Source organism: Mastigoproctus giganteus, chromosome 1 (genome assembly GCF_048544385.1).
Source record: "Mastigoproctus giganteus isolate SK-2022 chromosome 1, ASM4854438v1, whole genome shotgun sequence".
NCBI classification, from domain to species: domain Eukaryota; kingdom Metazoa; phylum Arthropoda; class Arachnida; order Uropygi; family Thelyphonidae; genus Mastigoproctus; species Mastigoproctus giganteus.
This window is the reverse complement of record NC_143575.1, coordinates 74,476,301-74,936,674: the sequence shown is the minus strand read 5'-3', so window position 1 is coordinate 74,936,674 and position 460,374 is coordinate 74,476,301. Positions and strand designations below refer to the sequence as shown.

General features: G+C 36.5%; 4 protein-coding genes and 1 pseudogene across 5 annotated transcripts; all 5 read left to right on the top strand.

Moving 5' to 3' along the window:
• The first annotated feature begins 37,037 nt into the window (after positions 1 to 37,037).
• LOC150090895 (nucleoside diphosphate kinase-like) lies at positions 37,038 to 70,141 on the top strand. The gene is made up of 4 exons (XM_090380531.1): positions 37,038 to 37,286; positions 43,359 to 43,460; positions 56,438 to 56,550; positions 69,877 to 70,141. Exons 1-4 carry the CDS (start codon positions 37,110 to 37,112, stop codon positions 69,998 to 70,000), a joined length of 516 nt encoding a protein of 171 aa, XP_090236657.1. The 5' UTR covers positions 37,038 to 37,109; the 3' UTR covers positions 70,001 to 70,141.
• Positions 70,142 to 94,387: 24,246 nt separating this feature from the next.
• Positions 94,388 to 101,538, top strand: LOC150090894 (chitin deacetylase 8 pseudogene; annotated as a pseudogene). Its single transcript, XR_016547113.1, has 2 exons — positions 94,388 to 94,725; positions 100,734 to 101,538. The product of XR_016547113.1 is annotated as a chitin deacetylase 8 pseudogene (transcript).
• Positions 101,539 to 127,719: 26,181 nt separating this feature from the next.
• LOC150090892 (inverted formin-2-like) lies at positions 127,720 to 331,262 on the top strand. The gene is made up of 14 exons (XM_090376423.1): positions 127,720 to 128,799; positions 201,144 to 201,259; positions 211,151 to 211,310; positions 227,910 to 228,082; positions 240,014 to 240,093; positions 253,304 to 254,730; positions 264,982 to 265,124; positions 272,748 to 272,912; positions 277,890 to 278,147; positions 287,215 to 287,393; positions 298,161 to 298,278; positions 318,122 to 318,286; positions 325,514 to 325,604; positions 331,147 to 331,262. The coding sequence occupies exons 1-14, from the start codon at positions 128,265 to 128,267 to the stop codon at positions 331,260 to 331,262; spliced, it is 3,726 nt and encodes a 1,241-aa protein (XP_090232549.1). The 5' UTR covers positions 127,720 to 128,264.
• Positions 192,292 to 193,247, top strand: Pex2 (peroxisomal biogenesis factor 2). Its single transcript, XM_090373418.1, has one exon. The coding sequence runs from the start codon at positions 192,338 to 192,340 to the stop codon at positions 193,196 to 193,198; it is 861 nt and encodes a 286-aa protein (XP_090229544.1). The 5' UTR covers positions 192,292 to 192,337; the 3' UTR covers positions 193,199 to 193,247.
• Positions 331,263 to 341,430: 10,168 nt separating the features above from the next.
• LOC150090891 (lysosome membrane protein 2-like) lies at positions 341,431 to 442,619 on the top strand. Its single transcript, XM_090376335.1, has 13 exons — positions 341,431 to 341,477; positions 386,520 to 386,580; positions 403,201 to 403,358; positions 407,883 to 408,027; positions 414,566 to 414,784; positions 418,834 to 418,925; positions 426,354 to 426,403; positions 430,588 to 430,657; positions 432,003 to 432,184; positions 432,837 to 432,955; positions 435,197 to 435,270; positions 440,417 to 440,468; positions 442,449 to 442,619. Exons 1-13 carry the CDS (start codon positions 341,431 to 341,433, stop codon positions 442,617 to 442,619), a joined length of 1,440 nt encoding a protein of 479 aa, XP_090232461.1.
• Positions 442,620 to 460,374: the final 17,755 nt, after the last annotated feature.

Below are 460,374 nucleotides of genomic sequence, written 5' to 3'. Positions count from 1 at the left end.
AAAAAAATGTGTGGACAGTACAAAATAAAAGCTACAATATGCAGTGAGATGACATTATATACCCTTTTTGACTAACTACCATTCATTTGATACTGTTGCACATGGAAGACTGCTGTACAGATAGTGGTATGGCATTAAGGGCAAGTTACTGCAATGGATAAAGGGATGGTTGAGTGGGAGACAGCAGCGAGTGGTAATAAAGGGACACTGCTCTACGTGGACGGACGTTATTGGTGGAGTCCCCCAGGGTTCGGTGCTGGGCCCATTGTTTTTTTGTGTATTTATCAATGATATCGATGAAGGTATATCAGGCTTAATGTCCAAGTTTGCAGATGATACAGAGGTTGGCAGGGTTGTTAATGACAGTAAAGACAGTATGCTACTGCAACAGGATCTATAAAAGTTGGACAGATGGGCTGAAAAGTGAGAACTGAAGTTTAACATTGACAAATGCAAAGTACTCCATAAAGGTAGCAGTAACCCAAGAGAAATGTACCAACTGTGTGGTACTACACTCAGGGAGGTGGAGAATGAAAAAGATCTGGGAGTAATTGTGCAGTCAGATATGAAGTTCTCTGAGCAGTGCAGATGGGCTGCCAGAGCAGGTCATGGAGTTTTGTCAATGATATATAGGAATTTTGCTAGCAGGGACAAGGAGGTGATTATCCCTTTGTATAAGGCAATGGTCAGGCCACACCTTGACTACTGTATACAGTTCTGGAGGTCTCATTTTAGGAAGGATATAGAGTTGCTAGAATGAGTACAGAGAAGGGCAACAAGATTGGTGAGAGGAACAAAGGGGTGCACTTACAAAGAAAGGCTTAAGTTCTGCAAGTTGCAGCATCTAGAGGCTAGGCACCTGCGAGGTGACCTGATTGAGGTGTATAAGGCCTTGAATGGTTTGAGCAGGCTCAATGCTGATGAGGTACTTCCACTTGCTCAGATTAAGAACCTGAGGGGGCATAGATTCAAATTGAGGAAAAGACAGTTGTAGAATAGATGTGCAGAAGTTTGCCTTTAGCCAGCTGGTAGTTGATTGCTGGAACAGACTTCCATCTGTTGTTGTGGAAGTTGATAGCTTAAATAAATTTAAGGCTGAACTAGACAAACAGTTGGAGTGACCGGATGGGTGAAATGGGAAGGGATTTTTTTATTTTTTTGGCTGATGCTATGAAATTTTTAGGCATATGATGCAAGAAAGCAAGCTTATGCAGCATGCTTTCTTGCATCATATGCCTCAACTAATGCTAATGCTACTTGCAATCCAGAATATTGTAGATATTCACAATTTATAGATCCATACAGATCTACTAAACATTTCCTTTGAGTTGCCTTCTGTGTAACCATACTCTACCTAGAAATGCCCTTTCTGTCCTATTTTTGTGAAATAGGACAGAATTTGGCCTCTTCCTCCAACTCATATGCAAATATATGTAGTCACAATGTAATAGTGGAATTGACTATTATGCAGTAATTAGTGAACTGTACTTAAAACTTAGGTTTTTTTTTATACTTTGTATTTTTAAATTTAAATAGTCCAAAAAAATTATTTTTGCAGCTGGATCTTCATTACATTAATATCAGCTAGTAATACTGACCCACAAAATTATAAAATATTAATATGGAATAGCATCTCAACAAAAACAGAAATACATTAAGATGCTATTCTACATTAATATTTTATAGTTTGTTGGTGTTTCTTTTCTGATATTAATATAAGGAAGTTCTTACTTTAGAAAATTACTTTGTTGGAATATTTAAATGTAATAACAAAGTGGAGCCCAGAAAATGTTACTATTTCCCTCATTTACAACTATTTGTAAATAAGGCACCAATCACTTTAAACACACTGACATAAGTTTGATGAAAAGAGAATAGACTAAGAAATTTATTTTTTAAGTGATCTTAAATAGTCTATCTTCTTTCATAAATTTACCTTGAAATCTAAGGTGGATATTGTTATTTCTCTTTCTAGATGTGTCATTGAGAAATGTGGATACCCACCTTAAAACCTCAGCTTATAGAAAAACCTGTGTGCAATACAAAGTTTACTAATTACAGTTTGGTGCTTGTATCGACCCACAAACATAGTGTCAGCAAGAGCAATGTTTAGCAGGGCTAAACATTGCAAGTTTCCAAGGATAGAAGACATGAGATTTCCAGAGTCAGTACAGATCCCCACAGAATAATATTAATGAATGCAAAGTGGTCACGAGAGATAATAAGTCAAGTGGATGATGTTTTCCTCTGTGTGATGCAGTATCATATTGTCCACACATTTCTGTTAGAAAATTACAAACTATTTTGGATGCTAACACCCATAGCATAGACAAAAAAATAATAATAATAATAATAATAAAAATAGATAAAATAGATTAAAAAAGCTAAACAAAAAAAAAAGTTAGGTGATATTTTCGTTGTCAAACTGTGGCATTCCTTAAGTAGGTGAAAGGAAGAATAGCTAAAGGACAAGATGGATCATTTTCTTCACAATCTGCATAGCCAGTTATAGATACTGTACTGTCAAGAAAAGATCCACCATTCTAATCCCCTCCAATGATGACAAAATAGGGTAAATCAGATGTATCCATTTTTGTGGGTGGTATTCTGTACCATGCTAATGGATGGTGCAGGTGCAGTGCAAATTTGGCCTCTTCCTCCAACTCATATGCAAAGATATGTAGTCACAATGTAATAGTGGAATTGACTATTATGCAGTATTGCCATATGACTAACATGCTATTTATCTGATCAACATTGGATGTTTAGTGCTCATTGCCGAAGAAGAAGAATGCGGGTATTCTTTGAAAGGCTTAATGTATTTTTATATTTACCAGCAGTACCCCTTGTGAAAATTTTGCATTGGTAGCAGAGTTTTTCTCTAGGCTGTGTTTAGTCGTGAGCAGGTAAGCCAGTAAGCATCAAATCCTTTCTCATTCCTTATTTCCATAAAATAAAACTATTCTTTCTTTTAAGGGAGGCAGTGCTAGTAGAGAAAATTGGCTTGTTCTGTAAAATAAAATTATACAGATTTTTTTTACTATTCGGAATTTTTATATTTTCCCATGTTTCTTCACCATTCTAATCCCCTAGGAAGAAATATCTTCAATTTGAGACCAAATTGGTTAGGCATATTGTACTCAATGGCTACAGCTAGTTGTACCTGTTGTGAAAATTTCGAATTGGTAGCAGAGTTTTATTATTATTTTTTTTTTTATTTAATTTACTTTTTTATTTATATATTTTTTTTGGAACAAAGGACGTGATTGTGCAAATGTGCAAATTGTTAATCAGAAAAAAATGCCTTATCAACATAGACAACTGTTTGTTTAACAGTTAATATCTTCCTGTGGCTCCATCTATGAAGTGAATGTTGAACTATTCTCGTTTGTTAGTACAAAACTGGCCCGTTCTGTAAAATAAAACTATTCAGAATTTTTAATTTTAACAACGTTCTGCACATCTAGAAAGAAATATTTTCAATTTGAGATCACTTCCAGCCCAATCAGTTAATCACTGACTGTCGAAAGAAAATGGCTTCCATATTAAATATATAGATTATATTAGTATTTTATTGTTTTTATCCCATTTTATGTTATCAGTTTTTATATAATTGTCTATAGCAGCTGTTCTCAACCTTTTTTAATTCTTGTACTACCAAAATTGAAAAATTTCGGTACCACTCATTAAAATATGTATTTGTATTAATAGGAAAAGTCAAGAATATTCGCATAATAAGGCTATGTTATAATTTATATACATATTTTTATTTCATTTTTAATACAAAAATTGAACAAACTAAATAACAAATATAAACAAAACAATACAAAATAAACTGTAAAATACTTTAACATGGTGATTTAATTATTAATCAATAACAAATAAATGTAATAAATCGGGAGAACTTGAACAAATATTTAACAAAAATAATTGACTTAATGTGACACTTGAGCTTGTTTGACAGTAATTAGTTTCTTTATATCTAGTTCTATTTTACTTAACTTCAAATGTAAATTTGGCTCCAAAGTGAGTCTTGTTCTACATTTGTTTTTTGAATACAGCATAAAAGAATCCTGTTTCACTTAAATATGTTGAACAAAATGGCATTAAAAATTTTATTGCTTTTCCTGAAATTTCTTTAAAATCTCTTATGCTTAATCCAAAAGTTGATTAAAGTGTTGTTTTTGAAATCATCCATTAAATTTCTATCACAAGAAATTTCTAAAAGTTGCTCTTTTTCTTCAGAAGAAAGATATTCTGGTACATAATCTGAAGAAAATGGATTCCTGATCCAGTTTCTTTTTTCATAATCTTCTGGGAAATACAATTTGAAATTATGTATTAACAGAAAACAATGACTTTTTATATTTTATACTAATTCCTGTCTCAATGTTAAATTATTTTTCTCCAAGAAAATTTTCTAAAATTGGTAGGAAACTTAAAACCTTTTTATCCAAGTCTTTGATGATTAATTCAATTTTTTTTTTATTGTTGCATTTACTTTGTCACTAACAGTGAAAAGAGCCACATTTGGTTCTTGTAAAGTTAAATTCAGATCATTAAGTCTTTCAAAAATATCAGCCAAATATGCTGATCGAGCCAACCATCATTTATCAAAGAAATAGCCTTTAATTCACATTTTGAATCACAAAGGAAAACTTGCACTTCCAATCGAAGTTCAAGAAGACAATTTAAAACTTTACCTCTGGACAACCATCTGACTTCGCTGTGTAGTAGTTGTTTTTCATGGTCACTCCCCATCTTTTGGCATAAAATTTTGAATATTCACCAATTTAGTTCACGGGATTTAATTTAATAAAATTAACAATCTTAACTGACTGATCTAAAACAATTTTCAGTTCATCGGGTATTGCTTTTGCAACCAAGGCTTCACAGTGAATACTGCAGTGAATGAACTTAGCTTCAGGAGCAACTTTCTTTATTGTAGCTACAACACCGCCATGTTTTCCTGTTAAAGCCTGAGCTCCATCAGTACAGATGCCAATGCAATTCTTCCAAAGAATATTGCGGTTCCATCATAAACCTGTCCAATTTTTTTAAATATTTCATTTGCAGTTGTATTACCCAGAAGAGGTTCACAGAATCAGATCATTAATTGTAACTTCTGATTCAAATTGAATATAAACCAATAATTGAGGAAAGCTTGTTATGTCTATACTTTCATCTAATTGTAGTGAAAAATACTGACTTTGTTTTACCTTTTGAATAAGTGACTCTTTTGCAGAATCTGCCATTTTCATGAATGCGTCTGCGTACACTGTCATTTGACAACAGAATAGAATCAAGTTTTGCAGCTGCTTTCTCATCAAATAGTGATAAAACAGTATCCTTAGCTACTGGTAATATAAGATTTTATATACAAATAGTGTGTGGTTTACCAGTTTTAACAATTCTTAAGCTAACAAGATAAGAAGCTTCTAAAACTTTTTCATTTGTGGTAACAAAAGTTTTCAAGAATCATTTATTTTTCAGCTCAGTTAATTTCTTTATAAAAATAATCAATGGATTTGTTTCTTAAATGCTCGTGCTTTGATTCAAGATGCCTTTTAAGAAGAAAAGGCTTCGTGCAGTGGTTAGATAAAAATTCAGAACAAATTGGGCATTGAGGTTTAGGCTCACTTTCATCTCCGTACCAAGTAAAGTCAAATTGCAAATAGCTATCATATTTATATTTTATAGTAACAATTTTTGTATTTTTCTTAGATAAATTTTTTCCCTTTGTGATTTGTTTTCCTGCGCACTGTCATCAGTTTTGTGCTTAAGCTTTCCTAGCCATCTTTCCATTTTGAAAAAGATTTATTTCCTGTAAAAATAAAACAAATGAATTTCAGAATTCAATAAAAACAATTTTAATATTTTAGTTTACAAGTATTTTAATATCACACGAAAGAACTAACTTTTCTTCTTATCTTGTCTTTTTAAACCATACTTAGGCCGAATTTAATACTCGTAGGACATTATGGTGAGAACAGGTAGGTTGCTACACACAGAGCAGCGGCAAAGACTTACAACACACAACATGCACAATTGACACCTCACAGCTAAAAGTTCCCAGGCAATATCTTATGAGATCTTAACAAACCATATCATATTTTCTGAATCTACCGCATCTGTGAAATATGATTGCTGTGCAGAAACAAAGAGGACGCATGCTTCCAGAGAAACATACAATAAACATAAGTAGAGATAACAATTTTATTGTCTCCAGTTCTGGGAATGTTTGTTGCAACGAATCTTCTGACTAAATTTTTCACCAGAAAATGTAATCGTAACCTTGTAGTGACAGAAATTAGAAAAAGCTAAATGAAAGGAAATGTTGATGTGACATTAAATTACGTAAGCAGGCGCACAAGACAGATTACACCAATTGACGCAGACTTTTACAAAATCCCCAACGCTGCACAGTAACTTACTAAAGCAACAATGTATACTGACAGCAACACTGCTGTGTAAGAGAGTTTTCCAGAAGGAATAGAAAACAATGCAAGATAAGACTCGGTAGCGATTTTAAGCTTTTCAAGAAATATATAGCTATCCGCTCGGAGGTTGAACAAACAAAATATTTGAAAATGAACACACAATTTGTGAACTCCTGTTAGATTGAAAAAGGTAAAACATGTAAATATTTACCTTTAGAGGGAGAAATTTTGAATGTTTTATTTTCCATAATTTCATAAATTTAAAAAATTCAACTGTGTGTTTTCATGTAACACCAAATCTTTTTCCACATACCATCAGTGGTACACGTACCACTGGTTGAGAAACGCTGGTCTATAGCATATGTGGTTTAATTTGTGCAACATCAATATTTTAGTTATTCCAGGTGTTTAAACAGCATTATTCTAAATATTATGAGTGGTTTTCATTAAAAATTAAATATAAAATACTTATTTTAGATTGCTCTTTTTTTCTTTTTTTTTTTTTACTTTTCTGAATAAATAAAGAAAATCTGTAAAATACAGAAAATTTGTAATACAAATTGTTTACAGAATAAGGTAATGAATTGATGCATATGTATATATTAGAATTTTTATCGAGGCAGTATTGTGTAGTATGCTTGTTGTGTATTTATACACATTGGGTTAATGTATATAATTTATTTAATAATCTGTATAATATATATTTCATATCTTGAATTTCAGCATAATTTTACTGAATGACGTGGGAACAATTGCTGATACAAGAACAAAATTGCAGTGAAGTTTTTTAATTTTATATAAGTTAAAATTTCAAATTGTATGCAGGATGCCTTAAAAGTTTTAAATTAAAAATAAAAATTTATTTTTAATTTAAGGTACATAGTGTTAAACAACTTTCTTAGCAAAAGGGCCAATTCAGGAGAGAAAAAAAGGTTTGCAGGCCACATAAATGATATTTGTATTTTTTATTTTATTATTAATACATTAAAAATTGACCAATTCCATCAAACTAGGCGAGTGCCTGCATTGAGGCACTCACTATTATTTTAAATAAAATAAGATTTATGCAAGTGTTGAAGGTGCTTTACATTTACATGCTGTTTTATTGTGGTCTGAGACCTAAACCAAAGCAACAAAACCAATTACCATGGTAGTTATTTTTATGAGACAAAAATTTTGTTTGATGTATATTTTCATATTAAAAGTTGTATTATCAGTAAAACAACATAAAATTATTTTATAATATTTTTATAGGAATATAATAATTATTTGTTGATTTTAATATTTTTTTGTTTCTTGTTCCTAAAATTAGATTTGTTAGATTGTAGGCAGCATTGTAAAGCCAGGCTCACCACATGCCCACTAAGCCCGTGGGCCATGTTTTGCTTATCACTGAAATACATAAGATGACACTTTATTCTTATACTGTTATGAAAAATTTATTTATTAAAGCAAACACATGGTAGCTTTTGGTTACTGTATGGAGCTGCTGAAAGCTACTATGTATTTGTGTTTTAATTATTTATTTATAAATCCTGAGTATTTAAAGCTCCGATGTTAAACTTATTAAATTGGCTGTTTTTGAATTCTACTATGAAATTCCTCCATCAGGAAAAAATGGTGTCTAGAATAGGAAAATAAGAAAGAAGATAACAAACTGTAGGAGCTAATAAGTTAGCTTAGAAATTAAGCATGTGAAAACAATTAAATTGCAAAAAATAGGATTAACAAAATTGATTGATTAATGGATTGACTGACCGACCTACCTGTGTGTAATGCACAGTTCACCAATTACAGTTGGTGCTTGTATCAACTCATGAAAATAGTGTCAGCAAAACCAATATTAAGTGGGGCTTGGTTACTGCCTTTAGTTATAATAATCCATACTTCCAACAAATTTAAGTATGACAATAAATACTAAACTTTACTACTAGCAGTAAATTAGAATTAATTGACTGATGAATTAAATTTAATATATAACTAAAAGTGACTATAGGCAATACTGATCACAACAGGGCCATTGTTCATATAGCATAAGATGTACATGAAGCTGACCTGAAGTTCTTTACAATGGTTTTTTACACTGAATATATTTGAACTAGGAATATGCTAGGAATGTGATTTAAATACTATGATATATTCTTAACTCAGAAAATAACAAGCTACTTTTCGATTTATGACTGAATAAATTTGATGTGATTTCCAGGATGACTCATCATGGCTGCTACCCATGATCAGGTTATATAAATCAGTAATAGAATAATCCATTCCCATTCGGGCACAACACCTACCAGTTTTAGTCAATTGTGCCCTAAGAATTGATTTATAGCCATATCCAATGCTCTCTAGAAGTTCAGTCCCATTGATCCTGGCCGTCAGTTAAAAAATAGTCAGGGTAATTGAGTAGTATAACACATTAACATACTGCAAAAGTCTCAAAGTCAACAAAGCAGCTCGTTAGGAAAAATAGATTTCTCCAACAATCAAAAATGATCCATATACAGCCACTCTCCAACTTATGTAATACTCTACTTATGGAAATTCAACTTTACATAAGTTTTTGCCAGCTGGTGCAAACTTAAAAATATCGTAGAAACATATTTTGCATCCTGAAAGAATAAATGGAGGTATCGTGAAAATATCGTAATGTGAACCCAATAATACATTGTTTTTTTTTTGGTAATTCGTTCCAAGATCTCAACCTCGGAAGTTGAAATTTTCACTATGTAACTAAGCTATTTGTCTCTCTAAAAGGTCATTTTTATAATGGAAATTGTGCCACACTTTCATCATTATCATATGTTCCATTATAAGAATCAATTTTGAATGCCTTTGCGATATTTTTCTAAACCACATTTCTGGAAGTCACTACCATAAAACAATAAAAACAATTTACACTTTCTGGTTTATTGGCTTTATGTTAGTGCATCTAATTATACACAGGCAGTCAACTCGATCTTATTGCATTGCAATAATCCCGATAACTGGAATTGTGTGGGTTTTTATGTTATTATGGTGAAATGTGTTCCCCTTCAATGAAATCTTCAATCATATAAAAAACATAAATAAATTTTCAGAATCTTCTCTTCATTACTATTTACTTATTACAATGGTGAAGGGAAAGGGACCAACAGAAAGTGTAAGTGCTGGCAGTGCAAAACGAAACAAAATTGATTTAGAAATGAAGATGATTAATTAAGAAGTACAAAGCAGGACAAAGTTTGTCATCTATTGCACAGAATTAGATCTCGCTGCTTTGACAGTGAATACTATTTTAAGGAACGGTGCACATATAAAAGAACACGTTAAAGGATCGACATATTTCACACCAGGGCCGGTCCGCCCCATCAGTGATCACAAAACAGCATTTAGGTGCTATATCGAAGATGGAAAAGCTATTAATAATATGGATGGAAAATCAGATTCAGAAGCAATTGGCCATTCAAGCAAGAAGTATTTATGAAGATAACAATAAGTATGACAAATCCCCAAGCCAAGTTCGTGGCAAGCAACAGGTGGTTTAATAGGTTCGAGCATCACGCTGGTTTCCAAAACATTAAAGTATGCGGTGAAGTCGCCAGTTCCGATTTTGCAGCTGCAGAAAAATTTTGTGATGTGTTGAAAAAAAAAACCTTCTAAATCTGCACAGCCCTCAACTTCTATAGTGGCGTGCTTATCAGCTGGAGAATTAATTCTGGTAATGATGCTCGAAAGGTAAAACTTTCTGACATTATGCCTGTCTCCTCTCTCTTTTTGTAATTTTATAATTTTGAAATTTTCGTACTTTTGTACACTTTTTCCTGTGCATGAGATAAAAAAATTGAATAATTCTATTTACATGTTCGTAGAACATTTCTATTTTGCTTCTATCAAATTCAGCATGCATAGTTTCTTGCAAGTGTGGAATTTCCCTAAATGCTTATTTAGGGAAATTCAACTTCCATAGCATTCCTCAGAACACAACCCTTACATTAATCGGGGAGTGGCTGTATTGAGTGATCAGATGCCCTGTTTTTATGGGATTGTCCTGATCATTACATAATATTCCCAATATCCAGTAGAAATGGTTTAGAGGTGCCATTTTATTCATTTTTTCACACAAAACTTTTTTTCTGAACTAAATATTGTAGAGTGGCAATTAAGATTATCATAGTAAAAAGCAACATTTATACATTTTATATCTGAAATTGTCAAAGTGCAAGGACATAAAACATTAATATGAAACTGCATAGTCCCCTTAACTTATATACTACTTACTGATATCATGTTGTGTTGTGTTTACATATAAAATAATTATGACAAGCAGAATCATTTTGTAATTAATGATGAAACAGAGCATTGAATATTCTGTTTTCTCCCTATTCAGTAAAATGCTTATACTTAAATGCATTTATAAAGAAGAATTTCAAAGAAACGAACATTTAATAAAAAGTTGCTTTGATAATGAAGATCAGTGCACAGTGTGTGTGACACTTTTTAGTATTGTACGTGGTGGTCATTTTTAAATGGAGGAGATTTTGCATACTTCTGAAAGAATGAAGGATTTAATTTGTAGGAAACAGCCTAGGATATTATGTGAATATGGCAACACGGCCACATACAATGAATGTAACTCAAGAAAAACCATTAAGGAGTTTGGGAGAAAACTCAGTCATCCTTTGTACAGTCCTGACTTGCTCTTAGCAATTTCCATTTTTTTGGCCTACTTAAACAGCAGCTTAGTGGCAAACTTTTTTTCCAGTGATACATAGGTTGATAAAGATGTAGGTCACTGTTTATGAAAGCAATTGACATCTTTTAAGCAGTGAGTTTCCATAATTTGATAAATCGTGAGACAAGTGTATACAAGGCCACTGCAAGCAGGTGTGCAAGGTATTGCAGGCAGCAGACTACAAGGACAACATAGCTGTCACCCCTCTCTGCATTTATGATGGAGAATCCATCTTTTATACTTGATTTGACTTTCATCTCATTGTTGTATTTTAGTTAGGTGGCAAAGGGTTTGTTTCTCCATCTTTTTCTTTTCATAAAAAGTAAATAAATCTACATTAAAATTGAATTTTTTATTTTATTTTCAAAATTCTTCAAATTTCTGGTTTTTTTTTTTTTTTTTTTTTCATTAACAAATTGGCTGTCAGATGTGCTGTAGTGGTCTACGTTGCTAAATAGAAACATGCATGCCATAATAGCATTGTTCACTGTAATGTGTGATATTTCACTGGACTTTTTGATACAAATCTAATTAACAGTGTCTTTCAACAAGATAAATACTGTGTTCAAGTATGGAGACCTCATCTTAAAAAAGACAGTGAGATTCTTGAAAGAGTCCAAAGATGGGCAGTTCGCATGGTGAAATCTGCAAAAGGGTGACCATATAAGGAAAGACTCTGATTATGTGGGCTACTGAGCTCGGCAGACAGGCACCTCAAAGGTGACCTGATTGAAGTTTATAAGGCTCTGAGAGGGGTTAGTGAAATAAACAAAGGCACAATTTTCAATCAGGTCACCTGATTGAAAATTCTGCCTTTGTTTATTTCACACAAAGAATTTTCTACAATCTAGAAAATTCTAGATTGTAGGAAGTTTTCTTTTTAGCCAGTGAGTCATTGATTGCTGGAGTCAGATGCCTTCGCAGGTAGTTGAGGCTGGTAGTTTGAATAAATTCAAAGGTCAACTGGTTAGTCGTTAATTATATGAGGAAAGCAAATAATGCATATTTTCTTATCTACTCTCTTCTCTCCCTCTCTTCCCCCCCAGCCAGTGCAGCAAAAGCCTGTGCCACTATATGGCTATTGCTAAATACAGTGTAAAATTTCAAGAAGACATAAGCAAGGTTTTCCATGTATTTTAAAATCTGATAAAGGTAAAAAAACCTGATGTAGCTCTCGCTCCTGACCAATCGGGTCAGGAGCGAGAGTGCAGTAGCATGCTCTTCGAGTAGACCATGGTTCATGCCCATGACTGCTAAATACGATTAACAGTTGTATTCATGATTTGTTGTAAACTCCTTTGCCCTTTTGGTCATGCAGGAGTATAAACAAGAAAATTTGCCTTCTATAAATGCAGATGTGATATTTCACTTTTGAGTGGCAGGAAATGTGATGAAATCGGACATTTACAAACAAATAAGTTTAATGACAGTGTGAAGTGCTTAGAAAGAAATGCAAAAATAGAAGTTGCATTTCGTGGTGACAATGATATATGCCTGAATGTTTATTTGCAACTTTTGTCACAGAACATAATCTTTCCCTGAGTTATATTGATCATGCAGGTGTGTTATTCAGAAATATGATCCCCAATAGTGAAACAGCAATAAAAATATGGTTGCAGAAGGACAAAAACAAGTATTGTTAGTGAAATTACACAGACAGGGAAAGAAGAGGTAGTGATGGATCACTTTTGATTGCTACATGCATGTGGCAATAATCAAAATAATTCCTAGCTATTTTCCATGTAGTGAACTATGGTAAAAAATTTGTCAAATTGAAAGCAGCTTGGGGTGCCAGCACTGGAAGATAGCTCTACAGGATACAACGTTAGACATCTTTTTCTGAACAATGTGAAAGCAATTGGGATTTCATTAAAAAAATTTTCTTGGCACTTATGTTGATAATGTACCTGTTACGGTAGGTCGAAAAACTGGAGTAGCGAGGGGGATATTAAACAAGCAGATTGAGCACTTGGCAGTAATAGGCTCTCCTTGTCATTAATTTGTTCCTTGAAAAGGGAACTTTGTGCCTCCCTGTGGAAGGGGATGAACACTTGGTAGACATTTACTACCTTATTTATCTAGAAGAAGTACTAAAAGGAAGGATAGATTTAAATAATTTCAACTAGTGTATGCCACTGAAGTAAAAAAGATTTTTAAGCACGTGTGTTCTTGTAGGCTATTTTTGGTCAAATGTCTGACTAGATTGGCAAGACAATGGCAATCTTTGAATTGCTTAAAGAAGAGTTTAGAAGTGGTGAGAAAAGCAATACAAGTACTTTTCAGGGTTACTAAATTGAAAAGTATAACAAGTGATCACCAGTGCGTGGCACTTGATCCATGTTCAAATCTAGTTCATGATCCAAAAGTTTTGAAAGAAGACATATTGATGACTCAAGTAAAGGAATTCTGAATGTCAAACTTCTGATAAAAGAAAATCTGGTAATTTCTTCAAATTTTCAAAATTAAAATTTTGCCTCCTATCAGAAAATGTTTTGGAAGTGAGAAAGAAAAAATATTTCTTTCTACTTCAACTGAGGTAACAGAAACATACTCAAAACATGCTACATTTATGGAATTCATATTAATTTCAATAGAATGGCATTTGATAATCTTGGCAATATTCTTTATTAAGTCTTAATTAGTAGGAAATGCTGTCATATTTTTCACATTAAGCATAACCCTTATCAGTAACTGCTTACAATGATTTCAACTAAGTCTCATCCCATTTCTTGTTCTGATAGCATCTAGAAAACAATTAAGTTTCAAAAATGAGAAACAGTGAATGAGAAAAAATCATGAATTGACAGTTGGTTCATGATTCGTATTGAAGGTGCATCCTCTTCATCCAAATTTTTATTTTGCTAGTCAGAATGTATTGAGGGGAGAAGAGAAGTCCAGGCGTAATTTTCTTGAACACCTCAAGATATGATGGAGTTTCACAAAAACCTTCTTACCATTGAACACCAATAACGTGACAGAAAATAAACTGTACTTTCTCTGTAATTCTGTAGAGTGCATGCACTGAGCAAGTCATTTGAAACAGTGAAGGGAAAAAATTTTAAGAACACTTGCTCTCCTTTCTTCATACAAAGAGCTACATAGGAGGAGACAGCAGGATTGAAAAGGGTATTATCGTGATTAATGCTATCTGGTTAAAGAGCATTTGTAAGAGGTGAGTGACAGTTCAGCCATTTGCCTTTTCAGATACAAGTGAAATAGGCTGGCAGACTTATTGTCCTCCATTATAATGATTGCATTGGTAATAAATCTTTCCAAAGCATCAGTGGAAATACAAATATTTTTGCAGATAACTAGGAAACTTATTCCATAGTTAACTGCAAGACACGATCCAGAAATTTTTTTCTTAATGTGCACTTACTTATTCTTTCTTTGTGTATTTTCTAAATTACCCTTCAAAGGGGTGCTTCCCAGTTCCCATAAGAAGGAAACCACTATAAAAAAGCTTGACATAAATCAAACAAAAACTTGTCACAAATCATTGCTTGCCAGAAACTGCCAAATATAGAGCAAATTTCATATTAGTATTAGTGGAAATGCTGCAAGAAAGCAAATTTAAACAGCATGAGCCAGAAAGAAAGAAAAAAAATTACCACATCACCTGTCCATCTCCTCCATTGGTTTGTGTAGAGTTCAAATTACTCATTTCTGCAACATCAGATCAAAGTTTCTTTCAACACTCAGCCATTCCCTGACTGTTTCAAATTATCCTGCAACCATCCTTCCTCAGTTTGAATTTATGCCCTTTCATGTGTGTAGTTTGAGAAACAGGAAGGATGCCATCAGCATTGAGCTTACTCAACCCATTCAAAGCCGTAAACACCTCAATCAGATCTCAAACCTGCCAAATCCCCAGATGCTAAAATTTGCACAACTGAAGCCTTTCTTGGTAAGAGCACCCTTTTGTTTCCCATCACTAATCTTGTTGCTCTCTCTGTACTGGTTCCAACAGATTCATATCCTTCCTAAAATTAGGCTTCCAGCCCTGCATGCAGTACTCAAGATGTAACTTAACTATCTACTTAAACAACAGGATAATTGCCTCCTTATACTTGTTGGCAAAATTTTTGTATGTCATTGGCAAAGACCCCGTGAGTCTGATCACCTGAACTGCTCAGAGATTGTACTGTATACTAGTTTTCTGAGTTGCCTTGTGTATATAGAAGTTTGTAAGTTTGTAAATATTGGGAAACAAAGTACTACTTACTAGAATCATATTTTTGCACACTTCACAAAACACTTCTCTGTCAATAGATAATGCATCACTGCCATTTAACTAAATTGATCAGGCTCTGGATTAAAGAAGCACTTGCAGTTTTGGCACTTATTTTGACATAAAAACAGAAAACAAATGACCATTGAATAAAAGGCATTGGACCAAAGTAACAAATGGCTAAAGTAGTTCATACACAGTATATCTTGTATTTCTCAAGCTTTTCAGTACTAGTGATAGCAAACGTAGGGAATGTAACAGCAGCTTTTCTATATTGTTTATTTACAATATTAAAAAATTTGTTTTCCAAAAATTCAGAAAAGGAACCAATATACATTCTGACAGTTTATCAATTTAAGAAAATATATCAAATCTTAAAACAGTACTTAAAATTCATCAAAATTTGCTATATTCCTAGTATTGGTGTACAAGCAAGTACAGGGTGATTTTTTTTTTTTATTCATTATGCCATTCTTGTATGTCATACAAGATTTAAAAACATACAGTATTCTTTAGAAACAGAAATTAGCACTTTGACTATATTTAGCAGTGTTGGGAAATTCATGCTGCCATCTTGGATAGAACAGCAGATGTAATCACCATCCTCCCCACCTGTGGTGGAAAAGGCCTGAGTTTGGATTCCATCAATGATGCAAGGAATTTTTATGGGCTTTTTTTCACAACATTGCCGAATTGGTCTCAGGCAAGGGGGTTGCTTGGTTTCTCCCCAAAACTTGGTTCTTACAGACAATTTTTCTGGGTTAAGTTTGGCACTTAACAAACCCAGAAAAAATCAGTGCTATGTGTGTTTTAAATGTGTTCATGTCTATTAGTGTGTTACAGTCAGAGTGTGAAATTGCAAAGAACATACACTGTTTCCCCTGAGACAAAAAAAATTTTAATTCCTCAATCCCTTTCTTCAGTGTGTGTGCAGGAATGATTATGGATTCTTCTAAAACACTCGTCCTTTGAGATAAAAATCACATCAGTTTAAATCAGATGACATTAGAAGCCACACAAGTCCATTGCCATACACCTCAGGATAGCAGTTAGAAACCATTTGTCAAAAATGATATCCAGGACAACCGAAAGTATTCAGTGTTGCTGACCAAAACGCTAAACCTTTCTCAACAAACTAATGATGTTGGTACAAAAATTTTGAAGTTTGTGAAACTTCAAAAAAAAATAATATTGAATAAAAAAAAGTCACCCTGTATTAATGCACCCCTGTTTCTGCATTTAGTAATAACCTAGCACAGCCACTGCATTTGCTTATTCCTGTGAGTACTTGCCAAAAGACCTTGCAATTGCCAATAACCTGTTCTCCAGGCTAATGTACTTCCCATTAGATAAAAGGAGTAAAGAATCACTTTCACCATTGCTTTTGGCTGCACTTATATCACTCTGTGTATCCCCGTCCCAATGAGGCAGTTTTCCAACCATCCTAACACTGCTTTGATACCATCAATAAATACTTTTGTGTTCCTTTTATTTAATGTGTCTCATCTCTAAAAACAGTTTCCTGTTAACAAGCACAGACCATGCTGTAAAAGAATCTTCCCCATGAGCCTTGCATAGTGTCTCCATGGATGAATTGATTGACAAGGCTCTCAGCTTGTACTCCCCTATCCTGTCTGGGCAGAATTGCAAACTCAAATTTAATCTGAATTCCCAACATTGCCCTGCACTTATTAAGTGAGTCATTAGATCTCATACCCTTAATATCAGTGCCAACATGTACAACAGTATTACCTTTTGTGCTCTTAAAAGATATCTTTCCTACAACATCATCTACTTTTGCTCCTGGCAGACACATCCCGGTCCTATTCCACCTGTTTTTTTTTTTTTTGCACAATATATTTCCTGTTTCCCTGAATGTCCACTTTAGCCCTAAAAACAGTAGAATTGTCATGATGTGTACTTAATGAGGAGTCAAAGGGTGCCACATGGATGCTAGTCCATGTTGACTCAATTTCTTCCCACAATTTTTGCAAATTGGATGGCTGAGAATCTCACAGATAGCACAGATAGATGTAACCACCATCCTCCTTATACCAAGTTGGGAAAAGCCTGGCTTTGAATCTTCTCAGTGATGAAAGGAATTTTTATGGGCTTTTTTTTACAGCATAGCTAAGTTAGACTTTTTCAGATGAGGTATCCAAGAAAAAAAAAAAAAACAAGCACAGACCTCGTGGATTGCTCAATCACACAGTATCAACGCTTGTGGATTTACTGGATTTTTTACTACACCAGCAGGTTAGAGAGAAAAGAGAAAGCAATACTCTTGATCTCATTATCAGCAATGAACCTTCATGCATTAAAAATCTGCACATAAATGACCAACTGAGGTGGCAGTGATCACAGCATACTCATATATAATTTACTTGAAGATGTAACTACTGTCAGAAACAAGAGAAAACCTTTGCTTTTGTAAAGGTAACTACAGCAGTCTCAGACAGTTTTTAAGCATAGTTCATGAAGTTATGAAAAGCAAATTCTAAACGGGAAGCATTTGGTGTCATTATCAAGAATGCTACTATGCCTTTTATACCAACTAAGATACAGTTCATGGCATAGGTCTAAATGGATGTGAGATGAATTGATGAGACTTGTGGCAACAAAGAAAAATGCATGGAACATATATAAATTATCAGGTGATACAGATCCTTGCAACAGATATACTAGACTGCAATCAAGTCACAGGGAAGAGTAAGGCAAATTAAAAGAAATCTCTGGCAAAGAATGCAACCAAAAAGCAGCAAAGAATTTTTTACTCATGTAACAGTAAAGGCAGGGGGTTGAATTACATTGGTCCACTAGATATGAATAGTGTAACTGTTGATGATTCTGTTCAAAGTTAATGACAGATTGAATAAATATTTTCTATCTACACTCACAAGGAACTTTTTAGGGATAGGGATGACAGAAGTGTATCAAATTTTAACAGGAAGCTAAATAATTTTGTAATAACTGAGGAAAGTGGAAGAGAAATTATTAAAATTAAATGTAAAAAAAGCCAACTGGGGTGAATGGGATTTGTCCAATTATATTGAGTGGCAGCAAAAGAGGTAAGCAAACCTTTAGCCATCATTATAAGATCATCCCTGGTTTCAGAAAAGGTCCCCATTAACTGGAGATGTGCAAGTGTATCACCAATTCACAGAGGAGATCAATGGGTGATGTAAGTAATGAACAGACATGTTAGTTTTATTTCTGCTCCAGGGAAATTAATAGAGCCATTGGTGAAAGAAGTAAAGAAGGACCATCTAGACAGGAATGCAGTTATACAGAAGTAACAGTATGGATTTCTAAAGGGGTGATTAAGCCTTGCCAATCTGATTGGATACTATGACAGTAACAAAAGGAACTGGATGCAAAGAATAATTTTTACAATATACTGTATATATATATATATTAAGCTTTCAGAAAAGTTTATAATACTGTGCATATAAAAGATTGCTATATAAATTAGAGCAGTATGGCATTAAAGGCAAGTTGCTGTTATAGATGAGATATTTATCAATGGACACTGCTCTACTTGGATTAATGTTATTAGCAGAGTCCCCCAGGGTTCACTGCAGAGTTAGTTGTAGTTTTCTGTATTCATTAATGATATTAATGAAAGAATATCAGGATTTAATATCTAAGTCTGCATATTATAAGAATTTGGACAAGGTAGTTAATCACAGTAATCAGTGTATGCTACTTCAACAATACCTAGACAAATTAGGCAAAAAGCCTCAGAATTCATAATTGTAATTGTATAATTCAATACTGAAAGGTGCTTCATATGGGGGGGGGGAGTCAGTAATCCCAGATTAACATACTAGCTGTGTGGTACCACACTCAGGGGAAATGGACAAAGAAAAGAAACCTCTGGTAATTGTGCAGCAGACATGAAGTTCTCTGAGCAGTGCAGACAGGTGCCATAACAGCTTAGGAGTTTTGTCAATAATTTACAGTAATTTTTTCCAGCAGGGATAAGGAGGTGTTTATTCCATTGTAATAAGGCAATGGAACAATCACCTCCATGGCAATGGTTATGCTACATCTTCAGTACTGCAAATAGGTCTGGAAGCCTCATTTTAGGAAAGACTTCAATTTGTTGGGATGCATTGCAGAGGAATAAAAGGGCATCTTACCATGAAAGTATTCGGTTATGCAAATTTAAGCATCTGGAGATTGGGCACCTGATCTGTGAAGTATTAAGGTGTTTAAGGGTTTCAATGGATTGAGTAAGCTCAATGCTCATGTAATTCTTCCAGTTTCTCAGACTACACTGAGGTAGCATAAATTCAAATTGAGGATGGATGGTTGCAGGTCAGATGTGCGTAATTTTGCCTTCAGCCAGAAAGTGGTTGAGTGTTGGAACAAACTCTCATCTTGTGTTGTAGAGGTCCTGTTCTGTTAGTAGTATTTTAGGAGCATCCGCGACTAGGGCCATATTGCTCGTGTATGCTGTCTGTAAATTGCGGGTGTTTTTCTGTTTTAGATTAGATGCAATGGGAAGTGTTAGCTTTTTTTTGGATGACACTATATAAGCTTCCTTTCTGCCATCCCTTGTCTTACCAATCTGATTGGATAAACACAGATTACTTACAGTAACCTGTGGGCCAATGATTTGCAAAGTATTAAACCATCATTTGCTACTACTGATAATAATAATTCAAGGAGTAACTGAACTAGAAGATATTTGTATATAAAATAACATAAGAACAATAAGCCATTCGGAGCGATTGACGAACACTGGTCTATCAGAGTATGTTGAGTGCTCCCTTAAAAAAATGCAAATAATCGAAGTCGTTTAAAAGTAGACTCCTTGGTTTTCTTATGGAATTCGAAAAACACCTTCACAACCCTGACCAATGTGAAGCCATATTGAAGAACAGGCCATGTACGATTCTGACAGATGAAAGTTAAGTCTGTTAGTCATTAAGCATTCTAGAACTTTTCCTAAATGAGATAGGACTTTTGATTGTTGGATTTTTAAAATTACCTTAAAAACTGCTGACTCCCATATATATATATATATGTATATATATATACACACACACACACTGGCCAAAAATGAATCTTTCTATTAAGTCATGGAAGAAATGCAAATAGATGCAAAGAAAACTGATGTGGGGTGATGATCTGTTGCATTGTTCAGTATAAAGACTGTGCATGCTATTCAACTCCAGTAATCTGAAGCCAGAATGGAGGATACATGTATCTGTCAGACTTTGAAAAAATCTTATTGTGGGTGTACATTTAGTAGGAGCCACAACTCAAGAAAGGAAAAACAACTGGTTTTTCAAATGCATCCATATCATAGCCAGTGTTCTTCCACATATCAGGCATAAATGTGGCAGAAAACCAATACCTCAAGAGTGAAGCTGTCATGCTCTAAGGAAGGACTATGGCAAAATAGGCCATTCGGTATGCAGAAAACATCTTTCAATCAACTCAGAACTGCTGTATTTCAACCTATACTGTGTGCGGGGTATTGAAGAAATTGTGTACTGGCATTTGGCTGCCTATTCTGAAGCCACTTGTTTCAGAGAAGAACAAAATTCTGCTTGCATTGGTGCTCAGAACATCACAATTAGACTTCACTTAGAATTAGAATCAGAACATCACAATTCATAATGTGGAACAATGGAAAAAGTTTTCAAGCGAGCTACGATACACTGTTTTGAACTGATGGTAAGCAGAGAGTGGTGAGCACCACACAAAGCGATGGACTCTGCTTGCCTTGTTAAGACAACCCAAGCAGCTGAAGGTGGTATCATAGCATTAGCATTAGTAGAGGCATTTGATGCAAGAAAGCAAGCTTATGCAGCATCAGCCAAAAAAAAAAATAAAGTAAAATAAATAAATAAAAAATAACCACTTCCACTTCACCCCTCTGTTCATTCGAAATACCTGTCCAGCTGAGCCTTAAACTTATTTAGGCTATCAACTTCCACGATAAGGGATGGAAGTCTGTTCCACCTACCAACCACCCGCTGGCTAAAGGCAAATTTCCGCACATCTATCCTATATCTGTCTTTCTTTAATTTGAATTTATGCCCTCTCAGGTGATTGATTATTCTGAGCAAGAGGAAGAATCCCATCAGCATTGAGCATGCTCAAACCATTCAAGGCTTTGTACACCTCTATCAGATCACCTCGCTGGTGCCTAGTCTCCAGACACTGTAATTCGCAAAACTTAAGCCTTTCTTCGTAAGAGCACCCCTTTGTTCCATTCATAATCTTGTTGCCCTTCTCTGTACTCGTTCCAGCAGCTCTATATCCTTCTTGAAATGAGGCCTCCAGGCCTGTATACAGTACTCTAGGTGTGGCCTGACCATGACCATTGCCTTATACAAGGGAATAATCACCTCCTTATCCCTGCTAGAAAAATTCCTATATGTCATTGACAATACACCATGAGCTAGTCTTGCAGCCCATCTGCACTGCTCAGAGAACTTCATATCTGCCTGCACAACCACCCCCATGTCCCTTTCATTCTCTACCACTGTCAGTGTAGTACCACAGAGTTGATACGTTGCTCTGGGGTTGCTGTTTCCCATATGTAGTACTTTACATTTGTCAATGTTAAACTTCATTTGCCACCTCTCACCCCATCTGCTCAACCTTTCCAGATCCTGTTGCAGCAGCGTAGTGTCCTTGACAACCCTGCCACCCTTCGTATCATCTGCAAATTTGGACATTAAGCTTGATATGCCATCATCAATATCATTTATAAATACAGAAAACAATAAAGGACCCAATACTGAACCCTAAGGGACTCCGTGGACTAATGTTATTAGTGGAGACTAATAACATTAGTCCATGATGAGCAGTGTCCATTAATTACCACTCTCTGTCTTCTCCCTCTCAACCACCCCTTTATCCATAGCAGCAATTTGCCTCCAATGCCACACTGCTCCAATTTATGCAGCAGTCTTCCATGTGCAACAGTATCAAAAGCCTTTCTAAGATCCAAGTATATAATATCAAAGTTATTCCCTGCATCCAGTTCTTTTGTGACTGCATCATAGTATCCAATCAAATTGGTCAGGCAAGACTTCCCCTTAACAAAACCATGCTGTGTCCGAGCTATAACTGAAGTCTTGTCTAGATGATCCTGCAGTGCTTCTTTAACCAGTGCCTCCATTAATTTTCCAGGAACAGAAGTTAAACTCACAGGTCTGTAATTACTTGTGTCAGCCTTTGATCCTCCCTTGTGAATTGGGGTCACATTTGCACATCTCCAGTCCATGGGTACCTCCCCTGAGTCCATGGAAGCTCTCATAATTATGGCTAAGGGTTTGCTTACTTCCTTTGCTGCCTCCTTTAATATAACTGGATAGATCCCATCCACCCCAGGTGCCTTTCTTGTGTTTATCTTCAACAATTTTTCCTCCACTTTACTCTCAGTTATTACAAGATTCTTTACCTGACTGCTAGAGTTGAATACACCTCTGGCATTCCCCTCGCTGAATAACTCCTCATGTGTGAATGTCGATGCAAAATATTCATTTAGTTTGTTAGCTACCTGAGCACGGTCATCAACAGTTGACCCATCGATATCAAGTGGACCAATCTGATTCATCCCCTTCCTCCTAGAGTTTACATAAGTAAAGAACTCTTTGCTGTTTTTCTTCGCATCCCTTGCCAAGAATCTCTCGTAATCTGCCTTCGCCTGCCTAACCTCCTTTGTAACTTGGTTACAGATCAACTTGTATCTATCATAGGCTTCTGTGTCACGTGTTAATTTGTATGTATCCCATGCATTTTTCTTCTCTGCCATATGCCTCATTAGTTCATCTGACATCCATTTAGGCCTAAATCTTGAACAATATTTCTTAGTTGGTATGTAAAGCCTAGTAGCTTCCAAGATAAGTTCTTTGAATGCTTCCCATTTTGAATTTGCTCAGTTGATCCCACTGTATAGAATTTAAATACTGTCTCAGTCCATCGTAGTCGCCTTTACGAAAGCAATACCCCTTCCCTTTACCCCTAATGGTAGTTACCTCTTTGAGTAACTCCCACTTCAGAACACTGTGATCACTGCCACCTAGTGGTTCATTTATCTGCAGATTCTTAATGCATGAAGAATCACTACTGATAATCAAATCAAGAGTATTACTCCCTCTAGTTGTATCCCGAACATGCTGATGTAGAAAACAATCATCCAATAAATCCACAAAAGCCTTGCTAGTGTGTGAGTGACCAGCCCCCAAATTCCAGTCAATATCTGGGAAATTAAAATCCCCCATTATAAGCGACTCTGATTTACTGGCCCAGTCTATTTCTCTGTACAGTTTCTTATTATACTCATCAGAGTCATTAGGCCTATAGCACACTCCTACTCTCAATTTTGATCTCCCAATGCTTATGTCACACCAAACTGACTCGACACTGCTCTGTCCAGCGATGTCGACTGGCTTTACTTCCTTGGATTTTATGTGTTTCTTAACTAATAGCATAACCCCTCCTCCCTTCCTATCCTTTCTGTAGACATTGTACTCCCTAAATTCCAGTTCTGCATTCCTTATATCTGTGTGACACCACGTCTCTGAAATCCCAACAATATCTGCCTTTGATGTTTTGAGCAATACCTCAAATTCATCAAATTTATTTACTAAACTCCTAGCATTGGTGTATATGCAAGTATACATGAACCTGCTCTTCCTCTTAGCCACCCTAACACAACCCACGTGTTCACTTGTACCCCCATGATTCCCAGGAGTCTGAAATATCCTGCATCTTATTTTCCAGGCTGCTGCTCATTCCAATAGAAGCAGTGCAAGAATCATTTTCTTCTCTGCCAGTGGCTACTGTTAATCTATTAGTCCTTGTATCCCCCCAATCTAGCAGTTTTCCGACCCACCTAACACTGCCTCGATAGCATCAGCAAACATTCTTGCACCCTTTCTATTTAAGTGTATCCCATCCCTGTAGAAGCAGTCTCTCCTGTTAACAAGTACAGACCAGGCTGAAAAAAATTCTACCTCTTGAGCCCTGCACAATCTTTCCAGGGCCGAATAGATCGACAGGGCTCTTATCATATACTCCCTCCTGTCGTGTCTGGGCAGGATTGCAGACACTTTCAAATTCAACCCTAATTCACGGCTTTTTTTCATCAGTGACCTGTACTTCTTAAGTAATTCCGCCGGTCTCCTACTCTTAATATCATTAGTGCCAACGTGTACAACTATATCACCTTTTGTGCCCTTAAAAGATGATATCCGCTCTACAACGTCATCAACCTTTGCCCCTGGCAGACATACCCTGGTCCTGTTCCACCTATCCTTTTTACAAAGCATGTTTCCCGTTTCCCTGACAATAGAGTCACCAACAACTACTAGTTCCTTTGGGACCAGCGCATTCTGCCTTGGGGGTTGCCGCTGTGTTGCGCGATGACCAAGTGCGAGCTTTGGCATTGGTGTGGGCAGCTGAGAGCTTGATGGGCCCCTCACTTGTAATTCTTCGAGGGCATCCACCCTGTCCTTCAAGCTCTCATATAGGCCCATAACACGCTGAGTTGTCGCCTGATTTCCTTACACTCCTTGCATCGCGCACATACAAAGACATCCCCCATGGCAGTATCATGTCCCATACCTGACTGCTCCGCAAACATCAAGCAAATAGTGCATCATAGTATGGGGAATGTTTTGTTAGCACGGACTGAGTCTGTTGATATCAGTTGTAGGGTTTTAAGGGCATCAATGACTAAGACTATATTGCACAGTGTATATTGTCTGTAAATTGTGTGTGTTCTGTGATAGATTTTCTGTTTGCTGTACAAAAAACATCATACCCTCGCCTATAACTGACTAAGTCAGCCATGTTGTGAAAAAGGCCCATAAAAATTCCTCATGGGCTCGAACTCGGTTCTTTTGTGATCAACTAGTAAACACTGATCGCTGCCACCCAGGTGGTAGTGATCACTGTTTACTAATGTATAATTTAATTCAAGACAACTACTACAAGCGTAAAGAGAAAGGCTTTTGCTTTCGTAAGGATGACTACAGAGATCTTGGATAATTTTTAAATTGTGCACACTAGGATGCTACCTGATGCTACCAAAAGCAAATTCTAAATGAGAAGTATTCGGAGTGGTAATCAAAGAAGCTACTAGGCTTTTCATACCAAAAAGAAATACTGTTCAGAGGCTTAGACCTAAATGGAAGTCAGATGACCTATTGAGACACTTGGTAGAGAAGAAATGTTCTTGGGATGCAATAAATTGTCGAGTGATAAAGAAGCCTATGGTAGATATAAATTAGTCTAATCAAGTCACAAAGGAGGTTAAGCAAGCTAAGACATTATGAGAAGTCTCTGGTAAAGAATGCAATGAAAAACAGCAAAGACTTCTACGGTTATATTAACAGTAGAAAGGATTGAATCACATTCGTCCACTTGATGCCAATGGGTTAACTGTTGATGACCCTGTTCAGGTTGCAGACAAATTAAATAGGTGTTTTGCATCTACATTCACAAATGAGGAATTCTTTAGGGAAGTGGATGCCACAAGTTTATCACACTCTAAATAGCAGCTAAATGACTGATAACTGTAAGGAAATTGGAGGAATATCATAAAAAAGGTGCCTGGTGCAGATGGAACCTATCCATTATTATGAGAGCATCCTTGGATTCAGTGGAGGTCCCTACGGACTGAAGAAGTGTGAATATACCCATTTCATAAAAGGGTAGAACAAAAGGCGACATGAATAACTACAGACCCATTAGCGTAACATCAGGACCATTACAACAGGCATGCAATTATACTGCATTCAGAGCATGGATTTGTCAAGGGGCAGTCTTGCTTAACCAATTTGATAGGTTACTATGATGCAATGATCGAGGAACTGGATGCAACAAATAAATTTGATATCATATACTTGGATTTCAGGAAGACTTTTGATAATGTTGCACATAAAAGACTGCTGTACAAACTGGAGCAATGTGGCATTAAAGATAAGCTACTACTATGGATAAAGAGATGGTTAAGTGGAAGACCGAGTGGGTGGTTATCAGTGAGCACTGCTCTTTGTGGATTAATGTTATCAGTGGAGTTCCCCAGGGTTCAGTACTGGGTTCATTGTTGTTTTCAATATTTATCAATGATATTGACAAAGTTATATCAGGCTTAATGTCTAAGTTTGCAGATGATAGAAAGGTTAGCATGGTGAGAAACTGCAACAAGATCTAGGAAATTTGAGTCGGGTTGAGAAATGGCTGTTGAAGTTTAACATTGACAAATGCAAGGTACTGTACATGGGTGGCAGTAACCACAGAGTAACTCATCAACAGTGTGGTACTCAGGGTAGTGCAGTCACACATGTAATTCTCTGAGGTGTGCAGATATGCTGCCAGGACAGCTCATGGGGTTTTGTCAATGATATACAGAAACTTTGCTAGCAGCAATGGTCTGCGCAGGTAGCAGTGGTATCATCCCCATTCTCCCCACACCGGGTAGAAAAGGCCCAGGTTTGAATCCTGTTGATGACGCAAGGAACTTTAGTGGGTTTTTTCACTCCACATGTCAGGAGGAGGAGGTATAAGGGATAATCACCTCCTTATCCCTGTGTATAAAGCCATGGTTAGGCCGCATCTTCAATACAGATCTGGAGGCCTCACTGTAGGAAGGATGTAGATCTGCTTGAACGGTTGCAGAGAAGGGTAATCAAATTGGTGAAAGGAACAAATGGGTGCTCTTACCTAGAAAGGTTTGGTTCTACAAATTGCAGTGTCTGGAGACTAGGCACTTGCAAGTAGATCTGATTGAGGTGTTTAAAGTCTTGAATGGATTGAGTAAGCTGAATGTTAATGATATTCTTCCACTTGCTGAGACTACCACGAGCGGGCATAAATCCCAATTGAGGAAGGATGGTTGCAGGATGTGCAGAAGTTTGCCTTCATCCAGCGTTTGGTTGATTTTTAGAATGGGCTTCCATCTGCTGTGGAAGTGGATTAGATGTAGAATATGCAAGGGAGAACTAGACAAATTCTTGGAGGGTATGGATGGGTGAACTGTGTTTTTTTTTTTTTTTTTTTTTGGCTGGTGCTATATAAACTTGCTTATTTGCATCATTTTCCATTATTGCTACTACTACTACTACTACTTTTCCACCTGGTGTGGGAAGGACAGTGATTCTACCAGCTGAGCTCCCCACAAGGGTGATGCAACCAGTGTAAAGTCATGTTATCCAGGGAGTACATGGATTTTGTATTAGATATACTGCACCCTGCAATGTTATGCTTTTATTCCCAGGGTGATGGCCACTTTATGGAAGACAAGTGCATTGTGCAAGAATGGTTCAAAACTCACTGATTTCCGCCATCTTCCCTGTCCCTCACATTCACCTCATCTGAATCCTGTTGAGAATGTGTGGGACATTCTAAAGAGCTATTTGGCAATGAAGTCCTCTTCCTTCAACTTTGTTGCAATTATGCGATATTTTGTTGAAAGAATGGTTATGATTAAACCAAAACGCACTAAAACACCTTATAGAATTAATGCCACAACGCACACTTGCTGTTATTCGAAACAAAGGCGATCCGATTTGAAACTAAACAAAGGTTTGTATTTTGCGGCTAGTGCATGTATTTAGAGAGTTACTAGTCTCTTAACATCTATTCAACAGCAGAATTAAATAATCAGGAAGAACAGAATAAAAATGTACTCCAGTTAAAATTTACTACTTAAAGTGCACCTAATGGAGTGACCATTCAGTGGGGAGATTGATATTGTTGATTTACTTGACTCATACAGTGGAGATCTCTATCAAAAAACTCGTTATAATTAAAATGCACTGTACAAGTTAGTGCAATTGCATCATTTCAGTACAAAGCCAACTACTAAAGTAGTTATAAATTGGCATCATTAAGTATATCTCATATTGTGGATACCTTCACGAGTCGTCATGATATTGCACTACCTCGAATAAGTAACGCTTCACCATAGGAGAAGACTGTTGTTGCTTATTCTCAGTGGATACCATCACCCATACGGCATCCAATAACCCATACTGTTTCAGACAGGTGGACAGGTACCCTGATGTTGCAACAACGACAACCCAGTTGTGAAATATGGTATCCGCTGAGAAAAAGTAGCAATAGTCTTCTCCTATGGTGAAATGTTACTTATTCGAGCAATATAATGGCAAACATCCCCAGGGGCTCACATCTGGTGAGTATGAGCTTGGCACACCCAGGGTCCTGAGCTGGATATCATCATTCTTCTCTTTCTTGGTGATTCCCTTCTTTTGACACACACAAATCTACTTAATTTTTTTTTTTTCAAGGAAAACATCTATCATTATAACATGGGAATACACGGAACATCATCATTCCCTTGGCTTTTTTTTTCAGGAACTTAGTCCTGTCATTAAGTGAGGTATACCTCTAACACAACAAAGTATACTTTCACATTTATTGGTTTAATGCGATAGTGTTAATGACCTGCACCAAACACTGACCTTAACAATACTTTTCGGCAATACTGTTCAGATAAACCTTTGGACTGTCCATTTCTAATAGCAGACACACTTCCATTCTCAAATATTCGGGAGTGGCTTGGACGAGCAAGCAGCAACTGACGCACCCTTACACACCGAGCGGAAAACGCCCGAGTTCGAATTATGAAATTTTTATGGGCTTTTCACATCACACCTAAGTTGGTCGGTCTCAGGAAAGGGTTGCAGGGTTCCCACCCCAAAAAAACTCGAGTTTTATCCAGAAAACAGCAAATCGACCAAAAACTGCACGCAGTTACAGACAATATACATTACAGACGCAATCACAGACACAATATACATTACAGACACAATACACATTACAAACGCAATTACAGACACTACTGCAGGAATGCATTTTTCCAATGATGAAATTTAGTGGAGAGGAGAAAATGGCGTAGAGATGTTTTTCTTGATATGACTTTGGACCTTAAGCGATTGTGCAGGGAACCCTGAATGCCAGCCACTCCAACTTATAAAAGTTTGAATGCCCTACACAGATCGCGATTTCAACTGCACGGAACACCTGGGAGACGAACTAGAACGTCTGGTGAAAGCCAGAATAAAACGTCCCACACACACATAATACACACGTCCGAGCAAAACTCGTCAGTTCTGCAGAAGAAAGAAAGGTTAGTACAGCATTAGCGCACCCAAGATTTTCCTTTATAAGACTCCTGAGAAAGCGAGCAGTTAGTTTGACCCAGAGAAAATTCCTTGTTCTTCTGCTCTTACCTTTTGATCAAGTCTGAGAGAAACTGAAGTCCAGCAGCTTTTGCATTCTGATCCACCCCTGCTATGTAGTCTATCACTCGTTGGTGGGGGTCTATCCAGAATAATGGAGGGCGTCATCACTATCAAAATGGGGCACACTGTTGAGATTATTAGTGACGTCAAAATGAAACCCAATAGCGTCTGGATACTTTTCGAAGGAAAGCATAACATTCAGGGGTATCTGGATAATGGTTTCCAGTATTATTCAGACAACCCTGGAATTTTGTAAAATTAACTATACCCGCCATCCACGTGTCAGGAATAAATATAAAAGCAACTGTGTGCACGCAGGAAGCAAACAGATCCAACGAAATACAGTAGATTAGCGTAGGCGTTGAGCTTAGCGATATCCAAAAGGCGAGTCATTATAGGACTCCATTTTAGTTAATCAGTGTGTTTTGTGATAAAGCAACAAAACTGCAACACTAGAGTAAAGGTAGCTGACAATCACAAAATGGTGTTCCTTTCACCAGGAAACGTTTGGGTAGACTGTGCAAACTGATGGAAAGGACGCTTGTAAGAGAGGTACATAGACTAAAAGCAGGTATAGGAACTAATATTAGCACAAGGGTAAAATGTAGGGAACTGCATACCATTAGATATTATGGAGCTACACCAACTAAATCAAATCTCAAAGTGCAGAATGACAACATCGACTTACTTTTTCTTGGCGCACAACACATTGTAATTTGTCTCTGGAACAGAGTAGTTTTATGGAGTGACGAATCATGTTACACAGTTTTCCAATCTGAGAGCTGTGTTTGAGTCTGGCGAATTTCTGAAGAACATTATTTAGCAGAGAACGTCATAGCAACTGGGGTATGGGAGAGATACAGTGATCGTCTAGGGTCGTTTTCAATTTATACTAATGATCGTCGTTCCTGGAGCAATGAGTCATCTGGATATTGACATTTGGACACGTTCCACTTTTCCTGAACTTTGGCAAACCAGTGGGAAACCGTCTTCTGTTTAACAATGGCAGTGCCACCATGCAATTATGCACATGGTATTTTTCTTTGGGGGAGATGGAGGATCAGAATCGTTATTCTGACCTAAATTAAATTAAATCAGCATTGTTATGGGCCTATATCAGAGCTTGAAGGACAGGGTACATGCCCTCGAAGGATCTAAATTGAGGGCCCATCAAGCTCTCAGCTGCCCACATCAACGCCACAGCTTGCACTTGAACATCACGCAACACAGCGGCAACCCCCAAGGCAGCATGCGCTGGTACAACAATAGTTGTCGGTGACTCTATTGTCAGGGAAACAAGAAACATATTGTGCAAAAAGGATAGAGGAACAGGACCAGGGTATGTCTGCCAGAGAGCAAAGGTTGATGATGTTGTAGAGCAGATATCATCTTTTAAGGGCGCAAAAGGTGATATTGTTGGAACTAATGACATTAAGAGTAAGAGATCTTCAGATTTACTCAAGTACAGGTCACTGTTGAAAAAAGCCGTGAATTAGGGTTGAATTTGAAAGTGTCTGCAATTCTACCCAGACATGATAGGAGGGAGTATATGATGAGCGCCTTGTCGATCAATTCGGCCCTGCAGAGACTGTGCAAGGCTTAAGGGGTAGAATTTGAGAGAAGGCTTCTACAGGGATGGAATACACTTATATAGAAAGGATGCAAGAATATTTGCTGATGCTACCGAGGCAGTGTTTATTAGGTGAGTCGGAAAACTGCTAGCTTGGGAGGATACACAAACTAATAGATTAACAGTAGCCGCCGGCAGAGGTGAAAGTGATTCTTGCACTGCTTCTATTGGAATGAGCAGCAGCCTGGAAACCAAGATGCAGAGGATTTCAGAGACTGCTGGGAGTCCTTGCAGTACAAGTAAACACATGGGCTCTGTTAGGGTAACTAAGAATAGGAACAGCTGCAGAGGTGTATCGCTAAAAAAAAATAGTACCGGAACGCTCGTCGATTAACTACAAATAGTTACCTACGCTTTTTTCATTTCCAAAAATAAATAAGTCAAAGATTAGAATTTTTGTTCAGTATTTATTAATAACTATTAAATAAAAATTTCAAAAATAAAAACAAAGGCAAAAAATTTAAAAAATCAGAAAAGAAAAAAACGAAAACAAAAACTCCAAAATAATATAAAAAATACTGTTCAGAAGAATCCCATGCAGGATCAATTACGTATTCTTGTGTGACTGCCCTTTTTGTTTGTTGGTCAACAGCAGAACGATGAAACCACAACCAAGTTCGAACATAAAAATTTCGATTCCATAATTCTAATGGTGGACCGTGTAGTTTAATAAACAAGAAACTTGCCGTTGTTGGATTTCTTCATCTAACACATTGTACTTTAGTAAGAAACGTTCAAGTGTCATTGCGAAATTTATATTTTTGTTTTTAAATAAATTTTTAAAGAAATCTATTAATTTTAAAGATTACAATTTAATCTATATTTTTAGTAGCAATGGGTGAAATGGATATACTTTCTCCATCCCCTTTGATTATGCCATTGTTTCATAATAATAGTTGTATAAATTTAATGATTTTCGATTATGACATTAGAAAAATGTACCGGAACGTCCTTTCGGTGCGTTCCGGCCCGAACAGAAGCAGTGCAAGAATCACAGGTAACATATACAATCACCTGGTGAATGTATATGTTACCTGTCAAAGCAACAGATGCATGTATACTTAAGTGTACACCAATGCTAGGAGTTTGGAAAATAAATTTCATAAATTTGAGGTGTTGGTCTCAATCCTACAACAAAGGCAGATACAAATGTTGGGAGATCAAAGACATGGTGTCACACAGATATAAGCAATGCAGAAATGGAATTTGAGGAGTATAATGTGTACATGAAGGATAGGAAGGGAGGAGGGGTTATGCTATTAGTTAAGAAACACATAAAATCCAAGGAAGTACAGCAAGTCGACATGTCTGGACACTGCAGTGTCGAGTCAGTTTGGTGTGACATAAGCACTGGGGAATCAAAATTAAGAGTAGAATTGTGTTATAGGCCTAATGACTCTGATGAGTATAATAAACAACCGTACAGGGAAATAGTGTGGGCTAGTAAATCAGAGTGTCTTATAATTTCCCAGATATTGATAGGAATTTGTGGGATGATCAGTAACACATGAGCAAAGCTTTTGTGGATTTATTCGATGATTGTTTTCTACAGCAGCATGTTCAGAAGGCAATTAGAAGGAATAATAATAATAATTATTATTATTATTATTATTATTATTATTATTATTACTAGCCATATAGTGCAAGGGAGTCTGAAGCTCATGCTTCACCAGCTAAAAAAAAATTTCCGAGTTACCCTGAATACTCTTTCCTCATGCATTAAGAATCTGCAGATAAAGGAACCACTAGGTAGCAGTGACCACAGTGTACTGAAGTGGGATTTACTCAAAGAGGTAATTACCATCAGGGGTAAAGGGGTTTTCAGGGGTTTTTGCTTTCGTAAATGTGACTACGGAGGTCTTAGACAGCATTTAAATTCTAAACGGTGGACCAACTAATGATGTTACCAATAGCAAATTCAAAATGGGAAGCATTCAAAGAATTAATCTTGGAAACTACTATGCTTTTCATACCAACTAAGAAATATTGTTCAAGGTTTAGGCCTAAATGGATGTCAGGTGAAGTAATGAGACACGTGGCAGAGAACAAAAATGCACGGGATACATATAAATTAATGGGTTACACGGAAGCCTATGATAGATATAAACTGTTGTGTAACGAGTAACAAAGGAGGTTAGACAGGCAAAGGCAAATTACGAGAAATCTTTGGCAAAGGATGCAAAGAAAAACAGCAACGAGTTCTGTACTTATGTAAACTCTAGAAGGAAGGGGATGAATCAGATTGGTCCACTGGATATCTACGATTCAACTGATGATGATCCTGCTTAGGCAGTAGCGGATTAAGGTCGGTTGAGGCCCCGGGCGCAGAAGAAAATATTGGGCCCCTTAAAAAAAAGAGAGAGATAGGGAAAATAAAAAAACATGTTAACCATTTTTTTAAATAAATAAAAAATATTATGTACTATTAATGTTTTATTTCCAATAAAATTTGAATATAATATATGTATAATATAATTTATAATAGCATAATAATAATCACAAAGTTTTGAACTAATAGTTGAACATATTAGTTCTACTAATTTGTTGGGATTTTGCGTATAAAGTTGGGGTTTTGCGTGGGCCCGTCAGAAGTCGGTGCCCAGGGCGCGCGCCCGGTGCGCCCGCCGTTAATTCCGCGTCTGTGCTTAGGTAGCTAACAAACTAAATGAGTATTTTGCATCTACATTCACACATGAGGAGTTATTCAGATAATGCCCAAGGTGAATTAAACTCTATCAGTGAGCTACACGATTTTGTGATAACTGAGAGCAAAGTGGAGAAGAAATTGTTGAAGATAAACATAAGAAAGGCCCCTAGGGGGATGTAATCTATCCAGTTATATTAAAAGAGGAAGCAAATGAAGTAAGCAAATTTTTAGCCATAATTATGAGAGATTCCTTGGACTCAGAGGAGGTACCCATAGACTGGAGAAGTGCAAATCTGACCCCAACTCACAAAGGAGGATCAAAAGGCGACACAAGTAATTACAGACCTGTTAGTTTAACTTCTGTTCCAGGATAATTAATGTAGGCACTGGCTAAAGAAGCACTGCAGGATCATCTAGACAAGATTTAAGTTATAGCTCGGACACATCATAGTTTTGTTAAGGGGGAAATCTTGTCTGACCAATTTGATTGGATATTTGTGGATGTGGTCACAAAGGAACTGGATGCAGGGAATAACTTTGATATCATATATTTGGATCTTAGAGGCTTTTGATACTGTTACACATGGAAGATTGTCGCAATTTGTGCAGCAGTGATGTTGGAGGCAAAGTGCTGCTATGGATAAAGGGATGGTTGAGTGGGAGAAGATAAAGAGTGGTAATCAATGGACACTGCTCTTCGTGAACTAATGTTATTAGTTGAGTCCCCCAGCGTTCGGTGTTGGGTCCATTGTTGTTTTCTGTATTTAATAATGATATTGATGATGGTATATCAGGCTTAATGTCCAAGTTTGCAGACGATACGAAGTTTAACAGGATTGTTAAGGACACTAATGACAGTACCCTGCTGCAACAGGATCTAGAAAAGTTGAGATGGGCTGAAAGGTGGCAACTTTACATTTGTCAATGTACTTTACATTGACAAATGTAAAGTACTGCATATGGGAAGCAGTAACCCCCAGAGTAATATATCAACTGTGTGGTACTACACTGACAGTGGTAGAGAATGAAAAGGACATGGGGTAAACTGTGCAGGCAGGTATGAAGTTTTCTGAGCAGTGCAGGCTGTTTCCAAGCAAGAGTAGCTGATGGTGTCTTGTCAATGATATACAGGAATTTTTCTAGCAGGGATAAGGTGATTATTCCCTTGTAATAAGGCAATGGATGTCTGAGCGTGTAGCACAGTAGTATCGTCACCGTCCTCTCCACACAGAGTGGAAAAGGCCCGGATTCGAATGCCATCGATGACGCGAGGCACTGTAATGGGCTTTTTTCACTCCGTGCTAGAGTTAGTCGGTCTCAGATAGAACACCCGCAATTAATAGACATTAGACACAGCACGGCATATGAATTTAATTATTCGAGTGGCCTAAATATATAAGGCAATGGTCAGGCCACATCTTGAGTACTGTACACAGGTCTGGAGGCCTCATTTTAGGAAGGATGTAGAGCTGATGTAGAGAGAGAGAAGGGCAACAAGATTTGCGAATAGAATAAAGGGTTGCTCTTCGAAGAAAGGCTTGTTTTACAAATTTCTGTGTCTGGCAACTAGGCACCTGCATGGTGATCTGATTGAGGTGCATAAAGCCTGGAGTGGTTTGAGCATGCTTAATGCTAATGGGATTCTTCCTCTTGTTCAGAATAACCACCTGAGGGCATAAATTCAAATTGAGGAAAGATAGTTGTAGGATAGATGTGCGGAAGTTTGCCTTTAGCCAGCGGGTAGTTGTTTGGTGGAACAGATGTCATCTTTTGTTGTGGAAGTTGAATCCTAATAAATTTAAGGCTGAGCTGGACGGGTATTTGGAACGAACGGAGGGGTGAAATCGGAGCTTTTTTTTTTTTTTTTTTTTTTTATGGCTGATGCTGCATAAGCTTGCTTTCTTGCATACGTATGCCTCTACTAATGCTAATGTTATTTCGGTGATACTTTTTAGTGCGTTAGGAAGTTAACTCGTGTAACTCTCACTCGGTTCTGAGCAAGGACGAGCAATGGAATCCGGAATTCCGATGCATGTTTGATTTTTTGGATTGCTTTAATTTATTAAACTATGGTACAACCATTTTATAAACACTTAAAGCTGTGGTTCCCAACTGGTGTGCCACGAGATTATGAAAAATTCCATCGCGTTAGATGGCAATCACTATTTCGGCGTGCCGTTAATATTAGTCTTTTAACTTAAGGTGTGACTTGAGTGACAAAAGATTCGGAACCAGAGGTTTAGAGCCTCCGTCTGTGTTCCATCCAGTTCCCCCCCCCCCCCTTTCGTACGGCTTGGTTATGAGCAATAATACTATTGCATTTACTTAACAGTGGAAAACCAGCGCTGGACGAACTATTTCTCTGGCTGAGGGCAGGAGTTCAGCAGTGTTCCTTCTGCGCATGAAGAAGTTATTTAGAATTGTGCACCCACTCTCTTAAACGATACACCATTAAATGTTTAGCTCTTGTTCTAACCTTGATTCCGAGAAAGATGTTTCCGTTGCACCATCCTGTTGCAGTTACACAATGTTAAAAACTCTGGCAGCAACCAACCATTAAGCTAACAAGAACATAGTAGCACCTGCATAAGATTTGGGGGGTGGGGTTGTGTGTTCTACATTGGTGGCTTTTATGAACACGCGAGAGCACAATTATATAATAAAAGAAATGTTTTTTGGATTATTTTTCCCCTCATGGCTGTGTCCATGTAAGAACTCCCTCGCAGCGGCAGTCCCATGGTTTTCTAAAAGGACTTTCGTCCCTTTTGCGGCTACCTAGGAGCGACACCGCTTCCCTTGTATTTTCCATAACTTTGTATAGGCTAGACGGCATTAACCAAAATATAATTTTAACATTTATTATTTACTATCTGCTGATAATGTTCATTGTCCCAATGTCACATGAGGATTTGCAAAAAAAAAAAAAAAAAATCATTGATATTATAGTGTTAACAAGCAAAGATGTTATTGTATGTGTGATCACAATATTTGTTGATTTTTGTCTAATATTATGGATGTCCATAATTTATACTTGCAATCATAGCATAATATAAATATAAAATAAATATTTTAGATGCAATGCGCGTTATATTAGTACCGGAGAGCGTGGTAATACACTTTTACTCTGTTTGGGTTCGCTGTACGGTGTTTGAACCAATTAGCCGATTTGCTCAACGTGACCTTGTATTTCAGGTCTCATTCCCGTTTCTTATGGTAGTTGGAACAATTTTGAGCTTATTCTCTTTGTTTTCTCCAAGTATGGCTGCACATAGGGAAAGAACATTTATTATGATAAAGCCTGATGGTGTAGAACGTGGACTGATTGGACAAATCATCCAGAAGTTCGAGCAGAAAGGATTCAAACTTGTAGCTATGAAATTTATGGAGGTATGAAAAAATACACAAGTGAAGAATATAATACATTCTATAAGTAAATGCTTTGCAGTGAAGACTACTAATTTTATTAAATTTACTCTACTTGCATAATTCTCATCATAGGCGTAAACTATTGGGGAGTTCCCCCCAGTTGGTAAACCGTGTAAATATATATGATTTACTACTCGCGGGGGGGGGGGGGAGATTTTGGTCTTCTCATTTTAGTTATATTTTCCCGACCGCATTTCGCACTGCGCTCTATCCAAAAATCTTAGGCGGATTCTCATAGGAATAAAAGATTAAGGGGTTTTAACTGATCAGGGGGAAATAAACAGAATTAATTTCATTTCTGATTTGCCTGATTAATATACTGTTGAGGGGGATGCCCATTTGAAGAATGGCCTATATTTAGGGGGGGGAAACAATATAAAAATGCATACAGTGTGTATATATTATATATAAAATGACATTGGGAATGTCATACTTTATATTACAAGAGAAATTGAGAATAGAAAATGCTCACACCAACTATATGTTAGTAACTTAATTCTGTGGCATGTGACTACAAATATTTGGTTACTGCCAGTTGGCCAAAAAAAGAAAAAAAAATTTAAGTAGATTATTTAACTGAAAAAAAAAAAAAAAGTTATAAAATGCAAAAACGTTTTTAATGTATATTTCTGAATGGCAGCATAGGATGTTGTGCTTTTGTTCTTAATGACTTTTAATCTTTCTTAATTTTGTATTTTCACTTCTTTCACTATTAGGAAATAAAGCTTCAAATTTCCATGTAATGCATTTATCAAGCTTCAGCCTTAGCCAGGCCTTTAGTGGTCATCATATTATGCGTGGGGTGGGGTGGGGAGTTATTTCTTTTCTGTTTCCTTTTTGATGCATTCAGAGGCTTTCTTGCTGTTCAGCAGCATTTCCATGAGTTTTATATTGCTTAAGTCATCTTTCTGGTTCTTGACAGGCTCTTTTATATCTTCAGATTCTATATCATCGATTCCAGTATCCTTGCTGAGCTCTACTATGTTGTTTATGGCCTGCTTAACAACACTAACAATATTATTAGTGGCATGTTGAATACTGTATGCTTTCCGCAATTTCATAAGGCTTGGTGGATTTTCTCCCTTTCCATAGTCTTAATAGTCCGAGAGAAAATCATAACGTAATAGGCCACAAAGGCCACTATTACACCCTGATGAAGTTGGAGAGAGAGGTGATAATGAGGAGCCATAAAATGACTTTTACATGAGTACTAAACTCATCAAGAGACATGAGGTGTCAAGTGCATTATCCGTTATCAAAAAGAGTTTCGTTGGAAATATTATTGGCTGCGTAATATTGTTCAACTGCTGGACAAAAGTAATCTGAAAATCATGTTTGGAAAAGACTTAAGTGATTTAAGCCACCTTCTTGGAATTCCATATGACTGGCAACTTAAATCCTTTAAAGAGCCTTGAGGTTTACTGAGTGGTAGACTAACAAGAACTTCAAGTTGAAGTCTCCAGTAGTATTATTCCCATCCAGCATCGCTGTTAACCCATCTTTGACACTTAAAATCCAGGCATTGAAAGCACCAGGTCACAAATGCAGTTTACAATAACCTGTTAAACCAGCCTTAACTGACACTGAGAAGGTTCAGAATTGGCATATTTTTCTTAATTTTCATGAAAGCTAATTGCCTTGAACTATCATAAATAAGGGAATTCTATGCTACATATTGTCCTCTATAAATGAATTTAAAAGTTAAATTAATTTATGGAGGACAATATGAATTTAATATTTCTATCTCAATTGCGATTGAAATGTACATTAAGAAACTGATTTAATTTCATTGCACTTAAAGGACTTGTAGTGTTGCCACATTTCAAGGTTTTTTTTTTTCCCCCTTATTGTTTATTATGATTCTGATGACAGACCTAGCTAAATCCAGTCTTTTTAAAATGTCCTATTTAGTTTCTAATGATAAGCTTTTCCAATGGCTTTTCACCTTTGCATTATTAACACTTTATTACTCACATTACTGTTTGTGGCCATTAAAAAAAAAAAGAGAGAAGTTCAAATAACCCACAAAGTAAACTAAAATTAATCATGTCAAAATGCTCATAAGCAATACCAGAAGTGACTGGTAAACAAAACTGAACTGGAAACAGTACTGCTGAGCAGTGCTGAGTAACATGGATAAAAGCAGCTCCCACTCACACATCCAACAGTTCCTAAAGAAGTAGATTTTCCACTACTTTTTTTCTTTCTTTCTTTTTTTTCATGTGTTAGTCAGTCTCCTGAAATTTAGCAACTGTGTGCAAAAAACAGACCACCACTCCTTTTAAAGTTGATTACTTGGGTACTGTGGGATCATTAGCATTAGTAGAGGCATTTGATGCAAGAAAGCAAGCTTATGCAGCATCAGCCAAAAAAAAAAAACCACTTCCACTTCACCCCTCTGTTTGTTCGAAATACCTGTGCAGCTGAGCCTTAAACTTATTTAGGCTATCAACTTCCACGACAAGGGATGGAAGTCTGTTCCACCAACCAACCACCTGCTGGCTAAAGGCAAATTTCCGCACATCTATCCTACATCTGTCTTTCCTCAATTTGAATTTATGCCCTCTCAGGTGATTATTCTGAGCAAGAGGAAGAATCCCATCAGCACTGAGCATACTCAAACCATTCAAGGCTTTATACACCTCTATCAGATCACCTCGCTGGTGCCTAGTCTCCAGACACTGTAATTTGCAAAACTTAAGCCTTTAAGTTTTGCATAATACTTAATACCTAATCATAATACTTATGAAATTAAAAAAAATCAGGTAAATTATAAAACAAAGCTTTATTTACTTTATGACTTAGCTTTCTTAATCGTATTTCTGCTTCTTTCTCTATTAGGAAACAAAGGGAAAGAAGTGTCTTTTATCCTTGTTTTCTTGCTTTTTGCTTCACTGTATGTAAATTTAAGTTAGTTCTGAACATTTTTAATGGAATTTATAGTTATTCAGAATTAAATGGTTTTTGCCCAGTACAGTATAAAAAACAAGGAAGAACTGTATACTGTACTTGTGAATTCAACTTTATATATACCTACCTTCCCACTGAGAGCTTGTCAGTCAGCACTGAAATGGCCATCTGGGGGAGGTGGAGGGATGAAAGTTTTCCATAAGTTAGATAATAGTCATCTTTCAATAGCGTGGTTGATTTGGTATTCCCATAATTATTAGCAGGCCTCCTACTTGAAGCTTATGCCAAAGATAAACTTATGCAGTATTATTCATTGTGTACGTGTTCAGAATGATCAGACACTGAGCCAGGTTGTAATTATAAAGAGGTCCTGATTAAACTTAGGGAAAATGTTAATAAAAAGTGTCACCAGCTATTTGAAAATGTGGATCGTTTCTCCACTACAATATTCTGGCATACACTGCACTCTCCATTCAAGGATTTTTGGCTAAAAAAAACATTCCTGCAAGTACCCCACCCTCCATATTCACTTGATCTTACTCAACTTGATTGTTTTCTCTTCCTTAAAGTCAGCAAGATGCTGAAAGATAAATTTTGTGGTATTCCAACCATTCATTGGAATTGGACAGCAGAACTCAACATCAAGAAACTACTTTGAAGGTTTATAAAAAATATTATATACATCCTAATTTGTTTTTTAGAAAAATAAATTTGGAGCCTTTTGATCCAACCTTGTACACTCAAAAGTCACAAACTGAGATACAGTACATAGTTTGTCATATTTATTATGCATTTAGACAGCATCTGAACAATACAACTTCGTAAACATTTTGCAGATCAACACTTTGCAATTAGGACCTAATTTCATTTTTGAGCTCTTAGTACAATACTAAAAAATCATTAACCCAGTAGTAGGCAAAAAAACCACTTTAAAATTAACATATTTCAATGAAAAAAAAATTTCTATAAATTCTATCTGTATGTGTAACAAATATTATAAACACAAAATAGTAACATAAGATCATATGTTTTTTTTTTTGTGACCCCCCCCCCCCCAAGGTTCTTGTGACATTCACTATATGAAAATTCACCGAGGTTAGACGACTTACGGTTCCTGGCCACAAACTACAGTACTCGAATTTCTCTTACACTCAAAGTTCACTTGCCTGTGTGGCACGTGAACTTTGAGAAACTTTTTAAATAGTGAAAGACTTGCTATTGTAATGAAAAGCAGTATTTCACTACACAATGAACTGTAAATGGCTGGATTATTGTGTAATAACGAAAATGATACCATGTAACCTCACAGCCCACTCAGCTTACAGAAAGTGAACAATAAAAATGGACAAAAAAAAAGCAGCACAATGCAACACTAAAAACATTATTAAGAATGTACAAAAAGTAACACCCACTAATCCCCAGCTAGTGAGTCACCAGAATTAAATATTTTCCCAATGGAAAATATTTATTTCTGGTGACTCAAATATTTTGGAAACCTTTCAGAATTAATGATGGGTAACCTTGCATCTTTTTTGCTATATAACTTATTTGTGATGTACATAATGAGCAGTCACTTCATGGATCTCCACAGACTTACCTATGCACCACAGTTTTCTTGCTACTGGTTTAAATAGGTGCCTCCGTAGCCAGGTTGAAAGGAGCAACATTGCATAGCACACACTTCTTGATTAGACCGGGGTTCGAGCCCGTCACCACCAAATATGGAGGATGTGGAAAGATCAGGGAATGACCACCGCATATTCCCGGAGCAATATGGCCTTAGTTGCTAATGCTCCTAAATAACAAACAACTTCAGCCATTCTATCACTGGTTTCTAAGCTCTGTGTATATCTTATCTAAATTCAAAATTAATGCATTATAATAACTGTGTTCCTTATGTTCACTTCTGCGTATGTTTAAAAGAGTGAATTCATTGTGCTGTAATTTTTGGAAATGTTAAACCATATTCCAAAATTCCAATCAAATTTCAAAAACCAAATATTGCTGCTAATAGCCTACAGTTGAATCGGTTCTGAGAGAATTAAGCAGATAATTCCATGTGTTTTTATTTTTACAGTACTCATTTAATCCATTCATTTAATGACCACCCATAAGCATAACAGTACAGCACAGCTTGGGTGCTTTGTGCATCAGATACAACAAACATGTTAAAGCAGGCATCTCTTTCAAAATGTTCATTTTTACAAATACAGTGCAGTTTAGTATTCAACACCCCCCACCAGTTAATCCTGTTAATATAACATTACCTTGAATACCTGCTGTTTGTTAGAAAGTGCCAAAGTAGCTAAGCCCACAAGATGTTAATACAGTGAACCCTTTCTTTAATAGACTTTAATTATAGCAGATAACATCCACTTAACCAACTTTTTCATCTGTATGAGAGCCAGTGATGTAACTTCCTTAGTCATATTTACCATCAATTAAAATAAAATATTTTCGTTACCAGGGAACGGGATTTTTCTTATATAGATAATGATGTCTACAATCACCTTCCACCAGCAAGCTGGTGGAAGGTGATTGTAGACGTCATTTCATTTGAACCCAGAGAGGGATATTCACACAAACTTCAGTTAAAATTGAAACTGTGTGACACAGCAGACTTTAAAGCTCTTCTACTGCACGCATTTCATTAGAACAGTAAAATACATTATTGTAACATGTTTTTTTTTTTTTTTTTTTATTTCATGTTACCGCACTTTTTCATAATGTTCTGTTAAACATCAACTATATATATATTTCATTTGAGTTTAATGGACAATCACTTTAGTAAACATACCTTGCTCCCATATATTCTGTTAAAGCAAGTTTTATACCTAAGTTGCATGTTTTCCATACAATTTTCCTGTTTTTAGGACAGAAAACCTAAGTTTTTCTGCCATTGTTATAGTGTAGATTTGATTAAATTAAATTTCAGCTTAATAAAGAGAATTTCAGTGTTTCCCCAAAAATGATAGTAGGAACAAAAGGTAACTGGTTCAGCCTATATTTACTGTATATTGAGAAATTAGCACAATATTGAGAAATTAGCATAATTAGGAAATACCATTGCTCTGCTTAAAATTTACTTGTATCATTTTTAATATATATAATTATTTTTTGCAGGCTGATGAAGAACTACTTAAAAAACATTACTCTGATCTTGCTGGACGTCCATTTTTTAAAGGACTAGTGAAATATATGCAACTGGGCCCAGTGGTTCCTATGGTTAGTTTGTTCTTTTAAACAGTTCAATATATGTAAATAGTTTTTGCTATTTAACTTATGGATTATTTTTATAACTTTGTTTCCAATAGCACATATAATAGCTTAAGAAAATATGAGTCCCCCATACAGAATAATACAAAATAATTATTGTTGGGTTCAGATACTTGTCCTAGGCAAAAATCCTTAAGAACTTTAGTGTTGTTCTGCATTTTTGATTGATCCCTTAAAAGAAAGGAACAAGAAACAAAGTTAAATAGTCTTTCGCATACAGTAAGAGATGCAAGAATGGGAGGGTCAACTACAAATTAGAAGGGGAAGTAATGGCAAATGAAAATTGCAGGGGAGTGCATGAAGAGTGACTTCAGTAGTGGAGTGATAGAATGGGGGAATTAGGTATGAGTGGGGATAAGAGAAGAAATAGGGGAGATGCATAAGTTGCTAGTAAGAGCACATAGATCCAAAAAAAAAAGTACAGGAGTTGTTGTTCAGAGTGTATTAGGTTCCACTGGTGTTGGTAGCTACACCGCTACTTGTTCTTTGTGCTTGGCAAATATAAACCTGTGTAGTATAAATAGTTTAAGACCTATTTCTGTATGCACCTTGATTACTAAAAATCAAGGCAATAAATGAAGATACGGATCCCATGTTGAAGGACTGGAAGTTGGGAGGATAGCTATATTATCCTAAATGTATCAGTTACCATTCAATATTTACCCAGATAATTTCCAAAGTAATAGAAAAATCCATCAAATGCCAGCACTTAAAACTGTCTTCAAAACCATCTATGTAATTAGAGGTTCTCAATCGACTGGTGATATCTTAGTTATGTTACTTATCAATGAGCAACTTCCATAAAAAAAAAAAAAAAAGTCTGGAGAAACTGTGAAGCAGTTGCTTTCTACATTCTAAGACTTTCAATTGGGTTTTACATAAAGGTATTCGAGTAATTTCCATCTTATAGTTAACCGTTCAATTTTTTTTGATTGAATAGCCAATTTCCTCTTTGACCCTAAAATAACAAATTATATGATTGCCCCTTCTTGTCATTGAAGCTTGAGATAAAAAAAAACTATTCTCAGTTCACAATTCTGTATGCTATGTGAGTCTGAACTTCACTATCAAAAAAGAACAGACAAATTTAAAACAAATATCAAGTTTAGTTTTTAACAAAAAAATTGTTAAACAAAACCATCTTAAACATTCTTCAAGATGAGTAGATAGGCAGGTTATAATTTTTTGTAAGTGGATATCCAGTTTTCTCTTTGACCACTTATTGCAGGTGATGGTAGGCGGCTCTCTGTCTTCTAACTTCTCCACTAATGCTGGTGTTCCCCAAGGTACAATTCTTTCTCCCACTCTTTTCCTCTTGTATATTAATGACCTTCCATTGACCGGAAATTCTATCCATAGTTTTGCTGATGATAGCACATTGCATTGCAACTTCCAATTTGAGAAACCTTGCCCTGCACAAACAGCTTCAACTTCTCGAATATCCACTACCAATTCCTGAAATGCTGATCTCCAGTGGGGCAAAGATAACTTAGTTGATTTCAATCCTTCTAAAACTCCTTGTCTTATATCTTGCAAAAAAGGATTCTCTGCTCCTATGTTTATCGTCGATGACACTCCAATTTCTAGGCAAGATAATGTATCTCTATTGGGGATTACCCTGACTTCAAATTTCTCACTTGGCATAAGCACATTACAAATATTGCTTCCTCTGCATCAAAAAAACTGGGTTTTCTCTTTCGCTCTTGGCATTACTTTTCTTCAAAACAGGTGTTCACTCTTTACAAATCACAAATCTGCCCTACAGTGGAATGTTGTTCCCACATCTCTGGCGGTGGCCCCAATACCTCTCTCAGGCTTCGAGATACAAATTCAAAAGAGAGCAGTTACGTTAAATAATGACAGTCTCTCCACTCTGTTTCATAGTTGTTCTGTTTCTGCTGCATGCCTTTTCTATATATTCTTCCATGGGTACTGTTCTTCTAAATTGGCTTCTATAATTCCCACTCTCTCTTCCAAAGCAGTCTGAACACATGCTGCAACCAGTCAACATCCTTTCACTGTCTGACTTCAAACTCACAGAACTAACTTTTATTCTTCCTCATTTATTCAATCAACTTCTGTTTTCTGGAACAACCTTCCTTCGTACATATAAATTACAGTCTACGGAAGTTCAAGTCTAATGTCAACAAATATCTTCTTTCATCTTCTCAACCTTCAACCCATGTACGGTACTAAGTACTATAGATTCTAATACCTCTCATTTGGCATTTTCATTAAAAAAAAAAACTGTTTAATGACAAATATCCTCCAACAACATCCCTGATATTTACTTAGTGGCGCGATATATCCTTCCCTTCAGGCATAGCAAATCCTCTGGCATTCACATTTTCCAATGAACTAGCCATAATATGAACTCTTTCAACCAATCAAAATAAAAGCCGAAGGATACAAAAGTGACTTTAATACCAACTCAGATCTATTTTATAACAGATCCTTTATATTAATGCAGCTACAGTTGGCTCTACAGAAAAATTTAGTGGTGCTGCCAGTCAGAATGGAATATATTACATCTGCTTAAACCATTAAAATTTTAATGCTTGGATTTCTGTACTGATACTTTAAATCAAATTTATATAGAAAACTATGTTCCTTACTCTTGAAGGCAATTATCCTGGCCATCTCTAAACCAGTGAAAGATTGCTTTTATCATGTAATTATCAGTAATTTCACTTTCACTTAAAAGCTGTTTACATAATATATTGAAAAAAACGATGCCAGGCCAACTGACGTGGTTCCTTGAAGCTTCGAACATCAGGAACGAGAATCAGTATGTCTTTCAGACAAATTAATTTTCACCTGTCTTTACAGTTACAATTGAGTCAAAATATCTGAAATGTACCTGTCAAAAATGAGCACCAGTTAGTCAGTTTAAACAATGAAACATGTCTAGCACACTTGCCAATGTGTTGCTCTCTGAGCACTTCATTCCTTTATACTGTTGAGTCACATGCCTGAATTTATTCAAAATTTTCTCCAGCATAAAAGCGTTCAGGTCTGCTATAGAAATATCATTTCTCATTCATTTGTGCAAGGAGTTCCTGCAATGTTCAGTATGCAGTGTTATGTTTGTACACAGTGTTACATTTCAGGTGCATTAGGAAATACAATAAATTCTTTAAAATCTGGCATCCTCAATGATTGGGAGGTGCCAGATTTTAAAATTTTCTGGATTTTAGAGAGGTATACCTGGTGGTTGAGCTTTTTTTTTTTTTTTTTTTTTTTTTTTTTAGGACCAAATTTCAATGAATATTAAGCACAAACAGCTGAACTTGTGCATCTTTTGCATCTGTATTTATAGCGAACTTGTCCTTTCATCTGTTTTTGTGATCAGCAGAATTTAAATTGCATGGATAATGCAATTGTCTTAATTTATGGTAAGTTGCTACGATGGATAAAAGGGTGGTTGAGTGGGAGAAGACAGATGGTGGTAATCAATGGGTGCTGTTCTTCATGGACTAATGTTATTAGTGGAGTTCCACGGTGTTCGGTGTTGGGCCCACTGTTGTTTTGTATATTTATCAATGATATTGATGAAGATATATCTGGCTTAGTGTCGTAGTTTGCAGATGATACAAAGGTTGGCAGGTTTGTTAATGACAGTAATGGCGGTCGCTACTACAACAGGATCTAGAAAATTTGGGCAGATGGGCTGAGAAGTGGCAACTGAAGTTTAACATTGACAAATGCAAAGTACTGCATATGGGTAGAAGTAACTCCAGACGAACGTACCAACTGTGTGGTACTACACTTAGGATGGTAGAAAATGAAAAAGACCTGGGAGTAATTGTGCAGTCAGATATGAAGTTTTCTGAGCAATGCAGACAAGGGCAGGGTCTGCATGGGATTTTGTCAATGACATACAGGAATGTTGCTAGCAGGGAAACGGAGGTGATTATCCCTTTGTATAAGGCAATGGTCAGGCTATGCCTTGAGTACTGCGTACAGGTCTGGAGGCCTCATTTTAGGAAGGATGTAGATTTGCTTCAGCATGTACAGAGAAGGGCAACAAGATTGGTAAGGGGAATGAAGGGATCCTCTTACCAAGAGAGGCATAAGTTCTGCAAGTTGCAGTGGCTGGGGACCTGCGAGGTAATCTGATTGAGGTGTATAAGGCCTTGAATGAGTTGAGCACGCAATTCTGATGAGATTCTTCCACTTGTTCAGATTACGAACCTAAGGGGGCATAAATTCAAATTGAGGAAAGACAGTTGTAGAATAATGTGCACAAATTTGTCTTTAGCCAGTGGGTGGTTAATTGCTGGAGCAAACTTCCATCTGTCGTTGTGGAAGTTGATAGCTTAAATAAATTCGAGTAGGAACTGGACAAACATTTAGAGGGAATGGTTCTGTGAATTTTTTTTTTTTTTTTGGCTGATGCTACATAAGCTCATACGCTTGTTTTCTTGCATCACATGCCTCTATTACTATTTGTTGACATTAGCCTTTAACTTCTGTGGATTGTAATTTTCAGGAAATATGTATGAAAGAAAGTTGTTCCAGAAAACGGAATGAATAAATGAGGAAGAAGAAAAGTTGGTCCTGTGAGTTTGAAGTTGGACAGTAAAAGGGTGTTGACAGATTGCAGCAGTGTTCAGACTGCTTTGAAAGAGTGCAGGAATTATAGAAGCCAATTCAGAAGAACAGTGCCCATGGAAGTATCTATGGCAAAGGCATGCAGCAGAAACCGAATGTCTGAGACAGAGAGTGGAGAGACTCTGTTAGAGATGAGTCATTAATTAATCTAATTGCCCTCTTTTGAATGGAATCTAAAAGCCTGAAAGAGGTTTTGGGGGCACAGTATTCCATGGTAGGGCAAATTTGCAATCTGTACATAGTCCATTTGGGAATCATGTTAGCAAAAACATATCTGGCACTTCCAGTATCATCAGCTGACTTAGAACACTCATTTTCAAAATGGATCTTGCAGCTTGTCTGAAAAGAATCTTCAAGCATACTGTGCAGTGTTTTTAACAATAAAATCATTCAAGTAGAAGTTTTATTAATTATTTGTAAATAAATAAAATGAGAGTTTTTGCCTCATTATTCGTTACCTAATTCATAAATCTTGATTATTCACTAGTGTTTTAAAAGTTCTTTTATTGTTTATAAATTATAACTGAAAAGGCCATCATTTCCTACACAGCTGCAGAATTTTGTGGGCTCTAGTGAAGACATTAGATACTTTATGCATGTATACCAATATGTCTAATAAATAATATCACAAAACATTCCAAATAGTATATGATTGTCAATAACCATACCATTTCATACTGTTCACTCCACTGAGAGAGATGTATGTTGTATGTCATCTGCCTGAACAGTAATCTACCACTATTCATATCTGCAGAAAATGAGCACTACATCCCAAACCTGAACCCTGGATTAATAACATCAGATTTCACCTAACAGTAACCTTAGATTTTTAGGACCTAGACTTAGAAAGCTTAATTTTGCATCAAAAAACAGTTTGAACTCTGTGCCTAGAAAAGCTAATTCTCAAAGTTATTTCTTGCCACGATGTGGGATTCTAACAGACACTCCCTCTTAATATTTATACCTTCCATTAATCAGGTCTGCTTCAATTATGGTGCTCCAGTTTGACTCTGCCAAGAAGAGTATTCTTATAAACCTAAATGCTGTCTAACATAGTGTTCTTGGGATAACCTTGACAACTTTCAGAACATGAATCACCAGTTCATAGTCTGTATCTACACTACCTGGCTTCTTTATTAAGACCATGGAGGTTTGGATTTTGCAATAATCTGTGCAAAAAGATGTAAATCAGAAGGTAGTGTGCAACATAGACAGGGAAGCACTATAAAACTATGTGACCAAACTAGTGCCCAAATTAGTTTGCTGATAATAGGCAATGGACAGGATCTCACAGACTACCAGAGAGTTATGATTGTCAGTATTCATTGAGCAGGTTGTACAGCAGAGAGGAGGACAGCTGTGCTTGTCAAGTATTCGAAGACTAGTGTTGTTAGTCTTTAATGAATGAAAAATGGTCAGTAAACATCCACAAACAGATGTGACTGTGGACAAAAGTGTAAAGCAACAAAGCAAGTTGCTCAACACGTGGAGCAGATTGTCATGTGTATTGTTGCCAGATAATGGAACAATTAACCTTGACATTTAATGTGGCATCAGGCCTGCACTATGGTAGTAGGAAACCTTCACAGAAGCCACTGATCTAGGGAACAAACAAGAAAATATGTTGCACTGGTGCCAAGAATGCAATGGATGGGTGCAGGACTTGGAAGATAGTCATGTGGCCCATTGAGTCCTGCTTTTTGCTTTTCAGTACTAATGAAAGAGTATACATGTTGCATAAACCACATAAGAACTGGAACCATCCTACTGTATACAGACAGTACAGGCTGCTAGACAAAGTATAATGGTGTGAGGCATGTTTTTGTGGTATACTTTGGTCCCCTGATTCCACTGTAGGGCACCATGAATACGTACCAGATTATATTAGAACATTGTTGCAAATCAGGTACACACTGACAATGTTGCATGTTTACTCCAATGGACAGGAGTATTTTCAAGATGACAGTGCAACCACATACCATACAAAATGTGTGAAAGAGGTTAGAGATGGATAAGGAAGACTTGACAGATCTGACCTGGCCAGCACCATCCTCTGTCCACGTCACTCCAGAAATTGAGGACAGTTTTGTTATGTGAATACTCCATATTCCTCTTATCATTTTTCAACAGCTTGTTGACCCCATGCCAGGCAGTATAGAAGCAAATGAGCCTGCTTCATCTTACTGAAAAGGCATTATTATTCAACCATGCAGCTAAAATTTTCAACCTACCTTTTCATTCAAATCAGACACCTCTTTGATCCTTAGTTAATCCAAACTTATGAGTAAACCTAATGAAAATATGCCTACCAGAATTAGACTACAAGAGTTGATATACAGGGATGTTTACCTAAATAACATTTCAGAAAATAGATCCCACTGATTCCCCCCCCCATGGTTAAAGTTATATACTCTCCTATGACAACTGTTTTTGGTAGTGGGGAAAACAATCCCTGACTAATTACATTATTAAATAATTTCATGCAGCATATGTCACGAATTTGCAATACTTCGAATACTGTATACACTGATGAATCGAAACAGACACTGCAGTGAGTGCAGAACAGCAGCAGCTATAGTCTTTTGCGCCCAGGGTGCATCCTTCTCTAAATAATGTTATCAACTTGAAAAAAAAAAAAAAAGTCTTAAAACTTAATTGATTTTAAGAAATCACCGAAAATTAAGGAACATTCTGCAAGGAACGTTGAAAATTACCTAATTCATAAATCTTGATTATTCACTAGTGTTTTAAAAGTTCTTTCATTGTTTATAAATTATAACTGAAAAGGCCATGATTTCCTACAGCTGCAGAATTTTGTGGGCTCTAGTGAGACATTAGGTACTTTATGCATGTAGAAACCTACAGTATACGATTGTCAATAACCATACCATTTCATACTGTTCACTCCACTGAGAGAGAGAGAGAGAGAGAGAGAGAGAGAGAGAGAGAGAGAGAGATGTATCAAAAAGTATAGTGTATTTACATGGTATTTAATATAATAACAAAAAGAGAAAAAGAGATACAAAATGTGAAAATCAATAACAGAAGAGATTTGTAATTTCCATTTTCGTGTCTTCATTTTGGCAAATTTATCGATAGCCTCATCAAAATTAATTTTATTGCCATATTCATTTTCAATAGATAATATAGCTAGATCTAGTCGAACCCATTGATCAGCAGAAGTAATTTGAAATTAATTTTAATTTAGAAAAGCTTCTTTCGCAGAAGCTATAGATACACATACTGTTAAAAAGAACCGTAAAGATAATAAATTTGGTAGAAATTCTGAAAAATCCCACTTTATAATAAACTCTACAAACTGCAAAGCTGTCCACTGTTTTGCCTTCTCAACAGTTATTTTTTGCAGCTTGTAAGTGATGTCTTAGTCAGACAATTTCTAATACAATTTCTTCATCAAGAAATTCATCGAAAATTTCAGTCAGCTTGGAAATATGCATTTCATATTCTTCTTTCTTTGCAACAACCAAATTATATGGTTGAATAATGGTAGACATTGAAATAATTTTGTCCATTGCTTTTAGAACGAACCTCCAATCTCATTGAAACTTATCCAGGCATTCATACGTTGCTCTTTTTAATTCTTCTTGGAGTGACAGTCCAGTATCCTTCGTCATTTATCCTGGAATTTGTTTTTTCATCCTTATTCTTCCTTCCTCTTCTTGCTATTGAAATGCCCATTCCCTCACAAGTTGTATTTCTAATTGATGAATAGCCCTTTCTACAATTTTATTTCTTTCTTCATTAATAAATAATTTTAAGGTCTGTAACTTTACAACACATTTTTCCAGGTTTATTCTGACTGTTTGTAAATATTTTTGTGTAAGGTTAACTTCTTGTAGAATTTCATGCCAGAAAGAAAGATAACTTAGAAAAGAAAAATCGCATATGGATGATAATATTCAGCAGTCCCTCAGGTATCTATATTCTCTTAAGGTACAATGTTTGTAGAGTGGAAGTTATTTTTTTTTTTAAATTTATTTTAACCACATTTACAGATTCATAATGTGCACTCCACCTTGTCTGGGCAAGTCTTTTGACTGTCATTCATGTATTTTTTTTTCCATTATTTCCCAACAGTGTGAAGAGACTGAAAAGAAAGAATAAAGGTTTTCCAAAGTTCCAAAGAAGGTTACGCATGATGAAACGCTTGCAAATGAATGTACTCTGCATAAATTTAACGATTGGTTTGCACAGGGCATAAACAATGCTTTGGGATTAATTTCCTTGATTTTAGATTTCTTCTCAGTTTGATAGTGTCTTATAAAATGAGGAAGTTGTTAGCTGTTGACATTTCCCTAAAAATATGTTTATTTTCCTCTTCCTTATCAGATTCTGCTCTCTGCTCATGTGTATTTTCCCTAGGTTCTTCTCCACTAATGGATAATAACTTTCTCTATTAGATCCTCTTGAGAAGATGACTCTTGTACTTGCTCTTTTGATTTATCATGCTGAATATCTACTGCACTAGATGTTGAAGTTGTAACATACTTCAACATTGCTTGAATAGCCGACCGGGCGAGCCGGGTGGGTAAAGTGCCTGCCTGGCAACCCAAAGGTCACGGATTTGAATCCCGCCTCGGGCTTGACTTGAATCAGAGTAGAAAATGCAAAAACCTTGGGAGGTGCAATATGGCCACAGAAGCCGGATGCACCAACAACTAACAAAAAAAAAAAAAAAATTGCTTGAATAACTTCTCTTGCATTCTTTGCTTTTCTCTGTTGAAATCCGCTGGGTTGATTTCGCTTCATTTTGTACTTATACGAAAGGAACCTATATAAAGAAGTTCATCAAAAAACATAAAATATCTGTAGAAGAAGTAGAAATCAAAATGAAAAACAAGTTTTCAGGAAATACAAAGACTTGCCTGTATACTTCATATAAATCTGCTCACCAAAAAATATGGTGCTAACTTAATGACTTGTAAGACGAACCTTGTAAAAAAATGTGGTTAAACTAAAGCATTTGTAAAGGGTGAATATTGTTTTGATCCCCAGTTTTATGTGCCTTAATAACATACCAAAAATTTAAATGCAAAAACTGACAACTGTAAATTTAAGTGGAGAAAGATAAATTAAAAAAAAAAAGTTGAAATTATTTTGTTAAAGTTAATACTTCCCTTCTTGTATTTTCAAGTGATGGCACTCCTTTCTGGCTGGCACCCACTGCCCCCTCCCTTGCTACACTATTGGTGTGGAAGTAGTTTCTTCCTTTTCTTAACAGTTGCCTTATCACTGTGTGTAAAATGCAGTATAATACTGGTGTTTCAATTAAAAGGCATCTAAGTCTGAACAGTAAGCATTTAAAAATAGCCACAACATTTTTTGTGAAAACTTGTAGTATACTTGGACATCAGTATAGGCACTGACACTACAACCACATTATTGACAAAAATTCACTCAGATAACAACTATTAGTTTTTCTTGTGAAATAACTCTACTCTTTGCATCAGTGTTATTAGGACTTGCCACATCAATAGTACTGTTTAACAAATTCAGCAATAATTGTGCATTATTGAGTATAAGAGTATTGAGCAAAGTTTATACTTCCGGTTTTGCAATATCATTTTGACAAGTTATTTTACATTACTAAAATTAATTCTACTTGCTTCTGTGACATTACATGCTGTTCGTTACATATCACTCAAAAGAAGAAATCGATGTCCTGTTCTAATTACTGGTAGAAAGAATATTTGCAGACCTACTAAAATGAATTTTAATATCTCAGTTTTTCTCCTAGTATAGGTGCACCCTGCTTTAAAATGATCGGTATTTACGACACTTTAATTATACCCTATGCTCCATTCCTGAGACACCTGATCCACACTAATGATATGACACCAATAAGAACTCAACTGATGTACGCTCCATGTGGTGAGCTCAGTTTGTATTCGGCATCATTGTATGCTGTTTATCTGTGTTTCAGTGTTGATTACAAACTTTTGCGCATTTTAATACCGTACATATATATATTTATGTAATATAATAATTATACTGTACATTAATAATGGAAGATAATAGTAAAAGTGAAAAGAAGAAGATCCGTCAGTCTCTCACATTAGATACCAAGAGTAAAATTATTGAATTAAATTATGATAGTGTATCAGACAGTGAGGTAGGTTGTAGGGTAAGCTTACCTTGCACTACAGTTATTACTGTTCTTAAAAACAAAGAAAAATTCTAAGTGAACTGAGAAAAGCTACATCAGTAAGTATAGCACTAATTCGTAAATGTGACAGTATTATTGCCGATATGGAAAAACTTTTAATGGTGTTGATAGATGATCAAACTAGCCAGGGTGTTCCCTTAAGCCAAGCAATCATCCAGAATAAGGTCCTAAGTCTCTTTGCTGATATGAAAGCCAGGAGAGGGGAGGCAGCTAAGGATGCTGAATTTGCTGTTAGTTGAGGCTGGTTTAATTGATTTAAGCATAGGAACAACCTCCATAGCATTAAAGTTCAAGGTGGAGAAGCCAGTGCAGATACAGAAGCTGCAGTTAATTTCCTGATGAGCTAGCCAAGGTCATTGATGAGGGAGATTATTCTGAAATGCAGATTTTTGATGTTGATGAAATCTACCTCTGCTGGAAAAAATGCCTTCAAGAACATTTATAGCAAGGGAAGAGAAGTCAGTGCAGAGATTTAGTTAAAAGTAGCGAAAGATAGGCTAACCCTTTTGTTAGGTTCCAATACTGCAGGTGATTTTAAATTGAAGCCTATGTTAATTTATCATTCAGAAAACACAAGAGTTTTCTGAATGATAAATTTAAAGAATTATGCCAAATCCAGTCTGTTTATTGGAAATCAAATTCAAAAGCATGGGCTACTAAGAAGATTTCCTTCAAAATTTTACTTCTTTTGGATAACACACCTGCCCACCTTAAATCATTAGATGACCTTAATCCAAATGTTCAAGTAATTTTCCTCCCTGCAAATACTACTTTATTGCTTCAACCAATGGACCAAGATATTTGCTAATGCTGTAGCTGCAATAGACAGTGAATCTGAAAATATGCCTAGAGTAATGTAGTAGAAGAATTCTGGAAAGGCCTTCATGATCTTGGATGGCATCAAGACTATTAAGGATGCATGGGATGAAGTGAAACAGTCAACACTTAAAGATATCTGGAAGAAGTTGTGTCCCCAGTTTACTACTGATAATTTTGAAGGATTTGAAAATCATGTGAAGAGACTACTACAAATATTGTAGATATGGCAAGGCAGTTAGAACTAGAAGTATAGCCTGAAGATGTTACTGTACTGATTGGGTCACATTCACAGACCTACGTAATGAAGATCTTCTAGAACTTGAAGAGCTTAGCAGGATTGAAGAGGATTCTTGTCCTGGGAATGTATTGAATCCCATTCCTAAAAAACTAACTTGCAAGACACTTTCAAAAGCATTCAGGCTTTTAGAAGTAGCTATGTCCATTTTTGAAAAGGTGGATCCCAATTTTGAAAGAAGTTCCAAAGTAAATGCTAGTATTTAAGATCAATATGCCTGTTATAGAGAAATCTACAGAGAAAAGAAGAGCCACAATTCAAACTTCATGGGATGCCTACTTTCATAAAAGACCAGCAACTCTCGAATCTTAGATCAGCTTTCAACATCAACTGAAAGTACTCTCAAGCAATAACTAGGCCTACAAAAGGTCCGTCCAAATTGTCTGCAAGGAAGCATTTAGCTGTAGATGAAGAAGATCTAGATGCTGTAGAATTTGTGCCATCCCCTTTAGATTTGCTTCAATAAATTGATACTGTACACCTAGTAGAGTGTACAGACAAAGTTATTGTATTGAGGTCATGCAGAAGCAGGTTTTATCATTTTGTCAAAAGAGGTTTTAAAATGATCAATCCCCTCTAATCATATCTGCAGCCTCCTACTTTTTTAAATTTCCTATCTTTAACTCTTACTAATTTTTTCATCCCTTTAATGCTGCCAGACAGGTTTACATTTTAAGTTTGAAGATCGCAAGCCTTTATGTAAATGTAGAGTTGAGGGACTTTCTTTCACAATTTTGTAAGTTGTTGCATTAATATTTGCAGGGTGACTGCAGGATACACCTACAGGTGTATCCTGCAGTTAGATTTTCATCCAACAAATTGACTGTAGAATACATACACAGTAATAGAACTGCAGGCAATTACACATGAATATTCAATAACCAAGAAAATGTCTAGCGGTCACTGCAGTAAATTCAATGGCAATAATTAAAATATTATGGGTTTTTTTTGGAAAAGTGTTTCACGATGAATTCATTTTTTATTTTTATTGTTATTATTTTTTAATGCTAGGTATGGGAAGGTCTAAATGTAGTGAAAACAGCACGAAATATTATTGGTGCCACTAATCCAATGGAATCCAGTCCAGGGACCATTCGGGGTGACCTCTGCGTTCAAGTTGGAAGGTATGATGATTAGACAGAAAGTTGTGTTACTCTATTCATATTTTTAACTTATTAATTTTTGATGAAATGCTAAAATTATTTTTAAAAAATAAAAATTCAAAAATATTCTGCAATAAATCTTGAACAGTATAGTTCAAGGGTGGCGAACCTTTTAAAGGGAGCGTGCCAAAATTGGCTAAATCTTTTTAAAAAATTATCCTCGTGTGCTGGTTGAAACTTTGCAAATTCAAATGGAACGTTGATCATCCAAACCATCAATTATCTGAACCACTGCTGCCTCCCCAAAAAAATTACAGTATCTATTTTTAGTGCACTGGTTGTTATGCTGAAATATTACTCCTGCCACTTAATGCATTTCAAGGCTTGCTCACGTGGAGGCCTTCACTATTCTAGAAACTGCAATGGCATGGTATGAGAAACAGTCTGAATGCAGTTCTACAGAAACACTGCTATTAGAGAGAATGAGAGACCTCGCCACGAAAAAAAAAACAATCTTGTATGGGTCAAAGAAAAATTCAAGATTACATATTTTAAAAAAATAAACCTTCCCAAGAATCATACTCTTACTTGTGTGCAATTACTTGTCTTTTTGTGTAAAAAAAAGTGTGGTTTAGGGTTAAACATGTAAAACAATTAGGTAAGTTCAAAATAAATATAATATGCATTTTCTTCAAAATGTTTTGGTTATTTACAAACCATTTCCTAAATCAATTATTTTTTATAATACTGAAACACTTTAAAGGCTTAAGCCTCAGGCTGCGAGAGAATTGGACAACGTACAAGTTAGTGCAAACGCATCATATTAGTACGCAGCAGACTCTCATATTCACCATGTGAGATTTAACTAAAAGGATGCCATTTTTGCTAATTCAGAATTTGCTGCGTACTAATATGATGCATTTGCGCTAACTTGTACATTTTTATAATACTTAATATTTCAAAATACCTTAAGTACAGTAATTTAATTGTAGGCCTAATTATGCTTTATTTCATATAAACTGGGTATTCTCACCTATGTTTGATTATCTGAACTACAGTGTCAGACCATTTATCCAGCTACCTAGTATCTGGAAGTTCCGGGAACCAATAAAGTGAAATATTTAAAACACTTATATTATTGGTATTTTTGCTCACAATCTTAGTGTTTTTAATAACTTTTATATTAGCTGCCATGTATACATATACTGTATATACAGAGCCGTAGTGAGGGCAGGACACAGCCTTGTAAGGGGGTGCCAAATGGAAATTTTATTATACACTATTTTATAGATAACTGAAAGAAAATTTGTTCTCTGTGAAGTTGCAAGTCTGAGAATTTACAATTGCTTCACATTTAATACGAACTAAAAATATCCATCTGCTACTAGGAAACAACAGACTCACGACGTATGCACCAGCAATATCGAACAAGACTAAAAGAAAAAGAAACTGCTTTAAAAGTCCTAAGAATATTAATATAAAAGTTATTTTTAAAAATTCTTACTACTGTAGTTTTTAACTCTGTTCACTTATACCCATAATCATTATGTCAAGAAGGCCTGCAGAGAAACCTCTGGGTGGTAAGACTACCAAAAGGAAGCACATGTCTCTAAACAATAAGGGTAAGGTGGAGTTACTAAAACGTCTGGACAAAGGTGCATCAGTCAAGATTTTGTGTGATGAGTATGGTATTGGTTCATCTACAGTATATGATTTGATGAAACAGAAAGAAAAACTGTTAAAATTTTATAGTGATAGCGAATTACCCGAGTTAGTGGAACTCAGGAAGATATTACACCAGACAAAGAATGTAGAAATAGACAAAGTTTTAATGGAATAGATCCGACAGTGCTGAAGTGAAAAATACCCTCTCAGTCATTCTATTATCATGACCCGTGCAAAACTTTTCCATGACAAAATTTAAAAAACGTAATGGTTTTTGTATCTTGGCAGTGTGTGTGTGGTGAGAAAGCATCAGCTGATTATGATGCTGCAGAGGCATATTTGGGTGAGTTTGCAAAATTGATGATAACGTTTACTGCAGAGCAGGTGTATAATGCTGACGAGACTTCTTTATATTAGAGGTATATTCCTAGAAAAACTGCAGTTGCACCCGAGGAATCGGCACCCAGTGGGTTTAAAGACTCGAAAGGATAACAGTTTTAAGTTGTGCAAATGCTGCAGAATCACATAAAATGAAACTGCTTGTTATTGGTAAAAGCAAAAATCCAAGTACTTTCAAAGGAGTAAGTGTCTTTCCAGTTATTTACAAGGCAAACAAACAAGCATGGATTACCAAACCAATCTTCCTTGATTGGTTTGAAAACCGTTTTGTACCAGAGGCTAAAGCACATTACGTCTGCAGGGCTTCCCAGTGACAGCAAGATAATGTTAATTCTTGATAATTGTGCAGCACATCCTGACGCACAGTTTCTTATCAATTATGTGTTTGCCATATATCTGCCACCTAACTGTACATCCTTGATCCAGCCAATGGATCAAGGGATACTGAGGTCATTCAAGGCAATCTGTAAGAATGAATTCATGCATAGAATGCTCACAGAATGGAAGAAGGGCATTGGAATAAAGACATTTCAAAAAGATTTTAATATCAAGGATACAATCGGGATGGCTGCGAAAGCCTGGGACAAGGTTGAAGAAGACACTTTAAAACATGGTTGGCATAATTTATAGAAAGGATCGGTCTTTGATCATGAACAAGAACATGATTTCGCTGGCCTTATGGTGTCAAGAGAGAAGAAAATTGTCGATGACGTGATTAATTTTTCTAAAGGTTTATCGTTCCTGAGGCCCAGCTGTTGGATTATGATGCAGTGGAAGAGTGCCTCCATATCGATGATGGTGATGCTCCAGTTACCCTCAGACTAACAGACATTGAAATCTGTGACATGGTAATGGAGGCACCTCCGTAGCCAGGTGGGAAGGAGCAGCAGTGCGTAGCACACGCTTCTTGATTAGACCAGGGTTTGAGCCCGTCACCACCAAATACGGAGGATGCGGAAAGGTTAGGGAATGACCACCGCATATCCCGGAGCAATATGGCCTTAGTTGCTAATGCTCCTAAAAAAATAACCAAATAACAACAATAACATGGTAATGAATGAAAATGAAGATAACAAGAGTGATGGGCACAATATGGCCCAAGAGGCCCTTGTGCCAAAAAACCCAAATACAACAACAAGAGTGATGACGAGGATGATGATACTGTTGAAGAAAAAATTGGTATTAAAAGAATGTAAGCCTTACGGAAGAACTGATTCGTGGAATGGAACAGAAGAGTTTTGCTACAGAGCATCACATAATGTCTCTTTATAAAATCAAGAATTGCTTATAAAAGAAAGACCAAAATATCTAAAACAACTTAGTTTAAAGAATATATTTCAGAACTGGCTTTCAAGGTAAACTCTACAGGTACATGTACAGCAACTACGTGTGAATTCCAGCCTTCAACTTCTGGTGTGTCTGTCCCACATCTACATCTTCCCAAAACTGTCAAGATATTTCTTCTGATGATGCCATGTGATTGATATGAATCAACTCAGCTCAATAAATATTCATATTTTATTTTCTTGCAATTCTTCTTGTTTTTTGTGCATTTTAGGCTGGCTACCTGAATTCCTGAAAAATCCCCTATCTGGCAACCCTCGGTTACTGGGTAGCCAGATAAATGGTCCCACACCTGTATTTGATTAACCCAACCAACCTTGGTCCCAATTAGTTCGGAAAATCAATGTTCTATTGTATTGTTATTTTTCTCATACACATTTTACTTGATAAAAGCATAGCCAAGAAAAGAATGAAATAAAAGACATTATTTCAAAGATGCTTTAATAAAGGTATTAAAATAAACCCTTCATAACAAAAATGTAACTTTCAGCTTACAGAACAAATTTAATATAAAAATGATAAACCTCTTATATTATAAATATAAAACAAACATCAGTGAGACTTCTGTTGCTGCGCCACTGACGACATATACTTTACATCAGGCTTATACTTTGTAACTTTTAAAACTATGCATGCAGCACTAGTTTCATCCGTAAGACCACTCCTATGACTAGGCTTAACAGAGTTCATCACTGAGAATAGCAATAAGTTGATGAGAAAACTGTTAGTAATGCTATTGCCAGATTTTTTTAAACAGACAAAAGTTTCAGGAATGGAATTCCAAACTTTTAATACCTCATTTTCTGCAGTTCTCCTTGCTAATCCCGTCACTAATCATTCCCTTTCAATATTTTCTAAATCAGCTCTGGGGTCGATAAATTTATCATTGGCTTATGGAGAAATTTTTTGCCTCCAAATTGAGCTGCTCTGAAAATCAATTGCATCTCAAAATCATCAAGGCCAATTGACTGAAACATTTTCAGGTTCAGTTCGGCTAGTTTTACACTGTCTGAAAACTTAATGAATTTTGCAGTTTCTTCCAATTCTCTGAACGTGATAAATCTTGGAAGAAAACTGTTCAATAGTTGACTCAATGACATTAGACATAGCATTTGAAGGCTCTGGTGGTCTGTTTTCTCATCAGTTTCAAAATCAGTGATGTATCTTTTTAGGTTTGGGAAATATTTAAAATTGCTACTGTCTACTTCACGTTTAAAAGTTGACACTGTCGACATCACCTTTTATCAAGTCTTTCAGAGCACAAAACTGAGTTTTAATACCCATATTTCATTAATTTACATAATATTCAATTAAATTATGTACTATAATTACAATAACAAATAATTTTACTGGTGCAAACCATATTTGCACAAGTAAAATTATTTGTTATTGTAGTTACAGAAATGCATAATGGCATGCTGCTGATCTGTGGCTAAAATTATGGTCAGACATCTGAAATATATAAATAGATGTTTGACTATCACTTGACAAGAAAATTCAGGCTGACAAAAAATTTTCAGCATAACATTTTGTTAATCCTGGGAAGGTTTTAAGATCAGTCTGATTCATTCAATATCTCCCATTTCCTAAACCTACGGATCTCTAGTTTTGGAGAGTTTGAACATTACTCTGAGGAAAAGTTGGCTCAACACCAGATTTTCATCATGTGTTTTGTTGGTCTTCAGAAATCTTTTAAGATCAGTTAAAATTCTATACCCCCCCCTCTTCCGTCCTTCCAAAAGAAATAAAGAAATATATATAAATGAAAGTGTTTTGGCATTAGGCTTTACTTCATAGGCAAAGTCAGGATTTCTGCTTGATTTCTTATAGATAATAAATTTTCCTTGTGTTTTGTTGCTCTCTATTTTAGGTGCAGTTCTAATTTCATAGCTCCCTGGCTACCTCTTAACATTGCAATAAATCTGAACAGCAACTCTGATTCTTTTCAAAATTTCAACACCTATTTAAAATATTCTTCTAAAACTTTGTACCAAATATTATGCAAGTAGGTTAATCTATGTCTAATGTGTGCATCTTTCCCTACCCTTAAAAACAAGAATTATTACACAAATCTCATCTCACAGCTACTCATCACACAAACCTCATGCAGTAAGATTTTGGTAAATATTTCCTGAGTACAATATGAAAGGTTTTTTTTTTTTTTTTTATACCCCTGAGATATGTTATTTGATAATAAAACGTGCCCGAAATGTAAGACAGTATATTACCTAACTTGATGTTTTTTGTAGGCACACATCTGAATATCATAAATCATGAAAGTTCTTTATGCAATGTGATGATGCTTTATGCATGTGTGTCAAGTGCCTTCACCATTTCTGTCCATCCATCCATCCACATGTACCAACTCAGCTCCTGTCAACCCAGTACAGATTGATAAAATTATGTATTTGGGTCTTCTGGAAAGATTTGTCGGGTCATCCCAAATTTCGTTGAAATTGGACTAATAGAAAATCAGATACAGTGGATTCCGGTTAATCGGGGCAGCCATTTATTTGAGGCAAATCTTAAAAAACAGAAACCAATCGAGAAAATAGCCAGGGTTTACTTCGCTTAATTGGGACAAAATGCCGTTTAATTGGGGCAGGAGACCGCAGCAGTGGAGATGATTGTCTCCGACGGTACCATGTGGTTCAGTCGAAATTCTGGAGGTCACAACCATAAAACAATAAAAACAATTAGCAGTCACCTGTTTATTGGGCTTTTCTGTTAGAGAAATCTATTATAAATGGACAGTAAACTCGATCTTATTGAATTTGCGATAATACTGACAGCTGGAATTCTGTGGGTTATTATGGGGAAATGTGTTTACACTTCCATGACATCTTCAATCATATAAAAAATTAATTTTCAGATCTTCTCTTCATTCCTATTTTTAAAGCTTTGTAACTCATTACTCCGTTCTCACTTGCGCATATCATGTTACTTGCAATTTGTGTGTGCTGTGCTCTTTGTTATTGATTGCTTATCTTTTTACTGTTTTAAATTTTAACCTCCCCCCGCCCACAAATGTCAGTGAACAGAAATGTCAACTAGTTCGTATGTACATATTGCAGTACGTATTAATTATTCCGATTATCATGTATATTCTTCCAATTTTCACGTATCATTTAATTTTTTTAATTGGTAAGGTAATAAAGTGTAAATTTGTGCTTAATATATCTTTGCTTTTATAGCCTGTGGATAATATTCTTCCTATTTTCACTAATTAGAATTGCTGTTTAATAGAATTAAAATTCAATTCACAAATGTGATCACAATGACCGGCGCTTACTACACATCGTATAGTGAATGGTACTTTACTATGGTGAGTTTGTCGTAGCGTGATTTGATTGTACAGTGAACCAATTGTAAAGGGGGGGGTACATTGTATTTTTAACTATTTACATGAAACTTCGGATAATTGGGGCAGCCGCTTAATTGGGCCAAAATGCACTAGTCCCCATGTGTCCCAAATAACCGGAATGGACTGTACTTTTTTTTTCATAAAATTCAGAACTATGTCTGATATAAATTGCAGTATGCTTCAGGTATTTGGGCACTGCTTTATTGAGAAGTCAAACTGGCACCAAGTTTTCAATTCAGGAGATATTATAGAACTCATTCTTCTGGACCTTTGCACCAAATATCATGATAATAGGCTGATCCATATTGCTTGCACTTGTACCCCTGTTCTAAAAAAAAAAGAACTGCTACCCAAATCTGACCTCATGACCGCTGATCACGTGAACATCACATGATGTTCATGTGATGGGTAGCCATGGTAAAATACTTCTTGAGTACAATATAGAAGTTTTTAACTCCTGTTATTTGAAAATCAAAACTGCCTGAAATAAGCAATGTGTACGTTACCTGTTTCTTGCTGATTTGAAATATGGAAGGAAATTTTGTAGTGCCTAGAGAAATTTTTCTGAAATTTCATAAAAATTCAGAATTATAAAATTAAATTTTTCACTATCATTTGATTGAACTTATTGTAGATTTTTAAGAAATGAATATTTTAATTATTGAAATCTCATTGATTTCAATAATTTATAAGAATGGAGTATGGATTATTTCTGCCCAGCTGTTGTTAGCAAAGACTAGTGGTTTAGGCAAGCAATAATTGAGATTCAGTCAAAAAAAGTAAGTAGGTACAGTCAGTCCTCGTATAGCACGATAGTTGTGTTCCTAGAAACCCTCGTGCAATATAAACAACAGGCCCTGTGGGAAAAATAGGGTTAGGTGCTGACCACCCAAGATTTGAACACACATTTGTAACCAAAACATTACCAAACAATAAATAATTGTAATAAAATACTTAAGTATTTTATTTCGACTATTTCGTAATAAAACATTGCTAATGCTTTTGCTTCTATCATAAGCAAACTTGTTCTTTGTTTGATCTTCTATCAAACAAAGTTGACAGCCATTCCATCTCTTCCAATTCTTAGATCAAGACACAAAGAATTGGAAGAGATGGAATGGCTGTCAACTCTTCCAATTCTTTGTGTCTTGATCTAATGGATTTTGTTACATTTTGAGTTGTTCCTGCTATGAAAGTTTTTATTTTTTCTGCATTCTTTCTAATTCTCGGCATCGCCTCATTTAGATGCGTAGCACGTGCAGTATCACATGGTCTTTCATTTCGCTCAAAGTGTTTCACAATTTCATATTTTTTTTCTATCAGCAGAGACAGACTGGCCATAAGTCTTACTGGGAAACCTCGGTGGGCCAGAGGTCAGAAGATGATGGTGGCCGGTGTGATTTTGGCCATAAACGCTAGTATGAAGCCACTACAAATTTTCCCGGGTAAGAATTTTTGACCCAGTCTGCCTGTCTATCGATATTGCTTTTCTTTTTCTCTCTGAATCTGTAGTGTCTTCACCAGGATGCTTCCTTTTCACACCTTTTAAGTATTTTACTCATTTTAGGGAATAAAGCACAATTATAAAATGTGGAGGCACACTTGATACACATAACCAAAGCTGCACATGTGTAGCAACTGAATAAACATCATCGTAAAGGCAGAGACACACTATTAACACCTCACTAGCTCACATTTCTGGGGGTTACTACCATAAAACAATAAAAACAATTTCCAGTTGCATTTCTGCTAGTGGAATCGGTTATAAACTGGTAGTAAACTCAATCTAATTGCATTTGCGATAATACTGATAGCTGGAATTGTGTGGGTTTTTACATTATTATGGTGAAATGTTTCTCCTTTACTGAATCTTCAAAATTTTCAGAATCTTCTCTTCATTCCTATCGTGTTGCATTCAGTTGGAGTGATTCCACGTTCAACTGCCATTTCTTGTAAACACAAAGGCGAATCGTACATGAGCGAATTCAGTTCGTGTTATATACGATATCGTTCCCCTATTTATAAATTGTATATGATCGAATTCGTGTAGTGTAAACACGTGTTATACGAAGACTGACTGTATTGACAAATTATAGGTGGAAATGGACATTAGTAAAATTAGAACTGAACCATTTACATTTGGAGTGAATTACGATGTTTTGGGAGAAGTTAAGTTTTCGGGTTTGTTTGTTGTATTAGTTTAACTATCCATGTTATATTCATGTTTGTTATATTGATGAGGATGAGATAAAAATTATGGGGAGGAATTGGCAACATTGGCATTAGTGGTCGCATATGGTGCAAGAAAGCAAGTTTATACATCAGCAAAAGAAAACCCCTTCCCATTTCACTTATCCATTCCCTCCAAAAGTTTTTTTTTTTTTTTAGTTCTTCCTTTAAGCTGTTACCTTTGCAATGACAGATGGAAGTTTGTTCCAACAATCAACCACATGCTGGCTAAAAGCAAATTTCTGCACACATATTTTGCAACCATCTTTCCTCAATTTTAATTTGCCCCCTAAAGTGTGTAATCTGAGCAAGAGGAAGAATCCATCAGTATTGAGATTGCTCAAACCATTTGCCTTAAACCCCTCAATCAGATCACCTCACAGGTACCTAGTCTCCAGACACTGAAATTTGCAGAACTGAAACCTTTCTTGGTAAGAGCACCCCTTTGTTCCCCTCACTAATCTCATTGCCTCTCTCTCTCTATACCCACTCCAGCAGCCTCTACATCCTTCCTAAAATGAGGCCTCCAGACACCTGTATGCATTCCTCAAGATGTGGCATGATCATTGCCTTATACAAAGAGATAATCATCTCCTTATCCCTGCTAGAAAAATTTCTGTATATCATTGACAAAACCCCCATGAACCGTCCTGGCACCCTGTTTGCACTGCTCAGAGAACTTCAAATCTGACTGCAAAATTTCCCCAGGTCTTTTTCGTTCTCCACTATCCCAAGTGTAGTACTACCCATATGCAGTACTTTACATTTTTCAATGTTAAACTTCAGTTGCCACTTCTTGGCCCATCTGCCAAACTTTTCTAGATCTTGTTGCAGCAGCATACTGTCATTAACAACCCTGCCAACCTTTGTATCATCTGCAAACTTGATGTTAAGTCTGATATTCCTTCATCAATATCATTGATAAATACAGGTAAATTGATAAATTTTACAGAAAACAAGAATGGGCCCAACACCAAACCCTGGGGGACTCCACTAATAACATTTGTCCACAAAGGGCAGTATCCATATAGAGGACAGTAAGTTGTCTCCATATTCAAGGTATAGCAAAAGGTTTGGAGATAACTTACCCCTTCATTTGGTGGGGGGGTGGGGGAATCACAGTATTGATGTGGATTATGTAATACATATGTTGCAAAAACAAAACCTTCAATTACCACTAAAATATTGACACTAGGAAAAAACATAAGACACCATTCAATTCAGAAAAATGTTTTGTTATTTGATTTTTGGGAGCATTAGCAACTAAGGCCATATTGCTCCGAAATATGCGGTGGTCATTTCCAGACCTTTCTGCATCCTCCGTATTTGGTGGTCACGGGCTCGAATCCTGGTCTAATCAAGAAGTGTGTGCTGCACACTGCTGTTCCTGCCCACCTAGCTACGGAGGCGCCTATTCAGAAAAATACGTACAAGAAACAGTTAAATGTAAACTGGTTTTTGTAACACTGTGCAATCTTATATTTAACAAAACACACGTACCAAGTATCATTCTTCCAGTTGCCCCTGTTCATTAAATAAATAGTCTAAATAATAACCAAAACTGAATAAATTTTGATTTTATAATGACTAATATGAACTCATTTCATTTGTGGCATGATATGGTAATAGCCATATAGTGCATAGGTCACATCTGCATTGACACAAAAGGCAAATAGTCTTGTTTTTTTACAATAAATCACAAATTCAATTGTTAATCGTATTGGGCATGAATGATGGTCCACTCAAAGAGCGTGCTACTGCACTCTCACTCCTGACTACTCAGTTACATCAGGTTTTGTTACCTTTATCAGATTTAATATGTGGGAACTTTGCTTGTGCCTTCTTGAAATTTTACACTGTATTTAGTAATAGTAATAGACATAGTGCCACAGCCTGTTGTTGCAATGGCTGAGGGGAAAAAAAGAGAAAACAGTAGGTAAGAAAATATAAATTATTTGCAACTCTCCTCAACATAGGTAACTATCCAGTTGACCTTTGAATAAATTTAAAAGTCAACTGGATAGTTACCTATGCTGGCTAAAAGAAAACTTCCTACACTCTAGTCTAAACCTCTTACCCTGTAATTTGAATTTACACACCTGAGTTCTGGAATTCTCTATAACACTGAAAATTCCACCTTTGTTTATTTTACTAACCCCTCTCAAAGCTTTATAAACTTCAATCAGGTCACCTCTGAGGTGCCTAGTTGCCAAACCCTATAGCTCACATGTTCAGTCTTTCCTCATATGGTTGCCCTTTTGCAATCTCACCATGCAAGTTGCTTGTCTTTGGACCAGCAACAAATGTGGTCTTACAATTGCCTTATACAGTGGAAATATGACCTCCATTTCTCTATGGGATAATGTCCAATAAATCATTGATAGGACACCATGGGCTTTCATGGCTGCCTGTTTACACTACTCAAAAAACTTCATGTCTGTGTGTATTATAACTCCCAGATCTCTTTCTTCCTCTACTGTTTTTAATTCAACCCCACAAGGTGCATAATTTATTTTGGGGTTGTTATTCCCCAAGTGCTAAGACGTTGCATTTTTCTGCATTGAAACATGCCACTCTTCTGACCATTCTTGCACCCTGTTAAAGTCATCTTGAATAAGTGCTGCTTCATACTGATTAACTACTCTACCATTCTTTACGTTATTTGAAAATTTTGACATCAAGCCTTCTATCCCTTCATCAATGTAAGGCGCCTCCATAGCCAGGTGGCAAGAGCAGCAGTGCGTAGCACACGCTTCTTGATTAGACTGGGGTTCGCGAGCCCGTGACCACCAAATACGGAGGATGCGGAAAGGTTAGAGGATGACCACCGCATATCCCCGGAGCAATATGGCCTTAGTTGCTAATGCTCCTAAAAAAAAAAAAACAACCCAAACTAAACCAAACCTTCATCAATGTCATTTATGAAAATCAGAAACAAAAGTGATCCAAGACCCGATCCTTGGGGAACTCCACTTCTGACTTTACACCAATCTGAAGAATATCCACTGATCATAACCTTCTGCCTTGCAGCCACCCAGCAATTCATCTTAGAATTTTTCTGGTAATCCCACCATGTTCCAGCTTATACAATAACCTCATGAAGGACTAAGTCCAATGCTTTGCTAAAGGTCAAATAAACCAAGCTGAAATTGTTCCTTACATTCAGCTCATGAGTAACTGTGTCAAAATGGCTTACTAAGTTAATTAAACATGATTTTGCCTTTACAAAACCATGTTGTGTGTTATTCAGAATGCCATATCTATATAAATGTCCCTGGATTGCACTCTTAATCATTGCTTCTAAAATTTTCCCTACAACTGAAGTCAGACTAACAGGTCTGTAGTTACCAACTTCACCCTTAGAACTGCCTTTATGTATTGGTGATACATTGGCACTTCTCCAATCCAAAGATACCCTCTTAATTAACTTCAGTAGTTCAGTACTCTGCCTGGTGGCTCCCTCAAAATTACTGTGTATATGCCATCAACTCCAGGAGCCTTACTTCCCTTTGTCTTTCTAATAAACAGTCATTTGTAATTTTGAAATCACTAATTACATATGACTTAGCCTTACTTGCACAGCCTCTTCTCAGCATGAAGGGTGTTTCTTCAGTAAAGGCAGATGCAAAGTACCTGTTCAATTCCTCCGCAACATCAGCTGGGTTGTCTGAGACTTTTCCGCACCCAGTGCACAAGGGTCCAATCTGATTCGCTCTTTTCTTCCTTGTATTCTCATACATAAAAATTCCTTGTCCCCATTCTTTGCTCTTTTAGCCATTGTTTTCTCATACACAGCATTTACCTCTCTAACCTTATCAGTCATATTATTATAAATCAAATTGTAGCTGTTGTAGGCTTCTGTACTTTTCATCGCTCTGTAACTGTTCCATGCCATCTTTTTCCGCTCTGTTTTGACTGGCCTGCTCTGCATTCAGCCATTTTGGTATCCCCCTCCTGCAATATTTTCTTAATGGTATGTAAGCATTCATGGCTTCTATGATTTTTGCTTTAAAGGTAGTATTCCATAATTCAAGTGTATATGTCCTCACTCTGCAATCTGTCCAATTAATAGCTGCCATATAATGCCTTAAATTGTCAAAAGTACCATCTTCTGAAATTAAAACCCATGCCGTTACCTTTAACAACTGCATGACCACTATCTACCAGTGGTTCTTGTATTTTAAGCCCTGTTGATGTCATGTAATTCCCAAGTAATGATGAGGTCAAGAATATTTTCACTCCTATCATGATCTCTGACATGCTGGTATAAATAATAATCATCTAGTTTATTTAGAAAAATCTACAATAGGATTGATTAAAATAGTTTGTTTCCTTTTCTTTTTCAGAAATATCATTCATGGTAGTGATTCATCGGGGAGTGCAGATAAGGAAATTAATTTATGGTTCAGTTCACAGGAGCTTGTTAGTTGGCAGCCAGCTTTAGATTCCTGGATTTATGAAGATAATTGAAAAAAGAAAAAAAAAATTTAATGAAATTAAATGTGTCATTCCAGTATTTAACCTTTCCTACCATATGTTTTACAAAGAAACGATTTTATTACAAAAAAATATTTAATTTTGCTATGCTCTCTATACTGTTTAGTTTGTTTAATGGCCTGTAGATTCTTTTGTCATAGTGATAAACAAAGAACAATCATGTTTAGCCATCTACCTAATTCAGGAAATAAAATATATCAAGTATTTATAATTGAGACTATTTTAATTGCATTTATTTCAATAAATAAATAATAAATTTAGGATTTGGGCAAGTTAGCATTAGTAGAGGCATTTGATGAAAAAAGCAAGCTTATGCAGCATCAGCCAAAAAAAAAAAAAAAAAAAAAACAAATAAATAAATAAAAAATAACCACTTCACCCCTCTGTTCGTTCGAAATAGCTGTCCAGCTGAGCCTTAAACTTATTTAGGCTATCAACTTCCACGACAACGGTTGGAAGTCTATTCCAGCAACCAACCACCTGCTGGCTAAAGGCAAATTTCCTCACGTCTATCCTACATCTGTCTTTCCTCAATTTGAATTTATGCCCTCTCAGGTGATTATTCTGAGCAAGAGGAAGAATCCCATCAGCATTGAGCATGCTCAAACCATTCAAGGCTTTATACACCTCTATCAGATCACCTCGCCGGTGCCTAGTCTCCAGACACTGTAATTTGCAAAACATAAGCCTTTCTTCGTAAGAGCACCCCTTTGTTCCATTCACTAATCTTGTTGCCCTTCTCTGTACTCGTTCCAGCATCTCTACATCCTTCTTGAAATGAGGCCTCCAGACCTGTATACAACTAGGTGCGGTCTGACCATTGCCTTATACAAGGAAATAATCGCCACCTTATCCCTGCTAGAAAAATTCCTATATATCATCGACAATTCACCATGAGCTACTCTTGCAGCCCATCTGCACTGCTCAGAAAACTTCATATCTGCCTGCACAACCACCCCCAGGTCCCTTTCATTCTCTACCACTGTCAGTGTAGTACCACAGAGTTGATACGTTGCTCTGGGGTTGCTGTTTCCCATATGTAGTACTTTACATTTGTCAATGTTAAACTTCATTTGCCACCTCTCAGCCCATCTGCTCAACCTTTCCAGATCCTGTTGCAGCAGCATAGTGTCAGTAGTGTCCTTGACAACCCTGCCAACCTTTGTATCGTCTGCAAACTTGGACATTAAGCCCGATATACCATCATCAATATCATTTATAAATACAGAAAACAATAATGGACCCAGTACAGAACCCTGAGGGACTCCACTAATAACATTAGTCCACTATGAGCAGTGTCCATTGATTACCACTCTCTGTCTTCTCCCCCTCAACCACCCCTTTATCCATAGCAGCAATTTGCCTCCAATGCCACACTGCTCCAATTTGTGCAGCAATCTTCCATGTTTATTCTTCCAGTTTATTAATACCCATCCACCCCAGGTGCCTTTCTTGTATTTATCTTCAACAATTTCTCCTCCACTTTACTCTCAGTTATTACAAGATTCTCTAGCTTACTGCCAGAGTTGAATACACCTCTGGCATTCCCCTCGCTGAATAACTCCTTATGTGTGAATGTTGATGCAAAATATTCATTCAGTTTGTTAGCTACCTGAGCAGGATCATCAACAGTTGACCCATCGATATCAAGTGGACCAATCTGATTCATCCCCTTCCTTCTAGAGTTTACATAAGTAAAGAACTCTTTGCTGTTTTTCTTTGCATCCCTTGCCAAAGATTTCTCGTAATCTGCCTTCGCCTGCCTAACCTCCTCTGTAACTTGGTTACAGATCAATTTGTATCTATCATAGGCTTCTGTGTCACGTGTTAATTTGTATGTATCCCATGCATTTTTCTTCTCTGCCATGTCTCATTAGTTCATCGGACATCCACTTAGGCCTAAACCATGAACAATATTTCTCAGTTGGTATGTAAAGCCTAGTAGCTTCCAAGATAAGTTCTTTGAATGCTTCCCATTTTGAATTTGCTGTTGGTAACATCATCAGTTGGTCCCACTGTATAGAATTTAAATACTGTCTCAGTTCCATTGTAGTCGCCTTTACGAAAGCAATAACCCTTCCCTTTACCCCTAATGGTAGTTACCTCATGAGTAAATCCCATTTCAGCACACTGATCACTGCCACCTAGTGGTTCTTTTGCCTGCAGATTCTTAATGCATGAAGAATCACTACTGATAATCAAATCAAGAGTATTACTCCCTCTAGTTGCCTCCTGAACATGCTGATGTAGAAAACAATCATCCAATAAATCCACAAAAGCCTTGCTAGTGTGTGAGTGACCAGCCCCCAAATTCCAGTCAATATCTGGGAAATTAAAATCCCCATTATAAGACTCTCTGATTTACTGGCCCACTCTATTTTCCTGTACAGTTTCTTATTATACTCATCAGTCATTAGGCCTATAGCACACTCCTACTCTCAATTTTGATCTCCCAATGCTTATGTCACACCAAACTGACTTGACACTGCACTGTCCAGCAATGTCGACTGGCTTCACTTCCTTGGATTTTATGTATTTCTTATTCTTAACTAATAGCATAACCCCTCCTCCCTTCCTATCCTGTATATCCTTTCTGTAGACATTGTACTCCCCAAATTCCAGTTCTGCATTCTTTATATCTGTGTGACACCACGTCTCTGAAATCCCCACAATATCTGCCTTTGATGTTTTGAGCAATACCTCAAATTTATTTACTAAACTCCTAGCATTGGTGTACACGCAAGTATACATGCACCTGTTCTTTTTCTTAGCTACCCTAACACAACCTGTGTTTATTTGTACCCCAATGATTCCCAGCAGTCTCTGAAATATCCTGCATCTTATTTTCCAGGCTGCGGCTCATTCCAATAGAAGCAGTGCAAGAATCACTTTCACTTCTGCCAGTGGCTACTGTTAATCTATTAGTCCTTGTATCCCCCCAATCTAGCAGTTTTCCGACCCACCTAACACTGCCTCGACAGCATCAGCAAAAATTCTTGCACCCTTTCTATTTAAGTGTATCCCATCCCTGTAGAAGCAATCTCTCCTGTTAACAAGTACAGTCCAGGCTGAAAAAAATTCTACCCCTTGAGCCTTGCACAATCCCTCCAGGGCCGAATTGATCGACAAGGCTCTCATCATATACTCCCTCCTATCGTGTCTGGGCAGAATTGCAGACACTTTCAAATTGAACCCTAATTTACGGCTTTTTTTCAACAGTGACCTGTACTTGTTAAGTAATTCCGCCGGTCTCCTACTCTTAATATCATTACTGCCATCGTGTACAACTATATGACCTTTTGTGCCCTTAAAAGATGATATCCGCTGTACGTCATCAACCTTTGCCCCTGGCAGACATACCCTGGTCCTGTTCCATGATTATTGTTTGTTATTTGTAAGTTGATTATTTTTATGCCTGACTAATCTTGTTGAGTGGTATTACTGCTTAGCATTTGTAATATTGTCAATGTGAATATGTTGTGAAGTGAACAAGGTTGCTGCAATAAGAAATGTTAAATGAAATCAGGATATCGATTGAGTGGTTAATCAAATTTTTGACAAAAAGAAAAAATATGCTTAAGACAAAGAAAAAATCCAATGCAATTGTTCTGGTAACTGATTCAACATATTGGATAGGAAAATTTTGGTTAATGAAATGGGAAAGAGAATTAGCTTTGCATGAACAAGGCCAATTTACACAAGTAACCCTAAATATCAGCTCAAAAAATACATATTTGTCTAAAATAAATATACATAGTGCCTATGAAGAAATTACCCAAGCAAGCATATTGGTGCACACCTTAATTTTTAAAGGTTTTTTAACATGAAATTTCACTGGACCTTCTTATCAGTCTCTATATGGAGCATTAAGCAAAGAATTAAAAATTGTCACAAGAATTAAATTTGTGACTTTTTAATACATTTACATTGCATTGCAAGACTTTAAATTAAACTGGAAAAAAAAGTAGTAGTAGTAATGGAGGAATGTGATGCAAGAAAGCAAGTATATGAGCTTATATAGCATCAGCCAAAAAAAAAAAAAAAAAAACAATTTCACACATCCATTCCTTCTAAAAAATTGTCCAGTTCCTCCTTAATTTATTTAAGCTATCAACTTCCATAGCGACAGATGGTAGTTTGTTCCAGAAATTAACCACCACTGGCTAAAGGCAAATTTCTGCACATCTGTTCTTTAACTCTTTCCTCAATTTGAAGTTATGCCCCCTCAGGTTCCTAATCCGAGCAAGCAGAAGAATCCCATCAGAATTCAGCATGCTCAACCCATTCAATGCCTTATACAACTCAATCAGATCACCTCACAGGTGCTTAGTCTCTGGCCACTGCAATTTGCAAAACTTCAGCCTTTCTTGGTAAGAGGACCCCTTTGTTCCCCTCACCAATCTTGTTGCCCTTCTCTGTACACATTCAAGCAACTCTACATCCTTCCTAAAATGAGGCCTCCAGACCTGTACACAGTACTCAAGGGGTGGCATGACCATTGCCTTATATAAGGGGATAATCACCTTTTCCCTATTAGCAAAATTCCTGCATATCATTAACAATACCCCATGACCTGCTCTGGCAGCCTGTCTGCATTGGTCAGAAAACTTCATATCTGACTGCACAATAACTCCCAGATCTTTTTTATTTTCTGCCACCTTAAGTGTAGTACCACAGAGTTTTTTTCTCTGGTGTTATTTCTATCCATATGCATTTGTCAACGTTAAACTTCAGTTGTCACTTCTCAGCCCATCTGCCCAAATTTTCTAGATCCTGTTGCAGTAGCACACTGCCATTACTGTCATTAACAACCCTGCCAACCTTTGTATCATCTGCAATCTTCACCATTAAGCTTGATATACCTTCATCAATATCATTGATAAATATAAAAAACAACAGTGGGTGCAACGTCGAACCCTGGGGGACTCCACTAATAACATTAGTCCACGAAGAAAGAGCAGCATCCATTGATTACCACTGTCTTCTCCCACTCAACTACCCTTTTATCCATTGTAGCAACTTACCCTTAATACTATACTGCTCCAATTTGTACAGTAGTCTTCCTTGCGCAACAGTGTCAAAAGCTTTTCTGAAATCCAAGTACAGGCTGGCCTCAATTAACATGATTAATTCATTCCACGAGCACATCGTGCAAAACGTAAATTTAATTTCCGTTTTGCATGATTCAGTAGCAAAAATTATAATTGGTCCATGTCATTCAGGAATGTCAATAAAGAATCTTAAAAATACCTTTTACATAACTTTTTAACTGTATACCATTTTAACTGTAACTGTAAAAAATTATGAAAATAATTATAGAATTAAACATTTATTGCATATAATACACAATTAAGAAACTTACGGAAATATTTGAACAGAGTCGTTTGAACAACAGTGGCTTTCTTTTTGTCATCAATCAATTTCCAATTGCATTTAAAAATTCTAATTTTTAAATGCAAGTCTGCATGTGACTTTATTGGCAGGAGACAAGCAACTAACATGTCTCCTTTCGATGGCTGATGGAACACACTGAGGAGGGCAAATGCTTCTCTTAGTGCTCAATTAAAATCTAAAAGTAAGCTTAGTGCTCAATTCAAATCTTTTTCAACTACCACATAAAAAATTATCATGTTAACTGGAACGTTGCATCGTGAAATGTGGTATAATTTTTTCATATAGCAGTAACTGAAAACTGTATTATGTGAGGCTTGGCTGTATATAATGTCAAGATTATTTTTTGCATCCAGTTCCTTTTTTAACCACATCATAGTATCCAATCAGTTTTGTCAGACAAGACTTTCCATTAACAAACTCATGCTGTGTGTGATTTACTTCACTGTTGTCTAGATGATCCTGCAATGACATTACAGTGCTTTCACTAGAAACATTTCAGTATGATTATAATAACATTCCAATTTTTTTTCTTATCAGTCTTTAAAAAGTGAAGAGTTGAATTAAAAATTGTGTGACTTTTTCATGGTACAGTTAATTTATAAGTAACTAAATATTTAATCAAGGTGGGGTTACACTGGTTCTGTTGCTTGAGGACACTGTTGGAAATTTGCTAAACGTGATAGGTATATACTGTTGCTTTTTTTCCCTTTTTTTTTTTTTTTCTTTCTCTTCTTTTTCTCCCCTTTTTTTCATTTTTTTGAAATACAAATTTCTTTAAGTTTTGGACAATGTAAGTTATGTATGCTGGCAATACTACAATAGGGCTAAATACGATGCACCCAGGTGCCACCGTAGCCAGGTAGGCAGAAGCAGCAGTGCATAGCACACGCTTCTTGATTAGACCGGGGTTTGAGTCCGTGACCACCAAATACGGAGGATGCAGAAAGGTCGGGGAATGACCACTGCATATCCCCAGAGAAATATGGCTTAGTTGCTAATTCTCCTAAAAACTAAATAACAACAACAGTGCACCCAAGCCATACACTGAAAGATCCAAAATCCCAACAAAAGAATGGTTATTCCCTGAATCCAGGCAAGGAGAAATCCTCATGACTGTCCTTTTCCCTAACATTAATTCCTGCACCCAACTCCTCTGAATTAAGACTTATCCATGCAGTTTAAATCCTGATATTTTCAAAACCAAATGAAAGGAAAGAGTTGTAGATGTTTATAGGTGGATATAAATTCAATGATTTACGTTAACATTTAATGAAATGTGCTCCTCTAAAACAATTCAACCATTTGGTATACCTTGCTAAAATCCAGGGCCTCTGAATCCCTGAGTTGCTGGATTTTAAAGCATTTACTGTATAATGTATTATATAGTGCTCTTTTTTTGTGACAGTACGGCGTACCGGCACCTTTATTAACAGTGACGTGTGACATTTGGATGCAAGTGCACTTTGAAATTTGTAATATTCTGTAAATTTTTTTCACATGTTTATCTACTATTCAAATAAGTTTAAAATTATTTAACTAAATTTACATTTTTCACTGTCTATTGTTAAGATATTTTCTATATAAAACTGTATAACCATTTTTATAATTCCAAATTACTCAGTCAGCCCTCTGTTTAATTATTTTGAATTCCCCTTGGAAGTAACATTTAAAATAGTTTCCGTTGAGCGAGAAAATTTTCATATAGCGAACGGATTAGGAGAGAATTAACTCAGTACATCCTGTTTGCATTTCTGGCCTTCAGGCAATTAGTGCTGTTGCGCGAATTAAGAGAGCTGAAGGAATTACCATTCTACAACTTAGTGGTACCAGGTAAAAACTATCCGACCACCCATCCCACATACGGCAAAGTCGTATGTGGGATGGGTGCTCACTGGTCTGCAGTGAGCAGATCAAGGTGTATTCCCAATGGGCTCTGGTCCACCTTCTACTGCGGTGGTGTGCAAACATTTCCCGTACAAGGGCCATATTCAAAAAAATTCAAAGTTAGATTTCTTTAGTGTTACATTTTCCATATCTTGTTGCATGTAAAAGTAAAATTGAAAATATTCGAAAATTTTATTAAGTACATTACACAATTACATTTACTGAACAAAACATGTAATGAGATTTTTTTTGATAATTAACAAAATTTAAAATGCTGTTTTAGTTCGCTTTCCGGGCGGGCCGTAGGTTGGACACCGCTGTGAATCAATTGTAAGCGCCCTGATCAAGAATTAGAAAAGTGATTTTCTTTTACCACAACAAATAATCATCTGTTTAGCAGAAGTGCATTATCGACATTTTTCCCTTTCTCTGTTTACACAGTCACAGCACCTGAATATCCGAATGACACTGACATTTTGGACAGTTTCAAAAATAAAAAAATCAAATTTAAGAACTAGTGACAATACCGATGACAAGAGAAGGAAAACGAGGACAACGAAGGTATTAAACCTTCTAACCATGAATTGTCGGCATTTGGTGAAAATGAAGTTATAAAATTGTCAATTAGGTTACAGTTAAATGCAATTTGTGGATTTCGGGGGTACCTAATTGAAAAGATGGTTTTGGAAGAATTGAAGAATTTGATGGATGCTCTGAGTACGATACCAATTTCATCGAGTGAATGAACGAGGATTTTCACAAATGAATCTGATTGTCAGCCCAACCAGAGCTTCGTTGATGACAAAAAGTTTCTTCACTACTGTTTCTTAAAATTGTATGACCACCGCTGACCTGCTTCGATCCAGCAAAATATGTTGATTCATGACTGCTTCGGAAACATTCAGCAACCGACACAAAGAGGAAGAAAAGAAGTCGACATAGAGTGTCAGATGAAAACTTAATAAAAATTTGGATTCTACAAAAACTTTATTATAAAATTATTTTTACCTATTATTTTTAGGGGCCATAGTCTAACAAAGGATCCTTAAAATGTCACTCGGTTGTCTGCCTGTCCATCCGTCTGAGACAGCATTATATCTCTGGAACCACTCAACCTACTGACTAGAAATTTTGCATTGCTTTTCACATCAAGTGGCCAACATAACACCATATTGATCATTGTTGACAAAAATTTGTCTGAGAAATGGAGGGGGGGGGTTAAAATGTGGGGGGATAAAATGTTGACAACCTATAGCTACACTGTTGGAAAGAGCTCAACGAGTGTTTAAAATATTTTTAAAATTAAAAATGGCGGCGCCAGACAGGAAAATGTGGGTAATTTTCGTGTACCCCTCTATTTCTGTTGCTAACGGAGCTAAAAATTTAAAAATCACAATAGCTATGCGTTATTCAATGCTTATCAAGGGAAAACTATTCCAATTGAAATCTATCATTTATTTTTGTGTTAAAATTAAAAAACCAATTTTTTTTGCACTTCGATAGCACGCCTCTTTGTACTAAGTAACTCTCCTTTTGGTGACAAAAAGGTTGCTAAATTCTGTTAATAATTCTGTAAAGGTTATTTATAAATTTTGCGACCAGAAGTATTTTTAACATTTTTCAAAGCTGGAGTTGTCCCGGCAAGGAGATGCTCAGAAAGCCAGTGTTGAGGCGGTGGTGGTGGAGAGGCGCCTGCACAGTCTTGCACGGCCCTCACCTGACAGTTGCTTCTCCAGGAAGAAGTCGGGGTCACTTCTCCCACCCTTGGCATTCACAACAACTGGAAAGATTCAAATATACAACATTTTCATTATTTCCTAAGTTTTAGGCCAAGCTGGGGTACTAGAAACTTTTCAGTTACCATAAAGCTCTCTATTTGAGATACTACACTAACAACCATTCGTGTCATCCTGAGTGCCCGGCACTCAGTAGGTAACCTTATTTTACTTATTTTATTCACATTTTACTTATTTTTCTATATATATACTTGAATAATTAATTTATACTTAATAAACTGTATTAATATCCTAAATCTGTTCTTATTCCAAAAACATTACTACAAATGTAACAATATCAGGAAAAAAAAATTTTTTTAGAGTACTTTTCATATCCTTTTAATTTTCAATTTTTCCTGATAGCAAAGAATGAGTACTGGCACCTATTTTTTTGCAAAAAAAGCCCTGAATATATACATCTGCTTTTCCTGTTAATTTTTTAAAAATCATTACAAATTTTTTTTAAAACATACATTTCTTTTTATACCTCTGGAAAAGTAAGTAAATAATTCAATATGAAATTTGATTTGGGTATTATTTTCACTGATATAACTACAGACATTTTAACGCATTCCTTTTCATAAATATTTTAAGAAAAGTAGTTTTGGAAGGGAAAGAGAAAATTACAACTTCCTGTAATTCCAATGTTATTTGATTTCTTGATGTATCAGCAATGGCTATAGTGCAGCTATTACAGTCTTAGAAGGTACAAGTAAATAATATTTAACAATATTTTTTTGATTCCAAAGAGGATGGGGAGATGATGGATGAGCTGGTAGTGATGTATTTTTTTTTCTTGCTGAAGCTGCATAAGCTTGCTTCCTTGCATCATTTGCTAATACTAATAAAAAATATGCATATTTTTTAGAAAAAAAATTTAGAATTGCCTTCACGACCTGCCCTTCCTTTCCCCACCACCAAATTTCCCTCATAGGCAGCACAGTTGGAATAATCACCATCCTCCACATGGATGGAAAGGAGCTGAGTTTGAATTCTGTCAATGATGAGAGGAATTTTTATGGGTTTTTCACAACGTGGCTGAGTTAATCGGTCTCAGGTGAGGGTAGCATGGTTTTTTCTTCTGGAAACTCAGGTTTTTCATCAAGCAAATGGCAAATCGACCAAAGAATACACGCAATTTACAAACATAATATATACAGTGCAATATGGCATAAGCTTCTGATGCACCTAAAACCCTAAAAAACCAACTCCCCCCCTTCCCAAATCATCATCTGATCAGGAAAGCAACTGTAATGTCTCATTAGTTGCTTTGGCACAGAAACATTTTTCACTGTGGTGGGAAACCCCATAATGACAACTAAATCCCTAAGAAAAAGTTTCCACTCTTCCTGCTATCCAATCTTTCATACTCACATAAATTAATGAGAATATATACACTGAGTTGATTTTACATTAGTAATACCTCCTTGTGCAGGATTAGACTGGTCTGCAAAACTGATATATGATTGTAGTTTGCACGTGTACCGATCAGATTTTAAGTGTCTGCAAGGAAGGATGGGCCGACGAAATCCAACTTCAAACGGGGAATGACTGTGGGAGCAAAGCATACAGGTGCCAGTATCTTGACAACAGCCATGGTGGTTTAATGCTCCCATTCTGTGGTGTCTCGTGTCTACCATGACCAGCTCAACAGTAGTTGAACAACCAGTCACACGTGGGACACAAGTGTAGTCAATGCCCGGGGTGAACATCATGTGTCTTGCCTCTTAACAGCAGTGACATGGCACAGTGGCCTATGCTCACCACCTAAGTAGGAACAGCAAAACCAATATCCACATGGACATGAGCTGGACATTAGCTTGTATAGGTTATGGCTGTTGCAGGTACCCATGCTTTCACTACAAGAAACTGCTCTTTCCACGGCCACATTAGTATCAACACTGGACCACTGATGTGGACATCTGCTGCCTACTCTAATGAATCCTGTTTCCAACCATGTAATACTGGTGGGCGTATCTGCATTTAGAAAAAGCAACATGAGACTGACACTTGGATGCACTTGGAATTCAGCAAGCTAGAAGCAGTAGTGTTGCAGTTTGGGGGATGATTTCGTGGCATGCCATGGATCCTCTTATCACCATTAACAGCTGAATGGAATGTCTATCTTCTATCGACTTCTTCAACTAAGTTGACAATGTATCCACATAACTCCAGCAACCTGCCAGGCTCTGTGGCCATGCACAAACAATATGATAATTTCGCATTTTCCGATAAAATCAGAAAAAGCAGAAGCGAATTTGCATCCAAACAAACAATCAGATATGCAAAATGAGATAAATTACACATTCTCAGTAATCAGCCAGTCACAGAACTTGACCAGACAGCCACTCCGTTCTTTGGCAACACGACTCGGGTGTAAACATGTTCTGGAGTTCAGCTAGATTTGCATTTTTTGAGAATGACGATTTTTTTTTAAATATAAGACTCACCATTAAAGGAAACCTCACTGGCATTAGTAGAGGCATGTGATGCAAGAAAGCAAGCTTATACAGCATCAGCCAAAAAAAAAAAAAAACCTTCCCATTTCACCAACCCATTTGCTCCGAATGATTGTCTAGTTCTGCCTTGAATTTATTTAAGCTGTCAATTTCTACAATGGCAGACGGAAGTTTGTTCCGGCAATCAACCACACGCTAGTTAAAGACAAATTTCCGAACATCTATTCTACAACTGTCTTTCCTCAATTTGAATTTATATCCCCTCAGGCAATTAATCTAGGCAAGAGGAAGAGAAGAATCCCATGAGCATTGAGCTTCCTCAAACCATTGAAGGCCTTATACACCTCAATCGGATCACCTCGCAGGTGCCTAGTCACCAGACACTGTAATTTGCAAATCTTAAACCTTTCTTCGTAAGAGCAACCCTTTTGTTCCTTTTGTAAGCACCAAACTGCGTTACAACTGAAGTTGTAACGCAGTTTGGTGCTTACTTTTTTTCATAGGTCAAAGTAATATTAAATCAGTCCTCATACTAAAGTATAAAGATTGGTATTATCTAAATTAGAACTGTTTATAATACAGTAATTTGTTTTTATATTCTAATCAGCTTTCAAGATATTTAATAAAATAATTTCCGTATCATTATACTACTACGTATCATTAAAAAAATATAAATATCTTTCTCGTGTCGACTAGTGAATACTCGACAGTAACCAAAACAGAAACTAATAAACCTTATCGGTATCATTCTTTCATTGTTTATAATGACAACTAGAATTATCTGGGTGTTTATATAAAATGCGAAATGACCGGCTTAGCAGATGGTAAGTTTCTTGTGTGAATAACTACCATATCAGAATATACTATTATGAGAAAATTTCCATATATTCACATGAATTATTATTCGAAGTTTTTGGTGGGTGTTTTTTTTTTTTTTTTTTTTTTCAAGAGCTCAACACACAAATTGCAAATTAGGGAGTCTAAATGACCAGATCTGGAGTGGGGCACCTTGATCTATGAATTTCTTTTTTTTTCATACAAATTATACAATTTGTATGGAAAAAAGAAATTCAGAAATTCAAGAATTGGAAAAAAGTTATTAACTGGTTAAAAAACTAACTGATTTTTTTTCAGTAATTAATAGATGCGAAAAGTAAATACAGTTATCTTCTTGACAATTAACTACTAAGATTATAACTTTATAGAATACGTAATAAAACTGTAGAGTTTTATTACTTTTTTTCAGTTTTATAAAGTTTTAAGCCCTCTAAACTTTGCTGTTTAATTACAACTATTAATGTCCTCGTAGATAGTACAGTTTGTAGCACCGGATGGAAAAGACTTGAGTTTGAATCCCGTCGACGATGAGAAGAATTTTTATGGACCTTTTTCACAACATGCTTGCTGAGTTAGTCGGTCTCAGCCGAAGGTAGCAGTGTTTTTTCTCCCGGAAACTCGGGTTTTTCTTCAAGCAAACCGAAAATTGACCTCAGAACACACGCAATTTACAAACGTTATACACCGAGCAACATGGTCTTAGTTGCCTATGTTCCTAAAAAAAACCAACAACAACAACTATTAATATTGTCTCTTCTCCCCCTCTTTCTATAAATAAAATAAAAATTTTCTCTTTATACTCCAGAAAGACCACACGGTCAGAGGTGTTCACAAAGAGAAAATACCAGAGACCGTACCGTATATACAAGAAACAATAATCACACAGGCTTGATCAACCGTCACTCAAAGCAGGTGTACTTTGTATCCTCACGCCTGACCATTCCGCTACGGCCGCCGTTCTCTTCACAAAGGATACCACGTTCACGAGTCTTAGAGTGTTGACACGTAGAACGCAGGTAGCCAACTTTCCGGGAACCAGCACCATCACGCGGATTAAATGATTCATATAAGTTAATTATTATTATTATTATTATTATTATTAATGGCCATATGGTACAAGAAAGCCTGAGGCTTATGCTGCACCAGCCAAAAAAAAAAAAAAATTCCCAAGTTACCCCCTGAGAGTGAGAGAGAGAGAGAGAGAGAGAGAGAGAGAGAGAGAGAGAGAGAGAGAGAGAGAGAGAGAAGTAGAAAGGAATCACCAAGAAAGAGAAGAATGATGATATGCAGCTCAGGACCCTGGGTTTGCCAAGCCCATACTCACCAGATGTGAGCCCCCGGGGTCTATGGGTTGGTTGATTGGAGATTTATTTGGCGCATCAGTATCTATGGCCATAGTGCACCATAAGTTAATGGGGGAAATACAGTAACTTGTAGGGACTAGTCATTGCTAGCTGTTTTAATCCACCTGCTTACTGGAATAAATTTTAGTTTAAGCTTGCTGGTTGTCAGCGGCTGAAACAGGGCACTCTTGCTGTGCACTGATTGGAGGAATTAACAGACAATAAAAAAATAAAAATAAAAAAAAACATTTTATATGATATTTTTTTTTTTATGTAAACCCCAAAATCGAGAGGTATTAGAACCTTTAGTACTTAGTACCGTGCTTGGGTTGGAGGTTGAGAATACGAAAGAAGATATTTCTTGACATTGGACTTCAGCTTCTGTAGACTGTAATTTTCAGGAAATACGTATGAAGGAAGGTTGTTCCAGAAAACAGCAGTTGAATGAATAAACGAGAAAGATGAAAAGTTGGTTCTGCGAGTTTGAAGTTGGACAGTAAATGGATATTGGCTGGTGGCGGCACGTGTTCGGACTGTTTTGAAAGAGAGAGCGGGAATTATAGAAGCCAATTCAGAAGAACAGTGCCTATGGAAGTATCTGTAGAAGAGGCATGCAGCAGAAACAGTACATCTATGAGAAAGCGAGCGGAGAGACTCTTAGAGATAAAAAGATAAAAAGTTAGAGATAAATCATTAATTAACCTAACTGACCTCTTCTGAATGGAATCAAGAAGCCGGAGAGAGATTTTGGGGGCACCACCCCAGATGTGGGAACAATATTCCATGGGAGGGCGAATTTGCGATTTATACAGAGTGAGCAGCTGTTTGGAAGAAAAGCAACGCCGAGAGCGAAAGAGAAAACCAAGCTTTTTAGATGCAGAGGAGACAATATTTGTAATGTGCTTGTGCCAAGAGAGATTAGAAGTCAGGGTAATCCCCAAAAGAGAAATCGGAGTGTCACTAAAGATAAGCATAGGAGCAGAAGAATCCTTTTTGCGAGATATAAGACAAGACTGAGTTTTAGTAGGGTTGAAATCAACTAAGTTGTCTTTGCCCCCACTGTAGAATTACCTGAAGATCGGCATTTAAGGAATTGGTAGCAGATTTTCGAGAAGTTGAAGCTGATTGAGCAGGGCAAGGTTTCTCAAAATGGAAAGTAGAATGCAATGCGCTATCATCGGCAAAACTACGGATAGGATTTCCAACCAATGGAAGAAGGTCATTAATATACAAGAGGAAAAGAGTGGGGGAAAGAACTGAATCTTGGGGGACACCGGCATTAGTGGAGAAGTTAGAAGACAGAGAGCAATCTACCATTACCCTCAGTGAGCGATCAGAGAGAAAACTGGATAACCAATTACTAAAAACAGTTGGCAAACCATAAGGTGGAAGCTTGTTTAGAAGACCTTTATGCCAAACACGATGGAAAGCCTTTGGGATGTCAAGAGCGACTACTTGTGTTTCACCGCACCTTTCCATTGAATTAGTCCATAAATGGGTAACATAAGCCAGAATATCACCAGTGGATCAACACTGACGGAATCCATACTGGCGAACGTTGATCAGGCGGAAGGTTTCTAGGTAGTTTAAGAGTTGGCGGTTAATTGATTTCTCCATTGCTTTAGAAAGAGTAGAAGTAATTGCAATGGGACGATAATTGGATGGGAGGGATTTGTCACCCTTTTTAGGAACTGGCTGGATATGAGCAAATTTCCAAGCAGAAGGAAAAACACCTTTGGTATAAGAAAGTGAAAAAAGGCGGCAAAGAATAGGAGTAAGTTCAGCACAGGTTTTAGGAACAAGTGGAGAAATACCATCGGGACCTGGAGCTTTCTTAGCATCAAGATTCGTCAAAATCCTTCTGACATCCTTTTGACGGAAGACCACAGGAGGCATTGAATGGAGCGTGTTGAGAATGGTGGGAGGTGTTTTACCAAGATCATTAATACATGAGTTGGAAGAAAAATGTGATGCTAGCAGATCAGCTTTATCCTTGGCTGAAGTGATAACAAAACCATCTGGTTTGGACAGAGGTGGGAGCAGAGATGGGCAAAAGTTGCGGCCAATAGCTTTGGCAAGAGACCAGAATGCTCGGCTACCATTAGGGCAAGAAGCAAGTTTTCTACTCTTAGCCTGTTCAAACTCTAGTTTGAGCTGATTAATAACTGCTTTACAATTGTTGTGCGCTTTGGTGTAGGCAGAAAATGAAACTGAAGAATTAGAAACAAGCCAATTACGATATGCGACATTCTTCTCTTGAACAGCCTTAGCACATTTATTGGAAAACCAAGGTTTAGATAAAGGACGAGATTTTAAAGTGGAGTGCGGAATAAAGGATTCCATTCCTGCAATAATAATTTCACTGACACGATCTGAGCAAAAGTTGACATCAGAAGTTTTGAAACAGTGATCCGACCAAGGAAAAGAAGAAAATAAATCTCGTAGGTCATCCCATTTTGCATTCTTGTAATGCCAAACAACACGAGATTGGGAATAGCCATGAGATAAAGGCTCCATTGGAGAAGAGACAATCACCAAGTTATGATCTGAAGTGCCTAAAGGATCTCTTACTTCTACCGTGTACTTAGAAGGGTTGTTTGTGAGAAAAAGATCAAGCGTGTTGGCTGTATGATTAGGATTGTCCGGTATTCTTGTAGGTAAATGAACAACCTGTGCAAGGTCATTAATAATTGCAAAAGCCCCAGCATCTCGACCAGCTGGGTTGGTGTGACCAGAAAACGGAAGCCAGCTGGAGTTGTGAACATTAAAATCACCAAGGAAAATTACCTCACTGTTAGGAAAGTTGGACTGGAGAAAGTCAAGTTGCAAAGAGAGGAAGTCAAACAGCTCCAGGTGATTAGTGGAGTTGGGAGAACGGTAGAGACAACAGATGAATTTGACACAATGAGGTAGAGAGATTTTAAGCCAGAGAAGATCAAAGAGAGGGGATTCCAAATTGCCAAGTCTCTGACAGGGAACGGACATATTTTATTTATTTATTTCGTATGATGTGAGCAATACACGAAGGAATCAGTTTTTTCCTGCTTCCTTCGTGTATCGTGGCCGTGAAATCCAACCGTAACCGGAGGTGCGGCACCATCGTGATATCCAAGCCCGAGGCGGGATTCGAACCCGCGACCTTTGGGTTGCCAAACAGGCACTTAACCCACCTGGCTAGCCCGGTCGGCAGAACGTACATATGCACAAGTACCACCTTTGAGGCGAAAGGGGTCATACAGCGAATAATTTGGGCATCTGAGATGAGCAGTAGTTGAATCAACCGATAACTGAGATTTTGTCAAAAAAAGTACATGGGGTTTGGCAGACTGCAAATGGAAATGGACATTTCCACTTGCAGTTAATTCCCCTTCAAAAGAACTGGAACTTCAAAGATATGTATGTATATATTCTCGCCAATTCACACATATAGACTGGCTTATTTTCTGCATAATTAGCTTCCTAGTAGAGATTACCATTAAACTTTATTTTCATATTAAGATACGGCCCTCGAAAGCAATGCTGGATTTATTTGCGAAGGGATCAGATTGTAGGTGGTCTGGGCCCTTCGCAAATAAATACAAGAAATCAGTGGTGCACCCAGAAATTTTTTTTGGGGGGAAGGTTCTCCTACATTCCAGACTGGTAGTTTTAACGAGTGTCAACATGTCACGATTATATAAAACAAAATGTACCTTGGGGCTCAATCTGCCTACGCTTCCCCGTCCCCGTGGTTGCGCTATGCACACGAAATACACTGTTCCAAAACAAAGGTGAAATATTTAGGAATTTCGGACGCAATAAACGAAAAGGACATTAATTATAATAAATGACTTTTCAGTAACTGCGCCGGTCCGAGAGTCCCCCCGCAATTTTAGGGCCCAATGTGCCGCTGTCCCCCCCCCCCCCCCCCGGTAAATCCAGCCTTTCCAGTACCAAACGTTATTTGCCTCAACCAGTACCAAAAAAAGTAAGGACATTAATAGAAAAGAAGCAAAGACGTGAAAAACAGCACCGTTCTCCTGGAACAACTTAATCATATACCATTTATAAATAGTGGAAAACTGTTTCTTCATATTTAATATATCAGTTCAATAAATATTGCTGTATTTTACTTTTTTTAATCAAATGAACTGTACTTTTTTTATTTATTTTTTTTTTTTTATATACAGGGTGTCTCAAAAATATTGGTACAAACGTTTAGGGGAGGTAGGTAACATCTAAAGGAATGTGAATCGCATAGGAACCCATAACCGGAAACGTCACCGTAAGTCGGTACACGGCGCTGTTCATCACTTCGCGAGAGGGAAAATTTCTGGTTTACTCATTCAAGCAGTAGTCGCCGCACGAAGAGCATGCATCGATATACGAACTGTGAGCTGGCAGACATGCACCTAGTGTATGGATTAGCAGAGGGGTCACACGGTGTGCGCTCCCATGCGGCACAACATCGCTTCGCAATAAATGTGTGGGCAGGTATGGTCGGTGACTGCTTAGTCGGCCCATACCTGTTACCATTCCGCATGAACTCCGCTAAATATCGGATCTTTCTTGAACAAGTTCTACCAGGGTTACTTGACGATGTTCCAGCAAATGTGAGACGCAACATTTGGTTTCAACATGACGGGGCGCCTGCCCATTATGGAAGGTGTGTTCGTGACCATTTGAACAGGCGTTTTGGGCGTCGATGGATTGGCCGTGGTGGACCCATTGCCTGGCCCCCACGCTCACCTGATTTATTGAACCTTGATTTCTTTCTGTGGGGGGGCTCTCAAATCTATCGTGTATGAGTCGCCTGTGGAGACGGAAATGGATCTCGTGGCGAGACTTGTCTGTGCTGCTGCTACTGCCAAAGAAACTCCAGGTGTGTTCGACCGAGTCCGCCAATCCATGCTGCATCGGTGTGACGCATGCATCGCGTCTCATGGTGGAACCTTCGAGCATCTGTTGTAACATCATGAAATGCATCCATCTCGTACTCCATTGTTAATATTATGTCAAATAAATGTTTGCCACTAATTACTGTCTTGTGTCATTTCTGCTTCTTGTGCCTCTGCTACTACTACTACTTTCCCGTGACGTTTCCCGTTATGGGTTCCTATGCGATTCACATTCCTTTAGATGTTACCTACCTCCCCTAAACGTTTGTACCAATATTTTTGAGACACCCTGTATATATGATAATGCCAAATATGGAAAGTTCTGGAGCATATTTTATTTTCTTCATTATTATGTGTTGGTTGGTATTAGTATTACTAAATGGTGCAGGGAAGCAAGCTTATCCATCTCCCCCCAAATCATTTGTCTAATCCACAACACCATATGGAAGTTTGTTTCAATAATCAATTACTCTCCGGCTGGAAGCAAATTTTCGCGCATCTATCCTTACTCAATTTAAATTTATGTCCCCTTATGTGTGTTGTTCGAGAAAGACTAAGGATGCCGTCAGCATTTAGTTTACTCGATCCATTTAAAGCCTTAAACACTTCAATCTGGTCTCCTTACAATTGCCTGGTTTCCAGGCGCTGAAAATTACAGAAACTTTCTTGGTAAGGTTTCCTTTTTTCTAGGTAAGGTTTCTTTTGTACAACAGATCCACACCCTTCTTAAAATGATGCTTCCAGACCAATATGAAGTACTCAAGATGTGGCTTAACCACTGCCTTATGCAACCAGATACACACCTTGTCTGTGCTGGCAAAGTTCTAGGGGTAGTTGTACAGTCCGACCTCGCGTCTGACTGTACAACTACCCCAGGTCTTTTTCGTTCTCCCACTACCTTGAGTGTGGTACCAACCAACTAGTATGTTATTATGTTATTTGAAGGTTAAGAAGACAGAAGATACTGTGACACTGCACTTGAATTTCTATAGATGGTAATTTTTAGGAAACACATGGAAAGGAATATTGTTCCAAAGAACATAAGTAGAAGAGATAAATGAAAGCGAAAAGCTACTTCAGTGAGCTTGGATTTGAACTCTAAATTCTTTGAAACGGCATTCATTTGCCGTTTCTTTGAAAAAAAAAAAAAAAACGGCATCCATTTAGAGTTCGAGTTCGAACTTGACATTAATGTCAAGCATGCAAAAGAAATTGAATGTCTATTGATAGGTGGTGTGGTTTCTAAGAGAAGGATCATTAATTAACCTGACTGCTCCTTTTTAATGTAATCCAGCGGTTTAAAACGGCATTCATAAAAAGGACACCAATTGATGAAGAACCGGTATTCCAAGTCACGGAAGTTTTGCGATTTATACAGAGTAAGCAGCTGTTTATAAGAAAAGTTGTGCTGAAAGCAAATTACATAGAGCCTATTTTTTCAATGCAGAAGATAAGCAATATTTATGATTAATAGGGCCATCCCAGGATTTTCTAAAAGAGGGGAAGGAGAAAATTAAAGCAGTTAAAGCGAGAGCTGGAGCTGTTTTCTGGGGAATAATGAAGCTTTAATCATCATCATCATTTAATCGTAATAATCATCAAAAAAAAAAATCAACATTATTTTGATCATGTGAAGATACAGCTCCTACCTGGGACTGACACTATGATATGCTTATGTTCTTGTCTAGAAGTAGTGCTGTCAAAAACAAATGGCAAGTTATTTTTCGCGAGAAAAAGGGCGGTCCTGAAAATTGCCTGGAAATCAGTATTTAAGGAACTTAAAGCAAATATTTGAATAGTTGTAGCTGTTTGTGTACAGAAAGTCATTCACGTAATTAATGACTAGCCCCGTACAGACCTTCATTCCCCACAATAACGACCTTAATTAACGTACTTGTAATTAATTTTTAAAGGGTCATTAATGTAGGAAAGGAGTAAGTGAAAAGACAGAAATGATACCAGGCGTTTAACTCCTTAACTTATACCAGAGTTGCTCATGGAACTCTGGTATCAGTTAAGAAGTTAAACGTCAGTGACTTCTTCTGTTACATAACAGCGAACGGTTAGAAATAAAATTCACTACTCGATTGCAAAAATAGGAAGGTGGGCCATAAACTGGAACAAACTATCATTAGTGGGAGGGTACTACGTGAAGTAGTTGTTGTTTTTGTTATTATTCGATTTTAGAAGTATTAGCGACTAAGGCCATATTGCTCCGTATATGCTGTCTGTAAATTGCTTGTGTTCTGTGGTGGATTTTCTGTTTGCTGGACGAAAAAGCTGAATTTCCAAGAGGAAAAACCATGCCAGCCTGAGACCGACTAGCTCAGTCACGTTGTGAAAAAGGTCCATAAAAATTCTTCTCGACGGGACGCAATCAAACCCAGGTCTTTTCCACCCAGTGTGGGGAGTACAGCGATTCTACAACTGTGCTACCAACGAAAGCATAAGGGAAGTAAAACGTTCAACGAATAATAGGCGATATGGTGGCTATAAATGTCTACTACACTGTGTGTACAGATCTCGAGTGAAATTCATAGTATTCGCTGCTGGTTCTCATGTTTTTTTATATTTGTGATATTGATGAAAGAATAACAGAATTACACAAAGATCGTTCCCCCCGTTTTAGCAATTGGCCGTTCCTCCACGCCTCTGGTGGCATACGTGTCGCGATGAGAACCACTAAATGTGATGCTGCAGGCTCGTGGCATGGGGTCCATACAAATATTTGATCGACATGAGCAAGGGACGTGATCTGACGAACTTAGAAAAAGGATACCGATTAAAGGGTTGCAAATTGTTCTTTGTTGTGGGAATAATAGGTGAAGTGTAAAGTATGTTGATGTCAAACGGCAGCAGGGGCTCCCCCATCTCCGCGGGGAGTAATAGGTGCATAAGCTGTTTGTATTTAATGCGCCTAGGAAATTGCGAATCTTGTGAACTGTAGTTAAGGTATTCCAAGACAGAGCAGCAGTCGCCAAGCCAATGGCGGGCGTCCACGCCTCATCGATGGTCGTGGTGAACGTAGGGTGTCCTACCTTGTGCGAGCCGATAGACGGCAAACGGTGGAAAGGTTGACCTTGGCATTTTACGACAACGCAAGCCTCCAAGTCCAGAATCAGTTCGGCTTCCGAGTCCGACCTGGCCGTTGTGCCGAGAACACCCTTCGCCAGCTTCTAGAATCAACTACAAATTCTAAATCCAAATACTTCTCACATCCGTGGATTTCGTCAGGGCCTTGCTCTGGTGGCCCAGTATCCTGCGCAGATTTAAACATGCTTACACCCCAGTAAATCTTTACTGCTGCATACAAGACTACCTAAATAATAGAAGAATCACTGTCACAAATGCCCTTAGCCATGCTATCAGACCAGTCTCTTAGGGACAGCCTGGTCAGCTGTCCCCAAGGCTCCATCCTTGGCCTCTTTTTTTTTTTTTTTTTGGAATTTAGTCAATGGACTTTTCCTTAACATGGATTTGGGCAGGCACTGTCACCACTCTGGCCTTTGCAAACGACCTGATTCTGACTGTTCCTGGGAGCTCCAAGACATTTCTGGAAATTGTTGCAAAACAAGCCTTACTAAAACTACGAATGGACCACTAAGAAACTGACAGTCATTTCCTTGCACCAACGTAGTAAAATCTGATCCTCTAAAGCATCCCTGAATTCTTTATATAGAGCAGTGTTTCTCAACCTGTGTGCCGCGAGTATGCCTCAGGCGTGCCGCGGAAAATGCAAATAAAAAAAATGAATAAATCCAAGTTTTATAATAAAAATTAATTCAAATAAAAAATTTGTTTATTTAATCTGCACCGATCCCAGCCCTTTCCAGCAGTCAGTGTGACGTCACATTTTGATTCGTAGCACTAGATCTGTTCACCTTTAATTCTTATTCACCTTTTGATTCCTAGAAGTAGATCTGTTCACCTTTATTAGGCCATTCTTATCACTTGAGGGTCTCTCCCAGGCACCCTGAGATATTGTGTAGAAGAACGCCAGCGATAACGTCCAGAGTAGAAGACCGTTCTCCTCACGCTGGGTGGAAAAGGCCCAGGTTCGAATCTCGTCAATGATGTGAATAACTTTTATGGTCTCCTGTCACTCTGTGGCTGAGTTAGTCAGTCTCAGGGAAGGTTTTCCCGTGGGGAAAACTTTTTTGCCCTTAGTTTTTCTGCCAGAAAAACAACCAAACCGACCAGAGAAAACACGTATGAACATAATACACGAGTGGATGCAGTTATTCTGGGATGACCCTAAATAAATTTTCTTTATGAGATCACACGCGGGCTCCGTGCGTGACCACTCGGGCAAACACAGCATTGTAGTAGTATGCGTATAAGTAGGGTTTTATAATTTAGTCCCCTCATTTTTCGAAATCCTGAAAACTGCACCTAAAATGTTTAATTTCTAAATTAAAACAGTAATACCCAATTATTTAATCTCCTGATACCACTGGAATCTGCAAATTGTCAATCCTAATTTTTGGTGGCTACGGTGATATAATTTCCCTCTGAAAATAATCATTTTGTTTTTTGTAGAAATACTGAGCTCATTAGAGAGAGATCATTCCTGTAGATCAGTAAGGACAAGATCAGCACGCCATTCCTAATCAGATTGCGCTTTTCGCGAAACAATTACGGTTGGATCATCCGCATAGGCAATAAGTGTCTTGTCCAGGATACATATTAACCTTAACTTTCCCAAGTACTGTTTTCAATTCTTCTATAGTAAAGAGATCAGTACTACTGTCGGGCTATGGTTCCGATTAGCTAGTCGGATAGCAAAATGATATTGTGTATCAACGATGGTATTTATTGAATCTGGCCAACGAATAGTAGTAGTAGTAGTGGTATGTGATGCAAGAAAGTAAATGTATTATGCAGCATCAGCCAAAAAAAAAAAAAAAAAAATTACAAACAAAACAATCCCTTCTAAATGTTTGTCCAGTTCCTCCTTAAATTTATTTAACCTATCAACTCCCACAACGACAGATGGAAGTTTGCCCCAGCAACCAACCACCCGCTGGGCAAAGGCAAATTTCCGCACATCTTAGGTTCGTAATCTGAACAAGTGGAAGAATCCCATCAGCATTCAGCGTGCTCAATCCATTCAAGGCCTTATACACTTCAATCAGATCAACCCGCAGGTGCCCAGTCTCCAGCTCTGCAACTTACAGAACCTAAGCCTCTCCTGGCAAGGGATCCCTTCATTTTATTATTATATTATTCAGTCTATTATTAATTACTAAACCCAAAACTGCTGATGTTGGTATCTTATCCCTAGTAAAATGCAGTATAATTATTTCAAGCAGGTTAAATAATCTAGGTAATAACAGGTTAAGTAATTACTCCCCCCCGCATTACACGCTCCCTAATCTGACCTTTCGCCAATACATAAACCTCCAACAAGACTGGGCAGTGAATAAATATTCAAAAGTAATGTATTAAAATTAACAATTACTCCTCAATTGCAGATAACGGAAAGCTAACTGTAAATAGAAATTCTGTATCAAATACTATTCCGCGAATTTAAACCTCAAGTTTAAAATATTTGCACTTAATTATGCCATTTGAACGCTTTTTACTTCTTAAACCAATAAACAGATAGCAATCATGACAAGCTGCGTTTTTAACCTTATCAAATACAGCTGTGCGTTCACACTATTAATTGCATACAGAAAATTTGCACAGGTGTGAAGTTATCAATATATCAATTATGACGTCAGTGGTATAATATATAAAAGAATTTCAAGATTGATTTACAGACTTAGAACTTACTTTTCATCTCACGATGACCACCATTTTCGTTCTTTTTTTGGCCTTAACCGCTGCTGTGTGTTTTGGCGATTATTGTTCAGATAATTGTAGGCGACCTTCGTGTAGCTGTTTTACCGAATCTACCCCGAATGACATCTCGTATGATGAGCTACCCCAGTTCATAATGCTAACTTTTGATGATGCAGTTACAGTTACAAATATCCAAACATATAATGAACTGTTGACAAATAGAAGAAATCCAAATGGATGTAATATTGGGGCTACATTCTACGTCACTCACGAATACAACAATTATGAATACATTCATGACCTCTATCGTATGGGAAGCGAAATTGCTGTCCATTCTATCAGGTTAGTGTAATCGTATTAGTAATAAGATCTGTTTATTGTAAAGGTGCTTATTTTTAATTATTTATTTATTTTTATTTCTATTATCGCTATGTAAATTCATATTCGTAAATAAATTAACGGATTAAAGGAATTTAAGTGATTAGAATATCTCACTATAAAAATATAAATTTAAATGAATATAAATAAAAATATAAAAGGTGCACATGAAAGACAAAGTAAAATGGGATTAATCAAAAAAAAAAAAAAAAACTATCACTGACAGTACCGGAACAACCTGATAGTAGATGGTTCTGTCAGGCTTTCTTTTCACGATTGTCCTATTCCTCTTTTATAAATTGCAGAGATGATGTTTACATATATATCTTGATGATATTAAGCTCCTCCTGCTGCTGCTGCTGCTGCTGTCCACAATCCGCAGCCGAGTGGTCAGGAGCGGGAGTGCAGTAGCACAAGCTCTTTGAGTAGAGCGGGATTCAAGCCTCTGAATACAAAATACGATCGATCTGCCAACCCGCTGGAGCAGCGTGGCAGATTATGGTCCATTTCCCTCAACACGAAACTTTGAGAAGACGTCTATCCTGCAGTGGATTGATAATGGCTGCAGTTTACCTTAAATCCTGGAATTGAAGAGACCAAAATCAACGAGATGCTTGATGATTTGGATGAATATTTAATGACCTTAACCTGGTTTTTTTTTTTTTTTTTTTTTAAATCCAGGTTAAGGAAGAGGTTAAAACACAATAAAACTATAATGATAATGTTCCCTGTCAAGCTGCACCGACCACGCTGACACTTTCTGTTGGAGATGAAATACGTAATTCCTACCATTACAAATCATAAAGACTTGGGTGTAATATCTGATATCACACTGAGCTTTTAGTTCCCAGATTCAAGCGCTTCTAAAGAAACTCAAGTAGTATATGCCGGATCTACAAACAGCATTTCCCAATATGTTTAAAAAAAAAAAAAAACTATATATTAGGGTCCCACAAAATGTTAATTCAACTACCCATACGTATTTGGTCTGTAAATTGCGTATGTTCTCTGGTCGATTTGCCTGTTTTCCTGGTCGAAAAACCCCGGGTTCCGGCGAAAAATCTTGCTAACTACGCCTGAAACTGACTAATTCAGCCACGGAGTGAAAAAGAGCCCATAAAAAGTTCCTCGCGTCATCGATGGGCCCAATATGTTAAAAAAAAAAACAAAAAAACCCAAACTATTATATTAGGCCACTAGAATATTTAAATTCATATGCCGTGCTGTGGGTCTTATGTCTGTTAATTGCGTGTGTTCTATGGTCGATTTGTCTGTTCTACTGGACAAAAAACCCCAGTTTCTGGGGGAAAAACTTTGTTATCTACGCCTGAGACCGACTAACTCATCCACGGAGTGAAAAAAGCCCGTTAAAGTTCCTCGCGTCATCGACGGGATTCGAACCCTGGCCTTTTCCACCCGGTGTGGAGAGGACAGCGACTATACCACTGTGCTACACGCGCAGACCCCAATATGTTAAAGAACATGTGTGGACATGTGTTTTTGTAAGGGGCGGCTCCTAGAACGTTAGTTCAACTCCGCCTCGTATCTCTGTGAAGATCAGTATCTCTACAAATGGGCCAGATATGTGTGTGACGTCGGTTTGTGTGTATTATGTGTGTGTTCTGTTGTTCTGTTCTGGCCACTTGGCTACCCAGAAGCATCAGTCACCTGGACAGATGATTCTGGGTACTCGTCCACACCACGGGAAGGTGGGCCAGTCTCAGCTAAACACGTACTGTCTCAATACGAGACTCTGATCCACCTGATGTTGCCAAAAGGTGGGCCAGATTCCTCTAGGGGCCCACTCCAGAGGAGAGAGAGAAAAATAAAATAAAATTAATAAATAAATAAAAATAATATATATATATATATATATATATATATATATTTAGATTTTCCCGTGGTGCAAAAGAAAGAAAAAAATAATAATAAAAAATAATAATAATAAATAAATAAATAAAATAAATAAATAAATAAAAAAAAAAACAGTCACTGTAAAACGCGAAACAACAAAAAAAAAAAAAAAAGCGACAGCAACCCTGAAGAACGCAAAAAAAAACAACAACCATGTGACTGATTGTAGAACGCGAAGAAAAAAATAATAATAATAAAATAATAATAAAATAAATAAAAATAAAAATAAAATAATAAATAAATAATAAAAATATATATATATAAATAAATAATAAAAGGAACCCACAGCAAAAAAAAAAAAGATATTAAAACTGTTGAAGTATGAATATTTGCTACCCTAACAAAAGCAAACCAATCTTTGCCGCCGAATATTGCTTAATGAAATGAGCCAACAGCAAGCATCACCCCCCAACCCTCAAATATAAATTGTAGCAGTTGTGGTAGGGTTTTAGGAGCATCAGCGACTAAGGTCATATTGTTCCGTGTATATTGTCTGTGAATTCCCAAATATAAATAGTTCTACAGTAGATGCATACCAGCTGAAAATACAGAAAGTATCCAACCAAACTGGTGGTGTCTTGTTGCTGCTGGAAATATGATGATTGGAATTATATTCTTACCATATTGCTGAGATTTGTACATGTAATATATACTCCTCAGTGTTGAAAATGATCTTCAATACATGGCAACTGATACACACTGTAGAATAACAATTTCTGAATGGTTTGCAAGTACATGTATCTGAGAAACATAACATTACGATAGTGTATCAGCTGTTACTAGTATAGCAATTCACGACATATTGATGACACTGGCCAACGAGATTTTAACCTCCCTAATATATCAGCTGTTTTCAGACAATTTTTATGTGCAGATTTCGAAAATAATTCTTAAAATTTCACATCGTCAGTTTCTACGTGTATCCATAATGCGTATATAATAATTTAATAATTTATAATGCGTATATAATAATTTAAAAATTTAAGGAAGTAGATATCTGTTGTTTTATCTGAAAATAATAATGTTTACATGTACTCATAGATGGCAGTAATGTGGAGTTAAGTTGTTTGTCTCCCTCCAACCTCTCCCTTTCAGTAACGGAAACAGTTGTGAACGATTTACAACAAAAAAAACTCAGAGGAAGAAAATCTATAGTATTATTAAACACGCACATTCTTTGTACTTTAGTTGGGTTGCAAGACTGGCGATCAGAGAGAAACTTGGGCTCCCACATATATGCTGTAGCCAGCGGCTCACATCTTGTGAGTATGGGCTTGGCACACCCAGGGTCCTGAGCTCTTTCTTGGTGATTCCCTTCTATTTTGACTCTCTCTCTCTCTCTCAGGGTAACTCGGGATTTTTTTTTTTTTTTTTTGGCTGGTGCAGCATAACCCTCAGGCTTCCTTGCACCATATAGCTAATAATAATAATGATGCCCGGGAAGAAGGAGGAAGAGGCTTGATAGAGCACAAGAAAACAGCGATAATTAACCTCAAGAATTACTTCCAGAAACACACAGCAGTACTCCACCAGGCCATAAGGAAGATAAAGCAGTATACCCCACTGAACCTAAGTGAGGAATTCTCACCCCCCAACCAGGAGATAAAAACGAAGGTAGAAAGATGGGCAGAGAAGACACTCCATGGCAGACACTACAATGATCTCCATCAAGATCACATAGATAAAATTGCTTCCACTGCATGGCTCACGAGAGGGACGCTCTTCCCCGAGACTAAAGGAGTCATGCTCGCCATCCAAGACCAGGTAATCAACACCAGGAACTATAGAAAATGCATCGCCAAGGAGCCCGGAGTGTCCGGTGACACATGTCGATGATGCCACCTGGCCTCAGAAACAATTCAACACATCACCGCGGGATGCAAAGTGATCACCCAGACTGGGTACACTCATAGACACGACCAGGTAGCCACGATAATACATCAGAAGCTAGCAAGGAAATACCAGTTGATCGAAGAAAGTGTACCGTACTACAATTACGAACCCCAGGCAGTACTAGAGACCCCAACCCACAAGCTGTACTGAGACCGCACCATAATAACAGATAGGACAATCCCTCACAACAGACCGGTCATAACCCTTGTGGACAAGAAGGAAGAGGCTACCTATCTGATTAATATAGCGGTACCCAACACTGGCAACCTGCAGAAAACCCATGGGGAAAAAATCAGGAAGTACATGAACCAAAGACAGGAGATCAAAGAGATGTGTTCGAGGAAGGTCGAAGTGCGAGGAGTGTGGCTGGAGAGTTCGGTATCGCCCATAGAATCGTCTCACGTGCGTGGTCGGCCTTCAGAACGACAGGAACAGCTGTTCGAAGGACCAGTTGTGGTCGTCCACGAAAAACAACGCCCAATGATGACCGCTATATACTCCTACAGGCCAAGAGGGACCGACACCAGACAGCGGGATCCATTCAAACCAGCTGCACAGGATGCAGAATATCGCAGTTTACTTGGCCAGGCGACTCCACAAAGGTGGACTGTTTGCCCGACGGCCAGTACGCTGTGTCCTTTTAACACCTGCCCATCGGAGACACCGTTTACAGTGGTGCATCGAACACAAGGACTGACCAGCAGCGCAATGAGGTAAGATACTCTTTACTGATGAGAGTAGATTCAGTCTCACAGCGATTCTGGACGTCAGCTGATCCGGCGAGAGATTGGCACATGGCATCACCCCGCAAACATCACTGAAAGGGATCGATATGGCGGTTGAGGAAGGCGTTATCTTGCATGGATGTACACAACTCCAGATACTGGAAGGTGGTACTGTAACCGGTGCACGCTACTGTACTGAGGTAATCCTTCCCCATTTTCCCATGTACGTCTATTCCGAGGTGCTATTGGCCCCGAGTTCGTGTTTATGGATGATAACACCACACCCCATCGCACTACAGCTGTTGATATGCTTTTGGAAAGTGAGGACATTGTACGTACGTATTGGCCTGCCCGTTCTATCGGTCTAAATCCCATCGAACACATATGGGACGCTCTGGGAAGACGCCTAGCGGCACGTTCACACCAACCAGAAAATGTTCACCAGCTGAAGATGGCGCTGTCAGAGGAATGGACGATGTTACCGCAAGAACTTATCAACAACATTGTTCTAAGTATGGACAGGCGGTGCATCGACATTAGTAGTGGCTATATCTCCTACTGAAGACCACTTCTTCCCTTTGTTCCATCTTTGGCAGTGATGCATCTGTATCATGGCAGCCAGTGCTACGTTGCCATTTTTGAATAAAGTCCCTCTGTACCGTTTTGTTTCCGTTGTTGTGTCGGTGTTGTTTCCTTCATCATTTCTGTACCTCACGAGGTTCCTTTGGTATGCTTTTCCCATATCCAGGCCACTCCTATGAGAAGCTACAGGTGAAAACCTGACTGGTCCTTAAGTTTTGCACACTAGTGTATATATTTATCATATAGTATCTGAAATTGCTTGTTCATTTTCAGAACAACATTTTTAGTAACATTTTCATGTTACTAAAATTTCAATATATCTTTCAAAGTAGGCGTGATAAAGACATAATTTCGATATTTTTCCTTTCAGAAGATTAAAATACTTTAAAATCTGGAACTTTTTATTCGGTGGTATGATGAGTTTTTTTTTCTCCAGTGTTATTAGCTTATAAAGTGCTACATTATAAGCACGATTTTTGACGGTACATTAATAATCGTGCTGAAAGATTTTAGTCTTTCTCTAATGTAACTTAATATTACATAACTGTACCTTATAATTCACTCCGTGGGTTATTCGGTCTTAAGCGGGCTTAGCAAGTCTTTCCCCCCCCCAGAAATGCGGTTTTCGTCCAGCAAAAGATGCAGATCGACCACACAACACGCGCAATTTATGTGCATATACACATGGGCAGATAAGATAGATTTTGGAAAGCCCTAATATCACAGTACCTTAAAACTGTATCTCAGAATCTGAAACCGGCCCATAGTGTTAGCTGCAATGGACACTCCCTAACATTAATGGCAATAAATGATTTATGTATTTATTCACCTTTTTCATTCATTTTTTTTTTTTTTCAGCCACTTATCCGATACAACCAGATGGAAGAATGCTAGCGAAGATATATGGCGTCGAGAGACTGCAGGAATGAGAAATATTTTAAGTTCATTAGCTAATATTCCCAAAGAAAACATTACAGGACACCGTGCACCATTTCTTCAGACTGCTGGAGATGTTACTTTTCGTGTTCTCCGCGATGAAAAATTTACTTATGACTCTTCAATGCCAACGTTGTCTTACACAAATCCGCCTGTTTGGCCATACACTCTAGATGAAGGATACCTTCAAGACTGTCAAATCGAACCTTGCCCAGTTGATCTTTATCCTGGATTATGGCTAGTACCCATGATAAACTGGGAAAAGAGTACCGTTATTAATGACCATGAATTCACCTTTCACTGCTCAATGATGGATGCCTGCACTCCCTATCCCACTACCGAACAGGAGACGTTTGACTACATGAAATCGAACTTCTTACGTCATTACTACACAAACAGAGCACCCTTCCCTGTATTTCTACATGAAGCCTGGTTGAAAAATACTGAGAGAAAGAATGGTTACATGATGTTCGTTAACTGGGCACTGAAGCAAGAAAAAGTGTACATGGTTACAGTTCAAGAGGTCATCGAATTCATGCGAAATCCTACAAAAGAATCGATGTATTCGCAAAAAAATTGTGTGAAGAAACCAGCACCTAAGAAATGCCAAAGCGTTGTTTGCCAATTCAATAATGTTCCGTTAGAGGGTAGTCGTTATGTAACTCTTTGTGGCCCGCGATGTCCTAAAGAATACCCATGGTTAGAAAATTCTCTAAATTTCATGTAGATCCATATAGAATAAATCATTAATTTTTCTAAATTGAATTTTATTTTTCACTTTTAATGTGGTAAACTGAAAAAATGTTTATGTATTTATTTTACTTTTTTAATGTTTTAATATTAAAAAAATAAGTCACACAGACACATAATAAAACTCAAGTAGTCCAAAGCCGTCGTGGGTAGCACAGTTGGTATATTCGCCGTTCTTCCCACATCAAGTGGAAAAGACCTGGGTTCGAGTTCTGTCGATGAGGTGAGGAATTTTTATGGGCTTTTTTAACATCGCTGAGTTAGTCGGTCTCAGGCGAGGATAGCATGGTTTTCTCTCCTGTAAACTTGGGTTTTTCATCCAGCAAACAGAAAATCGACTAGAGAACACAATTTACAGACTTTTACATACTTTTTGTTAAAGAATAAGAGAACTTTACCTCAATGTGATACGTAGAATACTTCCATATGATACTCTCCAGAAATTAAAACTAAAACAATTAAAAAATCAAAAATCTTACATTACAGTAAGAAATAATTAACAATAATTAAAAATCAAATGAACACAATTAGAAATCAATTTAACGCAATTAAAAATTAAGTAAAAAATTAATTTAACGAAAATTAATTTAACGAAAAGAATTGCAAAATGATTTTCCTTCCTCTCGTATGAACGTTCTGTATTGAAGACCTCCACGATAATGTGGAGGTCTTCAATACAGACCAATCGTTAGGATGCAGATAATTTTTTAATTTGTCGCGAAGTTTCCTAACTTGGGAAAGGTATTTTTGTTTATTCGAATACCGAGATCTTAAAAGGCAAGCTTAACTATATTACGCGATGTGGCAAGTGCTAGTTGCTTAACACCCGAAATTTTATGATTTAAATTGACCCTGGCAAACTTCGGAACGATGTTGTTTTGAAAGCAATACTTTAGAAAGCATTATAGCTCTGGTTCATACTATCAAATTCATTTTTAATCTCTTATTGACTATTTCATTTCACTTCCTTTCTCTCTCTCTCCAGGTATATCGATACACACAATTATGGGGGATTTTTTGAATACCTTGGTGTAAAATTACATTAGATTAACACTAAGATACTCGGCCCAAAGTTACCATATTTCTTTTCTAAAGTATTGCCTTCAAAACAACATTGTTCCGAAGTTTGCCAGGGTCAATTTAAATCATAAAATTTCGGGCTTTAAGCAACTAGCACTTGCCACATCGCCTAATATAGTTAAGCTTGACTTAAGATCTTGGTATTCTAATAAACAAAAATATGCATCCTAACGATTGGTCTGTATTGAAGACCTCCGTGGATTTGCGACATGAAGCACAGACCTCAGAAATAAAAAACAGACACGTTAACAAATTGAATGCATTATCGGGAGGATCAAGACACGTTCATAAGAGAGGAAGGAAAATCGTTTTGCAATTTTTTTCCTTAAATTAATTTTTTACGTAATTTTTAATTGCGTTAAATTGATTTCTAATTGTTCATTTGATTTTTAATTATTGTTAATTATTTCTTACTGTAATGTAAGATTTTAGATTTTTTAATTGTTTTCGTTTAATGGATAGTATCATACGGAAGTGTTCTACGTATCATATTGAGGTAAACTTCTCTTATTCTTTTACAAATATTGATATCAACGTAGTATTGAGCATTATAGCTCTGGTTCTTATTGCTGGTTTATACAGAGCAATATGACCTTAGTCGCTGATGCTCCTAAACACTATCACAACAACCACAACTAGTACAAGATAAGTAGCTGCCGTTTACTACGTGAACTGAATTGGTAGGGAACAAGTAACACGCAAGTAACATCAAAGCAAAGGTATTGCTTTGATTGCTTTGTATTGCTTAAAAGCAAAGGTATTGCGTCAGATAACGCTTCTATTGCATCAGACAGTAATTGCAAGGTACTTCATCAGCTGTTTCTATAAATACGGCGTTGTTAGGGTATACATGCTCATTAGTATCCTGTTTTGCGGAGGTGTAAGCATGACTCCATATCGTTGGGGAGGATGAATTGTTTATATTATTTTATTTTCTTTTATGTTATTATTTGCAATTTTGCAATTCTCTTCTCTTATTAACTTAACTAACTTAAAATTTTGCAATTCGCTGAACACCCTATTGACGTCTTTATCACCCGCACATACGCAAATCTGACTACAATTTTCAGAAAATTCCAATTTCTAGGGTGTGTAAAGCGGTTGTTAGCAGAACATTAAAGCCACACATTTTGTTTACAAAATTTAACAAACTTTTAATGAGCATACAACAACATTTACATAAATACAGCATTTACATAAAAGAAACAAATAATTACATACAAGCATCCCAATTTCATATACATATGTAAACCATGCTACAATACACTACACACTCTCTCTCTCTCTCTCTCTCTCTCTCTCTCTCTCTCTCTCTCTCTCTCTCTCTCTCTCTCTCTCTCTCTCTCTCTCCTCAATTATTCTCAATATGCGAATTATTAACATCAGTTGTATTTTACATAAAATTGACTCCACAATGATTACTCAATCATTCTCTTACCTTACCAATTTTTTCTTCTGTCTTTCTTTTACATCAATAATGTTTACTTCAGCTCTTATTACTCCTTTAGAATCTTTGTTTTAACCTCTTACACATAAAACGTATTACATCTGGTACCCTCTTATCTCAATAACATTCCTTATAGGTCACCCATTCTACCTTAATTAATATCTTAGACACCCTAGTTATCACCTTAGTCATCCCTCTTTACTCATGAGGTTTATCTATTAATAAAATTTATTTCTCTTTGCACCTCATTTGATATGTTACCTTGTTTGGCACTTGGCCTAATTTAATGACATAGGTTAAGCTATCCTTACAATACTACCCTTATAAATATAATTTCTTTGCTAATTCCTTTACATTATTACTTTGATTTTACTACTCCTGAACCACTCTTACATTTATTCATAATCATTAACAACAGGAATGTTCCTTTCTTTTACAAGGACTATCACTCAATGGCTTACAGAGCTAGGTTATGAGTCCTTGAGTTCAGGATTCAATAACTAAAACAAGGAACAGACTTACTTTCCTACGTGGCTGACAGGCTTACTCCAGTTCTGGGCTCTCCGGTTTTCCTTCGAGGCTGACAGGCTTACTCCAGTTCTGGGCTCTCCGGTTTTCCTTCGAGGCTGACAGACATGCGTTCACTGCTGGGGGCACTCCGGTTTTCTTTCGAGGCTGACAGGCTTACTTCAAATCCTTAGGCACTCGGGTTTTTCTTCGAGGCTGACAGGCATGCTTTCCCTTCTGGGGCACTCTTGACATGACGCACCTTCTTGTGTAGACGATATATTCACAGGTGTACATACCTGACTCATTCTCTTTACATTACCAAACTCGCCTACCTCCACTTCCACCCGCACTCGCGACCTTCTCCCCTTTGACCACATCACACAGAAGTCAGACACAGAATGCTCTTCTCTCCCAAATTTTCTCTCCCCGAATTCACTCTTCCCCTCAAGTTTGGCACGCCCCCCAAGGACTCCAACCAATCTTCTTTTTCTGTTTAAATTTACGTTTCTTTCCATTTGCTAACACAATTCTCCCAAGCTGTCTCCCTAGCATGCAGACCAACCCTTTTCTCGAACTTTCTTATTTTTTTTCTCACAGGCAGTATGACCCTTTCATGTCCACCGGCAACCTCCAAAAACACTCATTTTCGTTTCATACCTTTCTCTCTAAAAGTATACGAACACCCAAAATTCAGTCAGCCTGACGCCGGTTTATTTTACCCGAACACTGGACGTCCACTCATTTCCTGTTTTGGTTCTAACGGTGTCATAGATCAAAGGAGGAGCTTCGTATAATCCCATTTCACGTCCTATTGCTCTTCCCTAAGCAACCCCTTCACGCTCGTTCTCAAATGGCACCCCTTTACCTAGTCCTGTTGTCTCTGTTTGCTCTCTCATATTATTTGAATTACTTGTTTACCCCTTTGCTACTATTCTTAATTCTCACGCTTAAACTATCCATTACAAAATCCAGCGTTCTTCAAACTTTAACCTTACTTCTAGCAAAAACAAATATTCTTATTTAAATTTGTAAGATCTTACATCTTACAATATGTTCAGTTGACACCAAGAAAAAAAAGTTTAGCTGTTGCTCTGTCCCAGGAAGGGCTTTCTACGCGTGCTATCGCTGATAAAATAGGCTGCCACCAGTAAACAGCACCAATCCCGGGTGTTGAAATTAAAGCGTGAAACTGATGATGTGAAGAGAAGACCTGGATCAGGCCGTAAGAGAGTGACTACGCCTTCCCAAGATCGATATTTGAAACGGCTATGCCTTCGTAATTGCCATGCTAGTGCTCCTGATCTAAAACTGGACTTTGAGATAACCTCTGGTGTTGAAACAAGTGCGCGAACTGTCCAAAGAAGGCTTTCGGAATGTGGTCTGCATGTCTATCGGCCTAAGAAGAAGTCTTTGTTAACCCAATAAATGAGGAAGAAGCGACTTGCTTGGGCTAAAACTCACGTTTCGTGGATAAAAGAGCAATGGGACACCGTCATCTTTTCTGACGAATCGAAATTCAACCTGCATATCTCGGATGGGAAGCGAAATGTCAGAAGACGAAAATCGGAGGCATACCATCTTGACTGCATAACACCAATTGTAAAGTTTCCCTCCGGTCAGATAGTCTAGGGATGCATAACAAGCAAATGGGTGGAGCGAATTAAGTTTATTAACGGAACGGTGAATGCAGAAACATACTCTGCTATCTTGGAGGAGTGCCTGAAACCTGTTATTAGGGATCACCACACATTCGTCCAAAACTGCATTTTTCAACAGGACTCAGAACCTTGCCACACAGAAAAATTGGTAAGTTTTATGCTATTTAGATTTAATGATGAGTTTGTCTTCTTGTCTCACAAGGCATAAAACACAATTACAACAATGTTTTGCCTCGTTTTTCTCCCTTAAAATGCAGTCATTCCTCAGCAATGCTGGCATTACAGCCTTGGACTGGTCCGGCAACAAATCAGATTTGAACCCTATTGAAAATTATTGGTACATAATGTCGTCTAAAATTGCTCAGAAGAAGCCAACAAGTTAGATTCAGCTGCAGGAGGGCATTGTATGGGTGTGGTACCACGAAATTGGGCAACCGTATATACAAAAGTTGATTAACTCTATGCTAGATCGTTGCAAGGCTGTAATTGCAGCTCGAGGAGGAACAACAAAATATTGAGGACTTATTTTGCTGATTTGCAGTACATAATACTATTATTATACTTGTCATTTCAGTTTGTACACGTAAATACAATAAAATGCATGTTTGGTTGTCATAATTGCCATTTGCATGATTTCTCATATTTCCATTAATTACGCATTTTACTCTTTGGGAAGATATTTATGGAAATTGGATATATCGGGTGGAGTCTTTTTATTGGATTTCATTCACAGAGATATATATCTCATCTAACAAATGCATTTCGAACGTTTCTGCAACCCACAATGCAGCGCAAAACACATTTGCAATATTCACAAGGGATGCAGTTAATTATGAGTCTGTCATGATTCATGCTGGTTCGATTGCCCAACATTTGGTATAAATTAAAACCGTCGTAAGGCATCATGAATCAAAATAACTGGGATTAACGAAAAATATATTACGTTAATTTAAACCAGTTATTATTTTTAAAAAATAATAATATTAGTTGATAAGCCCCAATGATGCAAGGAAGCGGACTTTTCCTGTATCAGCAAAAATAAATAAAATAAATGAATAAAGAAATAAAATAAAATAATAAATAATAAAGAAAAAAATAAAATAATAAAGAAAGAAAAAAAAGAAAAGAATAAATAATTTAATTAATTAAATTAAACATAATATTCATACTATTCCTATTCCATTCCCAATAACCATCCAATTCTGCTTCAAATTTAGCAGACTCACCTTCATGGATAGTAAATCCCCACACCGGGTGAAAATACTTCAGTTCGAATCCCGTCAAACACGCGAGGGATTTTTATGGCCCTTTTTCACAGAGTGGCTGAGTTAGTCGGTCTCAGGCGAGAGTAATATCGTTTTTCGCCCAGCAAACAGCAAAAATTGATCAGACCACATGCAATTTACAGTCAGATTATATATGGCGCAATATGGCTTAAGTTGCTGATTCGCTTCAAACCCTACAACCAACTTAGCCAGACTCTCTACCTCTGCCATATTGGGAAGCAATTAATTCCAGGGTTAGACAACTCGCTGCCCATAAGTGAAATTCATGAGATACAGTCACTTATTATCTTCTGAAAGTTTATATTTGTGCTCCCTGGTTCTAGTCTCACCTATGAGGGAGAATTAAAAGTACAAAAGATTGAAACTCTTTCTCTCTCTCTCACAACTCAAGTCGTGCTGGCTGGGTGCCGCAAAGTGAAAATCCTTCCACTGATAAAGATTCATGCACTCTATGATCCTACCTATATTCACCAGTTGTCACAGGATACTGATCATTAAACATTTTTAAAATATCTGGCTTACGTTCTCACTTTCATTTCTCCCTGGTATAAAAATTTATATTTTGAAATAATACTAATATACATAACGCCAATAATTTATTTTTCTGACCTTGGCTCTCAAAAATCTTTTACAATTTCATGGCTAATGAATCGGTGGAAATCAATATGAAAAAGTTACATTGTTAAAGATTTTTATTCTACTTTTCTGTTCAACTTCCCTTTTCTCTTCAATGTTCTTTTCATAAATATGAAATTTGGCGCTCCACATAATGGTGCATCGGTAGTCCTGTCATCCCTAAACTCGACCTGTCCCTACCCCAACAATATTAGAGAAATAGGTGGTGAACCGAATAATGGAAACAACTACCAAAGGTCAATCACTATGGTGTTAGCCACCATAAGTGGCCACAAATGCAGTAATTATACATCGTGGCATGGATTCAACAAGACTTAACTGTTCTACGAAGATTCATTCACAAGAAAACTCTCCAATTCACACAAGTCGATTTGATGGAAGAAGCCAGAAACTCTCACAAATAAATTTAAATAATTTAAATTGATCTATAGAATTAATGTCAGGTGATTGAAAGGACCAAAATCAACGGTAACTTCATCTTCCTGATCTCCGAAACACTGCTTTACAATAGGGGCCCCTGTGAAGTGTAGCTTTGTCATCCTGGAAAATACCCCTCCCACACGAGCAGAAATGTTTAAAATGGGGTGCTGATAATCGCGAGCTAGAGACAATAAGATGACTGCCTGTCGGAATGATGGGAGCCAGACAATGTCAGGTAAGCGTCCACCACACCATAAGTGAACTGCCGGAACCCTTGACTGTTGGATGCAGACACTGTGCCTCCCCGAACACACAATCATAAAATAATTAATGATAGTTGTTTGTTTGTTTGTTATTTGGTTTTTAGGAGCATTAGCAACTAAGGCCATATTGCTCCGGAGATATGCGGTGGTCATTCCCTGACCTTTCCGCATCCTCCGTATTTGGTGGTCACGGGCTCGAATCCCGGTATGATCAAGAAGCGTGTGCTACGCACTGCTGCTCCTACCCACCTGGCTACGGAGGCGCCAATTAATGATAGCTTAGGTTCAAAATGGCTTGGGCGATGTTCTGGTCTGCAGGAGTTTGTGAGTAACCTGAAAGAATTCTTTGAAGTTTGGAGCCAAATTCAGTTTGAATTCATTTACAGGGGAAGTTTTTCGGATTAGAGGCTATACTGATGTATGTCATGTCATGTTGAAACCTGGGTACAGAAAAAGTAAATTGTTGCCTTATGCCAGCTGCTAGATTGCAGAGAGAGAGAGAGAGATGTGGAAAGAGGTTTGGTGCCAAAATCTGTCAGTAAAGATCTGGTGTAGCAGTTTCAGATCTTGTAAAGTTCTGTTCGTTGGTTAACAAACAATGGACCACAGTAAATGCTCCCGAGTTCACTGTAGCAGATTTCCCACAATCTTTCATTTATCGTTTTATGAATAAGACTGGTTATCCTACTTCTTGTTAAATGTCCCCCTCAATCATCTGAGGAAATGGCTGAGTGACAGCTACGTTTCAGATCCGGAAGGTAACAGTGTGACGTTCAAACTAGGAAATCTAATAGATTTTTTCTTATGTCTAGAATTTCATATTATTTGCATTGCTCCTTGATGATAACTCAGAAGACAGCACTCTCTTCTGAGAACAAGCAAGAATGATTCTCATAAAAGAAGTAGCCAATTATCACGACTGCAAGCGACGTCACACGTATCAACTCAAAATATCCTGTAATCTACCTATTAGCAGTAGATCGAAAGTTGTAATTGTACCGTTTTAGATGCATCAGAGACTTTGATCAAATTGCGCCGTATATTTTATGTCTGTAAATTAAACGTGTTCTGTTGTCGATTTACCTGTTTTTCTGGATGACAAACCTGAGGTTTCAGGACGAAAACCATGCAACCTTCGCCTGAGACCAACTAATTCAGCAACTTTTTGAAAAAAGCCCATAAAAATTCCATGATTAGGAAAATAAAAAAAAGGCATTGGCAAGCTGCATATTTTTATGAAAAACAGAGTGCGTAGTTAAAAAAAATGAAAGGGAAAAATAGCTAGTTGTCAAATTTACAGAGGGGGCAAATGCCCCTCCTTAACCAAAAAGTTAAATTAAAGAAAATGAACGCAGCAGGCGTTCTAAAAAAAAAAACTTAAAAGGCTGATCGCCGTGTCCCCCCCCCCCCTAGTAAATTTCCATCGTCATTATTTTTGGAGATTTATATACTAAAAAAATCTCCTTTCACCAATTCGTTGGACAACCTGACTTCTGCTTCCTCCTTTAAAATGGTATCGCCAGAACTACAATATGGACTCCAGAACCTCCCCATTCTTTCTCACATCTTTACCCCTTTTTGTTTACAGTTATGCTCTTTACATATCACGCAAACAATTTTGATTCTTTACGAATGTCATTAATTCTTTTTATTTTTCTATCCTACAGGATATACCTGTTGTTTTGCATCGGACTTCATTTTTCTACTTTTTATTTTTCTTTCACCATTCCTACAAATATATTTGATTCACAAATTATCACCCATTCACAGAGATATAGATCAAATTATGTCGTTGAAATTTCTAAAAACCTCTTCAGTCGGGACTGTAGTTACCTGATTTCAGGTTTAGGAGAGAGAGAGAGAGAGAGAGAGAGAGAGAGAGAGAGAGAGAGATACAACATGGCTAAGTGAGTCAGTCTCAAGCGAGGGTTTATATTTTCCCTCCTGAAAACTTGGGTTTTTCGTCCAACAAACCTATTCCTTTCGATACCTCAACATTGCATCGCACCTACACAATGACTTAATGTTTTTGACCATCTCCACTCTTTTTTTATGCATGGGTATTCTTTTGTCCACAGTTCTGAATGTTGATCGTTTCGGCCTTTTTTTTTTTTAAATATAAGCATATAATAAACAATAAAACATTGCAAGCGTTAAAGAAGAAGCTTAAAAAGAAGACTGCACTTTGCATTCGCAACCGTCAATTGGTGACGGTATGTACTCTAATGTACTCTAAAAGAAAGTGGATGTCGAACTTTGGAATAAACTGACTTGGAATGAATCCCTGTCTCACAGAATTGCCCCAAACACTTCTTCACTTGAATTTGTTTATTTTATATTAACTTGGAAAACCGGAAAACTAACGTCCTATGGAGAATGGCTGTTCGGAAAGTCAAATATGTGGCAATCCTAGTTATAGAAGGAAAAGTTAAAATTATTGTAACACCATTTATCCCCTTCAGTAACGCTCTCGACAGGAAACAGCTTATCTCTTTGTTCTCCAAATGGTCAATTAATTTGTAATTCTTTCCATTACTGCTGCAGGCATTTCTAGGTCACGCTAGAAATAGTTGACAATAATAACGAGTCCCGCTATGACCAACAGCTGCACCTCAGTGACTCATACAGTTTCCTTTCAACTTTCTAGCGTGTTAATAAGTCTTTATTAAGGCATGCAATTCTTGATCCATCTAGTACATATCCTGAGGAGGAGGAGGAGGGAGAGATGAAAATCAAATTTGTATGTGTGAAAAGGTCAACTATAGTTATTTTGTCTTAAATATTATAAATGCTGTATCTAGAGAGGTTCCAGTCCTATTCTAAGGCAAAAAAAGCATATATTTCTAACATATTAAAAATAACTATATTTTTGGAACAATCCAAAATTACTACACAGTTCGAAACATCTTATTCACCCCAAAAAACGTAATAAATGAAAACCATACTTTCGAATTTAAAGAAGGGGAAGTATGGTTTTATTAGACCTGAAAAGGGGACGGGAATCAACTGTGCAAATAAATAAAACTAATTCTGGAAACTGCATATTACACGCCCCTCCATAAGAGTTCCTCCTCCCTTCCCCAACCTGTTATTGCTTTCATCTGATTGGACGGTTGGTTGTCAATCAAGTTCTATGATGTACCGGATGGTTATAAAATAAGTTTCCCTATTCAGGAGACCCTAGTGTCAAAACGGTTAAAGTTAGCGCTGTGAAAATCGGTGGGTATGTCATTTAGGGCAGTGGTTCTCAACCTTTTTTTGCTTGTGACCCACTTCTGAGTTTCATTCTCCTGTGTGCCTCCCTCATATTGTTTAATTATAATAAATGTAATATTAATTATAATAAATGTAATATTCATAATAAATATGTACTTTATCAACTGCACTTTTTATTTATAACATGTATTATTTGTTTATAATATAAGGAATATTAATAATAAAAAAGGGGTTTGTTAACTACAATATTTATTTATAATAGAATTTTTATTCATATAATATTTTGTTTATTCACAATATAAATTTTACGCTGTTTCCCGTACAAGATTCAGTAGTGCAAGAACTAGTCTTATGATCGGCAACAACAAATAGACTTTGCTCTACAATTTCTGGCTCGTATGAAACTTGACGATTTATGGGCTCGAATGATCTTGTGGTCTGATGAGGTACATTTCATGGGCCTGTAAATGCTTAAAACTGTTGAATATGGGAAACTTCACGTCCATCTGCTGTGCATGAAAGACCACTACAAAGTCAATACGTTACAGTATGATGTGGATTCTCAGCAGAGTTTATAATCGGACCATTTTTCTTTGAAGAGTCTACACCTCATGGCCCGTAAGATGCCATGAGGTGTATTGCACTCTTCTAAGAGATCACATTATTCTCGCTCTGCAGGAAAGGCAATGCTTGGAGACCGTAATGTTTATGCAAGATGGTGCCTTTCCCAACGTTGGTCGACAAGTGAAGGAACTACTCCGTTCAACATTCAGAAATGAACGCATCATTTCTAGAGACTTTCCGTAGTTCTGGCCAGCCCGATCAGCAGATCAAAGCCCTGCGATTTCTGGTTATGGGGATAACTGAAAGACAGAGTTTACCGTGGCGACATACAAACGCCTGTCGATTTGAAAGCAAGCATTAAACAGCATGTAGGGAACATCCCCAATGAGATGCTACGCGAAACTGTATCGCACGCAATCCTCCGTTTTCAGAATGTCATCTCAAGTGAAGGAAAGCACATAGAACAATATCTGTAGATTTCTAAGTCCTGATATTAAAATCCATCTCATGTTTAGTGTGTCAATTTCTCCCCTGGTGGCGGAAATTTGAACTAAGTTTTTTTCTTCTACAGATCGCTTCCCCATACTCTAAATGACATACCACACAGCGCTATCTTTAACCGTTTCGACACAAGGGTCTCCTGAATAGAGAAACTTATTTTATAACCACCCCGGCATATCTCTCAATTTCTACTATTTTCTGCTAATCTTAACTGACAGATGCTGTCAATCAACTTTCATATTTGGTATTATTACTTGTAGTATTTGAATATCGTTAGTCAAGAATCTGACGAACCCATACTGAAAATAAAAGCATAAATCTTATTTCGTACTTCATGTTTGTTCAGTCCAGCTCCTTTCGCACATCGATACAGCCTATAAAATTTAAGGTTGTCTAACCTAACTTACTTTTATAAAAGATGATGTTACCATGCTTATTTTACTTGTGACGAATTTCGTTTATATTAAACGTAAGATATACCAATGCTTGCTAACATCACTGACAGTAAAGATTATGTGACATGTAAGTACACTTGCCAGAACATGATTGTTTTATTTAACTTTTATTTACCTATCACCGATAGTTGCTGGTTATTGGCTAAGTGCCTATTAGATCAGGGGTTCTCAACGGGGGCGAAAATTGGTTTTTGGGGAGACGAAAAAATCATGGATGTTACAATGGTGTGTGGCCCTCCAAAGTTCAATCCTACCCGATGACATCTTATTCTTTAAAATTTAATTTCTCTTATGGGGTTTTCTTTTCCCCCTGAGACAACGGATTTTTAACACATATAGGTATATTATATTAAGAGTGAGTGAGAAATTTTAATAAAAGGAAGATAGTGGGTGTGATTTAATTCAACCACCTTTGCTTTTCATAGGCATTAAATGCCTCAGTACTTTCAGAGGTAATATCTCCGCAATCCTTGGCGTTTGCGCCTTTCCGATAGCTGTGACCTTGGCGGCGGCATGGTGGGCGTGGTTTATTTATTTATTCTTTTGTTTCTTTGGTCAATAGATGAGGCATGGATAGGATGAGGAAATATTTCGGTCTATTGTTTCTACTTTGTAAGCGACAATTAGTATTGATTTCTTATGAAAGTTGTTTATTTTTGATCCACAGTGCTTTTGTGAGTGACATGGTCTATGAGAGTTAAATAAAAATACCTTATATTTTATATAATTCTTTGTAGTTATTCAACCCATTATCAATCGTGTCAACTGCCAAAAAGAAAAAGTGTCGACAGTATCTGGATATTTTATGGAACTTATCTAGCTTATGGTTTTATGAAAGCCCATTCGACTCAAGACAGCCCATGTGTCTTATGTAATAGTTCTTTTTCAAATGAGGCTAATGTCTCCTCTTGAATAAGTTCAAGAGGAGACATTAGAATTAAACTTACTAATATCATACCGAACATTGAACTTTTAGCTAAGAAGCATAAGGCTCAGAGATCCCATTGAATAAGAAAAGAGTAACTATAAAGTATTTTCTTGTTTAAAATTTCATGGGGGCGATTAGGAAAAAAAAATGTCTAAAAAAGCCCTTTAGGGGACGATAATTAAAAAAAATGTTGAGAAACACTGTATTATATGCGAAGCCAATATGCGAAGCCACTTTTCTTGAAGCGGAGGCTCCATCTCTACTTGGTTTGGTATCGTGGTTTACCAAAATGGTTTGGTATCGAATGAAAATTACAAGATTTCCTTTAAAGAATTTTAGAAAATTTAAGATGAAAGCGAGTCCAAAAGTTAAAAAAAAAAAAATTGACTGAAAATATGCCTAAATGTATTAATGAAGTGAATTAGTGAATGATCACGAAGTTCAGTAACTTTTCTGTTGTTTTTTTAGTAGCTGTTTAACTACCTATGTATAATTAGCCTTGAAATTGAATTATTTGAATATGATTAAGAAACATTTTAAAATTAACAAATATTCTGACTGTTTTGATTCGCAGTGCTAAATAAATTGTCGAATTTGCTAAATTGGTCTTGTTAAATTGATTCGCCTCGCTGAATTTGATTCGCCTCTTCACATGAAGAGGCGAATCAAATTCACTCTTTCTTCAGAATATTGATGCGGCGGGCATTTTGAATCTACTGTACACATGTTGTCCTTATTTGTTCAATGAGATGAATCATCAAACCTTCTGGCTGAATTACTAGTTATCACAATGGCAGTTTGTCGTGGTTATGTGCTGGCTTTATGATGATTATGAGGATAACAGGTGAAGCCCTTTAAGCCACACCCTTGCTAAGATCTCTAATAGCCACACATAATAAGTACCATACACTGAAGAATGCCGTACGTTCTCGATTATCGTCTTTAAGGTCAAGGATAACATTTAATAACAGGAATAAAAAATAAATTGCTGTCTCTCTCTCTCTCAACGATTTTTACTTATGCATGGACCTGTTCTTTTGGCACAAATTCAATGAATGGTTTATATTGGGTATAGACATAAATTCTAATTCGTATTTTCCGGACCATAATATGCACCTTTTTTTCCTGTAGAACATACCCAAAATTCTCCTTGCACCTTATAATCCGTAAGTCTATCTTGCTTATCTGAGTTAAAACTTCAGTTTCACTAGAACTCGTTCTTCATTCCCAAGATAAAAACCTCTGATTACTCTAGAAACCCCAAATCTTTCATGAAATACGGAATCGGCAATGGCCTTGATAACATCGAAGTGGCGGTGATTGTCAGAGCATTGCTAGAGATCGACTCTAAGTTACTGACACTCCAACCTTCTACGCATCGAAGATCAGCACTGTTTGAAGAAGAAATTTCAGATCATAACACCGGTAATAACGAGTGTGATGCACGAATTTTTGGGATTCTATACCATTTTGCTCTTGAAGTACTTGTGAATTCGTTTTTCATATACATATATGCAATAAAATATTTTGTCCGCTAAATTTTCCTCCAGTAACCTGTATGCATTTTATGGTCTTATAGTCCGAAAAATACGGTATATCATTGGATTCCTAGGATCGATCAATTTTCTATTGACTCTATTTGGCATCCACTAATGGCATTCGTGTTTCAATAATTCAGTGTAATCATATATCGAAATTGAAACACCCCTTCAAGGGTAAAAACATCAAATTACGAACGAGATTGTCTTATTTTAATCAATATTGAATTATACTTGGATGTGTGCAAGGGTGACTGAAAAACATAGTCGGTATTTTTGGATGAGACAGAGGCGTAATTGTTGTCTGTTTCTTGGAAGAGAGGCACACAGTAAATGCTGTTCACTATTGTGTGAACAGCATTTACTATTATTACTGATTTATTGTATTTTTTCAATATAACACCACGGGAACTTTTTTCTGGGAGAAATCTGGCCCATATTTTTCCAACATCAGATGGGTCAGAGTCTCGAAGTGAGACAATGCGAGCTCCATTGGGACTGGCCCACCTTCCCGTTGTGTGGACGAGTACCCAGAATCATCTGTCCAGGTGACTGATGCTTCTGGGTAGCCAAGAGGCCAGAACCTAACAACAGAACACACATATAATACACACAAACACACACTACTCATTTCTGGCCTTTCTACAGTGGTACTGTTCTTCACAGAGATACGAGGCAGGGATGAACTGACGTTCCTGGTGCCGCCCATTACAAAAACGCATGTCCACACATGTGTTTTTGCAATTTTGTTCACTATTGTGTGTGTGTTGGGGGGGGATATTTAAGAATAGTTTCAAAGCCGGTTTCGCTTTGAAATCATCCTCGTGCAGTGGCGGTGATTGTCAGAGCATTGCTAGAGATCGACTCTAAGTTACTGACACTCCAACCTTCTACGCACACACACACACACACACACACACACCATATAGTTCATATTTGTCACTCTGTTACTACGGCCTTTTTGGTCTATTGAAGATCATATTTCGTACCAATGATAAATTGAAGGAAGAGGTACCTGCGATGCCACCAATAAAACTCCCCGAGACCAGCATCAAGAACTTCCACACAACTGGCATCTTTGTACCCCAAAAGAAGGGTCGCTATTGAACGTTGTCCACAATATCGTATGGCTCTGCACTTTCGTAATGTGACTGGTGCTGAACATCAAGTTGGAATAACAATGCACCAACCACTGTATAAGTTAAAATGAAATACTTAAATTACCTACTTGTCAGGAATGCTTAATTAATTCGAGTTATGGTGATATTTGTCTATAGAATAGAATATTCTATTTGTCTATAGAATAGAATATTCTATAGACAAATAGAATAAATAGAATATAACAAATAGAATATTTGTCTATTTTGATTACCTTATTTATATTCATTTCGAATAGTCGTGGCCTTACGATTACTTTCCAGAACGAAATTTAGCATTATCAGCAAAGTTGGCGCTATGCCACAAAAAAGCATTATTAGCTGATGGGTATGTTACAAGGGTGACTACTCAACTCCACTGTTTGGACAAAGCAAAGAGTAGCTTCGTGTTCGATAAACAACTTCCTATTTTGATAGACACCTTGCTACACTGACTGTCTTCTATCAGTGGTTTACAATTAAAGGAGGGCAATGACCTGATTCTATGATTTGGCCCATTGTTTAGCATATTCCATTCAAAAAGAAACAAGCAATCACCTCTCAAAGCATTTTAACTCTTCATTTCCACTGCAAAGTAATCACGGTTAGCAGAAAAATGTGTGTCGAGGTTTCAGTGACATGTAAGTTCATATATAGAGGTGGGATGTTCAAAAAGTAATAGCACTCTGCTCCGTAGACGAGTGAGCGGGAGTTGCGTGCCTCAGACCACATATGAAAGAAGTTAAGGCGTTTGTACAACAACTTTCTTAAGGCTACGGCCGCCTTAAGAAAGTTGTTTAGGTGGACGAAGAAGAGTGTAAGTGTGTGCTGCAGGTTCCTCTGAACTATACTTAAGAAGCAAGATTTAGTACCGTTGAATAAAAATGAAGGAATGTTTTCGTGGTTTGCAGAACGCACAGCCTGCAAAATGCATTAACCTGTCGTAGGATGGACAGAGCACCTTCCCCTGTCTATTCTTCCAACACGAGGCTCTACAACTATATTTCCACAAAATGAAGAAAGTACGCAAAGGTCAACGCTTTCCGACAACACAAGACATACTGCGATCATTTGATCCTTCTTTGCCACCCTTCTAGAAATCCAGGCTGATGTACCCAGGTGTAACACATTTGAATACTTGAGGGTTTTTTTGCTACTAGCTTGCAAAACTAGGCTGCAGGTGGTATCAGACGTCTCCCGCACGTTTGGTACTGAATTGCACAGAAAGCTGGAAATTAATTACTTGGAAGAAATGTAATCATCATTTGAACTATCTTATTTTAAATAAAGCTCGTATTTTTGTAACAACTGTGTTGCCATTACTTTTTTGAAGAAGCCACTATAAGAATTGTTATCATTCATAATAGACATGCGCATTTTATTGAGCTTAATCAAATATGGCTAGCTACCCACATAAGTTAACCTTTAGTGTGCAGCAGCAGGACTGTCACCGGAAATTGCTGATAATTATGAGTAATGCAGCGGCAATAATAATGTTACCCCAATAATGATGCTGTAATTATCTGGGTCGGAAGATCAGTCTTACTTAATTCGTCTACCACTCTTTTTTTTGGAGAATCTTTCTTTCTTTTTTTCTTTTTTTTTTTTTTTTTCCCGCTTGTGGGAAAATGTCAACCATTATAACAAAACATTCCTGCGAAACAGGATATCATTTTTATATAGCCTCTTCAAAACCAGCAGGTTCAGAAGAAAAGACAATTTCGAAATCTTGCTTCTCGTGCTTGGGTAGAAGCGCCTTGTAAAAAAGATTGTAATCAGTAAACTATTAAATTCAATGTACGTGAGACGTTTTTTTTTTGTCAGGTTGCCAACTAGCAAATCTGGAATAAAAAGAAACGTATTATTTCACGATTCAGATTTCTTGAATAGTCTTCTGATTGTTTGTTATGACAATTTCAAAGTGTTGAAAAATCAGAGGGAGTAATTTGAGAAGATTCTGAAAAAGTCTCAGGGGTTCTAGGCTTTTTCTGATGTCCTTAATAAGACTCTCAATCACAAAATACAGCGAATATGAGAAACAGCACCTTATTTAGCATTCACGGGCTTGAAACATAATTATCAGACATTTCGGGGATAAAAAATTTCCGGGTAGATGAGTAATTAATTCTGAGGAGTATCCCCGGAAACTGAGAATGTTTTGTAACTCCACTTATAAAGCCACGATAACTCCACAAGTTAAGACCATGAGGCGTCGGTATACAATGGATGCATTCTGTCCGTTTGCCTGTTTTACCATTTTTCCGGGAGGAAAAACTATCAGGTCCTCGTCCGAGACCGTCTAACTTGGTCATGACTGAGACGTTAAAACTTCGACGTTAAGACGTCGACCTTGACTGAGACGTTAAAATTGTTATATGAAAAAGGGGGGGGGGGAGAACAAGAGAAACAAATGGCAATTCCACCTATGAAGTTTGGTCTGTTAGCATTTAGGAATTAGTTTATATCAATGAATAAATTATAAATTTATAAAGAAGTTAATATAAGTTAATATACACTCTGTGATCACTGAATCATGACCGTCCCTTACGTAATGGACTAAGCCGCATAGCTCGCAGCATAAAAAGCAGAACAGCTTCCTACTCTAGAATAGTGGTAATCTGCATCTGGTCGTGCAAGTCAAAGTGATAAAGTAGTAGTTATGGGACTTAGTAAAAATATCAGGGAGTTTCAAAAGGACATGATTGTTGGGGCTTGTGCGTGGGGGGGATATACTTCCATATCGGCAAAGTCATCTCTTGTAGGTTGCTTACGCTGTGGTTAAGGTGTATAAAGAATGATGTCGAACGGGTCAAACCATTTCCCGCCGACAGAACTGTAAAGGATTACTCAAGGTGAATGTTCGTAGTGAGCGAAGGGTGCAACGCGTTGTACGGGCTCAACGGCGGGTCACTGTACCACAGCTGACATTGCAATACAATACAGGGAATAAATAAATAAATAAATTTTCTGTTTATACTCCGGGACGACCAAACGATCAGAGGAGTTTTACAAGATACACAGAATACAAGAAACAGCACCGTATTCAGCAGTCACGGGCTTGAACCCCGGTCACTCAAGGCACGTGTAGTTATGCACTCGCGCGCCTGACCACTAGGCTACGGCGGCCTATGGAAGAACAATATCCCAAATGAGGATACACCGTAAACTCAGCCGTATGGGGTTCCACAGCAGACGACCCAAGAGACACCCTCGCCTCACCTCTGATCATCGCCGACGGCGAATGCTGTGGTGTTAACAACAACTTATTGGATACCAGAGGACAGGAGAGTGTACTAATCTGATGAGCCCAAATAAATGGTGTAACAGACCGACGACCGCCTTCGTGTGTCGCGCAAGCAATACGAGTCCATGGACTCATCGTGCATGGTACCACTATCTAGAGTGGTGACGGTGGTTGCTTAATATGGGGCATGTATTGCTGGCAAGAATTACGACAGCTGGTACGTATGGACCAACGTTTCACTGGTGAGGACCACCGACAGCTCTTAGGAGACCATGTACACCCTACCATGTTGCATTTTTTCTCGGACAGAAACAGGATCTTCCAAGACGATAATGCGCTGTCATCGGGCCCGCATTGTGCACGGGCAGTTCTAGGAACAAACTGAAGATAACACCCATCTTGATTAGCTTCCAAATTCGCCTGACCTTAATCCAACTGAACACCTGTGGGATGTTTTTGAATGGGAAGAGAGGCGTATGAACACGCAACCGTCATCTATTCCGACACTGTGGAAAGCTTTGCAAGCAGCATGGCTACAGATTCCTACAGACGTCTTCAGACATCTAGCTGAGTTAATGCCTAGGTGACTAACAGCGACTAACGGTGGCCCATCACGGTATTAGGTAGGTGGTCATAATTCAGTGATCAATCAGTAACCTCCTTTAACCTCAGAAGCTCTCCTAACAAACGCTTCTTTAATATTATTATATCACTTATTTTACCACAGTCTGACACCTTAACAATCCCCAGTTTTTCGAGCTTGCTTTCGACTAAATATCGACGATAAGTATCTGTGCAACTTATCCGCCATTTCTGGTGTACTTTCTGAGGACTTTGCATTCCAACAAATTAAAGGACCTATTTGATTTACTTTCTTCTGTTTTTTTGCACTCACATATGAGAAAAAGTTCACTATCCTCGTTCTTGGCTCTCTTTGCTAGTGCTTTCTTGTAATCTGCTTTCTCCCGTCTTATTTCATGAGTGCTTTTGTTACATATTCTCTTATGATGTTTGTACAAATTGGAATCATGTGTTTGTCTCTAACTGACCAAGAGAAACAATGGAAGAATATTAGATTAACCTTTCGGAGATGTAATGTAATTTATAAAAGGTTATTCTGCCAATTACTCTACCCAGTAGTTTTAAAAAATTGTTTTAAAGTAATGTAACTTCGGGACAACTCGTCATTCTTGTCATTTTGATTATTTGTAGTTCTTATGTGCTACCTTCCGGCAACACATTCTAAAAAGCTAGGCATTTCGAGGATAAAAATTTTCCTGGGAAATGAGTAATTAATTCTGAGGACTGTTCCCGGAAACTGAGAATGTTTGATAACTCCATTTATAAAGACACTTGATAACTCCACAAGTTAAGGCAACGACGCGTCGGAATACAATAGATGCATTCTATCGTCGGTTTGCCTGTTTTACGAAGAAAACATTTTTCCGGGAGGGAAAACTATCAGTTCCTCGTCCGAGACCATCTAACTCGGTCATGTGCAAAAACCCCTCAAAAATTCTGTGTGCCTGATGAGATTCAAACTTAGATCTTTTCCGAACTGTGTAGTAAAGGACTGGACTAGATTCACACTTTGAATAGAGCTGGGGGGGGGATGTAAATGCTTTTTATTTTACCCTCTTTGTTATTTTTGTATTATATTTATTTTCCCCCTAATTCTCCCCCTTCCACATTAACACCTGACTTGCTAATCTCTCAGAAGATTCTAGATTTCGGGGGGGGGGGTTTCCAGTGGTTATATTCCTCACCCGGACTCTAGGCTCTGTGTTCAAAATGACTGACACAACTCATATGCATTATATACAATTTGTTTATTAAGAGTACTTACATGAAATAAATTGGTGAATAATTAAGTACATATAACAGTTGATAATATTATCATCACCGTATAAATATAAAATGTTTGGCTAGGTTAAGCTATACTCTTTTACATTGTCCTTCACTACATCACATGGATAATAATACTTCCATAATTTACTTAATACAAATATTCTCTAAGTAAATCACCCTTATATTCTAATAGGTCAGACTTATCTTCCACTCTTCCTTTATACAAGGCTATTCCTCTGTTAGTAATATTTATGATAAATCTCTCTTATTTAGATTTTTATCTTAATACATTCGCATTCATCCTTTAAATCAATATTCATCTCATTGCCTAAGTTATGCTAACAACTTTACTTCTGACGTCATTCTACCACATTTTAGACATCATATATATTTATATAACATTCTCTATATAATCTCCCTTAATTACTCCCCTCCAAAACTGTTATCTTACTTTCTGTTAATCAGGGTATTTTACTACCTCTATGAAACCCCTTCCCTTATCATAATTACTCATTTTTATGTACGTCTCTTATATATAAATCTGTTACAATTTGCTCTTTCTGTATTGGTTATCCTCTCTCTAGAGTTTTTTTTAAAATACATGGGAATACTAATCAGACACTTACTGCTAATAATGGACATGATCTCTCCGCTGGGGCTTTCCGTTCTTTATTGGGGCTGCTGTTCTCGTCTGAATAGGGCATCATCTACATCTTCTAGGAATTTATCATATGGTCCTTGATACTGCTACTCGGTTTCGGTCTGCAACTTTACCTTCACGGCTCTCTTTATCTGCACACTGGCCAATGTCACTGCCTTCTGATGACGGACTAGGCTTTATTTCTCCTTAGACTTCACTTATTTGCCCAAGGTTCTATTTCTCCTTTTGGCGCACTTGTCCGCATACTGCTCTACTTTCGCTTCCATCACTAGCCTTATAAAACAACTACTTAACCGTTCACTCCTATTCTTAAAACTTATCTAACCTTTCACAACTGACTACTCCATCTTAAAACTTTGCCAAACTTTCTTAACTCTAACAGACAGACCTAAACTTTATCAGAACCTACTCTTCAGGAACCACCTCTTTAGGGACCATCCTCATAACAAACACTGGAACAACCTCTCGGGAACCTTCTCTCTCAGGAAACTTTCGGGAACACACCCTATCAGGAAAACTTTCGGGAACACACCCTATTCCTCGCCTCACATCCCCTTTTGTATCTCCACTACCTCTCATTTCTAACCAATCATTCGCTACTTCGCCCCTCTCATCTCCTATCTCATTCGCTCATTTCATTCCTATTGTCCTTTGTTGCCTGAACTTCCGACATCCAGAATTTTCGCGATCCTTCTAGAAGGATGGCCGGAAGTTCCGGGTCTTCTTGTGACCTCACATGCCCTTAATCCCCCATGAAATTATTAAGTACTTACTCCCATTTTTGAATATCCTCCACTATCGTGTGCTGTCTCTTTCCCCAAATGGGTTTCGTAGCGGTCTATTGTTTGATTAAGGGTGGGGTTCTGCCTTCGCTCAGAATACTTTCACTATGAATTTTTTCCAGATCAGTGAATGCATTGTTCCGCGGGTTCGAAACCGTTTCCCACCTGTTACTATTTCAATCAAAGACTTACTTAAAGATTTTTGGCCGAACAAGAGATATAATTAAGGCTGGGAGTGTCTGAACTACAATTTTCAGTCTATTGTTTTCTAAAAACCCGGTATTTTTTGCTGAAGGCTGACCGTTTAAAAATACAAATAATTTCCAATACTTAACAAAGCCACTATTAATAATATTTGTAAGGATGGGTCCTTACAGAGCAACATGCAGGCACTCTTACGCAGTGTTAGCTACGAGGGCTAATCATTGGAACAATCTTCGTCGTAAAGAGAGAAATTTCTACTTTATAATTTGTTTTATCCCTATTATCGGAGAGTAAACAGTTTCAGATTTTGGGTCCCTCTTTCAGATTTTCGAATGGGAAATTCAACAGAGTAATACCGTTGGGTGCCCTTGATTCAGAAAGGAGGAGGGAAAGAAAGGTCAATCAGAAAGGAGGCTATAAGATCTACCTTTTGGCCTGGGTCCCAAGCTTAAAAGGGGATTCAAATAGTTTTCAAACAGATCTCAATAATCAATGCATTTGCATAGAAAATGGCTAGGAAAGCATCTTGTTAGATAAAAATTCATCAAATTAAGTCTATTTTTTAATTCCTGTTTGTGTGTGTGTGTGTGTGTGTAGCTTTATTTTTATTATGTGAAGGGCCTCAAAAGCCCCATTTTAAAGTGGCCGATAGTCTCCTGATTCCTGAGAGGGCCTAGCTCCAAAAGTGGTGGAAGACCTGGTGAAACAGAACTTCGTCACTGCTTACTACGATCAAATCAAACCGAATTCATTCCGCTTATCGAAACTTTAATACTAAATATCGGATGACCCAATCACAACTAAAAGTTCTATAAATCTGTGCCATCATTCAGAAAAGAGAAAAATTCTCCTTTCTTTTTTTTTTTTTTTTTTTGAATAATGCAATAAGTCAGAGAATTTCGGATTTGATATGTCAAATTAAAAAAAAAAAAAAAATGCTTTAAGCAAAGCAAAAGTTTGTAATGAAACCTGATGAAAGCGTAGATATGGGAAAGAAACTGATTTGTAAATAAATATTTGGAACTGTATACTGCAAAATTAATAGAGACAGCTAACACGGTTATCAGATTTTACAGTTTTAAAAATAGTAATGTGCTGGCTTTTATGATAAGTGAGAATTACCCAAAAATATTTTCCCAAGAATCTTTTTCTCAGATAAAAAAAAAAAAAAACTACCTAAGCTGTAAATGTTTTTACTTGTCCAGTTTCATAAACCCAATTTTTCTATAGCCTTACGTTGCGTAGACAGAAGTACCTTGTACTTGTGTTCCTTGTCGGTAGAAACTCTTCTCAGTTTCTCTGAGCCACTTTTTCGCTCCAGAAACAACTTCGTCATCATCCCTAAATTTTCATTCACTACGGAAGTTGCTTCCGTTGTTTGCGAACTCGTATGTGATTCTTGTCATATAGGAGGAGAGTATCTTCAATAACTCTCCTGGTCGTACTCTCTGTAAATCGCTTTTGAGTTTGTTCAGACGATGTACTCGTAGAATTCAAATTTGTCTTTTATTCATTAAAACCACACCTTTCCTCTTCCAGACCACAGTCCCATCCCTTACCGCTCTTAATAGGGAACACATTTTTCCGATTTCAAAACAGTGGCAAGGTGGGGATAAACACCCTAAGACCAGTGCCGGACCAAGGTATTTTAGCGCAGAAAGATATTTCGGCGCCCCCTTGATTTGTAAAATTTAGCGCCCCAGGCAAGGGCTCTGATAGCTCGTGCCTTAATTCGGTACTGCCTAAGACTAACCATAGCGGCCTAGGCAGGTCATCACTGCTACTCGCAACCATCAATCGGAAGAGGTACCAGATTGTAAAGCCTAACCGAATGCTGGTCCATGATTGATGCCTTCTGTTCCCGAACAAAGTGGTGTATCCATTGCTCAGCTGACTCGTATTACCTCATATCCTTCCAGCAACTTGGAAGAAATTTCCTTTCCTCTAAAGTTTATCTAATATCAGCTAACCACATCTTCGAAAAACCCAGGCAATTAATTACTGCATTCACACTTCGTTCAATCCTTCACTAATTCCGCGTTATAGTGGCAACTCCCTCTATATGACACAGCAGTCCCGTCGAATGATGTCATCCACATAATTCTAGGCGTTTTGAGGAGGTTGGGCGGTCACTGCGTGGTTGATCATGGAAGTCAGGATTTCCTTGTTCTGATGCACTCGTGCACTTGACCCAGCCTCCAGCTGCACTTCTATGAACAGCAAAGCTAGAATGAGGAACGCCTGAGGCAGCTATTCAGAAGTGCGCTCCCTCCCCAATCAACTATATGAATTACACCATTAAGTCCATTAACTGCACTGCCGTTTTTCTACTTTATCCCCAGGACACCTCTTTTGCTACACCTCTCATCCCATCGTTTGTCGGTGTCATCTCCGTATTACGTTTGTGACCATTTCCCACTGTTTCGTTCTCTGTATCACGCCCAATACCGATGTGAACATAAGCTAAGCAAGCCATGGCTTGAAGTTCCACTGTTTCTTTTTGTCATGATAAAATTCTGTAATTACATAATCTGAGGCCTCTTCATGTGCTTTGGCTTAATCCTCCATGACATTATAATAGTTTCGCCACTTGTTTGGAGAGGTGTGTGTCTTCGATTACCGTCTGTGGTTGGAAGAATTTCAGAAGTCGTCTTCAATCGGAGCTGTAGTTGCCGATCCCCGATGGAGGGAGTAGGGGTTTCCCTGCGAGTTGTTCCATGTTTTCCAGTCCGCGCAACGTGCAAATCGGTTTGTGAACACACACTTGTAGAGACATAATACACAATGATGCAATGGTCTGTCGGTGGTACACTTGAAACAACAACAACAACAGCTTTGGATTAGATCAGGTCCTAAATGTCTAAATCCGGCCCTGATCATGTCCCTTTGTAGCAAACCTCACTATCAAACTACTACATTTTGAAAAGAGAACATGAAATTTTTTGAAATTCTGTAGTTTGAAGATGATTAAATTGAGTTCTGTTATAAAACAGTTGTGAGCTTTTTTTTGAAAAAACAGAAAATGTTTTCACAGATTTTTGTATTAATTAATTATCAATTTGTTTGATTACTGCATTCTGTACCTTTGTGTGCTTTTAATGGAGGAATTTTTGTTTTTATTTTGCATGCGAGTTTAAATTCCGTATGATAGATTTTTTTTTTTTTTTAAATATTTCCAATGATTAATCATTCATTTTTAGAGGGGCGCAGGACACTGCATGTGCCAAAATTGGCGTATGGATGAATTAGGCCTAAGGAGTGCCATTTGCAAGAAAGTCAAAAACAAACCGATGTTGTTATGGTTATTCATATCGCCTGAGACAGGGAAGTTCTAAGGGAAGAAAAAGGAAGCAGAAGTAAGATAAGTCAAACAACTTATTGCATCATTATGGGACTTTCCCATACAATTCCTCGTTTTTGTAAGCGTTAATGCCTTGCATAATTTAAAAATTTATGTAATTCTTATGTATTGGATAACATAAATAGGCAGTGGGTGATTATTTGTCTATATTTAGCACTGTATAAAAGAATAACTTATCCCATCAGAATTGCATTTCTATTTATTTTATTTTTAAAAATATGTGGTACTGTTTTTCCACAGTTTCATTTATGCATTCATTTATAAGCCGGCCGGCCTTTGAATAATAATAATAAAAAAAACCTCTTAATTATATTACGTCAGTTTGTACTTCATGACCATTCAACTTCCGGTTTGTCATGCTTATGCTATATCTATCAGAGACATACGGGAGTGGCGTGCAAAGCGCTGATCTGAGCTAGCCGCATAAACTTTTAAGTTGTCACATTAGTTATAACGTGTTTGACTTCTTACCTTCAACAGACCAGTTCAGCGTATACGGTTGAGGCTCCGCCCAATCAGAACTTTGTGCCGGGAGAGTGGTTGTCAGGGTGAGAGCGAATGATGCCGCTTTAATAGTAACTGATTCTGGAAACTTTTAGGACGGAAATTTAAACCTTTCATCAGCTGAATAATCTTTACTCAGCGACATTCGTCTGGTGCCTTATCAAGCGCGTTACTGTCTAGCGAAGTGATTTCACCCCCCCAAATAGGTGCACGTGTAGCCATGGGATTATTATGCGAGGACTGACCTTGACCAGAACTACGATCGCTTCATCAAGTGCTTCCGACCAAAACATTTCGGTGTCCCATAGCTCGATATGACAGCGATGAGCGTTTGAAATGTGCAGTTGGCGAAATTTAACTGTCGAGTAGCGGCGCCGATTCGACACTTGTAACGGCATCGCTTGGTGTTTTTCTGTCTACGGTAATCTTTCGAATTTATGTTTCTTTTGGATTATTAGAATATGGAACGTAAAGACAGCTGCTCGAAGTGGTCCTATTTAGCAGACAGAACTCTATCTTCAAGGTCATCTGCTTCAGATTTAGAAGGAGACAGTTTGAAGCTTGCGAGAAATAGCAATGGGAATAATCATTTGTGGGGAAGTGAAGGTGTTTCCACAACAAATGGGAATTTGTTGAAACACGTGGTGAAGAGAGGAAATACGTTGTTAGATGACCTGGGTCAGGGTAAATTAGACAATTGGGACCCAGAGACTTGTGTTCAGTTGCTTCGTATGCCGAGTGTCCATAACTATGCCGGTCTGAAGAAATTATTCTCTCAGTGTAGTCGAGAATGGATGGTGGAATTTCTACAACTGGATGGTCTTGGAGTACTCTTCGAGGCTTTGGAGAGACTGAGCGAACGAGGGACACAAAGTCGTTTCGAGGATGCCCTTTTACAACTCGAATGCGTAGAATGCGTGCGAGCTGTTATGAATTCCCAAACGGGATTGGATTATATTGTAGATCATTCAGAGTTTACTCGTAAGCTGGCAAAAGGTAAAGAATATTGTTTTGATTGCTAACATACCTTCGTAAATGGTATTTTATTATAAATTATTTTAAGCCTTTCATATTTCGCCTAAATATTATCACCTTTTCCATATTAGCTCTATTTATAGGTAGGTATTCAGTAAAAAATAAGAGTGTATTGATTTTTCCAGTTGTTATTGTTAAACGCAAACAGAAAAAAAAAAAAAAAAAAAAGGCAGAGGCAAAAAGATAATTAGCATTTATATTTAATATTTTTAAGAGGAATATTCCTTAACAAAATTATTTGCCATGAATTACGTGTAATTATTACATATCTAAGCTGTCAATGTTTATCGTAAATACTCTTGAAACCAAGACCCGAATGTTAAATGCGCATTTAACTGCGTTTGCTATTCGTACCCTGCAAAACCAAACAAAAATTCAAATAACGAATACAACCATATTCGTTATTTGAATTTTTGTTCTCCCCCCTTTCTAAACATTGTATACACTGGACTCATCAAAATCCAGCAATCCACTTTCTGACTGTGTTTAGGAAAATAAGAGAATCGTGCAGACTTTAAGAATGGGAAATTTTAGTGTCCAGATTGGTCACTCCCCAAAGTAATGCGTTAGAACTGACTGTGCAGGGTGGACATTTCGCCTTAAAGTCTTTAATTTTTAAGGCTACTTTGGCTGTACCCCCCCCCCCCCCCAAAGCCAAAGAAGTGAATGTTTTTACTTGTTAAACATTATTTTCTTGGAATTACACTGAGCTCTTGTCGAAGTCTAGCTTCTAAATTCACTTTCCTGGATGTGCCGGTAAGTTAGTCTATGTTACCACATGTACCATTATTTTTCTACCTTTTATGTATATTTTAGAACTAATTACGGATAAACAGCCAATGTACAAACTAATAAGAATTCCTGATGCTAAAACCGTAAACGATCCATTTATAAATTTGTAAAAATTACCTCCAAAATATAAAGGAGATGTAACAGGAATGTATCTTATGCTTTATTTGTTAAAACAGTAACCTAACTGGGGCATTCACCGATAAACAAAAAACAGGCAACTCAGATATGTAGGCTAGCAATGTACAAATAAGGTACAGTATAAAGTTTAATTTTACTCCCGGAAATAAATTTAAGTGGTGTTTAGGTTTCTTGGATTGAATTTTTACCGGTGGAAATAGGATTTAAGGAGGACCCCAAACAAACAAAAATCAGAAGCAAAATATGTATATATATATTTGCATTTAAATATAATTTTATGTATTATTTTAAATTTATTAATGAAGATAAATTACCACAATGTTTAGCATAAGCTCATTGTAGGATATGGTTTAATTATTTATCTAGCAACAAGGAATTTGGAAGCAGAAAGTTTTCGAATCTTTCTAAAGACACAGTGACAGTTGAGACCTTCCTCATCTAGTTGAGATGAGGAAGTTGAGACCTTCCTCATCTAGCATTCTGTAATCTTTCATACTTTAATAAAGTTTTCAATGAGACTGCTCCGTAAAATTAAACCGTGATACTATCCCTAATAGGCCTAGAAGATGGTATAGGACGGTGCATAAAGGAGGGGGTTGCGCTGGATGCGAGGCACCTGGATACGGACACGAAAGGGAGCTCCAAAGCGTTTCTTGAATAGTATAACATAGCTATAACAAAATGGGGGGGGGGTTGAGGAATCCCCCAACCAACCATGCACCCGTACCCCTAAAGCCATTGCACGGTTCTGGGATGATATCACATTAAATAAATAAACTAACAAGTTTACCTCTTTGTGTGGTTTAGAAATACCGGTAAGTTGTCTTCTCTCTTACTATTACGTCTTCTGTGACAGTGTAGTGGTTTCGTCACGCGTTCGGGGAGATCTGGGTTCGACTCCTGCTATAGACTAAAGGATTTTCTAAAGACCTTTTTCAATTGGGGATGTAGTCAGCCGTTCCCAGGCAGAGGGAGTAGGATCCCCCTGTTAGTCATTCTGAATTTTTCAGCCCGCACAACATACAAATCGGCCATAAACACGCACTTGTACAGACGTAATACGTTGAGGTGAAGAGGCACTGAGGGAAAGTGAAACTATGAAATATAATTTGAGGTAGGATGGTGGATGTGGGGGAGATGAAGAGGACGGAGGATGGGAAATATATAGAAAACTAGTTGTTGAGCATATGCATGGACCTGCCTTTGGCAGAACACCGATAATGAAATTCTTTTATAGTGAAATTTGTATACTTCCTAGTATTTAAAATCTGTTCGTTCGGTTAACTAAAATTTGAAAGCCTGAAGTGTAATGTACGAGTAACTCTAGTGGTGGAAAACCATCAAAAGTTACCCTCCCCATCTTTCTTAAAAACCAAACCTTGATTATTTCATATAATTAAAACTGGTTCGATAATTCGCATTTCATGTTCGTTTGAGTTTTGAATTTGTTTTATTCAGGATCGATTTTAGGAATAGATGCAAAGGGCGCAATCCTGTGGAGATTAGAAATTTCGGATTGGAAGAACTTTTGAAGGAGTGAAAAAAGAGAGGGAAAAAAGCTGAACTGCAAGACAGAAAAATTATTCAAAAATTGATATTTCCCCTTTGAGAGGGAACTTTATTAATGACGCATTTTAGGTCCGTTTGCATATACATGTATATAGAGTATGTATGTGCACCTGTTGTCTTCGCCATGTCTGTCTGTTTGTCTGCCTGTAACAGCTCGACAGATTTCATTAAAACTGGACAAATAGAAATCCATCAATTATTATTTCCATAAAATTTGTATGTCAAACGGCACCTGGAGTTTTTGCCATCTCCGCGTATGCACATTGTATCAGAAACAGAACACTGTCAAGCCAGAGATTTACAAGTGTGTGGGTCGTGGGTTGTGTAAGATGTTGTGCCCGGTATGGGCAACGTCGGTTCCCAATAGGGGCCTGGCGGCCAATAAGCCAGAGGAACAATGGGCACAACATCTTACACAGCATGGACATGTGTCTTACACAAGGCGGCCCCTAAACGTTAGTTTATCTCTGCCATGGTTCTCTGTGATGATGTACGAGTCTCTATACAATGGCCAGAAATGAGTGTAGTGTTATGTTTGCGTAGTGTGTGTGTGTGTGTTGTTTAGCTGTTTCTGGCCACTTTGCTAACAGGAAGCAGCGATCACCAGGAAGGCTGCTTCCTAGTACCCATCCACGCCACTAGGAGGCGGACCCAACTATACACGTACTAAACTAAATGTAATATTTCAAGCACCCATAGGAATAAGCGCAAGTCATGGGTGCAGCAGTCTGCTATAATCACGTACGGTGGTGAATACCACAAAAAATCCCGCATCCACTGCAGAAAGCTTAATAGCAGTGGATGCCAGAAGCTTCCCGTACCCAGGAAGCCCAAATCTGGGTACAAACAGTTTAAAACTCCGTCTCTAATGAACTGGAGACCAGCGAATGTTACCTCCTAAGAGGCTAGCACAAAAAAAAAAAAAAAAAATAGACAAATTATTATTACATTTCAAAAAATAAAAACAAATAAAATAAAGAAAAAAAAAATAAAAATAATAATAAATTAATTAGAAAAAATGTTAAAATAATTATTATTGAAAAAAAAAAGTAGTTTTGTTGAGTATAGAAGTCAGCTCAGCAATCCACGTCGTCTGTTGAAAACCTGTGGCAAATTCCTGTAGAGCTGAGAAGGCATTTTGATTTTCAATAAGATATCTTACCGGGCCAGAGCATATCCGAAACGGCACGGCCGGTGGAATGCTCATGGTCCGCCGTGGTTAGTACAAAAAGTGGTCCGAGGAGGGGGAGACCCATGAACCGCCGCGAGGTGTTGGACGATCATGGCTCATCGATGCTCGAGGTGAGCGAAAGCTCTCCCGGATGGTATGTGGGAACAGAAGAGCGACTGCGCCTCAACTCGCCGGTAATTGGAATGCTGGTGACTGGAGTAATGTGTCACAACACACAGTACATCGAACCTTGCCGAAAATGGGGCTGTGGGGCTGCAGGCCGCTCTGAGTGCTCATGCTAACCACGGTTAGCTGGCGACAGCGCCTACAACGGGCACGCGAGCATCGAAACTGGACTTTGAGTGATTGGAAGAAGGTCGTCTGTACTGATGAATCACATTTCATGTTACACCATGTGGACGGCCGGGTACATGTGCGTCGTTTACCTGTGGAAGTGATGACACCTGGATGCATCGTGGGACGAAAACAAGCCGGTTACGGCGGTGTCATGCTTTGGGCGATGTTCTGAGGTTGTAGACGTCAGAGTGCTGGACACTCTGACGTCTACAACCTGCCTAAACATCATTGCTGACCAGATACACCCTTTCATGGCAACGGTCTTCCCCTCTGGCGGTGCCGTCTTTCAGGAGGATAATGCGCCATGCCACACCGCCCGAATTGTTCGAGACTGGTTCGCGGATCATGAGAAAGACTTCCAGGTATTGCCCTGGCCTCCAAATTCCGCAGACATCAATTCCATCGAGCATCATCGCGTTGGAAAAACAACTCCGATCTGTGGCGTCTCAACCACGGACCTTACAGGGGTTAAAGGATCTGTTGGTTACATGTTGGTAACAGATACCACAAGACATTTAGAAATCTTGTAGCGTCCATGCCTCTCCGGGTACGAGCCGTTTTGGCTGAACGTGGAAGACCATCATATTAGGTAGGTGGTCATAATGTTTTTGCTCATCGGTGTGTGTGTATATATATGGTAGTAGTAGTATTAATCGGTTCTGATATAATTTATTACCTATATCTAACATTAAATACACTATTGCATTTTCGTATCAGTATGAGAGAGAGATAAAAAAAAGTATACGGGAGGAGAGTAATAAATATTATACGATTGTAATTAAACCGAATGGCTAAGGCTAAGTTAAGAGAACGTAAAACTGTAGACTTTTCAATTAAGTTATAATCTTAGTAATTAACTGAATAAGGAGATATTTCTCTTCTATATTTCACTTTTATTAATCCCAGAAAATGAAAAAAAAATCGTTTAATTTAAGGAAAAAATCGAACGCTCCCGAAGTATAACGCACTACGCCCATTAACTAACTTGTTTATATTTAAGTACAGTTACATAATTTTTTTTTAAAAGGTGGTTTATTTTCTGTATTGTAATATTTTAGGGGAACCCTGCTACCCTCTCCGCAGTGCAGAATCCGTTGTGGGTCCTTCCGCGATGGAACTACTGTATCTCCCTTTTATTTATAGTGCAATTACTGCGAGAAGTTAACATGTGATCGCCTTCCAAAACAAGAGGGGTTGTACTATAAATAATAATATTTTTGTTGGCCGAAACAGACAGAGAGTACGCAAATACTTAGTTGTTTCAGCTGTTATTGCCATTGGAAACCTACAGTTTAAAAAAATACTAACATCAGAAAGTACATTGACAGAACTAATGTAACATAACTTTCATTATTTAATACAAAAATATTTCATACATGCCAATGGTCAAATCACAGTGAGAGAAAGCAAAAACTGTATTTCATGTCCATACGATCCGACTATCCAAGCTGTCCCAGTTTTTCTCCATCCTTCCAAACGTTTTTGAATATAAAAATGCCTCCGTTTCTTTAGGATGATATCCTTATGTAAAGTAGTTTGTTCGAATTATCGACAAGAAAGTTAAGCGCATTCAGTAAGCTTTGAAGACGCCCTGTGCGAAGCTGGATGACTTTTCGGAGATAAAATACTATAATTTTTTTTTTTTTTAAATTTATATCTCTATCTCATTTTCCTAACAAAGACCACAGCTTGAACAAATCACGAACTAAATATTTTAATAGATTCAATAGACTCAAATTCAAGCCTACCGCTGACGCTTGCTACAGTAAAATATTGGCATGTATCTGGCAACCTTCATTCTGCCAAACAAATTGAAGATATACAAGTCCACCCGGCCATCCAGCCTAATTAAAATATTAATTTTTACTTTTTATACTTTTTTTTTTTTGTAATTTGCTCATGATCAGAATGGCGCCCCTACAGTCGCACTGCCCTTACTATGGCCGTGAGCGCAGTGACAAAAACAAGAGATAATGCACAATTACTTGCAAAACTTAGAATCGAAGTACAGCGTTGTACAGCTCAAGTACGGTATATGCAAACACAGCACCGTACAACTTTTGCTCATGAAATTTGACTTACTGATATTCATAATGACTCCAAAAACTAAGATTGGTTTGCTCGTTTCATCTGCTAAAATAGTGGTGTGTCTGCTGAATACGGTGCTGTTTCTTGTATTCTGTCTATCTTGTGAACTCCTCTGATCATTTTGTCGTCCCGGAGACGACCAAATGATTTATTTATTTATGGAGTTTCATATTCGACTATAAATTTCGGAACTTCAGGCTTTCTCATCTTGTTGCTGCTGCAAGTCATCTGGGAAGATGCGGTTATCCTTTTCCCCTAGTATAATGCACTACCTCTGTACACCAATTCCAAGAGTACTATACTGGAGGATATTTCACACTGTATAGTACAGTTTGTCCGGGGTCCCCCGTAGCCAGGTGGGAAGGAGCAGCAGTGCGTATAGCACACGCTTCTTGATTAGACCGGGGTTTGAGCCCGTGATCACCAAATACGGAGGATGCGGAAAGGTCAGGGAATGACCATCGCATTTCCCGGAGCAATATGGCCTTAGTTGCTAATGCTCCTAAAAACAAAATAACAAACAAACAGTTTGTCAGCTAGAACTTTATTCGGTTTTCCATAGTTACATTTAAAATAAATGAATTGAAAAAGATGTGTTCATTTGAATAAACGAAACAAAGGAATATCAAATGCAGTGAAACGATCGATATAATGCATAAATAACAATTAATTTGTAAAGTTTAATACGGTTATTTTTAATATTTTTCATGCCAGATCGTTCTTATAATATCAGATGTCCATTTTATCAAACTCTGTTGTGAGTAGAGAAATAATTTCCGCTTCCATAGTCAACATCAAATCTCCTCATATCGGGTGAGTCCTATTACTAGTGATACCAGATTTGTAGATAGCCAAAAGAGTACATCAAAAACGATTTATCAAAATTTGCAATGCGGCTGGCGGATGCAGAGCCCATGCGTAGGTAGGGCTGTCATCTCGGTTCACATCGTACGTTTTGACCACCCACGCAAGATCGACTCTAGCAAGCCTTGCATATCTAGAACCGATACTACAGTGGGTTTTGCTCCTATAGCTTATTATCAGGGAATGCACCTCCCCTCCCCTGAACGTTGTACTAAAAAAAAAAAAAAAAAATCGGCAAGGCAAACATAACCTATATATATATTTTTTAAAGATTGTTTATTTTTTGTGGTATCATATTTAGGGGGGGGGGAATCCTGCTACCCTCTCTGCAGTGCAGAATCCTTGCGGGTTCTTTCACTACAGAACTATGTAAATAGCATCTGTGCTCATAAAGTATCTATATCCCTAACACGAGATACCAGGCATGCTGTTTTATGAGAATCGTGGCCGTTCTAGTGCGCAAAAAACTGATGATATTTTGTGTGTGATTGAGTTCATGGTGTGAGGAATGGGTATAAGACGATCGTTTATTATACCTCTTTATTGTATATTCATTACCTTTCCTTTCATTGACTCTTTTTTTTTTTTTTTTTTTTTTTTATATCTCAGTATTGTTCTATGACAATTGCTGTTAATCGTTGTGACAACAACTCCCCTTAAAAAGCACTAATGCCCACAGTGCAATCTGACTGCTGTGTTAATACTCATGATCAGTAGACCCAAGCGTTGAGGATGATTTTTGGGGAAGAAGGGAGCCGAATTCTGTATATCTCATGAGCAATCGGGTTAACAAACAAATGGAAACCATTACCACAAAGAGGGAAACTGTTACTAATAAACGATCACTTCGTTTCCTCCATCTTCATTTATAAAAGGATATAAAACGTCAGCTAGCTGATTGTAATGTTGCGAATCTGTGGTTTAGTCCTTGTACATGTGGCCAATACATTTGCAACTTGTTACTACTGCGCGAGCGAAACTAGCAGTAGGTTATTAAAAAAATTGTTTGACAGAAATGCGCTTATCAACTAGGTCATCTTAGACGCAAATGCTATTCGCCTTGGATAGCTGTTCAGAATTTTCAGTTAATAAGAGAGAACTGTACAGGTGTTTAAATTCTTTTTGATCTTGAGTTACCACTTGAAGATTTCAGACGTTATGAATGATACGCTGTAGAAATTCCTTGATTATAGATTTGTCATAGATGAACTTTGTACATTGAACTTTGTAATTAGCAGTATTTTAGACGGCTATGATATGGAATAATAGACCAACGAGAGCCATTTTTTTATTATTCTTTTACTTTTATCTGTTGTTTGTGAGCTGTTTGTTAGTGCGGACCAATATTTAAAAATAAATCATCCAGTAGCTTTTTTTTTTTTTTTTAGTATGGAAAGTTATAATTTTGGTTTAAAATTCTGAAGGCGCCCCTTTGTCTTTTACCCACGTATCGTATTACTCCCTTTTGGGCAGCTTTTCATGAAAAAGGAAAAAAAAAGAAAAAAAGAAAGTGTTGAGAGAGACGTCTGAACTGAAGACATCTGGTAAACTTTTTTTTTTTTTTTTAATCTGATCATTTTAGTCACAGTGCACTAATTCACGTGGTTTTTATGAGTTACGTGTGTGCTCGCTGGCTGCGTTGCATGTTGTGCTGGTGTAAAATACTCGGAATAACTCGTGGGAGTAGGGAAAACCCTAGACCCTCCGTCTGAGATCGACTAACTGTCATACATCCGGGAAGTGGATAAGGAACAAAGTCTAAAACAGAAATTATGAACCGGATTTTGATTTGAGATTTTTTTTTATTAAGCAGGGAGAAACTGAAAGTAAGTGAGGCTACAGTGGATGTATAGTATCTAAATCTAACTACATCCCATATAAGAGAGAGCGAAGGGGGTCTATGACTGAAATCGAATCTCCAACTCTTCAAACAGGTTGTTGTTATTTGGTTTTTAGGAGCATTAGCAACTAAAGCCATATTGCTCGGGGATATGCGGTGGTAATTCCCTGACCTTTCCGCATCCTCCGTATTTGGTGGTCACGGGCTCGAATCCCACTGCCCACCTGGCTATGGAGGCGCCTTCAAACAGGTATCTGAACCATTATATCGTCACTGAAGGCAAATCAAAATACGTTTCAGGATGTATTGGTAAAACCAAAAGTTTTAAACTAAACAGTTTATCAAAAGAAAACGCAGTGATAGCAAAATTGAAACCGACCATTACAAACATCTTAGATCAGAGGTCTGCAATATTTTTCCTTGTGAGTGCCATTTTTATTCATTCCACCAAATAAATCCTCACACGTGCCACTTGGGCTAGTGTACGAAAGTAGAAATAAGCGATTCGAATAAGTAGTGTACATGGGCTTGCCGCAAAAAAATCTTCCCACATGCTTTAGGGTGCCTTTGCCTGCTTGAGCCTCTTGACAGGAGTGGAATAATACGGGAATCGCAGAATCCCTTTGTTACGGAGAAAGTTGTGATAAGCTACTCTCAGTTTGTCACAAAATTACTAAATGGAACGAATAATTTTGACATCACTTATTTAGACTTTAGCAGAACAAGAACGCCTTCATTTCCATGTGATGATATATAAAGTGATGTTAGAGATAAGTTACTGTTGTGGATAAAATGATTATTTCGTCGTACGAGGCAGACCTAAGCAGCTCGCGTCGTCCTCTTACCTTTATACCAGATAATCAAGTTGACCTACCTGGACCCACTTGGAGCAGAAGCAATGCTGGGAAATAAGATAGGTCTCTGACCTTTCGCCGAGAACAGTTAGGAGAATCAGACCTTAACTATTCGCGACTGCTTTCATTGTATAATTACCAGGAAATTTGCATGCTCTCAGCTTAATTGTGGATTCAGTTATTTGTTTTGATAAAAACAGTGAACCTCATTCACTTATAAACGAGGGAATTGCAAGGATATTCGATTTAATTAAATCCGGAGTATAAAGATACTGGTACTTCTTCACAAGATCGATAGTTAAGCAAAGATAGTTTCGATTTGTGGAACTGAAAAAACAAATCAATTTATTTATACATCTTCGTTTTGCAGGTGTGTAATTATGAATTCTGAAATGGTTCTGTTATTCTCAGAACTGTTGTTGTTATTTGGTTTTTAGGAGCATTAGCAACTAAGGCCATATTGCTCCGGGGATATACGGTGGTCATTCCCTGACCTTTCCGCATCCTCCGTATTTGGTGGTCACGCACTGCTGCTCCTGCCCACCTGACTACGGAGGCGCCCTCAGAACTGTCTGATCCTTTTGTATCTGGGCCATTTTTGAATATTAAAGATTCAGTAGGCCATTTAAAGTTTTTACGTCAATTTTTTTTTTTTTTTTGTCTGATGCAAATTGAACATTCGCAACTGCAGAAAGTGATTTTCAGTGCAATGCTGAATTTAAATTAATCCTTAAAGGATAAAATCGAATTTTATAAGAAATATGTTAGTTTGATTTTTTTAAAACTTGAGAAATTTTTCTGAAAACTTTTTTTTTTGAAAAACATTTTCTGTTACGAGCTGTTTTTATTTATTTTTTTATCAAAACGAAACTCATCGAAGCTTATTGACAGAGGTTAATTTGATTAATTTAATTTATTCCAACATCAAATGAGTCCATCAAATCATTCAACATCCTCTCCTTTTACTCTGTCTCTTCCCCTTAATAAATACAGTATTTTAGTAAACTCACTTCCCTGAATGCATGTCCAATCCACTTTTTCTTTTCCTTATACATAGCTTTTATCAATAGTTCGGTTTTCGCCTGCCCCTCTCCCAAACATCTCATTTTTTAATCACATCTGTCCATTCAAATTTGGTTCCTGAGGCTTGTCACAGACATTCCTGGAGGTATGATAAGCAAGTTACCTGAGAGTCTAAAACGCCGATGAAACTGATAAAAGGTGACAATTGAGTTAAGTGGACTGAATTTCCACTTTTTTTTCCCCCCAGTCTGGTTGTTTTGCGACAACCAACTCCTTAATTTGTGCCTTTACGACGGAGGGAAAATCCGTTGAAAAGAGTCTTCACACCCGCATCTCAAAAGCTTAATTTTTTTTAAATATCTTCCTCTATTGTGCGTGACCTAGCCCTCTAAAGTGAGACACTCCATACAGATCGCTTAACTTCTTCCTTGACCCAATATCCATTTATATTTGCCTCCTCATTTTTACGTGAAACTTCTTTAGGTGCGTTCCAGGCAGTTTTCAGGTGGGAGTAACTTGCGTTCGTGTATTTACAAAAAACAACGAAAATGCGACCGTTGCCATAAGTAAACGCATCACAGGCTTTCTGAACAGCCAACTATCACACCAGGCTAAATGTATCGGTTTTCGTACGATCACTGAAGTTAAGTACAGTTTGGCCTGATTAGTAATTGGGTGGGTGACCAGGATTAGTAATTGAGTGGGTGACCAGGAGGTCACCCACTCAATTACTAATCAGGCCAAATCACCTCCTGGTCACCCACCCAATTACTTGACCAGAAAAAGAAGGGCCTTCTATTCTTTTTTTTTTTCTTTTGCTAACCTGTGGAAAATATTCTTCTGATTTTCGCGTATCATTTAATTTTGTTAATTGGTAAGGTTATAAAGTGTAAAACTGTGCTTTATATATTTTACTTTTATAGCCTGTGGATCTGCATACCTTGCGAAATTGGAAACTTATGCAAATTTAAAGTGGACTTCGATAAATATCTAGGTGAAATAGATCGAAAACTTTAAACTAGATTCTGTGTGATTTTAATCTAATTTTTGCTATTATTTTGTTAAAGAATGAGGCAGATAATGTGAAAAAAGGAAAAAAAAAAATCTGTTATGAGCATCTGGCACGTCGTTGATGGATTTTCAGAATTCTGGTTGTGAAGGCGACTTTCACCAAAAAACGTTACTAACTGAAACATGTAATGTCAATTTTGGTGAAACGTAGTAATTGGCACTTTGAAGAATGTTGTTGTTTATGGCCAACTTATATTTGAATATAAGTTGGCCATCTGCAGTCTGCGTGTTTTTCTCCCAAGATAACGAATTCTACAAAAAGTGTCGTTATCAATTTAGATGGAACAACAGTCCCAGCTAAATCATATCCGAAACTTGGAGTATTTTTACTTCAACGCATAGCTTAAAACTGTATCTCTGTGTATTTGATTTGTATGTTTTTTTTTTTTTTTTTTTTTTTTGGTTTTTTTTTGCAAACATTATCGTAACAAATTGGTTGGCCCTTTATGGTTCAACTCATCGATTATTTCGAACTTAGTGCACCAGTTCATATAGTTGTTCGGATGGTCTTATTGCATATTATGCTTGTACAAGTGAGTGTTCACGTGTCTGCTGCGACAGCTGATCACGATGCAGTAGTCTTATTACTTACCTGTTTCACTTTACCCATACAAAAGTCCTTGCAGTTAACAACGGACAATTTCCACAAAAAATAAAATAAATAAATAAAATGATAATTTTTAATTTATATGAAATGAACCCATTCTGATTTGGTGAGGCGAGGAAAAGCAAAGGTTAACTAGAATAAAGAAAAGGAAACAAAAATAAAGCTTGTGACATTCCCTGTACCACACGTTGTTTTAGCCTGGAATTTCGATGCCCTCTAACATCGCAAGATTCGTTTGATAAATTACGCTTTGAATTTCTGGTTTATTCCTACTGTTGGACGAACAGTGCATGCTTGAGTTAGGATTTATAATGCTAACTTGTATAAAGTCCTGTTCAGGTTCTGTACCATTCAGCTCAAGTCCTTGAGGATAAAATATTTTATATATACTAAAGTCGCTTTATCTAATGAAATAAATGAAGACCCTTAAAGTTATTTTTTTGCCTTCTCCCGCTTCTACTGTTTGTTCCTTAACTGGTAGGAGTCGAATTCATGGGGAAGGTATAAATTCCCGGAAGCGTAAATTATATATCCTTTCATAATATGACTTTCTTAATTCCAATCCATAAAAAAAAAAAAAAAAAAAAAAAAAAACACAACTAGCGTAACTATAATAGATTGAAAACACTAATTTTATCACGGAATTGAACGCATCCGATGCATTGAACATTATTTTATACTTGGAAAGGTGCAATTTTGTTATCCGATATCCAAGATAACTGACAATGGAAAAAAAACTCAAATCATAAAAATAAAATAAAAAGATGATATCCTCCTTCTTTCGGCAGCGCAAATGTACGAATACACCTCCCCTTCCCCCAGGGAGACCTCATATCCTCCAAAGAACAGTTACCACTTCTGCAGTAATTAAAATAAAAGACAGGGAAACCACAATCATCAAGGGCAGGACCGTTTTTATCCCATTGGGGTCCTAGACCGTAATTTGTAAAGAGCTTTCTAATGTGTGGATACTCATATTTTATGAATATAATTTCTTATTATGATCGTTAAAAACAATAAAATGAAATGCATATTTTTTTTTGGTTAAGTGCCTCAAAACACCTCTTATTTGAACGTCATTATACTAAATAATTTGCGTATTCTCTTGTTATATATACTCAATCTGCTAGTCGCATAATACCGATATCGACTTAAGGCCTCTGAGCATGAATCTGGTAGACTCCTGCGGAAAAATGGCTCTGCATCAGAAAAAATCAGTGATTGTGACTTCTGAAAAAATCTTATTTCAGTCGTTTACTGCTATCCATCAAGACGTCAGTAGATGTATCTATACAGTCCGAAAACTGACCAAACGAACCAACTCAGAAAATAGTTGCGAATCCCTGGGCGAGAAGGATTAGTGATTCCATCCCCTCGCAAGTGAGAGAATTACATTTAAGAAATTTTAAACAATTTAAAAGTTTTTTAATCATCCTAAAAATATCTTTCACTGCTTTTCCCGGAAATAAATTCAGTGCAGATTGTTTCGTCGCTTGAGATCGTTTTAACGATGGCCGTGTGCGCCTCAGTAAGATATTCAGAAATTTGGACTGAAAATAATCGAAATGCGAAACAATAAACAGTTCTCAGATTTTGATTATACCAACAAACGCTAGTTCTCTTTCTCACTATTGTTTTAAAAAAAATTGTAATGGAAGTTACTGAAATGCCTATTCACCAGGCAATTTTCATCACAGATGAGAAAGGATAGGTAGGTCCTTGCATATTACGAAGCTTTTGTATATTGCATCGCTATGAATCCTCAGTAGTATAATCAACTCGCCGGGATCAAAATTGAAAGAACATTTTTCGAGTTTTCATTGTTCACCTCCATGAGATCTCGATATTTATACGAGCGTCTTCTTTTAGTTTTTCTCCATCATCGTTATACTGACACAACCATCTTTTATTCAAGAAAGTCCTTTTAATTCATTCTGTAGTTTATCTGAACAACGTGTTTAATTACACGGTCGGAAGGTTTATGGTTAATTTCTGTCAGTATTTCAGAAGTGTCCCCTTAATTCTTGATTCTTCTCTCCAATTCGCCTATCCTATTTCTTTTGGGCGCCCCTGATTCGAATTTCCTTCTTAAACAGATTTAAGTCCGCACGGTTTTCCAAAGACCTTCAGAAAAGACGTAAGTCGACTAAATATGTTTTCCACGTGAGTGGCACAGTTTTTATGATCGCTGTTCTTCCACATCTTGTAGAAAAAGGTCTGGGCTCGACCTTGTAGAGACGGAAGGGTTTTATATATACTGTATATATACACATCGTGGTCGAATCAGTCTGTCTCGGAATATAGCTGCGTGGTTTGTCTCTTGGAACCTGGCCTTTTGATCCAGCAAATAGGATAACTAATCGAACAACATTCGCAAATACATACGCAATATAGTATCGCTTCATGGCCTTAGCTGCCTTGATGCTGCTTGCATGTTAACATATTTAGTGCTGTTGCACTAAATCCTTTACGAAACTCATAGAAGTCAAAACTGCAACCTGCGTGACATCGCTCTTATTACAATTGAAGCTTTAATTATGTGGATGATGTTTTTAAGTGCTATCACCAATTCTTGAGCCATAATACTGTATTTAGATGCTGTCAACTCAGTTTAGTTGACAGCATCTTTCAATAAATGTTAAAGAATCAAAATGGAAGGCTATAAACATTTAACAGGTTCAACGGTAATGTATCCTTTTCAAATGATATATATATATATATATTTTTTTTTTTTTTCAGATTCTTTATTGTCTGATTATAAATTAAGCCGCTCGCTTATTCCTTACCTAGTTGACCTGTTTCCGTAGATGTAGTCAACGTTGCGATATTTTTGGCACTTACTACAAAAAGTCTCAAACTAGCGATTTCCACTATGTAAAATTCAGCAGGATGACTCGCACAACATATTTTCCCTAATGTCTATAGTTCAAGGTTGGAAAAATAATCAGCTTTAAAAGGTATGTGGTGCCAAATGATCTGTCATGGTTGGGAATGGCGGGGGTGCTACAAAATTGGCAACCACCCAAATTGTCTTCTCATGTATTTTAGAAATCGTTTTAGCATTCATTGTTTGTCTGGTATTTATATTCAATAACACAATACAGTATATGTATGTTTGGAAAAAAAGCAGCGCCACTTTTTACAATATGTGGAATTACTTATTTGCTTGCAGGGTGTTTTCCTTCTTTCGCGAATCAGGTTAATTCAACTGAATTACATAAATTTTGACTTATATACGCTTGCCAGTTACTTAGAAAATTCCCTTTGTAAAATAACATTAAAAGAGTTCCTCATGAAGCAATGAAATTTCATAAAAGAAAACATTAAAACAAATACAATTTTTATTTTACATATAAAGAGGCAAATGATTTTTACTTTATTAATATCTTATTCTTATTTTTTATCATATTATTTTTAATATCTTATAAACAATAAAGACAGGAAAAGAAAACACCATGTGGTTACAAAGGAACTGGATGCAAAAAATAGTTTTGATATCATATACTTGGATTTCAGGAAAAATTTTGACACTGTTGCGCATGGAAGACTACTGTACAAATTGGAGCAGAATGGTATTAAGGGCAAGTTGCTACAATGGATAAAAGGGTGGTTGAATGGAGAAGACAGAGGGTGGTAATCAATGGGCGCTGCTCTTCGTGGACTAATGTTATTAGTGGAGTTCCACAGGGTTCGGTGTTGGGCCCACTGTTGTTTTGTATATTTATCAGTGATATTGATAAAGGTATATCGGGCTTAGTGTCGAAGTTTGCAGATGATACAAAGGTTGGCAGGGTTTTTAATGACAGTGTGCTACTGCAACAGGATCTAGAAAATTTGGGTACGTGGGCTGAGAAGTGGCAATTGAAATTTAACATTGACAAATGCAAAGTACTGCATATGGATAGCAGTAACCCCAGAGAACCAACACGATGGAGTCCCCCACTTCATGGTAAAGTGTCTCAGCCCTTACCTAATTGAACCACTCCAAGCAATTTATAGCTCTATCCTTGCTTGCCAAGTTTTCCCTGAGAACTGGAATAAGTACGCTGTAATTCCAATGCCGAAAATTACAAAGCCTAATCTTGTGGAGCACTCTAGGCCAATATCTACTGCATCTACTCTGTTAAAAGTACTGGAGAAAGCTCTGTTGCCAAAGTTGTCGAATCAGATACTGGCTGGGCAGCCTCAACAAATTCATTATTCAATAACTGCAAGATCAACAATTACTAACCTCCTCACAGTTCAAGCCGCGATACTAAATGCTTTCCAAGCCAGAAAAGAAATTGCAATAATTTATGCCGATATAAAAGCAGCCTTCGATAGCCTGGATGTACATGCCTTACTTCATCTGCTCCAACACGCTTTCCAAATAAAAGGAAATTTGCTGAAGTTCCTACAGGCCTTACTTACTTGTCGTTCCATTTATTACCGCACAGATAGTCAGATCCTCCAACGTCAACTCCATGCAGGAGTTCCACAGGGTGGAGTTTTATCTGGACTCCTCTTTACCGCCATGATGATCCCGTTCTGCAAGGGTAGGGATGATGTATGCACTTATGCAGACGATATTAAGGTCCTAACACCCATCCAACCGTCCATGACCAATAGTGCATTGTGTGAACAGATTAATTATAAGCTTCTGAACTTATTCGTGTACTTAGACAAATTTGGCTTGGCCCTAAATCCGCAGAAGACTGTAATCATGGTGTATTCGCTCAAAAAATCGCCTACGCTCGTACAACCGGAACTTAATGGAAAACCTGTCCCAGTTGTTGAGACGCATAGAGATCTGGGAGTAACATTTGATACGAAACTTACGTTCAAGTCTCATATTGACCTGATTGTAAAGAAAATGAACTACTTACGTTGGGCAACAAAACAGCACCTGTTGCACGTGAAACAGACTACAACAACCGCACGATATTTAAGAACCACAGTGTATTCGGCCATTTTGTATGGCGCCGAATTGTGGGCGTCAGCGACCTCTACCCACATTAGTAGAATATATGCGAGTGAATTCTGGCTGCTGAAGTGGGCAAACCATAAGCACCAGCTCCCTCAACAGTTAAGAACCACGCAGCTCTCTAAACAGCTTAAAGTGCAGCGTTTACCAGACATCATTGCCTGGAAACGATTAATAACCACAATCAAAATGATGACTGGCAAGATATCATCACCATGCTTCTGGCAGCTTTGTGAGTGGCACATCCCGCCATCTGCAGTAAGAGGCACAAAATCTTTGATAATGAAGACCAACAGACTGAAGATGGCTGACAGGTTTATACCCGCCAGTGCGTTAGAATCAGTTCCGTGCCTAACACGTATAGGAATTGACCTACTAAGGCTCACAGAAGATCTGAAATATAGGAAACAAACCGCAGTCTGGTTCGCTGAGGCTACTGTTGCCTAGTAGTTGTGTGAATTTGAACTGTGTGTACGCAATTGAATAATATATATCTCGCACAAGTTGATCAGCGGATGCGATGTTAAGATGAACTTTTTGTATTACAATTGCCAGGACTCTAGACAGAAATGTAGTGAAGAGTAATGCAATTTATATGTCATCTTTTCGTGTATATTTAACTTTTCTTGTATATTTTAGACATTCTTTTATTCACATTTTATGGTAATCCCCTGACATTTTCTGCCGTGAAGGGAATTTGTCACTTACCAATGTACACCTATATTTTAAATTTGGTAGGACAAATAAAGATTTATTTATTGGTGAGGGGAATGAAGGGATCCTCTTACCAAGAGGCTTAAGTTCTGTAAATTGCAGTGGTTGGAGACTAGGCACCTGCAAGGTGATCTGATTGAGATGTATAAGACCTTGAATGGGTTGAGCACGCTGAATTCTGATGGGATTCTTCCACTTGCTCAGATTACGAACCTAAGGGGGCATAAATTCAAATTGAGGAAAGACAGTTGTAGAATAGATGTGCAGAAATTTGCTGTAGCCATCGGGTGGTTAATTGCTGGAACAAACTTCCATCTGTCGTGGAAGTTGATAGCTTAAATAAATTCAAAGAACAACTGGACAAACATTGAGGGAGTGGTTGTGTGAAAATTTTTTTTTTTTTTTTTTTTTTTATGGCTGTTGCTACATAAGCTCATACGCTTGCTTTCTTGCATCACATGCCTGTATTACTATCTACAAGATTCGCCCTACGGATCAAATGCATTTTATTAGATTTAAAAAAAAAAAAAATTTAACAAGTATTTCTTGCCAAAATGCATTTTAATATGAATTAGTACAATGACACAGAGCTTAAGAACAATGCAATTCAAATTTCAGGTGAATAACATCGAAGACTGGCAATTTCCGGAGCCAGATTGCCATGGCACCTAAAATATATTCAATGGCATTTAGCATTTTCTGCAATATTGTTCTAAAATTTTTTTTGTATTCACATATGAAACGTTTTGAAATTTACCCCTTGTCTTTTCTTTAAAATGCTTGACGATAAACTGCTGACCGTTATGGCTACAAAAAAAAAAAAAAAAAAAAAAAAAATGGCCTGCACGTTTTGTTATGACGCAAACCTCATTGAAAGCTGTGGTGAAGGATCCAGCCCAGCAACTAATAAGATTCAGATTTCGTTATGATAGTGTGAAATCGAAAAAAGTTAGAAGAAATATTATTATGCTTTCCTTACACAACGCATTTGATAAATATTTGATTTTGTTGTGATTTTTTTCCCTTCTATACAAAAAAAAAAAAAAAAAAACTTTCAGTTGATCAAAATTACGAAAAGAATACCTGTTTATAAACTTTATTAGAAGAGTCCATAACTCCTATGAGTTTTTTGAAGTTAATAAAGCTTGTCACAAGAACTTAACAAGCTCTTCTGACCTAAACGATCTTTTGTGACGGTAATACCGCAAAGCCAGCTGCCACTGAAGAAGTAAGAAAATACCACGAAACGTTTGACTCCATTATGTACATATTTCCAAATCGTAGATAAACATAATTAAACCAACGTAGATTTGAGTGCTTTATTATCTTCAAATAACCAGTTTATCTTCACACTAGCCTCTCGAGGAATATCTACGATCATCCTATGTATTTATTCTTACTAATGATTGCTAAACATAATTAAACTAACATAGGTTTGAGTACATACTTTATTATCTACAAATAACAATTTTAGCTTCGCACCAGCCGCTCGAGGAATATCTACAATCATCCTGTGTATTTATTCCTACTAATGATCGTTGAATTTTATGCTCTACGCGCTCACCAACATAAAATTAAGATTATTACATTATGTACCATATGACATGGAAACCTTGCAGAAGCAGCATGTAAACTGAACACCCTTTCTTCTACGCTAGAATATTTTTTGATGGGACATTAAATCCACATTGAGTATCACTGTTCATAAGTATCAAATCCCAATCGAAACAAAAAATTTTCCGAATACGAAGTTTTGAGAAGTTCCCGTGCAAAGTGATGCATGCCACTCGATTGACATCGGAAATATGCTTTTCGGAACACTACAGGAAGTTTCCAGTGGTCGTATACGTAATTATTTGCAGTTGCTCAAACGGCCCAATTATTATAGGGCTGATTTTTTATTTTATTTATTATTATTTTATTGAAGCACTTTTACTGTTAATCTGACTCGCTTATTTTCAAAGTAATGCGCCGATCACTTATGTGTGCATTACTTTAGGAACAAACCATTGAATGTTTTATTTCGAGCCAATTACTTTTATCATTTGCATTGATTATATCGAGAAACTTATATGATTTGTTCCTTTGGCTGTAACTTCAACATTTCCTTAAAAATTCCCTCCGTGATATTGTAGTGCAGTTGTTTCCAAACTTGTACCACTAGAATCATACTTGGAGTTAAACAATGCTATATATTCGCCCAAAATCTAAAGCGTGGTTACCACTGAACTCAAGGAGTTTTTTCGTGACCTCGGTTCGCACGGTTTTGGAACGACTAGTCACTAGTGTATCTGGTTTGCTCTTTATTATCACGTTTGGAGAGGCCTATATTCAAAAGACCGATGGAGTTCTTAAAAGGCCTATTCAGCCGGCGTTGTAGTTAGCCAATCTCAAGCGGAGGGAGCACAGTCTATCTCCACCCCTCTCCCTCCAAGAGTTTTTCATTCTACACAGGATACAGTTTGGCCAGTGAATACGCATTCATACAGACAATGAAAGTAAAAAATAAATAAATAAAAAAAAAAAAAAACTGGAACGGCCATACCATGTGAATTGGGCCATTGTGACTAAAAGTGGTCGATTCATCAAACAAAACTTCTGAAACAAGATTGACTTGTCACTACAGTGTCATAATCGATGTTAACAATTTTTTTTGTCACTCCAGTGATTATAATTATTCTATTAGTAATATTTGATTGCTAACGAAAGGATAATCGGGATGAAAACTTAACTACCTACCCACTTATCGTTACTGATATAAGAAATTGGCGAGTTGCTGTTGTATAAAATATATCCAAAATATTAAAAATTGATAATAATAACAATTTGATTAGTTTTAATAGTTTGAAGACATACGAACAGAAATTATCGAAGGTACGGGAAAGTTTTTTAATTAACTTTTACTGACAACTGTAATATAAATTTATTTCATCAAATGCTTTTATTGGTGCTCAATATAACTTCGAATGTGCATTTATAACCGAATTTATTGTGTTTTACTTTAGCCACATCAGATGGGGGTAATAGTCAAATAAATTAGAGGAGGATTGGGTAGCGGGGATTGAAATTCTTCCTCCCCTCGTGGATATGAGCATACCTATGGAATATATACTAGCACAATTTTAAACTTTTATTACGTTATTCTTAAACTTGATAAAATGATATAACTTAATTATAGTTCATATACAGTAATTAGGAAATGACGTTATGTAGTGATTTTCCACAATTTTTTTCTTCCTACATAATCATTATTATACCACGTGAATTTGTTTTAAAAAATTGTTTAGCCTTATGGACTAATGTATTTATACAGTTAGGTAACGTGTCAGGAACCTTGGGGGTGGTGGGTTCGTTAAGGTTTTCCCGAAACCTTACCTAGTTGTATCTCACTTGGTATAATAGTGATTATTTAGGGCGAAAAATTAATTATAGTTGTTTTGTTTTGTTTGTGGGTTTTTCAGCATCCAACTATTTTGGTGAAACTCGTCTGTGTGTGTTCACAGGCCAAGTTACATATTTCGGGGGATGAAAAACCGAAGCTGTTACTGTACTCTGTTTTTGGCGAATCAGCGACGCCCTCGCGGTAGTACAGTTTGTAAAATTTTTATGGAGGAATTTTTATGGGCTTTTTTCACAACATGGCTGAGTTCGTCGGTCTCAGGCGAGGGTAGCATGGTTTTTCCTCCCCGAAACTCTGATTTTTCGTCCAGCAAACAGAAAATCGACCTCAGAGCACACGCAATTTACAGACAAAATACACGGAGCAATATGGCCTTAGTCACTGATGCTTTTAAAAAAAAACCATCTACTACAACAACAGAAACAGCGACTTAGATCGTATCGCGCCGATGTGTGTTATATTTGTATAAGTGTGTGTTCACAGGACCATTTTCTTGTTGTGCTGGCTGAAAAACCGGAATAACTCACTGGGAAAACCCTTTGCCCGAGATCGGCTAACTACAGCCTCGATTGAAAAGGACTTCCTCCAATTATCGACGGGAACCGAATCCAGAACTCTCCAACCGAGTGACAAGTGGTGAACCCACTACTGTATACTGTCACGGAGGACATTAATACCTTATAAAGAAATCTGTAAAAATAATATGTAAAAAGAAAGATAAACAACTTTTAGCCACACATTTCTTTAAGCCGATTTCAACTGCCACTGCCTTAACTTCCTCTGCGTCCAGGTCTTCCATCAATAAATGACCCTGTCATTCCCAGAGTGTCAATCCTCGTGACTGGAACGACCTCCTTTTTTGTTGTTACTTAAGTATTAAGTATTTGCCTGGGGTTTGCCGATGCCTAACATAGCGATTGTTGAGGGTCATCTGTAATTTTAAAGAACGTTGAGGGGGCCCCCTGAAAACATTTCTCGAGCCCTCTTGTCACTACCATTCGGTCTGTGTCGTTAAGTATCTGTCTACTTTCTAAATAGAGACGTAAATTATGAGAATTTATAACCACACACTACATATTTTAAGCAGGCAGACTCCCACCATATCCCAAATATTACGCGCTCTGACAAGTGTGTAGCACATATTAGAAATTCTGGAAACTTTACAGTCCGAGTAGGTTGATTGTATTGCATCGGAATGTAAGCGGATACAAGAGCTTGCCATGCTGATCGGAATGTATACTCTTTTTTAAGTTATTCAATTGCAGACTTCTCAGCTCGATTTCTCGGAAACAGAATCTTGTCTTGATGTTTTCATATCTGAACTGTAACTTACGAAATTCGAAGTAGTTGCATATTTTATATTTTGTTTCTTAGAAGAAAATAAAGCGAGGAGGGGAATGGGTGTTCTGGCTTTTTTCTGCTAATGAGAGGAAAACTCTCAAAGTAATTAGAGTAAGCTAAGATGATTTAGTTAAACAGCATACACTGCCATAGTGCTTGGGCAAATTGTACTGTATCACTGTACTCTAGTTCTGTGTGGGAAGTAGGAGTTTCCAAATTGGGAGTTATATAGTCTGTTCTAGGTCATATGCTGTCTAGACTTTTCAGGCGTCGTGGGTGTAGGCATGGTTGTGTAAGTGAGCGTGATTTTCATAATCTAAACAAACGCTATTTTGTCGAAAAACTCTTCCGAGTGTACGATAACTTTTAGAGACAGAGATCAATTTAAAAATAAAACGAAGAATTAAGAATTGATATTCATTTTTCATGGGAGTTTTACGTTTTTTTATACGTAACTTCCTTATGAAACTGAATTTCATATAGCTACGTTGGAGAGTTACCTGTTATTCAACACCGGCACGTGTGAAATATAAACAGACGTGCCAGTGTTGAATAACATAATTTCCCTGCAAAGCAATAGTCTATCAGTAATTTTTAGATCAGTAATTTTATCATTACTCTTACATAATATCTCACAAAGAGTTTATATAAAGAATCCCTATGAAATTTCATCACTAAAAGAAACTATTCTCAGTGTGCAATAGATGAGCTATTCTGCACTAAATCAGTGCAAGTTTCAGGGTATTTTTTCACACTATTTTGCTAAACAAAGCTCCAGTTGAATACTCAAATTTTGCACCTTTTTTTTTAATTACCTCAAATTAAATTACATTGTTCAAATTTCAGTAAGTGAGGGGAGGGGTCCAATCCAAATAACTGAGTTCTATGTGGGAAGATCGACTTCTCAGTTAATTATGAGAATTTTAGCCTTCTGAAGTAGTAAGAAATTTTATTTTAATTTTATTTATTAAGTAATCGCTAGGGTGATTATTCTTATTATTCATACTCATACCAGGGTACTGTGAAAAATCGCGTACACGAATTTTGTTTAAATGTTGGATGACAAGTTGAGTAACAGAATATTCGTTAACTGGTTGAGTTCAAAATACGCTTACGAAATATATGCTACCATGTTACTTGAACTATCATATATTCCGAACTATAAGGCACACTTCTTTTCTTTTTTTTTTCCAGGAAAGTGTTGCGCAAAATTCCCCTGCGTCTTATGGTCCGAAGGTATACTAGGTGATTCAGCCCCCCCCCCCATCAGACTGTATATCATCGTTACTCATGCCACTTTCATCACTCAGGCATGAACGATGCCTAACTCATGCCACTCTAGACCCACCTTTTATTCTCAATTGAAGATCAATAAAATCATACTTCTAGAAACATAGTATTTCTTCAAAAAATGTAGCATCAGCCTGAGGTTTGCCGATGCCTAACATCGCGATTGTTGAGGGACATCGGTAATTATAAAAAATGTTCGGGGGGAGATCCTGAAAACATTTCTTGAGCCCTCTCGACAATTAGTTTGAAGAAGGTGAAAGTTCAGATCATAATAATGGCGATGTCGTGAATTTTTATTTCAGACCCTCCCCCCCAAATTTGCCTTCTGAAACTGTCCTAAGACCTCTCTGTGAATTTCACATTTGCAGTAATGAGACTTACGTCCACTTCTATTGCACAGACGAAAAAAGAATGCAAATTCAATGGAAGCGTCGATACTGTTCTGATGGGGTATCTAGCCTTCCGCTGATGAGGAGACAATAAGTACAGAAATGAAATGGTCGTTGAGGAAGAGAGAGGAAGGATGACACCATATTAACAATAAGCAAAATGATATGATATTTCTCTTTTTAGAGGAATGTTATTTTAAAGTGCAGGATACTGCATTTGGGTTGCAGTAATCCCAGAATAATATATGCGTAGTACCAAAATCAAGGTAGTTGATAATTAAAAAAACACTTGGACAAATTGTATGGTCAGATGTGAAAATCTGGCTAGTGAAGATGGGCTTCTAGGACAGTTCATGGATTTCCGTCAGTGATGAAGAGGTTATTGTCCCATTGTGTAAAACAGTGGTTAGGCCATTTCTTGAGCACTGATTTGGAAACGGTTAGAGAAGAACATAAAGATTGATTTCTGAAGGTTACTCTTATCGAGAAAGAGTTGATTGTAAATTGCAACGTTTCAAAACTAAACATCTGCATCGTGACCTAAATGAAGTGTTTGGCTTTAAAAGGGTTGAGTGAACTAAGTGCTGATGAAATTTTCACTCTTTGTCAGACGACACACATATAAGGGGAAATATTAATTTTGCAGAATAAAGATGAGGAAATTTGTCTAGAGCCAGAGAGCAATTGAATATTAGAATGAATTATATCTAGCGTTGTGGAAATCTGGATAAAAATAAGTGTTGGGACAAATAAAAGGATCAGAACGAACTTATCTCGTCTAAACTTGTTTCCATGTATCATTTTGCTAATACTAAATAAATAATGCAACTTTTGTTTTTAAGTAGTAATGAGAGAACAAATATGGGGATTGAGATGTGGGAAACTGTTTCAATAAGTTAAAAATCGCGTTACATAATTTGTGATTGGTTCTGTACGAGATTGCTTTCATGTCTGAGAAGGAACCGAAATCGGGATGCAGAGTAGATAATTTACTGTACTTTCCTCATTTCAAAAACCCTTTTATTCATGTAGCTGCCTTTACAATTATGGCGAAAAAATGGCCTGTGCGGCATTGTTCGTTGACGATGCACTTCATGGTAGGTTGACCATTACGGATATGTACTTGTACTTGCACACATATAAAGCTATTTAACAGAGTTATTTGTGAATATTAGGAATGACGGAAATGGGCGAGACTACTAACTGGCGATGCTTGTTGATCTTGAATGCCTGTGTTGTGTAATCTGCTGGATTTAATATCAATAGCTGCCAGAGGACGAAAAAGTAGGTTAAATTTTAATTCATCTATTTCAGGCCATTTGAAGTTAAAAGGTGTTGAAGTATAACAGCGTTTGACTACAGTGAACGGATTCTTTTGAAGGTTAGAAATAAGAGGTTTCTACAACTTACAGTGCTTTGGTAATTAACATTTTATGCATTATTTTTAAATTAATACAGGGTGTGTAAGCGTATTTATATTTGGATAATTATTTTATAATTAAAATTATTTATTTCATCAGAGCAGATCTGTTATTGTAATAATATACACGTTTTTCGTATTTGATATCTGTTTAGTTTTTAATTGGGAAAATTAAGTGTCTGTTTTAGAAAATCGTGCAAGCCCAAGAAAATTTTATTTATTAAGCCGAAAGCAATCTAACGCTTCTTCCCTGGGAAGAGAAACGGAGGTCATCAACACTAAAACCGGAAGCAGAAATTGTGACTTGAATGAACTGCTTAATTTTGTTATTAAAAAAACTTGATTCCAAAAAGGAATCTGGCATTTTGCTTGTTAATGAAAAAAGAGTAATCGGTGTTGACTTTTAACTGGCTTCATGTCGATATGTTGCATTAACTGCGGTTTGAATTGATTGAAGAAAATTTACAGCAAAATAATTTTGATTTAAAGCGTTGGCAAAAGTTCAGTTTGAACGGAGCGAATTGCAGAAATTAAATTTTTTACGAAATTTATCAATGTCGAATTACAAAAGTAAGTCTGTAAAACTGTTTGTAGCAAATTAGTTTTGCTCTTCGTAACGTACACCATCGAGCCCTTGCCAACTCATTTATTTGCCTTAATGTTTTGAATTTACTAATTTTTCAAGACCTATCTGAGGAAGTAGATTGTTCCAGGTTTTGACATTTCGATATTTTAAGCTTGTTTGTCCTGTGAATTTTCTTACAATAGGATGAAATCTTTGGAGGGTATATTTTAGAAACCTGTTATAACTTTATATATATATATATATATTTATATTTATTTATATTTTATTGCATCACCTTTTCTGTGGTAACCAATGTGTATATATATATATATATATATATATATATATATATCTTCTGCATCTAAAAAATACTGGGTTTTCTCTTTCGCTCTCGACATTACTTTACTTTTCTTCCGAACAGCTGTTCACTCTGTACAAATCGCAAATCCACCCTACCTCGGAATATTGTTTCCACATCTGGGGCGGTGCTCCCAAAACCTCTCTCAGGCCTTTTAGATTCCATTAAAAAAATGGGCAGTCAGGTTAAATAATGATTCATTTCTAACAAAGTCTCTCCACTCTGTCTCATAGACGTTCTGTTTCTGCTGCAGGCCTTCTCTATAGATTTTCCATGGGTACTGTTCTTCTGAATTGTGTTCTATAACTCCTGCTCTCTTCCAAACCAGTCCGAACACGTGCCGCCACCAGCCAACATCCATTTACTGTCCAACTTCAAACTCACGGAACCAACTTTTCTTCTTCCTCATTTATTCATTCAACTTCCTTTTTGACTTACTAACGAACTGGATGACGTAGAAACACATCTGCATGACTTGAAACAGTATGTTAGTGAAGTCGGAATACCAACAAGTCAACGTTCATTTATGGAACCAATATTACACCACCCTTTTCCCAATACTTCTTCCGAAGAGCCCACTCTGGGGAGTAAGCTCGCTTCCACTGTGACCCCCACCTCATATGTGTGAGGAAGCGAAAACAAATGAATGTGTGAAACTTCGGAAAAAAGCAACTCCCTATCTAAAGCAAGTCCTTCAGGAGAAATGCTACTCTACTAAGCTGCCATTTCCGTGAATACGTGATTCACATGTTTCCCCTGCAGTTGCCGAGGCACCTTGTATAACCAGAACCACCCTGACCTCTGTAGGCCCAAAAAATTGTCCAACTACTTCGACTTTTACTGTGGGTGCCACATTTATGGAGTCAATTGCAACTCCTCTGGATGAAAACCAGAACATCCAACCGACACATGATGCTTCTAACCCTAGTGTCGCTATGGGAACTACAAAAGTGTCTGTTGACAAGAACCCCTCACCAATTTCTCAGGCAAGAAGACTTGAAGAATACCAAATTTCAGCTGTTTGCACCAAAGAAAGGATCTTCGTATCCAGACTTGGCCCTGAGACAAAAGCCGAGAGTATCAAAACCCTTTTCTTGATGGAATATGGGTTAGAAGTGGATGTGAAGAAATTAAGAACCAAACACCCATCCTATGCCTCCTTCCTAGTGATATGCCCAACTAACGCGACCAACACTGTATTGAACCAGAACAACTGGCCGCCTGGAACACCGGTTAAGCATTTTAACGAAAGGCGTCCCATGGGGTCACAAAGACACAGACACAACTTGCAACCCAATCCAAAATAGCAACTAATGGCTGGTATGGAGACCGAATCAAATACCGTGCAACTACGATATTTTCTTCAAAATGTCAGGAGTTTATCTAATAAGCTCCATCCGCTCCTAACACTTATCTCTCAGAGAAACTGACCTCATCTGTTTAACGGAATCCTGGCTATCAAGTGATAGACAAATCGATATACTTCTTCAAGGTACCCCTTACAAAAGTATCGGAAACTGCAGGGGGTTGAGAAGCGGAGGGGGTGTTCAATTATTCTTCCCAATACAATGGCAGGCGACAAGAGTTATACTAAGTCAATCTAATAACTTTGAAGTTTTATATGTGTAACACTGGTGAACCGGCAAGTGAGGATGCAACTCTGTTTGGTCTACCTCCCTCCTGGCCACACTGAAGAAACACGGATTGAACTTCAGACCTGGCTAGTTGCTAGCCTAGCCCCTGCTCAACTAACAGTTGTGGGAGGAGACTTCAATATGCCTGTCCCAAGACATGTTATAGCTCTTCAAGACTTCAATATGCCTGTCCCAAGACATGTTAAAGCTCTGCAAGACTTAAAATTAACCTTGAACTCTTTAGACCTCAGAAGACATATCACACCGCCAACGAGAGCAGGCCAAGCTTTAGACCTTGTTTTCCACAACTTTCCTAACTCTAACAACCTGCCAAACTCTTTCGCATTTTCTTCCGATCACTCACCTATTACCTGTGCCTTCTCTTTATCAGCGGTATCAGGAACTCAAGTTAGAAATTATAATTCAGATACCCACTCTCAACTAATATTTTCTACAAAATTCTGGAAACCTGAAATAGTCATCAACCATCTTTCCACCATTAATTGGAATAATTTATTTTCACTATCCACTGAAGAGGCAATCCAATCCTTAGCTGAGCAGTTGAGACATATGGCCCATGATTGGTGCATCTAAACAAGTCAGAATTAGCGAGAGAACCCAGCGATGGTTTCATCCGGACATGAAAACCGCCTTTAGACGTAAGCAGAGGGCATATAGAAAATGGATAAGATCCAGAAACAGTACGACCACGAAACCTTTAAAAGGGAGAGAGCTCACTTCCTGCGCCTCAAGAGAGGAGCACATCAACAGTATATCTTGTCCCAAATTAAGAAGTCCCAGAGTATTTCCTCGAAATACAACAATCACTTTAACATGGAAGGAAAGCTATTTGAGGAGTGGACGCGCATATCTTTTGTCCATCCAGATGCGACCAAAGAAACCGCAATCCTGCCTAGTCTAACTGGGAAAACCCCAAATTCTATGGATGATATAATAGTTACTAAGCAACAGCTCATTGACGTGATAAATAGCCAGCCCAAAAAGGCTACAACTTGACCTGATGGCTTTCCACTGTTTATGGTCAAGGTATGCTCTGTGTACATTGTGGATCTCCTCCTTAACATCTTCCGGAAGATTCTAAATACAGGCGCAATACCTGAACTCTGGAAATCTTATGTCAAACCAGTCCCTAAAATTGGAAACCCCAAGACTGCTAAAGACTTCCGTCCAATTGCCATAGGATGTACTTTTAATAAAGTTTTTTTGAAAAACTAATACATCCAGTAATTATCCAGCACTGTTTTTCTCACCGACCACCTTACCTCCACACAGTCCTACACCACAGGTCCACGACCTCAAATCTCCTCGATACTCTCTTCAGAGCACAAAAGGCCCTGAATGACAAAGCTCAACTGGACACTATTTTTTTTTTTTTATATTAAATCTGCTTATGACACTGTGTCAATCCCTACCCTTTTATACATCCTAAAAGAATATTTCAAGGCATCAAACCAAATAGTCAGCATTCTGGAGTCTTTACTACACCAGAGAGAGCTAATTATAGAAAATGGATCTCACAAAAAAACTATTTATGCAACGAGGGGGGTGCCTCAGGGTGGGGTGATGTCGACCACCCTCTTTGCAATTCTTCTTGAACCATTCCTTGCTGCACATCCAAATCTCTGCTCCTTCGCCGATAGTTTAAAATTTTTTTATTATTTCAAAAGATCCCAAACAGATTCAAGAAATTAATAATCAGACCTCCAATCAAATTCAACAATTAATAGATTATTTACAGCTAGCTGGACTCCAACTAAACAATGCGAAGTCAGCCCACATGACAATTACGAAGAGGAAGTTCAGGAATGACATCCGAGTTGTAGTTAATGGCGAGACGATTCCAAACGTATCATCGCATACTGACCTAGGGTTAACGTGGGATGAAGATTTAAATTTCAAAGATCACTTCCTGAAGACAAAGAAGAAGAAGCATTCTGGGCTATCCACCAGGAGCTCGTAGGCTGCCACAACACCAATCTGCTTTGTCAATACATTGATCGGTGTCTCACTTCTATACCTTTTATATGCATCTGAAATCTGGTCCTCAGCATCTGCCTCTCTGCGTAACAGATTCTTGGCGGTGGAATACTGGATTCTGCGGTGGCTGAACCGTTTAGGACTGAATCCGTTCATTATCTCCAAATCTATTCTTCTAGTCAATCTAGGCATAACCCCTGGAAACTTACTGTTCTCAAAAAAAATCTGTCCACACTCTCTAAGCTGCTAACCCGTCAGATCGATGCCCCATCGATAGAGGATATTATCTCACTTCCCAAAGCAAGTAATAGAAACCACCAGAGCGGGCAACGTCCCCTTAGGATGAAGCTCACTATCCTGGACTCCCTGAAAGGAATGTTCCCGTGTGCCTTCTCTTTACCATAGATCCAAATAAGTTCTTCACCTTCTCCATAGATCCAAATAAGTTCGGAGAAAAAATAGAAGATACAGAAGCGAAATTATCGATGAAATCTTGACCAAATCACCAGAATTATTATAAAATGCGAGCTTTATTATATGAGAAATGTAAATAATTTAATACAAAAATATAAAGCAAAGCAAATTGTAATGACAGAAAAAATATGTAGGACAACCTGTATTTGTAATTGCAATATTAATTTAATATCAGTTTTATTTTTAAAGTTACTGCTATTAAGTGAATAATTTTCTAAACAATTTCATTATTTTAAATATCAAAAATTTGTATAAAATTGTACGCTGTATTTAAAAAATATATATTTGTACACCCTCCTAGACCACTGGCTGTTCAGGGGGTGAACCTAAGGTTAATAAACAGATGATAATAATAATAACTGCATTAGAAAATTTATTAATTTCTTTAATCATAGTAAGAAGTCTATTAAAATATCTAAAGATATTTTTAGCTTTTTAAAATTATTCTTGAAAATATTTAAATAGTTGAAGGTAACATTAAGTTTCCAATGAATACAGAAAGCAATTGATATAACAGCAATATGACTATGTGAGCTATCACAGACCGTGGTGTGCATGTGATAGACAAGTATCGGCGTATTAACGGTCGACTAACAAAGAGGCCCTCCTGATTTACTTATTAATTATTATTATTTTTTTAAATTTTAAACTTTCTTCATTTATATGTCGTATAATCGACTGCATTGTACGTCTCATTTGTCCAGTTTTCGCGGAGCGAGTTCAAAATACTTAAAGGTGTTTGTTTGTTATTTGGTTTTTAGGAGCATTAGCAACTAAGGCCATATTGCTCCGGGATATGCGGTGGCCATTCCCTGACCTTTCCGCATCCTCCGTATTTGGTGGTGACGGGCTCGAACTCCGGTCTAATCAAGAAGCGTGTGCTACGCACTGCTGCTCCTTCCCACCTGGCTACGGAGGCGCCTACTTAAAGGTGTGAAATAAAAGCTATTATTATTTTTTTTTCTGGCTGTGATCGGTTCAGAGTTATTCAAGATCAGTGTGAGGGCCTCTTTTACTTCGTAGCCACATTTTCTGAAGAATTTTTTATTTTCTTAATGGCTACGTTATTAGGTAGAAAAATTAAAAAGAAATATGATTATTTCGATCAAATCAAAAGTAATTTTTCTACGTCATTCCGGTTGTTTAGGAAATTTTGCGCCTATCATTTTAATAACAATTTTTATTAAGACTCTTCAGTTGTTTTAATTATCTTCTGGTTTTTCACTTTAACTTTTGGTTTTAGACTGCTCGCTGTCGTCTGCTTTACCTTCCTTCTTATGTAGTTGCTTTCACCAGTTCTTGAAATTCATCTTGCAGTGAGCTTTTCCTTATAGTGTAGTAGGCCTGCTAAATTTTGGAATGCATCCAATTTTTATTCTAACAATTCCAAATTTCAATTTTCCAGTAGAACGTACTAATGCGTAGAAAACTAAAGGAAAACTGTAAAGTTTGTTATTTGAATGAGAGTAAATGTTTATAAAAACTAATTATTTATTAAAGGTGGGAAAATGTACCGTATAGTAGCCACTTCTCACTCGTTGTGGAGAGCGATTTGGGTTCAAGTTCCGTCGGAGACTGGAGGAATTCTTAAGTAACCCGTTAACCGGTGATGGAGGGGTCAGCTTAACCTTACCGTGAGTTATTATAGGTGACAGTACAAACATTACGATTTGATAAGTGTACAATTATTCCACTTCACAACTATGCCATACTTAACACCATTTGTTTGCACGTAGAAGGTATTCACAAGTTTTTCCGATCTCGATATCCATGAAGAGAGAAATTACAATACTTTTTAAGAAAATTTTAAAGAATTATCCAATTTCTGAAGACATTTATGTACTTCTTATTATTCTAATAAACATTTTTAATGGTTTGACTGTTTTAACTACTTCACTTCTGGTCGTGAAGGGTTTGTTCAACAAGGCTAATTTTCTCTTTGCAATTAGAATTCTAATTGCAAAGAGAAAATTAAATCGACGAATTTTTTTTTCTGTCAAAGACATTCTCTATATGACAGAAAATAGTATGACAACATTGACTTGACTTGGCACATTATCGCCTCAGACGCTGATGCTCCATAAAAAGCTTTAACACTCACTCACTCCCCCCCCACAGCATATGGCGATTAAATTTTTTTAAATATCACGTGATCGTACACTGTTATTCGAACACTTTGTTGTTATGATGTTTTATAGGCTTTCTGGGCTCGCCAATTTTGGATATTTTCATTCAAATTACATGAAACTGCGCAACGTATGGAATTCATAAAACACGTGACCAGCAATTGGCAACAAATATTTTATGCTACATAATGAAACGAATGTGAAATTTACGACGACGGATGAGGAAAATGAAATTTTATCTAATTTCCTTGTAAGAAGTGTTATTAATGCTTGTACTCAGAAGCGTATACGATAATGCAGTTTAAATTTACCTCTTAAGTCCATATCATGTGTAGTGAATATGGTCTGCCTGTCAATTTTGATTTAAACCTATCAAGAACGTCACATTTAAGTGATGTATTTAAGATTCTTCTGTAAGAAAAACTAGGATTTGATTTTTAGTGGTTTGTCCTGTTCGTTTCATATGATTAAAGAGTACTGTGGGGGAGGAGGGAGACATTCCAGAATATCGCGGTGGGGGAGAGTAGAATTTTGTAATTTAAATTTAGAACTACAATTTGTTGTTCGACTCTTTCTCCATCACCATTAAGACAGTGAGCGACTCTCGAGAAGATTGGCGTTATATTTGAATGGTGTTTCGGCTGTGGATATTGTATGTAAGGTGCTTGAACACATTGAATATAAAAATAATGATAATAATAATAGAAAATAAAAATGAAATAGATAATGATAGAGAGAAGTTGTCAAAACCCCTGACCTTGTGGCCATGAAGGACTGTATTGCAATGTACGTAAGATATCTGTTATTATTGCAATAAAAATTATATCAGATAACTTTTTAATGTTTAATATTTCTAATGATCATGAAGCCTACACCAAAAATAACTTAACGAGAATCATTGTAAATTTTTACAAGTTTTTTCAATAGATGTTAAATAATAAAAATAAATAGCACCATTAAAATCTAAGTTCTTTATTTACCCTTTGCCAAGTTTCATCAAAATCCTTCAAATAGTTACCACTGGAGGGAGCGTTTTTTTTTTTTTTTATTATTTTTTTTTAATTGAGTAAGACCAGTAGAGATTAATCGTCAAAGTTTACTCTATGATTTTAAATCGAGTCTAATTGCCAAAGAATCCCATATGAAAGGTTAGTAAATGCTTTATGCAGAGGTTCCCAAGCTTTCTCGGTTCACGGTGCTCTTAGTGTCCCATTAATTTTTTTCATGGCATCCCTAGGCCAAAAGAAATACCTAACACAGTGGTTTTCGACCTTTTTAATATATATACCTATATAATATTTTTTTTCTTTATATAGAGGTACTAAATAAAGATCAATTATAGATCACCACAAAATTAAAAAGATACGATACAATGGATACCGTACACCTTTTTATAATGAAATAAATATACAAATTAAAAAAATATAATTAATAATCATAACTTTAAGTAACTTAGACCCAAATTACACCGCATCCCTAGAACGTTGTTGCGGCATGCTAGTGTGCCGCGGCACCCAGGTTGAAAACCACTGGCTTTATGGGATCAAGCGTGGTTCAATGAATTTAAATTTGGAAAAACAAATTTTGAAGATGAACCTCGCTTAGGAAGGCCATCAACAGCTGTCACGCTTGAAAAAAAATTAAGCTAGTAAGATTTTTACTGAGAGAGGATAGAAGAATTGCGTATGGATAGTTAGAGAAAGATGTGAGCACTGGATCAGCAGCAATTGATATCATCATTAATGGTCATTTAAAATACAGGAAGCGTGTTATCAAATAGGTACAGCACAGTTTGAATGATGATCAAAAAGTTGCTCGTGTCGAATGGTGGCATTTCATGCTTCAAAAGTTTGAAGAAGGCAAATCCAAGGCTATTTATGATATTGTTACAGGTGATGAAATTTGGATATACAATTTTGTTTCAGAAACAAAGCAACAATCAACCATTTGGTGTTCTCAAACAATCCCCCCACCCATGAAAGTTTGCCGAGCCAGAAGTATTGGAAATACTTCTGGCTCGGCAAAAGTAAAGGTCGCTTGTTTCTTCAGAAAAAATGGATTTTTATAAATTGTAAAGCTGGACGATCGAAAGACTGTCAACAGTGAGTGGTATACTATTAAATGTTTTCCTAAAGTGTTTGAAAAAATCATTCAAAACAAACTTAAAAAAACTACTTAAAGGGAACTTGTTTCACCATGATAGCGCGAGGGCACACACTTCAGCTCCGACATTACACTTTTTTTAGCCACTTCCAGTGTTCAATCAGTCACCCTTCCACCTTATTCTTCAGATTTAGCACTTTGTAATTTCTTTTATTACTAAAAATCATTCTACTCAAAGGGAAAAAAGTTGAGAGGGTGAAGCAGCTTTTCAAGCATTTATTGATGGAATAAATATCGCCTCCAAAGAAGACTGGTCAAACTGCTTTGACAGTTGGTTTAGAAGGTTGAAAACTTGAATGGATGCTAAGTGGGAATACTTTGAGAAACTGTAAAAGTTTGAAGTATGTAACTTTAATAAAATCATATGATTGCAAAAACTTTTGGGATCGCCCTTGTAATTGTCTTCAGCTTTTGTTTTAAAGAGAGTTTGAAACACTTCTAGTCAACCATACAGTCATTACAAAACTCAGAATTTTTGTGTTTTTGACTATAAATGCATTATGTTTGGTTCGATTTGCTTGAAAATGAAAAAATGAATTCGAGTACCATTTTGGACTTCAAGTTTTCTAGAATATATTTTTATCTCATTTCTAAGCATCGAATCTCGAATTCTGAAGATTCGAAACTGTTTATGTTCCCAATCAATGCAATGTAGAAGACTATTAGTCTGATTTAAAATAAATAAAAAATCTCTACTCAGGAAGTGGTTAATTAAATGCGTTTCTAAAAAGTAGACCTCTTAATCTAAACATTATTTTAAAAGCTTTGGAATAGACTTTGATTGCAATTCACTTGAATGTCTTTCAATTTTAATTTTTCCGTACTTTTTGGTAGCTAGTAACAGTTAATTATCTCAATAAGTAAAATCGATACGCTACGTGAAAGCTTTGATTTTATATGTAGGTGTGCATCTTAGACAGAGAAACATTTTGTCGCCCAGGGTGTGGAAGTTGCTATCCCTAGAACCTGTTCGGTTGTTCGTTCAGTGCCCTTTTGATCTCAAGGAAATGTGTGGGCCAACAGGAAACATGGCGCAGAGCTTGTCCATTAAAGGATAGAAAACAGGCGTGCCAAGGGTACCAACATTCTCTGCAAGGCATATTAATGAGAAATTCAGCCAATGATAGGAACTTTTATTTCAGTAGACAAACTTTGTTTTTAATTTGAAAATAAGACGCTGATTCTTAACCGCCTTCTTATTTTTAAGTAGTTTTACAACCAGTCGGGCCCTTTTTGACTCACTGTCTGAATATTTTCGCTTCTTTTCATTAGCAAAAACGTACTGACAGTATGTCTTATGTTCAGATTTTTTTTTTTTTTTTTTTTTTTTACGATTAACATCTTATCATATATTTGCTTGGGCATTTTGAGCTTCAGCGCCTGTTCTGTGCTCTTCTGATACTGCCATAGTTTATTACATGGCTGTCCAACTGGAGGTTCACCAGATGGTCATGTACAGCTCAAGAGCTCTCTAAAAACAAAATAAAACCTACTGTATATATACAGTATTATATTTTATTTATGATACTGATGTGAGCGAGTACATAAAGTATATTTTGACGTTCTCGTGGTCAGAATTTAGCCAAATTGGTTTATTACATCCAAAGAATAATAATGATTTATCCGCAGATAATGTGCCCGTGTATTTCGAATACTTCAACTTAATATCTCAAACATATTTTGAGTTGAGTTGTTACTTTTCCTCCATTTCTTTCAGAAAAGAATCATGAATCTGATATCTATCGAATTTTCGCTTGTTTGTGATTTAATGACAGTTCCGAACGCAAGTCACACTGGGTGTGCGTGTGAAGGGACAGTTTACCCCTCATGTTCTGGGGTGATAGCGTAGGCAATAAAGGGGGTGGGGAATCCAATCTTAGCGGAATCCTTGATTTTTCCACTGGCTCCATCTTTGGCGTGTGTATGTGTGCGCATGCCTTCAGAATTTCGAGGGTCTTAGATCGGTGTGCGGCAATCGAATTCTGCTTATCGGCATCCACTCTGTGAGTCTGATTGCAATTGGGTATATCCTCCATCCGAAAGGCTTTAAGTTAGCATAGATGCCTAATATTCTGAAAGATTACCAACTAAGTATTAACCAATAACACGATTAGGTTGTCTGGAGCCCTGGCGTATATATTTTTAGAAGCCCTAAAAATAAAATCGCAAGTTGGACACTGGAGGAACTCCGTCACTGCTTCCCGATAAATCTGGCCTCTGTATTAAACAGCATGGGTAGGAGTGACGCTTGGCGGACCAACGCTCAACAAAATTGCCGAGCATCTCTGTTAGTTGACCAGCACTTTTGATATTTGTTTAGCCTTGAAACCGATCAGCAACTCTAAATCTTCTGCGGTACCTTAATACTGTACTGTATTTTCAAAAACAAGTTAATGTGCGCAGTGCTTACATCTCAGGCGCGTTAGCAAACAGTAATAATTCATAGTTTAAGAAAAGGACAAAGAGAACGACTTTTATGTTGAACCGAGATCATTTCGTTACTGCGCATATGCCACATTCCTTCAACCAGTGCATGGCAACAAACATAATATTTAGTGCTTTAGCCTAAAATATAAAACTTCATGAAAATCCGTCCACTAGGAGCCGAGTTATTACATGCTTGTGGATGGATATGAATTTGCATAATAAGCTTATTATGCAAATATGATAACGCGCCTAACAATGATCAATACATAACTTGTTAATGTACGCATTTAAGTTACATTTCGGGTGCGTTCGATTGTGAAGTAAATGTCGCAAGAGTAAAAAAAAAAAAAAAAAAAAACCTTCTGCCCTGTACTCAATAAGTGTTTTAGAATCTTATACATGGGTAGTTATGTGAGATTTGTGTAAGTTATCTTTTTAATGGGGAAGCGGGTGCAGATGCACAGGAGGTACGAGCTAGGATTTCGAAATTAAATTTGATATAGAGGGTCCAGAAGAACCTGAAATTTTTAAATGGACCAAGGTTTCTGTCCCAAATGCATCCGCAATGATTCTGTGGAGGGGGAAGAAGGGCTGGGGCTGTGGAATCTGAATTAAAGCCGCCCTAGGTGCCAACAAAATAATCTGAAACTTTATTTTCGTTTATCTGTAGTTATAGGAATGGGGGAACTGGAGAATCATGGAATCAGAATTGGACCCAAAACCTTCTTAGGAAGCAACATAACATCTCAAAAACTTTCATCAATTGTAGTTTTAGTGCATACTAATATTAAGATATAATTCTTGAAATATAGCTAAAAAATTGAAAAAATTCTCTAACTAACAAGACTGCTAAGCTTGTTTTGAAGAAGAGTGCTCGACTGCTTCACAGAAAGGATCATAAACCCTGCATCAAGCTTGTTCAGATGTTTTTTGACATTGTCAAGGTGATGCGGCTGGATTTACCCAGGGCGCAGTTGTTCCAGGAACCAAAAGCCACAGGGGACTCCGGACCAACGTAATTACTACAAGTAGTCCATGGCCCCAGACTAACAAAATCCTGTATTTACCAAGGCTATAAATTCGATAACTATATATATATATATATTTTTTTTTTTTTTTTTTTTGTAATGTCTTAAGAAATAATCGATATTTCTTCCCCAGGCTCAACAGCAGGTTATTTAAGACTTAGTTTTATATGAAGGTTACGAAGGCTTCAACGTAAAGTGATTTATTTAATAAATGAAAAGATATATGAGTGGGTTTGCTGTTTGTATATACTCGCTAGGATTAGGATCATGTAGTGATTAATTGCAAAAATTATAAAGTCTCTGCGCCAAATTCTCATTTTAACATCAGTCTTCTTAACACTCTCAGTTCTGCACAAAACAGAAGCAGGTCCAGTACTCTATGAGCAACATATTTTAAGTTAACCAGTAAGGATATCACCGTATGACTACACGGTCAATTATATCTGCAGCAGCAACAACCTCAATCTGTGAAATGAAGATGAACTGCTCGGTTGGTCATACAAAGTGGGCAATTGAAATCTTGATTTTTAGCTAAGAAACATACGGCCTTGTTTCCTCTTAAAATTCCAACAGTTCCTGCTTCCTTTTGTAAATATTTTAATAAAATAGAAGGAAATTAAAATATTCGCAAGAAATGTCGAACCAGAAAAGTGAAAAAGACGTCATTACCAAAGTTTTCTCGTGAATCTCCATACGTTCACTAACTTCTAGTTGGGGAACACTACTTTAGAAAACAGTACATGCTAAAGCTATTATGGAATTTTTTAATTAAATAAACATTAGCTCCAAATTAGTGTTTCGAGCATAATTATTTGAACCTCCCTCCACTCCTTCCATACAGGCTGTTATACGGATAACTTGTCTAAGATCCATATAGAATGTTGTCTAGGCGCTGCAGATTTAAAAATTCGCCCCTGCGTTACCATAGTGCTTAGCACGTCTCCCCTGCCAACCAACTTTGTTTTCTTTCTTTTTCCTTATCTTCCTAGTCTTGGAAGATATCTGTGTTGTACATAATTTTACAATGTGTATATTTATTGCAACGATTATGTTTTGCTCTTTTATTGAAGATAGGTAGATAATAGCTTTGTTTCGCAACCTTGTTATTAAAAACATAGCCTACATTAACTTCAAAAATTCCGTGCACCAATAAATAAATATATATCAATTCTTATTTTAACATCATCTATCCCTAATTTACAGGCTGATGTAATGTTTAATCGTTAGCATTAATCTGATCTGTTACATTTAAATTTTAAAATTAAGGTCTTCATTGTTTTCATCTTTTAAGGTTTAAAGTTATATTAATAGCTCTTAGTTACTTTCGTCTGTATCTTAAAAAATCGGAATTTATCAATCAACAGTTCTGAAAATCCTTTGTGTGTTAGTATGCAAATGATGCAGGGAAGCGGGCTTTCTCTGCATAATATAAAATAATGAAAACAGACTATTCGTACTGTTCCCATTCCCACAAGATAAATTTCTTTTGAAATATAGAGAGAGCAGACCTTCCTCATTCATTTTGCTGAATCCCTTGTACACATCAATCAGATCTCCCCTTAGATTTTGGTCAAACATGCAGTCTGCACTATGTAAGCCATTCTTCATATGTGCACTCATCACCAATCAGGTCGCCCTTCTCTGAAGTTCCATGTCTTTATTTTTAGATGCTGTCCCTAGACCTGAATACAATACTCCAAATGTTTTATGTCGCTTTTTCATCTTTCGCACCCCATTACAGTTTCTTCTCTTTCCGTACACACCCACACCCTTATCGTAGATCCATCTTGTCTTGTTTTCGGACGTTCTGTTGACACCCTATTCCGTTCACTCCCTCTTCTTTCCTTTTTGAGGGAGAAGAAAGTGGCTTTTACCCGTGTCCCTTGCTATTTAGCAGCTTTTTAATTTATTTTTAAGACTATTGATTATTTATTTATTTCGGCTTAACGAATTTGTTTTCGAATCCTTCGGCATTTTTCTTTGATAAACGCCCACTGTCTGAAGTGAAGGATAGAATATGAAAGAGGATTTTTTTTTTTTTTTTTTTTTTTGTTCTTGTGGAAATTTCTCTCTTGGAGTTAATAGTTAATAATTGTTTCTTATTGAGATGGAGACCTTTTCTTTGCTAGAATAAGCTTAGTGAAGAAGAGCCCAGCCGCTTCGAGTAGAAAGAATTGTTTAAATATAGAAAGAAGAGAATAAATGAAAACCGAGGAAAATGCAGTCGGTAACCAAGGGAAACATCTCATTCCAACTGTTCATAATGTTAAATGTAAAGGCATCAAACTACGTTGTGGTAGACAGTTTTCTCATTTCACACGTAGTCAAGTGGTCAGGGTATATAAGTACACGCATATCAGTGACCATGGCTTAAACCTGCGAGACTACTAAATACGGCAATGTTCCAATGTTCCTTACACGGCAATGTGATCTTATTTGGTCGTCCTGGAGTATAAAAATGAAATTTATTTTTATTTATTTTTTTTATTTAATGGGTATGGGTTAGTCTTTCATTTAAGGATTGGTCTGATAAGTAACGAAACACAATTTTATAATAATTTCAGGCAAATCAAACAGATTGGGATGTATCTGAAGTTCAGCTGGCTCACTGGCGCTTTTGCTTTATGCATTGAGATCACTCTGGACACAATATCAGACAATACCCAGACCTAAAAGAACGTTCCATTCATCTGTAATATGGGGGCATCAATGCAATAGTCGCTAATAATTTTAAGAGTATAACTTGTAAATTGGTCTTCCCCTAGGGTAGAAAAGTTTCATTCCTGATTTATAATTGCGATAAGTTCTTGCTTGGAGATACTGATCGTGCTAGCACGTAGCATATTAATTGAGTCATTGCTCCTTGGTGCATCTATCACTGTTTTTGACGATGTGGAGGACTGAAAGTTTTGGTTGGCCCATTTCACTGAATGCAGTGCACTAAGGACGCTTGTTTTGGTGTGATGAAGAGTAACGGAAGAGATTCTTGTTGCCATGCTTAGTGTTTTTGTCTGTATAGGAGCAGAGCTTCAGCAGCTGAAATACTTTTCTCTTTAATCGGCCTGGGGTTATTACAATCAGGTATATTTGCTTGGCAGTGGGATTAGAGTTTGAAGAAGAGCGCCGAAGGTCGGTGGCTCAATTTAAAATAGCTGGTATCTGCTTCTCCAAAAAAAATTCTTTCAAATTGGTGTTTTTGGTGTGTGGCAGTGGGGAGGGGGAGCAGTACTCAAGACTCAGATTGTCAACGAAGTTATTCCATGTCTGAGTTAAGACTGGAATTGGAAGATTGAAGTCGCCTATTATTTTGAGGCCATTTTCAGAAATTTCCGTCGCAAGCCAGTTGTTACAGGTAAAACGAGCAGCAAGAGTTTTTATATATGCAATAAGCTTTCGCTGTGAAAGAATGAGAAACATAAACAGTCAATATAGCTTCGAAATTGTATGCGAAGGTTATATGTTTTCGATGTCTGAAATAGGATTGTACACCCCCCCCCCATACACTTTTTTGAAATGAAACTTCTTTAGGCACGCTCCACACAGTTTTCAGATGAGAGTAACTTTCGTTCGTGGATTGACAAAAAACGCAACGAAAATGCGACTGTTGCCATAAGTAAACTTATTACAGGCACCCTGAACAGCCAACTGTCGTACTAGGATAAATGCCCCGTTTTCGTGCGATCACCGAACTTAAGCAGCGTTAGGCATGTTTAGTAATTGGTAGGGTGATCACTTGCGAATACCCAGTGTAATTGACTTTTCCCCATCCTTTCTTTCTTTTTTTTTTTTTTTGTTTTTCTTTTATTAACCTGTGGAAAATACTGTATTCTTCCGATTTTCACGTATCATTTAAATTTGTTAACTGGTAAGGTAATAAAGTGTAAATCTGTGCTTTATATCTTTACTTTTATAGCCTGTGGATAATGTTCCTCCTATTTTCGCTTATTAGAATCGCCGTTAATAGAATTAAAATTCAATTCGTAAACGTGATCACAAATGACCGGCGCTTACTACATAATTTATTGTGAACGGTATTTTGTTATGGAGCGTCCATCGTAAAGTGATTTGATTGCACAGTGAATCAATCGTAAAGCGGGGAAGGGAGTACACTGTAGCGAGCGCTATAAGGCGTATAGAACACGTGCAATCCGTCCGGAGATTGACAAAATTCGCCAGGAAAATGCGACACGAACTGATTCATCCCCCACCATTGTACCACTCCGTATCAGGCACGAGCTACGCATGACCCATAAGTCAGTACCCCTATTTATTGCGTTATGCCACTTCTTTCATTTTCCACCGTATTTAATAATAAACGGAAAAAAATTACAATTCAACATGTCGAAGGCTAATAGTGAAAGTTGCAAGGCGTATAGAGCATGTATACGTGCAATTCGACCACCGAAACCATCTCCGTTGAGTACAAAGGAGAGATTTGGCGCCTCACGTAGCCGAGTGGTCAGGAGCGCGGATGCAGTAGCACATGCTCTTTGAGTGGACCTGAGTTCAAGCCCGTGACTACTAAATATGATTAATGTTTGTATTGATTGATGATTTATTGTAAACTCCACTGACCTGGTGGTCGTGCCGGAGTATAAACAAGAACATTTAAGCTATTTCGACAGTGGAAGAAATTACAGCGTGCGATGGAGTTGAACAAAGAAGCCAAAGCCGGAGAAGGTCCATCCACATCTTCAGAGCCTTACATCTCCCCAGAAATGTTAGAAGTGAATTTGGAAGAAGGAGTCATGGAAGCTGATATTGCAAATGAAAACGATGAAGAGTCCTCGAAGCCCAGTCGTAAACGAAAACCGAAGCCAAAACCGACTGCCATAAGTACTCCATCAAATTATTCAACACGTAACGAGCGTAAGCAAAAGGATTTTAAGAAACACTGAAGCATCCACGCACAGTTTAAACATACATTCCCTGAATGATTTCGGTTCAGTCTGTTCCATGTGTGATCGGCTTTGTTCCAAGAACGATGTGAAGATTGTAGCAGCTCGAGGTCATGCTATTCTTGAAATAGCAATTCCAAATGAGAATGTAAGTTAAATGTCGGCCTGTAACAGGTGTCGTGGCTCTCTCAAGAACAAAGTGATTCCGGCTGTATCGAAGTCAAATGGTTTGAAATATCATCCGATGCCACAGCACTTGCCGAAACTAGGTTTGGTAACGAAACGTCTCATATCTCCATGGCTTCCATTCATGCAGATTCGTCGCCTGCGGTGTTTATATGGTCAATATGGATTCTCGGTAAAGTGATAAATGTTCGCCTAAAGAAGTTTCATTTAACTTCCGCTATGCATGCTCGGCACACACAATTTTTTTTTTTTTTTTTTTTTTCTTTTTGGGCAGGAAACGATATTTCACCATAACCGAGTTTAGTATTGGACTGCAACGACTCGTCTTTCAGCTAGGTTTCAATTAGGATGATAAAATCAGAAGAGTTTAAAGATAATATCTTGGGGAGATATTAAGCTTAGCTTATGTGTTACATATTCATTGAAAATTCCATACATAATACTAAATGAACACAAATTGAACCGTGACAGTTTAAAACACCGGCCATTAGCAACCAACGCTTCTACGCCCTCCATTAATCATAAAAAAATATATTTTTAGCTTCATCAATGTTTATAATAGAAAAATAATGTGCACCTCTGTAACAGAAAGAGGAAATTCCTCTTGATGTATTCAACGCCCATGATTGTCACTTTATTTAAAATTTTAAGATGAAATTGCTATGAATTTTAATATAATAGCATTTATAAAGTGACCAGACGTCCCGGATTTCAGTCGTTTGCCCCGCATTGCAAACTGTCCCGGATATGTAGCCTCCATACTTAATGGAAAACATAATGCAAAATGATTTGCATTATGTTTGCCAGGAACCAATGGTACAACGGAAACAGTTTTTTCGATAGTAAATAAGCTGTGGACGTCAACAAAAACACGGCTGACCGTAGGAACGCTGAAAGCAATATTACAAATTAAGTGCAATTTTGCTGATTATTGTGAAGAATTTTACGAAGAAATTCTTAATAATGAAGAATTATTAAGAAAAATTCACTTTTTTTTTTTTTGATTTGGTAGTTGTTGGCGCATCGGCTTCTGTGGCCATATTGCACCTCCCAAGGTTTTTGCAGTACTTTGATCCAAGCCCGAGGCGGGAATCGAACCCGCGACCTTTGGGTTGCCGGTTAGGTGCTTTACCCACTCGGCTAGCCCGGTCGGCAAAAATTCACTCAGCAGAAAAATATATTTAATTATATTATTTAATTTCTCTTGTTTTTATTGTTAAAAGAAGTACGGTATGTATTAATTTATTATTATTATTATTGCTCTTTTATATTATTTAAATTATGGGTATTGCTACCAAGTACACAGGGTGGTTGTTATGTCTGGTGTTACTGTTGATTGAGAAACTCTCTGACTATTCTACAGGTGTTCAGGATTCCGACTTTCTGGAGTTCCTTGTAAGTGTTCGTTGGGAGACCTATTGCTGCTAGGCTGTTATGTAGGGTCTTTGGCACCATACCAGTGGTTGACACGATGAACGAGATGGTCATTACTTGTTGCATATGCCACATCTCTTTGATCTCCTGTCTTAGGTTCGTGTACTTCCTGATTTTTTTCCCCATGGGTTTTCTGCAGGTTGCCAGTGTTGGGTATCGCTATGTCAATCAGATAGGTAGCCTTTTCCTTCTTGTCTACAGGGGTTATGTCCAGTCTGTTGTGCGGTATTGTCTTATACGTTATTATGGCGCGGTCCCAGTACAAATTGTGAGTTGGTGGTCTCTAGTACTGCCTGGGGTTCGTACTTGTAGTACGGTACACTTTCCTGGACAAATTGGTATTTACTTGCTAGCTTCTGATGTATTATCATGGCTACTTGGTGTCTATGAGTGTACTCAGTCTGAGTGATCACCTTGCATCCGCAGTAATGTGTTGAATCGTTTCTGAGGCCAGGTGGCATCGTCGACATGTGTCATCGGACACTTCTGGCTCCTTTGCGATGTATTTTCTATAGGTTCTGGTGTTAATTACCTGGTCTTGGATGGCGAGCATGAATCCTTCAGTCTCGGGGAAGAGCGTCCGCTCGTGGGCCATGCATTGAAAGCAATTTTATTTTATCTATTTGACCTTGATGGAGATCATTGTAGTGTCTGCCGTGGAGTGTCTTCTCTGCCCATCTTTCTAGCTTCGTTCGTGCCTCTTGGTTGGGAGGGGACTCCTCGCTTAAGTTGAGTGGGGTATACCGCTTGTCTGTTTTCCTTATGGCCTAGTGGAGTGCCGCTGTGTGCCTCTGGAAGTAATCCTTCAGGTTAGCAATCGCTGTTTTCTGTTGCTCGATGAGGTCTATCAGGCCCTTCCTCCTTCTTTCCGAGCAATTGTCAGTCTCCCCACGGCTGACCGGGTGGTGTTTGCAGTTCTTGGTCATCATTGTCGTCTTTCTCATGATACCCTCCAGCTCGGTGTTAATCCAATCTATGACCCTGAAGGAGTATGTTAGCACTGGGACCGCATAGATGTTTATAGCTTTAACTGTGTTCCCTCCGTTCAGCTTTGCTTTCACCAGGCTTCTGAGTGTATTACTCTGATGGTATTTTTCGGTCAGGCAGGCCTTAATTTCATTGTGCTGTAACTGCTGAGCCTGCATCATCCCCAAGTGTTTGTAAGCCTCTCCCTCTGTCATTGCTTCGATATCTTTATCAGTCTGTAGCTAGTAGTTTCGGTTGACTAATTTTCCCTGGTGCAATCCGTGGGTCTTTCATTTGTCTAGACCAATTCCATTGTAATATCATTGCTGAATTCTTCGGTGATCCGGAGTAAGTAGTTACTGGAGTTGCTTCTTGGTTGCCGCGTAGAGCTTGATGTCATCCATGTACATGTTCTTCTTTCCTTCTTTGAGGTTATTATGGGCCCCATTATTATTATTATTATTATTTCACAGGAAAAACCTAACCTTTTTTCACTAAACAAAAATGAAAATCGATTAATAACATGACCCCTCTAATAAGTTTTCTTCTTCTAATTACAATTATTTTTCTCAGATCACATCCTTCACGCAACCCTCTGTTCGTTACGTAACACGAGGGTACCTATACTGAATTTCAGCCTTTCTGTGAAAAAAAAAAAAAATATATATATATATATACACACACGCTATATTTTTATTTATTTATTTTTTTAAAGAAGTTTGATATTTTATTTTATAAGTTTAGTTCAAAGAAGTCAATGTATTTAATTTATATTTTGTATATGAATATTTTTTTATATATAAAAAATATGTGTATATTGTTTCTGGGGGTTGAAAATCCTTCCCCTAGATGTCCTGCATTGGAATGCTAAGGATCTGGTCACTTTAACTGCATTTACGACTGTGAGTATTGAGAGCTCTAAATCGGTCTATTAAAAAAACAAGAGGAAACCTGGTTCCTACCCATGCGCACTGAAAACGCTGGCCTGCAGTCTAAATTGCGTTTATTATAAAGCCCTAAAAGAGCGATGGTGAGACTTTGCGTGCTACAAGAATAAGCTGAAAGAAAAATATAATAATGTTTGCGTACCATCTCTGCCTAAAATTAATAAATAGTCTTTCTTGTTGTTATAGTACTTTCGGTAGCCCAGTGGTTATAATTGCTGTTCTTCACACTGAGCGGAAAAAGGCTGGGTTCGAATCCCATCAATGACGCGAGGAGTATTGGCTTTTTTTCATTCGGTGGCGGAGTTAGTCGTCCTCAGACGAGAATAGCAAAGTCGGATTTTTCATCCAGCAAAACAGGCAAACCGACCAGAAAATATTTACACGCAGTTTGTGCATATAATACACACGGGTGGATGAGGTTGTTCTATGGTAATCCATTTAATATGGCAACATTTTGTTTTCCCCTTATTATTAAACAGGATGTTTCAAAAATGATGGTCAATAATTTAAAGGTGAAAAGTACAAACTAAAATAAGCAAAAGAGTCCCACTGAACATCGGGCCACAAATGAACAGTTTTCGAGATAATGCACATTTTCTGTTAAGATCCGCCACTCACTATGGGAGCACTATTTAGCAAAAAGCTGTGAATCCTTTGCTAAGGGTGGTTTTATTAAACATAAGATAATACATTTTTAATATTTGGTTTCAAAACCATAGGATTTTTACAGATGTTACAAGATGTTCTTTCCTCAACACCAGGTGTTATGCTTCTGGGCCTACCTGCTCCATGTGCGAAGGCGCCATGTTCTCTAAGACGTTGATGTACTCCGAATGTGCATCTGTTGGGCTGCCTTCGGAGGAAATGCTTCTGTACAAACGTGCAGTCTCGAGTGCACTGCCGTTGGCTTTACCATACTTGAAGTGCATGTCCGCATACTCTTCGTTGCTCTTTCCATGTTGACTATCCTTTGACAAGCACTAGTATGCCTGCTACGTCTCAGAGCATTGCGAGAGAGAGGGGGAAAGGTAGAGAATGAGCATAACCTAACCTAAACAAACAAGTCAGTGGTGGATCCCAACTCTGTACAGTTCACCTTGTCATTGGTGGATCCCAACTAGAAATGTGCAATATCTCGAAAACGATTCATTTAAGGACCCATGTTTACTAGGCTTTTTTTGCATATTGCAGTCCGTACAGTTCACCTTTAAATTATTGACCATCACTTTTGAAACACCCTGTAGAAAAGGTAAACCATGCTTGAATTTCCCAATGAGAACTTTGCGGCTATATAATTCTGCACATAATTACACTTACGGTTTCCCCACCAGATGATAGACTCTAAAACAAATTTGTATTTTTTTATATTATATAAAAACATATATTTTTTAATATTATATAATTTTCATATAATATAAAGTATGAAAAAGGCTATTTAAGCATGAGGAATGCATCTCCATTTCTACTGCCCAGGTAGTATGCTTGCATCGTTTTATTGTGAATACCTTCACAACGAGTTGCCTAGGTACTGCACTACTTCGAATAAGTAACACTTCTCTGGTAGAAAAGACTACTGTTACTTATTCTCAGATGGGCACCACCACCCAGACGGCACAGTTTCGAAACTAGTTGGCTTCATCATCGGTGGATGGGCAGGTACCCTATTGCAATAGTGACAACCCAGTTATGAAGTATAACTCCACAATATGAGAGATGCTTGATGGTGTGCATACTTCATAACTGGGTTGTCACTATTGCAACAGGGTACCTGCCCATCCACCCACCGACGATGAAGCCAACCAGCTTCGAAATGGTGCCGTCTGGGTGGTGGTGCCCATCTGAGAATAAGTAACAGTAGTCTTCTCTACCAGAGAAGCTTTAGTTATTAGAAGTAGTGCAATACCTAGGAAACTCGTTGTGACGGTATTCACAATATGAGATATAATAAAACGATGCATGCATACTACCTGGGTAGTACAGATGACGGGGATGCATTACTCATCTTAAACAGCCTTTTTCATACTCTGATATTTCGTCAAGAAATACACTGAATGATCACTGAATTATGACTACCTCTATGAAAACTGAATGAGACCTGTTGACCACGTGAGGTACGAGAGTGCGGAATTAGTCGACCTAAGTAGCATAGATAAGGTGTCAGTGGTTCAGTAGGAATTCCGAGCGTGATGGGTAAAGGAAGGATTTATCGGACTTTGATAAAAGACAGATTGTGGGTGCTAGACGAGCTGGTGCCTCGATTTCCCAACCGGCTGAACTGGTGGGGTGTTCGAGCGCCACCGTTGTTAAAGTGTATCAAGACTGGCGTCAAAATGGTCAAACAACGACCCGACGGCAAAACTGCAAAGGTCAGCGAAAGGTTGATGTTAGAGGTGAGCGCCGGGTCCGACGACTTGTACAGGCGAACACTGTTGAAGAGTTGACTACCCAATACAACATGGGCCAACCCGGAACAATATCTGGCATGACCATGCGTCGCGCGTATGAGCTATACCAGCAGACTACCCCTACAGCATCCTCTCCTAACCAAGGTTCATCGGCGTAAAAGACTCGCCTGGTGCAAAGAGCATGCAAGTTGGACGTTAGAAGACTGAAAGAAGTGTGCTGGTCGGATGAGTCACGTTATTTACTCCACACCGTGGATGGTCGTGTATGGATTTGGCGTCAACAACATGAGGCTCTTCATCCATCATGCATGGTATCAAAAGTGCAGGTCGGTGGAGGTGGTTGTATGGTGTGGGGCATGTTTCACTGGCAGGAACTTGGACTCCTGGTGTATGTGGAACAACGTATTAGTGGTCTCCGCTATCGTCAACTGCTTGCTGACTGTGTACACCCCGCTATGTTACACTTTTTCCCGAATGGCGATGGTGTCTTCCAAGATGACAATGCGCCGAGCCATCAAGCACTTGATGTGCAGGAATGGTTTGAGGAACACAGTTCTGACTTCTAGCATATCGATTGGCCTCCGAACTTCGCCGTTATCAATCCCATAGAGCACTTGTGGGACACTATGGAAAGGCATATCAGGCGTCTGGATACACCAATCACCCCCATACCTGCATTGCTGACAGAATTACACACAGCTTGGTTGGCCATACCTCTCGAACGCTTCCGACATCTTGTTGAATCAATGCCATGTCGGATAGATGCTGTACTGAGGGCAAAACGAGGACCTACGAAGTATTAGGTAGGTGGTCATAATTCAGTGATCACTCAGTGTATATTTAGATAATATAAAGTATTTTTAGTGGCTGCGTGCCCATGTACTTTTTCTTATGCATGCTTCTCGTGACTTGCGTGCCATCCCTTTCCTAGAATACACTGTTTACACAGTACAATATGTACAGTTTAATATATAGTGACACATACACACTGAACCCTTGTAGCCCTACTTGCCTCTGCGCACCCAATCGAAATCTTTCTTCTTAACAGAAAAATTGTGATTTTATCCTGACCTGGAGACCAATTTATTGGTCTCCAGGTCAGGATAAAATTGTAATTTTTGATGAGGCTATTTCCGTTTTGATGAAATTCATACATAAATTAATAGCTTATGATCTGAATTCTGGACCAACAAACATCAACGTACTCAAGAAATTCAAAACACTCCATAATTATTACGAAAACAATGAAAGAAGCAAATACGACACTTTATGTCAAAATCTTTTGCAAACCATATCAGTCAAAGGGCATTTCAATGTTTGGATAAAAAAAAAAATTTACAGATTAAATGTAATGAAGTGAATAACTGCTCTGGTGAGCACACCGAACTTCATTAATCTGGAAATTTAGGGTTGGAATTATACAGGTAAATAATTTTGCGTTAAAATGCATTGGCCATACGGCCCACTTTTTTTTTGTACATCTTTGGCCTAAATTAAATTTAAAAAAATAATAAAAAGTCTTACATTATCCAACTTCATTGGGCAATGGTGCACATCCTAGCTGTGGGCACCATTTTAAAATTATTTTTTGTTCTTTTCTCAGTACCTGCGAACAGAACTTTTAAACTGTAAATGAAAAAGAGGCCCACTGACATGCACTAAGAATCGATGATAAGCAAAGACTCTTCTGGATTTGAGAATGAGATTCATGTAGCACAAACTAACAAAAGTCTGGTTTGTATCTGAGAGTTCTGTGTACAAGAAGTTCTGGTGTTCAAAGCATCGGCAAGTACAGGGTTTGCCAGTCCTGACCAGTAAAGAAAAGCCTCGCGCTACACTAAATATGCTTCCTTATAGGTTCTAGAATGGCCAGGATATGGAGCTCAAAAATCCAGCTAATGTATTCCTTTTTTCTAGAGTTCATTGCGTGATTGGAGGTGGAATCACTGGCCTGGAAATAAACATTACAAAGAGATGGAACGCTCTGATCCGAGAGAGAGAGAGAGAGAGAGAGAGAGACAACCATTTTAAAAATACTTTTCTTTTTCGTAAGTTACAAAAAAAATAAAGCTACCAGATGTTCTTTCTGTTCTACATACTTTGTGTATTTTCGTATTAACTAATTAGATCAATATTGAAATAAGAATTATGTTCGACTTTTTTTATCCACTGTTGTATTTATGTGAATAAATGAACACGTTCGGCTGCATGTGGTTGTTAGTTGGCACGCTCAGACGAAAGCACTTGGAACAATTCCAGCATTTACACTTATGCTCTGCACACTGCAGTCTTTGATTCCAGAGATATTAATATGAGATACAGCTTACGTTATTGGTGGGCGCAGCTTTGACCTTTACTACATAAGGCTGATGTCACCATCTTTTACGAGACTGATTTTTCTGGAATGACATTTTTTGACAAGGTATCTGTGGTTGCATTAGCATTCGATGGGGCCTGTATTAGTTGCGAAATACCACAAATGTAATAATAAACATTACATTTGTAGTTTATTATTAACACTGACGTACCCAGAAATTTTGTCTTGGGGGAAAGAGGTATTTATTCATGTAGCCTCCCGTGGTTGTATCTGTATGAACATGCCAGTTTTCTCTTTTAATTAATGAATGACACCCCTGCAGTGAAAGTAAAGAAAATGTATGTTGCTCAAAAGATCTTTTACAAAACTTTTCTCCAAAAGTTTGCGGTCAAATAATAATTTGAAGCATGTGATCGAAATGGATTTGTTTTGCTATTATAGTTTTACTAGCTTTAGGGGCCCCTGTTTTAGAGGTCACAAGCGCCGAATGGAGTTAAAACTTAGAATAGGTATAGGTATGTTGAGGGTCTGATGGCTCCGGAGATTTCTCCCATCTCCGCGTATGTTCTGTGTATCGAGTGACAGTACCCTGTCTATGCCAGAGGTTTAAAAATAATGTATGGGTCATGTAGTATGTAGTTTGTTTTGCCCATTGTTCATCCGGCCTGTTGGCCGCCGGGCCCCCAGTGGAACCCGGCGACGGGTCCCACTGGGGGCCCGGCCCATACCTAGCGACGGGGACGCCGGCCGGGTGTACCAAGAGACTAATTATACTCTGGCAGGTCCTGCCACTTACTTTCCTGGAATTTCGGTGACTAGGACCTAAAATAAAGGTTGGAGTTATCGCTGTTGATTTAAGTAAAATTGCATTTAGAAAGCGCTGCGTGGGGTTTTACGCTGAAAGAACTATTTCTAGAGAGCCTAAAAGGTCGGGTAAAATTTGATGTGATTTAAATTTGGACACGTGGAGCAGTCGCTGTACAAGAGAAAGTAATGGGAGGGAGGGTGTAGACGGGGGGATGAAATAGGAAGAAGAGTGGGTCGGATAGGAAGGTGGCCCCCTATTTTCATTGAGGCATGTCCATGCCCCACGACAGTGAAAACTTAGAATAATTGAATTTATAATATATTTAAAAATACAATTGTTATTGTATAAATCAGTGAGATAGTACGCTTTTTCATAAAAGTAACACCTCGCCGATAATAATTTAATTATTTTTGTGCAAACAAAAGCTATTTCCGATGTTGGCCATAGGTGTCAAAGTTCCTAGTGGCTTCCTGCTTTCCTCTCGTGGCAGCTACAGCAAGAAACTCTAAAATGTCCTCAGGTAGATTGACCAGTTCGTTGTTCGTATTTTCTTGATTTTAAATGTACTGATTGTAGGGATTTCACATTTTTATTTTCAAGTGAGATATAAATCAGTAAACTACGTTTATTAGATAGCGGAACGTACTGTGTTAATGTTGAAGACCTTTCTAAGAAGTGGATTAATGCAGTTGACGGTTTATCTCTCGACTACCGAGCAGTATAAATTAATTAATTTTATCAGATTTTTTTTTTTTTTTGTAAGAATATGCAGTAAATATGTTAATCTGAATAGCTTTTCGTAGCCTAGTGGTCAGGCGCGCGGGTGCATAAGTACACGTGCCTTGAGTGACCGGGGTTCAAGCCCGTGACTGCTGAATACGGTGCTGTTTCTTGTATTCTGTCTATCTCGTGAACTCCTCTGATCATTTGGTCGTCCCGGAGTATAAACAGAAAATTTATTTATTTTCATATCTAACCGCCCTCGTGGGTAGCACAGTTGGTAGGATCGCCATCCTCCCCCACACCGGGTGGAAAAAGACCCGAGTTCGAATACCGTCTACGATGGGAGGAATTTTTATGGGTCTTTTTCACAACGTGGCTGAATTAGTAGGTTTTAGGCGAGGGTAGCATGGTTCTTTCTCCCCGGAAACTCGGGTTTTTCGTCCAGCCAACAGAAAGTCGACCTCAGAACACATCCAATTTACAGACAATATACACGGTGCAATATGGCCTTAGTCGCCGATGCTCCTAAAATCCAATCCAACAACAACGTCTAACCTGATCGGGGCACGCAAAATCATGGTATTCACAGTAGCGAAACCATCATACTATCAAATCCACCACCATGGGAGGGAGGGAGGGAGAGAGAGAGAGAACATGAAGCAGAGGACCTGATGGCTGCTTTTTTATGTTTGTTAAACTAGCACAGAGGTATATTCGAGAAATTCGGTCGCAGTGTGTAATTTCGTTACTGGAACTGCAGCTGCCTTCCATATGCTCTTCCCGTGTCAGAAGAAAGGGGAAAGACTACCTAAGTAAATAATCTTTATTGATAACCAGTAATCTAACAAAGTGGCGAGACCATTACAGGAAGACGAAAAATGTCCCATATTTCATCATATACTGTAATAAATGTATCTTTATCTTTTACGTGATTTTGGAAATGTATATATATTATTAGATTAATAAGTACTTAAATTTGCATAAATGTGTGCTTTTAAAACCCATTTTAGAATGTTTGATGGAAGTATTTAATTTTTTTAGGAAGTCTTAATTTAAAAAACAAATGTCCTTACATGATGGTCAAATGTCGGGGTAGTGAAGCGGACTCGTAGACTTGAGAGCCGTTTGTCTTCAAATTAAAAAAAAAAAAAAAAAAAATTCGCTTACGGGGTGAAAATTTACATTTCAGATAATAGCATTGTTTTAAACTGTATTTCACACATGAATTAATAAGTGCAGTAGCATATTATAAAAATACTATCTTATAACCTGTAAAACGACAGGGAAAGTACTGTAAATGAGGGAGGAAGGCGTTGCATTGTTGTAGTCATTTTACATACAATTTTTTATAACACTTGAGGGGGAACCCTACCACCTTCTCCTGAAATCTTTTTTTATTTTATTTATTTTTTTTTATTTTGGTAGTTGTTGGTGCATAGGCTTCTGTGGCCATAATGCACCTCCCAAGGTTTTTGCAGTACTTTGATCCAAGCCCGAGGCGGGAATCGAACCCACGACCTGTGGGTTGCCAGGCAGGCACTTTACCCACCCGGCTAGCCCGGTCGGCCTCGGCTAACTGCAGCCTCAATTGAAGAAACCTTTAGAATTTCCTCCGGCCTGAGACTGGATTGGAATCCAGACTTCTCCAAACGAATAACAAGTTTTCGTTTGGAGAAGTCTGGATTCCAATATTGTCATGGAGGGCTCCCCAACAGTGAAACATCGCTACCATGTATAAGAAAAATTGAAAATCTTGTTTAACCAAGAATAAGGGTCAAAAGTTGATTCTTATTCTTAAGTTCATCTTGATTGACATTTTAGAATGTAACAGTCTGCAGTGATTATTATGTTAAATTTTTGAAATAAATATTTTGTACTTCATGAACCTATCATTTCTCTCACTGTGTTGGAAATAAATAAGTCGCTGTGTCCAATGTTCTTAACCCAAAAACTGACGATTAGTCCACTGATTGTGGTATCCTTTAAAAGAGATTCTAGATTTAGCCGTACGTTCGCGATAATGCGAACTTATTGCGAATATAGAACTAGTATTAAAATAGCATAATGATGCAAAGCAACGAATTTAATATGCATTTACCAAAAAAGATAAAAAAATCCTTTCTCATATTATTCCTATAGTCAGAAAGTGCTTATCGAATTCTTCCAAGCCCTCCATCTCGGCAACCTTTTGCAAGTAACTTAATTCAACTTTCCACAGCTTGCTGCCCGATAAATTTCATAAATTCCAGTCTACTGTCTTTCCCTAAGATTTTATAATTGTGCCATCTGTTGCTTGTCTCACTCATCAGTGAGAATATTCGTCCCCATTCGTTTTACTAATCTTCCCTTAGGTCCCTATACACTTCAATCAGTCACCCCCCAAGAGTTGTCAAGTTTGTTTCACAGCTAGGAGAAAATGGCAGTAGCTGCCATTTTTCAGCAGCCCATACTTGCAGTCTGTCCAAATCCACTTCAAGCAACATAGCTTGGTTGTGATCGTTAACCAATCTCCCTACTTTATGTTGTCGATAAACTTTTGACCGTTCCTCTGTATTATCTCCTAAATATCAATTAGGAAGATATCCAGTCCATTCTGAAGAATATCCATTTATGACCACCCTCTGTTGGCGCCTCCGTAGCCAGGTGGGCAGGAGCAACAGTGCGTAGCACACGCTTCTTGATTAGACCGGGGTTCGAGCCCGTGACCACCAAATACGGAGGATGCAGAAAGGTCAGGGGAAGACCACCATATAACCCCGGAGCAATATGGCCTTAGTTGCTATTGCTCCTAAAAAAAAAAAAAAAATAACAATAATCACCCTCTGTTCCTGTCTTTCAACCAACCCCCAATCTGCTAATATCTTCCTTCTATTATTCTGACCTACTGTAATTTATACAATAAAACTCATTAGGAACCATATCAAAAGCCTTACTAAATCCAGATAACGTTAAATTTGCTTCTTTCATCTAACTGCTTTATAACCTCTTTAGTAATTTATCGGATTTTCCAGGCAAGATATTCATTTCATGATACTATGCTGAGACCCGTTTAAGATGCCATTCTTGTCAAGATGGTTCCGTATAGCTCTTTAGCTTAAGATCACATAATTTTACCAATCACCGTAGTTGAGCTCGTTGTTCTATAATTGCCAATTACTTCTTTAGAGACTGTGGGGACGTTGGTACGGTTCAAAGGAATCATCCGTGAATTTAATGCCGATCAAATTAGATTAAGGGAAAAGGTTACCAGGTGTCGATATAAAAAAAAAAAAAATTCCGAAACGGAAAGCTCGTTAATGTAATATATTTTTTTGTAATAATGAAGTATGTATATGACATTACGATGCTTATGACGAACTGGAACGTCCTTCCACTGCTCTCTGGTCCATTTCGAGCCCTGATTGCATCCAGCCGTTACCAATGGTTGGATGAAATCACTTGCCTTTTTCAGTATAGCAAGGTGTGCACCACCGTCCCTCCTGAATGTTTACACCTTCTCAGCCTCAATAGCTTTCCAGATAGGTGCTTCTTAGAACAGTTCAACCTGGCTTCACCATTCTCCACTTAGTATTAATGGGGTATTTCGGTAGTAGTAAAATACATGTTCAACTCGGCCGCCATTTTGACTGGATTGTCGATTATACCACCACTGATCTTGCAAGGGATTACTGAATTTACTCTGTGCTTTTCTGCACACATGAGTAGAACGCCTTTTTCTTCCATTCTTAGACTATACTTCGTGAATTCGTTGCAGACGCGTGGGAGAAAGGATCAAACTTGTTCTTGTACTAGAAAACTGTTTACAGCTTTTTAAGTCGCGTTTCTCATCCATCTGAAGCTCGCAGTACTTTCAAGGAGATTCTAATTTTCAGTTTCTCTGTTTAAAACTTTTTGAAATATATTACCCAACACTGTATAAAATATCGGATTATTTGAACTCTTATTGAACAAATTTTTGGCCACATACTCGTTAGATCTAACCATCCTGTGGGATATGAACTAGGTATGTGTTAAATTGTATGTTGAGTTCAGATAGTGCAGAAAATTGTAAACAGTACATTTTTGTTGCTCTGCAAAGTCATTAACCTTCTTCTGGCAGCATATTTAATCAAAGCCACAGCTTGGTAATAAATGAGTCGTGCGCCTGAATGCGACCTAGTTTCGGGTTGTTTTAATTTAATTAAATTCAGCTGCGCTAATAAAAGAGGGCAGCTGTTTTCCCAAACTTGGAATATTCCCATTAATTATGGAGGAACAGGTATTTTTGTGAAATGAATTATGGGCGTGTCAAATTTCACTGGAGCATAGAGTGCATTTACTCTCGCCCCCACAGTAGGAAACACTGAAAGTTTCTCACGTCAGGTCCAAAGGTTAATATGTTCTTACCGTGAATTTGTTTATAATCTTTGAAAAATAATAATTATATAAAAGTTTGCGCGCATATGTTGGGACTACTGATTTTCAAGATAAATTGTTTCTCTTCCATAATTATACTGTATTGTATAAATGTGAGATATCTGCAGACGTAGTTATTGTTTTTATTAATATCATCCATTTTCTGTTTGTATTCCGGCATGGCCACAAAGGTCAGATGAATTTACAAGATGGAGAGAATACAAGAACTGTGCTGTATTTACACTGAAGTGGGCTATAACTACGCTCAACTCAATCGCGTGTACTACTGTGCACTCGTTTGACCATTCGGCTGCAGCGGCTTGTCTACTTACCCCCTATATTGCAAATTTCGTGTTTCTTTTATTGCAGCGATTGTCTTTTATTTAAGTACTTTTTTTTATATATTAGAAACTACTGTTTACAGGATATGACAATTAGTCACTAACTGCTTATAGAGATATAACAATTGTATGACCGTACTTGGACTACTGTGCCCAAAAATGGAGGTCGCACCAAAAAAAAAAAAAAAATATCACGCCTCTTTGAAAGAGGCCAAAGGTGCACATGTTTTGTGAAATCTGCGAAAGGGCACTCATATGAGAAAAGCCTTCGAATATTTGGGCTCTAGAGCTTGGTAACCAGGCACCTTAGAGGGGGAGACCTCATCGAGGTCAATAAGGCTTGAAATATGAAAATGTTATAAATGATTCAGAATTAATGCCATACATTAAAATTACAGAGAATTATATATATATACACTGAGTTGTAGAAATTTTCTTTTAGCTAGCGTGTTGTTGATTACTGGAATAAGTTACCACCGTGGGTAACTTATTCCAGTAATCAGTTGACAGCCAAAATTCAAAAGTGAGCTGGACCTATGTGAGAAGAGAAACACGTTATTTTCTTTTTATTTTTTATGCAGTTTTATTTTATTTATGTTTTTATTTTATGTATTTTACTTGTTTATTTGTTCTTTTATAATTTTTTTGTCCAATGTAGCAAAAGCCAGTGGCTTTCTTGCACTATATGGTGGCGAATACTAATTTCTACAATAGCGCCTCCGTAGGCAGGAGCGGCTGTGCGTAGCACACGCTTCTTGATTAGACCGGGGTTCGAGCCCGTGACCACCAAATACGGAGGATGCGGAAAGGTCAGCGAATGACCACCGCATATCCCCGGAGCAATATGGTCTTAGTTGCTAATGCTCCTAAAAACCAAATAACAACAACTAATTTCTACGCACGTTGTTTTATTAGCCAGTCCTCAAGCGAGCCTATACATTGTCATCGGTTTCGTACTGTTTTATACAACTTTTCTTTGTGTTGTTGGTATTTTATCTTATTACATAATGCTCGTGTCACTTCAACCACCTAGCTATTATCTTAGTTTAGTCTTCTTTCTCTAAGCCTCCACTCTCTATCACTAATCCGAAATATTTAAACTCTTGGTTTTTACTATTAAAGGGGCAGAAGATGATTAATTTATCCGTTTGGTCCTGTGTGCTAAGAGCTTTCTAGTAATTTTTATTTAATTTTGATCCTTTGCTCTCTTTTAATTTAATAAAACAGCTTTTCACTTTACAAGTAAGGAGCTGTTTCATTTAAGTAAAGGTTGAGAAATGAAACTCGCCTTTCTTCCTTCCCCTCCTCTCGTATTCTAACGTTACTAATCTAACTAACCCAACAGCGGCTCGATCACTAAGTGGTTTCGTCTATATATGGCAAGCTGAAAACCTGGGAGAAGAAAGTAGCACTCCCAAGACCCACCATGAGTAGTAAAACTACTACTCCTACAGAGTTTCGTGAGAAAGACCTCGCCCAAAATTCTAAACGATTTCTCCAACTGATATAAAATTATTTTTGAGTTTCACGTAAGGAGGACCCGTGAAGTTGCTGAGGTAACGCCAGCAGTCTATTGCTAGGAGTTATGATTACATCTGTCTGTAGGCATAAATTATGCTAGTCTGTTGTGATATGATGTCAGATGAGTATACTAGAAACCAGTGGGAACTAAAAAGAGACAAACGTCATACAGTTGAATTGTCAGCTAACTGACCAATCACGCCAATTTCTCGGGAACACTTGTAAAACCCAAAGTCTGTCATGAGTTCCACACTATTTTCCATTGAAATAAATAGCACCACAAATCAACTCTGTCCACGTGTCGCACGCGCTACATGTAGATGATTTCAGTACCTCTTACCAAGCGCGGAATTTGGGAACAAGAGAAAGATAACCACAATGCGCAATTAACAATATCAGTAAATTGCCCCAGAAAAACGGGTTTAGAATTCAGAACAAAACAGACAGTATGTGTGCACTTTTGTATAAAGTAAAATTTACATTCTAACTCCTGAAATAATACTGCAAGGTCACATAATATCGGGTAACCAAAGCGTAAATTTTCTTGGACTTGACATAAGTTATCTTCATAGACCAATAATTGGTCTATTTTATTCTTAATTGCTTCATAATGAAGCAGTTAAGAATAAAATCCATGAAAGGATTTTATTCGCAATTTTCTTAAAATCTTTATGAAAACAACATTGGAAGTAGATCGTTTATACCTTGCTCAACCTTATTTTAAAGCACTAGTTTATTCGAAAACAGATTACGGAACACCTGTCCTCGACTCAGCGCGAAAGAACGTCCTAAAATGTTAGATTCTATTCATCCTGGCGCACTGCGAATACCAACAGGGAACGTCTGCACTTCCCCTGCATATACATTGTCAATGTATATGCAATCTCTATACAGACATTAATAAATCACCTTTGTCCCGCAGAAGATAATAATTGACACTACTATATGCATATAAGATCCATAAGAGAACGTCCTACCTAGGGAGAATAGGCGATCCTATTCTCCCCATGATGGGAAAACATATACAGGAACAGCAAGTGCGTAAGCCAACCTCTGTACATCCACCACCAAGAACTACTGAATAACGCATAATCTCTGCATAGATAATGTTGAAAATCTGTAAGGACATATCATGGTACTGTACCACGAAACTCGTCCATAGCGTTGTGGTCGTTGCATATAAAACTGGAATAAAAACGCGTTACTGAACGCCAACTTTCAGCAACTAAGGCCGCCGTAGCCTAGTGGTCAGGCGCGCGGGTGCATAAGTATACGCGCCTTGAGTGACCGGGGTTCAAGCCCGTGACCACTGAATACGGTGCTGTTTCTTGTATTCTGTCTATCTTGTGAACTCCTCTGACCGTTTGGTCGTCCCGGAGTATAAACAGAAAATTTATTTTTATTTAAATGCAGCGAATAGGGCTCATTATCCCAATCAGTTACCAATGAACAATTACCAACACATATACGCACCAGTGGCGTAGCTACCATGTGAGCAGGCAAGGAAATTGCCTCCGGGCCCTTTAGGGGCCCGGCGTCTTTGGCTGTCTCCTGTTTTTGCAATTTTTATTAAGTAGGGGCCAGAACATGTTCTTTACCTCCGGGCCCAAAAAAGGGTAGCTACGCTACTGATACGCACACATACATACAGATAAGTCAAAATAAGATGACCACGTGGAAGCATCAGCAGTTTTTTCTTCAGAAGTTTGGTGTTAAACCAACTTGCAAAAGAATGCAGTGTTTACGCTGTATAATTAGATAGAAAGTAGTTCAGATAGCCCTAGGAGTGTAATATACTCCGATTCCTTAATGTAATCCAAGCCGTACAAACCACATGCAATATAAATCGTCCAGTTCTTCAGCAAATTAAACAGATAGTAATAGACTTAAAGAAAAAAAAAAAAAAAAGAAAACAGAATGCTTTTCTTCTAGATACCAGGACATAGGGGTATAAATGGAGGTAACAGGAAAAAATATCCCCCGGTAAAAATATACCATTTTCTAATTATTATTATAATACTTAACAGCATAAAAATATCCCCGGATAATAGGCATTTTCTTTCTGATTGTTTTGACATCGTGGAGGGAAGGTGCTTAGCTGAGGTAGTGTTTCTCCCCCATCCCTCTGTTTTAAAACCGATAAACGAGTTCAAGTGGGGGATAAAACCTAGGGGTATCAACCCAGGACAGTGGGAGGGGAAGTAGTGAGTGGCACCTGTCAATCAGTTCATTGTTTTTTGACCGTTAGTCAAAATATGCACTTGTACCCAAGATCTGGATAATAATAAATCAAATAATAAATCTTATTATTATTTAATTATAATAAGATTATTAGTAAATAATCTTATTATAATAATAACAAGAAAATAGGATATTTTTTCCGGGATTCATAAATGGAAATGAAGAAGCTAATAGAACAGCAAAATCAACCAAAAACTATCCGAAGTAATCGTTTCAAGTTCCACAACGATCACAGATAAGTCACTCAAAACCGTTATCTAACACAATGGCAGAACTCTTGCAAAAATAAACATCTAATAAATTATAACAATAAAACCATAAGTTGAGCATTGAAAGAAAGTTGTTCTGACCAGGATACGGATAGGACGTAAGTATATCACACCTGGTTGTCTCTACTTCCGATGCCAAACACGTGACACTGACCAAACAGTTAAACATATACAGTATTAATAGAATGCTCGTCATACGAAAACAATCGAAGGATTTTCACATCGTTAAATAAGGATAGGCAAAACATCACCTTAAAAGATATCCTAGGCACTCACGGAGACAACATCTACCGTATGCAGTGGAATGTCAGGCCGACCGGGCTAGCCGGATGGGTAAGGTGCTTGCCTGGAAACCCGCGGGTTCGAATCCCGCCTCGGGCTTGGATCAAAGTACTGCAAAAACCTTGGGAGGTGCATTATGGCCACAGAAGCCGATGCGCCAACAACTACCAAAAAAAAAAGAAAAGTGGAATGTCAGTGTAATTAATTCCTAAGGGCGAACAAAATAGTGTATATTCGTTATCATGAAATTTCGTTACAGTGAAGCGCAGTAAAAAAAAAAAGTCCGAATAAGTTACACGTTACAAATTTAATTATAACAAAACTTTTTTTTCTTATTGTATGTAGTTTTATATTTTTTAAATAAATTTAAAAATAATTGTTTTTTTTATTCTTGTTTTGAACGAAACCAAACTTTTTTTTTAAGTGACTCAACTTTTCAACTCATATTTAACAATATATTTTGGAAAACTAAATACTGTAGCTACCAAACCTTTTCAAATGTTATATTCAGCCCATAAATGGTGTTATTCAGTAAATTTACTCTGTCAGCGTTGTGCACAGAGTGTAATTACGAATCAAATTGCAAGCGAAGCTTAAAAACGTGATTCGTACAACCACAGATTAGTAGGTACAGTACTTATTTCGAGGGTTTAGTGTCAAACAACGTTAACTACAAAATTTCATTTTCTTTTTTGCGATAACTTAAGTTTTACTTTATACAAATATACTGTATCTTACTAGTACTTTAAAGGTTAGTACTTAGACTGCAAGTACATTTTCAGTAAACCAAGAAATTGTCAAATGACTTTTTTTTTTGGTTAATTACAAAAAAATTAGACAAAATGATTTTGTAGGTAACGTTGTTTGACACTAAACCTTCGATTTACCCGTACCTCCAGCAGCTTCTCACAGCTATTACATAACCGGACACGCTCTCTGTGTCTTATACAACGCAAGCGCAGTGGTATAACTTATATCTGAGCGTGCTCAGAGAAGCGCGTTTTTAAAGCATGCGTGTTTGTGTAACATCTGATTGAACTGCATGGCCGATGTGTTAAGTCTTAGTAAGCTACAAGAAAAATATTATTATTAAGTTGTATAAATGGAGCCCAATCAGCATTATGTTTCCCGTGTAAATCAACTAGATGCTGCAACTCTAGATAACGAATTATATCTGCTTCTTAAAAGTCAGTTGAATTCCGCTCTGAAATATATGCATCCTGGCTTCGTTCGTTTTGATCAAGAATGGGACACTTTACTGAAATTGTGTTTGCTGAAATTTTCACTCCTTCAGAATAATGCTACAGTTGGTCAGCAGTTGCTGGAATTAAAATATGTAGATAGTTCTGGTAAAGCAGCTCCAAGGTACAAGTTGTATTTATATGGAATATTTTCAACAATAATTCCTTGGATTAAAGTAAGACTAATTGACTGGTTACGGCCTGTGATGAGTGTTAGTGTTTTGGATAGGTGGAGCAGTAATTTATCCTGGCTCGAAAGTATGGTGAAAGTTGCACAGTTAATAAATTTTCTGTTATTTCTTCAACAAGCGAAGTACAGAAATGTTTCTGAACGTTTACTTTGCATGCGAAATATGGATGCTGCTCCCCAGGAGTTAAGGGAAGTACAGTATGAATACATGAACAGAGAATTATTATGGCATGGTTTTGCTGAATTTTTAACGTTCATATTACCCTTAATAAATTTCTATCGCTTGAAAGGTATTGTGAAAAGATTTCTTTGGCCAAAGAAAGTAGCATACGCTTCTAGAACTGCAACAGATTTATGCCACTGTGCTCTCTGTGGAGAATGGCCAACTATGCCTCATGATATTGGATGCCGTCACGTGTTTTGTTATTATTGCATTTCGAGTAATGTTATGGCAGATCCACAGTTCCGATGTAATTCATGTTATCACTGTGCTGAGGGTATTAGTAACGTAAAGCCTGTAGCTTTAATATAGGATCATTATATAAGGTTTGTTGTCAGTTTCTTCAGTTAAAATATGCATGGTTGTCATTTAGTGATCCACAAAAATATTAGTGTTAAATATATATTGACTAATTATGTACAGTTGACCCAAATATATATCAAAACTTGATTTTGCATGCTTCTTACAAATGAGTAATGTATATATTTCTTTTATAGTAGTGTTTATTGACACTAGTTACTGTATTTATTTTTTTTAAAATTAATAAATAAACAAGTGAAGAAAACTACATTTGAAGTCATTTCTAAATTTAAAAAAAATCACTTTTATTTGAATGCCAGTGCAACATCATTTGATAAACATGACAGATTAGCACACATTATCACAAATGAAAATAATTTTACAGTTATTGTTTTGAAGCCCATTGGCCCAAACATTCAGATTCATTTTGTGTATTATATATTTTTATATAAAGCTTTGTTATAAGTTTAAACAGTGTTGTCAAAAACGAAATGCACAAATTCATTTTTCATAAATGTGAAGTGAAGCAAAGGGTAATATAACAAGGGTAATATAGTTCAAAAGAGGAAAAAAATCAAAAATTTGCTGGAATGATATTCTTGCATTCTCCATATTATTATATATATATATATATATATATATATATAAATTTTTTTTTTTTTTTTTCTAAACAAAAATGCTGAAATACTATTCAAATGTATTTTAAGACCAGCTGCTATCTGTCATGCTATCTAAAACTTATGGAAAACGTTTCTTAACAAATTAAATGATACAGATTTGCCATAATCATGACACATGAATTTCAATGACAAATCCATGTCAAGAAGTTAGTCTCATTGCAACCCTTCAACATACTATTGACAAATTGTAATAGTTGTGCTTCATTTACGATAAGGAAAGAAGAAATTGCGGATGTGATGATGATCCAGATTCATCCTGGCAAATCAAGTGAATTCTGCTTACACAAGGTAGAAACTTCAGTTTCTACCTTGTGTAAGCAGTAATTTTCAAGTGCAGTTTTTAATAAATTATGAAAACTATGTATGAAACCATTTCATTTACTCCACACAAAAATAGTGCAGTTATAGCCTTTTATAATAAGCTTGGCGTGTGTAAATTATCTTCATATTACACCAGTTCTTTACAGATATCTAGTTCTGAAGTTTTTGAATAAAGGATAACGTAAAGATAGTATTAGCTATTTAAAAAAAAAAAAAAAAAAAAAAAATTAGTGGTGGGAAATAGTATTTTACTTCTAAGAAAAATTGCTTTAAATTGACCATCTCTCCGGAATAAGAAGTTAATGTCAATGCCTTAGCCAAAAGTAATAATACAACAAAGGTTATGATTATCAAAATTAATAATATCGTGATAATCATATTTTAATATTATACTGAATTTTGCCAGCAGAGATAAGGATGTGATTATCCTGTTGTATAAGGCAATGGTAAGTCCACATCTTGAGTACTGCACATACTGGGCTGGAAGTCTCATTTCAGGAGGGATGTTGATCTGTTGAAATAGGTGCAGAGAAGGGCAGTGAGATTAGAAGGGAACAAAAGGGTACTCTTACCAAGAAAGGCTTCAGTTCTGCAAATTGCAGCATCTAGAAACTCCAAACTAGCTAGTTTAGGCACCTGCTAGGAGATTTAATTGAGGTGTTTAAGGCTTTGAATGGATTGAATAAGTTAAGGTTGATTGCTCAGACAACATACATGAGGGGACATAAATTTAAATTGAGGATGGATGGTTGCAGGATAGAAGCGTGAAAATTTGTTTTCAATGTGGGTAATTGATTGTTATAACAATCAGCTATCCACACTGGAAGTGGGTGGTTTGATGAATTTGAGGAAGAATTAGGCAAATTATTAGTGAGGTCAGAGGTTATGTGGGAAGATTTTTTCCCTTTTTAGTTGTATAAACTTACTTGCATTTGTTAATACTAATAATAATGTATCACAACTAGGAGTTGTGATAGATTATTATTAGTATTATTATGTTAATAATGAGGTGGTTTACTTAGTTGTTTCTAATATAAGTTATTAAAAGGTAAGCAAAGGTATCATTAGTTTTAGTTATAAAAGCAAGACCTGAGGGATAAAGTGCAACACAAGATGTGCAGTTTATTGACTGAAACATAAATGAGAAGGTTCTAAAAGTCTGTTCAGGTTGCACTACAGTTTTTATCCTGGTTTAACAGTCAACGAGCATGTAGAGAATTGTGGCAGTGAGGAGCTCCGTGGAAATATTTTCAGCAGAGGTGTGTGTGGTAAAAATTACAATTAGTAGAGAATCATGTGGCGCTACAAAGTGAGATGCCTACTCAGGTGAAGAGAAGATATTTTATTACTGATGATGGCTGCTGAATGGACACTGTATTCCAGGCAGGTATTATTTGCACTGCTGGTGTTTGTAAAAGAATACTTGGCTATACTTCAAATATGGCCAAGGCCATATTTGAAGTATCCAGATTACACCACTGACATTCACACTAATGCAGTTATAGTAGTGGTAAGCGAATGTGTCATCATTGACCATTTCAAGAACGCTTGTTATGTAATGTGTACAATATTGACCTGGAAAGAGAGTAGTCTCAAGTATATGATTTATAGTTCTTGTAAGTCACTTTTCTAGGGACAAGTAGTCAACTTCAGGAATTGTCCTCGGCAACTGGAGATGTCTGGTGACCTTATTCTATATGCCACAGCATTTGGAGAGATATTTTCTTAAGTGAAGTTACCTCTGAGGGCAGAACCATTAACAATAAGCAGGATGAGGGTAAAAGTAAACTGCAGCCATTATCAATTCACTGCAGGATGGAAGCCTCCTTAATGGATGAGAGTATTAAGGATATATTGTTTTGACTATCTTGCTCTTCTGAGCTTAAATCAATTAAACATGACATAGTATGTAATGTTGGTGAACTGGCACCTTTTCTGATGCTCCAGCAGCTGAAGAATGCCCTCAGTGAAAAGGGAATATGGACTCTCTTAGTAAAACTTTGATTAGTTGAGTGTCTTGCTCTGGGTAGATGGCATATATCCATTATTTTGAGGGAAGCAGTCAGAGCGTTTACCATACCATTAAAGTTAACTGGGGAAGAGGGATTTCCTGGACTAGGGGTGGTTCCTTTGGACTGGAGAAGCATCAATTTGTCATCCTAGAAAAGATGTTTCTAAGAATGAAGTAAATAATTACATTAGTCTGTCCTGACTTCTTTAGTAGGGAAATATTGGAGGCATCAATTAAGAATGCAATGCAGGATATTTGAATAGAAATGGGATCCCCCAAGAGAGCACAGCATGATTTTCTAAAGGAAAAATCTTAATTGATTAAATTATTAACTTGACTTGATAAAATTATTATAACATGGGTCACTTGTTTTCTTTGACAGTGACATTGTTTATTTAGAGTTTAGCAAAGTATTGATTCTGGCCTGCACAAAAGATCACTGCTCAAACTGTAACATATTTGGATTATTGGATGGCTATGCAACAGAAGGTAGAGAATCATAGTTAATGACTCTCTGCCTTCTTAAAAAATGACTTTGATAAGGGGATACAGGACAAGACATTGAAGTTTCCAGTACAACAGTTGACAATGGTTTGTGCACTTGGGGAAATATATGGACTCTATCTTGCATTGTTCAAATATGTCTGTGTGTATGCATGTTACTCCATGGCTGCAGCTGGCACTAGGAGTGGTTAGTGATAAGAAGGAGAGTGGTTAATGATCAGCGCCTTTTCAGGATGACTTGGATTGATGTCATGGTTGATTAGATAAATGGTAGTTACAGTTTTATTACTGCAAAATGCAAGGTTTTACCCTTGGGAAATAACCACAAAATGAGTTATACACTTGGAATTAAAAACAATAGGGAAGGAAGAAAGGGATTGGATAGGAAAGAGAAATTTATGATCCAGGAAGACATGAAGATCTCCATGTGCAGTTTAGGCAGGTTCCAAGGAAGGTTGATATGATTTATTGAACAGTTGCCTGTAGAGATGTGATGTTATATACACTGTGCTGACACTTAATTAGGTACACCCCTACTGTGCACACAAATGGTTTGTCCCACAAAGTTGCAAATCACATGACCACAATTGTGGATAAAAATGCAGCAGAACAGCCTTTCTAGTATCAGTTAAGCATTCAAACCGAAGCAAGAATGGGGAAAAGGAGTGATCTAATGGACTTCGAATGTGGCATGGTAGTAGGTGCAAGACGTGCTGGACGAAGCATCTCTGAAACAGCAGTACTCCTGAACTTTTCATGTCCCACAGTTTCAAGAGTGTATCGAGAATGGTGCAACGAACAGAAAACATCCTTTCAACGGCACTCCTGTGGAAGAAAATCACTTGTTGATGAGAGAGATTAGAGGAGGATGGCTAGAATTGTGCAAGCAAACACAGGCCACAATGTCGCACATCACGTCAGAATATAACCTTTTGTTCTGGTGTGCAGAACAAAATATCGCAACGGACCACTAGTCGCACTTTGTCGCAAATGGGCTACAACAGCTGACGGCCATGTCGCGTACCTTTGTTATCAATAAAGAACAAGAGAGCACACCTCCCGTGGGCACAGCAACACCAGCACTGGACTATTGAAGATTGGGAAAACAGTTGCTTGGTCTGATGAGTCGAAGTTCCTGGTGCATCATGTTGATGGAAGAGTCAGAATTTGGTGAAAACGACGTGAATCTATGGACCCGTCATGTCTGACGACTACTGTGCAAGGTGGTGGGGGCAGTGTGATGCTGTGGGGAATGTTTTCTTGGCACATGTTGGGTCCATTGATACCCATAGATTCACATCTGAATGCCACATCGTATCAAAACATTGTTACTGACCAAGTGCATCTGTTCATGTTGACAGTTTTATCCTCAGTCAGATGGTTACTTCCAGCAAGATAATCCATCGGTGCACAAAGCCTGAATCACGAAATGGTTCCAGGAACATGACAATGACTTTTTTCTTTGCTGCAGTGGCCCGCTCAGTTCTTCGAATCTCAATCCTATTGAACATCTTTGGGATGAGCTGGAAAGGGCTGTTCACTGCAGACCTACACCTCCATCGAATCTCAAGGAACTGCGTGACACACTCATGTCTGCACGGTACTCCATTCCTGCACAAAGTTTTCAGCATCTTGTTCAATCCATGCCTAGACGAATTCAGGCTGTTTTGAAGGCTTAAGGAAGCTCAACATGCTACTAGGTAGGTGTACCTAATAAAGTAGCAGCACAGAGTATATATATATATATATATATAATTCTTGGAAGGGTCCAAAGACTGATTGGCAATAGGACATCATATGAGGAGAGACTGAATAAAGTAGGCTGCAGAACTTGATAACTAGGTTTCTAAGAGAGGATTTGGTTGAGATTTATAAGCTACTGAGAGGGGTCAGGAAAATGAAATTTTTATGATATTAAATGATGCTAAAACCAGGCATATAAATTAAATTCGAATTGAGTATGTTGGTGATGCAGTGGATGGAAATAATGTTGTTAAACTGGCAACTTCTGTGATACTTCAGCAGCCAAAGGATGTGCTCAGTGAGGAATGGTCAAGGATCTCTCTCTCTCTCAGGATTTTCTGCATAATGTGGATAGTGTAATACTATAAACTTTATCTAGGGATGTTCAAGGGGACTAAACATTATAGTAATGTTATTTCTTTATGAATCTGTAAGTTACTACTGATGATGCAATATTTTTTTTCATTATTAACATCCTTTAGCTTTCATGAACTACTTTTGCCACTTGTTTTTGATTTGGTAAATAAAAAATTAGTGTAATGTAATGTTTAAGTTACAACATTGATTTTGTTTATAACTTAAATTGCTCTTGAACCATCTTCTTATTGTTTTAAATAACACATAAATTGTATAATCCCATTACTAATGGAGTCATTCAGATCTTTGAAATGATGGTTAAAAAAAAACATTAACGCTATCTTTATATTGATGCTGTTTTGTGTGAGCCGATTGGCACTGTTGTCATCAGTGTTCATCATGAAAAAGCACATCTATGGATATTGATTTCAACCCCCTTTCTTAAGAGGTGTACATACAGCTGAATTTTTGAATGACTTGTAAAACATTATATATGCATGCTTTTGATAAAGCATCTTTTCCAGTACTGTTTGTAGCATATCCCATTTGATTTATTCTATATATTTCTGAAACTATTTTCTAATGTTGAAACAAAGCTTATGCAACCTTTTATTTGAATTTATTTCAGGAAATTGTAGAGTACTTTATACACATTCTCACTAAACAGCTTCATGTACATGACTAATGCAAATATAAAATGTGTTACAATGAAGAAACTATTTCAAAAGTATATTTAATCACCCTTAATAAAACAAGTACTATTAATTGTAGTGTTATGTGACCATTCTTTGTAACCTTTTCTATTTTTAACCTTTGTAACCTCGTAACCTCTTCTATTTTTATGTCTTTCGCATTAAAAATATAGGAAACTGTATTTTTAATTCTGTAACTCTTTAAAGTTTTCTGTATTGAATGTATTGTAAAATGACACATTTTATAATACAGAAATATTAAGAAAAAAATCTAGTAGTCATATCAGCAATGGTATTTGTCTTTAAGAATCCACGAAAAAAGGGCAATGTTTCTCTTTTTTAGTGCTTTAGCTTATTCAGTAAACTTCCTAACTTAGCAAAAACTATCCTTGTAAATGACAGCAATGGTTGATTGTACACTGCTTGTATGAGCTGGTGACCAATTTGACATCACTTTAGAAAGCTGAGAGAGAGAAAATGAGACTGTCCAGTGTGAATACAGCTGGAAAAATGTATGCTTCATTAAGTCTGTTTAATCTCTTCCATAAATAGTGACTTACTAATGTGCACAAAGAATCAATTTAATTCCCCATAACCAACGGTTTTGCTGCCATTAAAATTTTAATTATAATGGTTGCAAAAAAGTGAAACTAAGCAACTTTGTCATTACATGCGAGAAATTGATATATTGGATTTCTCCAAATTATATCATTAAAATCAGACTGCCATGTAAATCTTTTAAAGATTTTGTTCATCATATAAAGATAACGACTGATAAAGATTTATAATTCTTCCTTGGAAGACTTATTTTTTTTACCCTCCAATGCAAAAAATTTTTTCTATGAAGCACATTCATTGTTCTCTCAATACTGTAGTCATGCAATTTAAATTGACATTTACGGTACATGACATTTTGTTATGACTTTGTTTACATTTAACAAAGTAAACTGTTATTTATAGTATTAATCACTAGCACTGTCTTTTAGTCATTATAAATGACTAAAGTTCAGTTGTTAGTACTTAATATTCATTGTAACGTGCTTCTTCAAAACTGCTCAACCATTAGGTATACTCTCAAAAATATGAACTTTTAAAACCTGGCACCTCTCAATCCCCAAGGGTGCCAGATTTCAAGGAGTATATTGTAGTTTCAAAAGGTTAAGAACTTATAACTAAAATAAGTTAATAAATTTAAAAACTTATATTTAGTTTATAAATATATATTACATAAGAATAACACCTGAGAAGATAAAAATATTGGGTGTACTGTTTGCTAAATTGGATTGAATTTTGATTTGAATATTTTGGAAAGAACTTACAAAAATTCACAGTGCTTGATGATACTATCTTGTCCCCTCCTTTTTTTTGCTAACACTTTCAAAGGATGCAAAATTTGGGAAATAAAATGCTAAATAAATTAGAAAATATTTTATAATAAGACTATGTAAAGAAGAATTTAGTCTGCTTGCACCCCATCTTGTCAGGAACTGCAAATCCTCAGAGAATGAATGAAACAAGGGCAGCGTCACTTCAGTAATCTGCAAAGTTTGTAGTGTGAATACATTCAGTTAGTGAAATTAAAATATGCATAATTAGATCTGAATACTGAAATATTTTATATCTAAGAGTTTTTTTTTTTTTTTTAACAGCTCTTGACACAAAGAATACTCTGGTCAAAAAGCAAGTATTTGAACTCCTCTCTGCTGTCAGTGTGTATTCTGATAAAGGTTATTCCCTTGCAATAGATGCCCTTGACAATTACAAGGTAAAGTTGTGTATTTTAACCTATGTAATTTAGCATTGCAAAATTATAAGTATAATTATATACTTTTAGCTTTATAATATGTAATGTCAGGCCACACCTTGAGTACTGTAGGCCACACTTGAGGCCTCATTTTAAGAAGGATGTAGAGCTGCTGGAACGAGTACAGAGAAGGGCAACAAGATTAGTGAATGGAACAAAGGATTGCTCTTACGAAGAAAGGCTTAAGTTTTGCGAATTACAGTGTCTGGAGACTAGGCACCTGCAAGGTGATCTGATTGAAGTGTACAAAGCCTTGAATGGTTTGAGCATGCTCAATGCTGATGAGATTCTTCCTCTTGCTCAGAATAATCACCTGAGAGGGCATAAATTCAAATTGAGGAAAGACAGATGTAGGATAGATGTGCGGAAGTTTCCTTTAGCCAGCGGGTAATTGGTTGGTGGAACAGACTTCCATCCTTTGTTGTGGAAGTTTATAGATTAAATAAATTTAAGGCTGGGCTGGACAGGTATTTGGAACGAACGGAGGGGTGAAATGGGAGAGTTTTTTTTTTTTTTTTTTTTTTTTTTCTGGCTGATGCTGCATAAGCTTGCTTTCTTGTATCATGTGTCTCTACTAATGCTTAAAAAAAAAAAAAAAAAAAAAAAAGCTAATGATTGTAAATTGTCATTTGTGAAATATGTGTTCTTCACAAAATAGTGCAGTTTTTTTGAGATCAGCAGCAAATAAACTCCTCTGTCTTTTGGCAAATGTGAATCAACAGTATTATTAGTAATAGTGTGCAAAGAGGAAATCTGCTGGAAAGGTTTGGAGGGGAATGGAGTGTTCATTTTAGTAGTTAATGCAACATTAAAAGTAAAAGATTAAAAAATAGTTAAAGTTTAAAAATATTAAGATTATTTTAATATTATATATTTTGTATAATCATGTATACTGCCAACCTTCTGGTTAGCATCAGCTGCCTCTAATGTGAAAGTTAACTTTGCTGTAGAAACCCGTATCCTTAAGTAGGCCCTCAAACGTGCTCATTTTCCCATCACCCTGTTCACACCATGGCTTCTTGGGGAATTTAATTCCCTCTCCCCACACCATTTTTTGGTAAATAAGATTAACTTCATGATGAAAGAAATGACAGTAGAATTAAATGACAGGGATTTTGTTGGAATTATTATTCCACCTGTCTGCCTTCGAAACTTATCCAAGTTAACTTCACATCTGAATAGACTAGTCAAATCTGACTGTCAGTGACCAAACTTTACAGTACAGCTAATGATAAACCTCAATATTAATGCAAACCAGTGGTCACAAAATAAAGAATACAAATAGATTCATTTAAGAAATATGTGTTCATGTAAAATTGTGAATTAAGCTTTCTGTAAATCCCTCTAATTTCTACTTTTTTACTTTTCCTTATAATGTAAAGGCTCTTTTCTAGTGTCTTCTGGTTGAACTTATGTACTGAACTTGGGATTATTAGTAGTGGCAAATGATGCAAGAAAACAAGCTCGTACAGCATAAAAAAATAATAAGCCCCCCACTTCTCATATCACCTGTCCATCCCCTCTAACAATTTGTCTGGTTCTTCCTTGAATTAATTTAAACTACCCATTTCCACAACACCAGATGGAATTTTGTTCCAACGATCAATCACCCACTGACTGAAGGCCAATTTCTAGACATTTATCCTGGTTAACTTCCTCGATTTAAATTTGACTCCTCACATAATCTGAGCAAGAGGAAAGATGCAATCAGCATTAAGCTTGCTTAATGCATTCAAAGCCTCAATCAGATTTTATTGCAGGTGCCTAGTATCCAGATGCAGCAGTTTGCAGAACTGAAGTTATCCTGTATGAGCACCCTTTTATTCCCCCTCCCTAATCTTGTTGCTCTTCTTTGCACCAGTTCGAACAGATCAAATCACTTCTTAAAGTAAGGCTTCCTCCCAGCCTGTTTGCAGTATTCAAGATGGAACTAACCATTGCCTTGTACAGCAGGATAATGATAATCGTCTCCTTATTTCTGCTGGCAAAATTCCTGTATGTCATGACAAAACCCAATGAGCTGTCCTAGCAATCCATCTGCATTTCTCAGAAAACTTCATGTGTGACTGCACAATTACTCCCAGGTCTTCTTCATTCTCCACTATCTTCAGTGTTGTTCCACACAGTAGGTATGTTATTCTTGAATTACTACCCATTATGCAATACCTTGCATTTGTCAATGTTAAACTTAAATTGTTACTTCTTAGCCTATCTGTATAATTTTTGTAGATCTTGTTGCAGTAGCATATTCTGATTATTGTTGTTAACCACCCTGCCAATCTTCATATCATCTACAGACTTAGACTTTAAGCCTGCTATGTCTTCATCAATATCATTAATAAATATGAAAAGAAACAGTGGGTCCAGCACTGAACTCTGGGGACCTCCATTAATAATAGTAGTCCAAGAAGAGCAGTGCCCATTGATAACCACTCTGTCTTCTACCATTCACCCTCCATCCATAGAAGTAACTTTCCTCTGATACAACTCTCTTCCCATTTGTACAGCAGTCTTTTATATGGAAGTGTCAAAATCTTTTTGAAATTTAAGTTTATGATGTCAAAATTTATTCTTTGCATCCAGTTCCTTTTGTTACTGCATTACAGTGTCCAACCAGATTGGTCAGACAAGATCATCCATACTGAGTACTGTAAGGCTATATTCCAGTCTAGATGGTTCCACATTACTTTTTCCCAGTGACTCCATAATTTTTTGTGGAACAGAAGTCTAGTTAACAGGCCTGTAATTACTCTTGTCACCCTTTGATCTTCTTTTTGAATTGGTGATACATTGGAACATCTCCAGTCCATAGGGACATCACCTGAATCCATGGATGCTCTAATAATCATGGCTAAAGGTTTGCTTATCTCTTTTTTCTGCCACCTTTTAATATAATTAGATAAATCCCATCCACTGAAGTTGCCTTCTTTACATTTAACTTTAATAATTTCTCTTCCACCTTCCTCTCAATTAACATAATATTATTTAGCTTTCTGTTAAAATTTGATACTCTTCTTTCAACCCTGTCCCTAATGTTCCTCATGTGAGTGTGTAGATGAAAAATATGTATTCAGTCTGTCATTAACCTTGAGCAGAATTATCAACAGTTAAACCATTCATATCTTGTAGACCAATGTGATTCATTCACTTCTTTCTAGTGTTTACTTAAGTAAAGAAGTCTTTGCTACTTTTCTTTGTATTATTTGTGAGCGATTTCTTGTAATCTCCTTTGTGGCTTGATTGCAAACTAGTCCATATCTACTGTAGGCTTCTGTATCACTTGATAATTTATATACATCCCATGTATTTTTCTTCTCTTCCATAAGTCTCATCATTTCATCTGACATGTATTTAGGTCTAATCCTTGAACAATATATCTTTTTATATATATATAAAAAAGCCTAGTATCTTCTACAACTACTTCCATGAATGCTTCCTTATAGAATTTGCTATTGATAACATTAATTGGTTCCATTGCATAGAATTTAAAAACTGTCAGAGACCAGTGTAGTCACCGTTCTGAAGGCAAAAGCCCTTCCCTTTGCCTTGAAATCTCTAAATAAAACCTCACATCAAGATACTGTGATCACAGGAAATAAAAGAACCACCTAGTGGTTTCTTTTATTTGCATATTCTTAATGCATCAAAAGTATTATGATTATTAAATTTTGGACGTCCTCACTTTCTGATATAAAGTAAAATTTTTGGAAAATGAGCATCTTAAGCACTTATCGACTTATGACTAGTCATTTTTATTTAAGCATTCTAAATATACCTCTATCCCTCATTCTTTGAAATTCTTTGAGTGAAGTTTCTTTTCAATCTTCAGAAGCTATGTAGCCTTTTAAATCAATAATTATATATAATTTTGTTGTTGTTATTCTCATTATTCTTATTTATTTGAATAATGTTATATTGTATTATTATTAATTAATTTGGTCGGATAGAATATATTTAATGTTGGTAATACATATGTACAGAAAACTAAACTTTGATACAATTTTTGCCCACAAAACAGATAAATGAAAACAACCTAATAAGGAATTGTTTTGTTCATTTTTTTTATTTTATTTTATTTTATTTTTTTACTAATGGTTGTACAGTAAGCGCCAGTTATAATGATCACGTTTGCAAATTGAATTTTGATTCTTATAAGCGAAAGATCGAGTTTACTACCTGTTTATAACAGATTGTACAAACAAAAAGCCCAATAAACTGAAAACTGCAAATTGTTTTTGTTGTTTTATGGTTGTGATCGTCAGAAATGTGCTTTAAAAAAATATCACAGACTACTGGGTTTTCTCAAAAATCACGAGTGAATTTCAGATTAGTTTAGCTCTGGATTCGGTAAGAATAATATTGACCTGAAACTGTGCACTTTATTATTTTTTTCTAAATTTTTTACAGTAAAATATGAATGAAATTATTAACATTAATTAGAAAAGATGATAATTTTGGAAATCTCTCCAAAGAGTTTAATGTGGGGCTCTCAACAATTTACGACATCTAGAAAATTCCAATGCTATAACAGAGTTTGTGTTGATTACAGATAGTGAAGGAGGATCTAGCAGGAAAAAAGACTATATCAAAATCCGAAAATGCCACTTTAGAGAGTACACTTTATTTGTGGTTTCTTCAGAAGTGAAGTTTAGGTGAACCAGTGTCTGGCCCAATGTTGTGTGAAAAAGCATTGTATTTTAATCGAAAATTAAGAGGTAATGAAGATTTGAAGGCAAGCACAGGTTGGCTGAAAAACTTTAAACTGAGACACTGTATATGTGAACTAGATACTCAGTGCAAGAAACTTTCTGCAGACAAATTGGTAGCAGTGTCCTTGTAAGTTTGCTTCAGTTATAGAAAATTACCAGAAAGAAAACGTTTATAATATTGATGAGACTAGCTTATTATGGAAAGCATTACCAAGAAAAATTCTAGCCACTAAAAGAGAAATGCCTGCATCAGGCTTAAGATGAGAAAAAAGCGAGTTACATTTGCTATGTGTGTAAGTGCTACTGGGTCGCACAGATTGTCCATGCTGTATATCGGTAAGTCGAAAAAACCAAGAGCATTTAAAAATCTTTCTAATTTTCCTGTTTTGTATAAAAATGCCTGGATGGATGTTTCTGTTTTCCAAGATTGGTTTATAATTTTTCTTTATTTAATTATTTAATTTAATGGTAAGGTAAGATTAAATTTATATTCTGAATAACTGACACTCTTCTGTACTTCATATTTTTGGCACTGAAGTGGAAAACTGGAACTAAACCAATAATTATTTTAGGAAGATTCCAAACATTTGATAATTTATCGCACTGGCCAACAAAAAAAAAAAAAAAAAAAAAAAAAATACCTCCAAAGCAAAAGTTGCAAGTTCTAAAGGAAATTGAAAACTATGAAATTCTTTATCACATCTCCAATGAAAGTTGCATTGGAATTTTAGTAATTTAAGTGACCAATTCCAAATATTAAATGATAATACATATGCCACCTTAAAAATGAGCCTTATTCATTTTAAAATACTTTAATCAAACATGTAGTAGTGGCATGTGATGCAAGAAAGCAAGTGTATGAGCTAATGCAGCATCAGCCAAAAAAAAAAAAAGAAATTCACACCATTCCTTCCAAATGCCTGTCCAGTTCCTCCTTAAATTTATTTAACCTATCAACTTCCACGACAGATGGAAGTTTGTTCCAGCAATTAACCACCCGCTGGCTAAAGTCAAATTTCCGCACATCTATTCTACATCTGTCTTTTCTTAATTTGAATTTATGCCCCTTAGGTTCGTAATCTAAACAAGTGGAATCCATCAGAATTCAGCGTGCTCAACCCATTCAAGGCCTTATACACATCAATCAGATCACCGCACAGGTGCCTGGTCTCCAGCCACTGCAATTTGCAGAACTTAAGCCTCTCTTGGTAAGAGGATCCCTTCATTCCCCTCACCAATCTTGTTGCCCTTCTCTGTACATGCTCAAACAAATCTACATCCTTCCTAAAATGAGGCCTCCAGACCTATACGCAGTACTCAAGGCGCAGCCTGACCATTGCCTTATACAGAGGGACAATCATCTTCTCCCTGCTAGCAAAATTCCTATATATCATTGACAAAACCCCATGACCTGCCCTGGCAGCCTGTCTGCATTGCTCAGAAAACTTCATATCTAACTGCACAATTACTCCCAGGTCTTTTTCATTTTCTACCACCTTAAGTGTAGTATCACACAGTTGGTACGTTTATTTGGGGTTACTTTTACCCATATGCAGTACTTTGCATTTGTCAACGTTAAACTCCAGTTGCCACTTCTTAGCCCATCTGCCCAAATTATCTAGATCCTGTTGCAGTAGCACACTGCCATTATTGTCATTAACAACCCTGCCAACCTATTGACATATAGTATATATAGTATACTACACAATTGAATTTTGATTCTAATAAGCAAAAGATTAAGTTTACTACCTGTTTATAACAGATTATACAAACAAAAAGCCCAATAAACTGCAAATTGTTTTTATTGTTTTATGTTTCCTTAGAAATATTTTCTTATCATCCATTTTGCTTTCTCTCTTAAGAAACCAGCAGTAATCTCTCATCATGGATATGTCCTGACGAAAGTGTTCACCTAACTCATCACTTAAATCTTGCAGATTTTCAGGTGAAGAACTGAGATCGGATTGAAGAAAATTAATATGCAAAGGCATTTGGTAGTTCATATCTTTATAATATAGCAATAAAGTTGACACCAGAGATTCATAATTATCATCTTTCCTTCTACCAAGATATCCATGCACAACTACTTTAAGTGACCTGCTGGTTCAGTATCCTGCAGCTTTGTTTCAAATATATCATTTTTGAGGATTTTCTTTATTTGAGGCCCAATGAAAATTCCTTTCAGTTTTGCATCTGTTAAATTGGGAAACACTTCCCTTACGCAGCTGAATCCAATTCCTTCTTTTTCAGAGCCATAACAAAATTTTTCATTTATCCAAGCTTTATATGTGAAGATGAAGGAAGAACCTTTGTGGTTGAACCAGTGAAACATATTTTATATTACTTCTCCCTGTTAAAAAAAAAAAAAAAAAATTCTTCCTCTTTTCCCACTGCTGCACAGTATGTTTTTATGTTGCACAACTGTCCCACAGACACTGAAAACAGTGTTTTGTGAAACCTCCCTGTAGACAGTGAGTAATCAAATTACCTTAAGATCACCCCAGAAATTCCAAGCAAAGTCATGGTACTTTATTGCACTCATGATCTTGGACATACTTTCATATGGTTCTTTCAAGCTAACAGCATGAAGTAGAGGAACTGATGGGAATGCATTTCCATTGTAAAACAGTAAATATATGCCGTTCATTAGGATCGTCTTGAATGCTGAGTTTGTTCAGAAGACCACTAATATCATTACTGAAACATATTGTCTTCCATAATGAAATATTTTGAAAACACTTTTGTGACATTTTGATATACTGTAATTTTTGTTCCTACTTCAAGCAACTTCCACTGTTAATAGTAATCGTGGCATGTGATGCAAGAAAGCAAGCGTATGAGCTTATGTAGCATCAACCAAAAAAAAAAAACATTCACACAACCATTCCCTCTATATGTATGTCCAGTTCCTCCTTGAATTTATTTAACCTATCAACTTCTACAATGACAGATGGAAGTTTGTTCCAGCAATTAACCACCCGCTGCTGGCTAAAGGCAAATTTCTGCACAATCTGTCCTACAACTGTCTTTCCTCAATTTGAATTTATGCCCCCCTCAGGTTTGTAATCTGAGCAAGTGGAAGAATCCCATCAGCAGTGATCCTGCTCAAACCATTCAAAGCCTTATACACCTCAATCAGATAACCTTGCATGTGCCTAGTCTCCAGCTGCTGCAATTTGCAGAACTGAAGCCCCTCTTGGTAAGAAGATCCCTTCATTCCCCTCGCCAATCTTGTTGCCCTTCAAGTTCTGCTTGCTCTTTAGAGAACTTTTAAATAATGAACTAAGTCCATTCAACTCTTCCTTAATTAATTGCAGCACATTATAATTTTCTGGTTGGCAAACCAAATCTGTTGAAGTGAATGGTCCAGCAAAATCTGAAACTCAAGGATCCTTGCTATATTTATTACTGTTTCATTTATTCCATGATTTTGGGAGATCTGGTATCAGAAGGTGTTCATTATCTGGAACAGTCCTAATCGTGGATGATATTCAAGGATATTTGATGCTTGCTTTTTCTGGACATCCTTGATGTTTTTGTCATGCAGAAATTGCGTGTAGATCAGGAATACTGTAGTAGATTTTCTTCCTCTGAGTTTTTGTTTTAAATATCCACATGTAGCAAAAATTGTCAGTGTGATTCAGCACTTGCTTTGCTTTTGCCTTAAACATTTTAACTCTTCAGTGCTGAGCAAAGCACAGAATAAACAAAAATAGGCAATAGATACACAGATAAACTGTACACATACTTGCACTACAACTGTCTTTTCATTACTGAATGAGAGAGGCGGGAGACAAAGGTTGAACGTATTAACCCTCCCCATCACGACTACTATCCGAGCACAATGCAAACGTTATTATTTGCAGGTAATACAACAGATCAGTGTCATATCTGCTTCCCTAAATTTAGTAAGATATATATTATGGGTAATATATACCCATAATGGAAACCTATATGTGTAGAAATAGTGATTCGATGTGAAATTTTAAAAATTTTATATCCACCTATCAAATAGATGCAGTGAGCAGGTTTCCGTATATGCTTCCATATATCAGTTGTCTGCCAGTACTATTTGCAAGATAATGCTGCTATACTACCCTGAGTGAGTTATATAAAAATAATTCTAAATAAAGAAGCCCTTGCTTTTTTATTTAGTTTATCATGAGATAGTTTGAATTTTTAAAGCTTGTTGCCCATTACCGTCAGTAGCCTAGTGGTCAGGTGTGCAGGTGCATAAGTACATGTGCCTTGAGTGACCGGGGTTCAAGCCCGTGACTACTGAATACGGTGATGTTTCTTGTATTCTGTCTTGTGAACTCCTCTGACCGTTTGGTCGTCCCGGAGTATAAACAGAAAATTTATTTATTATTATAACAATTAATACCACTTTGGCATTACTTGTTGTTCAATTTGCAACAGTTCTGGTGTGGTAAATATTTTTTTTTAATTTTGTAAATTACTATAAGAAACTATAAGTAAATTTATTTTCTGCTCACTGATTAATGTAAGGGCAGAAATAAAGATAAGTTTATTATCTATGTCAGTGTTTGAGTATCTGTCTTAATTGAGTTGATTATTATATATGTACGTGTTTTTTCTTCCAGTAATTTATTTATCATTACAGTTATTTCTTTTGGCCGTCAGTGTTCGGTTCAGTCAATAAGGAAATGTTTTTTTTCCCTTTTTCTATGAACAGTTTTAGGTATCTCATTCTTTTTATGTATGTTTATTTTTACTATCAAGACTACATACACACACACACACACACACACACACACACACACACACACACACACACACACACACACACACACACACACACACATATATATATATATATATATACACACACACACACACACATACAAGAATACAAGTTTTAGAGCTTTCACTATGTAAAATCATTTCTTATATGTTTACATAGTGCTATTTGCCATTTTGTCGTTGTAAAGATAGTGTAATTACTTATCATACATATTATTTATGCTGTTTTTATCAATATTATCTGTTTTTTATTATCATACTTTCTGTATTTATGAAATTCTGATTGTATTATGCAGATTTAGTAATTAGCTATTCTGGAAGCAAAGAATGGGATGTATCGTTATCAGTTTTAAGAAGAATAAAATTTGATTAATCTTAGGTTTTAAAGAATCAGCGCTATCGGTTCAGTCTGATAATAAATGAACTAAAAGATTCTGAGATCATTCCATACGAGACAACTCTGCTGGCTTTTATCAACTGCATTATTGTCAGTACAGAAGACTTCAACCAGAGGGTCAGAATACGCAATGAATTCATTGGTAAATTTTTAAATTTATTTTTTAAGAACTATTTTAAATAAGTAGGTATAATGTAAAAATATATAAATATGTTTCAGTTTTGTGTGCTTGCACCTCAAATTCTGTGACAAAGCACAATATTTAAGGCAGCTGAGACTGTTTTTTTTTTTTCATGAAAATAACTTGATACAACTTGAAAAAGATTTGTACATATAATTAAGTGTGTCTTTACATGAGGGAGACAGATGATGCAGTTATACGGTTAGTATATTAGAGTTATTAATCCTTTCAGTGGTGACTTAAAATTCACTTTTTGATCTTTAAGTTTTTTTTTTTTTAAGAACACAGTTTCCACACCCTTTGTTAATGTTAAATTCAAGAACAGGGTCACAGACAAGGTTAGCATTTTGGCAATGTTACAGACAAGTATTGTCTGTAACATTGCCAAATATCATTGTTACAGATAAGTATTGTCTGTAACATTGATAACACAAGGGAGGATCAAAGGCTGACACAAGTAATTATAGACCTGTGAGTTTAACTTCTGTTCCCGGAAAATTAATGGAGGCACTGGTTAAAGAAGCACTGCAGGATCATCTAGACAAGACTTCAGTTATAGCTCGGACACAGCATGGTTTTGTTAAGGGGAAGTCTTGCCTGACCAATTTGATTGGATACTATGATGCAGTCACAAAAGAACTGGATGCAGGGAATAACTTTGATATTATATATTTGGATCTTAGAAAGGCTTTTGATACTGTTGCACATGGAAGACTGCTGCACAAATTGGAGCAGTGTGGCATTGGAGGCAAATTGCTGCTATGGATAAAGGGGTGGTTGAGGGGGAGAAGACAGAGTGGTAATCAATGGACACTGCTCATCATGGACTAATGTTATTAGTGGAGTCCCTCAGGGTTCAGTATTTGGTCCTTTATTGTTCTCTGTATTTATAAATGATATTGATGATGGTATATCAAGCTTAATGTCCAAGTTTGCAGACGATACGAAGGTTGGCAGGGTTGTCAAGGACACTACTGACACTATGCTGCTGCAACAGGATCTGGAAAGATTGAGCAGATGGGCTGAGAGGTGGCAAATGAAGTTTAACATTGACAAATGTAAAATACTACATATGGGAAACAGCAACCCCAGAGCAACGTATCAACTCTGTGGTACTACACTGACAGTGGTAGAGAATGAAAGGGACCTGGGGGTGGTTGTGCAGGCTGATATGAAGTTCTCTGAGCAGTGCAGACAGGCGGCAAGAGTAGCTCATGGTGTATTGTCAATGATATATAGGAATTTTTCTAGCAGGGATAAGGAGGTGATTATTCCCTTGTATAAGGCAATGGTCAGGCCACACCTAGAGTACTGTATACAGGCCTGGAGGCCTCATTTCAAGAAGGATGTAGAGCTGCTGGAACGAGTACAGAGAAGAGCAACAAGATTAGTGAAAGGAACAAAGGGGTGCTCTTACGAAGAAAGGCTAAGTTTTGCGAATTACAGTGTCTGGAGACTAGGCACCAGCGAGGTGATCTGATAGAGGTGTACAAAGCCTTGAATGGTTTGAGCATGCTCAATGCTGATGGGATTCTTCCTCTTGCTCAGAATAATCACCTGAGAGGGCATAAGTTCAAATTGAGGAAAGACAGATGTAGGATAGATGTGCAGAAATTTGCCTTTAGCCAGCGGGTGGTTGGTAGGTGGAACAGACTTCCATCCCTTGTCGTGGAAGTTGATAGCCTAAATAAGTTTAAGGCTCAGCTGGACAGGTATTTCAAACGAACAGAGGTGTGAAGTGGAAGTGGTTATTTTTTATTTATTTATTTTACTTTATTTTTTTTTTTTTGGCTGATGCTGCATAAGCTTGCTTTCTTGCATCAAATGCCTCTACTAATGCTAATGGTATTGTCTGTAACATTGATATAGACAATATACAATAGTAATATAAATGCCAAAACGACATTTTAATATTTTTTTGTGTGATATACCCGAATTTCTTTGTCATTCTGTATGCAGAGGAATTCTTCTACACCTGTTACATTCCCACTTTCATTCCTTCCTGGACATACTTTGCACACTGCTTGGAAACTTCTTTGTAGTTGATGGAATATGTGTAAGTGCCCTTCTGTGAGGCAAGCAGGTGGATCAATCTTCAGTCTCCTTTCTCCCTGAAAAGATGTCCTCTTCAGTAGGGATAAGTAACTGCTGATGCATTGATTAATTTATCTTGTAAAAACAGATCCACCTGGCTAAAAAGGGATGAAAAAAATTGTTCACTACACCCACATATGTGGCATTTATCTGTTTCCCATCACTATGTTGACAATTTATGGGTAACTTTATGCTAAAATTCTAAGAGGGATTCCTTTTGCCCACTACTTTTCTCATATACAATGTATGTATTTACTATTACAACATCCATTATCTTCTTTCATCTCTTGTTCAATACAACTTCAACTGGGGCGTGAATTATGTCCCTTGTAAATCTGATCAATAAAAAGGTTTCTCTTTACATGTTTACTTCCACAATCTTATTCTTGCATTTGAACTTGCACCTGAAGTAAGTTCAATGCAAGATCCAACAGCATTGATAGAGACATATCTATTATATATTTTCGGTGCATACCTGTTTCTTCTGTATTTATTATCTGTGCATACTTATATTTTCTATGTATACCTAAATATAAAGAAGGCACCTGGGGTGGATGGAATCTATCCAGTTATATTGAAGGAGTCAGCAAGGGAAGTAAGAAAACCCTTAGCCATAATTATGAGAGCATCCTTAGATTCAGGGGAGGTCCCTATGGACTGGAGATGTGCAAATGTATCCCCAATCCACAAAGTGGGTTCAAAGAGTGACACAAATAATTATAAACCTGTTAGTTTTAACTTCTTTTCTGGGTAAAATAATGGAGTCACTGGTTAAAAGAGCATTGCAAGATCATCTAAACAAAATTGCAGCAATAGTCCAGACACAGCATGGGTTTGTTAAGGGGAGGTGTGATCTAATCAATTTAATTGACTGCTATATGTGATCACAAAGAAACTGGATAAAAAAAGTAATTTTGATATCATATACTTGGATTTCAGGAAAGCTTTTGATACTGTTACGCATGGAAGACTGCAGTACAAATTGGAGTGGTATGGCATTAAGAGAAGTTGTTACAATGGATAAAGGGATGGTTGAGTGGAAGACGACAGAGAATGGTAATCAACGGACACTGCTCTTCATGGACTAATGCTATTAGTGGAGTCCCCAGGGTTTAGTGCTGGGCCCATTGCTGTTTTGTATTTTTCAATGATATCGATGAAGGTATATCAGGCTTAGCATATCCAAGTTTGCAGATGATACAAAGGTTGGCAGGGTTGTTAATGAGAGTAAAGATGGTATGCTACTGCAACAGGATATAGAAAAGGTAGGCAGATAGACTGAGAAGTGGCAACTGAAGTTTCAACATGGAAAAATGCGAAGTACTGTATATGTAATGTAGCAGTAATCCAAGAGAAACGTGCCAGCTGTGTGGTACTACACTCAGGGAAATGGAGGATGAAAAAGACCAGGGGATAATTCTGCAGTCAGATATAAAGTTCTTCGAGCAGTGTAGACTGGCTGCCAGAGCAGGTCATGGAGTCTTGTCGATGATATATAGGAATTTTTCTAGCAGAGAGATAAGGAGGTGATTATCCCTTTGTATAAGGCAGTGGTCAGGCCACACCTTGAGTACTGTGTACAGATCTGGAGGCCTCATTTTAGGAAGGATGTAGAGTTGCTGGAATGAATACAGAGAAGGGTAGCAAGGTTGGTGAGAGGAACAAAGGTGGCGCTCTTACCAAGAAAGGCTGAAGTTCTGCAAATTGCAGCGTCTGGAGACTAGGCACCTGCAAGGTGATCTGATTGAGGTGTATAAGGCCTTGAATGGTTTGAGCAGGCTCAGTGCTGATGGAATTCTTCCACTTGCTCAGATTACAAACCTGATGGGGTGCAGATTCAAATTGATGAAAGACAGTTGTAGAGTAAATGTGTGGAAATTTTGCTTTTATCCAGTGGGTAGTTGATTGCTGGAACAGACTTCCATCTGTTGGTGTGGCAGTTGATAGCTTAAATAAATTTAAGGCTCTACTAGACAAACATTTGGAGTGAGTGGATGAGTGAATTGGGGAGTGTTGGTTTTTTTTTTTTTTTTTCTCTGATGTTGTATAAGCTTGCATCATATGCCTCAACTAATGCTAACGTTTCAGTGACAGTGTGACTTATATAAGAAATGTATAAGTTGAAGCACTGCAATGGAGCATCATAAAATGGGATATCCAAATACCTGCATTTCCAGAAAATGTGTAAGACCCAGTGCCCAGTTCAATATGGCTCTATTTTATCCATCCATTGAAAATTCCTGATGGTGGATGTATACTACTTTCAGTTGCAGTTATGGCTAGTTATGTGATATAGGTTGCTGATATATAAATTTCAGTTACACTAGTTCTATTTGCACTACTATTACTAAGATTGGGTTAAAATTCACTTTTCTCAAAACTAATATCACTATCGCAGTCATCTTCAACTGAATACTTGTATATTTGCTCTTTGCACACTTTTTTTTTGCATTTTCTCTCAGCCATGTTACTGTTACTGGAGTTACTGTGTCACAATATCAAATAGCAATCCGAGGGAAACAGCAACCCCAGAGCAACGTATCAACTCTGTGGTACTACACTGACAGTGGTAGAGAATGAAAGGGACCTGGGGGTGGTTGTGCAGGCAGATATGAAGTTCTCTGAGCAGTGCAGACGGGCTGCAAGAGTAGCTCATGGTGTATTGTCAATGATATATAGGAATTTTTCTAGCAGGGATAAGGTGATTATTCCCTTGTATAAGGCAATGGTCAGGCCACACCTTGAGTACTGTATACAGGTCTGGAGGCCTCATTTCAAGAAGGATGTAGAGCTGCTGGAACGAGTACAGAGAAGGGCAACAAGATTAGTGAATGGAACAAAGGGGTGCTCTTACAAAGAAAGGCTTAAATTTTGCAAATTACAGTGTCTGGAGACTAGGCACCAGAGAGGTGATCTGATAGAGGTGTATAAAGCCTTGAATGGTTTGAGCATGCTCAATGCTGATGGGATTCTTCCTCTTGCTCAGAATAATCACCTGATAGGGCATAAATTCAAATTGAGGAAAGACAGTTGTAGAATAGATACGTGGAAGTTTGCCTTTAGCCAGTGGGTAGTTGATTGGTGGAACAGACTTCTCTCTTTTGTTGTGGAAGTTGATAGCCTAAATAAGTTTAAGGCTCAGCTGGACAGATATTTTGAATAAGCAGAGAGGTGAAGTGGAAGTGGGGTTTTTTTTTTTTTTTTTGGCTGATGCTGCATAAGCTTGCTTTCTTGCATCAAATGCCTTGCTAATGCTAATACGTGATGAAAAATTGACATAAATTATTTTATTCTGTGTTCCCATCTTCTAGCAATAATAAGAATCTTTTCTAAATGCTTTAAAACTGGAAAGTGTCAGAATATAATACCTAAAGCATTACACTGTGCACAGAACTGTTCTGGGAGGCGCCTCCGTAGCCAGGGGGGAAGGAGCAGCAGTGCATAGCACACGCTTCTTGATTAGACCGGGGTTCGAGCCCATCACCACCAAACACGGAGGAAGGAGCAGCAGTGCGTAGCACATGCTTCTTGATTAGACCGGGGTTCGAGCCCATCACCACCAAACACGGAGGAAGGAGCAGCAGTGCGTAGCACACGCTTCTTGATTAGACCGGGGTTCGAGCCCATCACCACCAAACACGGAAGATGTGGAAAAGTCAGGGAATGACTACCGCATATCCAGGGGCAATATGGCCTTAGTTGCTAATGCTCCTAAAAGCCAAATAACAACAACTGTTCTGGGATATACTAAGTTAGAACAATATAGTGAATTGTTGAATTTTTTTGGGTATACCACTTAAGGGGTTAATATACTAGGATTGATATATAAAAGGATTAAAAACTTCAACAGAACTTTTAGTAGATTATAATTCATTAAAATTGTGTACAAGTTTGATCAAAAAGTTCAGTGAATGTGCAAAAAATTAAATTTTATTCAGTGATAAATGTTTACGTTGTTATCTTAAATATAATCTCTTTCTGCATCCACATGTTTGTTCCATTATGCCTGCCACTGATCAAAGCGATTTTAGAAATCTTCTTTTGTGAATACTTATTAAATATTGCTTCTATCCATTCCTGTTTTAATTTTGGGAATAGCCAAAAGCTGCATGGTGCCAAATAAGAAAAATCAGGATAAGTGCAGTATGGGATAATGTTTTTATGAGTAAAAAATTGTCAGGGACACTGTTCAAATTTTATGTTTCATTTACATGTGACAAATGAGAAAAACAAGTATTCACTTAAAGCAGCTTTTCTGCGAGGCTAGTGCATAACAAGTTAAAACTTGGTGTACGTATGCTCAAAACGTATTGTAAGTCCCATGCACAATATTTTATCTACTGCTACGTGTTTAAGAATTATAAGATCATTCACCAAGCATAATTATTTTAATAAGTTTAACTTTTTGAACTCGTCAAAAAGGTATTATATTTCGAATATAATACCTGAAACATTACACTGTGCACAGAACTGTTCTGGGAGGTGCCTCCGTAGCCAGGTGGGAAGGAGCAGCAGTGCGTAGCACACGCTGCTCCTTCAGCTGAGCAAATATTTTCAACTTAAGTGGGAAAGCATAAGAGAGTAACTCCCCCCCCCCATTGAATTTTGATCCTCAGGAGAATATTCCCATTACAGTAATAAAATTTGCAGGTTATTGTAGCCCTTCACAAAGTGGCAATATTTAACAAATACAGTTACCACAGGAGTACCCAGAATTTTAAAGACATTTAATTTAAAGAAATGTGCATGTATTAGTAATAATTTTGTAACAACAGATTGAAAATTCTAAACAGCTACATATTGAATCAAGTGAATATGAAAAAGGTATGTGGGATAAACTTTAAAATAACAGTTTAACATGCTTCATTTCTGGTTAAAATATAAACATATGAATATTAATTTTCCTGTTTTAGGTTTAAGAACCATTAGAGAAAAAAAAAAAAAACCAAAGTATTTTTTTGCAATGGCATAGATCTCTCTCTCTCAAGATCTGTGCCTCAGTAAAGTGTTACAAATAGGCAGCAACCATCTGTTAAGATGGGGAATTTCTGTTTGAATTGCATTGCTGAGGTAATTTGTTTTGAAGCAAAGAGTGCATCACATTTAAGCAGCATTCTTCTAACTTAATAAGGAATTGTAAAGTACTAATTGTCTTGATAGGTTGTGAGTGCCCCATCTGAGAGTTGTATTCAGTTACAAAAAACAACTATTTTATTCTTTATTAAAAACTTGGGTTTTAAGCCTAGGTTAAGAAAAGGACACATGTCTAGTTATCATTCATTGGTAGCTAGAATATGTCTTTAACTCATTACTTACACTGGATCCAGACACAATCTAGTACAGTGGCCTCCCACAGTGGGCAATATCACACCTTGGGGTGGTGGTATGATCACCTAGGTGTTGCTAAGAGGCAGGGGATGTCAGGTCCCTCCAAGTGTGTTGATCGCTTATTTACAATTGACCAGGCTAGAGCCTAGGGCAAAACGCCTTCCTTGCTTCGTATTTAAAGTTTTACTGCTCTTATTGCTTTCAACGCTGTTTCCTTTGGTCACATTGTGCTCCATTGTTGCATTCCAAACATCATATTTGGTGGAACATGGTTTTAGTGTGGTCATCCAACTTCTCTCCAAGGAAAGATATCAACTCCAGATTACTAAACATGGTGATTTAAGATTCCTGCTAAGTGACTTTAAACCAGCCATTAGGAAACTGGTATCACTTTAAGCATGCTCAATGCTGATGGGATTCTTCCTCTAGCTCAGAAAAATCACCTGAGAGGGCATAAATTCAAATTGAGGAAAGACAGATGTAGGATAGACGTGCGGAAATTTGCCTTTAGCCAGCAGGTGGTTGGTTGGTGGAACAGACTCCCATCCCTTGTGGTGGAGGTTGATAGCCTAAATAAGTTTAAGGCTCAGCTGGACAGGTATTTTGAACGAACAGAGGGGTGAAGTGGAAGTGGGTTTTTTTTTTTTTTTTTTGGCTGATGCTGCATAAGCTTGCTTTCTTGCATCAAATGCCTCTACTAATGCTAATACTTGATCAAGTCCATCCATTGTATTAAGGATTTATTGAACAGTGAAGTAGTTATTAAATGTGGTATCTAAGATTCTTGCTAAATGACTATCAGACTTTGAAAGCTGGTATCATTGGATCATCAATTTTGTTGGATTACAGTAAAAAGTTTTTTTATTGGATTTTGAATAAATTTGTAATTAATTGTTACTGTTTTGAATTTTAGTTTATTATATTCCTTAGTGGGTCATGTAAACCACTAATCTGAATAATGGTTTTTATAGGGTAGCGTAGGAAACACATTGGATGAGTTTATGGAACCAAGGGGGCATTGGCCAAAAAGTTTGGGAACCACTAGCCTAGTAGCACATGATTACTTTATAGTAGTCATTGCTGTGTAGATCTGTAAAAACATTGTTAAAAATGACAAAAATGAATTTCTTAGGTGAAAAAAATCCTAACAGGAAAAATCACATTAAGCATGCGGAATATTTCTCATGGTCATGGATCCTTTTAAATGGATTGTACTGCACTTTCCCTTAATTACCAGTGTATTCTTCTGCTTACTGTTCATTCATCCCATCAGAATGACAAAATGGCATCATAAGTATAGTTTGCAATGTTATCAGCAGAACATAATTGTAGTACTGTGGATAGTGGTAGATTTGTATCTTTGTATCTTCTACACATGTAGAAGATACAAATGTTGATCAGGAAGGTTGGTTGGTTGGCTAGGAAAAGGGAGTCAGAATGTTTGTGCTTTTTCCTCAAACCACATTGCACAACTCTGTCTTAATGTATGATACATTTCCTTGCTGGAAATTGCTGTCACTGTTGGAGTAAAACATCAAAATTAACACGTGAATTGGATTTACAACTGGATTCAGATAACTCATAGCAATCAAGTATTGCTGCATTGTATTAGGAACTTACAGAATTTTCCTGACCAGGAAATTAGTAGCTATGTTTTTTCAAGCATGAAGGGTCCATGCCCTCTTCTCTGTCATTTGAATAGTGAAAAGAATAACACTATATATTGGACTGGAAGCCTTTTTTCCAATCTTGAGTATTTCCTATATTGTGTGATATTGTGTCAGGAAAGGTTTAATTGTGGATTCTTGCTCTTTTTACCACTAACAGTATTAAGAAGTATAGCTTATATATATAATTATTTCATTGTGTTCTGGAAATTGCCACTGGTTTTGTCACATTGCATTATGTGCCATTACCTTCTCCTTGGCTTGAATGCACTCCATTCTTTCCTTACTTCATTAAACAAGCTTCCTTTTTTGCAATACTACTTGTGATTGCTGTACATTTTGCCAGTCCTTGTAGGCCTCTACGACAGCTGTAAAGAATCAGTCTATTTCAATAATGGACGAAAATATTATCCATGCTACATTGGTGCCCATGAATTAGTAAAGTGAGTAGAGAATACTCTCCAAAAAGTTATTATTGAGAATTATATATCATTTACCTCAATTATGTCATTTCAAAATATGTTAAAATAGCTGTGCTAATCTATTATTATTAACATTTTGTACAATGCACTCTGGCCAGATATGTCTACTGACAGTGTTGTTCTGTATGGTTACTTTATAGTACTATTTCAGTGGTCTGTTCCACCGTGATAAGGAATTTTTATATTAAGAATTTTATATCAAGAACATAGCTAATGAATTATCAGTTCAGAAAATTTTTCTCTGAAATGAATACTTCTTGAAAAAATTTTTTTGCTATTAATTCCCATTAACATTTTTTGCAGAGCAAGAAATCTATTAAAAGATGTAGAATATTTTTAAACTAGAGATAGCCTTTGAAACTTTGTAATATGTATTACTGGTTGAACCATACAAAGTTTTGGCAAACCTAATTGGGCATATCATAACTTTAAACAGACATTGCAGTTTATACAGTTGACCTTCACATTATATTAAGCTACATAATGACCAGACTCATCTTACTTTATGAGAGCTTGAAGGACAGGGTGGATGCCCTCGAAGGAAATAAATTGAGGGACCCATCAAGCTCTCAGCTGCCCACATCAACGCCAGAGCTTGCACTTGGTCATCAGGCAACACAGAGGCAGCCCCCTAGGCAGAATGCGCTGGTCCCACAGGAACTAGTAGTTGTTGGTGACTCTATTGTCAGGGAAACGGGGAACATGCTTTGTAAAAAGGATAGGTGGAATAGGACCAGGGTATGTCTGCCAGGGGCAAAGGTTGATGACGTTGCAGAGCGGATATCATCTTTTAAGGGCACAAAAGGTGATATAGTTGTACACGTTGGCACTAATGATATTAAGAGTAGGAGACCAGCGGAATTACTTAGCAAGTACAGGTCACTGTTGAAAAAAAGCCGTAAATTAGGGTTCAATTTGAAAGTGTCTGCAATTCTGCCCAGACACGATAGGAGGGAGTATATGATGAGAGCCTTGTCGATCAATTCGGCCCTGGAGGGATTGTGCAAGGCTCAAGGGGTAGAATTTTTTTCAGCCTGGACTGTACTTGTTAACAGGAGAGATTGCTTCTACAGGGATGGGATACACTTAAATAGAAAGGGTGCAAGAATTTTTGCTGATGCTGTCGAGGCAGTGTTAGGTGGGTCGGAAAACTGCTAGTTGGGGGGGGGGATACAAGGACTAATAGATTAACAGTAGCCACTGGCAGAGGTGGAAGTGATTCTTGCACTGCTTCTATTGAAATGAGCAGAAGCCTGAAAAACAAGATGCAGGATATTTCAGAGACTGCTGGGAGTCATTGTGGTACAAGTAAACACATGGGTTGTGTTAGGGTAGCTAAGAATAGAAACAGGTGCGTGTATACCTGCGTGTACACCAATGCTAGGAGTTTGGTAAATAAATTTGATGAATTTGAGGTATTGCTCAAAACATCAAAGGCAGATATTGTTGGGATATCAGAGACATGGTGTCACACAGATATAAGGAATGCGGAACTGGAATTTGGGGAATACAATGTGTATAGAAAGGATAGACAGGACAGGAGGGGAGGAGGGGTTATGCTATTAGTTAAGAAACACAAAGTCCAAGGAAGTGAAGCCAATCGACATCGATGTGCAGCGACAGTGCAGTGTCGAGTCAGTTTGGTGTGACATAAGCATAGAGAAATCAAAATTGAGAGTAGGAGTGTGCTATAGGCCTAATGACTCTGAAATAAGATATTGTACAGGGAAATAGAGTGGGCCAGTAAATCAGAGAGTCTTATAATGGGGGATTTTAATTTCCCAGATATTGACTGGAATTTGTGGATTGGTCACTCGCACACTAGCAAGGCTTTTGTGGATTTATTGGATGATTGCTTTCTACATCAGCATGTTCGTGAGGCAACAAGAGGGAGCAATACCTTGATCTGATTATCAGTAGTGATTCTTCATGCATTAAGAATCTGCAGATAAATGAGTGACTAGGTGGCAGTGATCACAGTGTGTTGAAGTGGGATTTCCTCAAGGAGGTAACTACCATCAGAGGTAAAGGGAAGGGTTTTTGTTTTCGTAAAGGTGACTATGATGGTCTGAGACAGTATTTAAATTCTATACAGTGGGAACAACTGATGACATTACCAACAGCAAACTCAAAATGGGAAGCATTCAAGGAACTAATCTTGGAGGCTACCAGGTTTTACATACCAACTAAGAAATATTGTTCAAGGTTTAGGCCTAAATGGTTGTCAGATGAACTAATGAGTCATGTGGCAGAGAAGAAAAATGCATGGGATACATACAAATTAATGGGTGACATGGAAGCCTATGATAGATATAAGTTGGTCTGTAGCCAAGTCACAAAGGAGATTAGGCAGGCAAAGGCAGACTACGAAAAATCCTTGGCAAAGGATGCAAAGAAAAACAGAAAAGAGTTCTTTACCTATTTAAACTCAAGAAGGAAAGGGATGAATCAGATTGGTCCACTGGATATTGATGGTTCAACAGTTGAGGATCCTGCTCAGGTGGCTAACAATCTAAACGAGTATTTTGCATCTACATTCACGCACGAGGAGTTACATAGGAAGGAGAATGATGTAGGCAAAGTAAACATTGGCAGTGAGCTGGATGATTTTGTAATAACTAAGAGGAAAGTGGAGGAGAGATTGTTGAGGATAAACATAAAAAAAGCACCTGGGGTGGATGGGATCTATCCAGTTATATTAAAGGAAGTAAGCAAACCCCTAGCCATAATTATGAGAGCTTCTTTGGACTCAGGGGAGGTACCCATAGACTGGAGATGTGCAAATGTAACCCCAATTCACAAAGGAGGATCAAAGGCTGACACAAGTAATTATAGACCTGTTAGTTTAACTTCTGTTCCAGGTAAATTAATGGAGGCACTGGTTAAAGAAGCACTGCAGGATCATCTAGACAAGAATTCAGTTATAGCTCAGACGCAGCATGGTTTTGTTAAGGGCAGGTCTTGCCTGACCAATTTGATTGGATACTATGATGTAGTCACAAAAGAACTGGATGCAGGGAATAACTTTGATATTATCTATTTGGATCTTAGAAAGGCTTTTGATACTGTTGCACATGGAAGACTGCTGCACAAATTGGAGCAGTGTGGCATTGGAGGCAAATTGCTGCTATGGATAAGGGGATGGTTGAGTGGCAGAAGACAGAGAGTGGTAATCAATGGACACTGCTCAACGTGGACTAATGTTATTAGTGGAATTCCTCAGAGTTCAGTGTTGGGTCCGTTGTTGTTTTCGGTGTTTATGAATGATATTGATGATGGGATATCAAGTTTAATGTCCAAGTTTGCAGATGATACAAAGGTTGGCAGGGTTGTTAAGGACACTACTGACGCTATGCTGCTGCAACAGGATCTGGAAAGGTTGAACAGATGGGCTGAGAGGTGGCAAATGAAGTTTAACATTGACAAATGTAAAGTACTACATATGGAAAACAGTAACCCCAGAGCAACTTATCAACTCTGTGGTACTACACTGACAGTGGTGGAGAATGAAAAGGACCTGGGGGTAATTGTGCAGGCAGATATAAAATTCTCTGAGCAGTGCAGACGAGCTGCAAGAGTAGCTCATGGTGTCTTGTCAAATATACAGGAATTTTTCTAGCAGGGATAAGGAGGTGATTATTCCCTTGTATAAGGCAATGGTTAGGCCACATCTTGAGTACTGTATACAGGTCTGGAGGCCTCATTTCAAGAAGGATGTAGAGCTGCTGGAACGGGTACAGAGAAGGGCAACAAGATTAGTGAATGGAACAAAGGGTTGCTCTTACGAAGAAAGGCTTAAGTTTTGCAAATTACAGAGTCTGGAGACTAGGCACCGGCAAGGTGATCTGATAGAGGTGTATAAGGCTTTGAATGGTTTGAGCATGCTCAATGCCAATGGGATTCTTCATCTTGCTCAAAATAATCACCTCAGAGGGCATAAATTCAAATTGAGGAAGGACGGATGTCGGATAGATGTGCGGAAATTTGCCTTTGGCCAGCGGGTGGTTGGTTGGTGGAACCCACTTCCGTCACTTGTTGTTGAAGTTGATAGCCTAAACAAATTTAAGGCTCAACTGGACAGGTATTTCGAACGAACGGAGGGGTGACATGGGAGTGGTGTGTGTGTTTTTTTTTTTTTTTTTTTTTTGGCTGATGCTGAATAAGCTTACTTTCTTGCATCATATGCCTCTACTAATGCTAATGCTATGTGAAAGTCGATGGCTGCCTACTTTTTATTATGTTTCACCTCCTACCAGAAGGGAAGCTTTCTCCACAGTGCTAAGCAGTTCCTAAGTTTTTATCCAGTAAGTCTTCAGAATATCAGTGATTTTGATAAAGGTATATCAGGCTTAATGTCCAAGTTTGCAGATGATATAAAGGTTGGCAGGGTTGTTAATGACAGTATGCTGCTGCAACAGATTCTGGAAAAGTTGGGTAGATGGGTTGAGAAGTGGCAACTGAAGTTTTAACATTGACAAATTGAGCCTGCTCAAACCATTCAAGGTGTATAAGGCCTTGAATGATTTGAGCAGGCTCAATGCTGACGGGATACTTCTACTTGCTGAGATTAAGAACATGAGGGGGCATACATTCAAGTTGAGGAAAGACAGTTGTAGAATAGATGTGCGGAAGTTTGCCTTTAGCCAGCGGGTAGTTGATTGGTGGAACACTCATCTGTTGTTGTGGAAGTTGATAGCTTAAATAAATTTAAGGCTGAGCTAGACTAAACATTTGGAGTGACCAGATGGGTGAAATGGGAAGGGTTTTTTTTTTTTTTTTTTTTGGCTGATGCTGCATAAGCTTGCTTTCTTGCATCATATGCCTCAGCTAATGCTAAAGGCAAAGTACTGCATATGGGTAGCATAACCCCAGAAAAATGTACCAACTGTGTAGTGTTACACTCAAGGTATTGGAGAATGAAAGAGACCTGGGGATAATTGTGCAGTCTGGTATGCAATTTTCTGAGCAGTGCAGACAGGTTGCCAGAGTAGGTCATGGAGTCGTGTCAATGATATACAGGAATTTTTCAAGCAGGAATAAGGAGGTGATTATCTCCTTGTATAAGGCAATGGTCAGGCCACACCTTGAGTACTGCATACAGATCTGGAAGCCTCATTTTAGGAAGGATGTAGAGTTGCTAGAATGAGTACAGAGAAGGGCAATAAGACTGGTGAAGGGAACAAAGGGATACTCTTATGAAGAAAGGCTTAAATTCTGTAAATTGCAGCTTCTGGAGACTAGGCACCTGCAAGGCAGATCTGATGGAGGTGTATAAGGTCTTGAATGGACTGAGCAGGCTCAATGCTGATGGGATTCTTCCTCTTGCTCAGATTACAAACCTGAGGGGTTCACAGATTCAAACTGAGGAAAAACAGTTGTAGAATAGATGTGCAGAAGTTTGCCTTTAGCCAGAAGGTAGTTGTATGCTGGAACAAACTTCCATCTGTTGTGGAAGTTGATAGCTTAAATAAATTCAAGGCAGAACTAGACAATCATTTGGAACAAATGGATCAGTCGAATGGGAAGGGGGTGTTTTTTTTGGCTGATGCTGTATAAGCTTGCTTTCTTGCATCATGTGCTTCTGCTAATGCTAATATTATTATAAAATTAATTCTTGATTATCCTTGTTTTGCTATGAGCACTGAGACCATTTGCATTAATTAGGCAGTTTAAATCCTGCTGGTTGCCAAAACAAGAGAGGATGCGATTAATTCTGCTAATTTCAATAAGGCCAAATAGACTTAGCATATTTTATAATATGCCGCTGCATTGTTTTATAGATTGCTTCTCTAAGCAAACACTACTAGTGTGGTCAGCAGCTTCACACCAAGTGATATTTAACTCTTTGGTTTCTTTAGTGTGAACAAAATTATACTTGTTATGATAGCAGCATCAGCAAGTACTTTAGCATCTTTATCTGCTTGTATCCTTTGTCCCTCCTTTAGTTAGATCATTGAGTGGATTATTAACTGGAGTATTTTTAATTAGATCAAATATATCAGGCTTACCTCTAGCAGCGAAATCAGGTATATGCATATTTTTATAATAACTAATAAGCAATTTTTATGAATTTTGAATTATGCAGTTCAGGCGTGTCTAACCTGCAGCCATGTAGGCAGCTGTAAGTGTTATGCTACCTCCCTCCCTCCCTCTTCAAGCTTAAAACTAGCATGTCAAAAAATCCAATTTGATACTGATTTTTCAAAATATCCCTTTTTAGCAATATTTCTTATGATGTCTTATGTATTTTCCTTAGTATTTAACAATATTATTACATCCACATAATAAGAATGTTATTATTATTATTATGTTGGTAATAGTGCTGGATTTTATTTAATTATTACTTATAAAACAAACTGTAAATATAAAAACAAATAAAAAAATAAATAAATAATTTGAAAAATTCATAATTTGTGTGCTAAGGAATTTTTATTGCAGCCTCTAATCACTGTCTGTGAGAATCTATGCACCTACAACCTTCATTCAAAAAATTTTGGATGCCTGTAATATAGATTATTAATGAATTATCAGTTAAAAAATTTTAATTGGAAACCATTTTGCTCTTATGTGAAGTACAGAAATATGTAGAGAAATTTAGAACTTGGAGTTCAAGCCATGGAACTATACTGAATATTGAAATGCTGAAAAACCCTTTCAATTTTTACAATTATTTTTGCACATTATAACACATCATGTGATCAGAAAGCTGCTGTGAGGTATTGTGATACAAACCCATGTAGCACCTTTGCAGTATGAACAGTACAAAATTTTCGTCACATTACAAAAGTACTGTTAGTTGCACTGTACATAATTAATGTATGAAATTTGGCTGTAAACTGAGTGTTTGCCCTCTCCCAACTTTGGTTTACTTTAATATAGAATAGAAACAATTTTATGTAGTCCTATTCTAAATAAGTAGCAGTAATCTTTAATTACTTTGAAAAATTTACAAGTTTGATGATCTTGACATTTTAATAAATTTTTTAAAGGTCTAGGGCTGTTGGAGCTCTTTAATTCGTACCGTTCCATAGAAGATGATGAGATTTTTATTCAATGCCATGCATTTGATAAATTAAAACATGCTGATGAAGAGCAAGCAGAAAATTTTGGACTTACAGCTTCAGCTACTCATTATGATCTTTTCCACTCTGTTTTAGATAAGGTAATTAGTTTTATTTAATTAAAAAATTAGTTATATCTGGCATCTAAAATAATTTCAGAAATGTATCTTTATTACACTAAATAATTTAAAACTGAGTCATAAATAAAACTTTTTCTTTGTCAGAATTCTCTGAGATATGATGTTTAGTCTCTGTCATGAATAATGTGACTTGTGTCAGCTGAATTAGCAATTTTTTTTTCTCTTGTATGCTTGTAACAAGTCACCTTGAAATGTGATACTTATAAAGCATCACTGAAAGGCTATTTTGTTATTTGTCTCAAGTATCAGACACTACTATGATAGCCTGCTTTAAGGACTCCTATTGACTAAAACACAACCTTTAGTTGTTTTTATTACATTTTCCTTCAAAAAAAAACAAAACAGCAGTACCATGGGATCATTACAGAGACACTTTGCTTTAAAATATTTTAAATGGCCCAAAAAGGAGTTTGAACATAAATTTTAAATTTCATGGTGTGCAAGCCCCAAATTAAAGTTCAGTTTCATATTTTAATTTGTGCATCATTTCCAAAACATAGGTAGTGTTGCTGAGAGGAGAATAGTTTGGTGTCCATAACTATCAGTGGGAGCAGTTCTTGAAAATGTGCATTTGCAAACTAGGTCATAAATAAAATCAATCAGCAGAATGTCACAGAAGAACAGCAGATAGTGTTGGGTAACAACACTATCTGCTGTTCAATCCATACTGCATCAAAGTTTTGAGAACTAAGAGTAAAGAAAAAAATATAAAAGTAATCTGGAATTTTTCACATAACATTTTATACTAAATTTGGGTTTCATTTGAGCACTTATTTTTTTGGCTACATATATTCACCCTCCTTCCACATTTGACCTGAAGAACTACTGTATTGTTTCCACTCTTGTGGAAACAATGCATTGAAAGTATTAATATGTCATTCAGCAATTTATTGTAATGTTGGAGATTAATAAAAGTAATTTGTGGTTTCGGCATGACTGTAACCATTGATACCACGAAATCAACAATGAAAATATTCATTGACTTCTTTAAGAAGCAGAGAGAGATAAACATTCTTTAGACTTGTCGGTCATCACCTGATTATTTATTCTCTATTTCACCTGATTATTACTTATGTGAATAGTTTACCTGAAGCTGAGGATAATTCCATAATTCTTTAATAATTCTGTTGATCGGAAATCACTGAAGCAAAGCATATTATGAGCCATTGCTAGTATTAATTGTGGAAATTTACAATATATGTTTCTGACAATGTGTGCGTGCATATTAAATCATGTTTACAAGATTATTATTATATCAGTATTAGTATTAGCTATATGGTGCAATTAAGCCAGAGGCTTTTGTTACACAGCCAAAATGTAATAATAATTAAATAATAAAATACGCTACCTATTTAATTCCACTCCTCGTGTGTGCGCGCACACACACACACACCATAATAAAACTCATCTTTTTCGGAGTTACTGTAGACACAGTTAAAACTAAGTGTACTTGTATGGTTTACTATCCCAACACATTCCTTGAAGTTATTTAAGCTTATTTCCCTCCCAGGCATTTGTTTTCCTGTTTGTTTGAAATATTGCTATCCTTGATACCTTTTTGCCAGCAGCACTAAACAAAAACTTTTTGTATGTATGTAAGCTTTACTTTGACCTATATCATCAGATAAATGTATATATACATTTATCTGATGATATCTGATTTACCTGATGATAGATGAAATATACATTGTATAATTCAATTGTATGAATTAGGATGAAATATACATTGTATGACTTCAAGTGATCCTATATAAAAAGGCTTTTGTTTTTACTATTAATAACAGTGAGAAAAATGTATCAATTACTTTTGTAGCTTTTCTTCTCAATTTTCCTCTATTTCTTTTATGAGAAAAAGATTTTATCTTTTAATTTGGTAATTTTAGAATGGATAAAGAATGTATAATTCTTTTTATTCATTTTATTAAAATGGTGTCAGCCTAACAAAGAGCACATAATCAATTGTAATAGTGTATATCTGATGGGCCAATGTCTTGTCAGAAATACAGCAAAGAAAATAGTCAATTATTAATATTTCTATCATCCTGGGGGGGGGGAGATTATATAAATAATTCAGCAGTTGGACCACCCAACAAATACAGAAAAATAACATATTTTCAAAAGTGTCAGTCTATATCATAAAAGCTAGTTTTTTTTTCCCCATCTTTTTAGAATATCAATCCAAGACTAGCCCAGTGTGGGCCTAGTCCTGGATTGATATTTATTGCTTGAATACCGTATGAAAATAATAGAAATGGATTTTTCATTATATGTATATACAGGCTGGCATTGGGATTTTAAAATAAAGTTTTCAAATTCCAAACTCCACCACTGCTGAGGTCATCTAAACATATTTAAAAGAAACATCTTTTGAGGAATCAGTGTCCATTAAAGATTGTTTTTCCTTAAATAATATATTAATTTTCAAAATCATGATTAGAAGCAAGCATTTTTCATATTTTTTCGTAATGGCCTATCATTTCACATCAGAAATACTGTTGATTTCCTATAGAACTTCACTGACTAAAGTAAGGTATTTACTAAAATTTTTTTTCTTTATATAAGAGTACAAGCTTCTTTCTGGTAGCTTCAGAAAGCACAAAACAAGGAATGCCATATCCTTACATGTTGTTTTCTTGGTCAGAATTGTTCTAAAATATTGACTGAAGATGTACTTTCATATGGAAGGTATTCAAAATTTCTGACTGGTGTGTCGAAAGAACGGAGCATTTGAGCTAACAGCACATTCAGATCAGATGTTTACTTACAGTGCAGATGTCTTGCAGTGCCGAAAAAGAAAACTGCAAGTCACGTGATTACCGTATTTGTTTACATTTGCCATTTTGAAAGTGAATTCTGTACTGATATCATGGATTATACCACTGTTTTACATTTATTTTAAATTAAAAACCCCTCACTATGACTCCTAAAGTTAAACCTCATATAGGGAAAAAAAAGAACAACATTAAAGCTTAGTGACAAACTTGATATAATCCAAACTATTACATTAGGGTCACCTGGAAAGTTAATTCATATACCCATGTGTATTGTGTCTGTAAATTGTGCGTTCTCTGGTCGATTTTCCTGTTTTTCTGGACGAAAAACCGCAGTTTCTGGGGAGGAAAACCTTGCTATCTATGTCTGAGACCGACTAACTCAGCCATGGAGTGAAAATTTCCTGGCATCATCGATGGGATTCAAACCCAGGCCCTTTCCACCCAGTATGGGGAGGATGGTGACGATACCACTGTTGCTACCCATGCATACTGAACTTGATATAATAAAGAAAATAGAATGGGGCATAAGCAGGAGTGTATTAATGGCAGAATATAACAAATGGATCATCAACATGTTTATGTGTTTTATGTGCAGTTATTAAAATTGCCTTCTTAATTTCTCTGTTTCTTATTTAGCCTCATTATGTCTGCATTAAATATATTAAAAATAAAACTTTCTAGATAACGGAAAAATCAAAATAATGGAACCTTGAATCTCCGAAGGTGCCATTATTCTGAAAGTCTATTTGTATAATTCCCAAGAAATAAATACCAAGAAAGTTTCTTTGATACACTGACCAAACAATTGCAATAAAACTATTTATTGTTATAAACTGTAAAGTATAAATACTATGTACAATTAAAATAATAAGTTATTGTGTATAATAAATAACAGATTAAAATTTAAATTAAAAACATGAACAAATTTAAAAATTTTAATAGTAGTTTTTGGAAGATACACAGAAACTTTGTCAACCAAATAACTTCTGTGTGTGGTTGTTTCTTTATACTATCAAAGTTGCTATACTGCAGATGATTTTTTTTTTTTTTTTTTTGATTTGGTAGTTGTTGGCGCATCGGCTTCTGTGGCCATAATGCACCTCCCAAGGTTTTTGCAGTACTTTGATCCAAGCCCGAGGCGGGAATCGAACCCGCGACCTTTGGGTTGCCGGGCAGGTACTTTACCCACTCGGCTAGCCCGGTCGGCTACTGCAGATGAACTCTTCAATGTACGGTGACAGTTATACATTGAAGAGCTCATATTGAAATGTGATTCTGATTATGAAGGACTTCTCCATACTTCATTCTTCCCCTATTATATTAGAGGCACTTTCTGCATAATGATGGATTCCAGAAGGGGTGAATTCTGGCTCCTCTATGTATATTAATAATTTGGTCTGTATTAAAATATGAAGTGCTTCAAGCTAGTGAAGACGGTAGATTTTTTAAAAATTATCCAAACACGAAAGTTCTTCTGAGTCAATTTTGATAACCTTCCTCTTGAAAATGAACCGCCACTTCCGATTATGAAATATCAGTTTTTGATATGGTTGTGGCATGGTTCTTAAATGATCTAAGCTGTGCAGCTCCTTGCTACTGGGAGGTGGACTACATGCATCATAGGTGGTAATTGCACAGCATACTAGAAGTGGCTGCTGATAGCATTAGCATTAGTAGAGGCATTTGATGCAAGAAAGCAAGCTTATGCAGCATCAGCCAAAAAAAAAAAAAAAAAAACCCACTTCCACTTCACCCCTCTGTTCATCCAAAATACCTGTCCAGCTTATTTATTTAGACTTAAACTTATTTAGGCTATCAACCTCCACCACAAGGGATGGAAGTCTGTTCCACCAACCAACCACCCCCTGGCTAAAGGCAAATTTCCGCACGTCTATCCTACATCTGTCTTTCCTCAATTTGAATTTATGCCCTCTCAGGTGATTTTTCTGAGCTAGAGGAAGAATCCCATCAGCATTGAGCATGCTTAAACCATTCAAGGCTTTATACACCTCTATCAGATCACCTCGCTGGTGCCTAGTCTCCAGACACTGTAATTTGCAAAACTTAAGCCTTTCTTCGTAAGAGCACCCCTTTTGTTCCATTCACTAATCTTGTTGCCCTTCTCTGTACTCGTTCCAGCAGCTCTACATCCTTCTTGAAATGAGGCCTCCAGACCTGTATACAGTACTCTAGGTGTGGCCTGACCATTGCCTTATACAATGGAATAATTACCTCCTTATCCCTGCTGGAAAAATTCCTGTATATCATTGACAATACTCCATGAGCTACTCTTGCAGCCCGTCTGCACTGCTCAGAGAACTTCATATCTGCCTGCACAACCACCCCCAAGTCCCTTTCATTCTCTACCAATGTCAGTGTAGTACCACAGAGTTGATACGTTGCTCTGGGGTTGCTGTTTCCCATGTGTAGTACTTTACATTTGTCAATGTTAAACTTCATTTGCCACCTCTCAGCCCATCTGCTCAACCTTTCCAGATCCTGTTGCAGCAGCATAGTGTCAGTAGTGTCCTTGACAACCCTGCCAACCTTTGTATCGTCTGCAAACTTGGACATTAAGCTTGATATACCATCATCAATATCATTTATAAATACAGAAAACAATAATGGACCCAACACTGAGCCCTGAGGGACTCCACTAATAACATTAGTCCACGATGAGCAGTGTCCATTGATTACCACTCTCTGTCTTCTCCCCCTCAACCACCCCTTTATCCATAGCAGCAATTTGCCTCCAATGTCACACTGCTCCAATTTGTGTAGCAGTCTTCCATGTGCAACAGTATCAAAAGCCTTTCTAAGATCCAAGTTTTTAATATCAAAGTTATTCCCTGCATCCAGTTCTTTTGTGACTGCATCATAGTATCCAATCAAGTTGGTCAGGCAAGACTTCCCCTTAACAAAACCATGCTGTGTCTGAGCTATAACTGAAGTCTTGTCTAAATGATCCTGCAGTGCTTCTTTAACCAGTGCCTCCATTAATTTTCCTGGAACAAAAGTTAAGCTCCAGGTCTATAATTACTTGTGTCAGCCTTTGATCCTCCTTTGTGAATTGGGGTCACATTTGCACATTTCCAGTCTATGGGTGCCTCCCCTGAGTCCAAGGAAGCTCTCATAATTATGGCTAAGGGTTTGCTTACTTCCTTTGCTGCCTCCTTTAATATAACTGGATAGATCCCATCCACCCTGGGTGCCTTTCTTGTGTTTATCTTCAACAGTTTCTCCTCCACTTTACTTCCAGTTATTTCAAGATTCTGTAGCTTACTGCTAGAGTTGAATACACCTCTGGCATTCCCCTTGCTGAATAACTCCTCATGTGTGAATGTCGATGCAAAATATTCATTTAGTTTGTTAGCTACCTGAGCAGGATCATCAACAGTTGACCCAATAATATCAAGTGGACCAATCTGATTCACCCCCTTCCTTCTAGAGTTTACATAAGTAAAGAACTCTTTGCTGTTTTTCTTTGCATCCCTTGCCAAAGATTTCTCGTAATCTGCCTTCGCCTGCCTAACCTCCTTTGTAACTTGGTTACAGATCAACTTGTATCTATCATAGGCTTCTGTGTCATGTGTTAATTTGTAAGTATCCCATGCATTTTTCCTTCTCTGCCATATGCCTCATTAGTTCATCTGACATCCATTTTGGCGTAAACCTTGAACAATATTTCTTAGTTGGTATGTAAAGCCTAGTAGCTTCCAAGATAAGTTCTTTGAATGCTTCCCATTTTGAATTTGCTGTTGGTAACATCATCAGTTGGTCCCACTGTATAGAATTTAAATGCTGTCTCAGTCCATCGTAGTCGCCTTTACGGAAGCAATAACCCTTCCCTTTACCCCTAATGGTAGTTACCTCTTTGAGTAAATCCCACTTCAGCACACTGTGATCACTGCCACCTAGTGGTTCATTTATCTTCAGATTCTTAATGCATGAAGAATCACTGCTGATAATCAAATCAAGAGTATTACTCCCTCTAGTTGCCTCCCGAACATGCTGATGTAGAAAACAATCATCCAATAAATCCACAAAAGCCCTGCTAGTGTGTGAGTAACCAGCCCCCAAATTCCAGTCAATATCTGGGAAATTAAAATCTCCCATTATAAAGACTCTCTGATTTACTGGCCCACTCTATTTCCCTGTACAGTTCCTTATTATACTCATCAGAGTCATTAGGCCTATAGCACACTCCTACTCTCAATTTTGATCTCCCAATGCTTATGTCACACCAAACTGACTCAACACTGCACTGTCCAGCGATGTCGACTGGCTTCACTTCCTTGGTTTTTATGTGTTTCTTAACTAATAGCATAACCCCTCCCCCTTTCCTATCCTGTCTATCCTTTCTGTAGACGTTGTACTCCCCAAATTGCAGTTCTGCATCCTTTATATCTGTGTGACACCAAGTGTCTGATATCCCAACAATATCTGCCTTTGATGTTTTGAGCAATACCTGAAATTCATCAAATTTATTTACTAAACTCCTAGCATTGGTGTACACGCAAGTATACCTGCACCTGTTTCTATTCTTAGCTACCCTAACACAACCCATGTGTTTACTTGTACTGCAATGGCTCCCAGCAGTCTCTGAAGTACCACGCATCTTGTTTTTCAGGCTTCTGCTCATTCTAATAGAAGCAGTGCAAGAATCTCTTTCACCCCTGCCAGTGGCTACTGTCAATCTATTGGTCTTTGTCTCCCCCCAAGCTAGCAGTTTTCCGACCCACCTAACACTGCCTCGATAGCATCAGCAAATATTCTTGCACCCTTTCTATTTAAGTGTATCCCATCCCTGTAGAAGCAATCTCTCCTGTTAACAAGTACAGTCCAGGCTGAAAAAAATTCTACCCCCTGAGCCTTGCACAATCTTTCCAGGGCCGAATTGATCGACAAGGCTCTCATCATATACTCCCTCCTATCGTGTCTGGGCAGAATTGCAGACACTTTCAAATTCAAACCTAATTCTCGGCTTTTGTTCAACAGTGACCTGTACTTGTTAAGTAATTCTGCCGGTCTCCTACTCTTAATATTATTAGTGCCAATGTGTACAACTATATCACCTTTTGTGCCCTTAATAGATGATATTCGCTCTACAATGTCATCAACCTTTGCCCCTGGCAGACATACCCTGGTCCTGTTCCACCTATCTTTTTTACAAAGCATGTTCCCCGTTTCCCTGACAATAGAGTCACCAACAACTACTAGTTCCTTCGGGACCAACGCATTCTGCCTTGGGGGTTGCCTGTGTCACACGATGCCCAAGTGCAAGCTCTGGCATTGATGTGGGCAGCTGAGAGCTTGATGGGCCCCTCAATTTAGTTTCTTTGAGGGCATCCACCCTGTCCTTCAAGCTCTCATATAGGCCCACAAGAACGCCGAGTTGTTGCCTGATATCGATACACTCCTTGCATCGCGCACACACAAGACATCCCCCTTGGCAGTATCATGTCCCGTACCCGATTGCTCTGCAAACATCAAGCAAACAGTGCATTTTATAAGGCTGTGAGTCAGAGGACAACTGCCCCCCTCAGTTCTGCTCTGAGCCACAGCACTTCCATTAGCTTGAGCCTTTTGCTTTGCTGCTCTGGTCTGAGTCATGATTCTATTAATTTATTAATTAATTATAATTAATTATGTTATGTTATTAATTATGTTAAATATAATTGTTGAAATATAATATTGTTAAATTATTAAATATAGTAAATATAATTATGTTAGATAGGCCTGAATAAAATGTAAAATAAGCCACATTGGTGGGAACAAAATGATCCCTCTCTCCCTCTGGACAGTATTTTGAATATGTTAAGAATATTGGGTTGAAAATCACATTTGATTAAATCAGATCTGACTGAATTTTCTGTTGTCTCTACCATACATTATGACATCACACTGCATATCAACCCACACAGGCAGTTTCATTGTTGATTAGTAATTAATATCTTATGAATGTTACAATAAGTAATAAAAGATTGAATGACCATTCAAAAACACCCTGTACATGTGCACATGAAATTTGAGCAATAAAAAACATGCAGTACACAAAGTACCACTATGGTGTGTGTGTGTGTTGGATTATCAGCCCCATTTTCTTCACAGAAACAGTCCATATTCTTGAAGTGTTTGAGAGTTTTTTGTATACCAGCTGGATGATATGGAATGTTGAGTAAGGTCCTTCCGAGAAGATGTGCAGCTGAATGCACATGCATAGCTGTAGTGACTCTGAAGAAAGTGAAATCAGTTGAAGTTTGCATGATCCTGAGGGACATTTGTCATTCAGTGACAAATGTCCCTCAGGATCATGCAAACACTGAGATCGTCAGCTTTATCTCCTGATATATATATAAAGTAGATTCCGGTTATTTGGGCCACCGGTTATTTGGGGCAAATCTTAAAAAACAGAAACCAATCGAGAAAATAGCCAGGGTTTACTTTGCTTAATTGGGACAGCATGCCGTTTAATCGGGGCTGGAGACCGCAGCACTGGAGATTACCCTACGATTGTCTCCGACGGTACCACGTGGTTCAGTAGAAATTCTGGAGGTCACAACCATAAAACAATTAGCAGTTACCTGTTTATTGGGCTTTTTTGTTAGTGAAATCTATCATAAACGGACAGTAAACTCGATCTTACTGAATTTGCGATAATACCGACAGCTGGAATTCTGTGGGTTATTATGGTGAAATGTGTTTACACGTCCATGGAATCTTCAATCATATAAAAAAAATTAATTTTCAGATCTTCTCTTCATTCCTATTTTTAAAGCTTTGTAACTCGTTACTCCGTTCTCATTTGTGCATATTGTGTTACTTGCAATTTGTGTGTGTCGTGTTCTTTGTTATTGATTGCTTATCTTTTTACTGTTTTAAGTTTTAACACCCACTCACAAATGTCAGTGAACAGAAATGCAACTAGTTCGTATGTACATATTACAGTATGTATTAATTATTCCTATTATCACGTATATTCTTCAGATTTTCACATATCATAAAATTAAATTTTTTTAATTGGTAAGGTAATAAAGGATAAATTTGTGCTTAATATATCTTTACTTTTATAGCCTGTGGATAATATTCCTCCTATTTTCTCTAATTAGAATTTCTGTTTAATAGAATTAAAATTCAATTCACAAACGTGATCACAATGACCTGCCCTTACTACACATCGTATAGCGAACGATACTTTACTATGATGAGTTTGTCATAACGTGATTTGATTGTACAGTGAAGTAATTGTAAAGGGGGGTACATTGTATTTTTAACTATTTACGTGAAACTTCGGATAATTGGAGCAGCCGCTTAATCGGGCCAAAATGCACTAGTCCTGATGTGTCCCAAATAACCGGAATGGACTGTATATTTTTTTTTCTGTGGGGATATCTTAAAGAGTGGGCATTTGTGAACAATCAACACTCATATAAGAACTAAAGGACACCATTTCCCAGGATGTGCTTTATCAGATTGCTGAACAGATCTCATTGGATTTGAACATGTTTAGCATAGAATGATGGGTGCTTCCAACATTACTTATAATATCTTGGGACCATACATAACAACGTTACATGCCAATCAAATGCAGGGTTATTGCTGCAAATGTAACTCGAGATATACATAGATTTGCAACTTTGAAAATACCATGTACATTACAGGCTATCCTTTACTGTTTATTTTAATAGGGAATTGGTTTCTAGTCATTTTGTATATTGATTTATTTCATATCAAGATGTTTATATTATTATTCTTTGGTTTTAAAATTATTTTATTCAAAATATACTTATAATTTGTCATTAAATTATGGAGGAGCTATTACAGCTCGCGTACAAGGTGTGGCAATAAAGTTTCCGGTCTGGTGCAATAAAAAGCACACAAAGTGAAGGGTCTCAAAAATAGTTTTATTTTTATTCAAAGTACTCATCACCTGATTGAATGCACTTATTCACTATTATAAAAGTTTCTGAAAAGAATCAGCAAAGTCATCCAAATAGATAACATTCAGTTTGGCAGTTACATTTTTCTTTACATTCTGAACATCCTGAAGTCTCTTTTCTTGAGGGCAGTTTTTACCTTGGAAAAGAGGAAGAAGTCATCTGCTGGTGCTGGATTGGCAGAGCAGGGTGGATGGTTGATCTGTAATTGCCATGTTTCATCAGAAATATCTTCACAAGTTCTGAATGCACACAGGGGCATTGTCATGTAACAAGAACCAGCTGTCTTGCTCTTTAAATTGCGGCCTCACCTAGGAAATAAACTTCAATAGTCTTTGAAGCATCTGAACATAGAACACAGCATTGGCTCTCTCCCTTCAGGTACAAATTCCTTGTGAATCACACCCTGTTTCTCGAAAAACATGATCAGCATCACCTTGATCAAGTCCATTGCGTACTCTGACACTTCACCTCTGGGTTGTACTTAAATACCCATCTCCAGTGACAGTACAGTTGAGGAAATTAGGATTCTCTTAAGTCTGGATGAAGTCTTCACATGATGATCCTCTTCGTTGCTTTTGTCAGGCTTTGTGCCACAAATTGGGCACAGACTTTCCTCTAAAATCTTTTTGCAGAATTTGACAAATCATTTCTATATTCATATCCAAGTCATCAGCCATCATTCTGAGGGCCAAATGTTGATCTCTTGCCACAATTTCCTGAACTTTTACAACTCTGTCCTTTTTGAGAGGTTGATGGACATTCACTTCTTTGGTCATCACAAACGTCCTGATGTCCACCTTTGAACCGCTTATTCCATTCAAACACACTGGTACAACTTAATGTCACCATAAACAGTTTTTAACATTTCATACATTTCTATTACAGATTTTCCCAGTTTAAAGAAAGTTTGATATTCGTTCGTTGCTTCATTGCAAAATCATGACGTGGAACATTAACACTGCTAACGAAACAGGTTGTTACGTGCAACCTGTTAACCTACTGGACAGCCTCAACTGCCATCCATTGGAGGAAGTCTGAAGTACAACATACCACTTCTGTTTATTTTCAACTTCAATGAACATGACCGTAACAGCACCAGGCTGGGAACTTTATTGTCACACCTTGTATTTATAATTGAGGTCAGGTTATGATTATTGTAAAACTTTGTTTCTTTCCAGGTTTATGAATCACCTCAGTCATTTTCTTTTCTTCTTTTATTGTATAATCTTAACAAGCTTGACCCAAGTGATCCTAAAAGGTTTGTAACATAGAAATCATGTCTTATCTACTGTGTTGCTTTCAAAATTTATTATAAACCAAAAAAAAATTAAATAAATATAAAGATAATCAGCAGCACATACACAATGTGGAGAGGATTACAAAAGTAAGAATGCAGCTAACACATTGCATTACACATAGACCTGTTTCTTCTTATTCTTTGGGCTGTAAGATTACCACATTTGCACCAGTGGAAGTTAATCTGAATGAGAGTCAAAATGTTGGCAAAAAAAAAAAAAGTTAATTCTGAGTGTAAATAGAAATATTTATATTTAAATAATTCTTGCCATATTTTGTATTCCACTTTTACACAACATTTAAAAAGGCAGAAATTTTGATTTCATTGTTTTAAACTCAAAAGCCTTTTCACTTCAAGAATAAACTTCTGTATATAATGCTTCCTTGTATAAGGAATTTCATAAGGAAGAATTATAAGAGATATTGTTTGAATTCAAACAAAATTCTTATAATGAAATCTCTTGGTATTAGTACAGTGAAACCTCCCTCAATGGATATCTCCCTAAAATGGACACCTTGTTGTTGGACACTTGGACTTAGGTCTTGGCCAGAAGTATTAGAAATTGCATGTTAAACGATCTTTCCAAAATTGACACTAATGTGAAAGTGAATAGATGTTCTTTTTTGCTGTTTTCAACCTCACTGAACCAGACACTGGCATGTTTTTGAAGGTCAGTGGGATTTACAATAAAAGCAAATAAAAGTCAAGATCATTACAGTAATATTAATTATACTTGTGATGGCTGTCCTAAATTACAAACTTATTTCGACTGTCCACTATCATACTTCACTTAGCAATGCAATAAAATTGCCTGAGAGATACGGTTGCCAGAATTAAAAAGAAAAGAAAAAGCAGTGCTGCTGTAGTCTATCAGGTTTGTAGACCCCTGGTGGTGAGATACAGTGTGGTGAAGTCTACATTCTGTAAGACAGATATGATATTTGGGCATTGTGCTAGACAGATCTTTGAATTTCAGTTTTCACATATTTTATTTATCAGGAAAGATACAGAAATTCATGGGCATGATCACACAAATTACTAGATTCAACTGGGAGTAAAAGATAAAGCACTTGATCTGCTCTATGAATGCATATCTATCCCCGTGATTATATAGAGAGCATCAGTTGCTCCCTATGTAATCTATAGGGAGCTCCCTATAAAATGTAATCTGTGTTACTCTTTAAATCTGAAAAGCTTTCAAAGAAAGCTTGAGTCAGTTTAACAAGTAACATTGCTCAGAACATGTATGGAATGTAGAACTGTGCAACTGCTGCTTTGTAAGTTGCAAATTTAAAAATTACAATCATCCTGCGTTTGGTGCCATGTTATAAGATACTTCATTCGGCATGGTATTTGGGACTCTTTTGAATGTATATGTGAATAACTTAGCCAATCCAAAGAAGAAGAGGTAAGGATCTGTATTGCTTTGTTGGATTTGTGGCAGGAACATTGGAGGATATGTAGTAAAAGGACAGGTAACACAAGTGTTCCCTGGATGTTAAAAATGTTGCTTCACTAAGCAAGTGGTTTGCACTAAATCTACAAACACTACGTTTCCTCAATGGATGTGATTCAATTAATGAAAAATTGCATTTTCTGGAATTAACTGTAAGTACAAGTTGCCATTGTGGTCATATGGAATTGTCGGAGCATATTGTGTGTCGCTTGAGGAATATGAAGACCTAAGAACTGAGTTAGTGTGCATGCAGAATCTGGAAAATATGACAGTGGAGTTGCGAATCAACCTTGGTTGAAACAAGGAAAAACTTTATAGATTTTTTGGATTTTGTAACTGAAGCTTTTGTTAGATACCAAACACTGCTTTGTATGGATTCCTAATTCCTGTATGGGAGCATATTGTGTATGGAAGCATATTGTGTGCCTAATTCCACTATGCAAATAGTGGCTCCTTGTGTTGTTAGTTCCTGCATAGTAAGGAAATAATGGTTTCTTGTTCTTGCTGTTTTCAGAACCTCCCAAACACTTCATTTATTTCACAAATATATGTGGTCTCAGTTCCAGTCTCAGTGATGTCCATTTCCACTTAGTCTGCTAAGCCCCACTTACTTTTGCTGGTAGAATCCCAATTATCAGTTTATTTAACCACTGCTCATCTCAGTTGTCCTAATTATTTGCTATATGATTCGTTTCACTTCAAAGGTGGTACTTGTGCATACGTCCACTCTGATATTCCCTGTCAGAGACTTAGTAATTTGGAATCTCCTCTTTTCGATCATCTGTGACTTAAAATCTCTCTACCTCATTCTGTCAGATTCATCTGTTGCCTCTATCTTTCTCCCAATTCCACTCATCACTTGGAACTCTTTGACTTCCTCTCTTTGAAATTTGTCTTTCTCCAGTCCAACTTTCCTAACAGTGTGATAATTTTCCTTGGTGATTTTAATGTTCACAACTCCAACTGGCTTCTGTTTTCTAGTCACATAAGCTTAGCTGGTTGAGATGCTGAGGCTTTTGCAATTACTAATGACCTCACACAGATAGTTCATTTACTTACCAGAATACCAGACAATCCTAACCACACACTTAATCTTTTTCTCGCAAATAACCATTGTAAGTGCAATGTTGGGGTGAGTGGTCCTCTAGGCACCTCAGGTCACAACTTGGTGGTTGTCTCTTTTTTAATACAGCCTTTCTCTCTTGGCGAATCTCAACCCCAGGTTGTTTGGCATAATAATTATGCAAAATGGGATGATCTGCGAGATTTCTCCTTCTTTTCCTTGGTCGGATTACTGTTTCAAATTTTCTGATTTCAACATTTGCTCACATCATGTCAGTGAAATTGTTCTTGTAGAGATAATCCTTTATTCCACACTCTGCCTTAAAATCTCATCCTTTATCTAAATCCTAGTTTTCCAGTAAATATGCTAAGGCTGTTCAAGGTAAGAATGTTGCATATTATAATTGGCTTGTATCTAAATCTCCAGGTTCATTTTCTGCCTACATCAAAGCTTGCAACAATTGTAATGCGGTTATTAATTGGTCCAAACTAGATTTCAAACAGGCTAAGAATAGAAAACTTGCTTCTTGTTCAAATGGTAGTCGAGCATTTTGGTCTCTTGCCAAAGCTATTGGTCACACCTTTTGCCTGTATTTTTTCCCACCTATGTCAAAACCAGATGGTTCTATTGCACTTCAGCCAAAGATAAAGCTGACCTGCTGGCATCCTACTTTTTTCCTAACCCTTGCATTAATGATCTTGGTAAACCACCTCCTGCCATTCCCAGTACACTCCATTCAATGCCTCCTGTGATCTTCCGTCAAAAGGATGTCAGAAGAATTTTGGACAGTCTTTTTGCCAAGAAAGTGCCAGGACCCGATGGTATTTCTCCACTCATGCTCAGAACCTGTGCTCTTGAGCTTACTCCTGTTCTGTGTCACCTTTTTTCTTATTCCACAGGTGTTTTCCCTTCTGCTTCGAAATTTGCTCATATCCAGTTAGTTTCTAAAAAAGGGTGACAAATCCCTCCCATCCAATTATTATCCCATTGCCCTTCTACCCTTTCTAAAGTAAGAGTAATCCATTAACTACCAACTCTTAAACTATCTTGAAACCTTTCATCTGATCAATGATTGCCAATGTGGAATCCATCAGTGTTGATTCACTGGTGATATACTGGCTTATATTACCCATCCATGGACAGATTCTCCCAAAGTTTTGGTGAAACTCAAGCAGTTGCTCTTTAAATTTCAAACACCTTTGGTTGTGTTTGGCATAAAGGTCTAAATAAGCTTCAGTCTTATAGTTGCCGACTGTTTTTTGTAATTGGATATCCAGTTTTCTTTCTGACTGCTTGATGTGCAGGTGATGGTAGATGGCCGTCTTCTAATTTCTTCATTAATGCTGGTTTTCTCCAAAGTTTGGTTCTTTCTCCCACTCATTTTTCTTGTTTATTAATGACCTTCCTCCATTGACTGGAACTCCTATCCATAGTTTTGCTGATGATAGCACATTGCATTCCACCTTCCAGTTTGAGGAACCTTGCTGTGCACAAAAACAACTTAAGCTTATCGAATATCTTCTACCAATTCTTTAAATTCTGACTCCAGGTAATTCTCCAATGGGGAAAAAATAACTTAGTCAATTCCGTTCCTTGTAAAATATATGTCACACAATATATCCTATATGCCATAATATATGTCACAAAAAGAAGATATATGACAGGACTGCTGCTCCTGTCTTTCACAACACCCAGATTTCTAGACAAGATTACATATCACTATTAAGAATTATCCCGACTTGTAATCTCTCTTGGCATAAGCACATCACAAATATTACTTCCTCTGCATCTAAAAAAAACTGGATTTTCCCTTTCACACTTAGCATTACTTTTCTTTTAAACAGCTACTCATGCTTTTCAAATCTGTCCTACTATGGAATTTTGTTCCCACATCTGGTGTAGTGCTCTCTCACACTTCTAGACTCCATTCAAAAGAGGGCAGTTAGGTTAATTAATGCCCCATCTCTTACAAAGTCTTTCCATTTTCTGTTTCATAGACATTGTTTCTACTGTATGCCTTTTCTATAGATTTGGGCAGTGTTATGATTGGCTTCTACAGTTCTCCCTCTCCAAAATCAGTCTGAGCATTAGCATTAGTAGAGGCATATGATGCAAGAAAGCAAGCTTATGCAGCATCAGCCAAAAAAAAACTGCTCCCATTTCACCCCTCCGTTCATTCCAAATACCTGTGCAGCTCAGCCTTAAATTTATTTAGGCTATCAACTTTCACAACAAAGGATGGAAGTCTGTTCCACCAACCAACTGCTGACTAAAGGCAAACTTCTGCACATCTATCCTACATCTGTCTTTCCTCAATTTGAATTTATGCGCTATCAGGTGATTATTCTGAGCAAGAGGAAAATTCCCATTAGCATTGAGCATGCTCAAACCATTCAAGGCTTTATAAACCTCCATCAGATCACCTCGCAGGTGCCTAGTCTCCAGACACTGTAACTTGCAAAACTTAAGCCTTTCTTCGTACGAGCAACCCTTCGTTCCATTCACTAATCTTGTTACCCTTCTCTGTACTCGTTCCAACAGCTCTACATCCTTCGTAGGCACCTCCGTAGCCAGGTGAGCAGGAGCAGGAGTGTGTAGCACACGCTTCTTGATTAGACCGGGGTTTGAGCCCGTGACCACCAAATACGAAGGATGCGGAAAGATCAGGGAATGACCACCACATATCCCCGGAGCAATATGGCTTTAGTTGCTAATGCTCCTAAAAACAATAACAACAATATCTACATCATTCTTAAAATGAGGCCTCCTGACCTGTATACAGTACTCAAGGCATGGCCTGATCATTGCCTCATACAAGGGGATAATCATCTTATCCCTGCTAGAAAAATTCCTGTATATCATTGACAAGACACCATCAGCTACTCTTGCTTGCAAACCGCCTGCACTGCTCAGAAAACTTCATATTTGCCTGCCCAATTACCCCCAGGTCCTTTTTGTTCTCTACCACTGTCAGTGTAGTACCACAGAGTTGATACGTTACTCTGGGATTACTGCTTCCCATATGTAGTTCTTTACATTTGTCAATATTAAACTTCATTTGCCACCTCTCAGTCCATCTGCTTAACTTTTATAGATCCTATTGCAGCAGCATACTGTCATTAGTATCCTTAACAACCCTGCCAACCTTTGTATCGTCTGCAAACTTGGACATTAAGCTTGATATACCATCATCAGTATCATTTATAAATGCAGAAAACAACAATGGACCCAACACTGAACCCTGAGGGACTCCACTAATAACATTAGTCCACGAAGAGCAGTGGCCATTGATTACCACTCTGTCTTCTCCCACTAAACCATCCCTTTATCCATAGCAGCAATTTTCCTCCAATGTCACACTGCTCCAAATTGTTCAGCAGTCTTCCATGTGCTACAGTATCAAAAGCCTTTCTAAGATCCAAATATATGATATCAAAGTTATTCCCTGCATCCAGTTCCTTTGTGACCACATCATAGTCAATCAAATTGGTCAGGCAAGACTTTCCCTTAACAAAACCATGCTGTGTCCGAGCTATAACTGCAGTCTTCTCTAGATGATCCTGCAGTGCTTCTTTAACCATTGCCTCCATTAATTTTCGTGGAACAGAAGTTAAAATAACAGGTCTATAATTACTTGTATCGCCCTTTGATCCTCCTTTGTGAATTGGGGTCACATTTGCACATCTCCAGTCCATGGGTACCTCCCTATGGAAAGAAGCTCTCATAATTATGCCTAAGACTTTGCTTACTTCCTTTGCTACTTCCTTTAATATAACTGGATAGATCCCATCCACCCTGGGGGCTTTTTTATGTTTATCTTCAAGAGTTTCTCCTCTCTTTCCTTTCAGTTATTACAAAATCATCCAGCTCACTGCCAGAGTTTAATTCACCTCTGGGATTCCCCTCCTTGAATAACTCCTCATGTGTGAATGTAAATGCAAAATACTCATTTAGTTTGTTGGCCACCTGAGCAGGATTATCAACAGTTGAACCATCAATATCCAGTGGACCAATCTGATTCATCCCTTTCCTTCTAGAGTTTACATAGGTAAAGCACTCTTTGCTATTTATATCTGCATCCTTTGCCAAAGATTTCTCATAATCTGCCTTTGCCTGCCTAATCTCCTTTGTGACTTGGTTGCAGACCAGCTTATGTCTAGGCTTCCATGTCACCCATTAATTTATATGTATTCCATGCATTTTTCTTCTCTGTCATATATCTTATTAGTTCATCTGACATCCATTTAAGCCTAAACCTTGAACAATATTTCTTAGTTGGTATGTAAAGCCTAGTAGCTTCCAAGATAAATTCTTTGAATACTTCCCATTTTGAATTTGCTGTTGGTAGCATCATCAGTTGGTACCACCGTGTAGAATTTAAATACTGTCTCAGCCCACCGTAACCACTTTACTAAAGCAAAAACCCTTCCCTTTACCCTTGATGGTAGTTACCTCTTTGAGTAAATCCCACTGCGGCACACTGTGATCACTGCCACCTAGTGGTTCCTTTATCTGCAGATTCTTAATGCATGAAGAATCACTACTGATAATCAGATCAAGGGTATTCCTCCCTCTATTTGTGTACCGAACATGCTGATGTAAAAAACAATCAAATCCAATAAATCCACAAAAGCCTTGCTAGTGGGTGAGTGATCAACCCACAAATTCCAGTCAATATCTGGGGAATTAAAATCCCCCATTATAAGACTCTCTGATTTACTGACCCACTCTATTTCCTTGTACAGTTTCTTATTATACTCATCAGAGTCATTAGGCCTATAGCACACTCCTACTCTCAATTTTGATCTCCCGATGCTTATGTCACACCAAACTGACTCAACACTGCACTGTGCAGCATTGCCAACTGGCTTAACTTCCTTAGATTTTGTGTTTCTTAACTAATAGCCTAACCCCCTCCTCCCTTCCTATTCTGTCTATCCTTCCTGTACACATTGTACTCCCCAAATTCCAGTTCTGCTTTCCTTATATCTGTGTGACTCCATGTCTCTGATATCCCAACAATATCTGCCTTTGATGTTTTGAGCAATACCTCAAATTCATCAAATTTATTTACCAAGTCCTAGCATTGGTGTATATGCAAGTATACATGCACCTGTTCCTATTCTTAGCTACCCTAACACATCCCATGTGTTTACTTGTACTGCAATGTCTCCCAGCAGTCTCTGAAATACCCTGCATCTTGTTTTCCAGGCTGCTGCTCATTCCAATAGAAGATGTGCAAGTATCACTTTCACTTCTGCCAGTGGCTACTGTTAATCTATTAGTCCTTGTATCTCCCAAAGTTAGCAGTGTTCCGACCCACCTAGCACTCTCTCGATTGCTTCAGCAAATATTCTTGCACCCTTTCTATTTAAGTGTATCCCCTCCCTGTAGAAGCAGTCTCTCCTGTTAACGAGTACAGATCAGGCTGAAAAAAATTCTACCCCTTGTGCCTTGCACAATCTTTCCAGGGCCGAATTGATTGATAAGGCTCTCATCATATACTCCCTCTTATCATGTCTGGGCAGAATTGCAGACACTTTCAAGTTCAACCCTAATTCACAGCTTTTTTTCAACAGTGATTTGTACTTGTTAAGTAATTCCACGGTTTCCTACTCTTAATGTCATTAATGCCAATGTGTACAACAATATCACGGCGCCTCCTTAGCCAGGTGGGAAGGAGCAGCAGTGTGTAGCACACGCTTCTTGATTAGACCGGGGTTCGAGCCCGTGACCACCAAATACGGAGGATGCGGAAAGGTCAAGGAATGACCACCGCATATCCCGGAGCAATATGGCCTTAGTTGCTAATGCTCCTAAAAACCAAATAACAACAAACAACAGTATCACCTTTTGTGCCCTTAAAAGATGATATCCGCTCTACAACGTCATCAAAACTTTGCCCCTGGCAGACATACTCTGGTCCTGTTCCACCTATCCTTTTTGCAAAATATGTTCCCCATTTCCCTACAGTAGAGCCACCGACAACAACTAGTTCCTTTGGGACCAGTGCATTATGCCTTGCAGGTTGCCACTGTGTTGCGTGAAGTTCAAGTGCAAGCTCTGGTATTGATGTGGGCAGCTGAGGGCTTGATGGGCCCCTCAATTTAAATCCTTTGAGGGAATCCACCCTGTCCTTCAAACTCTCATATAGGCCCATAACAACCAAGTTCACGCCTGATTTACTCACACTCCTTACATTGCACACGCGCGTGCACACACACACACACACACACACACACACACACAAACAAACAAAAACATTCTCCTGGGCAATATCATGTCCCATTCCTGATTGTTCCACAAACATCAAGCAAGCAGTACATTTTAAAAACCCTGGGTTCAGAGGGCAACTGCCCCCCCCCCCCCCCCAGTTCTCCCTTAGCCACAGCACTCCATTTAGCTTGAGCCTTTTGCTTTGCTACTCTGGTCTGAGTCATAATTTCGATTCAATTTCAATAAAATTTCAATTTCAGTACAAAATTATAACCCTGAACTTGTATCCCAACGCAGGTGTAACACTATATATCTATATATATTTTTTCGGTATTGAGTATTATCTCCGAGTTCCGTTATATAACTTCCGTTTCAAGTTATGTATTAATTAATTATGTTATGTTTGTAAAATCTAAGTCGTTATATGTATTTAGTTAAAGTACAATTTAATTGACAGTGAACTTTAACAAGATTAATAAATTTTACTGATTAATTGATAATATTTTATACTATACTATACTAAGCTAACGCTTTCTATTTCTGGAAAGAACGTTGTATCGTATAACAATGGTGGCAAGTTACGAATGGTAAATCTACGGACACTTAAGTATTAATTAACTTCCAAAATCTCGCTGTCTCATTTCAGAATAAACCAAGGATCTTGACTAGGTCTATAAGCTATATACTTATAGAAAATAATTTAATATAACAATTAGTCAATAAAGCGGCTAAATATAGCTAAAAAAACTTCTTGTTCGCCTGAGCTGCAAAACTTGTAAAGCACGTGGATTGGATACCCTTACCGATACTAAGTAATAACTTACAAAATCTCTATCTAAGTCAAAATTTAAACTAAGTATCATAACTAGGAATATAAAGCTACTCTAGAAAATAAATTAATATGCCAATTTAACAGAACAGAAAAAACTTCACTTACTGTCCAACTTCAAACCTGCAGAACCAACTTTTCTTCTTCCTCATTCCTTATCCCTTCAACTTCTGTTGTATGGAACAACCTCCCTTCATGTGTATTTCCTGAAAATTATAATTTACAGAAATTAGACTGATGTCAGCAGCTCTTTTTTTTTTTTTTTCATCTTCTCAACCTTAAACCTGTACACTATACTAAGTACTATAGGTTCTAATATCTTTTGTGTTTATATAGCATCAGCCAAAAAAAAAAAAAACCCTTCCCATTTCACCCATCCAATCACTCGAAATGTTTGTTTAGTTCTGCCTTGAACTTATTTAAGTTGTTGACCTCCACTACAACAGATGGAAATTTGGTCAAACTATCAACCACCCGCTAGCTAAAGGCAAATTTCCGCACATCTATTCTAGAATTGTCTTTTCTCAATTTGAATTTATGTCCCCTCAGGTGAGTAATCTGAGCAAGAGAAAGAATCCCATTAGCATTGAGCTTGCTCAAACCATTCAAGGCCTTATACACCTCAATTAGATCACCTCGCAGGTGCCTAGTCTCCAGAAGCTGCAATTTGTAGAACTGAAGTCTTTCTTGGTAACACCAACCCTTTGTTCCATTGACCACTCTCATTGCCCTTCTCTGTACTTCTTCCAGCAGCTCTACATCCTTCTTAAAATGAAGCCTCCAGACCTGTATACAGTACTCAAGATGTGACCTGACCATTGCCTTGTACAAGGGGTCAATCACCCCCTTTTCCCTGCTAGCAAAATTCCTGTATATCATTGACAAGACACCATGAGCTACTCTTACAGCTTGTCTGCACTGCTCAGAAAACTTCATATCTGCCTGCACAATAACCCCCAGATCTTATTCATTCTCCACTACCCTGAGTGTAGTACCACACAGTTGGTACGTTATTCTGGGGTTACTGCAACCGACATGAAGTACTTTACATTTGTCAACATTAAACTTCAGTTGCCACCTCTCACCCCATCTGCTCAGCTTTTCCAAATCCTGTTACAGTAGCATACTATCATTGCTGTCATTAACAATCCTGCCAATCTTCATATTTTTTTGCAAACTTAGACATTAACCCTGATATACCTTTATCAATATCACTGATAAATACCGAAAACAACAATGGGCCCAACACCGAACCCTGGGGGACTCCACTAATAACATCAGTCCATGAAGATCAGTGTCTTCTCCCATTCAATCATCCTTTTATCCATTCTAGCAACTTGCCCTTAATGCTATACTGCTCCAATTTGTACAGTAGTCTTCCATGTGCCACAGTATCAAAAGCTTTCCAAAAATCCAATTTATTTTAATTTATTTCACTCATTGTTCTTTGCATATCACTTTTATTTCATTTACTTTATTAAAAAATATATATAAAATTAGAAGAATATCTAAAAAAAAAATCTTGTTCCTTGCTTTTTTCTATAAACTTTTATTAACCAAAATATTTCTTTATCATGAAGATAAAAATATCAATACTTCATTTATATATGATAAATGACTCACTGCTTTATTTAAAACTATTTGACTTTCCATGATTAAAAATGCACATATTTACGAGCATGGTTTGATTTGTTATATCAAGTTGTAAAGAAACTTTTGAATTGTTGCTATCATTATGACTATTTTTCTTACAAAAGAAATCTGTTCTCTGTTGTACTTTTAGGCAAAAAGTAGCTTTGAAAGGAAGTAAAAATGAAGAAACTGTCCTGTATCTCATTGTGGTCAGGCAGCTAATTAAGAAAGTAATACAAATAAGTGCTAAATGATATTGGAATGCTGCCAAATTCCAAGATCAAACACTAATGGTTTTGTTAAAGTTTTTTTTATAAATCTTTGTCTGATGTATTATTATATTTAATTCTCGAATCCTACGAGATCAGCATTTAAACTTATTTAACTGTAAAGAATAGTTTGGTACTGTGCTTGTACAATCTTATGATTGTTTCAAAGAAAGTTAAAATTCAAGTAGCTCCTCCAGATTTATTAGAATATATAGAAAATGATAGCCTTCATCTGCTTGTCATCATATTGCTTTCTTCACTAGAAGTACATACTTCCTTATTGGATATGTGTTGTGTGTATTTGTGATGGAAGTGGGTGGGACAGCAGATCTTGAATTTTAGATCATTTTCTACATGGCATTTAGTATTCAGATTGCAAGTTAGGTAAAAAGAGCAACAAAGAAAGGTGTTTACTTTCATAGCAAATTATCATATTTCAGAAATAAGTACATGTAGTTCTCGACTCATAAAGCGGAAATTTATTTCCCATAGACCAAAAGGCTAAAAATAGGGGTTACGTTCTCAACAATGAAATCAGTTAGCTAATTAGTTTGTTTAAACAATGATTGATTTATCCAAAGAAATGAAAACGTAGCCTGTAAAATCAAGCAAATTATAATAATAAAGAAATTATTTACAACTTACAAAATGTTTATTCTTCATCATCATCATTGACTAAATGCACACTCATTCACTCAGTATTGGCTCGGCACTCATTGGTTTGTTGACCAAGGAGTCGTCTTCTTCAGGAATGCTTCAAGAGCCGTTTGTTTCCAAGATAATCTTCTCTTTTATTTATAAATTTCATGATTGCATGCATAAGCATTTTTTAACGGCACACACAAATTGTAACTAACATGGTTCGCATGGAGTAACAAGTTTACGAAGCTTTAAAAAAAAGGAATGAAGAGAAGATTCTGAAAATTTATTTATGTTTTTTATATGATTGAAGATTTCAGTAAAGGGAAAACACATTTCACCATAATAATGTAAAAAACTACACAATTCCAGCTATCAGTATTTTCGCAAGAAGATCGCGTTTACTACCCGTTTATAATTGATTACACTAACAGAAAAACCCAAATAACCCAGAAAATGCAAATTGTTTTTATTGTCTTTTGGTGGTGACCTCCAGAAATGTGTTTTTTTAAAAAAATATCACAAAGGTGTTCAAAATTGGTTCTTATAATAGAACATATGATAACGATGAAAGTGTAGTGCATTTTAATGATTTGAATTGGTACTCTCACAACCTATTATATGGCCTTAAGGTCACACTCATAGCCTTAAAAATTTACATTTTAGAGAGAGAAATAGCTTATACAGCAAAAATTTAAATTTCCAAGATCTTGAAACCAATTAACAAAAAACAATGTGTTAGTGGGTTCACATTACGGTATTTTAACGATACGATGATGTCTCTGGAACTGATTAATATCCTAAAGCGGGGTACACTGTATTGTATAGCTATGCATGTGGTTTGGAATGGAGTGTTTATGAATATTTAACATTTCATCTTTTGCAATTAATGTTCATATTTTCTATTTTATTGATATTTGGGGGAAAAAACTGGTAAACCTGGGAACTCGTAAAGCGAGAACTGCCTGTAATCTAGTAAAGTGCCATTTTTCATTAATTGTTTTCACTATTTTTCAAAGTGAATCAAAATTATGTTCTTATGGTTTTTTTTTTCCCTTCCTTTTTAGTGATAAAGTATGGGAACTGTTGGAACAAATGAGTGAAAAAGCTCTCAACTCTTCTCCAAGAATTTTAAATACCCTGTTGCAGCAAAACACTGAAGTAATACAACATAAAGATCAAGGTGTACAGACAAAAGTTGCTAAAAGGCGGCGAATAGTAAAAAAAACTACAAACTCTACCAATTGTAATGCTATTAATCTTATCAACCACATATCTCTTCCTCCAGTTTCAAAATCGTCATTGCCCAAGGAAAATTGCTCTTCTAATTCTGACTCTTTCCATTCTGCAGATTCTGGTGATTCAGTATTTGACTTTAAAAGAAATGAAAAGAGCAAAGGATTTCCTGTGCAAGAACTGACAGCATTATGTAGCACTACTCTTCTCAAATCTTCAATTAGCATGTCTCAGAAACGTTTAAGTTTGCCAAATTCATTTACAGAGAGTAATAATGACCTGAAATTTTGCTCTGCTAGTCCTCAGATATCTCCTGCAAAAGAATTAAATGAGCATTCATTTTCAATGTGTTGTAATTCACAAAGTCTAGAACCTGAAGAACGTTCTGGAACTCTGCTTACACAGCCACCAGAGTCTTCTGAAAGAAAGAAGTGTGAATCAGAGTTAGAATTAGTTGCATCGCCAGGCTTATCCAAATGTATAGGCAACAGTGCTCTTCATCTACCAGATTCTCTTTTATCACCTGCAATATACATACCTTCCCCACTGCCATTAACTACCTCTCCTCCTACATCACCTTCAGTATCCAGGAATTTCATTCCTTCTTCACCACCATCTCCATTACCTGAGAGCAGCATTCCTCCTCCTCCACCACCTCCATTACCTGAGAGCAGCATTCCTCCTCCTCCACCACCTCCATTACCTGAGAGCAGCATTCCTCCTCCTCCACCACCTCCATTACCTGAGAGCAGCATTCCTCCTCCTCCACCACCTCCATTACCTGAGAGCAGCATTCCTCCTCTTCCTCCACCTCCATTACCTGGAATTTTCATTCCTCCTCCTCCACCATTACTAGGGATTGGAATTCCTCCACCATTACATGGGATTGGAATTCCACTGCCACCTCCTCCACCACCATTACCTGGGATTGGAATTCCACCACCACCACCTCCTCCTCCTCCATTACCTGGGATTGGAATTCCTCCACCACCTCCATTACTTGGTAATGGCATTCCTCCACCACCTCCACTACCTGGGACTGGAATTCTTTCATGCGTCTCACAGTCATCTCCATTATTGCACATGCCTGGTACATTGCCATTCTTTCCACCACCACCACCACCTGCTGGATTTGTGGGGCAGAACTGTGCTGTTGGTTCTAGTCAGAAGCTGCCTGGCATGTATTACACTTTCCCTGGCCCTAAGTACAAAATGAAAACACTAAATTGGACAAAGGTGCCCAATGGAATGCTTACTAGTAAGTAATACACAAAATGATTGCAGTACAGTAGAGCGTTGAAAATCTGAACAAGCCAGCATTTATTTTTGGCGCCATAAAATAATTACAATAAGTGCCAATTATTGTGTTTGTGAATTGAATTTTGATTTTAATAAAACTGCAATTGTAATAAGCGAAAATTGGAGGAATATTATCCACATGCTATAAAAATGAAGATATAAAGTGCTAATTTATACTTTTATTTTACTTTACCAATTAACAAAATTAAATGATATGTGGAAATCGGAAGAATGTTATCCACTGGTTAGCAAAATAAAAATAAATTTACACTTGCTTACATAGCTTAATTAATATACATACAGTACTAACTAAACATAACACTTTGTAATCTGATATTTCTGTTCACTGACTTTTTTTTTTTTTTTTTTTTTGTTGTAAAATCTAAAACAAAAAAAAAAAAAGATGCGTTAATCAGTAACAAAGAACACGGCATGCAGAAATTGCAACTAACATGATACACATAAAATGTATCATGTTAGTTGCATTTAGGAGTAAATTGTTTACGAAGTTTAGATATAGGAATGAAGAGATTCTGAACATTTACAGAATTTTATTTTGCTGTACTGTAGTTGTTATATGGTTGTTTTCATCTTTTAAAAGGAAACAAATTTTTAACAATTAAATCGAAGATTGAGATTTTAAACAGACTTTCAAAGAGAGAAAGCAGATCTTCATTAGCAAGATTTTATGATTTTATAAGGTTGGAAAGTCAACCTTAACAGAAATTAAAAACAACAAGGAAAAAATTTTAAAGTTCCAAAACTTTATTCAGATGATGGTGCCAAAAAAAAGAAAAGAAAAGCTACGAGAACAGCTAATTACCCATCCCTCAAATATGCCGTTTGTTGTTGTAGTTGGGTTTTTGGGAGCATCAGTGACTAAGCCCATATTGCTCCGTGTATACTGTCTGTAAATTGCTTGTTCTGTGGTTGATTTTCTGTTTGCTGGACGAAAAAACCCGAGTTTCTAGTCTGGAAAGATGTGAAAAAGGCCCATAAAAATTCCTCCTGTCATCGATGTGACTTGAACTCAGGTCTTTTACATCTAGGGTGGGGAGGATGGTGATTCTACCAACTGTGTTATCCATAAGGGCTGGATATGAGCAACAAACTAAATGCTGTCCAACTCAACTACTCTTGCTGAAAAGAGTGAGCAATGCAGCAAAGAAACGAAGTTCGAAAATGATGCAGAAAAAAAAAATTATTTTTGTTAAATGTCTATACATATGTGTTAGTGGCTGAAAGTTCCATTTGTTTTGTTACCTATGAATAAATATACACAAGTATAACTTAGTGTTTTTATTTCTAAACTTACTAAACCTTTATTTGTAGTCTACAGGACAGTGTTTTTGATAAGTTCGAAAATCCGAACCAGTCAGAAGTCCGAACTACCCTGGGTCCCAATTAGTTCAGATTATTGACTCTACTGTATTTTTGTACTGATATAATAAAACTTAAACCATATGAGCATTGATTTAAATTAGTGTTATTGTTTTAGCAATATGTATACTCAGTTTCAGTTTAATTTTTACCACTCATCATAAATGTGAAATATTTTTGCTAGTGTACTGCTTATACAGCATGACAATAGGATATTTGGAATAGATGGAAACTTATTCCACTGTGTAAACCGATTAAATAGACTTCAAAATAACTCCAAACAGTAAACAGCAAGAGTACAAATTAGATAGGAAAAAACGCAATTTATTTGGTTATGTATGCACTTAATATGTGGGGTTCATCATTAGAGAGAAAAAAAAACACACTATTTGTATAAGATTATAAAATTTTCACAAAAACAGGGTATTCTTGATTATTCAGGTGCAGATTATCTATGCATTTCCCCCCCACCCCACTAGTTGACCTAATATAAAATTATTTGCATATAAATACAGGTGGACCTTGGACTTAGGGCCAATTACATTCCAAGATAGGTGCTTCAAGTCAAAACAGAGTAATATAATTCAGAAAAATTGGCAATTATTGCAATAGAGTGCTAATTCTTTGAAATGAAAGAGCATGAAAAAGTCATCTTATGAGACTTTGGTTCTGCCTTATGTCTGTGGTTCAACTTAAAACGAGCTGAATATATATCTCTGGTTCACTAAATTTGGCATATATTAAATTAGGAAACACACTTCTCAAGTATGCAAATTAGCATTAGTTGAGGCACATGATGCATGAAAGCAAGCTTATGTAGCATCAGCAAAAAAAAAACAAAAAAACTTCCCATTTCACCCATCTGGTCACTTCAAATGTTTGTCTAGTTCAGCCTTAAATTTATTTAAGCTATCAACTTCCACAACAACAGATGGAAGTCTGTTCCAGCAATCAGTTATCTGCTGACTGAAGGCAAACTTCCGCACATCTGTTCTACAACTGTCTTTCCTCAATTTGAATCTATGCCCCTCAGGTTTAATCTGAACAAGCAGAAGTATCTCGTCAGCATTGAGCCTGCTCAAACCATTCAAGGCCTAATACACCTCGATCAGGTCACCTCGCAGGTGCCTAGTCTCCAGATGCTGCAACTTGCAGAACTTAAGCCTTTCTTTGTAAGTGCACTCCCTTTGTTCCTCTTGCCAGTCTTGTTGCCCTTCTCTGTACTCATTCTAGCAACTCTACATCCTTCCTAAAATGAGGCCTCCAGACCTGTATGCAGTATTCAAGGTGTGGCCTGACCATTGCCTTATACAAGGGGATAATCACCTTGTCTCTACTAGCAAAATTTCTGTATATCATTGACAAAACTCCATGACCTGCTCTGGCAGCCCGTCTTCACTGCTCAGTGAACTTCATATCTGACTGTGCAATTACCTCCCAGGTCTTTTTCATTCTTCACCTCCCTGAGTGTAGTACCACACAGTTGGTACATTTCTATCTATGTATACATGAAGGAAGTTATTTCACAAAGCATTAGGATTGGAAGGAAAGTTCTCTGCTCCCCATGTGAATGGTTGACTGGATTTAAGCAATGATATGGGATTCGTGAACTTGCTGTGCGTGGGGAGCATTTTAGTGCTTCTTTTGCAGCAGCTGATTCATTTTGCATAGAATTTCAAAAATTAGGTTGATTATGGTCATGTTAAAAAACATTGAAATGAATAATTGCAACAGTAATAATTCTGCATAAAATTTACATTTCCAGATGGTATGCTGCTCACAAATGTATCTTTCATTATGCTGATACTCCTGTTCTTTAATGTAAAATGCATTTACAATACCAGTGTCATTTAGAATTATGAGTTTTATATTGAATTATTAATGTTTTTGTAATTAGACATTTAAAGTATTTGTGTTTTGTCACTTAAATCATTTTATGTATCCATAATGATATCTAATTTTATTTAAATAGTTTACTTTTTTACATACATATGTATTTCCTCCTGTGCTGATTTGTACTCATTGTTTATTTGGTTACCAAGTTCAAAGTGGATTTAACTAGTTTATGCAGATAAGGATAGCGTGTCACATTTATTTCAGTTGAAATATTTTTATTATCATTGAAATAGCAAGCTTCCACAATGAGTAACTTTTTGTTACAGATGTCAGACACTTTACCCAGTGTTTCTCAAACTTTTTCTTTTGAAATTCAATATGGTGTTAAGCAAACTGTTCGAAAGGTACTTGTCCACTGATGATATCCCAAAAAGGATTAAAACCTGGTCTGGATATTGACATGTTCTTTCAATAAAAAACAATATACTTCTTCATTGGACCAATATATTGCTTTTTGTTTTTTAGTGTTTTTTATTTAGAGTAGTATACAATATAAAGGCAACTTGTAGCAGAACATCTCCACAATATGAGATCGATGCACTGTTTTGCTCAAGGCTATGTGCAGAAATAGGCTGTGCCTGACATCTACAATAACTTTTTTTGTAGAAAGGGGTAAGTCACAAGATAGGGGGTTATTCTGCTGATAAATCTGTAGATTTTTTTTTTTCATAATGTTTCTGAATGTGGAAAAATAAAGTTACTTTTATTATGAACACCCAACAGTGTGTAGTGTATTTTTACTCAGGGCTAATGATTTTCTTATTTCAAAAAGTAGTTTACCTTGTTTCTGGTTTCTTGCCCTTGATCTAACTGAACCAGTGCCCTTGTTTTTTTATTTTTAAAAAATGTTTTTAGATTTTTGAATTCTGCTTGGAGTATACCAGTGCTTAATCTTTTGATCTGTTCTGCATTTTAAGAAAATTTCTGATGTTTTACTGCTGATAAGTAATCTTAATTACTTACTTAATGGAAATTTTGAAAGTTACTTGAAATATGCTCAATCACATCAGAATTTTTTACAAAATCAAAAAAATATATATATATTGGTGAGGTGCTTCTGATTTCTTTTGTATTTTTACATATTTTACAAATAGGTTATTTTTATATTAAAATACCAATAAAAAAACATAGAAATAGCAAAAGCTATATCCTCCTGTCAAACATAGATTGATGCAAACTGTATTTCTTATATACTAGGCTGGGTAAAACTTGTGCTTTTTTGACATCCCCGGCCAGATAGTTTTGATGGCAGTTCCTCTTTTTTAGCATCTAGAAGTAGTCGGCCATCATATTGATATTCTATTCCCCTTGATACTTTTTTTCCATTTTGTCTGTATCCAGCATAATGTGTAAACTGTAAGAGGATTAATAGGGCTCATGGCCACTCAGTAAGGGATGCCTCATGCACAGTGTATAAATAAGTGGATAGACTATGCAGCCAGACCACTTATAGATAGAAGCCAAATTCTGCTGCTTCTAAGTTGTTAATTGCACAAATATATGTACAGTGATCTGTAGCGATTGCCAACCAGCTGACCAATCTTATGGAAGAGCCGAAACTGGATGTGTTATTACTCCAAGAATCTCAATGGAGGAAAGGTCTCAGGCTATCCACTGTCATTTAGAGTCATCCAGTACTCTGGTCCTGCCTGCATCGTGGCCGTTATTATTAGAAACCCAGACCTGGTGGTTACTAAGATCTCCTCCCTTTGTAACTTGCACTCTACCTGCACCACCACCATTGAGAATGACACTGGTGGCTACTCCTTACTTACCTCACATTTTCAGTTTAGTGACAGATTAGAACCCTACATTATGTGCTGCCAAAGTTCTGTGGATCTCCTTGGGAGAGGCACTATTCTTATGGCTATTGATGTGGATGCACATTTATCCCTTTGGCACAGTGCAAACACAGATAGAAGAGGACTTCTCATGGAGGACTATTCTTTCCACAAGACTTATTATTATCAGTGAGCCAAATGTGCTTACCACATTTAAGTGTAGATAGAAGCCAAAAGGTGACACAAATTTTGATTTCACCCTTACTACTCTGGCTTTAACAAGGAAGCTGCAGCACTGGATGGTCTGTGAAATACATACTGCCTGTCTCTCATGTGGAATGGCCACTGACACTCACATTTAAGATAACAGATTTGCAGCTAAGTATGTTCATTGGGACAATTTTGACCAGTTCATCCAAGACAAGGCCGCTAATTTACCCAGTGACTTCCCAGGTAATGTGGATGCATGAAGACTAACAGACTATGTCCAAAACCTTCTTTACAAGCCTCCAAAGTTGCATTGAAAAAGAAGAAACAAACCACATAGTATCCCATGAACTTGCAGGGACCTCCAAAGAGCACATATAAGAGGCCCATCCAACCAAATAAATGCTTTAGAGTCACAATTCAAGAATGTGTGGCACTAGTACTACAATGCCATATACTATAAAAAGCAGACAGTGTGGCAAAACCTGGTTCGTTCAGAAACAAATTTTAACCCTGGTGCATAGTCCAAGTTATCCCCAACAGAATCAGCACTGCTGATATTATCAACTCTTTAAACAACAATAATAACCAAGAAACAACTGGCAATAACATGGGCACTGTCAGGGATGCCATCATCATCAAGGACAATCTATCTATCAACATGGAATGCCAGTTGAAGATCATTCAGGATAACAGCTCTTATCAACAAACTCATTCAGAGCCACCCTTCACTAGGGAGGAGGTGGAAGAAACAGTTAAATTCATAAAAAATAGAAAGGGCCTGGTAGTGACCTCTTTGATGGTGAGGCTATCCAGTATCTGGGGTCTTTGGCCCCACATCTTATTGCTCTCTACAGTCTCTGGTCCTTATGGAGGAACTTCACCTTCACGTTACCTATTGTGGGCTCTCTCATGCTGCTAAATTCAATCAAACCACAGAGATCTGCAATATCAGAACCAAGACAGGTACCAATATCCATCACAAGAACAAACTTATATGAGAACTGCTTGTCAACCGGTGGCAGCAGGTGGAGAGCCAGCCCAAAAAAGTGAAATTAACCAGAAAATTTTTCCCATCGTGACCATTGTGAATAAGAGCTACTTCGTGGCTGAATCCAAACCTTCAGACAACTTTTCTCCTCACAGGAAATGGAGCATTTAACAGTAAATTGGAAGATTTGGGAATCCAGGAAGATGTCCTCTGTTTTTATGGGGATGGGGAGACTTGGTACCATGTCAGGAATATTTGTCCAATCTATCTTGACCTTTGAACCTACTGCAAACACTGGGTATCACAACATTTCAACCTGAACATCAGCTTATTGTATCCAGAGAAGCCTTGACCTCCTGTGCCAAAGTTGTCTTCAAAAGCACGCCTTTTAGTGGCAAAGACTACATCCCCCATGAATGCAACTGCTTTGGCCACTTAATGCCCACTTGCATTATCACAGATGCTTGTGCTCTCACCACTGTCCCTCAGCTTTGCTTCTTTTTTTGCTGGCTCAGGCTGCCTGGGTTGGTCTCCTGTGCCTGGCATGTTTGCTACTTTGCTCGGCTGGTGCTCTTGCCATACCCCTCCCTGCCTTGCTGACCTGGCTTTCTTCGTCCTGATGATATACTGCCCCCCATGTGTTCTTCTGCTCTGCTCTGGTCCCTTCCTGTGTGGGTGTTTGACAATCACCCTGTGACCACTATGGCTTTTTCTGCCTGTCATCCTTTTACTTTTCTTGGCACACTATCTCACCCTTCTTCATGGCTCCCATCTACTTTAGGTTCATTCTCTGCACTCGCCAGGGGATGCCTTCTCTGCAATCTTCTCTGTTCTGTGTATTTTATTCCTCTCTTTAGGCTGCCTCTTCTCTTGTCCTGGCAAGAGTAGATCCAGCCTCGTAAATGTCCCTCTACTGTACTGGCGTGGTGCTTTGTGCCGTGGACAGAATGTGGTAAATGTTAGGTGGTGCCTTCCTTGGTGATTGTGCCTCCCAGTAACTAAGTGGCCAGATGAATAACACAACATACCAACACACACAACTCGAGGTACCTAACTCGCATCCATCTGGTCTTGCACCTTCACAATGCCACTAAGTGCAGTTTTGTTGGGAACCACTGGCACCTTTGTACACACTGTCCTATCATGATGAGTCTTTCCATTGGATGTTTATTTTCCAAAAAATTACATATTACATTTTTAAAGCCAGTCCAAGCATTTTTTTCAGTTTGGTTCATGGTATTCTTCAAATACAGTCTAGCAGCAGCTTGTGGATTTGATGTTCATCAAAAATTCTTTCTTTGAATTTTTTTTTTATCTGTAAACAATGGGAATTTAGTGCAAACATACTTGAAACAATTTCCTTCTTTATTCAGTGCTTGGGTGAACTGTTTTATCAAATCTAGCTTTATTTGCAGAGGAGACAACAGTACTTCTTTTTAATCTACTAGTGGCTTGTCTTTAATGTTCTTTGAATATGGTGTCAGAGAGACTGTCTTCATGGTCACACTTTCCTTTCCCAGTTGTCTTGCTTGTATCACAAAATGCAAGGTTACACTAACTTGGTTACACAAAATGCAAGGCATTTTTGTGTAACCAAGTTGTTGGCTGAGTAGCAGAACAGTAACTTTAAAATCTCCATACACTAGCCAACCATTTTCTTTTAAGTGTGCTGAATGGGCTACAGGAATGGATGCGTACTTGTTTACATTATGAAGGCAAACTTCCTCTGAGGATTTTCATTAAATGGCCTCCACTCTGTTGATTGGTAGAAAATTCCAAAAAAGTTCATAACTGCAACAATGTTTGTTGCAATATATCATTGAGTGTTTTTTGGAAAAATGAGGAATCAATTATTTTTCAAAATGTGTCCCTACCATGAAAAAGCCGTTCCTGGAACTAGCAAATTCTTGGATTTCAGATTTAATCCTAAAAAACTCTGCAGACCCTTTGAATAGATTTAAATTTCTTGTGAGATTGTTGTTTGCTTTGTGTAAACAACTATGGTCAAGAGTTATGAATTTCTTTGTTACAATAGTTTATATTGTCCTCTAGATCACAAATATCAGATTCAGGATTTGATGGCATGTGTTCAAGAACAACTGATGGAGGTGGTACCAGTAGTCCATCTCCATGGGATTCTGGCCTTACCACTGAAGTAATGTTGGTGTACACAATACTGTTTTCTCATTATAATTTGCTACATTTATGTAACAAAAGTAGCAGATTCTGAGGTTCCTTCCACACTGTGGGAATGGCAAGTGTAACAGCATTCTTTTTACCACATTTCCACCATTATGGAAATGTGATAAAAAGTAGCATCATTCGCTCAGTCATGGAAATAGTAGAATAATTCTGCCAGTCATGGAAATATTAGCATCACCAGACTCTGACTTCATCTAGTAGAGCAGAGTCAAACTCTTTGACTTTTCTCTATTAGATGTTTGATTTTGACTTTAATAAAAAGTTTGACTTTGCCTAATAGAGCAATTTGAGCAGTATACTTTTCTATAATTGTTCATCTTCTAGAGAATATAAATCCTTTTTGAAATGGGATTTTTTTTTTTTTTTTGGCTGATGCTGTATAAGCTTGCTTTCTTGCATCACATGTCTCTGTTAATGCTAATTACTTATTTATTTCTCCACTCCGAGGGAAAATTTGTTCTTGAAATGGAATATTTCTAGCTGAGGGTAAGTGGCCATATCTTAATACAGGTAACCCTCATATAACATGCTGGTTAGGTTCCTATAAAATCTCGTGTAACGCGAAACTGTTATATGTGACTAAGAATCAGTATGAAAAGGGGAGCTGCGTTCCAAAAGCTAACAAAAATACACTTTTTTTAACTATCAGAAACTTAATTTTTATTAAAAATAGTAATATCCAAATACTGAGTGCTTTTTCCATTTTCTCAATTATTAGTTGTTGGGGAATGAGTTGCCATATTTGCAGAAAGATCCTACAGCAACAGCAGTTCTAATTTTCTGTATGGTCTGGATTGTTGCTTCATTTAAATTTAAACTTTTTGCAATGTATGATACCTTCCCCCTTTTTTATGACATTCCAAAATTTGTATCATTGGTTCTAGAGAAATAGTTTCTTTTGAGTGGCACTTTTTTACTTTCCTTAGGCATAATTTAGGGCTGGAATTTAATTCACAACAAAGAAATCATTCCAATACGATTTTTAAGAACAAAGTTTAGTAATACATACCAGGAAAAATTTATAAACTATTTAATAAAAACCAAAATAATCTTACAAAAACCTCAAAAATCACAAACTGCACACTTCAAAGTCACAAATTTTTATGGTCTCAAACAAGCACAAGTTCAATAGCACAGAACCTAACACTGGGATTTCCTAATAAGTTTTTTTTACATAATGACTAGTGAGTCAACAGTGGGATTTCACAAAAAGAATGGGAATGTCGAAAAATTACATCCAACGTAACAGGAGGGTTTCCACGCACAAAAACTCAAATATACTGTGTTATGAGAGGCTTGCCGCTCTTCTCTAACCACGTTAGAGTGAAACCATATTATATAAGTACAGTGTTGTGTGAGGATTGCCACAATTTATCAGTCGTGTTAGAGTGAAACCGTATTGTAGAAGTACCGTGTTATGAGGGTTGCCTGTATGTGCTTTTGTCAGATGTCTGTTTTTGAACAGTTGTGAAAAATTTAATTGCATGTATATTTGAATTTATAAATATTAATGCATAAGAGAAGTGACTGATATTTCTAGTTCTTAAGAAGTTACTCTGTTTAGCTACTTAATTATCTGTTAAATAGTTATTAGTTAACTAGTTACTCTTTTAAAGTGATCCATTTTTCTTCTTTCTAAGTGTTTTATACAGTATACCACAGCTATTATCTAAGTGAACATTCCATTTTGAAATAACTTTGAAAACACATCTGTTTATTTTATGTAAATGATCTCTTATTGTGCATTGCCTAGGGGGAAATTCCATCTGGAATAAGCTTCAGAACAAAACCAAAGATGTGAAATTAAACTTTGAAGAACTTGAACAGTTATTTTGTCAGAAATCAGTTGGTTCTAAAGAAAAAATTAAAATAAAGACCCAAAAGGAACCAGAAGAGGTTAGGATTTTGTTTTTATTGATTAATATACCACATCACGAAAGAAAAGTTTTTTTTTTTTTTTTTAATTACATATATTCTGTGGATAAAAATAAGCTACTTTTTTATGTACTTAAGCACTAAAACCTGGTTTAAGAAGTGCACTAGCAATGTATAACAGCAGCAGTTTGTTGGATTTACGGGAGTATATTTATTAGTTATCAAAAAAATAATTTTGTATATGATTATATTGGTCTTCCATGGTTTGAAAGCACTTGAAACACTAATGTATTTGAGAGAGGGGGTGATTTTGAAAAATGTTTGTGTCACATTTTTTTATTTTTAAAAGAATAATTTAAATCAAAATGCATACCTCAGTCTATTTTTCAAACTTTTTTTATAAAGGAACAAATTTATATGTCCATACACTTCATCCACTAAACCAGGAATACACAAATTGTGCCTTTGGACTATTAAACTAGAGTTTACTTTAAATAAAATAAATAGACCGATCTACATTAAAATACCAATAATAACAATATAAGCATAAAATATGACTGAAGTATTTTGGGTGTGAACTCCCTTTTTTATCAGTTGACCTGAATGAAATACAATAAAATGTCAGTATAACAAACTCCTTTGGACAGCCAAAATAATAGGTCTACTCAAAGAGTGGGAGACTGAAGTAGTATTTGGGAAATGATGAATCTTACCAGCTCTTCAGATGGCTCTCCAAATTAGTCTCCTTCACCCTGTATTCACGGGTCGCTGAATCAGGTGAGTATGGCAGATGAGGATCTCAGTGATAGTGTTTTGCAAGAAATCCTTGAATGAAAAGTGCTGAATGTGTAAGGGTATCGTCATGATGCAAGTACCAAAGCTCACCTTTCTGGTCATCTTCTCCAAATGGCATTGTGTAATTGCCGTAGAAGTGTTTCACAATATTCATGGCTTACTGTTTGACCATGGGAAAAATTCATAATAATTATTATTAGCCATACAGGGCAAGGAAGCTTGAGGCTTTTGCTGCACCACCAAAAAAAAAATTTGAGTTAGATTAAAATTAGTAAAATTTCAGAGAGAGAGAAGACTCAGAAGAGAAGGGAATCACCAAGAAAGAGAAGAAGGATGATATCCAGCTGAGGACCCTGGGTGTGCCAAGTCATTACAAGTTTAAAAAAAAATACAGTGAAGTGAGCGTGATCTTCATATTTGATCAAGATTGTCTTGCTTTTTAAACCTTAGAAAAGACAGGGTCCTCCATTGAGAGGGCTAAGTCTTTGTCTCTGGATCATAGCCATATAACCATAATTCGTAACCAGTCATGACGAAAGAAACAAGTTATAGGTCAGTAGCAGTATGTTGATGAAGCTCCTGACTTGCAAAACTCTCTACTGTCTATGGTCATAAGTGAAGATGCAAGACACAAACTTGGATGAAACAAATCACATTCGAAAGTTTTGTTTTAAAAATTGATTGAGATTGCCACAAAAAATACCATTTGTACTAACAACTTCATGGATGGTTTGAACGTTGATCATTTCTGATCAGATCACCAACATGAGTGATTGAATCATTTCGTTTTTGAAGTTGAAGAGTGACCAGAGCAAGCAAGCGAGGATCATCCTTGGCAGAAGAAAGGGCCCTCTTTAAATTTTGAAAACTGTTGAAAAGTCTTTGAATTATGCATAGAATCTTCAACAAAAGCTATTTTTAACATTTTGTGGGGGTCTGTTGCACATTTTCCTAATTTGTAATAAAATTTGATGCAGATGTTTCTTAGTAAAATTGCTCATTTCAAAATGCAGTGAAACACATAAATTTGCTATTGGTACATGCTGAATTTGAATATGGGGAGTACAAATGTATATGCCGACTGGGCTAGCCAGGTGGGTTAAGTGCCTGCCTGGAAACTCAAAGATCGCGGGTTTGAATCCCGCCTCGAGCTTGGATCAGAGTAAAATGCAAAAACTGTGGGAGATGTATTATGGCCACAGAAGTCAATGCGCCAACAACCTAACAAAAAAAAAAAAAAAAAAAAAATGTATATAGGAAGGACTGAGAGGTGATGCTCATAGTTAAGAAGCGTTTACCTCAATATAGTACGTGGAACACTTCCGTATGATACCCTCCAGAAATTAAAACGAAAAAATCGACAACTTACCGGTACATTAAAGTAAAATATAAATTATTAAAGTAAATTATAAATAATTAAATAATCAATTTAACACAATTCAAAATCAATTCAAAACAATTAAAATACAAATTAACGCAATTAAAAGAATCTAACGAAAATATTCAAAACGATTTTCCTTCCTGAAGCTGACAATGCTTTTCGACCGACTGTCGTGATCACAGGAATGAAAATTATCGAATCAGGCTAAACCTGCAACTTAAATAGTGATTATGTGTCTTCGCGCATGCGCGTAAAGGTCCACGCATCGGAGATCAAATATGGCCGCCGAACATTAACAGAATTCTCGTGTAATTTAATTTCAACGGTTTCTGCAATTAATAGTCGCGTATAATTACGTTGAACGTTAAGTATTTTGGCCTCGTTAAATAAAAAAGTATGTTTTTCGTTAATGGCATGAAAGGCTAATTCTGACGCTGCTGAACGAGAAGCACGAACAGAGGCTTCGTGTTGATTTACACGGATATTAAGAGAAAACCGCGTGGAACCCTGATAAGACGAGTCGCAATCACCGCAAGAAATGTTGTATACTAGATCATTAATTTGTGTTGCGAACGCCGAAAGAACCGAGCGATTGTTCAGTATAGTGTGTAACTTCCGTATAGGCCTAGCTATAATTTTAAATTCGGTATCTTTAAAGAATCTGTTAAGCTGTTTGTGCCACTGTTCAACATATGGGACAGAAATAAAGTATTTTTTGATATTACTATTGTTGATTGGTGCAGTATTTTGTATCCTATCCTTAGCTTGTACCCTAATTCGATTTATTGTGTTAATGGGATAACCCCTGTTCAAGAATCTGCTAGTTAATATTTGTATTTCTGAGTCTAAAGCAGAATCCGTCGTTGAATATTTATAGGCATTTAGAAATTGATTAAAGATAATCGATCTTTTGTAGGTGAACGGGTGGTAGCTATTATAATGTAGAAGCATACCGGTGTTTGTGGGTTTTCGATAGATGCTAAATTGTATTTTGTTCGAGTCCCGGGTAAGCGTGAAATTTAGAAAGTTTAATGACTTAGTATCCGTATCTTCCCTTTCCAATGTAAATTTGAGTCTAGAATGAATATTGTTAAACGAATGTAAAATATCTTGGATAGTACTACTATCGGTAATAACTAGAACATCGTCTAAATACCTCCCATAGTATGTGATACGGGGACGAAAAGGTGTCAAATGTATCTGCTCAATCGTTGAGAGATAGATCTCTGACATTAAGCCACTCAGGCTCAAACCCATTGGTAATCCAAAATTTTGGATTACCAATGGGTTTGAGCCTGAGTGGCTTAATGTCAGAGATCTATCTCTCAACGATTGAGCAGATACATTTGACACCTTTTCGTCCCCGTATCACATACTATGGGAGGTATTTAGACGATGTTCTAGTTATTACCGATAGTAGTACTATCCAAGATATTTTACATTCGTTTAACAATATTCATTCTAGACTCAAATTTACATTGGAAAGGGAAGATACGGATACTAAGTCATTAAACTTTCTAAATTTCACGCTTACCCGGGACTCGAACAAAATACAATTTAGCATCTATCGAAAACCCACAAACACCGGTATGCTTCTACATTATAATAGCTACCACCCGTTCACCTACAAAAGATCGATTATCTTTAATCAATTTCTAAATGCCTATAAATATTCAACGACGGATTCTGCTTTAGACTCAGAAATACAAATATTAACTAGCAGATTCTTGAACAGGGGTTATCCCATTAACACAATAAATCGAATTAGGGTACAAGCTAAGGATAGGATACAAAATACTGCACCAATCAACAATAGTAATATCAAAAAATACTTTATTTCTGTCCCATATGTTGAACAGTGGCACAAACAGCTTAACAGATTCTTTAAAGATACCGAATTTAAAATTATAGCTAGGCCTATACGGAAGTTACACACTATACTGAACAATCGCTCGGTTCTTTCGGCGTTCGCAACACAAATTAATGATCTAGTATACAACATTTCTTGCGGTGATTGCGACTCGTCTTATCAGGGTTCCACGCGGTTTTCTCTTAATATCCGTGTAAATCAACACGAAGCCTCTGTTCGTGCTTCTCGTTCAGCAGCGTCAGAATTAGCCTTTCATGCCATTAACGAAAAACATACTTTTTTATTTAACGAGGCCAAAATACTTAACGTTCAACGTAATTATACGCGACTATTAATTGCAGAAACCGTTGAAATTAAATTACACGAGAATTCTGTTAATGTTCGGCGGCCATATTTGATCTCCGATGCGTGGACCTTTACGCGCATGCGCGAAGACACATAATCACTATTTAAGTTGCAGGTTTAGCCTGATTCGATAATTTTCATTCCTGTGATCACGACAGTCGGTCGAAAAGCATTGTCAGCTTCAGGAAGGAAAATCGTTTTGAATATTTTCGTTAGATTCTTTTAATTGCGTTAATTTGTATTTTAATTGTTTTGAATTGATTTTGAATTGTGTTAAATTGATTATTTAATTATTTATAATTTACTTTAATAATTTATATTTTACTTTAATGTACCGGTAAGTTGTCGATTTTTTCGTTTTTTCCGTTTTAATTTCTGGAGGGTATCATACGGAAGTGTTCCACGTACTATATTGAGGTAAACTCCTCTTATTAATTTACTAATATCATTATCAACGTAGAACATATTGAGTATTACAGCTCTGATTCATACTATCTAATATAGTTAAGAAGCATATGAAATCTAAGGCAGTGCATTGTGTATTGAATGCACACTAATTTGGACTAACTGCAGAGAAATTGGCAATTCTTATGTTACTACTAGAACATTGTACAACATGCTATGACACTGCAGTTTTGAGATAGTCAGACCACAAAGTTTTGATCACACCTCATATTCATTATGAAGAAAGTTCATTACAGTGAAATGCATTAAAAATGTTATATAGATAGTTACATATTAAAAAATAATTATAACAAAATAAACTTGCATATTAAATGCAATTTTTTAATGAAAAATTCAAAAATTTCAGAACATGTTTTTTTTTTATTCTTGCTAATTTAAATGAAATGAAACTCTTATCAATTCTGTTGGTAAAAAAGAACATTATGAACATTAAACTGCAGTCTCTTCCATTTTAAAATTTATAAAACTAATATTCATATGGAATCACTGTGTATGGGAAGGTGCACAGAGTTAAGAGTTAGATGGTACAGTATGAACAAACATAATTTAATAATTCTGACACTTTATCTCTCAGTACATTTTACAAAATATATAACTGTGTATAAATAATCCCTGTCACTTTGAAAATTGTTTAATAAGACTTCAGAAAGCTAGACAGATCAAAAACCACTAATCTTGAACAGGTAGTTAACTGCCAGTTAGTAAATGATTGCAGTATTGGCAAATGCTAAAGACCAAAGATCAAAAAATGTATGTCGTATTGTTTAAGGATCTTCTTTTTATGTTTCATTATATCAATTATATTTTTTATAGTGGAATGAAAGATTATGAATTAAGGTGTTATTTTTGTTACAATAATATTCTTTAAAATGAAATATTTTGCATAATGATACATAGTAAATTGGCAAGGGATGAGAATTGATCTCATTTTACTGAATATTTCATTACTCTGATATTCATTATGCAGTCATTTTACTGTATTGTATTTAATATAGTAAAATATATCGTTTAATAAAGTATGTAATAAATGATCATATATTAGATCATCTATAATTTGTAACTACTAATTTAGCATACCATTCATAACTCTTGGTACAAACTAAACTCTCAAAATACAAATGATGAAGTATTACCAGTTGCTACTGGCAAATCCTTTATCCTGGCTCCAGGTCAGTTTGTTGCAGTACACTTTGTTATACAACAGTTTGGTGAACAGTTGGTGCATGATAGTTGTATGGGATAATTGGTGAATACAATGATGATTTGGTGAATTTTATGCAAAGAATTCAATGTATAACAAAGCAAGACAAAATATGCATAATTCTAACATGCTGAGCCATAAATGGTTAATTTAGTAACCACTAGTTGGTGAATTTTTCATTGGTTTCTAGTCTCTATGTGATACACCAAATTTTTGTACACATATTGAATTGTAGCCACAAGTTTATTGTCTTTCACCAAATTTTCACATGTAGTTAAATGTCATGCATCAAATTCTCATATGCCTGACTGTCATGCATCAAATTTTCCAGCACTGAATTGATGTGATCCTCTCTGCCCCAAGTTCTGGAACCACTGTAGTTCATCCAGTCCAGAAACAGAACATGTTACTTTTCCTGAATTGTTTGACAAGTTCCTCTGGTTAAATGTACAGCAAAAGCACAGGGAGATCAACCACAATACTTCTCCCCTCCCCATCCACCATCTCAGCCAATACAGACAAATGGGCCAGGCAACAGAATTTACAAGTGAACAAAATCCACAATTGTAATTCCAAAGAAGTATAAATCAAGGTTTCTACAGCCACCCAGAAGTGCTCTCGCTCCCCCCCCTCCCCCCGTGAGAGAGAGAGAGAGAGAGAGAGAGAGAGAGAGAGAGAGAGAGAGAGAGAGAGAGAGAGAATTTTGGAATCATTAACATTGGACATCTCTGTCAACCCTCAAGAAAAAATAGGAATGTCTGCATAACAAAGGCTGTTAAAGGATCAGGGGTTGTTTTAGATAAAACAGATTACCCAGAAAAGTCTAGTTTTCTTCAAGACAAAGTGTGAAAAACTGGACACTGATCCCACCAAACAACTGAAAAAAGATGGATACAGGGGTACAGACAGATGTATAAATACAAAATTTTTGAACCTCCTTTCAAGCATAAAAAAGCACAATCTCCCAGCTTGCCTCCATTGTGAGCATCAAGTGCCTTGCTGAGTGGCTAGTTAAGAACATTACCTATACTGTACCTTATAACATGCACCAAAAACTCATTATACCTGTGTGACAGATTCAAACACATTTTCCTACAACAGGGGAGAGGAGTTATGCTAATAAGCTTTGTTCATTTAGTGCACACCAACATCCACATGGCAGACTTGAAATATATATGGTGAACCCACTATACACCTCATATCAGTATATAAGATTATGAATCTCACTGGATGCTAATGATCTCCCCCCCCCCAATTATTCTTTATCTCAGGAAGTCACTTAAGTTGGTCAGACATCCTACTCCAATCAGAGTGACCTAGAACAAGGACTCTGGAACTCAAGAACAAACATCTAAATTTTCATGGTAGGAAGAAGATTTTATTCCATTATCACTGAAATGGATTCCAAGAAGTGGACAAATTAAAGGGTTATTTACATTATATCCAGCAAATTGTTCTCTTTAGTTATTATTTTTATCTTGTGTTATCATTCTGTGTATTGATCTGTTTTTCTTAACTGTAGGATAGGACAATTGTGAATTTAAAACTCTTCATTCTAAGTGTGACTTATTAATATTTATATTTTAGATAAATTTGCTGGATACCAAAAGAAGTTTGAATGTGAATATTTTCCTGAAACAGTTCAAAACTGATCCAGAAGGAATTGTAAATATGATTATTAAATGCCAAGCAAGTGAAATTGGTGCCGAACGTCTGCGGGGTTTGCAGAAAATCCTTCCAGAAAGTGAGGAGGTATATTATAATTATTTTTGTCAAAATGGCTGAAGAACCATAATAAAAATTGATTAGCTATAGTTAAATCTTTTAAATTTGCCATAAACTGTAGGATAGTCTATTTGTACTACTTTTAGACCCCTACAAAAAACCATATGAAATTTGGAGTTTCTCAGATTTTTAAGTGTTTGGAAAGCTACTTACAAATAACTTTCCTACAATTTGGCTTATGTTCATTTTGGAGTGCACTTATCAATGGATCATTCTTTCATCACATTCTTCACATTCAACAAGCTGTGGTTGGTATAAAACACAGGCAATAAATATTTTTTACTATCAAACCATTCAGTAACTAATGGTAAGATTTGAATGATCTGCCTGCGATTTGTGTGCAAGCTGATGTGCATTGTTGAGTCCTGTTGATTTTACCATAAAAGACTTGTGGTTTGGGAATAAAAACTTCAAATATTTCTCTGCTGCAATTTGTTTATTGGTGGGGAGAGTTTCTTTCCTTTAACTACTTATTATTTTAAATTTTATTTATATATTTATTTTATTTTTCCAGTTGAAGGAAATGAAAATCATTTCCTTCAACTGAAAAATAAAAATTGAAATAATATCTTAAACATTTTCAGTTTTATATCTAAGCTGGTTCAGTATAATATCCAGTTCTTATCTTTTATTTATTTCATTTTTTTCTCTCCTGTAGTGATTCTGTCTGAAAGCTAATTTTATTTTACATTCTGATTGAGGATTTCAATCAAGAAGCATTCTTGTCTTAGGTGTTTAGTGGTCAGTTTTCAAACCTTTCTTTCTTTCTAAACTTGGTAAATTATTAACAGGTAGTGCAGGCACATATTAAGATATGTGCCTGCATTAGTTTGAATTCTCATAGACTAAACAGTTTATTGAAAATGTGACTAATAGCTTCATGTCTATATTTTATGGTTATGTCTTTATTTTTATCGGAATTTAATTAAAAAAAATTTTTTTTGTGATAACAGGTGTAAAAAAGCAGCTTTTAAAATTTTAAATGTTTCATTAAAAAAATAAGAAATTACATTTAATAAATACTCCAACCCATTAGTAAAAGCACTGGTATACTTCAAGAATTCAAAAGAACCAAAAACTTTTCAGGTAATAAAAATGAAGGTTGGTACCATATGAAGATTTTAGTTATGATTGGGGGTGGTGATTACTGCCACATTAAGTGGTTGCCTCTCTCTGCCTTGGACTATGAATAAAACACCAATCTCCAATGAAAAAGCACCAATTGCCAATCAACACCAATTCTTGCGTATGAGGTTTTAAAATTTAGTGTTAGGTTTCTTATTTCTAATACGCAATTCCAGAGATAAAAATTGCTCAATAAAACATTCAAGTTTGTGCATTTCCCTTTGAATTTAGCTGTCCTGCAAATCAAAGGAGAATGCATAACATATCAAAAAAGGTTAAACATATTGTGAAATTTGTATTTACATATAATCAATAAACAAATATTTACTACAATAACAGATCCTTCCTACAGCTCCAATTAAAGCTTTTATTAAACTATTTCTAACCTGATTTTTACTCTTTTTTTTTTTTTTTTAATGTTTTTGAATGAACCTTTGTGTTTCAATTATGGATCTTCATATATGCAAACTACAATTAATTTTCCAAATGTGCATTGCCAGAAATAAATCTTATTGGAACAAAAAGGACTTATTGCACAGAAGTTTAAAACATAAAATTTTATGCAGCCAGTAATAAGACAGCCATTACATGACTAATGTGCTATCAGAATTGCATTGTTTTTGAGTGGTATTTAATTGAAACTGGCAAGTTCTTTTCAGATACATTTTTTAATATAACCTTCTTTACAATATCAAATAAATTTTCCTTAATGTTTAACACTGAAAACTAATATCAAAATTTAGCAATAAACATTACTTCAGTTTTACATTCATAACATAACATTAAGCTTAAAATTAAAACAGTACGATGCTATACAATGAAATTAGAATCTTCTGATCTGCACTCCTCAAAACTCTTTTATTTAAAGAGACCCTTTCAACTAACAATATTCCAAATTGCAGCTAAGGAATTAATTGTTCTGGTAATAGAATTTCACAAACAAGGCACAATTCCTAATTCCAATTACTTTATTGATTTTTTTGTTACATTGCTTTAAATGACCATTTCCTTGAAATAACAGTGGTATCTGATTTGCATACAGTGCTATTTTCACCCTAATATTGTTAGGGTGGTGATTATCCCATCTTTTATTGTTTGATTATCATTTTGTTAAGGAGAGAGAGGTGTTATCCCATTTTATAAGGCATTAACTAGGCTGCATTTTAAGTACTATGTATAGGTCTGAAAATGTAATTTTAAGAAGAATGTGGACTCTTTTGCAAAAGACTGGTCTGCAAATGCAGTGTTCAGAAACTAGATACTGTATCTGATTAAAGTGTTTAAGTCTTTAAATCGATTAAGTAAACTTAATGATGATGGTATGCTTACTCTTTGTCATACAAAACACAAGGGGACTGAAAAAGGATGGTTGCAGGATAAATATGTGAAAGATTTCTTTCAGCCAGAGAGTAGTTGGAACAAACCATCATCTGGTATTGTAGAAATGTGTAATTTGAATAAATTTAAGGGAGAAATGGATATTAGATTTGTAAATTATGCAAGAAAGCAAACTTGTACAACATTAGCCAAAAAAAAAAAAAAAACCTCGCATTTCATCTATTCATTCCCTTCAATAATTTTTCCTGTTCTACCCTGAATTTATTTAACGGATGGAAGTTTGTTCCAGCAATCAACCATCTGCTGGCTAAAGGCAAATTTCCACACAATTGTACTGTAACCATCTTTCCTCAAGCAAGGGAAAGAATCCCATGAGTATTGATATTGCTCAATCCATTCAAAGCCTTAAACACCTCATAGGTGCCTAGCCTCCAGATGCTGCAGTTTGCAGAACTGAAGCTTTTCTTGGTAAGAGTACCCCTTTTTATTACTCACCAATGTCGTTGCCTTCTCTGTTCTCATTTCAGCAGCTCCACATCCTTCCTAAAATGAAGCCTCCACACCTGTATGCCGTATTCAAGATCTCAAGGTGTGGCCTGACCATTGCCTTATACAATGGGATAATAAGCTTATCCCTGCTAGCAAAATTCCTGTATGTCATTGACAAAAAACCCCTTGAACTATCCTGGCAGCCTGTCTGCATTGCCAGCGAACTTCATATCTGACTGCACAATTACTCCCAAGTCTTTTTTCATTTTCCACCACCCTGGCAGCCTGTTACTGATAAATGCAGTACTGCATTTATCAGTGTTAAACTTCAATTGCCATTTCTCAGCCCATCTGCCTAAGTTTTCTAGATCCTGCTGCAGTAGCTTACTGTCATTACCTACCCTGCCAACCTTTGTAATCATCTGCAGACTTGGAAAATTAAGCCTGATATGGCTTCATCAGTATCATTGATAGATATAGTAAACAATAATGGGCCTAACACCGAACCCTGGGGGACTCCCCTAATAACATTAGTCCACTAAGAGCACAATGTCCATTGATTGCCACTCTGTCTTCTCCCACTGAACCATCCCTTCATCCATCGCAGCAACTTGCCCTTAATGCCACACTGTTCCAACTTGTATAGCAGTCTTTTATGTGCAACAGTATCAAAAGCTTTCCTGAAATTCAAGTATATGATATCAAAATTATTTTTTGCATCCAGTTCCTTTGTGACCACATTGTGGTAACCAGTAAAATTGTCCAAACATTATTATAGGTAATAGGTGGATGAGATGGGTAGCTTGGCTTTTTTTTTCTTTTTTTTTCAGGTTCTCAATTCCATGTGAACTGGGTCAGTATTCATTCTATATTTCAGCCTGCAGGTCTCCCAAATAGTGAAGTTTAGTATTGATATAGAAATTGTACCCTTCTGTTAGACAGAGTTTGGCTATCTATCCTATTGCTTTATGAATTTTCTATATAGAAAATTCATGCCTTGTTCATGTTTAAGCACGATACTTTCTCTTAAAATTGATTTTGAGTGATCGTAAACCTGCTTAGCTTTCAGTAGTTGCAATCTGCACCAACAGTACTGTCAATTCTAAATGTATATTTGTGTGTCTGTTTAGGAGCTTGTTAACCAGTTCTACTGAATTTACCTTTCTACTTTTTATATATAATCCTTATTGTTGAATTGCAGTTCAGGGAATTCTTACTTTTCTTGTTATCCTATGGTTTTATTAATACATTTATTGTGACAAATTAATTATTATTATTACTAGTATAATAACTTATTTAAAATGATGGGAAAATTCTTTCACCCTAAGCTGTGTTAATTTAATTTTAAAAATAAAATAATAATAATAAAACTTTAGTTGAATTTGGCCTTGTTCACAAAAATTTTCCTATTTATGCCTAAGTAGAATGTTCTGCAAATAGTTAAAAGGATTAGGCAAGTTTTTTGATTTTTGAATTCCTGAACATGATTGATTTACTCTTAACTCCTTTAGTAATGTTATATCTAATAATTGAGAAAAGTCCTTTTTAATAATATGTCACATTATATTTTATGAAAACACACACAGGTGACATAATATTACGCAACCCATCATCACCTGTAACGGATCATAACATTTTATTTGGCACCCACTTGCTTTACACGATTACAAATCACTCCTACAGTAAAAATATTTTGTTGAAATTTAGTTATAATGTGATTTGTGATCAGTTTCATGAATCAATTTTCCACAAACTTTTTACTCTCTCTCTCTCTCTCTCTCTCTCTCTCTCTCTCTCCCCCCCTCCCTCCAATTGATCAAGTGCCTTCTTATAGCATTACAAACAATATGCAGACAAAGCTCATTATTATTGTGATGCATTTCCTGTACATTTTCATAACCTGAAATACTTGATGAAATAATAGATAAAGTATTAATTTTGTTTAAAGAATTTTTATGCTGATTTTAATGATTTCCACATTTTATTTGTTAGGTGTCACTTCTAAAGTCGTTTAAAGGGGATGTGAAGAGATTAGGAACAGCTGAAAAATTTTTTCTTCTTTTATCTGAAGTTGTAGATTACTCAACCCTAATAGAGGGAATGCTTCAGATGGAAGAATTTCAACCAGAAATTGATACACTCAGACCTGAAATTGAAGCCTTTAAACAGACTTGTTGTAAATTACTTACAAATTTGCCTCTTCAGGAATTTCTTCGGCTCACATTGGTCACTGGAAATTTTATCAATGCTGTAAGTTAATTGATTTAAAACCAACAGGAAAGTGTAACATATTTAAAGTCCTATTTTTTAAATCTTTTTTTTAGTGATAGGAGGCAATATTGATACCATGACTTCCCATACAAGAGAAAATAATTCCAGCATTTAACTTGCTTTTTTTTTTAACACTTTTGCTATCACCTAAGTGTGATCCAACTTTGTTCAGTATGCTGTAAATTTCAGAATGTTGAAAAAATCAACATTCTAAAAATTCATACATAATGATTGAAAATTAAAAGTTTGGAATTCATTGCTGAAAGCAAACACTTACTTTTGTTCTGTAAATCAGAACAAATCTTAAAATTTTAAAGAGTTTATTCATATACATAAACTGACATCAACACAAGCAAAAAACAAATAAAACTGTGTCTGTTAAACAAATTGTGGTAAACAAATGCCAAGCATTACTGCAAAGTGTTCAATCGGTGTGCCAGTACAGAGTGGTTGTTAATTTCATGTGCATTTATATTTACGGCACTCACTGATTCACTGCTTGTGTGAATTTTGAATGCATTTGTGCTATACGGTACAACACTCCTAGTGCCGCTTTATGTATATGCATTGAGAAAGCAAATGTGTTAATCTTCTTTCTTGATAAAATATCATATCAGCTATTCTCATTCCTTTAAATTTAGAGAAGTAAATTGATATATATATATATATATATATAAAAATCTTACTTTTGTGTCATGGGTTATTCTTCTGTTACTTTATTTCAGAGCTTGAGTTAAGTCTTGAAATGCACATTTAGTAATACAGTACAATTAATTGAGACAGGTATTACAGTTATTGTAAATGAGTTAGTTCCTCAAATTTCCTTTCACAGATTTGATTGCCTCACACCATAATTCACAATTGATTATCTTATTATTGGTTAGCCATTCTCCCCCAATCCACCCCGCTCCCTTAAAATCATGGAATGGCATTCAACATAAAAAAAATGGAAAATTATATATTTCATTCTCCATTTCTGGGGATTTAGAATTGGCTTTTGTTTTGATGTTGCATACCTCATAAAATATTCCTCAAAAAAATGGATTTTTGCAGAATTTTAAATGCAGTTAACTTTTTGTAAATTTATATAATGGAGAAAAATGATTTTAAGCAAAAAAAATCAGCTGAATATCAGAGAAAATTATTTCATTAGTCTTTAAATTTTGGTAAATCTAACAGAATGTTTTTGAGTTAAATGAATTTTTTTTTTAAATGTCTTTTTTGGAAACAAATTTAGCACACGATTACCAGCAATTAATTTAGAAATTTAACGAGTACCATCAAAACTGTTTATTGATTTCAGGTGTAAAGCTGGAATGTTGTGTATGTCACATCATTAATGAATATTGTATATCACATTCATTGATGGAAATATTCTCTCTGCTTAATAAAGCAAGCTTAATACTATCTCAGTTTTTTAAAAATAGTTTTGAAGTTTTGATTTGAAGCTTCAAAACTTCCATCAACAGAGTGACAGTTTTTAAAACACTAATTTCAGACATTATCAAACATCTTGATGTATATTGATTTCAATCATGAACCTTGTGTCTTCAAATATTTCTCTGCCTGGTTCTGTATTTAATGGATAATTCATAATGTTCTCAAAATATGTTCAGTTGCTTTAAAGTAAAATGTCAGATATATGTATAAATCATTCCTTTTGTAAGTATACCTTCTCTTTGAAGCTGGGTTAAAATATTTTTAATCCTTGAAGGAATAAACATATCTTCTTCTGGCTTTCAAGCTTTAATTAAATTAGTAATTAAAGCTTGAAAGTTAGCAATGGTAATTTTAAATGTTAGCCATACGTTAGTATTGGTCTGGTAACAGAACTGCATACTTTTCTCCCTCTGATAAAAATTAAAATTAACTACAACAAGGAGAGAATATAAATCACAAATACTGGAAAGAACTGACAATAAAGATAACTGCCTTACATCAATGTAACTTGTTATATCCTATGCCTGCAACTTAGTATTTGTAAGCTTAGTAGTTGCACTCGCCACCCTTTCACACTGTGGAGACTGGCATTTGAATTCTTAAGATGAGAGGAATTTTTATGGTTCCCCCCCCCATGCCATCTACGTTATCTCAGGTAAGGGTTGCCTGTGTTCTCTGGTCAGTATGTTTGTTTGCTAAATGAAAAACAGACAGACTGACCAGAGAATATATGCAATATACTGATGCCTTGACTTAAATATTAAATGAACAAATATATCTTTATGCTGTTCTCCAAAAAATGTCTTATGTTTGTTTTTTTTGATGATTTCTTAATGTTCCCCCCTTTTAACCCACATAGAATTTATATTTGTATTATCATTTTGAAAATTAAATAATTTTTTCTTGTAGTTTATGATTTTCAATTACTTTTAATGATTATTAAAGTTGCCAAGGATACTGACACTATTGGGAAAGTTAAACTGGAGAAATTTAACTTTAAAGGAAAGTTAAAAAGTTACAAGAGATTTGTAGAATTTAAGAATGAAAGATGAATCTGAAACTCAAAAGAAATTATAGATGTTGAAGAGGTGAAAGTAAAAATGGATACAAGTTGCAGCTAAAGATTTTGGAAAGGTATGAAAAAGCCCAATTGTCTTACAAAGATTTTGATCTGAATGAGATAAAACAAAGTGGGAGATTCCAAATTGAAAAATTTCTGACAAGGAATATCAGAGCTGGCATATTATACAAATATCACCTTTAAAAACAAGAATTATATAGAGTAATTAGAACAAATAAGTAAGTGGTCAAGGAAAGGGGGAGTTGACATTTCACTAGAAGATTGAAGTTTGGTTTAGAGGATTGTCGATAGAAATAAAATTAGAATTGAAATTTTTATACTGTATTTGGAAAATGAATAAGTAAGTTTTTAGTTTTTGGGGGTATATTTATTTTTACACATTGGTTCCATTAGTTTGTCTATTTGTGATTCATTGAAGTATTTGAGGTAAAAGTTTGGTTGGGACGGGGAGAGAACGGCATGAATGGAATGACATATCAAGGAAAAAACTTCATGCAGTACTTTCATCACATCTCGCATCCAACTTGTTGACATAGTGAGGCTGGCATGCTCCTCGATATATACCCTACTCATCACAGATGGCAGAGAAGAGGCAGAAAGACTCATTAGCTAATCCAGTAGCCTCCCAAAACATTTAACATTAGGTTGGACTTGCCCACAATACCATTTTCAAGCTGTACCTTTTAAAAAAAATAAGGAATGTTAGTCCTCTTTGTAGTGTCTCTTATAACCTCACAAAACATGATCATATTGCATCATCTCTTGCTTTGAATCACTCTGAAATGTGCAGTTCCCTTTTTAAACCTTTTCCCTTTTTGGTTTCTCTCCCAGCTACAGTTATAGGATCTATATATTTTCCCAAAGATAATGCTTGTACAAACCCGAGAAAAGTTCAAGCAGGTTTCCAAAGTAGACTTGAATATTTACTCCATCATCCTTGGAGACTTACAAGTGGTGGCCTGATTAGGCATTGTATCATTTTAGAAAATATCAGCAATCAGTTTGATCAAGAAGCACATTACAAGATAAATCATTTGATGCTTATCCCATCACAAATCAAATAAGATCACTAATCAATCGAATTTTGTTGGATTCCAGGGAATGAATGCACAGGCTAAGCTGCCAAACACTCGTCCATTACTGAACCATCCCAAGTACAGGCCTGTCATTCAATTTTAGTACTATCAGCAATGGAAACATAAGATCAGACCAAATTAACAAGCTCCAGGAAATCAAACATGATTGTAGTTGAAATCAGGTTTCTGACCGATTAAGAAAGATGAAGCTGTGCTTGCCAAAGCACAAATTGGTCACATCCATCTGGCACACCTCTACCTTCTCACTGGGAATAATTCTCCTCAATGTATGAAGTGCAACTTCTTCAAAACATATACTAATAGATTATGTTCATTGTACAAATGCTAGATTTTCAATCTTTAAATCCCTCGCAAAGCTACAAGAACCCTTGTCACTTCAGCATGACATAGGGGATGAAGCAAATATGACAATTTTTTTTAGTGATCTAAAAATAATTAAGTTAGATGACCTTTTCTAACACATATTGCTAACTGTGTACCATGTATTTAATTGAAAGACACAGTTTAGCCATAGCAACTCTTATGCCTTTAAACTTCCACAAGAACAACTATAACAACAATTCCTCTTAGGTTGTTGTCAGTGAAAGAATTAATATGTGATATATCATTAGTATTAAAGGTAAGCACATTAAAATTTTTAATGTGTATTATATTAAACAAAGGAGATTTGTATTTTTTCTCATTCCTTCTTGCAGTATTTTAACAATAGTCAGTTTAATGTGATATTCAATAAATACCTAAAACTAAGCATATCTCCAAACTTATGGTACTTGACACCTTTGCTAGTGTGCAAAGTGGGGAAAAAAAAAAAAAAAAAAAATGCATCTGTCATTTTCAGTAATTTTTTTTTTTTTTTTTTTTTTCTTCAGTCTTTTTAGAATTGTATACTTAGGAAAAAACACTATCTTCATCATCATTATTATAATCAGAGATAGTTACAGAAATTGTTAAATAACAAAAATGGGAATGTATGTAATTATTTTAAGATGTTTTAACAGTTGTTTAGATTAAACAATTGCAAGGAGCAATCAGAAAGTAAGTTTATAAGACACATAATTTGAGGTTATTTTTTACAAATAAATAAAATCATGCAGGGTATTATACTCCCATCTCACTACTTTTTGACATAGCCTCCACAAAGATTGAGACACTTACTATGAGATGAGTTTTTCTATTCTCTGTTGATAGTAGTTGTTGTTGTTTGGTTTTTAGGAGCATTAGCAACTAAGGCCATATTGCTCCAAGGATATGTGGTGGGCATTCCCTGACCTTTCTGCATCCTCCATATTTGGTGGTCACGGGCACCTGGTCTAATCAAGAAGCATGTGGTACGCACTGCTGCTCCTGCCCACCTGGCTACAGAGGCGCCCTGTTGATAGACGTCTGTATCTTTATTGCATAGCAACTACCTCATTGCTGTTTCCACATCATCACTTTGGAATATGTGGCTTTAAACACGTTTATTCAGCACCATAAAAAGACGTTCTGGTAACAGAACATCTTTTTTTCAGAACTGTACTTTGGTTGCAACAATACATCCTACTTAAAACAATGTAAAAGTTAGTTTGTGTTAGGTGGCCAATTGCCACGGTAGTATGTTTCTGTGCATTGTTATGCAATAGTTAAAGTGACCAGATAATTAGTATTCCGGTGCGGACATATGGGGGATTTATAACCCCCCCCTAGAAACAATATACACGTCTTAAAATTTATTTTTTTATTTATAAAAAAATATTCACATACAAAATATAAATTAAATACATTTACTTCTTTGAACTAAACTTATAAAATAAAATATCACACTTCTTAAAAAAACAAATATAGCTTATATTAAAGTGACCAGATCTTTAGTATTCCAGTGCGGGACATCTGGGGGGAGATTTTACAACCCTCTAGAAACAATATACACATTTTTTAAATTTATTTTTTTATTTATAAAAAATACACACAAAATATAAATTAAATATTTTGTATGCGAATATTTTTTTCTTCTCTATAAGTTTACTTCTTTGAACTAAATTTATAAAATAAAATATCACACTTCTTAAAAAAAAACAAACAAATATACAGGGTGTCTCAAAAATATTGGTACAAACATTTAGGGGAGGTAGGTAACATCTAAAGGAATATGAATCCATAGGAACCCATAACCGGAAACGTCACGGGAAAGTAGTAGCAGAGGCACAAGAAGCAGAAATGACACAAGACAGTAATAGTGGTAAATATTTATTTCACATAATATTAACAATGGAGTACGAGATGGATGCATTTCATGATGTTACAATAGATGCTCGAAGGTTCCACCATGAAACGCAATGCATGCGTGACACCGACGCAGCTTGGATTGTCAGACACGGTCGAATACACCTGGAGTTTCTTTGACAGTAGCAGCAGCGCAGAAGAGTCTTGCCATGAGATCCATTTCTGTCTCCACAGGCGACTCATACACGATAGATTTGAGGGCCCCCCCCACAGAAAGAAATCAAGGCTCGATAAATCAGGTGAGCGTGGGGGCCAGGCAATGGGTCCACCACGGCCAATCCATCGACGCCCAAAACACCTGTTCAAATGGTCACGAACACACTTTCCATAATGGGCAGGTGCCCCGTCATGTTGAAACCAAATGTTGCGTCTCACATTTGCTGGAACATCGTCAAGTAACCCTGGTAGAACTTGTTCAAGAAAGATCCGATATTTAGCGGAGTTCATGCGGGATGGTAACAGGTATGGGCCAACTAAGCAGTCACCGACCATACCTGCCCACACATTTATTGCGAAACGATGTTGCGCCACATGAGGGGGGCACACCGTGTGGGTTGTGTACAATGCTCATGTGTGCTTATTTAATCAGCACACGTGAGCATTGTGCTGATTAAATAAGCCTTCCCGAGTGAAATAAGCCTCCCCAAGTGAAATAAGCCTCATCTGTGAACAAAACATAGGCTGGAAAATTCAAGTCTTGAACACTTTCTTGGAGAAACCACTGCGCAAAAGCCACACATACAGGATGATCTTGGGGGAGCAGTAACTGAACCCTTTGGAGATGAAAGGGATGTAAGGAATCGTCGTGCCAGACACACTGTACACTGCAATGAGACACTCCTGAGGCAACGGCACGTGTGTTGGTAGTAGGATTATTCTGGACGGCATTCAACACACTTTCTTCCATGGTGGGAATTCGTGTCGAACATGGTCTGCCCGCACTGCTCCTGTTACCTCTAAATGACCCATAATCGCACAAATTTTGATGCACATGCGCAAACCAATGGTGGTCCGATACATGTCTGTCTGGGAAACGTTCTCCATAAATTCGTTGAGCGGCTTGTCCATTGCCCTCTGTTAATCCATACACTAGGTGCATGTCTGCTAGCTCACAGTTCGTATATCGATGCATGCTCTTTGTGCGGTGACTACCGTGCCGTCTACGGACTTACGGTGACGTTTCCGGTTATGGGTTCCTATGCGATTCACATTCCTTTAGATGTTACCTACCTCCCCTAAATGTTTGTACCAATATTTTTGAGACACTCTGTATATATATTTGTTTGTTTTGACATTATATGACAATTATATATATATAATTTTTTATTTTTTTTTCCCATAAAAAGGCTGAAATTCAGTATAGGTACCCCTCATGTTGGACAGACAACTTGTGTGATCGAGACCTGCTAATTTTCGTAAAATTGGACAAATGCTAACTTGTGATTTTCTCTTGTAATAGAATCTGTCTTCATTTAATTTAAAACGATGTTTGACCAAATAAAAATAGGATAATAAATATAATGTATAGGATATTAAGAAATATTAAAATTTTGAAATATTATATTTTAAGTCAGGAAGGTACCCCTCGTGTTATGCTACATGATGAACAGAAGATTCCATGAAGAACATGAACTGAGAAAAATAGTTGTTATTAGAAGGAGAAAAAAAAAAACAAAAAACGCTTATTAGAGGGATCGTATTTTTAATTCACTTTCATTTTTGTTTAGTGAAAAAAAGGTTAGGTTTTTTGCTGTGAAATAATACTAATAATAAAAAAATACATACTTCTTTTAATAATAAAACAGGAGAAATTAAATAATATAATTATATATATTTTTCCACTGAGTGAATTTTTCTTAATAAATCTTCATTATTTGCTATTTCTTCATAAAATTCTTCACAAGAATTAGCAAAATTGCACTTAACTTGTAGTATTGCTTTCAGCGTTTCTGCGGTCTGTTTTTTTTGTTGACATCAGTAACATATTTACTACTGAAAAAAATCTTTCTGTTGTACCGTTGGTTCCTGGCAAACATAATACAAATGATTTGCATTATGTTTGCCATTAATATGGAAGCTACATGTCCAGTGCGGGACAGTTTGCAATGCGGGGCAAACAGCTGAAATGCAGGAGTCTGATCATTTTAGCAATAGTAGAATGCGTTTCCAGAGAAGCCAAGGATGTTTTCATTTAATGGTTGTGTTTAAATCTGTCAGTATTGCACAATAAGTCAGTACATTAATGGTCATACCTGTTTGCACGAAGTCTACAAGTGAAGCACCTTAGTGGTCCCAAAATGCCGTAGTCATCACTTTGCCAATGAACTTCCCAAGCTTCAAGTTTTGTTGCACAAGAGAGAACCAGAGTGCTTCTATTCCATACTATTTTTTTTTTGCTCTGGAGAACTGCGGTGTTTCCATTTTATAATGATCCATTTTGTTTCCAGAGTATGGTGGCAGACATCTCATCTCCTGTGATAGTGCTATCGAGAAGTGACACTTTAAAAAATAACAGAGAACAAGCCATTCTTTGTTTCTCTTGGTCCTTTGAGTGCCTTAGGCACTACAATGTGCATAAACATTGTTAAACCCCAGCTTGTTGATGACATGTAACATGTTAATGTTATAATTCACTTGTTGTAATCCTTATGTTGTTGCTAATCCCACTTTTCGAGTGAAATAATATCTGCAGTTCTTCCTGTGAGTGTGCTGCTGCTTTCATAATCATCTGTGCTGAATATGAATTTCCGCACTCAACTTCACTGCACTCTGCAAATTTATAATATCTTTGCCATAAACTTCCACAAGCTGGCAATGAATTTCTGCCTATGGCACATTTCTTTCCCTCAGAAACTGAATTACAGTCCAGTCTTCATTCTTGGGCCACTGCTATAGTGAAGCCACTGTGTCAAACTGACTGTTACATATTGTGCAGTAAATGGCAGATAAATCAACATGCATTATCACCAACTGATTAACGAATCCCTTTGACATAAACACCATTAAGTGTGCATCCTTGGTCATGAAATTATATGCTTAATATAATTGGTAATAAACTACTTTTTGACCACCTCTCATATATATACTTTCCATTTTTTGTGTGAATATCATCCATAAGATATTTTAATTTTTGCTGGTTTCATTCAAAACTTGTGTATATCTTTAGGGTAGTTATGCTGGTAATGCCGTTGGATTTAAACTTGCTACTCTTCCAAAACTAATGGAGACTCGAGCAAATAAGCCACGAATGACTTTGCTACATTTTCTGGTGAAAGCAGCAGAACGTGAAAACAAAGAAATGCTGACCTTTACCTCTGATCTCAATCTTTTACCCCAATGTGCAAGGTAAAAATTTCTTTCATCTATTATATGGACAGCAATTTTTTTTTAACAGCCTTTTTAGACTTTTTAAACACAATTAACTTTTATTTAATTCTAACAAAAGAGTTGCTGGGTGGAAATATTAATTAGTAATTAAATGAACAATATAGTATGAAAAAAGCTAATTCATTAGTTACACAATTTAAGTTGTTATAGTTCAGGTCCTTTACTCCTCTGCTTTTCTTTTCCTTTACTTTGTATCATAAAATTTGATGTATTGGTCAGCCTGTGCAGAATCAAGCTAATCTTGTGATAAGTAAGCATGCTTATTAGCACAAATGCTTGCTAATTACAAGATTTAATTGGCCTGATAAAAAATGTTGATGACACAAGATTTAATTAAGGCAGTCTGCATTAAAAAACCAAGAACAGCAATATCTCATAACTCTAGCTCTGAAATTTCTCTGAAACATATACTTTGGTTGCCAGTTGCTTTGTTGTGTTTGGTTGCCAGTTGTGTTCTCTTGTTGTTTTTTCTCATTAATATTTAGATTGGGGTTGGGGGGAAATTTAACTGAGCTGCTGAAGCAGTGACTATAGGAAAGTTTCCCAAGCATCATATAGTAACTATAGGAAAGTTTTCCAAGCATCAAAAGAGGTGGGGGGGGGGACTTGCTTTAAAAGTTTATATGATGTTGTATGGTTAGAATAGTAATATACATCAGTCACAATTAGTCAATCAGAGATAGTCACAGAAAAATCTGATTATCAACAACCCCACCCCTTCAAAATTTATACAACATAAAGGGGAAAAATGCCATATTGAACAAGAGTTACCTTTTAATATTTCAGTAAAATTTTTGATTCATGAATATATGCATCATTTTATATATTTTATATTAAATGATGCATATGATTATGAGGCTCTTTGAATACCATAACTGAGTTATTTGGGCTCAGCTCAGACTATGGTTGTATATTTCTTTTATTTTGAGAATTTTTTTTTTTTTTTTTTTTTTAAATCTAAAGATAAGCAAATTGAGCATAGAATATACACAATTTATAAACATGATATACTGATACCTCACGGCCCTAGCTTCCCTGGAACTTATTTTGAATATCCAGCAATTGAATTTTTCTCCCCCCTCTCCTTTCAGTCATTATTTTATAAATGAAAACATGTAAGGATTTTCAATAATAAATATTTTTTACAGATTGTAAATCATTTAAATTATGTAAACTGGAAACCCACTTTGTACAAGCAGTAGGGCACAGTGAGATCATCTGACATCACAACTCTTTCTGGCTAGCAATTAACAAATGGTAGAACTTCAGTTATTACAGAAAGGATAAATGGCCTTTCTTTGGAAGGCACTAAGCAACTATAAACGTGATTGGCCATTCTATTAAAATGAAAATTAAAGTTTCATATTTCTGCATTTTGAGGGCTAGAAGCTACAACAGATAACCAATCCTAATTCTTAGTTACATAAATAGTCACAGAGGATTGAATTTGATCACCAAGACGTTCTAAAGTTAGCTGCATTCGCTCTTGCTGATATTGAATAGAATTTATGGCTGCTGCCAATTATAGTGTCAGTTTACCTGAAAAATATCCAAGGTTAGAGCAGAATCAGAATTTTCAGTTTTTGTGGGATATATTTTTGTAGTAATGAGAATTGGCCACTGACCCCAGCATTAAAAGTTTATCCTCAGAAGAAATTAAGAATTTGGATTTTAAACTTTATTCTGTTTTGCTCAGTTTTATCCTTAGCAGATGACTTTGTTTCAGCAATGGAGAGTATCATATTTGGGCTGTATCATTTGTGTCATCCTTAAAATAAAAAACCTGCAGAATAAATTTTTTTGACTCGTGGGATGCTTTAGGTACTTATGGCAATAGAAGATGTTTTTCACCGTGTTAAGCTTGATATTTTTTAGTCTTATTTTAAAAAAATTGTACACTTTATTTTATCACTTAATTTTAATATTTTAAAAACAGTTATGGAGGTACAGAAAAACTTGATCTAGACATGATTCTTTATCTCATGCTGTGTCTATAATTTTTGCCGACATTTTTTGAATAAAAAATTCAGTAACTTTCTCTTTTGTTAATGAATTGTCAGTCTACTTCTTTTGATTCAAAGGAAAATTTATTCATTTCATTTTCAGAACCAACTTTAAAAACAATTCTAATACGTCATAAACATTCAATCCTTTTAATATTGCTGCTATTTTTAATAATAATAATGGCTCTGTTACTTAATAAATAAGAACACATGATATGATACATCCAAAAATAAAAACTAATGGTACCACCTTTTCATTAGAAATAGTAATTGACAATTCGATAATTGTAGATTTCTTAAAATACCAATATAATTGACTCAATATGATAGCATAGCTTAATTTATTATGGTAATCACCTTTTTTTTATAATCTGCAAATTGATGTTTGAATAGGATGGATGATAATTTTAATTTAAATTGAGAGTAAGTAAGTTGGGGTTTTAAAAACAGAAGTTAAAATATGCGCAAGGAAGTAGAAGTGCACGTCTTCGTCCTTGTCAATATTAAAGTTGAAAATAAATGGTTAATACTGGAGGCCAATAGCCATAACGAGTGGCTTTCGTTATCCCCATCTTCAGTTGGCAATGATGGGTTGAGAGTAAACTTCTGTTTTTGAATTTTGACATTTCAAAAATTGGTTCCGCCGCCATTCCAATCTCCAAGTATTAAATACCAAACTACCTTACAACATTGCACCGGCTTGGAATCTCATGCACCTGAGATTTCCACACGTAACCAGGAGCATCACGGGAACTTAGCTTTCTTAAATACATGCGTTTACTCTCAACCCATCATTACCAACTGAAGACGGGGATAACGAAAGCCACTTGTTATGGCTATTGGCCTCCAGTATTAACCATTTATTTTCAACTTTAATATTGACAACCAAGGACAAAGACGTGCACTTCTACTTCCTTGCGCATATTTTAACTTCTGTTTTTAAAACCCCCTCCCAATTTAAATTAAAATTATCATCCATCCTATTCAAACATCAATTTGCAGATTATAAAAAAAAGTGAGTACCATAATAAATTAAGCTATGCTATCGTATTGAGTCAAATAATAATTGATTAATAGAGAAAATACATCGTGACCATCGCTCACTGCAATACCTTCTTTGAAGGTACTGCCACGAGGGATGGTCTTTATTATTGTAAACTTGGAATGAATAAATATGAAAACAGCTCCTTTGTGATTTGCCTGGTGTAGAAGACCATTGTTATTCAAATTAGAGAGAGTTCTACAAATCTTCCAGTCATGTATAGCCAGTTCATATTCTATGTTGAAAGTCCAAAAATTGGGATTGACCTGAAATGTGGAAATTAAGTTTTGTTTTTGTTTTTTTTTTAACTAGACCCAGTATGATACAAAACTTGCTATTTGAATATAATAAGCACTAACAGATTGGTCTCCAAATTCAATTATATTAAGGTTTAAAAAAAAAAAGTTAACTTAATGCTTTTGAAAACTCCATTAAGTATCTATATTTTTATCTATACATTTATTTTTCATAAATCAGTCTTTCAGTTGCAGTGAATAAATATGCTATGGTCTTATGATAGAAAATCTGCTGTAGACAAATCAAGTCCATAGTTTACCAGATTTATTTATTTATTATTATTTTTTAAATTGCATATAAATGCAGCCATACCTGCACTGTACATAAAAACACTTAATTTCCATGAAATGTTGCATTATAATTAATTAATCATCTATCAACTAATGTATTGTTCATGACATCTCTCTTCTCTCTCTACCTGTCTCTCATTGGTTGTTAATAGTTGTTGCCAACAGAGAAAGCAACCTTTAACAGGGGGAGTGGGTTTTTTTACTGACTATGTCAGCTACTCAAGTTGCCATTCTGGCAATTTTTTTGTTTTGAAAATTGAGCTTTCTTGATATTAATTTTCATTTATCTTTATATTGGATAAATATTTGCTGCATTTCTAAAGCAATGGAGAGTACTGTCTGTGGGCTATCGTCTGTGGGCTATATCATCCTTAGCATTATAATACCAAAGGATAGTTATCCAGACTCTGCATTCCAGGTAAATCATATCATGTTTCTTCTCTGAAGTGATCCTCCCCCTCCCACCAATGATTTTTAATGCCATTCAAGTTGTTCTGATAGTGGCGGAAAACTTTCCCGCAGCCACCAAAGCAGTGAGTAGGGAACTTTCAGTGTGGATTTTAGATCCTTTCCCTTTGGACTTTTCCAGGTCCCAAGGGAAGAGATTTAAAAGTCTTTAGTGTTATTCCCAAGAAAGTATAAAAAAAAATCATCTTGTAAAAAATATATGCCATGGATTGTTTTGCTTATTTTTTCTCATTTATTTTTTTAATGGAATATTACTGGAATGATTCTGTAGGTGATTGCTTTGGTAACCTCATAGTGTGAAGTTTCTCATTTGGAAATGAGAAACTTCACACCATGGGATAAAAGAATGAATAAGAATAAAATAATATAGTTAATATTATTAAGTTAATCACACAGAAAAACTATCAAAAATTTTGACATTTCAGTGTTTGGTTATATTTGACCCAGATACCTGAAAAATCCAAAATCTGGCAATCTCCAGGTCCCGAGGCTGCCAGATTTTAGACATTACACCTGTAGTAAGAAGTTGTGGGAAATAGATATGAGAGTAAGAAATAGTCAGAGTATTTTTTTTTTTTTTTTTTTTGTTGCATTATACATTTTGAAAGTATAATTGGAACTCATAGACTAAAACTCATAGACCTTTGCTGGATTAATTCTAAACATAAGCTCTTAGATAAGGGAAAATAATCCCTTCTTTGGTGGTTGCAGTTGTTGGGATTGGCATGTGAAATTCTCTGAACTTGTCAAGCAGTTTTGGCAGCTCACAGAAAAAAGATTGGAAGAACTGATTATTGAAAATGAGGTTTCCAGTTATTTTCAGTAAATGTTTGCTGCTTTCTAAAGCAATGGAGAGTACCATCTGTGGGCTATATCATTTGTGTCATCCTTAGCATTATAATACCAAAGGATAATTATGCAGACTGCATTCCAAGTAAATTTATAATCTTGTCTCTTCTGATTACTTCCCCCCCTCATAAGGTCATGTTACTATATAAAAATAAACAAATCTATGATACAAGATTTAGCTAATAGATTCTCTTAAGAGCAAGCAGGTTAAATTTGTTATATGAAATAACCGTGGTTGACAGTTTGTAAACAATATGTAAAGGTATCATAACTAACTTGGCAGGTCAAACTTATGTATAGTGATATTTGTTCGATAAGTTGGTTGAATCAAATTCATGTTTGCTGACCGTGAGGGAAACAATTTTGCTTAACACAAATAGCAATAGCATTATAATGAAAGTTGTGGGAATACTTGCCTTCCTTGGGTAGAGGTGAAATTTTTTTTATGTCCAAAGATATAGTAATAAGTTAGTATTCTTAACTGGTTGGTAGAATAGATATAATTAAATACACAATATAGTAGTAATTTAAGTGTGATAGCAATACTCAAAAGGTAATCATTACAAACTAATACCTCCCCTCCAAATAAAATTCTCTGATTCTGGATTTTCAGTAATAATCTTTGTTACTGTAATATAAACTTTTTAGCCTAAATCCTATAAAAAGAAGACCATTTTTTAACCATCTACTGGGCATGTTGTTGGTAACCGTGTACCAAAACAATTTAAATTTCAAAATTAAAATATCAGTGACATCAAAGTGAATTTGGTCACAAGAAATTTTGCTGTAGGTTCCCAAAGTAGTATGTTTCCCAATGTGAATTTGGAATTTAGTTCTTTACATTTTTTGTTTTCTTATTCATATTTTGATGGGGGGTGGGGACTTTCCAGTTTAGCATATAGTTATCTTTGGGAAATTTCACTGAGTTGCTGAAGCAGTGACTACAAGAAAGTTTCCCAAGTATTGTGTAAGGCAAAAGAAAAAAAAAAAAAAAAAAAAAAAACCCAAAAAATAAAAACTTGATTTTCTTATTGGTTGACTTTTATTTACGTCATTAATTGTTTTGATATTGAAGACTTTTGACAATAAAAAAATGAAATAATGCTCTTTCTCAAGCCTAATTAAATTTCATTTCACAACAGTTGTATTATTGTGAAACTAAATTTAAAATTAGCATAATCTCATGTCTAGTTATTGAAGTACGAGGGCTTTTCAGGTAGCTCTCAGTAATGCTAGCTATAGCAACAGTGAAAATGTGCCCAAATTAAGTGGTGATAAACAACGTGGATAGAGTGCATCTGAAGTGCTCTGGGTGGTGTTTTTTAATAAATTAATTAAAAATATACGATTTTGATAAAAAATAATAATAATAATTTTTCACAGTAGTGTTCATAATATACTGAAAATAAAGGTGGCATCAAAAGTGAACAATTTTGAATTATTTCTTGCTGATTTTTAAGGTTATAAAATGGGTTACTTTTTCAGATTATGCAAGTGATCCTTGGAAAAAAATTAACATGCCTATTGGAGAGTTAATAGAAAGTCATACTATTGGAAAAATGAGATTAACTAGGGATTGTATTGAATGGGGGGGGAGATAGATATTTCTATCATTCTGCAAGAAAATAAAGCAGGAGATCAAAATGAACAAGAAGAATTTTGCTAAACAACATGTATTTAAGTGTGTTAGATAAATGTTATTCATCTAAGACACTTAATAATAAATCTGTTTTAGTCAGTTACTTTTATTTATTTATTATTATTATTTTTTTCATAATATTGATTTTGACCTGCCTATTATAAAGTTTGTAAATCTTATGTTCCATGCTTTTAAAATGTTAGAAGGCTGTGTAGAGTTCAGCAACCAGTTTTATTGGTCTTAAATGAAAGCTTGAATCGTACTCAAAACAATTCTAAAGTTCCAGAAAGTATAATAGCAACTGAATAATAATAAAATTAAAAAAAAAAAGTCAGCTGGAACATAGGTACCAACTTTAAAACTATTTGTTGCACACAAATGAGTAATTTTGTAGCTAACATAGATAACTCATTTCTTGCTAATGGGTTCAAAACTAGAATATCAAATAAATTCATATTGTTTACCACATTGATCATACAATCCCTAGTTTTGCTTCCACTGAAGGCCAAAGCAGAGTAGGCAGTACCAAGGCAGTTCCACCTAAGTTGCTAATATTGTTTTTAAATTGTATAACATCACTTGAACAGTTATCTGAGACATTGCCAGGACAGCTGTTATGAAGCTACTGGCTTCTCATCAGTAGTGGTTGGTCTCTATTAGTGAATATATACCAAAATGTGAATGTGTTTTCTGTTAAGTGAACAGCAGCTGAGTTGTGTATAACTTCCACTTGTACACATAACTATTCAAAATTTTTTTAAAACTGGGCTGCATTTGCTCTATGCAGTACATTACTATAGGATTGCAGGGAGGTATTTCAATGCAGAAGTTGCATTCAACTTTTGATTATGGCATTTATTCTGGGTTCATAGAAGACTGAAGCTAAATATGTAATGAAGATTATATTTCACTTAAAGACAAAATACTATTATCCACAGTTCTCTCTAAGTTGTTAATATCTTTTTAAACTGTTTAGCCTTACCTGAGTAGATGTCTGCTATTTATTTAAACATCTGAGACACCACCAGGACAGCTGTTTTGAAGTTTTTGGCTTCTCATCAGCTGGAAGGTGGGCAGAAGTATTGGCGAAATTATGCCAAAATATAAACAATGTATTATGTATAAGTGAACAGCCAAGCAATGAATGGAAGTAAAACTTGATTTCAGCTTCTCTATTGAAATATTCCTCTGCAGTTCTACAATATTGCATAGGGGGGAACTCATCCCAGTTCTAGAGATTAAAAGCACACAATGATTTTTTTTTGTTCAAATGGAAGTTTTATTTTCATACTCTGCTTGGCTGTTCACTTAAAACAAAATAAATTATTCTCGCTTTGGGAATATATTTCCTAATAGAGACTGTGTGCTAGCTGATGAGAAGCCATCTGTTCAGGTGATGCTATACAACTTAAAAAAAGATATTAGCAACTTATTACCTTAATAGTATTGTAACACATCCTGCAACAATATTCTCACTGTCTGAAGCAATTTTAAGACTGTACTTGGATACCTGTGTTTGAGTATGGAGATCACACTTAAAATATAATAAAAGTAAACATTGACCCTCTTGAAAGGGTCTAAAGAATAGGAAACACACCTGGTGAGATCAGCAAAAGGTCATCCATATGAAGAGAGACTGAATGGCCAACGGGACTTGATAACTAGGCACCTTAGAGGAGACCTAACTGAGACATAGACTCTTAAGAGGAGAAAATAAAATGAGTGAGGGTTAAATTTCACTGTTGATAAATGATTCCAGAACTGGGACCATGAATTCAAATTACAGAGGAAAAGATTTACACTGGATTGCAAGAAGTTTTCTTTCAGCCAGTAAATCGTTGATTACTTGAATAAGTTGCCTCCATGGTTGGTTGAGGCTGACAGCTTGGGAAGACCAAAAGATCAGTTAGATATTTACCTATGTGATGAGGAAAACACGTAGGTTGTTTATTTTTTCTTTTTCATATATTTATTTTTATTTAGTTATCTATTATTATTTTTTTTTTAATTATTTTTTTTATCCAGTGTAACCAAAGCCCTTTAGCTTCCTTGTACTACACCGATGACCAAAACATTATGACCACCTACCTAATATGATGTTGGTCCTCCATGTGCAGCCAAAATAGCTCATATCTGGCGAGGCAATGATGCTACAAGATTTACAAATGTGTCTTGTGGTATCTGGTACCAATACGTAACCAGCAGATCCTTGGTTGATGTGCCGCAGATCGGAGTTGCTGTTCCAACACAAACCACAGATGCTCAATGGGATTGATGGCTGGGGAATTTAGAGGCCAGGGTAATACCTGGAAATCTTCCTCATGTTCTGTGAACCAGTCTCGAACAATCTGGGTGGTGTGGCATGGTGCATTATCCTGCTGAAAGACAGCACTGCCAGAGGGGAAGAGAAGACAGTTGCATGAAAGGGTGTACTTCCCCAGATAAATACGACCGTCCACATGGTGCAACAGGAAACGTGATTCATCAGACCAGACGACCTTCTTCCAATCACTCAAGGTACAGTTTCGATGCTCGCGTGCCCATTGTAGGGGCTGTCACCGGTGAACTATGGTTAGCATGGGCATTCAGAGCCACTACACAGCCCCATTTTCAGCATGATTCGATGTACTGTGTGTTGTGACACATTACTCCCATCACCAGCATTTCAATTACCACCGACCGGGCTAGCCAGGTGGGTAAAGTGCCTGCCTGGCAACCCAAAGGTCGTGAGTTAGAATCCTGCCTCGAGCTTAGATCAGAGTAGAAAATGCAAAATCTTTGGGAGGTGCATTATGGCCACAGGAGCCGATGTGCCAACAATTAACAAAAAAAAAAAAAAAAAATTCCAATTACCGACAAGTTCCACCACCGTTGCCATGCACCATCCGGGAGAGCCTTCACTCACCTCGAGCATCAATGAGCTGTGGTCATCTAACACCTCACCGGCAGTTCATGGGTTCCCCCTCCTTGGACCACTTTTGGTAGGTACTAACCACAGCTGACCATGAGCACCCCATCAGCCATGCCGTTTCAGATATGCTCTGACCCAGTCGTCTGGCCATTACAATTTGGCCTTTGTCAAACTCACTTAAGTCTGCTGCCTTTCCCATCTGAAGAACAAGAGTGACATGGATTAACAGAGCTGAATATCGGGTGTTTTTTTATACCATGTCTTGACCCGCGCACCTGCCATAGTTCACCTGCCTGTTGCTTCAATTTGCATAACAACTCACTGGTCATAATGTTTTGGCTCATCGGTGTATATGGCTAATACTAACTTAGTCAGAACCATGGATAAATGTTTGACTCTAAGTGGAACATAGGCCCACACCTTAGCAATATGTTTGCCTTTGTTTTCGTTGAGAAGAGAATGATCTCTGTGATTGAAAATGAAATGCAGTAAAGAATATGAATTTGATTTCAGCTTCTGCATTGAAATATCCCCTTGCAATCCTATAAAATAGCATAAGATAGTTACACAAAAGTCAATCAGCATAGATTTGTAGGGGAGATCATGTTGGATGTGAGGTTATCAAAGAAACTGGATGGAAAGAATAATTTCAATATTTAGATTTCAGTAGAGCTTTTGATACTATTCTGCATGAACAATTGTATAAATTGTAGCAGTATGACAGGGGACATTATTACTGTGAATAAAAGGATTAAGTGTTGGGGGAGGGGAGGGAGGGAGAGAGAGAGAGAGAGAGAGAGAGAGAGAGAGAGAGAGAGAGAGAGAGAGAGAGAGAGAGGCGTTATAAATGGTCCTATTCATAACATGGACTAATATAATAAGTGGCTTAATTTTAATGAGGTATTTGAAGTTTAATGTCTCAGTCTGCCAGTAAAGAATATGAATTTGATTTCAACTTCTGCATTGAAATATTCCCTTGCAATCCTATAAAATAGCATAAGATAGTTACAAAACAGTTACATGGATGGAGAGGGTAGTTAATGACATTAATCAGGACATTTTACTTCAACAAGATCTAGATAAACTAGGCAGGTTGAGCTGAAAAATAGCAGTTGAATAAAATTTCTGATATAAAAATTAAAAGACGGTTTCTTTTTTGTTTTTGTTTTTTTAAATAAAATAATTTTTTTTTTCATTACTTAGTTTTATACTGTTCTCTTCTTTAGAATTTCTGTTGATGGAATATCTGCAGAGGTATTACAACTCAGGAATAATTTACAGAAATTAACAAAAAAAATAAAAGAAAATGAAAATCTAAAAATACATTTTCAGCATTTTGTAGAGGTATGTTTTTAAATTTTTTATAGCTTCTATGAATAAATTTAAATAATTGAGACAGTCATATAAAATATATTTGCAAAGAAAGTGATATTTAAAGCAATTATAAATGTACTTATTTTACTGTGCACTTTGAAATTTGAAAGAAATTTAGTAAGTGCTTTATAAAAAAAATTTCCTTCAAATCTCAGTGAAGTGTAGTGTAAAATAAGTCAAAAATTGAGAGATTTATGTTTTGTTTTTTTTTTTCTATTAGCTTTAAAGATGGTGGAGAAAAATATATGTTCGTACACCACAATTATGTTGTTTGATGTTTTAAGTTTTTTACCACAAAAGAAGGAAGCACAGTAATAATTTATTTAACTAATTTATTAAATTAGTTAAATAATGATCTTATAATGCACTGTAGTGCATTTTTCATCATTTTTTTAAATTTTATTTTAATGTACTGTTATACAGAACTGCTAAGTTGAATCAAAAGGCAATAACAAAACAATTGATGTGCAAGATGTACATAAACAGTAATACATAACTTTACAAGGTTACATTAAAATAATAGTTTATAACAGTTATAAGGTATTATAATTGTTTTCCTAATTAATGAATTGGAGATTCATGAAAATTAGAAAATCGATGATTGACATTAAAAAAAAATTGCTTAAACAATATTCATTCACAATTTAAATTATAGCAGCTAACCTTACTTTTATTAAGTCGGCTTGGAAAAGCTAAAGAGAAAATAAGAGAGGGTAAGGAATACCACCAAAAATAAGTTTAAAGTATTTATAATGAATCTCATCTTCCTTACAGAGCAAAAGACTTCAATGACACCCTTCAGCCATATACATTTCAGTTGTGATGCTCTTATCTCTTGCCTTGCTCAGCTTTCCAGTTTTCTTCATGTGGATTTGACTCCATTGCTCTCTTACTTTTTCTCCTAGCTATCTTTTCTTGGATGTGCCCAAAACCAGCAAATCTTTCTTCTTTTAATTTCTGAATTAATGTTTTCTTTCCTTCCATAAATTTATATTTTTTGATGTTATTTCAGACCATCATATTCTTAATACAGTAAGCCCTCATTATAACGTGATTTGCTTTACACTGATTCACTATAACACTGTTCTTATATTATAATCCGTATCTCACTATATCCTTATTTTACCAGCATACAGATTGAATTTTTGACATGTTTAAACCTAACAACACTTCATCTGATGTAGTCAATAGCTTGATAATGAATAGCAAAACAGCATTAAAATGTTTCCCACTCCAACTTGAGAAATTTTCCCACACTCAGTGAAATTTTCTTCCATGCTAATTTAATTGCAGTACAGTACCTTGTTATGTAGTTCTATGATCAATATTTTAAAAAATGATCAAGTATATTGCTTGTAATATTTGCATTATATGCATTTATCCAGAGGCTAGTTGTCGCTCAGTACAGTGTTAGACATTGTCTGTAATGGACAGTTTACTCGAACATTGTATCATACTTAATGCAATGCAGTTACATTTTCGAAGAGTTAATAAAGGCGGATAAGAATGAAAAAGCAACTACTTCTGGACATGGTATGAAGGCTACAAAAGTAAGGAAAAGAACCGAATTTGAAAATTAAATTAGACATTTTGAAGCAAATCGATTTCACGCATCCACGACAAGTGGATGTGTGCAATAATTTAGGACTGGCAGATTTAACTGTAAGGACAATTATAAAAAATACAGAATTAATTTTAGCAGTGGGAAAGACAGCTGTTCCACTGCAAGCAACTAAATTGGCTAGGGCTAAATAACTTTATTGAAGATAATATCTAATGCACAATTCTGCTAAGTTAAATATTATTAAATAAAAAGTGATTAGCCTATATGATGATCTGAAGAAAGCTCACCTCAAAAAAAAAAAAAAAAAAAAGAATGTGGAACCACTTAAAGCTAGTAAGGGCTGGTTTGATAGATTTAAAATCCAGGAAGAAGCCGCAAGTGCAGATAAAGGAGCCAAAACTTTCAAAAAAGAGCTTGTTAAAATTATTGAAGAGGGGTGTTACACTTCTTAACAAGTTTTTAATATAGATGAAACAAGACTTTTTTGGAAATGAATGCCTAAAAGAAGTTTCATATTGAAAGAAGAAAAAAACATGCCATGCTTTAAAGCGGAGAAGGATCGGTTGACATTATTGTTGAGTGGTAATGCTGCGGGGAATTTTAAATTAAAATTCCTTTTAGTTTACTAGGAACAGCACCAAAGTGCAACCCACAATCGACCAAAGACACAAACTTGACAGCCCAGGGCAATCGGATTAATAAATCCATGATTTTAATCAGCATTTGTGTGTCTTTTCGGTACTGTTTATTATTGATTAGGAAATATCCTATGGCATGGACCGTAACTCACAATTACATATGTTACCTTATGGGAATGCAGCACTTGCTTACCGCCGATTCACTTAGCACTCTGTTTTACCAGAATGAATTATCAGTGTTAAGCGGGGGTCACCTGTATTCATTACCAGTCACACCCATATAAAAATACTGCACCTTCAATGCATTGAAATTTTTCATTTTAGTTTAATTGTAGATGTTATTACATTGCCATGTCTTCTGCAGTACAATAAGATATTTTCAAACTCTAAACTTTCAAGGAGCTGTTAGTTTCCAAGTTATTCCTGGGCTCATTCTGTATCATGAACTTAAAATATGAATATTATGCATGACTGTTAAATAATAATTAATAATGATAATGCACATCCATGACAGACACATAGATGTGCATTACAAATGATTTGTATTACCATTGCATTTTTTGATAGTCATGGATAATGTTTTGATTAATTCCATATACAAATAATTGATTATAGCTGAGCTTCCATTTACATAAAGAGATTACTAAAAAATTAAAAGAAAACCATGTGGAATAAGCCCAGAGATTTAATACCACCTTTTGGTCCTTCATTCTCAAATTCCACTGAATGTAGGCTTACTTAATTCTTCTGAAAATTTAGAGAGATCCATAGTGTGATACCCTAGTGTATTAACAAAATGGTCACAGTTTGAACTGCATAGTGCAGAAGTTCTCAACCTTTGCATCACGACACCCTGGGGAGGTGCCATAATTTATCAGGAGCATCATGGATGATGTAATAGTTTATGTAAGATTTCCATAGCAAAATGTATTAAGAATGACTTTTTTTTACTATTAGATATCTACTACTGTTTGATCTGTATTATTAATATAAATAATTATAGAAAATATATGCAGCATTTTTTATGTATAATATGCATCGTGTTCCCTGACCGTATTTATGGGATTCAGTTACTGTGAGTGATTGGTTTGGGTATTTTTGTACATTAGTTGACTTTGCATGAGTCTGGACAAGGCGATGCTGGAAATCTGCTCATGGTAACTGCCTATTTAGAGTACAATCAGTCTAAGTGTATGTGTATTTCAAATCACATACGAACATCAAGATTTTACATATGGTGAGTTACTGGTAGTGCAGTTTATATTATACTAGCGTTGTGCATATGTCAAAAGTAACTATTTAAAAAAAAAAACCCATAGCATTACATCGCGTTATTGTTTTGTGTTTTTAAATTTATTATTTTTTTTTATAATTGACCTTGGCAGAAAAAAATTATAATATGAATAAAAAAAAAAAGCAAGCACAAACATCACATTAATGTTTTGTAAGAATAAAATAATATCCCAATCATTAGTGCATGTATTAATAATTATTGTATTAACATATTAAAAATAAAAAATTGCACAACCTCTGGCCATAGTGTGAACCAGAGTTTAATATGTAACTCCAACATTTTGAACACATGTTTTTAACATCACAGGCCTTTGTTAATATAATATCAAAGCAGAAAGTTTTTCTCACTTTGAAGGATAAATGTAATTTTCATCAGGGGAAAAACTGAACATGATAATGTGAAAATGAGTCTCAAATCTCTAGCTATTCACGCCAACAATACATCAAAATCCATAAATACTGTCTTAAAACGTTCATAAGGGCGTGTATTCCCTCCTTCAACATCAAGTAAATCTCAGTTTCTGACCTTTTCATGCTACTACTCATCTCCTTCTCAACAATTATTACAAAAAAACACTAGTAAAATTAACCATCATATACATTACACATTGGTACCCATATTACAGGCACCTTGACACAAAACCAGTATTACATTCATATGTGATACTGGTTTTGTGAAACCTTGTGCCATATGAAAGCTGCCAGTTTTAATGAAGGGATAATGGACAACCAGAAAGTATGTGGAGATAGTGCCTACTTATTACAAAAGCTATATATTTAACAAACATTTGAGAGTGATAAGTTAGTGTTGATAGTTAAGTTTAAAGTTCTTTTTGGTAACTTTTAACTTAACTCTTTTTTTTTTTTTTTCCACAAGTAATTAAGTAATATAATAAGTTGGGAAATCTTGTTAAGGCAATAGATTGCATGTTAAATTAGTTCAGAACTAATATCTGTGTTATTATTATTATTATTATTATTTTTAATTTTTCCTTCTTAGGAAAAAGAAGTATGAATGAAAACTTGATTAAAAAAAAGTATCAAAGGATTAACTCTGGTTTCCTGGAGTGTACATATTATAAGTGGGGGCAAGAGTGTCTACTAATTCCCAGAATTTTCACTGACAATAATCAGGATTAAAGCATTTTCTTTCAGAGATTCAGGTGACTTTCAGTTTTGCAGTACAGTTAGAACAGCATTTAAGCAGCATTTCTGTTTATAATTATTGGAGTCTATATATTTTCTATTGAGCATTCTCCTTTATTTTATTTTATTTTTCATGAAAATGGGTAATCACTGGCCGCATATGAAGAATTTATTGAAGTGGTCACCAGTGGTGACAGCAGTAGGAAAAATCTACAATTTCAGTTATCTGTGTGTTCCAAAAATGAAGATTCTATCATTATCAGTAGAACTATTAATGGTATTTGGCAGGAAATTAAAAAAAAATATTTTCTAAAACTGTTACAGAAACCAAAGGTAAAAATATGGAACTCACTAACTATTTTGATCAGTTATAACCCCACTGCCAAGGCCAGATTTATTAAAGTATGGTACTGCAATATTTCCAGGGCCTTAAGTCGATGGGAGCCCCTGACCAATGCCGTTAGTGTAACAAGTAAAGTATTTTTTTGGTTTTACTTACATTTCGTTTCTTTAATTATTGGCCTTTCCATTTATCATGTTTAGATCTCTTTATTTCTGTCCTTCATCCATTCATATCTCATTTATATAAAAATACCCTGTAAACTTATACAATATGCACAAGAAAAAAAAATCTATATTTTAGATTCTTCCCATTATTAAAAATAACATGGCCACACCTCTAGCTACCTAAATTCAACATTGCTTGCCACAAAATCTTTCTCCAATTTTGATTTTTAGGTAACAGTGCAGGATTACCACCTGTCTATCTATGTAGAATGGTTAATGCTTTGGGGGGATTACAATAAAAATTAAAGTTATCTCATACAAATTTTGAAATGCAAGTAGTTTTTAATAAATGTTTTGCACAATTAAGATAGCTGTTATAAATAATATTAGAATAAATATATTTTAATTTCACTTGTTTCTCTAGAAGTTTCAGTACAGGTAGTTCTTGACTTTACGAGTTAATTCATTCCTAGCGTGCGCTTGTGAAGCGAAAACTCGTAAAGCGGGAATTAAATCCCATACACATAATGGTTAAAAATAGGGGTTATGTTCTCAACAATGAAATTAGTTAGCTAATTATTTTGTTTAAACAATGATTGATTTATCAAAGAAATTAAAACATAGCCTGTAAATTCAAGCAAATTATAATAATAAAGAAATTATTTATGACTTACAAATTTTAAAGAATGTTTATTCTTCATCATCGACTAAATGCACACTCGTTGATCACTTATTATTGGCTCGGCACTTGTTGGTTTGTTGCACAAGGAGTCGTCTTCTTCGGAAATGCTTCAAGAGGCGTTTGTTTCCAAGATAAGCTTCTATTTTCTTTATAAATTTCAATAGATGCATAAGCATTTTTTAACAGAATGCACAAATTGCAACAACACGGTTTGCATGGAGTAACAAGTTTACGAAGCTTAAAAAAAAGAATAAAGAGAAGATTCTGAAAATTTGTTTTCTATACGATTGAAGATTTCAGTAAAGGGGAAATACATTTCACCATAATAACTCAAAATATCAAACAATTCCAGCTATTTTCGCAAATGGAATAACATAGTTTACTACCTGTTTATAATTGCTTGCAGTAACAAAAAAGCCCAATAAACCGGAAAGTGCGAATTGTTTTTATTGTTTTATGATCGTGACCTTGAGAAATGTGCTTTAGAAAAATGTCACAAAGGTGTTCAAAATTGGTTCTTATAACAGAACATATGATAATGACGAAAGTTTAGTGCATTTTAGTGATTTTTAATTGGTAACTAATACAACTTGCACACTATAAAAACGACCTTTTAGAGTCATATAGTGAAAATTTCAACTTCCGAGGTTGTGGAACTAATTACCAAAAAACAATGTGTTATTGGGTTCACATTACGATATTTTCACGATACGATGGTGTCTCTGAAATGGATTAATATTGTAAAGCTGGATACACTGTATTGTATAGCTATGCACATGTTTTGAAATGCGGTATTTATGAATGTTTAACTTCATTTTTTGCAATTAATGTTCATATTTTCGATTTTGTTGATACTTTGAAGAAAAAAAAACTCGTAAAGTGAGAACTGCCTGTATTCTTTCTCTTCAAAACTTATTCAGTATATGGTAGAATAAGATAATCATACAGGTTAGTGCAATATCTTCAGTTTTGTGCATAGCTGTGAGCAAGCAAACTATAAGTTTGTTACAAACACATCAATTTGATATTGTTGAGGCACTTCACCTTAAGTATTATACTTTAAATAAAAATTAGCATTCCAAATGGAGAAGTATAATATAATGATAATCTGGCATCTAATTTTGCAGCAAATTCAATAATCCAGAACCTGAGCTGGACAGCCATCAACATTGTAGAAGTCTGGTAATTAATCATTCATGGGACTGCAGCAATGCCTGATTACTACCCCCCCCTTCCCCATGAATGCTTTTGGCAGGATGGAGATTTTATTTAGAACCATAAAATTCTTGACGCTTCAACTACTTTAACTGAACACACAGTAATCTACAATGTTGACAGTGAGTAGTAATTATATTTATAGCATGGGGGAAGTTTCTTAAAGATCATGAGATTCTCTTGCTATTCATGAGCGAGATTAATAATTCATTGAAAATTAGTGGGTAGAGAACTCAAAACAGTTTCTTGATTTCCCATTTCTTAGCATTAGACTGACATAATGCATTTAAAAACTTAGTTTTCACAATAGATTGTAACAATATTCATGCAGGAAATTTTGCCAGTTATTTTATATGAAGTTGGGAGGACCATATTGTTATTTTGTGTACTTTTTGTAGCTAGCAGGATTTAAACTGCAGTAATACAGTGCAGTGCTGTTATAGCTCACAGCAGAACAAACTTTACCATTGCAGTGCATTGCCTTGATATTGTCTACTTTCAAATAAATGAAATCAAAAGATTAATTTGCCATTTATTTAAAAGCGATTACTTGCTATCCAATGAGGAACTAGCAAGTCATGAAACAGGCTTTCATAGTGGTGTCTCATCTTTAAAAGATATGAGTGGAAATGCTGTACAGTGTGAGAACTGCAAAGGAAATCATCCAGCCTTTTTTTCTAAAGCATATGACCTTTGGAAAACTGGGAAAATTCAAAAATATAAAGTTGAGCATGAAGTCGCATCACAAGGCATGAAAATGAGTTCTCATAAACATTCTTAACTGATCATGTAGTAGTAGTAGTGGCATGTGATGCAAGAAAGCAAGTGTATGAGCTTATGCAGCATCAGCCCAAAAAAAAAAAAAAAAAAAAATCACACCATTCCCTCCAAATGCCTGTCCAGTTTCTCCTTAAATTTATTCAACCTATCAACTTCCCCAATGACAGATGGAAGTTTGTTCCAGCAATTAACCACCCCCTGGCTAAAGGCAAATTTCTGCACATCTATTCTACATCTGCCCTTTCTTAATTTGAATTTATGCCCCCTTAGGTTCGTAATCTGAACAAGTGGAAGGATCCCATCAGAATTCAGCGTGCTCAACCCATTCGAGGTCTTATACACCTCAATCAGATCACCGCGCAGAAGCCTAGTCTCCAGCCACTGCATTTTGCAGAACTTAAGCCTGTCTTGATAAGAGGATCCCTTCATTCCCCTCACCAATCTTGTTGCCCTTCTCTGTACACTTTCAAGTAAATCTACATCCTTCCTAAAATGAGGCTTCCAGACCTGTACGCAGTACTCAAGGCGTGGCCTGACCATTGCCTTATACAGAGGGATAATCACCTCCTTTTCCCTGCTAGCAAAATTCCTATATATCATTGACAAAACCCCATAACCTGCCATGGCAGCCTGTCTGCATTGCTCAGAAAACTTCATATCTGCCTGCACAATTACTCCCAGGTCTTTTTCATTTTCTACCACCTTAAGTGTAGTACCACACAGTTGGTACATTTCTCTGGGGTTACTTTTACCCATATGCAGTACTTTGCATTTGTCAAGGTTAAACTTCAGTTACCACTTCTTAGCCCATCTGCCCAAATTATCTAGATCCTGTTACAGTAGCACACTGCTATTACTGTCATTAACAACCTGCCAACCTTTGTATCATCTGCAAACTTCGACATTAAGCCTGATATACCTTCATCAATATCATTGATAAATATACAAAACAACAGTGGACCTAACACCGAACCCTGTGGGACTCCACTAATAACATGAGTCCAAGAAGAGTGTAGCCAGGTGGGAAGGAGCAGCAGTGCATAGCACATGCTTCTTGATTAGACCGGGGTTCGAGCCTGTCACCACCAAATACGGAGGATGTGGAAAGGTCAGGGAATGACCACCGCATATCCAGGCGTAATATGGCCTTAGTTGCTAATGCTCCTAAAAACCAAATAACAACAACCAAGAAAAGCAGCACCCATTGATTACCACCCTCTGTCTTCTCCCACTTAACCATCCTTTTATCCATTGTAGCAACTTACCCTTAATACCATTCTGCTCCAATTTGTACAATAGTCTTCCATAGTCTTTCAGTGTCAAAAGCTTTCCTGGAATCCAAATATATGATATCAAAATTATTTTTTGCATCCAGTTCCTTTGTAACCACATCATAATATCCTATCAAATTTGTCAGACAAGACTTTCCCTTAACAAACCCATGCTGTGTCTGAATTATTGCTGCAGTCTTGTCTAGATGATCCTGCAATGCATCTTTAACCAGCGACTCCATTATTTTACCCGGAACAGAAGTTAAACTAACTGGTCTGTAATTACTCATGTCACCCTTCGATCCTCCTTTGTGAATTGGGGATACATTTGCACATCTCCAGTCCATGGGAACCTCCCCTGAGTCCAAGGATGCTCTCATAATTATGGCTAAGGGTTTGCTTATTTGCTTTGCCGCCTCCTTTAATATAACTGGATAGATCCCATCCACCCCAGGTGCTTTTCTTATGTTTAACTTCAACAATTTCTCCTCCACTTTGCTCTTTGTTATTACAAAATCATTAAGTATCCTGCTACAATTTGATAACCTTCTGCCATTTTCAAACCTTAATAATTCCTCACGTGTGAATGTAGATGCAAAATACTCATTCAGTTTGTTTGCTATCTGAGCAGGATCATCAACAGTTGAACCATCGATGTCAAGTGGACCAATCAGATTCATCCCCTTCCTTTTAGAGTTTATATAAGTAAAGAAATCCTTGCTGTTTTTCTTAGCATCTTTTGCCAAGGATTTCTCGTAATCTGCCTTCGCCTGCCTAACCTCCTTTGTGACCTGATTACAGTTATTTTTATTTGTTGTTATTTAGTTTTTTTTAGGAGCATTAGCAACTAAGGCCATATTGCTCCGCCTGATTACAGACTAGCTTATATCTGCCATAGGCTTTTGAGTCACTTGATAATTTATATGCATCCCATGCATTTTTCTTCTCTGTTACGAGTCTCATTAGTTCATTTGACAACCATTTAGGCCTAAACCTTGAGCAATATTTCTTAATAGGTATGAAACTTTTAGTAGTTTCCACGATTAATTCCTTGAATGCTTCCCACTTAGAATTTACTGTTGGTAACATCGTTAGTTGATCCCACTGTACAGAATTTAAAAACTGTTGGAGACCACTGTACTCACCTTTACGGAAGCAAAAACCCTTTCCTTTACCCCTGATGGTAATTAAATCTTTAAGTAAATCCCACGTCAGTACACTGTGATCACTGCCACCTAGTGGTTCTTTTATCTGCAAATTTTTAATACATGAATGATCACTGCTGATAACCAGATCAAGAGTATTACTTTCTCTGGTTGCCTCTCGAACATGCTGCTGCAGAAAACAATCATCCAATAAATCCACAAAAGTCTGACTAGTGTGTGAGTGCCCAACCCACAAGTTCCAGTCAATATCTGAGAAGGTAAAATCACCCATTATAAGACATTCCGATTTACTAGCCCACTCTATTTCTGTGTACAATTGTTCATTGTACTCATTCAAGTCATTAGGCAACACACTCCTACTCTTATTTTTGCTTATGTCACATCAAACTGACTCAACAGTGCACTGTTCATCTATATCAACTGGATGCACTTCTTTTGATTTTATGTTTTTCTTAATTAACAGCATAACAAATCCTCCCTTCCTATCCTGTCTATCCTTTCTGTACACATTGTACTCCCAAAATTCCAGTTCTTCATTCCTTATATCTGTGTGACACCACGTCTCTGATATCCCAACAATATCCGCCTTTGATGTCTTGACCAACACTTCAAATTCATCAAATTTATTTACTATAGCATTCTATTTACTTCTAGCATTGGTATACATGCAAGTATACATGCACCTATTCTTATTCTTAGTTACCCTAACACATCCCATATACCCACCTGTTTCACGATGACTGCCATCCGTCCCTGAAACCCCCCCAACACCCCTCGCTCCAGGTCGCTACTTATTCTAATAGAAGTTGTTCAAGAATCACCTCTGCCTGCGGCTACTGTTAAACTATTAGTCCTTGTATCCCCCCCCCCCCAAGCTATCAGTTTTCCGACCCAACTAACACTGCCTCGATAGCATCAGCAAATATTCTTGCACCCTTTCTATTTAAGTGTATCTCATCCCTGTAGAAGCAGTCTCTCCTGTTCACAAGTACAGTCCAGGCTGAAAAAAATTCTATCCCTTGAGCCTTGCACAATCTTTCCAGGGCCGAATTGATCGACAAGGCTCTCATCATATACTCCCTCCTATCGTGTCTGGGCAGAATTGCAGACACTTTCAAATTCAACCCTAATTTACGGCTTTTTTTCATCAGTGACCTGTACTTGTTAAGTAATTCTGCCTGTCTCCTACTCTTAATATCATTAGTGCCAACGTGTACAACTGTATCGCCTTTTGTGCCCTTAAAAGATGATATCCGCTCTACAATGTCATCAACCTTTGCCCCTGGCAGACATACCCTGGTCCTGTTCCACCTATCCTTTTTACAAAGCATGTTTCCCGTTTCCCTGACAATAGAGTCACCAACAACTACTAGTTCCTGTGGGACCAGCGCATTCTGCCTTGGGGGTTGCCACTGTGCTGCGTGATGACCAAGTGCAAGCTCTGGCGTTGATGTGGGCCCCTCAATTTAGGTCTTTCGAGGGCATCCACCCTGTCCTTCAAACTCTCATATAGGCCCATAACAATGCTGAGTTGTCGCCTGATTTCCTTACACTCCTGTAAGGAAATGTGTGCATTGATCATTGAACTGTAGCTCAGCAGCAACCCAAACAGATGTTTCAATTGAACTGAATATTGCTCTTGTTAACTGGGCCAAAACTGTACTAATAATCTCTAAAAAAAGAAACATATGGTAAATGAAACTAGTGACACTCCAGTCAGTATCCCAACTGATGCTGTCTCAACCTTGCATGAAACAACAAAACCTAAGATTGTTGAAGAGCAAAAGAAAGTGCAATCTCACACACACACACACACACACACACACACACACACACACTAGCAGCATGTAAGTTGATATTTACTCGATGATGATGACAACGATGACACAATGTTAGAATTACATGCAAGTGATACCATGGAAACAGGATGCCAAACTTGTCCCAGATGAGACAAATTAAAGCAAGACCAGCAGAAGCACCCCATTCACTTCTGATGCTGATGCACCATAAAACCCCTAAACAATCAAACTATTCACAAAAAACAGTCAAATCAATCTTCCTTAACCAAGCCAAATAATGAATAAAATCATACAAAACTGAACTGCAGAGTAATTTTGATGACTTGGTGATTTACTTATTCAAATTAATCCAGTGCTTGCAGGAAACCTCTATTGCCACATTTTTCTCTTGTATTCCTGAATTACTGTGTATAGGCATAGGCAAAATAGGGATTGTGAGGCTCCTGCTTGCAGAGGGATTGCAATCTAGTGAAATCTACCATACCGTCCAGATATATTCAACTACAAACCTTAGACACTGTAGCAGTTTGCATTGCAAATAGGAATAATGATAACCATTGCTTCCATTTATATTCCACTGACTTATTCTTGCCTTCAGACTGAATTTGGCAATCTTAACACACAGCTCCCACCTTCATCTATTTGCTCAGTGAGTTCAGTGATTGCCATCTGTTGTGAGATCTTATCATGATTACGACTGTCCAACTCATGTTCAACTGCCTTTGATTATTATCTTAGCCATAGACTTATCCATCTGCTCAGCATCCATTTTCCTATCATCTGTTCAATTCAAATGCAGGTCATCTGACATTGGAATTTTAACTAAGCAGACAGGAATAATTATTCCTCTTGTGTCTTACTCAACCTTGATTTTGGACTTTTTAGGTCCAAAATCAAAACATACCAAGAGAATCCAGTGGGGTTCTCTACTGCATGCAGCCCTATTTGTGATACAGGTGAATAGCATGACAAAGAATCTTCCAAAAACCATTGAAGTTTATATGTATGCAGACAACCTAACCATCCCCTATTATTCACAGAGCAGGAGTACCATCAAAAGACAGCTCCAAATTGCTACAGACAGAATAAAATCCTGGACCTTACAACAGTGGCTACCATCTATCTGAACAGAAATCCACCATCATTCTTCAGCAAACTATGTTCACTCCATCCTGATCCTGAACAATGTATCGATTGCAGTTTGCCATACTGTTTAGTTTCTAGGCCTGATACTAGTCAGGAAATCAAACTTTCAGGGCTCATGTAACTTATCTTTGAACTATCTGCTTAAAGAAATTTAATGTACTCTGATCTGTCTCTTCCGTGTCATTGGGTGCTGATTGATACACCCGGCTTCATCTTTGTAGGGCTCTGATCAGGTTGCACTTACACTATGGATCTCCAGTATATGACTCTGCACGAAAAAGTGATTTACAGTGAATAAACACAATTCAACACAGTGCTCTGAGAATTTCCCTAGGGACTTTCAGAACCTCCTCAGTTCACAGACTTTACACTGAAGCCCATATGCCTCCTCAGGAAAATGTTACCCTTGCAGTATGCTTAAAATCCTCATTTTTCCTTGCATACTAATTGAATATGCTTGTATAATACCAGACAGGATTTCATTTATAATAACAACCCAAATCAAAATCATATGCTCTTCTTAAAAAAACTAACTCAAGTTTGGAATATTGAAATAAGCAATATATTTCAGGACATAACACTACCAGACCAACTTTGGATCAATATCCCTGCAAATTATGAAGGCTGTTGTCGACAGTGGGAATGAATACCTTGTCTTCCTCCAATATTAACTTACAGGCTTCCAAAATCTGTACTGATGGATTGAAAACTAATACTCTGGTAGGCAGTCTTCCCTCTTTCATTCTCATTACCCGTGTCTGCATGTGGTATCTTCACTGCTGAGCTCTATGCTATCAGTAGAGCGTTGGATCAGATAACTGAACTCTTGATCGTGCCCACTTTAATATACACTGACTTTCTCAATGTTGTCTCTGCCATAAGAAGTAATACTGCCTCCTCTTTCTATATAATAAAATTCATACACTCTAGGTTACTTGCCTGCAATGAGTTCAACCAAAATGCAATATTCTGTTGAATCCTTGAAGATTCTGGCATAGCAGGAATTGAAAGAGCAAACTTTGTGGTCAAACAACCACGTACTATAATTTCACAGTCTTTTCAAGTGCTATATACCAATTATAAAGCTGTCGTCCACAAAGAATATTATGATAGTTGGTCACTGATCTGGAGCAATTATCCAGGAAACAAACTTTACCAGATAAAACTAGACCCTATGGTCCTCAGCTTCCGACAAAGGAAGAGGGAAGAAGTAATATTATTGAGACTTAAGGTTGGGAATAAATATCGCATTCACCTGCACTTCCTGATGAATGTGAACTCTCCCCAATGTGTATCTTGCCATATGCAATTACTGTTCATCATTTGTCAACACTGTCCTCACCTAACTATCCACAGAAGTACTTTTCAGTCACTTAAAAATGTACAACCAATAATGACATTTATTTCATCTTCTTGAAGGTGATGTTATTTACCTGAATCAGACTGGACTATACTGTGATCGTAATTTATACTAAAGATCCCTTTTCTTTTTAACCATTGGATAGACACAATTTGTTCCTGGCAGCCCTTATGTCATTAAACCCAAACAACAACAATGCAGTGTAGTGCCTCATTGTTGTTTGGGTTAATAGAGAAAATTGAGTGGTGACAGGGAAAAAACTGAAAAGGAGACTAGCATGGTTGCAACATAATAATTATTTCTTTTTTCCCATAAATTAAGTTACAATCAGTAATTTGGCAGGGTACACACACGTGCACACACACACACAAACTTCCAATTTCATGACACTGAATTCATTGTTTGATGAAATATAATTAGCTGGTTGAAACATTTGCATTCATCCATATTAATATTTGATAGCAAGATATGAAGGTAGAAGAAAGATTACTACTCTGTGTGAATGCAATGCAAAATATTTATTGGTTGGTGGATGCCACTTTCAAAAGTAAACAGACTGAATAGTAGCATGTGTACAGAGACCAGCAAGGAGGTTGTGAGTTCAAGCCCATATACTGTAACAAACAATGCTCAGTCCATTGTGAGCTGTGGATCCAAAAACATGGCTGCCCTTATTTCAATATGTTTACAGTCATACTAAATATGTAAACTCTTTTGGCCTTAGATATATCAAGAATAAATGAAAATTTATATTATTTTTAAACAGAAATAAAATTCAGTAAACTAAGCCAAAAATTAGTGTGGAAGTGAAAGACTACTTTACATTATGACCTTCATCAATGGATTTAGTGTTTTTTTTTTTTTTAAAGAAGAACATTGTAGAATATACTTCTTGTAACTAGATCTGGCATTAGCAGCAAACAGAGTGGAAAAGAAGATCCTGATAGGTTTGCAAGTACTGCAAACTTCAGGTAATCAGTGAATTTCCATTTTCAAGAGTTATAGGTTCGGGAGAGGCTGTTGAGGCCACAAGAGAAAGTTGCAGTTGGCTGATTAGTTGTGGCTTGTCTGTTTTAAATATGTTGAGATCCATGTTGGATGACAGAGGAACGAATGTTGATGGATGGAGCTTAGTTCATTGGTTGGCATCTGTCTGGCAAGTCTGTTTTGGATGCTTTGGGACCTTTCAGTTCTGGCTGAGGTAACCCTTAAGAGGGAAGGAAAGCCTAGAGTGTATAGAGGCTGAGCTATCTTATGGAATAACAGCTGAGGTTGGGAAAGAGGGCAAACTTCCCCAACCTCAGGTTGTATCTGCCAGTTTCTGTTGCCTTCAACAGTAGATTTATAGCTTAAAAAAAAACTCTTGGATTGCTTGGGCTTCGAGGAACTCTTTACAGGAGCAAGTGTGTGTATGTGATCTGAAGTATCTTAAGATTGTTGAGGTTAAAGGTATAGCATTTTGCAGATACTGTGAAATGCCACAATTACTTAACCCCCTTCCCAAGTTCACTAACTTGTCAACTGTATTATTAAAAAATGCATTCAACAGTATATGAACAATTTTCCCCATCTCACCTTCCCTTATCATCCAAAGTGGGAGAATCTTATCAAAATAGCCAAGCAGTGCAACATAAAAGTACATTTTACAGGTATTGCAAGCTTTATCATGGTAAGAGCACTCCCTTTGTTCCCCTTCACCAATCTCATTGCCCTTCTTTGAGCCTGTTCCAGTGGCTGTACATCCTTCATAAAATGAACCCTCCAGACCTGTATGTAGTACTCAATATATGGTATGACCATTGCCATATACAGTAGGATAATCACCTCCTTATCTTTACTAGCAAAATTCCCATATATCATTAACAAAACCCCACAAGCTGTCCTGGCAGCCTGTCTGCACTGCACAGAGAACTTCATATCTGACTGCACAATTATCCCCAGGTCTTTTTATTCTCCACTACGCTGAGTGTAGTGCCACACAGTTGGTATGTTACTCTGAGGTTACAGCTACCCATATATGGCACTTTGCATTTGTCAAGGGTAAACTTCAGTTGCCATTTTTCAGCCCATCTGCCTAATTTTTTTAGATCCTGTTGCAGTAGCATACCATCATTACTGTTATTAACTACCCTGCCAACCTTTGTATCACCTGCAAACTTAGACATTAACCCGATATGCCTTCATCAGTATCATTAATAAATATAGAAAACAATAATGGATGCAGCACCAAACCCTGTGAGAACATTAGTCCATGAAGAGCAGTGTCCATTGGTAACCACTCTCCCACACCTTTATCTGTAGCAGTAACTTGCCCTTAATGCCACACCGCCCCAATTTGTGTAGCAGTCTTTTGTGTAATGGTATTAAATGCTTTTTACTAAAATCCTAGTATATGGTATCAAAATATTTTTTTGCATCCAGTTTCTTTGTGATTGTATTATAGTATATATAGTATCCAATCAAATTGTTCAAACAAGATTTCCCCTTAACAAACCCATACTGTGCATAAAGTATAACTGCAGTCCTGTCTAGGTGGTCCTCCATTAATTCTTTAACCAGTGACACCATTATTTTCCCTGGAACAGAAGTTAAGATAATAGGTGTGTAATTAGTTGTATCACCCTTTGATCCATCTTTGTGAATTGCAGATATATTTGCACATATCCAGTCTGCAATGACTTCCCCTGAATCTAAAGATGCTCTTATAACTATGGTTAAGGGTTTTCTTATTTCCTTTGTTGCATCCCTTAATATAATTGGATAGATCCCATCTACCCCAAGTGCCTTTTTGCCTTTTTTAACTTCAGCAATTTCTCTTCCACTTTCCTCTCAGTTATTGCAAAATCATTTAGTTTGATAAACTTCTGGCATACACTTCTCACATGCTTCTTGATTAGACCTGGGTTCGAGCCCGTCACCACCAAATACGGAGGATGCAGAAAGGTCAAGGAATGACCACTGCATTTCCGGAGCAATATGGCCTTAGTTGCTAATGCTCCTAAAAAACAAACAAACAAGCATACACTTCTCTAAAGAATTCCTCATGTGTGAATGTAGATGCAAAATTCTTATTCAGTTTGTCTGCAACCTGAGCAGGATCATCAATAGTTGTACCATCAAGTCAATTAGACCAGTGTGATTCATCCCCTTCTTTCTAGTGTTCATGTAAGTAAAGAAGTCTTTGCTCTGTTTTCTTTGCATTCTTCTTTGCATCATTCATTCAAATTATGAGCAGTCTTTGGCTTGGCTTGCATAACCTCCTTTCTGACTTGATTACAGACTAGTTTATATATACCATAGGCTTCTGTATCACCTGATAATTTATATGCAACCCATGCATTTTTATTCTCTGCCATGTGTCTCATTAGTTCATCTGACATCGATTTAGGTCTAAGCCTTGAATGGTATTTCTTAATTGGTACAAAAAAGCCTAATAGCTTCTATAATTATTTCCTTGAATGCTTCCCATTTCGAATTTGTTGTTGGTGACATCATTAGTTGGTCCCACTGTATAGAATTCAAAAACTGCCTGAGACCACTGTAGTCTCTTTTACGAAATCAAAATCTTTCCCTTTACCCTTGATGGCATTTACTTCTTTAAGTAAATCCCACATCAATATACTGTGATCACTGCCACCTAGTGGTTCTTTTATCATGCAGATTCTTTTTGCATGAATAATCACTGCTGATAATCAGATCAAGAGTATTGCCTTCTTTTTGCCTCTCTAATGTGCTACTGAAAACAGCCATCCAATAACTCCAAAAAATTCTTGCTTGTGTGAGTGACCAACCCACAAGTTCTAGTCAGTATCTGGAAAGTTAAAATCCCCCCCATTACATTCTGATTTACTGTCCCACTCTATTTCTCTGCACAGTTTTTCATTCTACTCATCAGTCATTAGAACTGTAACACACTCCTCTCATTTTTGCTTTCCCAATGTTTGTCACACCAAACTGACTCAACATTGCGCTGGCCACCCATGTTGATGATGCACTGCCTTAGACTTAATCTGCTTCATGACTAACAGCATAAACCCTTTCCTTCTATCCTCTCTGTCATTTCTGTACACATTGTACTCCCCACATTCAAATTCTGCATCCCTTGTATCCGAGTGACACCACATCTCTGATATCCCAATAGTACTGCATTTGATAACTTGACCAGACCTTCATATTAGTACCTTGAATTAATTTGAAGTTTGGGTCATTCAACACAGCCCATGTACCAGTATCAACAAAAACAAAGCAGATACACCATCCGCACCACCACTCTCATGAACTACCCTCTTCCCCAACCTCAGATGCTATCTGATAAGATACTTCAGATCCTGTTTTCTGTGACTAGTCCCAATGTCTAGGGTTCCCTCTACAGTCACAAGGAGGTCCCAAACGAACCAGTCTGCATCCATTAACATTCCCCCTCTCCACATAGATCTCAGCACATTCAGAACAGACAGGCCATAGCCAATTAGTCAACCTCAGCTTTTTCTCAGGGCCATGACAAGCTGCCCGCCACAATGCAAACCTATCAGGATCTTCTTCTAATACTTCATTTGTTACTGCCAGATGTAGTTATTCACATCCCATGATATTCTTCCTTTTTTTTTTTTTATAATCTAAATCTGCTCTTGAAGGTTATAATGTGCAGTTCTTTTCTCCCTTATATTTGGTTGGCATTACTTTGTTATTTTAATCTTTTTTTTTCTATTTAGTTTGCTTCTATTCAGTTTTTTTTACTTTGGAAAATGGCATATGATGTTCAATAAATATTTTGCATTAATTCACACAGTTGTGCTATTTCTCATATTTATAATAGATTGCCCTTCTACTCCTAGTTCAATAACTAGCACTAGGATTTCAATAGCCCCCTTTTTTTACAAAAATGTTTTTTTATAAGTTTAAAATGTATGAATTTTATTATTTATCTGTTTTTGAGTCAGTTTTTATTCATTCATTACATTATCTTTTATGCTAATTTGCTTCAAGTTTTTATGCATTTCTGTGCTTCTTATAGTACATTAGTAATTATTGGTAATAATACAGATTTGTGAAGGTGTATTATTGAATTTGTAAGATTCTCATGACTGTTTCTTCTATTTCTAACTTCTCAAACTTTGAAATCTTATATTCTTTTTAATACACTTGTTTTTCTCCTCTCTTAAAAAAATTTTTTTAAAATTTAGATGTACTTTAATGAAGCTGATTATTCATATTTTTATTTGCAATTTTTTTATAATGATCCTTAGAAAGCAGAATCTGAGGTTGTAAAGCTTCAAAATGGCTTAAATGATATACGCCAAATGTCCATAAAGCTGGCAGAACATTTTTGTGAAGATGAAACAAAATTTAAAATAGAAGAATGCATGCATTTGTTTAACAATTTTTGTGAGAAAGTAAAGATAGCACGTAAAGTAAGTATTACTTTTCCATGTAATCAACTTATTTCACTAAATGAACCAATTTGAAAGTGCAAAGTGGAATGCTCATATATAGAAAACTCAATAAATGCCATTTGCATGTTTTCTCAGCTATTGCTTATTGAATTTAACCCCTAATGGACAGATTTTTTAAATTTTATACAGTTGAAGTCTAAATAATGACTCCCCAGGGGAATGAGAAAAACGGTTGTTATGTTGGAAGAACATTATATCGATCGTTCATAAAATCAGCACCAAAATAAGTAAAAGTTTGAACATTTAATGTAATTCTACTAATACAATATAGTATAATTTTATTTATAACATATACTGCAGTATTAAACAAGAAAATTATGATTGTAAATTTTGCATTGATTGTAGAGTACAGTAAGATTACAATTAAATTGTAAATTTCACTATATAGGCTACATACCTAACAAGAAATTGTTTCTTGCTTTAAAGTAATCTATCAAATCACACTGTTCAATGGTAAAGCATGTTTTAAAAGAGAATTATAAAGGTGCATGATAGCAGTTATTTCACTTTTGCACACCTTCATAATTCTCTTTAGGCTGCATTTGAAAAAAATCTACATACAAGTTCTAATCCTTGATGAGCATTTTTCACTGAAACTTCATTTTCATCCACAGTAGGTTCCTCATCTTCAGTCTACAAATTTCAGAAGGTTCTATTACATCTGCAATGAATTCCTCTTTATTCATGCATATCCTGAAACATTCAATGTCTGCCTCCACTTCTGCATAATGTTGAAGTTTAAATGTTCCTGTAAATTCAGGTGTGACGCACATGCTAAAATCTTTCTTCCTTATTATCAGACTGTTCTTTGCAATTAATAGAGGAAGAAGCATGCAAAACTTCACACATTGCATCATTCAAGGTAATAAATCGAGCACGTTTGAAGCAGTTGGCAATCACTTTTTCATTAACTTTATCCTATGCTGAAACATAAATACAATGCCTGCAGGATGTTGATTTCACATTGAATTTTTCTTTCAAGATATAGCACAATTTTGTTTAATAGCATTCTTCAGTAGTTTTTCTTAAAATGCTGGATTACACCTTGATCAAGTGGCTGAAGAACTGATGTCATATTTGGTGGTAGGTACTCGACAGTGATTGGATGTAGGTAATTTACTTGACAGTGAAGGATGTAGTTATCCAAACAGCAATTTTCTATTCATCCCACTCATCTTGCAATCTAAGTTTCTGATCCATTCTTCATAAATTTGTGATGTCATCCACACCTTTTGGTTTGCTCTATTCATAGTCAGTCTTCAAAGAATGTCTTCAACCCTTGTTACTTTAAGGGTTTGAATGTTTTCAAACCCTTAAAGTAACAAGGCTTATGGGCTTTCCCAATGATTAAAAGAGGAAGCTTGTCTGTGCCAGACTTGTTTACTGCTAGGAGAACAGTAATCCATTGTTTGGCCTTTTTTCACCACTACATTTCTCACCTTTAAATGTAAGTGTTTTATCTAGTAGCAATTTTAAAAAAAGAGTCCAGTTTCATCAGCATTGAAGATGTCATATGTCAGCAAAACATTTTAGCATCGATGTCCACAGCTACACTTTTTTGAAAGCCAGGCCATGATGAGTCTTAAATTTCTAGAAACCATTCATCTGAAATTTTAAATTCTTCCTTATTAGTGTGCATCTACAGGAACGTTTTTTGCAACATCTCATCAGTAACCATTCCAAAAGTACCTTTTCAAGATCCGGATACTTTGCCTTTCATGCTCAAATCCTACCCATTGTAGCAGATTTCTTTAAACTTTTGATCATTTTCCAATCTTTCAGAATAGTGAGCAAAGTACTCTTAGGAATTCTATTAGAATGCACTCCATTATCTACAGCTAACTAATGAAATTAACTTCCAGCCAATGTTAATTTCATCACTGCAAGAAAAAAGTATGGGAAATCTTAACAAATGATTTCTCATGGTCAGGCTGCAAGCTCGTCAATTACTTCAGTTACCCCCAGGGGCTCACATCTGGTGAGTATGGGCTTGGCAAACCCAGGGTCCTGAGCTGGATATCATCATTCTTCTCTTTCTTGCTTTCTTGGTGATTCCCTTCTACTTCTCTCTCTCTCTCTCTCTCTCAGGTTAATGCTGGAAATTTTTTTTTTTTTTTTTTTTGGCTGGTGCAGCATAAGCCTCAGGCTTTCTTGCACCATATGGCTAATAATAATAATATATTTGAAGTGTTCTGTCATTTTTAAACTTGAATATTGTAATAAAAAAATTTAAAATTCATATTAAGAAGTAGAAATTTATATCGTTATAGAGAAATCGTTTTATTTTCAATGTCTAATTTCAAATTATACTGAATGAAAAATAGCATTGGGTTAATGAGAAATTGGCCGGGACCAACCACATAGGATGTTATAACATGTTGGAATGTTAAAAAAAAGGTTGCTATAAAGAGCTTCAACTGTATATATCAGATAAACTAATGAAAATACTGTGCCATGTGTAGTAATTACTCATTTGATTGCCAAAACAATATTTGCAACAAAGTGTGCTATAGTATTGTATATTTGATATTTTATCTTTTTTTCTGAAAGTAACATTTCAAGATTGGCACTTTTGACAGAGTACACGGTACTAACCATAGTGCACGGTATTATGGTTAGTACTGTATACTAGCCATAATTTTATATCCAGGGGCATTCATTCAAGAAGTTATTGGCAAACAAAAATTATTTTCATGTTGTACAGTTGAATGTCAGTATAACAAAATCATGCAGATGGCCAAAATATATTTGTTATAACGAAATTTTTTTATGATGAAAGGCAATAAAAAATATCAGAATGATAGTTGTATATTACAAAATAAGTATAACAAAAGAAACTTCCTTATTAAGTGCAATTTTTTATATTTTTTAATGAAAAATTTAAAAATGTGTTTTTTTACACTTTTTAATTCCAAAAAAACAATTTTGGTAATTCTGCTGGAAAAAAGAAAAATAAACATGAAATACAGTTTCACCTCATCTATCAGCACATTTCATGAATTATGTAACTTTACATTAAAATCTCCCCTATCACTTCTAAAATGATTTAAGAATTTAAAGAAAGTAAAACCAATCAAAAAACCACTATTCTCAAACAGTCAATTAACTTCTTAGTTAGTAAATTGTTATAGGAAAGGGCAAAAAGTGTACATTGTATTGTCGAAGGATTTTTTTTTTACAAATTTTATTATAATGATTATATATACAGGGTCATCAAACAAGTGTCAGTGATTTCCCTTTTAATTATCTTTGGAAATATTTGATTGATTGCTGTGATTATAGTGATCATAGCAGCAAACAGTGTGGTAACTCACTAACTTTTATTTGACACCTCAACAATGCCCTTGGCTGCACCACGAGTGTGTGGAGAATGACTCCTACATGCACACCACCTCAGTCAGTCAGTAAGATGACCGTGCACAGTGTGTTGTGGTACCCTGAATTTAAATCTGTCATAATGGTGCAACATCAGTACCGACATACATCGGTATTGATGTAATAGTAATCGTGGCATATGATGCAAGAAAGAAAGCATAGCAGCTTATGTAGCATCAGCCAAAAAAAAAAAAAATTCACACAACCATTCCCTCTAAATGTTTGTCCAGTTCCTCCTTAAATTTATTTAACCTATCAACTTCCACAACGATAGATGGAAGTTTGTTCCAGCAATTAACCACCTGCTGGCTAAAGGCAAATTTCCACACGTCGATTCTACAGCTGTCTTTCCTCAATTTGAATTTATGTCCCCTTAGGTTCATAATCTGAACAAGTGGAAGAATCCCATCAGAATTCAGCGTGCTCAACCCATTTAAGGCCTTATACACCTCAATCAGATCACCTGGCAGGTGCCTGGTCTCCAGCTGCTGTAATTTGCAGAACTTGGTAAGAGGATCCCTTCATTCCCCCTCACCAATCTTGTTGCCCTTCTCTGTACATGCTCAAGCAAATCTACATCCTTCCTAAAATGAGGCCTCCAGACCTGTATGCAGTACTCAAAGTGTGGCCTGACCATTTCCTTATACAGAGGAACAATTGCCTCCTTTTCCCTGCTAGCAAAATTCCTGTATATCATTGACAAAACCCCATGACCTGCTCTAGCAGCCTGTCTGCATTGCTCAGAAAACTTCATATCTGACTGCACAATTACTCCCAGGTCTTTTTCATTTTCTACCACCCTAAGTGTAGTACCACACAGTTGGTACGTTCCTCTGGGGTTACGTTACTTCTACCCATATGCAGTACTTTGCATTTGTCAATGTTAAACTTCAGTTGCCACTTCTCAGCCCATCTTCCCAAATTTTCTAGATCCTGTTGCAGTAACACACTGCCATTGCTGTCATTAATAATCCTGCCAACCTTTGTATCATCTGCAAACTTCAACACTAAGCCTGATATACCTTCATCAGTATCATTGATAAATATACAAAACAACAGTGGACCCAACACCGAACCCTGTGGGACTCCACTAATAACATTAGTCCACCAAGAGCAGTGCCCATTGATTACCATCCTGTGTCTTCTCCCACTCAACCATCCTTTTATCCATTGTAGCCATTTACCCTTAATACCATTCTGCTCCAATTTGCACAGTAGTCTTCCATGCGCAACAGTTTCAAAAGCTTTCCTGAAATCCAAGTATATGATATCAAAACTAATTTTTGCATCCAGTTCCTTTCTAACCACATCATAATATCCAATCAAATTTGTCAGACAAGACTTTTCCTTAACAAACCCATGCTGTGTCTTAACTATTACTGCAGACTTGTTTAGATGATCCTGCAATGCATCTTTAACCAGTGACTCCATTATTTTACCCGGAACAGAAGTTAAACTAACTGGTCTGTAATTACTCATGTCACACTTTGTGAATTGTAACTCTACTACCAACACGTATGTCGGTAGTAGAGTTGCCACACTGTTTGCTGCTACAATCACAGCAATCGATCAAATATTTCTGAAGATGAAAATCACAGGAAATCACAGACACCTTTTTCGATGATCCTGTATATATATATGTGTGTGTGTGTGTGTGTGTGTGTGTGTGTGTGTGTGTGTGTGTGTGTGTGTGTGTGTGTGTGTTTATACATATATACAGGGAATGGGAAATTATTTTATTTTACTGAATATATCATTACTCTTGTATTCATTACACTGACATTTTATGATATTACTCAAACAATCTAAAAACTCTAACTCTGATTAAAAAGTTCTATCAGATAAAGCCTGTAATCCGACACTGGCAGTCTAGTCTGCGCAGGAACTGCAAAGAGGAAGTTGTTCTAGCTCGTCTCCGCATAGGACACAGTCATCTTACACATGCTTTTCTGCTGAGGGCAGATGACTGTCCTATGTGCGAGAACTGCGGCACCATTTTAACTATTCATCACATTTTAACCATGTGCCCACGTTTTAGACACGAACGTGATTTATATTTTACCGTTTTTAGTCATCTGGCTGAGCCTTATACACTCAGTCAGATTTTATCCGACAATGACCATGTGTCTGCTGTTTTTAGCTTTTTAAAATCAATAAACGTATTTGCTCATATATAAAATCTACATTTTATTGTGATTTTTTTTATTGATTTATCTTTTATACCTTTTATACATTTGTTATTATATATTTTGACCTGGTGAACTAACTGATTAGGTCACTAAAAGTTTAAAACTTTTTATATATGACCTTGGCGCATTATAGACTCATTTTATGGCGCATTTTTATATATAACCTTGGCGCATTATAGCCTTAGTTGCTAATGTGCCAATAAAATCTAAACCAACCAACCAACCAACCAATCTAATTAAAATTTAGAAAAAAATAAATTTACTTAGCTGAATAGTTTTTCCATTATGGATATGTTGTAAATTAGTATCATCAGGTTAAGACTGATTTGATCCCTGTACATTACTTATGTTCATTATTTGAATATTTCTGTATTGGTAATCTAAAAATGATCTAAGGAAGCAGGCTTATACAGAATTTAGTTTATTCAGTCTGTTTAAAGCCTTAAATACCTCAATGAGGTCTCCTCAGATGTGCCTAGTTTCAAGCCCTGCAATTTGCAGGACTGAAGTCTTTCTTTTTTGCTAAGAGTACCCTTTTGTGTCCCTGACTAATCTTATTGCTTTTCTCTGCACCAGTTCAAACAGAATCACATTCTTCCTAAAATGATGCTTCCAGACCTGTATGCAGTACTTGAATATTTCTATATTGAAGTATTCCTAGTATTCCTGGCTACTGCCAGTGGGATTAGCATCTCATTGTACCCACTGGCAAAATTCATTCAATATATGAAGTTCATGGAGTTCTGTCAATGTATGGCATTGATAGAGCTCCACGAGCTGTGCTAGCAACATGTTTATATAGGAGTAATTGTACAGTCTTTGCCGTACTGTACCCCTTGATCTTTTTCATTCTGTTGTTGTTTGGCTGATGATATATAAGGTTGCTTATATATCCTCAGCCAAAGGGAAGTGGGTGGGGGATTTACTCACTTCATTTGCCCAACCTTTATATGTATTCAAACTACTTGCCTCCACAACACTAGGCTGCCTGTTCCAACAATCAATCGCCCTCTGGCTGAAAGCATCCACAGGAAGATGGTTTCAATATGAACTATATATAGAAATTACTCTCATTTGCATTCTAGCCTAATTTAAGAACTGTATTATTCTTCTAGTGGGCACATCAGAAAAATCACAAGCTAGGTAAATTAGCATATATAATTCACCTATGATTTTTTGAGATAAATGCAAGAAATAGTTAATTTCTTTCCATTTATTCAACTATATTGAATAATGAGATCAATCCCACTATATTGAATAATATGATCAATGCATTGGAAGATGACCATTTCAGTTCTTTGTTAAAAACAAATATTTTTGAACTGGCCACCCTCTGATGAATGTTACTGATTTAAAAAAAAAAAAAAAAAAAAAAAATCAAAGAAGTTAAGGAACTTGTATGATGATCATGGGCACAATGATCATTGGTAGTTAGTATTTAATTGAGCTTATTGCTTTTGTTGATAATTGGGAAAAATGAAATATGATATTGAAATTTAAAATATTCTAGCAATATTCTACCATGATAGATGGTTTGTCTGTGTGGTGTTTTTTTTTTTTTTTTTTTTAATTTGTAGTTTTGTAACGATATTGTGCTTTATGTGTTAATAATTTTTATTAGGAAAATGAAGAGCTGCAGAAGCAAGAAGAGAGAGCTGAAAGGTTGAAGAAACAAAGAGAGATACAGGATAAAGAAAAGAAGTTAAAGAAAAGTAAGTTATTTTTCTTATTATTATGGGAAAGTTTTTTTCTGACACATTTGTACATTAGCGGTTTGCCCTCAAGATGGTTTGTGAGATATTTTAATTTCTTTGAAACAATTAAACATGAAAATAAAGCACTTAAAATATCACGATGGAAAGGACTTTGATAAAAGAACATGCCTGCACAGAATACTTTCCAGAATTCTAAGCCATATGTAGATAAGACAGCATATCATTTGAAAGAAGCAAAAATGTGTATATCCAGTGATAATATGAAAATTCAGTTTCTAAGGACACTACTTCTATGATTTGTTGCCTGTATTTGGCATCTGTGTATTGAATTTAACCACTTATTATTCCTCATTGCATAATCTTTCTAACTTCATCTTTGAGAATAAAATTAAGGAACAAATATTTTTAGTGTAAATTTTTAGGCAGTTAAGTGTGTACCTTAAGAGTATTCGTGGTTAAAACAGTCCTGTGTGTTTCCGTTTTTTGCTCTCTCCAAGTAGTAAGTGGAAAAAAATCGCACTATACAGAGTTAAACTCAGGTATAGTATATCTGTGAAGAATAGTGCTTAAAGGTTAAATTATTTTTTTTAATCTTAAATTTTTAGTGTCTGGGAAGTTTGTCATTACAACAAAGGATTTCTAAGGACTCTTTTTGAATAATTGTCATAAAAAAAAGCAAGCCTAGGTTCTATCTTCCTTTGACAGACCCAGATTTCCAAACGATGCTGTTTTCATTACCATAATTTTTCAATGTATGCCTTCCCCTTTCTCTTCTCCTCCTCCATACCTGAAATTATATCACCATGTACTTTAAAGTTCTAGTTTTCAAAAGGTTTTGTTGCCTGGCTATTCAAGCTCTAGTATGTCAACTGAAGATATGACCTAACTATCTATGGCATTTTGCAACAGGATAATCACTTCCTTGTCCCTGCTGGCAAAATTCCTATATATCATTAGCAAAAAACCCTTGAGCTGTGCTAGCAACCCATCTGCATTCCTCAGATATTTTCATGTCCAACTGCATATTTATCCCCAGGTCTTCATTCTCCACTATACTGAGTTTTGTACCATATGGTTGTTACATTATTCTGGAATTACTGTCAATTTCCATTTCTCAGCCAATCTTCCAGTATTTCTAGATGTTGCTGCAATAGCATACCCTGATTACTGTCATTAATGATCGTGCCAGTGATCATGATTGTATTATCTGTGAACTTAGACATCAAGCCTTGTATGGCTCCATCAGTATTGTTTTTTTTTTTATGAAACCTCAAACATGAAAGGTATTAGAACTGTAGTACTTATTACCGTGCATGGGTTGAAGGTTGAGAATATGAAACAAGATTTTGAAGGAAGATGAAAGAAGTATCATTAATAAATATTGCAAAACAACAATGGGCTCAGCATAGAATCCTGAAGAATTCCAGCAGTAACATTAGTCCAAGAAGAGCAGTGCCCATATAACCACACTCCATCTTCTCCCACTCAACCATCCCTTCGTCCATAGCAGTAACCTGCATATAATGCCACACTGCTCCAATTTGTACAGCAGTCTTTTATGTGGAACAGTGTCAGACTTTTCTGAAATCTAAGTATATGATGTAAAAACTTATTTGCATCCAGTTCTTTTGTTACTGTATCATAGTATCCAACCAGATTGATCATACAAGATCACCCCTTAACAAATCTATGTTGCAATTGCAGTATGACTGCATTCCTATTGTGATTTTAAATGTTTCTCACCAACCACTTATACTGAAACTGGAATTTTGAAAACTATGTGTTTACTACTATATATTTACAATTAAAATAACTTTACAACTAAAAAGGATAAAATACATAAAATATATATATATATATATATACACATTAAATAAAATACATTAAAATACCGGGTTAAGAGCGATAAAACCGACCATAGCTTTCGAAGGCTCCTGCCTTCTTCCTCAGCGGTAGCTTCCTTGTACTGCAGTGCATCTTAAGTACCAGCAGGTTTACGGTCTAAATCACGTGTTTCATCGCCATGTGTTCTATTCTCCTATGTATTGGGACCGGAAAATTCCAGTTTCTGTGTTTTATTTTATAAGTGGTTGGTGAGAAACATTTAAAATCACAATATGAATTTACCCAACCCTAGAGGCCTGTTTGAATGAGTGCATTCCTGTTTAGATGGTTCTACATTATTTCTTTAACCAGTGACCATTATTTTCCTTGGAAGAGAAGTCACGCTAACAGGTCTGTAGTTATCATGTCATCCTTTTATTACCTCTTTGTGAATTATGGATACATTTTCACATCCCAAGTCAATAGGGATCATCCCTGAATCTAAGGATGCTCTCATGGAGTAGTTAGATCCCATCCACTCCAGGTGCCGTTTTTATGTTTAGCTTCAAAAATGTCTCTTCCATTTTCCTCTGTTATCACAAAATCATTTAGTCTCCTGTTCGAAGTTGATACACTTCTGGCATCCACATCCCTAAAAAATTTCTCATTCATGAACACAGATGCAGAATATCTATTCAGTTTTTCAGCATCCTGAGCAGAATCATTAACAGTTATACCATTCATGTCTATTGGACCAATATGATTCATACCTTTCCTTTTAGTGTTTACATGAATAAAAAAGACTTTTCTGCTCATCTTTGCATTCTTTGTTGGCGACTTCTCATAATCTGCCTTAGATTGCCTAACCTGCTTTGACTTGATTGCAGACTACCTTATATCTGCTGTAGGCATCTGTGTCGTCTGTTAATTTATATGCATCTTATACATTTTTCTTTTCTGCCACGAATCTCATCACTTCATCAGACCTTGAACAGCATCTCTTAGTTAGTATAAAAAGCTTAGCAGCCTCTATAATCACTTCTCTGATGTTTCCCATTCAGAATTTTCAGTTGCAATGTCATCAATTGGTCCCATTGAATAGAATTTACAAAACTGTCTGAGACCACTGTAATCACCTTTATGAAAGCAAATGCTTTTTCTTTTGCCCTTGATGGTAGTTACATCTTTAAGTAAATTGCTCATCAATACTCTGATTGCTGTCATCTAATGGTTCTTTTATTTGCAGATTCTTAATGCATGAACAGCTGATGTTGATAAATAGATCAAGATAATTGCTTTCTCTTGTTGCCTGTCTAACATGCTGGTGTAGAAAACAGTCATCCAATAAATCCACAAGTCCTGCTACTGTGTTAGTGACCACCCATAAATTCTAGTCAATATCTGGAAAATTAAATCCCCATTACAAGACAATCTGATTAACTGACCCACTCTATATATCTATGTAATATCGGTGTAGATACACCATAGTTTACCCATAAATTTAAACGACATATGTAGTGTAAAGGCATCATTTTAATTAAATCTCATATTGTGGGTGCCTTCACAACGAGATAGTGGGTATTGCACTACTTCAAAATAACGCTTCTCTAGTAGAGAAGACTACTATTATTTATTTTCAGTGGATACCACCATCCAGACAATCGTTTCAAAGCTAGTTGGCTTCATCATCAGTGGGTGATGAAGCCAACTAGCTTCCCACAATATGAGATACAATTAAAACTATTCCTTTACACTACATATATAGTTTAAATTTATGGGTAAACTATGGTGTATCTACACCGATATTATATAGTTAATTACCTAAACCCATAAGAAATTATGCCTTGTGCATTTCATCTTCTAATAGATTATTATTTATTCACCATTTGGCATCTCTCATATTGTGGAAATAACTTCAACTGTGATGGCATGTTGCATTATCTGCCCGCCCACCGATAATGAAGTCAACAAGCTTTGAAACGATTGTCTGGGTGGTGGTATCCACTGAAAATAAATAACAGTAGTTTTCTCTACTAGAGAAGTGTTATTTATTCGAAGTAGTACAATACCAGCTATCTCGTTGTGGAGGCACCCACAATATGAGATATAATTAAAACGATGCCTTTACACTACATACATAGTTTAAATTTATGGGTAAGCTATGGTGTATCTACACCGATATTATATAGTTAATTACCTAAACCCATAAGAAATTATGCATTGTGCATTTTGCCTTCTAATACTGTATATGTCTATACAGTGTTCATTATGCTCATAACAGTCATTAAGCCTTTTCAGTGCTTAAGTTACAACAAACTGACTTAATATTGTAATGGTAACCCATGTTGACTAAATACATTACCCTTAGATATCTTTCTTTACTAAGAACATAAATTCTCCCACCTGCCTTGCCTGTCCTTTCTATACATGTTGTACTAGCTATATATTAAAATTCTGCATCTCTTATGCCTGTGACACCATGTCTTCGATAACCTTAACATGTCCACATTTGATGACTTAACCAATACTTCAAATTCATCGAATTAATTTACCATGCTCCTAGCATTTATGTGTCTCAAAGCACGCATATATACTTGTTTTCACTATTATTAACTGTAATACAGCCCATGTATATGTTTGTGCCATGAGAACTGCCAGCAGGCCTTGTAATTCCTGACACCTTGCTTTCCGGGCTGCTGCATGTTCTAATAGAAGCAGTGTATTATTCAGCGTATCTCCCTCAAGCCATCAGTTTTCTGCACCCCCCCCCCCCCCAACAATTCAAATTTCTCTTCACTACTTTAATAGTATCAGCAAGTGCTCTTGCACCACTCCTATATAATTTTATTCCATCCCTTTAAAAATAATCTCTCCTGAGAAAAGTTTTATCTCATGAGCCTTGCACGTAGTCTCTTCCTGGCCTAACAGATTGACAAGACTTTCGCTGTGTACTCCCATCTATCATGTCTGGGCAGAATTGCACATTTTCAAATTTAATCCTAACTTTTGACTTTTTCTCTAAGTTGCATCTTTAAGTAAATCCCACATCAAAACACTGTGTTACCTTGTACTTGTTAAGTAAATATTGAAATATCCTACTCTTAATATCATTAGTTCTAACATATACAACAGTACTACCTTTTGTGCTATTAAAAGATGATAGCTGCTTTATGTCAACATTTGTCCCAGACAGACATAGCCTCATCCTGTTCCACCTATCCTTTTTACAAAATATATTTTCCATTTCCTTTGACAATAGAGTCAGTTGATTTCAGTCTGCTATCGGTCCAGTAATAGATCTACTCAGTCAGCCGATGAGAAGCCAGTAAACTTTGAAGCAGGTGTCCTGGCTGTGTCCGAGATTTTTTAATGCATTGTGGATTCGCCTATTGAATAATGCCATGCAAATTAAAAAGATGTTAGCAACTTAGGCTGAACTGTGGATAATAGTTTTTGTCTGTAAGTAAATATAATACCAAGCTTAATCACTCTTTGGGGAGAACAGAAAATTCCCCATGCCTAATGCACTTCAAACTCTGCATTTAATTTCTGTTAATATTCCTCAATTCTCTATAAGAATAGTGTTGCATATTTGAGACTGGTGAAAGTTAAATACTGGCTGAAATTAATATTAATGCACTTGAGATAAATTTAATTGCATTTTTTTCTCTTTTCCTGTGTATTATATATTTTCTTAAATACTGAATTACTTCAGTTGCAGGTTCAAAGCCATCAGTAGGACATGAAGAGAATGTTTGTCTTATAGACAGACTCTTAGCCGATATCAAAAAAGGAGACTTTCAGTTAAAGAAGACAAAATTGCCCACATGACTGGGCTATAAATTAATTTGTATTTATATAACATCTGAATGTGAATGTGCTATTTTCATAAAATGCCTCCTAATTATTATTTAAAATATGATTTTAGTATAATGTGGCAATATTGCTAATATTAAATACCAATTTAATATTAGCAATATACTGAAAATTAAGGTTACTTGTAATCATCATGGTCTTTTTTATTGTTATTATTGGATGCTACTCCTTTGTTTCATTAATTATAAAGATATGTAATCTCAATTTTTAAGCTGATCATTTTTAGAGTATGTATATGTTTATAAAACAAATGCTCAAGTTCTCAATTTTGTTATATTTTCAGTGCATTATTTATATGTGAAACTTTTTTTTTTTTTTTTTTTTAAGAACAAATGCAATGCTAAATTACTATTCAAACAGATTTTATTTTTATAAAAACTGTGAACTGTTTTCTTTTCAGAGTTTATCTGTCTTCTTTTTTTTTTTCTTTTAGAGTTTTAAATTTTTATAATAAATTCAATTTAAGCAAGTAAATTTTATATTTAACTTTGATTATTGTTTGCTTTTTGCCATCTGTTGGCCTGTCATTAAAAACTTCCTTTTTTAGGCACATCTTGCAGCAATATGATTGTGCCTGCTACTGTTGCCATGTCCTTTTGTTTGTCCTTGTGCATGTAACAAGAACTGTCTGACTGAATCATTTTTTGTTTTTTGTATTGGAGGCACTTAATTGGCCAAATTCTATATGAATCCACATTATAGAATTTTAATTTCTGCTTTACAAATTGTGCCTATTTTGTTGTAAGCAATTTATTATTAATCACATTACTGTCCTTTTATTTCTTTTTAGTTGTCATTTATATATATTTTTAAAAAATTATAGAGAATTTTACAGTTAAATTTGTTGTTTCTTTCATTGGTACTTTTTAGGAATTTGTTTTATCCATTGTTTAGTTGACTTGAATATATTTTATCTATTGCATTTATTTAATTTAGAATTCTCAGCAGATTTCGATAGGATTTTATATTTTAATTTTTTACGTTCTGTTCTGTTCACTTTTCTTTCATTTTTTTCCAAACTATGAAGGGATTTCTCAAACAGAGATTAAATCACTTTTATCCCGATTTATACCGATTCTTATATATTAAATAGTGTTGTAATATAATTGATTAATTTTATATACAGTGATGCCATCCATCTAGTTTATGCCAGTTTTCTAGAATTAGTTGTTAAGAACTAATTAAGAATAAGTTGTTAAGCAATACTAATTTTAGAAAAGCAGTATTGCTGTGTCTCTAAAGAATAATCAAAATGAACTAGTTAAAAACAGGTGATGCTATTGCTTACATAACTGTCAATGGTTAGCCAATGTCACAGACATGGAATGACAGTTACTGTATCCATACAAATGGATGCTGTAACATTTATATCCATACAAATGGACAAATCCATACATAACCTTTTACAATCAAGACATACAGATATCCACTAGTATTAAATTTTGTCCCTCATCCTCCTACAGGAATGTTAATAGCTATGCTGATAGATTAAAATAACTGATTTTTGAAATAAAAGTCTAGAATAGATTTTAATTCTCAGTGCAAAGGGAAAGGAGTGGCCAAAAGTTTTACAAAATTTTATTAGTTTGTTTATTCTGATAGTTAAATAATTTCTCCTTAGAAACAAGTTTTTATTAATATATATGAAGTACTAAGTTTCTTTTTAGTACTTAACTTTCACAATCTTAATTTACAATTGGTAATAAGCATAATGTGTTTAAACAAAGTAGTAATTATGGTGTAAAGACTTATTTTAGTTTATAATCAAATCATAGATCATTCAAAAATATTTATGTAGATTTTTCTAGTTTTGTACAATCTAATAAACATTACATTTCAAGGATGCAGAGGGCAGTACTGGGATGACTTATGATTGCTTCATAACATGTGACTATGTATGTTAACATATACATAGTCCACTCTAGGACCTTGGTTTTTTTTTTTTTTTTTTTTATTATGTATTTATGTACTTTGCATAGGAATACCATTTAAAACAAGGTTGGGGAAACTGCAGGGTGGATCTTGCCTTCTACATCCTTTGATCAGATTAGCATAACTGCCATGAACTTACTCTTTATCTATCCTCCTTTTCTATCTTTTGCTCCTTACTTATCCTCCTTTTCTGTAGGAATGAACTTTTTAACTTTGTATTAGGCTGATATTGTTTTATAACAATACACTTTTTATTCTTCTTATTTCAAATTTTATGTACAGAAAAAACCCCATTGCAGTGAGCAAGATAACTTGCAAATACAAAATTCTAATGGCTATTACATTTATAAACTTTTCACCATATACCAAGCAATTATTTTAAACTTAAACTATTAATAAATATTAATTTAAAAATATATTAGCATTAGTAGTAGCATATGATGCAAGAAAGGAAGCTTATACAGCATCAGACAAAAAAAAAAAAAAAAAAAAAAAAAGAAAAGAAAACTTCCCATTTCACCTATTGATTCCCTCCAAAAGTTTATCTAATTCTTCCTTGAATTTATTTAAGCTATCAACTTCCACAATGACAGATGGTAGTGGTTCCAGCAATCAGCTACTTGCTGGCTGAAGGAAAATTTCTGCACATCTGTTCTACAACTGTCTTTCCTCAATTTGAAACTATGCCCCCTCAGGTTCTTAATCTGAGCAAGAGGAAGAATCCCATCAAAATTGAGCTTGCTCTACCTGTTCAAGGCCTTATACACCTCAATCAATCAGATCACCTTGCATGTACCTAGTCTCCAGAAGCAGAAATTGCAGAACTTAATCCTTTCTTGGTAAGAGCACCCCTTTGTTCCTCTCACCAATCTTGTTGCCCTTCTCTGTACTTGTTCTAGCAGCTCTATATCCTTCCTAAAATGAGGCCTACAGACCTGTATGCAGTACTCATGGTGTGGTGTGACCATTGCCTTATACAAAGGGATAATCACCTCCTTATCCCTGCTAGCAAAATTCCTGTATATTATTGACTAAACCTCATGAGCTGTCTCTTTCATTCTCCACTACCCTGAGTGTAGTACCACACAGTTGTTACATTACCCTTGCATTTGTCAATGTATTAACTAAGTTTTGTAAATTTATATAGAAACATTTGCTGGTTTATAGATAAATCAGCAAATGCTTCTGTGTACATTTATAAATTTAACTTCCTAACCATGTGGTTTAATGAAATGGAAAGTTAACATTAAAATAATATGAAATGATGAAAGACATAAAAAATTAAAAGAACCTAGACCAACATTAAATTCCAAATCCTCTGAAAAGGAGTTGCCTTCTTGGTAAATTTAAAAAAAAAAAAAATTGTGCAAACATGAAGGAGCTAACAGCGACTTCGTAAGCAAAATCCACTGTTATGTTTGTAATCACCTCTATCAGCAATTTTAACTCCATCCACAATAGATTAAAATACTCATTAGATTTAGGATCCAGTAATAGCATAAACTTCTTAAATCTTAATATTTTTAAACATAACACAACTGTTGGCTTAAATTTTGCATTTATAAAAAAACAACAAAAAAACATAATTCCTTCACTTTGCACCATCCGTATAGTGTGTGTCTAAAAATCTGTATTATACACACAATTTTACAATTCTGAAAAATATTGTTCTAAGAAAAGATTCTTTAGAAGCAGAATTAGTATTTTAATGTGCTAATCAATACCTTCCTACAGAGGAAATGTTCAAAACAGTTGATTTAACTCACAGTGCCATATCAGAAATCAAAAACACATTTGAAAAATCACTCTGCTCCAAAGCAATCTCTTATGCAAAATATTAAAATTATTCTGCTGTATCATAATCAATTAGCCCTTCATCTCAAATATTTTCTCTGGCACAGATATTTATTTATTTATTTTTTTTTATATAATAAACCAAGTAAGTTTATTATTTTCATAGTTTATTAATTAGAAAGATTTTTTTTAGTTACAGCATCTAAGACACCAACAACATAGCTTATTTAATTCAGGGCTAGTTACATTGCAATGCCTGTTTTATTAACAACAGCACTGTAGGATATATATCAATTACAATGTCAAATACCAAATGTTTAGAAAATCAGTGTTATGGTTTTACCTTGTGCTTCAGTGTTCTGCACAGTCATCCTAATTGTGGGTTTGTCCTTTAAACTACCAGTCTCCTTGAATTATTGAATGGTAGTTTGTACTCCTTTAAATGAAACATCTACTTTTTTTTGTCAGTACTTCTCATGGAATAACTTTCTTTATACAGAGTTATAACAGCACTTCTTTTTTCAACTCTCACTTCCTTATTTCTTGCCATATTTATCACAAAACACACAACTTACATCACACACTCTTTCTGAATGATTTGTGTTCGGTTTTATGAGTTATATCTCGTACTCCTCAGTTAATATTGCAAAACAGTCTAGAATCTTCTACACCTTTATGGAATATTCTAGAAATTTAGTAATAGTAATCACCATATAGTGCAAGGAAGCCACAGGCTTTTGCTGCACTGGCAAAAAAAAAAGTAGATTAGAAAATACAAATTACATGCTGCCCTCCTTGCATAAATGTCTGCCTCAACGACTTGCTGTCTGAAAGAAAACTTCCTACAATCTAATCTAAACCTCTTCCCTGTAATTTGAATTTATGGCCCCCTAGTTCTGGAATTGTTTATAACAGTGAAAATGCACCTTTCACTTCACTAACCCCTCTCAGAGCTTTATAACTTGCTTTATAAACCTCAATCAGATCACCTCTGAGGTGCCTGGTTGTCGTGCTCTGTAACTCACATAATCAGTCTTTCCTTGTACGGTCGTCCTTTTGCCAATCTCACCATGAGAGTTGCCTATCTTTCGACCGTCTCAAGAAGCTCAGTCTTTTTTTTTTTTTTTTCAGATGAGATCTCCATACTTGAACACAGTGTTCCAAATGTGGGCTAACAATTGCCTTATACAGTGGGATTATGACCTCCCTGTCTCTACAGGATAACGTTTGATAAATCATCGATAGGGCACCATGGGCTTTTCTGGCTGCCTGTTTACACTGTTCAGAAAACTTCACATCCATTGTTTTTAATTCATATAATTTATTTGGGATTGCCATTCCCCAAGTGTAAGGCCTTGCATTTTGCTGCATTGAAACAGCTGCCACTTCTCTGACCATTTTTGAAGTCTGTTCAAGTCATCTTGAAGGAGCACTGCTTGGCACATCACTAATGACTCTACCAATCTTTATTTATGTTGTCTGCAAATTTTAACATCACGCCTTCTATCCCTTCATTGATGTCATTTATGAAAATGAGAAACAACAGTGGTCCAAGAACTGATCCTTGGGGGGCCATACTCCTGACATTACACCGATCTGAAGAATATCCATTAATCACAACCCTCTGCCCTGCAGCAACCCAGCAGTCCATCTTAGAATCTTTCCAGTAATTCCAACCTGTCTCAGCTTATACTACAGTAACCTCTCATGACGAAATGAGTCAAATGCTTTGCTAAAATCCAAATAAACTATGCTGAAATTGTTCTCTACATCCAGCTTATGAGTAACTGTGTCAGAATAGCCTATTAAGCTAGTTAAACATGATTTTTCCTTAACAAAACAGTGTTTTGTGTCCTTTATAATGCCATATCTATCCCTTGGTTGCACTCTTAATCATTTTCTCTAAGATTTACCCTACTAGACTAACCGGTCTATAGTTACCAGCTTCACTCTTAGAACCTTAAATATTATTTAAGTTTGATTTTTATACATAATAAAAATATTTGAATGAAAATTGGTAAACAAGTCGGTCCTATTTTAATAAAAACTTTGAAAATTAAGAAAAATACAATGTGATGTCAAACTTTTAGGTGGGAGTGTATATCTAATGTCAATCTGTAATATAATACAATCTTGTTTTTTTTTTTGTTTTTTTTTCTTACAAGTACTTGGTATAAAAAATAGATGCTTTATTCTAATAGATTAAAAAATGTAGTAAATGCAATAAAAATGTTTATTAAGTTTATAATAATAATGAGGTAATAATGATTACACAATATAGAAAAATCATACAATTACAAATAAAGTGAACTGTATATAGTCTGCCATTTTGTTTTACTGCTCATGCTAGGTATATAACTTAATGTATGTCATTAACTCAGGGTTATATGTATGCATGTTATTTTTCAATTTTGCTAAATGTTTATATGTAAATAAAATAGTCATTTGTGTATTTAACTTCATATTACATACACAAATGTATTTTCCATTCTGTAAATGATCATTTATTTTTTAGGATGTTGTAATTTAGATATATAAAATAATGATTTTTTATTATTTGCATTTTGTGAAAAAAATAATAAATAATCAATAGTAAACTGTACAGGTCAAGAAATTTATGTTGGTGATATGTCTAATGGAATGAACATTCCAGTTTGTTACTAAAGTGTAATGCAGTAAATAAAATATACATGCTGCATTAGTGTCTTCATTTTTTTCTGAGTTAATATTGTGAAAATCTGTTTCCAATCTCATAGATAATCTCTTGAACTAACTGCTCTTTTCTTTTTATTTAATTTCTTCAATTACACATTTTTTATGAGTCTTGATTTTGTGGCATTTTCCTGTTATAAATAGTATAAATTAAACTTCTAAGAAAGGTCAAAGGATAAAACCTAAGGTTAGGTTCTTTTAAATTGAGCTGCCACCTGCTAAAGACAAAAGATATCCTCCTTATTTAATTTACTGAGACTTTTAAATAATTATCATCAATTACTGTGGTATTTCTATATAAAAATATTCAAAATGTCCCTGCACCCACTCATGTCATTGACTCATCTCCAGCTTTATATCTAATAACATTGTAGACCTGTTTCCAGACACAAAGCTGGAGATGAGTCAGTGACATTCTGGATGCAGAGAATATAACATTTCTTTACAGATATATGTACACCCTAATAAATTATTCTAGTCTGTTTATGGTTCTGTTCTCCATGCTTGATGGGTAACAGAAAACATGTAAAATATTGCCTGCCTCATAATGAAATCAGAGTAATATTAGTATGTACAGACATCTGTAAAGAAACATTTTGGCTACTTATTTGTTTATTTTAATGCATCCACTGAATCAATAAAAGATAAAGCAGTAATTTAAAAAAATTACAAAACCAATGTACATCAATAAAAAAAAGAATCGCAAATAATTACAAATTTAAAAATAATACTTAGGAAGGTTTTGCTCTTGTCAGTAACCAGTGCCACCACTGACAGTAATGTAAAGGTGTATTTTACACCTAGAACATTCTGGATTTTTGTTATAGACAAATGTATACACAGGGCAGTCCATGATTGGCTGTTGATCAAATGAGTGGGATGGGAATACATTATTAATGTGCAGGTGGCAAACCTCAAGGATGGCAAAATTTACTTCCATAAAGTTTCAGGTCCTTGGATTTCGACATGCACAATCTGGTTTACTGTCAATGGGTTTATCCAACTAATTTATCAATTGTGTGACAATATGGATAATATAAATTATAATTCACAAAGTATTTACTTTAGCACAATGCCAAAGTGATGTTTATAGGTTAAACCTGTTTATTGAATTTGAGGATAGTATAATATAAATAAGATTCACAAAGAATTTATTAGGAAATGGGGCAAAATTCATCGGTTATGGATATATATTAATAATACAATCATGAATGATATTAGTCTACATAGTGTAGAACTAGTGTATGCTGCCCAGTGCCAATTAAAGGGAAGTAGGATTGTTTAACCTGTGATTTCAAAATATTAAAATCTATTACAAAATAGAATCCAAGTCTAATTAAAACTGGGGCTAGTAGCTTTATGCATCCAAAAATATGCTTTATTGGTAATCTTAAATCCATCTGTATAGCACATTATTTTTGAATCGTCATAAAAATATCAGGTCTCATTCAGCCAGCTGAGCGAATGACCTCAGTTATCCTTGCTGCCGAATTGATATTGGCATTTATATTATGCTTTACACATTTTTTTTTAAAACCAAGTTACAATAACGACAACAACATGTTAGTTGCTGTATTGCCTACCAGAAAAATTGAGCATACATTACACTTCAACACCAAATTATGGATGCCCAGACAAATTTCAAGATCTGAACAGATGTGGAATTTTGACCCAGGAAATATGCAATATAATGATTATCAGTTTCTGTGTAAAGAAATTTACTATTTCTTGTATATCTGAAATCCACTCAGTAACGTTAACTTGGTAGGATATAAAACTTGATACTGAAATATATATATGATGTTGATACTGCATTGGGATATAAGTTTAGTGTAATATTTTTAATTGTATTGAAATCATGCCTCAGAGCAGCAAAGCAAAAGGCTCAATGTAGTGAGAGTGCTCTGGCTCAGGGAAAAAACAGAGGGTTTGGTTGTCCTCTGAATGACAGCCTTTTGTACTTATTTGATGTTTGTGGAGCTATCAGGAACAGGACATGATTTTGCCAGGGGGGGATGTGTGTGTGCGTGCGTGCTCAATATAAGGAGTGTGAGGAAGTTAGGTGCCACTTGGCATTGTTATGGGCCTTTATGAGAGCTTTAAGAGCATGGGAGGTGCCCTTGAAGGATTTAAATTTGGAGCCCATCAAGCTCCAAGTTGCCTGCATCAATGCCAGAGCTTGCACTTGATCATCAGGCAACAGCGGCAATCCCCAAAGCAGAATGCGCTGGTCCCACAGGAACTAGTCAGTGGTTCTAATGTCAGGGAAACAGGAATATATTGTGCAAAAATGATAGGTGGAACAGGACCAGGATATGTCTGCCAGTGGCAAAAGTTGATGACGTTATAGAATATATATCTTTTAAGGGAACAAACGGTGATTTGTACACATTGGCATGAATCACATTAAGAGTAGGAGAACTGTGGAATTACTTAACAAGTACAGATCAACGTTGAAAAAAAGTCGTGAGTTAGGGTTGAATTTGAAAGTGTCTGCAATTCTGGCCAGACATGATTGGAGGGTACTGTTAAAGTGATTCTTCCATTGGAATGAGCAGCAGCCTGGAAAACAAAATGCTGGAGATTTCAAGGACTATTGGGAGTCATCGTGGAACAAGTAAATAGATGGGCCATGTTAGGGTAACTAAAAATAAGAACAGGTGCATGTATACTTGTGTACACACTAGGGCTTACAATACCAAGATCCCGATTATTTTTTTTCGTGTATTCAAATCCCGGTATTGATACAAAAATACCAGTTTTTCGGTACTCATTTAAAAAATAATTATTCGTGATTTATTCACATAATGGTTATAAAATCGATGACAATAAATCATTAATACTGCTGAATTTTCAAATGAGGGATTGTTATACACAAATGCAATGGAAACTGTAAGACAAAATCTTACAAATATACATTATCCAGTATGGAAGTAAAGCACTTAAGGAATAACAAAAACATCATTACGGAAATATTTTCATTAGTGCAAGTAGGCCTGGTAGTGCAATTAAGGAATATGGTGAACAGTGGTAAGGCAGGTGCAGAAGGTTTAAAATTAAAAGCTTCTGAAGAATAGTTTAATAGTTATGACACTGCCACTTGACGATGCGACATTCAGTGCATTTTGGGAAAGGGTCTCAGTATAGAGCAGTTCAAGGGTATTGTGAAGAGGTGATCTTGAGGTAAAAGATGAAAGCATTTCGTTGTGTGGGAAAAATATTCTGTTTTTCCCACCAAAGGAAGAAGAGTGAGTTTAAAGAATAACAGTGATTGGGTTGGGTTTAAATTAGATAGAGGGAGATAGGTAAATGCATGCAAACCCCATTTTCACATAAGCTTGCATATAAAAAAGTAGTACAAATGGCAATTGTAACTTGCAATCAATTCAATAAATAAGGTATTTGTGGTTGTTGCTCGGAGGGGTTGCAGACTTCCGGTGGTTCTGGGTCCAGTTCTGGGAGTGTCCAGCTGTATAGTGAAGGGTTCCGCCGGGCATGTTCCTGTGCTAGAAGTTAATCTGGAAGTTGAATAACAAGCCAGTCAGATAGTGCCTTGGCTTCTACTACTGCTGCTGTGATAATTTCCTTCAGTATTAACAGAGAACTGTCCCCGAAATGTTGAAATAAGACAGTACTGGAAGAGCTATACAGCAGAGTTCGAGAGACACAGAGATCACCGCACTCCATGGAAAGAACCCGATCAAAGGAATCCCATCATGAAAGAGAAGGAAGGTAAGTCCTCTGAACTGTGTTTTATTGGAAATGGTACTTAGATAAAGTGGGAGATTATTTTAGAGTAAGGTTTGAAGTTGAAGAAACACGAGAAGGAAATGTTCAGTATTGAGTTGGTTTATTGGTTGAAGTTGTAAAGAAAATTGATATTGCTAAATTAAGAGAGACTACATGGAATTGTTATTATTAAGTTAGCGACTTATGTATTGCTGTTGTGAAGAGAATTGATATTGGCGATTAAGAGAAATATGAGGAGGTGATTAAGATTGAATTAGTTTAGCGTTTGAAGCTGTAGAGAGAGTTGAGATTGTTAATTGAGAGAAATTTTATGGAAATGATAGCATATATTAACAGATTAAATGAGAAAAATGAATAGATTAGATGTAAATGAACACCAGTTATGTATTGTAAGTAGTTTTGTATGATAAATGACTTTTGTTTTATATTTGTGTCATTGCGCTTGAGAAACTGACGACTCATATATAATATATATATACGTGGGGGATGGAGGGAATATCCCTCAGTTCCTGGAAATTCTCATTTTTTTAACATAGGTAGCTTGTGGGCCTTAGTGCTTGAGGGGGAGCTGCTGTACAAAACTCATAACAATGGCCACTGATGGAAATACTAAGATACAGGGAAATAAAAATAAAAAAATAAATAAATACCCCCTCCCCCCCACAACTTAGATTTGGTTTCCTCACCAAGCTTAGCCGACAGTCCCTTTCGTTAATACAGATATAGTGCCATAAAAAGTCAAAAAGGAAATATTTTTTATTTTCGATAAAAAGGAAATAAGATTTTTTGAAGATGAGGGAATAAGGGGGGGCGGGTAAACTGCAACTCGTCTACGACTATCTCAGTACAAAGCACCAACCAGCACAGAATCCAAAAGGATGTTTTCTGCTGCTAATTAAATATGTACCAAAATTGGATCCAGTTTAAATGATAACACACTATTGGGTTTCTTAAGAGCTCACTTTATTCGGACAGGTAGTGTGGATGCTTATTTTTATGTTTTTAGAATAACTGTATGTTTAATAATTTTTGCTAGAATATTTATTACAGGTGACCCCCGCTTAACGCTGATAGTTCGTTCCGGGAAAACAGAGCGCTAAGTGAATCCGCGCTAAGCGAGCGCCATATTCCCATAAGGTAACATATGTATTTGTGAGTTGCGGTCTATTCCATAGGATATTTTCTAATCAATAATAAATGGTAATGAAAATATGTACCAATGTCGATTAAAAATATTTAATATTCAAAATTTTGTACATATAAAATATTCTACATTATATACACATATAATTATGAGGTAATTAACTAACGAAAATCATGAATTTATTAATTCGATGGCCCTGTGCTCTCGAGTTTTCGTATCTTTGGACTGAAAAATGTGTCGATTTTGGGTTGTGCTTTGGCCCTCTTCCTCTCATTGTACAACAACATGTAGGGATTCATTTCTTTCTTCAAATTTCTTATTACCTTGGCACTTCGTTCCATGTCAGTGTCGTTCTCCCGGAAATAATCACACATTTTTTCAAAGTGTTCAAAAGCTTCACTAAGTCCTTTTGCAGTCAGCGACTTCATCGGTTCTTCATCTATAGTATCTTGATCATCATCTCCCTCAATAGCAAGCTCTTGTTCTTTTATAATTTCCATTAGTTCTTCATTAGAGAGGCCATCCCTGTCGTTGTCGATCATCTCTTGTACGATGTCTTCGTTAATTTCGTGTAATCCTGCTTCTTTTCCGAGCTCAACAATTTGTGTTTTAACATTTTCAACGGAATCATCAGGTTCCTGGGAATGCTTTATGCAATTTTTCCAAACTTTCCTCCACACTCCATTCATGGTTTTCTGAGTCACTTCATCCCAGGCACTTGAAATGTTGTAGATGGCGGTTTTAATGTTATAGGATTTCCAAAACTCCTTTAAACTCGGTACATTTTCAGTGTTGATGGCTTTAATAGCTTGGGAAAAGGTGTTCCTTATGTAGTACGCTTTAAATGTGGCAATTACTCCTTGGTCCATTGGTTGGATCAGAGACGTAGTGTTTGGAGGCATGTAAAAAACTTTTATGTGATTGTTCAAGTCTTCTAAGCTCTCTTTGCTTGGGTGTCCTGGCGCATTGTCCATGATTAGAATAGCTTTATAACCAATGTTATTTTTTGCACAATATTTTTCCACTGCAGGACAGAAGAACTCAGCATACCAATCAATGAAAAGCGGTCTGGTTACCCAAGCTTTTTTATTAGCCTTCCAGATGACAGGTAGGTTTGATTTAGCTAAACCTTTAAGAGCCCTTGGATTTTCGGAATGGTAAACTAAAAGGGGTTTTAATTTAAAATCCCCGCAGCGTTACCACCCAACAACAAAGTTAACCGATCCTTCGCCGCTTTGAAGCCTGGCATGTTTTTTTCTTCTTTCGATATGAAACTTCTTTTAGGCATTCGTTTCCAAAAAATACCTGTTTCATCTATGTTAAAAACTTGTTGAGCAGTATAACATCCCTCTTCAATAATTTTAACAAATTCTTTTTTGAAAGTTTCGGCTCCTTGTTGATCTGCACTTGCAGCTTCTCCCTGTATTGCTACGTTGTGCAGGTTATAGCGCTTTCTAAATCTATCAAACCAGCCCTTACTAGCGTTAAATGGTTCCACATTTTTTTCGGGGTGAGCTTCCTTTAAATCTTCATATAGGCTCTTCGCTTTTTCTTTAATAATAATTGAACTTAACGGAATTCTACGTTGAATGTTGTCTTCAATAAAATTATGTAGAAGTTTCTCCATTTCAATCATAATAGCCGGCCTAGCCCTGGTCAATTTAGTTGCCTGCAGGGGAACAGCTGTTTTTCCAGCTGCTAAAATTGATTCTTTATTTTTTATGATTGTTCTTACAGTTGAACCTGCCAGTCCTAAATTATTGCACACATCCACTTGTCTTTGACAGGAATCAATTCTCTTCAAAACGTCTAATTTAATTTTCAAACTCAATGTTTTTCTTACCTTTCCAATCTTCGCACCGCGTCCAGACATTGTTGCTTTTTCATTCTTATCCGCCATAACTCTCTGCAAATGTAACTGCGTTGCACTGATTGTGATAGGATGTTCGAGTACAGTGAACTGTCTGTATGTCTAACACTGTATGCACTGAATGATATCTAGAATTCCTCTGGCAAGCGAGCTGAAGACGGTGACAAATGTTTTATTTATCTGAAAAGTTCGATTTTACCGTGCAGTAAAATCAAATGGTTGTTTATTGCACGAAAATACTGTAATAAATTATGGTGTGAGTCATGGAGAATGTTTATGGAATTTCCAAAACAGTAAAACAAACAAATTTTATGTACTTCGGGTGACCACAAGGTCAGAGGAGTTCTGAAGACAAGAGAATACTGTACAAGAAACAGCACCGCATTTAGCACTCATGGGATTGATTGTGTGAAAAACATTTCCCAAGTTATAGTTCCCACAGTAAAACAAAAGAAGAGATAGGGAGTAAATCTATTTTTAGTATCTTTCTATTACAGGTCAGAACAGAAAATGCAGACTTCGTAACAGCATATGACACTGGATGGTAAATTTTTTTCAGCTTGTGTACTAAAAAAGAATTTCTCCCTTGAAACTATCCACACCAAGAAATAGAGCATATTGAAAGTTTCATTTTTGTACATAGAGTAGAAATTATAAAAATAATTACTGTAGTTAATTTCATGGTGGCTATTTTCTCCTTTTGCCAAAAAAAAAAAAAAAAAAAAAAAAAAAAAAAGGCTCAAAACAGACTGGACTGAAGACGGATTTGCCAAAAATTCAATCTGTATGCTAGTAAAATAGCGTTATAGTGAGTTTTGACAGCGTTATAGTCAGATACGGGTTATAATATAAGAACAGCGTTATAGCGAATCAGCGTAAAGCGAACCGCGTTATAACGGGGGCCTGCTGTATTGTAATAAAAGTTTGATTTAAAATGTGAATTCAAGTAATTACTTGTTTTTTCTTTACTTTATTGCACCTAATTGTTCATCAAAATTTATTGCGAAAAAAATTTTTTTTGGAATACTTGTATTCCGGTTTCATAAATTAAAAATACCAAAATACTGGTATTAAGATTTTGACCAGTATTGTGAGCCCTAGTGCACACCAATGCAAAGAGTTTAGTAAATGAATTTGAGGTGCTGGTCAAAACATCCAAGGCAGATATTGTTGAGATATCAGAGCTGTGGTGTTACACATATAAGGAATGCACAATTGGAATTTGGGGAGTACAATGTGTACAGAATGGATAGACAGGTTAAGATAGGAGGGATTATGCTGTTAAGAAACATAAAATCAGAGGAAGTGCATCCAGTTGACATGGGTGGACAGTGCAATGTTGAGTCAGTTTTGAGTGACATAGGCACTGGGAAAGCAAAATTAAGAGTAGGAGTGTTATAGACCATGACTCTGATGAGTACAATGAACAACTGTACAGATAAATAGTGGGCCAGTATATCAGATTGTTTTATAATGGGGGGGGGAGTTTAACTTCCCAGATATTGACTGGAACATGTGGGTTTACAAAAGCCTTGCACACTAGCAAGGCTTTTGTACATTTATTGGATGATTGTTTTTTTACAGCAGCATGTTCAAGAGGCAACCAGAGGGAGTAATACTCTTGATCTGATTATCAGCAGTGATTCTTCATGCATTAAGAATCTGCAGATAAAGGAACCACTAGGTGACATTCATCATAGTGTGCTGATGTAGGATTTAATCTAAGATGTAACTACCATTAGGGGTAAAGGGAAGGGTTTTTGCTTTTGTAAAGGTGATTGATTACAGTGGTCTGAGACAGTTTTTAAATTCTGTACAGTGGGAAAAACTGATGTTACCAACAGCAAATTCAAAATGGGAAGCATTCAAAGAATTAATCTTGGATAATACTAGGCTTTTCATACCAACTAAGAAATATTGTTCAAGATTTAGGCCTAAATGGATTACTGCTATCCATATGCCATATTTTACATTGACAAATGTAAAATATGGATTATTGATACCCGTATGCCATATTTTACATTGACAAATGTAAAATATGGCATACGGGTAGCAGTAACCCCAGAGTAACATATCAACTGTGTGGTACTACACTCAGATTGGTGGAGAATGAAAAAGACCTGGAGGTAATTATGCAGTCAGATATGAAGTTTTTCCTTGGAACAGTGCAGACAGTCTGCAAGAATAGCTCATGGTGTCTTGTCAATGATATATAGGAATTTTTGTAGCAGGAATAAGGAGGTGATTATCTCCTTGTATAAGGCAATGGTCATGTCACACTTTGAGTGCTTCATACAGGTTTGGAGGCCTAATTTTAGGAAGGATGTAGAGCTGCTGAAACAAGTACAGAGAAGAAAAACAAGATTGGTGAATGGAACAATGGGTTGCTCTTACGAAGAAAGGATTAAGTTCTGAAAATTGCAACGTCTGAAAACTAGGCATCTGTGAGGTGATCTTATTGAGTTGTATAAAGTCTTGAATGGTTTGAGTAAGCTCAATGTTGATGGGATTCTTCCTCTTGTCCAGATTAATCACCAAATTCAAACTGAGAAAAGTCAGTTGTAGAATATAGTTGCAGAAATTTGCCTTTAGCCAGCGGGTGATTGATTGCTGGAATAAATTTCCATCTGTCGTTGTTGAAGTTGACAGCTTAAATTCAAGGCAGAACTACACAAACATTTGGAGTGAAATGGGAACGTTTTTTTTTTTTTTTTTGCTGATGCTATATAAGCTTGCTTGCTTGCTTGTATCATGTGCCGCTACTAATGTTAATAACTAAAAAGGTACAAATTTAATAAAGAAGTTGTACATCCATTGGTTTAAAATGAGGGGTATCAACGAGTGAAGTTCCTGAAAAATGCATGAATAATTTCATTGCGTCTTTGCTCTTGTGCAAAAATTCACTATCTTATGATATTTGTGAAGGATCACATAAGTTTTCAATTTTATATAAGTGTATCTCCTCTAAGTATCACCAGTTATTATTATTATCATATAGGTTTAATCCTTTTAACCTGTGAAAGTTGACAATCAGTTGGGCCCACCAATATTATAAACTTGGTCTAAAATATAGTAGATAATTTTTTGTGTATATTCCAGGATGGACATTTAGAGACAGAGGGGTTTACAAAAACGTTGGCATATAAGGTCTGGCAGTCAAGTTCCTGGATTGGTGCAATAAAAAGAACACAAAATGAAGGAGCTTAAAAAATGGTTTTATTTTTATTCAAAGTAATCACTACCTGATTGAATGTACTTATTACACCATTCTAAAAGTTTCTGAAAAGAGTTAACAAAAGCATCCATAAAGGTGAAGTTCTGTTCTTTATGTCGTCAACATCCTGAATTCTTTTTTCTTTGAGGGCAGTTTCACTTTAGGAAAGAGGAAGAAATCTGCTGGTACTAGATTGTGGGAGAGTAGGGTGGATGATTAATCTGTACAATGCCATGTTTCATCAGAAATGTGTTTACAAGAAGTGCTAAATGAACAGTGCATTGTCATGCAACAAGGACCAGCAGCTTTTTTTCTCTCAAAATTACAGCCTCAATGGGAAATGCACTTCATAGTCTTTGAAGCATCTATACATTGAACGCAGCATTGATTCTCTCCCTCTTCAATTACAAATTCCTTGTGAATCGAGCTCTTTGTCAAAAAAACACGATCGGCATTGTCTTGATCCTGATCTCGGTAAAACTTCAGAAATAGATGCGTACTCCACACTATCGGCAAGAAGAAAAGAAAGAAGGCAGTGATTGACCAGTGGAGACTCTTCCCACTCACTGCTTTCACTCCACTTCTCTTTGCCATACGTTACCAAGAAAGGTCACATGGTGAACCAGCACAAAGGAGGAAACTGTTTTCCCGATTTTAAACCAGCACCGAGGGAAAAACTCGTTTCCCGATTTTACCCTTTTGATCGTCACATGACATTTTCCTGAAACGTATGGGGAGGAGCAATCACGTCCTTCACTTCGACAGTTCGTTGGACACGCCCAGCGGCATCCTGTTCTGAATTTAGCCCTGACCTTTGAATTGAACTTTTTTTTGGCCCTTAGTGATTATTTTGATATCCACTGCATGCTCTGATGCTTTATCTCTCTGTCGTAATGCAACTCATATTCTTGTTCATAACTGCATTTCCCGATCGATTTTAAACCAGTGCCAAAGGTGGGGAACCCAAAACTATTTCCCCTCCCCCTTTAGCTCAGGTTTAAAATCGGGAAGGCTGAACTCAAGCAGATGGGTACCACTTTGCAGACGTGGCCGAAGAACAAAGCGATTATCCGATCAAGTTCTGCGATCAAGTTATTGGGAATGCGTAATTTACCTCATTTTGCGTTTCTGATTGTTTGACAGATGAAAATTCGCTTCTGATTTCAGGGGGAAATACGAAATTATTGTGAAGTTGTTTAGCCATATCGTGTTGCCCTCAGTTATTGTGTGTTATTGTTATTCAGTGTTAGTGGTTTGCAAAAGGATGTATGTAATACTGTAATTGAATGGTGTGAATTTGATATACAAATGTACTTCGGAATACAAGTGTTTTCAGTGTGGATGTGTTTGATGAAGTGTACCAGATCGCTAGTAATTTGACCATGATTTAAAATCGGGAAACGATCCTCCCCGCTTTGTGGCTGGTTTTGAATCATTAATAGATCGCCCAATCACTATGAACCAGTAGGCGGAGCTAGGCAAGCTCTTCACTCCTTGTTGCAAAAATCCATGGGTAAGCAAAATAAAGTAAATATCAACCAAAGTCAACTCTCCATTTTACATAACACGAAGTTCTTTTATTTATAAATTACTTTGAGGATAAAATTTCCTTATTTCTTTTGAACAAAACTGGAAGTCCTCATGACAATATCCAGGGCCACATTAATGCTATGTCCAAACTGGGGACCTCATCCGAAGAAGGGTCTCATTTTCAGTGTAAATATTTTCTAAAGTAGTGATAAAATTTATATATATTAAAGGGGCCTCAAAATTTAAATATGGCCGGGGGCCGATTTTATCCTTAATCTGGCCCTGAGTCAATATCGTCTATTTTAAAATGCAGTTTCCTGTACAAACTGTAAATCCTAACTAAATTTAAAATTGTTGGGTTTCGTTGTGACAAAAAAACCACCTTTCCATCTGCTACAAGAAGCGAATGTAACAGAAATGATTCTGATTGGTCAATTACGATAAATCCCGCCCTTCTTCAAACAGCAAAAGTTGAAATGAAACTATTTATATTTTAAACTCGGAGTACTGGTTAAGGGTACAGCGTCTGTTTACGGATCTCGACGATACGGCAGTGATTGACAGGGCGAGACTCTGCCCACCAGTGGCGCGTTAGCCTATAGGCAAAAAAAAAAAAAAAAAAGACATCTGCCTAGGACCCCGATCAGAGGGACCCCCCCCCCAAATCACTGTTTCAACTCATTGCTGTTTTTTTTACTAATATTTTTAAGTGATTTTTATTGGGAACTGAACTTTATACTTGCCAAGGTCAACGAACTTTAAGATTAATTTGAAAATTACGTTTTTTTCAAAAATGGTTTTACCTATTCTGATGGAATTTTATATTTAGTTCTTATGTCATATAATTTGTTTGTATTGTTGTCGCAATAAAATGAAATCGAAAATGTTCTTTATTCGTTTTTTCTTTATATGGGGCCCCCAAATTCCATTTTGCTTTGGGCCCCATGAAGGTATAATTGCTGGTGGGTTATCAGCTTCGCTGTTCAGAATAGCACGTGGTGTTATTATTTAATTAGCCGATTATTTGGACGCACAATTAAAAACAAAAGGTTTTGGAAAAGGCTGAATAATACCGGGGTGTGGGGGAAGGTGTCTTCACAGAAGCGGGGGATCTTGGGGCAGCATCCCACAGGAAAAAAAAAAATGTAATTAAGAAATTTCCCCCGTTTGCGTATTCGACTGCTTGTGATTTCTTTGTGGTTTGCCTTGGTTTAGTGCGGGTGTCTCTTGTAATGGGCGATTTATTCCTGCGAAAATGTTGGGTCGTTTAGAAAATATAATTCGATTGAGAGGTGAGTGGTTTTCTCTGTCCTTTTTAGCATTTCTGTTGACGTGCATTGGCAATTTTCAGTGTTAATGCTCGTGAAATCGTCTGGTGATCAGTAATTGCACGTGGTGTTAATTTACGTTATTTGTCTTTGTATTTTTTTTTTTTTTTTTTTTTTTTTGTCTTTTTATCTGGGACTATATCCAGAGAGCGGTATACCCTTCAAAATAGGGGCTCATATCTGGTGAGTGTGGGCTTGGCCAGTAGCGGATTAAGATCGGTTGAGGCCCCGGGCGCAGAAGAAAATATTGGGCCCCTTAAAAAAAAGAGAGAGACAAGGAAAATAAAAATAAATGTTAACCATTTTTTTAAATAAATAAAAAATAGTATGTACTATTAATGTTTATTTCCAATAAAATTTGAATATAATATATGAATAATATAATTAATAATAGCATAATAATAATCACAAAGTTTTGAACTAATAGTTGAACACATTAGTTCAACTAATTCGTTGGGGTTTTGCGTGGGCCCTTCAGAAGTTGGGGCCTAGGTCGCCGTTAAATTCGCCTCTGGGCTTGGCACACCTAGGGTCCTGAGTTGGATATCATCATTCTTCTCTTTCTTGGTGATTCCCTTCTACTTCTGACACTCTCTCTCTCTCTCTCTCTCTGGGTAACTCAGGATTTTTTTTTTTTTTTTTTTTGCTGGTGCAGCAAAAGCCTCAGGCTTCCTTGCACAATATAGCTAATAATAATAATAAAATAGCGACGAGAAGCGGGGGAAAGCAGTGATTGACAGGTTGTGACTCCGCCCACTCACTGCATCCCCTTCTTAGTTTCAGGTGGTCGTCACGTGACATGATGTCATTGCAGCGGTAAATGCAAATTCCTATCGTTTGGTAGTCGCATTTGCTTGCTGGTTATGCTCGCTTGCTACGTGTACCTCGTGTCGTCCTGAGTTAAAGAAAAGTGAAACTTGGAAATATTCATAAATTGCTCATATTTTTCCTTTGACATCTTTTTAATTACCGTAAGTGTCCAAAAATTAATATTAGGTTAGCTTGCCACGTGGTTCCTCGTGTCGTCCTGAGTTTGTCGTATATCCTGTTCCATCCTGCAGGTAAACTGTTTCGTTTGTTTTTTGCTGTGGCGAGCCAGCATGCCAGGACTGATGAGGTGAGTTTTCTTTTCCGATCTCATTAACCTAGTATTGCGTCAGTTGTTACGTTTTTATAAAAAAAAAAAATCTATTGACGTATTGTGCATATACAAAGAAGAATTTTATTGTTAATTGCGTGTTAGTCGACTTTCATTTTTGTTTAGTGAAAAAAAGGTTATGTTTTTACGCGGCTTTCGGAAGGATTCGAGCAAAAACCGATGGCCGCACGTGGTATTACTGTTTGTTTCTTGTTTTGAAAAAAAAAAAAAAAAAGCTGTTTTCGTGTTCATTTTTCTTCATTTTAACTCTGTGATGTTATGTTACGTGACATTTTGTCTTCCTCGAATAAATTGCATTTCTGTTACTTGCTGCTCACAAAAAAAATTGCCGTTTTGCCGTTAATTTTGTTATTTTTCAGCTCTGACATACTGTTATGTCATGTGACATCCGCCACGTGCAGTCGTCGAGAAGAAGAGGGGAAAGCAGTGAGTGGGTGGAGTTACGAACCGTACGTCAACGCTTTCCCCCTCTTCTTCTCGACGCCATTTTGTAAGGGGTACCGTTCTCTGGAGTATTACCCCATCTGATAATGTTCGGGCAGAAAAGTGGGGGATAGGGGTCGGCAGCCCCCAACAAAAATTTAATTAAAAAAAAAAAAGCATTTCTGTTGTTCATGTGCATCAGCAGTTTTCGTTAATGCTCGCGAAATCATCTAGTAATGTACGGGCGAGAAGAATCAGTGGTTGCACGTGGTGTGAATTTTTGTTTCTTGTTTTAAAAAAAGAAAACAAATCTCTTTTTCTTTTTCTTTATTTCTGCACCGATTTTGTGATGTCACTTGACATATTGCGATCCCCGAGTAACGTGCATTTTTGTTACTTTCTTTTTTTACAAGGAAGCCTGAGGGCTTATGCTGCACCAGTCAAAAAAAAAAAAAAAATTTTTTTTTTTTAATTACCCTGAGATAGAGAGAGAGAATAAGAGCTAGAAGTAGAAGGGAATCACCAAGAAAGAGAAGAATGATGATATACAGCTCAGGACCCTGGGTGTGCCAAGCCCATACTCACCAGATGTGAATCCCCAGGGTTAAACTGGATATCATCATTCTTCTCTTTCTTGGTGATTCCCTTCTTCTTCTGGGGCGCCTCCGTAGCCAGGTTGGAAGGAGTAGCAGTGCATAGCACACGCTTCTTGATTAGACCGGGGTTCGAGCCCGTCACCACCAGATGCGGAAAGGTCAGGGAATGACCACCGCATATCCCGGAGTAATATGGCCTTAGTTGCTAATGCTCCAAACAACCTTCTCTCTCTCAGGGTAACTCGAATTTTTTTTTTTTTTTTTTTTTTTGCTGGTGCAGCATAAGCCTCAGGCTTCCTTGCACTATATGGCTATTAATAATAAAAAGATATAAATCTAAGCAGACGTCATTACAGAATTTTTATTGGAACACTTCGCGAACCACCATTTGGGAACATACTGTTATGTCACGTGACAGATGATACAGTTCGAAATTCTGTATCTAAACATAGTATCGAGGTCTGAAAGTCCCAGGACAGTGTTAACTCCTCATAAGTTTAACATTAAAAACGGCGAACTAAAGTGATGTACACTGATGCACCATGATTATGATAAGAGTTATATTAAGAAAAATCAAAAATAAAATAATAATAAAAAACCCAACTTACTACATACTTTCTTGCCGTGTTTTTATTTTTTTTATATTTTCTAATGAATCCGTTATTATTAAAAGGTAGAGAGTGCTTTATGAAGATAATCTATTCACATAATTCAAATTTTATAATGGCCAAAATCGATTTTTTTAAAATAAAGTTCGTTGGGGAACCAAAGGAAATTATGGCTCTACACTGTCGCTTCTGCCGACAAACCTCGTAACAGCTTCTGTTGCCTCGGCAATCGCATATTTTGAAAGATCAGCTGGGAGGAGCAGTCTCACAACGGACACCACGTCACAAACTGTCACCGTGTTTCCATTTGACAACTCAGCAATTCGAGCTGATTCAAGAGAATGCTTTTTGAAACAGTCGTACATGAAGTGATTTATGACTGACGTTCCTTCTGGAGATATCGAAAGCTCGCGATACATCTGTTTCAATATCTTCTTTATATACACTTTAAATGATAATTTTTTCTTCTTGCTTTCTACTCGTCTCTTCTTCCTTTTGCGTTAATCTTTTATTCGTTTTAATTTCTGGAGAGTGTCAGATTATCATACGGAAGTGTTCTACGTACCACATTGAGGTAAATTTCTTTTATTCTTCTACAAACATTGATAAATATAGAAAACTAAGATGGTTCCAACACCGAATCGCAGGAGACTCTACAAATAGCATTAGTCCACGAAGAGCAGTGTCCATTGATTACCAATCTTTTCCCACTCAACCACCCCTTTATCCATAGCAGCAATTTGCCCTTAATGCCATACTGCTCTAATTTGAACAGTAGTCTTTTATATGTAACAGTATCAAGAGCTTTCCTGAAATCGAAGTATATGATATCAAAATTATTGTTTGCATCCAGTTCCTTTGTGACCACATCGTAGAGTCCAATCAAAATTGGTCAGATAAGACTTTCCCTTAACAAACCCATGATGTGTCTGAATTATAATTGCAGTCTTGTGTACGTTAGATATGAATGGTATAATAATTGATGATCCTTCTCAGGTTGCTACTATGATCCCGGATTGCTTCTTTAACTTGTGACTTCATTATTTATCCCGGAACAGAAATTAAACTAACAAGTATGTAATTACTCGCGTCATCCTTTGATACCCCTTTGTGAGTTGGGGATACCTTTGAACATCTCCAGTCCTTTGGGGCCTCCCCTTTAGGGTAGAAGATGCCAGAAGTTTAGCAACTCTAACAGGGAGCTAAATTATTTTGTGATAACTGAGAGGAAAGTGAAAGAGAAATTGTTGAACTTAAACGTAACAAAGAGCGCCTCGAACAAATCGGATCAATTAAATTAAATTTAGAGAAGCAAGCCCTAATTCTGAGTGCATCCTTGGATTCTGATGAGGATCCTATGGACGGCAGATGTTTGAAAGTATTCCAAATTCAGAAAGGGGGATCAAAGTATGGCATGAATAATTACAGAATTGTTAGCTTGACTTCTATTCCAAGGGAAATAAATGGAATCACTGGTTAAAGAAGTAATGTAGGCCCATCTAGATGAGAGTGCAATTATACTGCAGCCACAGCATGGACTTTTTAAGGGACGATCTTGTCTGACCAATCAGATTGGATACTATGATGCTGTAACCAAGGTACTGGATGCAAAAGATAATTTTGATATCATATGCTTGAATTTCAGGAAAGTTCTTGATGCTGATGCAAATAAAAGACTGTTGTACAAATTGGACCAGTGCGGCACTAAGGGCAATTGCAGCTTTGGATGAAGGAATGGTTCAGTGGGAGAAAACAAAGAATGGTTATCAATGGACACTGCGCTCTTCATGGACTAATATTAATAGTGGAGTCCCTTAGGGTTCAGTGAGGGGCCAATTGTTGTTTTCTGTATTATTGATGATATTGTTGTAGGTATAACGTCTAAGTTCGCAGATGATACAAAGTTTGGTAGGAATAATGGTATGCTACTGCAACAAGATCTAGAAAAATAAAGTCGATGGGCTGAGAAATGGCATTTGAAGTTTAACATTGACAATTGTAAGGTACAGCATACGGGCAGAACTAATCTCAGAGTAACTCATCAACTCTGTTGTATTACACTCGTTTCAGCTCAGTGTAGCTGAAAATGAAAAAAAGACTTGGGGTAATTGTTCAGTCAGATATGGAATTCTCTGAGCAGTGCAGACAGGTTTCCAGGACATCTCATGGGGTTTTGTGAATGATATACAGCAATTTTTCTAGCAAGGATAAGTAGGTGATTATCCCATTGTATAAGGCCATGGTTAGGCTGCATCTTGAATACTGCATACAGGTCGTGAAGCCTCATTTTAACACGGATGTGGATCCGTTGGAACATGTCCAGAGAAGGGCAACAAGAGTAGTAAGCGAAACAAACGGATATTATTACAAAGAAAGATTTAATGTTTGCTGGACGAAAAATCCGAGTTTCCGGAACAAAGAACTATGCTACCCTCGCCTGAGACCAAATAACTCAGCTACGTTGTGAAAGACGCCCATAAAATTTCCTTGTGTCATTGACGGCATTCGAATTCAAGTTCTTTTCTATCCGTTGGAGGGAAGACGGTGATTTTAGCAACTGTGCTACTCACGAGAGCACTGTGTGTCAGACATTAGTTCGTATAGCCTATGGTCTTCGACGGCCGTCACAGATATCCATATTTACAGCGAGACACAAGAAACTGTGCTTTGCGTGGGCACGATAACAAAAAAATTTATTTATCACCGACATTGGAAATGTGTTGCTGGTCTAATGAATTCCGTTCTCAATTCTATCATGCTGATGGGCGTATTAACATTTGGAGAAAGCAACATGAGATCATGGTACGTAAGTTGCACTATTAGTGTTCGTCAAGCTGGAGGGTGTGGTATTATGGTTTTGGGGATGTGTGACAGAATGACCTGGGTCCTGCGACCAGCGCTAATTAACGGCTTGATAGGAATGCCTACATTTCTACCTTCGCCAACCAAGTATATCTCTTCATCGTGACAATGTATCTAGCTTCTATGAAGACAACCCCATGCTACAAGGCCTGACAGGTTGCTAACTGGTTTCAGGAACTTGACAATGAATTCTTCATTCTGCCATGGCTGCCCATTCTCTCTCAACTAAGCATGTTTTGGACGATATCATTCATCTGACAATGTATGGGCATTACTGAGCACATTGTGCAACGCATGGTTGTGTTGTTGTAGGGTGTTAGGAGCATCAGCGACTAAGGCCACATCGCTTCATGTATACTGTCTGTAAATTGCGTGTGTTCTCTGGTCGATTTTTTTCTTTGCTGCACGAAAAACCTGAGTTTGCGGGGGAAAAAACCATACTACCTTCGCCTGAGACCGACTACCTCAATTACGTTGAGAAAAAGGCCTGTAAAAATTCTTCACGTCATCAACGGGACTCCAACTCAAGTCTTTTCCGTTGGTCGAGGAACGCGTTATTGTTGGTCGAGGAACTCTCTGACTATCCTACAGGTGTTCAGGATTGCGATTTTTGGAGTTCCTTGTAGGTGTTCGCTGGGAGACCTGTTGCTGCTAGCCTGTTATGTAGGGTCTTTGGCACCATATCTATGGTTGAAACGATGAACGGGATGGTCATAACTTGTTGCATATGCCACATCTCTTTGATCTCCTGGTTTACGTTAGTGTACTTCCTGATTTTTTCCCCATGGGTTTTCTGCAGTTACCAGTGTTGTATACCGCTATGTCAATCAGATAAGTAGTTTTTTCCTTCTTGTCCGGTCTGTTGTGCTGGATTGTCTTATCCGTTATTATGGCGCGGTCCTAGTACAGCTTGCATTTTATTTTATTTTATTTTTATTTATTTATTATTATTATTTATTTTTATTTTATTTTATTATTTTTATTTATTTATTTTTTATTATTATTTTTTTATTATTATTTTATTTATTTATTTTTATTATTTTATTTTTTTTTTTTAGGCCCTTGCCACTGAAATCTTAGGAAATTAGGTGGCAGGGCCTGCCAGAGTACTTACTTCTAATGCGATCCCTCTATGCCTGACCTGCCTCCTCGGGGCTAAGTGTGGGCAACGGGGGGCCCCAACGGCTAAAAGGTCAGAGGAACAACACAGCATGACACTACACAACATAAACATGTACCTTACACTTTTTAAAATCTCTGGCCTTCACAGTGTTCTGTGTTTCACAAACAGAGTACATAACACGGAGATGGGGGAAACCCCTGGGGCCATTAGACAATGAACACTTTACACTTTTACAGCTTGTGTTGGAGTTGGGGGTCTCTAGTACTGCCTGGGGTTTGTACTTGTAGTACTGTACACTTTATTCGATCAACTGGTATTTCCTTGCTAGCTTCTGATGTATTATCGTGGCTACCTGGTCGTGTCTATGAGTGTACTCAGTCTGGGTGATCACCTTGCATCCCGCGGTGATGTGTTAGATCGCTTCTGAGGCCAGGTGGCATCGTCGACATGTGTCATCGGACACTCCGTTGACATGGGGCTCTTTGGCGATGTATTTTATATAGTTTCTGGTGTTGATTACCTGGTCTTGGATGGCGAGCATGAATCCTTCAGTATCTGGGAAGAAGGTCCCGCTTGTCAGCCATGCATTGGAAGCAATTTTATCTATGTGATCTTGATGGAGATCATTGTAGTGTCTGGCATGGAGTGTATTCTCTGTCCATCTTTCTAGCTTCGTTTGTGCCTGCTGGTTGGGAAGGGACTCCTCGCTTAAGTTAAGTGGGGTATACCGCTTGTCTACCTTCCCTATGGCCTGGTGGTGGAGTGCTGCTGTGTGTCTCTGGAAGTAATCCTTCAGGTTAGCAATCGCTGTTTTCTGTTGCTCAATGCGGTCTATCAGGCCCCTTCCTCCTTCTTTCCGAGCAATTGTCAGTCTCTCCACGGCTGACTCTGGGTGGTGTTGGCGGCTCTTGGTCATCATTGTCCTTGTCTTTCTCATGATATCCTCCAGCTCGGTGTTAGTCCAATCTGTGACTCCGAAGAGGTATGTTAGCACTGGGACCGCATAGGTGTTTATGGCTTTAACTGTGTTCCCTCCGTTCAGCTTTGCTTTCAGCAGGCTTCTGAGTGTATTACTCTGATGGTATTTTTCGGTTAGGCAGGCTTTAATTTCCTTGTGCTGTAACTGCTGAGCCTGCATCATCCCCAAGTACTTGTAGGCCTCTCCCTCTGCCATGGCTTCGATCTCTTTACCAATCTGCAGTTGGTAGTTTCGGCTGACTAATTTTCCCTGACGCAATCCGTGGGTCTTTCATTTGTCTAGACTAGCCTAGTGGTCAGGCGCGCGGGTGCATAAGTACACGTGCCTTGAGTGACCGGGGTTCAAGCCCGTGACTACTGAATACGGTGCTGTTTCTTGTATTCTGTCTATCTTGTGAACTCCTCTGACCGTTTGGTCGTCCCGGAGTATAAACAGAAAATTTATTTTTATTTTATTTGTAGGCCTGTCCCTCTGCCATGGCTTCGATCTCTTTACCAGTCTGTAGCTGGTAGCTTCTGTTAACTAACTTTCCTTGGTGCAATCCGTGGGTCTTGCTTTTTATATAATAATAAAAAAAATAATAATTATTATTATTATTATTGATTTTTTGAATCAAACTGTATTATCAATTCATAGGCCTCCAAATTTAAATATTCACTAAAAAAGGTCATTTCCGACATATTTTGCACTTAAGAAATCTTCTTTAATCGGAACTGGAAATGTTATCACAGCAACGTCATTAATCACATATCGAGTGCAATCCGGAAAATGCTCGCTTAAATAATAATTCGTCAGCTGTAGTACGAAATATTTGTCCTGTGCAGAGCAATGGAAACGAACAAATGCATAAGTATAACTTTAACAGTTGGGTTTTTTCTTTCTACAATTGGCATTGCTTTGCATTTAACTTTTCCATATATATTTCAGCGCCACCTAGAAGAAGTAAGTACTTTCTCTATATTTTAATTAAGTTTTTGTTTACGATGTTCTTGTCCCTGACCCAATACCTTCTTAACCAGAGAGCTGAATGGACCATTTAGGGCACCTTGTTTTTTGAAAAATAATTTTTGTTTTATTCCTTTGATAAGCATTTATACTGTTTTTATTTAAAACAAATAAACATTTAGCGTTACTCACTAAAAATATGTGTGCCATCGACTATAAAAGAGCTCATCATGTTATTAACCTAAGGCTTCCAAGTTTTTTAAGAGATCTCTGGCCTGGCCTCGCGTTCAAGCTGTTTAAAGATTTCCTCGTATTCCCAATGCTTACGCTCTTCTTTTAATTATATGCTTTTTTTTATGGTTTCGTTCTAATGATATTTATACACAAATGTTTATACATTAAAATTCCATTACAGCACCTTTCTGGGAATTTGAATATGGTTTAATATTCAAATAATATGCGCCACAGCCTTTTGAGCCAGTTTAATGTCGAGGAGTGTAATGCGCTCAAAGAGGCCATTTACCTTTGATGTAGATCAGAATAAAGTAGGTATGACCACCTACCTTACTATGACGTAAACGTAAGGAAAGGTCTTATCCCCTGCGTTTATATCAGAGTGTGAATAAATTACGTTAATAATAAAAATTAATCCGACTTACATCCTTACCTCTATAGAAAAAAAAAAAAAAAAAGAAGAGCTATAACTGAGAAAGGTAACATTTCTGGACTTTTTTGATTCCTGTACTCAGTAGAACACACTTCCCAAATTTTAGTATGAGTATGAGTATATGAATATTTGTGGCAAATGATGCATCAGCCAAAAAAAAAACCATTTAACCTATCCATCCGCTCCAATAGTTTGTCTAGTTCTTCCTCGATTTTATTCAAACTACCCACTTCCACAACAACGGATAAAAACTTCTTCCAGTTATCAACACCCACTGGCTGAAGGTAAACTTTCACCAACTATTCTGTGACCATCCTTCCTCAATCTGACCAGGCGGAAGAATTCCATCAGCATTCAGTTTTCTTAAGCCATTCAAACCTTAAACATCTCTATAAGATCACCTCGCAGGTGCCTAATCTCCAGATATTGCAATTTACAAACAGAAGCCTTTCTTGATAAGAGCACCCTTTGTTCCCCTCACTAATCTCGTTACACTTCTCTGTACCAGTTCCAGCAGCCCTACAGCCTTCCTAAAATGGGTATGTCAGACCTGTATACAGCATTCAAGATGTGGCCTGACCATTGCCTTATACAATGAGATAATCACCTCCTGTATATCTTTGACAAAACCTAAAGAGCTGTCCTGGAAGCCTGTCTGAACTGCTCAGAGAACTTCATATATGACTGCACAATTACCCCCAAGGCCTTTTCATTTTCCACAACCTTGAGTGTAATACCCCGCAATTGGTACGTTACTCTGGGATAATTGCTACCTATATGCAGTAACTTGAATTTGTAAATGTTAAACTTCAATTGCCATTTTTCAGCCCATCTGCCTAACTTTTATAGATTCTGTTGCAATAGCATACCGTCATTCCTGTCATTAACTACATTGCCAACCTTTGTATCATCAGCAATTTTGGACATTAAGCCTAATATGCCTTCGATATCACTGATAAATATAGAAAACAACAATGGTCCCAACACCGAACCCTGGGAAAATCCACTAATAACATTAGTCCACGAAGAGCTTTGTCCATTGATTACCACTCTCTGTCTTTTCCCATCAACCATCCCTTTATTTATAGCAGCAGCTTTCCCTTAATGCCACACTACTCCAATTTGTATAGCAGTCTTTTATGTGTACAGTACTAAAAGCTTTCCTGAAATCAAAGTATATGATATCAAAATTATTTTTTGCATCCAGTTCCTTTGTGGCCAAATCGTAGTATCCAATAAAATTGGTCAGATAAGATTTCCTTAAAAATCTATGCTGTGACTGAAGTATAACCGCACTCCTGTCTGGATGAACCTGCATTACTTCTTTAACCAACAACTCCATTATTTTCGCTGAAACTGAAATGAAGCTAACAGGACTGTAATTATCCCCCTATGTGACTTGGGGATACATTTGCACATCAATCCACAGGACTTCACCTGAATCCAAAGATGCTCTCATAATTATGGCTAAGTCATTGCTTACCTCCTTTGCTGCTTTCGTTAATATAATTGGACGGATCCCATCCACCTCAGGCTCCTTTTTCTTGTTAAGCCTCAACAATTTCTCTTCCACCTTCCTCTGAGTTATCACAAAATTATCAGCTCATGTTTCGTTTTGATGAAATTCTGGTATTCTCCTCCCTCAATAATTCTTCATACGTAGATGTAGGTGCAAAATACCTGTTCGATTTGTCAGCAACCTGAGCAGATCATCAGTAGTTAAATCATAGACATCAAGTAGACCAATGTGAGTTAATACCTTCCTTCTACTATAAATAAAAACAAAGATGTTTTTGCTGCTTTGCTGGAGGCTTCTCGTGACCTGCCTTAGCTTGCCTACCCTCCATTGTGACTTGATTGCAGACTAGTTTATACCTACCATAGGCTTCTGTACCTCCTGATAATTTGTTTGTATCCCATGCAGATTTATACTGTACGACATGTCTCATTATTTCATCTGACATTCATTTAGGCCTAAGCTTTGAGCAGTGTTTTTTTATTTCTCTGAATGCTTCCTATTTTGAATTTGTTGTTAACGTAATTAGTTGGTCCAACTGTAAAGAATTTAAAAGCTGCCTGAGACAACTGCAGTCTCCTTTACGAAAGCAAAAACCCTTGCATTTACGCTTGATGGTAATTACACCTTTAAGTAAATCGCACAACAATACACTGTGATCACTGCAGCCTAGTGGTTCTTTTATGTGCAGAGTTTAATGCATGAAGAATCACTGTCGATAATCAGATCAAGCGTATTGCTCTCTCTTCTTGCCTCTAATATTCTGGTCTTGAAAACAGTCATCCAATAAATCTGCAAAAGTCTTGCTAGTTCATGACTGACCAACCCACAATTACTAATTAATATCTGTAAAGTTAAAATCTCCCATTATAAAACTTTCTGATTTACTTGCTCACTCTATTTCTCTGTATGGTTGTTTGTTATATTCCTCACATTCATTAGGCTTTTAACACACCTACCCTCATTTTTGTTTTCCCAGTGCTTATGTCACACTAAACTGACTCAACTTTGCACTGGCCACCAATATTAATTGGATGCACTGCCTTCGATTTTATATGCTTCTTAAATAAGAGCACAACCTCCTCCTGTTTTGTCCATCCTTTCTTTACATGATATAGGATCCATATTCAAATTCTGCATCTCTTAGGTCTCAGTGGCACTGTGTCTCTGATGTCCCCACGATGTGTGTATTTGATGACTTGACTAACACTTCAAGTTCATGAAATTTATTTACTGTGTTCCTAGCATTGGTGTACATAAATACATGTAAATTAAATAAATTTTCTGTTTATACTTCGTGTCGACCACATGGTCGGAAGATTCATAAGATGAGAGAATACAAAAAACAGCACCATATTTAGCAGTCATATGCAAGTATACAGCACATGCACCTACCTGTTCTTACTCTTACAGTAGTTACCCTAACACAGTCCACATATTTCCTTGTTCCTGATAACCAACAACAGGCTTTGTAATCCCCGGTGCCTTGCTTTATGGGCTGTTGCATGTTTCAATAGAAACAGTGCAAGAATTACTTTCTCCTCTACCTGCGGCTATTGTTAATAGCATTAGTATTAGTAGAGGCATATGATGCAAGAAAGCAAGCTTATGCAGCATCAGCCAAAAAAAAAAAAAAAAAAAAAACCCACTTTCACTTCACCCCTCCGTTCGTTCGAAATACCTGTCCAGCTGAGCCTTAAATTTATTTAGGCTATCAACTTCCACAGCAAGGGATGGAAGTCTGTTCCACCAACCAACTACCCGCTGGCTAAAGGCAAATTTCCGCACGTCTATCCTATATCTGTCTTTCCTCAATTTGAATTTATGCCCTCTCAGGTGATTATTCTGAGCAAGAGGAAGAATCCCATCAGCATTGAGCATGCTCAAACCATTCAAGGCTTTATACACCTCTATCAGATCACCTCGCCGGTGCCTAGTCTCCAGACACTGTAATTTACAAAACTTAAGCCTTTCTTCGTAAGAATACTCCTTTGTTCCATTCACTAATCTTGATGCCCTTCTCTGTAATCGTTACAGCAGCTCTACATCCTTCTTGAAATGAGGCCTCCAGACCTGTATACAGTACTCAAGGTGTGGCCTGACCATTGCCTTATACAAGGGAATAATCACCTCCTTATCCCTGCTAGAAAAATTCCTGTATATCATTGACAAGACACCATGAGCTACTCTTGCAGCCCGTCTGCACTGCTCAGAGAACTTTATATCTGCCTGCACAATTACCCCCAGGTCCTTTTCATTCTCTACCAATGTCAGTGTAGTACCACAGAGTTGATACGTTGCTCTGGGATTGCTGTTTCCCATATGTAGTACTTTACATTTGTCAATGTTAAACTTCATTTGCCACCTCTCAGCCCATCTGCTCAATGTTGATCCTGTTGCTATGTTGCTGCAACAGGATCATTCCAGATCCTGTTGCAGCAACATAGTGTCAGTAGTGTCCTTGACAACCCTGCCAACCTTTGTATCGTCTGCAAACTTGGACATTAAGCTTGATATACCATCATCAATATCATTTATAATACAGAAAACAATAATGGACCCAACACTGAACCATGAGGGACTCCACTAATAACATTAGTCCACGATGAGCAATGTCCATTGATTACCACTCTCTGTCTTTTCCCCTTCAACCACCCCTTTATCCATAGCAGCAATTTGCCTCCAATGCAATTTGCTTCCAATTTGTGCAGCAGTCTTTCATGTGCAACAGTATCAAAACCCTTTCTAAGATCCAAGTATATAATATCAAAGTTATTCCCTGCATGCAGTTCTTTTGTGACTGCATCATAGTATCCAATCAGATTGGTCAGGCAAGACTTCCCCTTAACAAAACCATGCTGTGTCTGAGCTATAACTGAAGTCTTGTCTAAATGATCCTGCAGTGCTTCTTAAACCAGTGCCTCCATTAATTTTCCTGGAACAGAAGTTAAACTAACAGGTCTATAATTACTTGTGTTGGCCTTTGATCCGCCTTTGTGAATTGGGGTCACATTTGCACATCTCCAGTCTGTGGGTACCTCCCCTGAGTCCAAGGGTTTTTTTTTTTTTTTTTGGTAGTTGTTGGCGCATCGGTTTCTGTTGCCATAATGCACCTTCCAAGGTTTTTGCAGTACTTTGATCCAAGCCCGAGGCGGGATTCGAACGCGCGACCTTTGGGTTGCCAGACAGGCACTTTACCCACCTGGCTAGCCCGGTCGGCCGAGTCCAAGGAAGCTCTCATAATTATGGCTAAGGGTTTGCTTACTTCCTTTGCTGCCTCCTTTAATATAACTGGATAGAACCCATCCACCCCAGGTGCTTTTCTTGTCTTTATCTTCAACAATTTCTCCTCCACTTTACTCTCAATTATTACAAGATTCTCTAGCTTACTGCCAGAGTTGAATACACCTCTGGCATTTCCCTCGCTGAATAACTCCTCATGTGTGAATGTCGATGCAAAATATTCATTTAGTTTGTTAGCTGCCTGAGCAGGGTCATCAACAGTTGACCCATCGATATCAAGTGGACTAATCTGATTCATCCCCTTCCTTCTAGAGTTTACATAAGTAAAGAACTCTTTTCTGTTTTTCTTTGCATCCCTTGCCAAAGATTTCTCGTAATCTGCCTTCGCCCGCCTAACCTCCTTTGTAACTTGGTTACAGATCAACTTGTATCTATCATAGGCTTCTGTGTCACGGGTTAATTTATATGTATCCCATGCATTTTTCTTCTCTGCCATATGTCTCATTAGTTCATCTGACATCCATTTCGGCGTAAACCTTGAACAATATTTCTTAGTTGGTATGTAAAGCCTAGCAGCTTCCAAGATAAGTTCTTTGAATGCTTCCCATTTTGAATTTGCTGTTGGTAACATCATCAGTTGGTCCCACTGTATAGAATTTAAATACTGTCTCAGACCATCGTAGTCGCCTTTACGAAAGCAATAACCCTTCCCTTTACCTCTGATGGTAGTTACCTCTTTGAGTAAATCCCACTTCAGCACACTGTGATCACTGCCGCCTATTGGTTTCTTTATCTGCAGATTCTTAATGCATGAAGAATCACTACTAATCTACAGTATTAATCTATGTATCTCCATTCTAGCAGTTTTCTTACCCACCTAGCACTGCCTCGATAGCATCAGAAAATTCCCTTCTTATTTAAGTGTATCCTATGCCATCCCTGTAGAAGTAGTCTCTTCTTGAACAAGCACAGTCCCAGCTGAGATAAATTCTACCCAATGAGTCTTGTTCAGTCCCTACCCAATGAATCTATCCCGGCCGGAGTGGTTGACAAGGCTCTCATCTTCATCCTATCGTGTCTGGACAGGATTGCAGATACTTAAAATTTAACCCTTACTCGCGACTTTTTTCTTAGCATTGTCCTGTACTTGTTATTATTAATTATTAACTCAATTTATTGCAATATGATCCACCCCTGAACAGTGTTCAGCTGAGGGAGGCAGATCTCCTATTCTTAATATTATTGCCAACGTATACAACAATATCACCTTTAGTGCCCCTTAAAAGATAATATCTGCTCTACAACATCAATTTTCCCTCCTCCCCCTGGCAGACATACGCTACTCGTAATCCATCTATCCTTTTTTGCACAATATATTTCCCACTTCCGCTGACAATAGAGTCACCGACAATAACTACCTCCTATGGGACAGCCCATTCTACCTGGGGGGGGAAGGTTGCTGTTGTGTTGTCTGATGCCCAAGTGCAAGCTCTGGAGTTGAGGTGGGAAGCTGAGAGCTTAATGGGCTCTCCACATTAATTCCTTCAAGGACTTTTATCCTGTTCTTAAGCCCTCGAAAACATTCATCAAAACGCTGAGTTGATATCTTATATCCATACACTCTTTATATCGAACACACACATCCCCCATGGCTGTATCATGTCCCTTTCCAGATTTACACAAAAATCAAACAAGTAGTACAATTCGTTAAGTCGTGACTCGGAGGACAACCGTTCCTCCTTGGTCCCCCCCTCCCCGATCCACAGCACACTTGCTACTTTGAGCCCTTTGCTTTGCTGCTCTGGTCTGAGGCATGATTTCCGTTCAAATTCAATTTAACTGAGAATACTACACTAAACTCTACACTACTATGTACCAGTTATGCAGCAATAATATGTATTATTCTATCAAGTGTATATTATTAAATATACGCACTCAGTGATCACTGAATTATGACCGTGATCACTTAATACCGGTTGTTATAATTGGGCCATCTTTCAGACGGATAACAGCCACTATTCGCCTAGGCACTGACTTCACTAAAACGACTGAAGATGTCCTGAAGGATCCTGAAGGCAGCCATGCTGCCTGCAAGACTTTCCACAGTGTCGGAATAAATGACGGTTGCGTGTCCATATACCTCATTTCCTGTTCCAAAATATCCCACAAGTGTTCAATTGAATTGAGGCACTCAATCCTCGAATTACTCGTGCACTTTGCGGGGCCGATGACACGGTGCATTATCATTTGGAAGATCCTATTTCTGTATGGGAAAAAAATGCAACATAGCAGTGTGTACAGGGTCTCCTACTAACTGCCAGTAGACCTCACCAGTGAAACGTTGGTCCCTAAGCGCCTCTTGCCAGAAAAACGTGCCCCGTATTAAGTAAACACCGCCACCTGCGTGCATAGCGGGCACCATTCACAATGGGTCCGTGGACTCGTGTCACTTGGACCATACAGAAATGCGTCGGTCGGCGTATTGCACCAGGAATTTGGACATATCCGACTAATACACTCGTTTCCAGTCCTTCAGCTTGTTGACACCACAGCATTCATCGTTGACGATGAAGCGGCGAGGAGAGAGTGTTTCTTGGGTTGTCTGCTGTGGAACCCCCATACGTTTCAGTGTGCGGCGCACCGTCATTTGGGATATTGTTCTTGCATTTGTATTGCGATGTCAACTGTCGCACAGTGACCTGCCGTTGAGCCCATACAACGCGCTTCGCTCTTCTCTCACCACGAACATCCACCTTGCGCAATCCTTTACAGTTCAGTCGGCGGGAGGTTGTTTGACCCGTTCCACACCATTATTTGTACACCTTAACAATAGCGGGTCGTGAGCAACCGACAAGATGTGCCATTTCCGATATGGAAGCACCCGACGCACAAGATCACACAATCATGCTCTTTTGAAGCTCCCTGATATCTCCTTTACATCCCATCATACTCAAACTCAAACTATTATATTAGGGCCACCAGTAATTTCTTGCATATACCCATTTATGTATTGTGTCTGTAAATTGCACAGGTGATCTCGAACTTTAGTCGAATCGAACGCGTGTACTACTTTCCCGCGTTGGAGGCAGGTCAGAGATGGTATGATGTGTTGAGGATTGGAGAAGGGCGATCGCATGAACGTTACATAATAATTTTTTCATAAAAATAAAACGTACTTAATTGGATCATTTCTTTAATTCACATTGATCTCATAATTTGTCTAGATCGGGTGCAAGAAATATTGTTGGTGCGTTTAGATTAGATTACTTTTAAATCAGGGGTCCGGGTGTATTGCATCCACCTTAACCAACGAAGGATCGGTTTTGGGTAGGAAAACGCAAAGTTATTTTTAGAAAGTGTCAAGGGTGCGCTCAGAGAGTTAAAATCGCTTTATGTAATTTGCGAATAGCTGCCTAATCAATTTGAATAACTTTGTAAATACAAACAATATTGGAAAGATACGGATTATTCAGCTTTCTATATCTAAGAAAATATCGTTACTTTAATTTTCCGGCCCCGGGTGCCAAGCGATTGTGATCGAGCGTTTTCTCTGTGCTTAAAGTGCAATTGTCTAAAAGCGATTTATAGTTCTTTTAAGTTCCTATCCTTAAGGAATTTATTTATTTAATAACAGCTCCTGTTACAAAAGTACTTGTACACAGCAAGAAAGAAAAGCCATCTTTCTTTATTTTTCGTATTTTTATTATTAACACTTACTACTTTACGCTTGGTCACACCAGGCTGCTCCTGCCTCCCCGTGGCGAGGCTGTAAACCTTGGCAGAACAGTTAATCTGCCAAGGGCCATAAGGAGAAAATATGAATCACAATGTGTTTCCGCCTCTAGCGTCGACAAGTTCTCGGCCAGAGTTAGATATTGAACATGGCACATCGCAACCAAAGAGGTTGAAAACCAATTCCTCCGCGACAGATTTTCCTGCATTTCTTATAATGCACTCTCTTGCAGATCAACCTCTCAGTAAGCTGTCTCCGTTCTTTATCCAGAAACACCTGGAAAGTCTGGCAGGATCTCCTAAGACAGTCAAGAGACTGCAATCAGGGGACCTACTAGTGGAAACAACGAACCGCAAACATTCGGACAAACTGCTAAAACTTATAAACTGCTGGAAGTCCAGTAAAAGTTTACCCCCCTTGCAATCCTAAATACATCTAAGGGTGTTATATCCCTCTGGGATCTATTGAATGTCACGGAGAAGGAAATAACTCAAGAGCTTCAAGATCAAAATGTCATTGCTGCGAAAAAAAATTATGGTTAAAAGAGAAAATACACTTACACCTACAAGGAACATTATTCTAATCTTTAACATGCCAAATCTACCATCATCAATAAAAGTAGGCTATCTACTCAGCCGTATTAGACCCTACATTCCTTAAAACATCCATTGAGATGTTTTAAGTGCCAAAAGTATGGCCATTCTCAAATGGCACGCACAGGAAACCAAGTTTGCCTCAAATGTGGGCCCTCTGATCACACTCAAATTGATTGCCCAGCAAAAGAAATGACCTGTGACAACTGTAAAGGCAACCACCCTGCTTATTCAAGGACATGCGACAGATGGAAAACTGAAAAGAAAATTGGGAAATATAAGATTGAAAAATAAAGTAAGTTTTCAAGAAGCAAGGAAAGTAATTGCTCCCAGTATGACTAAACGTACATCCGTCAGTATTTCGCAAAAATATTAATCAGTGGTCACCCAAACTGATGTTATAATGCACTCCTCAAACACTTCTCTTCAAACACTTCAATCTGACTGGGCTAGGACTGCTCTCTCTCTCTCTCTCTCTCTCTCTCTCTCTCTCTCTCTCTCTCTCTCTCTCTCTCTCTCTCTCTCTCTCTCTCTCAGCAACCGTCCAATATCCCTAAGCAGTTGAACCAGCCAAACAATACTGCACTTACATTACCAGCTATATCTCCTTCTCCTCCCCTAGTGATTGCTTCTACATCGAATAATCGAAGCCCAAATTTAAAAAAGAATATCCAAGAAACATCTATGGATACAATTGACTCGACCAGACAGGAAGAACCGATCTTAGAAATATATATGGAAGAAAATATGGACACCGGTCGGCCATTCTTCTCAAAAAAAAAAAGACAAACCAAAGCTTGAACGCCACAAGCCAGTCGCATTAAAAGAGCAGTCAGATACAGCTTATTCTATTAAACACCAGTAATGAGTTATATTCTACAATGGAATTGTAGAGGATTTCGTAGCAACCTTAATGATATTCAAGTCATAACTGACCGCTACTCTCCAGTTGGTTTCTGTCTACAGGAAACCTATCTAACTCCTCAAATTTTTACCAACATAAAGAACTATGCCATCTATCGACAAGATCGAAATACTTCAACTACCGGTGTGACTATTTTGGTCAGCTCAAAGATCCCGACCAAGCAAATTGTTTTGCAAACTGAAATTGAAGTTGTTGTCGTACGTTTGATAATCCAGATTGCGTTAACACTAGTATCAGTCTATCTCCCCACGTCATGCCTTCTCTTACCAAGATCTTGAAAACCTGCTAATGCAGGTACCTTCCCCTGTCTGTTTCTTGGGGGATTTCAATGGCCATCACCCCTTATGGGGATCGACTAAATTAGATAGAGATGGCCAACTAACTGAAACCTTTCTGGATAAGCAAAACCTTACTGTTCTTAATGCTGGTGCACTCACTCACATACAATTACCAACTTCGCAAACTTCTGCAATCGATCTGTCAATATGCTCCTCGATTCTGTTTCCGATCATAGAACGGTCTGTTATGGACGATCCCATGGGCAGTGTCCATTTTCCGATTATTTGTTTTCTGCTCACTGCACACAACCACCATTAGCTCAACCCTACAGGGAATCAAAGTTCTCTCAAGTCGCGACTGGGTCAAGTTTCAGTCAGCTGTCACCCTGGATGAGCAATTTATACGAGCACAATCTATAGATGAAGCCACAGATTATATTACTTCACACCTACTATCTGCAGCTAAATGTTCAACTCCATTGTCGAATCCCCAGTCCCGACGGCACCTTAACTATTGATGGAATGAAGACTGCATAAAAGCAAAGAAGTTAAAAAATAAAGCGTGGAATTTATTTCGTAGATCCTCAACCACAGCTAATCGTATCAACTACAAGAAACTAAGGCAAAAACACGTCTCACTCAAAGGCAAGCCAAGAAGAATTCTTGGATTCGGTTTGCATCTACCATAAATATAAACACTAACTCCAGATTAATATGGAAGAAAATTAGGCAGATTTCCGGCAAATTTCCAACCACCCCTTCACCAATTCTTTCGTGGAATGGGCAAGAACTCTCTCTGCTCCTGAGGACATAGCAAAAACCTTTGTCCTAGTTTCAGCGACAAGCTTATTCTCCGAATTTCCAGAAAATAAAGACCAAGACTGAACTGCGAGCCATCAACTTTTGAACCTCAGTTTTCCTTCCGTATAACCAGCCTCTTCAATATTTTTAACTTCCGCACGCCATTAAAACAACACGCAACAGTGCCGCTGGGCCAGATGTTACAAAACCTTGATGACAAAAATTTACAAATATTGCTGGTTTACTATAATCGAATATTTCTGGAAAACATTTATCCCAGCTCTTGGCATCATGCCACAGTTCTTGCCTTTTTGAAACCTGGAAAAGATCCTGCCAGCTGTACAGTTACAGACCAATTTCCCTCTCCAGTTGCCTCGGTAAATTACTTGAAAAAATTATCCATAATCGATTTGTTTGGATCATTGAAACACAACACCTAATGAGTAACAATCAGCATGGCTTTCGTAAGAATACGCCCTCCTTAGATCTCATGATCTCTGAGTCTGCAATTCGCAATGCTTTTTAAAAAATGAACATCTTGTTATGGTTTCCATAGACATAGAGAAGGCATTTAACACTACCTAAAGTCATGGCATTCTCAGTAACCTCCATGCTCTTGGTCTACGAGGCAACCTGCCTATATTCATCAGGAACTTCCTCCAGAATCGTTCGTTCCAAGTTCGATACTACAACTCGTTTTCTATGACATTTTTACAGGAAGAAGGAATGCTACAAGCGTCTGTACTGAGTGCAACCCTTTTTGCCCTTAGAATTGATTCCATCACAAAAGAACTTAAAAATACTGTTGAGACCTATCTTTACGCAGATGATTTCTCCATTTCTTGCCATTCTCAGAATATGAGATTCATTGAACGGCAATTGTAGATATCCCTGAATAAAGTCAAAGGTGGGCAGGGCTCAATGGCCATCGTATATCACAGCAGAAAACTTTTGCAATCCACTTTTGTAATCGAAAAATGCACACAGATCCTGAACTTCAGATTTCAAACTTTACCATTCCAGTGACTAATAATATCAGATTCTTAGGATTAATCCTTGACAGGAAATTAAATTTCTTTGAGCACATTAAATCTGTGCGTACTTCCTGCCTCAAAAAGCTGAACACACTAAGAGTTCTATCTGCTCTCTCTTGGGGAGCAGACCGCGAAATCTTTACTGCTTTTATAAAGAGCGTTGATCAAATCCCGATTGGGTTATAGTACTCCACTGTATGATTCTGCTCGAAAGAGTACACTACGCTGGCTGGATCCTATACAGCATAGTGCATTGCGGATTGCACTTGGTGTTTTCAGGACATCTCCTTCCCATTGTTTATATATTGAAGCTCATGAGTCCCCTCTTTACCTCCGCAGAAAAACATTACTACTTAAGTTCGCAGCTAAAACACAAAGTTGCTTTCCGCATCATATTGAGCCATACCTCTTTAATCCTCCACTGCAAAATCTCCATAGAACTAAATCCAGTAAAACAAAACCAGCAGACTTACACCTTAACACAGAGTGTAATGTTCATATTTTTAACAGGCTACAAGTAATTATTATTATTATTATTATTATTATTATTATTATTATTATTATTATTATTATCATTAGCCATATGGTGCAAGGAAGCCCGAGGCTTTTGCAGCACCAGCCAGAAATAAAAAAAAAAAAAATTCTAATTTACCCTAAGAGAGAGAGAGAGAGAGAGAGAGAGAGAAGTAGAAGGAAATCACCACGGAAGAGAAGAATGATGATATCCAGCTCAGGACCCTGGGTGTGCCAAGCCCATGCTCACCAGATGTGAGCCCCTGGAGTTAAATGGAATACTCTCATCCACCTTGGACACCCCCTCCTCAATTAACTTGCGATATTTATCTTCATAAGTGGGGAAAGAATCACCCATCGACACTCAACGTGAAACAACTCCAATCAAGTCATATTCAGAAATATGCTAATTTTTTGCCAATCAACGAAATTTTTTGTTATACTGATGGCTCCAAATCGCATTCAGCCGTTGGAGCAGCAGCAGTATTTCTCTGTACAATCATTTCTGCTGCCCTTCCACCTAAGTATAGCAGCTTCTCTGAAGAACTTCATGCAATAAAATTAACTTTAGAAAACCCCAATCTCTACCCGTGTTGAAAATACGTAGTATACACTGACTCTCTGAGCTCAATAACAACAATACAAAACTTTTCCTACAAGGTTCATCCTATGTTGAACCAAATCAGAAGCCTCTTATTACAAATTGAGGAACGCCATCAATCAGTGAACTTTTGTTGGATCCTAGCGCATTCTGGGATAAAGGAGTATGAACTTGCTGAAAAAACCGCCAAAAATCAACTTATGATTTAACCTTCACTCCTGTTCCAATTTCTGATTATAATTTTGTCATACAAACAACATGTCTTGCACAGTGGAAAGAGCTATGGCACACCCAAACCAATAATAAACTTTATCAGTTCAAACAGGATCCACAGCTTTGCTGGTCTAGCACCAAAACAGTGCGAAGATAAGAAGTGGTGCTTGCACTGACACGAATAGGGCATACATACCTGACTCGCCTTCTTCTACTTACAGGAGAGGATCCTCCTCAATGTCCACACTGTTCAGCACATTTAACAGTCAAACACATCCTCATTGACTGTCCTCACCAGGACAGAACATTCGTCCTCCTTTCCCTAACAAATCTTTGAGAACCGAAGACATTAAAACATATTGGTGACGATGCAAACATTAATGAAATTTTCTCTTTTCTGAAAAAAAATTGGAATCTATCATAAATTCTAAAAGATCTCCCTAATAAAAAATGAAGTGATTACATCTGCTTTTTATCATTTTCCCATGAATAGGCGCACTATAGCCCAAGAAGTTCGAGCGCCATTAAACCCTCATAACACACACACACACACTCAATTTAATTTTCCCACCAAATGCAATGGTTATCATTGCGTCATCTTTTTGATTACATTTGTTATACTTTCATTTCCGACGTGCCTATAAAAATCACGCTTCCTTAACCAAGTGTTTCCTCTTCCTGTTCATAAACAGAAATATTTAGGAAATATGTATATAGTGCGCCATGAGAAATGGTGCTACAGCGCGTCTGTTGTGAGCTTGTTTGCAGTGAAGGTGTCATTCAACTCCGAAAGTATCGAAGTAGGTAACCTCCTAGGTTATACGGTCGATGGACTCTTTAGGAAATTACGGTTACTTCATTATAGCGCTGTCATTATGACTGATTCTATATTCTCAATGCCTCTGAAGTCTTGTTCTAAATTTATCTCTTTTCTAGATTTGAAACGTCATCGTACTTTTGCTTCCAGATAAAGTCTTTTGCCACTACTAATAAGCAATTTTTTTTAAAAATATAGTTCCTTTATAAGTCCTCTTCAGTGTTAACCATTCATTAGTATAATACAGTACCGTTTATAGCAGAGGCTGGCAACCTTTCAGAAGTGATGCACCGGATTTTCTCTTGTATTGGGGTTTCTGGTGAAATTTTCAAATCAGTGTGTATAAGGATGAAAGGGAAAAACCTACTGTTATTGCGCAACGATGGGCACACACTGGATGAAATTGTTACATTAGTACCTTGGGAAATATTGCACCAGTGTATTAGTCTGTAGAAGTGTGTGTTCATGGGTCGATTTGAATGCTGTGCAGGCTGAAAACTCTGGACTAACTCACGGGGAGTACTCTATTTCCTCTCTGAGATCGCTTACTGCAGCCTCGACTGAAGAAGGAACTCCTCTAATCTCTTTGGGAATTCGAACTCTTGTAACGAGTGAAGCGGCAAACCGCTGTACTATCACTGAAGACCAAAAAGGGTGATCATTTTGAAATGATATTGGAATAGGGTTACCATATTTTCTCCTTCAAATCCGGGGACCAAATAGCTACATTATAGAGCATATGGAAAACAAATGTACACCGTTCTGTACATTTTTGCGTTGACCATTTCAGCGTGGTCTGTGCTTGCTAAAAGGAGAGACTGCTACTACAGGGATGGGATACACTTACATAGAATGGGTGCAAGAATATTTTCTGATGCTATCATGGCAGTGTTAGGTGGGTCGGAAAACTGCTAGACTGGGGGAAGTCACAGACTTAAAGATTAAGGGTAGCCGCAGGCAGAGGCGAAAGTGACACTGCTTCTATTGTTATGAGCAGCAGCAGCCTAGAGAGTAAGTTGCTGGGGACTACTGCTGGGAGTCATCATGGAACAAGTAAATACATGGGCTGTGTTAGAGTAACTAAGAGTAAGAACAAATGCATGTACACTTGCATGTACAACAATGCTAGAAGTATAGCAAATAAAATTGATGAAATTGAAGTGCTGATATTGTTGGGATATCACAGACATGCTGTCACTTAGATAAAAGCAGTGAAGAATTGGAATTTGGGGAGTACAATGTATAAAGAAAGGACAGACAGGATAGGAAGGGAGGAGGGGTTATGCTGTTAGTTAAGAAACATAAAATCTAAGGAAGTGCATCCAATTGACATGGGTGGACAGTGCAATGTTGAGTCTGTTTGGTGTGACATAAACACTAAGAAAGGGAAAATGAGAGTAGGAGTGTGTCATAGACCTTATGAAAGTGATGAGTACAATGAACAATTATACAGAGAAATAGAGTGGGCCAGAAAATCAGAATGTCTTGTAATGGGGGATTTTAACTTTCCAAATATTGACTGGAACTTGTGGGTTGATCACTTGCACACTAGCAAGACTTTTGTCGATTTATTGGAGGATTGTTTTCTGCTACAACATGTTGGAGGGACAACTAGAGGAAGTAGTACCCTTGATCTGATTATCAGCAGTGATTATTCATGCATTAGGAATTTGCAGGTAAAGGAACCACTGGTGACAGTGATCACAGTGTACTGTTGTGGAATTTAGCATTAGCATTAACATTAGCAGAGGCATTTGATGCAAGAAAGCAAGCTTATGCAGCATCAGCCAAAAAAAAAAAAAAAAAAAAAAACCTACTTCCACTTCACCCCTCTGTTCGTTCGAAATACCTGTCCAGCTGAGCCTTAAACTTATTTAGGCTATCAACTTCCACGACAAGGGATGGAAGTCTGTTCCACCAACCAACCACCCGCTGGCTAAAAGCAAGTTTCCGCACGTCTATCCTACATCTGTCTTTCCTCAATTTGAATTTATGCCCTCTCAGGTGATTATTCTGAGCAAAAGGAAGAATCCCATCAGCATTGAGCATGCTCAAACCATTCAAGGCTTTATACACCTCAATCAGATCACCTCGCTGGTAGCCGACCGGGCTAGCCGAGTGGGTAAAGTACCTGCCCGGCAACCCAAAGGTCGCGGGTTCGATTCCCGCCTCGGGCTTGGATCAAAGTACTGCAAAAACCTTGGGAGGTGCAATATGGCCACAGAAGCCGATGCGCCAACAACTACCAAATCAAAAAAAAAAAAAAAAAACTCGCTGGTGCCTAGTCTCCAGACACTGTAATTTGCAAAACTTAAGCCTTTCTTCGTAAGAGCACCCCTTTGTTCCATTCACTAATCTTGTTGCCCTTCTCTGTATTCATTCCAGCAGCTCTACATCTTTCTTGAAATGAGGCCTCCAGTCCTGTATACAGTACTCTAGGTGTGGCCTGACCATTGCCTTATACAAGGGAATAATCACCTCCTTATCCCTGCTAGAAAAATTCCTGTATATCATTGACAAGACACCATGAGCTACTCTTGCAGCCCGTCTGCACTGCTCAGAGAACTTCATATCTGCCTGCACAACCACCCCCAAGTCCCTTTCATTCTCTACCACTGTTCACTTGTGTCAGTGTAGTACCACAGAGTTGATACGTTGCTCTGGGGTTGCTGTTTCCCATGTGTAGTACTTTACATTTGTCAATGCCACCTTCATTTGCCACCTCTCAGCCCATCTGCTCAACCTTTCCAGATCCTGTTGCAGCAGCATAGTAGTAGTAGTAGTAGTAGTAGTGGTGGTGGCATGTGATGCAAGAAAGCAAATGTATGAGCTTATGCAGCATCAGCCAACAAAAAAAAAAAAAAAAAAAAAAACAAAATCACACCATTCTCTCCAAGTGTCAGTAGTGTCCTTGACAACCCTGCCAACCTTCGTATCGTCTGCAAACTTGGACATTAAGCTTGATATACCATCATCAATATCATTTATAAATACAGAAAACAATAATGGACCCAACACTGAACCCTGAGGGACTCCACTAATAACATTAGTCCACGATGAGCAGTTTTCATTGATTACCACAAAGAAAAAAACAGTAAACAGTTCTTTACCTATGTAAACTCTAGAAGGAAGGGGATGAATCAGATTGGTCCACTTAACATAGGTGGTTCGACTATTGATGATCCTGCTCAAGTAGCTGATAAATTCAACGAGTATTTTGCATCTACATTCACACATGTGGAGTTATTCAAGGAAGGGAATGCCAGAAGTTTATTTAACTCTAACAGGAAGATAAGTGATTTTGTAATAACTGAGAGCAAAGTGGAGGAGAAATTGTTAAAGTTAAACATAAGAAAGGCACCTGGGGTGGATGGGATCTATCCAGTTATATTAAAGGAGGCGGCAAAGCAACTAGGCAAACCCTTAGCCATAATTATGAGAACATCCTTGGACTCAGGGAATGTGAAAATCCTGATTTGCACATTCCCTGAGTCCTGAGTCAAATTCTCTGAGGTCCTGATGGACTGGAAATGTGCAAATGCATCCCCAATTCACAAAGGTGGTTCAAAGGGTGACACAAATAATTACAGACGTGATAGTTTAACTTCTGTTCTGGGGAAAATAATGGAGTCACTGGTTAAAGACGTGATACAGGATCACCTAGACAAGACTGCAGTAATAGTACAGACACAGCGCGGGTTTGTTAAGGGGAAGTCTTGTCTGACCAATTTGATTGGATGCTACGATGTGGTCACTAAGGAACTGGATGCAAAAAATAATTTTGATATCATATACTTGGATTTCAGGAAAGCTTTTGATATTGTTCCACATGGAAGACTGCTGTACAAAGTGGAGCAGAATGGTATTAAGGGTAAATTGCTACAATGGATAAAGGGATAGTTGAGTGGGAGACGGCAGGAAGTGGTAATAAATGGACACTGCTCTACGTTGACTAATGTTATTATCGGAGTTCCCCCAGGATTCGGTGCTGGGCCTATTGTTGTTTCGTGTATTTATTCAATGATATCGATGAAGGTATATCAGGTTTAATGTCCAAGTTTGCAGATGATACAAAGGTTGGCATGGTTATTAATGATAGTAAATACTGTATGCTCCTGCAACAGGATCTAGAAAAGTTAGGCAGATGGGATGAGAAGTGGCAACTGAAGTTTAACATTGACAAATAGAAAGTACTCCATATGGGTAGCAGTAACCCAAGAGAAACGTACCAACTGTGTGGTACTACACTCAGGGAGATGGAGAATGAAAAAGACCTGGGGGTAATTGTGCAGTCAGATATGAAGTTCTCTGAGCAGTGCAGACGGGCTGCCATAGCACTCATGGAGTTTTGTCAATGATATATAGGAATTTTGCTGGCAGAGACAAGGAGGTGATTATCCCTTTGTATAAGGCAATGATCAGGCCACACCTTCAGTATTGTATACAGGTCTGGAGGCTTTATTTTAGGAAGGACGTAGAGTTGCTAGAACGGGTACAGAGAAGGGCAACAAGATTGGTGACAGGAACAAAGGGGTACGCTTACGAAGATTGGTGACAGGAACTTGCAGAACTTGAGTTCTGCAAGTTGCAGCATCTGGAGACTAGGCACCTGCGGATTATCTGATCGAGGTGTATAAAGCCGTGAATGGTTTGAGCAGGCTCAATGCTGACAGGATACCTCCGCTTGCTCAGATTAAGAACCTGATGCGGTTCAAATAGATTAAAATTGAGAAAAGACATTTGTAGAATAGATGTGCGGAAGTTTGCGTTTAGTCAGCGAGTACTTGATTGCTGGAACAGGCTTCCATCTGTTGTTGTGGAAGTTGATAGCTTAAATAAGTTTAAGGCTGAACTAGACAAATATTTGGATGGAGTGATCGGATGGGTGAAATGGGAAGGTTTTTTTTTTTTTTTCTCTTGACTGATGATGTATAAGCTTTCTTTCTTGCAGCATATGCCTCAACTAATGCTAATGCTAATAATCCCTTCCCCAATTTTCGCCTAGTGCACCCTACCACCGCAAATCTTTTACTTTGCTTTCAGTTCTCCCTCCTGTGGATGATGAACTTCTTTCACAGGGGTTTCTCTCTATTCCTTTAACTTCCTACCTCTTGGTGGACAGTCTTCGTATTATCCACTCTAACCTTCTTGCTATGCTCTCTTCCTTTCCACCGTCAACCGCTTTCACGTTTTCTCCTTCTAGAATTTTTTTTTTTTTTTACTACCGGGACCTTCCCTGGCAAACTCAGATGAAAGCCAGGGTTCCCCCCGCCAGAGTTTTTTATCTACTGTAGCTGGTAGGCTGTCTCCCCGAGGCGGTGGACGGAACGCGGGGTTCCACTAGGGGCCCTGGCGGCTAAATGCCGTAGGAACAACAGACAAACATAACATAACACTACAATACACTATTAGGTCTGACGTAGCCCAGTGGTCAGGAGTGAGAGTGCATAGCACGCGTTCCTTGAGTGGACCAGCGTTCAAGCCCATGACTACTAAATACGATAAATATTTGTATTGACGATTTATTGTAAACTCTACTGACTTGGTTGTCGTGCCGGAGTATAAACAGACTATTTATTTTATTATTATTATTTTTTTATTATTATTATGTGTGTCAAGCTCATACTCACCAGATGTGAGCCGCTGAAAACTAGTGCAAATACTTACCCTATCTATGACATTTACAGAGTTTTTACTGCGTCACAAAGCACACTTTGCAGTATGTAGGGGGAACCCTCGGTGGCGCTAGACAAGAAAAACTATACACTATACTCGTAAACAAATGAACATGCCTGTCTTGTCTTTGTGACAACTGTCAATGGCAGTGTCTTGTTGGGGATCAAGGTTGCCAACCTTCTGTCAAAAAAAAAAAAAAAAAAAATTAAACACAGAATATCGTACATGTACATCAAAATATTCAGGCATTCTTAACACAGCAAGTGGTCAAACGCGAGGGTACATTACCGCACGCATTTGAGCTGACCAGAAAATTTGTATTATGTTTACTATAATTCAAAATGATAAACTTGTGCTGTGGTAGAGTTGTTTAATCGTGCACACAAGTTCTTATAGTTAGTGGCGTAACTAGAGGCAGGTGCCCTGGGCGCCAAATTTGGAGGACGCCTTTTTATGGTTAAAAAATGCAAAAATTTCAAAAGAACAGTTTTCAAGGGGCGCTATTTTTTTTATTTGCCCTTAGCGCCATCAACCCTAGTTACGCCACTGCTTTTAAAACACTGCAGCTATTATCATCCCACTGCAGGAAGGAAGCCTCCTCAACAATTCGTGCTGAGGGAAATGGACCATAATCTGCCACGCTGGTCTAGTGGGCGCCTCCGTAGCCAGGTGGGAAGGAGCAGCAGTGCGTAGCACACGCTTCTTGATTAGATCGGGGTTCGAGCCCCCCACCACCAAATTCGGAGGATGCGGAAAGGTCAGGTCAGGGAATGACCACCGCATATCCCGGAGCAATATGGCCTTAGTTGCTAATGCTCCTAAAAACCAAATAACTAACTAACTAACTAGCTGGTCCAGTGCGGGTTGGCAGATCGACCGTATTTAGCAGTCAGGGGTTTGAACCCCGGTCTACTCAAAGAGCGTGCTACTGCATTCCCGCTCCTGACCACTCGGCTACAGAGGCCTTATAGTGTTACCAAACGCACAGTTTTTTCGGCCGAATAGTGTGGTTTTCAACAACTACTCTGTTCGGGAAAAAATTTAACTCAAAATCGGACAAACGGATAGCTGGTTTTTTTTTTTTTTTTTTTCCTTTTTTGTTGCTGGATTTTTTAACAAAATTTTAAAATGCACTTTTTTTGAGGTCCCTCTTTTACTCGGCGAGGAGCCAAGCTGACCTTTGATTTGATATCTACGTGACGAATATGCTGTCACAATGTTATAATTTGCTTATACACGCTAGACCAGTGGTTTTCGACCTTTTTCTTTTTTTTTTTTTTTTAATAAGGGCACTCCTAAGTAATTTATTTTATTTTGTGGCACCCCTACTCAATTTTCTGCCTGTTAGATCCGATTCTATGTGTGTGTAATATTAAAAAAATTTATATGATAGTTATTACAATAATAAAACTATAAACAAAATTACGACTCGTAGTACAAATTATATATAATATATAATAATTTTATTCTTTATATATAGGTACTAAATAAACATCAATTATAGATAAAAAAAATTAAAAAGGTACCGTACACCTTTTTATAATGAAATAAATACTTATTTTTTTTAAGTTTAAGTAACTTAAACCCAAATTACATGGCACCCCTGGAATGTTGCGGCCATCTAAGGTGCCGCGGCACCCCAGTTGAAAACCACTGCGGTAGACTGATCACTAGCCGTCTGTCAACTATGCTGTTGTTACTGTTTGCCCCTATAAAGCGTCTTTGGCTTTATAGGGGCAGACGCTGAATGTAATTTAAAAAAAAAAAAAACACGAATAATTGAATTTAGAATTTATTTTTAAAAATATGGCAGTTGTCATTATCTAAATCATTATTATAAAAGTACCATCTCACGATAATTATTTTTTATAATTTAATAAATTTATAATTAATTAACACTATAGAAATTAATTATTTATATGAAATCAAAGGGTGCATTTCTGATACTTTGCCATAGGTTTCAAAATTTTTAGTTACGTTTCTGCTCACTAGAGACGCTGATAAACCCTGAATGTGAGCATTAAAAATTGAATATACAGTTAGAGCACGGAAGTTTGGCAAAAAATAAATAAATAAAATAGGATTTTCTCTTATTTGTATAATATTTAGCATTGATATTATTGTTTTTAAATACTTGAAAATGAGCTTCCTTGGCGTGAAACAACCCAACCCACTTTACAATATGACCACTTACTGGAGAGGCTTTCATCCTGCAGTGGATTGAAAATGGCTGATGATGATGAATGGATTGCCAAGTGTCGGGCATTTCAATGAAACAAAGGTTTCATTGAAATGTACATTGAACAAAGGTTAATATTCATCATGTAGATATCCAGTATTTCGTAATTAAGTTTTATTATCATTTCATATGTTTGTTATTTTAATTTTTAAAATTATACTCAACTTTTCTATAGTTGTTCTTTCAAGTTTATTTTGCAACCATTGCTGCTGTTTAGGTAGGACTATGTTCTTTAAGGCAGTACACAGGAGGTAGCCACAATCTTATCAACCAATCTTGATTGAATATCCAAGACTGGTCTGAGGTGGGCCCCCAAATTCCATTTTGCTTTGGGCCCCATGAAGGTATAAGGCGCCACTGCCTCTGTCAGTGAGAACTCGCCCCTCCAAAAAAAAAAAAAACTTTCCTTGTGTGTTTAGTATTTTTATTGAAACCATTACAGCATGCTTATCTAGTTTGAATTAATTGAGGAAATGCGTGAAACTGGAAGTTTCGTACGAGTTGCAAGTCTCATATAAACGAAAGCGAAACTGCGGATATGTGAACCTGATAGCTCTCCGGATTTCCTGGGGTGGCAACCTGGTAACCTCACTAGTAATTGAAACTGATATTGCTTTAAATTTTGAAAACATCTACTGTATTTGAAGTGTACTAACACGAAGCCGGAAGTTGCAGATATGTGGAACCGATAGCTGTCCGTTTTTATGAGGAAGTAACCTGGTAACATTAAACGGGACACATATTTTTATGTAATGGCTCTCGGCAGCCATTATTTGAATATAGAGCGACAGAGTTTTTAACTGATGTTTAATCAGTAAACATTATTTTATTATCATTGTTTCAGTAAATACCTGAAACCAAATGTGACAAAGTATAAGAGATTAGTGACACTTGTATCATCAACATTCCGCGCAAATGAAACATAAATTGCGTGAAATAGTGGTAAATGTGCGGAAACTGGTGTTATTCTTGTGAGCATCTCTAGAACATTTTATGACCTATTTCCGTTATATTCTATAAAATGGAACTATTCTCGAAAACTTTAACTTAGATAAGCGCAACAGTTGGAGAATCGCAAAGCATATTAAATTTGCAGTTCAGTTAGCAAAATATATATAAAAAAGATTAATCATGAATAAATATATATTGCTATGCTTACAATCTGAAGTGTACTTGGGGGAAATCTTCCTAGCTTAACTCCCCCAAAAGAGACACGATAAAAGCGAAAAAATAAAACTGGTAATTTTCTCTACGTGAGGCAGCTACTCTGAATCCACAGCACCCTAAAGAAAAACCTCGGGTGCTCGCTGCCTACAATAATAATATTAATTGAAATTATGCAAACGATAATTGGTAGTCTGCTTTTATGCAGTGATAATGAAAGAATAATTTCTCTGCATTTATTAATTATGATGTATTTGCATATACATCAATTTACAAAATACAAAATGCACACTCTGATAAAAAATTAAATTAATAACAAATACTCTATGATTGGTATCCTCTTAATATTGCGTATCAATTTTTCCTCTTCGCTTACAATTATATTTCGACGGTTAACAAAATAGTTTTCTTGGTGACATTGATATTTGTAATCAAACAGCGGCGCCATCTATTGGCAAATTATTTTTACAATTATCTCAGATGGGTACATAGCCTTTACAAGCTAAACAGTACATAATTATTTCCGTGGTTCCGTTCACTAACTGAGGGATGCTTCGCCCACTAAATTTTGGAATATACCGTATAATTCAGTGATTTTTATGGTATATTCCTTCGAAAATCTTGTGTATACTAGAATTTTTGAACTTCACGGGAAAAAAATAAATAAAATATAGTTGCTTTATAGCTTATAAGGGAATATAGTTAAATAAAATATAGTTACTTTATAGCTTATTTTAATGCATGTCATTAAAATATTTTCTGCAATAATAACTTCATTATTAGAACGAGTATTCAGATCAGTAAGCTATTACTGATCTGAATACTCGTTCACCGCCAAGTCAAGTATAAAGCCTAATGTAAACCTATTCTTGTTCCAATATGAAGAAATAAATCACACTTTTGAAATAAATGTTCTCGGGGTCCGGTAGCCATATTAGCAAGATGCTAGGCTGTGCTGAGTGTAGCGGAGTAGCTGGGTTCGAGCCCAGCTGACGGTAGTTAAGAATTATTCGCGGATTTTCAGCTCAGTACCTAGAGTTAGTCGGTCTCAGGCCGGGCCGTGAGGTTTTCGCCGGGAACTCCGGTTTCCCCTCACAGACCCAAAACCGACCTTAGAACATACCGAAGGGGCGCAAACATCTACACATTTTCTCTTCAAAATTCAACACACGGGGTTTTTTCCCCGTGGGTTGAATATTGAAGGGGGAATGGGGGATATATCGGGTGGTACCCCCACCTGATGCTCTTTGTACATCGAGTGGGGATACTACCTCGTGTCTATTTAGTACTGCTAAGAAGTCTTCTTATTTCTTGATATTTCACATAAGAACCAACAGGGGGCGCAAAAGCACTTGACTGTGTTTGTTACTTTGTGGTTAGCAGTGCTGGTGTAAAGAAGTCCATTTCAGGTAGTTTTTATTTCATTTGATCAGAATAGTAAATTTTCAATGCCATGATATTCTAAAAGACTTGCTTAAGTGATTTGAACAGAGCAGAAGTTTTGTGACTGCAAACTTCATTTAGAGTGAACTGAGTACATTTTTGCCATTAATTTAGTAGTAAAAAACTAGAAGTTGAAGCTGCCTTTTTTTCGTGAATGATTTGTTATTCACTTTTTACTCTTCCTCCTAGTAATAGATACTCTAAGTCAAGTTTAGTTGTACGTTATTTTCACTCTTTTCTGTTTAAAAAGTTGATAAAGTAGTGACTGTAGGGCAGGTAATGAACAAACGGTAAAAAAACACATCTCTGTATTAGTTCCGAAAAATGCTTTTTTTGCCATTAGTTGAAAATGATAACTTTTTATTTTTACTTGAATTGGAAATTATTGTTCAAGATGTTATTTCTGCCGCTACCTTCCATTTCAATTTGATGCTTATCTGGATCAGATATTTTCGAATTGTTAATTCGACTGATGACCTCGTCCAAAATTCCTTTCTTTTATTTTTAACGTGATTGTCACAGTTAGGAACAAGACTAATACTCACTAATACTCGGTAGTATTTTCGACACAGTACGTTAGATTCTGCACAATTTCATTCTTACGGTTGAAATATTCTAGTTCTTCCCTTTTCAGATTCCTTGTTTTCGTTCACGTAGCGGCTAACCAGATAGCCATTATTGAAATCAAGGGTAGTGTGCTGAGTTCATCGTGTGGTGAGGGTTTTTTTTTTTTTTTTAACTCAGTGGATCTGTGTACAAAAGCTATCTTGGCTGTTATTTTTCAAAAATGGGGTGCACAGAATGAGTGGTGGGGAATTAATACTCGTGCAGGGGCCCTTCCCTTAAAAATTAAATCAGAACACAGTTTTTGTGGCCATTTCTTGTTGGAATATATAACTGAATGATGAAATATTTGTCTTTTGATATACCTGGGGCTGATCTAAATTTAAAGTAAGGGATAACGGCTTCTAAGATAGAGCAATGGCGAATTTGTTCAGTGGCGGTGGTGACTTGCTTTGTTATTAGGTATTAGAAAAAATGCTATTTGTTTTCCGTGTAAAATTTATGCTATCCTTTTATCCTTTCAAATCGATAACATGCAAAATCGGCACGTTATCGATTATAATCGAGAGGAAAAAAAATTTATTCTTGTTCTGCAAAGGATTTCAGCTGTGATTACTCAATATGGCTTTCGAGGAAGTGCTGATAAGCTATTCACAAATTAGAATCGCAGTTTCTTAGGGCAATCAAATTTCCAGTTACGAAAGAGCATAATAAAAATGAAAATTCTTACTGTGTTTGAAACAACCAACCCTGCCAGACAGTTTTTTTTTAAAACGCAATTGTTAACGATGGGCCGTGCAATTTGATTAATGTAGGTGACAGTTGATTGAACATTTCTTGTGTTGTCTCTACACCCTCTTACCTGGACTGGTCACTTTAATGACCATTGATATTATACAGAAATGTGGATGTAAAAATATATTGTCGTCGATAAATTTTTGACCATATTGCTCTAAACTTCATTTGCAGAGGTTGAGCAATTGTCATCAAGATATACTGACATGCTAATTTTCAGCTAGTTCCATTACTCTTTTAGGGTGACGCTGGTGTGTGTAGAAATGCTTAAAATCCCAAAGCAGTAATATAATATGACAATGAAAATACATTTTACAATTAGAGTAAAACCCAGATATAATAAAATAAAGTGTTTTTTTATTTTTAAAGTCAGCATTGTGGGAAACTGTAAAGTATTGAAATAAAACTTTTTTTCTTCTGATTTTCAGATCAGTGTGGTCAAAATGGGATGGCGTAACAGCCAGTATGAGAGGAAAAGAAGTGGGAAAAGTTGGGAGCAGTTTTAAACCAAAATGTTGGTTTAAAATATTGGCCCACCCATAAATTTTGTTTTGGTGGTTGTATTTTCTCATTGATAGCTTTACAAGTGTCAGGATATGACAGTACAACTAACTCTCAAAATGTTCTGGGGGGGGGGGGAAGGTTTGGCCTTCTACGTGGGTAAGCCTATGCTTGACCTACACCGAGGCAAATAATTGGACACTTCCACATAATACTTTCACGTATAAACCAAAGCCCACCTCGTGAAACTGAGTAGCAGCATACTGAAAATGGTTTGATGACAACCCATTTATCATGGTATACAGAGGAGGTTCTAGAATTTTCTAAAGGCGGGGACTAAAGCAGCATACCTGGGAATCATTAAGCCTTAGCTGGGACCAGAGGTGGATTTTGGTGTTTGTAGGCCCTAGGCACTTTTATTCCGAAATGTGCTAAAAAAAAGGGTAAAATGTGTCTTCTATTTTAACACTTTGACTGCGAATCCGTCCAAGTTTCATTTCAACTATAATAAACGATAAATCACCTCAATAGATGGAGCAACCATCCCTTCAATTCTTCTAGTTTCGAGAACAGTCGCTAGATTGCGTATTAAATTGAACTGAAACTCCTAGAGTCGACTGCAAAGAAATATCACGCGTAGGAATGGTTTTCGAAAACTTTTTTTTTTAATTTTTCCCTTCATTAGTAGGCCCTAGGACTCTACCTAGGAAGCCTAATGGAAAATCCGGCCCTGCTTGCGACCATCCCTGATCGTATGCTTTTCCGACACAAACATTACCTGCACTGTTCTAAGTAATAGTTTCTAATACCATTCATGTTTGTGATTTCCATTAAAAAAATACAGCAAATAAGAGTAGTGTATTATTATTTTTTTAATGTCAAATCGTAAGTAGTTCTGAGTAATAATAAAAAAGACATTTTATAGTGCCAATTTAACGGAAATCAGCCCTTCAACATTAACAAGTTTGATTACTCAGGCGGATTAATCACCATCCCCCCCAATCCTTATTCGATTCTTTTCAGTAGTATTAGTAGCGGCAAGAAAGCAAGTTTATAAAGCATCAGCCAAAAAAAACTTCACAGATCCATACCCTCCAAGAATTTGTCTAGTTTTCCCTTGAATTTATTCAAACCACCCACTTTTCACTCGCTGGCTGAAGGTCAACCCTCGTGGTATAAATTCAAATTGAATTGAATTTATACCACGTATGTAGTCTTAGCAAGATGAACAATGCATGAACATTTAGCTTACTCACGGCCGTAAACACCACGATCAGATCTCACACAGGCGCCTAGTTTCCAGATACTGCAAGTTGCAGAACAGAAGTCTTTCTTCAGCATCCGTTCGTTCGCTCCACCAATCTGGTTGCCCTTCTCTGCATCCGTTCCAGCAGATCTACTTCCTTCCTAAAGTGAGTCCTACAGACCTGTATACAATACTCAAAATGCGGCCTAACCATGGCTTTATACAAAAAGATAATCACTTCCTTATCCTTGCTAGCAAAGTTTTTGTTTAACATCATTGACACAATCCCATGAGCTGCCTGACAGCCTGTCTGCATTGCTCAGAGAACTTCAATCTGGCTGCACAATTATCCCGAGATCTTTTTTATTTTTCACTACCTTGGGTGTAGTTCCACACAATTGGTATTAATCTGGGATTGCTGCTGCTGCCAATCAATACCTTGCATCTGTCAATGTTAAACTTCAATTGCCATTTCTCAGCCCATCTGCCTAATTTTTCTCGATCCTGTTGCAGTAGCATACTGTCATTAACTACAATACCAATCTTTGTATCATCTGCAAACGAAAATCTTCTCCCCTCCCCATTATAAGAGATCCTGATTTACTGGCCCATTTCGATTGGCGCATTATAGCCTTAGATGCCAGTGTGCCATAAAACAATAACTAGCCCACTTTATTTTTCTGTGTAGTTGTGTCTGTTTTAAGAAGTTTTGTTTTGTGTTGTATTTCTATTGTAACCCGAGAGCTAGTAATGCGTGCTTTCGCCTTTCTATGGACCAATGTAGTGATCATGCTTCATAGGTAATGCAGAAGCTTTCGGAATAATCTTTGGCAGCCATTCCACACACACCTTTGCCTTGCTAAAAATACAAAGAGTTTTTAACTTTATTTGGACGTTTCTGCATTGACTACGTTTCTCGTCATGGCAGGGCCGCTGCGACCCCATGTGCCGCCAGTAAACGAAATCCAATTTGCCGCCCCAAAATATTTCGATTAAAAAATAAAATAAGACGTAAATAATTACTATTAATTTATTGAAAAAGAAAAGAATTACAACATACAGTATCTCACATATAATATAATGAAACAACAAACAAAAATAACAAAATCATTCTGAAATTCTGGAAATAAACTTAATTCTAAATCACAGTAATCTTATTCTATCGGAATAATAAAATAAAAGAAAAATTATACAAATCTGTTTCCTTGCTTTAAAAGATGCGAATTTATTAATTATTTCATTTATGTTTATTTGTTCCAAATGATCACGTTCCATTCAAATTATTGCCAAATTAGAGAGTCGTTGACACATTGCCTATCGTAAATAATTTTTCATTAATTTTAATTTTTAAAAACTCCGTTCACCTGATCCAACTGAAAGTGGAAAAATTGTCTAAAATCAGAAAAATCGGCATTAGCATTAGTAGTGGCATATGATGCAAGAAAGCAAACTTATAAAGCATCAGCCAAAATAAGAAAAAAAAAAAAAAAAAAACGATTTCCCATTCACCTCCCCAACCCCTCCAAAAGTTTGTCCAGTTCTTGCTTGAATTTATTTAAGCTATCAACTTCCACAACAACAGATAGAAGTATGTTCCACCTTCAACCACTCGCTGGCTAAATGCAAATTTCAGAACATTTCTTCTACAACTGTCTTTCCTCAATTTGAATTTATGCTCTCCAAGTGCGTAATCTGAGCAAGAATCCCATCAACATTGAGCCTGTTCAACCCATTCAAGACCTTATATGCCTCAATCAGAACACCTCACAGGCGCCTAGTCTCCAGAAGCTGCAATTTGCAGAACTTAAGTCTTTCTTGGTTAAGAGCACCCATTTGTTCCCCTCATTTCATAAATTTTTAATGCAACTGCTACATTTGAAAAAGTATCTGTAAAATTGTTTTTGAAAATATATTGTAACACTTCAAATGGAGTAACCATTGTCTTTAATATAAATTTGAGGTACTCTAAGTTCTTCAAATAATGCTGAACCATCAATATCAGATTCGTTATGATCAATGTCACTTAATGGATTATGTAAATCTTTGCAAAGATTTAAGAAATCATTATATTACCATTTTTTTAAATTCAGAAATATAAAATATTTTTGCATATTCTGTTATGTTTCTAAACCTTTCAGTTAACGAGAAAATTATTGTGTCCATAATTTGAAAGAAAAAAATTAATTTTGAAATTTTGTTGCGGATCCTGAATAGCTTCCTCTCTACGTTCATAATCAAAATGACGTCTTTTCAATCTTTTCCCTACAGTGCTTACTTCTGTAAACGAAGTGGCATAGTTTTATTTTAGCCAGCGAGTTATAAATTACTGGAATAAGTTGCCTTCATGGGTGGTAGAGGCCGACAGTTTGGGGAAATTCAAAGGTCATCTGGATAGTACTTTCGGGTAAGGGAAGCGCATAGGATGATAGGTTTAATTTCCTTTTTATTTATTTTTTATTTTATTTTTTTTTATTTATTAATTATTATTATTTAGTTATTTTTTTTTTTGTTTTTATCATTGTTTTGTTCGGATTTTTTTTTTTTTTTTGGGTGGTGCAGCATAAGCCATAGGCTTTCTTGCACCATGCGGCCATTACTAATTCCATTGATAGTAGCCATATTATTAGCCGAATCGAGAATTTTTTGGAATGCTTCCTCCGTTCTATTTTCCTGAAAATATTCCGTGATTACCCTTTTGCAGGCGTGTAAGGCAAGAATGTTCCATGTCCCCCGTACTATTTGATTTATACGCAGAAGCACTGATGAAAGAATTCAAAGAAGAGCAGAAAGCAGGTGTAAAAGTGGAAAGATAAGGACAATAAGATTTGCAGATGACTAGATATTGATTGCTAATAATGAAGAATTACAGAGCTCCTTGGACATCTTGAACAGCACAATAAATGAGTAACGTATGAAGATTAACATCAATAAAACCAAGGTAAAGTTAATTTCAAAGTGGCCAGGGAGAAGAATCAATACAACATTAGATGAAATAATATTGAAACAGATCGACAGATACTTGGGAAGCATAATGACAGAAATTGGATAAAGCCTGGAAGAAATAAAAACAAGAATTACAATGGGAAAGAAACATTTAGTAACAGAAAATAACCATTGAGAAGAAATTTCAAGGAGGAATTAAGAAAACAAATGATGAAAACATTAATATGGACTACATGGCTCCGAGACATGGACACTGGGAAAGAGGAGATCAGACGTCTAGAAGCTTTCGAGATATGCGGTAGGTGTGGAAGAGAATAGAAAGGGTGGACAGAATGAGATTTTGCGGAAAATAGATGAGAGAACGTTTGTAAAGAATTAAGGACACAAAATAACTTTATAGGGCATGTGTTGAGAAGAGGAAAGGCAGTGAAGGGTAGATGTGTGGGAAGAGAATTGTTGGGAGAAGAACTGAAATGCTGGATTGGACGGTAAGAGGAAATTATGCAGGAATTAAAAGTATAGCACAAGATAGAGAAGCATGTCAATGAAGCCCTGAACCTGCCCTCAGGCAGGTTCAGGGCTTCATTGACATGCTTCTCTAAAGAAGATTTTACAACTGAAAAATATAAATATGAAACACAGATCAGGATAAACAAATTAATGTGCCTGCAATTTTATGTACTGTATTTATTTCAAATGAATTATTTGCCTGTCGTGTTGAATACTGGTAAACGATGGAAGTCGTGCTGATTGTATAAAACCAATCAGATGACCAGCGCGACTTCTGGCTACGTGGAACAAGCGATTAGATAGGTTTTAAGAGTAACACTAAGTTGCAGAATGGTAAACCCTTTGGCTCTTAATTAGTGCTTAGCAGCAGCAGTAATTGACTCAATAGGTGCGAACAATGAGTTCCCAGTAAAGTCTCTGGTAATCCGTCCGTCCGTTATATGGAAATTTTCTTCGTTCTACTGAAACTATTAAAAATGTAATTACCCAGGGTAATTAAAAAAATCACTAAATATCAAATTTCTCAATAAAGAAGTTCGTTAAACAAAGGTCCGACTTGTATATGTCAAAAAAATTTTTGTCGCCCTCCTGAACTGCCGCCCGTAAGCGACTCTTATCTCGCCTACCCACTTGCGGCGGCCCTGCGTCATGGTAAGGGTTTAGCATTACTGTACACTAAATGAAGAAAATCAATCATAGCAAATAAATGTAATTCTTTTTTGGTGATTTGCACATTCATTGGTTTGCAGCAGCATAAAACTACATCGTACTTTATTTCGTAATAGCTATGCATCCTCTGTTCTGTAAATACAAATCTCCAGGATAATAATTTGGCAATATCATTGATGTAAATTAGAAAGTCACGTATAGTTTGGATTTTTTTTTTTTTTTTTAACAATTTGAGTGAGGATATCCCTTACCGAACGCAGATTAATCTGTGGAGGAACAAAAGTTAAAATCAAGTATCCTCCCTTGCTGTTGATTAAAAGTTTGCGGCCCAGCCCTTCACGTGTAAAACAGCTCCGACGGAAATTGGAAAATTGCGCATGGCTTCGGAATTTTTTAAAAACGACGTAATGTACAGTACAGATATGGATAACAGTGTATTTTTTTGACTTTCACTTATTTTATTCTTTTCCGTCTTTCGTTTGTTAGCTCTTTTCTGAAAATGGCAAAAAAAAAGAAAAACTTTTAGTGCCTTTTTTGGGGTAAGGACTAAAACCGTTTATATTATGAGGCTGATTTTCCATTACGAAATTATGCAAAACAGAACTGTAAATGGGAAAATTTTACGAAGCAGAACATTCGTCTGGATATTAGAGCAAAAGTAGTTAGCGCGTGGCGTGTACCTTACGATACATGCGTACTACTCTGTGCTCGTACGTATGACGAATGGTAACGGCGTTCCACTGAGTTACCATCCCTGGATCATAAGAAAATAGTACAGTACAGTACAGATCAGGGAGCGGGCGGGGCCGACAGTAATTTCAAATAAAAATTGTAGAACCTAATTTTTATTAGCGAAAATATTAAAGTTTTATTAGTATCACAAATTAAAGTAGGTAATTATCTACATTGCAAATGCTTTTGCAATAAACAACTATCAAAGAGATCAATAATTAGAGCTTTAACAAAATCTGTAATATAAATATAAAGTTTTAATTGAATGAATATTTTGCCTTACTTCGAACTTCGGCTAACATTTTTTGGTTCCCCATACAATAATTGTAAAATTGTAAGCAATCAAATTCTTTGAAATTATACTGAACCATTAACAAGTTTTTCACGGAGCCGACAGCCAATCTATTTCTTTCATCAGTCCATTGAGCATTCATCATCATAAAGATTCTTTCAACATTAGCATTGTGGCTTGGTATTGCAAAAACGAAAGAACATACACTGTGCTGCCACTTTATTAGGTACACCTACCTAGTAGCGTGTTGAGCCTCCTTTAGCTTTCAAAACAGCCTGAATTCGTCTAGGTATGGATTGAACAAGATGCTGAAAATATTGTGCAGGAATGGAGTACCATGCAGACATGAGTGTGTCAAGCAGTTCCTTGAGATTCGATGGAGGTGTAGGCCTGCAGCGAACAGTCCTTTCCAGCTCATCCCAAAGATGTTCAATAGGATTGAGATCCAGGGGACTGAGCGGGCAGCGGGCCACTGCAGCAAAGAAAAGTCATTGTCATGTTCCTGGAACCATTCCATAGTGATTCGAGCTTTGTGCACCGGTGCATTATCCTGCTGGAAGTAACCATCCGACTGAGGATAAACTGTCAACATGAACAGATGCACTTGGTCAGCAACGATGTGGCATTCAGACATGAATCTATGGGTATCAATGGACCCAACGTGTGCCAAGAAAACATTCCCTATACCATAACACTGCCCTCACCACCTTTCACAGTAGTCGTCAGACATGATGGGTTCATGGATTCATGTTGTTTTTGCCAAATTCTGAGCCTTCCATCAACATGATGCACCAGGATCTTCTACTCGTCAGACCAAGCAACTGTTTTCCAATCCTCAATAGTCCACTGCTGGTGTTGCTGTGCCCACAGGTGTGCTCTCTTATTTTCGTTGATAACAAAGGTACTTGATGTGGCCATCGGCTGTTGTAGCCCATTCGTGACAGAGTGCGACTAGTGGTCCATTGTGATATTTTGTTCTGGTCACCAAGGTTTTATTCTGACGTGATGTGCGACATTGTGGCCAATCTGTTCTTGTGCAATTCTAGCCATCTTCCTCTGACCTCTCTCATCGGCAAGTGATTTTCTTCCATAGGAGTGATGTTGAGAGGATGTTTTCTGTTCGTTGCACCATTCTCAATACACCCTTGAAACTGGTGTGTGAAAAGTTCAGAACTGCCGTTTCAGAGATGCTTTGTCCAGCACATCTTGTACCTACTACCATGCCACATTTGAAGTCTGTTAGATCATTCCATTTTCCCCATTCTTGCTATGGTTTGCATGCTTAAATGATACTAGAAAGATAATTCTGCTGCATTGATATCCACAACTGTGGTCATGTGACTTGCAACGTTGTGGGACGAACCATTTGTGTGCATAGCAGGGGTGTACCTAATAAAGTGGCAGCACAGTGTATTTTTAAAAACTCCAAACTCACAGTTTTATTCACATTTTTGAATGGATAAAAATCATTTATCCAATGATTTTTTTCATAGAAAGTTTTCAGCGTTGGTGTTCACATTATCCAAAAATTTATTTAAATTAGAAAATTGGTCGAATAGTAAAGCATCATTGATTTCTATAGTTTCCGATTTTAAATATACAAGTTTTTTTTTTTTTTTTTTATTTCATCCCAATTTGGCTTGTCCTGTAATTTCATCCATTTAAAATTTTTAAATTCTTCTAGAGATGTCTAGTTTTGAATATTTCAAAGATCCGACATATACGTTTTTTATATTGCCCTTTGTACTGCCGGATCTTGGTTCATTACAATTAATTCTTAAAATTTCTTTTACTTTGAGCGGAAGAAATTCTTGAGACTTTCGAGCAAGTAAAATATCTTCCGCACTTCTAAAATGTCCATGATTTCTATTAAATTATTTTTTTCATTTTCAATCCTCACAATATTGCAATGAAAAACGTTCATGAGCGAGTGAACGAACCATAAATAACTTTGGTTTAATGGATTTTCAAAAAATAATTTTATTAATACTGGTGGATGTTCCTGCTACAGAAAGTAGCTTTGAAGTGCTGGATACATTTGTAACACTCTGTGTATGCAAGGAAATAATGACAGCCACCTGGCATGAGAAAGCAATATTTGATAATCTACCTCAACAAAATCGCAGAAGGCTTTTAGAGCCTTGGTTCGGATAGTATAAATGGAAAAGTAGTTATAAATTTTCATGATCAAAGATTCAGTATCGATTGGTAGACCATCAAAAGCATGTTGTACACAGTTGTGCAAGATTTGAGATGGGCATCCAACTGATTTTTTTATTTTATAATTTCAAAGTTTCAAAAAGAGTACGTTCGGCTTCTATAAGTGAAAAATAAGAGTACGCTGTTTTACCACGTGAAAGAGTACGGATGGTATCCCGACCTCCATTCCAAGCCCTGTGTAAAGACAGTTTTTGTAGTACAATGTTCATGGTGGGGGGGGGGTCCCTTCTAAATCCTATTTTGCTAATCTTTCAAGTTTCTCAAAGGGGGAGGGGTAATTGTGATGTATGCTTTTGTAATCTGCAGATGTATTCTAATCCATAAGGGAACAAAAGCTAAAATTAAAAGTATAAATTTAATGTAGTGTGATCAACTAATGATGTCTAAATTAAAAAAAAAAAAAAACATGTCACCTAAATTTGTTGAACTGTGCGTGGCAGCATATTGCTGGCATGCACAGCAGTATGCTGCCATGGGGCAAATTTGTGCGGGTCTCATACTAGTGTTGATGGCCAAAATCACATCAGCCCACTGGGGTTTCCCCAGTCAGCCTCTGAAAGTGTCACCTGTTGTCCTTCAAGTGACATTCCAGCTGTCGTGAGGTGTGGAGTGTAATTTGGTCCAGTACCGAACTAATAAGGTTACCGCATATCTGTCTTTAATCCAGATAGTTCAGCTTTCCAAAGTTGCATCCTCCTTTAGACATTAGTTTTCTGGCTTTCAAAAATCAATATAAACAAACAAATTCAAGTTAGCAAGTGTTTGTGGCAATATTGTTAGATCTAAGTTAGACTCATATCGAATGTGTTTATTCTAAAGATTGTCTTCATCTAATTTCTCTTTTCAGTACATACCGACTACCAATCGATATTTGTGTCTTCTTTCTATTGCGAATCACAGCAACTACAGGCACTGTCATGTATCAAGCGTATTTATAGTTTGATGTATGGGTGAACCCTGCATCGAGTCTGGTACCTTGTGAGTTACCCATAATACGGTTCGGGTTTCAGTACTTAATCTTGCAGATTGGGTGTGGTTCTATTTTTTTGATTATAAATAACTTAATACAGTAGTACCAAAAATATGATAAATCATAAATTAAATAAAGACTAATGTGAAATAAGTTTTTTTTCTAACTAACATTATTTGCTAAATTATGAGGTATGTATCCATTTTTATTGTGAAAATTGAATTCATACAACCCTACTCTACTACTGATAGTTTTATAAATCATGTACATATGCAAAAGTTATCTTTTTTTAACTCTCTCTTTCTTAATGTGGGGTGCCAGTGAAAAGTGTAAGAAATAAATGTCCTTTTTATATTTCAGAATTATCTCTTATTATTTATATAGTGCTTATATTGCACTTCTGATTATGCAGTTTTCACGCAGTGATGCAGAATAAGAAATTGAAACAACACAAAAAAATCGAATCTTTTGAGTGCAAAACCACTAAACGTTTCCTAAAAATTGCAGCTTAAAAGAACACTAGCCCTTTAGGATTGCATTCATTGCTGGAAATTCAGAATTTGTGTATAATTTAGGTAGCTTATTGTCACTCATATAAAATCATCATCATGTATTTTTCACTGTTTATTAAAATTATTTTTTCAAAATGTACATTCATATCATTAAAAAGAAATGACATGTAAGTTAGTACAAGTGCGTCATTTCTCTATACAGCCAACTACTAAGTATGATCTTCAAAAGAAATGATTGAGTATTTAGAATTTTAAATGGGGGATGCAAATCCCCCACCCAATTCCGAAGCTGTTGTGAAATGGTTTCGTAGTTTATTTCAATGTGAAACAATATGCAAATTTTCATAAATGATACAGTATCATTTGGGTCAAGATGGCAGGTAACATTTTAGGGTATATGGATTCATCCAGTCTTTCCCAGGTACATTCCTCCCCTTTGTGGGAAAATGGGTGGGATTTAATTCTTGCTGTTCCTGCCAAACAGTGCAGTTAGTGAAAGAGTTTGCTGCATCTGGATTTCTAATCTAAGAAAAAAGATGCAGCTGAATCCACTAACTGTTGTTATCCTGTTTACCTACAGCAACTCACCAAAAAATTTGTTAACTTAATTATACAGTAAACCAGTGTTTCTTAACCTTTTCGTTGCTGTGGCACACTTTTAAAGATGCTAAAATTTTGTGGCACACTACACATTAAAATCATTACCATACTCATTCACAAACGTAAACTTATTTCTGTTGGGTACGTTTAATAATACACTTATCATTTGTGTAGTATTTGGTGAACAGATCTAGTACTAGGAATCAAAACATGATGTCACACTGACTGCTGGAATGCCCTCAGATGTGACGCAGCCAATCCGAGCACCTTCCGCTCAGTAAATGAATTTCTGTTTGAATTAAATTTTATTATAAAATTTGGATTTATTCATTTTTTTTTATTTGCATTTTTCACGGCACACTTCAAGCATACTCGCAGCACACAGGTGAAATCTAGCACATTTTATAAAAAACATCAGCATTTTACAATCTGGAAAGGTGCCTCTGTAGCCAGGTGGGCAGGAGCAGCAGTGTGTAGCATACGCTTCTTGATTAGACCAGGATTCGAGCCCGTCACCACCAAATACAGAGGATGCGGAAAGGTCAGGGAATGACTACCGCATATCCCCGGAGCAATATGGCCTTAGTTGCTAATACTCCTAAAAAAACAAACAACAACAACAATCTGGAAATATTAAGATGGCAATCCAGCACTGATATCAACAGTTACATTTGTAGTAAAAAAGGCCTACGTGCTCTGGATTCATTACGAAAAATTTTATTTTGTTTCTCAGAGCAAAACTGGAGTTACAATTAATAAGCTTTCGGCTGGGAGGCAGCCTTCTTCAGATTGAATACATGAATGGCAGTTGGAATAGAGATGTGCACTGCCAGGATGGTGCGTGAGGCGCGTGGTTAATTGTTTGTTGGAATCGTTAAATATAAAATGCTCGGATGCCTCTTTGAACAGGAACAGTGGTTGCCAAGTTAACCCCATCACAGAGGCAGTAATTCTATCCATAGACAAACGCTGGCCACGTCACCACCATATGTCACAGCCACAAACATCAACAAACAATTAACCACGCGCCTCACGCACCATCCTGGCAGTGCACATCTCTATTCCAACTGCCATTCATGTATTCAATCTGAAGAAGGCTGCCTCCCAGCCGAAAGCTTATTAATTGTAACTCCAGTTTTGCTCTGAGAAACAAAATAAAATTTTTCGTAGTTACATTTGTTTAATTCATGCAAAATGATGTAAAGAGAGAAATAAGATGTTTGCTGAACTTTCTTGTCCTTTAATCTGTTTTTGTAGCCATCAGAATTTAAACTGCATGATAATGCAATGGTTCTTAATTCTCGTGGCAGAACAAACTTGTCGTTGCAAAGAGTTGCTTGTTTGTTTGTTATTTGGATTTTAGGTGCATTAGCAACTAAGGCCATATTGCTCCGGGATATGCGGTGGTCATTCCCTGACCTTTCTGCATCCTCCGTATTTGTATGACGAGCCCATCACGGGCTCGAACCCTGGTCTAATCAAGAAGCGTGTGCTACGCACTGCTGCTCCTTCCCACCTGAGCAATGAGTTGCACTAGTTTTAAACTGATAGCCCCTCTTTGAAAGGTTAATCAGCCATTTCTTTAAAAGATGAGACACTGTGTGATAGCCTGTTCCAGGACTAGCTGGTCCGTCATCAGATAGTAGGTGGTCTTGACAACATTCAGACAAAACAGTTGTAAAGAGGTCATTTGATGAGCTGCCGCAGTATATAAATCAAAGGTGTAACATAGTTAAGCTATGCTAAACAATAGCTAAACTGCTTGTGTTTAGTCAATAAATAAAAATTTTTCAAATAATTTATAATTTTATATTTTTATAAAAATATTTAATTTTCGAGATTAAAATTATATTTAATTTTTAATTTTAGTCAATTTTATGAATTTTTTTATTTTTGTACCAGAATATTTCTGAATCATTTATGATTGATTCATTATACAACTGATAAAATTATATTCACTATCATACAAAATGTAATGGGAAAACTCTCTGATTTCAGTAAATTGTGAGACGACGAAATATGCACATTTTGGCCAATAAAGGTGAACGATGGTTAGCCTAACTTCATTTCAAATATGTATGCCAGATGATGAAAAAATAGAAAGAACTTCAGAAAGGAGTTATAGTTGGGTATTGTAGGGAGAAAATGTCTGTGTGGACTGTCATTCAGGAATAAAATACGTATTCATAATTTGACAGTTCACATTGTGCTAAAAAACTGATGTCCAGAAGCGGACACTGAGCCAAATGATCAGACACTTAAAAAAAAACACTGACTGACATCATGCCCTAAGACTGTTGGTTGCTTCCTCTTGCCAATCACACCATAGAGAACCTGAGTTTGAGCTGTGAGCAGTCACAGCCAGACCTTGGAGTGTTTTGATGACACAATGTTACCATGAATTTAAGAATTTTCATAGAAGAGTTGCAGCCCACAGGTATTTGGAAAAAAAAAAAAAAAAGCGAGGATTGGGATGGTGCAAGATGCACCAAACCTGGTCTGTTCGATCAATTGAAATCAGTCCTCTGGTGTGATGAGTCGCACTACACGTGCTTCCAATCTAATGGATGTGTTTGGATATGGAGGATGCCTGGAGAATGTTTACTATCCTTTCCCTGTTTCCATATCATCATCTGTGAAATTGGGGCGGGTGAGTAGGATAGTGTGGTCTTGGAATGTGTTTTGTAGTACGAACTACATCCACTGGTCACAGTGTATGGTGCCATGAATATCACATCTTATACTGATGTTCTGACTAATAACATGCTCTAAAACATTGCAATTTTATTAAGTGGCTCTTGCATCTTCCATCATGATTCATGTCACAAAGGAGAATTATAAATGTATGCTTTGAATTGTTTGGGCTGTGAGGAAACTGCAGTGGCCAGCATAGAGATTCAATATTAACTCAGTTTAACATCTTTGGAACACAGAATTAGGACAAGGCCTTGATAAGTGAACCTCCAAAATGCTTTAAAGACTTGGAGCACAATACAACCAGCTTTCAACTAGAAGTTAGTAGAAAGTTTTCCACATAAATTGAAGCAATGATTATTCAAAGGTGGGCTAATAAATACACCTAATTTCTTTGAATAAATACTGTACATGCTTTGTTCATAGCTACAAGTGTTAAATAATACTAGCCAATACAATTTTTACCTCCAGGAAATTAAATGCTGTTTTTAACCAATTTTTGTGCATAGATTTCGAAAATCACCATGATAGTTTCACATCACCTCACAGTTCATTAAATACAGAGGGAGTTATGTTTTACCAAAATGTCAATTTCGCATAATCTAGCCAGTATTTATGTGACACTGATGATTTATTTTAACAGATATAAGCTAATTCTCTTAATTTTGGCCTCGATTTTCTTGTGATAAACATAATCAGACTTCTACCTATGGTTCTTAGGTTCACATTCCGATACAACTATTTACATTTGAAGAGAGCACACAGCGATTTCGGTGAGGATTTTTATAAACTTCATCAAGGTTTCCAAGTATTAACTGATTGTCACGTGTTCTCAGAGTTGTAAATCTATCTTGCAAACATGTTGTGACATGTTCTTGGGGCTGTAAATCTATCCTCCAATCATAAACAGCCCCAAAGATTTCAGTGTTTCGAAAAAGACATGAAAAGTTTTCGAACTATTTTGCTATGGAGGACAGTATGTGTGCTTGCAAAGACATTATTGGACTTCTGAAAGAACTAGGTGTCATTGTCATACATAAGTCAGATGAATGGCGTTTATTCATAGATGCCTCAAAATTAAGTTACTCTGCATCTAAAAAACTTGGTTTTCTCTTTCGCTCTCGGCGTTACTTTTCTTCCAAACAGCTGCTCACTCTGTATAAATCGCAAATCCGCCCTGCTATGGAATAGTGTTCCCACATCTGGGGTGGTGCCCCCAAAACCTCTCTCAGGCTTCTTGATTCCATTCAGAAGAGGGCAGTTAGGTTAATTAATGATTCATATCTAACAGTGTTTCTCCACTCGCTTTCTCATAGACGTACTGTTTCTGCTGCATGCCTCTTCTACAGATACTTCCATGGGCACTGTTCTTCCGAATTGGCTTCTATAATTCCTGCTCTCTTTCAAAACGGTCCGAACACGTGCCGCCACCAGCCAACATCCATTTACTGTCCAATTTCAAACCCACAGAACCAATTTTTCATCTTCCTCATTTATTCATTCAACTGCCGTTTTCTGGAACAACCTTCCTTCATACGTATTTCCTGAAAATTACAATCTACAGAAGTTCAAGTCCAATGTCAACAAATATCTTCTTTCGTCTTCTCAACCTCTAACCCAAGCACGGTACTAAGTACTATAGGTTCTAATACCTCTCGTGTTTGGGGTTCACATAAAAAAAAAAAAAAACCCTGGGAAATCCTGTTATTATGTTGGATGTAATTTTTCAACATTTCCACTCTTTGAATCCCCGCTATTGACTTGCTAGTCTAAAAAAAAAAAAAAAAGAGAAATTCCTCTATTTTATTTTTCTGGAAAATCACCATATTACGTTCTGTGCTATTGAACTTGTGCTTGTGGAAAAATCTAGATTTCAAAGTTTTATTACTATTGGATATCACACCAGGCCATCCAAAAGATTTAAGTCATCCAAACATTGAAGTTATGTTCCTACTGCCACAGTTGTACTGGGTTAATATAATTTCTTTCATCCAGTTATTATAAAGGTATTATATCTACCTTTAAAACTTATTACATCAAAAAATCATTACAATGGATTTTAGAAAACATTGATTCCAAATCTATTGAAGTAATTGAGGCATGGAAACATTTCTCAGTGTAGACTGTATCAGAATTGTAGCTTTATCGCTGAAAGAAGTAAAACCGTCAATGTTAAGTGCGTGTGGAAAAATGTATGGTCGGAGTCAGTTCATTCAGGAAATATGATCAAACCGGCAGAAAACGGAATCGGTGTGATAGTAGAACTTGCTATGTTGGTAGGAGGGGAAGGTTTTGATAATATGAATACTGAAGCCCACGTGGCTAGCACAGTTGATAGAATTGCCCTCATTGGGTTGAAAAGAATTGAGTTCAAATCCTGTCGATGACAGGAGGAATTTTTCTGGGTCTTTTTCACAACGTGGTTGAGTTAGTCGGGCTTGGGCAAAGGTAGCATGGTTTTTCGTCCAGCAAAACAAAATTGACTACAGAACACATGCAGTTTATAGACAATATATACAGAGTAACATGGCCTTAGTCGCTGATGCTCCTAAAATAAAAATATGATTACTGAAGATGTTCAAGAATTGCTGGTAGAAAAGAGGCTGGTGAAGTGGATTTGGTAGAAATGGCATCGGAGGTAAAACCAAATCAATTCAGAGGATGATAACGCACATGAAAATTCTAAACTTCCAAATTTTACACTAAAAAGCATAGGGGAAGGCAATAAAGTTAGCCAAGCAATTGGAATCTTATTTTTTGAATGCAGATTCTTGAATGAAAGGAGCCAAAAGTTCAAAAGGGAGCTTCAAAAATGCTTAGCTCCATTCAATGAAATTCACAAAGATTTATCATGCAAAACGAAACAAAACCAGATTAATGATTTTTTTAAAGAGAGCAGAAGATACAAGAAATCTAGAATGGTGTATTTTTGTTAACATTTTGGATGTAATTTTACAAAAATATACTATTAACAAAATAGTATATTTTTGTTAGCTTTTGAAACGTACTCCCCCTTTGTACTTTTCCTTAGCCCCCATATAACAGTTTTGCACAACACGACATTTTATAGGAACCCAATAACTGTGTTATACGAAGGCTACCTGTATGATATATTGATAATTGTTTTTTTTTTTTTTTAGATAGTTCCGTTGGTAAATAATCAAATATATAAATATGAGTACTTTTCTATACTTTTATTAATATATGGATACTTTTGCAGGCTCTAATATTAAGGAATGGATCTGAATTTCTGCAGATGTGGATGAACCCTCCAGTACCTATATTTACTGAAGTTTATTTATTTAATGTTACAAATCCCCATGAAGTTACAGAAGGGAAAATTCCGAGACTTCAGGAATTAGGACCATATGTTTATAGGTATGGTAATAAATATTCTTTACAATTTAATTGACTTTTAAGAGTTTAATTTATCAGGTCTGGAATTCTCAAGATTAGCTTGGGTTATCAAATTATACAAATACAGAATTTTTTTGGGGTGCAGCTGCCATGCTGATGACAAATGGTATGTTGTCCACCAACATTTATGCACTGCCAGCTTTGATTACACTGGTCAACAAAAAAAAAAAGAATTTTTTTTTCATACCTCTGCTGATTCCAAAAACCAAAATTGTCTCTCCACTGAAAGATATACTGAAATTTTAGTAACTTTATCACTGACCAGTTTCAAATATAAATAAATAACATATATGCTATCTTAAAAATGAGTCTTATTCATTTAAAATATTTTAATCATATAATGTACTACATTACATACATTTTGCTTATTACATTAGAAATATTTGCCACTGTGACAGTTTTTCTTATAGTTCATTTTGCTTTCTTTTTAAGAAACCAGCAGTGATCTACCATGGCAGTATCCCATGGTAACACTTCAACTTGGATATGTCCTCATGAGTGTTCTCCCTTGCTCATCACTTATATGTATCTCCCAAGTTTTGAATGGAAAAACTGAGATGGGAATAAAGAAAATGAATTTACAAAGACATTTAGCAGTGCAATGTTATAAAGATATTTTATATCTTTATAACATTAAAATAGTAAAGTTGACACTCGAGATTCATAATTATCTCTTTCCTTCTTCCAGGAAATCTATGCAGAGCTGCTCTAAATGACTGCCAAGATGCTAGTTCTGTGTCCTAAAACTTTGTTTCAAATACAAGGTTGTTAAAATTAAAGTATCCCTATGTAGAGGGCTCTGGAGTGAGTTCTAAGGTTCGTACTGAAGAGAAATTTGGACAACAGGTACAATAAAGAATGCACTCACCATTTATTGGAAAAAAAAAAAATTAGTTACAAAATTTGTCACTATATGGTGCTGTGGCAATACAAATCACTTGAACAACGTTACATTTGTTCAATGTGTCCTCCATTTTGGTCAACAACTGTTTCCATTCGAAGAACTGCATTTTCTACAGCGGAACGTAACATGTCAACTGGAATAGTCAGCGCACAATGTCTAATGCTGTCCTTCAGATCTGCCAGAGTTGGACATCCTTCCTGATACACCTGGTTCTTCAAAAAACCCCACAACCAGAAGTTGCATTGGGTGAGGTCCGGTGATCGGGGTGGCCAAGATGCTGGGAAACAATGGCGGCTGAGCGGCTGATGACCCATTCATCTGTAAAGTGTTGCCTTAGCAATCATTGGACACAACAGTGGATGTGGGGTGGCGCACCATCTTGCACGAATATGGTCCAGTCGTGAATGTGTCCTTAAATCCACACCACACTGTCACTTTTTGGATAATGCAATGGGACCTCTTGGATAATTGGAGGTTTTTCTGTTGCCCAATTGTGACAGTTGTGCGTATTCACTTGTCCATTTTAGCAGAAGTGGGCTTCATCACTCCAAAGGATGTTCCATGGCCAAGTAATATCCACTGTCATTCGTGCCAAAAACTGAAGTGTGTATGTGAAACAAATATCTGCATCACCATGCTTTAGCTGCTGTAGCATGTGCATATTGTAAGGATAGTACCACAACGCCTGACCCATTACTAGCCTTACAGTGGAATACGGCATGTCCACTTCACGAGAAACACTGGCACACTTGCACTACCACATGGAGATTGACTTGATAAATTCACAACAGCCATAGCTACATCTTCAACACGAGAGGAATCCACTTGTTTTTGACCTCTACCTGGTTGAACACTAAGATGTCCTGTTGCTTCAAATTTCACAATCATTTTGCTGACAGCACAAACAGTCATAGGTCCAGGTGGGCCTTATGCGCTTCTGACGCCGGAATTCTCTGATAGCCGCAGCTGTATTGTTGCTGTTCTGATAGTACTTCTTCACTAATAGCACACCTTTTCCTGCAACATTGTTGGCATTGCTGCTGTAGTGTAGGCAAACATCTACTGTATGATTTTGAAGAGACTGCTTTGCTTTTATACAGTACAGTACAGTAGAGCTGAGTAGTGGCGCTGTGGCAATAACTTACAATTATGCAAATAAAGTAAGTTGCATAATCATAACTAAGATAGTTACGTGCTATACAGTGACACAGCACCATACAGTGAAAAATTTTGTAACTAATTTTTTTTTCTAATAAATGGTGAGCGCATTCTTTATTGTACCTGTTGTCCAAATTTCTCTTCAGTACGAGCCTTAGAACTTGCTCCAAAGCCACATAGGGATACTTAATTTTAACACCCTGTATGCCATCTATGAGAGTTTCTTTATTTGGGGGCCAATGAAATTCCTTCTCTCAGTTTTGCATCTGTTACGTTGGGAACACTTCTCTTAGGTAGCAGAATCCACTTCTTACTTTATCCAGAGCCTTAACAAAATCCTTCATTAATTCAAGCTTTATATGTGAAGGTGAAGAAGAATCTTTTGTGGTTCAACCAGTGGAACATATTATATATTCCTTCTCCCTATTAAAAAATTTTTCTCCTGCTGCTGGAAGAATTAATTTTCTAGCAGTGGGAAAATTTATTCTTTTGAATAAATTTTCCCTGCTGTACAATGTTTTTCAGTTGCATGACTGTCCCACAAATGTTGAAAACAACAGTATTTTTGTTTTTTATATCAAAAACAGTATTTTTGATATTTCTCTGTAGACCAGTGTGCAATACAGTTACTTTAAGATCACCCACCACAGATATTCCAGGCAATTTATTTATGTGGTAATTTATTGCACTTAGGATCTTCAACATATGTTTATTTCAAGCCAACAGCATGGGGCAGAGGAACTGATGGGAAAATGCATTTCCATTGTGCAACAAAGCTGCTTTAAAACTTAATTTTGGGGCATCAGTAAATATATGCAATTCACTTGGATTATGTTCAATGCCCAGTTTGTTCAGAAGACCACTAATATCTTTACAGAAATACATATGCACATACAGCCCTCCATAATGAAATATTTTGAGAATGCTCAAATTTTGTGACGTTTTCAATATATATATATATTTTTTTTTTTTTTTATGAAAACCCCAAACACGAAAGGTATCAAAACGTATAGTACTTAGTACCGTGCATGGGTTGAAGGAGAAGTATGGGGGGAGGGGGATGCCGGAAACTTTGCTCTAGAGACTAAACATGGGTTTCACCACTTCAAGCCTCCAATAAGCAAAGTGGTGGTATTTCACCGGTTGATGAAAGTCATCTACCACCTGATATACAATAATTTTGATGTTTTCATTATACAATAATTTTAGTTCCTGCTTTAAGTAAAGCAGACACTAAAATTATGGCTTTAAGAAGGATTGAGTAAACTAAAGCCGATGGTATTCTTACTCTTTCTCAGATGACACTTCCAAGGAGACATATTTTTAAATCAAGCAACAAATGATGTAGGTATTTTTATTATTATTATTATTTTTTTTTTTTTTGGATGACATTGGTTAAGCTTGCTCCATGCATCAGTTGCTACTAAACTCTAAAATAAGTTTATTTCATTTCATAATGGTATACATTATTGTCACAAGAGTAGATCTACATCAAAAGTTTTACAGATTCAGATTTATAAAAGTTGGCAGGTATGAAATTAGTCCTCTTCATAACTGTATAGCAACCCTAAATCGAAATGGCTAACAACACTGCTTTCCCTATCACCTTCCTCATTATGGCAAGACAAATTCAGGTGCCATTTCTGGAAATGATTTTGCCTGGGTGCAATGTATTACAAAAGACAGCTAGTTAGATCCCAAGCAGACTCCATTACGTACAAAAAGGTTATGTCTTGCATGTGGTTGACTTTAATATTGTGCATAATTCATTCTTAACTCATAAACATTTTAGTGTATCACTGTTGAATGATACTGTCAACAACTGGATCACTTAAACCAAGCTTAATTGAATTGTATTGGCAAATCAATCATAATGTTTCTCTTGATAATGCCAAACCCAATGTTGGAAGAATAACATGAGTTAAAAAAAAAAAAACTATCCCTTCAGTGAGATTGTTCTTACACAACATAACCTCAAAACCCTGCTTCATACGATTATCATTTATTCAAATGTTTTTATTACTTTATATAGAAAGAGGTACGGCAGTACTATATAGTTAAAACTTCTCTTAGAAATAGAGAATGGTAGAACTATATCTTGAATGACATAGATGCCACACCTTAGTGGTCATACACAAGGATACAGAAGTACATGCTGTCAAGTGACTGTGGTTTAAACTTGTGTGACTATTAAATACAGTGGGATTCTTGTATTCTGCCTAATTTGTGTGAACTTCTGTGACTTTATTGTAGTTATCTCAGAGTGTAAACTGAAAATTTATTTCATTCATTATCATCAGTCCTTTGTTGCTTCTAAAAAAATTACATTATGCTCTTTCCAAGGTGACAGGAAACTATTTGTATAATTTGTTATTTCAAGCAATATCTCAAGAAAAATTTTTACAGTTGGTTTCCATGTTTAGGGAGAAGATAATTAAAGAAATACTGGCATGGAATGAAACTACCAACTTACTGGAGTATAGAGTCAAATATGTGTATGTTTTTGATGAAGAGAAGTCTGCTGGCAATGAAAATGATACTGTGTACACATTAAATATGCCACTTGCTGTAAGTATAACTTTATTATTACTAAATTAGAGGGCATGTTTTATGTTCTTAAGATAGTTCTAGTCGGTGTATGAAGTCAAAATATGTGATAGTAAATATGAAAAATACAGTAATTCTTTGACTATACAGGTGATAAATGAAGTCCCTATTCAGAGAGAAAATATCCAGAATCTGTGGTGGTATTGGTGTATGGGAAAAGCTTCTGGAGCTGTTTGATAGTATTTCAGAAGATACTTGTTGATGTTGAACTTGAATTTCTGTACATTATAATTTTTAGGAAATAAGAAAAAGGGGGTAAGCAAAGAAAAAAAAAAGTTAGTTTGTGAATTTAGAGGTGAACTGTGAATGGATGTTTACCAGCTAATGCACAGGTTTGTGTTGGTTTAGAAGAAAGAGGCTGACTTACAGAGTGGAGTAAGTGTGTAGAAATGGGGGTAATTAATTAGCCTGACCCCTCTCTCTCTCTCTCTCTTTCTTAAGTAGAGAGGGTTTTGGGGATACCAAATGATCCACAGATGCTGGAACAGCATCAGTATCTGGAGATGATGGTTTTGGACAGATTGATTTAGAGCTAACAGCTGTTTTAAAAGGAAAGTATTGCCAAGACTGAAAAGGAAGCCCTGTAAGTTTTGATTCAGAGAAAACAATATTTTGTGATATTGTTTCCTCTGATAGCTTCAGAGGGGATTGTATTAAAAGCTTTAATAAAGATTAAGGTATATAATCTGAGTTAGTTTTTGCATACAACTTGAGTACTTCTCATCTTTAACTCATATTCAATAGCATGTCATTCTCTCCAGTTAAATTAGCCCAAGAAATATTTTAATTTGCTGTATTTTCCTTTCCAGAAACTAAAGCATTTACTTGTTCCTTTGATCAGAGTATTTCTTTTGACACTATCTGTTATTGATTCTGCATTGTCAGTTTTTGATGGACTTTGGATCATTGATTGATTTGGCCATTTTACTCTATATGACATGCTGGAATAAATAATAATCACATTCAGAAGTCTAGGCTACATTGCTAATACAAAAATTGATTGCTGTTTTTTTTTTTTTTTTTTTTTTCTTTCCTGCAAAGTATCAGTTTTCATTGTTACTCTTCATAAAAATAATTTATTCAGAACTCAGAAATATCATAGTAATCTTTTTTATTACAATTTCTTTAATAGTCATAGAATTTTGATATAGATTTATTTTGCTTCATCTATTTAATGTATTTTTGTAGTGATTTTATTCTAATTTTAATCAAACAATTCTTGTGTTCTTGTATCGCAGCAAAAATTCTATTTGAATAATTTTCAAACAAACAATTTTAATATTAAACATGTTATTTCTAGTGAAACAATTTATTTTTTTCAGTAGAATTAATAAAACAGTACTAATTTCATGTTTATATTTTGTCTATAATCTTTTCCATTATAAGCGCATGAAATATTAAAGTGTGTGTGTATATATATATTTATTTTTTTGAGGTGTCTACTATGAGATATAGTGTGAGCAGTCAACAAAAGTTGCAAGAACTCTTGTGCTGTACTTCACAGGTGTTTTTGCAATTACTCTTGAAACTAGAAAATTTCACTTCAGAAACTGGTCTAGTAAAACTGTGTGTATATTTAGGAAGGTAGAGAAAGTTTCAGCCATTAACTTTGAACCAGAAATTTGGTGCTGCACCTGAGAGGTGCAACATGAGCAGTGCTGATTTATGAATGTTAATGACTGGCCTATCTAGCTGAGTTCTAAGTTGTTATTAAACTAGTGCCTCCAGGTATGGTCAGTGTTTATTTTTGTCATTTTTAACATTTATATTATTTGACTGTCACTTTTTTAAATGTATTTAGACTGTTGTATCAACTAAAGATAATTAAAAAAATTAGATAGGGAAAAGGAAACACCTGTGAAAACCAGACCTCACAACATGTGAGGTATAGTTTTTACAGAAAATGTGGTATCTTTTGACGTTGATGGAAGCCAAAGAATTCTGTGTCAACTGTATAGGGCAGGGGTGAGCACGCATGAGGTCAATGAGAGCTGCATTCCAGTTTTTCATATATTATATTAATTATAAAGAGCCACGCTATAGTTACATAGTATTAAATACACAAATTCAAATTTAATTAATATGATTACATATTCTACACAAGTTTTAAGTGCTATGTAAAGTATACATATATAAGAAAATATAATTAAGAGAAAGAAAATACAAAATAATTATTTCAAAATTTTAATAATAAAAATAAAATATAATAAAAATGCATTAATAAAAAGTATAACATTAAACGAAGACCTTTGGTCAAATCTTTGAAATTTGGCATAAAATTTGTTAAAGCTGTTCGCAGCAATTCAGTGAGATAATGATTGGTCAACTGTGAACGATATTTCGACTTCACGAACTTCATTGTGGAGTACAAAGATTCACAGCAATATGTTGTACCAAAAATTGAAATTAGACGGCAAGCAGCTTTCTTTAAATGTGGATATTTTGATTCTGGCACGAGTTTCCAAAATTCAATTATAGAAGTAGATTTGTGCTGCATTTGCAATGCCTGATCACCTTTCATCTCTAATAACTCCAATTCCCCAGCCGCTTTTTCAACAAGTATTATTTCAGAAATTGGAAATCCATCTTCAATAATATCACAAATAAATGGGTTCACAAAATATGCAAATGTAGATTTCAAATATTCAAACTTATGTTTGAAATCTGCTTGCAATTCTTCCAATTTTTCTTTGTATTCGTCTAACTTTTCTTCTTTGATATTAATTATATTTACTTTTACTCGTGGAAAATAATTAAATATTTTGTTCTTAAGATTGTACACAAAAAGCCGAAGTTTAGCTTCAAAACTAAATACAGTTTGTGACAAATCAATAATAATTTTTTCCTTTCCTTGTAAAGCCAAATTAAGTGTTTGTAAATGTTCTATAATATCTGTAAGGAACATTAAGTCAGAAAGCCAAGTTTCATTTTCTAATTCTGGGTATTTTTTTCCTTTTTCTTTTGTAAATGTTTTAATAGGATTTAGGAGTTCCACAAAATGGCTCAAAACATTGAAAGTTGACGGCCATCTTACAACACACCATAGGGATAAACCACTGGGCAATTCATCTGTTTCGTCATTCACTCGAACTCTTCTAAAAAGTTCTTAAATTGACGATGTGTTTTGGCATTTGTTCTAATTAAATTCACACATTTTCGTATTTGAAGTACTTCGCTATGAGATGCTCGCGGTGAATTATGCAGTGAAGAGGTAAGAAACGTGGAATTTTAGGATCGTTGTTTAAAAGACCAATGAGATCTTGGTTTTTCCCTATCATTGCAGGCGCTCCGTCAGTCGCAACACTTACAAGTTTATCACGAGGCAATTCAAATCTGTTCGTTACTTCATCAAGCGCATTTCTAACATCGATACCGCAAGTTGTTTCGATAAGAGCTACTAGGTCTAACATTTCTTCCTTCACATTTACGTCTGCAGATACATAGCGGACAAAAACGGCCAATTGTGGAACATCCTGAATGTCTGTAGACTCGTCGAGAGCTAAACTAAATGCTGTACAATTTTTCAAATCACACATCAAACTATTTTCAACAATTTTTACTAATTGCACCAATACGACGCTCAGTTGTACGGCGTGACATAGGAACCTGTGCGATCAATTTATGCAGTTTTGTATTATCTGGATCCAAAACTTTAACCACTTCTTCCAAGTTTCTTTTAATAAATTCTCCTTCTCCATATGGACGTTTGGCACGAGCAATATTCGAAGCTATCAAAAAACTAGCTTCGTTTGCTCTGTCATCTTTGCGAATAAAAGAAGACAAGAATCCTTGTTGCTTATGAAGACCAGATTGCAAGGACTTAAGTTTCTCTGTTCACAATTTTGAATTGAGTTGAAAAGTGGGGTTGACTTATTTCGTAATGTCGACGTAAATTGCTTACTTTGTAGTTTGAAATTGTAACTTTACAAATAAGACACAACGACTTTCCATTATTGTCAATAAAAGCAAAATTTTCTATCCATTCTTCTTGAAAGATTCTGTTTTTTTGTTTGTATTTTCGTTTTTTGATATTTCCTGAGGTCATGTTATCAAAATTTTAAATAAATTTAATTTCAGAGTCTGAAATTGAAACTCTTATGGGAGGTTTGGTCACATTTTCTACCCACTCCCGGTGTGGTGTTGCACAAGTCTGCTGATGGCGCCAGCAGTGTAAATGCGCATGGATTTATTTATAATCAAAATAAAAATAGCAAAATATCTAAACATAAAAAAAAAATAAACACAACATAAAATCCGTATAACAAAATATTAGTTACTTAGTTAATTTAACAAGATTCAGTGAAAAAAGTTCTGAAATAATAATAAAAAAAAAAAAACGCATTTAAATTTTCAATGGGAGCCGCACTTAACTCAACAAAGAGCCGCATTTACCCACCGTTGGTATAGGGTATATATTGTGATGGAGCATTCAACTATCAGTTTAGAGATCAGGATGTTTCTGGCTGATATATTCTTCAAGTCTTAGCACAGAAGTGTAATTCTGGATAGAAATTGTTGCATGGGTTGGCGTAACATGCTGGTATTCTGTTCCATACTATTCAAAAGTTATGACCATAACTTGACCAGTTGATAGTATCACCTTTTCTTTTGGCATTAAAGAAGTTAAAAAAATTTCATGTGGAGCTCTGCTGTTTGCTTTCTTGTAGTGGTATAACCATTGCAAGGCAACCTTTGTGATGAAATCCCTACCACCTTTGGTGGCCATTTTTTACAACTCTAAACAAATCTTGGTGTGTAGTGTTTTGGTTCTGGTATCAGCAATCTCAACATGCATAGGTAAGTGATTGTATACTGTGATATGCATACTACCCAAAGAAATATTCGTGGTATCAGCAAGGTTCCTTAAAGTCATGCAGCAATTTGTACTAACTGATCAAAACAATAACAACATCAGTGTTTTGATTGGTGACTGGAAATATTTGAACTGGATTGCTATCCTTTATTGTTGACTCATGTCTGTTTGTAAATTGTTTTAACCACCATCTGGCTGTGATATAGAGAAGTGCAGGTTCTCCGTAGGTTTCCTATAATGTGTAATGAACTTTCATACAATTTTTTTAAATGGTAGCAAAATTTGAGATGAGTGTTGTTCTTTGTGTATACCGTCCTACCAAAAATCGATTTCAGGAAATCGTGTGAACTAAACATTTTGTCCTATAAAACTGATCAGCCCAGAGTTCATCTCAAATGTGTACAATGATCACACTAAAAGAACTAACAGTTTCAGAGAGGAATGATCGATGATTGTCATGTGAGAAAAATATCTGTGCCTGTTCGGGTATTTTTCAGGAATTAAACGTTCCGAAGTTAATAATTGACAATGTGCTGAAGAATGGCACTAGTTCCATTGAATGCAAGAAATAACTAGGTAGTGTAAATACTGCCAGGAGCCAACTGAATTTGGAGCTGCAAGTGGCCACAGGGAAATGTATAGTGCTTTCACAGCATATAGAGAATGGCATGCCATGAATTTTCATGAAGGAGTTGCAGCCCAAAAGCTTTTTAAAACAAAAATAAACACACCATTGATTAGTATGGTGTAAGTCATGTTACTCTCTCATGCTTCCAGTCTTGTTGATGTACTTGAATATGGAGAATGCTTACTACCATAGCATGCCTTCCCAACTGTTAAGTTTGGAGCAGGAAGGGGCATAGTCTGAGGGTGTTTCTCATAGTATGGCCTAGGTCCACTAATCATATTTCATAGAATCACAACTGCTGTGTTCTACATTGATGTTCTGGACAATTCTGTGGATTCTACATTGTTGCACTTTTATGGAAATGGCTCTTGCCCAATCCAACTGAACATCATTGGAATGAATTGAAATGCAGAATTAGGAGAAGGTCGGATGGCCCTCTTCATTAACCCAGAGCCAGTCCCACAGGATCTTCGAGACCACATACAGTTTTGTTGATTTTATACTCTTCATCTACTCAGTCTGCAGAGGTGTTTTCCTTGGTTTCTCCTTTGAAAATTCCAGAAATCTATTAGCTATTGTGCAGATAGGAAAAATTCAGCATCAAGTTAAACCTACTCTCAATAATTATATGCATGTGCTGAAAAGCAAGAATTTAAAATTAGTGGTATCCATCGTCTCCAGTGGTGTGCTTCAATAATTGGATGTGGGTTTTGTTTAAGAAAAATAATTAAAATGTTTTTTGTTATACAACAGATTTTTCACAGTTGTGTTCATAATACTTTGAAAATAAAAGTGGCATTAAAAAGCAAACAATTTTGAATTATTTCATGCTGATTTTTAAAGTTATTAATGGGTTTACTTTTTCTGAGTGCACACATGATCTTCAAAGAACACTGGCACAACAGTTACAGGTTTAAGGATCTCATGAATACTTTAAAAGAGGAATGGAGCACAATAATACTAGATTTATACCACAAATTAGTAGAAAATCTTGTTTAATTTTTGAACGATCCTGTTATGTCCATATTTTTGTCATTACTGTTTTTTTCTCTTTTCAGATTATTCCTGCAGCTGTAAACAAAAGAAATATTCCTTTAAAAAAGGCTGTTAAACAATGCTTCCTTCAAAGTTTGTTAAAAAAAGACTTAATTGTAAAATATTCTATTAAATATTTGGTTTTTGATGGAAAGTCAGACCAATTGAAACAGCTGAATAACTTTTTATGCAATCTCATTATTTCTCATATTAAGAAAGAATTATCAAAAATGAACTTCTTGGTAAGTCTGAAATTACTTAACGATGATTTTTTATATATATATATATATATACATGGGCATCCACAGAAAATTTTCCAGGGGGGGAGGGCAAGCTTGGAGACACATAATTACATCAATAAATTTTTATTTAATATTTTTGGTTTTTTTTTCACAAGTAGATTATAGAATACAAAAACACAATATAAAGGAAACAACAGTTAATATGTATATTTATTAATAATTTCAATAATCACGTATTGTATAAGAATTGAATTCTCTGTCTATCGCTTGCAAATCTATTGATGACATTTTCAATACATTTTTCTTTACCGCTTCCACTTTTAGTTTCTTAGAAGAGGAAGCATTAATAAAATTTTAAGGCAGAAGTGTCCCATGGTTGAAGGTGTACGTCACTTTTACGATTAGAATTTGTGGAATTTTTTACTTGATCCCATCTGCGGACACCCATGTGTGTGTGTGTGTGTGTGTGTATATATATCAGTACTTCAACTGATATTCCACAAATATTGTCTATGTATTCTCCATTAAAATTAGCACTTATCTATATTTTGATAGTTTTATGCACTTTAAAACAATAGAAGGTATATGTGATATATCTATACTAAAAGATATTTTTGTGATGTAATTAATTTGAATTATTTTGTTTTTAGTGAAGTACCTTTTTTATTAAAAGGCAAAGCAAACTCCATTGTAGAGAAAATATAATGTGCATAAGATGAAGTATCCTATGAAATGCCAGCAGGCAGTCGATTGAAGTTAATGATGAAAGATTGCAGGAAACTGCATGGCACTGTGCTTACCTGTTAACCCCTGAAATATAATTACAGTAACATGATCAAATTCTAAGTACTAAAACTTAGCTTAAACAAAAGCAGAACTTAACACCAATGCATTAAAACAGAAAGACAGTTAAGAACAGTATATCAGTCATATATATATAAAAAAAAAAAATTTCATTTATACTCCAGCATGACCACCAGGTCAGTGGAGTTTACAATAAATCAATCAATCAATACAAACATTAATTGTATTTAGCAGTAGTGGGTTTAAACCCCGGTCCACTCGAAGAGTGTGTGCTACTGCACTCTCACTCCTGACCACTCGGCTATGTCAGGCCTATGAATGCCACCACCCAAAAGCTTAATAATGCTTCTTTCAGAAGGTGGCATTCACATAGGTGAATTGCTGTCATGCAGCGTTTTATTTTTGACAAACACCCAATTATCAAAACTGATGAATGGATACTAAATGAGCACAGATAGAAGTAACTTCAGAAATGACAAGAAATTGACCTCACCCAGCATTCCACTGAGTAATATTTAAAGTACTGCCTTGTGATGATTTGATTTAGTAATAAATGTTTTTGAAGGTATAATTTGCATTGATTTTAACATTTCACTGTGTTCAAAGAGAATGTGTGTTAATAGTTAGTACTATGTTTGTATATTTAGTATACAACTGCAACACATATATGCAAAGTAGTCTTTTTACCTTACCTAGTGGTATGACTTGTGATTGACTTGTCTTTGATATTTGTGAATTGCAGAATGGTACTTAGGTTGGTTATAAAGAGCTAATGTATCGATTTTAAGTTTTGGTACCTAGAAGTTATGATTTGATTAGTGTTAACCTGATCACATTTCTGTGAAACCTCTGGCTTTGAAGGTATGAAGGGTAAATTTCTCTATGTATGTTTGTCTTATAAGCAGTAAGGATCCTCTTTCCCTCCTTATTATTAAAGGCAAAACATGTTATATTCAATAATGTTGACTTATGAATGGTAGCAAAATTTGGATGGGGAATAAATGAAGGTATGAAGGGTAAATTTCTCTATGTATGTTTGTCTCACAAGCAGAAAGGGTCCTCTTTCCCTCTCCCTCCTTTATTATTAAAGGCAAAATATGTTATATTCAAATAATGTTGATTTATTAACTGCAGTGTGATTAATTGCAGTGTGACATTGGAGGCAAATTGCTGCTATGGATAAAGGGGTGGTTGAGGAGGAGAAGACAGAGAGTGGTAATCAATGGACACTGCTCATCGTGGACTAATGTTATTAGTGGAGTCCCTCAGGGCTCAGTGTTGGGTCCATTATTGTTTTCTGTATTTATAAATGATATTGATGATGGTATATCAAGCTTAATGTCCAAGTTTGCAGACGATACAAAGGTTGGCAGGGTTGTCAAGGACACTACTGACACTATGCTACTGCAACAGGATCTGGAAAGGTTGAGCAGATGGACTGAGAGGTGGCAAATGAAGTTTAACATTGACAAATGTAAAGTGCTACACATGGGAAACAGCAACCCCAGAGCAACGTATCAACTCTGTGGTACTACACTGACAGTGGTAGAGAATGAAAGGGACTTGGGGGTGGTTGTGCAGGCAGATATGAAGTTCTCTGAGCAGTGCAGATGGGCTGCAAGAGTAGCTCATGGAGTATTGTCAATGATATACAGGAATTTTTCCAGCAGGGATAAGGAAGTGATTATTCCCTTGTATAAGGCAATGGTCAGGCCACACCTAGAGTACTGTATACAGATCTGGAGGCCTCATTTCAAGAAGGATGTAGAGCTGCTGGAACGAGTACAGAGAAGGGCAACAAGATTAGTGAATGGAACAAAGGAGTGCTCTTACGAAGAAAGGCTTAAGTTTTGCAAATTACAGTGTCTAGAGACTAGGCACCAGCGAGGTGATCTGATAGAGGTGTATAAAGCCTTGAATGGTTTGAGCATGCTCAATGCTGATGGGATTCTTCCTCTAGCTCAGAAGAATCACCTGAGAGGGCATAAATTCAGATTGAGGAAAGACAGATGTAGGATAGACGTGCGGAAATTTGCCTTTAGCCAGTGGGTGGTTGGTTGGTGGAACAGACTTCCATCCCTTGTCGTGGAAGTTGATAGCCTAAATAAGTTTAAGGCTCAGCTGAACAGGTATTTCGAATGAACAGAGGGGTGAAGTGGAAGTGGTTATTTTTTATTTATTTATTTTTTTTGACTGATGCTGCATAAGCTTGCTTTCTTGCATCAAATGCCTCTACTAATGCTAAGTTTCAATACAATTCCAGAGTGTGGTAAAGTCATTTTTAGTGATGAATGTGTTTTGTTCAAAGGAAAACCCTCACTTTTACGAGGATTTAAAACAGTCTTCCTCATGTCATATGGGCTGGTATGGACAGCAAATGGTTGTTCAGAAATTACTTTTTTTGATGCTGTGATTAATCATGACTGGTACCTGGACATGTTAAGGAACTGGTTTGTACCCCTCTTGAATATCTCAATGAGGTGTTACCAAGATGCTGGGATCGGCTGTGGGTCATCTGTGTTGCCAGCTCCCCTTGAATGGATACCTCAAAGCCCTGACCTAACAATATAAATTCATAAAGGATATTGTTGCACAACAATATTATGATACCACTGATGAACCCAAAGAAGCTCTAAGATTTGCTTTAAAACGCTGCACTGCCCAAATGATATGAAGAATGTCCTACAGAACTTGGTGGAAAATTATCCTGTTATGACAATGATGGAGAACATACTGATTTATTTGATTATTAAACCGTTGTTCCATATTTCTTTGTGTATATTGCTATAAATAAACCTTATGTCATAGGAGTTGATTTGTATTTACCAATTTCAAATAGAGGACTTTGTGGCTACCCTGTATATTATGTAGTACAGTATAAGTAATAAAATAAGTTAACAACTAATTCAAAGTATATGAATGATTAATGTTATAATGATCAGCTTGTTACATAGAATAGTAATTTCATCTTTTGTTGGAATTGGCGGTCTTTAAACCACTCATAAATGATCTTATCTAAGTTTGGAAATTTAATTTCATATAGTTCAAAGTTTCCTTTTTGGAATCAGTCTGAATAAAATTTCAGAAACTTTTATTGTTACTTCTTTATGTCACAGACTTATATGCAGAATAAAAGTAACATTACCATGTATCATTTATTTTTAGTATACCACCCAAAAATTTCATTTAAATTTTATTGTACAGGAAAACTAATTTTTGATATACATATTTGTTCTTTGTTACAGAAAAATGATACCTTTCAGGATACATATTTGGTGCATACTGGACTTGCAGACATAGGTCTTTTGAATACAATTAATTCTTGGAATGACCAAGAGTAAGTATATTCAAGAGTAACTTATTTCATAGTAGTAGTGAAAATGTACCGACAATTTTATTCCTTAAATAAAGTAATTATTAAATTAATATTATGAAGTCACATGAACTAAGAATGCCTATGTGAAAATTGATTATATATTGAAAATCCTGGGTTGTTTTATAGCTGTCAGATGGAACTGCTTTTGATAATTTTTAAGAGAAAGCCAAACTATTGGAACCTAAATTAATAAGCTATGTTGGGGAATTTTTACTTCATATGAGTTAATTCATTGCAGACAGTAGTAAATGAGGACTCCACTGGATTTCTTTCATTTCTGTTCTGACACGACAGATCCTCATTAGAGTAACTATTTTTAAAGATATAGTAACAGGTTAAGTATCTATGCTATTAACATCTCATACATAAATTAAAAGGACTTGGCTTTTCTCTGTACCATGGCACTACCTTCATTATACCATAGCTATGACTGAATATAGAAAAATGACTTTTTTTTGTGTGCTCTAATCCTATTAAAGAAAATCAGTTTTGAAGAGGGTACATAAATTAATGGTGTAAGTTCATGTGATATAGTTAGGTAGGGTGAAAAAATACGTCAACCAAACATCTTAGAATGTTTGGTTGACTCAAACTAAAACGAGGAAATTTTCATTTCCTCTTTTTAGTTTGAGTTCTGAATGAAAATTTTCATTATTTCTTAACAAAATAACCTCTGAGAAGACAATTTCCCCATAGCATTCCAAATGTAGCCACTTTAGATCTTTTATATACTTACTAACTGTATAATTACATGTACACCATTATGAATAATTTCTTATATGTATTATTATAATGGAATTTGGTTTATTGGTTCTGAGGAATTTATACATTCCTCAGAACCAATTGAATATGTTGATTTTGAGGAAGAGAGTGAGGACTTGAAAACAACATTCAAAATTGTGCCATGTCTTTTTAGATCCATTTGAGAAGGCGGCTGGAATTTATACACAGAAAATGAGTCGTCCTACAGACACTGAATTTAAAGAAAGTTTGAGAGTGTGATACCCTGTGTCTCTTGTACCCAAGGCACAAGAGATTAAATCCCTAACCTAATGTAATTTCATATGATACAGTTTGTTGGAGAAGATGGGAATCACTTTGGTATGCAGAAATACCTCTTTTTTATACTTTTAATGAGAAACACAAAGTACAAGAATATTTGGCTGGTATGGAAGGGCAGTAGTTGGTTAATGATTAGCATTCCAACTTTTAGGGGGCTGTTAATTAAGTTATTTTCAATATATCTCATTCTTGCGATATATGGCTCAAAATAACTTAAATTTTCAACATTAATGTTTCAATGTTTTTCATGCAGAATTGTTTATGTAAACAAGTAATGAAACAACTGATGAGCACATCATTTTCAGCTTGTCTGAATCAATCCTCCTTCAGCATTTATTCAAGTGATATACAGTATTGTACTTTCTTGTGTGTAATTTTAAAAAATGGCTTAACACCAGCAGTCACAGCCTACAGGTAGTAGCAGTGGAGAAGAAATTTCAAGGATTGAACAGAATTTGGCAAAAGAAAAACGACTATGAGTGACTAGAAAAGGAAGTAGTCTGAAATTGAAATTACCTTGCTAAATGTGTTATAAAAGACACCTTAGAAAGAGATCTATACCTGAAAAAAAAAAAAAATGAAATGGACAAAGCTGTTTGTTGCGATTTTAATTAGCAAAATGCCCAGGGTATTCCTTATTGGCAGACCTATTTTACAAAAGAATTCTGATTTAAAATAATTATTTTAAATCAGAATTCATGTGCACGGAAATTTTGCAGGAAGCAAAGGCTGGCTTGACAGTTTAAAATATGTCACATAATTTACTAGTTTGACAATTTCAAGAGAAACTATCTGCTGACAGTGAATATGAACAAGAATTTGTTTTTAATTTTAGAAAATTTAGTGGGGAAGCAATGCAGACAAAACTGGTCTATCCTAAAGAATGCTTTTTGCCAAAAACTTTAGCATCTTGTGAAGAAGGGTATGCTTTGGGGTACAAGAAGAGCAAAGCAAGAGTCAGCACTGGATCCAGAAATTTGGAGGTCCTCCAAACATAAAGGAAAAAACATTTCTGCTTGCAGCTTCCATTGGACCTTCTTACTGGTAGAGGCTGAATGTGGTGATGGTGCAAAGTACCACTGTGACTGCTCTATGCGAATGTCCTCACAAGCAATTTGGGTTCATGCACTGCCAAAGAATTACAAATATTATAATTCTAAGGTTTATTATATTAAAGTATTATAAACCTTAGCATTTGTTTGGATTGTTCTGTTATAGCATGGTGGCAGTAGCATCTCAAGCATATTGTTGCAGCTTGCAGAAAAATTCCAAAGTGGTATTGTGTTAATTGAAATTTTTAACCTTTTTTTTTTATAACATGTTCTGTTGCTGTGATTGTCACATTAACTGTTGACTAGTGTATGATAAATGAAATTGTCCTGTACAACCAATGATTACTCTCAGATTCAGTTATCTAATGACACATTCTAAATTTAAATAGAGAGTGATTTATAAGCAAAATTGGGTGTGTTTATATTTGTGGTTACAACCCACAAACTGTCAGACTTCTGATGGAATGCAGCTTTTCTTTTGCTAGTACAAGCAAAATTAAGTATCCTTGTTTCATTATTACGTTCTGAATTTTTTTAAGTTTGGGTTATTAATAAGGATTGACAGCTGACTAAACTTTATTAAAATAGGTTAAGAATACATGTAAACAGATGAAATATTTACAGGCAGGGGGGCTCTTTGTCAACTTAATAGTGGATGACACAAAACAGTATAAATAACAGGTGTCATGTGACAGATGAGGCCAGGTAATGAAAAGGATTAGTTATTACTAGACTTGCATTATATGCAAATACATATTGCGGCCATTGTAGTTGTTAGTGCAAATAACAAATATTACAAGCAATACTGCATCTTCCTTAAATTCATAATTTTTATCTCAGAACTATGTGATAAGTCACTGTACTGCAATTAAATTAGCATGGAAAATGTTTTAATGCTATTTGTTCTCATGCTATCAGATTAAATCTATCACAAAACTTATGGAATCATGGTTTGCCAATTATGGAAAAGATTTTACTACAGGTGGCATTGTGTTGTTTGCAACAAGGATATTTCAAGCAAAGAAAAATTTCCAGAGTAGTCACTTTTAACCAAGCCATGTATTTCAAAAGAAGAGAAAAGTTATTTTTCAAAGGATTTGTGTCTTGTTCTAGTAAGAAGCAATATCCCTTTTAATAAGTTAAACAATTGAGCCTTCAAGCAGTTTTGAAAAAATAAAAAAAATTCTATCAATGAGAATCTACCTTGAGAAAGAATTCATTTAGCACTATTTAAATGACATTATTTGTCAAGATATTGGAGAAAACTACGTTTGGATGTTCTTTGACAAAACAAATGACAGACGTTTGAGTTCACTATATTGCACAGTTTATATGTAGAAAATTAGATGTAGATGGATGCAATATCCATATTTACTTGCTTGTAAGGCCCTTGAAAAAGTGAATTACTATACAGTAGCAAGATTTTGTAATGATTCTTTGCATATATTATGGCCAGAGCAAAAGTATCTGCATTTATGTTAGTGATGCCACTTCTGTGTTACCAGTTTTCTATCCAAATCTGATCCATGTTACTTGCTTAGCTCATGGTTGGCAGGGGCAATTCGGGAGAATTTTGGTGAAATAAAAGATTTTGTCAAGAGTGCCTTTGAGAATAGCAACTTACCTGATCCTGTTCTCACAAGATGGGAAACATGGTTACAAGCAGCATTGTTTTATTCTATAAAAGAATTTGTTGATTCCTTGGATAGCATGCATTCACAGCTATTAGTAGTGCTAAGGCAGTGCTTTCTGATTCTTTGGCTAGCTAGAAAACATTTAGTGTTCATCCAGACCCATTTCAGCTGGTTACCTAGTTGTATAACCGAACTTGGCCAGCCTCATTAGCTGAGTGGTCAGGAGCGGGGAGTGCAGTAGCACACACTCTTTGAGTAGACTGGGGGTTAATGCGCCTGACTGCTAAATACGGTTGATCTGCCAACCCGCACTGGACCAGTGTGGCAGATTATGGTCCATTTCCCTCAGCATAAATTGTTGAGGAGGCTTCCATCCTGCAGTGGGTTGATTGATAATGGCTGCAGTTTACCTTTTTTTTTATAACTGAACTTGAACCAAGGGCTTTCTTTGAGCAGTGCAATTGGAGAAATGGAAAGAGTTGAATTGCAAATTTCAACTGTGCCTGGGAGGCATAGGAGAAGAAATAAAGAGAAAATAATGTTTTAGAAAAGAACTGAGGATTTCACACTTTAATTAAAATAGATGAATTCATAAATGGGGGAAAGGAAATGGAAGTTCATTTTAAGGTTTCAAAAGCTCACATATTTATGTACAGTCCAGTCACTTCCATAGAGGTAGAAAGGTCATTCTTTGTGCATAAAATAATCTTGGACAATTAGCACCACAAATTTATAATGGGCCACTTTGAAAAATATATTATTGTGTATTGTAACAAAAATTATTCCAGGTGTGAGTTTGAAAGATATCTTTTCATAACCTGTTTTATACAAAGAAATTGTGGTTCAATTCACTGTAAAAGTTTTGTTGTATTTTAGTGCATATAATCTGATGTCTAGTTATTACTTAGGTGCCATACTTCACAGTTGTGTTCAGCAACACCAGCTTAATAAGTTGAAGATATCTGAAGGAAAGTTCTCATTTTGTCTGCTTCCTCCAGAATTCTAGGTTCATATACATTCTTAAGCCTCCTAATCTTCAGAAACTAATACATATTGCTAGTAAGGCTGTCTTTTGAGGCATGTTAGCTGGTCAAATTAAAAGCTTATATGCTTGATTTCAAGAAACTTGTCTGTACTATATCTAATGTCACACTTGACTGCTTTTTATTTTTTTGTCTAGTGTTTCTAAACTAATAGTTTCAATTTGGGATAAATAAATAACAATAGAGATTTAATATATATAGTGCTAATTTTTTTTTTTATGAAAACCCCAAACACAAGAGGTATTGGAACCTATAGTATTTAGTACCGTGCTTGGGTTGGAGGTTGAGAAGACGAAAGAAGATATTTGTTGACATTAGACTGTAATTTTCAGGAAATATGTATGAAGGAAGGTTCTTCCAGAAAATGGCAGTTGAATGAATAAACGAGGAAGATGAAAAGTTGGTTCTGTGAGTTTGAAGTTGGACAGTAAATGGCTGGTGGTGGCACGTGTTCAGACTGTTTTGAAAGAGAGAGAGCGCAAATTCAGAAGAACAGTGCCCATGGAAGTATGTGTAGAAAAGGCATGCAGCAGAAACAGTACATCTATGAGACAGCGAGTGGAGAGACTCTATTAGAAATGAGTCATTAATTAACCTAACTGCCCTCTTCTGAATGGAATCTAGGAGCCTGAGAGAGGTTTTGGGGGCACCACCCCAGATGTGAGAACAATATTCCACGGTAGGGCGGATTTGTGATTTGTACAGAGCGAACAGCTATTTGAAAGAAAAGTAACGCCGAGAGAAAACCAAGTTTTTTTTTAGATGCAGAGGAAGCAATATTTGTAATGTGCTTGTGCCAAGAGAAATTAGAAGTCAGGGTAATCCCCAAATGAGATATTTTGCCTAGAAATCTGTCACCAAAAATGAGCAGAAGAATAGAAATCAACTAAGTTGTCTTTGCCCCACTGGAGAATTACCTGGAGATTGGCATTTAAGGAATTGGTAGCATATATTTGAGAAGGTGAACCTGATTGAGCAGGGCAAGGTTTCTCAAACTGGAAAGTGGAATGCAATGTGCTGTCATCGGCAAAACTATGGAATAGGATTTCCAGTCAATGGAAAAAGGTCATTAATATACAAGAGGAAAAGAACTGAACCTTGGGGGACACCAGCATTAGTGGAGAAGTTAGAAGACAGCGAACCATTCACCATCAGTGAGCGATTAGAAAGAAAACTAGATAACCAATTACAAAAAACAGTTGGCAAACCATAAGATGGAAACTTTCGTTGATTGTACGGAATGTTTGTAGTTAGTTTAAGAATGAGCGGTTAATTGATTTCTCCATTACTTTAGAAAGATTAGAAGTTTTTTTTTTTTTTTTATGAAAATCCCAAACACGAAAGGTATCAAAACCTATAGTACTTAGTACCGTGCATGGGTTGAAGGAGAAGTATGGGGAGAGGGGGATGCCGGAAACTTTGCTCTAGAGACTAAACATGGGTTTCACCACTTCAGGCCTCCAATAAGCAAAGTGGTGGTATTTCACCGGTTGATGAAAGTCATCTACCACCTATCAAAGTAATTCCAATGGGAGGGATTTGTCACCCTTTTTAGGAACTGGCTGTATATGGGCAAATTTTCAAGCAGAAGGAAAAACACCTTTTGGAATAAGAAAGTGGCAAAGAACAGGAGTAAGTTCAGGAGCATAGGGTTTGAGAAGAAGTGGAGAAATACCATCAGGACCTGGTGCTTTCTGAGCATCAAGTTTCGTCAAAATCCTTCTGACATCCTTTTGACAGAAGACCACAAGAGGCATTGAATAATCAAACATATTGGGAATGGTGGGAGGTGTTTTACCAAGATCATTAATACATGAGTTGGAAGAAAAATGGGATGCCAGCAGGTCAGGTTTATCCTCGGCTGAAGTGACAACAGAACCATCTGGTTTTGACAGAGGTGGGCAAAAGTCACGGCCAATAGCTTTGGCAAGAGACCAGAAATACTTGCCCTAATGGTAGCCAAGCATTCTTGTGCTTTGCTACCATTAGGGCAAGAAGCAAGTTTTCTATTCTTAGCCTGATTAATAATTATTTTATAATTGTTGCGATCTTTGGTGTAGGCAGAAAATGAAACTGAAGAATTGGAAACAAGCCAATTATGATATGCAACATTCTTCTTTTGAACAGCCTTAGCACGTTTATTGGCAAATCAAGGTTTAGAAAAAGGACGAGATTTTAAAGTGGAGTGTGGAATAAAGGATTCCATTCCTACAAGAATAATTTCACCGACACGATCTGAGCAAACTTTGACATCAGAAGTTTTGAAACAATAATCTGACCAAGGAAAAGAACAAAAGAAATCTCGCAAGATGACCTGCGAGATTTCTTTTGAGAGCATGTTGGATACCCTCAATTTTAATCGCACATATATATTAAAAAAAAACTATACAGAGGAATTAAATAATTACGTAATGGCCAAAAATAGATAACAGCTACCAATATCATTTGCATGATAGAAAGGAATTATCCTCCATAATGGATACTTTACATGACACTTCAAAAGATTGCATTTATATGAAAATTTACTATTAAAAAGATGCAAAATTAATAATCCAGTTTAAATAATGACTCAAAGATTAAATGCATCTGTATTTTCAGGAAGCTTTCATTTTGGGATGGTGAATACTGCAATATGATTAATGGAACAGGTTAGTGAAACAAATTTAATTTTATTTGCTAAATTTTTCCTTTGAGTAAAATCACAAGTGAGTCAGCACAAAACACAGATTCAGTAATAATTATTTAAGGATGAAATAATGCATTAGCAGAGGCATATGATGCAAGAAAACAAGCTTATACAGCATCTGCCAAAAAAAAAAAAAAAACCTTCCCATTTCACCCATCCATTCGCTCCAAAAGTTTCTTTGAATTTATTTAAGCTATTAACTTCCACAACAACAGATGGAAGTTTGTTCCAGCAATCAACTACCCACTGTCTTTCGTCAATTCCAGTAAATGCCCCCTCAGTTTTGTAATCTGAGCAAGAAGAAGAATCCTGTCAACTGGATGCACTTCCTTAGATTTTATGTTTCTTAACTAACAGCATAACCCCTCTACTCTTTCTGTACACATTGTACTCCCCAAATTCCAATCCTGCATTCCTTATATCTATGTGACACCACATCTCTGATATCCAAACAATATTTGCCTTTGATGTCTTGACCAGCACTTCAAATTTATTTACTATACTCCTAGCATTGGTATACATGCACCTGTTCTTACTCTTAGTTACTGTAACACAGCCCATGTATTTACTTGTTTCATGACTCCCAGCAACTTGCTTTCTGGGCTGCTGCTTATTCCAATAGAAGCAGTGCAAGAATCACTTTCACCTCTGCCTGCAGCTACTGTTAATCTTTTAGTCTGTGAATCCCCCCCCCACCCAAGCTAGCAGTTTTCTAACCTAACACTGCCTTGATAGCATCAACAAATATCCTTGCACCCTTTCTATTTAAGTGTATCCTATCCTTGTAGAAGCAATCTCTTCCCTGTTAACAAACACAGATTCTATTAAGTGCATTAAATTTTGTTGCATATTATGCTCACATTTTTTTTTTTTTTTTTAGTTATGCAGTTGAAACTTTCAATTGAGTAAGAGTGTTCTCTTGTGAAATCCCCTTCTAGGAAAAACTTTTTTGTATGTAATATGGACAGGCACCTATCCATTTCACAAATAATGTGAATGCCTAAATGACCACCAATATTTGAAGACTGGAACAACTGATAAGTAGGAAGAAACTTGTATAGATGGCTTTAGAAATTTCCCAAAAAAGCTGATCTTTTTTGGGAAATTTATTTTCATGTTTGCTAGGAGGAAGAACGAAATAAAGAACCCCAGTGAGCTGCTATTATGAAATGGCAGACAAAAAATGCCATTCTTAAACTGAGAAGAGGGTTTTATGTAATAGACATTGAATTCAGTTCATTATACTTTCTTTAAATTACTGTGAACACATGTTTCAAAAATAACTTGGTAATTTAACAAAGTACAGAATTTTTTTGTTTCTATATAAGTAATGGTTTATGAACATCCAATTTTAAAACTGTTGCTCAATTTCGGCAACTCTAAAGATGTGATTTTTTTTTAAAAGTAAAATGAATGTTAAGAATGCTAACAGTTTAATATATACATGCACAATATAATATTAGTATGTTTAATAGCTGCACACTTATTTCATTACTAATGTGGTGGCTGGCCATTGCATAAAAAGTTATGTAACAATTATGTTTAACAGATTTTGGGATTGTCTCATTGTTCAATACTCATCCACCACAAATTTCTTGCCTTTGAAAAATGCTTTATGGCAACAGAAAATACCACGTGTTACACTTTCCTTAATACAGACATCTTGAATTATATAGAATGTTTCTATAGCAATTTGCCTCAACTGAACACACAACAGCTTGCATGACATTGTTCCATTTGTACATATGTAGGTGCACATTACACAGACATTTAACTCATAGGTGATGCTGTATCATGAGGTAATGCAATGCTTCCATGTCACTAATTCCCTGTTTTCTCTTCTAAAATAACTAGTTTTATTACTTTTTGAATGGCCTTTATATTTTCTCCCCACAAATTTTGGTTAATACGAGTGTGTCTAACTAGCAGGCTACATGCCCCTTTCACTGATTAACAGGGTAAAATATAAATGGTGAGATTTAAATAAAATTCATAACATATGATGGTTGTGAGATTGCATATTTTTGTGTAAGGGGAAATACATGAAAATATTTCTCAATAAATCTACTTGTGTGGTCCACGAGCATTTTCGAGTTTGGCACCTTTGGATTAACAGAATTTATAAAAGTGATCCTATTATGTAGTAGCTACTTTGCTAGCATATTCAGTTGCATTTATGGAAGTTTTTTTAGAAATTAAACAATTGCTTTTCTTCAGGTGAAACTTGCATGTAAGACAAATATTAGGATAAAGTAGCCTGAAATTATATTTTACAGTGGTAATAATTTATTATGACAAGATAAATTAATTTTCTATTTATACTAGCATAACCACACAGGGAGAAAACAGCACGTTATTTGGTAGCCACATGTACTTAGGCACCCTTGCACCTGACCCAGAGGAGTTCACAAGAAACAGCACTGTATTCAGTAGTCACTTATGTACTCTTGTGTTGACCACTCAGCTGTTTGATGTTATGTAACTTTGTCTCTTTAAGGTAATATTCCATACTTAAGCAGTTTTGCTTGCACAGATAACTGATATGGTTCTACCATGTAGGTATAATCAAAAGTTGTAATAAGCACTGGTTTGGATGCTTTCCAACTCATTGGATTTGAATTCCACCTATTCTCCATGAAATTCAAGAAGAGCAGTGACTGTACAATGTAACTATAGTATAACATTTCTTCTTGTGGCGAGCATTATTAATAGTAGTTTATTAGCCAGTTTCTATTTCCATAAATTGAGATTAGATTTAACTTTTATAAAACTGAATATCAAGTAAGTAGACTTATTACCGTTTAAATTACCCGAAGATTCTCCTATTATTTCGGGTTGAAGGTTGGCAGTGTGCTACTGCAACAGGATCTAGATAATTTGATGGGCTAAGAAGTGACAAATGCGAAGTGCTACATATGGGTAGAAGTAACCCCAGAGAAATGTACCAACTGTGTGGTACTACACTTAAGGTGGTAGAAAATGAAAAATACCTGGGAGTAATTGTGCAGTCAGATATGAAGTTTTCTGAGCAATGCAGGTCATGGGGTTTTGTCAATGATATATAGGAATTTTGCTAGCAGGGAAAAGGAGGTAATTGTCCCTCTGTATAAGGCAATGGTCAGGCCACACCTTGAGTACTGCGTACAGGTCTGGAGGCCTCATTTTAGGAAGGATGTAGATTTGCTTGAGCATGTACAGAGAAGGGAAAAAGATTGGTGAAGGGATCCTCTTACCAAGAGTGGCTGGAGACGAGGCACTGCATGGTGATCTGATTGAGGTGTATAAGGCCTTGAATGGATTGAGCACGCTGAATTCTGATGGGATCCTTCCACTTGTTCAGATTACTAACCTAAGGGGGCATAAATACAAATTAAGAAAAGACAGATGTAGAATAGATGTGCGGAAATTTGCCTTTAGTCAGCGGGTGGTTAATTTCCGGAACAAACTTCCATCTGTCGTTGTGGAAGTTGATAGGTTAAATAAATTTAAGGAGGGAATGGTGTTTTTTTTTTTTTTGGCTGATGCTGCATAACTTCTCATATACTTGCATCACATGCCACTACTACTACTATATGGAAAGTATCAGCTTTCCATTAACAATTATAAATGGAATAGAAGTGGCTTTTATTGTTTGTTATAATTCTTATATTATTATGTAAATTTTAGTTCATGGCCTTGCCCTCTGCTGAGGATTGAAACATTTGGCCGTTTATTGTAATTTGCACTTTCTTCACCAGTGACTTTACATAAAAAGAGCTATTTTTAACTAAAAATTGTATAATTTAATGCTGACTAAAGTTCTGCATTGAGAGGTATCTGCTAATAATCACATTTGTTGGGTGCCTATCCAACACTGGCTCATAGTTTTAACTTCAACATGTCTAAAGCACAGTATATATATATATGACTTTTAACTAAAATACTACTTGTTGTTTACAGTCATTGATGAAGAAGCCAAAACCAATATGTTCTACTATAGTTTTTTGTATTTAGCATATAAGAAGCTTAGTTTTATTATGTGATGATTTCCTCACTGACTTCTGGTATCTATATTAGCTACTATGTTATTACAGTAATTTTTTTTATATATATATGAAGGAACATAGGTGTTGAAAGAATCTTTAATTTTTTTTTTTTAAAATCAAGATGGAAGTCAGATGCCACCAGCAACAAATAAGAATAAATATCTGTATGTCTTTGTCAGACGCATTTGCAGGTAAGTAGTAATTTCAACTACATTCAAGTTTTTATTTAATTATTGACCTTTAACTAGAAGAACATTAAAAAAAGTATTCTAATATAGTGGTTGCAGACATTTAATTGCTAGTTCTTGTTCAAATTCGTCTGCTTTTCACTGTATTTTTTGGATGGAATTCCAGACCTGAGTAAAAAAATATCAATTGTGCCTCACAGTTAACTTATATAACAACTATAGCCTCCTTTTTAATACATTCAAAAGTAAATCATTGATACAATATTTTTTGCATTGTCATTCCTTTTTCCCCTGATTTATAGTTTTATTGACCATTTTGAAATATCATGGTCTGGTTATAATCACAAAAAAGTTGCTCATCTGCATCAAGTGCATTTTACAGTAGGTTTAAGTATGAAAAGGTTATTAATGTCAATAGACTTTATGAAATGATTACTGTGGCATGGTAAAACCAACCATGCCACTCCAGTTTTTATATTTTTGTTTTATTAATTGCAATAGTATAGCATTTGGAGGGTTGGCACTGATTTTGGTTAAATGATGGATTAAATAGACTTTTGTGGACCACTATTTATAACACTGTATGGGAAATTGCATTCAGAACAATTGACTTAATGAACAAGCTTTTTATACAGAACCCATAATTTGTTCTATGTAAAATGGAATAAAAAGTATTTTCCCTGAATTTTTATAATGGATTACTGAGTGTACTAGTGAGTAATAAAGTTGATTTAACCTCAGTGTTTTGAAATAAAAGTAATTTCTCACACTTATAATCTGCAGAATTTAACATTGTCCCCTGTATTGTCAAATACAGGGACCCCACCACCAGTTAACTAAAAAATTATTGGTTCAGATAATAAATATTCTACTGTATGCATTTGGGGGCCATCCTAATGATATCTGTTGGAGATTCTTAACATAAGCAGATTATTTTTAAGGGTCACTGAACAGGTGACCCTTAAAAATAATCTTCTTGCGTTAACCATTAATCTGAAAATTTTAATACCTTCCTAATATAGTCAAAATTTCATGCACTTATGACGTAATTTAAGAAAATATTAAATATTGGCATTATTAAAAATAAAGTTGGCACCTATTAGGTGTCCTGCTACATCTTTGGTTAATAGAGCAATTAGAACAAAAACTGGTATCAAAATTAAACGTATTGTTAATCCCATGTGATTAACAATAGGTTTAATTTGCATATAGTACAGATCCTGTATATATTTTTTTTTTATGACAGAGCATTTCAATGTCTATCATAGAATACTGTATAAAACCAAAATATCAATTTGCTTTTTATTCCCTTCTACCTTATTGTTGATGATTTTGTATATTTATTTAGATCTCTATATCTAGAATACAAACACGAGACAGAAATAGAAGATATTCCAGCTTATCATTTTGTTGTACCAGAAAAAGTTTTTGCTAGCACAGAGCCAAGTAATGCTTGCTTCTGTTCCGAGAAGAATAAGAGTTATTGTCCAGCAACTGGTGGAATACTGGATTTGTCAACATGTCAGTTTGGTGAGTTTTTATTTTTTTTGTATGGTATATGTACAATAATTGAGTCCTGTTAACAGGATTCCATTATTTAATCTGAGGTCATCCTAATTATGTAAAGTAGGAGTCTTCTTTACCATGAAATGAGACTACTAGGAGACAATCTAATTTAAGAATTTAGTAGTCTCTAGAAAGTAAAGTGGTGAAATACAATCTTTCCTTTCCCCCCCCCCCCAACTTCCCTTTGGTGATGCTTGGGTCCTTTTCTTTGATGTTTTGATATGGAGTGGTAGGAGTAGGAAGCACCTTGTCTTACCTATAACAGTGTTAATTAATTTGCTATATACATTTTGCAGTTCAAGTGTTTCTTAACTCTAATAAAATTTATCTTCAATTTCCTTTAGAGTGTGAATTAGCATTGACCCTCTCCTCCTCTGAATTTTTCTAATATATGAGAAATAGGAAGTTACAATAATCACCTAAATCAGAATTTTTATTTTGTCAACACTTTAGGTCAGATGTAGAGAAATGATGTTAATGGCTGAAACAATTTGTTGCATGGTTATAGCCCTGCTTTGTGCAGTACTGTTATTGCATTGCCAAAAATTTTAAGTGTTTATGAATGTATTATTTTATATACACTTCTAGGAATGTACTTTGTATCTTTTGGTTTCAGATGCCCCTTTATTTGCATCTGCACCACACTTTTTTTATGCCCATGAGAAATATGTGAATGGGGTACATAACCTTGAACCTAGTGCAGAAAAACACCAAACCTACATCGACGTGGAGCCTGTAAGTAAAGTGTTAAAATTCAAGATTATTTTTTTTTTTATGTTGTCTTGCAATGTATATATTCTACTGTACTTAAATACCAGCTACTTTTCAGTCAGGAGGGGTATTAAAAAAAACAGTCCATGGGTTAATTTATATGTAGCAGTGTTTTTATCACAGTTATGGGAGGGGTGGATGTTTTCAGTGATTGTGCTACTTTATATTGGCTTGTTAAAATTCCTTAAATTTTACTGGCATCTATCATAGAAATCTTAGTATTAGGGATTATAAGGTTAACTGCTGTTATTGATAGTGGAGATACATGGTAAACTCCTGTTTCTTTATGAAGTAGAGTATATTGGTCAGTAAACGAAATTGTTTCATGTCCTAAGAATTTTGCATTTATGATTGGCTTAATCTGTCCATCAAACTTTGTTGGGATCTTAATATCATTATTGGTCTTGATTGATGTTAATGTACATTAGTTTGAAAGAGTATTTATTGGATGCAGTTGTGGAAACTGCACTGTCAGAATTAACATGGTGATAGAGTGAAACACCTTGTTAGAAGGGCTGAGAAAGATTTAACCATTCATAAACTTAGTGTTAAGACAAATTTATATATGGTAACTGCAGGTTTTTTTTTTTTTTTTAAGTAGGAAGCATTGCAATTAGCAGTTTCTATCCATACTGGGTGATCCAAATTGTGTCCTGGAAAATAACTCATTCATTTTTACAATTTCTTGGTTCTGTATACAGATTTTTAAAACAATAGGACATGTAACTAACAATTCAGTTCTTCTGGTAGATTGCTGATTTTTCAGCATCAAGTCTTTTACAGGTATCAGAAATATGCCTGAACTTATTATTTATATGGCGCAGTGGCATGGAGACCCTAGGGATTCACAAGAAGGTGGACTCTGCTCATCACGCTAGTTATGAGACTTTCTTTCCCCCTGTGGTATTTCTGGAAGGTAGAGTGTGTAGTTTCACCACCACTCAAGTAATTACAGAGACAATAATCCTACAAAGTTTTTGATAAAGGCATGGTCTGTTATGACCATTCTGCTCTATGCCAAACAATCCAATGCTTTCACATCATTACCTTTAATAATGAAAGCTTAGATTATGTAGTCAAATAAAATAAGTACAAAGTTGGTCTTCTTCGACTTGTAGCTGTAATCATTCTTTGAAAATTTTTTCCTCAGAATACAACTTTATATTTAAAGAGTAAACCAGTTTTCATCTTCTATTGTAATAAAAATGGTTCCAAACATTTTTAAAATCAGTGTCTTCATGTATTTACATGATTAATGTCTAGGTTTATAGCCATACCACTTCTTTTGAATAGCAGAATTAAGTCAGGTTCCCTTAATAGAACTGCATAAATGAAGGGCTCCATGCCCTTGTTTAAGATATTTGAGTGATTTGGCTTACTCAAAACGAAATATCAAAGTGTGAACTGTATTCCGGAAGGAAAAAAAATTGTTACTAATGTGGCAATCATATATAACACTATAAATCATGAAATTGGGAATAAAATGCACTCTCCTCGATACGTAACTGTAGGCTTTTCTGCCTACAGGTTTGTTGACCATATGATTGCTAAATACATTGGGACCCCCTGTTTTTAAAAACAGATTTTGAATTTTTTTTTTTCCTGCTGTCTACTTGTGTGTGTATATATATATATCCAGACAAAAGAGCTTTTACGACAGCCTTCAATCTTCGTGGCATACTCTCAATCAGGTTCTTTGGGCAATCCAGTACATCCCAAAGATGCTCGATAGGGGTCGGGGCTGGCCAATCCAACTTTTCTACACTGTGTTACAACCCAAGCATTGTCTTGCTATGCAGGTATGGGACTTCCCCAAAGTAATGCCAGGATGTCATGGTTTTGTCGATAACAACTAATGGGCTCATACCATGACACTGCCTCCACCAAACTTCATTGTTGGGAGGATACAATCACGAAGGAACTGTTCCCCTTGCAGCCATCAGACTGTTAGAGTGCAAACCTCGACTCTTCTTCCATAGGACTGTTTTTCACTCCTCACACCATGTTAATTGGTATCTAGCATTTGTTGAGGTGATCAATTCTGTAGGACCTGTTTCTGCATATTATTAGGAACACCACTGCCCTACCATTAAATTGTTCTCCAATGATAAAAAATGACCATTTCTCTAATACTAAAAGCTTAGTTGTGTAATTTGGAGGAATTATTAATCCCAAAGATATGATTTGTATCTGTATTTATTTCAGTTGACAGGAAGTGTGCTCAGTGCATCACAGAAGCTGCAGGTTAATATTCACCTACAACCAGCTGATGATATTGCGTAAGTAGTTTAATACAATGTGATTTTGATCTATTTGGGCACTATGTTCTTACTAATAGTGCTTCCACCATTTGTCCCTTGTTTAGAGCTAGATTCAAATCCTAATACAGAGGAATTTTCTTAAATAAATAAATTCTTTATTGCTAATAAGTACAGGACATGTACAAGAGACAATAATAGTTGACATGGCCAGGAGTTTGCCAATTAATTTCATTTATAATGAAAAATGAGGACTAAACGTCATATGGAGGAAATTATCCCAGTTCCACAGATGGAATCCACTCAAGGAGCATGTGACGGTATTTGTAGTCGGTAGCTAATTTCTGAAGGTCGACTCCAAGACGGAGCAGTGCCTGGGCAGGTAGGAACCGACTACACAGTTTCAACCGGTTGTATTTGAGGATTAGTGTGGGCTCTGACCTCAAGGATGGCATAGGATTGTGCCACTGACAGAAATCCCAGATGTTTGGGGCGTTTATCACTCCTGGGTACATTTAGCTGCTCAGCCATGTCAGTTCTCAATTGAGGGGGTCGGCAATGCTTATTTGTGGCCCATTTCAGGGTCCAGTATCCACACGAGAACACCGGTTTTTGAAGTGAGGGCGGCGCAGATGCCCAAATTTCAGCAGTGTATAAAATAGCCGGATAAACAGTAGCTTGAAGATATCTGGTAGTAGTTGCAGCATCGTTGGAATGAAGTAAGTGTTGTTTCACTCTCCAGCGTAGGGTGTTAAAACACTTCCAGAGGTATTCTGTGTGAACATTAAATTTCAGCTTCGGATCAAAATAGACACCAAGATCTTTATGGCAGGTAACCACTGGAATTAGAGTACCTAAAACTAAAGGTTGAATTATTGTTGGTTGCTGTTTCAATGAGTAAGTCATTATTGCAGATTTTGACAGGTTAAGGTTTAATCCAAACATCTTCAAGTAAGTTGAAAGAGTGGTCAAGTTCTCTGTGATGGAAGACGTAATTGCCATTGGGTTTGCAGACGGTGGGATTAAGGTAAGAAACTTTATATCGTCGGCATGCAGCTTTCACCGCCCCCCCCACTCTGGGTTGCAGTTACATATGTAGAATATAAGATGATTTTTTTTTTTTTTTTTATATCACAATAAATATCAACTGCATTTGAACTTATTGCTTTGGTTGTATAAGTACTTCCCCCCCCCCCCCTCCCTGAAGTAAAGCAATATGTTCATTCTTAGAAGAGAACCAAATTTTTGTTAAAAACGGAAGAAGCTTTCTTCTAAAAAGAAATCCATGCACATCATCACAGGTTTAAAGAATTACTATTTATGGAAAGGATGGCTTTTAAAATTTCAATGCGGGAACTGCAAGCTTTGATGGATGCAATTCAGTAGATGACTGTATACACACTGAATCTCCATTTGTTTTTCTTGGGGCAAGGCAAGCTCATAAGAAGTGGGTACGGTATGTGAAAAAAAGTCACAACAATGGTTAGATTCCAAACATGGATTTTTGCATATGATAAACATATTAGAATGGCCCTGTGACATTATTTTACCACTTGGAGCATGCAAAAAAAAAAACTTGCTTCATAGATAGAAATGTACTACTATAACAGCAACAAGTTGTCGTGTTGGTGACTGACATCTCTCTCTTCGAACCTGTGGACACAAAGCAAACTGGATTTGGATGAACTGATGTTTATTTATAGCAACAGAAAGAGTGGAACTTCTGCATGTGTTCAAAATGAGGAGAAAACTGTTCCTCAATTATTACAATCTATATCAGGTTCTACTGTTTTTAAATCCATTCTCTCACTTGCACAAGTGAGTGTGCCATAAAAATATAGGGCTCATACCATATTTTAGATATATTTGTAATAATTTGGGTGTTGTTGAGGCACACAAAATATACAGTTATTTATTTTCGTACTATTGCAAATTAAAAAAAAAAAAAAAAACTTTCTGATTGTACGTGCAATTGAATTATTTGTTTACCAACAGATGTCTTCCAAGGCCAGTAACTATGATGAAGGGACCAATAACAGGTTGTTTGGCATGAACTGAGTAGATTAAGGTTAATGACAACAACTTGTACTTTAATAGCTGGACACCTCACTGTGAGCATAGAAAGGAATGACTATTTCTGGGTTAAGTTGTTTAAAGGTAGATATTGTTGCGATAATTAATCTGGCATTTTTTTTGAAAAAGATGTTTTATGACTTCTTGCCAATTAATAATTCCATGTTAGGATGTGTTATCCATTAGGCAAATATTGAAAATATAATTTGGATAATGGAAGTTACACAGATAAAAGATAAAGTTACTTAATCAGTGATCATATCAAGAGTTTTTTTTTTTTAATATAGCTGAGAAGGATTCGAAATTTCAGATTCTAGGAACATGTTGCATATGGGAGGTAGCTTCCTTTTCAACAGATTGAATGCAATGTGCAGCACACACTTCTTGATTAGACCGGGGTTCAAGCCCCAGAGCAATATGGACTTAGTGACAAATGGGCCTGGAGTACTGGGGTCCATAGTTTAACAGATATTTATTTAAAGTATACCCAGTAAAATAAAATAAAATATTTCCAGAAGCTTTCGGAACTCGTGTCCCTTTCTCAACTGACAGAATTTTTTGAATACATTACAAGCAAAGTGTGGCACGTTACTCATTCGTCATTGTTGTAGCACGGACGTGTGCTGCCTTGCGCCAGTGATCATCCATCAATAAAACGGTTGTCTCCAGGATTGGATGTATACGCATGCCTTAGGGTTGTTCATTATGTTTAGTGGCGAAAGTGTCGCGCGTGGTCCACTATCTCAAAGTCGTGGTTGGTAGCCCAAAAATGTTCTGCAAGCGCGGACTGGTCAGTTTCGGCAAGCCGGATTGCTCTGTCGTGTTCCGTGAGGCGATCCTGGAGACGTCTCGATGTCTCACCTACGTAGCAACTGTTACAGGCGCTACAGGTGATACGGTACACTACATTGCTGCGTAAGACAGGTGTGACAGGGGTCTTCACACTGGAGACAAGTGAACGTAGGTTCCTACCTGGTAATTGTACACATTTTATGTTGTAACTTCTCAGGATCTTCGAGATACGTCCTGACACTCCTGGATAGTACGGAATGTAGGCGGATGATATGCCGACTTGCTTTGGAGGTCTTGGGTTGGAAGTAAGTTCTTGTGCCTGTAACAAGCATCTGTTTAGTACATGGGATGGATAACCGCATCTGGTTAAGTCTGCCTTCACACGGGAGATCTCGTTACGTCTAATTGTGTCGGTGCTGGAATGGCTCCAGGCCCTGGAGAACAGGGTGCGGGCAGTGCTATTGAGATGGCTTGGAGCGTGGCCGGACCCGTAGTTGGTGAATTGACCGCACCACATGGGTTTGCGGTATACTGAGGTCTCTAGATGTGGGCCTACGCGATGCACTAGCACGTCCAGAAACGGGAGCGAACCGTCCACCTCTGATTCTACGGTAAACTTGATGAAATTGGATAGAGAGTTGAGGTATTCTAGTAGTACCGTTTCAGAACCACGTGGTATTATGGTAAAAATATCGTCGACATATCTACACCACGTTGTAATAGGTGTAGGTGGGTTCTGGTGTATCTGCTTCTCCAGATCTTCCATGGCGATGTTAGCTACTACGGAACTGACAGGGGCACCCATAGCAGTGCCATGTACTTGTTTGTAGAGTGAGTCTTCAAAGGTGAAGATGCTGCTAGAGAGGCATAGGTTGAGGGCGGTACGGATGTCATCAGTGGATAGTGACGTCCTGGATTGGAGGCTTAAGTCGCTCTCAAGGAGCCTTCTGGCGCAGTGCACGGCCTGTTGGACGGGAATCGAGGTGAATAAAGAAACCACGTCAAATGATGCCATGACAGAGTTATCAGGGATTGAAATGTCCTTAATGGTGTTAATGAATTCACTGCTGTTTTTAACGGTGTGAGATGTATTACCTATAAGAGGCGAGAGGAGGCTCGCGATGTGTTTGGACAGTTCATACGTTGGGGCACTGCAGCAAGACACTATAGGTCTGAGAGGAATACCCGGTTTATGGATCTTTGGTAATCCGTAGAAATGTGTACAATGTGTACAATTACCAGGTAGGAACCTACGTTCACTTGTCTCCAGTGTGAAGACCCCTGTCACACCTGTCTTACGCAGCAATGTAGTGTACCGTATCACCTGTAGGGCCTGTAACAGTTGCTACGTAGGTGAGACATCGAGACGTCTCCAGGATCGCCTCACGGAACACGACAGAGCAATCCGGCTTGCCGAAACTGACCAGTCCGCGCTTGCAGAACATTTTTGGGCTACCAACCACGATCTTGACCCCAAGCGCGACTTTGAGATAGTGGACCACGCGCGACACTTTCGCCACCGCCTATGGCTAGAGTCACTAAACATAATGAACAACCCTAAGGCATTAAATCGCCAGAAAGGCATGCGTATACATCCAATCCTGGAGACAACCGTTTTATTGATGGATGATCACTGGCGCAAGGCAGCACACGTCCGTGCTACAACAATGACGAATGAGTAACGTGCCACACTTTGCTTGTAATGTATTCAAAAAAAAATTCTGTCAGTTGAGAAAGGGACACGAGTTCCGAAAGCTTCTGGAAATATTTTATTTTACTGGGTATACTTTAAATAAATATCTGTTAAATATGGACTTAGTTGCTAATGCTCCTAAAAACCAAATAACAAACAAACACAAATAGATATTTACAGTATACCCAGTATAAAATACAAATTCAGTAGCTTTCGGAACTCGTGTCCCTTTATCAACTTAGTTGATAAAGGGACACGAGTTCCGAAAGCTACTGAATTTGTATTTTATACTGGGTATACTGTAAATATCTATTTGTTAAACTATGGACCCCAGTACTCCAGGCCCATTTGTCACTAAACAAACACAATATGGTAAGTTTGGGTTTCTAACACATAAGAATGGATAGTTATGGAAAATATTAGACATTAATGTGATGATGATGGTACAGTGACTTTTAGTTGTGATGTCCTGAACTTTGTTCAAGGTGGTAAATTTGAAGGAATCTCAAGCTTTAACTGAAAACAGGGAATGAAATCTATTTATACTTATATAAAGTTTTGTTTTTATACTGTAGAGACTGACAAAATATTTTTTCTATTTTAATAAAGGCCATTAAAAAATGTGACGTCCACTGTCTTTCCTATTCTGTGGATGAATGAGGTAAGTTTTGTTATTTAGGTAAACAACTGATTCTTATTTATTAATATTGAAAAAAAAAAATTATCCAAGGAGATAAGCCGTTGTAGCATCAGTCATTAAAAAAAACCCCATAGCCAATTACTGGAATTTGCAACTATTCTGTGGTGGTGTCTCTTTCCCTCAAGATATCATTCAGTTATCTAAGTATATATGCAATAATATAAATTGAGGTGTAACTTATAAAATCAAACACCTATCATTCAAAAAGAGTTTCAGGAACTTGGTGTTGAAAACAGAAGTGCTATTATAACTCTATAAAGAAAGCCATTGCATGAGAGGTGTTTCATTTATAGGAGACTGGCAGTCTTCAGCTTACTGCACCTTAAATCTGAGCTGAGTTCAGCAGGATGGTGGTGGTTGCATCTGTTTTTCTGGAGTGGGTGACATTGTTAGAAAAGGCTATAAAAACATGACCTGAAGCACAGCTTAGAGCTGTGTAGGGGGTAGTGCAAATTATTGGATTTAAGTTAGGTGGTTGGCATTGTTATACCTTGAAGATTGCCTTACATTATTAGGATATTTTCATGAAAAATCAGTACAGTTGTTAATATTAATAATTTCAATGTTTAATAAAACTTTTTGGCAGGAGCATACATATGCAGTCCTCCTTATAGAATGGAAAATTTAATGAGAATTTATTCAATTGATCTTTGATTTAATGCAGAATAACCTTCTGTACTCTTACAGATCTGCATTTTTCATAAATTACTTTCTTATTATGGCCAAGGCCAGATTTAAAAAGCATTGCTGTTCTACAGCCCATGAATGAAAGTGTTTTATCCTTATCAAGATCGTGAGTAGTTCAGATGGAAAAACAGAACAAGTTCTAAGAAATCTAGTAGTACAACCAGTAGCGGATTAAGGTCGGTTGAGGCCCCGGGCACAGAAGAAAATATTGGGCCTCTTAAAAAAAAAGAGAGAGACAGGGAAAATAAAAATATTATGTACTATTAATGTTTTATTTCCAATAAAATTTGAATATATATATAATTAATAATAATCACAAAGTTTTGAACATATTAGTTCAACTAATTTGTTGGGGTTTTGCGTGGGCACACACCCGCTTCTGAGTACAGCCCACACACTGCTGTCTAATCAGTCTTAACTAAGAAGGCAGTGGGGCAAGCATATTTTTTCTTAGGGGGAGAATTCCCAATACTAAATGTTTATAACCTAATTAGAAAGCTACAAGAGCCTCAAAGGTCATACATTCCCATTTTTAGCCTGCTTTCCAAATAGATTCATCAAGTTATATCAAATATTCAATCTTGCTAATCCATCATAGGAAGAGAGACAGGACTTTAGGTTCTCTTACATGTGGCAATATGAAAGTAACTAGCTCATATACAGATAGCATTATTTTTGAAAATATTAGCTACCGATGAAAGATGCAATAATAAGTGTCAATGTATTAATACTTGGTAAGTAATTACCAAAACTGTATTCTGAGCACTATGTAAAGTTCCTTCTCTGATGAGGTAGCAGGACAGTGGTGTAACATTAAGAGAGTATTTAAAGGCTGACTACTTTATATAAGGTACCTGATTGGTCCTGGGTTAAATTGTTGGTTATAGGTCTTGTTCATATTTCAAGGTTTCTGAAGAGAAATTAGATGAAACTCTAATTTGGTTGATTATTTGAAGAAACAATCTTCAGTCTTGTATGAAAAGTATTGTTTCAACAGATCATAAACAAAATCACATCTTTTTATAATGGGGGGGAGGAGGAGAAGAAGAGTAAATGATCATCAGGTGACAGTTTTAGCCAGTCAAAGAGACATTAACTCAGTGTGGTGTTCTGGAGTTTTCCTACTCTATAGGCAAACTTTATTCTGGCCCATTGCTTAAAAAAAACTGCCCTATAAAGATAATTGGATTTTATTTTTAAATACCCATAGATTTTTGCTAAATTATAATTTAAAGTGAGGTTTTTGTTTTTCAGAATACCAAAATAAATAAAGAAATGGCTGCTATTCTGAAAGAGAAGGTTTTTAAGAATATCTTGATTTCTAAAATCATCATTATTTGTACTATTGTCCTTGGAATATTTTTGATTCTCAGTGCAGCTCTAATGGCATGCAAAAAAAGGTTAGTAAATTTTTTCTTTTTATGAAAATCCCAAACACGAAAGGTATCAAAACCTATAGTACTTAGTACCGTGCATGGAGAGGGGGGATGCCGGAAACTTTGCTCTAGAGACTAAACATGGGTTTCACCACTTCAGGCCTCCAATAAGCAAAGTGGTGGTATTTCACCGGTTGATGAAAGTCATCTACCACCTATAAGTGCTTTAGCTGTACAGCAGACTTTCTGGGAGAGAGAGTAAAAAAAAAAAAAAAAACTTTACTCACTTGTCCAATAGGGGTGCTTTGAATATTTCTTAAAACTATCATCTTGGTAGTCAAGAAGTGCTACGGCTAATTTTTTGTGACAATATCCACTCTTCTTTATCATTTATTTCTGATACCAGATCTTCACAGTTTCCCAGTAAAATTTTACATCAACACCTCTTTAAGGTTATGCTTTTTATTGATTGCCATGATCACAATAATTTTCTAACTTGGTACTTTGCCTAATGCCACAAATTTAGTTCTAACCAACTGGAAAATATCTCCCTCTCTATCCAGGTACATTTTATATTGAAATACTCAAGAAAGCCTGTGCTTTTTTTTTTTTTTGCCGTTGGAAAGAAATGTCAATCTTTGCATTTTATGGTCTGTAGCTTTTACCTCGGTTTTGGAAGACATTTTCAGTAAAATTCTGTTTCTTGGGCAGCCAGTGCATCACTACTTTGTTTTTCATCTTGAATGCCATGCCTTCTGTTCTTTGTTGCCTAAACCACAACACCTTTGCCCTGTATGTAAACTGTGTTATGTCTTTAATGCTATTGGAGTCACATACACTTTGGTCACCAACATTATAATGGTTAATTTGTTTATACCTATTCTATCCAGTGGATATATATTTTAGTCTTGAAGTGTCCCAGTACTAACAAAGTTTAAACAGCAATAGCCAAAAAAATTTTAGCTCTTTAATAAAAGGGTATTCTGGCTGAATGCAAATTTCAGTTTAAATTGGTGTCTGAGAAAGAGTGAAATGCTATGAACATTTAGTTTAGAAAAGGGTTCAGAGAAGAACAGATTGGTCTTTTTTCTTATCAATGTTAAACCTCATTTGTCTAGATTGTTTTGAAATAGCATACCATAGTAGTAACTTTATGATTTTTATATAATGTAGCGATTTAATATAAACACAGACACATGTCTGAATTAAATTGTTCAGCAAGAAGAGATTCTAGTGGGGGGAAAAGAAACATTTGTTTTTAATGGTAACACTGATAATGTAAATTATTTTGTTGGCCCACCCATCTTGAATCATATTGGAAAATACAATTTTGTGTCACTTGAAAGAGGTCCCTTTAAAATTATTGCAGAGGATTTATAAAATGTATTCGGGCCTAATGGAAACTTTAGTGCTTATTTAATAAAGGTGTGATATTACCACCTGGTTCATGGAATTTAAATTCAGATTAATTGGGGAATATTATTAGATTCCTGTTGTGAATTAGCATATTTTTGAGATGACAGTTTTACCTATTTATGTAGTCAATCTTGCTACACCATTTCATCCCAAAAGTAAGTGTTCACTTTTATTTTGAGATGAATATTAAAGAAGTTATGGCACATGGAATGTGTTCTCTCAAGTATGTTAACCATAAAAAAGGCAGCCATCCCACTTTTGATAAGAAATATATATCATTTTGGTTGATTCTGTTCATCGTTCTAACATCAGAAGATCCTTTTACCCGACTTGAAATGTAAGTCTTCAGCTTAAGTCACTGATGTGACACAAAATTTGCAGAATCAAATCTGGCTTTTAAATTTTTTTTCGCATTAGTAGAGGCATATGATGCAAGCTTATACAGCATCAGCCAAAAAAACTATTATCCAGAGGTAAAGTTTTAAATCGTCTTTTTGAACTTCAGACTCTGCTGGACTAAATGCAACAATAAAAAAACTTAAGTTAATCATCAAAGATTTTCTGTGAGAAAAATAATTTGACATGAATTAGTATCAAATGTTTATGTGAAACAGGATTTTCTTTTATGCTATATTCAAAACTCATTTTGGAGCAAGATATAAAGAGACTAATTACTGTCACATTAAGTTCTCCTGATTTATTGTAATCAATAACAATTAAATCACCAGGTTAATAAAATATGTATAATTTTTAAGGGTTGAATAGCTGTAGTACTTTTAAAATAAATGTATTTGAATTCTGTTGCAGAAACATCATCAAGCAAGGTAAATGAAGTGCAGTCATATTTAGAATTACCAGACAAACCTTCACATAGGATAAATGATTTAATGTAATTCCAGACCTGCCTGTCATGTATGAAAAAATAATAAATTTACTGAAGCTATTGTGACTTTTTTTTTTTTTTTTTTCAATGAGATTAAGAAAATAACACTATGTACATGTTTCACTAAAAAAGTCAGATAGCAAGAGCAGTTAAATATCCAAAAGGAATAAAATAATACTGTGAAATTTGTTTTCAATAGCTTAATTACTGCTTTGTTCAAAGGACTATTTCCTTTCTTTATATATATCACCTTAGAAGGTGAATAGATGCTTGATTTCAGGAACTATGGGAGCCAGTTTGTGTATGTCACAAAAAAAATGGAAATCTCTGTGCTCAAGGTAATGCCTAGTCTTCACACTGCTTCAAAGCAATATGATGAGAGACTTGTCAAACATTTCAGCATGGTCTGCCCTGTATAGAGATGACTTTGTTATAGGTCAAATGACCAACTATACATATAATAGTACAATGTTAGAAAAAATTCAACTATTTAATAATTTTGTCACATCATTAATGTAAGACTGGTCAAACCTTATACTACAGTTCCAAAAGGATCAAATAGAAATTTTAACATACAAGAGAGGCTGATGTACAATTAGCAGGGCATATGATGAAAGTTTGTTCCAAAAATGAGGCCACCTTGAGTATACAATACTCAAGGTGGCCTGACCATTGCCTTATACAAGTAGTTTTCTTCTAGGTGACACCACTGATTGCCCTGTTTTGCAGGATTTATACAGCAAGAGATTGCTGATGGTCTACTGTGGGAATCTCAAACTGACCTATAGATGGAAAAACTCTTAGGGAGAATATCCCAGAACATGATTTATGCTGGTCCAGGAAACCACCTGTATATTATATAGTAAGAAGTGCTTGAATAGAGACTGATTAAAACAAGATGAAGTTATTGATATTTTATAAGGTGTACTGAAAATTCAGTTTTTATACAAATTAACTACTTTTTTAGAGAGGGAAAAAGTACAGTTATGATGTTTTAGCTGCCAAATTTATAGTTAAAGGACTTTTGGAACTGCAATATGTGTGTGGTTTTTTTTTTTGTGAGAATTTGAGTATAATAGCAGAAGCCCAAAAAGAAACTCTACCTTCCAGCAGTAGAATCATTTCAGGTGTATCTAATATTTCACTACCTCAAATGGCTATTTGGCTTATCTTGGGTGAAAGTTGACGTTCACAAAAAAAATAGAAATTTCTGTGGTCAAGATGACCATAATGCCTAGTCGGGACATGCTATAAAAAACACCTGATACTGAGCTCCATTAATCAGTGTTACTCTTGTTCTTCAGATGGGCAAGGTGTTAGACAACCATGGCTCAAGGGGAGCAAAGGCTCACCAGTAATTGGAATGCTGGTGACAGGAGTAATGTCACAAAATACAGTACTGTACATCAAACTCTGCTGAAAATGGGGCTGCACAGGCACACAAGAAGGTAATCTAATCTGATGAATCACGTTTCTTGTTGCACTCTGTCTACTACCTATCTAAACATCACTGCTGACCAGGTACACCCTCTGGCGGTGCCACACCACCCAGATTGTTCAAGACTGGCTCGCAGAACATTAGGAATACTTCCAGGCATTGCCCTGGCCTCCAAATTCCCATCGAACATCTGTGGTTTGTGTTGGTACCAAAAGACACATTTAGAAATCTTGTAGAGCCCACACCTCATCGGTGTATATCTATCTACATAATACCCCCCCCCAGCTTACCTTGGAACCTCAAGAGGCTGTTCCTGTAAATTTAAATTCAGCAACTACAATGTATCCTTAATGAGGATTTTGTTATTTCTCCCTTTCTTTTCAAAATACAAAAATAGTTTCTATAGAGCTGTATATATTTTACTTAATAATCACACGTTTTATTACAATTGCTTAATTAAACATAATCGCCTGCTTCTTCCTTATGGCTTTAAAGGGGGAAGGGTGATCTATATGCAGCTCCTTTATTCATAGTAGGGACATTTGGATTCTTAGACTTCTAGAACACTTTTTGAAGTGACTGTCCTTAGAATGCCATTCTTACTTTGTTCAACTAACACCACAATTGTCCTGTTCATTGGCAGTGCTATACCTCAACCAGTTTTATTCAAATTTCGTCAGACATTTAAAAAGGGTTTTACATGTATCTTACAAACTACAGATAGTTACCTATGCTTTTTTTTTTTTTTTTCCCATTTGCAAAGATTAGAATGTTTGTTTGTTGGTCAACAGCAGAACAATGAGACTGCAACCACGTTTGGACATAAAAATTTGGATTCCATAATTCTAATGGTGGACCATGTAGTTTAGAAAAGTACTGGAACATCATTCCGGCCCAAATACACCACTGAATATGATGCAAGCTTATCATCTCTATAATAAAAGTATATAGAATAGCATCAGCCTTAAATTTATTTAAGCAATCACTGGCTAAACACAAACCTCCACACATCTATTCTATAACCCCTCAGGTTCTTAATCTGAGCAAGCAGAATTCCATCAGCACTGAGCTTGTTCAAGGCCTTATCCACCTCAATTTACTGCACACTGCTCATGGAAATGCTAGTTGATGCTCTAAACAATCATGTAAAATAGATAAAGCATTCAGTCCTGTTCTAATACACATGGTGCAAGGAGGCTTATGCTGCACCAAGAGTCAAAATTAGAAGGTGTAATTTAGGAAGGATAGAATTAGCATTAACAAGAATATTAGTGAAAGTATATAGAATAGCATGAAGTTTCGGGAAGAGGGCGGCTGTAGGGCAAGGAATTTTAGAAATAAAGAATGCATTATTTTTAGGCGGGAAATAAAAGTTAAGGAATTCGACATGATTTTTGGAATGTGAGGGGAGATCTGAGAAGCATAGTAGTGATAGTAAGGAAGAGTAAAAAATGTCAACTTTGTGAAGAATGAGGTGTGTTGTAATATGGAAATAAGGAAAGGAAAGTCGAACCAGTCCACGGATCCGGGTAGAAACGAGTATTTTCACCTAGGACTGACAGGCTTGTTGGTGATCGAATGAATGAAATATATCGTCTAGGGAAGCATTATTGAAATAAGAGGGACTATATTTGTAATAATGGTGAACTCATCTAAACAGACAGAGCTATATAAATAACTTTATAGTAGATAGATATTAATACTTGAACTATAGATAGTGGCTAATGCCACTATTCAAATGTATACGACTCTAAGATAAAAAAATTCGTTTAGTAGAATTAACTGTACGTATTGTAGTGACAATCAATGGTTGGAAAGAATAAGTTCCATTTGTATATATAGTGTTATGGAATTGTGGTAAGTGATTTATACCACCTGCCTGAATACAGTCAATAGGCAGAAGTGTGGTTCTTATCAGGGTTAAGAAACTAATCAAGGAATGTTAGATTGGTAGTAAGTCTTTATGTAATAAGAAGGCTATATTATCCTAATGTATAAATGGTAAAAGACCAAGGTGAAGTAACTACATTGTCAGATGAGGAGTAATTATGCCAAATGTTTAAAGTGTAATAAATTAATGATTTCAAGGTATCTTTTATGGATAAGAGCAGAGAAAATATTAATACCCTGGGAATTTCTGATTATAACCCAAAGTTGTGTAGTCAGGGCTTGAAAGATTGAGGGTTGTACTCTTCCTAAAGCACAATCCTGTGAACTCCCAAGATAACGTTGATTAAAGAAATTACAAAATATAAAGTTTTATATTACTATTAAAACCGCCAAGAAAGAGAAAAATGATGATATCCAACTCAGATGCCAAATGTCCTAGGATATCTGAATTTTACTGACACTGGTTCTGTAAGAACAAAATTCTTACACTTATCCTAGCGAATGTTATGTTATAAATATTATAACATAACAAGAAAAAAAATGTATATATTAAATAATATTATTTACATGGGATGATTTTTTCAGCTTAGATTGCGATCGCTCTGTACCATACAGTCAAGTAGGGGAGGATTAACGTAACAACGGGGGGTAGCAGGACAGTACACAAGACAATGGGAGCACCGTAAGGCCAGTTCATGGTCGCATAAACAGAAAGTGAGCAGCTCTTTGGAAGGAAAGAACAAGGGAACCGACTCCCCCTTGTGGAGAGGAAGATTTTAAGAACTAAGAGGGTGAAGGAAACCCTGGATGCGACATACACCTGTGGTAATGGCTAGCCGCTAGATGAAACAGACCGACTCCTTGAGCACTTATTAATTTCAAGGAGCGGTAGAGAAAAAACAGAGTGGACTAATAGCGGTAAGTGAATCGGGAATGATCACAAGGAAATATCTAGAAATTTCTAGACGCCCAGTAGTTCATCGAAGTTGCTGGAAATTTCGTAAACAGGAAGTTACCCCAGGAGAGGGAAGGGCCAAGAAAAACGGAAGTGGGAGAGAGCGAATGAGATGATGAAGAACGAACGACGATTGGATAAAAATTAGAATGAGCGGCTGAAACAAAAAGGAGATGCAAGACAGGAAAGACAGTGAGGAGTTTTTTGGGAGAGTTGGGAGTTTTGGCAGTGTGGAAGTTTGGAGAGTTCCCGTGGAGATGCCTGAGTGATGTGCGGCTGGAAAGAAATCCCGAGAAGTTCCGGGAGAATCGCCAGAAGGTAGCGGACAGAGTAATGAGTTGTTGGAATAGGAAGGAGATAACCGTTGAAAGATGGAAACACCTATGCTGGAGCTGAGAAAAAAGGATCGAAAGCCTCGGTATAGCAAGATAAGGAAGAGCTACATAGCCAGGCTTCTTAATAAAGTAGTAAGAAGAGTCCTGATAAATCTATTATGCTTCCCAGTTTCGTTGAACTGATCAGACGCCCAAAAAGCAGGCCGGAGCAACTTATTTAATAGCCGTATGTAAAGAAGAGCGAGTTCCTGAACGTAGGAGAATCCCTGTAGATGAACAGCAGTACTTTGCCGATGAAAAATTCCAGTTGGAGCCTGATGATGCCCTATGCTGTTGATGATGAGTCGCCCCTGAACTGAGAAAAGGTAGTGTAAAGAGTGATTCCCTAAGTTAATATGTAAGTACGAGATAATAATTTTAAGCTAGATTTGAAGAGAAGGACTTTAGAAAAATGTTTATTTAGTTGATAGTAGATTTGGTATTGATTAGTATAAAAGGAAGAAAAGGGTTCATAGATGTATGTACTTCATCTCAAGGATAAGTTAAAGCAAGGAAGATTTAGATACATGTACTTGAGACTGGTATGTTCTAAGTTAAGATGTAAAGGTGTTCTATGTACTTGAAACGTTACAAGATATTAAGATTGAATTATTTTGGAAGGGATAAATTAATGAAAGATTATAGCGGGGACTTATAAATCTAGGACAATATCCATAGAGGTGTTAAGCCCACTGAGGTAATTCCAGTTGGGAAGTTTAACTGTTAGAAAGTAAAAATAATGTTATGAGATGTAACCTAAACCAGAAGGAGAAAAAGCAGAAAGACACGAAGAGACATATATCATTTGCTATTAATTTTACATCTTAACACACATATAATGCCAGTTATTAACATTATACCAATTGATGTTGTATGATACAATTCTTTAATGTATATACTGTGAAATAAACAAATTTGTATATGTTTATCATGTGTAGTATTGAGTCATTCTGAATACTCAGCCAGTCCAGAGGAGACGAACTATACACGAACTATTATTCCCCCAGAATCTGTGATCTTCTGTGCAGTATACAAGTCAGGTGTTAACGTGGAGGGGGGGGAAATTTAATTGAGAAATACAAAGTTAAAAGAGGTGGGTCTGGAAGGTTAACGTGATTTATTATTAAGAAATAATTAATAATAAAAAAAGTATTAACATCCAACAAACCACCCCCCACAGTTCTTTAAGCAGTCACTTATCACCTCAAGGAAAAGTGTTAGGGTGTACTTAGATCAGAAATCATTACAAAATCTCAAAACGAGGTAAAGATCATTCTTTACCAGCTGCCTGAGTAAGACCATAAAAAAAAAATTATTCAGCTTTTGATCTTGGGATCAAACATCAGAAATGAATATCTTATGATAGCAAAATGCCATCATAAGGGATCTATATTCTCTTGACCTGAAAAGCCACTTACCATACTTTCTCTAGGAAGAAGAAATTAAATGGTAGCTAATATGGAACAGTTAGAAATTCTAGAAGCAAAAAACAAATTTAAATATTTGTACACTTTAGATTTTCCAAATGTGGGGAGTAGTGTAATCCAGTACTGGAAAAAAGGCAGATGATAAGCATCAAATTCTGTAGCTATATACACAAAGAACAACTGAAGTCAAATAAGTCAGACACTTTTCAGTTATTGTAGTGGTCAAGACAGCCAGGAAAATCCTGGAGATAGAATTCACTCATTGAAGGATTTACAAATACAGACTGCTATTGCTCAACCTTTCATGGAACAGCGTGCATAGCAATATAGTTGTTAAATAGGATGGATTAGTTAGAAAGTACTTCAGTAGTATTATTTGAATTAAGAGAAAGCAGGTGAAAAATGTCCTCTAAAAGTTTTGTTTATTTCTTGTATCTGCCTCTGATTGCTCATGAGATTTCACATTTTTATGAATTACCCATCAGATCTATTACAGACAAAGTATACTGGCATATGAAAAATAAACAACACAAATTTAGAGTATTGAAATCTGTATAAGTTACATTTACTCTAAAAAAAATATATATGTTTATAATCTGGGAATCGCAAATGAATACAAGAAACAGCCATGGGCTGTCTTTAGGACTTTCTAAGCGAAAGCAATAACGGTTATTTTTTTCTCTCTCCCCATCATTACTGTAATTACGAGCGAGTCAATTGAAATTCACTGATTATCAGCTGTGATACCCGCTCCTCTGCTTTGAATAGCACACAGCTGTACGTAAATAAATTTGTTTATACTCTGGACGGCCGAGGCCAAAAGAGTTTACAACTTCGTTGTAGCTGTTTTGTGGTCAATCGGCAACTGCTAAAAGACACGTGTGAGGGACCTAACTTTCGTCGATTGCGGTCAGATTTTATTACTAGTTTTCAGAGAGCAGGTAATAACAATCGGACGGAAAGTGCGGTCAGTGGTAATCACTTTCGTAACCAACGCCTCCTAATTTAATTCTCAGGGGGTTTATTCCTCCCGCCCTGAATTTCAGTGATTGGAAAGTAAGGATGGCAAAAATAAATCGATGTACATATTGAAAATTTATTTATTATGGGAGTGTTCACAAGGAGTGGTGACGTGCATTCCATAACCTTCTCATGGCGAGGCGCTGGCGGCCGAGTCACAGCGGTACAACTGTCCCATCACATACAGAGGAAATGCTGTACTTGAAGCCTTGTCTAGAGGCTATAAGGTGACAGCCCTACCACCAAAGAGAAGTAAGATATTTTATTACTCTGTGCCCACCACTAGGCTGGTAACCTAACTACCGGGACATTCGAAATAAGCTCAGAGGTAAAAACTGGACGGATCCAGAGGATGACGACTTAGGCAATGGATATAGGAATGTCAGGGGAATTAAAAAATAGAAATATTGATATAGCAGTCATTACCACTACTAAAGAAATAGATTACTTCATAATGATAGTCAGGCGTACCAAATAAAATGTGGGCATCATCGGGAGTTGCAGTTAATATATTAGATTACTCTTGAATATCGCCCAGAATGTTTAAATTACCACTAAAAATCCTATCGTTGGCAACCTGATGAATTGCAGGAGATATTAATGCAAGAACTGGTGCTCAATTGATAAACAAATGTATAGGATCAGTAGGCAAATCCAATAATGGAAATGTTTGATGCATCTGCATTTTTCAGGCCCAAGAAACATACACTAAATAACAAAAAATAATAATGCCGAATGAAGAATTGAAACAAGGGGTACCTACATTTACATAAAATAAACTTTGACCAGAAGAATCTGACGAAATGATAAATTTGTCAAATCCTTAGAACGTGATATCATAGGCTCACAGAGAAAAGGTTTCAAATTTTTTATGAAATTACAACTAGACACAAATGATCAAATAAAATCCAACACTATTCCGAGAAAAGCCCAGACGTAGACAATTTGAACATCATATTGCAACAGATACAGTAATCAATTTACACAAAAAATTCTCCCAGAAATAAACCTTATCAAAGCTATACTTTAATGAATGATTTTTAGAAGTAGTACAATAGATGCCATTTTCTCATTACAACAAATTTTGGAGAAAAGAAGACAATTTAACCCACCAACATTTCTGCTGTTTATGACAATGTAAACTGGGATAAAATATTCTACATTTGCAGGTGGTAGATAACTCATAAACCGGTGCAATACCACTACTTTGCTTATTGGAGGCTTGAAGTGGTGAAACCCATGTTTAGTCTCTAGAGCAAAGTTTCCGGCAACACCCCCCCCCCCCCATTCTTCTTTTTCAACCCATGCACGGTACTAAGTACTATAGGTTTTGATACCTTTCGTGTTTGGGGTTTTCATAAAAAAATCACCAAAGTTATTTAACATTTTCATCAATAAAATCAAAACTATATTATATGCTGACGATCAAGTTATAATTTAAAAATCAGAAGATGAGATGATCTCCACCTCAAAAATCATGGGATTATGTAGGAAATTTAATATTAAATGAATGGAAAGACATCCACTCTAAACTGCACAAATATAATAAAAATGAACGGAACGATTAAATGCAACTTCGGAAAACAAAATTACGATTGTACAATACCTCAAAATCAACCCTCTTCAACAGTTGTGAGATTGGGTAATAATAAGATGCACAAATGAGATTTTTAAAACCATTTTAGGCTAGATTATCAAAGATATCCATGAGGATATCTTTGATAATCTACGAATTAAAAGTACTCACATAGACAGAATGATCCCAAAATTAGCATTTAACTACAAACCTAAGCCAGATCAAGTTCATTATGTAGTCTGAGTTGCACTTGGAGTCGAGCGGGGATGCACCCTACCTGGCATGACGAAACTGTTAGGTCTGTACATGTGGAAGCATCTTAGTCACTTTTTTCCTATAGTGGCAAAACAAAAAAGATTCGACATTGCCGAACTATGTGGTGCGGAGAAGTTATTTTAAAAGATTAACATATCCTAGATCAGTGGTTTTCGACTTTTTTTTTTTAACGGCACCCCTACTCAATTTTCTGCCTGTTAGATCCGATTCTCTCTCTCTCTGTATACATATCTAATATTAAAAAAAAAAAAGAAGCTACATGATAGTTATTACAATAATATAGCTATACATACTTAAAAAAGAGAATACTTTTGTAATCTCTATATGCCATATAGTTATACTCCAGTGTCCTGCATATTTACTTATCTTCCTCTCAGAGTTGACTCAATGGTAAACGGGCTTTATTCCCTCTCCATTTTTCATAGGTGGCATTGTTTTCATGCTAATATGTTACACATAGCGTGTTTATCTTAAACGTTACTGCATTCGTGGTGAACATTTCTCTGTAAGTATTTATTTTAATCATTGGTGATATATATATAAGCTGGAAAGTTCAGAGCTTATAGTAATACTGACATTATTAACAACCGTGACGTTAAGTAAACTGTGGAACTTGTAAGGTGTCAAAAATTTGCATTTCCTGGTATAGTGAGCCTAGCCATTATTGAAACATAACTAAATGTCATTAGATTAACGCTCGCCCCTAGAGTTTTTTTTTTTTTTTTCATCTACAGTAATTGCAGCTTTCGTTAAAAATGTTTTGCCACAATATACAAGGGCAGTGAATAACTTTTCCGTAAAACGAATAAAGCAGAAATTCATGTAATTTCTTATTATATATATTCAAAAATAATACAATGTAATCTGTCATACAAGGAACAGAATTTAAATTACTTTCAGTCTACGATCACCCTATACAATTCGATGGTATTAATAGCTGAAATAATAAGGGAGAGGAAAACAAGCAAGCAGCCAACCAAAAATGAAATTATATACACGGCGAAACCATCCTTTCCCCCAACCCTTAATAACGGACACTTAAATTTGGGTCCTGGCCTATTAGGGTACGTTGACGAGTGATTTATCAACATTAGTTTTAAAAATAGCGCTGTCAAGGTTAGTGCAATTGCATCATGTTTTTTCTTAAGTGAATTGGTAAAATGGCATCGTTTTTATTACATCTCATATTGTGAATAACTTCACAACGAGTTGTCACAATGCTACTGCAGATGAGCTGAGAAATGGCAATTGAAGTTTAATATCGGGCAGTGGACGATAATGCTTCAACTGGGAGTCCAGTTGTTGCATGTGGACGGACAGGAAGAAGACATATAGGTGCTTTATGCATAAAGCAGAATCACCTAAAAAAATGTTTATCGAGTCCATGTCAGCCCACTGCTTTTTTCCTTCAATCACTTGTATGTGCTCTGATCCTGACCTTAACTATATATTTATGCAAAAAAATACTGGATAAGCCTTTACAAAGAAATGCACACATTGTGCCTATATAAATAAATTCAACTTGCCACTTCAGTCCACACCTTGTTTGTAACATCTCTGCAAAGTCAATGGTCCAGCCTGCAACTCGCTGGCAATGGGAAAGAACCCTTAGAAATTGCATGTTAGAAGACCTCTCCAAAACGAACACATACACATTTTTGTTGGTCAACTGCCTTTTGCAACAAAGGCACATGAAGTTAAGGCTTTACAGTACTAGTCATGCTGTCATGCAGTTCTACTGTTGCCAAAGCGAGAAGTGACGTTTCCAGAATTAAAAAAAAAAAAAGTATAGTGTCAGTTTATTTACCAAACCATAGTGTGTACTTCAGTTTAGTTTAAAGAGCTGTAAGTGTAAATTTTGGACAAGATTTTATTAAAAAGTAGCCACCAAGTAGGCATACAATTCTGCAATGGTACAGAAAATTCATAAACGATGCCTGTTTGTACAGTCACCTACGCAGATGTGGTAGCCAAACAAAGTTAGTGATGGCACTGTCGTTTAGGGAGAAGGGGGCTCTGTTCAGTAAGTTGACTCAATATTACCAGGGTGTATGTATATATATATTTTTTATGAAAACTCCTATAGTACTTGTACCGTGCATGGGTTGAAGGAGATAGGGAGGGGATGCCGGAAACTTTTCTGTGGTGACTAAACATGGGTTTCACCACTTCAAGTCTCCAATGACCAGAGTGGTGGTATTGCACTGGTTGATAAGTCATCTACCACCTAGTTCTGTATCGTGTTTTTAGTGCTATTTTATATTAGTAGTACCATGCATGGAGAAGGGTGGGGGATGCCGGAAACTTTGCTTTGGTGACTAAACATGGATTCCACCACTTCAAGCCTTTCACTTTTTTAGTGTTATTTCATATTAGTAATAGTCACTGCATATATATAAATTTTTCTAAACATGTAGTTCTGAGTTCCTGAAGCAGGAAAACTTATTGAAGTTTTCTCTTGGAATTATAAATATTTCATTTAATACTATTTGTATCTTTCAAGGTTTACACTTAATTTTCATACAGGTATGTTATCTTGTTAGGCTTTTCTGAAATGTAGTAAATAGCTTTCTTTAATAATACTTGAATATTGTGACCAGACTGCACAGTTGGCCAGCAGTGATGTTATCTTGGAAGATGTTTTCATGGGCATCACTAGACCCCTCATCTTCAGATCCTACCTTTAACCCTGATCTATCTCAAGGCCTGCATTTTCCTTAAACTGTCTTTCCTTAATTTGAATCCATGCCCCCTCAGGTTCTTAATCTCGGCATTCAGCCTGCTCAAACCATTCAAGGCCTTATACACCTGAGATTACCTTGAACGTGCTTAGTCTCCAGATGTTGCAACTTACAGAATTTAAGCCTCTCCTGGTAAGAGAACCCCTTTGTTCCTTTTACCAATCTTGTTTCCCTTCTCTGTATTCGTTCTAGCAATTCTACATCCTTCCTAAAATGAAGCCTTCAGACCTGTACGCAGTACTCAAGGTTTGGTCTGACCATTGCCTTATACAAAGGGATAATCACTTCCATGACCTGCTTTGGCAGCCCAGCTGTACTGCATATCCAACTGCACAATTACCCCCCCCCCCAGGTCTTTTTCATTTTCCATCTCCCTGAGTGTAGTACCATACACTCAGAGAGTGTGGAAAACGTACTCAGTTGGTACGTTTCTCTTGGGTTACTTCAATCCATATGCATTACTTTGCATTTGTCAATGTTAAACTTCAGTTGCCATTTCTCAGCCATCTTTATAACTTCTCTAGATCCTGTTGCCATAGCATGCTGTCTTTACTGTCATTAACAACAACCCTGCAAACTTGATATCACTGATAAATACACAAAACAACAATGGGCTCAGCACCAAACCCTGGGGGACTCCACTAATAACATTAGTCCACGTAGAGCAGTGTACATTTATTACCACTTTCTGCCATCCCTCTATCCATTGCAGCAACTTGTCTTTAACGCCATACCAATATAATTTGCGCAGCAGTCTTCCATGTACAACAGTATCAAAATTATTTTTTTGCATCCAGTTCCTTTGTGACTACATCGTGATATCCACTCAGATTGGTCAGACAAGACTTCCCCTTAACAAATCCATGCTGTGTCTGAACTATTACTACAATCTCTAGGTGATCCTGCATCACCTCTTCAGTGACTCCATTATTTCCCCTGGAACTTAATAAGTTAAACTAACAGCTCTATAATTATTTGTGTCACAATTTGTACCTGCTTTGTGAATTGGGAATACAATTTGCACATCTCCAGTCGATGGGGACCTCCCCTGACTCTAAGGATGCTCTCATAATTATGGCTAAGGGTTTGCTAACTTTCCTTGCTGCCTCCTTCATTCAATATAACTGGATAGATTCCATCCGCCCCCAGGTGCCTTTTTTATGTTTAACTTAAACAATTTCACCTCCACTTTGCTCTCAGTTATTACAAAATCACTTAGCTCCCTGTTAGAGTTTGATAAACTTCTGGCATTCCCCTCCTTGAATAACTCATGTGTGAATGTGGATGCAAAATACTTGAGCGGGATCACCAACAGTCGAACCATCTGAGTGCACCAATCTGATTCATCTCCTTCCTTCTAGAGTTTACACAAGTAAAGAACTCTTTATTGTTTTTCTTTACATCCTCTGCCAAAGATTTCTCATAATCTGCCTTTGCTCGTCTAACCTCATTTGTGACATGATTACAGACTAGCTTATATCTGACATAGGCTTCTGCATCGCATGATAATTTATATGCATCCCATGCATTTTTCTTCTTTGCCATGAGGCTCAATTTATCTTAACACAACGTCTCTGATATTTCTTGAACAGTATTTCTTAGTTGATATGAAAAGCCTAGTACCTTCCAAGATTAAGTTCCCGAAGGCTTGCCATTTAGAATTCACCATTGGTAGCATCATCAGTTGAGACCACTGTAGTCGCCTTTACAAAAACTCTTCCCTTTACCCTCGATGGTAGTTACATCTTTTAAGTAAATCCCACACCAGTACACTGTGATCCCTGTCACCAAGTGGTTCCTTTATTTGCAAATTCTTAATGAATGAATAATCACAGCTGATAATCAGATCAAGAGTATTACCCCTGGTTGCCCCTCAAACATGTTGCTATAGAAAACAATCCTCCAATAAATCCACAAAAGTCTTGCTAGCATGCAAGTGACCAATCTACAGGTTCCAGTCACTATCTGGAAAGTAAAAATCCTCCAATACAAGACATTCTGATTTACTGGCCCATTCTATTTCTCTGCACAACTGTTCGTTGTAGTCATTAGGCCTATAACACACACACACACCTACTCCCATTTTTCCTTTCCCAGTGTTTATGTTGCACCAAATGGACTCAACATTGCATTGTCCATCCATGTCAACTGGATGCACTTCCTTAGATTTGTGTTTATTAACTAATAGCATAACTCCTCCTTCCTGTACACATTGCACTCCCCAAATTCCAATTCTGCATTCCTTATATCTGTGTGACACCACATCTCTGATCTTCCAACATTATCTTCCAACATTAAATTTGATGCTCTGACCAACACATCAAATTTAATTACCAAACTCCTAGCATTGGTGTACATGCAAGTATACATGCACCTGTTCTTACTCTTAGTTACCCTAACACAGCCTATGTTCCATGATGACTCCCAACAACTTGCTCTGTAGGCTGCTGCTCATTACAATAGATGCAGTACTAGAATCACTTTTGCCTCTGCCTGTGGCTACCCCCAAGCTTGAAGTTTTCCGACCCACCTAATACTGCCTCAATAGCATCCGTAAATATTCTTGCACCCCCTTTCTATTTAAGTGTATCCCATCTCTGTAGCAGTCTCTCCTGTTAGCAAGCACAGACCACAATGAAAAAACATTTTACCCCGTGTACCCACTCTCTGCATGGCCGAATTGATTGACAAGGCTCTCATTATATACTCCCTCATATAGTGTCTGACAGAATTGCAAACACTTTTAAATTTAACCCTAACTCGCGACTTTATTTCACTTGTCACGACTTTCTAATAAACCTTTCAAAATAATTTAGCAATGATTGAGAAATTACATTATTGCATACCGAAGAAAATATTTAGGGGCAAAGAGGCACTTATTACCTCAATGAAATAGGTAAATGTTGATCATATTACAAGTAGAATTTGGCATGATACCAGTCTAGAAAACAGTAAGGAAGCATTTCTCATCTCCCTCTCTGGCTTGTCAGTAGGATTAAAAACACCTGGTGGTAAAGAGAGATTAATAATGAGCTGATTACCATTAGAAAAATGAATTTGGAGACTGCATCTACGAAAGTCAGTAGTGTGACAGTACTCAATATTGCTCCTGTCTTAGGGGCAGAGAGGGAAGGAGATAGAATCCTATTAAAAGTAGAGCAAATGAAATGTGTGCGCGCGTGCGCAATTATACCAAAAATAAACCCCATTGTATGGCAGTGGTATTTCCATTCAGGATGGATAATTAAATTATCCATGTCCTGAATATTGATCCATCTAGTGTTTTTTTTTTTTTTTTTTTAAATGATAATTCGAACTCCTATAGTATTAATGGTAATATAGCAGTGTACGAGTGCTTTGCAGACAAAGTAGTCTCTACCATTGGCATAATTGTAGGATCAACTTATTCAGTTATGTATACTTGAAATAGAAAACCTGTAGCTACATATGCAGGGTGTCTCAAAAATATTGGTACAAAGATTTAGGGGAGGTAGGTAACATCTAAAGGAATGCGAATCGCATAGGAACCCATAACCGGAAACGTCGCGGGAAAGTAGTAGCAGAGGCACAAGAAGCAGAAATGACACAAGACAGTAATTAGTGGCAAACATTTATTTGATATAATATTAACAATGGAGTAAGAGATGGATGCATTTCATAATGTTACAACAGATGCTCGAAGGTTCCACTACGAGATGCGGACACAGTCGAACACACCTGGAGTTTCTTTCTGTGGGGGACAGAAAGAAATCAAAGCTCGATAAATCAGGTGATCATGGGGGCCAGGCAACAGGTCCACCACGGCCAA

Coding starts and splice junctions, on each gene's coding strand:
- LOC150090892 (XM_090376423.1), top strand. CDS start 128,265: ATGGAACGTAAAGACAGCTGCTCGAAGTGGTCCTATTTAGCAGACAGA. Junction 240,094..253,303: donor GACCCAAGTGATCCTAAAAG/GTTTGTAACATA, acceptor CTTCCTTTTTAG/TGATAAAGTATGGGAACTGT. Junction 318,287..325,513: donor AAGTAAAGATAGCACGTAAA/GTAAGTATTACT, acceptor AATTTTTATTAG/GAAAATGAAGAGCTGCAGAA.
- LOC150090895 (XM_090380531.1), top strand. CDS start 37,110: ATGGTAGTTGGAACAATTTTGAGCTTATTCTCTTTGTTTTCTCCAAGT. Junction 37,287..43,358: donor TAGCTATGAAATTTATGGAG/GTATGAAAAAAT, acceptor TATTTTTTGCAG/GCTGATGAAGAACTACTTAA. Junction 56,551..69,876: donor CTCTGCGTTCAAGTTGGAAG/GTATGATGATTA, acceptor TTTCTTTTTCAG/AAATATCATTCATGGTAGTG.
- Pex2 (XM_090373418.1), top strand. CDS start 192,338: ATGGAGCCCAATCAGCATTATGTTTCCCGTGTAAATCAACTAGATGCT.
- LOC150090891 (XM_090376335.1), top strand. CDS start 341,431: ATGGAAAGAACCCGATCAAAGGAATCCCATCATGAAAGAGAAGGAAG. Junction 386,581..403,200: donor GAGGAAAAGAAGTGGGAAAA/GTTGGGAGCAGT, acceptor ATACTTTTGCAG/GCTCTAATATTAAGGAATGG. Junction 430,658..432,002: donor TTTGTCAGACGCATTTGCAG/GTAAGTAGTAAT, acceptor ATATTTATTTAG/ATCTCTATATCTAGAATACA.